This window comes from Eschrichtius robustus, chromosome 8, assembly GCF_028021215.1.
Source record: "Eschrichtius robustus isolate mEscRob2 chromosome 8, mEscRob2.pri, whole genome shotgun sequence".
NCBI lineage: Eukaryota > Metazoa > Chordata > Mammalia > Artiodactyla > Eschrichtiidae > Eschrichtius > Eschrichtius robustus.
The window spans coordinates 55,067,467-55,644,182 of NC_090831.1; the positions used below are offsets into that span (position 1 = coordinate 55,067,467).

The 576,716-nt window shown below is 39.1% G+C and overlaps 3 protein-coding genes and 1 pseudogene across 7 annotated transcripts; 2 read left to right on the forward strand and 2 right to left on the reverse strand.

Annotated features, from left to right (window-relative positions):
* Positions 1 to 16,298: 16,298 nt before the first annotated feature.
* Positions 16,299 to 67,179, forward strand: CDCA7L (cell division cycle associated 7 like). Of its 4 annotated transcripts, none has more exons than XM_068550517.1 (10): positions 16,299 to 16,462; positions 51,787 to 51,927; positions 56,870 to 57,007; positions 59,915 to 60,292; positions 61,703 to 61,774; positions 61,889 to 62,059; positions 62,816 to 62,941; positions 63,686 to 64,054; positions 65,075 to 65,211; positions 65,749 to 67,179. In XM_068550517.1, the coding sequence occupies exons 1-10, from the start codon at positions 16,439 to 16,441 to the stop codon at positions 65,777 to 65,779; spliced, it is 1,587 nt and encodes a 528-aa protein (XP_068406618.1). In that variant the 5' UTR covers positions 16,299 to 16,438; the 3' UTR covers positions 65,780 to 67,179. The 4 variants fall into 4 exon arrangements, with proteins under 4 accessions (XP_068406618.1, XP_068406619.1, XP_068406620.1 ...); XM_068550518.1 differs by having other exon boundaries at positions 16,300 to 16,462; positions 63,905 to 64,054; XM_068550519.1 differs by having other exon boundaries at positions 16,300 to 16,462; positions 56,873 to 57,007; positions 63,905 to 64,054.
* Positions 66,663 to 390,885, reverse strand: DNAH11 (dynein axonemal heavy chain 11). Of its 2 annotated transcripts, XM_068550514.1 has the most exons (82): positions 390,534 to 390,885; positions 389,044 to 389,187; positions 374,281 to 374,477; positions 373,609 to 373,798; positions 372,758 to 372,857; positions 369,977 to 370,188; positions 363,092 to 363,325; positions 361,708 to 361,875; positions 347,470 to 347,586; positions 338,975 to 339,112; positions 338,535 to 338,659; positions 337,773 to 337,968; positions 335,586 to 335,690; positions 335,042 to 335,434; positions 331,348 to 331,680; positions 330,251 to 330,505; positions 329,998 to 330,167; positions 329,542 to 329,767; positions 325,087 to 325,203; positions 324,877 to 324,963; positions 310,673 to 310,831; positions 309,673 to 309,756; positions 307,640 to 307,798; positions 304,616 to 304,738; positions 303,765 to 303,887; positions 301,387 to 301,611; positions 300,215 to 300,306; positions 298,503 to 298,629; positions 279,842 to 279,991; positions 276,533 to 276,766; positions 262,722 to 262,853; positions 260,717 to 260,877; positions 257,216 to 257,372; positions 256,953 to 257,098; positions 253,608 to 253,724; positions 248,634 to 248,772; positions 243,821 to 243,913; positions 242,398 to 242,592; positions 241,493 to 241,570; positions 239,078 to 239,210; positions 236,952 to 237,079; positions 235,506 to 235,654; positions 226,566 to 226,716; positions 222,429 to 222,560; positions 217,556 to 217,729; positions 213,521 to 213,725; positions 210,654 to 210,819; positions 209,747 to 209,849; positions 207,841 to 208,080; positions 206,167 to 206,328; positions 205,703 to 205,896; positions 201,669 to 201,831; positions 200,636 to 200,759; positions 200,068 to 200,210; positions 188,782 to 188,943; positions 179,630 to 179,863; positions 176,365 to 176,511; positions 171,387 to 171,500; positions 168,743 to 168,886; positions 167,656 to 167,838; positions 165,655 to 165,756; positions 160,040 to 160,174; positions 152,413 to 152,583; positions 132,646 to 132,881; positions 131,323 to 131,445; positions 112,105 to 112,309; positions 111,069 to 111,233; positions 109,218 to 109,358; positions 104,019 to 104,189; positions 100,866 to 100,988; positions 97,111 to 97,304; positions 95,796 to 95,944; positions 94,819 to 94,946; positions 91,490 to 91,717; positions 86,426 to 86,617; positions 83,132 to 83,251; positions 76,794 to 77,036; positions 73,888 to 74,070; positions 73,697 to 73,812; positions 68,671 to 68,783; positions 68,067 to 68,207; positions 66,663 to 67,085 (listed from the first exon to the last, which is right to left on the reverse strand). In XM_068550514.1, exons 1-82 carry the CDS (start codon positions 390,882 to 390,884, stop codon positions 66,838 to 66,840), a joined length of 13,530 nt encoding a protein of 4,509 aa, XP_068406615.1. In that variant the 5' UTR covers position 390,885; the 3' UTR covers positions 66,663 to 66,837. The 2 variants fall into 2 exon arrangements, with proteins under 2 accessions (XP_068406615.1, XP_068406617.1); XM_068550516.1 differs by lacking the exons at positions 100,866 to 100,988; positions 104,019 to 104,189; positions 109,218 to 109,358; ... (65 more) ...; positions 389,044 to 389,187; positions 390,534 to 390,885 and adding an exon at positions 98,667 to 98,711.
* Positions 390,886 to 405,106: 14,221 nt separating this feature from the next.
* Positions 405,107 to 475,525, reverse strand: SP4 (Sp4 transcription factor). The gene is made up of 5 exons (XM_068550521.1): positions 475,423 to 475,525; positions 473,349 to 474,900; positions 437,511 to 437,739; positions 428,512 to 428,711; positions 405,107 to 406,559 (listed from the first exon to the last, which is right to left on the reverse strand). The coding sequence occupies exons 1-5, from the start codon at positions 475,492 to 475,494 to the stop codon at positions 406,312 to 406,314; spliced, it is 2,301 nt and encodes a 766-aa protein (XP_068406622.1). The 5' UTR covers positions 475,495 to 475,525; the 3' UTR covers positions 405,107 to 406,311.
* Positions 419,493 to 421,042, forward strand: LOC137768701 (zinc finger protein 709 pseudogene; annotated as a pseudogene).
* Positions 475,526 to 576,716: the final 101,191 nt, after the last annotated feature.

A 576,716-nucleotide genomic window follows, 5' to 3' on the forward strand; every position in this document is an offset into this window, starting at 1 on the left:
CACTAAAAAGGACCCAGCAGACACACACCATTGACTCAAGATCCCCTCTGGGAGTTGATGTTTGTTGGGGGGTGACAGGAGTAAAGAGGAACCTTAAGGTTTTACTCTCTTTATGTCTATACAGTTCGAGTATTTCATGAGAGTGTATTCATGTATTACATCTGTAATTAATTTTTTAAGAAAAAATAGGGTAGTCAGAAAATTTTTATTCTTTCTTTGTAATCTACCCCCCCTTTTTAAAATCAATTATGCAGATAGAGTCACATCCATTAAAACATTTCTCAGGTCCATCCTTACTCCCTCCCACATAAAAACCTGTCACGGATGATCCAACTTCTGCCTGGAAGTCTCCAATCAGAAGTCTGGAGGGGCTTGAGGAGGCCTCAGTCCCTCAAACTTTCCTACGATTGTGGCTCCAGATGTCAGATAATGGTCAAGGTCATTGGTCCATGACCGAAGCTTTAGGCCTCCCCCGACTTCAGAGATCCTTGGTTACCCAAACTGCCTTGACTGTGTGGTTCTGAGGAAACCATGTCTGGTGTCACCTTGCCCTCAGCTCATGTCTCTTTAACTCACCACTGTGCAGAGCTGGGAGTTAGGGGGAAACAGTAAATTCCACTAACACAACACTGTTTCCATAGCACCAAGGCTATTCTGTTTCTCCCCAGGGGTCCTCAGCATTCTCTGCTGTGGCTTCCAGATGCCCCTTCCAAATATAACTCAGGTGAGGTGAGGGATGGAAGTGAGACCAATCCCAGTTATGACACCAAATGCAGCATTTATTGAACTGCAGACTGAGGGGAAACATACACCCAACACACATCCAGTACACACACACCCCATATACACACACACAGTAAATTACCGGTTTATATTCCAAAATCCCAGCAGAAAGGAAGTGGCTAGACAGGACAAGAGCAGATACAGTCAATCTTAGAGCAGCTTCCCCTAATCCTGGAAATCCTCTAAGGATTTGTGAAGCAATCAGAGACACTGATGACAATGAGTGGTCCAGGGCAAATGAGAAGTCTAATTTTGTGCTTCTCTGCTGAACTTTTCACATTACTCTTCAGGAAGAACTTGCCCAAATCCACTGCTTATTGCTTCTATTTAAGGAAATGCTTTATTTTTTTTTAAACTTTTTATTTCATATTGGAGTACAATTGATTAACAACGTTGCGTTAGTTTCAGGTGTACAAAGTGATTCAATTATACATACATTTTGACAATATTGATTCTGCCAATCCAAGAACACGGTATATCTTTCCATCTGTTTGTGTCGTCTTCGATTTCTTTCTTCAGCGTCTTACAGATTTCGGAGTACAGGTCTTTTGCCTCCTTAAGTAGGTTTATTCCTAGGTATTTTATTCTTTTTGATGTGATGGTAAATGGGATTGTTTCCTGAATTTCTCTTTCTGATCTTTTGTTGTTAGTGTATAGAAATGCAACAGATTTCTGTGTATTGACTTTGTAACCTGCAACTTTACCAAATTCATTGATGAGCTGTAGTAAGACTCATCAAGAAAAAAAGGGAGACAACTCAGTAAAATTAGAAATGAAAATGGAGAAGTTACAGCGGACACCACAGGAATACAAAGGATCATAAGAGGCTACTACAAGCAACTGTATGCCAATAAAATGGACAACCTGGAAGAAATGGACAAATTCTTAGAAAGGATAATCTGCCAATACTGCACCAGGAAGAAATAGAAAATATGAAAAGACCAATCACAAGTACTGAAATTGAAACTGTGATTTTAAAACTCCCAACAAACAAAAGTCTAGGACCAGATGCCTTCACTGGTGAATTCTATCAAACATTTAGAGAAGAGCTAAAACCTACCCTTCTGAAACTGTTCCCAAAAAATTGCAGAGGAAGGAACACTCCCAAACTCATTCTATGAGGCCACCATCACCCTGATACCAAAACCAGACAAAGACACCACAAAAAAGAAAACTACAGGCCAGTCACTGGTAAACATAGATGCAAAAATCCTTAACAAAATACAGGAAATGCTTTAAATTGTTGGGTTTTCCTGTCTTAAGCCAAGCTGAACGTCTAGAAGGCCTCATTTTCACTTGGGGAGAAAAGCAGTCAGTGACTGGGATATCCTGAATCAGTATCTGCCTCCAGCTTCCCAGGGCTCAGGAAAGTCCGTCTCCTTTTTTTTTTGGTAGTGTTTATTAGTGCCTTTTCGCTCTGTATCGTCATCAGATTTATGGAGGCTTATATAAGTTATTTATCTTTTCCAAGAATCAGTTTGGCTTTTCTATATTGTCTTTATTGTTCACTTTATTAGTTATTTTTATTGTTATTATTGCTTTCCTTCTATTTTCTTTGAATTCATTCTACCCTTTTTCTTTTTTTGAAACTTGAGTTGAATTCTTAACTCATTTATGTTCAATATGTCTTGAATTCTAATAAACGCAACTTAAGGCTATACATTTTCCCCAAATTTGTCTTTGGATGCACCCCCTCCAAGTTGTGATTGGCAGTGCTTTGAATATTTTTTAGTAGTATTTCATATTTTATATTCTATTCCCTTTGAACTCACAAGTTAGTCAGAAGTAAATTTTTTATTTCTAACTATTTTTGGTTTCTTTATCTTTCTAGTGTTGATTTCTAATTTATTTTTGCATTGAGATTAGAGAACGTGATAGATGTGATTTTTGACTCCGCAAATAGCTGATATTTCCTAATTGCCCAGTGGTAGTCAATTTTTGAATGTTTTAGGATATATGTATCCTGTAAGTATGCCAGAGTGATTTCTATATCCTTCCTGATGCTTGCTAAGCTTGATAATAAAATTTCCCAAAGATAGATATGTTTAAAATCTCTCACATTAACATTATGGATTTGTCAATTTCTCTTTGTAATTCTTAAAATTTTTTCTATATATTTAAGATTATCTTGGCAGATACACAAAACACATAATTATTATAAATTCTTAAGGGATTATTCCATTTATTATTATACAATCTCTCTTAATCCTTATAGTACTTTTATGGACTGAATTGTGCCCATCTGTTGAAAATTCATCTGTTGAAATCCTAACCCGCAGTACCTCAAAATATAACTGTATCTGGAGGTAGGGCCTTTAAAAAGTTAATTGAGGTAAACTGAGGTCAAATGGGTGGGCCCTAATCCAACAGGACTGGTGCCCTTATAAAAAGAGGAGTTTAGGACACAGATATGTACATGCATAGGGGAAGACCATGTGAGGACACAGTGAGAAGGTGGCTATCTACAAATCAAGGAGAGAGGCCTCAGGAGAAACCAAACCTGCCAACAACTTAATCTTGGATTTCTAGTCTCCAGAACTGTGAGAAAATAAATTTCTGCTGTTTAAGTGAGCCAGTCTATGGTATTTTGTTATGGGAGCCCTAGCAAACTATTACAGTGCTTTTTATCTTTTATTAATAATGCTATATCAGCTTCCGTTTGGTTATGATTTGTCAGGTATATCCTAAAGATTGGTAAGAAAGAACAAATGTGTGGTTATTTATAGATGCCATGATTGTATAGATAGAAAATCCTGTGACATTTTACAAAAATTCCTAGAACTAATAAGTGAATTTAGCAAGATTTCAGGATACAGAGTCAATATACAAAAACTTTTGCACTTCTAGATACTAGCAACAAACAATTGAGAAATGAAATTTGAAAAAAAATCAAAGTGGAGATGAAAAAACAGATGATTGAATATATAAATTGGGAGTCAGTGGATGGGGTTGATTAGAGAAAGAGCTTAAATCAATCAGGGAAGTAGTCCCATGATCCATTTGTGGGCATTCCAACATTTAGAGGTCAAACAAGAGAAGTAGAGACAGCAAAGGAGACTAAGAAGGAGTTGCCAAGTAGAGGAACCAGAGAGGATGGTGTCTCAGAAAACAGAGAGGAAATGTGGCCAATTGAGTCCACTGCTGTTGAAAGGCCATGAACGATAAAGACAAAGAAATGACCATCTTATTGGCAACATGGATGTCTTTGTTAATGCTGGCTGAAGCCCAATTAATTTGGGTTCCAATGTAACTAGGACATAGGAAATAAAGATAGCTACTACAGGCAACCCTTTCAGAATGTTTTTTTTATCAAGGACAAATATGCATTAGTAGCTGGAAGGGGACTGTGGAATCAAGGGAGATCCTCCCTCCCTCCCTCCCTCCCTTCCTTCCTTTCTTCTTTCCTTCCTTTCCTCCCTTTTCCTTCCTTCCTTCCTTCCTTTTCCTTCCTTCCTTCCTTTTCCGTCCTTCCTTTTCTTTCCTTCCTCCCTCATTCCCTCCCTCCCTCCCTCCCTCCCTCCCTTTCTTTCTTTCTGTTATGAGGCTGTTTCAATGTTCATAGGCTAGTTAAGGATAAGGAGGGGAGAACTGCTTCCCAAAGAAGTTGCTTCCCAAAGAAGGAGAATGACTTCCCAAAGAAGTCAAGTTCTTGGGAAGAAGAGAAGAGATGAAAGCCAGGGCCCAAGTGGAGGGGCTGATCTTTGATAGAATCAGGGTTATGTCACACATTTTACAAGAGGGAAAGCAAAAAGTATAGGCTCATATACAGCTAGGTTGGTCTATCTTGTGACAGGAAATTGAGGGAGCTATCATGTAATTGTTTATATATTTTTTGCCATTAAATGTGAGAAAAGGTCATTAGCTGGCAGCGATGGGGGCATAGACTGAATGAGATTGCAGGAGAAAGAGAAGTTGTACGTGTGAACTAGTATTTGGGAAGGGAGGGAAGTAAACACACCGGAAAGATATGATCAGATTGCTGAGAAATATTGAGAACCTGTTTAAAATTTATGGTTATGGAATTAAAGTGAAACTAGATAATGTTCAGCTGCTTCGGTGCAGGCATGAAGTAGTTGGAATGTTTGAGCTTCATTAGGGATGACATTTTGGTGGGCAAGTAGGACACAAGGAGAGAAAATCCAGGGAGTCAAGGTAAGGAGGTGATTAACATGACACGGAATCCAAGGTGTTTAAGGAGGAAAGTGAAGCCATAAGAAGAAGATCGATGGTGAAAGCCCTGTCGGGGTCAATGGATTGAAGGTTTTAAAGAGGTTGAAGTGATGCTGCGATAGGAGTATTAGAGCAGGTGAGCTCTAGGTATGGGAGGTAATTGTCAGAGAGTGAGATGCTTGGAATTATTATTTCAGAGGTGATGCCGTTATTAGTGATGACAGGTTCAAGTGTATGGTGATGGGAAAAAGTGACTAAGGTGAGGTGGAAGAAAGTGTCATAGGAGATGCACAGTAATTAAGCCGCTGTCTCTTAGCTCCAAACTCATGTTCTATACTTCCTCTTGTGATGCTAGGGTTGGGACTTGGCAAATCGTTTTTGCTTTGCCTAATGGTTCCCTGTTACGCTTTGCCAATAGAGGAGTCTAGAGAGAGACAGCAAGGCTGGAGGAGGAAGAAGGGGCTTCCTGACTGTTTCCTGTTTCTATCACTATTACCCCAGCAATGTTTCTTCACTCAGGCAGCAGTTCCTTCCCATAGCAGCAGCAGAGTTCAGTTTGAGTTTTTCCTATACTCGCAGAATCAGCTTTATTGAGCCCACCTCAAGAGACGCCAGCATCAGCCAAGCAACACTGCTCTTCAGAGGTGTGTGCTTCAACCCTTCAGGCCCTCCTCTTAGGGTCTAATTTTTTATAATCCTAGCCTCCTCCCTTCCCTCCACCCCAGCCCTAGGGATGGTAGCTGCCTACTGCAGTTGCTGTTTCTGTGATACCTTAGCATTGTCTTTTTACCTTTTCAGTTATCTTGTTAAGAATTTTATACCTAGCTAACGATTCTTCATACTGAATCCTCTCTGTTCAAATAACTGGCATTCTTCCCATTTCCTGACTACACTCTGATTGATACAGGATGTGAGGATGTCAAGAAACAGAACACTTGGATGTTGATGTCAACTAGAATGGTGGTAGGAATAAGGGTGAAGACCAAGGCAGTGATTCAGAGGTGAAAGTAATCATGAACGTGAGGAATTGAACACTGCAAGAAGTGGGGCATTAGGTAACAAAGTCTGATGGATTTTGTATACTTAAATGTCTAACTTGTGATCTTGCTCGCCACGACTTAGGCTCAAAAATGACTACACAGGGACTTCCCTGGTGGCACAGTGGTTAAGAATCCGCCTGCCAATGCAGGGGACTCGGGTTCGAGCCCTGGTCCGGGAAGATCTCACATGCTGCGGAGAAGCTAAGCCCATGCGCCGCAACTACTGAGCCTGCACTCTACAGCCCGCGAGTCACAACTACTGAGCCCATGTGCCACAACTACTGAAGCCCACGTGCCTAGAGCCTGTGCTCCACAACAAAAGAAGCCACCGCCACGAGAAGCCCACGCACCGCAATGAAGAGTAGCCCCTGCTCGCCACAACTGGAGAAAGCCTGAGCGCAGCAACAAAGACCCAATGCAGCCAAAGATTAAAATAAATAAATAAATAAACAAGTAAGTAAATAAAAAAAAAAGTGACTGCACTTAAAATCCACTAAATTCTTTTCATAGGTGCACTTTATTTTTTAAAATTAAAAAAAATTTTATTGAAATATAGTTGATTTAAAATGTGTTAGTTTCAGGTGCTGTGTTAGTAAATTAATTCAGTTACATACATTTATATATTATATACACATATATAATATTCTTTTTTAGATTCTTTTCCATCATAGGTTATTACAAGATATTAAGTATAGTTCCTGTACTATACAGTAGGTCCTTGTTGTTTAACTATTTTATATATAGTAGTGTGTATATGTTAATCCCAAACTCCTAATTTATCCCTCCCCCTTTTTCCCCTTTGGTAACCATAAGTTTGTTTTCTATGTCTGTGAGTCTATTTCTGTTTTGTAAATAAGTTCTTTTGTATCATTTTTTAGATTCCACATATAAGCGATATCATGTGATATTTGTCTTTCTCTGTCTGGCTTACTTCACTTAGTATGATAATCTCTAGGTCCATCCATGTTGCTGCGGATGGTATTATTTCAATCTTTTTTATGGCCATAGGTGCACTTTAATGACATCTTCCCCTTCCACCTGGTAAAAATTATAAGTCAACATCTACTCTCTAGGTCAGTGTTTCTCAAAGTATAGTCTGAAGACTATTTGCACCAAACCTACTAGCATACTTGTTAAATGTGCAAATTCCTGGACTACACAACAGGTAGGGAGACCCAAAACTGAGAGGTGTCCCAAATAGCATGTTTTTAATGTTAAAACCAGGACAGTCCTGAGCAAATTGGGATGGTTGGTCACCCTAACACCAGACCTACAGAATCCAAATGTTAAAGGGTAGGGCCGATGTCTGCATTTTGAACAAGCACCTTGGGTGGTTCTTAGGCACTCTAACATGAGAACTACTACTCTAGGTATCTCTGGGCTTGATGGTCTAGGTGGACCTCTTTCCTTCTGGGCTTCATGCTACCTCCTTATTGGGAGGCATTCCCTAACGAAGGTAGAGTGTCTCCCTTTCTTGTCGTGGAATGTTGTGGAAATCCTAGCAGTCTCTCTGGCTGCTGATAGTAAGATCTTGAGCATAAAAAAAAAAAAAAAGTGAATCACTTCCTTTGATTTCTTCCTTTGGTCCTTAGAACAAGATGCAACACCAATGATTTTTCATGGTCGTGTGGGCTGGCCATGTGTAGTAGAAGCCTTATCTCCCCAGAGTTTCTCTGGCACATATCCAATGTTAGATAGCAAAATCCAGGTTGACATAGCAAAATAGGTAGTAGCCAAATAGACTAGGTAGTTTAAACAACAGAAATAAAAGAGCAACATACAAAAATCAATTGCATTTCTATTAGTAGCAGTGAACATATGGAAGCTGAAATTAAAAACCACTTATAAATACTATTTACAATTGCTTCAAAGAAAATGAATACTTAGGTATATACTTAAAAACATGTACGGGGGGCTTCCCTGGTGGCGCAGTGGTTGAGAATCTGCCTGCTAATGCAGGGGACACGGGTTCGAGCCCTGGTCTGGGAGGATCCCACATGCCGCGGAGCAACTAGGCCCGTGAGCCACAACTACTGAGCCTGCGCGTCTGGAGCCTGTGCTCCGCAACAAGAGAGGCCGCGATAGTGAGAGGCCCGCGCACCGCGATGAAGAGTGGCCCCCGCTCGCCGCAACTAGAGAAAGTCCTCGCACAGAAACGAAGACCCAACACAGCCCAAAATAAATAAATAAATAAATAAAAATGTAAAAAAACCAAACAGGATCTATATGCTGAAAATTACAAAATGCTGATGGAAGAAATCAAAAAAGGCAAATAAATGGAGAGATATAACTTGATTATGGATTGGAAGAATCAACATAATAAAGATATAGTAACTGGACCAGGCCGGTACCCAACCCAGGTTTGGCTGCTCGCTGCTCAAAAGCCCAATACTAGAGAGACAAGTGTTGGTGGAAAAGGAAAAGTTGCTTTATCCAGGAGACCAGCAACCTGGGAAGATGGTGGACAAATGTCCTAAGACCATCTCCAAGTTGCTGACTGGAGACAAAGGTTTTAAAGGCTTTGTGAGGGAGGGAGCTGCAGGGTACATGATCAGCTCGTGCAGAATCCTCAGGTTGTTGGCATCGAGGTGAAGTTTCGAGCATCACCAGTCTTCTGGTTTCAACTGCTCTGGGGTCTCTGTGCTTGTGGTCAGCAGTTTTCATCTGGTGGGCTCTGCTTCCTGTAAAAACAACTTGGGAATGTGTGTCAGGCCTTTATCGATAGCTTTCAGGGAACTGGGAATTTGGTGACTCTGCTGTGTGGCTGGTTTATAGTCTAAATTGTTGCCATTTGCCCTGCCCAGCAGCTATTCTTTATTTCTAAATCTTCACATTTCTTAGTCATTAATTCTTAAGCCAGCCTGCCTGGTTACAATATCAACTCTCCCCCAAGGAATCTATAGGCTTAATGCATTTCCTATCAAAATTCCAGCAAGATTTTATGTAGATATGGGTAAGCTTATTTTAAAACTTATATGAAAAGGCACAGACCCTAGAATAGTTAAAACAGTCTTGACAAAGATAAATGGGAGATTGGGATTGACATATATACACTATTGATACTATGTATAAAACAGTTAACTAATGAGAACCTACTGTATAGCACAGGGAACTCTACTTAATGCTCTGTGGTGACTTAAATGAGAAGGAAATCCAAAAAAGAGGGGATACACGTATATGTATAGCTGGTTCACTTTGCTGTACAGTATAAACTAACACAATATTGTAAAGCAACTATACTCCAATAAAAATTTTTAAAAAAATAAATGGGAGGAATCACTCTATCTGATGCTAAGGCCTTTAGTATACAGCTCCAGTTTATGCTGTGATATTTGCAAAGAGATATCAATGGAACAGAATAAAGAACCAGAAATAGACCCCCACACACATGCTCAAATGACTTTTGACAAATATGCAAAAGCTATTCAGTGGAAGAGGGATATCCTTTTCATCAAATGGTGCTTAAGCTATTGCGTATAGGAGGATAAAATGAAACTTGACCTAAATCCCACACCTTATACAAAAAATGAATGCAAAATGGATCACAGACTTAAATGTAAAATGTAGAACTATGAATGTTTTAGGGAAAAAAGTGATAAATCTCATCAAAACTAAAAAATTTTGCTCTGTGAAATCACGTGTGAAGAGGATGAAAAGACAAACTAAAGACTGGCAGAAGATATTTGCAAACCATGTATCTGACAAAAGATGAGTATCTAGAACGTAAAATGAATCTCACAACTCAACAGTAAAAAAAACAATCCAATTAGAAAATGGGCAAAAGACATGAGCAGACATTTTATCAAAGAGGATATAAAGATGACAAATAAGCACATAGAAACATGTTCAATATCATTAGCCATCAGGGAAACGCAAATTAAAACCACACTGAGACATCACTAAACACCTCTCAGAATGGTTAAAATAAAAAATATTGACAACACCAAATGCAGGAGAAGATGCATTTGGAACAGGATATTGGATCCTGGAGAAGAGACTGGATCATTCACACATTGCTGGCAGGAATGTGAAATGCTACAGCTGGTCTGCAAAAGTCTGTCAGTTTCATGTGAAACTAAAGTTGTAACTACCACAAGACCCAGCAAGTGTACTCTTGGGCATTATTCCAGAGAAATGAAAACTACATTTATACAAATGTTCATAGCAGCCTTATCTGTAATATCTCCAAACTAGAGTCAGCCCGGATGTCCTTCCACAGGTGAGTGGTTAAAACCTGTGGTACAAACATACCATGGACTGCTTTACTACTCAGCAATAAAAAGGAACAGACTGATAAACTACTTGGATGAATCCCCGGAGAATTATGCTGAGTTTAAAAGGCCAGTTGCAAAACCTGACATACTGTTCTCCAAAAGGTTATGTAACATTCTTGAAGTTATAAAATTTTAGAAATGGAGAACAGATTAGTGGTTACCGGGGTTAAGGCAGTGGGGATATGGGGGGTGTACAGGTGGGAGTGAGGGGGGTGTGGTTATAAAAGGGCCACAGGAGGGATCCTTGTGATGTTGGAAGTGTTCAGCATCTTGACTGTGGTGGTGCATGCACAGATCTACCCATGTGATAAAACTGTATACGGTAGGTCTAAACACACACACACACACACACACACACACACGCAAGTCAAGCTGGGGAAATCCAAATTGGATTGGTGAACTGAATCGATGCCAGTATCCTGGATGGGACAGGGTACTGTAGTGTACCGAAATGTTACTATTGAGGGAAACCGGGCAAAAGGTACACAGACTCTCTCTGAATTATTTCTTACAACTGCATTTTGTAGGGGAGGGGAAAATTTCCCTTCTATTCCTCTTGGTTCTTTTGGCTGGTCTAATAATTAAATTGACACAAGACAGATTAACAGGACAAAAAAACCCCAAATTTAATTTTTTATGCCCATAGGTCCCATCGGTATGGCACCTCAGAAGTGACCGAACCAGGCTGTTTATAAACCTTTTTCGAGGAAGAATCCATTGTGTGTGAAAATTTGACAAAACAAAAGGATTTGGGCTTACAGTAACAAATGAATGAAGAAGTAACAAAGTTTGTTTTTACAGCTTCCTCTGGGTGGAAGGATGTCCTGCATCCTCTGAGTAGGGAGGATTCCTTCCACGGGAGTTTTGTTTCCTGCTCTCAGGGGAACAAAGGAGGGTCAGCACGTTCTTCTTGGACTGGCTCTTTCTCAAGTAACTTTAATTCAAAATAATCAATATGCCAAAGTGGCATATTTGGGATGGCCTGTTCTGGACCCCATCAATGTGAATCAACAATGATCTCAGCACGCATTTCAACTAAAAATGACACTTTGAGAGGTGTATTTCAACCCTATTTCTGTCTGCCCCCAGAGAGGACAAAAGAAGCAAAATCTACTCAGAGATGGGATATTTGCTGCAGGGCCACATAATATTGCTGTATATTTGAAGCTGTAAGTGGGGAGGGGCTGTTAGAGATCTCCAGTGACGGCCAAGCGCCAGCTGAAACATGGAAGAACAAGGCTGCACAACGGCTGTGGGAGGGAGGCTTGTGATCAAGATGCCGGAGCAGGAGCTGTTAGCACGAATGCTTTGGCTCAGTTCTAGGGTTTCAGTTTAAAGACTCTCATGAGGATTGAAGACACTTAAACACTTTCAAGCACTTACAGTTTTACCCAGAAGTTAACAACTTCAGAAACTGCTGATTTCAGCCTGTGACTTTTGACTAATGTATTTTGATGGTTTAGTTCGCCTTTCTTTTTTTTTTTTTTTTAAACGGGAGTGCAGCAGAAAGCAAAAGATGAATTTATGATGCCAAGTAAATGGTTTGCTTGCATTGCCTTTTCCTTCAGTTTCAACCTTGTGGCTGAATTCCCTTTTTGGCTGTAATGTAGACACTGTTTTACCTTTTTTCTGAACATGGTTTTTAGACTATGAGTACATTCCAGGCACTAATAGTCTATACAACATGAGCTGTTTCTGAAAAAGTAGAACTCCATAGATTATTATTACTGTTGTCTTGGTTTTTGTTTGATTGTTTTGCTTTTCTTCCTACCATGGGGGAAGCATGTTAAGTATAATAGATTGTGACCATCACATCTCCCAGCTTTCCTAAGGAATCGCAAAAATGATGTCTCTTTACATAAGAAATCCTGTCAGCCTTTCCCGAGTGCCGTGGAGAACTGCAAGCTCTGGTAGATAAAATGCTTGACAGTTTGGAGTGTTTAGGAAGAAAGTGGAGAGGAAAGATGGAGTGGGAACAATTGTAGGAAAGAGACAAGGGAGCTGGTCTGTTGCTTTTCTTAAAAAACAAACAAAAAAACCCCTCAAAATATAATATTCCAGCTTCTTTACTCGGAGTCTGATTGAAACAGTCCACCTCCTCCTGTTTATAACAGGAGTGTGGCAAGGCTGTGCTTGCAGAATGACATTCTGTAACAAGCCATACTTAACATGCTTTCACAGTAGACGGCCTCTTAACCGTATTTCATAGATAGATATGATTTGCTTTGGAAGCAACTGTCAGAAAAGCTCAAGTCCTGTTGTACTCTGTTTCCTGAGCCCAACTGGGAATTTATGGTTATTGCTGTCATTACTTAGTCTTAAGATTAGACCGTGAATTTTATGCTGTCAGAAATTTCCTGGTGCTGGGCTCCAGTTAGCGATGTCAGGAGCTCATTTGGACTCAAAAGTTGTAAAAGAATCGAGACATGATAAGTAGGTCAGTGCCGAAAGCTGTGAAAGACATGGCGATCAGATAATCAGCCGAGAGCAACCATTTGGGACAATTTAGCCACATTAACGTCCTGATCATGTGTAGATTTTGGAAAAGAGAGACAAGGTGTCTGTGGTGGGGTAAGGGGAAGACTCTTGGAAAGAGTGCAGAAATACTTGAGATGAAAGAAATGTTCACATATTGAGGTATGGGGAAGTCATTCTGGCTTATACATGCATTAACTTGAATTTTATGCTAACTACAGTAGCCTGTTTGTGGCCTATCAAACATACATTGTAACTCTGCTTTAATTATTAAAGAAAAGGGCACCTTGACCAGAAGTAAAGAAAATCCATGTTAAAAATAAAGATTAAATGCCCTTCCTCCTGGAATGCCAATACTGGTTCTCCTTTAATGATAAGACTCCCTTCCCAGGTGCCAAGGCCATACTGTATGTGCTGGTCTGGCTTTTTTTGTGTTTTTTTTTGGAAACTTGAAGAAATGTATCCCTGACTTGTTTAATGTTCTTTGTTCTGACAAGATATAAAACTGTGCTGAAAAACCCTGCTTCTCTGGAGCAATTTCTCGGAGTAATCTGGGAAGCGGGCTTCTGGGCTATAGTCCTCAGTTTGGCTCAGATAAAATTCTTTTCTATTCTTATTATTGATTGTTCATCGATCATTTTCGTCGACACTTGCTATAAGTGGCGTCTACATGTTAAAATAATTACTTTCAGAAACAAATGGGGAGAAGAAACCAGAATCCTAGGCACAGTAAATAAGTAGGTTGGGATGATAGTACATAAGGAACCTGGTTCCCATTTTCTTAAGGTTTGAATTTCTTCCATTACCATCACTCCCCTTCCCCCATACACCAAGCTACCCTAATAGAGGCAAAAAGGGGAGAGTAGAGCTTAGCAGTAAGACTCATCTGGGTTCTAGCTTGGCTCTGCTAGGTCACCATGAGCAAGTTTTTTAAGCCCTCAAAGCCTCAGTTTCCTCCTCTGAAAAATGAGGATAGGATTATGTACATCACACGTTTGTGGCGATGAATGAGTGAAATAAAGCATAAGCAGTTCCTGGAACGTGGTCAGTGTTCAGTAAATGGAAGGATTATCACTACTGATACTACTCACAACTGTCCACCACTCTAGCCTTTTCAAAATACAATCACGTCTGATACTACATGTGTTCATCTTTGTAGGAATACTGTTGCACGGATTGGGCAGATATGCAGTATCCCCATTTTACAGAGGAGAAAAAGGAAGCTCAATGATTTGTCCCAAGGTCACCCAGCTGGTGAGCAGTTGACCTTGGATTGCAACCACGGTGGTTCTTTAAGCAAGGATCAGAATGACCTGGGTGATGATCAGAAGTCAGATTGCTGGGCGCCACCCGCAGAGTTTCCAATTTGGTAGGTCTGGGATGAGGCCCCTGAAACTGGATTTCTTCGCCAGAGTTCAGGTGATGCTGGTGCTGTTGGTCTTAAAACCCCACTTTGCAAACAACCAAGCTAGACTAGAGCAGTGGTTCTCCAATATACCTGCTCATTGCAGTCACCTGGAAGCTTAACAGAATCAACAAACCCATAACTGCCTCACATCCATGGATGTTCCGGTACCACAAATGTGATTCAGTCTTGGCACTAACATATAAATGCTTGATTGTTCCAAGTAAAAAAAAAAGGATAAATCTATAACAACTTTGGGAATTCTACAGTCTGGAAAAATGTGTCTTGTTTTTCAAAAAATGTAGTATTTTTTTCTTTTTTAAAATTGAAGTATAGTTGATTGACAATGTGTTAGTTTCAGATGTACGGCACAGTGATTCAGTTTGTATCTATATCCATATCTATCTATATATCTATCTTTTCTTTTTCAGATTCTTTTCCATGATAGGTTATTACAAGATATTGAATATTGTTTCCCTGTGCTCTACAGTAGGTCCTTGTTGGTTATCTATTTTACATATAGTAGTGTGTATCTGTTCATCCCAAACTCCTAATTTATCCCCCCCCTTCCCTTTTGGTAACCGTAAGTTTGTTTTCTATGTCTGTGAGTCTATTTCTGTTCTGTAAATGAGTTCATTTGTATCATTTTTTTTAGATTCCACACATAAATGATATCATACGGTATTTGTCTTTCTTTGTCCGACTTCACTTGGTTTGGTATTCTCTAGGTTCATCCATGTTGCAGCAAATGGCAAAATTTCTTTCCTTTTTGTGGCTAATATTCCACTGTGTGTATATACACCACATCTTCTTAAGCCAGTCGTTTGTTGATGGGCACTGGGGTTGTTTCCATGTCTTGGCTATTGTGAATAGTGCTGCTGTGAACATGGGGTGCGTGTATTTTTTGAATTATAGTTTTTTCCAGATATATGCCCAGGAGTGGGATTGCTGACACATATGGTAACCCTATTTTTAGCTTTTAAAGGAACCGTCATACTGTTCTCTGTAGTGGCTGCACCAACTTACATTCCCACCAACAGTGTAGGAGGGTCAAAAAATATAGTATTAATACGAAATATCTGTAGAGCCAACTATTGAGAGAAGTTTTATAGCAAACCTGCTACAACTTCAGGACAATTTATCTACCACCCTCCCCAATACTTATTTCAAGCATTCCAAAACTTCCACCCACTTAATTTTTCACTCTTCATACCTGAAAACTCTAAGAAGTCTTCCCTGACCTGGTAGTACCACTTTCCTTTTCTCTCCTGCCATCTATTATAACTTCAAATTTACATTTATTTGCATGCTATTACTGAAATTATTATCACCATTAACTAAAGGTATTATCTGAATTCATTGTTAATTAATCAAGTTAATTAATTATATTATTATTACACTTATTTACGTCATTACTACATTTATATTATGTCGGTGGCTGGTTCCCAGACTGTAAGCTCCAACAGAGCAGGGGCCTGTTTTTTGTTCAAGCTTGTGTACACAGCGCCGGACACACAGTAGTAGGTGTTCAGCCAATATTTGTTTATCAGCGTTCCTGACCTCTAAAACTCTCTGTCTAGTGAGGCTGGAAGGCCTACGGGTACAATGTATAGAACAGACCGTTTAAAGTTCCAGGGAGGTTTGCAGTTCCCGACCCCCGGGGGCCTTGATTGCCAGTTTTGCAAAGCGAACCCCGAAGCGAATGTTTTGAGAGGCGTCAGAACCCCGCCCCTTTACAACTACAAAACAAGTTTTGAGGCAGCCCTAAAATGCTTTCCCGGATCAGAGACACCGATTGCCGCAGAGGCTCTGCGCTCCAGGGTACTACCTGGAACAAACCCTGCAAAGATTCGGCGGGCGCCGCAGCCGGGCGTGCCAGCGGGAGGCTGCGCCGGGACTGCCCCCTCTCATTTCTCCCGCGCGAAACCGGGCCGGACGGCTCCACTCCCTCCCTCCACTGCAGGGGGGAGCCCGGCGCCCCCAGATTGGCAGCCACCTCGGGCGGCTCCCAGCTGCAGCCCCTCTTGCGCCGCCTGCAAAGCGAAGTTCACCGGTCGCGAAGTTTGGGTCCTGTGAGAGGAGCCTCGAGGGCTGGCGCCGCGGCGCCGAGTGGGCGGCGCGGGGCGCTCCCCCTGTCCCGGGCGCCGAGTGCGCCCCTCCCCCGGCCCGCCGGAGCTCCGGGCGGAGCGAGCGCGCTGCGAGGCCGCGGGCGACCTCCGTGCGCCGGGCCCGTGGCGAGCCAGGCTCCCGTGGCCGCGTGCTGGGAGGAGGCCGGAGCCCAGCGGGGAAGAATGGAGTTGGCGACTGGCTCGCAGGTGAGGATCTGGCCGCCCGCCGCAGCCCCGGACGCACCCTCGGCCTGCCTTCCCTTTGCGCTTGGCCCTGCGCCCCGCCTTGGGCTGGAAACGTGGCCCTCGGCTGCCGCGTTGTGGATCGGGCGCGCCCAGTCCCGCCGACGCCGGAGCGGGTACGCTCCGCAGGTGTGTGCGGTGTTTACGGTTGCGCCACCTGGAGCGGAGAGGCTGGGTGCCGCCGCACGCGGGCGCTCGTCGCTGGCCCGGGTGGGGCCTCGGGGTAGCCCGCTGGGTCGCTGCGGCCGATAGCCCCGGGAGCGGATGAACTCCAGGGCAGTGCAGGCGGGGAGGCCGCAGCGGCGCAGCGACTGCGTTTGCGGTGCTCGTGGGACTGGGGGAGGGGGAAGCTTTTTCGGTGCGCGCCCCCCACTTTTTCCGGCATTGGCAGGGAGATGAGTTTAAGTGTGATTTTCTAAAAAAACGTAGTCGAGAATCGGGCCAATTCAAGTTGGATAATGGAGTTTAAAAATAGTTGCTTTTGTATGTCTTCTAGAACTTTTGGAAATGTTTTTAAGGAACTTGTAACCGTTTGGGGGAACTGGCAGCGTCATTAGACCAGGTTAAAAAACAAAAAGCCCCAAGCTCCCAAACCGTGTATACAGCACCACCGCAGGTACCCATTATGGTTTTAACTAGGTCTTAAAAATCTCATTAACAAGCTCCCAAATATTACAATGGGTGGTGGGATGTGGACTTAGCTTCAGTTTTCTTTTTTACTTTTTAAAAGCGCTTTTCTCTACTTTCTAGTAATGAATATACATAATTTATTCAGAGGTAAGCAATAAAAACTTTTTCAAACGAACTAAAAATAAACCTTTTAGAAAGGAAGCAGCTTGTAGGAGCCCGAGAGATGCTTTGTATGAGGGTTGGGTTTTTTCTTGCTTTTGTGAGCGCCTCTGACTCACTGCTTCCACCTTACCTTTGGCTGGTGTTTACCTCCTTTCTCCACCTGGGTGCTGGGCATCCGCAGGATTTGGGAGACGCGAAGCGACCGGGGCCCAGCTGCCGGGGTGGCCGGTGGTACCTGAGCCCGTGACGCTGTCACCTGCCTGGGTCTGGCGGCAGATTAAAGACCAAGCCACTAATAGTCGCTTTGGCCATTTGGTGATTTCTGAAAGGCTTCCTGAAAGTGGACACTTGAGAAAAATCTATTGTGGATGTTTAAGAGAAAGAGTATTTTTTAAATTTCTCCAGTGAAGTGAGATATTAAAAGCAAGGAAAACTAACTCAAGAAGGGATGGGACAGCCTTAGTTATTGTTTTTGTTTTTGCCACTGACCTTTACCATATAATTAGTATCCTAGGCTTTTAGGAGGTTTGGGTTTCTCCAGGATTTAAACCCTTCTGGAAGGAGCTTGTGAATTTCATCAGAAGATGTATCTTGATGATGTATCATTTCTGAAACCTGTTCTTCTGGTGGTGTTGCATCATCCACCACTTATATACACAGTTCCTGCTTAAGAAATTTAAAATGTCCCAGAATGTGTAGTTGGAGGTGAACATTTTACTGTCAAATAATGAGGCTAACTTTTGGTAGCTCTAAAGTGTTAAGTAAACTATTTACCATGTGGCCGGTAAGCCACAAATTGTATCTGACCCATTATGCACCCATTAGGGCAAATTACTCTTGTAAGATGATCAGGTTTTTGGTTTTTTTTTTCTCCCTTGTCAAAAGACCTCCTAATTGACAGGGTGAATTAAGATGTGTTAGGATTTTTCCAGTGGAAATGTTACTGTTGATCATAATTTAAGTGTGGGTGTATTATAGCCTCTTTAATTTAAATGGGTGGAGAGTGGTTCTAGGGGGTGGGCAGGTGACTGCGAATAAGAGCACTCAATGAACACATCAGGCCCAGCAGGATGTTAAGTTCCTGTGGTTCTTCTCTGTACTTCAGCCTTAACACATAAAGCAGTGTGATGAACGGCCTGAAGCGGCATGAGTGCACACTGAAGGACGGCTCAGCCCAGTGTGCAGTGGTTTTTAATCTAACGCCTACAGCAGATATAATTTCCATCCCTTGTAAGGTATAGAGCTGGAAGGGGCTTCAGTAAAGCAGCTTAGGCCCGATGTTATGAGTAAAGGGAACTAGGCGGGGAGGAAACAAGAAATTCGTTTAAACTCTGAACTCCTTTCTAGCCTCTGCTTTTCTGCAGCCTCAACAGTGTGTCGGATTTGATGTCCTCTGACAGTGATCACACCTCCCCTGGGCTGTAGTCCTTGTTGGGCTGACCACTGTGTCTTTGTGCTTTTGTATTGAATGATAGGAATAATGGCCAGTAAAGACGAGGGGATGGTCCCTTACTGAGAGCGCTCAGCAGTGAAGCTTGCAGGAGCTGGCGGATGGGACTGCCTCAGCTTCCTAGCAGAGAGGCTGGGAGGTCCTGAATGTCAGTGTGGTCCTTTTACTGTCTTCTACTGCTAGGGTGCAGGTTGGACCCTTAGAGAAGGAAATGATGCTAAATGTTCTCATGAATATGCACGGAACATGCTGTTTGGAGGAGAAAAGGCATTTTTCTGATAGTGACCTCACAGCCACAAAGTGTACCCATCTGATCCTGTGGCTTAAAATGTGTGCCCAGAGCCCCAGAAACTGGTCACAGAGGGGGGTCGTTTGTGACTTCTTAGAAGGCCAGCACATTCGTCGTTTTGATGTACTGCTGACCTCCCATCCATAAAAGAGCTGAATTCTCAGTGATCAGGAGAAACCTCAGATAGCACAGCAATTCCGATCTGGTCAGGTACACAGGACAGAAAACTGTAAGATACTTATGTGACTTAAAACAGTTTAGGAACAGTACAGTAAGTTAACAAAAAAGTTCAATAAAGCCATTCGAATAGAGTAGTCTAGGCGTCCTAGTTTTACATCGCCCTTGAGAGTTCTCTATTACTCTCTTCGAGCTATAGTTTAGACTTTTTACCTCCAAGATACAGTTTTGTTTTGTAAAGGACATAGCTTTATGCATCAAAGTGGAATTGATGCAGGCTACATGGGGAGGGATCGAGATAAAATATTTTGGGGACCATTTCCTTTTCCTTTTGAAAAGCAGTGGTTTGTGGATGTTTTTAAACAGGACCATTCAGAGGCACAGTAGGCATATCGCTGAAGTTAACGTGCAGGATAGTTTTCTTCCATAGTGGTAAATGCCAGCACCCTGTGTACAGTGCAAAAATAGGTTGTGGAGTCTCGCAGTGAAAGGGGCCAGAACTTTAGTTCAAGTAGTTGATGGCTTCCTGCCTGTTTTTCTTCCTGATCATCAGTTTATGCCAGAAGACCCCCCTGACTGGGTTAGTCCATTTGTCAGATGTTCTTTTAGCACCTACTGTGTGCTAGATATTATGTCAGTTATGGTGGAAGAAACAAAGACAGAAAACACTGTTCGTTCCCCAGCCCCCCGCCATCAAAGGTCACCCTGGAACTCCTTGCCTCTTCTGCCTTTGCCAGAGCTCAGCTGGCTCCTGCTCTGAGCTGTAGGGACCTAGGCGGCCTTGGGTTTCGGGGATGGGAGAAGACCTTAAGAGTCATCCTTCCCCAATCCCCCAACCTGCCCCGCATCCTCCAAGGAAGGGAGATGATCATTTCCTTTTAAAAGTCATGCTGTGCTAGGTGCTTAACATTAACAGATTTAAGCCTCACTGTAGTTCTCTGAAGTAGGTTGTATTATCTGCATTTTAAAGATAAGCCTAATAGAGTGATTTGCTCAGGGCAGCCTGGCAAGGAAGGAGCTGAGCCAGAGTTCTGTCTCCAGAGCCGGGGCTTGACTCTTGCTGCTAGAATCACCAGGTCTTGTGAGGTCACACAACTTTCACTGAAATGTTATGAGGCTAGAAATCCTTCCTCAACTTACCATGCCTTTGAGATAAGCAAGGACACACCAAGTTTAACGTACTATTTAAATAGAAGAGCGCTTTGGGGTTTTCTTATGATACCTTTGCCCCTCCCTTTAAAGAGAAGGGCTGGGGTGTTAACAGCAGCTGGTCTGGTTCTTTTTAAGGAACTGGACAAGTTATGCTTTGAGTAAGATTCCTTGGATGCTGTCTGTTAAAAGTCAGCTTGGGAATATGAATAAGATCCACAAAGTTTTTACATAGGAATGGCTTTTAGATGAATTTTGTATTGTGCAAGTAATACGCTGTTCATAGAAGCCGAAAAGGAAACAAAAATTGAACTATTGCTCTACCTCTCTACTCCCTGGGCATCATTTTCTAGACATTTTCCATTCAGTGTTTGCCTGTGTCCAAGTCACCATTTTTGCTTAACTTTTATAGTATGATTGCTGTTTGAATTCTGCTTTCTTTAGCGCCGTCAGTACTATATTTCTGAGTAGCTTGGAGGTCTTTATGGTTTTCATTTTCAATGACTGTGTAATGTTTCATTCAGGTGTGTATTTTATGTTGAAAAGTTTTAAATTATTAACAAATAAATTTAAGAAACTTTGCAATGAATGTCTTGGGGTGGTACATACCGTGTGCCCTGTGTTGAAGTCAACGCTGTTTTTAATTGCTGTTTCCCTGTCATGTACTTACTGTCTGGTAGAATGTGCGTGATTTTCAGTAGATGGGAACCTCTCATGTACTTCTTTTCTAAGGCATTTCCCCATTTGTTTTTCTGTATTAGCTGAGAGAAGGCACTTTTTGCCCAGGTTAGAATCAGGGCTCATGATAACTGACCTGAAATAATGACTGTTTTCGTCCTGAACTTAGAGCCTCTAAGTTAAGCTTTCTTTGGTCTTGCTTATTTTAACTATAAATCATCTTCTAGATGGCATTCCCGAAAATGTGTGTTCATTGACGTTCGGATGTCCAAAGGTCAGACAGTAGGTTCACTCATTATAAAGTGGTTACTGAGAGCTAAAAAAAAAAAAAAAGAAACTGTATTTCTTGATGTGGGTGCTGGTTATAATGGGTAGGTGCAGTTTGTAAAACTTCACCAAGCTCTGCACTTAAGATCTAGGCATTTTCTGGTTGCATGTTGCACTTAAAACATTAACAAAGGAGCATGTCGAATACCAAAGTAGGAAGTACGAGTCCTGAGGACTGTGCTTCTGGGCAGTCCAGGCTACCAGGTGTGTGGTGACACCTTCCCAGGTGTCTCGTGTCCTACCAGTTGAACCCGTATCCTCAGGGCTGGACATGGTCCAGGGATCCCTCCCCACAAACCCCCTCTCCCATTCCCCCAAACCCTCCATAGTAGCAGCACTGCTGTGTGGGCAGCCCCCCATATTTAAGCTCTACTACTGGAGGATCCCATGGACCTGGCGAGTGCCGTGCATTTGTGAGTGAGCTCTGGCCTTTGAGTCTTTTAGCACAAGCCCTGGCCCTCCCTCAGCTGCCTGCTGGTAGAACTCCTCCTCTGTTAGGAGGGCCCAGGATTTACCCCCCGGTAATGGTTGATCACCCCAAATCACGTGGCAGGCCACATTGATAATTATCCCTGTGTGTGAAGGGCCTGGCATATCGTAGCTGTTAAACGTTTGTTGAATTTTTTAAGAAAGATGGTTTAGGGTTGTCAGTGTATAGTGAGTGCAGGCATGAGTTATGACAAGATGGTGCAGGGCTTCTGGCAGTTTTCTCTTGGTCTAACTAATGGTGGAGGCCAGTTCGTACCTGTTCCAGAGGCCTGGAGGTGTGCAGTCCCACCCTGCCCGTGCAGGAGATTTTCTCATTAATCTCCAGTTTTGTCTTTAAAAGTCATGCCTATTCCGTGATACATTTTTATTTGTTTTAATACAAAAATGCTATTTTAAACTATTCTTGTGGGAAAAAAATTCCCCTCCCCTGTCCCACCTGTGGTTCTGAGAGCCCTCGGGCTGTCACTGAGCTCCCCAGCGTAAGGAATGGAACTGCCAAGTATAGAATTTAGCAATCAAACCTTTAATAAACACTGAAAGAGGAAAGATACCTCCTTGCCCTGTCCCCCACCCAACACTGTCTTTTCACTTAAAGCTCCGTGACTCTGAGGGTGTTTAAGACGGGTGGGAAGCTTTCACTGATACCGAATTCCCTAAGAATATTTTTTAATGCAAAATGGCTAGTGCCCTTTATTTTGTTCTCCGTTAGCATTGGTTTAAAATGGAAAGTTAAGAAAAATAAAAGTACATTCAACTATCATCTTTTTTTTAGTTTTGATTTTTTATTGAAGTATAGTTGTTTTACAGTGTTGTGTTAGTTTCTGATGTACAGCAAAAGTCATTCAGTTATACATATATATATTCTTTTTCATATCCTTTTCCATTACGGTTTATTATAGGATATTGAATATAGTTCCCTGTGATGAACAGTAGGACCTTGTTGTTTATCTGTTTTATATACATTTTATTATATATATTTTCATATAATATTTGCAAATCCCAAACTCTTAATTTATCCTTCCCCCACCACCCCCTTTCCCCTTTGGTAACCGTAAGTTTGTTTTCTATGTCTGTGAGTCTGTTTCTGTTTTGTAAATAAGTTTATGTCATATTTTAAATTCCACGTAAAAATGATATCATGGTATTTGTGTTTTTCTAACTTACTTCACTTAGTATGATCATCTCTGGGTCCATCCATGTTGCTGCAAATAGTATTATTTCATTCTTTTTTATGGCTGAGTAATATTCCATTGTATATATGTACCATACTTTATCTGTTCATCTGTTGATGGACGTTTAGGTTGTTTCTATGTTTTGCTTATTGTGAATAGTGCTGCTATGAACATAGGGATGCATGTATCTTTTTGAATTATAGTTTTGTCCAGATGTATGCCCAGGAGTGGGATTGCTGGATCATATGGTAATTCTATTCTTAGTTTTCTGAGGAACTTCCATACCGTTCTCCATCGTGGCTGCACCAGTTTACATTCGTGCCTACCAACAGTGTAGGAGTGTTCCCTTTTCTCCACACCCTCTCCAGCATTTGTTATTTGCAGACTTTTTAAAGATGGCCATTCTGACCAGTGTGAGGTGATAACCTCCCTGTAGTTTTGATTTGCATTTCTCGAATAGTTACCGATGTTGAGCATGTTTTCATGTGCCTGTTGGCCATCTGCATGTCTTGTTTGGTGAAATGTCTATTTAGGTCTTCTGCCCTTTTTTTGGTTGGGTTGTTTGTTTTTTTGATATTGAGCTATATGATCTGTTAGTATATTTTGAAAGTTAGACCCTTGTCGGTCACATCATTTGCAAATATTTTCTCCCATTGTGTAGGCTGTCTTATCATTTTCTTCATGGTTTCTTTTGCTGTGCAAAAGCTGATTAGATTATTTAGGTCCCATTTGTTTAATTAATTAATTAATTTTTTAAAATGTCTTTATTGGAGTATAATTCTTTACAATGCTGTGTTAATTTCTGCTTTATAACAGTGAATCAGCTGTACATATACATATATCCCCATATCTCCTCCCTCTTGCATCTCCCTCCCACCCTCCCTATCCCACCCCTCTAGGTGGTCACAGAGCGCCGAGCTGGTCTCCCTGTGCTTTGCAGCTGCTTCCTGCTAGCTATCTGTTTTACATTTGGTAGTGTATATATATGTCAATGCCACTCTCTCACTTTGTACTAGCTTACCCTTCCCCCTCCCTGTGTCCTCAAGTCCATTCTCTACATCTGCGTCTTTATTCCTGTCCTGCCCCTAGTTTCTTCAGAACCACTTTTTTTTTTTTTTTTAAGATTCCATATATATGTGTTAACATACGGTATTTGTTTTTCTCTTTCTGACTTACTTCACTCTGTATGACAGATTCCAGGTGCATCCACCTCACTACAAATAACTCAGTGTCGTTTCTTTTTATGGCTGAGTAATAGTCCGTTGTATATATGTGCCACATCTTCTTTATCCAGTCATCTGTCAGTGGACGCTTAGGTTGCTTCCATGTCCTGGCTTTTGTAAATAGAGCTGTAATGAACATTGTGGTACATGTCTCTTTTGGAATTATGGCTTTCTCAGGGTATATGCCCAGTAGTGGGATTGCTGAGTCATATGGTAGTTCTATTCTTAGTTTTTTAAGGAACCTCCATACTGTTCTCCATAGTGGCTGTACCAGTTTACATTCCCACCAGCAGTGCAAGAGGGTTTCCTTTTTTCCACACCCTCTCCAGCATTTATTGTTTGTAGATTTTTTGATGATGGCCATTCTGACCAGTGTGAGGTGATACCTCATTGTAGTTTTGATTTGCATTTCTCTAATGATAAATGATGTTGAGCATCCTTTCATGCGTTTGTTGGCAATCTGTATATCTTCTTTGGAGAAATGTCTATTGAGGTCTTCTGCCCAGTTTTGGATTAGATTGTTTGTTTTTTTCATATTGAGCTGTATGAGCTGCTTGTAAATTTTGGAGATTAATCCTTTGTTTGCAAATGTCTTCTCCCATTCTGAGGGTTGTCTTTCGTCTTGTTTATGGTTTCCTTTGCTGTGCAAAAGCTTTTAAGTTTCATTAGGTCCCATTTGTTTGTTTTTATTATTTCCGTTTCTCTAGGAGGTGGGTCTAAAAGGATCTTGCTGTGATTTATGTCATGGAGTGTTCTGCCTATGTTTTCCTCTAAGAGTTTTATAGTGTCTGACCTTACGTGTAGGTCTTTAATCCGTTTTGAATTTATTTTTGTGTATGGTGTTAGGGAGCGTTCTAATTTCATGCTTTTACGTGTAGCTGTCCAGTTTTCCCAGCACCACTTATTGAAGAGGCTGTCTTTTCTCCATTGTATATGCTTGCCTCCTTTATCAAAGATAAGGTGACCATATGAGCGTGGGTTTATCTCTGGGCTTTCTATCCTGTTCCACTGATCTATATTTCTGTTTCTGTGCCAGCACCATACTATCTTGATTACTGTAGCGTTGTAGTATTAGACTCTAAAGTCAGGGAGCCTGATTTCTCCGGCTCTGTTCTTCTTTCTCAAGATTGTTTTGGCTATTTGAGGTGTTTTGTGTTTCCATACAAATTGTGAAACTTTTTGTTCTAGTTCTGTGAAAAATGCCATTGGTAGTTTGATAGGGATTGCATTGAATCTGTAGATAGCTTTCTGTAGTATAGTCATTTTTCACAATGTTGACTCTTTTAATCAAAGAACATGGTATATCTTTCCATCTGTTTGTATCATCCTTAATTTCTTTCATCAGTGTTTTATGGTTTTCTGCATACAGGTCTTTTGCCTCCTTAGGTAGGTTTATTCCTAGGTATGTTATTCTTCTTGTCGCAGTGGTAAATGGAAGTGTTTCCTTAATTTCTTTTGCAGATTTTTCATCATTAGTGTATAGGAATGCAAGAGATTTCTGTGCATTAATTTTGTATTCTGCTACTTTACCAAATTCATTGATTAGCTCCAGTAGTTTTCTGGTAGCATCTCTAGGATTCTCTATGTATAGTATCATGTCATCTGCAAACAGTGACAGCTTTACTACTTCTTTTCAGATTTGGATTCCTTTTATTTCTTCTTCCTCTCTTATCGCTGTGGCTAAAACTTCCAAAACAGTGTTGAATAATCGTGGTGAGAGTGGGCAACCTTGTCTTGTTCCTGATCTTAGTGGAACTGATTTCAGTTTTTCACCATTGAGAACGATGTTGGCTGTGGGTTTGTCATATACGACCTTTATTATGTCGAGGTAAGTTCCCTCTGTGCCTACTTTCTGGAGCGTTTTTATCATAAATGCGTGTTGAATTTTATTGAAAGCTTTTTCTGCATCTATTGAGATCATCAGCTGGTTTTTCTCTTTCAGTTTGTTAATATGGTTTATCATATTGATTGATTTGCATATATTGAAGAATCCTTGCATTCCTGGGATAAACCCCTGTTGATCATAGTGTATGATCCTTTTAATGTGCTGTTGGATTCTGTTTGCTAGTATTTTGTTGAAGATTTCTGCATGTATGTTCATCAGTGTTATTGGCCTGTAGTTTTCTTTTTTTGTGACATCGTTGTCTGGTTGTGGTATCAGGGTGATGGTGGCCTCATAGAATGAGTTTGGGAGTGTTCCTCCCTCTGCAATATTTTGGAAGAGTTTGAGAAGGATAGGTGTTAGCTCTTCTCTAAATGTTTGGTAGAATTCGCCTGTGAAGCCATCTGGTCCTGGGCTTATGTTTGTTGGAAGATTTTTAATCACAGTCTCAATTTCAGTGCTTGTGATTGGTCTGTTCTTATTTTCTATTTCTTCCTGGTTCAGTCTCGGCAGGTTGTGCATTTCTAAGAATCTGTCCATTTCTTCCAGGTTGTCCATTTTATTGGCATAGAGTTGCTTGTAGGAATCTCTCATGATCCTTTGTATTTCTGCAGTGTCAGTTGTTACTTCTTTTTCATTTCTAATTCTATTGATTTGAGTCTTCTCCCTTTTTTTCTTGATGAGTCTGGCTAATGGTTTATCAATTTTGTTTATCTTCTCAAAGAACCAGCTTTTAGTTTTATTCATCTTTGCCATTGTTTCCTTAATTTCCTTTTCATTTATTTCTGATCTGATTTTATGATTTCTTTCCTTCTGATAACTTTGGGGTTTTTTTGTTCTTCTTTCTGTGATTGCTGTAAGTGTAAGGTTAGGTTGTTTACTTGAGATGTTTCTTGTTTCTTGAGGTAGGATTGTATTGCTATAAAGTTCCCTCTTAGAACTGCTTTTGCTGCATCCCATAGGTTTTGGGTCATTGTGTTTTCATTGTCATTTGGTTCTAGGCATTTTTTGATTTCCTCTTTGATTTCTTCAGTGATTTCTTGGTTATTTAGTAGCGTATTGTTTAGCCCCTATGTGTTTGTATTTTTTACAGATTTTTTTGCCTGTAATTTGTATCTAGTCTCATAGCATTGTGGTCGAAAATATACTTGATATGATTTCAGGTTTTGTAAATTTACCAAGACTTGATTTGTGATCCAAGATATGATCTATCCCGGAGAATGTTCCACGAACACTTGAGAAGAAAGTGTATTCTGTTGTTTTTGGATGGAATGTCCTGTAAGTATCAATTCAGTCCATCTTGTTTAATGGATCATTTAAGCTTGTGTTTCCTTATTTATTTTCATTTTGGATGATCTGTTCATTGGTGTAAGTGGGGTGTTAAAGTCCCCTACTAGTATTGTGTTACTGTCTATTTCCCCTTTTATGTCTGTTAGCATTTGCCTTATGTATTGAGGTGCTCCTATGTTGGGGTGCATAAATATTTACAATTGTTATATCTTCTTTTTGGATTGATCTCTTGATCATTATGTAGTGTCCTTCTTTGTCTCTTGTAATAGTGTTTATTTTAAAGTCTATTTTGTCTGATATGAGTATTGCTACTCCAGCTTTCTTTTGATTTCCATTTGCATGGAATATCTTTTTCCATCCCCTCACTTTCAGTCTGTGTGTGTCCCTACGTCTGAAGTGGGTCTCTTGTAGACAGCATATATACGGGTCTTGTTGTATCCATTCAGCCCATCTGTGTTGTTTGGTTGGAACATTTAATCCATTTACATTTAAGGTAGTTATTGATATGTATGTTCCTATTACCATTTTCTTAATTGTTTCGTGTTTGTTATTGTAGGTCTTTTCCTTCTCTTGTGTTTCCTGTCTAGAGAAGTTCCTTTAGCATTTGTTGTAAAGCTGGTTTGGTGGTGCTGAATTCTCTTAGCTTTTGCTTGTCTGTAAAGGTTTTAATTTCTCCGTCGAATCTGACTGAGGTCCTTGCTGGGTAGAGTAATCTTGGTTGTAGGTTTTTCCCTTTCGTCACTTTAAATATGTCCTGCCACTCCCTTCTGGCTTGCAGAGTTTCTGCTGAAAGATCAGCTGTTAACCTTATGGGGATTCCCTTCTATGTTAATTTCTGCTTTTTCCTTGCTGCTTTTAATATTTTTTCTTTGTATTTAATTTTTGATAGTTTGATTAATATGTGTCTTGGCATGTTTCTCTTTGGATTTATCCTGTATGGGACTCTCTGCGCTTTCTGGAGTTGATTATTTCCTTTCCCATATTAGGGAAATCTCAACTATAACCTCTTCTAATATTTTCTCAGTCCCTTTCTTTTTCTCTTCTTCTTCTGGGACCTCCTATAATTCGAATGTTGGTGTGTTTAATGTTGTCCCAGAGGTCTCTGAGACTGTACTCAATTCTTTTCATTGTTTTTTCTTTATTCTGCTTTGTGGTAGTTATTTCAACTATTTTATCTTTCAGGTCACTTATACGTTCTTCTTCCTCAGTTATTCTGCTATTGATCCCTTCTAGAGAAACTTTCATTTCATTTATTTTGTTGTTCATCACTGTTTGTGTTTGCTCTTTAGTTCTCCTAGGGCCTTGTTAAAAGTTTCTTGTATTTTCTCCATTCTGTTTCCAAGTTTTTGGATCATCTTTACTATCATTACTCTGAATTCTTTTTCAGGTAGACTGCCTATTTCCTCTTCATTTGTTTGGTCTGGTGGGTTTTTCCCTTGCTCCTTCATCTGCTGTGTGTTTCTCTGTCTTCTTATTTTGCTTAACTTACTGAGTTTGGGGTCTCCTTTTCGCAGGGTGCAGGTTCGTAGTTCCCGTTGTTTTTGGTGTCTGCCCCCAGTGGCTAAGGTTGGTTCAGTGGGTTGTGTAGGCTTCCTGGTGGAGGGGACTAGTGCCTGTGTTCTGGTGGATGAGGCTGGATCTTGTCTTTCTGGTGGGCAGGATCACATCCAGTGGTGTGTTTTGGGGTGTCTGTGACGTTATTATGATTTTAGGCAGTCTCTCTGCTAATGAGTGGGGTTGTGTTCCTGTCTTGCTATTTGTTTGGCATAGGGTGTCCAGCACTGTAGCTTGCTGGTTGTTGAGTGGGGCTGGGTCTTAGCATTGAGATGGAGATCTCTGGGAGAGCTTTTGCCATTTGATATTACGTGGAGCCGGGAGGTCTCTGGTGGACCAGTGTCCTGAACTCAGCTCTCCCACCTCAGGCTGAGGCCTGACACCTGGCCGGAGCACCAAGACCCTGTCAGCTACACGGCTCAGAAGAAAAGGGAGAAAAGATAAATAAAATAAACAAGTTATCAAAATAAAATTTTTTTAAAAGTATTATTAAAAATAAAAACGTAAAAAAGTAATAAAAAAAAAAAAGAAAAAGAAAGAAAGAAGAGAGCAGCCAAACCTAAGAACAAATCCACCAATGATAACAAGTGCTAAAAACTATACTAAAAAAAAAAGGACAGATAGACTCCCAGGACAGAAGGTAAAAGCAAAGCTATACAGACAAAATCACACAAAGAAACATACACATACACACTCACAAAAAGAGAAAAAGAAAAAAAATATATATATGTGTATTAAAAAAAAAAGGAAGAGAGCAACCAAGTCAATAAACAAATCTACCAATGATAATAAGCTCTAAATACTAAACTAAGGTAAACATAAAACCAGAAGCAAACTAGATGCAGAAAGCAAACCTAAAGTCTACAGTTTCTCCCCAAGTCCACCTCCTCAATTTGGGATGATTCGTTGTCTATTCAGGTCTTCCACAGATGCAGGTACATCAAGTTGATTGTGGAGCTTTAATCCGCTGCTTTTGAGGCTGCTGGGAGAGATTTCCCTTTCTCTTCTTTGTTCGCACAGCTCCTGGGGTTCAGCTTTGGATTTGGCCCCGCCTCTGCATGTAGGTCGCCTGAGGGCATCTGTTCCCGCCCAGACAGGACAGGGTTAAAGGAGCAGCTGATTCGGGGGTTCTGGCTCACTCAGGCCGGGGGAAGGGAGGGGTATGGATGCGGGGCGAGCCTGCGGCGGCAGAGGCCGGCGTGACGTTGCACCAGCCTGAGGCGCGCCGTGCGTTCTCCCGGGGAAGTTGTCCCTGGATCACGGGATCCTGGCAGTGGCGGGCTGCACAGGCTCCCGGGAGGGGAGGTGTGGATAGTGACCTGTGCTTGCACACAGGCTTCTTGGTGGCGGCGGCAGCAGCCTTAGCGTCTCATGCCCGTCTCTGGGGTCCGCGCTGATAGCCGCGGCTCGCGCCCGTCTCTGGAGCTCGTTTAGGCGGTGCTCTGAATCCCCTCTCCTTGCACACCCTGAAACAATGGTCTCTTGCCTCTTAGGCAGTTCCATACGTTTTCCCGGACTCCCTCCCGGCTAGCTGTGGCACGCTAGTTCCCTTCAGGCTGTGTTCATGCGGCCAACCCCAGTCCTCTCCCTGGGATCTGACCTCTGAAGCCCGAGCCTCAGCTCCCAGCCCCCGCCCGTCCCAGCGGGTGAGCAGACAAGCCTCTCGGGCTGGTGAGTTCTGGTCGGCACTGATCCTCTGTGTGGGAATCTCTCTGCTTTGCCCTCCGCACCCCTGTTGCTGTGCTCTCCTCTGTGGCTCCAGAGCTTCTCCCTGCCGTCCCCCGTCTCCACCAGTGAAGGGGCTTCCTAGTGTTTGGAAACTTTTCCTCCTTTAAAGCTCCCTCCCAGAGGTGCAGATCCCTTCCCTAGTCTTTTGTCTGTTTTTTTCTTTTTTCTTTTGCCCTACCCAGGTACGTGGGGAGTTTCTTGCCTTTTGGGAGGTCTGAGGTCTTCTGCCAGCGTTCAGTAGGTGTTCTGTAGGAGGTGTTCCACATGTAGATGTATTTCTGACGTATTTGTGGGGAGGAAGGTGATGTCCACATCTTACTCCTCTGCCATCTTGAAGGCTCCTCCTCAGCTCTCCCCATTTGTTTATTTTTGCTTTTATTTCTCTAACTTTATGGGACTGACTTAAGAAAACATTGCTACGATTTGCAGAGAATGTTTTGCCTATTTTCTATTCTAGGAGTTTTATGGTGTCATGTTTTATATTTAAGTCTTTAAGCCATTTTGAGTTTATTTTTGTGTATGGTGTGATGGTGTGTTTTAACTTCATTGATTTACATGTAGCTGTCCAGCTTTCTCAACACCAGTTGCTAAAGAGACTGTCTTTTCTCCATTGTATGTTCTTGCCTCCTTTGTTGAAGATTAATTGACCATAGATGTGTGGGTTTACTTCTGGGCTCTCTGTTCTGTTCCACTGATCCATATTTCTGTTTTTGTGCCAATACTGTGCTGCTAAATTTATTCCTAATTCTCTGTTTTTTTTCCTCACAATTGGTCCCCGGCATTTTTTATTGGGGGAATTTTTTTAATTAAAATAGTTGAAGCCAGTGGGGTCTCATCCAGCCTTTCTCACGCATGCACATGGCCTCGTACAGAAGGCTTTCCTTACCTGACTTAAAAAAAAAACAAAAACAAAAGAACACTTTGTTCTCTTTTCCCGCACGGACAGCTTCAAAAACTTACTGAAAAGAGCATCTAGTTGTCCTCCTGACCTTTATCGTAGCAAGTGGATCCTCTTCCCTGGCTGTAATTAGGAGCTGAGAAAGGATACACTCTTAGGGAGTGTGTACATTCACTGTGACACAAAGCCAGGAGCCAAGTGGTGTTGGCAGTCTGCACGGGCCAGCGTCCCAGGGATTGTTTGGCATGTTTTCCACTAGCAGGGCAGAAGTGTGTCAAGAGGATCCCTGTATAAAGGCTTCCAGGGCTGGGCTGTGGGATGAAGAGATTGCCTCTTCATTCCTCAAAAGTGTGAAGATCTGTTCAGTACTTGTCTTCGTTGAGCCACAGGGACACTAGCCTCCCCTGAAAGACGATGTTCCCTCTGCCTTGATGTTCTCCAGACTCCTGCTTCCACCCGTGAATTTCCTGCAAGTCCTGTAGGCTGACTTTGTTCCACAGCTGTGTGGACGTGGCCGACCTCGAGGCCCTTCGAATTCTTCCTGACGATCACCAAATGTCTGGGTCAGGTGCCCTGTTGGGCTGACCTCCCTGTTTGTATTTATCACACCACATTGAAATTGACTATAGATTGTGTCACCCCACCGTTATGACTCATTGCTCATCGGATCCCTTAGCATGGTGCCCGGCACGTGTTGGTACAGTTACACTCTGTAATCGCTTTTAATAATGAACATTGACATAGCGTCTTCTACTTCACAGGATGCTTTCCAGTAATAGTTTGGAAGCCGTCAGAGCTCTGTACAAATATTCTTATTCTTTTCCTTCTGGGTAAATGGGAGGAGTGCACTTTCCTGGCCCCTGAAACAGGCAAAGCTGCTTGATGTGCTCTGGCTAATGACATTTGAGCAGAAGTGTTGTGTGTCATGTCCAGGTGGAATTCTTTAAAGCCAGTGCATCATCTACCCCGTCTCCCTCCCTCTGCTGCTGCCTCTGCCTGTGTTCCTGGTGGTGGAAGTTCTCTGTCAGCCTGGGTCCTGTGTGAGGACAGTGTGGAGGGGTTCACCGGGCTGGCCCGGGACAAACATGTCATATGAACAAGAAGGAAGCCTTTCTTGCTGTAGACCATTCAGACTTGGAGTTGTTTGCTGCTGCTTTATAACCTGCCCTGTCCTGACAGACACGCAAAGGCACGCGTATTTCAACTTGGATTCACTCTGGTTCTCAACTGAGTGAACTGGGGTCGTGGTGGTAATAGAAGTATGTGGGCTTCTTTTGGCTTGTTGTTGTGCGGTGGGGGGAATATGCCTGTTATTAAGTGGTTCAGAGTTCAGGGATGTTAAGTGCCCTGCGGCAGGCGGGGCAGGAGAGTCCCACAGGAAGAAGCCACCAAAATGTCAATAGCAGCTTGTTGAAAAACATAGAGCAGACTAGTCTGGTTGGATTATCAGTCTTTTAGAGTACAAAGAAATCTTAACATTGGCTTCACATTTCCTGTCTGCTGACCTTTCTGGAAAAGGAAATTACCCAGAACTTTCCAAGTGGTTTGGCTCACTTCCCTCCCAGGACCTCTGCCAAAACTTCAGTTCCTTGGCTACCCTTCTGAATAACTATTCTAAACCCTAGACACAGACACGTCTATAAATTTCTTCCCACTTATATGTTCTTTTAAAAATAGCACTGATTTTTTTTCTTTTGCTTTTCTTATTGTGGTAGAATGTACATAACATAAATTTTACTATTTTAACCATTTTCAAGTGTATAATTCAGTGACATTAAGTACAGTCACATTGTTGTACAACCATCCCTACTATTCATATCCAGAGCTTTTTCGTCATCCTGAACTGAAACTCCATTCCCATTAAACAATATGCTCTATTCCTCCTTCCCCCCAGCCTCTAGTAACCACCATTCTACTTTCTGTCTCTATGAATTTGACTCTTCTAAGTACCTCTTATAACTGGAGTCATACAATATTTGTCCTTTCATGTCTGATGTTTTTCACTTAACATAATGTTTTCAAGATTCATCTATGTTCAAAGATATATCAGAATTTCATTCTTTTTAAAAGCTGAATAATAATCCATTGTATGTATGTGTGTGTGTATATATGTGTCTGTGTGTGTGTGTGTGTGTGTGTGTGTGTGTATATATATGTATACACCACATTTTTTTCATCCATTCATCCATCCATGGACATTTGGTCTGTTTCTACCTGTTAGCTATCATTAATAATGCTGCTGTAAACATTGGTATAAAATATGTTTGAATCGCTGCTTTCAATACTTTTGGATGTATACCTAAAAGTGGAATTGTTGGATTGTATGGTAGTTCTGTGTTTAATTTTTTGGGGAACTATCATATTGTTTGCCACAGTGGCTGCACCATTTTACATTCCCACTAACAGTGCACAAATGTTCCAGTTTCTCCACGTACTCACCAACACTTATTTTTTATTTTTTTTGATAATGACCGTCCTTATGGGTATGAAGTGATATCTCATTGTGGTTTTGATTTACATTTCCCTAAAGATTAGTGATGTTGAGCATCTTTTCGGCTGTTTTTTGGCCATCTGCATATATTTGGAGAACTGTTTGTTCAAGTCCTTTGTTCATTTTTAAATTGGGTTGTTTGTTTTGTTGTTGTTGAGCTGTATGAGTTCTTTGCATATTCTGGATATTAACCCTCTTTCATATAAATGATTTGCAAATATTTTCTCCCATTCTCTAGGTTGCCTTTTTCATTCTCTTGGTAGTGTCCTTTGGTGCAGAAAAGTTTTTAATTTTGATGAAGTCCAATTTATTTTTTTCCTATTGTTGTCTCTGCCTTTGGTGTCATATCCAAGTAATCATTGCTAAATCCACTGTCATAAATTTTCCCTTCTGTGTTTTCTTCCAAGAAAGAAAGAGTTTTTATAGTTTTAGCTCTTACGTTTAGGTCTTTGACACATTTTGAGTATTTTGTAGATGGTGTAAGGTGAGGATCCAACTTCATTCTTTGCATGTGGAATCCAGTTTTTCCAGCATCATTTGTTGAAAAGACTGTCCTTTCCCCATTGAACAGTCTTGGCATCTTTGTCAAAAATGATTTGACCATCTAGTCAAAGATCATTTCACCATCTATTCAGGGTTTATTTCTGGGCTCTGTATTCTGTTGCACTGATATAAATGTCTGTCTTTATGCTACGACCATACTGTTTGGGGTAGTGTAGCTTTGTAGTAAGTATTTAAATCAGTAAGTGTGAGTCCTCCAATGAGGTTTTTCATTTTGAAGGTTGTTTTGATTTTTTAGGGCCCCTTGAGATTCCACATGAATTTTAAGAAGGGCTTTTTTATTTTTGTAAACAAATGTTACTGTGATTTTGATGAGGATTGCATTGGGTATATAATAGCTTTGGGTAGTACTGTCATCTAAACAATATTAAGTCTCCCAGTCTATGAACATGTGATGTCTTTCCATTTATTTATGTCATCAGTAATTTCATTCAGTGATGTCTTACAGTTTTCAGTGTATAAATCTTTAGCCTTGTGGCCCAAGTTAAATTCCTAAGGGTTTTTTTTTTTTTTTTGATGCTCTTATAAATGGAATTGTTTTCTTAATTTCCTTTTCGGATTGTTCATTGTTAGTGTATAGAAATGCTACTGATTTGTATTCAATTCGTTAATTAGTGCTAACAGTTTTTGTGGACTCTTTAGGATTTTCTACATAGATGGTCATGTCACCTGCCAATAGATAATTTTACTGCCTTCTTTCCAATTCAGATGCCTTTTATTTATTTTTGTTGTATAAATTGCTCTGATTAGAACTTCAAATGCTATGTCGAATAGAAGTGGTGAAAGTGGGTGTCCTTGTCTTGTTCCCGATCTTAGGGGAAAGCTTTCAGTCTTTCACCATTGAGTATGATATTAGTTGTGGGTTTTTCACGTATTGCCTTTATTAGGTTGGTGATTGTTGAGTTTTTTTAAAACCATGAAAGTGTATTGAATTTTGTCAAATGCTTTTTCTGCATCAGTTGAGATGTTTTTTTTCTTTCATCAGGTTAATGGTAGTGCATTACAGTGATCAATTTTCATATGTTGAATGATGTTGCATTCCAGAAGTATATCCCAGTTGGTCATCTTGTATAGTCCTTTTACTGTGCTGCTGAATTTGGTTTGCTAGTATTTTGTTGAGGATTTTTGCATCATAAGGGATACTGCTCTGTACTTCTCTTGTAGGTTCTTTGTGTGGCTTTGCTGTGAGGGTAATCCCAGCCTCATAGAATGAGTTAAGAGGTATTCTCTCTTCTTCAGTTTTTTTTGAAGAGTTTGAGAGGGGTCGGTGTTAATTTTTCTTTAAATGTTAAACAGAATTCTGGTCCTGGGATTTACTTTGTTGGGAGGTTTTTCATTATTGATTCAAATCCTTACTAGTTAGAGGTCTTTTTGGGTTTTCTGTTCTTCAGGAATCAGTCTTGGAAGGTTGTGTGTTTTTAGGAATTTACCCATTTTATCTAGCTAGCCCAATTTGTTGACGTATAACTGTTCATAGTACTCTTTTATTATCCTTTTTATTTCTGCACAGTTGGTAGTAATGAACCTGCTTTATTTCAATAATTTGGATCTTCTGTCTTTTTTTCTCTTAGTCAATCTACCTAAAAGTTTGTCCATTTTGTTACTGTCATAGAACCAACTTTTGGTTTTACTGATTTTTCTCTATTGGTTTTCTATTCTTTTTCTCTGCCGTAATCTTTATTTCCTTCCTTCTGCTACCTTTGGGTTTATTAGCTGTACTTTTTCTAGTTCCTTGTGGTATAAAATTAGTTTGTTGGTTTTTTATATTAACCAACAAACTTTCTTTCTTTTTTCATATAAATGTTTATAGCTATAAATTTCCTTCTTAGCATTGCTTTCTCTGCACCCTATAAGTTTTGGTACATTTTGCTTTCACTTTCGTTTGTTTGAAAGTATTTTCTAATTTCCCTTGTGTTTTCTTCTTTGACCCGCTGGTTGCTAAAGAGTGTTTTTAAATTTCCACTTATTTGTGAATTTTCCAGTTTTTCTTCTGTTATTGATTTCTAGTTTTATTATGATTGGAAAGATAGTTTGTATGATCTTAATCTTTTAAATTTATATTCGTTTTGTGGTGTCACATATGGTCTGTCTTGGGGACTTTTCCATGTGCCCTTGAGGAAAATGTATATTCTGCTGTTGGAAGGTTCTGTATATGTCTGTTCTAGTTGGTTTATAATGTTCAATTCCTTTTCCTTACTGATCTTCTCTCTGGGTTTCTATACATTATTGAAAGTAGGGTATTGAGATCTCCAACTATTATTGTAGAACTATTTCTTTCAATTCTGTCCATGTTTTCTTCATGTATTTTGAAGCTCTGATGTTTGGTTCATACATATTTATAATTATTGTATCTTCTTGATGAGTTGATCCTTTTATCAATATGTAATGTTCTTTGTCTCATTATTAATTTTACTTAATATCTATTTTGATATTAGTATGGATCTCTCTTGGGTTATTACTTGCGTTGGATATCTTTTTCCCTTCTTTCACTTTCAACCTGTTTGTGTTTTTAGATCTGAAGTAAATCTCTTGTAGACAGCATATGGTTGGATCCTGTTATTTAATCCATTCTGCCAATCTATATCTTTTGATTGTAGAGTTTAATCCATTTGTATTTAAAGTGATTACTGATGGGGAAGGACTTGACTTTTACCATTTTGTTTTTTCTTTTCTGTATGTCTTCTAGCTTTCTTGACCCTCATTTCTTGAATTACTGCCTGTGTTTGTGTTTTGTTGATTTCTTTGTAGTGACATGTTTTGATTCTCTTCTCATTTCCTCTTGTGTGTATTCTGTAGATATTTTCTCTGTGGTTACCATGCGGGTTACATATAACATTCTAAAATTAAAACAGTCTAATTTGAATGATATCAGTTTGACTTCAGTGGCATACAAAAGCTCTTTTCCTATACAGCTCTGTCCCCCTCTTTGTTGTTGATGTCACAAATGACATCTTTATGCATTTTGTACCCACAAACATAGATTCGTGTTTTTTTAATCCTATAGAAAATAAAAAGTGGAGTTACAAAACAAATTTACAATGATACTGGGTTTTATATTTGTTTATGTATTTACCTTTACCTGAAAGCTTTATATTTTGTATGGCTTTGAGTTACTGTCCTTTCATTTCAACCTGAAGGACTGCCTTTAGGATTTCTTGTGGGCAGGTCTAGTAGTAATGAACTCTCTCAGTTTTTGTTTATCTGGTAATGTCTTAATTTCTCTCTCATTTTTGAAGGACAGTTTTCCAGGTACTGAATTCTTGGTTGACAGTTTTTACTTTCAGCACTTTAAATATGTCATTCCACTGCCCTCTGCCCTCCAAAGTTTCTGCTGAGCAATCAGCTGGTAATCTTATTGAGGATCCCTTGTTAGGAGTTGCTTTTCTCTTGCTGCTTTCAACATTCTCTTTTCTTTCAACAGTTTGATTAAAACGTGCCTCAGTGTGGATCTCTTGGGTTTATCCTACTTGGCATTTCTATAATTCATGTCTTTCATCAAATTTGGGGAATTTTTTGGCCATTATTTTGTCAAATCTCTGATTCTTTTGCCTCATCAATCTGATTTTGTACTCCTCTAGGGAAATGTTCAATTTAGTTATTACGTTTTCTCCAAAATTTCTGTTTCTTTTCCTTTTTATAATGTATGTCTCTTTCTTGATATCACCCTTTTGCTTATAAATCATTTTCTTGATTTACCCTAGTTCTTTGTGTTTTCTTTTTGCTCTTTGAGCATATTTAAGGCAGTTGCCTTTGTCTAGTGAGTCCCCAGTCTGTGCTTCCTTAGGGACATCTGTTTCTACCTATTATTTTGTTCCTTTCAATTTTGTTTCTTTGTATGCCTTTGCTCTTTGTCAGAAGTTGGGTATTTGAGAAACTGCCACCTTTTCCAGTGTTTGAAGACTGGCTGTATGCCAGGGAAACCATTCACTGATTGGCTGGCCATGCTCTGAGCCCGAAAGCTTAAGGTTTTCTCACATCTTTTTTGAGAATGTATCTATTTGGGCTATGTGTGGCTTTCTCAGTTCTCCCATATACACAGCTTCTTTTGAATATCTTAATTTCCCAAGAAGTTTTACCCAAGTTTTTCCTTGGAGCTTTAGATGGACTGTTGTATTTCTCCATGCATAAACTCTCGTCCCAGGCATCTGCAGATGTGTAGTCCCCTGCAGCTTTCATGAGCAATGGCTGGAGCTTTTCCTCACCTGAGACTGAGTTAGGTGAGACAGGGACCATCAGGCAGCCCCCTTGACTGGTTAGAATGTTGCAGTCAGTGTCTGCTTTGCTCCCTCCAGTTTAAGGGAACTGGAAACTAGGCTCAGCATCCTCCAGACCAGAAATTGCCTTGTGAAGGGGGCGGAGCAAAGGTGAGTATAAATGCCACGTAAGTTCCTGCCATTCTGAAGGTGAATGTTTCTTTTTTTAAAAAAATTTTTATTTTTTATTGCATTATAGTTGATTCACAATGTTGTGTTAGTTTAAGGTGTATAGCAGAGTGATTCAATTACACATGTATATGTATCTATTGTTTTTCAAGTTCATTTCCCATTTAGGTTATTATAGAATATTGAGCACAGTTCCCTGTGCCATACAGTAGGTCTTTGTTGATTACCAGTTGTAAATATAGCAGAGTGTACATGTCAATCCCAGACTCCCAATCTACGCCCCCAACCTTCCCCTTGGTAACTGTAAGTTCGTGTTCTAAGTATGTAAGTCTGTTTCTGTTTAGTGAATAAGTTCACTTGTATCATTTCTTTTTAGATTCCGCATGTAAGCAATATCATATGATTATTTGTCTTTCTCTGACTTACTTCACTTAGTATGATAATCTCTAGGTCCATCCATGTTGCTGCAAATGGCATCATTTCATTCTTTTTTATAGCTGAGTAATATTCCATTGTATGTGTGTACCATTTCTTCTTTATCTGTTCATCTGTTGATGGACATTTAGGTTGTTTCCATGTTTGGGCTATTGTGAATAGTGCTGCTATGAACATAGGGATGCATGTATCTTTTTGAATTATAGTTTTGTCCAGGTATATGCCTGGGAGTGGGATTGCTGGATCGTATGGTAATTCTATTTTTAGTTTTTTAAGGAACCTCTGTACCGTTTCCCATAGTGGCTGCACCAACTTACATTCTCACCAGCAGTGTAGGGTTCCCTTTTCTCCACACCCTCTCCAGCATTTGTTATTTGTAGACTTTTTGATAATGGTCATTCTGACCAGTGTGAGGTGGTACCTCATTGTAGTTTTGATTTGCATTCCTCTAATAATTAGTGATATTGAGCCTCTTTTCATGTGTCTCCTGGCTATCTGTATGTCTTCTTTGGAGAAATGCTATTAAGGTCTTCTGCCTGTTTTTCAATTGGATTGTTTGGTTTTTTTTTTTTGTTGAGTGGTAAGAGCTGTTTGTATATTTTGGAGATTAAGCCCTTGTCAGTTGCATCATTTGCAAATATTTTCTCCCATTCCATAGTTTGTCTTTTTGTTTTCTTTTTTTTTTAATCATTCCCTTTGCTGTGCAAAAACTTTTAAGTTTCATTAGGTCTCATTTGTTTTAATTTCCATTATTCTAAGAGATGGATCCAAAAAGATATTGCTGCAGTTTATATCAAAGAGTGTTCTGCCTATGTTTTCCTCTCAGAGTTTATAGTATCCAGTTTTACATTAAGGTCTTTAACCCACTTTGAGTTTATTTTTGTGTATGGTGTTAAAGAATATTCTAATTTTGTTCTTTTACGTGTAGGTGTCCAGTATTCCCAGCACCACTTACTGAAGAGACTGTCTTTTCTCCACTGTATATTCTTGCCTATTTTTTTGAAGATTAATTGACCATAGGTGCGTGGGTTTATTTCTGGGCTTTCTGTCCTGTTCCGTTGATCTGTATTTCTGTTTCTCTGCCAGTACCATATTGGTTTGATGACTGTAGCTTCGTAGTATAGCCTGAAGTCAGGGAGCCTCATTCCTCCAGTTCCGTTTTTCTTTCTCAAGATTGCTTTGGCTGTTCAGGGTCTTCTTTGTCTCCATAGAAATTAAAAATTTTTTGTTCTGGTTCTGTGAAAAATGCTTGGTAATTTGATAGGGATTGCATTGAATCTGTTGATTGCCTTGGGTTGTATAGTCATTTTGACAGTATTGATTCTGCCAATCCAAGAACATGGTATATCTTTCCATCTGTTTGTGTTATCGTCGATTTCTTTCATCAGCATCTTACAGATTTCGGAGTACAGGTCTTTTGCCTCCTTAAGTAGGTTTATTCCTAGGTATTTTATTCTTTTCAATGAGATGGTAAATGGGATTGTTTCTTGAATTTCTCTTTCTGATCTTCTGTTGTTAGTGTATAGAAATGCAGTAGATTTCTATGTTTTAATTTTGTATCCTGCACATTTACCTAATCCATTGATGCGCTCTGGTAGTTTCCTGGTAGCATGTTTAGGATTTTCTATGTATAGTATCATGTCATCTGCAAACAGTGAAGTTTTACTTCTTCATTTCTAATTTGGATTCCTTTTATTTCTTTTTCTTTTCTCATTGCCATGGTAGGACTTCCAAAACTATGTTGAATAAAAGTGGTGAGAGTGGACATCCTTGTCTTGTTCCTGATCTCAAAAGAAATGCCTTCAGCTTTTCACCGTTAAGTAGGATGTTAGCTTTAGGTTTGTCATATATGGCCTTTATTATGTTGAGGTATGTTCCCTCTATGCCCCCTTTCTGGAGCGTTTTTTATCGTAAATAGGTGTTGAATTTTGTCAAAAGCTTTTTCTGCATCTGTTGAGATGATCATATGGGTTTTTTTCTTCAGTTTGTTAGAGTGGTGTATCACACTGATTGATTTGCAGATATCGAAAAATCCTTGCATCCCTGGGATAAATCCCACTTGATTGTGGTGTATGATCCTTTTAATGTGTTGTTGGATTCAGTTTGCTGGTATTTTGTTGAGGATTTTTGCATCTATGTTTCAGTGATATTGGCCTGTAATTTTCTCTTTTTGTGGTATCTTTGTCTGGTTTTGGTATAAGGGTGATGGTGGCCTCATAGAATGAGTTTGGGAGTGTTCCTTCTTCTTCAGCTTTCTGGAATAGTTTCAGAAGGATAGGTGTTAACTACTCTTTAAATGTTAGATAGAATTCGCCTGTGAAGCCATCTGGTCTTGGACTTTCGTTTGTTGAGAGTTTTTTAATCACAGTTTCAATTTCATTACTTGTGATTGGTCTGTTTCATATTTTCTATTTCTTCCTGGTTCAGTCTTGGGAGATTGTACCTTTCTAAGAAATCGTCCATTTCTTCTAGGTTGTCAATTGCATTGGCATACAGTTGCTTGTAGTAGTCTCTTATGATCCTTTGTTTTTCTGTGGTGTCAATTGTAACTTCTCCTTTTTCATTTCTAATTTTATTGATTTTAACCCTCTCCCTTTTTTTCTTGATGAGTCTGGCTAAAGGTTTATCGATTTTGTTTATCCTTTCAGAGAACCAGCTTTTAGTTTCATTGATCTTTTCTGTTGTTTTCTTCATCTCTGTTTCATTTATTTCCTCTCTGATCTTTATGATTTCTTTCCTTCTTCTAACTTTGGGCTTTGTTTGTTCTTTCTCTGCTTACTTTAGGTGTAAGTTTAGGTTATTTGAGATTTTTCTTGTTTCCTGAGGTAAAATTGTATTGCTATAAACTTCACTCTTAGAACTGCTTTTGCTGTGTCCCATAGGTTTTGAATCGTGGTGTTTTTGTTGTTATTTGTCTCTAGGTATTTTTAAAATTTCCTCTTTGACTTCTTCAGTGATCCATTGATTGTTTAGTAACATATTGTTTAGCCACCATGTGTTTGTGTGTTTTACAGTTTTTTTTTTCTTGTAGTTAATTTCTGATCTCATAGCATTGTGGTCAGAAAAGATGATATGATTTAAACTTTCTTAAATTTACTGAGGCTTACTTTGTGGCCCACCATGTGATCAATCCTGGAGAATGTTCCATGTGCACTTGAAAAGAATGTGTATTCTGCTGTTTTTGGACGGAATGCTCTATAAATGTCGATGAAGTCCGTCTGGTCTAATGTGTCATTGAAGGCCTGTGTTTCCTTGTCGATTTTTCTGTCTGGATAGTCTGTCCATTGATGAAAGTGGGTGTTAAAGTCCCTCACTACTATTGTGTTACTGTCAGTTTCTCCTTTTATGGCTGTTACTGTTTGTTTTATATACTGAGGTGCTCTTATGTTGGGTGCATATATATTTACAAGTGTTATATCTTCTTCTATTGATCCCTTGATCACTATGTAGTGTCCTTCCTTGTCTCTTAGTCCGTATTTTAAAGTCTATTTTGTCTGCTATGAGTATTGCTACACCAGCTTTCTTTTGATTTCCATTTGAATGTAATATGTTTTTACATCCCCTCACTTTAAGTCTGTATGTGTCCCTAGGTCTGAAGAGGATCTTTTGTAAATAGCATATATATGGGTCTTGTGTTTGTATCCATTCAGCCAGTCTGTGTCTTTTGGTTGGAGCATTTAGTCCATTTACATTTAAGGTAATTATCAATATGTATATTTCTATTGCCCTTTTCTTAATTGTTTTGGGTTTGTTTTTTGGCCATTATCTCCTTGATAGGAGGTGTGACTGATGTTGTGGTGGCCAGGCCTGCACTGGCCTCCCCTTTGCTCTGTGATTATCACTGCCCTGTCAGAGGTGGAGTCTGCTCCCTAGTTGTTGGAGTAGAGGCCCCCAGATCTGTTTCTTAGCTGTGTTTCTGATCTGCAGTGTGAGGTAGGTGGGATTGGAGCACTCCCACTGGGAGGGAAGCCACTGAGTATTTCTCCTCTGGAGCTGTTCACCTGTGGGTGTGATCTGTTGTGTCACCTTTCACCCGTTGTGCGAGCTCTCAGATTACACTGTTGTTGGCAGTGCTCTTGGCCACACCTTAACTGTGGGTATGCCGGCAGTTGGCCCTGGTGTCTTTCAGACGTTGTTTTCACCAGGCCACCAGCATAGATATAGATCCACTGAAGTCAGGTCCCGGGATTGCAGTGATCATGGATCTGGACCCACTGTGGGAGCAGCCCAGACTCTGGTCTGGCCCAGCCTCTCTGTGTATATGCCTACAAAGTCTACAGCTGCTAAAGCTAGACCCATCTTGGCTGCGGGAGCACTCGCTGTCTGTTCAGATGTTCTGTAGGCGCTCAGTTTACAAAGCTGGTCACGGGGGTGTCAATTTGCAGTTTCCGTAGCTGGTTACATGGGGATCTTTCTTTTTAGGTGTCCAAGGTCCTCTGCTAGTGTTCAGCTGGTGTTCTGTGAGAACTGTTCCATTTATAGTTGTATTCTTGATGCATTTGTGGGGAGAGATGAACTCCACGTCCTCCTACTCCTCTGCCATCTTGACTCCTGATTTGTTTATTTTCTCTATAGTTATGTCTTTTCCAAAATGTCCTATAAGTATAATCAGACAGCGTATAGTCTTTTTCACTTGGCATAGTGATGAGCTTTATTCATTTTGTTGTGTCTGTCAGTAACTTATTCTTTTTTATTGCTGAGTTAAATTCTGTGGTATGGATGTTCCACAGTTTGTTTTATCCATTCCCCGGTTGACTTGGATTGTTTGTAGGTTTGGAAATAAAACTGCTAATTGCAAGTTTTGTGTGAACATAATTTTCATTTCACTTGGGTAACACCTAGGAGCAGGTTTGCTGGATCATGTGCTAAGTGTATGTTTAACTTTATAAGAAACTGCCAAATTGTTTTCCAAAGTGGCTATACCGTTTTGCATTTCTACTAACAGTTTATGAAAGGGCCAGTTGCTCCACATCCATGTCAGCACTTGGTATTGTCAGGTTTTTTGAAAGCCATTCTGCTAGGTAGATAGTTATATCTCATTGTAGTTTTAATTTGCATTTCCTTAATGACTGTGGATGTCAAAATTTTTTTCATGTGCTCATCTGCCATCCATTTATCTTTGGTGAAGTGTTTGCTCACCTCTTTTGCCTGTTCTTTAATTGGGTTATTTGTTTTTATTATTGAGCTTTTGAGAGTTCTTTATATATTCTGGGTATAGGTCCTTCATCAGATAAATGATGTGCAGGTATTTTTTTCTAGTCTATTGGCTTTTCATTCCCTTAAGAGTCTTTTTTGAAGAGTAGAAGTTCTTGATTTTAATTGTCTAATTTATACATTTAAAAAATCTGTTTTGTGCTTGGTGTTTTATCTAAGAATTCTTTGCGTAACCCAAGGTTACAAAGATTTTCTCCAGTTTTCATCTAGAAGTGTTATTGTTTTAGGTGTTATATTTAGATCTGATCCATTTTGAGTTAGTTTTTGTAAATGGTGCAAGATATGTGCATTTTTTATGACCCAACCAATTTAATCATAAGAGGTTTAGGGAAATGATGTTGTTTATGGAGAAAATGATATGAAACAACCCCCTTCGTAGTGGGTTGAAGGAATGTTTTCCTCTGTGTAAAGGGTCTCCTTACACAGATGCAAGATAGTACACCCTACAAATTCTGCCATCTTTGCTATCAAAATTGCCTTCAGAACACTTAATGAGGAATATGCAGTAGTGTACAGGAATTTCTTTTGTACTGCTCCTTAGGGCTTTAAAGGAAACGTGTTTCCAGGTGAAATACACACTAGTATTCCTGGAATAAGAAACATTTCCTGAAGCTTTATCAAAATCAACTGTTGAATAAATTGGCCTTAAAGAGAATCTCAAGTTTCTTTTGTTTCAAAAACTAATAGATGATAAATATGTTCCTTTTGGATGGGTGGTGGTATTTTTCAATCCAGGAAGAATGAATTTAGATATCCTTGAGATATAGAAAACCTTTGATTAAAAAAATTTTACCCAATTTAAAAATTTCCTTCCTTCTTTTTTTTCCAAACTAGTTGATGCTGCTTATCAATTATTCATATTTATTAAGGACCTCTGAGTATGTAAGACTCTATTCTTGGTGCTGGAGTGGGGCAGGGTGAGAAAGACAGATGCCAAAGAGATCCAGAGTCTGCCATGAGAATTAACTGCCTGTAGGAAGGAGGTTAAGATCTACACATGAGTTGCTATGATGAAGTAGGAAGAATCACATCTCATAAGAGAGGAACAAAATGGGCTGGACCTTGCACAAAGCATGTTCTGCAGGCCAGAGCATGGGGAGCTTGTTAGAAATGCAGAATCTCAGGCCTCTGTTGCGGGTTTTGTTTTGTTTTTAAAAAAATTTTTTATCGAGGTATAATTGACCTATAGCACTGTATTAGTTTCAAGGCATCCAGTGTAATGATTCAGTATTTGTAGGATTCCCTTTCTTTTTAAGAGTGAATAATATTCCGTTGTATGCGTTTATGACATCGTTTAGCCATTCATCTTGTCGATGGACCCTTGGGTTGCCTCCACTTTGTGGATTTTGGGAATAGTGCTACCATGAACAAGGGAAGGGTTATTTTTAACTTAAAGTTTTTCTTTTAATTTTATTAACACTTCAGTGTCCAGTACTATCACTAGCAGACGCTAGTTAGATACTCTGTCAGTAACATTTGAAATTACAGCTTTTAAAATTTCTTTGGTGTTCCACTTAGCACCGTGAGTTCTTCCGTGTGCCTTCCCTGAACGAGTTTGAGATCCAGCCTGTAGATGTTTGGTCCTTACATTAGAAGCTGACATTTTATAACTGGGAGATTCCTCACCAAGACTCAGATTCCTCACTTCTCTGGGGAGGTTCAAGGTTGGGCATACTGAGCCCGGTGCCTTTGTAGCTTTGCTCTGCTGGGGTGCGGGAGTGACTGCCATTCCTGGACTCATGTCGCCACTGTCCAATGTAGCCTTACCCTGAGCTGCTGCCTTCACTGCCCACCTGCTTGGCCCCAAAGCCTGTTGAATGTGCGTTCTTTGTTCCCGAGATGAGCCCCAAGGTAGTTTGCAAGGCCTGTAAGTGAAATCTGCAATCCTTTCTGAAAGAGGTGCTGTGAATATGACTACTTTGTATGTAGATGCTCAGAAATTCTGGGTGAATTTTAATTCCTCTTGGATAGGAATGTCACAGAGTGTACCTTTTGACCCTGTGCACCTTTCCTAGGAAACTACACCTTCCCTGAGAAAATGACTACAACGTCAGATGTAGTCATTTTCATACAAAGAGTTATTGATGACCTGCTTTAGGCCAGGCCCGTGTTAGGTGCCAAGGACTCCATTTTAGTGTCTGTGTCCCGGTCGAGGAATTGAATCTTGGGCCCCGCTTGACCTTCGATGATACTCACGTTGTTATCCCAACAAGGACAGAGTGAATAGATATATACAGTGTGTGTGAAAGGAATGGAAGAAATCTGTGTATTGTAAAAAAAAAAAAAAAAAAAATAGTTATGAATAATAAGTCTTTTCAGTTTCAGAAGAGAATTTTCTTGACTTCTTTCTGGTTAGCTAGATTGCATTTATCCTAATATTGTGCAAGCTTGACTACTGTAAGTATAATCCATTGGTTGGGAGTATTTTATATTTTCTTTTCAGTTATTTGCTTTATTTTTTTGGTTTCTTTTGGTAGGTCTTAGAATTGGCGTTGTAGTCAAATGGAACATAAGCTTTGCAGAAAAAAGTCCGTTGTAGTCTGTCTAGACTACATAGCTACAGAGTGGGTCACTGCCGAATGAAACAGGGAAGTGACAAATCCTTGGGCCTAAAGTGTTGATACATTGTTTAACTGGTCTCACATTAGAAGGCTGTCCCTATGAATCCTCTTTTATCAGGTCCTTTCGGTCCCTCGCATGCAAATCTTGCCTTCTTTGTTGCATCTGTTAAACAGTTTGTTGCGTTGAAGACACTTGAATATTTTACAGACTTTTGCTAAATCCTGGGACTTATGACTGTCTGAAATGCTTCTCTTAATGCCTTTTGAAGTTGGGCAGCAAGAAACAGAGCCCTGCGTGCCCCAAGAATGTGTAGTGGTTTTTGCTTTTTTGCAAGTTCATTGCTTCCTTTTGTCCCTAATGGGTAATTGCAGCCTCTCCCTACTGGCACCTCTGGAGCAGATACAGAAGTAAGAAGGAATTAGGCAGACAGAGGCTCACTGCAGTGGCGGTTGCGACAGTGGCCCCTGGGCTAATGCAGTTGACCGTGGAAGCAATTTATTTATATCAACAGTCTCTCCATTCCTTATATGTGCTTCCAGAAGATCATTACATTGGGTGCTTCTTCCTCTTTAATTCTTTATGTTAAAACAAGCTTCTGGGCCAGCGGGGTTTTTGGATTCATAGAATGGTGGTAAGTCAAAAAGCGCCCCTTCAGGGACTGAACTCGATGATTGTTAAGTAAAGTCTAATGTACTTAATCTTTCATAAATGTCATCTATGTTTCTCCAGTAAGAGTATTTTCTTGGTGTGTTGTTTCTGTTGGCTAAACAACAGTGAAAGGTGTCTTTGAAAAGACAAGCCTGCCAAATACTGTTAAATTAAAACTCTTCCTTCTTTAAGAAGTAAATTCTTCTCCCAAGAACCATCTCAGATTTAGGCTTTGTTTAGGAGCTTCTTCTTAGCATAAATGTTACAGTATTTTTTCTATTGTTAGTGGAGCCCTAATTCTGTAAGTGTCTGCCTGTTTGTCTCTTGAAGTGATTTCATTAGATGGTTTGTAATTAACTCTCTGACATCATTAATCTTGTATTCAGTGTCTGGATTTGTGTACTCTAGAAACCAAATGTTAAACTTCCTTTGGTTGAACCACTAGCTTTCTAATCATTTTTAAACAAGAAGCATTAAAATCATGCTAAAAATGAGTAGATGAGGTATTAGTGATCTCTCAAATGAACCTGACTGTAAAATTCAATGCACAGAAAAAAAGAATCCAAAGAATTTAAGTAACTTCTGAATACACAACTCTGTGTGAAATAGTGCAGCCATTATTTAAAGTGGGGTCTGGGGAACCCTGAAACCCTTTCAAGTTTCCATGAGGACAAAGTTATTGTCATAATAATATTAAGACATTGTTGGAGGAGGGGCCGGAAAAAATGTTAAGACATTATTTGCGTTTTTTTGCTGTGTTGCTATTTGCACTGATGTGCAAAAGCAAAGGCAGAGAAAACTGCTTGTCCTCAGCATGAATCAAGGCAGTGGCATCAAAGCGTACTAGTGGTCATCTCATTCTTCACCTCCGTGCACCAATTTTAAAAGAAAATGTGTTGCACATAGTATGTCTTACTGTAGCAGTAAAAATTATTTTATTAAAATCTTGACCCTTGAGGGCATCTCTTTTATATACTCCATGATGAAATCTGAAGTACACATAAAGTATCTTTGTATCTCCAAGTACAACCATGGTGTGGTTATCTCAGGGAAAAGATCTAGTACCTAGCCAGGACTGTGTTCGGAGGACAGCAAGAACCCCACAGAAATCTTGGACTTGATTGTTGGCAGTGGTGTTGGTAGTGGTATTGGTGTGTTGTCTGAAACAGTTTTGTGTGTACTGTGGATAGAGCAAATGGGTAGGTGTATGAGAAGTACTGGGAATTGGGGTTTTCGTTGCGGGGAAGGGAGATACTAACATCGTGTTGAGGGAGATGAAGAAGAATCCTGTCTTGTTGGGTTTGAATTCAAGATGTCACAATGAACTCAGATGTAAGATACTTAAAACACCTTTGTTCTGTCCAGGCAAAGCAATGATGATACTTTACTAGCAAGGAGCACACCTAGATCTCAGAGCTTGATTTCCAAATGCCAGGGCTCCTTGGAGAAGTGGCTCATTCGGGGTCTGGGGCCAGTACAAGGTTAGCTTGGCACGCCTGTTGTGTCGGAAAAGAAGGAGGTGCTCAGAGGCTATTAGGGTTGTGTCAAAAGGACACAGAAGCTGGCTTGAAGGAGCTGCCAGTAGCCAAATTTGGGACAATCTGAGTATCAGAAAGAAGGATGACAGAGTAATGGGTTAAAACACATTAACTTAAAACAATCCATGAAACTACCTGGGAGGGAGAGTGGGGAGAGAAGGAAAGAGGGACAGAGAGGGATAGACCCGAAGAGAGAGAATATTACATTACAGGAGAATGCCACCTAACATATGGAGGAGGAATAGTATTTGAAAATCACCGTTTTGTAACCCCTGACGTGGTAATTGATTCAGGCGAAGGGGTATCAATGGATACCGAAACTGTTGAGTGAAATGCTATCAGGGAGAAGGATAGTCGTAGAATCTCAAATATCATCCTAGTTATTACTTAATAAGTACAAAGGGGTAAAGACACTTTTGCTAAGAAGAAATCTGGCAGATCCCACTTTAACTTGGTGATCAAACAGCATCACCACTAAAGACACAACCAGATGTTACGTACGATGTGTAGCCGGAACGCAGCACTACCCACGAAGGAGTCTGTCTGAAGAAAAGCACACTTGAGTCTGACTGAGACTCCAGATTTAAGTACCAAATTACAGGAAATCCAGAGGGACAGAGGACTCTGTTAAATACCACCTTGGGGCTGCAAAAATCAAAAAACAAACCTCCAGACTCTGGCAAACTCTACAGTCAGATAACCCAGGTTCTTCAAAAAATCAGTTGCGAGAAGAAAGTTAAACATGAAGGCGACGCGAGAAAGGACTTGAGACGTATTGACCAATGTATGGGCCTTATTTGGATCCTGATACAAATACACTGGGGGTTGAAAAAAATAAGTTAATAGTAACTGTGGACACAGACTGTATATTTGCTGGTAACACAGAGTGAAATGATACTGTGTCTACAATTGCTTTAAAATAATTTGGAAGGAGGGCAGTTGGGTTGGGATACAGATGAAACAAGACTAGCCATGGACAGATAATTGCTAGGGTGTCCACATGTGTGTTCATGATACTATTCCATCTACTTAGGAAAGTATTTGAAAGTTTTATAATTAAATTAAAAATACTGCTAATTAGTAGGGAATAGCTTGACATTTTGTGCCTCCTTATGCAATGCATTGAGAAGTACGTGTCATCTGTATAGAATTGTTGCCAATAATATTTGAGTCTATCAGGAAAAAATCAGATAAGTTCAGAATGTGTGACATTCTACAAGGCAGTTTTCTTGGGTTGTCTACAAAATGTCAGTGTTATGAAAAGCAACAAAAAATAATGTCATAAAAAAACAATCAAATACAATGCATGATTCTTGCTTGAGTGGATCCCTTTTGCCCTTAAAAAGTTATGAAAGACATTTTGGGCACACTGCAGACCTTTGAATATGGATTCATAATACATGATATTATTGAATTAATATTAATTGTTTTAGGTATGATGATGGTTATGCGGTTCTTCAGGAGAATGTCCTTATTCTTAGGAGATGTGTATGGAGGTATTTTAGGGTGAATTGTATGGTGTCTGCAAATTACTTGAAACACACATGGATTAGGTTGCTGCATTTTAAATCACTATTTTCCTAGGTTGGAAACATTCAAATATCAGCAAATGCCTAAGATTCAACCTAACATTTGTTGAGAGATAGAGAAAAAAGCAAATGGGGGGCTCCAGGTGAAGCATATATACAAATGTTTGCACTATTCTTTCACCTTTCTATGTGTTTGAACTTTTTCGAAATAGTTAGGAACAAACAGGTAGTCAGCGTACAAAACTGAACTCTCAGCAAGTACATATTTGTTAGATTAAGTGTGCTGACAACATTCTCTCTGGGAATAATTGCCTGTGATAGTGTTTAACAGAATTAATTCTAAACTAAGATTGATTCAGAATACAGAAAAGAAGGAAAGCTTTATTTCATTGTATGAACTTTCATGTGACAAAGAACAGAAAAATAAAGAACTATAGGTAGAAATTAAGAAAAGAGCTTAGTGATGTCTTAAGGAATTTTTTTTTTTTAACATGGATGACGTTTAAAGACAGATCCACTGTAGGAGAAAATTTCCTTATTTTTTTGTCAAGAGATCAAAAATGGCTCTTATCTAGGCATGGCCTCAACACTCCTTGTAAAATAGGATATATCTCTAGAAATTGAAAAAGAGAACTCTTCTTCTTCCACCCCTTTCCTGGTTGCCATGAGGTGTCAAGTTGAGGCACATTTTGCTCAGGGTTACTGGGGTCTTGTGAGCAACCATGGCAGATTGATAAAGTCATGAGATGGTAATTCCTACTCCTCTACAAAATTTCCCTAAGTGATTAAAACAGCCCCTGATATTATCCTCCTTTTTTCAATCCAAACAGATCCCTAAAGAGGTGGCTGACATCTTTAACGCCCCCAGTGATGATGAAGAGTTCGTTGGTTTCCGAGATGATGTTCCCATGGAAACCCTGTCATCAGAGGAGAGCTGCGATAGTTTTGACTCACTGGAGTCAGGGAAGCAGGTATGGGTGCCTCCTTTCAAGGCAGGCATATCCGTCTGGAAGCTTGGATCTTGGTTCGGATATTCTTTGACTTGAACATGGTCTGAGATTGGTGGTATCAGTTAATTGTCGAGCATCTTATTTTATTAGTGTTATACCTTCATGTTTCAAGCAACTGGTGAGGGTACCTCGCTCAGTTTTGCTGTTTAAATCCTTTCTGTGTACAATAATTTTTTTTTCAGTAAAGGGGACCTCACGTGATCACATCCGTTTTCTTTGCCACCTCGGGGCTGCAGCCTGTGGCCAGGCTGTATTTGGAGCGCTCCCACACAGCTGGCGGGGGAGGGCTGATCCCCCAGCCATAGTGTAGGAGTGTGTGGTTACCATGAGACACATGGCCTCTGCGCTTCTGCGGTGAGGCTCTGTCCGCACCTCACTCGTGGGATTGCTGGCGAGAGCACTGTTCTTTCTTTAGTTCCTTTGATCTGTGGCAGACACAAGTTGCAGTTCTCAGAGAGGTAGGTTCCTGGAGGTTTATGTTGTGATTTAGCAGGAGCATGGCCAAAGTATCCAGCCTTCCGTGGCATTTTTTTCTGAGTTCATTTGTGGCACTCAAAATTCCTCATTCTCCCTCGACCCTGGCCTCTCCTAAAAGGCTGTGAGTTAAACCCACCTAGCTTCCACTGGGCAGGTAGAGGAAGGCAGGCAGTTAATTATGTCAGTGAAGCCCCCGCTTGATGGCAGTGTGTGTGGTCCTCACCTTATTCGATGCCTCTGCAGCATTTGACCCCCCCCAGCCACCTGCTTCCACTCCCCTTGGTCTCTCTCTCTCTTACTCCTTCTGTTCGTGGTTGTCATCCCTTCTACTTCCTGCCCCCATCTGTGGATGTTCTCCAAGATTTTATCTTCAGACCTTTCCACTTAATGATCTCAGTGCCTGGCCTGGTCTCAGCCGTTGCCTCCTGGTTCTTTGTGGTTTGGCTCTTCCCTCCAGCCCCAGATGTATTTCTAACAGCCACTTGGATCCATCGTCATTGTTCAAGGGAGATCTGAAACTCACCATTTTCCCTCCCTGGTTGTCTGTCTTCTCCATTTTTTTAAAATAATTAATTAATTAATTAATTTATGGCTGTGTTGGGTCTTCGTCTCTGTGCGAGGGCTTTCTCCAGTTGCGGCGAGCGGGGGCCACTCTTCATCGCGGTGCGCGGGCCTCTCACTGTCGCGGCCTCTCCCGTTGCGGAGCACAGGCTCCAGACGCGCAGGCTCAGTAGTTGTGGCTCACGGGCCCAGTTGCTCCGCGGCATGTGGGATCTTCCCAGACCAGGGCTCGAACCCGTGTCCCCTGCATTGGCAGGCAGATTCTCAACCGCTGCGCCACCAGGGAAGCCCTGTCTTCCCTATTTTTGTCTCCAACTTTGGAGCTCCTGGCGCCTCCTGTTCCTCACCCATCTCCTCAACTCCCTTGCAGGAGTTGATGAATCTTCTGCCAGGTTCCTCACCTCCATCCCTCCCGTCTCTTCCCTCTTCAGCTGCCGTGGTTCTCATAGTCTTTACCGCGGGTGTGGAACTGAGCTCTGGTCACCATGCTCCCCTGTTCAGAAATCGCCAGCCCCTCCGTTCAAATGTGGTCAGGCAGTGAGGGGCAGCCTGTTGGGTCCACCGTGAGTGGCCTTCTGAGCGGCGCGGGACGTGTGTGAAGCGCCAGCACGAGCCTGGCGGGCGGCAGGCGTTAAGGAACGAAGCGGCCGCTCTTGCTGCTGTGACGACTGCCCCTTCTCCTGTGCCCTCACACCTGCCCCCAGTCCATCCCTGCTCCCGAGTCTGACCCCAGCATGCATTCCGTGGCCCATGACAACATGCTGTTCATGCAGAGTGCCCTTAATTTACTCTCTCCCTGGGAAGGTGCAGGTGCTGTTATTATTGCTGTTTCACAGATGATGAAACTGAAGTGTGGGGAGGTGAAGTGACTTGTCTGAGGCCTCACATCTGAGAAGTGGCCGAGCTGGGATGTTCCTAATCTAGGAGCCCCACTTCTCAGCCTCGTGCCTTGCACGGCTCTTTCCTGCGGGCTTTGCAGCAGTAGACCAGAAACTGCATCCATCCCCTCCGCATGCGCTGTTCTGCCCCCTGTGCACACTGGTCCAGGCTCCTCATCCTGCCTCTGTGCTCTCTCAGCATTTTTCTAGCCTCTAGCCCAGTTGAGATGCCGGTCAAATGCTTCTGCTTCCACGAAGTCGTACTGGATTTTCTTTCTTCCTGTGCGCCATGTTGCGTGTGTCTCCCTTACAACACTCATCCTCGCCATGGTGACCTGTGGACTTGTCCAGCTCCCTTACTAAATGACAAGCTCCTTGATGGAAGGGGCCTCATACTTGAACGGTGCTTTCCAGCTTCCCCGGCTCGGGCTGCTTCCTTGGGTTGTCCCTTTCCTCTTGTTTCATGCATCCAGTGCCCATGGGCGAAGGAGCACCCATGGGGTGGAACTGAGGTGGGATACTTGTCTGACTGGTTCAGCCACCATGACTTCCAGTCTGTTTCTTCACATCCCATGAGCTTCAAAATAAAAAAAAGTCACCACTCTGTTAGCTTCTCTTCTGATCTGTTATTTGCTTACGTTCTTGATCACGGTAGATGCAGGTCACCAAAGCCCACAACATACTGTCTAGTACTGATTTTAAAGGATAACGGCCAGATTTCGGAGAACAGAGAGCTGTGTGAGGGTTGTAACCAGGGACGCAGGAGACTGTGTGGAGTGGATGTTCGCTTTGTTACAGACCCCCATTAAAGATGGTTTTTACACCTTGTGAAATCGGGAGAATAAAAGCATGGGCATGGGCTTAGGGCTGCAGCTGAGCTGTTTTCTCTATCAGAACTGGCCACCAAAGATACTGATCTCTCCCAGGCTGACCGCTGCCTGTGACACCAGCTCAAAGCACAGAAAGAGCCAGAGGACCGCCAGGTTGGAACCTGCTGTTCCAGGCATGACCTGTTCGGGCTCCAGCCAGGGACTTTGGGTAGATGCTGAAGTGTGCACATGGGCCCCACTGCCCTGCAGCAGCCTGCAGGGGCTGGCCCAGGGCTCTCGAGCCAGATGTTTCCTGCCCTCGGAGGTGGTGGGTTTCCTTGGGAGCCAACCGCGCGCCGTTCTTCCTTCATGACAGACCCTGGCCTGCTGCTTCCCCACCTGGACCCCACACACTCTGGATCCATTTTAACCCGCCGAGGGAAGCCGCGTGAACTTGTGTGTAGTGTGTGCAGCAGTGCCGGCGCTGGTCTCCCTGAAGCACAATTTGAATTTCACTTTAAAGAAACTTCCCTTTTGTGTGTGAATTTTTTTTTTTTTTTAAGCAGCTGCACCACAGCTATCAACAAAGGAACGAAGCGATTTACATCTGAGCACAGTCACTCCAATTACCCATAATAATTCACAGGAGACATTTTTTTTTTATAAGAATGAACCAGTTTTTTTTTTTTTTAATGTGATGATCCATTTATTGATTGATTGATTGATTGATTGATTGATTGATTGATTGCTGTGTTGGGTCTTCGTCTCTGTGCGAGGGCTTTCTCTAGTTGCGGCGAGCGGGGGCCACTCTTCATCGCGGTGCGCCGGCCTCTCACTATCGCGGCCTCTCTTGTTGCGGAGCACAGGCTCCAGACGCGCAGGCTCAGTAGTTGTGGCTCACGGGCCCAGTTGCTCCGCGGCATGTGGGATCTTCCCAGACCAGGGCTCGAACCCGTGTCCCCTGCATTGGCAGGCAGACTCTCAACCGCTGCGCCACCAGGGAAGCCCCAGGAGACGTTTTTAAGCTTAAAAAAATGCCGGATATAGGCATTTCTTTCTTTTTCCCCCCGGGAAGTTTTTCCACTCGTCTGTTATGTCTGTTTTTCTCCAGAGACTGATGATCTGAGCTCGAAGAAGTATATAATTAAAGTCAGGGAAAAGGCAGGCAGGGAGATAAAGATTCTCCAGCCGCATGTGCTGTGATGAGGGGTCACACCCCTACATCAGGGGTAGGAGGGGGAGACGTCAGAGGCAGCAGGGGACGTGGACTCCAGGCCTGGCTGCCAGCTTGGAGGAGGCCGGTTTGTGGGTCTCCGTTCTGTACTGCCATTCTTGCTTTTCCCCTCCTTTCTTTCAAGCGTGCCATTTATTTTTATGAGTTCAAAAGAAAGAAAAAGTCATTGTTGGAACATGTCCTTTTTGAGTCAGCCGTGTAACATCTTTCCTCGGGCTCACTTGCTACCTGCCGGCGGTGGTGGGTTCTCAGCTCCTGCGGGAGAGGGACTCCCGGGGGTGGGAGGGCTGGAGCTTTTCCGTCATGGTAGCGGGTGATGGAGCAACTGCGTTCTCCGCGGCGGTGGGCGGGCCGGGTGTGGAAGCCTCCAGCCCTTTCCTGCTCGGAGGCGTGCTGTCTGTGACCCAGGCATCTCCCCTGGGAGGGGCCGGCTTGGGATGGCTGTTGGAAAGGAAGGCCAGTGTGGGGTGGAAGAGCCAGAGCCAGGCCTTCTCCTCCACGTGTTTTCTGTTCTGTGTGAACGCAGACGCTCCTGATGGCCCACCCCGGCGGGAGAAACTGAATTCCGTCAACCCTTACCGGGCACACCAGCTGATGGCGGCTGCGGCCATTCTGGTGTTTTGAAATGGTTCAATTTGTGGGTCTAACTTTCTGCAAACTATGGAAAATATGTATATATACGTGTGTTTTTATTGTGGTAAAGCCTACATAAAATTTACCATTTTAACCATTTTTAAGTGCAGTAAGTCCCAGTGTCCTGCCTGCAAGACTCTGAGTGGCCTTACTCACAGCGTCTCGAGGCCTTCACCATTATCGGTTTCCGGAATGTTTTCATCGTCTCACACAGAAACTCTGTACCCATTAAACAGTAACTCCCCTTGTCCCCAGCTCCTGCCAACCTCTGTTCTTTCTTTCTCCATGACATACGTGTGTTTTTAATTTAGCAGGATGTGCGTTTCCATTCCAAATACTTCACAGACGAGCTAAGAAGAATTTTTAGAGAGGACACTGACTCAGAGATGGAAGATTTTGAAGGATTTACGCAGAGTGATCTGAATGTTAACAGCGACCCAGAAGTGATGGTAATAATTATCAACGTGAGGGAGGGTGGGTTGTAATATTTTTAGTCCTGGTTCCGAATTGTATTGTTAACCTGTAAGAAGTCACTTTACACGTGAAAAGGTTTTACTTTTTCTTACATGTTCATCTTATACGCCAGTTAACAAAATACAAAGGTTTTACTTTTTCTTACGTGTCCATCTTCTAAGCCAGTTAGCTCAATGTAAACTTGGCTATTCTAAGGCGAATTCCTGGCTCACGAGTCCATTATTCTCTTAGAGAAAATCCAGTTGTCTTTCCTGGGTGCCTTTGGAGTCCAGGGGGATGTGTCCCAGGCGTCCCTTATTATCCTTATCAGAGAATTTATTTCAGACTTTTTTGAACCTCTTTTATCTGAAAAGAGGAGGGTCTGAGAGTAACAAGTTCCTGAAAGTCGTTTTCTGTTGTGCGCCAAGTAATGTTCTTAGGTTTGGAGTTAATCTGGCAAAAACTTAGCTGTGGTGCAAACCTAGAGTTTTGTCTGTGCATTCTTGATTTGGATCACGACGTGCTTTTTAATGATAAAGATGACCTGGGCTTGTCTGATTCCTAAGGGAAATCTGCCCTCAGCACTTTGCCGTCAAGAGACTTGTTGGTTGATCTCTCTTTATTCCATGTGTTCAGGCCAGTTGACTGCTGACCAGTATTTGAATCTCAGGGTAACTTTGAAGAACAGCCTTTGGATGTTTTTAAGGCATAAAAATGTTTTTTACTAACTGAAAAATAGCATACATTTATCTCAGAAAATCAATACACCACTTCCTTCTTTGGTATCAAGATAAGGGATAGAGAGGTTAAGCCTCATTACGTTCAGAAGCTCCCAAAGAAGCGCTCCTGGCGTGGAACCTGTGTAGGTGTTTAAATAAGCTGTAACCAGTAGGGTTGCTTTGTCCTTCACCTTTTCCTGGGGGGACTTAAGGCCTGAAAGCCTTAATGGTAGGCTGCCTTGCTCGATGGTGATTTTTTTCTGTGAATAGGAACACAGACCTGTGCCAACCTATCGGCCGCAGCCCCCGCCCCTTGGCTTTCTTTACAGAAGTTACTTGCATGGCAGTTCATGTGTTCTGGCCAGCAAGTCTCCAGTTTCTTGTCAGCAAGACACTGAGATCCTTCCAAACCCTGATGGGTATCATCTACTCTTAGTGACTTGTTTATCTTCTCTTCTTTAGCTAAGTAATGTTGGGATATTCAAAGAATTTGTGTTTCCAGCATGGGAAAGTGAATTACCCCCAGCGCCTTTTTTTGTTTGTTTTCTTCCAAGTCTGGACATTTAGGGAATGAATCGTGACATGTTACGTTGACTCTGATATAACTCATAGCTCAGGGCAGGTCCACCTGTACATTTATTTTGAAATTCAGTGAGAAAGCAAGCCTTGTTGCCTCCTCACCCAACCTCCTGCCCACCCTAGTGAGTAGTGGTGAGACCACCTTTTCGGCAATAGGGTATGACTCTACGTTGGTGTCTAGTGGTCTTCTAGCCAGACGTGAAACTGCCACAGCCGTGGTCCTGGCTCTCAGGTCTGAGTCTCCACTGGTGACCCTTTCCGTATTTCCGTCCTTTGTAGTACACTACTCCACGTCCTTGGTAAAGAGACGTGGGTTAGACGGCGATTATGATAAGTGAATAAAGCCAGTCAGGGGAGATAATTCCTCTGAAGTTCTCCAACAGTGTCTTCTAAAATAGATTCCTCTGCAGCCCACTGTTTGGAATTCCAAAGCTACGAATGTGGAGAGTTCAGGATATTAAAACAAATAGATAACTCAGTACAGTACAGTCTTATTTCTCTGCTTGGCTATTTGTGCATTGATACATACACCAAGGTTTGGAAGTTACCTGCTTTTTTTTTCCCCTCCCGCTGCTTTATTTTTCACTTGAGTCCAGCTGGAATTTGGGGAGGATGGTCACCGAGGAAGGAGCAGAGTCATTAACTGAATCCCAGGCTCCTCCTGGTACCGTTCTCAGCTCTCCTCACAACCCGAGTCCCTGACAGAGGTGCCCAGGCTAAACTGTCCAGCCTGTGGTCAAGGAAAGATGCCAGGCGACGACCTGGATCCCAATATTTAAACCCATCTCTGCCGTTGCTAAGAGTGCTTTGCATCTGAGATGTCACCTTGCTGTTGCCTTCCATTCTTACTGTGTTCTCACGTGTGAAACCAAGTTACGTTTTAATGCTAGAGACCTATGCCGAGTGGAGACTGAAAATTGAGGCTGAGAACTGCTTGAGCTGACTGAACAGGTGCCTGCAGCCGCCTGCAGAGCTGTCTGCCTGATTTCACCCCAGGGCGCTGCGGGTTACAGAAAGGGGAGGAGGCTTCCCTTGAGTGAGGACCCAACAGTGTCCTGGGGATGAGGTTCCGCCACTGACCCCGAGGGCAGGTCATCTGGCCTGCTCCTTGGTCACGTCACTGAAATGAAGTCAGCTCTCCTGTCCCTCTTACTCATGAGTTCTGTTCCAGCTAGTTAGGGCAGAATGGTATTTTATTTTTCACTTAGCACTCCACTGTTATCTGAGGATACCTCTGATGTCATGCACACCCTTTTCTTTGACTGTTCCCATATTCCTGGGCTCCCAGGTGTGCCAGCTTGGCTGGTCCACTGCGGAGGAGCCCACCTCGTCAGCGTTTGGCTTCCAGCTTGATGCTCTGAATAGGACACAGTCTGCCGGTGGGTGTGGCTGGGCCAGAGCGCGTAGTCGTCTGCTCTTTGATTTTGTTCATCTACAGACTACTTGCGCATTTAACTGAAGAGTTCAGAGGGAACTACCAATAGGAAGGGAGAGCTTTCAGCTATTCATTGTTTTCCTAAGATACTGTCAGAGTGGTTTTAAGTGTGTGTCTTTCTGAAGGTTTGTTTATAGGCACTGTCTTTGTTCTTTCTCTCATTTCATTAGCTCGTGGAGTCAGAGCTGAGTGATGATGGTAAAGCATCTTTCATGAGTGAGGAAGAGGAAGATGATGAAGAAGAAAAGGCTCCACCTAGAAGCAGCAGGCCGAGAAGAAGCAGTATTGGTCTTCGAGTAGCCTTTCAGTTCCCCACCAAGAAACCGGCAAAAAATGCCGATAAGAACAGTTCTCCTGAGCCGTTGTTTTCTGGCTCGCGCATACAGGACAGTAAGAATGGAATTCTTGGAAGAAAGACAAGCTGCAGACAGGGGAAGGAAAGGGAAGATTCTGCCTCTGAGTCTGAGGACGACTCCAGGGATGAGGGCCAGGAGAGCTCGGATGCCCTGCTGAAAAGGACCATGAACATCAAGGAGAACAAAGCCATGGTAAGGCCGCGCGGCCCGAGACCGCCACTGCTCGGGCTCCCAGGGCTGTGTCCCCACAGCCGCTGCTGCTTTGGCTTCTGTCAGGAAGTGTGCTCTGGGCATTGTGGGTTCTTTCTCTTTTCCTGGACCCCAAGCGGTTATCACCTGATTAGCTCTGGTTTGGGAACAGAGACTCCCGGGACCATTTTTAGCCCCCTCCACGGTGCCATGGGCTAAACGCCGTTTACTGTTGATCAAGTTACGTTGCAAATATGCAGTGGTATTTTACAGAGATGAGAGGGCCTGTTCCCAGCAGAAAGCAGCAATGTGTAACCGTGGGTGTCATGAAGCCTACTTTAGGAGTTGCTTTGTGCAGGTCAGGCAGGCAGCTTTCAACCTAGATGCTGTAGTGTCAAGTATCAGCTAAAGGAATGAAAGGGGTCTAGGTATTAAAAGGAACTGAGCGGTTTTGAATCACTTTAAAATGTTTTCACCAGAATAATTAATGGAACAAGGTGAAATCTTTGTGTTATTTGGTTTTTCTATATGTGGTCAGTAACTGTGGTTTCCTTCATAATTTTATATATACAGAATTTAAAAAAATCTTACCAATCATCATCACTTTTAGTATTTTGGTATATTTTTTTCTTTAATATTTTCTTTTAAAAAAGCATACTTTAATGATACTGTATATGCAGTCTTACTATATGTCTGATAAGTTGCTTAAGAAAATATAAAGCCTACTTTGGGGTATAATTTATCCAGAGACATACTTGTGCTCAGCTAAGAGAAATTGTTAGCGTTGTATCTCTCTGCATCTTTAAAATAAGAACTATGTTCATGATTTTTTAGTGACACCCATACCTCTGTGTAAGTCTAAAACTAAAAGGAATCCTAATTAAATTGTGTGATTGGCACGTTAATGCCTGTTATTTGGTGTTCTTAGGTGTTTATTTGGGAATATTTTCATAAATTATTTTTATTGATGAGAAATTAACCAACTTGGAGAATCAGTGTTTCGGAGCTCTGAATAACTGTCAGAATGATCTAGTTGGGCCTTTTCTGTTGTGAACACGATGAACCTTGATTCAGGTGGGCAAAATGATAGGTTCCAGGGTCACACTGCGAATTAGTGGTCCAGTCATGGTTCTAACCTCATGCTCCGGGCCTTGGGCCTTCCAGGACAGTTTTCATCGTGCCTTCTCCTTCTACATGAGGAACGGGAATAGATTTTATTCCTCTCATGCTATCAGCATCTCAGCTGCGTAGATAAAAATCTTTACATGTGAGGTTAAAAAAATAACAATTGCTGAGATCTTATGTAAACTACAAGTTTCTCATGGCTGCAAACTGGAAGACTTGTGGTAACGTGTTAGATGAAGTAGACTTGGCAATATTTATGTACGATCCTTTCTTTCTTCTGAACTTCAGCTCGCTCAGTTGTTGGCGGAATTGAACTCAATGCCAGATTTCTTCCCGGTCCGAACCCCAAACTCAGCTTCTGTAAGTGGAACTCCTTATATGTATTGATTCCAGTACTCGTGCACACAGTCGGTTGCTAGATGGCTTTCATTCCAGAAAGCAGCCAATTGTGTGTGTCTGTGCTCTCACCTGCAGAAGAAGAAAGCAGTGAGGCGGGCCTTCTCAGAGGGACAGATCACACGGCGCACCAACCCGGCCCGGAGTGCACGGCCTCCCGAGAAGTTCGCCCTGGAGAACTTCACCGTGTCGGCCGCCAAGTTCGCAGAAGAGTTTTACAGTTTCAGAAGAAGGAAGACAACGAGCGGGGTATTTTCTGACTATAATGAACCAATGCTTCTTTGTCTAAGCCAGTGGTCCTCGCACGTGAGCGTTCGTCACAGCCCTCCGGGGCTCACTGAGAGCGCTGAGGTTCTGACTCGGTAGGTCTGCAGCAGCTGAGAAGTTGCATTTCAGCCAAGTTCCCAGATGCTGTGGGTACTCCTGGGACAGCACTCAGAAAAGAACCCTGGGCCCAAGCTTGCGCTTGGTCTAAGCTGTAGGCCATGCAGAGGGTCCTTCCTCTAACCCGAGCAGTGGTTAGGACCCCAGCTTCATCTCCAGTGGAGGCTGTAAAGGCCTGATAACGGCTGCGGGTGGCTTCGTGGTTTTGCTTGTGGGCAAGTACAGTGATGTCTCTGGTCTTCCTGTTCAGGAATGGGGAGTTTGGAGTGCTTTCTGTCTAGAGCAAGACACTTTGGACCCTTCCTGTTTGTGGCTTTGGCTGTTCAGTGTGGGTCACTTCCGTGGCCTCACAGAGCTTCTTGCAGCAGGTGACCATTCATTGGTCAGGGAAACCCTGAGCTTCTGGTTTATCGTTCGGTGTCACCTTGCTATCAGGGAAGCTTGGCACTAAGGATAGGAACTCAGCAAATGACTAAAATGTATGAGTGATTTCAGGGAACCAGAAGAGGGACATAGTTAACATTCATGGTCCTAGAGCTCTGAGGAGTCTGAAACTTCTAAATTTTTTTTTAAATCGCCCAAACCATCTAATGCCCAGCTCTGCTTTGGCTCGTTCTGCAGGGGAGATGCCAGGGATATCGCCGCCGCCGCTGTGTATCTTCTTTTCGGCCAGTGGAGGACATCACTGAAGAGGACTTGGAGAATGTGGCCATAACTGTTCGAGATAAAATCTACGATAAAGTTCTGGTAAAGTATATCTGATGAATAATTCACATGATCGTCACTTATACTGGGAGTCCCAGGCACTGGTATTTGAAATCCTGCCTTGTTTTAAACTGTGTCTGGGCTGACGCACTTGTGCCGTCTCCCCAGGGCACAGAGGTGGGCTCCGAGTCGGAGCAGCTGTAACTGGGGAAGGGGAGACGGCTTAGTGCAGTAATTCTAAGCAGGAGACGGGTCTCTCTGGGGGATGCATATTATCTGTGGGGGAGGCAGGGCTGTAGTCTGGAAAAGCACAGTTGTAATTGTTATATTTTAAGTAGTTTTTATGTTTTAAACGTTGAAAAAAATAATACGCTTTTATAACCAACCGAAATATATTTCCAATATATTATTAACACGTATTGAAAACGTATGTATGATATATATCTTATATAACCGATAGCAACTAAAGTTTGATAGAATATCTTTCTTTGGTAGGTAGGAAATGTGTTAAATTTTTTTAAAATGGTAATGTAGAGGATGTCTTTGTGTTGTTCTGCATCCTTCTTAGATAATGGGACAGTGTCTTAAATGCTGTTAAAAGGTTTTCAATTTAATTGCCGGTGTTTTCAAACCAGGAGGTTTTATCCTGAACATAACCGGATTGCTGGGAACTGGGTGGGCGCCGTGTGATGCTGCCCGGGGCTCACCATCACTGTCTCCTGTCACCCCTGTGGGCTCTGGTCTCTCCCGTCATTTCTGTCCAGCTGATCATTTCATTTCTTCCAGGCTCCCTGCTCAGTCTCCTCTGCCCTAAGAGGCTTCTCTGGCCCCAGAACTAAAAGTGCTTACAGGCTACTGGAGAGTGCCAGTGTTTGTACCAGAGAAACAGCACTGCTCGATGCTCGGGGAGAGGCAGGGCGGCTTCGTGCACTTGGGATGTCCGTGTGGCCTCCTGGGCCCCGCCCTCTGAATCCCATGTTCACCACTCACCGCCTTCCGCCTCAGGGTAACACTTGCCACCAGTGTCGGCAGAAGACCACTGACACCAAGACGGTGTGTCGGAACCAGAGCTGCGGCGGGGTGCGAGGACAGTTTTGTGGGCCTTGCCTGCGGAATCGCTACGGGGAGGACGTGAGATCGGCGCTGCTGGACCCGGTAGGTACAGTGCTCGCCTTGGCCTGAGTTGTATCGGTGAGGGGAGCGAGCTGAGGACGGGGCCCCTGGGCCCTCTGTCGGGTACCTGTAGCTGCAGAGCTCTGCGTTTTGTAGACCCCCTCACCACCCTCCTTTCATTCTGCCTCTTGAGACTGGCAGCAATGAAAAGTAGAGTTTCCTGCCCTACAGCTAGGACTGGACAAGAGAGTGCGTTGCGCTTTCCAGGGTCAGAGGCAAGCTTTCTTAGAGTTAGGGTTTGTACAGGCGAGCCTGTGTCCCTTTCCTCCAGCAGCGTCCTTTACCTTGGATTTGCCGGGGCCAGGCCCAGGGGGTGGGTATACCGCGGTGTAGGGTGCTTTCTGTGCGCACCTGCACTGCTCTGAGATTTCATGTCTGTTAGTGCAGTTTATTTCAGTTGTTATTCTTTTAGCCTCCCAACCCCTTGGTTCTCTCTGTAAAATGAGATAATACATAGTATGATGGTTAGTGTGTATGCCCTTGAACCTGGGCAGTCTGGCTCCAGCGTCTGTGCTCTTAACCACTGCAAGACCTCTTATATGCAGCAGTCATGGGGGTAAGTAGACTGTCCCTAGTTTGCAAGTGAATGTAAACTGCTACTCAGGCTGAGTGATGTGAGAAACCCTATGCTCTCAGAAGCAGGGCCGACTTCCTGGGCGTGTGACCTGTGAAGTTGTAAGGGGCCCTGCACTTGCTCTGATACCTGAAATTCTCCAGAATTTTTTGAACATATGTCTACTAATTATGCACCTGGTCCTGTTTAAAACCAACACGTTTCAGTGTTTCTGCATGCGTGATCTGGGGTGATCAACCTTTCTGGACCTTTTTGAAACATGCGAGAGGAAGGAGACATTCGTACATGTCACAGGGTGAAGGATTATCTGAAGAGTCTCACGTGATTAAAGATTGGTGGCGAGGCTGAGTGATCCAGGCTCAATCAGAAGCTGATCTTGCGGGAGCCTGTTGATAACGGGGGCATTTCTGCTGCCATTGCTTCCCTAGGGTTGGATGTGTCCTCCCTGCCGGGGCATCTGCAATTGCAGTTACTGTCGGAAGCGTGATGGTCGCTGTGCCACAGGCATCCTCATTCATCTGGCCAAGTTTTACGGTTATAATAACGTTAAGGAATATCTGGAGAGGTAAGCCTCACAAATCAAAAACAAACAAACAGAGGTTGTAATTCCCGGGTGCAGCAGGGGAGACCCTCTAGGCAGGTACTGGGGTTGCCTTGTTTCAGTCTGATTCTTAGACACCACCTCCAGTGCCAGTCATCCTGTATCTGTTTGCATTGGGCAAGCTCGGGACTGGTATTTTCCCTATCAATCATCGGGAAGTTCCCCCTTTGCTAGAATTTCCCCCTGATTGCCTCGGACAGTAAAGAGTCTACAAGGCAGGCTGAGAGAAAGCTGCGAAGGCCCGAGGAGAGGGCACTAAAGAGAGGGGAGGCTTGGCCCGTGTGCACTCGGACGAGGAGGCTGCATGTAGAGACGCGGGAGTCAGGCGAGTCCCCCCGGGGGCCGGCCTGCACCGCTGTGCGTGCGTGAGGAGTCGGGCCTGAGCTGGTGACAGGAGAGCAGGTTCGGGCTTGGTATACTCCAGGGGATGGTTGAGCCTCTAACCTAGGATGCCGCTGTGCTTTTGCCTCCGTCCCACTAATGCTTCCCATTTTTTCTCAGCTTACAAAAGCAGCTGGTAAAAGACAATTAAGAGAAGAACCAGCCAGCTCACCATGGAGGACTCCCAACAAGACATGCCGTTTGTGCCTAAGATTTCTTATGGTTGTGTTTGTTTGTATACAGAAATTCTTTGTAGATCTGAATACTACTATTTTTTTTTTTAAAAGATTGTTTATATACTTCAAAAGATTTCTCAGGAAGACGAGAGAGGAATCGATATACCTGTTTACGCAGGCCTGTTTGTTTAGAGGTTGAATTGTTAAAAGCATCTGCAGCTGATTAAAAAAAACCATAGTTTAAATGGGGTAGAGTTACCCCAGAGGAAACATTGTGTAAGCAGCTCTTGCCTTTGTTGCCTTGATCTTTTACCTCCCAAACCAGTCCCTGGAGGCCAGCTTGTGACAGGGGTTACATCCCCTTTAAGTTTACCTTCTCACAAGTGACCGCAGTTCAAACCACATAGTTTACAAGGTGCAATTACCTGTAGCTCTTGAGTTTTATTTTTGTTAACACTTGAACAAAAAAGCGGCCTGTCAGTCACATTCGGGACACTGGAGGGCTGCTGGCCGGCAGAAGCGGCTGCCTGGGGCCGGTGGCTTCTATCTATCTATCTTTTAAAAGAAGAATATAAAGGCTAATACTTTTTAGAGGAGATTTTGTTTCTGTACGAGAACTAGGCTCCCACATGTATGGACCGGGAGACTTGCAACCATCTTGTTTTTGAGGTTCAATGGAACTTTGATGAAAATGTGATCTATACTGTACTCTTTTGTGTTGCAGGAAGGGGGAGGCCAGGGTCCTGGGGAGAGCTAAAAATGAACAGATTTTCAGCAGGGTTCCCATCTTTTTTTCTACATTTGCTTCGTTTTGTCCCCCTTCTCTACTTCTCAGACATGATGGTGTGTGTTTGTTTGTTTAAAAACAAACAAACAAACAACGAATGCACCTTTTAAGTAAGTTACTTACTTAAAAGGTACAGGAGCTGGACTCTGTTTTATGCCTCTCGGTAGAATAAACGACCGTGCGGGAACAAGGACATCTCCGCGGTGCGCCGGCGAGAGGAGTAGAAGCCCCTCTGCAAGGGCCGTGTTACGCCTCCAGCAGGAGGGCCACGCCTGCCAGGACCCATTTGGCCGCCTTTTCTTTGCTCTTCAACCTGAAGGTCCAGACCCAGTTGGGGCCCCTCGTTTTGGTTTTGTACACAGGGCACTCGTAGGTGTGTTTGGTTTCCTGTCTGTCCGCGGGTATGGCTTTTGCAAAGATGACTGGCATTGCAGACCTTAACTCCTTGAGGTGGGCGTCCACGATGGCTCCTGATTGGCTGTCCCATCTGGCACCTACAGCATAAACCCAAGGGTTACAACCGTGCTTTATGTTGGTACTGAGCCTCTATTTGTTGTAGGCAATAAACGTTCCAGTTTTGTCACTTCACTCCTCGTCAGTGGCTTCCTTAGCGAGCTGGCCCATGACTGAGATGGGAGGGAGATGAAGGTACTTGCTGCCCAGGGGCCACGCATACACTGTAAGCAGAGACGCTTGCTCCTGTGCTAATGCCTGAACTCTCCTTAATTTGAATTTAAAAGGTGTAAAACGTACTTACTTACATGAAAACAAGCAGATTCCGTGAGAGAGAATCCAGATGCAGTAAAGCAAACTAGTTTGTCCTTCCTTTAAAACAGTGAATCTGCATGCTTATGGACAGTATAAGACGTGTCCAATTCACCACATTCCCTCCCCACTGCACCTTTTTTTCTTCGTCTAAGTTCAGGTCACTTGTTTATACCACCTACCCTGCCTTTAAAGCACGTGCCACAAGTGTTAAAAAGGAGCATCTTGGCAGAGACTTGGAAAGCATTTCTCCAAGTGCCCTTTAAGGTAAGAGGAAGTGTTCTACAAGATAAGATAAGATAAATGCATGAGTGAATAAATTTGGAAAATACTGCATATTCTACTCCTTCGCCCAGAGATTCACAATACGCATTGGCATCTTACAGGCTTAGAGAAATCTGGTATTTTACTGCAAGGGTGAAGTTAACAGTTTTTTTAAAAGGAGAAGAAAGATTTTTACACTGATGAAAAAGCAAAGTACATTCAGTGTATAGGTCTTTAAGTGATAGCCATGGCCTTAGAATTTGGCTGACATTGGACACACAGCCTATCTCAGCATTTAAATTGTTTGAAAGCCGGAAACGAGGTAAATAACCACCAGTGTGAGTGAGTGCTGAGAAATGGAATAAGCAAAGGACAAATACCAACCTGAAGCTGAGTGAGAAAGGTTCTAACTGCGGTAACCCTACACGCACTCTGGGACATCGTACCTTCCATGAGGAGCCCGTGGAGGTATGCGCCTTCCCTGGGGGGGTGCCCATAATCCTCCTTCGTTTTTTTGGTAACGTCAACAGTCAAGCACGTTTTATCCAGTGGCCACTCGTGTTTTCGAGCCGTGGTCTGCATGATTGCTTTGGGAGGAGGACAGACAGACAGGACTGGAGTAGGATAAAGCCATAGACAGGAGGGTCCCGGGAGCCACCCGTACAAGCTGAGCATCTCCCTGAGTGAGGCGTGCTTTGGCCCCACAGCGTGTTCTTGGCCATTTCCACGTGGCTGCAGTAGAGCAGGGGTGGGAAACGAAGGCCTGCAGGACCACCTCCCTGCTTTGGTGGATGGAGTTTTACTGGAACAGCTATACCCATTTGGCTTATGCTCTGCCGTGCCAGAGTGGAACTGATGTGAGAGACCGGCAGCCCGTGACGGAAAACGTTCACGGGGTGAATGAACCCCATCCCACCTCTCTTGGCTGCTCCTGTCTTGCCTGGCATTTTGTTTCCTCTGTAGTGGGCAGGGCTGGGGTGAAGCGAGGTTGGGGTGCTGCTGGGGGCGTGACTCTGTCAGCATCAGGGGCTGCCCTGCCCCAGCCCTTACCAGTTAAGAAGGACTGAGGGTTGAAGAAGCCAGAAAGCCACACCACAGCCGGAAGGGCGAGATCTCGTGTCCAGGTATCCAGTTCCCGACATCGCAAGAGGAGGTCGTTAAACCTGGTGAGTGGAAGGTGAGAAGAAACAGACTTGCTTTTCGGTAATAAAGGTTTTCAGTAAGACTAGAGCCCGTGGCGGGGGCGATAGGGGTGAAGGGTGGTGGTAGAGAGGTCCACAGCTGATAAACCAGTGAAATCGTTACCTGATGATTTGCAGAACACTGTCCCTTTAAAGGGCTAGATTCTATGTCCCGCTGAGACTGGGGACAAGACACCCTGGGAAATGTGACCCAAAAATTCACCTCCGTTTATTCAACCACTATTTTATTTAGATCGTCCCAGTGATACGTGGTGACACTACACAGGTGATCTGTGTATGATCCGGGCTGACAATACGCCAACACGGAGGTGCACAGGGACAAACGGGAAAGAGCACCCTGGTGTGTCTAAGGATGGCGAGGGGAAGGCTGCAATGACTGTTATAAGACCAGAGTTGCCAGGAAAGGCAGGGGCAGTAAAACGTGGCATTAGCCTTCCCACATGCAGTAATTTCCTGAAAGCGGGAAAGGAAAGGCTATTAAGGGAACCAACCATCTTGCATCCATCCAGAGCCTGTGGTGTGAGAAAGTGCTCTTTTACACAGGTTCTCTCGTCCCGTGGGCACGGCAATTAGGCCAGGTAGGAAGTATCTAAAATTTACCTGTGAGGAAGCCAGCTCACAGAAGCTAAGAAAAAAATGAACTTTCATAAAATGAGGAGATACTGAAATGTAGGTTGAAGGGCTGCTAAAATCAGTAGGGAAGTGGAGCGCAGAGAGAAGAGCCCAGGGAAAAAGGCAGCAAAGCAGTTAGTTCTCCAGGGTGAGGGCCACACCAGGTAGCACTGACACTTCCTGGGACCTTGTTTCGTTCGGGGTTGCCAAGGAAGCAGGGTTAAGTGAGAAATCATCCCGACAGACCACCACTTGGAGGAAACGTCTGTCTGAGATTGGGCCATGAAGGAGGAAAGGCTTTTAAACGTTCACATTTAAACTTGGGTCACGAGGAAAATTCCTGCCAGGTTAGAACATGGTCCTGGGCCTTGCCCCATATATTAAATTCTTTCAAATGGCTGGTTTTAGGGAAAACATACTTGATGATAGATCCCACAAAGAAGAACGGCAAAGAACAGGAAAAGCAAGGATAGAAAGAAGACTTTTTACCTCAAAATACCGTCACAGGAGGATAAACATTGCAGCAACAAGTTTTTCTAAAAATGAGTGATTGATTGTAGAACAAGATTATGCATTAAATAGGTAAGGTAAGAAAGAGTGAGGAAATTAAGTTGGAAAAATCTCAGAAAAGACAATTACAGAAATGAAAGCACAAAGTAAGCAGCGTAAGGCAGAATAGTAGATAAAAGCAAAATGAAATGGAAATGACGAGTTAAAGAGTTGGAGTAGAAATAGGACGAATGCTGAATGAAACAGCACACATTTAGTAATACAGTTCTAGAAAACGTGAGTTTTCCTAAGTTACAAATTTGAATCATTATAATCAGGGACATATGTTGCAAGAAAATATGACACATAATAATCAACACTAAGATATATCTTAATGTAGACTGGAGACAGAGAATCCTCCGGACAGCCAGGAAAAAACACGGAGTCTTATATATAAAGGGGGAAAAAAATTTTGTTAGCTTCAGACACCTCCACAGCAGCATTTAATCAGAGAACAGAACGATGCCTACAAAGTCCTCTGACAACGAATGGGCTAAATTACTTTTATAACCAGCCAAACTGTTATTTGAGTAGGAAGACAACTGATTATATGGCCTGAAAAACCACCCGCAAATCCAATAAACAGGAAGGTAGAGAACCCAAAGAATAAAAATAAGAGGAATCTGAAATCAAGACTTAATACACATGTTTAAACTTGAGAAAGAAAAAGGGTGGCAGTCATAAAAAGAAAATTACAAAACTAGGTCAGGTACTTTCCCCTCCCCTCAAAATAAGCAACATGAAACTAAAAATTGATTTTGGACAGTGACATTTTTAAAATTCAGGGGAGAAACAGTAGACAAGAGAACAGGAGACAATTGAAGATATAATGAAGATCAGCCAGAACTGACAGACTCAACCAGAACACACAGAGGGACGCACGGATGGAACATAACGAGAGTTCAGGCAGATGAAGAGAATGGGAAGGGCAATATTTGGAGAAAGAAGGGCTAAGAATTTTACAGGGTAGAAACAACCGTGGCCTCCCATTTGTAACAGCACACAGTACCAAGTAAGATGCATTTTTAAAAGACCACACCTAAATACAGCAGTAAAAATTGCAGAGCATTGATAACAGAATATTAACACATTAAGGGTCAAGAGAAAAAAATCTTAAAAACCTCCCAGAGACAGTAACTTAGTTGTGAAGGAATGACAAGTATTTATGAATAAGACTCACCAGCCGCAGTAAACGCCGGAAGACAATGCAGTTATAACACAAGTTCTGAGAGAAAATAATCGTATCTAGAATTCTACATACAGGTAAACCATTAATCAAGAGTGAGAGGGCAGTAAAGAGAATTCAGACACAATACCATCTACTCCCCACCACGTACACTGAAAGCCTGCTGTGTACTTCCTCCTTTAGGGCAATGAAGAGGGGATCCAGGACGGAGGAGCCCCGGGTGAGGTGCGCAAAGCATCCACGCTGCTGCTGGTTGCTGTTTCAGTGATGAAGGGTGGCATTTTTGCCTTCTGTGACTGAAGGTTCCAGAGAAAATCTGACTCAAGTCATGCTTGATTCAGCAGCTCAGAGAACCTCAAGCCCAGTTTTTTTCCTTTCCTCTGCCTTTTTCAGTGCTGACTACATGGCCCCAATGTGGCCTGAACTTTACTTCCTGAATTTGTGCCAACTGGAAAGGGGCTCACTTTTATTTTAGGATTAAAAGTAAATAGGACCCTGTGCCAAAGGTGTAAAAGATGAGAAAGAAAAGAAAGATACAACAGAAATACCTAAGTTTTGCAAACATCTCTCAGGGAACATCGCTTTGGTGGCTATAATGCAGCAGGGCAATTCTTAACCATATCTATGGCTGATGGCATGGTCTCTGGATATGCTGTTTGTGGTGAGAAAAAAACGTAGGTGGCTGGGCTTTAAAATAAGTCATCTGACATGACTTTTGAAAGTGCATAGTAGCTGAACTATGACAAATCTGTACAGGTGACACAGGTAAAATAAATTATAATGTTGTATACTTGTAACATTATTTTTCTGAATGATCTATATTCCATACCACAACAGTCTTATAACTGCATTTTCTCAAACACATGTCAAATTCACCACAGGCCATCTTTGCAAATGACCTTGACAAAAGCATCCTAAAAACATTCCCAAGGGACAGTCTGTCAACAGCAAAAATAAGTCTTGAAAGGTCTTTTTTTCTTGAAATTATAGAATCTCATGACAAAAGTTTAAATGGTTTTACTTCTACTTGTCATGTATACAAATTACTTATCTATAAATCACTTATATAGAAGAATTAATACTTGGATTGTCTTGGGAGAAACATGAAATCTGTCTCAGTCGTCTGTCAAGTGGAGATATTAATACCAGTTCTACCCAAATCATTTGGGTTAGGAGAGCTTATTTGGAAATCAAAGTACAGGAAAGAAAAAAAAAGGCAAAAGTGAACAAAGAAATCTATACATGTTATTAAGCAAAAATAATCGCCGACTGTAAACAAAACAAAAATACTGTGGTTTAAAATAAAGTTGAACTACAGTTCCAGATCAGGAGGAGCTTAAAATGTCTAAAGGAAAAAGTATTGACTTTACGTTGTGTTAGAAACACCAAAAGTGTTTATGTTACAACATCAAGAGTCTTCCTAAAATAATAGGAACTGTACAGGGATAAACATGGGATAAAGAAAACTTAAACCAACAGAAGTCAGAGAAGTTTGGAAAAGAAGAAGCTAAGAAAAATATAGAATTTAGGAAGCACAAAATAAGATGGTGGAGATAGGTCTAAAGTTATTGCTATACAATTTAAGTGTAAATATAAGTCCTTTTTTTGATTGGAAATATAAAATCTGATTTTAGATATTCATAGCATTAACAGAAATCCAGCGAGAGGCTTTGCTCACTCTTCCCTGCTGCAGTGCTTTGCTGCCATCTGTGGCATTTCCACAGGGCACCTTCCGCTGGGTTTGCGCCCCCGCCCCCGCCCTCCCCCCCCCCCCCCCCCCCGCCCCCAGCAAACCCCTGCGTGCCCCGGGGGTAGGGGGGCAGTTCCAACGTGCAGTCACTTGGAATTCTAATGGGAGCTTCCAGTTTAAGGATCAGAGTAGCATTCTGGTTCATGGAAGAAAAATTTAGGAAAGTGAGAAGAAAGAATGTCCATGTGGAAAAGCCAAGAATAGAGCCAGCCTTGTGAAACTTCCCGTGCTGACCACCAAGGCCAAGTTGTGGTTGGAGACAACACTGGCTTTCAGGGAGCTGTGAATTTCTGTCCCTGGCTTTGTGGCACGTCACTGCGGTCACACCGCCAAGTTGAAGGCAGTCTGATTTACTGCATACCATTTTAGGAGTTTGCTGTGAAATGGCATTAGTGATCACTGGCTTCGAAAATAAGGGTATAACGTGATGCGAGGGTCAACTTAAGGGTGCCTCCCGTGGCCATTTAAATCCGATCCACTCAAGGAGGGAATTCTGTTCTCCACATTTTTCAGATGAAAAACTGAAACAGAGAGGTCAGGTATTTTGTCCAAGATCAGATAGCTATTCAGTGAGAAGCAGAATTCGAATCTTGCTCTGAGCCTGACTTTTAATTGATTTTTGCCTTTAACTCAAGTGAAACTGGTGGTGGTTTGCACAGTTATGGCTGAATACAATCACAAAGTACATTTCTCATGGTTCCCATGAGGCATAATTCCGAACACCAAACCAGCAGTGAGGCTGGCGATGGCCGGCAGGAGCGGGCGTGGGGTGCTTACCACTGGGCCAGGCCGTAAGTAGACGGGTACGCCAGTTTGCTCCAGCTCTCTGGTACTGCGTCGTGACTCAGCGCAGACTGCTGGGCTTCCATATCAGGACACAGCATCAGCTCCCCCTTGCAGGGAGAAAAAAGGCCACATAGTATCTTTGAATGTGATGAAGGCTGCTCTAGTCTCACTTTTAAACTTACCTTCAATCCAAGGTCTAATTGTTGAAGTGACACCCGGATTTCCCGAAGGAGAATATTCATCCTCTCACATTCTTGGAAGCAAACAAGGACATAGGGGCTTCTATTTGGGTTTTTTGGCATTATCTCTGCCATGTTGAACTCTTCTGGAAGTTTCTCCAAAATGTCATCCAAGACATTCTTAACCTTAAATCATTAACAAACACAAAGATTTAGCTCCTTTCTATTTCATTTTTCGTCACAGTGACTATATAGCCTCTTTTTTTTTTTTTTTTTTTTTTTTTTAAAGTCTAAGACTATATCCTACAACTCCCAAAGATGCTTGCTAATGAGCTTAAAAGATGCCTACTAACTCCCAGGAGGGGGGCAGAGTGGCACCGCCAACTCCCTCAATCGGTGCAGCCCCTCCCCTCCTTGACATCCCACAGTCTAGTCAGGGAGGTGCTACTATTTGTTTGTAGTTTATTTACTGTTCGCATTTGGGGAACATAAGAACTCTCTCTCATCGACTGCATTTCATTTGTTCGTAAAGACATGATCAGAGAACGGAGAACCCCAATATTTGGGTCGTCCGTTTTGCAACCTATTTTAGAAAAGTTATTTGAAAAGTCACATGAACCAAAGATGCCCTTTACACTTGAGTTAATTCTGGTGACTCTGCGATGCTGCCCTTGCAACTGACACATCCTAAAATTTGGGGGGCAATTTGGATCAATATTTTCAACAACAAGGAAGCCTCTATCTTTTGTAGCTGTTGCCCTAAAGAAATGAAGGATTTGTTCACTGAAGACGTGCATATGCACACAGTACTCTGATGTGGATATTTATTCTAACGATGCAGTTTTACAGAGCTGGGAAAACCAGCAAGTACCTAAGAAGGACAAAAGATTGCAAGATATTGCCTGTCTTCAGCCTCAGGCAGCTTTCCCTCTTTCATTTATTTCTCACATTATTGCCCGCGGCTCTGACGTGATGCTTGCGGATTGCTTTATTAGCACCCTGGCAGGTCATTTGTCAGATACGGAAATCTTGAGCTTATTTACAGCAGCAGTACAGAGTACGAAACACAGTGCTGTAGAGAAGTTAGGTCAAAGAAAGGTTTTGGGACTCTGCTAAAATCTGGTTTCCTTCACTGGCCCTTTCTAGCTGTTTGGCCTTGGCAAGTCACCTAAGCTTATCTCCAACATAGAGATTCTGATACTACTCAGAGCTGTTGCAGATTAAATGGCCTATTTGTAAAGCACTTTCTACAGTGCCTAGTATATAAACACCTAGCAGATGGTGGTTGGTACAACCAGTCTGCTTGTAGGAGATGCTGAGGCATCTTTACCTCATTTGCTTTGCATTTTCTGGTTTAATGATCAGCTGCCTCCCTGGAGAGACGGAAGCCCCAGAACTAGATGAAGACCTCATCCACCTCTCTGCTTCTATTAACACTATAGATCTTCCCAAATGGATGGATTTTTAAATTCGTTCTTCTTTTTAAAAATCTAATTCATATAGGGAAGATGTTAGTATATAGGATAAAAGGTGCTGTAACAAATTCTAAAGCTTCTAAATTACAAGTGTCTCAATGAATGGCCTCATTTCAAGAAATAATTGAAAAATTTCAAGAAATAATATGGCAAGTTCCTGGGCCCTCACTATAATTAGACCTGATGTTTATTGTGTTTCCACACACTGAATCCTTGATTGATAATTCTGAGAGAAATACAGGCTAATTTATTGAGGGAAAAATAAACTATTCAGGTTTTAAATTAATGAGAAGTAAGATTTTAATCCAAAGGTAAAAAAAAAATTATTTGATGTCCCATTTCTCATCCCCGTCATTCTACGGTAATAACCTTCAAAAGAACGATAATGCCAATCTCCCAAGAAAAGGTGAAAAAAGACACTGTAACAAAATGACAGAGCCAAAAACACACTGAATGAAAGGCAAGCCACACATGTGGAGAAGAAATTTGCAATACATACACCTAACAAAGGACACACATCTGAAATAAAGAGTTCTTACAAATCAGTAAGAAAAAGGTTGACAACCCAATTAGAAATTGGGCAAGCACGTGGAACAGGTATACGTCACATGAAATTGTATCCAAATGGCCATAAGCGTATGAAAAAATGCTGAGCATTATTCCTTAACCGAGGAATGCAAAGTTAAAACCACAAAGAAATACCATTACTCCTAACAAGACCCCAAGAAGCAGGAGCAAGTGGAACTCATACACACTGCTGGTGGGAGTCTGTATGAGTGGTTGTACCACTTTGGAAAACTGGGAGTATCTACTGAAGCTGAACATTATAGCCTTTGATCCAACAATTCCACTTCTGGGTATAAAGGGATGAGTGTTATGAGCAGATAGCTTTGAGAGTTACCTTTGTCTGCTGACAAAAGACTATACAAGAATGTTCACGGCTGTGACAGTGATTGTAGTGAAAAGCTACAAAGAACCCGAACACCCATCCCCTATAGAAGGAGCAAATTAAAAATTTTATATATATAAATAAAGAATTATATAGTAGAATACTAAACAAAAATGAACCATTGGTCCATGCAGCGACACGGATGAACCTCACAAATCTCACAATGAAATGTGGAGTGAGAGGAGCCAGACATAAATCAGTACCTCCTGTAAGACTGCATGTATTTGAAGTTCAAACACTGGGAAATCTAATCTATCTAGTCTGTGGCGACAGACGTAAGGAGAGTGGGTACCTTTGGCCTGGGGTGGAGAGGGTACTGATCAGTAAGGGGCAGGAGTATCCTTTTGGAGTGCTGGAAATGTTCTGTATTTTGATCCAGGTGGTGGTTATGTGTACACAAAGGTAAACTTCATTAGCTGTGCACTTAGGATTAGTGTACTTTATATACAGTATGACTCAATAGAAGAGAAAGAATGACCCTCTACCTTGTCTTCTGTGGACTGTCCCAGCTCTTCACCGCTGAGTGCATTCCTGGGCTGCATCTCCAGCAAAGCTCTGAAGAGCGTGTTGGATGTGACTGTCAGGAATTCTGTTTCAGCATCTGGGTGGAGGCCATACAGTGCCGGGCTTTCCGGAGGAAGCATCTCGTCTATGTACTGGTGGTAGCCTGAGTAATCCAGATTGGGTGGGGCAGCAAATCCTGGTGCCAGCATCAGTTCATCATCGACCTTCAACCACAAAGGAAGAGTCAATTATTCCAAATCTAAGTGGACATCAATCTTCACTTCCTAAACACCCTGAGAACACTCTGGTGAGATGGTCCCAGCACAATGCTGGATAGATAGCAAGCTCTCTTAAGATATCTCTTGACCCTCTTGTAATCAACCACTCTGCTCTGTGTATGGTACCATGCTGACCTCTGGGGAGGAGTCCAAGGAACACACATGAATCCCATCCTTAAGAAGACCTGGTTTGCGGTTTGCCTGGGGTAACACGATACAGGCACACAAAGGGAACAGACAGGTGCTGAGCCATCTACTGTGTATTGGTCGCCCTGTTGCATGCCTGAAGTCATTGATTCTCCCAAATATCCCCATTTTGCAGAGAGAAATTGAGATTCAGAGTAACTTGCCTGGGCATATGTTTGATTTTAATCTTAATTCTGAACTCATTTTAGCATGACTTAATAGTACTTTCTGCAATACTACTTCAAACTGTTTTATATATAATGCATGTAGATTTTGTAAACGTACATAATTATATGTGCCTATCTTAAAAAATACGTGGGAGTGTGTGTAACTAACATGTTATAGGGCAGTATACACTAAAAGTCAAATCAGTGCTACCTCCCCGTGACTTGGAGCTTCTCAGGGCAGAGTCTGTGTAGCCCATCTCAAGGTCTGTAGACCCTGGGGCAACTGCTAGCACATGCCGGTGCTCAGTCCATAGTTGCCTAGTGAGTGAGCGGCTGCAGTTATCAGGCATTAATCACACCCATCCACTTCATTCAGGCCGGGGAGAAGGGAAGACATTCCACCTGGAAGAATGTTCTCAGCCAAGGCAATCCGAGCAGAAATACCAGAGCTTCTAAATGTTAGAACGTAGTACTTCAAAATGTAACAAAACAATTGATGGGCCTCAGTCTCTGACCAGCTATAAACACAGTCAATCAAGCGCTTATACTTTTCTGGTTAACTCAGTGTGATCTCAGATTTTTTACCCCCTGATTCTTCTTTAGTTCCCAGGGGACCGTTAACACTTCTGTTTAATTTTCCCAGCCTCTTTGGCTGTAAATTCTGTCTACGTGCACTAAAATGTACAGGGAATGCTAGTTTTCAAAAACCATCACCTAACGTAGCTATTTTATGCCTAGAATTTTAAAATCATTTTCTGAAAATGGGGTTTATCTCTGTAATTGTGTATGTTCATGCTATCTGGTCCCCTCACTATCACCTGGAGGCAAAGTGACTATTCATTAGTTCATTCAATTGTATGAACTGATCACCTAGTATACCCCAATAAGCCGTGGAAGTATATAAGAGATTCATATAACCTAGTTCTCAAGGAGCTCACTCTAATGGAGACAAAATAAGCGCGATTTTCTACACAATCATGTCATCTGTGAGTAGTGGCAGTTTGTTCCTTCCTTCTCAAACCTGTAACCCCAGATTGCCTAGGGAGCCCATGTCCTTAGGGGTGATGCTCAATTGCTCTCCTGAATTCCAAGAGGCACTTTAAATGTTAAAGTCAGAATTTCTATTTTTATTTTGTAGCAGGAGAATTTTCAAGTTATCCAGTCTTTCGTATTGCCAGAAACAGAGACCTGGACCCAATAAACATGAGAAGGAGCAACGCAGACTCTCTTGTGACCAGTATCCATCAGCTGGGCTTGTTTTACTCATTTATTCACGTTTTCTATCATTTCACATTCATATATCAAAATAATCAAAATTAAAATTTTACCCGACTCAGCGTGACCAAAACAAAACTGTGAAGGAGATTTAACCTCACCATTATTGGATAAATAAATGAGCCAAAATGAAAATGTGGGCACAAAATATGAATACTAAAACCAAAAGTTAGACTAAACATCTCCAAGCCAAAATTTGTTCCCTACGAACAAGGCCTTGGTTTTCCCTGTTAGTGCTCACTAGTTAAAAGAAAATTTAAGAGCCACAGTTAATTGTTTTTCAATGCAGCCAAAGTTAAACAGAGTTTCAAGCAAAGAAAGTAACCAAAAAGTGGAACCACTTGGAACTTTCAAAATGCCTGGGGACTGGACATTTGTTTGAGTGCATATTCATAGAATGCTGGTGGGAGTGCAAATGGTCCATGCTTTCTGGAAAGACAATTAGGCAGTCTGTTTACACATAAGTGAAGAGTGCCTCCCCCACGTTGGGCAATGAGCAAAGCAAAGGAAAACAGCAAAGTCAACAGGAAGGGCTAGATTTATAGCCAGACAGATCTGGTTCAGTTTCCCCCGGCTGAATGATTTGGTGGTCTTAAAAAAATGGCAGTTTATCTGAGTTTCAATCTCATCGGTAAAATGGGGATCCTAATAGCAACCTAAAGATTGTGGCCCTGACAATTTAACGACAATGTATGCAAATAGCTAGGCACATAGCAGCCTTTTACAAAGGTTAGTTTTAGTCTTTCCTGTGCCCTAGAAACAGACATGATTATCTCAAGTACACCCTAATTTTCTAGAAGGAAAAACAAAACCTGAGAATGTCCTACCGTAAGTTCCTACTATGATGTCAAACAAGTAAAGCTTGATAAGCAAGGCTTAAAATCACACAGAGACTTCTGTTCTCTTTAAGAAATCTGTGAAGATGTCACCATACTCAAGGAGCTCTGGGAATCCTGATTCTAAATCCGAGCCTTCTCCCATCCCACTGAGAGGCTTTTATGAAAAGCTGCTGCTTGCTGATGGGACCCTAACTCTCTGCACCGTGGCCACCTGCCTTGCCTTTGGGGGAGGGCTGTTTGATAAGGTTATTGTTACGCCTCAAAGAATCGGTAGTTCTAAATTAACATGTCTCCAAAGAAGACACACAAGTGACCAATAAGCACAGGAAAAGATGCTCAACATCATTAGTCTTCAGGGAAATGCAAAACAAAACTACAATGTGATACCACTTCACACCCACCACGAGGCTGTGGAGAGAACGGAACCCTCGTATATTGCCAGTGGGAATACAAAATGATGCAGCCACTTTGGAAAACAGTTTGGTGGTTCCTCAAAACATTAAACATAGAGTTACCATATGATCCAATAATTTCATTTCTATGTATATACCCAAAAGAAGTGGAAATGTATGTCCATGCAAACACATATATGAATATTTAAAGCAGCGTTATTCATAGTAGCCCCAAAGTGGAAACAACCCAAATATCCATCAACTGAAGAACAGATAAATAAAATAGTGTATCGATACAATGGAATATTATTTGGCCCTTAAAAGGAATGAAGTACTGATACATGCTATAACATGGATGAGCCTCGAAAACATGCTAAGTGAAAGAGGTCAGACACAAAAGGCCCGATACTGTCTGATTCCATTTATATGAAATGTCCAGATTAGGCAAATCTATAGAGACAGAAAGTAGATTAGTGGTCGCCTGGGGCTGGGCAGTGGGGCAGGTTGAGGAGGAGAGGATGGTGAGTGACTGCTACTGTGTACCCTAATTTCACAAATGAATAAACAGAGGCTCAGGTTCCGTGATGTATCTAAAATTGCACAGCAAACACAAGGGAGAACTGAATTTGAACCCGAGCTTTTTTTTGTCATTTTGTTTGACTTCAAAGCCCAACTTTTAAGCTGTTAATACATGACAGCTTTCAGGTGACCTGATACCTTATTTTCCAAAAGTAATTTACTGTATTACTTGTCTATCATTGCCAAGTATGCACCTTACATGAGAGAAGAATATTAATTATAATCCCCTAACTTTGGCCAGGAACCCTCTCAAGCACATTGCCGTTGGGGAACCCTCTCTAAATGCCGTGTCATTTACCCAACAAGAAGCTCATTCATCCTCCTAACAGGACAAAGCCACTGAAAGCATTCCAAGGTTTGACCACGTGGCCATGTAACCAAAGACACTAATTGCCAAATAAGTTAACCAATGTGAGGAGCGGCAAAAAGACATCCTGCAGATGCTGAAGTGTTAGCTTAAGTTCCTAATAACGTAAAGAGCATGAGCAGGAAACATCTGGATGAGAACAAAATAACTGGGATTTTGCAGTTTCTGCCACCAAACCAGTCAGTGTTTTAACTTCCTCTGGTGAGTTGACACGGTAGCGCTTTCTGGTGAGGATGCAAGACTGCAAATGAACATCTCCATCCTGAAAACCTCACCAGAGCGGCATGGAAGGGCAGGTACCTAAATTTCTGAAGGGCTAATGCACACACCAGAGATGCCCCTCAGGTTGCATCGTCTATATTTATTTTACAGTTATGCGAATGGGAGTTCAGGCTTGTGAAGGTTAATGGACTGTCTCGGTTGGCAGCAGTAATTCACTCCTCATCCTCAGGCCAGAACCAGAGAGGGAAAAGCAGAGTGAGTCTGTCGCTCTGCCCCTTGACCTCCACCATCATTCAGAGAAATCAGCCTCTGTAAAGGTAGCACACCCCGACCCTGTTTATCTTTCCCATCTCCATGGTAACCTACTCCCAGACCTCTTCTGAGGAGTGACTTCCAATTGTGCTAAATTGAAAGTGTCTTTCTGACCCGTGAAACCTTGCTCATTAAAACTAAGGAAAGACCAGGAGACGCACAGTCAAAAGAAACAAATAATGGTCACATGGCAGGAAAGTCTTTTTTTTTTTTTCCTGCCTTGTCCCCAGATTGCTTAACATTATTAAAAGTAGCAAAAAATAATCTGTCCTCAATTTTCTATATGAGACTACAGTACACCATGTTTTCTAATACATGATTATATTACTTCTCAAGATGGACTTGAGGAAGGCATAATGCTTTTAGGAGATGAAGTTCTCAAGAAATTATAAACAGGAGGTTGCTCAAACTATTTTTTAAAAAAATACATGGCACTGCTCTAAACACAGTTGGTGTCTTGCCCAAGTGGGAGTAGAGATGGCACGGTGGAGGGTGCCTTGGGTTTCCAAGAAATAATCAGGCAATGGCCATGAACCAGGAAACCTTTAGAGAGAGGCATGAGAAAAGTATGGCACCACTTTCAGCTGCTTCAGTATGGAAAACAAGGACTGAGTGCTTTTTCCAGAAAACCCAGCACCAATCACAAACCATGTGGGTGCTGGTGTACACAGACATAGGGCTAGTAAGATGAGAAATGGGAAAAGGGTACCTGGCCTCTTTCAACTCCAGTACAAGGGGACTCTGCCCCTTCCTCACAGAAGGAAGAACTGCCCTCTCACATCACCGCAGTTTTCTTGAGCACATATTTAGTTAGGAGTTAGTTAGTGATCAAAATTTAGAATACTCCATGGCTTCTGTTCCAGAGAAAAAAACTATAGATTTCACTTACATCAGAGCCACTGAATTGAAAATTGAAATCAATACATCTGGCTACAGTCCCTGCCTGGGATAACTGGGTGACCTGGGGCAAATCACCGTGACCCAGTCTCTGTCTATAAAATGGGGTGACAGTGTCAGTTCTGCGTACCTCACGGGGTTATCTCAGAGATCCAGTGAGTCTGTGCATGGGACAGTGCTTCATGTGGGCACAGAAACCACCTGCGGTGGTGGCAGGGAGGTGTCCTGCTAAAACACAGATTCGGATTCTGTGGGTCTGAGATGGGGCCCAAGATCCTACACTTCTAACAAACTTCCAAACTCCCTGGAAGGTGGACCAGAATATACTCACAAAAGGCCAAGAATCCTCAATAACATTCAAGAATTATTTACATAGTGAAATCAGTTTAAAAAATTCTTAGAGAAAGCAAACTATCACTTAAAATGATACAAACGAACTTATTTACAAACCAGAAACTGACTCACAGACTTAGAGAACGGACTTATGGTTACCAGGGGGGGGAAGGGTGGGCGGAAGGGATAGTTAGGGGATTGACGTGCACACACTGCTATATTTAAAACGGATAACCAACAAGGACCTACTGTACAGCACAGGGAACTCCTCTCAATATGATGTAACGACCTAAACGGGAAAAGAATTTTAAGAAGAATAGAAACCGTGTGTATGTATAACTGAATCACTGTGCTGTACACCTGAAACGAACACACCATTGTTAATCAACTCTACTCCAATATAAAATAAAAAGTTAAAAAAGAATCTTACTAGAACTTTCTCCTCTGTGAAATGACTTAAAAAACGTCTTACCAGAGAGGGATTCATGAATTCTTCTAAATACACCCGACACAGTTTGCGATCCCAGTCATCTGTGATGTGGCCCCCGTACATGATCTCACCAAAGAGGTAACGGAGGTCTTCCCATGGGACCTGGCGGGAGAGGGGAGGGGAATCATGCAAACGCTCACTTCCGGGTTCGGGGCACCTGCCTCCGAACAGTCAATCAGCAGCAAGTGCCTCTCTACAAGCCCCCACCAACAGGAGCATTTAAAAGAGGTTCAGGAATTGTCTGAATTGCCAGGATTGAACTGGCTGAGAATTATTTTCAGTGTGTTTTAATACATTCAGTGAGCTCTTAATGAAGCTAAGCTTTCAATGAAGATTTTAAAGCAAACCAGATTATTCCTAGAACATGTTATGCAGTTAAGGTTTACACATTCAACACCTCACCTAAAAACCACAAGAGGGTGTTGGTTCATAGGACCTTTGAGGGATGACATTTTTATGATCTGATTTATACCAGGTTTTATGATCTAAATCAGGGAAAAGAAAGAAAAACCTATACAATTTGAATTTGGGCTGTTACTTAGAATTCCATCACCTTCCAAAAGTCCAGGCAAACCAAGCCGTTTGCCACAGATTGAGGGCTCGGTTTACGGCATAACTGGCCTCCATGACTGTTCCAAGTGCTGTAACTAATGACTGTAGTATGTTTTATTCAAGGAATCACCGTACCTCCTCTTTATCTGGCTTCGCAGGGTTTGAAGCCCCTCTTTGCTACCCTTTAGCTTCCTCTGGGTTTGCAAAACATGCCAGTTTGTGATGAAGCCTTTCTAGACAGAAACCTTTGTACCCTCGGGGGCAGTATACTGCCTTCCAACAGTTCAATAAAAACTTAATTATAGCCTTCATTTGTTGCATGATGTGACAGAACAAGTAAAATTGCTTCGACTATTCCAACGTACTTGCTACAACTTTAGTTGAATTTGAATAAGTGAACCTCAAATACGTCTTTCTTTTAAGCCACTTTGATGTGAATGAAAAATTATAGTGGCTACACTGTACCATGCTCTCTCAACCATGCCATGGACTACCTCCCATAGAACAGAAATGGATGGGAAACAGAGACCTCTTAACTTTATTTCTCTGATCGCATTTAATTAATGCCTGCTATACATTATTATCTGATATACAGCTCCCTCAAGATTCTAATCAGCTAGGGATCTATTCTTCTCAATAATTGATTTTCTTCCCACAAATCTTGATCTTTGTTTCTTACATATTCTATTTTTTTTTTTTGTTTTTTTGTAACCCTTCCCTTGGCACAGTGGTACAGCCTGAAAAAAATGTGAACTTGTTGTTACTCAGTAGAGGTCTTCTTGGGCATGTCCCCCAAACCGTACTCCACAGGGTGGGAGAAAGGTACTGCTACAGAATAACAGTTTTTCTTCCTACTCCCTCTAGGCTTGGTAAAACCAAAGTCACATGTTACATAGCCCCATCCCCAACCTTAAATGTAAACAACCAAATGATGTTTTCAATTAAAGTCTTCCAACCTTGACATTCAAGAATTTCCATATGGTGAGACTTATGAAATTCATATGGAAAAATGTCGAAGTTCTTATAATAGTTAAATGTTGGCATTCCCTAAGACGTAATCTTTAGATCTCTCAATTATACTCTGTAACCTTGATGATCTCATCTAATCTCATGACTCGAAATATCATCTATCATCTGCCTACTTCCAAGTTTACACATATACCTTCCTGAAAAGGACATCTTGTACAACCAAACTATGTGGGCATGTCAGCTTAATTCCCAGATCTAACTAACTTGCTTCGTGATGTGATGTGTGGTGAATGACTTGGGTCAAGACATCTAAGACACAAGAGCACGTGTTTAAAACCTAAAGCTGTCTTGATGCTGGAACACCCGTGGGAGAAGCAGCAGGACATAGCACGATTCAGTCGGCCAACTGGTGTTGCCAAGCCTCGGGCTGTGAGAGCCGGAGAGAAGCATGAGTCAACCCCTCTCTTGCAGCCCTTCATTCCTACCTCAACTGTGTACAGAGTCCAGCTGAAACAGGATAATATTCCTGGCCTCAGCCTCCTGGGACAGTAATGAAGGACCTGAATAAAAGTACTCAGTGGTCTATTTCATTTTCTACCCAGAACTCTCCAGAACTATTACAATAGTCAATTCTACCTGCAACATTTTAAACAAAATGTGCTAAGATCAACACAAAATAGTATTTATTAGAATGGTCAAAATATGCTCAAAGTGCATTTCATAAATTTAAAAAAATGCTAGATATGGAATAGTGATCACGTACCATATTAAAGCCATTTATCTTGGATACAACTTATTCAAAATGTGTTCCTTGGGAGAACACACCCCTGTTATGTACAAAGTGTACATATTCAGATAGCAGTCAAACCATCTTCAAAGCTTGAGAAAAACTTTGATAACAAAAATAACAATAATTACCAAAAGAACAAAAAAGAACCATTTATACATAGAAACATGGTTGAATGGTTTTAAAGGCCCTTTAATAGAAAGTGTGGCCTAGAGCACCATGCCTAGTTGGTTCTGACAAACATACCTCGATTTTAACAGATTTAACTTAATGGAAAAAGTTTCCCTTATGAGGACTAAGCCAGAAAATCCTTACAAATGATTCATCCTTTTTGAAATCCAGTCACTGAGTTTGTAAGAGTTTACACAAATGTTCTTGATGAAGCGTTCCCGTTCCCATCTGTAGAACACATTTTAACTACGAAATAAAATCATTCATCTACCTTTAACTTCAAATCAAGGGGAACATTACTAAAAAAGTCACAACAAGGTGGCATCCTTAATACATAATAATGACATATGCAGGAAATGCACCATTATTTATACATGTGACGCGCTGTAAATTGCTTCCATCATCAGAACTAATTGTAGTGATTATTAATGCAGTGTTATGAACTGTCAGAATTGCTGTATGTAATTACATTTGTGCAAATGCTTCATTACCTGCCTAATGAATCTGGCATACATGCACATGTAAACCACTGTTTTTGTTAACATAATGAAGGACATTTTTTTTTTTTTTTTTTTTTTTTTTGCACTAAGCTGCTGATGTAGAACTGGTTTGACCCATCTTATAAAGTTCGAGCATCCACTGTTGTAAAACCTCACACTTGGCAGAGGATGCATATGTAGTGTCAGCTATTTCAATAACAGCTTCGAAAGAGAAATTATGGTCCATTTTGATAGTGCCCAAAGACTGACAGATTCAGTACACTCCTCGGAAGAGGTTATCTGACCACTGGCACTTACGTTAGGGTTTGCCTCTAAGTAGTTGTAGAGGACGTTGGCACAGACGGTGAGGTCTCCAGAATTGAACGGGTAGCTGCGGCTCCAGCCCTGGGGGCCAAACCTCAGTCTCCCAGCAACACAGGCATGGAAGTAGCACAGAGAGAAGAGGATGCTTTTAAACTCCTGCTCCTTGGAGCACACTTCAAGTGTATCCTGGGAGAAAAGAAAGAATGTTTGATCATCCATCCATATGGTTTCCAAGGGCAAGGGTCTGAGTTTTCAACCATCTTGCAGAGGACTTTGAGGGAGACCTAGGACAGAGGTAACATGCAGTTTTAAGCTAGGAGACCATAACAGGAGACTGGCATTTGCCAGTCTGTTGATTTAAGAGGAATGCTTTTATTTTGCTTCAATTATTCTTCTGTTTCACTAGAAAATGAGACAATTCATTTTGCCAGTGGTAATACGGCCTGACATCGATTTCCCCTGCAAAAATGTTCTTGTACAATCTGTTTGACAAAAGGCCATCATCTTAATTTCATCACTCTAGCAGAATATAAGTTAATGCCAATTCTCCATTCCTCCTGGTTCCATAGTAATACCGATTATCTGGGCACACAGCCACGCATCAAAAAACAATCTCCCAGCCCCTCTTGAAGCCAGATGTGCCATGTGACCAAGTTTTTGCCAACGGAGTTTGAGCAGAAGTGACGTATGCAACTTCCACATCACTTGCTTAAAGGGAAATTGCTTGGTCCGGTGGTTGTTCTCTTCCCTTTCCTGTGAGCTACGAATGATGATGATTGGACGACATGGAAGCTGCGACTTAGCTATGGTGGAGGCACCACAAGCTTGGGTGTGTGGCTGATCTCATGTACCAGAGCTGCCAATTACATGTGAGAGATTATCTTGTGAGAATCACTATAATTTTGTACTGTCCCTTGACTAATGCAACCACCACGACAAAACGGTTTTCTTCCAATGAACTGAAAATAAAATTCACTGTTGGAATGACAGAACAGCATATGGAAGATTGGAAAACATATGCCCTGTAGAGTAGATCTGTAAGATTTTTTTTTTGCAAATGCAGAGGGAAACCTGGTATGCTACACTGATACGGTTATGGCCCCCAAAGCCATACAATCAAAAGGTGAAAAACAGCCATCTGTGTCTTAAGGGTAGTACTTTACCCGTTCTCAAATCTGGCAGTCCTGTGAGGCAAACAAGGAAAAACTGAGGATGACTCCTTCAGCTGATGGTGGGCAGCGGAGGAAGGTGAGGCAAAACAGCACCTTCCTGCCTTGTCCTCTACAACGGTCAAATTACACCCGGTCTACATTTAAATGGATCTGACAATGTGGGTATCTATAATACAAAATATATTTAGCCCGTTTGGGGTGGGAGCTCAGATCTGGCCTCCCAGAGGCCTTTCAGTAAAAGTCTAAACCAAGCCCAGATTTGTTCTCTTGGTCCGGGACCAGAAGAGCATTTTAGTTTCTTTCTGTATCGCTTTCATCAGAATCCAGGGTTACCACCAAATACAGTTCTAGAATTGGCCAGGCCACATACAGTGCTGACCCAACTAAATCACTAGGTTATTCTAAATGACTAGGCCACTTCTAGGAAATTTATGGGGCTTAAAAATATACAATCATTACAAGTAACTTTTCCACAACTAAACGTCAAGTAAAAGGCAAGCTTGTGAAAGAAGAAAAGAGAAACCATATAATTGGAATTAATGTTGAAGGATATAAAAATACATTGCTTTTGAAAGGCAGAAATTTCTCGGAGACCAAATAGAAGTGACAAAATTTTATGATCTAACAAGTCACCACCTAACACCCTCCCTGAATTACATATAGTCCACAGAAAACCCAAGTACTACAGTTAGTACATTATTTCCATCTATATACTTCATATAACTGACCTAATTTTAGCCTCACTGCTAAAAAAACCAAAATCATAAGTCAATGCCCATTTCATTACGCTCTGATAACATAAATGACATTAGGAGAAAATGTGAATCAGGCATTCCTAAGAAAAATATGAGTCTACGTAACATTCTACATTTCAGGTCAACTGTATTTTTACAAAGCAAGTGGTCAAGTGTTTGTATCAGAAAATATACAAACAGCATTGTGAACAGAGAACAGGCATCCACACACACATAACAGTGTTGCATGCACACAGATGCCAATTTTACATGCACAATTACCATTATTTGTTTCTGCTGCAAATCTTACAGAACAAGAAATTTACATTCTTGCTTCAAAAATCTGGTTATCTGGGGATGAAGGGAGCCCAAACATTTATGACATCTTCTTCAAGAGGCAGCGCTACTGAGCTGAAAGGGGGTTAGGTAGGTAGCATCCTAAAGAAAAGGTTCTTTACATCTCGGTCACTTACTGATCATATGTACATAAATATTCTAGAATGTTCAAGGTAATAAAGGATCAATATTAAGTGCGCTTTGTTCGCTATGAATACACATGTCAAAATTTGAGGATAAATTCTGACTTGGGGAGAAGATTAAGAACACAGATTTGATTTGACTTGAAAATCAAAGCATGAAAAATGAAAATACCTAAACAGAACAGTTAACTTGTCTAGATCCCTTAGGTGCTTTTCTCATCTAAGAAGGGCAGCCAGGCAATAGGAGCAACTGGGACCCATTTACCTAACCCAAATGAGAACCAAGGTAGATGGCATTCATCACCCTCTGTCCACGTCACAGGCTTCAGCAAGATAGGGCCATGGCAGCAACACAGAACATCCAGGATGATACAAGGAGACTTGGGAAAGGAGGAGGTCTGTGATGGAGACCACCATCTGCCCGCCCTAAAGTGCCTTCCTGCTGACTTTTAGCTGGGCCTACACTGCCCAAGGTAGATTTACTTTTCCAGCCTCTCTTGCAGCTAGGTAATGCAGTGTGAATTAGTTTGACCAGTAAGTTGAAAGAAGTATTGTGTATTAACTTGCAGAATGAATCTTTACAAGAAAGCAGACATGTTCCCTTTGTCATCTTCTTTGTTCCTTCTCTCGTCCTACTTTCTGGAACACAGCTATGGGAGCTGCCACCCTCACTGCCACTTGGGACCACGGCAAGCCCATTCTAGAAATGGTGAGATGTAAGCAAACTGGGTTGATGACAACTTTGTGGTGACACAAAGGAGCTCTGAATGACCTAGCTCCTGAATTCTCATGTGGCAGAAATACCTTTTTTAACCTTGTTTAAGCCACTGTTGTTTTGTACTTCCTTCATAAATAGCCAGCCATAATTCTAACTGATAAAAGGGTTCTAGAAACCTACACACAGATAGCCAGGGAGCACAGGCTAGTACCCTTGAATTACATAATCTGAATAAGACCCGCATTTTTTTCTAACATAATAACAGTTCAGCATTCATAAAAGACTCTTAAAATTTTTAGATTTCTTTAGAATCTTTTTTTTTAAACATCTTTATTGGCGTATAATTGCTTTACAATGGTGTGTTAGTTTCTGCTGTATAACAAAGTGAATCAGCTATATGCATACATATATCCCCACATCTCCTCCCTCTTGCATCTCCCTCCCACACTCCCTATCCCACCCCTCTAGGTGGTCACAAAGCTTTAAAATCTTAGGTTTCGGCTAAAATAGGTTTGATGGAAAGTTTATTTAGTGAATCACATTGATTAGCTTTGCTTTTGCTACTTATGAACAGATTTAATCTTAATATTTCACAGGGGCCTTTCCAGTAGATAAGAAATATTCCCCCTGAAGTTCTTAAGACTTTTTTCAATAAATGTAACCAATTATTGTAAGGGGTTTTCCAAGTGGCAGTAAAAAAAAACCCTGATACTTTCATAAATAAACTAGAACATGCTGCTCTTAACTGGGGAAGGAATTCATGCATAGGCTTTGGGGGATCTGGTCATCCCTATGATTGGATGCAACAATTTTTTTTAAGTGCGCATTTCCCTGGGGAGAGTATCCATAGTTTCATCAGATTGTCAGAGAGGTGCTTACCAAAAAAAAGCTGAAGGACAATTAGGCTGAAGCCTATTTACTCATGAACTGCTCACTTTTCACAAATAAAGACAATTGTTCTGGGAAGTTGGATAAATCCTATTTAAATACGTCAAACTTCTCTTTTGTACTTACTTTGAGAGAGAGCTTGAGAATGTCACAAATGGCCAGGAATTATAAATTGAGGGATGATAAAATACATGCCTGTCTTAGTTCGCAAAAAAGGATACTTCAAACATGTAAGACTCAACAAGAGTTTTTGAGTGCCTTTTGTTTACACAGCCCATTGTGTAAACAGGCACAAACTACTCAATTATTGAATTGAGCAATTAATTGTATTCTTCAAAACTATATTCTTAGGTGGCCAATTATTTTAATGCCTTCATAATGTTGGTTTTCTCATCTTAGCCCAGAGGAACCTAGAGAAAAAGTTAAGCATGTGGGCATGTTTCATAGAGTATAATAACATTTCTAACAGGAGGCTGATAGTTATCACCAAATCATATGTGTTTCCTCTTTCGGGCTTATTCTACTTCTCCTAATAAGAATGCTGTTTACCAAGGATTTCTAAGAAATTAGAGGAAGGAATGGGAGCTCAGAGAAATAGCAACAAAGGAAACTGACAGGCTTGATTATGACACAGACAGATGTGGTCATTTGAACAAGGAGACTAATGGTAATAGAACTATCATTAATTTATAAAGGTACTAATTTATTTGTTTTATTTTGGAAGGACATGAAAATATAAATATGAAGGCAGGATGGATATAATCTAAAAAGAAGGGCTTTACATTTACTAATATCAAAACCAGATCAAAATATTAAGTAGTATACTAAAACTCCTGCCACGTCATCACTATTGTCATCAATCTTCTCAACGACGTCAATAAGAACAATGGCTTTTTCTCTTTCTATGGTTAGAGATACTAGTCTGCCATGTTTGTCTTCAATAAGCAAGCTCCTCAAAAAGGTACGTGGTTCATTCACTTTACACATGTGGCCGTGGTTTTAGGTCTCACAGTCTTGTGAGAAGACCCTGACTTCAGTGTCAGACCAGGCTGCTTCTGCTTTCTTACCTGATCAAAGTTGTAGAGAGCAGCATGCAAACTGGCCAGCATTCCTGTGGGGGGCTCATTAGTAATCTTGATGGAATTTTCCAGGAGTCCTGGAGGGATGACATGTTCATTTGGTGTAGGTGCAGACTCAGCACTCATGAAAACCCTGTAATCTCTGTGGCTTCCCTGGCTGAATCTTTCAAGGAGTTTCTCCAAGGTTCCGAGCCACTTGGCTACCAAATGGACATTCTGAAAAACAGCATGGTTTAGAATTCCTGTGAGACTGAAGTACATTACTTATAGGATTACCACGTTTTCCTGTATATGAATGAGTTGAAAACTCAGAGAACCACGATTTAAAGTTTCCTTCATTAGCGCATTAGGGGAAAAAAAAAACCAAGACAGAATTGAACACTGAACACATCAAGTGCTCCAAATCACTACAGTCTGTCTTTGTAAAACAAAATCTCCTTCTAACACACTCACCTACTTCCAACACCCGCCAATCACTTCTGAGATGGAGTTCTTGATACTTTTCTTTGTTACAGTTCAAACTCAATTACTAAGACTTATCTGGGTTAGTTTAATCAAGTATAAAAACTAAAGGCTAGAAATGCATCTGATCCCCTACTTCATTGTTACTGACGGAAATCTCCTCTACTCAAACTCCTACTCATTAGTATATGAAACAAATGTAAAAATATTTTAACAGTGACTTTGGAGTCAGGGAACAGAAAAATCTCCAAGTGAGCCATCGTTGTACACTGGCACTCTTTGGAATCCAGCCTGGGAACCATTCTTGAGGATACAGGCTTTGAGACTGGCTAGATTCTTGCGGCCATTTGTCCAAGGGTAGCAATGTTTGTGCAACATTTTTAGCCAATACACATATCTTGAAAACCACCCATTTTGCCCATGAAAAATGATTTTTTTCCATTATATTAATTCACACATCATCTGGTGTGCATCTGAGACAAAGATAGTGCCAGTCTGCTACCTTAGTAATAGTTTTCTCTGGAGTGTGGGTTTTTGATAAAACGCTAGCTAAATATCCTTAGAGGGGCTATCTCTGATCATAGTAATTGACCAGCGCGGAGTTTGGTTAGGAACTCATTAACATGTGCATACATATCATCTGCCTACGCTGACAGAATTTAATGTAAATTATAAACAATGTAACAAGTTCCTATTATGCTGGGCTTCTCATTCCTCAAAGAATGCTTCTCTTTTAACTGCCAATCAAATGTATCCTAGAAACCTTCAGAAACTGCCAAAAAGCCTGGGATAGTCTCTCCTCTCCAATTATTCTATGTGTGGAGAGAAATAGTGAAAGTTACACTCTAAGTTACTGGCTTACCACTAAAAACAAAAATCAAAGGTCTAAAATAGATACCCAAAAGGAGATCCTTCACCAAATAAGGTCTTTTGAGACACTTTTTAATGGTAAAACTTACAACTTGCATTTTTTTTTTGCGGGGGGAGGGGGGCGGGCAACGGGTAGCGCAGCATAGATATAAAAACAACAGAAACATTTTACTTTGACTACTATGTTCTCTTGAGGAGGACTGCACCCCTCCCAGTTTCTCTCCAGTCTGAGCCGCTGGATGCATGAGAACTTGCAAAGAACGTTCTCTTTTGTGGGGAGAGCTCAGCATCTACCCAACTGACCCAGCAACAACTGCTATCTCTGGAAAAACAAAACCTCCACTATTACCCGTCCGACTCTGTGAGGCTCAGAAGGGACACACCATCCCAAGTCCCCATACTGAAGTCTCATCTAAGCAGTAGGTTTTACTCTCCCAGAAGGTTATATTCTTCTTGGACACTGGGCAGTTTCTTAGTGAATCCAATTTTATTTCAAGCAGAAATGCAAAATGCATCAACCCCAGATACTGGAGACATTAAGGAAGGCCAATGTCATATCTGCATGAGGGTGGCTAGCAGAAAGAACGTCGCCTGCTGGCAGACAGACTCTGCCACTTTCCTGCTGTGTGGCCTTGAGGCTCTCCAAACCACTCTAAGGCTCAGTTTTCTCACCTTTATAATGGGATGACAATACCTACCCTTGCAACTTTGCTGTGATGATTAGAGATAATGTATCCTACAAGTTGCCTAGTAAAGAGCCTGGCATATAAATAAGAACCTTTGGGATTACTGTGCTGCAAATCAAATGGCCATTTCCAGACTTGCTGAGACAGCTGGCGCGCCCTGCTGAGGAAGGAGTGAGCTTGGAGTTTGCTCGGCCCTTAGGTGCCCCCTAAAGCTTGCCTGGGCTCCACTGGTTCCTGGATTCTTGCTAGTACAAACTAAAAAATGTCACTCGCCATCTGGTTCTATAAGAACGAAGTCACTAGCCACTGCAGTCGCTGACTTTCAACACACCCTGAAAGGAGTTCAGGGCAGAGATCAGGAGTGAGGCTTTCTGCGCTCTGGGAAAATCTGGTAGAACAGGCCTTCAGATACTTAGGTATTTTCGGGAGAAAATTTTATGAACTCAATTCCTTGCATCTTCTCATACCTAGAGAAGTACTAAAGTCATGAATGGAAACATCTGCTCCTTGTGGCTAATGGCAACCTTCAACCAAGATGTGTGCTTGACTGCACGTACCCCCTTCACCAAAATCACATAGATACTGACCTCTCCCCTGCTACCTCTTCGGATCAGTTCCTCAGAGCTGAGAGGCTGTCTCCCAGGCTATAGTCCTCATTAAGTCCCAAATAAAACTGAATTCGCAGCTCTCCGTTGCCCGTTTTTTTTTTTTTTTTTTTTTCTTTCAGTCGACACTAGAATCCCCAGTGAAGGGAACCAGCCCAAAGGACACTGGATTGTAGAATCATAGACCCATAAAATGTGAGCCCTAGAAAGGCAAAAGGGACCAAGTACTCAACCCCTTAATTTATAAGCAAAGGGAATGCGACACAACTAGTTATGGGCAGAGTCAGAGTTACGTGACATAATGAGATATGAAAAAACACTCTGTCAACTTTAAAGCCACATGCAAATGAGAGATATTATGACAACGGTCTTGGTATTCCATACAAGCCAGTGTGTCCTCAAGCACTACTGGAGTGTTCCAGATATCCGTAAGTTAGGAGAACGATGGGGCTCCCTGTAATATTTAAAATTTTAAAACACAATCGCTAGAAAATCCCTCAAAAAATGGTAGTCATCCTTGTCAGCAGAGCTCTTTGTCACCCTTGGAGGTGTCATTACTGCTGAGAGAACCCCGCGCCCCCCACCAGCAGATCACCGTGTGCTGTGTGAAAGGCTCATTCCCGCTGGGCAGGGGTGCTCTGCACCGCCCGTCCATGTTCACTCCCAGTGTTTGCGGGAAAACCTAATTACTCACTTGGAGTATGACCCAGTGTCCTCCTCTGGAAGCTTTCTCCAGGGCCATTTCTGCCACCATCTCCTGACCTTGTCCTAAAGACACATTGTGGAATTTTCCGGAGTCAGTTGTAAACCCAAGTCTTTTGCCTGTGGGAGGACACAACATGGCGAAAGGAAAAGTGAACCAAGGCGAGGTGAGAAGAGTTTGAAATCCTGTGGTCCGACGTCCATCTGTGGTTACTACTGCCACCTTCCAGGTCACTTTCCTGAAGAATCCGAACTAAACCTCTGTCGTTTCAGCAAGCATCATTTCAAGCTCTCAGCAGCTGCCTCCTCACAAGCATTTGCAAAACCTATGGAAACCAGTTCCTCTGGTTTTGTGGTAATAAAGCTTTTGACATTTTGATAGATGGCAAGCATTGTTACCGAGCTTTACAAACTCTTGCAGGAGTAGCAACGCATTGCCCTGATATAAAGGAGCAACATGGGGTAGATATCACATCATTTTTTGACCGGATTGGCTCATTGGGTAAATGCAGGAGCCCCTCACCTTGTGAAGCTGTGCTTGAATCCAGCACAGTCAGGTCACAGCTCTATTAACCTGGAATTCTCCGTGCAGGTCGTGGGGAATAGTAATCCAAAGCACAAAGCGACAGTGCCTTTCACAATCAAATAGACTTGCTCTAATGACCATTATTTAGTCACAGGGGGCACAAGATTACAAGAGCATGGAGAAAATTGCCCTCTGGCCCTCATCTAGTCAAAAGGTGGAGAACAGTACAAAAGAAACTTGCATTATGCCAACCAGAGGAATGTTCCATTTAAACATTTCTCCAGACTACAGTGTTATTAACCTTACATTTTCCATACACTCAATCTCCAACAAATGAGAAAGAAAAAAAAAGCAACTAAGATAACTATGAGCTGAAAGGAAGGCTGCGTTGGCGATGGGTGAGAGGCAGGGCTGAATGGCCAGCCTCCCGTCCGTCCACTCACCAAGGATCTCTAGGTCTTTGAGGGCATCTACCCCTGGGGAGAGGATGAAGAATATTGGGGTGGCTGGGCTGCTTTCTTCAAATGCTTTAACTAAGTCCAATCTGGTTCTCTCCACATACTTTGCACCCAGTTTTTCCTCCACGAAATTCCTGTAAAAAGAATAATGCCAAAGACAGGATCAGTGCTTCTGACCTTGAAAAGTGTCACAGCTTGAATCAGCTTAAACCACAGGCACGGGAAGGAAGCAAACTATGTTTGTGACACGAGATGTTTTGTAAGAATGACAGTATGAATCCAAACTAGATTTACGCAGTTGAGTCCGTGAAATCCCTCTCTGCTTTAGAAGCTCCGAAAATCAGAAGCCTACATTCCATTTTGGGGGGCTACTGAGACTCTCCTCTGAGAACCATCAGCTGCCTGCATATGGCTGTGTATCCCCCAAATCCCCTACCAGAGCCCCCGTTACTCATTAACAGTTCACTAGATTTGCCACAGTGCAATTTTCCAGCCTGTTGGGCTTCTCATGAATATACAAATGCTTTTTGGGGTGTTTCTAACACAGGGAAGCTCAATTAAGCAGGGATTATTTGCCAGCAGCATCAGATTTAGCAGAAAGTAAGGACTACTAAACAGAATTAACTTGTAAAGTAGGGTGTGGCAGGGGCTTCTGCAAAGGGAAAATTGGCTGAATAGACAAAACAAAGGAAAAAACCTAGGCAAGTGAATGCTGCTGAGGAAAAAGCAGCTCTCTAGGGAAGGAACCTGAGAACTCTTTGTTGAATTCAAATTAGAATTAAGCACTATATTATCATTTAGAAGCCAAAAGGGCAAAGGAAAGGGACACTTAAACCAAGATGTAGACAGGCATTTCTGCTTTTAAATCCTGTTGGTTGTAAAGTTATAGGACTATGAGTGAAGCCACGAAAGGCATTCATTTTTTGTTTGATGTGCAAAATCTTTGGAGCCAAAGGGCTGCTCTAAATAAAAACAATGGGAATCACACTTGGATAATGCATGTTCCTGGCCTCTGAACTCTGCCACCTCTCTTCCTAGAATATTTCCACAGGTTCCCTGTTTCCCCTATTGATTTCAGAATTAAGCTTTTCAGGAAGAATACGCTCAGTCTGCCGACAGACTAGCACACCGTTCCGTGTTTAGCAGATTTGAACAGAAGTAGTGATTGCAATGTAAAAATGTCTGCAGAATCACTTTTCATGAACATGAACCATAAATGCCTCCACCAGATACGTCTAATCCTTAAGACCAAGTGTCCTCTAGGTTAACTTGCATTTCCCAAAGTGCTAACTGCACCCACCTGAGAGCATATGTCATTCTGTCAGGGCGCACTGCTCTCAAAATAATCAGCTTCTGTATTAAACTTTTCTTCTTCCATTCCTGTGGTAACTTTTCTTTTTCTGGACACTCGGATTCTGCCCACTTCCTCCACTGCTTGGCTGATCTTTCCACATCTCGGTCTAGGCCTTGGAACTCTTCCATGAGGGCTACTGCCTGTAATACAGCAGGGGAACAGATGGGAATGGGGTGTATGATAGCTTAGAGTTTGAGATAAAGATGAATGTATCAAACCCTGTGTAAGTAACTTGTGCTGGATAGTGTTCGTTTCCTCTCTAGATCTACTCTGTACCCTTTCCTGCCCTGCAAAGAGGGTGATTGCTAAGGATGACTTGAACAAAGCTCCCTGGTTCTCTGGCCTGGTTGCGTTCCAACCAGTGGAACCCAATAGGAAGCAGTGGCAAGAGGGTTGGAGAAGAGAGGTGAGGGTATTTCTTCCCCAGCTCTTTCCTGTGGTGGCATAGTTTGGCAGTGGCTATGTTTCTTTACAGAATGCCACAGTTCCAAAGGTAGGCTCTCTCCCATAACTTCATTTCTCAGTAGTTTCAGTAACTGCCCCTTTTCCACCTTTTTCCATCCCCATCCCTGGTTTGTCCCCTCATCTTTATTCCCATACTATAAAAATACACTCTTTGTTCAACTTTTCTTAAAAATCACACTTTCATGTGCCATTTGTTTTCTGCCGAGAGCCTGACTGATACACAACTGAACTTGAACTTATAATTCTAAAGTAATAGTCTAATTAAAATTTCTATTAAAAAATAAAACCTAGGGGACTTCCCTGGTGGTCCAGTGGTAAAGAATCCGCCTTCCAATGCAGGGGACGCGGGTTCAACCCCTGGTCGGGGAACTAAGATCCTACATGCCACGGGGCAACTAAGCCTGCTTACCGCAAACTACAGAGCCCACGTGTTCTGGAGCCCGCGCGCCACGACTTGAGAAGAGAAAACCCGCACGCCACAACTAGAGAGAAGCCCGTGCGCTGCAGCAGAGAGCCCACGCAGACAAACAAACAAACAAACAAATATTTAAAAAATCTAAACACACTAAAAATAAGGAATAACATTTATTTTTAATACATAGAAATGTTTCTGCTTTAGAAAAAAAGAGTAGGGTGAAACTTAGCCTATGATGAGTATCTCTGAGGAATTCCAGAGCCTCAGAGAATAAACTTTTAATAATAGGATCTTCTAACAGAAAAATGGAATAAGGATTGATGATTGGGGTTGAAGAATACTACCACTTTTTCCTCTACAGCATTCTGCTCTGCTTAAACATTTTACAATGATAGTAAGTTACTATATTGCTGTATAAATTAACAAAGCTATTTTGAAAAAGCAGAGAAATATTATAAAAAAGAAAACAAAATAAAGAAACTAGATTCAGGTCAACTGAAAAAAGATTATTCATTGGGTTGACCAAAAAGTGCCTTTGTTTTTTAAGTAAAAATAAAAGACACATTTTTCATTTTCCCCAAGAACTTTGTTGAACAACGTATTCACCCTTTTGTTCTATTACCTTCTGCCATTTTCCAGGCAACTTCATAATTCCATCTTCCCAAAACTTTTCCCTTTTTGAACAAAGAACTGTTCCAGGTGCCTTTTATAGTCTCCCAGGGAATTGAAAATTTTTCCGTTAAGAGAATTTTGTAAACATGGAAATCTGAAGGTGCAATGTCTGGTGAATACGGCTGATGAATCAGAACTTCCCAGCCAAGCTGTAACAGTTTTTGCCTGGTCATCAGAGAAACATGCGGTCTTGCGTTATCCTGATGGAAGATTATGCGTTTCCTGTTGACTAATTCTGGATGCTTTTCATCGAGTGCTGCTTTCAGTTGGTCTAACTGGGAGCAGTACCTGCTGGAATTAATCGTTTGGTTTTCTGGAAGGATCTCATAATAGAAGACACTCCCTTCCAATCCCACCATATACACAACATCACCTTCTTTGGATGAAGGAAGACTGGCCTTTGGTGTGGTCGGTGGTGGTTCATTTCACTTGCCCCACGATCTCTTCCATTCCGCATTACTGTACAGTATCCACTTTTCATTGCCCGTCACAATTTGTTTTAAAAACGGAACATTTTCATTACGTTTAAGTAGAGAATCGCTTGGGGAAGTATGGTCAAGAAGGTTTTCTTTTGCTTAACTTACGTAGAACCCAAACATTAAAGCAATTAACATAACCAAGCAGGGGCAAACGACTTTCAGTGCTTGATTTGGATATTCTGAGTATGTTGGCTACCTCCCACGTGGTATAATGTTGATTGTTCTCAGTTAACCTCTCGATTTGATCGCGATCAACTTCAACTGGTCCACCCGACTGTGGATCACCGTCCAGCGAGAAATCTCCAGCACGAAACTTTGCAAAACACTTTTGACACGTTCGATCAGTCACAGCACCTTCTCCATACACTGCACAAATCTTTTTTTTTCATTTCGGTTGCATTTTTACCTTTCTTGAAATAATAAAGCATGATATGCTGAAAATGTTGCTTTTTTTCTTCCATCTTTAATATTAAAATGGCTACACAAAAATTCACCAATTTTTAAAAATTAATTAATTTCTTTTTGGCTTTGTTGGGTCTTCATTGCTGCACGCAGGCTTTCTTTAGTTGTGGCAAGCAAGAGCTACTCTTTGTTGTGGTGCGCAAGCTTCTCATTGCAGTGGCTTCTCTTGTTGCGGAGCACGGGCTCTAGGCGCGCGGGATTCAGTAGTTGTGGCAGGCAGGCTCAGTAGTTGTGGCTTGCGGGCTCCAGAGTGCAGGCTCAGTAGTTGTGGCGCACGGGCTTAGTTGCTCCCTGGCATGTGGGATCTTCCCAGACCAGGGCTCGAACCCGTGTCTCCTGCATTGGCAGGCGGATTCTCAACCACTGCACCACCAGGGAAGCCCCAAATTCACCAATTCTGATAAGTCTTTTTTGAAAAATTAATTATTTATTAAATTAATTAATTTCTTTTTGGCTTTGTTGGGTCTCCGTTGCTGCGCGCGGACTTTCTCTAGTTGCGGTGAGCGGGAGCTACTCTTCGTTGCGGTGTGCGGGCTTCTCATTGCGGTGGCTTCTCTTGTTGCGGAGCACGGGCTCTAGGCATGCAGGCTTCAGTAGTTGTGGTTCACGGGCTCTAGAGCGCAAGCCCAGTAGTTGTGGCGCATGGGCTTAGTAGCTCTGCAGCATGTGGGATCTTCCGGGACCAGGGCTCGAACCCGTGTCTCCTGCACTGGCAGGCAGATTCTTAACCACTGTGCCACCAGGGAAGCCCGATAAGTCTTCTTTTTTAAATGCACGCTGATATGACAGCTGTCACGTACAATCTAACAAAATGTTTTTGAATGAAGTTAAAGACAACTAAGTGCTACTAGAGCCATTTACGGGAAAAAATGAATGAACCTTTTGGCCAACCCAATATATTCCTCGACTTTAACCAAAGCTCCTATACATTATACATATTTATTAACAACTTTCCCATCCGTAAATAGGTCACAAGTTCCTTTACTTCCAAATAAGAAAAGGGAAACTAGTAGATGTTTGTGGAAATGTAAATTGGTGCAGCCACTATGGAAAAGAGCACGGGAAGTTCTTCAAAAAATTAAAGATAGCATATATCTACAACTGAAATGGTGTATATCACCTGTATTTTTTAAACTACATTTCTACATTTTAGAGAACAGAGATTTGAAACAAGATTTAGCAATTGAAAAATCACGTTCCTAACATACCTTAATAGCGCTCCATGACTGATTAGTTAGGAAGTCAACAGGACTCACGTACGCATATTCAACTGTGAACCGAAGCAGGAAATCCAATTCAAGAGAATCAATCTCTTTCTTTCTCAGCAAAATCTTGAGAGTACACAAAATTGAAAAGGTCATTTGGCTTGCATCAAAATCAAGGAAGCAGTCACTACTTGATAGATATGATTGAACAGGCAGAAGTAAGTCTTCTGAGAATTCCTATAGATATATATCTGTTCTGTAGTTGAAATAAGGAATCTTAGATTATGCTCATGATCTCAAAGTCTTGATTGGAAATCTAATAGCAAATAATTACGAAGCCTGGTTTATTTCAATTTTAATACCTGTGCCTATTAGCAGCATATTTGAAATATGCTTTCATATTTAGCCTTCTACTGTTAGATCAAACTTGTCTTGAAACTTGTTATACAAATTGAGAAAGCTTCAGATGACAATGGACTGAATTACTAAACAAAAGATAAAACTAGTATTGTAAGTTAGTCCTGGTACAGAAATTATATCCAATAAACTGCAAGATGTATAAAAGATTTTTCCTATATGTGAGATTATGTTGAGAAAAACTGGAAATTGTTGTAATACAGATACAACTAAACAAACACATCACGAACCGAAACTTTAGACATTTTGGTTACAGAACTGTTAAGGAGTCCACAGAACACTTGAGTGGAGGGCACAAATGAAATATTTCTAATTTCCTCATAAAAACTGTTAACACCTTATAAAATTAAGCAGGTAAAATGTCTGAGGTTTGTGCTATTTAAAAATTCTAGATATTTTCAAAATGCATTATGGGTGGTAACATGTATCAAAATATTATTTTATTGGATAAGTTTTCTTAATTCAATTTGATTTATTTCAACAAACAAGAAATTGTCCACATATATATGAAGCTTTGATTTATGTAGACTGTCAGTATTTCAGATGGATTATAAATTATCTAGATATTCTAAAACGAAGTTTGAAATAGATGTGCACGCATGTGTATGCATGTCATGTTTCATCATCCCTGGTCCATTACTGTTCATGAATAATATGTATAAACACAAAAAATTCAGCAAAACCCACAAACAATCTGATTTAAAAATGGGCAGAGGAACTGAATAGGCATTCTACCAAAGAAGGCATACAAATGGCTGACAGATACATGAAAAAGTGCTCAACATCACTAATCATCAGGGAAATGCAAATCAAAACCACATGAGATATCACCTCACACCTGTTAGGATGGCTATTAGCAAAAAGACAAGAGATGACAAATGCTGGTGAGGATGTGTACACTGTTGGTGGGAATGTAAATTGGTGTAGCTACTATGGAAAATTGTACGGAGGTTCCTCAAAACATTAAAACTACAACTATTACAGAGTCCAGCAGTTCTACTTCTGGGTGTATATTCATAGGAAATGAAATCACTATCTCAAAAAGATATCTGTACTATGTTCATTGCAGCATTATTTACAATAGCCAAGACATAAAAACAACCCAAGTGTCCATATATGGATGAACGGATGAAGAAAATGTGGTATATATATGTGTGTGTGTGTGTGTGCGTATGTGTGTATAATGCATATATATGTACACACATATATACAATGGAATATTATTCAGCCATAAAAAGAAGGAAATCCTGTCATTTGCAACAATAAGGATGGACCTTTAGGGCATTATGCTAATGAAAAAAGTCACACAGAGAAAGATAAACACTGTATGATCTCACTTTTATGTGGAATCTTAAAAAACAGAATCACAGATACAGAGAACAAACTGGTGGTTGTCAGAGGTGGGTGCTGAGGGGTGTAGAAATGGATGAAGCTAGTCAAAAGGTATAAACTTTCAGTTATAACATAAGTCCTGGGATGTAATGTACAGCATGGTGACTATAGTTAACACTACTGTACTGTATATTCGGAAGTTGCTAAAAGAGTAGATCTTAAAAGTTCTCATCATGGAAAAAAAAAAATGTAACTATGTATGGTGACAAATGTTAACTAGACTTATTGGGTAATCATTTCATAACATATACATATATAAGGTCATTACATTGAACACATAATACATTATGTGTCAATTATATCTCAATAAAATTGGGAGAAAATTTAAAAGAAATATTTCGTTTTGTAATGCATTACTCCTGTTTATCACATACATTATAAAATGATTACACCCATATACGACTTTTTTAACCCAAAGGAATCTATTAATACCAAAAGTATTGAAAGAAGGGATACTTTATCACTATTAACAGCAGGTATTTTATTTCATTATATTTATTTTTTAAACATCTTTATTGGCATATAACTGCTTTACAATGTTGTGTTAGTTTCTGCTGTATAACAAAGTGAATCAGCTATATGTATACATATATCCCCATAGCCCCTCCCTCTTGCGTCTCCCTCCCACCCTCTCTATCCCACCCTTCTAGGTGGTCACAAGGCACCGAGCTGATCTCCTTGAACAGCAGGTATTCTAAAATGCCTTCTTTGAGCAAGGCACTTGGGAGGACACAAAAGAAATGACATCTTTCATCACGATTTTAACTGACAGAAAAAGTTATACAGTAAATGAACTAATAAAAGGACCACATTCTTATTTCATCTAGGAATGTGGTCCTCAATGTTTCTTTCTCATCACGGGCACTTTTATTTAAACAGGATCTACTGCAGAAGTCCACATCAAAAAGAGTAAAAGGGTAGTAGGTCTCACTGAAGGTAGGAGCGTGAAATGTGGAGCTCCCTTCACCCATTCACTGTTTTTTAAAGGGGCTCTGAAAATCTCCTCGGAGCACTCAGATCTGGAAAGCTGAGCTTGAGATTCTCTCCAAGGAACTCCCCGGTAGTACCTGGGAGGTGTGTACAGGACCTGGGAAGGTGAGGCCAATGTCTCATTGACCTGTTTTTCAGGATGACAGCTGATGTGGCTGCCCAAAGTGCAAACCCACCCGAACCAATGCACCCTGACCTACTAGCAGGTTGTCATATGCCCAAGTTCCCTCTGCAAAACAGAAACTCTCCTCATGCTGCAAAGAGCTTCCAAAAAACTTCCCTTCAGCAGCAGTACATAATAAACAGAGATGCGTGACTTTGGTTCTGGGGCTGCTTTTGAGTGACTGATTTCCTTACCTGGAAAGCCATCTGGGACAGGAAGGTGAGTTTGTCCTTCTCAAACAGCGCCTGGCTGGTGTAGAGGAAGACGGCGTGGGTGATGCTCTCGGTCAGGACCGAGATGCGTCCCGGCATGTCCTCCACCTTGTCAGCCTGCTCGATGGCTCTGTGGAACAGCGTGTTGAAAGCCTGGGGAATACAAGTGACCGTTAAAGGGTGACAACTGGTGGCTGGAGGTCTAGCTAGTCTCAGGCACACAGGCTACAGTTTATCTATGGGGAGAGAGAACAGGACGGGTTTCTACAAGGATTCTATGAGCTCTTAGAACAGCTTCCGGCACATGGTAAGTGCTCATTGAAAGTTTGCTGCCATTACTATTATTTTTAACATTATTTCATAAAATCTACCCACATTTCCTCCTTAACCAATTGAATTGCACTGTCCTCTCTTCTTCTACCCATGCGCTTTTAAAAAATTTATATTTTTATTTTAAATTGTGGTAAAATACCCAAAGTGTAAATTTACTGTCTTAATAGTTTTAAGTGTACCGTTAAGTAGTATTTTCACATTGTGGTACAACCAATCTCCAAAATGTTTTCTTCTTGAACAACTGAAACACTGTTCAACAACAACTCATTTAAAAAACTCTTTTAATTATAACTGCCTATTCCCTCTCCCCCCAGCCCTTGGCAATTACTGTTCCACATTCTGTTTCTATAAGTTTGACTGCTCTAGATACCTAATATAGTGGAATTACATAGTATTTGTCTTATTGTGACAGGCTTGATTCACTTAGTATAATGTCTTCAACGTTCATCTATGTTGTAGCATGTGTCAGAATTTAGCCTTCCTTTTTAAGGCTAAATAATATTCCATTGTGTGTATGTACAACATTTTATTTACCTGTTCATCCAGTGATGGACATTGGGTTTGCTTCCACCTTTTGTCTGTCGTGAATAATGCTATGAACATGGGTGTACAAACATCTCTTTGAGACCATATTTCAATTCTTTTGGGTATATGTCTAGAAGTGGAATTGCTGAATAGTATGGCAATTTTTTTTTAAAGAACTGTCATATTGTTTTCCAAAGTAATTGCACCATTTTACAATCCTACCAACAGTTCACAAGGGTTCCAATTTCTCCGGACAGTTGCCAACACTTGGTATTTTCTTTCTTTCTTTTTCTTTTCTTTAATATTGTAGCTATCTTAATAGTTGTGAAATGGTATCTCATTGTGATTTTGATTTGCATTTTCCTAAAGATTAGTGATGTTGAGCATCTTTTCAAATGCTTGTTGGTCATTTGTATGTCTTCTTTGGAAAAATGTCTATTCAAGTTCTTTGCCCATTTTTTAACAGGTTATCTTTTTGTTTCTGTTATTCCACCCATGTACTTTTGTGATCCCCTCTGATTATCTTTTTCCTTTTAAAATCACTCAATATTTCTTTCTTACTCCATTGTATGCCTTGGTAACAATGGGGCTGAATAGATTTTTACATGTATCTATATATATTTAAATACATAGGTAAATATATCCAAATATCTATATCTATAAACAGAGATAACATAAAATATTAAATTTTTTGACTGGTGGACAGGGACCAAAGACCACAGACTGATTGGCCTTGAATTATGTATATTTGACTGAAAGTAAAACCCTACAATGACAGACATATAGTAAATATTGGTAAGAAGGTATTAACAAAGTACTCATTTAATATTTACATTTTAAAATCAATTTTTAATTTACACACAATAAAATGCAGCATTAAGTATACAGCTCGAGTTTTTTTTTTTTTTTTTTTTTTTTTTATTTATTTTTTTTTTTTCGAGTTTTGACAAATGTATAAACTTCCGTAACAATCACTGCAATCAAAATGTAGAAACGTTCTATGCATGTCACCCCCCCAAGAAGTTCTCATGTGCCTCTCTGCAATCCATTCCCACCACGATACCTACCCCTGCTCACTGCTGAGTGTTTCTGTCACACCAGATTCATTTTAGGATCATATAAGTAGGTACTTGTAGTACTTTGTTTTTGAGTGGACATATGTTTGCATTTCCTTTGGGTAAATACTTAGAGTAAAAATTTTAGGATCATTTTGTAAGTGTATGTATAACTTTATGAGAAACTAACAAATTGTTTTCCAAAACGGTTTTAACACTTTGCATCCCCACCAGCAACATGAAAGAGGTGCAGTACCACATCGGTGCTAACACTTGTTACTGACAGTCTTGTAAAATTTTAGCCATTCTATTGGGTATACAGTAATACGTCATTCTGCTTTTACTTTGCATTTCTCTGATGACTGCTGAGCATCTTAAAAATGTGCTTGTGGGCAATACTTATGTCTTAGTATACATGCACAAACCTTTCTATTTTTTTAATTGCGTTGTCTTACTATTGAGTTTTCTATTCTGATGTAAGTTCTTTGTTAAATATGTGTATTGGAAATAACTTACTGGTCTATGGCCTGTCTTTTCGTTTTCTTCATGTCTTTTCAAGACGATAAATTTTTAATTTGATAAGGTTCAATTTATCAATTTTTTTCTTTCTCTGGCATCCTAAGAATAAATCTTTGCCTAACCCAAAGCCCCAAAACATTTTCTTCTATCGTTCTCCTAGAAATTTTATAGTTTAGCTTATTCATTTTGAGCTCATTTTGTATATAGAGTAATGTAGTGGCTGAGGTTCATTTTATTCCAAGTGGATATCCAGTCGTCCCAGCACCACTTGTTATAAAAACTGTCCCCTCCTCATTGAATTGTCTTGGCATTCACTGCAAAAAATCAGTTGACCATACATTTGTGGGTCTGCTTCTGGACTGTCTATTCTGTGCCATTGATCAGTGTATTTTTCTTTAGGCCAATCAGTGTAATAGGTCTCGAAATCATGTACTGTAAGTCTTCCAAATTTGTTCTTCTTTTTCATTATTTAGTTATTTTTAAATCCTTTGCATTTCTACACAGATTTTAGAATCAGTTTGCCAATTTCTACAAAAAAAGGCTTCTTGGATTTTGATTAAGACTGAATTAAAACTGTAGATTAATTTGGAGAGAACTGAAATCTTAATAATATTGACTGTTCCAAGCCATAAACATGGTCTCTCTCACCATTTAGTTAGACCTCCTTTAATTTTCTTAACCATGTTTTGTAGCTTTTAGTATGCAGATTTGTATTTGTTTTGCTAAAATTAACCCTAAGAGTTCCAAGATTTTGGAAGCTATCGTAAATAGTATTGAGGTATTACTTTTATTTTTCAATTGTTTGTTCCTCATATATAGAAATACAATGAATTCTGTATATTGACTTTATATCCTGCCATCTTGCTAAAAACTCACTTCAGCTTTTTTGTAGGTTTCTTATGATTTTCTACATACATGGTCAGGTCATCTGTGGAAAACAAAGACAGTTTTTCTCCTTCTTTTAAAATTTCTGTGTCTTTTATTGTATTACTTCACTGGCTATAACCTCCAGTGCAGTACTGAATAGAAGTGTTAAGAGAAGACATCATTATTTTGTTCCTGATCTTAGGGGAAAGCATTCAATTTTTCAACATTAAGTATAACGTTAGCTGAAAAGTTTTACAGATGCCCTTTATCACACAGAGAAGTTACCATCTATTCCCAGTTTGCTCAGTTTTGTTTTTTTTTCTTTTTTAACCAGGTGTTGAAATTTGTCAAGTTCTTTGTCTGTATCCATTGAAATTATTATATGATTTTTCTCTTTTTTATTCTATTAATATGAAGAATTACATTGTGTGGTTTTTCAATGTTTAACCAACTTGCATTCCTGGCATAAATCCCACTTGAGCGTGATAGATTATGCTGGCGGGGGGCTGCTCTGTAGTTTTCTTTCCTTGTAATACCTTAGTCTAGTTTTGGTAGCTGAGTAGTCCTGGGCTGTTTTATTTTTCTCCTTCTACCCTGCAGCTGTCCTAAAATCCACCCCCACTGTGCTTCTCAGAATTTCTGCACGTGTTTCACATTACTAGACACTTGCTAGTTATTCTTGACTCTTCCGCTTTATTATTGCCCATATCCAATGCATTTCCAAGGGCTGATTATTCTAGCTTCAAACCATAAGTCTATTCACTTCTGAGTCTTCTGCCGTCATGGCAGTCACCTGCTTACAGCCTTTCAATGGCTTCTTTTCGCCCACACGCTGTAATCCAAACTCCCCAGCATAGACGTCATGTGATCTAGACCCTCCTACCTCTCAGGACTCATGTCTTGCCATCTTCTCCCTCACTCATTACCCTCCAGCCACATAGATTCATTCACCTGGAATCTCGAAAACTCTTTCCTGTCTCACACATCCTTTTTTTCTCCAAACACTCTTTACACGGCCAAATCCTATGTAACCTTTAGGAATCAGCTATTATCTCACTTCCTCTGAGGCCTTCCCTGAGCCCCCAGTAAAACAGCCCCTCCATCCCTACTGTTCTCTCGCATTGTATTTATCACTTTTATACACACACACATCTACATATCTCCACTCACATCTGTGTTTTCCAAACTGTACACTCAGTAACCAGCACAGCATCTGGCACTATGATTGATCTCAATAGCTATTTGTTTAAAAACTGAATGATAGAATGAATGAATACTGCCCAGAGGCAGAATGGTACAAAGTAAAGGGCATGGGCTTTGGAATCAGCCTTGGGTTCAAATCCTGACTCTTACAGTTACCAAATGTGAATTCTTCGGCAACTTATTTCAAATCGGAACATGTTAGTTTTTAAAATAGGGATAAAATACTTTAATGGGATGTTTCAGGCATAAGAATGAACCAAAGTATGAAAGTGCCTTGCATGTAACAGTGGCTCAATCAATAGTTATTCTCACTTTTTATCCCTCTATACCAAAATAAAATGCGAAATCTTTTTATGAAACATGTACACTTTCATAAGGAAAGTAGAGGAGCCTCCAGGAGAATTCCCTTATATATATTAAACTCCTTAAGACTCTGCTTAAGAACAAAAACTATGTACAGTGGTGTTGCATAGTTTAATTATCTCAAAGCCTTATTGAAAATTATAAATGAAAGTTACTGAGAAAGTGAGGATTTTTTCTTGGTCTTGTTTTTGTTTTGCTAGCTAGGTCCTGGAGACTCCTTACGGGATGCAGTGATTGCTTAAAAATAGATTCTAAACTTCCAGAAACAAGTTGAACTCCTCAAGTTTAAATTTTTTCTTAGCCTAGTCATCATTACCTTCAAAGAGAACTGATAGATGGGGTTGATTTTTCTGAGGTCGTTAATAACAAAATAAAGCAGAGATGCTCTTGCTGCCACTGGTCTGTAACATTGTCTCGCCTCGTTGATTTTTCTTTCATTTTCTTTAGCTTCAATCACCTATGGTGGGATCAGACAACATAAGTAACTTACTCGTCATATTGTCTATGTGATGGAAGGGACATATCTGAAATGAGAAATTAGTAGTATTAAAATAGATAACATGTATGGCATCTCTGTGCCTGGGCTTTTCTAAAATCATAAAATTCATATTTTAAAATAATCTTTTTATAAGCTGAGTTTTAAGTGAGAATGGACATAACTCTAGCTGTGTTAATGATCACAGAGTAAACAAACCTGATTGTTTTTGGTTCTACAGAATTTATTCTGAGTAATGTCACCTTCCTGCCTCCCCTCTCTCTTTCAGGGGTTAATAACCCAGCTATATCACCTCCCAGGGATAGCTCTGAAAAGTCTGCTGGGTCAATTCAATGCCAATAACTTTATTAGTCAACAAGGTATACAAAAGCAGCCAAGGTCAGTAAAATATCCAACAGCCGTGCTTACTGAAAAGCCTTTATAGAAAGGCTCTCGTGACTGTCTACTGCTGACTTTGCACCAGATCATCCACAGGCTCATATAGTTCCATTTAGTTTATCTTTGTATTAGCCTCTGGGTACATTCAGAGAGATAATTAAACACACACACCATCATCAACTAACATATTCATTTTTATTCAAGACACAAACCTCTTCTGTCTAGGACTACTGCTGGTCCTACGGCTTTATAAGATACAGTGTTTGTCCAACCTTTTTTTATAGACTTGATTCATCATACTTGTATGTAAAAGGAAATAAAGAAAATGTAGAGCAGACAGGGAAGTCCCGACATGGCAATGTATTAGGAAGATAGGAAGAGACATTTTAAGAGACAATTAGAAGTTAACTTCAAAGCTGAGACCTAATTTACTTAATTGCTCTAATCTTTATCATTTTAGGAGCCACCTAGAATTCACTTACTTAAAAGGATAGAGTAATCTGGGATTCCATTTCCTCGCTTAAACTAAGACAAATATATTGGGTGTGTGGTGACACAGCCTTGGCTGGGTAATTAATAGATTACTTAGTAATGAGGATACCCAGAAAGCAAATGAGGGTTCCTCTCATTTTTTTTTTTTTTTTTTGTTCCTCTCATTTTGAAACATCAGCATTTTAAGGGCTAGTGGCCATTTGTGAACGTCCAAAGTGCATGCGTAAGGCACACTGGGACACACGTTGGACGTTCAGCAGGAAGTCTACTAAATGAACATTTTTTCTAGCTTTTAGGAAATGTCACTTTCCCGGGGGAATAATGCATTTGAGAGCAGCAGGAGACCACCCCTTGCTCAGTCTCCCAGCACTGAAGGCCTGTAAACAAAACTTCAACTCTAAGTATTTCTCTAAAATGTACAACAGACCAGGAAGCCTGTGGTGAGACTGCAGGATGTCGGTTTCCCAAAGGAGGCTAAGTCTTTTAAGATTTGAGACTACATAAGCCAGCAGGGCCCAATTTTCTTCAAATTTAGTCACTCAGGAAAAAAATAATAGCCTGACAGAGTCTAATCTGAAAGATTGGATCTTTGTTGCGTTAGGAGAAGCACAAGTTCAACCACCTCTATCTCCATTCAGAACCCCACACAGTCCACTTTTTAAGGGCAGCTTATGAAAAGACCTGAATTCCACAAAGTGTCAGTACTCTTAGAGAATGGCCAAGTTGGATTACATTTTCACCCCGAGCACTTCATTCAAATAGGGCATTAAACTCCGCCAGGCAGCCTCTGCCTTTTCCTACCTTGCACTCTACCTCCGCCGCGGTGGCCTTTGCTCTCTCCAGGCTCTCTACCAGTTTGGTGTCATCTAGAAAGCTCCCCTCTGCCGCAGAGAGACGCAGAAGGAGGTCGTCCTCCAGATACTTCAGCTCTATCTTAAAGTCATTTTGGTGCTTTGTCAAAACCATCTAAGGCAAACCAAGCAAAATGTGAGAAAGGTGATTAAATTCATGTTTTTAAGCAGAGTTTCCTTAATCATCAATTTCATGGAATCATATATAATAAAACACACTTAGCATTAAAATTGTACTAATCAAAATTTTTAAAAGTTCTTTAAAAAAACATTCAGAAGGCATGGTAAGAGCTGGTTGCACTCCAGGGTCCAGAGCATGACCATATATCATATCATTCATTTAACCTATAGGAAGAAACTTCTGGTTTCTGCTTCAAATTGAAAGAGAGAAAAGTCATTATTTCCATCCTCACACAGGAAAAAAGCTAAACATAACAGCCCTTACTTAGCCATCAGAGAACATCAGAGGTCACAGGGCAACTGTCACCCTGAAAACTACAGAGATGGGTGGATACAGACAATCACGGGTTCTCAGGAACATTTAAGTAGTAATCAACTTAATTCCTGGAGGCAGAGCTTGAGAGTTTAAAAACTCCCGGGGGCCCAGGCAATCTCTTAGGGAGAGGAAGCCCGGGGAAGATTCCTCTATAACCTGGGCAGAGGGAAAGAGAGCCCTCTCTTCCTTCTAACCTTCCAGGGCACGTACCTGCTTCTCTAGCCCTGCTTTCCATGACTAGCATGCGTCTTTGCTTGCCCTAGTCACCTGCATCAAACAAGACCTACAACTAGCCCATCTCCTGTGGCACAATCCTAACTACTTATCAGAAGTACCCTTGAGTTGCTACTTGACTGTTCAGATACACCCTCATTTTTCTCAGTTAGAATGAAAGATCCTGGAGGGCAGGCATCCCATCTTACACTCCTGTGTCTGGCACTATAATCTGTGCACTGAATAAGTGCTGGGGGGATGATTTCATAATTTTTACCTTAAGTTTCTCCAAATCTGGCCTTTCAATACTGACAACCTCTGCCAGCAGCTGGGCTTCCAGACCATCTTCTGTGACCGTGAAATTGAGGAGGGTTGTCTGAGCTTGCAATTCTGGCTTATAGTGAGGATTTGCCAGTTTTGTGTGAAGGATAAGACGAAAGTTGCGGTTAAATGCACACTCTTTATCCCCAATCTTGATATACCTAAAGGGGGCATAACAAAGACAGTCTGGAGCCTCTCATGTACCATAACTGATATGAAGGTGTCACTCCATTCCTGTATTCTAGTAATGTATATAGGCCGTAAAACCAGGTGATTCATGATTCTTCATCTACTCTCCGTTTCCCTAAAGTGTAAGAGGAATAGGAATTATCTGCGAAACCTCTATATGATTAAGTTTCTTTACGTGGAAAACGGTGATAATAGTAGTACTCACCTCATAGTGTCACTGTAACAATTAAATACAATAAATCATATAAAAAATCTATAACAACAAATACTAGCTTTATTTACTATATTATGCTTTCCGTGATTAACCTTATATTAAACATTGTTATTCTTTAAGGATAAACTAAAATGACTATGTATGCATTTATGTGTGTGCATGCATATATATGTGTGAACATACATACACATGTAAAATTTATGTATATGAAAAATACACATATACTTGTCCTTAAACATGCTTAATTTAAGCCACTTAAAGTTAGGCAGAAGTGATTCTCTTTTCTAAGCCCCTGTCATGTGACTATGAGTAATGGTAGCAAAAAAAAATTTTCATTAAAAATAAAAAACATACAAATCCCTTGGGCACTTTACCCAGTCTTAATACTTTTGGCACTGGCTCAGAAGCAAAGTTTAGGAAGCCTGTTGTGTGGGATGCCTAGACAGCATTCTTGCAAGCTCCGTCTCACACAGGGGTGGGCTCTCAGCGACCATGCTTCTTTTTGTGTCCCTGTTCCTCTGGCCACGGGGACCCAGGAGCAGGTACTTCGTCTGAGCTGTTCCAACCAGAGTAACCTTTCCTGGGATTTAGGATTGGGACAGAGAGAAGGGAGAGTTGGAACTGGAGCCTCTAAGCTCGTGTTGAAGTCACTCTGTCTTGCTGGTGAACCAAGCAGCAGAGAAAGACCGTCCTGGCTGCCCAGAAGAGAAGTAAACCAGTATTCAGATGAATGAGTAACACAAAGGAAGCATGTTCTGGGCTTCCAGGTCCCCTCTTCCTTGAAGCCTGGCTGCATCTTCCCCTCAGCTGCCATGGCACCCTGCAGCCTCCTAATAGTCTCTGTTTTGCTTCACCTGGATAGATGTGGTTCCCGTAATTGCAAGCAAAGCTATGAATGAATGCAGTCTCCCCTGCCGAGGGGAGGGCCTGATTTTTCTCTACCTCAGATGCTGGTAGCTAATTCCTAAAGATGTTATCACCTGGGCTCCATTGCCCTCCGGGTTTTGGATGGGCTTGGCCAATGGAAGAACTGGCCGGAGACAGCAGTACAGGAGGAGAGAGAGGTCCAGCGGACCTTGCCAGCTTCAGGGCCGTGGTCTGGTGAAGGCTATGTCCTGCTATGACCCGCTCCACAGCTCTGCTTAGAGGACCTAGTAATACCTTCAGGCCTAGAGGCAGTAACGGCTTCCCGCTGCTGCAAATCCTATGTAGCCTTAACACCTCTACTGGGGTCCCTTTACCCTTTGCTCTGCAAATTCTTTTTGTAAATAGTCACTATGTTAACTCTATCAAACAATTCCAGCCTACTTTGTGGTCTCTTTCCTGCCAGGAACCTGCTATGAGGCTCTAGCCAAGGGGAAGTTATTTTTTCACTCATGCATCAGACAGACAGAACCCATGAACGCTGGAACTTCTCAAATTCTTCCATCAAAGTGGTCTGAACTGCGTTGGGGTGAAAATTCATCTAAGAACCCTGGGAGCATGGCTGAAGCAAGGAGTATCTTCTCAGTCTCCTATTTTACCTTAAATACTTACTAAAATTCTGAGTTCTTCCCTATTTAGTGTATATTTTCATTATAGAGGAATCATCATGACAATGATAAGAATGTTACCCAAAGCCCATATTGTTTTTAATTTAAATATAGTGTTTTAAATAATCATGAGGGAAAAAAATGACTACTTATCTTACTGACTTACGGGAGAGATGTTACCTTCCTAAATTTATCAACTTTGGTAAATTGGATCAATTCAAAAGAAAGACACTGTATAATAAGTTCAGCATTCAGGCAATGCTGAATCCTCTTTACTAAAATGTCACAATATTTGCAATAACTCTTTTTAAACTTGAGGAGAGATACTCAGAATGCCCTAATGTGATAATATTTTAGGCTGCTGTTGGTGGCTGTTTCATAACTGTGTCTTGCTCTGAGATGAAGTCTCTTGCGTCAAATAGTGAGGAAAAGGGTACCTGATACACTGGCCACTCTATTTGACTAGGGAGATTTTTATAAAACAACTTTAGCGTGTAAAGATTATTTAAAAATCATAGTTTTTTTTAAATCACTAAAGCTTTAATCACTAAATCACTCAATCACTGAAGCTTTCATCATCACAGCTAAGAATCTCAAAAGAGTGATCAGATTCATGACCTATTGTCTACATCCATTTCTCAACTTTTGTTTCCATTGTAATGATCCTATATTTCAACAAAAACTTTCACAGTTCTCCTACAAACCTATGGACAATTAATCTCCGACAAAGGAGGCAAGAATATACAATGTGGAAGAGACAGGCTCTTCAGCAAGTGGTGTTGGAAAAGCTGGACAGCTGCATGTAAATCAATGAAGCTAGAACACACCCTCACACTATACACAAAAATAAACTCAAAATGGCTTAAAGACTTAAATGTAAAACAAGACACCATAAAACTCCTAGAAGAGAACATAGGCAAAACATTCTCTGACATAAATCATACCAATGTTTTCTTAGGTCAGTCTCCCAAGGCAACAGAAATAAAAACAAAAATAAACCACTGGGACCTAATCAAACTTACAACTGTTGCACAGCAAAGAAAACCATTAAAAACAATGAAAGAAAAAAAGCCCTACAGAATGGGAGAAACTATTTGCAAACGATGCAACAGACAAGGGCTTAATCTCCAAAATATACAAACAGCTCATACAATTCAGCAACAACAACAAAAAACCAAACGACCCAATTGAAAAATGGGCAGAAGACCTTAACAGACATTTCTTCAAAGAAGACATACAGATGGCCAGTAGGCACATGAAAAGATGCTCAGCATCACTAATTATTAGAGATATGCACATCCAAACTACAATGAGGTACCACCTCTCATCGTCAGAATGGCCATCATTAAAAAGTCTACAAATAACAAATGCTGGACAGGGTGTGGAGAAAAGGGAACCCTCCTGCACTGTTGGTGGGAATGTAAGTTGGTGCAGCTACTATGGAAAACAGTATGGAGGTTCCTCAGAAAACTAAAAACAGAACTACCATATGATTCAGCAATCCCACTCCTGGGCATATACCTGGATGAAACTATAATTCAAAAAGATACATGCAACCCTATGTTCATAGCAGCACTATTCACGACAGCCAAGGCATGGAAACAACTTAAATGTTCATCGACAGATGAATGGATAAAGAAGATGTGGTACATATATACAGTGGAAAACTACTCAGCCATAAAAAAGAACAAAATAATGCCACTTGCAGTAAAATGGATACAACTAGAGATTATCATACTAAGTGAAGTAAGTCAAAAAGAGAAAGACAAATACCACATGATATCATTTATATGTGGAATCTAAAATATGGCACAAATGAACCTATCTACAAAACAGAAACAGACTCACAGACATAGAGAACAGACTTGTGGTTGCCAAGGGGACGGTGGGGAGGGAGAGGGATGGACTAGGAGCTTGGGGTTAGCAGATGCAAACTATTACATTTAGAATGGATAAACAACAAGGTCCTACTGTAGGGCACAGGAAACTATATTCAGTATCCTCTGATAAACCATAATGGAAAAGAATATGAAAAAGAATATATATGTATAACTCAATCACTTTGCTCTACAGCAGAAATTAACACAACATTGTAAATCAACTATACTTCAATAAAATTAAAAAAAAAATCTGTCACAGTTTTTGGTTAAGTGTCCAAGCTTGAAAAATCTTCCCAACAAGCTACTTTGGAAGCCTTTTTTAAATTAAGTTGAATGGTGAAGTCTTCAAGTTTTGGTTTGTTTTCACTTAGGACTTCCTAGTGTTTAATTTTGTTCCAGAAGGAAAAAAGCTTAATTCAGGTGGCAACCCTCTTCTAAGCCAGTATATCTGTACAATACCATACTTCCCTTAAAAAAAAAAAAAAATCAAAAAAAGAGTATTCACATCACCGTTCAAATGAAACACTGAGAACAGCAAGAGATAAATGAACTACAGGCCAATTGTTAAAAGCGAACCAAGGAGTGGCTGCTAGTTAACACTTTTGCACACATCTTCCAGTTGATATCATGCTCAGTAAGATAATCATTACCTTATAATGTCCTCAGTTATTTGTTTTTATCATGAAACATATTGCAACCAAATACTCATTCACTCAGCAAGCAGTTACTGAACACCTACACAGTGCCAGCCTGTCAGAGAGTCTTCTAGACACTGGGGCTTATAATCGTTACCAAAACAAGCATGGTCTTTCCTCTAACATTATTACTTACTCTCTCATAATAGGCATATGACTACAACATTTTACATACTGATTCATTTATTCTTTTACTTATCCAGTTCAATAAATAAATATGTATTAAGTGCCTACAATGTCCGGTCATATAAAGATCAAAGATCTGCCCAATTAAAAGAAAGGCAAAGGATCAGGATCTGAATAGATACTTCTCCAAAGAAGATCTACAAATGTCCAATAAGCACCTGAAAAGATGTTCAGCATCATTAGTCATCAGGGAAATGTGAATCAAAGCCACAGTAAGGTGCCAGTTCACACCCACTAGATGGTTATAAAAAAAACAAAACAAAACACTGACAAGAACAAGTATTGGTGAGGATATAGAAAAATTAGAACCCTCATACACTTCTGATGGAAATGTAAAATGGTGCAACCAATTTGAAAACCAGTTTTCAGTTTCTCACCATCTTAAACATAGAGTTACCATGTAACCCAGTGATTCTACTCCTAGGTACATGCTCAAAAGAATGGGAAGCGTATGTCCCTACATAATTTGTACACAAACGTTCACAGCTGCATTATTCATAGTTACCAAAAGGTGGAAACAACCCACTGTCTGTAAACTCATGAATGGATAAACAAATTGTGTTGTATCCAAACAATGGAATATTACTCAGCCATAAAAAGGAAAGAAGTACTGATACATGCTACAACACAGACGAACCTTGAAAACAAGTGAAAGAAGTCAATCACATATAAGTCCACATATTGTATGATTCTATTTATACGAAATGTCCAGAATAGGTAAATCAATAGAGATGGAAATCAGATTAGTGTTTGCCTAGGGATTTCAATTCTAAAATTGACTGTGGTAATGACTGCTCAATGCTGTGAATACACTAAAAACCACTGAATTGCCCACTTTAAATGATTAAGTTGTACGGTATGTGAATTACACCTCCATAATGGTGTTACCAAAAGAGAACAAAAATGAACAACAATCTAACAAAAGGTCAGTCACTTACATTTGAGCTTTTATCAATCTGTAAGGTAAGTAACCGTGCTAATTATAGTTTCTCCGAGGTTCAGTCTTGACTTTTGAGCGTAGCGAGGTGTGTTACAGGATGGTCTTAATTGATAAGGACACCTTTCTTAGTCAATTTGCTTCTTTTTGACTGAAGACATATTCAACCATATCTACATTGACAGCACCATCAAAATTTCTCCCATTACTGGAGCTTCCCTGTCCAAGGGTTTCCAAAACTGATCTTGCAAACAGCTTTGAGAAAATCTTTCTTTGCTAGTGGTCATCCACTATATTACTATTGGCCTAGATTTCAAGACTTCCATGATTGGCTTTTAATGGAAATTTCAAGAGTGATGGTTTCATGTAATTACTGCCTGGGGTTCTTACACATAAGCCATTCCAAAGTTTATACTCATTTACATCTCCACAGTAACAAAATTCATACTTTAAAATAAACCTCTGTGTACGTCGTCTTGTGATTTTCTGACTACTGCTCCATCTTGGTTTGAATTCATTCCTCCCTCGTGTAGTGACTCTGAGAAATGCCAGGTCTATCACGACCTTCCATGATTTCACATTGAATTTGCTTGTGAATTTTCACTGGGTTTTGATTCACATCTCATAAACTTCATTGTTTAACCACTAACCTCTACCCCCAGATGAAAAAAGAATTTAAACATTTTTTTCACTTGAAAAATGTACATTTAAACGAACACTGAATGAATCAAGTCCAGTATTTTCATTTCTGTTGTCTAATGGGACAGCTCACTGTGGCAGGGTTAGGAACTGCGGTACGCAGTCAATTCAGATTTGAGGTGTGTGCAGTGGGTGGGGATGGAGAGGGTACTTGAGAATCAAAACAAGCCCCTAGCAAGAAGGCTAACATATTCTACTGTACAGCACACGGAACTCTGCTCAATATCCTGTAAGAACCTAACTGGGAAAAGAATCTGAAAAAGCATAGATACATGTATATGTATAACTGAATCACTTTGCTGTACACCTGAAACTAACGCAACACTGTAAATCAACTGTACTCCAATGTAAAATAAAAAGCTAAAAAAAAAACCCAGATGACTAACATATTTGAAAGTCAGAGGTGTTCAGGCCTCATGGAGAAACCCCTGTAGAGCAGTTGGAGAACTCTTTCTGTAAATGGCCGGAGAGTAGGTATTTCAAGCTTTGTCAGCCACATACGTCTCTGCCATATATGCTTCTTTTTTTTTTTTTTTTTTTTTTTTTCATATATGCTTCTTTATGACAGCTCTTTGAAACCATCCTCAGCTCCTGGGCCACACATCAAGACAGGCTGCTTGCCCATCGCCACGCTAGAGGGTCCACCAGTTAGTGGTATCAGCATAACCTCCTCTTAAAGCAACAGCAGCTAATCCCACTGGACTACCCAGTAACAGCAAGTTACAATTTTTCCGGTTAGCCACTACACCTGAGCGTGCCTCCCTCTCTAGGTTTCTGAGAAAAAAAAAGTGAGGGACTGGCCAATAGGAGCATGAGGTTCTGACAATTTTGCTTCTGGGTGCAGGTGACAATAACTTTTAACTCATCAACGATGCATTAAACCAAACATCTCAGTTAAAGCCACACTCCATAAGGTGACCGAGAGATGATTCTACAGTTCTAAACCTCCCTTGCATACCTACATATGCCCTGAGGCATTCACATACCCCAGTTTGAGAACCAGAAATCCATCTGCTAGAGGGACAGAGCCGACTTTCTCTGTGAAGAGACAGTTAATCGGGGAACTTGCTGTGCTGATGGCAAAGAGAAGGATATCTGCCTATAAAACTGGTTTTCTATTTTGCTCTGAAACATTATTTTATAGGTTTACATTTCCCAGGGATGGTAAATGATCCTCAATTGGGGGTGTTTATGATCTATGAAAGGCAAAAACTACATAATGACTCAGTGGGTTTTGTCATGGCTGCTAGGTTAATTTTTGGTTAATCTCCGATCTGGGAAAAATAAACTGATGGCTAGTGCTCTCTCTTGACCTGAAGGATTCAAAAAACAACGGAGTTAACCAGAGGGGTGGGAAAAGCAAACAATCACTGTGTTGTTTCTGTGAAAGACAGGAGTCCAGAGTTTGTAACTTCTAGAACACAGCAGGCAGCTCCGAGAGCTTGAAATTCAAAGCCAAGGAGAAGCAACAGCAGGTGGGAAGGGCAACCTGAAACTTGGACCTCTTCTCTCTTCCAGCTATTCTGTAAAAGCAGTGGTTCTTAACCCACCCTCCAGCTCCACGTCGCCCAGGAACAGGACTCGGGCCCCCGACACTGCATCACAGTGAGAAGCAAGCAGGGCAGGGGTCTCTGAGTGTGGGCTGGAATCGCTCCCAGAGGGTTTTTACTCATCCCTCCAAGGGACTGAGCTCCTCCTGCCCCCTTTTCTCTCTGGCTGAGAAGTGCTGGTTTGGACATGACAGACTGATTATATGAACTCGCAACTGAAATAAAATGGGTTTTCCCAGTAAAAACACCATATTTTAATTGGATAGGACAGAGAGTGAGCTGTCCACATTCTGTCTCACCTAGTAATTTTAGAGCCAGAAGGGCCCCTAGAGATCATTCAATGGATTCTTTTTTATGGACCTAAAGAGTTTATGACTTGTCCAAGGTCATATAGCTTAGTGGCAGAGCTGGGACTGGAATCTGGGTCTCTAGACTCCTAGTAGAAAGTTCACTGCATCCCACTGCAGGGTAATTTGCTCTGTTTGATGATGACAGCTTGCAACCCTGGCCTCTGTCGACCTGTCTGACCACTGATCACAGGAGAGTACTGAGAGAATATGACTGACTCAGTAACAATCAATGACCACTAGAGAAAAAAAATATAAAGACACAGCTCAGAGGACATGCCCTGCTGATCTTTGGTTAGACATGCTGTCCTTGTTTATAAAGGAGACTAGCACTCATTATGGAGGTGCCCAGCCCGAACCCAAGGGCTATAATTTCTGATGGATATTTTCATAAAATGAATTACTTAATTTCTAAAATTTTAAAAGTAAAAAACCTTACTTACAGAAGTTTTCTAACTTCTGGCTTTGAGGAAAAGAAAATACTGAAGTATGCCAAAATGCTCAGTGAATTATTGTAATGTTGAATGAGTTATTGTATAATAAAGACTATCATCCATAAATTAACTATAAATTTAGTTTTCCATGTGTCAGGTCGGCATAAAAACCAGGTACTTGGGAATTTCAAAATTCTTTCAAAGATTAATCACAATCCAGCCAAAAGTCATCATGGGGATGAAAAGATTTGTAATTTCTTCAAGTCATGGAAGGTCATTACTATTTTGGAGGATGGATACGCAATTACATTTAAAATACTTGAAAATAATTTCTTGGCTAATGTTCCCAGCATTTCTGTGATAGACATGGGGGAACATCTCTCCCAATTCTCAGATTTACCTGAAAACCAGAATCTCTGTGAGTTGAGAGATGCAGCATCATTTCAAAATAACCAAGATGAGAGTCTGAAGTCTGAGATTACAATCTGCATTTCTTATTTCTGAGAAATATGTCTAGAAACTAAGGAAATGTCTTTCACTTCTGTTGGCACCGTTCTCAAGATTTAGTGTAGCTACTGTTGGAAGTGCCCTCAGTCTTGGATCATAAAAACCGACATGAATTTCTCTACATGATCAGATATTCTGACTACGTGAACAAAACCACCATTATTTTTTATTGCCATGTAAAACCAGACATGGAAAAGCAGCAATATTCAATTTAGCATAAGGACTTGCTTCTGGGGCAGCTCCAAGTCTTTACTAGGAATGGCTGCAGTAAAATGCTATTTTTAAAAAACATTTGCAAAACCTTTCTTACAACACAGTTGGGTGAGAAATTTCTGAAAATATTGTATTATTATACTGAAGGTTGTCCCTCTGGGATGGATGATTCAGAGAGCTAACACATTCTCTGAATAGGAGGAAGTCCATTCTCCAGGCCTCACTTGAGCTGCTTTGTCAAGGTGAAGAGATAGCAGGTGGGTTTTGAGATAAGTAAATAAAATAGTTCCAGGAGTTGGGGGAAAAAAACACACTCAGGAGAAGCAAAAAACCTTCTCAATAGACATCTAAAAGCCTTACTGCATGTCCCGCTGTTTCAAATGAAAAGCTTCTAGATTAGACTTGTGAGCTGCAATAGCCCCGGCTGCGCGCACAGCTGAAGGGTCAGGTGCCACGCGGGCAGCCGGGAGGGGTTACTTAGCAACCTCGGCAGGAAGGCCGGAGCGAGGTGGTCAAACCCGGCTCGGGAAGAAAGGATTCGGCTCAAAGCTGCACAGCTGGCCAGACGTTCACGGAAAGGAAGGAAAGAAAGTCCTGAATTGAAATGAGTTGTCTCACTGCTTCATGCAGTTAATATAACCAACACGTCCTTCTAAGATAAAAGCAAACTTTGATTAGAATTTCTTTAAAAAAGATTAAAGTCGCAAGAGTCCAGATACCACTGAACAGAAAAAAAAAAAGCGAAAAAATCATAGATTATTTCCCCTTTGATATACGTATATAGCCTTTATGTATAAAACATACATGTTATATATATTTATAAAGGTACTTCAATATATCCTTATTTAAACATTATAATGTAGCATGAAAAATAAAGAAATTCTGGTTCCATTTGTATTGTTCTTTTTTTTAGAAAATTGCTTTTTTAAAGAAAAGAATCTAAAGGTTCTGAATCTGTGGCCCTGTTTGGTATTTTCTTTCAGATAAAGTCAAACAATGTTAGCAAGATGAATGAGAAGATGTACTACCTGTAGACCCTGAATATTACACCTAAAATTTTTTAGATTGAATTTAGGGATAGCAAGGTTGCTGGAGGATTTTTCTGCAATTAAACTTTGTTTTTTCAACTTTAGAAATTGGGAGAGACTAGAATGCCGAATTCTACCAGATGAGGGCATGAATTGACTTGAAAACAAAAATATACTTACCCCTAGGGACATAATGAGAGAACAACATCACTCCAGAGTTTATTGAAAAACCGTAAGCTTCCAGCTCAAGAGAGCACGTTCTATTCAGTGTGGGGTTTAATTTAACATGGTTCTATCTTAAATTTCACCCAGGAACTCATTCAAAGAGATCCATAATCAACTACAGAACAATCGCATGGCAGCAACTCCAAGAGCAGCGACATAATCATACATAAACTGGAAACTTGCTAACTAAAACAGTTCCTATTAATTTTCGCACAACCTTCAGGAAACTTAGTCATTATAAAATAAATACTATCTGTAAAAATAGAAATTTCTATCATCTAGCTAATATTTCTATTAGTTTTAAGTTTCTTTCTAGGGAATGCTACTTAAAGACTATTACTAAAAGAATAACCATATGAAATTAAATATAGAATGAAGTATAAATTGTCTTTAAGAAACATTGATATGCTCAGGAACAAGCTGAAATACATCTTGCAGTAAGGTTACTCCAGCTGAAATTAAAGTTCAAAAAGTACTTCAATTAATATTTGGGGAGATTAGAAAGATTAAAGAGAGAGAATTTTATGAAGATGCTTTACACATCAGCTGCTTCTCTAATATGTAAGCCAGTAAATTTGCTTTGGAAAAAGTATGTGTTGATAAATCTTCCCAGATATGTTTTCTGTCGATTGATACCATACGATATATTTTACTTAAGATTAGGATTATCTGGAGTTTGGTGGATTTAATTGTTTGTAATTACCCAGCTGTTGTCAGCCTGTGGTCATTTTATGACGGGGTATCTACTGTGTGGGTCAGGTTCAACTGTATATCTTCTCAAACACAGATTTAATGTGCTATTGATGAAACCATTACTACAGCCAAATTAAAGTCTGGGCTGATGTATTGGTCCACAGGGAGCTGTCAGACATGAAAGGAGTAATTAGTATTCATTACTTCATACTCCACAACATTCCAATTATTAATGAACTTCAACTTCTGGACTATGCTGTATATATCACAAGCATCTTCTCAGACATTCATTATTAGGAAGAATAGACTAATACTGTTTTTTTTTTTTTTTTTAAAGGCCCCCAGAGCAAAGAGAACTAAAATAAACAAAAACACTATAAATAGCCAAAAACTTTCTGAGGGATGTGGCTTTCTCTCAGGAGTATGAAAGTGTTATTCCACATGCCCTTGGGGAAGAGGATACAGTACAGACATTCTGGGTAAATGCACCAGCTTTGCAATCCCTGCGGGTTGTTTCCTCCTTCTTTTGCTTGTTTTCAATGCTATTTTATCTTTACAATACAAAGGGAAACATATTTGTAACTCCACAGGGAATCTCAAAGAGTAACATAGAAATGTAAAGATAGAAGGGGATGGAAACAAAATCAAGTAAAATGTTCATTGTTGGAGATCAGAACAGAAAAGACCTATTAGAAAACTGACAAACATGTACATTAGTTTGGGATGGGATCAAGATAAAGTCAATAGTTTTCTGTTCCTGTTTACCGATGGGTATCTCTATTATTAAACAAAACCATATCAACATGTTTCTATTAATTTTGTTTTCCATTGTTTTCTCCCAGTTTTTATTTATTGCATTAAAAGAAAGGTAATTCCTATTCCTACCAATCTTTTTTTTTTCTATATCCCCTTATAGGTTCCATACGCATACATATTTTTAAAAAGTTTCTCTCTCTCTTTTAAAACTTACATGAAGGAACAAAAAAGCATTTGCTTTTCTTAAACATACTTCTTGTGAGGTAAAAACAATACAGTCACTAAAATACCAAATTTTATTCCAAAGTACATTTAAAGCTTTTATGAATAAAACTATTCTTAAAATTTTGAGTGTCCTCATCTTTTCCATTCAAAAAAAGAGGTGGGGAAAAAAACCAGGGTGGTAGGAATAGTTCCTCACAGGAAGAGGTAGCTAATATACAAATCTTTCGTGTTATTAAAAAAAAACAGCAGAAGAATGAAAGTTCCTAACTCAGTTCTCTGGAAGACTTCACAACCCTTAAATACTACTGGTGAGCATGTAAAAGTGTACAACTTTGGAAAGCAATTTGGCATTTTCTTTTACAGCTTATTGTGCGCACTCTCTACAACCCAACTATTCTACTCCAGAATATAAACTCTGAAGAACCCCTTGCTGTGTGCACCTTTAGATACGTATATGCGTATTCAGTATGCTAATATTCATAGCAGCATGTCTTGTAATAGCAAAAAAATCAGAAAATCACCTAAATGTCCTTCAATAAAAATATTCAATAAAGTGAGAAAGAGCCACACCATTGAATATAACAGTGACAAAAATGAGATTAGAGTTAAATGAAAAGAATTAGAGCTAAAAAACAAGAATATAGCTAAGTCTTAGAAGCATAATACTGAGTAAAAAAATTCAAGTCCCTTTTAACAATATAAGCTATGATGGATTTTTATGAAGTCCCAAATCAGACAGAAATAAACAGTATATTGTTTTGGAAAATGCATATATATGATAAAACTATCTTAAATAAAGTAATGAAGTGATGATGAAATTTAAAATACTGACTATCTTTGGAGATGAGGCAGAATGGGAAAGGAGAGGAGCACAAAGGTAGATTAAAGAATACTGGTCCTCTTTCAGTTCGTAATTTGAATGGTAGATACCTGTCTAAATTACTATTATGATTTATAACTTTTATATATTATATATTTTATATGTATCAGTATTAAATAATAAAATTTAAATAACCAAAACCCTCTACTGCTTTTAGGTGGCAACTTAAAACATCAAAAGATATGATGGACTCCTCCCCTCCCCACCCCTCCTTTTTGCTGATATGCTTTGTGACTCCACTCATGGTTCATCCACGCTTCCCATGTCCGAAAGACAAGGTCTTACTTCAGTAGGTCTGGCTGAACATCTGGTCCATGCTCCCAATCACCCACACACTATACCCATCACTCGTTAAAGATTCAACGGAAACAATACATATTGAATATCTGTATGTGCTATGCTTTTCGTATTTTTTTCCTCACTAGATGACAAAACATAAACAGAAAAACAGGTTAACCAACTTACCCCCAATCACCAAACTAGAGTGTAGCAAACTAAGAAGTGACCCAAGTTCCATCTTACTACCTGAACCCCAATGCTAGTTTCTAACAACAACACACAGTGCATAAACCCCACCTCATAGTCCTACAAGTCTCTCTTGAAAATGCACATGTAGCAACCAAGACAATGGGTTGAGCACTGTATTTACTTTCGTTCCCTTTCTTTCCCTTCCCATTGTATTTACTTTTCTTCCCTATGGAAATGATGGAAAGACGCATGTTTAAAGAAACAATGTTTCTTTAAGGGTGGAAGGGATAGATTAGGAGGTTGGGATTAACATATATACACTACTATATATAAAATAGATAAACAACAAGGTCCTACTGTATAGCACAGGGAACCCTACTCAGTACTCTGTAATAGCCTCTATAGGAAGAGAATCTGAAAAATAATATACATATATATATAACTGATTCACTTTGCTGTATACCTAAAGCTAACACAATGTTGTAAATCAACTATACTCCAATATAAAATAAAAATTAAATTAAAAAAGAAACAATGAATTAAAAATCATGTTAAAAAATAAGAAAGAGTACAATGAGTGGAAATTTAAAAATTGAGGCATTAAAGAAAGTGATGAGAAACTTAATGGAAAATATTAGCAAAAGTTAACAATAGGCATTCATGGAAGGCTAATTAACATATCCTTATTAACAATAAAATATAAAACAAAGCAGCAATGAGATACGGATTCTATTATTTGATGTTTCTATTGGCTCTTGCTCATGGTGCCTTATTTCCTCGTGTGTTCTGTGATTTTTGCCTGTGAACTCATGTACCTTTGAATTAGATCTTTCACAATCCTCTAAAGTCTGGATTTACGGACATTATTCCAAAGAGAGTCTTTGTTTGCTTCTGCCAAGTGCACTGGGGTGTGACCAACCCAAGGCCACTTTAAAATAAGTTAATGGTTTGAGGTATTTTAGGGCATGCAAGTAATAAAAATTTGTCTTAAACATTCATAAGAAAGATGGATGTGGTGAGGAATTCTCTGGGGATATTTTTCCATCTCTTCCCAGCACCAAAGTAGAGAAAGGAAAGTTTCCTTTCTGCAGTGCTGGTTTTTGTTTAACTTTTAACAAATTTACTCTTAAATAGAAGGTATGGCCCCTTGAGGCTCTAGCATTAAGCAAGAATCTCTTAGCAGACTCCACACCCTGAATAGGCCCTAGACTTGGTCCGAGCTCTGTACATCCATCAAAACAGAAACCCAAGATTATCAGGTTTTAGCAGGTACCCTCAGGAAAAAACCAGCTTTGGTGTTCCTCATCTTTCTATTTCCTGCTTTTTGGTCACACTTTTTTTTTTTTTTTTTTTTGGTCAACTGAGTGATACATTTCAAAAAGTGTTTTTAATAATGTAACTAACATATTTAGCTGTTTTTCAGTATTCACATATCTAATCTGCCATAGTGCCAGAAATAAAAGTCTATGTTTTTATTGTTTTTGTTTTTATTTTAGTTAACCATATTTTTAAAGGCATATAGTATGATTCTTATCCATAGAGAACTTGTAATCTAATAAGGATATATAAGAGAACTTAAGCATATTTTAAGAATGACATATAAAGGTAAAATGACAGTCACACAGTATAGCATGTAGTATGTATGGGAAGCATTAAATGTAGAAAAGTTAAATTCCCATTTAATTGACTGAATAGCAGCTAAATTCCAAATGAAGTTAATTTGGGATTTGCATTGATAGAAAAGGTAAATAAAATAGCACATTATAGAAAGGGGGATTATCTGTGTGAAGTAATGAAAAATGAGGTTGGTAAAAGGAAACTCAGTATCAAACAGGTAAAGCATTTTGCAGGTTTCATAGAAAAACTTTAATTCAATTCAAAGCAATTGACAATAGAGAATTCTTAATGGGAGTGATGAAAGAAGCAATATTAAAAAAAATTATTTTAACCACACTCTGGGCTGGAGAGAAGTAAGAAGAGAAAGGATGTAAAGGGATCACTACAGTCAGCATGAAGAAATGAATGGCCTAAACTACACTGTAAGGTACAGATATGAAAACAAAACATAGATGAGAAAATAAACAGAGTTTAGGGGAAAAATAGAATGTAAGAGTAGGAAGAGTTAGACTGGCAAAGGAGAATTCATAGGAATTCTACGGAAAGATGGTAGTGCCTATGTATTTGGAAAATCTGGTTAAGAAACTAGGTTTCCATGCATTAAATTTCATATAGTCTTGAGCATCCAAGAAGACATTGACTAAGCTCTTTCAGGCCCCATTTTTCTCATCTGTGAAGTGAATGTTCCCTCTTCTGACTATATAGCATCTCCATAGATAATCACATCTTCTATGATGCTTAACCATCTCTCTATGTAGATGTTCCCCGATCTACATGCTCAGCCAAGATTTTAAGCTCCATACTCACATATTCCGTGGCTTCTTAGACTTCTTTTTTGAGAATGAGTGTTAAAGTAGCACCTCAATCTTTGAATGTCTAATAAGTGAAATAGTTACCTCTTTCCCTGCACTTATTCTTATTCCTATATCACATCTCTCCATAAACCATACCATCATTTAACCTGGCAGAAGACCGGAAATCACCCTTGAACCTTCCTTTTCCCTACTAACAAAATCCCATTATTGACCATGAAGTGATGATATTAACTCCTTGAGAATTCTTTGGTTTGCCCTCTCCTCTCCACCTCTACTGTCGCTGGCTTAGTTTAGACTCGCATCATGTCTCAACTGGACTATTGCAATTGTTTGCTAATTGGACGGACCCTGGCTCTAGGTCCACGTGCCTTCAATCAATACTCCACACTGCCAACAGTGTCCTTTCAAAAACATAAATTTGATCTCATTACTCCTAGCATGCTTAAGAGTCTTCACTAGCTTCCCCACTGACTTATGCTCATGATTCTCAAGTGAAAATATGGAAACTCCAGATGTGTTACTCCAGGAAGGCAAGGTCCTTTGGTCAAAAACCACTGCCGTTGTCAACTAGTGTTACTGATAGGAACGTACTCCTTTAATGTCTTTGGGGAAAAAGCATTATCACCCAAGGCCAACCTATGGTCCTCTGTGTGTACACAAGGATGTCAACATTCTGGGTCCTGATAGTCCAGTCTCATCTCTCTCAGTCCATACACCTCCCTTTCCCACCCCCAAAATGGGACTTTCTACATATTTGAATCCTAACTGCAGTTCCCCAAACCTGTTGGGCTGTTTTGTGTGTTTTTGCTATTTGGTATTAGCTCTCTCGTTCCAGAATTCTCTTCTCCCATTTTTCTGTCTGACAAATGCCCACTCACCTTTCAACTCACATTAAATGTAAATGTAATCAAATGCAATTTTTTCCACAAAGCCTTCCCAGGTCTCCACTATGGAGCTGATGACTCCCTATCATGCATACTTCTATCACCACACCAATGGCAAGTATTACTTTTACTGTTTGTAGGTCTGACTTTCCCCTAAGGAAATGTAGCTTCCTTAAGGGCAGGGTCTGTACCTTATCATGCTTTGACTCTCCAGCCCCCAGTACAGTGCCTGGCATCTAGCAGTGCTCAGAGGTTTATTCAGTGACTAAAAGAATATGCAATGACTCAGGTTCTCTGAATAAAGAAACTCTAAAAACATCTAAAAAAACTGGAGATAAACATCTAAATTTACCTTCATAAAAGTGGTTGTTTCCACACATAAGAGTTTAGGAGCTAAAATTGTTATGGTAACAACTGCATGCAATAAACACCATTTATTATATTCTTATATATCATTTAAAATTCTCTTGACCTTTTAAAAAAAAGCTACAGTGATATGATCAATTCTATAAAGCCTAACAGAGAGTACTTATTCAGGAAATATTATTAATTTGGAATAAATTGTTCTGCTTTGATATTTTGTGATAAAGAATTTGATGCTTTCTGTAAAATAATTTGTTTCTGAAATAAAAAAAAAACCCTCTGGGATTCTCACTTATACTTAACTATATCCACACTGAGAAAAAAATCAGGACTGAACTTTATCAGTCTCTGGAAATTTCAGATTATCAAAAAAAACCAAAAAAGATATATATATATATATATATATATATATATATATATATATATATACATACACACATATATACAGAGAGAGAGAGACCAAATTTCTTACACCTAAATTGTGTTATTGAAGGTCCAAGTTAAAGCTAAGAGAATATTATTTCACTGACAAAACTTCTAAGTCTTCATAATAGAGTCAGAACCTTAATAACAAGGATTTCACTTTAGTGACATTCAAGATTTTACACTGTATTTTTAACACATCAGACACAGCTACAATTATATTTATGTTAGAGCTGCAGTTTGTCAAGTGCCTTATTAGATTGTTCTAAATGCATGTCTGGGTAAATTTTGGTTTATTAAACAATTATAAGTTGTCACTCACTGTAAATGGATTTAGTTGGTGAGTTGTAAAATAAATACTAATCAGTTAGAGACTTTTTACAAAATAGAAGTTAGTCACCCTTAAGTAGGCCTATTTCCACTTAAAATTGACAGGAATAATCTAGTGATGAAAAGGGAGACAAGACACCTTTGAGGAAGAGAGTGGGTATCAAAGAAGAAGGGTGTTGGGGAAGTTCTGAATTACACCTTTGTGAAGAAGGAAAAAAAAAAAAAAGAGAAGGAAATCCAGTGAAATAAGCCTAGTCAATGTTGATTTCTTGAGTGAAGAGGCACAGAGAGCTGTGGGAATGCCACAATCTCCCCTGAGCCCACACAGGCTCAGAGACATAAGTGCTGCATCTGAACTTTTATACATTTATAGAAAGTGTGTGATGCCTCCTTGGAAACGGCTTTGCTGCCCCTGGGAGAATGTCCTGGAGAGCCAGTGTCCGGGGGAATGGCAGCATTTGTAACATCACGTAGAGTTCACCAAGGGTGTGCCCCGTCCGCCACTGCCGGTATGCGGATGATCTTATGGGTCCACTAATGAACTCTTTTCTTCCTAATGGTTATATATATTTTGAATGTATAGGGGAAAACAGAACCAGCACAGTAAACCCATGATTTCACAGATGCTATGACTTGAGTACGGCTTACTTGGGTAAGGCTGAGTTAAAAAAAAAAAAATAGAGTGGATTTAAAATAGTTTTTATAAAATATTAAGTAAATAAGGATACAAGCAATATGCAGTTAAGGCAAACATACTAAAGGTGTTTTGCAAAGTACTGAAGGTAGAAAAACATTCAACTAATAAAGGAGGAACTACTCGCAGATTTGTGACAATGCATTTTTGGAGTCTATAAATCAGGAACTGGGTAACATGAATCTAAATCCACCAAACAAATAGTCTGAACATCTGCATCATGTCAAGGTTGCTTTGGTCTTGGAATGCAGGAGCCTTGGAATGGACACTCAGAAATATCACCAAGAGTATTCCCATAGATTACACTTGATTATGAGGCCAAGAAATAGAAGCTGATGATCAAACTCATATGTAGCACAAAATGTATGTTAAAAATTCAATAGTACTTACTTTCCTTTTTTAATTGTGTTCCTGCCAAGCAACGGATCAAGGACTGGATCTATCGTTTCCTCAAGGTTTTCAAGTAAGATGACATCTCCAAAGGCCAAAGCGGTTTCAATGTCATTCAAAAACCTTAAAGTTCAGTCAGAATCAAGAAAAAATGTAAATAAGCACCGGGAAAGTGTTCAAAATTATTTATACCCAACTATATTTCATTTAATGTAAATACTTTAGATGGAGCAAACTAACTTAGAGAAAACTAAATATTTTATAAAGTAGTATTTTCTTCAACTAGAATACAAGGCTATTAAAGATTAGATTTTGAGATAAATTTCAGTTATATTTTTCCAAGTGAAATTCAGTAGTGTGAACTAATGAGTCCATGTGAAAATTACTTACTTTTGATAGTAATCATGGTTGAAATAAATGTAACCTACCCAAACATTATAAATTTAAATTTACTCAATAGGTCCTCTTTTGATAAAAAAAATAAAAATTATATTAAATGCCTTGTGGCTTTATCAAATTTTCATTTTTTAAACATTTAGATCAGTCATGTAAAGTGGTGAACTATCATTTTATTTCATTCCCACTCTCCAAAAATAGTCTCTCCTATTCAAAAATAATTTTCTCCAAGCATTCAGATAAGCAAAGAGACCATTTATCTGCACGATTGCAGATATTCCTTATTCCATTTTACATGTCAAAAGATGATGGAGGGGTGAAGTGAAATATCAGTATGACTAAAAGTATTTATTCAGCATTAACTGAAGACCAACTACACACCAGAGAGCTTTCTACTTATCAGAAAACACTGTCATGCGGACCGAGGGACAGAAAATCTCAGAGTAGATTCAGTTCTCAAAAGTGACATGTAAAGCTTGACTAAAAAATTATCTTCAGGCACTCTGTTGGGAATTGAGCCATGTTAAAACCCCACTGTAGGCGAAGTACATATTTAGGAATATAACTGGAGCCATCATTAAACCTATAGGTGCAGCTGACAATTCTTGGGTTACCATATGCCAAAGCCCTAAAGAAGGAGTATAATACATCGTATTTCCATTCTTGGCCTTAGGAAATTTTTCCTCTCACATGCAGTTTGTTCTAACCTTCCAACTAACTTCTTCTTCAGGTAAGTGGATGCCACCCAACGTAAATGCCCTTTCAACAGAGGTACTTTATGGGAAACGTGAGCAGGCAGATAAACAAGTCGTACCAAACTATCACATTTCAAAGTGGCAGAGAGGTCTAAGAAATACCAGGACTTGGTAAAAGTCAGACCCATTTCTGGCAGCTCAACAGAAAGTCAACCCTTCAGGTTTCACATACCCTTTCCGGCCCACTTGTGTGATCTTCAGGTCAGTTCCATACTTATTCTTGATCCACTTAATTCCCTGCTGCTGGGGATCTATCAGCAGGGGCCAGCGCTCGCAGTGTGTTAGGAGAGCAGCGTTCTCGGTGGACATTCTGTCACTGGGCAGTCCTTCATTATTCCAGGTGGCAACTGTGGAATCATCCGTCAACATGGCAATCATGCCCAGGCCTTCAGTTATTGGGATGGAGACCTTTAAAATCAGAGTTGAAGGCAATAAACTGCCAGTGTGGCAGAGCACGACAGACAAGAAAACAAGAGACCAAAACCCAAAGAACACATACAAATTCTCCTGACTCTCAAAAGCCAAATAAAACTCTCATCATGAAATACAATTCGACCCAATAAGCCCATTGTTCACCTCTTGGAATTCTGTCAACTGCAGCATCCAACATCTGATTTGTTCCTGCATCTATCTGGCTTGAAGCAAAAGGGACTTTGCCCTCTATACACACCTACAGCAACCCCAACAAGGTGAGAGTGAATTTAGACTCCAGGAAGTATGGCAGGACAACAGAAACGTATAATATTTGCCCAGTTGAGTAATCATCCCACATAAGCAATGCTAAAATGCACTCTCTTGCTTCTAGCATTTCATCTTTCTTCTACAGATCAACACTAGAGAGAGATGACTTCTCTCTCTGGGGTGGGTTCATGGAATCTATTCAGTCTGCTGGAACTCCGTCAGCTTGTGGTGGTACCCAGCAACTTCGACTACAGCCTCTCCTCTGAGAGGGAACTGTCTACAGTGTGACTGTGAAGAGAAGCATTACAAAGTGGGGAGTTGTTGGGGGGAGGGATAAATTAGGAGTACGGGATTAACAGATGCAAGCTATGTTACATAAAATAGATAAGGAACAAGGATTTACTGTATAACCCAGGAAACAATATTCAGTATCTTGTAATAACCTATAATGGAAAATCACCTGAAAAAATATAAATACATAACTGAATCACTTTGCTGTACACCTGAAACACAATATTGTAAATCAACTATATTTCAAATAAAAAAATTTTTTACAAAAGAAAAAAACCCAAACTTGCTTCCTTTAAAAGAGAAAGAAGAAACCTATTTTTTTTTTTTAGAAACCGATTTTAAAGATAAGCATCAGTTCTTTACAAAAGTGGACTGATTTTACAAAAAATAAATAAGATTCTAGAAAGGAATTTATTAAGGAATTTATTCGATCAGTCATCAATGACCAAACATTTATTGAGCACCTCCTACATATGTGTGGAGACACCACGATCAGCAAGATGAATAAGGAACTAGTCCCCTGGCTGGGTAGGGGGACTAACATGGAAACATGCCTCCATAAGAGAGGGCAGTAAAAGCCCGACCTGGATGAAGTAGGCAGGGGAGGCTGTAGCAGCAGTAGGTATTTGATTTCTTGGCTGCCCACAAAGCTTCAGCAAACAGAATGCTGGAAGAATTCCCACAGTAAAGCTGGGATGCAACGTGAGGTTAGTATAGGAAAAGTTAGCATAATATGCCTACTGTTCCTACTGACAATGGTATCTTATAAATAAATCAAACTCTACCTCCTAGTGATAGGAGCAAGCAGCCTTGATATCTGACTCCACAAGCAAATCGCTATCTTACAGAATAAGCATCCTCTTAAAGCCTCCATGGCTTTAATTTCTTAACTTCTACTTAATACAAACAACTTGAAACCACTAGAGGCTTAAAATAACTTTAATTTCTGACGCTATAAAGAGTAAGCGTGTAGATCTTGTGTCCGAATTCAATAATTTGAATTGTTTGAGCACCTACTGTGTACAGAGTACAGTTCAGGGGATCAAAGAGAGGTCCCCCTTTGTTAATGGCCACTTTAACCTAGTAGGGGAAACAAAGCAGGTAACTCACACTATAGAATATCATAAATACTGTAAAATACGTTGAGACTTAAATTTTTAGAAACAAAGTTTAGGATATTCGCTTTACAGTATGATGTTCAAATAGGCAGTTGCGTGACACAGAGAAATTTTTTCATCAAAAAAATTTTTGATAGTTGCAATACAGTTATCACTTTCACAGTAATTTTAACCTAGGTTTAGAGTGGGGAAAAGAAACCTCAATTCATGTTATCTTCTTTTTAATCCACTCTTCTTTGCAGAATTCCTTGAAGGAGTCTGCAAAAACAGAAACCAAGTGCAGTCAGCCTAGCAATTCAGTGAGAATCCATCTAATTGCTTCATTAAATAGTGCAGGATGTTCTCAATCAGGATGGAGCTGAAAAAAAAGGGAAAGAGCCTCCCCTCTTAAGAAGTTTTACTAGAGGGAAAAGAACCGGCTGGAAGCACATACCCTGAGCCAAGCTAGACTAATCCTAACACCAAACGCCTATTAGGATCCTCTGAGAATTGACCAAGTGGTATATTCCAAAGGATAAAAGGGAACTTACTGATGAGGTAAGACTCCCAGTTTCTTTTAATATGACGGCAACAAAACAACCAGTATTTGTAAGGTTTTAAGTGCTTACAAAATTTACTCATATACTTTCACTCTGTTCATTGCCTCACTTAACTCTTACAGGAGTTCTGCCAAGAAGATGTCTCTCTCACTCTCTTTTTGCTCAGGACACTGAGGCTTAGAAAGGTTAACTCCATGTATAATCCTTCCACGTATTTGCTCTGTCTATAAACTGCTAGGTCAGATTAATGAGTGGAGCGCAAATGCCTCCTTGAACCTGCCCACGTCTTCATTTGTCTGCCCAGCAGACGATAACTCTGGAAACAATTTTGGGTAACAATCTTATTCGGACCCTCAAGGCCACGTACGCCCACTGCCCCTGTCCTTTTCAGTTACCACCACGCTGCTCTGAATGGATGGCACTCCCCATGTCATCCTCCAAACTCATGCCCCCACTGTCACACTTTCTGACAATTGTTCCCGCACATCCTATAGTATCCTAGTCCTATTTGGGCCAAACTCTCTTGCTCCCTCTATCTGCTTGTCTCAGCTAAAACCCAGCTCTTCCCTAGGGCAGTGGCTCTCAACCCCAGGCTGTATATTAGAATCACATGAGAGCTTTCAAAGCTGCCAACATACCCCTCGTCCCGCAATCTCTAAGGATTCAACTTCAATTGGCATCTATATGTTTTCAAAGTTCACTCCCACATGATTTAAACGTGAAGCTGGAGTCCAAGAACCAATGTCCTAGGGTCTCACTTCCCTTGAGGGCTTTCTTAAGTAGACAGTTCATTTTCTTAATATTCCCATTACTGCAAAAATGTGTGTGGGTAACAGTGGTCATTCTTCTTACTCCCCTGCACATCATTCCAAGACCACAGCTCTTCCGTCCTTGAGGAAAAATGCCACCTCTGAGGCCCATGGAGTCCAGCTCTACAATCCTCTATGTATCCTCCTCATATTAAAGCCTTAGCCATTGGTCCTTCTCACTTTCCAGGTGTGGCTATCAATCTGTGACCTCCTCAGTGCGCATGGAGATGACGAATCCACTCTCCAGCCTTGACATCCTTCATGCCAAAGCTCTACATTTCCTTTCCACTCTAGCATTCTGGGGGAGGAGGCAGAGGGAGGGTAAAATATCAGAGCCGCCTGGGAAGATCACACAACACGCCCATGCCTAGTCTCCCTTGCACACCCCCTACCCTCAACGATGTTGGTATATTTTGGGAGGGTATTACACCATCTCCTTCTTTAGATAGAAATGCTATCCCAGATCTTGTAATAATCTGAAATTGTTTCATTATTGAAATGTAAACATCTAATACCCAATTCTTTAACCATGATTATCTATACCTCTCTCACACCTTTAAACATAATATTTACTCTTACCAATAGCATTAAGACAACCAGTCCTTTACCCACCACCGATTTTTCATTGTGGCAAAACATACATATCATAAAATTTTTCATTTTAATCATTTTAATGTGTACAGTTCAGTGATATTAAGTACATTCACATTGCTGTGCAATCACCACTACAATCCATCTCCAGAATTTTTTCATCTCCTCAAGCTGAAACCCCATACCTATTAAACAGTAACTCCCATTACCCCCTGCCCCCAGCCCCTGGCAACTACCATGGTACTTTCTTTTTCTATGAAGCTGACAATTCTAGGTACCTCATATAAGTGGAATCATACAATACTGGTCATTTTATGACTGGTTTATTTCACTTAACATAACATCTGTAATGTCCATTCAAGTTGTAGCATGTGTTAGAATTTCCTTCCTTTTTTAGACTGAATAATATTCCACTGTGTGTATATGCTACATTTTCTTTATCCATTCATCTGTTGATGGACATTTGGATTTCTTCTACATTTTGGCTATTGTGAATAATGCTGCTATAAACAAATATACAAGTATCTGTTTGAGACCTTGCTTTTACTTCCTTTGGGTAGTAGATGCCCCAAAGTGGAACTGTTGGATTATATGGTAATTCTACATTTAGTTTTTTGAGAAACTCTATCATATGTTTAACCACTTTTTCTTTTAACATCTTTATTGGAGTATAATTGCTTTACAATGGTTTGTTAGTTTCTGCTTTATAACAAAGTGAATCAGCTATACATATACATATATCCCCATAACCCCTCCTTCTTGCGTCTCCCTCCCACCTTCCTTATCCCACCCCTCTAGGTGGTCACAAAGCATTGAGCTGATCTCCCTGTGCTATGCAGCTGCTTCCCACTAGCTATCTATTTTGCATTTGGTAGTGTATATATGTCAATGCAACTCTCTCACTTCGTCCCAGCTTACCCTTCACCCTCCCCATGTCCTCAAGTCCATTCTCTATGTCTGCGTCTTTATTCCTGTCCTGTCCCTCCGTTCATCAGAACCATTTTTTTTTAGAGTCCATATATATGTGTTAGCATACGGTACTTATTTTTCTCTTTCTGACTTACTTCACTCTGTATGACAGACTCTAGGTCCATCCACTTCACTATAAATAATTCAATTTCGTTTCTTTTTATGGCTGAGTAATATTCCATTGGATATATGTGCCACATCTTCTTTATCCATTCATCTGTTGATGGACACTTAGGTTGCTTCCATGTCCTGGTTACTGCAATAGTGCTACAATGAACATTGTAACCATTAGCTTTTAACTACACTCACATCTCTACCGAACCTAAATAGAGCCTTCCTTTCCTTAATCGTTTTTCTGACTGTCACACGACCGTCCCTGTCTTTTCCTTCTGGCTTATCTGCCTATAAATCTTGTACCCTGGCTGAAATAAACATTCTCTGTCTTCTCTTTTTGCTCCCAGACTGTGAGTATTGCTGATGACAGCTTTATTACTGTGACTACGAATTTATCTTTTCCAAATTCATCTTTGGTTTCCTAAAGCTGCTTGGCAACACTTAACATCTACTCTCCAACTGCTCTCGATGGGTATTTTTGATGTTTTCACCACCCTCCTCACAGCGATCTTCGAGTTTCAATTTTCTTATCTTTGGCCAACTGGCACTGCAATTTCCTGCTTCCCTGAGAGAAGAGAGACCAGCAGCTATGACTACATCAGCTTTCTTTCCCTGTATCAGTATCTCTGCCTGTGTCCACCTTTGTCTCCTTCCTTCCCACCTAAGTTGAAGGAGTCTTGCGTCTTCTACCTGAGGGTCATTCCATTTTCCTCTATTCTGATGCCTTCTTCCCAATTTCTGATGGATCGGGCCTCTTCCCCCTTTTATCATCAGCAATTCCTTTTCCATTCTTTCTCTGGAAGCATAGAAACGTGCTCTAGTCTCATTCATACTGAAAAAACAAACCCTTCACTTACTTCATGTCTCTAACTAGGCACTTCTGTTCATCTCCTTCTCTTCACAGGCAAATTCCTACAAGAACAATCTGCTTTTTCTGCCTACTTTCCTCACTTCCTGTATAACTCAGTGCAATCTGGCTTCTGGCTCGTTACACCTTCGTGGTCACAAAAGACCTTCACATTTCCAAGTCTGATGACACTTCTAGTTCTTAATTTTTTTTCTCACTTGTCTCTATAGCTTTGGCATCACTGACCATCCTCATGTTTCTACTCTTATCTCCTAGGACACCATTCTTGTCTGGGGCTTCTCCAGTCTCTGACTGTGCCTTCTTCAACTTCCTCAACTTCCTATTTACATGTCAGCACTGACTCAGCTCCCTTTACTCTAAACCTCTTCCCTAGAAGATCTCACCACACCTACAGTTCCAAGAGCTACCTTACATCAATGACTCCCTGATATGACTCCCATCCAATAACACTCTTGTCCAGCTCTCTACTGGTTATCGACACTTGAATGTTTCAGAGACACCGCAATGTTTCTAAAACCAAACTTCGTCTTTTCTCTCAAACTAATTGTATTTTCTTTTTTTTTAAGCCTTATCCATATTTTAATCTTATTTAAATGTGCTTACATACATATATTTTTAATAATGTAACATCACCATTTTCTAAAGCCCCCAAATTCCTTTGAAATACTTTTTTTTTTTTAATTTAAAAAAATTTTTATTTTATTTATTTATTTTTGGCTGTGTTGGGTCTTCGTTGCTGCACAAGGGCTTTCTCTAGTTGCGGCGAGCGGGGTATACTCTTCGTTGCGGTGCACGGGCTTCTCATTGCAGTGGCTTCTCTTGTTGAGGAGCACACGGGCTCTAGGCGCACGGGCTTCAGTAGTTGTGGCACGTGGGCTCAGTAGTTGTGGCTCACAGGCTCTAGAGCGCAGGCTCAGTAGTTGTGGCACACAGGCTTAGCTGCTCCACGGCGTGTGGGATCTTCCCGGACCAGGGCTCGAACCCGTGTCCCCTGCATTGGCAGGCGGATTCTTAACCACTGCACCACCAGGGAAGTCCTCTCAAACTAATTTTAATCTGAGGGAATAGCACCTTCATATATATACTTTCTCCCCATCAATCCATTGCATTGTTTCATCAACTCTTCTTCCTTGCCCCCTCTGGAATCATGCCCCAGCTTGCCACGTCTACTGTCATCACTTTGTTCAGTTCATTGTCTTCTGGACTGTCATTCTAACAGATAACAATAGTCTCTTCCCCCTCCAAGTCCTGTTTCCTCTGTGGCCAGTGTGAGCTTTCAAATGAGTAATCTGATCATGTCACAGACCTGCTTAAAATCCTTCAATGACTCCCCATGCCTCGGATTAAGTTCAAACTTCTTTTCTTAGTTTATTATATGGGGTTATAATATGGCCCCTCATTAATTCTGTAATGTTCATCTATATTGTCCATTTATAATTATACATCAGTTCACCTACATTTTCTAAGTTATTTAACATTCTAACACTTAACTCACTTGGAACTCTTTTTATTTAACATGAAGCCATGAAGGAGAGTCTTAGCTGTATTTCTGCCCAAATGGTTGGTCAGTTGTTCTATCACCATTTATTGAATAATCCATTACTTACCCCACTGATACACAATGTACATTTAAGCACACATTTATTTTAAAATATGTATTGGTAGTCTGGTAGTTCCTCAAAAGATTAAACATAGAGTTACCACACAGCTTAGAAAATTTCACTCCTATGTATGCACCAAAGAGAAATGAAACACGTCCACACAAAAAATTTGTACATGAATAATTCAAATGTTCATAGCCACATTATTCATAATAATCAAAAAGTAGAAACAACAGGGATAGGAGAGAAGATGGCGGAAGAGTAAGACGTGGAGATCACCTTCCTTCCCACAGATACAGTAGAAATACATCTACACGTGGAATTGCTCCTACAGAACACCCACTGAACTCTGACAGAAAACGTCCGACCTCTAAACAGGCAAGAAACTCCCCCCGTACTGGGGTAGGGCAAAAGAAAAAAGAAATAACAGAGACAAAAGAATAGGGATGGGACCTGCACCAGTGGGAGGGAGCCGTGAAGGAGGAAAGATTTCCACGCACTAGGAAGCCCCTTCGCGGGCAGAGACTGCGGATGGCAGAGGGGGGAAGCTTCGGAGCCACGGAAGAGAGCGCAGCCACAGGGGTGCGGAGGGCAAAGCGGAGAGATTCCCGCACGGAGGCTCGGCAACGAGCAGCACTCACCAGCCCGAGAGGCTTGTCTGCTCACCCACCGGGGCGGGCGGGGGCTGGGAGCTGAGGCTCAGCTTCGGTCGGATCGCAGGGAGAGGACTGGGGTTGGCGGCGTGAACACAGCCTGAAGGGGTTAGCGCACCACAGCTAGCCGGGAGGGAGTCCGGGAAAAAGTCTGCAGCTGCCGAAGAGGCAAGAGACTTTTTCTTCCCTCTTTGTTTCCTGGTGCGCGAGGAGAGGGGATTCAGAGCGCCGCCTAAACGAACTCCAGAGGCTGGCGCGAGCCGCGGCTATCAGCGCGGACCCCAGAGACGGGCAGGAGACGCTGGGGCTGCTGCTGTCGCCTCCAAAAATCCTGTGTGCGAGCACAGGTCACTCTCCACACCGCCCCTCCCGGTAGCCTGTGCAGCCCGCCACTGCCAGGGTCCCGTGATCCAGGGACAACTTCCCCGGGAGAACACACGGCACGCCTCACGCTGGTGCAACGTTGCGCCGGCCTCTGACGCCGCAGGCTCGCCCCGCCTCCTCTGTACCCCTCCCTCCCCGCGGCCTGGGTGAGCCAGAGCCCCCGAAGCAGCGGCTCCTTTAACCCCGTCCTGTCTGGGCGGGGAACAGACGCCCTCAGGCGACCTACACGCACAGGCGGGTCCAAATCCAAAGCTGATCCCCAGGAGCTGTGCGAACAGAGAAGAGAAGGGGAAATCTCTCCCAGCAGCCTCAGAAGCAGCGGATTAAAACTCCACAAACCACTTGATGTGATGCATCTGTTGAATACCTGAATAGACAACGAATCATCCCAAATTCAGGAGGTGGACTTTGGGAGCAGGATATATTAATTTTTCTCCTTTTCCTTTTTTTGTGAGTGTATATGTATATGCTTCTGGGTGAGATTTTGTCTGTATAGCTTTGCTTTATAATAGCTTTATTTTACTTCACTATATTATAGCCTCTTTCTTTCTTTCTTTCTTTCTATTTTTTCTCCCTTTTACTCTGAGCCGTGTGGACGAAAGGCTCTTGGTGCTCCAGCCAGGCATCAGGGCCGTGCCTCTGAGGTGGGAGAGCCAACTTCAGGACACTGGTCCACAAGAGACCTCCCAGCTCCACGTAATACCAAACGGCGAAAATCTCTCAGAGATCTCCATCTCAACATCAAGACCCAGCATCACTCAATGACCAGCAAGCCACAGTGCTGAACACCCTATGCCAAACAACTAGCAAGACAGGAAAACACAGCCCCATCCATTAGCAGAGAGGCTGCCTAAAATCATAACAAGGCCACAGACACCCCAAAATACACCACCAGACGTGGACGTGCCCACCAGAAAGACAAGATCCAGCCTCATCCACCAGAACTCAAGCACTAGTTCCCTCCACCAGGAAGCCTACACAACCCACTGAACCGACCTTAGCCACTGGGGACAGATACCAAAAACAACGGGAACTACGAACCTGCAGCCTGTGAAAAGGAGACCCCAAACACAGTAAGATAAGCAAAATGAGACGACAGAAAAACACACAGCAGATGAAGGAGCAGGGTCAAAACACACCAGACTTAACAAATGAAGAGGAAATAGGTAGTCTACCTGAAAAAGAATTCAGAATAATGATAGTAAGGATGATCCAAAATCTGGGAAACAGAATAGACAAAATGCAAGAAACATTTAACAAGGACGTAGAAGAACTAAAGAGGAACCAAGCAACGATGAAAAACACAATAAATGAAATTAAAAATACTCTAGATGGGATCAATAGCAGAATAACTGAGGCAGAAGAAAGGATAAGTGACCTGGAAGATAAAATGGTGGAAATAACTACTGCAGAGCAGGATAAAGAAAAAAGAATGAAAAGAACTGAGGACAGTCTCAGAGACCTCTGGGACAACATTAAACGCACCAACATTCGAATTATAGGGGTCGCAGAAGAAGAAGAGAAAAAGAAAGGGACTGAGAAAATATTTGAAGAGATTATAGTTGAAAACTTCCCTAATATGGGAAAGGAAATAGTTAATCAAGTCCTGGAAGCACAGAGAGTCCCATACAGGATAAATCCAAGGAGAAACACGCCAAGACACATATTAATCAAACTGTCAAAAATTAAATATAAGGAAAACATATTAAAAGCAGCAAGGGAAAAACAACAAATAACGCACAAGGGAATCCCCATAAGGTTAACATCTGATCTTTCAGCAGAAACTCTGCAAGCCAGAAGGGAGTGGCAGGATATACTTAAAGTGATGAAGGAGAAAAACCTACAACCAAGATTACTCTACCCAGCGAGGATCTCATTCAGATGTGATGGAGAAATTAAAACCTTTACAGACAAGCAAAAGCTGAGAGAGTTCAGCACCACCAAACCAGCTTTACAACAAATGCTAAAGGAACTTCTCTAGGCAAGAAACACAAGAGAAGGAAAACACCTACAATAACAAACCCAAAACATTTAAGAAAATGGGAATAGGAACATACATATCGATAATTACCTTGAATGTAAATGGATTAAATGCTCCCACCAAAAGACATAGGCTGGCTGAATGGATACAAATACAAGACCCATATATATGCTGTCTACAAGAGACCCACTTCAGACCTAGAGACACATACAGACTGAAAGTGAGGGGATGGAAAAAGATATTCCATGCAAATGGAAATCAAAAGAAAGCTGGAGTAGCAATTCTCATATCAGACAAAATAGACTTTAAAATAAAGACTATTACAAGAGACAAAGAAGGACACTATATAATGATCAAGGGATCGATCCAAGAGGAAGCTATAACAATTGTAAATATTTATGCACTCAACATAGGAGCACCTCAATACATAAGGCAAATACTAACAGCCATAAAAGGGGAAATCGACAGCAACACAATCATAGTAGGGGACTTTAACACCCTACTTTCACCAATGGAAAGATCATCCAAAATGAAAATAAATAAGGAAACACAAGCTTTAAATGATACATTAAACAAGATGGACTTAACTGATATTTATAGGACATTCCACCCAAAAACAACAGAATACACATTTTTCTCAAGTGCTCAGGGAACATTCTCCAGGATAGATCATATCTTGGGTCACAAATCAAGCCCTGGTAAATTTAAGAAAATTGAAATCGTATCAAGTATCTTTTCCGACCACAACGCTATGAGACTAGATATCAATTACAGGAAAAGATCTGTAAAAAATACAAACACATGGAGGCTACACAATACACTACTTAATAACGAAGTGATCACTGAAGAAATCAAAGGGGAAATCAAAAAATACCTAGAAACAAATGACAATGGAGATACGACGACCCAAAACCTATGGGACGCAGCAAAAGCAGTGCTAAGAGGGAAGTGTATAGCAATACAAGCCTACCTCAAGAAACAGGAAACATCTCGAATAAACAACCTAACCTTGCACCTGAAGCAATTAGAGAAAGAAGAACAAAAAACCCCCAAAGCCAGCAGAAGGAAAGAAATCATAAAGATCAGGTCAGAAATAAATGAAAAAGAAATGAAGGAAACAATAGCAAAAATCAATGAAACTAAAAGCTGGTTCTTTGAGAAGATAAACAAAATTGATAAACCATTAGCCAGACTCATCAAGAGAAAAAGGGAGAAGACTCAAATCAATAGAATTAGAAAAGAAAAAGGAGAAGTAACCACTGACACTGCAGAAATACAAAAGATCATGAGAGATTACTACAAGCAACTCTATGCCAATAAAATGGACAACCTGGAAGAAATGGACAGATTCTTAGAAATGCACAAACTGCCGAGACTGAACCAGGAAGAAATAGAAAATATGAACAGACCAATCACAAACACTGAAATTGAAACTGTGATTAAAAACCTTCCAACAAACAAAAGCCCAGGACCAGATGGCTTCCCAGGCGAATTCTATCAAACATTTAGAGAAGAGCTAACACCTATCCTTCTCAAACTCTTCCAAAATATTGCAGAGGGAGGAGCACTCCCAAACTCATTCTACGAGGCCACCATCACCCTGGTACCAAAACCAGACAAAGATGTCACAAAGAAAGAAAACTACAGGCCAATATCACTGATGAACATAGATGCAAAAATCCTCAACAAAATACTAGCAAACAGAATCCAACAGCACATTAAAAGGATCATACACCGTGATCAAGTGGGGTTTATCCCAGGAATGCAAGGATTCTTCAATATACGCAAATCAATCAATGTGATACACCATATTAACAAATTGAAGGAGAAAAACCATATGATCATCTCAATAGATGCAGAGAAAGCTTTCGACAAAATTCAACACCCATTTATGATAAAAGCCCTGCAGAAAGTAGGCACAGAGGGAACTTTCCTCAACATAATAAAGGCCATATATGACAAACCCACAGCCAACATTGTCCTCAATGGTGAAAAACTGAAACCATTTCCACTAAGATCAGGAACAAGACAAGGTTGCCCACTCTCACCACTATTATTCAACATAGTTTTGGAAGTGTTAGCCACAGCAATCAGAGAAGACAAAGAAATAAAAGGAATCCAAATCGGAAAAGAAGAAGTAAAGCTGTCACTGTTTGCAGATGACATGATACTATACATAGAGAATCCTAAAGATGCTACCAGAAAACTCCTAGAGCTAATCAATGAATTTGGTAAAGTAGCAGGATACAACATTAATGCACAGAAATCTCTTGCATTTCTATACACTAATGACGAAAAATCTGAAAGTGAAATTAAGAAAACACTCCCGTTTACCATTGCAACAAAAAGAATAAAATATGTAGGAATAAACCTACCTAAGGAGACAAAAGACCTGTATGCAGAAAATTATAAGGCACTGATGAAAGAAATTGAAGATGATACAAACAGATGGAGAGATATACCATGTTCCTAGATTGGAAGAATCAACATTGTGAAAATGACTCTACTACCCAAAGCAATCTACAGATTCAATGCAATCCCTATCAAACTACCACTGGCATTTTTCACAGAACTAGAACAAAAAATTTCACAATCTGTATGGGAACACAAAAGACCCCGAATAGCCAAAGCAATCTTGAGAACGAAAAATGGAGCTGGGGGAATCAGGCTCCCTGACTTCAGACTATATTACAAAGCTTCAGTAATCAAGACAGTTTGGTACTGGCACAAAAACAGAAATATAGATCAATGGAACAGGATAGAAAGCCCAGAGATAAACCCACACACATATGGTCACCTTATCTTTGATAAAGGAGGCAAGCATATACAGTGGAGAAAAGACAGCCTCTTCAATAAGTGGTGCTGGGAAAATTGGACAGGTACATGTAAAAGTATGAAATTAGAACACTCCCTGACACCATACACAAAAATAAACTCAAAATGGATGAGAGACCTAAGTGTAAGGGCAGACACTATCAAACTCTTAGAGGAAAACATAGGCAGAACACTCTATGACATACATCACAGCAAGATTCTTTTTGACCCAGCTCCCAGAGAAATGGAAATAAGAACACAAATAAACAAATGGGACCTAATGAAACTTAAAAGCTTTTGCACAGCAAAGGAAACCATAAACAAGACCAAAAGACAACCCTCAGAATGGGAGAAAATATTTGCAAATGAAGCAACTGACAAAGGATTAATCTCCAAGATTTACAAGCAGCTCATGCAGCTCAATAACAAAAAAACGAACAACCCAATCCAAAAATGGGCAGAAGATCTAAATAGACATTTCTCCAAAGAAGATATACAGATGGCCAACAGACACATGAAAGAATGCTCAACATCATTAATCATTAGAGAAATGCAAATCAAAACTACAATGAGATATCATCTCACACCAGTCAGAATGGCCATCATCAAAAAATCTAGAAACAATAAATGCTGGAGAGGGTGTGGAGGAAAGGGAACACTCTTGCACTGTTGGTGGGAATGTAAATTGATACAGCCACTATGGAGAACAGTATGGAGGTTCCTGAAGAAACTACAAATAGAACTACCATACGACCCAGCAATCCCACTACTGGGCATATACCCTGAGAAAACCATAGGTCAAAAAGAGTCATGTACCAAAATGTTCATTGCAGCTCTATTTACAATAGCCAGGACATGGAAGCAGCCTAAATGTCCATCGACAGATGAATGGATAAAGAAGATGTGGCACATATATACAATGGAATATTACTCAGCCATAAAAAGAAATGAAATGGAGGTATTTGTAATGAGGTGGATGGAGTTAGAGTCTGTCATACAGAGTGAAGTAAGTCAGAAAGAGAAAAACAAATACAGTATGCTAACACATATATACGGAATCTAAGGAAAAAAAAAAAAAAAAAAAAGGCCATGAAGAACCTAGTGGCAAGACGGGAATAAAGACACAGACCTACTAGAGAATGGACTTGAGGACATGGGGAGGGGGAGGGGTGAGATGTGACAGGGTAAGAGAGTGTCATGGACATATATACACTACCAAATGTAAAATAGATAGCTAGTGGGAAGCAGCCGCATAGCACAGGGAGATCAGCTCGGTGCTTTGTGACCACCTAGAGGGGTGGGATGGGGAGGGTGGGAGGGAGGGAGATGCAAGAGGGAAGAGATATGGGAACATATTGTATATGTATAACTGATTCACTTTGTTATAAAGCAGAAGCTAACACACCATTGTAAGGCAATTATACTTCAATAAAGATGTTTAAAAAAAAAAAAAAAAAGTAGAAACAACAAAAATGCCCATCAACTGATGAATGGATAAATGAAATGTGGTATATCCATCTAAGGAATATTACTCAGTCATACAAAGGAGTGAAATACTGACACAGGCTACATCAAGAATGAATCTTAAAAATGTGCTAAGTGAAAGAAGTCAGTCATAAAACACCACATATTTTATGAGTTCATTCATATGAAATGTTCCAAACAGGGAAATCTTTAGAAACATAAAATAGATTAGTGTTTGTATAAGCCCAGTAAGAATGGGGTGATTGGGGGTGATAGCTAATGGGTGTAGGGTTTATATTGGGAGTGATGAAAATGCTCTAGAATTGACTGTGATGACAGTTGCACAACTCTATGAATACACTAAACACTACTGAATTGTATACTTTAAGTGGGTGAATTGTATGGTACACAAATTATATCTCAATGAAAAGGAATACTAAACATCCACAATGCTGCAGGCACCATTCTAGGATGGAACAGTGAACAAAACATGCAAAATACTTGCTTCCATGGATCTTACATTTTCTCTGGCGGAGGGAAAAGATATTAACCATAACAAGTTTATAAATGAGATAACATATTAGCAAGTAATAAATGTTATGGTGAAAAATATGGAGCAGAATGAGGCATGCTGAGGGATGAAGGCTGTAGTCACATCTAGGGATTTGAAGCTGTTGTTTGAACAAAGACCTGATTGATGGAAGGGAGTGGGACAACGTATGTCCTCAGGGAAGGTACTTCAAGACAGAAGAAACGGCTAGTGCAAAGGTCCTGAGGCTGCAGCATATCTGGCATATTCAAGGAAGGTGGCCAGTGTGATTAGAGCAGAGTAGTGAGGAAAGGCATAACAGGTAATGAGACAAAGAGAGATAATAGGGCCAAATCATGTAGGGTTTTATAAGCCTCTGGAGGGTTTCTAGCTTTGGCTCTGAGTGTGATGGGGAGCCATTAGAGGGATTTTAGAAGAAAATTCACCTAATCTGACTTACATTTTTAAAGGGTCACACTGGCTGATATGTTGAGCTCCAATTTTGGAGAGAAGCCACGAATGTAGAAGCAGGGAAACCAGTTAGGAGGTTTTCGCACTAACTGAAGAGGGAGATGATGGCTTGGCCCAGGATGGAAGCAGCGAAGGTGGTGAAAAGTGGTCAGATTCTGAATATATTTTAAAGGTGCAGCCTACAGAATTTCCTAGATGGACTGGATGTGGGTGTCAGAAAAAGAGTGACATCAAAATGACTCCAGGGTTTTCGATCCTGAGCTAACAAAAGGATGGGCCTACCATTAAACAAATCAGGAACATGTGGGTAGAAGAAGTTTTAGGGGGAAGATCAGGATTTCAGCTTGGATGTTCTATATTTGAGACATCTTTCAGACACAGAAGTGAAGATGCCATTGTCTGGGCTGCAGGAGTTAGTGGTATCCAGGCGGCATTTAAAGCCATGAACCTTAGCACAGGGAACTATACTCGATATTTTGTAATAAAAGGGAAAAGAATCTGAAAAGGAATATATATATATATCTGAATCGTCGTGCTGTACACCTGAAATTACCATGATATTGTAAATCAACTATTCCTCAATTAAAAAAAAAAGAATAAAAAAATACATAAATAAAGCCATGAACCTAGTAAGAAGCAGCTCAAAGACTGAAGTTTGGGTCATTTCAACATTAAGAGATTGGGGAGAAGAGGAAAAAAAAAATCAAAAAAGAAGTCTGAGGAAAATTGACCAGTGAGGTATTCGGAAGATGGGGGGGCAGGTGACTCCTTAGAATCAAGTGAAGCAAGTATTTATGGGAGGATGGAGTGCTCAAGTGCATCAAGTTCAGTTAAGTACCATGAGAATGGAGAACAAACCACTCAACTTGGCAACGTGGTAGCAAAATCTGACAAGAGGCATTTCGGTGGAGTGGTGGGGACAAAAGCCTGTCTGGAGTGACTCAGAAATACGGAGGGAGGATTTACAGACAGTGAATGTACATTCCTCTTCTGAAGTGATGACTGTAAATGAGAGCAGAGAAATGAAGGAGTAGCTGGAGGGGCAGGGGGCGTCAAAGAGAAATTCACTGGTATATCCTTTTTTAACGGGAGGAATAAATGAAATAACTGTATGTTTGAATGCTGGTGGGAATGATCTAGTAATGAATTAGTTGAGACAGAAAAATTTCTGATGACAAAGAAGGGAAAAGTTGTCTAGAGTTTTCCTCAAGGAAGGGAAAGGGGATGGAAACTAGAATACAACCCAAACGGCTGGCCTTAAATAGAAGTATCATCTTACGGCATCAAGAGGGAAGACAGTATATGAGTAGAAATGTTGGGAGGTGATAGATGCAGTTGTGGGAGTTTATACATTATCATACATTAAATATATCAAATATCTCTCTACATCCTTAAATGCTTCTGAACTCTATTCTATTCTCGTTTTCTACTTCCCTTGAAGAACCACTTTGCTGTAATTATTTTAGCTTTAGAATATATTTTAGTATCTTGAAGGACAAGTGCCCTCTTCCCATTCTATTGCAAAATTATGATGGTGTTGTTAAAAATATATTCTTCCAGCAAACTTTAGAATCACTGGGTCAAGTTAAAATATAATTCCCCTTGAAATTCTGACTTGAACTGAGTTAAATTTGTTCATTAGATTTTGGAGTTTTGATGCATTTAGAATGTAAAGTCTTCATTTCTAGGAACACATTAAGGATTGCTGTCCTACTTTATAAGAGTTTTCTCTCCAAGGTTACCTTAAATATGTCAACAGGTCGTTAATAAACAACATGCTTAGTTTAGAGATTTTTAAAATGACATAAACCATAGTCACTTGTTGACTGGTTAATTTACAAACTGTTGTAATCCCCAGGACACCCAAGTCAAACTGACAAGCCAGAGATACTCAGGAGAGCAATAGGGTAAGAAAATACCCCATATACTGTGGAGCAGTAAGAGGAGTTGCTTCTTGGGAGGGCAGGACAAGGGAACACTGCTGAAGGAAAATTCATCAAAAAATTAACATGAATAAGCAATTGCAGCCCCTCTTGGACCCTGGCACATGTTCATAAAGATATGACTGTCTTTCCACTTTGCTGTGACTGAATCTAGAAGGAGTAGACGGTAAGTAGCTCAGAAACTGGAAACCTCCATTCCATAGGACAGACATTTTTTAGGTTTTATGTAGCACTTTCTGCCAGGGGTCTTGGAGACAGAAAAGTCTCTTCCAAACGGATGTCATTTATACAATTTGGAATCTCTTTCTTCCTTTAGCATAGCTATGCCCAGAGATGAGTGCGAGTAAGCTGGTCACATTTGAAGGTCTGTTTCTCATTCAGCATGATGTCTACATGCTCAAGAGGAAAGGAGAGAGCGTTGGGATGACTGAAAACAGACATGGGGGTCTTGAGAACTGTGGGCCCACAGTGAAACACAGGCCCATAGTTAACATGAATGTTTGTTTAGCATAGAGCATCAGAAAATTATCATTTTTGCTTTGGCTATATGTTTAGAATGTTTAGACAGTTTGGATAAGTCAATTAATTTTATTTTATTCTTCAAAACAAAATGTTATCTTCATGGAACTCCACATTTGGAATTTTAAGTCAATGGGAACATATAAATCGATTGATGGGAAACTTCCCAGAAACACATACCCTAAAGAATGCAATACCAGCAATTAAGACTCAATTTTAAAACTTAAATTTGAGAAGGCAAGTTTTCAATTTAAAAAATGCAAAATGACTGATAGCCTAAGTGCATGCCGTTAATACTATTACATGATCCAAAGTGAAGAGTAATTGTAAAAATAAGAAGACAATGTGACATTCAACAGTTTGTACATCAGGAAGTGAATTTCCCTATAATTGTGGAAAGAATGAGAAAACTTTATCGATGGTGGAGAATGCAGAGAGGACCACAAAAGAGGACAACCATCAATCTGAAGTAGTCATAGGGCAACCCAGACCAAGACACCCATGTAGAGGATTAAAGTTTGGAGAAGATGAGACTGACAAAACAGAGAGAAGAATTAGACAGCTGATACCTTCTGAAACTCACAATGCAGTAGGAGGTGGACAAAATTACCAGAATGCTTTCACCTCTTATATAAAAGGCATATTTTATGGCAGAAATACTTAAAGAAAACCCTGAACATTCAGGGGGTAATACAGATAACCTCGTTTTAAAAATCTTCCATATAAAAATATGGCTTGATACTACAGATATATTAAATGATTTAGTTACAAAAGGATTTTTCTTTTACAATTATTAATTATGGGATGCCTTTAATAACAAGCTTTCTCCAAAATATTCAATATTTAATTTAGTTTGCAGAAATTCCATTGGCATGTCTTTATGTCCTGAAAACAACTATTGTGAAAACTGAGGCATAATTACCAACATAGAACACAAGTACACAGAGAGATTTAGCATTTCTTAAGGGCTAGATATGTAAGTGAAGAACCTACTTTAATCAAGTGAGATAACACAGTGCAGCATAGAAAACAGTGGCCTGGTTTCCTATCATTTATGACTTTATCAAGTCATTTAAACTTCCGTGTCTCAGTTTTCTCCTTTGTACAAGGATGATCTTAAACTACACAATTTGAAACCTTCCTAATCTATGATTTCATTTTGCTTATGGGTTTGAATTTTCAAGTTGAGGATAGGCTATTTTTATACCTATATACAAGTGCTACACTTTTCATCTGAAAGTAGTCATGAAAAAGATTTTCAACAAATAACCTGTAGTATTATTAACAAAACAAAACGTTTCATGCTATACGCTAACATGATAATCCAAATTTGATTTCAGTTAACAGTTTTGTTAAAAGCAGTTTTCCAACTACATCTCTATGGTTCATACAAATAATTTTTCTATTTTCCATCTCCTGGTTGAAACCATCATTAAAATAAGAAAAACTGCAACACACAAGAAACATCTCCTTCAATACTAGAATTTCCAGTCAGTTGAGATTACAGAGGTACAAAAAAGCCTGGTACATATACTGTTTTTACTACTGAAATTTCAGTGTGATGCTTCTAAATGTGGCTAAGGTTAGGAATTGATCTTACCTTCTGTCGAAGAAAGGGAACCCACTTGCAGTCTACCAGTTCCTGGCGATACTGCTGTGTAAATGATCCAACGTAAGACACATATGCTGCCATAAGGAGAACGTCTCCACAGAGCGTCTTCTCTTGAGCTTCGAAGGACTGAACAGACCGACCCCAGCGAATCTTCTCTGACTGAAAGATAAGGTTACTCCGATGTAACTGCAGGGTGAGCAGCAACTCAAGAAACGTTTAATGTAATTACCGTATTCCTCAGTTTACGTCTAGGTCACTCTGCACAGCCTTGAGAAGGAACAGAACATGACTGGATGGCATGACCATGATAATCGTTCATACGTGTGACCCATCATTACGAAGGTGCTCTCATAGTATCTTCAGGGGAGTTTACGGCAACACGACATTAGATCTTGAACATCTCCTTTTTGTTGGATGCCCGAACTCTAAATATGATTGAGGTCCTTCTTAAAAGGCTGACAGTCACTCTTCTCTCCCTCTAGGAGTAGAGGACCAAGAGCTGTGGCCAAGACTGAGTGATGTTAGGATTTTTAATGGCGGCTTGGATGCTCTCCATCATTCCTGATTTTCAGCAATGTTACTACACCACCCTAAGCAAACATTATCTTAAACATCTGGGCCATGGGCTGATTACGGAAAAAGGAAAATGACAAACACCAGTTATGTCAATTAATTAAAACATAAAGCTTAAAGAGCCACCTAACAAGGATTCCGTAAATTAAAGAATAGTTAGTGGCAAGACGCGAATAAAGACACAGACCTACTAGAGAATGGACTTGAGGATATGGGGAGGGGGTGGGGTGAGATGTGACAGGGTAAGAGAGTGTCATGGACATATATACACTACCAAATGTCAAATAGATAGCTAGTGGGAAGCAGCCACATAGCACAGGGAGATCAGCTCGGTGCTTTGTGACCACCTAGAGGGGTGGGATGGGGAGGGTGGGAGGGAGGGAGATGCAAGAGGGAAGAGATATGGGAACATATTGTATGTGTATAACTGATTCACTTTGTTATAAAGCAGAAGCTAACACACCATTGTAAGGCAATTATACTTCAATAAAGATGTTTAAAAAAAAAAAAAAAAGAATAGTGCTGGTATTTACTAAACTCAGGTTATTTTTATAGTATAATCACTCAATCAGTGAAAGAACTTACAGCCCATGTAAAAAAGATGGAAACCAGCAGGACTTCACTAGCTTTGAAGACAGTATGCTCGGAGAATGCTGTTCAAATCCTTATATCTAGTTGGCTAGCCATTTAAAATCTGATTTCTGGGTTAAGTATGTGGAGCCCTTAATATTGGATTTGACTAAAACTGCAATAAATATCTATGGATTGATTGAACTGCAGAATACTTCACTAATTCATCTGGTTTCAATGCATGCTAAAATTTAATACCACATTCTAAGAACATGTAAATTAATAGGAACTGAAAAAAAACCCCAGCAAATTGATAGTACAAGCAATGAAGAACGCTGTGGAATTTAGCTTTACTCATGAAAGAAGAGAGACAGACCACAGAAAGCAAAAACAATGTATGTCAGAGCAGACTGCAATGCCAGTTCTCTGCGAGCCATCACAATACCCCTAACACTGAGGTAATGAAACTAGCAGGTGACAATGGTTATGAAAGCTATTTTAAGATAATCTGCTTTGCTCGATAAAGATCACCCCAAGTTACCTCTATAATTACACACTAGGGAACTTCAACTCCCTTGCCCTCTTTATAGAATTTATTACTTTCCTTCTTCAGCTATAGATAATATATCCATTAATTTTGAAGAAGAATCTCTCATTTGCTTTTCCTCCAATTTTGTTGTCTTTGGTTAGTAGCTGATAAACAATAAAGGGCACCCACCTCATTCTCCAAAACAGCTTTGAAATTTGAAGATTTACTAAACATAGACTTACCGGCGATTGAAATCGTCAATAATTTCACTATACCACCCACGCAACATATATCATTACTGACACTGGCTAACAAGGGTTTAAGAGTTGGAACATGTCCTGTAATAAATTTCTAGACAGTTAAAAATCACTATAATTTTATTCTAATGCATTATAGATTGCCTGTAATGTCATCCTGGCTGGGGTGACCCATTTCTAATTTTGAACAGCTGTTCAGCTCCGGAGCTACTTAATGATTAAATATAAATTGCCTGATTTATTAGTCTGAATGGTTGAGACTATAGCTTCCAGGTCAATGCTATATAGACAAAATCATCAGTCTTGGTGTTTTTCAGAAGTTAACTGTCTCCTGTTCTAGTCAGAAAGAATTTATCCTCAAAGGAAAAGGTCTGACATCTTCAATTAATCCTTTAAAAAAAAAAAATATATATATATATATACACACATATATGTATTTTTTTGGTTAGTTAACATTATTCAACCATTTTTTCCTCTCCTTTTCTAAATCATCATGAATAAATAAAGCCTTTGGAAGACATTGTTGTGTGTTAGATACAAGGTAAAGCCTGTTTTTACCTTGATAAAACTTTCAGACATTCCCTACTTCAAGTAAGTCTAATTCAACGGCACTTTTTCTTTTCCCCATGTACCTCATAAACCGTAAACCCTTCAAACTGCCTAGATCTTATCACTTTAAATGGAAGCGGGTACAAACTCCACTAGAAGCTGTGGAATTTCTTAAATGATCTAAGAAAAATGAGTCTTCAAAGGGCTCCAGAATGTTTTTTCAACACAGGAGGCTCCCAAAACTCACCCATTCATTCATTCAACAAATACATATTGGCACCTATGATGTGCCAGGGACCATTCTATATGCTTGGGATCAAGCAGTGCAGAAAACAAATGAAGTTCCTGCTCTTGAGAGCTTATATTTTAGTTAGGGAAAAAAGACCACAGAAAAGTGTATGTGTTCATACATGCACATATACAAGTGTGTGTCATGTGATCATAAGTGCTATCAAAAAGTAATAAAGCAGAGGAAGTGGAAAGAGCTACAGGTGTGTGTGTGTGTGTGTGTGTGGAGGGGGCAAGGTGTACGCTCTTTAACGTAGGGAGGTCAGGGAAAACCGTGTGATAAGGAGAACTTTTAGCAGACATCTGAAAGAAGTGTGGGAGCCACATGGAGGAAAAAGGCAAAGATTATGAGGGAGGAGAGTGACTTGCAGGGTGAGGAAGAGTGAAGATGGAGCAGGAGGGAAGGTGGCAGAGGCAAGGACAGAGGTATCCAGGAGCCAGATCACGGAGGGCCCTGTAGGCCACGTAAAACCTCTGGACTGTACTTTGAGTGAGACAATTAGTCACCCGGGAATTCTGAGAGAGTGGTAACATGAATGGACTTAATTTTTTAAAAAACATCACTCAGCTGCACAAAGGGGAGTGGACCTTGGGGGTGACGGTGGAGGCTACGGCGGTACTCCAGGGGAGAGAGGCTGGTGGCCTGGATCAGCGTGGCGAGGCGAAGGTGGTGAGAATGCTGGGATTCTGAATGAACTTTGAAGGTAGAGCCAGTCCAATATGCTGAAGGACTGGATATGGGTGTGAGAAAGAGAGCAAAAAGTCAAGGGTGATTTCAGAGCTTTGACCATAACAACTAGAAGAAAAGACTTGCGATTAATGAAACGGAATGGAGACAATAAATTTTGCAGCGTGAACCATGAGTTTATGTACAATAAACTATGAGCTTCAGAGGGATGATGGGTTTAAATTGGTAGCAAATTTAAATTAGATTTTTAAACGTCTACTCTATTTATAAGAAATAAGGCTATCACCCAGCCCCACCCATTGTACTTTACATTTCTCCCTTCTTTCTTTGTAAGAGAACTCGGATTCTGAAACGAGGGTTAATGTGTCCAGCCCCCTGGGATGAACTGTGATTGGCTAGGCTGATTATGATCACCCCATTTCCCAGTTTCCCTGCCTTCTTTGCAGCTAGGTGTGGTCACTCTAGTTCTGGCTAATAAAAGTTAAGTGCTTTAGTTAAGTTTGCTTAAGGGGTTGCGAGGAACACTTCAGTATTTTGTTATGAAAGGAGAAAAATCCAGCTGCTACAGATTCTTCTCTCTTGCCTGAATCTAAAGGCGTAGCACCCATCGGTGACCAGGCTGCAAAATGTGTGAGGGTGAACGGACACATGCTAAGTACGGAGCAGCAGAAGGCTGTAGAGAGATTAGGGGTCTGATCACTAAGTACCTGAATCAACACTGATAATGGTCTACCTCTGGAATTTTTTTTTTTTTTTTAAATTATTTATTTATTTTTGGCTGTGTTGGGTCTTCGTTTCTGTGCGAGGGCTTTCTCTCTAGTTGCGGCGAGTGGGGGCCACTCTTCATCGCGGTGCGCGGGCCTCTCACTATCGCGGCCTCTCCTGTTGCGGAGCACAGGCTCCAGACGCGCAGGCTCAGTAGTTGTGGCTCACGGGCCCAGTCGCTCCGCGGCATGTGGGATCCTCCCAGACCAGGGCTCGAACCCGTGTCCCCTGCATTGGCAGGCAGACTCTCAACCACTGTACCACAAGGGAAGCCCTGGAATTTTTTTAATATGTGAAAAACTCCCATTTGTTCAAGCCACTGTAAATCAACTTTTCTATCACCTTCAGCCAAATGCATTTTAAAAAAATTTTTCTTTTATTTATTTATTTTAACATCCTTATTGGAGTATAATTGCTTTACAATGGTACGTTAGTTTCTGCTTTATAACAAAGTGAATCAGCTCTACATATACATATATCCCCATATCCCCTCCCTCTTGCATCTCCCTCCCACCCTCCCTATCCCACCCCTCTAGGTGGTCACAAAGCACCAAGCTGATCTCCCTGTGCTACGCGGCTGCTTCCCACTAGCTATCTATTTTACTTTTGGTAGTGCATATATATCCATTCCACTCTCTCACTTCGTCCCAGCTTACCCTTCCCACTCCCCGTGTCCTCAAGTCGATTCTCCACATCTGTGTCTTTATTCCTGTCCTGCCCCTAGTTTCTTCAGAACCACTTTTTTTTTTTTTAAGATTCCATATATATGTGTTAGCATACAGTGTTTGTTTTTCTCTTCCTGACTTACTTCACTCTGTATGACAGACTCTAGGTCCATTCACCTCACTACAAATAACTCAATTTCATTTCTTTTTATGGCTGAGTAATATTCCATTATATATATGTGCCACATCTTCTTTATCCATTCATCTGTCAATGGACACTTAGGTTGCTTCCATGTCCTGGCTATTGTAAGTAGAGCTGCAATGAACATTGTGGTACATGTCTGTCTTTGAATTATGGTTTTCTCAGGGTATATGCCCAGTAGTGGGACTGCTGGGTCATATGGTAGTTCTACTTTTAGTTTTTTAAGGAACCTCCATACTGTTCTCCATAGTGGCTGTATGAATTTACATTCCCACCAACAGTGCAGGAGGGTTTCCTTTTCTCCACACCCTCTCCAGCATAAAAGGGGAAATCGACGGTAACACAATCATAGTAGGGGACTTTAACAACCCACTTTCACCAAGGGACAGATCATCCAAAATGAAAATCAATAAGGAAACACAAGCTTTAAATGATACATTAAACAAGATGGACTTAATTGATATTTATAGGACATTCCATCCAAAAACAACAGAATACACTTTCTTCTCAAGTGCTCGTGGAACATTCTCCAGGATAGATCATATCTCAGGTCACAAATCAAGCCCTGGTAAATTTAAGAAAATTGAAATCGTATCATGTATCTTTTCTGACCACAATGCTATGAGACTAGGTATCAATTACAGGAAAAAAATCTGTAAAAAATACAAACACACGGAGGCTACACAATACGCTATTAAATAACCAAGAGATCACTGAAGAAATCAAAGAGGAAATCAAAAACTACCTAGAAACAAATGACAATGAAAACATGATGACCCAAAACCTATGGGATGCAGCAGAAGCCGTTCTAAGAGGGTAGTTTATAGCAATACAATCCTACCTCAAGAAACAAGCAAAATCTCAAATAAACAACCTAACCTTACACCTAAAGCAATTAGAGAAAGAAGAACAAAAAAACCCCAAAGTTAGCAGAAGGAAAGAAATCATAAAGATGAGATCAGAAATAAATGAAAAAGAAATGAAGGAAACGATAGCAAAGATCAATAAAACTAAAAGCTGGTTCTTTGAGAAGATAAACAAGATTGATAAACCATTAGCCAGACTCATCAAGAAAAAGATGGAGAGGACTCAAATCAATAGAACTAGAAATGAAAAAGGAGAAGTAACAACTGACACTGCAGAAATACAAAGGATCATGAGAGATTACTACAAGCAACTCTATGCCAATAAAATGGACAATCTGGAAGAAATGGACAAATTCTTAGAAAAGCACAACCTTCCAAGACTGAACCAGGAAGAAAAAGAAAATATGAACAGACCAATCACACGCACTGAAATTGAGACTGTGATTAAAAATCTTCTAATAAACAAAAGCCCAGGACCAGATGGCTTCACAGGTGAATTCTATCAAACATTTAGAGAAGAGCTAACACGTATCCTTCACAAACTCTTCCAAAATATAGCAGAGGGAGGAACACTCCCCAACTCATTCTATGAGGCCATCATCACCCTGATACCAAAACCAGAGAAAGATGTCACAAAGAAAGAAAACTACAGGCCAATATCACTGATGAACATAGATCCTCAACAAAATACTAGTAAATGCGTTTCTAATAGTGCAGTTCTACATTTTTAGGTAGCACTTAAATAAAAAATAACAGTTTTATTGAGATTTAATTCACATATCATGAAATTCATCCTTTCAAGTATTCAACTGAGTGGTTTTTAATATATTCACAGATCCGTGCCATCATCCCTAGTAATTTTAGAATGTTTCCCTCACACAATAGAGAAACTCTATTCCCATTAGCAGTCACTCCCAAACTCCTGCCCCCTTGTCCAACCCCTGGCAACCACCAATCTTCTTTCTGTCTCTATAGATTTACCTATTCTGGCCATTTACTATACATGGAATCATAAAACATGTGGCCTTTTGTGTCTGCCTTCTTTTATTGAACATGATATTTCAAGGTTAATCCGTGTTGCAGCATGTATCAGTACTTCAATCCTTTTTATGGTCAAATACTATTCCACTGTCTGAATATATTAGACATGGGAGAGCAGAAAATCTGTGACTTACTGATGTCAAGGGCTATATGTTCTTCTACCACTCATGTTCAAAGAGGAGAAAGTTAATGAGAATTATTTTTAAAATCTTTATTTAATGGAATAACTATTAGCATTAGCATATCAGTCACCTGTAAAAAGATGTCAAAGAAAACCAATAAACCAAGCAGGCTTAGCTTGAGGTAACGTTTTATTGGTAGAACTCAATTGCAAATGTGTACTAAAAGATTCAGACCTGTGTTATCTAACAGCTGCCCTGAGTTTATAACAGATCTTAGGAAAACCACTGAGTCCATGGCTATACACTGAAAAATACACAGAATCCATCACTTATTCCTTTCAGTAAGTTAGAACTACAGTGTGAATGATGATTATTCCCCTTCACTGTTGATTCCATGTTTAGTTAGACCTTACAGACCACAAATAAAGATCCCCCAAAAAATCCCCCAAAGCTGATTCTGAATATTTCAGTTAGAATTTTGGAAGAAAAGGTTAACTTGCCTCAAGTTCCTTGACAAGTCTGTTAGCCAGTTCGATAGTTTTGTTGGTTTGGTTCACCTCTTCTTGACACCGGACTTTCTCGGCTATTGCTTTTTCAAATGAAGCTGTGAGTCTGCTCAGATTTCGATCCAAATCCTAAAACAAGAGTCAAAATTAACTCGTGAGCCATTTGTAGATAAAGTGCAAACATTACAATCATCTTGAAACACCTACTACCTGAAGGTAAATGAAACGAGCCTCTTTCCCTCCTTTGACCTCTGCCCCTGAGCACACACACATTAGGGAAGAAATGTATCAGGGCCACCAGGCAGTTTTCTCGCCTTCCTCCCGCACTGGGCAGAATGTAGAGAGCGACCAGGGTGAGTGGATGTGCCCTGCTGACTCAAGCACACCCTGCGTGCCCTGTCCCCTCTCTCGTGCCTACACCTCACCCTCTGTCTTTATTAGGGATGAGGGGCATCTTCTGGTTCTCCACCTACTGACTCTCATTCCACTTCTCAGTGGTCTGTAACTCAGGCAACAGAGAGCCCCTTTAGACCTCAGCAACCTGACCTGGCTTGGCCAACCAGATTTTCTCTTCTGGAAACTTGGGACTGAAACAGAGGTATGCCACTGTCTTTAGCATCTTAAGACCCAGGAAGATGTGTACGTTTTGGAGGGCTTCATTTAGAGAGGGACCACCTTCCACCAGGGGCACGGGAAAGCAGGGGAAACCATACCAGAGAACGAGAGAGAATGAAAAGACAGCACAGTGAGAAGTCACACAGCCCTAAACACGTTCACAGCAGCTCCCCGTTTCCTGGATCTCATGCCTCCTGAGACCTAGTCATACGCTTTTTTCCCTCAGAGTTCCATGCGCCATCCTGGTCTCCTTTTTGGCTTAAGGTTTGCTATGCGGGTTTCTATTATGTATAGCCAAAAAAGCCTTGACTAAGTTATCAAGTACTTAGGAGACTCCTTACTGTATCATCTTGCTACCTGCAAGTTCTAACAACCCTAAGTAAGATTTATAACATTGTTTTTGTAAATACATGCAAAATTCCAAGAGACTTTAATAAGTAAACTTGTAGAACATACCATATTTATAATTTAGAGACTGCCGCTATTTGTCAATGACCCAATTATTACATTATTATTTAATTTATATCATTAAAGTAGTACCTCTTTAAAAAAAAGAAAAAAGTATACGTCATATTTAAGATTTACAGGCGAAATAGGCCAAATTTATGAGAAATGGAGGAGATATTACACATCAACGGTTAGAAGTCAGATAAAAATAAATAATACCTGGAGGTATATTTTAGGTTATTAAAAGTACTTGTGGTTCTATAAAACACAGAAGCTCATGTAAACTCTGGTATCAGACACCCAAGTTCGTATTTGGACTCTGCTATCAGCTAAGCAGCCTCAAGGTGGGCTGTCTACTTAAGCTCTCTATGCCTCACTTTCATCATCTAAAAAATGGAAACAATAAAGTTACCCAATTCATAGGGTTGACCTAAATATACATAGAACTAAGGTATAAACTGTTATACTGGTTCCTTTTGTAAAGTTGAAGGGGAGCTGGGTCTTGGGAGACCACAGGCTCTTGCACTTGTTTCTCTGCCTCTTGTGAAGAGGCACTGACAGCTCTTGTTCCGCACTATCTTCCGCAAGATGTTTGCACAGCAAATAGGCTTAGGAAACAGAGACAGTGTTTCTTTCAGGGCAGAGGACAGATTTGCTTCCTGACCAGAACACTAAAGAGATGTTTCCCTGAGGGGCAAAGGACTCGCTGCCTTCTTTATATGGGGCGTTTTCTAAGCTTGGGATTTCTCAGCTGTGACACAAACCCACTGTGAACAGCCTCAGCTGGTCCACTGTGTGTCACTCCCACGGGAAGTGGCAGACAAGGGAGCTGAGGCACGCACGTCTGTCACGGGCTGTGGGTCACAAAGTCCTCTGCTCTCTGACCCACGCGTCCCGTGTCTCACGTCTTCTGCCAGCATCTATGAAACTGTGGCAGGTGACCTGGCAGCCTGTGAGTAGGGTAAAATCTTGGTCCCTTCACAGTTCCTGACGGGCCCTGGCGTTTCAGGTTCTAGAAGTAAATGGAGTGAGGAAGGAGGGGCTTAGCCCGAACACCTGAGCCCACCAGACACCCTAAAAACCAGTGTTCTCCAACTTAAGTGTGCACCAGAACCACCTGGAGGGTTTGATCAAACCCAGATTCCTGGCCTCCCTGCCAGAGTTCCTCATTCAGTGTGTCTGAGCTGGGTCTGAGAGTCTGTATTTCTAACAAGTTCCCAGGCAACACTGATGCTGCTAGTGGTCGAGAGAACATGCTTTGAGAAGCACTACCCTAAAGAGACCGAATTTGGACTTTTTCATGGCCATTCTTAGGCGCTGTATGTTTGAAAGACAAGATGGCCTTTCCTCCCCACCAGCTCAGCAGTTTGTTTTTTTCTCCTCAACCTTCAATATGAGGCCATCTTTTAGTCTGAAACTAGAGATAAAGACTTGAAAGAACAAAAACAAAGAGACTAATACTGGTTAACGAATGAATTTCCATCACAGCATAAATGCTGAGAGACACAACCCTGCTTTTCTAGGTGAGACGGCAACCGGAGGCATAAGACGAGAAGGAGGGAAATCCCATGAGGGGGGAGAAAAGAGAGGCTGAAGGAGATGAAAGCAAAGCTAGCAAAAAATATCATTTCACCTGGGCTCAAACCTTGATTTGACTGTGTACCAACAGATAGAATCTATGCAGAGTTTGTCGTGGACTTTGGCATGACCAGTCTTCATAGAGAATTTTTTTTTTTTCTTTTTTTTTACTTCAGGGTGTAGTGTATTTCCTACAAAGGGCATTCTCCTAGACAACCACAATATAACCATCAAAACCAGGACATGAACACTGACACATTACTACCATCTAACTGAACATTGGAGGGAAATGCAGCCAGAGATTCTGTTGCATTAATAACTACTCTCTGGAAACCCATTCTTGGAAGGGGGATGGAAGGGACCCATCTACACAAAGACATTGCTATTGTTACTCTGTCTTCTTTTCTCTGTGTCTGCAAACTTATTTTGCAGCTGATTGATATAAGAACCTCTGCTTCTACTGTTGGTCTTTGAAATCAACGGAGGTGAGCAGTTCTTTTCAGCTCGTTGCAGGCTGTGTCCAAAAGATGACTAGTTCCACAACCACAGAAAGTCTGAACTTTAAGAACCACACATGAGCACTCTCATCGCTTTTCCATGAACATTAACTTGCTTCTAATATTTACATAAAGCCATTAATAACAGATGACAACATTTTTCTAAAGGTCTTAGTCAAGATAACAGTGAGAGCTTTGACCAATGAATGAAGCTAAATTTAATAAAATTGATATGTTTCTCCTAAATTTGTCTAAGTCAGCTGTCGTCGTTGTTGACAGTAGTGGCCCCAGACATAATCAGGCCAAGTTCAAGTCCTGTTCTATAAGAAGCTGGGCTTGGCTGCCTGGCCACTGTGAGCACCAGAGGCCAGGTGCAGTGATGGCGGACTTCACCTGCTCAGAGACCCGTGGCAGGATTTCCTCCAAGATGGGAGCATTCTCCTTCAGGTCTGCCCTCAGCTCCCATTGCCCCTTATTCTTCGCACTCCCATTGGACAACCTCTCTACACACATGATCTTCACACCAACGACTCCCAAAATCTATGTTGCTGAGCCAGGCTTCTCTTTCAAACTCTAGTTCTGACCCCGAACATCTTCACTTGGGTTTTCTACACAAAGAGAGTGGGAATGAACATTTATGAAGCGTCGACTGTGTACGGCACACTGAATGGCATCTCGATACACCAGAATTTATAGGTGGGAAGCAACAGGAACCACCTCCAGCTAATTTAGGCTGAAGGGAATTTCGTCAAAATGGGGGAGCTCTTCCAAGGAAGGGGAAGGCAGAGAAGCACACATAGGCTCCCGGAGCTCCAGAGAGACTTGGGAATAGCAACTATGGGAAAGTTTCAACTGGACACTGTCTCTACAATGCATGAGCTCTGTTTTCAGTTTTATTCTTTGGCTGATGATTCAAATTCTAGAGCCTGGGGGAGGGGGGGCAGGCGGGGGATCAAATCGGCAAAACTTGGACCACATATCTAGTCATCAGCCATGACAGGAAAAGGTACCCTTGGTCAAAGTCCTGCCTGAGTGTATCCAAAGAGGAAAGATAATTCCCCAGAGATAAACCAGGCTGTTATCACCCAAAGTAGGTAGACTGGTTTCTGGGGAGCCAAAAATCACAAATGCCCACCTTGAGAGTTAGCGGTTATTATCACTATGTTACAGTTAAGAAACTGAAGCTCTCAGGATTTCCCTAAGTTGCCAGGGTTACACAACCTTATCACTCTGACTGCATTACTGCATGCTACCTTGTCAGGCACTCCAACTCATCATCTCTATTCTGTACGCCTCCCCCTCCCTCTCTATCCTGTCAGCAGCCTTGAATCTATCTCACCATCTCCATTGTGGTTGCTCCTGCCTTAGCTGAGGCCCTAACAGGACCCACTGCAGTGCTTCTAACTTGTCTTTCTGCAGCTAGACCCCCTCCCTCCAGCTTCCATTCAGTCGACGAAAAGTGAGTCATTAACGTACTAAAATCTTTCCAACGCCCAATACTACAGGTCAGATAAAATTTAAATTCTGCAGCACGAAAGGCAGAGAAGGCTTTTGCTCACATTTTGCTTTTGCTCACCATTACTTCCTGCTATTCCTAACCTTCCCCCAAACACCCATCTTCGGGATCTGGCCTACTAGGACTCGTCGAGTCTACCAACTGCTTCTTCCCTCTTTTTTTTCATTCTTTAGCAGGAACACCTTTCCTGATCTAGTTATCCTGGTGACTTGCAAGTAATTTTCACAGCTCATGTCAAGTACACCTTCATTATAAAACTTTCTCTAATTTCTCTGGGCTCTTTTTTGGCACTCCTACTGCATTCTAGATATAGTCACATATATACTTATAACACTGGACTGCAATGACTGGTTATATATTTGTAAAAATAGTCATGGTGATAATATTTGTAGTTAGTGTTTTCTAAGCACTTACTATATGCCAGGCACCATGCGAAATTCTCAAAATGAATTCATACTGATTACTAAATTCTCAATATGAATTCATATTGATTACTAAATTCTCAATATGAACTATTGTCATTTTATCCTCACGATCCTAAGAAGTGGATGCTATTATAATACCTCCTTCACAGTTGAGAAAAAAGAGGCTCAGAGAGGTTAACTAACTTGTGCAGGGCAAAATAGTAAATACTGGAGCCTGGATATAAACCCAGGCACTTTGGTTCCAGAATCCTTGCTTTTTAATCACTGTGGGCTACACTCTTTCTACTACCAGACCATGAAAGTTTCTTAAGTGCAGAAACCATCAAAGTTCCCACTTTTCCAGCTCAGTGTCCAGCATACAGCAGATAAGGAATATGTACTGAAGGAGAATATAAATGAATACATCCATGAGAGGTCAAATTCCTTCCTGTTTGGTAGGTCTCAGAGGTGGTCCTCTCTGAAAGGGGGATCCTAAGGCGGGGAGGGGTTCCATGTCTTGGGAACTTCTTCAGTGTTAGAGTCTGCACTTACCGCCAGCTTTTTCCTGATAGCCTCTAGTTTTTCAGTAGCTGCAGCCAGTTCTAAGTTTGCTTGGGCTAATGCTTGCCGTTTGGGCTCCACATCACAGTAGACCTGAAAAGCCACGTGGGGGTTATTTCACGAGGTAATAAAGATGGCAAAGACAAGTAATCATTCAGTCTTACATTTGCTGGAAGCTTTACAATTAAAATCTCTATGTGACCTAGAAATTTGGTGTTTATTCTTAGCCATGGTACTACCTAATGGCAGAACAAAAATCTACACAGCCTTCCAAGTCCTCCAAGCTTTCTATTGTTTACTCATTTATTCTGGACATTAGAGTTACAAGCACTTGCATAAAATGCTATACACGTCAAATACCATTAAGATACTAAAATTAGTTTTTCATAAAATTTGGAGATAATCCTCATATCATCAGCAATTGTAGTGTATAGGAACTACACCTGAAGGTGGGATCAGGTCTAGCCTTTAAGGCAGAAAAGCTGTGTAGAGAAATTCTCTGAACCCAGAAAGGAATGTGGGAGATGTCCTCACCCAGTATTAACCACACTTTCTTTTCTAAGTTCCTGGCCACCTTAAGTGTTATTTGAATGAGTGGTTTAAGCATTTGAGTGGATCAATTATTCTCCTGTTGGGGAGAGAGAAAGGAAATTAAACTTTATTTCCTATTTTATAGCAAAATGACACAGAACACAGCCACGATCTAGCTCTGGGCTCATCTTTTCACCTAGGGTGTGAGGCCAGCACAGTGGTCAGGAGTGTCATTACGGAGAGAGGCTGCCCATCAGCTGTGATCTGTCTGCAATCTTGCCTGATGCAGGCTTCCACTAAAGAGAGGGAGAGACTGACAGGGTCCTATTCCTGTGGGTCTCCCGTGTAAAGGACATAATCCAATTTTCTGAAAATCATTCTGGGAATGACACTGGCATTTCCTCAGCAATTCCATCTTTGAGTATAACACACAAACTTCCAAGACAAAAATGAGACAGTTCCTCCCAGTGGAGGTCCATGTACTGTTCCCTTTTTACATCTAGTCCTTTGCAAAGTTCTTGGGACATAACTGACGGGCAAGTATTTGATAAATAAATGACTAAGGAAAATGATTACCTATCTCTATACTGCCCGAAAGTACAAACCTTAGATTAGACCGTATACCATCAAAAATGCATTTGTCATTAAAACACTAAAGCCCCCAAAAGGTTATTTCCTCATCTCATTAAGATAACTGTTAGCTGGTGTAAATTTTTCCTTTGAGAGCAGGGATGAACTTTAATTAAACATGAATTTAGACTGGCAGTCGTTTCAAGTCAACAACTGAAATATTTTAATTTAACTGAATGTAATTAATCTACCCAACATGCTTTTATCTAATCAAATCAAATTAATTGCTGCTATTTGATCTAAAGAAGCTACTCACTCGGGCTTCCCTGGTGGTGCAATGGTTAAGAATCTGCCTGCCAAGGCAGGGGACACGGGTTCGAACCCTGGTCCGGGAAGGTCCCAAATGCCACGGAACAACTAAGCCCGTGGGCCACAACTACTGAGCCTGCGCTCTACAGCCCACGAGCCACAGCTACTGAGCCCGCGTGCCATAACTACTGAAGTCCACGGGCCTAGAGCCCGTGCTCCACAGCAAGAGAAGCCACCGCAATGAGAGGCCCATGCACCGCAACGAAGAGTAGCCCCTCACCGTAATTAAAGAAAGCTTGCATGCAGCAACAAAGCCCCAACGCAGCCAAAAATAAAATCAATCAATTAATTAATTTTTTAAAAAGCTACTCACTCTACCCTAAAAAAAGATAGTTTCCAACATTTAAAATATTCTCCTGTAGAGAATTCTGTTTAATCTGACACCTTCATATCTCATTCTTAGAACTTTATCTTATTCAGATAATATTAAATTATTTTACATTTTTTGCTGGCCTAGAAATTAATATATGTACAGCCCTTCCTGAATAACACCCGTAAACCACCTGATCACAACTGATATACCTCATAGAACTTAATGATGTTGATGACCCAGGCACAGAGACCAGCTGCTGCAAAAGATTTGGTCCGAATCAGGTTTGGGTTGAACTCTGGGTCTTTCAAATACTGTTCATTCACCACTTTTAGACAGTTCTCTGGAATGTGCTCTTTGTCATAGTTAATTAACGCTTGCAAAAAATCATCCACCTGCAAGGCAAAAAGAATTATTGCAATGAGCCATTTGGGCTGCAGAGAAAATTCCAAGATCAAAAGTTAAAATCAGCTTTTAGGACTCACATTACAAAGGCAAAATTGGCAAGCTCCATTTATCCCACTGTTTGACTTTTTCAGTCTTTAGAGTATAAAGTTAGAATTAGCAATGGACACTTTTAAAATCCCTTCTATCCCAGGGTAAAATATTCAGTCCCTGCACAGGAGGCATTCACATTTTGAAGAAAAGAAAGGCAGAAAAGAAAAAGGAAAACACATACCTCAAAATCCCTTTACTTTACCTTCTTGTACATTAGTAACATTTTTCCAGCATAAGAAATCCATGTAATTTTCTCCCTCCTACACTTAACTGCTTTCATAATTTTGAAAATAATTGGCAACCTTCCGACGGCTGCTGGTGTTGACTTAGGTGTGCTACAACCCTACGCTAATCTACAACTTGGCAAACAAAAATTCTAAGTGTAGAGAACATACAGCAGATTACACTTAGCAAATACGAAGATGATTTTTTTTTTTTTTTAACAGTTGGGAATGTTATAGCTTTCCTCTTTTCTCCTCAAATTGTACGTTTTTTAAAACATTTATTTTTTTGAAGTATAGTTGATTTACAATGTTGTGTTAATTTCTGCTGAACAGCAAAGTGATTCAGTTATACATATATACACATTCTTTTCCATTTTCCTTTATCACAGGACATGGAATATAGTTCCCTGTGCTATACACTAGGACTCTGTTGTTTATCCATTCTATATATATAATAATTATTATCTGCTAATCCCAAACTCCCACTCCATCCTTCCCCCACCCCTGCTGTCAAGTATAACCACAGAACTGAACAGAGAAATTGTTGGGATTTTCATGTTGCCGGGCTGCCTGATACCTTTCCCATGAAGACTTTAGCTGCTTTCCAACTCCGGTCTTTTGGCACTCTGCCCCGGGGAGCCAGAAGGACCATCACGGCTGCAGTAACGTTGCTAACTGCATTTGGAGGGCTGGGAAAGGCTTTCAGCTCAGTGAGATTGACCTGAAGAAAAGCACACACACTCTCAAGACCAGGAGAGGTCTGGTTTCTCAAGACCAGCTGTTAGGTCTTCAAGCTGGTCTTCAGTGGCTGGTCTTTTCCACCCTCTCCTTTTCACACCAGTCTCGGTTGGGCAGTTTTTGCTGCCCACCCGGGGGTCCACCACCGTGGAACTCCAGGAGGTTCAGTTCTTGCTGGGCGCTTTTCTGGTACTTCGGAAACATCACTGCCCTTTCTGGCTTCCAAGTAAATTTATCTGCCTGATTTACCAGTCCTGCAGAGCCTTGCACGCTGAGTCCAGGGAATTTCATAAACATATAGGTTTTAAGGTATTTATGGGTCTATCCCACCTATGGAATATATTTGCCTTTTAACCAGGCCCTCCCAGAAACAGAGTCCCTTAGTTCAGAGTCTCTTAGTTTTGTTTTTCTGCTTTACATGCACAAAAACCATCTTCTATTACACTATAATGACTATCAACTGGGAAGATGCCCGCATAGGCTGAACCTCCTTTCTGCATTCCTCCTTAACCTCCGCAGGTCAGAATCTTGATTTACTCAACAGATGGTATTAATGGGATAAATCACCAGTATCAGGACAAATACTTTGGAGCAAGAATTAGTATCTAGGGCTTCCCTGGTGGCGCAGTGGTTGAGAGTCTACCTGCCAATGCAGGGGACGCGGGTTCGAGCCCTGGTCTGGGAAGATCCCACATGCCACGGAGCAGCTGGGCCCGTGAGCCACAACTACTGAGCCTGCGCATCTGGAGCCTGTGCTCCGCAACAAGAGAGGCCGCGATAGTGAGAGGCCCGCGCACCGCAATGAAGAGTGGCCCCCACTTGCCGCAACTAGAGAAAGCCCTCGCACAGAAACGAAGACCCAACACAGCCAAAAATAAATAAATAAATAAATAAAATTCAAAGTATGTTTAAAAAAAACCAAACAAACAAAAAACGTGCTAAGCAAGATAAGCCAGACACAAGAGACCACATAGTGTATGATTCCATTAAAAAAAAAAAAAAAAAAAAAAAAAGAATTAGTATCTATAAGAAGTATATGTAGGTTCATGATACATGTTTTTTTAAAAAAGGATTTCCTGTGAAATTTCCTGAGCTATATTATACACTCTTGCTTATAAAACCTCATCAAATGTTGAACCTGATTCTCCGCCATTACCATAAACTGGCTATTTATTTGGGAAATAACTGCAAAGAACAGAAAGGGTGTGAAAACAAGAGCAAAAGCAAAAACTTAAAATATGCTAATGCTAATTGAGAGCTGGGTAACCAAGACTCTTTCATCATTTATAAATATACTGAGCTTTATATTTAAGTGATATTAATTTATTTTGACTGAGTAAATAATAATATCTTCAGAGGAAAAGTTGCCAGTGCAAAGCACAGAGAAGAAAATAAACATTCTAGTGCTCAGAAAGAGGAAAACACAAAATTCCATTACTCAGAGATAATCAGTTACTATTATTCTTTTTTCCCAATTTTTTCCTATGCACAAACATATTCTTATAAAAAAAAAAAGTTACACTAAATCCTATTTTATAATCTGCTTTATTCACTTAATACATCATGAACATTTTGTTGCTAGCTAGGATTCAACAATATAATTTTAATGGCAGCAGGATATTTGAATGCAGAATAATCAGTCTTCCATCATGGTATATTTATGTTCTTTTAAATTGTTCAGCTTTATGGTAATACTATAAGAAACATTCATGAAGATAATCATTTGCTGTTCACAGTCAAAATTACTTTCTTCAAAAGAATACTTAGAGAAACGAATTGAATATTTCTCTGAAGAGCAGTGAAAGTCTGGATCCTTTCCTCTTTGAAGCTGAAGTTAAGATCCTCAGGCCTAGTAATGCCCTAGGATTCACCCCAGAGGCCTAGTAGAACCCAGGGGCAAGACCAGCTGTAGGCTCTTAGAATGACATTGCCCATAATTCCATCTCTCCTTCTGACCATCACAGATTATTTTCTCTTATGGGAATTCGAATGCTCAGCGAGGTTTTGCTAATAACGTGAAGCCAGGAAAAACGGTGTAGGTCAAACCTAGGTGTCTTTGATTCCAGCCTGTTGTTCTTTTCTTGAGGGTCTCTCATTAATACTATTTTTTTATATCCAGAGGAAATAGAGAATCCCTCACTTGGTTCTTAAAGCAACACATAATATGAATCACTGGATTTGGGCCGAATCCAATTGCTAACAATAGAACTGCCTTTCACAAGAGTATAAACTGCATGGCAGTGGAAGTATTCAAAAGGAGACCGCTTGCTGGGGTGAAGAAGGACAAACTCCCAGATGGGAAAGGAAGGTCAACTAGAATGATGACCTCAAATATTTGTTTCAACTGCAACATTTAATGGGACTTTCTTTCCTTTTTCAAAACTCTTTGGTTGCATGAATTTCACCCTTAGTTCAGTTATTCAAACTCTAATAACCTCCAAATATTATTTTGAGGAAACAGTGAGCCAAGGAATCATCCTTACCCTGTTGAGTGTATTGAGAGCAGCTGTCGCGGCCACCAGCGCGGGCTCAGCCTTCAGTAAGTCGGCCTCACACTCCTTCTGTTTCTGGGACACTTCAGTCTGAATAGCTGTCACCTAATCAAAGAGGAAAAACACAGAAACCCACATACACAAATTATCATCTCAGATATCTCTACTGAAAAATGCAGGCTGCCTCAGAGGCACTGTTCAATAATTCGTCTGTATTTGAACAGGGGAGGAATTTGCTGTAGAGACTAACTTCCCTTCAGGCACGGTGTATACACAAAGCTTTGCACACACACAAAACACACAACACAAATCTCAACACAAATGGATTCAAATATCAAAATGCTCCAAGACAGGCTCTATCTTAATTACAAGGTGCCATTATTAATAAATGCAAGATTAAGCAATTCCTCTGTTCTTCAGTTTTCTTTTTCAGCGAGTCCTGAACAAGTGAAAATCCAAGCTGGCTCAGTAACCTGGACCACAAAACATTTTTGCTAAAATTCTCTACTTTTTCCTTACATTTAGCTTGCCTACATTACCTGATTACTCGCATTTACATTACCTAAAAGCCATGTTAACTAATTTTTAAGAATAAATGTGAAGCTTTTCTGTTCAACAGGATAGAAGATACTGTTCTATCCCATGCATGCTTGATCATAGAAAAAATTTTTGTGAAGACTAATTCTTGGTTTCTCTAAGGACCTGGTAAGAAACTACAGCTGCAACAACCCAGGTCTGTCTGTGGCAATGGGACCGTGATGTTTGCTGTCCGCTCTACTGTTGAGGGTCCAGGGACACTAATCACATGCCAAAGAGGGTCTTGCATTAGCCCCCTGGCATGAACACATATAATATGCACATAGGGAAGCCATGTTGGTAAACTCAAACCAAGCCAAAATGAGAACCTTTGGGGTTTCTAACCTCCTCCCTTTAGAACACTGATAGAACTCGAATGTCCAGGAAGAATAAAATCTTTGTCCTCAGCAGAAATGTGACTTTCAAAGCTGTGGCGCTGGGCACCAGGATCCAGTCAGCATATGGGATGGTTGCTGATGTGATGGCGATTGTGAATGATCAAGTGTGAACAAAAGTGCATTTGTTCAGATGTGTTTGGATTGAACAGGTTTAAAACTGTACCCATAAACGTACACACTGCTCACAACAAATTTTGTTGTCTACCACAGCTTTATTAGCAGTAATTACCCTTCTCCTGATTAACCGTTATTTTGCTATGTACTGCGCCTTTTATGAACATAATTGGTCCATGGTAGATATCTGACCTCCGGCCAATACTTACGGGCTACTGTTAACATCTGTAAGGAAACTGCATGCTTACGGAGAACTGCTCTAAAACCACAATCCTCAAAACTGCCAGGAATGGACCATGAAAACTCTAAGGATACTATTATACATTTTCAATGTGCTGGAGAATACTGCTACGGATGAAACAGAGGCTGTATTTGAGTGAGTGATTACATCAGGCTTATTTATTTTCCTTAAGGATATACTAAATCTACACATGCTGTTTGTGACCATTTGTAATAACATCATTTTAAACTGGACTCAGGATCATAGTTTTTTAATACTTAGAAGAAACCTTAGAGGGTATTTCTTCTAAATGCTATTTCTATGAGACTGGGGGTCATAGAGTCTTCTCCCTCTAACTCCTTTACTGGTAATGGAGTATTATTCCTTTGGGTAATTTTGATAAGCAGAGCAATCTAGAACATTTAATAACTAAAACCCCACAAATGCAAAGGAAAAAAATACTCTAGGTTGGTCAACTTATTTCTCATTCCCAATCCCTCTCACCCTAAGTGCAACTACACTAGAGTTGTGAAAATGCTTTGTATCTCAGGGACTTGGGAAGCCTCACTGTGCAATATCCTCTGCCCTCCCCCACCCCAAACAAGGTTCCTGGGGACTGGTTAGTGAGGCCCAACCTGGAGAAGGTGGAAGAGCTACACAGATGGCTTAGAGTATGTGCTTTCCCTCTACCATCGTCCGTTAAAGCTGATTTGGAGACAGTCCCATTCTTGGGTACACCAGAATTTTTCTGCCCTCTGCTAGTCAAAAGCCCCTTGCAGATGGTTCATGAAATTTAGTGGCGGTCACAAGAGGATAAAGTCACAATAACTGCTTGTTATGGGCTGAACTGTGTCCACTCAAAATTCTCAGGTTGAAGCCTTAACCCCAGGACCTCTGAATGTGATCGTATTTACAGAGAGGGCCTTTAAAGAGATGATTAAATTAAAACAAGCCTGTTAGGGTGGGGCTTAATCTAATCTGACTAATGTCCTTATAAGAGGAGGAAATCTGGTTACACACAAGAGTTGGCAGGGGTGTGTGCACAGAGGGAAGGGCATATGAGGACACAGAGAGAAGGTGGCCGTCTGCAAGCCCAGCGGAGAGAGGCCTCTGGAGAAACCAAATCTGCCAACACCCTGACCTTGGCCTTCCAGACTCCAGAACGCTGAGAAAATAAATTTCTGTTGTTTAACCCTCCCAGTCCCTGATACTTTGTTATGGCAGCCTTAGCTAACAAGTACGTGGCTCTCACCTGTCTTTAAGAAATTCCTGATGGTCCTCCAAAATTCAGCCCCACCCATCTTTAGAAAAGAAACATTACAAAACTGAAGATCATTCAAAATCAGGGTGGATGCCCACCTTTTGAAGAGATTATATGAGCTCTGCAATTTGGAAGGCACTTTCACTCATGAGGATTACTATTCAACAAAGAAAGCAGTTTGAAAGGGATCAGAGGATCCTTAGAATTTGGAGCTGATAAGTGAAACAAAGATGGAAGATCTAATTTTCACAAGCTTAATGGTGCTTCTGTTACTTGAAGTGACTGCTGGCAATGCCCATGATTTGAATAGCCCTCGATGATTTTATAAACCTGAAGCAACAATTTCAACCAGCTTCTCTACATGGGTTGTCAAGATGCACAGCAAGGCAGCCTCTAAACCTCAATATTTGTTTAGCCATATTAAATGTGGCAATGTACTTTTGTTACTTTTTAATTACTTCTTATGTATTAAATCTTGAGACCCCAATTTCATAGAATCACAGAGACCATATACACCCTTTTTTAATAACCACATAGAATCTAGCACATTGATGAACATATGACCAATGTGAGCCCATAGCACATACCTGGTCTTGATTAATTCCTTGACTCTACATAGTTTAATTACAAATAGATTCTCCTTCCATGACCACCAACTTAAGAGAGTTCTTTCCACCATAACATCATTTGACTTTCATCATAGCCCTTCTCGCTAACACAAAATACCTTGTCTATCAACATGTCACTTGTCTCCTGTCTTTCCCATTACAATGTAAGCTACGTGCAGGCACCTTGCATATCATATACATATACCCTCAAGAACCTAGAAAAGTGCCAGGCAAAAAATAGGTGCTCAGACAATATTTGTTGTTTATAACTAAATTAAGCCTCATGGATAAAATGAAAATAATTTTAAGTATTATTTTTATTTCTTGGTATGGATTAGATATACAAAACACTATGTGTCCTTTCCATGTTTGGAGAACTTCTTGAAACAACCTGTCAGATGAGTTCTAATTTGCTAAAACATTTTTCCCCCTTTGTGAGGATAATTTTGCCTTAGAAATTCACATGCAAAAATGTGAAAAGTCCTCCAGAGTACTTGTCATATTTTAAGATCTGTAGAGATGGGTTATGATATAGTAATTATTGGAGTATCACAGATTTGTGTAATGCCTGAAAAACATCCCCTGGGTGGAATTAGCTTATGATAATCACACCATGTGTGAGACCTAATTACTTAATATAAAAATATACTTTTAAGGATATCTTCCACTTATCTGAAACTCAATGGAAATATTTATTACCAGAATTAGGAATTATATGCCTCTTGGCCATGCCAAACATGCCTTATCTTTAACTTCAAAAATAAGTTTTTTAAAAAAATCATTTATTTAGCATTTTGACTTTCAATATGCTTTTAAAGTCTTTAGTTGCGCAAGCTAAAGGCAAACATGCTCAATACACATTACAACAAAAGGAAAACAACTCAACTGCCTATTAATGAAGGGCAACATCACTGGAAAAACACAAATATTTTCTCATATCGTTAATGCAGAATAATAGCATAACGGCTACTGATTCACAGGCTATGGGAGTCAAAATTTACATTTTTTAATTAACTGAGCCCTGATTATAATCTTTTCTCTAAAATAAGATAACTGACCTTGCACATATACAGTCATTCAATTTTTAAACAAATATTTAGTAATCATTCTGTTTGCTATAGTTCTTTTGGGAAGTGAGATACACAAAAATAAAATACCTTCTACTTGTAGCTGAAGTTTTGGTAAGAGAAGATGACAATATAACTTATATTTATTTCAGAATTACTGGAAACCCAAGTACAAAGAAAGCAGAATCTATATAATCTTAAAAGTAAGTGTTTCCAACAATAAAACATCATACAGAATGCCAGGGCCTCCACTGACTGAAAAAGAACAAATTTAGCTCAGGACATAATAATAAACTCAAGTGGTATTATTAAAATGCAAAATGCGAAAACCATCTTGCAAAGTGACGGAATGGGCTTTGTTAACAATTGAGTTGTTCAATTTGCCTAAAAACTGAAAAGCTTTAGAAACCTCCGAGGTGACTTCCTGACCTTTACTGTATTACAAATAGGCCTGATGTTCAAGATCCACATCCATTATATGCTTGAATGAGCTCAGTATTTATTGTTCTTTCATATCATTAAAAGAGCTAAAAGGTTGGGAAAACGCATAATGTAAAGAAAGGTCAAGTGGTAATCATGGTGTGAAATGCTGTTACATGTGTAACTATAATAATTCTTTAGATTTTACGCTCCCTGGAGAGGAAGTTGTTCAAAACTGTTCACCTACAAAGGTTTATTTTGGGCTAAATATAGCTCTGTACTCTACATGGTGGAATTAGCCTGACCTTTCTCTCCTCGGCATCGGCGATGGCCTTTTCCCGGCTCACTTTCTCCGTCTGAAGCCCGATCTTTGTGATCAGAGCTTCAGCATCGTGATTTCTCAGTTGTAGCTCAGCTTCTTGAGAGGCGAGTCTGGCTTTCAGATCCCCTACCTAAAGGAAAAGTCATGACTTTGAAGAAACCTGTGTCAATAACAACAAACATCAGATATAGCTTATTTTTTTAAGTGAATTCAGGGATGCCTAGCAATTTCTATCTTGCGTCTGTTTCTACCCTGATTTGACTTTAATTCCATGTGAAAAAATGCAGCCCCTGTGTTTAAAAAAAAAAATGCATTTTTTTAAAAACACAGGAATCAACAGAATAATGTTTTCCAATGGTTTTGCGGAAGAAGTCATTAACTTATGTCAGCACCAACTAGACGTTTATCTTCTCCGCTCAGGGAAGCACCACCAGCTGTCCCCACCTGAGCACATGTCACCCGAGCATGTGTCACTCATGCCCCCTATGGGGTATAAATATTACTGTTTGTGTTCTTTTTTTTTTTTAATCACAAAGAAACAATCACAACCATTTATTTTGACTCCATTGCTAAAAACACTTCAGGAATTTCATCTTGTGGAACCGCACTCCACTGCTATATCCAAGGACGCCTGTAACCTCCCGGCCAACATGGGTTATTTATACTCTACCCTAAAAGGCACAACTGGTACTGGGACTGCTACCTGTACTACTAGAGTTTAAGCTAAGACTGATTTTTTTAGCCTCTCTATGAACTCAGGGTCACACTGCACAGTCATGTTTGCTTCTCTCTTCTTTTTAGCCGTGTGAAACTAGTCACATGTTAGGCCATAATCAAAATCATCATCCAAGAGATTAGGAGGAAACCTATTTCAAGCCCTGATTTCAATCTCTAAGGAAGCTGTTAGGTCTGAAATATCCAAAGCATCTCAAGCCCTGGATGCGAGCCTTATCGATGAAGAGAATTCACTTGGGCTCTCTATTACGACCTACGCTAAATCTGCAGAGGGGCTACCGGGCTATAGAAGGGGTTTAGGGCTTTGCTGCAATGCATGAACAGCGCTACGGTTTGGACATACTTCAGACGGCATGGATATCCAGCTCTGCGGGACTGCTGCAAGGGCACACGCTCCAAGATGAAGACATCTTGCTCTGCACACCACCTGATCTTACACTGTCAGGCTTTCTGGTTGTCCACATAGGAGACTATGCTTCCTCTTCATAATAAATTGATTTTAAAAACTCTTAAGGTGCTATTAGATATTCCAACCACATGCACAAACACCTAATGGCAAGAAATCATCAGTAGTCCTGCCATCAAGACCATGTGTATCTTCTCAGACTTTCTGCCTATTGTTTCTAGCCAGGGGGAATAAGGAGACCCCAAACAGCTGTGAACATGGCAGACACCATGAATCACCTGTCCCTTTCTTTCTTCCTCTCCCCAACCCCCAGCTCAACAACACACAACTGAGATGACTGTCAGGAAACCAGAGACTTTCTCTTCTTCTCTGTGACTGATATGCTGCCACCACTGAGATGAACCAGTATGCTACTGCCCGTGCTTTAGTCTCTGTCATTTGGGGAGAAAACTCTCGCAGTGTGGCAGAGGCCCCACCGGTACTGAGTTCAGTTTAGCCAACGCTGTCATCTCCTGGGGCAAAGTCAACAAGCTCATTTTGAGTCATCTTTCAGAGGGACATAAATGCTCTGGGACACAGATCTCTTCCACTTTTAGCTTAACAGGACTCCTAGCAAAAAGTCTTTACTAGGGAAAAGGGTTTAGATTCAAGTGAGATGGAACTGGAGGCACAGGGAGAGGGAAGACAAATGAAAGAGAAAGAAGGCAAAAAGAGTAAGATAAAACATATATAAAAAGAGCGAGCAAAGAAAGACATTCTTTGAAAGTGAAGGAAAAGATGCACATATAAGAATATATTCTTTGGGGGTCTTCCAGCAACTATTCTTTGCAACACTCAGTCTTGGAAACTGTCGTGGAAACCTCCTCACTCCGGTTTCTCTTTCCCAATCGTGGTCCGTCTACTCACTGCTCAGCACAGATCACAGTGTTTCACCAAAGAGCCATTCCTGGTGTATGAAATGAAGGGGGAAAGAGGCAAGTGATGCTTTGGCCTTCAGACATACTGGAAGGACACGGCCAGAGAGTCCTTCAGGGTGAAAGTCACCAATATACACTCCCCCAGCCAGGTTCTGTCTCATTTCCAGCCTAGGCATGGATGGGCCACCAGCACTCTTGGGGGGAAAACTGGCCCAATTTCTTGAAAAGCATATGGGTGTACAACCCGATGACAAATGCTCTGAAAAGGCCCCGGGAGTTTCTGGCCTTGAGGTGAGGATTGTTTTTTTCCTCTAGCTCTAGAGCCTGGCTGGCCCATCTCCAAAGTCTTTGTCTTCTCTCATTCTAATTTCTTTTACCAGTCACAGAGAGGCAGCTTGGAACTATGGGCTTTACAGAGATCTGGGCTCCAATTCAAAACTCATGGGCTCTGTGGCCTTCAACTCTTTAAGCCTCATGTGTAAAATTTCAGTAGGAACACCTACTTCATAAACTTGTTTGATTTTTAACCATAAAATCTGATAATACGTGTGCAGACCCACACATGATTAACATCCTATGCTAATTCCCTCCTGATTGACTCCAGGAGGTTAGAGGTGCCGTCCTTCAAGGTAGTGGAGGCCTTATGGTTGAGGATGAAAGCAACACTGGATACTTTCACCTAAGAGAGATAGTGGCTAAAGGGAGCAGATCAGACACCAAGGCCAGAGAAGACTGCTACACTTAGGGACCCCAATCACAACACCCATTATCACAGCATCGGCCAGGAAATGCTGCCTTCACTGGAGGGTTGAGAATCTGAGACCAAGAGGGATCTGATTTCCATTGTCCTGTGACAAAGTTCCTGATGATAAGCCCAGAGCATCAAAGCAGTGGGAGAGGAGAGGGGAATCAGCTGGGCCTGCTCTGTTCAACATCTCGACACTGCCCGGCACGGAGTCAGGCCAACAACCGAAGGGCTCTCTCCAAACCAGCTGTGATAGTGTAACTGGCTGATCCCTTTCCAGCCTTAGGAAAGCAGGAACTGTGTGTTCTCTGTATCTATCATTAAACTGTAAATTTTAGCACTATGCATCTTATACAAGTGGGTTAAAATGCTGCTTCAAAAGCAAATGTATTTTTTAATTTTAGGAGCACTGATTTCACTCAGTAGTAACATACCCTGGTCATACCTGAGAGGCTGTGGTTTTCAGCTTCTGGATGCCATTCACCAAGTGCTCTTTCTTCTGGGATATCTCGTTCTGTTTCTTCTTCAACAGGTTCTTAAACAGTGATATTTGTTCCAGAAAACTCTTTGGGGTGGTATAGTTGTGTCTTCTCTCATTCTGGTAATACCTGGTACTCATTTCGTTTACGCTAGTGTGAACGTGTGCCATGAAGAGGCTAATAGAATCTTTATCCAGGGGCTGAAACATACACATGGCAATTCACATGAAATTCTCTCAAATGAAAACAAAAATGCAAATTTATAAAAGAAGAAAAATCAGCGAAATTATGCAGTATTTATTTTCTAAAAGCCAGAACAGCTTAGTTTCTAGGAAAACTTAGACTTTCAGAGATGTCCACGGAATTGCAGAGATGACAAGAAACCTTTCAGCTTTGTAACCTCTTCTTGCCAAGTAGGCCAAAGGATTTGTATGTGCTCCACATACCAAACCCAAAAGCCAAGATGCGACAGAAGCACTGCTTTTCACGACTTGATTTTTATCAAGCGTGTGCAAGAGAAAATGGAGAAATTGAGACCCAGTACTCAGAGAAGTATTTTTGGTGTTGCTTTCAAGCTAAACGTCAGCCAAAGAAAACCAACAGTCACTGAAAAAAAAAAAAAAAAAAAAAGGTTAAACTGAGAAATATACAGTTTTATAAGAACTCATGTGGAAACAAACTGGAGGGTAAGGTATAAAAGTCACTGCTCCTGGGAGAAAAATATTATGATTATATGTATTCTCATTTGGAAACAAACAAAAAATTGAGCAACTCTACTTTGAAGACTTACTGGAGAACCCCCCCCGCCCCGACTAGACGTTCTTTCCATTTTGTCCTCTCTGACTTCTGAAGTAGTTCCCCTTTTAATTTGTGGAGTCACATGTCCCGCATTTTAATGATTATTTATTGCATTCTGTACGAGATGAACCAGGTTCAATTAATCAACGGGAGCCTAAAAATCAATTAATATGAATTAAGTGAGCTACACCAACTCTTAGGAAAGTCACACATAATTTACCAAAGTGTTGTCAATAAAGCTCAGACAGCTTTGGGGAAATTGCACACAAGCGGCTGGTGATGCAGTTAAACGTTTCAAACCTGCGCCATTAATATCACAACCTGGGGTGCGAGGAGAGACAGGCAGATTCTTGTCGGAGAAGAACGGCTCCAAAGCAATTTCTAAACACTTGGCTCTCCAACCTCACAGAAAACGCTTGACTGGGTTTAAAATATGTACATACCGGACTGTTCTGCATATTAAAAATCTATTGCGCTAGTAACGAAAATTTTTGAAAGCAAAAGTTAAATACAGAATGATACAAATCCTGAATATTCTTTGTTTCTACTAGATCTGAGACATATGTACATTACCAAGTAGTGAATTCAGAATATAAATTTATAAGGAAGTTAAGCAACACCATATAAATCATATCCCCTTAGGGATTTTATTTTTTAGAGAACTTGACTACAATATAAACATGGGCAGAAATTCACGCCTGTCCTGTGTGGTTTTAATGAGACTAAAAGCCAGCATGTATATTTCTAAAATATAAATATGTCCCCGGCCAAGTGCAACCTCCTTGCAGAAAAGAAAAAAAAAAAAAAAAAAACACAAAACCTGGCCTCTGCCCAACCATGATCCTTATGAGGAGGTTCCTCGGCTGCCCTGAAAAGCTTTCTTTAACAACAGTTTCATTTGTAAATCCGCGATGGAAGAAGTGGTTTCCGGTAGAGCTGGAAGTGGCCCGAGACAACTTGTCTCAATGGGGCAAAATAACTATTGTTATCGGACTTAACAAAATGGCACAGCATGGGAGACTTGCAGAGCCAGGGAGCAGCTGGTTGTAATTCACACTGTTTTTCAGAAAACTCTAATCGTTCCAGAACAGACCTCTTTGATGACTGGTCTTCCCCGCATTCTCAATTTGTCACTTTCTCTTATGATAAGGTCAGTAGTGACAGCACTTCCTGACATTAACAGCTGTGGCTTTTAAAAGGGTCATTGTAGAACTACTAATTGCAGTAATTTCATTAGCATAAATTATTTATTCTGCCATTCATTTATCTCCAGTTTTCTTTTGGGGGGGGGGGTGGCAGTGTGGGGTGGGGGGTGACCCGGGAGGAGATGGCTGCCGGTGCTGGTGCGGCTACAGTGACGGTGATGCGATGCTGTATTTTTCACTTTTAGAGCTGGGAGTGGAGAACCTCCTTCCTGCTACATTTGGCCCCTTAATGAAAACCGGTTGATCCCATTTGTAGTCAATTTACAGCCAATCATGGTGAAAGCAAAAATAAAAATAAGCAAAGTGCCAGTATCCAATGGTTATACATCCAAGGTTTCCCCACTAATCTGCTTTGGAAAACATTGTTGAAGCCAATGCATAATCGAATGCAAAGCAGAAACTGTTTTTTCCTTACATTAAGAAAAAGTGTTTAATTTCTACTCTCTGTGATGGCTCACTGTAAGCACAGAAGCACAAACAAATCTCTTCTACTTGGTGTCCTGGTTCTCCAGCAGGGGCAATCGCTGCCACACCAAGTACCCTGGCCACCTGACTCTTCAAGCAAATGCCCAGCATGTCCCCATTGTTGAAAATGACAGCAAACTTTGAATGAAAACCAATGCCTGGAGGCCAGAATGAAATCAAACACTTTAAGGGTTACATAGGATTTTACACCTCCCCAAGACCAGCAAAGATGACTATATATCTGTACTTTTGAATAAAAAAAAAAAAAAAAAGAAAATAGTTTCCCTTTCAAGTTTTTTTTTTTTTAATAAATTTATTTATTTTATTTATTTTTGGCTGCAATGGGTCTTCATTGCTGCTCGCGGGCTTTCTCTAGTTGCAGCAAGCGGGGGCTACTCTTCGTTGTGGTGCGCGGGCCTCTCGTTGCGGTGGCTTCTCTCGTTGCGGAGGCTTCTCTTGTTGCGGAGCTCGGGCTCTAGGCACGTGGGCTTCCGTCGTTGTGGCACGTGGGCTCAGTAGTTGTGGCTTGCAGGCTCCAGAGCACAGGCTCAGCAGCTGTGGCGCACGGGCTTAGTTGCTCCACAGCATGTGGGATCTTCCCGGACCAGGGCTCGAACCCACGTCCCCTGCACTGGCAGGCGGGCTCTCAACCACTGCGCCACCAGGGAAGCTCTCCCTTTCAAGTTTAACTTGGGATAATTTCGTAACATGTAATGTCGTACACCTACTGTCCATCTTGGTAGTTTTTCTCAGAAATTATTTCTGTGTTAATTTTTCACAGCTTTGCTGAAGTATAATTAATATACAAAACTGTACATATTTAATACCTATGTTAATTTTCAATAATTCCAAATCTATTTTTATTTTTTTAATTTCATTTTTTCTGTTTTTTTTTTTTTTTTTACGGTAGGTCCTTGTTATCTATTTTAAATATAGCAGTGTGTACATGACAATCTCAGACTCCCAATATATCCTATTTGTACTTTTTAGCTCCTTTTGGGTCTGGTCAAAGTAGAGAATCTATTAGATACTGTGGTTGTAAGTTTAGTTTATTAAATAACAAAAATTTAATAACACGCAAAATGGCAGTATTATATTTGAGCTCCTCTCCTAAACCACTCATAGTGCTAATAGGCTCCCAGGAAAAAATTGTGGAGGCAGCCGGGGATGCGGGGTTTGAATCCTAGGACCTGGGTTAGATTTCCAGTTCTGTCAAATTGGGCAAGTTATTGCATTCCCTGTACTTCCTACTGCCCACAAAATCAAAAGTTAGACTTTCCTCACTCCTTTTTACTCTATTTCTTGTCTTCCTTTCCTTTTAATCCTCCTTCGGAAGAGGCAAACATTTGTGTAATAGTCCAGAGCAGGATTTAAGAATATGAGCTCTGGCATGAAAGTGCCGAATGGGCCCCTTACCCGCTCAGGGATCTTGCGCTTATGGCTGCCAGCCTCTCACCTGTACAACAGGGAAACCAGTGGTCCCTGCTTAGAAGGTTGGTGATGAGAGGTGGGAAACAACGCAAATGCAGGGCAGGTGAACGCAGGGCAGGTGTTACCCTGCTCTTGGTGATGGTAATAGTACCAACAGTAGTCTCAGGAAGATTACCACTAGACAGAGCAGCCACAAGTGTTAAATGCAGAGCCAAAGAGTTTTCTAAATTACATGCTGGTTTTTTGTTTTTGTTTGCTACTTTGGTGAAGGCATTTTATTGTTAGTTTGTTCGTGTGTTTTATTTTTGTCTTTAAACTTTAGAGACCAAGCCTGGGTTAAAGGCAAGTTTGAGTCCAGCATAAGCTAGCAATCTTCCAGATGAGTTTCCAGTCCTTGAAAGAGTAGCCTTCAATGGCTTACTGACAGAACATTAAAACAGAGACGCAATTGAGGATTAAGGGCATGGGGAGGTAAGATGGAGCCAAGCTTCCCCTCTCAGAGCAAACAGACAAGGCAGGAGATGGATCTGGGGAGGCCGGCACTGGAGGAAAGCCACAAAGCTATAACTAGGATGTAGTGATGCCTCCATTTGATTTAGCTAAACTTTCAACTTAACAGCGTGTCCAAGTTCCTGGGCAGCTGTAAAAACTGAACCCTACTTTCCAGGTAGAGGGGATTCCTAAAGTTTTCATAACTGCAAAAACCCTGGAAAGCAGCATTCTACTGCTTTTTGCAATTCTATCCTAAATTTAAGTAACATGCACAGAGCAAGAAATGTACGGCGAACAGTACGTTAGTGTGCATGTGCAAAGGAGAAAGAGGGCTGAAGAATGGGGAATATATTAACCACCACCTGGGCCTTTTCTCATCTGTTTGAATATAGGTTTAAGCCAGTATGAGATTTAGGCAGATTCAATAGAAATTTGGTTGCACTTGTTTCTGTCTTAATCTTTTAAAATGATTTCAGTATTCCTCAGAACGAGGATATTTTTCACAAATTTATAGAATTTCTATTGTACAAGGTTATCTTTCCACTTTTGAAATTCATCCTGAATAACCCTCACCTGTATTTCAAAGCAAGAACTGCGCTTAAAATCATTAACAGAAATGCTGCTGCTAACGTACCTATCACTAACAAAGTGTTGTTTACTGTGCTTCATGCTTGGCCTAAGGTTTTAAAAGGAAGCTAGAGACCAGTCATGAAATCAGTCCTTGAAACACAGCAGTACAATAACTTTCCTCCTTGAGTGGACATTTTCCCATGATTGGTTTGGAAAATGGTAGGAGAATATGCCATTCTTATGTTGCTAAACCTTCAACAAGTTCTGGATGGAAGAGGTGGCAGTATGTGAAATAAAGTCATTTTATTGATAAAGCTGATGATATTGAGCTTGTGTAACTATCTTGAAGTATCACGGCAAAAGGATAGAGAATTTTTACTTGCCAGTTGGTCAACGCGACTGAAAAGGATGGGCATGCGCTTCTCCATCTTGCTCAGATCTTTTTTTTCTACTCCTTCCGAAGCAAATCTCACACCTCAGAGAGCTCGTCTTTTCACTTCCATTCAATAATTTCTCTTTTCATCAAGCCCTGCTTTCAAGTAGGTCGATTATTCATTTTGACTTGAAAAATCAAAAATATTACTTACTTTTTTTTTAACTAGGACTTATTCATTTTTTTAAAAAAATTAATTTGTTTTTGGCTGCATTGGGTCTTTGTTGTTGCGCGCGGGCTTTCTCTAGTTGTGGCGAGCAGGGGCTACTGTTCGTTTCGGTGCATGGGCTTCTCATTGCGGTGGCTTCTCTTGTTGCGGAGCACGGGCTCTAGGCGTGCGGGCTTCAGTAGCTGTGGCTCGCAGGCTCTAGAGTGCAGGCTCAGTAGTTGTGGCGCACGGGCTTAGCTGCTCCGCGGCATGTGGGATCTTCCCGGACCAGGGATCGAACCCCGTGTCCCCTGGGTTGGCAGGCGGATTCTTAACCACTGCGCCACCAGGGTAGTCCCATTTCTTATCTCTTAACACCTGTTTCTCCTGCCTTTTTTCCTGAATTTTCCTAACTGGGACCCATATACTTCTCAACAAGACCTCCTCCCAATTATCATTTGTAACCCTATTCCCGGGGATGGCCGGACGGTATCTTCTCCCTCCTTACACTGTGTCTTTCCATCTCCATTTCCAAATCTCCTATGAGGAGTGTATGTTGACACAAAGTCTTCAGATAAATACCTGGTGATACTTCAGTGTCAAACTATTTTGGTCATTCTGTCAGCTGTCATTTTAGTTCAGTACCAGGTAACAGAAAAGTAGCACAAACATTTACTTAGACTTGGTCAGCCCACACCCCTGGGTGCTGAGTGTATACTGCCTGAAAATTATATGTCAACACACACAAAACCGCTTGCCTTTAATGAATCTTTTCTCTGTGGCTAAAGGGAGGGGTCACCTTGTGTAAGTACCTCACACTCAGCAAATGAGGCCAATAATTAAGAAGTGCTAAATTATGCTGACAACTCTCAGTCTTAATGGTCGAAATTAAAACTAAGAAAGTGATCAAATTAGTGCTCATTCAAAAAATGTAAAGGCTGTTTTTGAGCTCTACTGAAAAGGCCCCAAGCATTTGGAGAAGAACATGGACACGTTGCACTCTGAATTATAATTATTGCTCCTGAGTAACAAATTAGGAAGGTGGGAAAGTTAAATAAGCACACAGCACTGGAACAAAATTGACTAATTTGTTTCCAGGCATAATTCAGCTCCATAGAAATGGGAAAGTGCTTTTTCAATTCTTATTTGGCACCCAGCGTCCTATAGGAGGCATCATGATACCACCAAATAGAGCTGAGGACCTGCAAGGAGCCCTCTGGACTTAAAATGATGCAAGTCCTGCCTCGTCCAGTAGATGTCAATGGTCACTGGCGTATCAAAGCTCCTTCAGCAGGAGCTGTTTTTAAGTGGCACCTACTCTGACAGGATAAAGTCTGCACCAGAGCAGCAAAGGCAAGAGGCTTAAAGCACTGTGCCAGACACTAAATTAAACCACACCACCGGCTCTGATTTCCTCCCATTTGAGAAATGAACATTAAGAAACAAAGCACGCTGGTCCTTTTCTCTTCCTTACCAAGCCAGCCTGATCAAATGAACTGGATGAAACAGAATTTTGCTACCAAAAGATACATACAGGCTCTCTTCCTCTTAGTAAATCGGTATTCTGAATGCTTCTTGTAGTTATTAGAAGACAAAATAATTCCCTACATAATTCCAGAAATGCGGTGGACCTAGCAATAGCTGAAGAAATTTGTGTTAGTAACTGTGACCATTATTTGTCATATTTAATGGTTTTCCAGATTTTAAAGTAGAAAATATTTCTGGTGGACTTTATCTAATGCTAGTGTTAGTCTCCACTAAATGGGGTTCCTCTGACTCTTGAGGAAGGCACATAATGTGGAGAACAGCATTTCAGGCAGAAATCAATCACTCCTGTGACGGTCTACCACTCTGTTCATGGGAACAAATTTACATATGTTTCCCTAAATGTAAGAAAAGCTTTGCAGTGCCCCCCAACCAGTGGGAAAAAGTGAATATCACTTAAAAAAATAGAACCACACGTTAATATTACTCACTCTTTACCCCCCAAATCCTGACGATGTTGTTGCTTTAAAGGTCTAGGTAAGTTCATTCAATGTTAGGGGTGAGTGTAGAGACAGGCAAGAGAAAGAACTTTCTGGATATGAAGAAAACAGTGAAATAGAGGAGTTCATTGTTTTCATTAATTTATAGAAATGTTTTAAATGTGTGTGTGGAGAAAAGAAAGCAAGAGGAGGTATTTGAATATGATAAAACCTCGATCATATACGTCTTTTAGATGTTGCGTGACAGTTCTTCCCTGGCAATCCAGCAGTAAGTAATTAGATTAATAGACATTTTGGAAAATACAATAAACCATATATGATAAAGCTGTATATATTATGTATATAAAATATACATATAAATATAAATATGCAATAAAGCTAGCTGCATTACAAATAATTAATTGAAAAAGTAAATATGCCCAGATTTCTAACCATCTGGCCACCAAAAGATATAATATTCAACAAAATGTGAAAGGACTGCTTTGGAAAAGCAGCAGTTACGGGTTTGGGAGGAAAGGAGGCTACAGCACTTTGCCCCTGTTCACAGCAAAGTTTCAGCTGGAAACAGCCATCGCTCCTTACATATCCCTGATTTTATTTTTGGCTCTGAGAATCACTCTTCCTGCCTGACTTATTCTAGGCACCTTTGGCCTTATCACTCCAAGGAATCAGAAGACAAACCTCCCTGGGAAATGTTCACAATCACCATCCATCCAAACTATCCAATCAGAAAGGTGCTTGACTGACGCACAACATCATTTCTAGGAGGTCTAAATGACACCTTCATATCTATTGATACATTCCTTTTTCTCTTTGAATCTGAATGCTTGAAGTTGTTCTTTTTTTTTTTTTTTCTTTTTTTTCGTTTCATGCAACTTTTAAAAAATGCAATAGGAGGTGGAAACTTCAACATGAGCAAATGACAAACATAATGTATAAAACATAAACCCATAAAACAAAGAAGCATATACATTAGTTGACTCAGTGATTGCTAAATATATGGGGGCTGATTTTTCACCTATCAATACCGTAATGAGAAAAACCACAATGAATTGCCTTACTTTGTTAAGAACAAGCATTGCATGGCTATGGGTGCCTACTTTTTTGTTTAGTTGTGAATGTAAAGGATTTATATTCAGTAAGTCCTGTTCTGATGCAAGTAAGAATGATCCTGGCCTTCTGGTGAGTCAGTGGATGAGTAAGAACTCACTCACGTGCTGTTTGTGTGTGTGAGTGTGTTTGTGTGTCTGTGTGTGTGTTAGTGTGTATGTGTCTCTGTGTGTGTGTCTGTGTGTATCTGTGTGTTAGTGTATATGTGTGTCTGTGTGTGTCTGTGTGTCTCTGTGTATGTGTGTCTGTGTGTATGTCTGTGTGTATGTGTGTGTGTATGCACCTCAACCGGATACAAAAAGATCAGCCATCATATGCCGTAAACTGTAAACTCACAAAGATGATCTTATCATCTTAACAAACAAGGACAGCTTTCTGCTAGGGGGTGTATTTTGGAAATTATTTACTGAGGACTTGGGTCCGTGAGAGTGTGTGTGTTGAGAGAGAGAGAGAGAGAGATTCAGAGGCTGACGCGGCATACCTCAATTCCCTTGGTTTCCTCAATGAACCTCCTGCTGACTGTGACCAGAGCCTCCTGGGGCCAAGCATGGAACCAGTCAACAGCCGTGCAGTTAACCAGGGCTGGGAACTTCCGAGCTCTACTTCTCAGCGTGTGACCAACCGGAGAGAAACACAAAATGATCTGTGGAGACACGGGGGCAGGGCACAAACAGGAGGGTGATGAGTGAGCAAAGAATTACACGGAGACCCTGGACAATGAAAGAAAGGAGCGCAGCCAACCGTGACATTAAACTAGCCTAAAGCACCACAGAGTGGAAAGCAACATTAACCTCCTTGCTAATCAAAGTACAAACCTGCCCCGTGGAACATACAGAAACACTGCTGTGTGCTTTCCTTAAAATTGGTCCCTCTCCTTCTAAACATTTTTGATGATCATCATGCATAGTGGGAAATTCATTCTTTTCTATCACACAAGTTACATTATGACAATTAAAAATAAAAATAAAAACCAAATCTCTATGATAAAATAATACCAAGACTTTCATCTTCTGTCTCCTATTCTGTAATTCACCAGTCTCCATAAAACTGTGTAAGATACTTTTAAGAAAACAGTGTTTTGTCACATTCAATGTTTACTTTGTTTCCATTTTGTTTGCATAAAATACATTCACTCCAGTTCATACTTAACATTTTTAAAGGAGTAAAAATTTCAGTTTATACATGATCCTGATGAGAAATTTGTAAGTTTTCAAAGTTTTATTTAAGTATTTAATGACTTCAGAGTTAAACTGGAAAGTTTCCATACTCTCTTTAGTGACACAGGGCTGCTTTCTGTCAGGAGTGCCTGAGTTCAGCTGTGACATGTGTCACAGAAGCTCAGTGAGGGAAGCAGGTTATCAGGAGTCCAGTGGGTCTGAATATCCTTTCTGGGCTCATCAGACGTGGTGCCCTGTGTAAAGTACTAGCACAAAAGAGGTGTTTAGGGAGCCCCCTTTTTGTCCTCTGCCTTCTTTCCCAAGTCAGTGTGGACTTGAGGGCACTGGGGAGACTGATGCCAACTGGGGTAAGGTCTGAAGATGAGTCTTGGTTTCCTTTTTTCTAGACGTGGCTTGCGCTTGATGATATGAAACAAACCTCTGCAGTTCTTTCAATGAAGTCTCTCACACTTTGAGATAAGGCAACTAACAAAATCACTTTTCAAGGGATATATTTTTTCCACATAGCATTTTAAAATTCATGTCATAAAAATCATAAAAATATGTGAAACCATATATTCTCATTTAACAGGTGTTTTTACCATATTAGTTTTATATACTATGGCTCTTCAACAACTCAAGAGATGAATCCTAAGATCTAAAATGATTTTCAACAATGCATAAGCTGACCGATCATTTCTTCTTTATATTCAAGAGTCTAGGTACAAACTGCATAATTGCTGTAATATTGCATGTGCTAAGTTAACGAGCCTCACTTACAAGGCAGAATTTTCACTTAAATCTCAGTGTTTAGGTTTCTCCTGACAGCCTTGTCTCCCCATACATGAGTATTTCTCCTTAATGTCCTAGAAGTTGGTTTTCTACACCCAACTTACCTCTCATTCATGACAATTTTAGAGACTTCATTTATACATAATTGTAGCAAAGAGAGGGGGGTAGGGGAAAGCATTATTTATTTGAGGTCCTAAATATGTCCATCATTTCTACACTTACTCTGTTTCTACACTTACTACCCAGCATACTATCAGGTCTGAAGAATGTGTTAGAAAACAAAGTATCTGAACCATGTGTGGTGAGCCTCAGGAAAAAAATACTGAGTTAATTTAATGATATGCCTTAATTATTTATTGAAAGATAATATAGAACACTGATTTAAAGAATTATTTTCCTTTTCTACAATTTTACAGTTGAAGACATTTTTTTTTTTCTATGTTATTTATTGTGGCGTAAATAAGGATCCTTACAATGCCATCTAAATTTCACGTGGAGGGCAGATGGCAGGAGACGAATGGTTCTCAAAGGATTTTTAGGAGCTGGTTAGAAATGCAAATTCTTGGACCTACTCCAGACCTGGGGAATCAGAAACTCTGGATGGGGCTTGGCAATCTCTGTGTTTGCAACAAGCCCTCCAGGTGATTCTGACACCCACAGCTATAACCTAAGAGTCTTAAAATTTCTATGGGAATACCTAAACGAAATATTTACATTTTTAACGCTTTTGCATTTGGTGAAATACTCATAGAATCTAAATCTCTATTATATACAGAGTGAAGTAGAAAATTTAGAGAATTTTAAATAAGTTAGATAATCATTAATAACCTCAGTTCTATCAGATAAATTAGACCCTGGGAACTAAATTAGAGAAATATGCTTGTTCATTAGTACCTCTTACGAAGGGAAAGGACAGTAGCACACTAGCCTTGAGGAGTGCAATGACTGCCCCAATTTCTAGCTTTGCTAGAAATCTAGCACAGAAATTCTCTCCATCCAGCTTTCCTGGGTAGTATTCTGAGAGCCTATGCTAATATCTTGAAAGCGTTGGCTCTTCTGCTCTTTTTAAAAATAGTCTCCACAACTTTTTAGACAACCTGGAGTAAACTCAAGTTGTTGCCTCAAGGAATACTACTGTGGTGGGCGGGGGGAATCATCCTACAATTTTCCTGTTGCATTTCCCTAATTTCATGAGAGATTAACATAGCAAAGAATTTATAAGAAAGACAAATAAGTGATTAGAAAAAAGGGTGTGAGGCTATCTATAATCTACTTTTTCAGCACTGTTAAAATTGTAAGACATTTAACGTGCACAACATGATGATTTTATAAACATAGACACTGTGAAAGGATTTCTCCCCATTGCATCAATTAACACATCCATCACGCCATATATTTACCTTTTTGTTGACTAACTCTTCTGGCTGGGACTTCTAGTATTATGTTGCATTGGAGTGGTGAGAGTGAAAAGCCTTATCTTGTTCCTGATCTTAGAGGAATAGCTTTCAGCTTTTCGCCATTGAGTATAATGTTAGCTGTGGGCTTATCATATGTGGCCTTTATTATTTCAGGTACGTGACCTCTATATCCACTTTGTTGAGAGTATCTATCATAAATGGATGTGTATTTTGCCAAATGCTTTTTCTACATCTACTGAGATGATCATATCATTTTTACCCTTCATTTTGTTAATGCGGCGTATCATAATGATTGATTTGTGGATGGTGAACCATACTGCATCTCTGGAATAAATACCACTTGATCATGGTGTATGATATACTTTGAATGTACTGTTGAATTCAGCTTGCTAACATTTTGTTGAGGATTTTTGCATCTATGTATCAAGGATATTGTCCTGAAATTTTCTTTTTTCGCGGTGTCCTTATCTGACTACGGTATCAGGGTAATGCTGGCCTTGTAAAATGAGTGTTCCTACCTCTTCTGTTTTTTGGAAGAGACTGAAAAGGATCGGTGTTAATTCTTCTTGAAATATTTGGTAGAAGTCACCAATGAAGCCATCTGGTCCTGTAAAATATACCTTTGAAATACTTCAGTCTACTACAATATGCATGTGAATACTCATCTTATTTTACAACTTAGGGGCCATTATCTGGTTATTATCATTATTATCTGAAGTATGCCAATAGAGGCGCATGGGCTCGGGTTGCTTAACCAGCATTTCACACATTCTAATGGGAGCCTGCATTGCAAAGTCGGCTACCTGGGCTCTTAGCTAACTTCTCTCATCAACATAAACGGTTGGTTAGTTAGCATCAAGAATACTGGATATGATTGTTCAATGATGAAATGAGTAGTGTTCAAGATATCTTAGAAAAATAGAAATATCTGTACTTGCACCTCTACTGTTCTATGAACAAAATAGGAAAAGCTACATCTCAAAGTAGCCGCGTAATCCCCTTGACTCTTTAGACTTCGGATTTTGACCAGTCCTGTGTCCTGTGGTAAACAGCTTATGGAAAGTTTCTGTATTTTTATGTGATCCCAGTGAGAAGATCAGCTTAACCCTACCATGAAAATATTTCTATATCTGCCTCAAAGGAGCTTTCCAATTAGGGCTAGTCAGGTTCCTAAAAGGACAGAGTTGGGATTCCAACAAGTTTACAGAGCAGATTTTAAGACTTCAAGACTTGTTTTAAGTTATGTGCTACACATAAACTCTATGTGCACCAGAGTTCAGTCTGAGACTTCTTTCTTTGAAGCACATCTTAAATTGGAAGATTTGGGGAGAACATTCGCCATCCCCTAAACAGGTGTCATCTACCTCCAAGTATTGAAGGTCCCTGAAATATACCCCCAAATAGTTCCTGACAATTGCAAATGACCAAATTGGCTTAAGTTAGTTTCCAGCAGTGGATTGGAAAGAAAAGTCGGCTAAGAAAATAAAGTTAAAAATGCCTTAGACAGCTGTGCTCTTTTCTAAAAGCAAATTCTCACAAGTAAAAAGCAAACCCTGGAATCACCATCTATATATTTTCTACAGCTCTAATATTTGGATGTCAGGAACTTGCTTTTGGAATCCATACTATAGAATTTTCTATTCCCTTTTTTGCCCCCCTCTACACAGGTGTTAAGACTCATTTGCAATAACCCTCTTTTCATTGTGCTTTGTAATACATTTCAATTTCTTTTAGATAAGATCCCATGTAAGTACACATTAATTTGCATATCACTAACAGGCCTCAGTCCATTTCGTCTTGTAATGGAAATTTGAATTGCTATTATCAGTGTATTTTTTTCCAGCTGATATAGTTTATTCTCAGAGGGAATCTTCCCACACGTTCACTTCAGAAGCTTCTATCCATAATTTGTGTTTGCATTTATCCTCAAAAGTCTCAGCATTTTTCAAGATTGATAAGATCTGAATCTTACTGAGAGAATCCTCCCAGGAATGGAGGTTTAGCCTAGAAACGATTCCTCAGTTTGACTGTTTTAACATCACCTTATTATCTTTATATATTTTCCTGTATCATCCCCTCACCTAATAACCTTTTAACTTCAATTATTTTTTATGAGATTCAACAGCATCTTCACCATACACACATTCTATGCATATTTACATTTATTTTCTTTCTAGGTAACACACAATGAAATCATTCCCACAGCCTTTCATGTGTGTATATTCTCCAGTACAGATTTTTACAAGAGTTAAAAATTTTTTTCATTGGAGAGTTTTAGTTCTCTTCTTTCTTTTTTTTTTAAGTGAAAACTCTTCAATTCATAAAGAAATTGCATGTGGAAGCCAATAGACAGCAAAGAGGAAATGCATTCTTGAGGAGTAAAAACAGTAGGAATTATATTCCCCGCTGTATTTCCCTTCCTATAGATTAATCCTGTATATATGAGGAGAAGAATCCCTTGTCATAGTTGCCCTGCTTGTCTCCAGGGCTGGCGCTGCCCACACATTACCTTCCAGGCCAGTCTGCAGCCCCATAACCTCGTATAATAGTGTTTTTCTTTTTCTAAAACAGAAAATCAGACGCCTGAATATCTATTAAGTGGGTCCATATGTGAACAACGTTATGCAAGGCTTTGCTGCTCTGCTAGCAGCGTGGTTGCAATTTTGCTGACACAATGTGATAACTCGATACATGTGCAGTTGGGAGAACAAGCGCCATCGGTGCTGGCAAACCCCAATTTTTAGGCATTTAGCATATGATATAGGCAGCATTTCAAATTGGTAGTGTAAGGAAAGAGTCTATGGTAAGAGGTGTTGGGACAATTTTGGGGAGAAAAAGTAGAAAAGCCACCTTATACTGCACAAGGCAATCCAGGGCTAAACATTAAAGATACTATAAATTAATTTAAAGAAAATTCAGGATAATATTTTCATAACCACAGAGTACGAAAATGCTTCCTAAAAAGCCTTAACACACAAAATCCATGAAGAAAAAAAATCAGACATATTTAATATATATAAATGTAAAACAGAAGTCATTGTAAACAAAGTTAGCAGAATTATGGTGAACTTTGAAAAGAACTGGCAACACTAAAACAGACAAGGACATTATGGACAAATGGCTATTATTCAGCTATATAAAGAGCTCCTATAAATCAATAAAAAGTCTAACAAACCAATAGGAAAGTTGGCAAAGTGTAAAAATGGATAAAGGTTTCCTACACTTGTTTAAAATGAAGCATGTTTGAGTTAAATAGTTCATTCCATACAACAAATTCTTAGAATCATTTGATTTTTTTTTTTTTTTTTCCTGTGGGAGACTTCGAATCAAAAAGGCAAAGAGAGAGGTAAAGAAAATAGTGAGAGATGTGAAAAAAACCATAGTTCTGAGTATGTACTTTGTATGTGTGTCTATACACATAGAAAACTGGAAGAAAATATACCAATATGTTTCCAGTTGTTATCTCTAGGCAATATAACTGAGCATAGTTTTTATTTTCTTCGTATGGTTCTGTATTTTTAAGTTCTCTAAAATGAACATATATATCTTATGTTATCAAAAATGAATCTCCTCTCTCTCTATATATACATATATATAACATATACTTAATATATATATATATATATAATACATAATACATATAATTTTTTAAAATACAGAACCATATGAAGAAAATATAAACTACACACACATACCCCCACCCATAGATAGACAGACAGACAGACAGTTAGATAACCAAACACACAGATAACTAAAATCTTGGGAAAGAATCAGGGGCTGCTACATACACTAAGCGTTCTTTTCCTTACGGCATCACATGGCCAGGAAGGAAGGCAAGAAAGAAGAGTTTTCAGGTTAACTAAAGTTATTAGGAGAGAAGATGAGAGTACTATACTCTAAGGGTAAATGAGAATTCTGCAGGAAAGGATGCACACATACACAGATGTGAAGGAGAGGAGGCACTTGGCATTGACTCACCGGTTTACTTCAGCCCATCCAAGGACAGGCATCTGATCATCATCAATGGGCACTGCCCTGTGGAACGCAGAGGTCACATTTCACATGCCAACAGGTCCTCACTACCCCTGCATTCCAAATAGGAACTGAGTTTGGGTGGTGAGCGTGGGTAATGGGGTGGTAACTACACATCGTTTAGCTTGACCTGCCAGGTGTGCTCGCCAACTCTTGTAACGCATTAGGCTTCCCGTGTTGCCCAGCTAGGAACATATGCAAAGGAAGCATCAGCTCAGCAGAAACTCTGAGTCTTTAGCACATGCTGGTGAATGTCACAATATATGAAACTAACAGAGACATCCATTGTTCCTTAGAAACAATTCTGAGGATGTGCGGGTAATACACACAGATGAAGAGAAAGAAGCTGCCACTTTCTTGCTAAAAGGAGACCCGTTTCTTTGCCGCATCATTTCTCCCTCAGGGTAAGGCGCTGACCACTGAGCTTTCTCATGATGCAGCAAGCTAAGTGAAGGCCAAGAAGGATGAGAAGTATTTGAGGGAGAGATCTTAGTCCTCCTTAGCATTTAAAACACAAAAAACAAACACACAAAAATCCTCCTACTCATTTTAGTAGGGAAGAGATAAATTATTCAATTAGTAATCCTGTGACAATAGGGAAAAATGATCCATACCTAACTCCAAAATAAATTCTAGCTTTGTACCAAGGTGCATACGAAAAAATGTGACTGTGAAAAGGCTCAGACAACAACAGAGGTAAAAATAAAACTGATCTCGGTTTCGGTAAGGCCTGCTAAAGCACAGAATCCCAGGAAATGCGTAAAAGGAAGGCCCGATGATTTAACAATATGAAAATGCAAAACTTCTGTACAATCTCTGTACTATATGAATATTAGTAAGTTCCAAAAGAACAACCATGTCATTGTCTCAAGAGAGGCTGCAAAGGAATCCAATAGGTAGATATTTCCTTGACAATAAACATCCAGAGTCAAAAGCCAACATATAATGTAATAGTGAAACATCAGAAACACCTTCTTTTGTAGATTTGCCAATGCAGTGAGGAAGGAGAACGGATAAACAGAATAGTAGGAAAGACAAAATATCATTATCTGCAGGCTATATATATCAACCAACTAATAGAAATGACTGATGAGGCAGTAAGGTAGCTGGTTACAAAACTAAAAATCAACAGCTCTCCTATATAGAAACAATATACCAGTAGAAAATTTTATGAAGGAAATAGTCCTTCTACAAAAGCAATGTGACCTTTTCTCAGGAAGATTCAATTCTCCCTAATTTAAAAAAAAGCTTTCAGCAGGATTTCAACCAAAATTTAAATGAAATGTGTTTAGAATCTGACAAAATGATTCTGCTGTTTATCCAGACATTAAAAACATGTAAAAGCAACAAAGAAAAACTAGATAAGGGCAATGAAATACTAGATACGAAAAAGTATAATAAAGTTTTCATACCTTACATAGTACAGAGCTGGAATCAGTAGGAGTAACAAGAAAGTAGAATAGAGGATGTGGAAATAGACCCAGTTAACATGGCTATCTGGCATATAATAAAGATGGCCCTTTAAATCAGTAAGGAAGAAATACATGGTGTTCAGATAAAAACACATCTTTTGGGGGAAAAATAAAAGTAACCTGAAACCTCTCGGCTCACTCTTTGTCATAAACGATAATAAATATATTCCAGATGTAGCATAGTTTTAAGCATAAAGCATGAAAGCATGCAGGCCCTGGAATGGCTGGTACCGCTCCTATTCTAAACCAATTTCCAATTTTATTCATAAAGCCTTTGTGACAAGATCAAATATTCACTTTCCCATACTCCCTGGTAGGTGGAGGTGACAAGGGACACACTTGTGATCAGTAAGACATCAGCTTAGGGATCTGGGGGGGGGAGCTTTGGATTCCTGATTCAGAGAGCCCCAAATCTCCTTCCCCACTCTTTCTTCCTACCGGGAATATAGACCCTCCTGCACTCATCGTGAGATCATGAGGCAGGAAGCAGCAGGGTGGTCACTGGCAGGAGAGAAAGATGGAAAAGCATGGGTCTGTAAGGGGATTACTGAGCTAGTCTGGACTCTGATGTGGGAGGGAGGCTTTCTGGAACTGTTCTTGGATATTCTCTTCATCTGTAGCCCAAATGAGTTCCAGTTGCTTCTAGTGAAGAGTTTTTAAATCTTGGAGAGAAAAACGCTTTCCTAAATATGTAAGAAACCCCAAATCCATAAAGGCAAACACTGATTAATCTAGGATAAAAACTTAAAAATTTTTCCAGAGTTATAAACAAATAAACAGACATGTACCATATATACATTTAAAAGATAAATGATAGAACAGGAAAAATATCCAACACATATATATAAGCCTAATCGCTTAATATGCACAGAACTCATTAAGCAAAAAACCATGTACAATTCAATGGAAAAGTGGGTCCTTTATGATTCAGCCTCGGAGGTTACTCAGCATCCCTTCTGCTGAACTATACCCTACCCTGTTAGCTGAAGCAGTCATAAGCCCACCCAGATCCAAGGACAGGGGACCTGAATCCCACCTGTGAGTCAGAAGAGCATCAGAGAAATTGCAGGCACAATTTAAAACTGCTACAAGCTGTAACTATTGAATTTAGCAATTCCCCTGTTAAGAGTTTATCCTACAAAAGCAAGCAAAGCTGTGTATACAAGATGCATGTAAAGGACGCTCATGCTAGCATTATCTGTAACAGTGGTTGTCGAATTTCAGCATGCTTCAGAATCACCTGGAGGGTTTGTTAAAACATAGATTTCTGGGTACCAGCCGGAGTTTCTAATTTAAGAGTTCTGGGGTGGGGCTGGAGAACTTGCATTTTTGAAAATTTCCTAGGTGACGTTGATTCTGCTGCTCTGAACAACAGATTTGGACTGCTGATTTATTACATTACTATCTCAAATTCTATTATTGTACTTATTTTCCCATTTCACAAAGAAAATCTGATCCAAATATATCGCAATGGAACAGGGAGAAATCCCCAGCCTTGTTACAACCTGGCCAACAGATGCTTAGTCACATTTTTGATGGGCATAAAACTCTTTGGGCAACTGAACCTTGAATTCTGATTTCTAACCTCAGCCCAGAATTGCTCAGTGAGACCAAGGTGGAATTTGAAAGAGGAGGGCGGAGAAGAATCATAGTTACTCTATTCCTCCACCTCCTCACAGAGGTATATGCACAGCTAATGCCACTTCCCATCCCTTCCTGCATACTCCAGGCTTTACAGGAGCCGCAAAGTCCATTCCTAACTTGATTTATCTATTCATTTATTTTTGCGTTGGGTCTTCACCACGGGCTTAGTTGCTCCGTGGCATGTGGGGATCTTCCCGGACCAGGGCTCGAACCCGTGTCCCCTGCATTGGCAGGAGGATTCTTAACCACTGTGCCACCGGGGAAGCCCTCTGTTCCTAACCTGACAGGTGTGGAATACTAGAAGGAGTAGCAAAGTAGTAACTTTCCTAGGTCACTAAGCATTACTATACTAGGAAGTCTCAGTGTTCCATATTAGCATTTTAAAATGGTTTTCTGCCATGAGTTTGGAGGGGCTTCTTTTTCTAATACTTCATCCTTCCTGCTGCCCTTATTTGGTTATATTATATCCCTATATGCTACACTAAAGCATGGAGTGGTCTCTGTGGAGGAACCGTGGGTTGAGCCTCAGATCATGTGAGTGATAGGCCATAATTATCTGCCCTGAAGTACTAACATAATAGTCACTTCCTTAACTCAAACCCTTCCTCTGCTCCCTTAATGATTTACAAAACCCTTGCTTCACCCCGATTTACTTTCCCAGCCTGCTCCACCTGGTTCTTCCTACAGGAACTCTCCATCCCAGTCATTTAGAGCTAGCTGGGGTTTCTCCAAATATGCCCCCTGCATTCCACCTTTACTCTTATATAAATGCTATTTCCTCTCCCTGAAAGTTCTTCCCCACCCCATCGCTTCCCCATGAATTCCAAGCCACACTTGACACACAGCACATCACTTCCTCCAGGAGGGTCTAGTGGCGTCAGGAAGGATGCTGTACTCCTCTGGAATCACACGGCACCATTCACGCTGGTCCCACACTACCATTATTTGTGGTGTCTCTTGTCTCCTGTAATAGTGTAAGTTCCTCAAGGACAGAGACCATGTCCAGCTCACCCGAGTAGTGCAATCTGCTCAGAGCAATGCTTTGTAGGAGCCCAGCATCACGGGAAACTTGAAGAAGGTGCCCTCCAGACACTCATGGAAAAATGCAAATGTCCTTTCAAAATGAATGACTGGATGTCCTTACAAAATGAATGAGTGGAATTCAAACTTGTCATATGAATTGCGAAACAGAACCATAGCAGAGTTCTAACAGCATGTTTAACTAAATGCAAGTAAAGCAAATGTTTCTTACTTTCAGCTGTAGTCGCACCCGGGCCAAAAAGAATTTCCAACAATTTTCTCTGGAGTCCACCATGCCCAGACCATGAACTTCATTACGAATTCCGGAAATTATCTTGTCTACATCTTCATCACTGAACAGATCAGGGATTTCCCCTGCCCCCAAAGGAATGAGTAGAATTATTAAAAGACTGCCACAATTTAAATTTTAGACGTGACTTGAAATGCTTTATAATACAAAGTTCACCTTTAATGATAAAGAGTTTGAAACAGAAACGCAATTTTTCTTTTTGCATTTACAAGACACACAGCACACTGAGGACAAGCTATGACGAATCCACCCACTAAACTCGCACATGTAGGAATAACATTTGCTTCACGGAAGGCCTCTCCAAGGCATCTCACATCCGCAGGCAGACTAAGAAAGAATATACTTCAAATTTGTTAGGTTTATGGGTTTCTCCCCAAAGAATGCCCCAGCAAACATCTCAAAGACAAATTATCTCTATTTAAAGTTCAGTGAAACTACAGATCATTTGTCTTTGGGGAAGATCTTTCATGAAATGTGTTGATTTAATCACCTGATGCCAGCAAGTCATTAATCAGCACGAGAAAGCTCTCATCTAGAACCTGTGCATCTGTCAGCAGGAACGCAGTGGGCATGTTCTTGGCTCCGGTTCTGATGTACAAATTGGCAAGATCTACCTGTAAGGAAAGGAGGCCATTATTCATGCTGTATTAAAATGCTGGTGTGACGTTGGGAGTGTGTGTGCGAGGGCTAGGGAGAATTGAGGCGCTACAATGGGAGGGCTGTGTGCTGCCCTTTCCCCTGTTTACATATCCTTTCCTCACAGTGACCATCTTCTTACGGGGGCAAACAGCATGATGTCACCTCCATTTCTGGCATATAATGATGAGTATCATGTTTGTGGCCTAATGGAGCCCAAGACGCAAATAGGCTCCTGAGAAACAACTCCCTTCTAATTCGAGTAAAAGTGAATGCAGTAACGCCACTGTCAAGCAACGCAGTAAAAAGAAGTTTCTGGCTCATTTCAACAGCTGTCTACTTCACTGGCTGGTGACTTACGTAGTTAGTTTTATTTAGTAATACTGAAAGCATGTGGTTTATTTTTTTTTTGCTTTAAAATAGCACTTGCCACAAACTCTAAGTACTATTTTGTAAGTACTGGTGTAATTCAAAAGCAAAATTTTAAGAACACGTCAGAGCTTCTTGACTGTGTTCCCATCATATTTTATTTTCATAATCTGATCCAAAGTGGAAGAAATCTCTTCGTGCTTGTAAAAAAAAGTATCTTTTCTTCCCCCCCTCCATCGTATGGGTCTATGAATACTGCTGATTATCAAGTATGGTCAATGCGAAAGAAAAAACATGTTTGTGTAAGCAAGTATTTAAAATATTTTCTGAGCCAGTTCTACAGGCTTATAGGCTTATATACCTGTAAATGTTGGTAGCAATTTGCTATTACTAATCTGACCATGGAGGAGAAACAGCCAACTAAATCCTGTAAAGAGCTTTCCCCCCTCTCCATGGATGACAGGAGCACTTATATCCTGGGGCAGAAGGGGCACGGGGATGCCCATCACCGTACTTACCCGAAGTTCTTGGATTCCAAAGCCTTCGGTCAGAGTGATCTGGAAGACCTCGAGGCTGCAAACGTGGGCTGCCAGGCGGGACAGGCTCTGCTTGCCACTGCCCCCCACTCCAATCAAGAGCGCGTAACCCCGAGGAGTCCGCAGGATCCGGCTGATGCGACACCTGGGGAGAGAAAGCGCGCCCCCTGCAGATGATATCCAACGAGCCCCGGGGCCATGTCTGTTTCATTTTTCACATATTTAGATACTAAATTCCAACTTTCATTTCAGACTTTCAGTCCCTGTTCCTCTGTTTTCCCATTAAACAAAGATGATGCCCGAGTCTGCCCCCGCATCGCTTGCCTAACAAACCGTCCTGGCTGATGACATCTGGACCCTCACTCCTGTATTACTCTCCACCAGAAGAGGACAGAAAATGAAGACAAGGCCTTTCATCAAAGCGTCACATTTTCCTGATAAGCAAGAAAGATCCCAACCTCACGTCAGCATCCACGTACAAGGACATCAAAGGGGGAATATTTTTGGGCCAGAAACCTTTGCTGTAGAATTACTGTGGAAAGAATGGATTTGTTCAAACCGACAAACACCTCACATGTGACTTACTTCATGCATTTTAAACACCTGCCTTTTTATATGATTCTTAACGTCCTTTGTACTAAAGCTTTCCCTGTGCCTCGAGCTGTCTAAAACATTTACTGAAACTGTTAGAAACCCAGAGTTAAATTTCTGGCAAGGTCAACTAATCCCTTGTTCTATATTACTGAAGAGATTCTGAATGCTTAAAGTTTTGATATTATTGCTATATCTTACAGTTAGGAATAAGTTGGCTTTAACATGATCAAAATATGCATTTGGTTGAAGAAATTTGCCATAATTATGTCATAAATATTAAGAAAAGTAACAAAACAAAATATAAGCATATGGAAACCCAAATGCAAAAAAAAAAAAAAAAAAACAACAAACAAAAAACCAAAAAACCACACTGTTGTATTTGCTCAGTTGCTTTCCTGAATGAACTTAAACTTCAAACCCTGAATGATCCACATAGATTTTTTTTTTTTTTTTTTAAAGAGCACTTTTTGAAAAAATGAAGTTGGGGTCACTTATACAAGGACCAACACATGTGAGCATTTCCTGAAAACCTTCAAAAGCTGAAAAGACAGGTTATTTTTCCAGGCTCAGCCATCTCGTTACATTTTACTTTACAGGACCACACAACAAAACCACCTTGGGAAAGCTGCGAGGCTACTCTAACACGAGTGACACCCCAAGTTACAAAGCAGGGTTGTCATTTCATTTTAATGTGTGCTTTGACGTCTGCACCTCACCAGAGTCTCTCAGTGGCAAAACTCCCTTTCTACAACACTCAAGGACACTCTCTGAAATCATCTCTGACGCTGAGTAAATCAGCTTCTAGCTCATAATCCCCGATCAAAGTAAAGGCTTTCCCTTTAGGTCACAGAGAACTCTGTGTTGAAGGGTTACAGGGGAAGACTCTTCAGCGCCAATGGGACATCTCTTCCACCCGAGCCACGACAGACCCAACCAGAAACAGTGTTACTAGTAACTCACTTATCACCGCGGTCAGAGATTCTAACTGAAGCTTCCTCGGTCTGTGTAATCAGAGGATTGCAACTGCCAAGGGATCGATAAAACAATCAACACCTCACATGCTTATAATAACTGATGATGGGGAGGCCTCCCAAGTTTTTCTTAGGCACTTGGGCTCAACATTTTAAGGGGGAACTCTTCTGAAAATTGAATTCTCCACATTTTGTGGGTCTGTTTGAGTCGCCTTCCTCACATACTTCCTTCTTTCTTGATTTATTTCATTATTTTAATCTTTGCCCAAATATCACTTGGTAGAAAAGCCAGTGTTATTCGTTGAATGGCCTCCCCCCAGATTCATATACTGAAGTCCTAACCTCCAGTACCTGAGGATATAATCTTATTTGGAAATAGGGTGATTGAAGAAGAAACTAGTTAGGATGAGGTCAGAGGGGAGTAGGGTGAACACCTTATCCAGTACGACTGGTGTCCTTATAAAAAAGGAGAAATTTGGATACAAACACACACAAAGGGAAAATGCCACGTGAAGATTGGAGTTAGGGTGTCACAAGCCAAGGAACTACCAGAAGCAAGGAAAGAATTCTGGAACAGATCCCCCCCCAGCACCTTCAGAAGGAGCACAGCCCTTCCAGCCCTTCAGACTTCTTGCCTCCAGAACTGTTGAGACAATAAATATCTGTTTTTCTAAACTGCCCAGTTTGTAGTGTTTTGTTAGAGCAGCTCTAGGAGACCAGTACAGCCACTGAGAAATGATGGTGACCAGGAGAACAGGACTGGAAGGAAAGATGCAATCGACTTCCCATATGGCAGCAGCAACGGCAAGCTGTTTAGACTATTCAACAAATCCTGTCATTCCCGTGCTAAAATCTGACCCAAAGTTTCTCACTGCAGTTAGAATGAAATAAACACCCCTTCCTCTGGTTAAAAGGAAACACGCTGTACACGTGAGGCCTGTGCCCACCTCCCCATCTTGTCATATACTGCTCTCCCCACTTCTCCAGGATGCTGCCACAATGACCCTCTTTCTGCTTTTGAACGTTCAGTCTTGAGGCCACATGAAATCTGCCCATACCTAGAATGTTCTTCCTCCAGATCTTTCCATGCCTAGCTCCTGCGTATCATTTTGATCTCACCTTAAAGGTCACCTCCTCACATAGATATCCAGTCCCTCTTTGGGAATCCACATGTTTATTTCTCAGAGTCAATCAGTTTTACTCCTCAGCAGGACACACCACTTTCTGCCATTTTTCTCACTTGCTTATTTGTTCATATCCTTATAGATGTCCCATCGCATCACTAAAACATAAGCTCGATTAGAGAAAGAACTGGACTGTCTTTGCTGCTGTCTCCCCAGTACCTCAGGCAATGTCTGACAGCAGGGGTGCCACAGACGGTCGCATAATCTGTGCACTGCACAAGATGCCCAGGCTAGGAGGTAAGAGCCTTGTCAGCCATGCTCTACACCAGGAGAGGGGCCTTTTTCTAATTTTCTGCCCAGAAAACATGGCCCTCCCTTCTTTTTTTTCTAATACGCGCATAAGTACTGAATAGGCTGGCAATGTTCCTCTTTAGCACTAAGTAGGCACTCAATAAACATTCTTAACGAAGGAAAATCAGTTTGAGTCCATCCTGTCTCTGCCACTTACGAACTTTAAGACTTTGAACAAGTCACTTACTTTCCTCTTTCTTAATATTCTTACCTAACAGAGGTACAGTAAAAGAAAATGAAATTATGGCTCTGATGGCACTTCAAAAAGTAGTGTACCTATGTAAGACATTATTAAGATTGTGACATAATTTATAGAGACACTTACTAGTTTTTTTTTTAAAGGATCCATGACACCTAAACCTATTATTATTTATTTATTCATTTATATAAAACTTATCTACTATTATACAAAGAATTACGTTTGATATTCTTGTATTTGCTGAATGTAAGCAATGAAAGCTCTTAGTGACCTTCTCTGAATCAGGCCCACACATTCATAGTTATACAAACTAAGAAGATTTGAATGACTTTTTGCAGAAGATAATTTTCTCATCTAACTCAGATTATCAATTACTTTTCTTTAGTGTAGAAGTCAATTTCCTTCCTACATATGTACATTCTTGAGGTCTTCCACAAGTTGCCTCTTGCTTATGACATGGTAAGTGGCTGCATTTACTGGTGTGTGACATATTTATGTCATTTAAGAGGGTTGTGGCTTACCTTTTGTTTTCCTTCTTGTGTTGTCAATCAAGTTTTTTTTTTTCTTTTTTTTTTCTTTTTTTGAGGTAACATTGGTTTTTAACATTATATAAGTTTCGTGGAGACACTTAGTTTTATACTCTATGGCAAACAAGAAGTAAGAACTGATAGTTCCAAGTATTCAATAGATCACACTGAACAACAACAACAACAACAACAATCGTGGACACCCAGCCATTTTTACTTTGTGGAAAAGCATCACAGCCAGTCAACTCACACATGTTGCATGGCGTCTTCAAATAAAACAAGGTGCATGGCGGCATTGAGTTCGTTGTAGTTATCTAAGGCTTCTGTCAGAAATGTCCTCAGCACTTCCCAGTCCCTCGCCGGCAGGTAACACGGGTCTTTGCTGCCAGTAGCGAAATGGCAGTAGATGAGGGGCTGTTGAAGCAGCACATAGCTGTCTACACCCTGCAGGAGGAGGAAGAGAAAGACACGATCATGTCAATCTCCAGAAATGATGCATCTGGAGGCAGAGTGGCCTATGCAGGGAAAAGCTTGCAAATCAAACCATGAGTAGCTGTGTATGATGCTCCCCAGTACAGACCAACTGCATCCTGGGATCACAGCTGTTTCAGCCAGGTAAGCGTACGCACAATTCATTCACATCCTTATCCCATTTCTGCCCCAATGCCAATTTGTGCCAGAGCAGATAGTGACCTCTGGCATTCATTTACTTACTTCAAAATATTTACTAGCAGTTTCCAGCATGTTTTTATGAAACAAATTACGATCCTTTGTGTCTATCAGTTTGTCTCCATAAACACGAGAAGATTCATGAAGCCACAGGCGTATTAAATCATTTGGATCCTTTAAACACTCAGGAGAAGCAAAGAAAATCCCCTACAAGGCAAGAGTGATAAATATTAAAACTTCAGAAGGTGGTGACATTCCAAGATAATATTTTCTTTTAACGTTTTCTTTAACTGTGTACTGAATTTAGCAATACACTGAGTTACAAGAAGTATTACAAATAGTAGTACATACATATTAGCAGTTGTACTCTCTGATAAGCAACATTTAAAAAATTAACTGTCATTTATACCCATTTTTAGGAATGCAGCTAAGACTGTACTTCAAGGGTCAGCCTAGGAACTAAATACCAGATTTTAGAACTTGTACCTGCTGTCTTCAGTGAATTAAGTTTCCAAAACCAGAGTACAAACAGCAAACATGAAAGTCACAGGATGATAATACTTTTTTACTCTAAAATCCTGTGATATCATTTAATCTAACCCGTTCATTTCACAGAGGAAACATATGAGACCCAAAGTCCACTGCCTGAATTCACCCTTCATGGGTAGTCAAAGCATTTTTATTCCCCCCTTCCCTCAACATCTTGGATTCATACAGACCCAGTCCTCATGGAGAGAGTCACTATGCTCTGGGCTTATGGGACAACACCAAGGGCGTCATAGAGACTTAGCTGCAAAAGGCTAAACAACTGGTTGGTATCAGGTGTAGCTGAAAGACTGGGTATGAAGTGTGAGCAGACGGGCCTCCCACCCCATGGTCTCCCTTCCCTCCTAACGTCAAAAATCTGCTTTTAAACACCACTTTATTGAGCACAGCCTTCCAGGCAGGTGCTAGAAATATCGAGATGAAAAGGAATGGTCCACGTTCTGAGGAAACTTTTGCCTAATGCGGTGTGAGTTTTGAAGCAGTTGTGGAGTGATTCAGAAAGGAGGGTTGTAAAAGTATAAAGAAACAAAAATCACCAAATATAAAGAAGTCTCCTGAAGTTTTCATAATTAACCAGCTTACTACTTCTGTCACAAAAGAACTTTGAGCCATAAATAACTCTTCAACTGCTTTTACTCTACCAAGTAGGCCACATAAGTTGGATATCTTCAGAATTCCAAAGTTTTGAATTCCTTCTTTGGAACTTCCTTTCTAAATCACATACATACACACTGTCCTTTTACCAGATAAGCAAGTTAAGTGTCAATGCCAAACCAAAATAATCTAGGAATTTAAGACATTATAATTTCCCTTGATGCATGTTTAAAAACTGTATCACATACATATTAAAGAATGACAAATTATCCCTCTTACTAGCACAGAAAGAAACACTCAAATATTTATATGGAATAAATGAAATAGGGAACTAAGATTTCTACCTTAGCTTCTGTTGCTAAGTCTCTAGCTACGTAAGAGGAGTCACTACTCTCACTGACAAAATGGGACTAATAAACCTGCCATACTAACTTCATAGAGAAGTTTATGGTGGAAAATGAAAGAATACATGCTCAAGTACGTAGCATAGTTTTCGACTAAGTTCTATGAATGAACGCCATTAATATTACTATAATCAGTGTTCCACTCAAGACACATAACACAGAGCCATTGAGGTACCTGGAAGACGTTTGACAGGTCTCTCAGATTAAAAAGGTAGTGGAATTTAATGGCTGTGGGTAAAAAGGTGTGTGTCATCGTCTGATGGAATGCGATTGTTGCCTGTATCAAAGTGGGGCCACTCCTGAGAACTGACGGACCAAATGCTTGCTGCTGGAAATGGAAATTCAGGATTTGGCTGTAGATGGTGTTTAGTGCATCCATGGACGGAAAGTTGAATGCAAACACTGTGAAATGTCTCTGAAAAGAAAAACAAATATAAGAGTTGCATAAAATAGAAAATGTAATGGTACCAGTAGATTACAAAAAAAGGGGGGGACCTTATTTTTTCAACTCTTCCTGTATCCATGCCCACTGCCATGTAACTTGGTAGTTCCTTCCACTGTGACTCTCAGACTTCCCATAAGACTTGATCAAGGCAACAGAAGGAGGTAGTAGTAACAGGGTACCAGTCACTGTCAGATGCTTGTGTGTTTCCACTTGCTGTCTTAAGGCTCTACCTCTGCAATGAATTCTACATGCCTGCCAAAGGATGAGAGACACATGACACAGAGCCACGTTGTCCCAATCACAATCACTCTAGCCAAAACCACCCTGAGTAGCTGACAGTTAACTCCCCAACATGTGAACAAGTCCAGCCAAGATCAGCAGAGTCACCCAGCTGAGCTTCAAGTGACCGCTCATAAACTAGTAAACAACACTGACTGTTGTATGCTGTTGTTGTATGTACGGTGGTGGTGGTGATGATTATTTGAAAGCTTACGTGCACTCAGAAAACCTGAACGTAAATATTTACTGTAGCTTTACTCATAATTGCCAAAATGTGGAAACAACCAAGGCATCCTTAAGTAAGTAAATGGATAAACAAACTATGGTACACCCAGACAATGAGTATTATTCAGTGATAAAAAGAAATGAGCTATCAAGACATGAAAAAGACATGGAGGAACCTTAAATGCATATTTAGGCTAAGTGAAAAGAAGCCAGTCTGACAGGCGTAGAGAATGGACTTGAGGATACGGGGAGGGGGAAGGGTAAGCTGGGACTAAATGAGAGTAGCACTGACATAGATGCACTACCGAATGTAAAACAGATAGCTAGTGGGAAGCAGCCGCATAGCACAGGGAGATCAGCTCGGTGCTTTGTGACCACCTAGAGGGGTGGGATGGGGAGGGTTGGAGGGAGATGCAAGACGGAAGAGATATGGGGATATATGTATACGTATGGCTGATGCACTTTGTTATACAGCAGAAACTAACACACCATTGTAAAGCAATTATACGCCAATAAAGATGTTAAATTAAAAAAAAGAAAGAAAGAAAGAAAGAAGCCAGTCTGAAGAGGCTACATACTATATGATTCTAACTATACAACCCTCTGGAAAAGGCAACACTATAGAGACAGGAAAAGGATCAATGGTTGCCAGGGATTCGGCGGTGAGGGGGTCGGGGGGGAGGGCTGAACAGGTGGAGTACAGGAGATTTTTAGGGCAGTAAAACTACTCCATGTGATACTTTAATGACAGATACCTGTAATTATACATTTGCCAAAACCCACAGAATGTGTAACACGAAAAATGAACCCTAATGTAAACTTTAGAATTCAGTTAATAGTAACTTGTCAATATTGGCTCATCAGTTGTTAACAGACGCAGCACACTAATGCAAGGTGTTTATAAATGAGTCACGGGGAGTATATGGGAACTCTGTACTTTCAGCTCATTTTTCTGTAAACCTAAAACTGCCCTAAAAAGTCTATTAATTAAAATAAGCTTCCGTGCTTCACCAAATGTCCAGTAGAACCATACATCCTAATCTTTACCCAAAAGCACTAAGAATCAAGATCTACAACGTGTGAGTATGACATTGAGGGGCTCTTTGGAGGAGAGCAGTATTCAACACCCTACCTGTAGTCTAGGATTGATAGTGAAACTGCCCACCATCGGATTCATGCAGGCAACATACTGACAGCTGTGGATTTCTTTAAGCATCACTTTCTGTCTATCATACCTGCAAGATAGAAAACAGAACCTTGAGTCCCAAAGCACAAAATGACAACAAAACCCACCAATCCATAAAGGACTTCACAAATTGTTTCTTTCGATCTTTATAATCGCTCTTTGACAATGAGCTTGTTAGTCTACCTGAGAGACATAAAAACTAAAGCTCAGAAAACTGAAGACTACACGGCTCCTTTGATGCCAGAATCAACATATGGAGCCGAATCAATAGGTACTATTACTGCTTATTGATTCTCATGTGACCCTGGTTAGAAACACCCACAGCAAGACTGGGGGGATTGCAGACTGCAATGCCCAGATATTACCGGATAGTTACATCCCACAGAAAATGTCAAGCTTCTCCTAAGTAATTGAGTGTGAGTTAATGCATTAAGGAGCTTAATGCTTAAACTAGACAGTTTACGTTTCTAAGATACTTTTCAATCCACTTCTTCCAAAGATTCAAAGCAAACCTATTCCATTTAAGATGAGCAACAGGGGATGCAAAGTGAAACCCAAAAAGTATCATAGAAAATGCTCCTCAGAAGAGGAAGAAACTGGGGTAATTCCATTTTTTTAAAAAAAAAAAACCATCTTTATTGGAGTATAACTGTTTTACAATGGTGTGTTAGTTTCTGCTTTATAACAAAGTGAATCAGCTATACATATGCATATATCCCCATATCTCCTCCCTCTTCTCTTGCGTCTCCCTCCCACCCTCCCTATCCCACCCCGCTAATTCCATTTTTAAATGTTGATCCATAGTCATAATAAGTAGATTTTGGTAGAAAATACAATACAGAGAATCGCTTACCAGTGACCATAATCAATATGCTGTCGAATCAGAGTGTGGGGCTGAACAGTGCCATATAAGTCCACTGCAGGCATACTCATGTCGTCGATAAAATAAACCAATTTTTTATTTCCTCCTGGACCATAGTTACGACCAGCTTTTTTCTCTAGAGGTTTCTCAAGAATTCCTGAAACCAATGTATAATTCTGTCCACCAAATAAAATGTAACCTTCTGTTTATATACAATAAAATATCAATATATTTATATATAAATATAAAATAGAACCTTAGTCCTTTTTTCTTGTTTTTCCTCATCCTCTCCCCATTTCACCCACTCTGTGGCTTCAAGTACCATCTCTCTGCAGGTTAATCCCAGAAACATGTCTCTGTTCACCACCTTCTATGTCACACTCTCCTCGAGCTCACCCTGACTCTCCTTTCCTAGAGAGTCAATATCTGCAGCGTGATGTCACACTGGCCATCACATCTGAGACCACACCATTGCTGACCTTTGCACCTTCCTTCCCTGTACCTACTGTAAAACACGAACCACTGCCGGTCCACCCAGAACCTGGTGAATCAGTCCTTCTTTATCAAAACAGAGTCTAGGGACGGCTCAAGAATTTCTCACACCTCTCTTCTTGGGCCATAGGGTGCAGAAGTACAAGAAGATACTGTATGTAGACGTTATCCTGCGTATACATCAAATTACATTTCTTCACATGCCTATCTGACTTTGTGTCGGTATGTTTAAGAGAAAATCATGAGTATAGAAAATCTTGAACAGTGTGGATCTGAGATGTAGCATCTAATTACTTGCCTCTTCTCTAAATGGGCTATAAATAGCTTGAGGACGAGGAACTATATCACGCTCATCTCTGTATTCCTGATGACAACCACAACAAATAAGTAACTGTTAAATGAACAAAGGAATGAATGAATGAATGAATAAAGAAATATACAATGAATAAATTAACAAACCCCTCTTCCAAGCAGCATATCTGCATCTCCAAATGCTTGCTGGACATCAGTTCCTATTAGCCATTGGCACCTGGACGTTTGGCCAACACCAAATACGCCTGTTCCCAAACTCAATTTAACAAGCCTCTTCCCCACTCACAACCCATCTCTTCTTTTTAGCCTTCTGTGTTCCTGTTTATAGGATTAACATCTCCCAGTCAGCCAGATGCAAAGCCTGAATTTAGTCTTTCCCTCCTGGTCCCTGATCGGCGCAACCACAGCCTGTACATGTCTCTTCCTTTTTGCCTTTCCCTCTACAACTCTAGTCCAGGGCACCATTTCATTTGGCTAGCACACTGCTCAAGGGGACTGGTCTCCCCACCACAGACTTCTCCTCCCAAAGCAGAGCTTGCATCTTGTCAGTTCCTTGCTCCCCATCAATGGCTCACCATTTCCTACCATATGAAATACGTTCTCTTCCACTTGCATCTCAGCTCTCTCTACAGTCACAGTGACCAACCATCCCAGGTTGCCTGGGACGATCCCAGGTTTAGCACTACAAGTCCCATATCTTGCCAGTCTTTGGCAAAGTAGACAACTGGTCACTCCATCTATAATATAACTCCAACCCGCCACTCCAGCCTTTGCCCTATCTTCTGCCTGACCACTATGCTTCAGTCAACTTAGAGATTCAATTAATTGAATGTGTCCCACAATTTCCTCTCTTTCATGTCTTTGCTTAAGCTGATTCTTCTATCCTAAGTCCCCTTTTTGCCTGCATACCACCCCATCTCAAAGGTCTGAAACCCTTTCTTTAGAGTACACTAGCTCTTTCTATTCCTAATGTTAATAGGCAATGTCTAACTCTATTCATGCCTGTATCCCTTCCAAGAATTAGCCAGCTGAACTTTGTTCAACTACTGAATTGCAGCCCTAGTCTTCCATTTACAAGCGATAAAGTGATCCCTTCTTCTGTGTCTGCAAATGAAAAACATGTATTGTACACAGTGTCTGGAGAGAAAGTAGATAAATCATACACATTTGCTAAAGAAATGAATGAAAAACTTCTGAGTCAGCTTTTTAACTGTTCCAGTCACAACGATGAAGAAGACAAACTTGATTAAGAAAGAGATTACAGAAAAATCGTTCTTGGCTGAGTTGATGTCCGTGATAAGAAAATATGTTATTAATCTTTACTGATAGAGCTGAGAAAACAGCAACAACGCACACAACAAGAAAACACCTTCAGGGTAACAGGTTTCCTACAGTAGTGGACAGAAGGGAGTTCTGCTGCCCCCATACAGCACAGCCCCATTGCTGTGCTGGCCAGAGTGACAGAGTTACCACTATCAGCTCTTTATATCGATATCAGTGCTTCTCTACTTCTCACATCTACTTCATGTGCCCTTCCAAACTCAGAATGCCCAAAATCTATGTGGTTCCTTTGATTACGCTGACACATGTATTCAACAGTTAAAAATTATTCTCATAGCTCTTCTAAGATTTAACTAACCACCTGTGGCCTGTCATTTCATCAATACAATTTGAATGAATTCCCCCCTAAATCAATCCCTTACTTGAAAAGGTAACCAGTGCACTCTTCCTGGAGTATATTCTTTTGTTGCTAGGGCTCTGTGAAATTGATTAAAGCTAACCAAACGGTTTAGAGGCAAAGCAATGAACACTGTTGATGTAAATTCTTGCTGTTCTATAGAGTAGTAACCCAAATAAAGCCAGGAGTGATATGGAAGGCCAAAAATCACAATATTTAAACAAAGTATATTTAGCCAGAATGGTGATAAGTAAAAATGCATCCTAAGCAAAATGTCTAAAGCCTAGAAAAACTCATCATTTCTTTGGGCTGCATGTTCTGGCCTTGACAGTTTCTGATCTCTTGTTTCTGAAGTATAAACAGGAGGAACACTTACTCTGCAGAGCTGCCGATGTTGTGTAGTAGTTGAAAGGCACATGGGACACTATATAAGCCTCGGAGAGACCTGCTAGTATGTCACCTACAAAGACTGTTTTTCCCACTCCAGCGCTTCCTACCAGCATCAGCGGCTGTCCTTTCTCAAGCAGCAACTCTATGAAATATTGAAGACGAGTTGTCTCTGATGTGTGAACCAGAACTCTCTGGGAGGAAAAATAGAATGAGAGAAAGATCAGAGAGAGAGGCATTCCAAAATTTTGTAGCTGAACCAACATAGTCATTTTAGAATTGAGACCAAATGAATTCTTAGTTCTAAACAGCCAGTAGGAGAGATCCCACTTAATTTCTTGTTTTGAATGATCAGTTCAGACATCACAGCTTGAGAAGAGCAGTTGGGTAGTGCCGTCAAAGTGCCACAGCAGAAGCAACTGATTTATTTTTTCCAATGAGATCAGAGCTAGCACCCAAGGCTCCCTATCACGGAATACCTACACTCTGCCTAACCTTGTGTTACACATACAAGGGAATGCAGTAAATGCTTAAGAAACCGTCCACCACTCTTTAGGAGATGATAAAGCATTTGAAAAGCCAAGCCACATATAAACAAAAATTGGTAGCAATTCCTGGGCCCAGTAAGATTAATGATTAATGTGCAAAATGATTAGGCACAATCCACGCTGAAGGAGTTCAGTGCAAGGAGAGACCAGCTTGGAGGAATCAGGCATTAAGTGAAATATTCACAAATCCAAAGCACTGTTGAAACTTATTGTGCATTGTTTTGTTAAAAATTCTCATAACAGTGCTTCTGTTTTGAAAACTGGCTATTTATTTAGATGCTACATTGTTTCACAAAAAATTAGAGGTGGCTTACAAGAATATAATAAAACGAAGAATACAAATAAATCAAAGCCAGACTCAGGGAACAGAGACTAATATATAAGATGAGGAAAAGGGGAAGCAGACATAGACACGCAGGAAAGAGAAGGCTGCATGGTGATTAAAGAGAATTTAATACGTCTTACATTTCTTGGTGGCCAAATTAAAAAGGGGATTGAAAAAACTACTTGCAGGATTTATATTGCTCATAAGAAAAACACATAAACTCTGTAATAAGGTTCTTCCCTACATGGTTAGCATATACTGACCGAGTATTTTATAGATCATTCAAGATCATCTTCATGATGATGAGCATTTACTCTAGGACTTCACTTGAATTCAGTGATACTCTCAGGACCTGTTGAAAGGCACAGACTATTCTGTGCTACACTGAACAGTCTTGGATGACTTTTTAAAATTAGACTTGAGTTCTATAACATGTTTTTCCTTTCCTGCTGCTAGTTGTCATCATTTGCTGTTTAATTTGGCTATTGATATTGGCTCTTTTGTCCACACATTAATACCAATAATTAACACCTACTGAGAGCTGAGTATATGACAGGTACTATGCTGAGCCCTTTGCATGCATTACATCATATGATACTCATAACAAGCCTATGAGGAGAGTTTTGTTATCATTTCCATTTCAGAGATGATGAAGTTAAAGCTTAGAGAACATTCATAACTTGGCCAAACTCATAGGTGGTAGCACTTAGATTCAAACTCAAATCTGTCTGGAGCCTGTGCCCTGCCTTACCTACCACACAGAACGCTCTGCTGAGCACGGACTGTATACACATTACCTGATGCCTTGGTACCTCTATTTCTCCAAATGTAAAAAGGCTAGTAACAGTCCACGCCTTAGAAAATTGTCATAAGGATTAAATTAGTTAATCTATGGAAATAAGGCACTTAGAAAAGGTCCTGACATATTATAATGTCATATTAGTATTTGCTACTATTATTGGCTCAATATGGTTCTCCTCTAACATGTTAAGAGGCTTTTAATCAAATAACCACATTTGGTGCAGTTGTGTATAAAGTAAGACTACGAAGTCCTGATAGGGTCTCTGTTGAATAAAATGCATCACTGATAAGGTGCACCAACCTTGTGATACCACTTTTTTGGTCGTGTGTGTGTGTGTGTGTGTGTGTGTGTGTGTGTTTCTTTTGGTTAACTACAAATCCTCAACTTTCAACCAGCTAGATAATATTGTTAGGTAGCTGAAGTCTAGACAGGCTGAGCTGAAACAGAAATGTCAAAATATATAAAGCAGATGGAGCAGCCCTTGTTGGTTGCCTCCCAGAATCCATTTGTCCACTTCTTCCCTCCTGCCAGAGTCCCACTTTGTTCAAGTCTCTGCCCCTCCTCCACACAACCTGACTCCTGACATGGTGTGATGATCGTCAAAGCTTAACCTCATTACCCTGGCCTGAGACTGGGTTAGAGGTGGCATGTGACCCCTGGTGAATTGGATACAGGGGGCAGTCTGCTCTGGGGCTTCTGAAAAAAGTTTCTTCAGCCTTAATAAAAAATATAAGAAAGTCTTCTTTCCCCCTAACTTGTTTCCTTCGAACTCCTGGGACCACTAGAGTCACCTTGAGATCAGGAGGGATACCAGTCTTCAAGTGAGGCCAGTGTTAAGGCGAGAAGATCTGAATCCTTGGTGATATCACCAAGTCATAAGGCCTCCCTACCTCTGAATTCCTGGTTTGTAAAATGATAAGTTTCCTCCTGGTTAAGTGGTTATAGGGTGAAATGTGTCCTCCCAAAATTCATATGTTGGAGCCCTAACCCCAGTGTCACAGAATATGACTGTATTTGAAGATAAGGCCTTTAAAGAGGTGATTAAGTTTAAATGAGGCCGAGAGAGTGGGACCTAATCCAATCTGACTGGTGTTCTTGTAGGAAGAGGAAATTTGGACACACTTCAAGATGGTCTCCAGGGATGTGTGTATACAGAGGAGGGACCATGTGAGGACACAGCAAGAGGTGGCCGTCTACAAGCCAAGGACAGAGGCCTCAGCAGAAACCAAATCCACTAACACTTCAAACTCGGACTTTTAGCCTCTAAGACTATGAGAAAAATTAATTTCTGATGTTTAAGCCGCTCAGTCTCTGGTAGTTTGTCATGGTATCCCTAGCACATTAATACAAGCAGAGGAGGCCCCTAACTCAAAATGACTGGTAAAAGGGAAATGTGAATACAAAGAATACACACGGGGAAAATGCCATCATGTGAAGATTTGAGGAATGTTGCCACAATGCAAGGAACACCAAGATTTCCAGCAAACCACCCGAAGCTAGGAGAGATTTTCCCTTACAGCCCTCAGATGGAACCAATCCTGCTAACACCTTTATTTTCAACTTCGAGCCTCTAAAAGTGTGAGACAATAAATTTCTGTTGTTGAAGCCACCTAGTTTGTGGTACTTGGTTACTGTAGCTCCAAGAAACTCACACTGGATTTTCTTTTATTTCACACTATCTGCCTCCTAATTAGTGTAGAAATCACCTATATGTATTTCATATGGCACTACTTGAAATAATAAGCTCCAAAATCAATCAAAACGACATGATTCTGAGAAAGAAATATAATGAAAAGCAAAACAGATTGAGGCAGAATTAGAAGATGGTTAAAGAATAACTTGATATATAAAAATGTAGGACAATTTATAAACAGTTAAAAAATGATAAAGATTCATTGAGATTTGTGAGCTGCCATGTGAATTCGAAAATATGAGTAAGAAGATCAAACATTCATTTTACGGCTTGAGGAGTAAAGGAAAGAAGTTATATGTGAAAAGCGCTGTTCAAGAAATTCACACTAAGGTCAGAAATAAGACTCACTAAACTAATAGAAACGTGCTTCCGATTTTTATAAAATCACACAATTTCTAGGAAAATCTAAAGAAAGCTGTTACCACAGAAATAAACTGAAATAAATTTTAAAAAAAGAAGCTGTAGAAATATAGAAACCATCCCACTAATCATTCCTATAACTTGAGATTCTTCTCTCCAAGGAAATACGTTATATGCTGACCATACCAACAGTAATTTACTGGTCAGGGAGGAAAAAAAAGACTGCTCAAAAACAAACAAACAAGGCTCAAACCAGCACCATGTGGCTTGAAGGGCAGTGTGTTCCCCACACCTACCTGCAGAGGTGCCTCTGGATCCATAGTAAACTGGGGGATTTTATCAGCCCAAGGCAAGAATTTCTTAGTTTTGTGGTCCAGATAATAATCAAAAATTGTTCCCTGGGATGGAAACTTCACTGCTTTCATCTCTTTATGCCACCACTGACTGAATTCAGCTTGACAACTAGAAAGCTAAGGAGAGCAAGAGAAATTCTTATTGCAGACTTAAAAGTAATTTTGAACGCACAGAAAGCCCCTGCAAATCTGGCTGATCACACAGTGTTTGCAGTGTACAGACTCATAATTACAAATGGGATTGAGTAACTGACCCAAGAAAAAATAAATAACTAGAAGGAAGCTATAATGAGTGACAATACCATCAAGGCAGAAAGCTATAATTGCCACATGTCCATCAGGTACAAATTTTCTGGAGTAATTATTAACTTAAAAAACAAGGTAAGCTTAGGTGAACCTTAGATGACCCCGAGGTTATTCAATTCAATAATGGGCTATCATGCAAATCACCATGCTATAAGACAGTGGTTAGCAAACGGTGGTATTGATTTCTACCAATATCTCCATGAACTGAGGGTAAAATGAAGAAAGTAAGAACGAAGGAATACTTTAAAAAATTAGTAACATTATTGATTTAAATACTGTTCTTTGAGCTTATAGCCTTCCTGGAACTTTTGGCGTTAAAATATCCTTTCCTTTATAAAGCTATGGTGATAATAAATGGTCATTTAAAAATAAATGCCTTTAGAAAAGCAGACAGTTGGTAACCCTATTTTATTCCTCCAAATCATTAGTGAAATGTTGGTGGTCTTTGAAATTGGAAATCTGAGAAGCTCTGCCATGAGGGAAAGAACTTGGACTTGGTCTTCTAGCGTAGCACAACTGAGTGGCCTAGCTGAAAACTCCACAAATTCCTGCCCTATAAGAGAATCTTCCAGAGAAGATGACAGTGTAGGAAACAGGTTCTCCTTGCTAGAACGTGCTTGTTTTTATATGACGACAGGTACAAGCCCTTTGCTGCTAGATTAGGGTTTGGAAAATGGACGAGGGGAAATTCCAACTGTGCACTAGCAACTAACAACCCCTTCTGTATCTACAGGATGACCTGGCCTAGACTCTTACATCCACAGGATGAGCTGGCAAAGTGAGTTTTGGTGAACTCTAAAAACACTGTGCATGGTCCATTGCATTCAGCAATCTCACTTATCTAAGACTTCAACTCCCATTTTTCTCCAGAAGAATTCTTAAACTTGCTTTTACTTTGGTGTCCTTATGTCCATGGACTACGGCCCACTTTTTGTACGACGCTATCTCACACACACAAATAGAGACAGACAGGATGGCTGGAGGATAGGAGAGTGTGGTCGGGGCTGAGAGGGGTGATCTGCCTTAGCAGGGAGAGCTGATCCCATCACTTTCCAAACAAGCCGAGCTCATATTCCTACCCACCACCACTCATATGGCAATGAGTTTAGGTTCATTTCAGTTATGTTCAGATTGGTGTCATGAGATTATTTTTATCACCCTACAGAAGTTGGTCTGAGATCAAGTTCATTCAGAAGGCATTCCTTATCTGGCACCATTCTCTGTAGGCAGGATACATACGACTTCTACTTTACATCAAAATTTGCTTCACCTAACCAACCGCTACATCAGCAAAGTGGTTTTGATGACACATTTTGAATCATTCATTCACTCACTGAAATGCATTTTGTTCTATAGTGGGGAAGAAAACAAACAGGGTTTCTGCCCTCATAGAGTTAATGGGAAAGAGAAAGGGGGAGCCATGAGGAAGCATGGTGCAAGCAGAGGTGAAGCCAATAAAAAGACAAATAAATAAATAGGCGCCTTGAAAGTCGACGTTGCTGGAAGTGAGAGAAATGGGTGAATCTATTTTAACTGGATGTTCAGGGAAGCCGTCTCTGAGAACAGGCACGTATTAGAGACAAGACCATTCCAGGAAGCAGGAAGAGGTCAGCATGCGCAAATATCCTGTGTTCCAGAAACTGGCCAGTGCAGCTGGAGGGGAGGGAGGGGAGGGAACAGCAGAGGAAGAAGTAGGAAGAGATAGGCAGGGCCAGAGGCCCTGAGGCTGTGTAAAGAGTATTAAATTTTAAAGTTTTCTCTTAAAAACAATTAAAGTGTTGTAAATTCAGTAATGTGTCATATAATCCAATTCACATTTAAAAAAAAAATCACTCTGGCTACTGAGTGAATAATGGATTATGGGGCAAGTATAGAAGCGGAAAGGCCAGTGAGGAGGTTACTTCAGAAGCCAAGTGAGAAATGATAACGGCTGTTTATAGGAGGCTCAGGGAGAGTTGATGGGGGACCAGTTTTGGAAGGTGTTTGCAACAGCCTGGGTTAAGAACACAGGTCCTGAGTCAGTCTGCTGCAGCTTGAACTTGCCTCAGACATTAGTTAGCCATGTCCCCAAGCAGGCTAACTTATCTAAGTTTCAGTTCCTTTTTGGTAAAAGAAGAAGAATAGTTGCACCTATATAGACAGGTTTTATTTTTTTGAAGATTCAGCGAGCTAGCCTATTAAGAGCCCTGAGCACGTTCCCTGACATACAGTAGGCACCCAAATTTGTCGAATAAATGGCTATCCTAAGACTCTTTCTTGGGTCTGCTTCATTCATGTTTCCAACTTCATAGCCTCTCTTTTGAATGCTTCACAGTTAAAGTCTTTTTGAAAATTTAAAGATGATAATGATGATGTCAACTATTCATTGGGGAAACAGTGTCTGGGAGAGGAAGGGGACCATGCGATGCCCAGCTTCTGGCTTGAATAACTGGCTGGAAGGCTGCCAGCTTGGGAAACTGCAAAGATGAAAAGAGGATCAGCTGGGAGGAAGGTGAGCTGTTATGATCAGAAGTAGAAAGATCTCAGCTGTCAACCTCCTACTCGTGTGATTTTACCTGGTTGTCTGCCCTGGAAAAGGAAAACCCTTCTGGCGAACACTGGAAAAAAGACAAAAACCATGAGGTGTTGGGGGAGAGGGGGAGAGGGGGAGAGGGGGAGAGTCTGCATGTGGTCTCCATGAAGGAGAAATCCACACATGTAAATCTTGCCTTTGAGAAAAACCATGTGAAGTCACCCAGTATTCTCACTCAGGCAACAGAGGCTATATTCTTTAGAAAGCACTTGGAGATTACCGAAGGAAATGTGGCTTCTGAGAAGGGTCAGAATAAGATATAGAATGCCAAATGAATGCCAGATTTATTTATAGATATAATTTATGGTTACCTAGTGACAAGAAGAGGAGCTGGCCCACAGGTTATAGCAACCATGGATTTTAGAACCTACAGTGAGTAAACCAACAAATTTGGGTCATTCTTGGCTGTGATGCCTTCCAATTTAAACTCCCTGTTTATATCTGGAAACATTTAGGGAAGCCTGGAAGACATATGCTATCTATTTTTAATTCAAAGATTCAGAGGTACTCATAGAAGCACTACGACCATGAGAGATCCTGGGGTACCATGGATGGCTTCTGGAGAGAGAGATACATGAGTGGGAATCCTGATGTCATCATTTCCCATCAGTCAAGTTACTTTGCCTCTCTGAGCTTTACTTTATCTGCACAGTGAGGATACCTTGAAGAATAATTGTAAAGATTACGTGAGCAAATCTATACAGAGAGGTGCATGGGAGAGATTAGATGTGCAAATTTCTAAAGGTGAAAAACTGCCACTTTGTACTTTGGCAAGTCTAAGCAGTTTGTGTGTGGTACATGTCGTGTGTGTGGGCGTGAGCTCACGTGTGTGTGTGTGTGCGCACACGCATCTATGCAAGTCCGTGTCTCAAGTGTTTGCCCAAAAGAACTCAGAAGTCACAAACGGACTATACTAGCAATGTTGTGTAGGAATGATAGCTTCACTTGAGGCTGAAGGAAAGAACAATGGAAAGGAACCAGCCTGAGGTTGACTGTGGTTCACAACAATTACCCTAGGAATCATGTGTGAGAGTACTTAGAGGGTAAGAGGACTAGAGACCTGGAAACCAATTTGAATGTTATTATGTGCTATGGACTGAATTGTCTCCCCACCAAAATTCATATGCTGAAGGCTTAATCCCCAATGTGATGGTATTTGGAGATGGGGCCTTTGGGAGGTGATTATGTTTAGATTAGTGCCTTTACAAGAAGAGACATAAGAACACTTTTTATCTTTCTCTCTCTCTCTCTGCCATGTGAGGACACAGAAAAAGGCATCTGTCTGCAAGGCATGAAGAGGGTCCTCACCAGAACCCAACCGTGCTGGCACCCTGACCTTGGACTTGCAGCCTCCAGAACTGAGAGAAAGTAAATTTCTGTTGTTTAAGCCACCCAGGGTATGATACTTTGTTATGGCGGCCCAAGCCAAAACAATGTGGTAGCCCACAACAATCTAAAGATGATACACTCCTGAATTAAGGCTGTAGGGATAGAGAAGAGGGGACAGATGTGACAGCTATTTTCTAACTGAAAGGATCTGATGACCAGGGGATGTAGAAATAAGATGATGTCTCCCAGATTTTTAACTAGAGCAACTGGGAGAAATGCATCACTGAGGAAAAGACAAAAGAGGAAGAGCAAATAGGGGGTGGGGCAGATGAAGCACCCTGTCTCAGGCACACTGAAACACTGCTGGTATTGACACGGAACCTTGAATTCAGAAGACAGATCTGATGGAAGGCTATGGATTTGACCTTAGCAGCCAAAGACAGCACCACCAGCCTGAATGAGCTTGCTGACAACGTACAGGCTTAGGAGAGAATAGGGCAAGTTGGATAGATTTATGATAATATACATTTTAAAAAACCCCATAGGGATCACATAGAATAATGTTTCCCCCCAAATAAAACTGGTTCTATAAACTATTTCTACACATACCTGATCTTGAAGTAGAATGCCTCCAAATGCCCAGATACAAGCAAAGACAAAATAGACCTCATAAACTTCCTTCGGGCTGTCAGAAGGTACATTTTCAGGAGTCAACAAACATTCCAAAAGAGTGCAAATAGTCTAAAGAAAAAGAAAAAGCCATTCTTTAAGGGCAACTTTTTTCTTCTTTTTAAACAGTGAAGTAAGTTCACAGGGCTTATTAACAAATCCACTGTACCCTTAAGAGATTCTGTGATCTTTCCCAGCTCAGTGATTTGCTACCCCATGAGACACAAAAATGGTGGCCTTGGGTTTCTGAGTCAGTGGTGGACATCCTTGGCCACTTTCAACCAAACTAATCTAGGTAACAACAAACTGTTAAAAAAAAAAGCCTATTATCATAAATCCTCCAATTAATAATCACTGTAATAAAGAGAAATACATAAAACCAAAAAGAAAAGAATAATGGGGATATAGCTGTGCTGCCTTTTTTATAAATAGGGAGTCATACTACATACTACACATAGTGGGCATATTCTACAGGCCACTTTCTCACTTAAAAACAAACTAAAGGCATTTTCCCTTTCCCGTAAGTGTTGCCCTACAATATCACTGGGAACGAAGGCACTAGATGGAAAGGCTATGTAACCATTTCCCTCGGTTGGACATTTAGATAACGCACTTTCCCTTAGTACTTTGGCAGCTGTTTCCCCCACCTGTTGTCATAAATTTAGAAAGTCGGACTGACAGCCTTAGCCTGTGGCATTTTTTAGACAGGACGCTAAATTTAACCCTGGAAGAAATGCTGTTCAGGAACTTGCTCTTCAGACCTTCCAGGTGGAACGGCTCTCTTGGTCTGAAACACACTCCGCGTCCAGGGCAATCAGGTCAGTAAGGAGGGAACGTGGCTGCTGCAAACACCTTTCTCATGTGAAATCATAACCATAATGAACATGTTTTAGAGCTAGTTCTCTAAAGCAGCGGTCCCCAACTTTTTGGCGCCAGGGACCGGTTTCGTGGAAGACAATTTCTCCATGGATGGTGGGGGCAGGGGGGGGATGGTTCAGGAGGTAATGTGAGCAATTGGGGGGAGCAACGGGGAGCGAGAGGCACATGAAGCTTCCTCGCTGGCCCGCCGCTCACCTCCTGCTGTGTGGCCCGGTTCCTAACAGGCCATGGGACCAGTACTGGTCCGAGGCCCGGGGGTTGGGGACCCCTGCTCTAAAGCACAAAAATGGTTGTCATGAGTTAGTACTGTCATAGACCCTCAAAACTCATGATACCCTTCCCCCAGTTTTTGGAGGCAGCAGTAGATTTTTATCACTATCATACACACAGCTACGAAAGCTATAACAAAGCATGTCATGTGTGTGCCTCTCCTTCCCAACCATGAGAGGTGGGGAAAATCCATGGTAACATGGAAAATGGGTCCTGGACATAATTTGGAAATGTTTTCAAAATTTAAATAGTTGAGCACCTGTTATATTTTTCAGTCTCTCTTGATTTCCATTATTTTATATTGTGCCATGATTGCCAATTTAAAATAATCTTCTAATTGAATAAAACTCACCAGTTTGTTACCAAGAAAAATAATGTAAAACTCTGAGGCTTTGCTATTCCTGAGTAGAAGCCATGTTAGTCTAAGGAACTGTTAAAATCAAAATGAAAAAGACTGAAAGGTCTGAATATGACATTATCCACTGATTTGAACATGCTGATAACTCACCTGATTTTTTTCTGTTTTCTCCCAGACACAGTACTTGGAAAACATTTTAAGCTCTGTGCCAGCAATTAATAAAATCATACCTTGGTGCATATTCTGAATGAGTTAAAACACCTTACCAAACGCAAAGCAAAAAAGTTTCATATAATGGAAAACATAGTACATTAATTTCTTAAAGTAGCCTTTTAAAAAGAATGAAATAGGGGCTTCCCTGGTGGCACAGTGGTTGGGAATCCGCCTGCCAATGCAAGGGACACGGGTTCGAGCCCTAGCCTAGGAAGATCCCACATGCTGTGGAGCAGCTAAGCCCATGTGCCGCAACTACTGAGCCTGCGCTCTAGAGGCCGCAAGCCACAACTATTGAGCCCGTGTGCCACAGCTACCGAAGCCTGCGTGCCTAGAGCCCGTGCTCCGCAACAAGAGAAGCCACGACAATGAGAAACCCGCGCACCGCAACAAAGAGTAGCCCCGGCTCGCCGCAACTAGAGAAAGCCCGCACACAGCACCAAACACCCAACACAGCCAAAAATAATATAAATAAATAAATAAATTTATTAAAAAAAAAAAAAAAAAGAATGAAATAATGCCATTTACAGCTACATGGATGGGCCTAGAGATTATCATACTAAGTGAAGTCAGACAAAGAAAGGCAAATATCATATGATATCACTTGTATGTGGAATCTAAAATATGACACAAATAAACTTATCTATGAAACGGAGACAGACTCACAGACATAGAGAACAGACTTGTGGTTGCCAAGGGGAAGCGGGGCTGGAGGGATGGATTGGGAGTCTGGGATTAGCGGATGCAAACTAGTATATGTTGAATGGATAAACAACAAGGTCCTATTGTATAGCACAAAGTATATTCAATATCCTGTGATAAACCACAGTGGAAAAGAATATGAAAAAGAATATATATACATACATATATATGTGTATATATGTGTGTGCATATATACATAACTGAATCACTTTGCTGTATACCAGAATGTATAACACAACATTGTAAATCAACTATACTTCAATAAAAATAAGGTAGTCTTCTTAAGCTATTCCCTTGCACACTCATTTTTGTCTCAAATTTTGTCCTTATAAGCAATCACTGCAAAGAGACGACTTTATACAACAGCAGCCAAAAAAGGAGTTAAGGATAAAATGCCATTTCTGAGTACTACAAAAGGAGGAAGGGAGAGCAAAAATCATATTAATTCCTACTGACTTATTTTCACACTACTCTTGAATGAAAAAGTTCGCACCACAGAGAAACACAAATACACAAGTCAAGATGAGAAGGAACTCGATACTTGCTTTTTTGCAAGTATTACACCAGAGGACGTCTAATTAGGCTAACCACAAAATTAATTCATTATGAATAAATTCAGACCTGCTTTCAGAAATAAATTATACCTCAGATAATTACTGTTGAAGACTATCGTTTTCTTAATTGGTGTGTGAATTATCCGAAAACCTGAACTTTCACTTCTTATTATGCTTGTGACTATTTCTAATTTAGCTTCAAACAAATTCTGTACCATAGTAACTTCACGGTAACAAAGTACTTCAAAACCAATTTTGCTCCTAAAGAGACACAAATAAAGGTTTCTAACTGTAAACGTTCTGTGAAGTTTTCGACTTGTCAAGGCTGGGGATAGTTATTCTTCACACTGAGATTAAGATCACAACCTTCATTTCTGTGTGCCGTGAATTATTTTCATTTGCTGCCGTGACAATGTATCATATACACTCTTCACTCTAACCAGCTGTCTCACAATGAGGATCAGAAAAAAAAAAAATCTATCCCTGAAATACTATGAAGTAGACTGACCTGACTTGTGGACTATTTTTCGGAGGGGGAGAAAAGAAAGGGAAGAGAGAGTGGGAGGCCTGGCAGGGTGGTGCCCGACGAGGTGGCCTTCAGAAGCTTTCTCTTGCTCACCGGCCAACATCTTTAACTGCGTGAATTTTTTGTATTCAAAAACACACTGAGCACCTTCTCTGGGCCAGTTACTTAGGAAACAGAAAAATAAATGAGGCTGTTACTATCCTGTTCTTCTTATTCCACGCAAATATACTTGGGAAGAACGCAATGATTCAATAATGTATTTGGCACCTACTATGTGCTTGGCATTATGGAAATCTCTGGAGATATAAAAATGGTAAAAGGTGGCTTCAGTCCTCTGGTTCACAGTCTTGTGAAAGAAACAGACCACAAACCCAAATGGTCATAGCATGTAATAGGCGTGTAACAGAGAGTTGCAAAAATCACTGGGGAACACGGGGGCTCGGGTGGGGGAGGGTTGGAGCTACCTAACCATTCCAGAAACCACTGCATCTTTTTGAACAAGCAAGAACTTCTATTTTGATCAAGACACTACCACATCAGGACTAGGGTGTGAAACGGTGTGACCCAGGACAAACCTGCACCAGGCTGCTCTCTGGAACTGAAGTGATGGTTTTAAAGCTTGTTCTCAGCTTATCCAAGCACGCAGGAACGTATTTATCAAAAAGAATTGTTAAATTGGCCTTTTCTGACTGATGACGCCTTCTGTCTATCCAACTGGCCACATACCTGAAAAAGGACACAGAAAAGCTTTTATGGAGCAAGGGGCTTGAAAAGCAAAATTCCACCAACTCAAAAGCTTCCCCCTTCAACACAGCTTGGTCCAACACTTCAGGGACACGTTGAGTGGGTTCATTCTATTTTTCAAATGGCAAATATTTTAAAATGACCCTTTAAAAACTTGTTTTAATGGCCATTTTTACCTTAATGAAAAGAATGTAAAAGAAACTCCTAATAGCACTTAGAAACCCAACATAATAGACGATAAGTAGGCCATTACTGAGCATTTATAAGGAAGTACAGTTTGTCATTTCCTAGAGAACTGAAACTATTTTCAGAGGGTAGGCTTTATTTATGAAAACAGCTTGGGATTTTTCTTGATGAAAACTGGCATCAATTACTTAGTAATGAGAAATCAGTTTCAAATAAAAAGGTGAAAATTCCATAGGGGCTATTTCCAAGTCCCTCCTTGTTCACTGGACTGAAAGTAACTCTAACCTGATAGCTGATAATGTGGTTCCAGTAAGTGGCTCTAAAATGGTATCTCACACTTGGGTACATGTGTATGAATCTGAAGCTTATAAAATGTTACCAATTTTGATACATTCATATCTCTAACATATTAATAAAACACTACTCATCAATAAAATGAAACATGACTTAGTAGTACCCACAGTAGCCTCTGGAAAGAAACTGTATGATATGACATGAAAAACAACTGCTCAAAGAGTTCTCATCAAATAGGAAGCAGTGATCACAAATACATATAGCTGCCACCAGAGACGCAGTGCGACCAGACCCATGACAGCTACACCTTGCTTTAAGCAAATCAGGTTTCATATTTTTAATATCAGAAGAAATTAAGGCGAGATGATTATCTTAGAAAAGGCTCCCTTTTATATTCACAAGCCTTCACAATAGGGTTTTACTAAATATTCAACTACCTATATACACTACTGCTAGATTTATAAAATATCTACTGTCAAAACTTTTTCAGGTCCAAGAGGAATGATTTCCAGCTGAAGTCCAGTCGCATGATGGTAACTGAGGGACCACTTCTGGTGCTCCACGAGTTGCATCCAGTGGGCGCCATGGAACAACGGAATGCAGGTGTTAGGTAGTGGGAATGAAGGCATGAAGGCCACACCTACCCCTCAGCTACTCATTTTACTCTTCATAAGCTGGCAGAAGTGGAATCTTAGTATCCAGAGCTTATTGCGGGGAGCGGGGGGCAGGGGAGAGAACTGTTTAGGGAGATGGAGCTCTAAGACTGCCTGGGTCTTTTCTTTATCCACTTTTTAACTCTGTTACCTTGGGCAAGTCAGTTAACCTCTCTGTGCCTTAAGTTTCTCATCTGTCAATGGAGATGATAATGAAATGCACTTCCTAGGGTTGTTCTGAGCAGCAAACGAGTTCTCATGTATTAAGTGCTTACATTAACACCTGGCATATAACAAATTCTCAATCAGTGCTACTCATTAGCACAGAGTTGGTGGATTTGGGAGAAGTGGGTTCAGATCCTGGCTCTGCCTCTCTGATCATCTCCTAAAGACAGTATGTTCCATAGGGCTTAAGAGTTGGTAGGCAGTGCCCTGATGCCTGTAACAAATTCTACCCCTACTCCCCACCCCTGTCTTTGGTCTCTGTGGGGTCAGAAGGCCGTGCAGGGATAACTAGGAGCTGCAGTGTCAACACAGCCCCAAGAGGGGGAAGTGGTCTTTGCACTTAGGGGACATGTAATAGCTACTTCATTGACCCACGTCGGCAGTAGCCAAAGTCTCAAAGGGAGAGCAGACCAGGCCCACGAGTAAATGATGCTGTTATACCAATTACGTCCACAAATAAGAAAGTGAGTTCAATCAAACCAGGAGACGTGGTAAGAGCTGATCCCGACCGGGGGAAAAAAAAACAACAAACCAAAATGACCTCTGCTAGAGGTCAACCACACCACACAGTATTGGGAGTAAAAAAAAAATAAAAAAATTAAAAAAAGTCTGTATTGTTAAATATGGACAGTTTTAAATTTCATGTATAAATGACTGCTAAATTTAGTAAACATTAAAAGACAGCAAATTATCTTCAGCAATGGCAAAAACTGAAGCTATATTTTTGTATTGTTGGGAATTCCTTTCACCTTACTTCGTATAAAAGTTTCTCATGATTTTTAAAAGATGCTGTAGATTTGAACATGGCCAAATGAAACACACTGCTATCATACAACACATAAGTGAAAATATCATACTTATTTATTCCTTACCTACATAAGTGATCACCCACATTGCTGCCCCTGCCTCAGGAAATAGCTACATTATGATGCCTTAATGCATCATCTTAATGCCAACGTCTAGGTCACTAACAGAGAATCTTTGGCTCATCAGTGCTTGCAAATATATTCCATATAAGCAGCTGTGTTGCTCTTCCTCCTTCTCCAGAACTGCTATAGGCACATCACAGGAAGTCTAAAGCCCAGCAGTTTAGAAACTATATAGGTAGCCAAAGTCTTCAGGCTTCTGAAGACTTTTTTTTATTTATTACTCTGTAGTCTGGGGTTGGAATCCTGTCATACAGGATAGCAGGAATTCATCAGAATTCTCCGTAGTTTGCCCATCACAGCTACAGATGGGTTTTCTATTATTCACAGTGGCCTGGAAAATAGCAGAAGTTGAAAGGACCCACAGATCAGGAGTGTACATTGATGATTTCTGAATCTGTATGTTTACACATATAAACAATATCCAAAGATGAAAGGATGGGATTGCAGGGGTAGAAAACAACAAGCTTATCCAATGCAGGTGAGAGAATGAGTGAGACAAAGGCAAAAGAATACTTTCAGCTAAATTATTAGAGAAATACAAATCAAAACTACAATGAGGTACCACCTCACATTCTGACCTCACATTCTGGTCAGAATGGCCATAATTAAAAAGTCTACAAATAGGGCTTCCCTGGTGGCGCAGTGGGTGAGAATCTGCCTGCCAATGCAGGAGACACGGGTTCGAGCCCTGGTCTGGGAAGATCCCACATGCCGCGGAGCAACTAGGCCCGTGAGCCACAATTACTGAGCCTGCGCGTCTGGAGCCTGTGCTCCGCAACAAGAGAGGCCGCGATAGTGAGAGGCCCGCGCACCGCGATGAAGAGTGGCCCCCGCTTGCCGCAACTGGAGAAAGCCCTCACACAGAAACGAAGACCCCACACAGCCAAAAATAAATAAATAAATAAATAAATAAATAAATAAATAAAATTTTTAAAAAAAGATAATATATACTTAAAAAAAAAAAGTCTACAAATAATAAATGTTGGCTAGGATAGGGAGAAAAGGGAACCCTCCAACACTGTAAATTGGTACAGCCACTATGGAAAACAGTATGGAGATTTCTCAAAAAAAACTAAAAATAGAATTGCCATATGATCCAGCAATCCTACTCCTGGGCATATATCAGGACAAAAATATAATTCGAAAAAAGACATGCACCCCTGTGTTCATAGCAGCACTATTCACAATAGCCAAGACATGGAAACAACCTAAATGTCCATTGACAGGTGAACGGATAAAGAAGATGTGGTATATATATATACAGTGGAATATTACTCAGCTGTTAAAACAAAGAAAGAAAGAAATAATGCCATTTGCAGCAGCAACATGGATGGACCTAGAGATTATTATACTAAGTGAAGTCAGTCAGAAAGACAGACAAATACCATATGATATCACTTATATGTGGAATATAAAATATGACACAAATGAACTTATCTATCAATACAAAATAGAAACAGACTCATAGACACAGAGAACAGACTTGTGGTTGCCATGGGGGAGGGATGGATTGGGAGTTTGGGATTGGCAGAGGCAAACTAATACATATTTATGTATAACTTAATCACTTTGCTGTATGCCTGAAACTAACACAACATTGTAAATCAACTACACTTCAATAAAGTCAATTTTTAAAAAAGGAGTATTTTCAGCTAAAGTAATAGAGGAAAAAGTATGATCTCAAGTTGTGGCTACCAAAAGTTATCTTCCAGGAATCAGACAAAATTCCAGAAATACTCCTGTGTTTTCCTATCATTATGTACAAGCCATGCGATACACAGTTTGGTAGATCTCATTTTCAGTTATGCCCACCTTAAATAATTTTAATAATTTAAATAATTACAAATGAATTTAATTCATTACCTGTTTGTTTTTCCCTTTCTGTGCATTTTATTCTTTTCTACTAGAAAAACTTCTCACGGATCATAATCTTCAGAAATTTTCTTCTAACTCCTGCTTTCTCTATTATCTCAAGATCTCAACAGACATATGAACTGTCTAGGATTCTTCCAGTAAACTTACTTAGAACTCAGAATTAAAATAGTATTTGGGGCTTCCCTGGTGGCGCAGTGGTTGAGAATCTGCCTGCCAATGCAGGGGACACGGGTTCGAGCCCTGGTCTGGGAAGATCCCACATGCCGCGGAGCAACTGGGCCCATGAGCCACAATTACTGAGCTTGCACGTCTGGAGCCCGTGCTCCACAACAAGAGAGGCCGTGATAGTGAGAGGCCCGCACACCGCGATGAAGAGTGGCCCCCGCTTGCCACAACTAGAGAAAGCCCTCGTACAGAAACGAAGACCCAACACAGCCATAAATAAATAAATAAATAAAACATTTTAAAAAATAAATAAATAAAACAAAATAAAATAGTATTTGATTTCTAGAGCTAGTCACATAATGATGTGATTTTAAGGATGTTGTTTGACCTCATACCCGTAAAATGTGGACATAAAATTATGCTTTTAAATAGCTCAGTGAATTTTAACAAAAATATTCCAAGTATCTTAAGCAATAATTGCACTCTATTTAGTCCCACAGAGATACTATGAACCCCACAGAGATACTATAAACATAGTATTTCATAATCTCTTCTATCCAAAATATCTTATCAGTTCCCATAATATGAATTAAGAAAATATATTTCCTAACTCTGTTCACTGAAGGGTCTAGAAGCAATGACATACAAGTGGCAATGAGCTCTCCTAGCATCCCTATCTTGGATTCCAAATACCACTCCTTATACAAAAAGCAGTCACTTCCAGCTCCTTAGAGAAATGGGTGAAAGAAGCGTAGGGGAAGTAAAGCCTGAGATGAGCAAGAAGCATCTGCGTTAGCCAGGAGAGTGAAAAAGAGAGAGCGAAAGGAAGGAAGGGAGGAAGGAGAGTAGAAGGGAAGAAGAGAAAAACTTCTTTACTAAAAATGTCACCCAATATATGGAGACAGAAGGGTTGACCCACTTTGTAACCACCAATGGGTTATTCTTCGAAATGTCTGGCTTGTTCTCTTCAAAACTGTAAATGTCATGAAAGAAAAAGGTGGGTGGATATTTTAGATTAAAGGAGAAAACAGAGATAAGTAGATGCAATGCATGGTCCTTGTTTTGATGCTGGATTTTTTTTAAAAGCTACAGAGGAAATTCCCAGGGTAGCTGGGAAATTTTGAAACATTACTGTTTGTTTTGATAGTATTATATCAAAGATGAATTTCTTAGGTATGCCAATTGAATTATGTTCATATAGGAGAATACCCTAGTTCTTAGGAGAGAGATGCTGAAGTACTTAGGGATGAACTGTCAATGTCTCCAACTTACTTTCAGACAATTCAGCAAAAATAAACAAAAGTAGAAAATATAGGGGACTACCCTGGTGGTGCAGTGGATAAGGCTCCGTGCTTTCAACGCAGGGGGCCCGGGTTCGATCCCTGGCCAGGGAACTAGATGCCACATGCATGCCACAACCAAGAGTTCACATGCCACGACTAAGGAGCCCACTTGCTGCAACTAAGGAGCCCGCGAGCCACAGCTAAGACCCGGTGCAACCAAATAAATAAATAAGTATTAAAAAAGTAAAATATATGTCTCTCTCTGCCTGTGAGAGGGAGTGTATGTACAGCCAAAGGAAAGTAAATTGGGTAAAACTGTAAAAATTGATGACTGCAGGAAAAGAGTGCATAGTTGTACAATGTACTACCTACCACCTTTTCAATTTTTCTATATTTTTGAACACTTTCAAATTAAAAAGTCGGGGAAGATTGAGACAGATACTGGTTTGGGAAATTAGGTTGATAACTACATTGATCTCAGAAGGTAATTAGGGATTAAATGAGTCAATACATGTAAAGCTATCACATTTTTAGTATTATGACATTAAAGTAAGGTAATAAATTATCCAATAAATATGGAGCTAAAAATATATCACCCCCAACTTGAAATAGCCACTTTTTGGTAGTTCATGGAAAGTTTCTGGCAGTAGGAGGTAAAAATATAAAAATATCCTTTACAGAAGATTCCCATTATTTTGGATAATGACCTGGATGGACCCTTTGGTCACACATATGAAAATTAAAACCTACCCATTGATCTTAAATTAAAAAAAACCTCCATGAAAATAAAATCTAATGGTGAAGAGGGGTTTAACTTTCTCAAGAATGTAAACTGGGTGACTCTTTTGCCAAACTGTGACCTTTGACTTACAAGGTAAAAGTCTTTCTTTAAATGGGGATTTAGACCGCTTTTGTTAGCACAAATCTCCATATGTTATTAAAACTGAACTACAGAGACCTTGGGAACTGTGAGATTCACTACTGAAATCAGACCACACCAGTGGGGGTGAGGGGTACAAGACTGCCTCTGCTCTCCACATGGGGGAGTCAAGGGGCACTCGAGATTCTCCGTCAGCTAGCCCCCGATCAACAGAAGCATCCTAGGAGATAGTCAAAATCCTAGCTGGGGAAAGGAGCTATTAGCTCAAGAAGAACTCTCCATTTTAGACTTTTAAAAATCACTCCCTCCCCTAGCCAATGAAGGTTTACCTTCACAGAAACCGGGCTATGGCTCTACTTGGCTGCTGAGCTAGAGGATGAGACTTTTAGTAAATAAATCAGTACACAGAAAAGTAGCCTGGACGAGTGCATGAGTCAGGCATCTGGCAGGGAACAGAGGTCATCCTCAAATTAGGATAATAGAGAAGGATCAATAAAAGGACTATTGGCAAAGGTGTGGGCGGAAGCAGGGAAAATGGACAGTAGAGTGCCATGTCATGGGGTGATGGCTGAGAAATGGTGAGAGCACCCGCGGCCGCAGGGACAAGAGAATGAAGGGCTATCAGAACCTGGAAGCAAAGAATCTCATGGAGAGATTTATGAGGACCTGCTGATGAAGGTCACGGTCATCCTGATGTGCTCCTGCAGGGAGGGAGCCAAGGGAATGAATAGCCTGACCTCACTCTCCTTTCTCCCTCTCGTTTCCTGCCAGGGCTCCTCATTGGCCAAACCAACCAGAAGCCAGAGGGCAAGGAGCCCATTGATGTGGTCCACACAGGATGGCCGCTGGGGGCACAGAACAGGGTGGAGGGGTAAAGAGAAGATATCTGACACAAGAAGCATGCCAGGCACCAGCACGTGTTCATGTGCAGAGCTCAGAAGTTTCTACAGCACATAGTGGGAATATGAGAGGGGGTGACAAGGGACCACCAGGATAAATTATGGAAAGTGTAAGCATTTGAAGAATAAGCAAGTGGGCACAATGAACTTGTTCTAAATCAAAGCATCACCACTGTTCATGTATGCATATTATGTGTATACATACAAACACACAAATGTTCACTAAATGATATACTTCTATCTATGTGCTCCATACGAGCTATTATTATTACTTATTCACTTAGTCAACAAATATATGTCTTAACATGTGCAAGGTGTGAACAGGGTAATGTCCAAATAAAAATGACAACTGCATACAGGTGCTAATTTAATGATTTTTAAATTAGCTTAATTAACTTTAAATTTAATTGCTAACATTTTCTTCAAATAATCAAATACATTTTTAGCATTCTTAGAAACCTAAGATTAAAAAAAGAAATGTTCACAAAAACAACAAAGAACCCAAACAACTAGATTAAAAAATAGGCAAAGGACTGAAATGGGCATTTCTCCAAAGAAAATATACAAATGGCCAATAAACACATGAAAAGATGATCAAATGATTAATCATTAGAAAAATGTAAATCAAAACTGGAATGAGATACCATTCCACACCCATTAGGATGGTTATTATAAAAAATAGAGAAAATAACAAGTATTGGTGGGGTCATGCAGAAATTGGAACTCTTGTGCTCTACTGATGGGAATGTAAAATGGAGTAGCTACTAATGGAAAACAGCATGGCGGTTCCTCAAAAAATGTGAAACAGAATTACCATATGATCTAGCCATTCCGCTTGTACATATATGTATCAAAAATAATTGAAAGCTGGGACTCAAAGAGATTATGCCCGTGTTCACAGAAGTATTATTTTCAACAGTCAAAAGGGAGAAGCAGCCCAAGTATCTACAGAAGGATGAATGGATAAACAATATGAGATATATGTATCTCTACCCAATGGAATATCATTCAGCCTTGAAAAGGAAGGACATTCCGGCACCTGCTGTAACATGCATGAACTTTGAAGACATTATGCTCAGTGGAATAAGCCCAGCACAAAAAGACAATTACTGTATGATTCAATTTATAAGAAGCACCTAGAGTATTCAAATTCATAGACAGAAAGTAGAAAGGAGGTGGGGATGCTGGGAGGGCTACTGCTTAGTGCATATGGGGCTTCAGTTTGGGAAGATGCAAAAGGTTCTGGAGATGGATGGTAATGATGGTTGTACAACAACGTGAATGTACTCAATGCCACTGAACTTTACACTTAAAAATGGTTAAAATGGTAAATTCGATGTTCATGTATATTTTACCACAATTAAAATAAAAGCAATACTCACGGATTCCAGCCTAAATCTTGTGGGTTCACGTATAGAATACCAGCCCTGGAAACAGTAGCTGGGGTTGCTGTCCTTAAGTGATGAACCTCGAAGAGCAGCCTCATAGAGGGAGTGAGAGCTATGCGTTCATTGCTGGCCAAGGTCAGCACCTGGACAGAGCAGCACAGCACAAAAGTGGCCATTTCATTAGGCAGCAAAGGCAAGGCTGCTAACTTTCCAAAACAGCACAAAGTCCTTCCCCCAGGAGAAGTGCCAAAGGCTATGAGCTCACTGCCTGAGTTAGAAATTCAGTCTGAATATATATAGGATGGATAAACAACAAGGTCATACTGGATGTCACAGGGAACTATATTCAGTATCCCGTGATAAACCATCATGGAAAAGAATGTGTATATATATATATATATATATATATATATATATATATATATGCATAACTGACTTTGCTGTACAGCAGTAATTAACACAACATTGTAACTCAACTATCCTTCCATTTAAAAAATGTTGTTTGTTTCAAAAACAAAAACAAATAAAAAACAAACAAACAATGAAATGCAGTCTGAATAAAGATCTCAGTTCATCCTCAGGGGAGCTCACTGACCCCTGAGGAACAAACTTACCAACATGGACTCACTCATGCCAACCTTTAAATAACTGTGGTAATTATTACTAAATATAAGACCCTTGTTTTAAGAGTTGATTACATAAAAAGGCCTGAATGCCATAAAAAATAAACTTTATTTAGAATATGAACTATCACAATTTTAAACTGTCCTATAGAAACTCATGCAAGTATAAGGATCTTAGACCTGTATTTTATGATAGACAATGTGTTGGTTCAGAAAACAGTAATTACTCTTAGGTTAAGGGTGTTACTACTACTATTCTATAGCAATGACAATTAATGACTTCTTTCTCCTGACCGTAACAGTAGACCTTGTGTTGCTTCAATGGTGTCTCACAGACCTGTACCTTCACCTTTTGTTTTTGCTGGACATTCTGGATTAACCATGGCAAAATGCTTAGGAATGCATACTCAAATCTTTAGCCATAGGAACTACTTAATTTCAAGAGCTAAATTTAGCCAATTAACATAGGGCACAAACTCATTCTTTTATTATCCAAGTAGTCCATACTTAAAGAGAAGATATAATAATAATTTACCCCTAGCTCTTAGAAAATGGTAAGATGTGGATGAACTAAATCCTTGGATACATATCTAACTCTCTTTAAAGATGGTTAAATTTATAGGCAAGAAAAAATGTATTCCCTTAAATTCTTTAATAGTGAAATTAAGAGAATTACCAGGAAGGTGCCACATCAAAATAGTAATTACATAAAGAATATCAGGTTAATGCCTGAAACTGGTATTAAAGTCAACAAGTGAGTGGAACTCAGTACACTCCAGGTGTTACATTTAAGGTTTAGCACTGAGGTATTACTCACCTTGTTATCGTCCATGACAGTATTTAGTGATTCAATCCACATGGGATCAATATCGCCATCCAGCACTATCCATTTTGGTCCATCATGCCTAAGATTTGCTTGTTCTCGCAGAATGGATGAGAATAGACCTATAAGTTAAGAGTAAGCAGTCCTGATGTATAATGGAGTTGAGTGCTATTTATTTCTAAAATAGATTTGTCTTATTTTTACTGGAAGCTCTTTTATTCAGTAAGTAAATTTGCTATAAGTTTGCCACCTCTTTCAGGTGGGCAAACAGCACTACTTTTTGAGCTATCCCTGAGATCTAGACCAATGGGCAAGTTTTACTTCCATGAGAAGGTTCCTTAACTTCTCAGGCTGAGCAACCCCAAATGTCAAATAAAGATGATAGTACCTTCCTTGAAGAACACCTGTGGAGATTTATAGCAGGTGATGTACATGAAACTCAAAACTTACACCAAATGAAAATATTAACCTTTTTCATGCACATATATTCAGTATCTATTTTAGGCCAAATATTAATTTATTCCACCTTTCTCCATTTTTCTATAACATTATTCAAGAGAGATCATTATAAAGCTAAAGTATTCAGAAGTGCGATACATTTCTTTGGGAAACGTGTTCACTGGCATTATAATAAGTTATCATTATCTCACAAGATGTAAAGATAGAAACATTTAAAATCCAGAGTCCTTTTTGCTAAGTATTATGCGTGTTTCATGGCACATTCAATAGTTGCTGACTGTTCAAAACTCAAGTATATAATACTATGGTGAAAAAAACTGTTTTGAGGCAGGTATGTGGAAGGTTTTGTTTCCTCTGTGAAGGATTTTGTGCAAAGATAAGTGATAGTCTATAGTAGAACCTGCTACCATAATTCATAAAACAGCCAGCAACCTTTTCTAATGGACACTAACTTGAAAGGCTTCTACATATTTTCAGCATAAATGGATATTATTCCCTTCCTGCCACAGTCCTTAAAAAAAAAAAAAAAAAAAAAAAAAGAAAGCCTAAGAGAGCAAATTTTGACTGTCCCACAAATTAAGGAAGCAGGGTGTACATGATACTAGGATGGAGAATGACGAGGTCCGCTCCTTTGATAGGGTCATCAGGGAAGTCTTCTCTGATGCGATATTTGACCAGACATTCCAGTAACATAAGGGGGCAAGCCATGCAGGTATCTCCAGTGTTGCAGATGGTGGGAATACCAAGTGCAAAGGCCCGTGACAGGAAGATGCTTGGCGGGTTCAAAGAAGAGCAAGGAGGCCCGAGTGCATGTGTAAGTGAAAGGCAGAGAATAGGAAATGAGATCAGAGACGGGGAAGAGGGACTCAATCACATAGAACCTTGTAGGCCTTGGATAAAGGTTGGATTCTAACGGTGATGAAACACACTGGAAACTACAAGCAGAGAACTAACATTCTGAAGACCGCCCTCTGTCTGCTGCATGGAAAATGAATTAACGGAGACCCGTGAGGTGCGACACCGCAAATACAGGCAAGAGGTGCTGGTGGCTTGGACTCATGTGGGAGCTGCAGAGAAGGTGAGAAGTACTGGAATACAATACGTATGTTAAAGGTAAGTAAGGCCTATAGGATTTGCTGTGAGGTTAAATGTATGGTGTGAATGTGGGAAAGGACTCAAGGATGATGTCTAGATTAGTGCATTTACGGAAATGAGAATGTTAAAAGTGATTTTAACAAAGGAATCTGCTTGTCCACAAAAGCTTTCAGGGCAAGAAACATGTCCCACTGACTTTTGCCCTGGCACCTAGAATAGCACATGCCTGAAACTCAGTATCTTGTATCAGATACTTTATAAATGTTCCCTGAGGCATTGGTGTTGACTTCTCTGCTGGTTTACAGGGAGCCCTGACATAATTGATGGGGGATAAAATACACAGCTCTGAGCACAAACCTGCTGAATGCTAATCGACCACTTAATCAAATCTAGTTTTAATTTATAGGTTATAAATGCTGTTGTGAGCTGCTGTATTTCCAATAACGCCAACCCATAAACAGTAAATCTACAACCATGACTAAAATTGGCTTGAACTGAGAAATGATTTTCTGGATTAAAAAAAAAAAAGAAAATTTTAGCACTTCAAAAGGGGAAATACTACTTGCCATCTTTCCATTCTCGGGTAGCATGATGTATGAAACCAAAGAGTTCATCTGTTGTCACAGCTTTGGGGTTTAAGTCATTCCAAATGGGTTTCTGTTTCATGTTAACATATGTTCGGTTCAGCGTTCTCAAAATCTGAAAAAGAAAGAAGGAAAAACGCTAAGAAAATTAATATAATGTAAGCCAAATGGGAAGCAAAAGATTTCTGAAGGGTTTTCCTTAGGCATTATATGTTCCTAGATATTCTGTGTATATTGAGCATGGGAAAAAATTTACATGTGCACATTTTCATTCACATCTTGAAAAATTTAATCCCACAATCTCTGAGGATCAGTTCACCTGATTCTGTCAAGAGAAAGTCACTATCAACTGACATTTTTAACCATGTGTGCAAAGTAAAGGACTATATGTAAATGTGCTCCTGTACATGTTATTAAAATCCACTCTGCCTGTATTATTTAGATTGTTCTTAAAATTTAGCCTGCATCCAAAGTGCTTAGATAGGGTATTAAAACAGACTAATGGACCCGATCTCAGAGTTTCTAATTTAGCAGGTCTTGCGCAGGACTGATTTGAGTTCTAAGAAGGTCCCAGGTGATGCCCAGGATGCTGGTCTAGACATGCTTTGAGACCTAGCGACGTAGAACAATAGTTCTCAAGAGGAGATCATCTTGACTTGGGGGAAGAGGACGTGCTACTGGGCATCTCGTGGGCAGAGGCCAGGGGTGCTGCTCAACATCCTGCAGTGAAAGAGCAGCCCCCAGGACAAAGAGTTATCTGGTACAGATGTCAATAGTGCTGAGGTTGAGAAGCCCTGTTCTAGGTAACTGAGGAAAAGAAGCCTTGGTGATAAGAATTCACAGGATAGGACCTCTCTGGAGGGTCCAGTGGTTAAGACTCTGTGCTTCCACTGCAGGGGCACAGGTCCTATCCCTGGTTGGGGAACTAAGATCCCGCATGCCACACAGCACGGCCAATAAGGAAACAAAGATAAAAAATAAATTTAAAAAGTGTAAAAAATTAAATAAAAAGAATTCTCAGGATAGGTGCTTAACACATGTCTATTTAATTAATTGACACTTTAACCCAAATATCTGCCCAACTATCCTTTCTGCTTTCTCTGAAAAGCCATGGCTTTTATTTTAGATATTATCATCCTGATCTCCTCTCACAGGGGTTTAAAGGACTGATAAACAATTGCCAAATACTTTAGAATAGTCAGTTGCTAAATAACATGGCCCAAGCTTTGGGGCTCCAGTTCTATAAGCTTATGCAAAGGTTGAATAGAACGGAATCAATGAAGACTAGATGAAAGAAATTGAATGTCTTAGAAATATTAAGCTTCTATTTTTAGAAACCATTAATCTACTGAAAATTATAGAATTCAATTTTATCCTTCCTTGCACCATGGCTCACATCTGAAACTTACTTTAGCAAAATAATTACAGGTCTATCAGTTATCTACTTTACAATTTCAATGATTACATTTTTCAGTAGAAAAAGCCCTATACAGGGCTTCCTTTTACACGTATTCCACTTTGGGTTCTGACCTAAATACTGGCAAGTTCTATAGACACCCATGCTCTAAAGTCTCATATGCCCACTCTGCTTATTTTTAGTTGCTGGTTACTAAATATGTTTATACCCAAGCACCCTCAGTGAAAATGCATGCAGTTCTGCATATACTGTCTGCCAAGCAAGAAAATAAGTATGTTGCCAGGACTGTCAGTAAGACCAAACAAAATCAAGCAGTGAACTAAAAATGGGGATAATAGCACCCATGGCCTATCATCGTTGTGCAGAGTAAATCACACATAATGCACCTAGCGGAGTACATAATAAGTACTTCAGAAATGTGGTTTTTGCTTCCTCCCTTTCTTTTCAAGTTTTGTTTTGGCCCTATAGAGGGCTATATTTCTGGGGGAGTATTGAAGAAAACTATTTGGGTTTTTCTTAATGATATGGGGAGGAGACACTAGGATAACTTGGGAAATATAAGAAAATAGTTTTGATCAATGTGGGTAGGGCCACACCAATCCTATAAGCCAGGTATCTTATTCTAGAGTCTCTCAATATGTTTACTTTGGATAAAAGAATTCAGGTACATTATTGAAAGATGCATAGAGCAGGATGGCATGCATCTAAGTTAGTGAATAGGATGCTATCTCACATGGAAAGCCCAATCTTCCCTCAGTTTACTTATTTGAATTCAATGTTCTACTAACTCCTCTCTCCCTGCTCCCAGTATAAAGGGAGAGGGTCAAGTGATCAAATAGCAATGTTAGAGTCTCGGATCCTAACCCAAAATTATGAGCAACTTCACTGAAGGGAACTCTCAAATAGAAGTGAATGTAGGTCTCCCACCCCGCGCAATTTCGTTCCTTTCACGGCTGGAAGCTAACAGGTGTTGACTATACCTTGCTCTTTCCCGTGCCTGCGTTTCCAACGACAAAGACAGAGTGTCGCAAGGCCAACAGCTCCTCAAGCTGGACCACCTGCAGACCAAACAGCCACACACTAGTTTCCTTTAATGAGTTTGTGATTTAAAAAAAAATCTGCCCATTTTCACCCAGTTCTTTCCTTACAACGTGAGCCAGCCCCCACAGACAGCATTATATTCCTGGAAAGTTAGAAAAGATGACAAGGGCAAAGTATAGTTGCTCCCAGGTCTCTCAACGTAGAGTATGGGGATGAGCATGAAGAAAAACCATTACTCGGTGAGTCAGTGACACAGGCAGAAGTGAAGTACAGAGGTACTTGGTACATGGCAGGGGTTAGTTACAAAAATCAATGACTCTTCATGAAGTGTGACCAGAAACAGCATACGGCCAACATCATCTACAACTGACTAATGACTTATATCCTTTGAAATATCTATAACAGATAATCTGTATGTATTTTAACATCCATGTATTCACTACATCCCAAATGAGTGAGCATATGCACAAGCCTTTGATAACTCAGGTGATATCACACGTTTCTCCCCCATGACAAGCATGTGCTAATGACTTTCTTTCCAACTTTCTCTAAGATGGAGAGAAGAGAGAGCAAAATTAATTTTTGGTGCACATCACCAAGAGGAACCAAGGAGTTTTATAAACTAATGAAAAGTCTGCTTACATTGAAAACCATGACTTACCCTCTCTGTGTTTTCAGCTTCTCACAGAATGGGACTAATATTAGAATGCTTTGATGTATATATTAAGAGCATCTTAAGGTCAGTGTAATATGTAAGTTAATGTTTTGGTCGAGTATCACTTAACCACAGTTATTGTCAATACACCTCCCAAGGGCTGCCATGACAAGGAAATGATCCTTTTACTTTGAGGATGAAGCTTTCCTCGGGCTGCAGGCGGAGCTCCACGGTGGACTGCCTGACCATCTGTTCAAAGTGGGGCACTCTCCTCCGGGGCACATCCAGGGCTGGAAACAGGTCACCAACCAGGCCCAAAAACACAGGGATGTCATCAGTCACTATTTTAGGCATATTGAAGTCCCTTAATGCTCTCATGAGTACCTAGAAAGGAAAAGAGAAAACATTTCATAAAAAAGCCAATACAAGGTCTAACAAACACCTAAACAGCTAAAGATGTAATCATGAGATAGACACTGTTCTCTATTAGAATGGCATTCTATCTACAGGGAGGGTCACTGCTTACAAGGTGATATATCAGAACAGCAGAAAGCTCTGCTGATACCATGGATAACCTCAGACTAAAACCAACAAAGAGGCCCTGTTCCCTGTTCCCTGGATAATGTTTTGATCTTAAGGAAGGGTCTGAGGTACTTCTCTCTGTAATCTTCAAACTCCAGGATGTAAATTAACCAAGCCCATGAGACTGTTTTGTCCAAAGTACTCTAAGAATCTCAGAATGATAAACTCAACCCATTTTTAGTTTGGGTTTTTGTTCTATTTTGGCTGAAAACCAAAGAGGGCTTAGATTTTAAAAGCAGTAACTTGAACATCAGAGTGACTTTTACAGAAAGAGGTAAATGCATGAAATCTTGACCCAATCATGAATTGTGACTCAGAGGAAGAGAGAGAAAGATTGGAAAAGAGAGGTAGAAAATCACATGATAAATATCCCTTAACATGTAAAGAAACTCACAGGAATAGACCTTTTTCAAAATCTCAAGCCATACTGCATCTTCACACAGGCTGTATATCCATTACTCTCACTACTTGTTTAATAGAGAAAAATGCACGATGTGGGTGCTATTGTTTTTCCCCATGAAGGATAGTGAGTGGAACATTCCCCTAGTAGCTCTAAATAACCAACTAAATATATCATTGGTGTTAGGTGACCATCCCCCTTGTTGCTTTCTTTAAACTTATCTCACATCCCATGAAATGGACATACTTTCTTCCATTAGATTATGTCTTCATGGACTTTTTCAGGATTAATATCCCAACTCAATCAGATTTTCTAAATGTTCCTCAGAGAAAATCAAACATTGATTACTAAATTATTTATGATCGCCAAAATACTTTTTGTGGCTGATATTTCAGAAGCACTTATAAAATCACATTTTCTTTCATATATTCATATCCTTTTACTCAAGAATACTTGTGATCTTTTATAACATAAGAAATGCCAGTTCTCAAAATATCCTGTATTAAAAATAGATGTGATGCTTTTTAAAAAGTCGTGCTATGTATGACCCACCATCCAGATATATATACTTTTATTTGTACAAAGCCATTTAGCTATTCACTCAACAAAATCATATTAGCATTGCAGTACCTGATCTTCAGGTCTATTTTTATCTCCTCGTTTCAGGGAGCCAGCTACAACCAAGACAGATTTAATAGCACGAAGTCCCCAATCATAATGATCCTAAAATCAAAACACAGATATATTTTTTCAAAAATTTTATGAGGGAATCAGATTCTCATTCCAGAAGTAAAAGCCAAAAGCTAAAAGAAAAGAGTTCAGATAAATATGTGTCTTAATGATGTAAAATAATATTCTCTTCCCCTCCTTGAAATTGTAAAAACCGTGTCCCTTCAGCGTCCTGCTTCTTTTGCCTGATTCTCCACCTCTGTCAGCAAATCTCTTCTTTCCAGAGCGTTTACTTGCAGTATTTGCCCAAGGCTCCATCCGCCTTCCTCCCTCTGTTCTCTCAGTAAGCCTGCCAACTCAGGGCTTCAATTACTCCAGTGTTTTCACTTCCAACCACAAGCACACTCCTCTTGTTTTCCACCGGCAGCCCTGTTATTCCACGCATTCCCAGCCCTGGATCTCTAATTTCCCTCATTACTCCTTTTTTAAATTTTATTTTTAATTTTTATTGGAGTATAGTTGATTTACAATGTTGTGTTAGTTTCAGGTGTATAGCAAAGTGAATCAGTTACACATATACATATATCCACTCTTTTTTAGATTCTTTTCCCATACAGGTCATTACAGAGTATTGAGTAGAGTTGCCTGTGCTACACAGTAGGTCCTTATTAGTTATCTATTTTATATATAGTAGTGTGTATATGTCAATCCCAATCTCCCAGTTGATCCCTCCCCCCCCACCCCTTACCCCCTGGTAATGATATCATATGATATTGCTTATGTGTGGAATCTAAAAAGAGGGTACAAATGAACTTATCTACAAAACAGAAATAGAGTTACAGATGTAGAAAATAATCACTGAACTTTAATAATCCAGTTTTGACTGTATTAAGTGCCAACATCCAGGCTGGAGCATCTGAGTGATTAAGAAGTGGAATCTACAAAAAGGGGTACAAATGAACTTATCTACAAAACATAAACAGAGTCACAGATGTAGAAAACAAACTCATGGTTACCGGGGGTAAGCGGGGGAGGGATAAATTGGGAGATTGGGATCGACATATACACACTACTGTACATAAAATAGATAACTAATAAGGACCTACTGTATAGCACAAGGAACTCTACCCAGTACTCTGTAATGGCCTATATGGGAAAGAATCTAAAAAAGAGTGGATATTTGTATACGTATGACAGGTTCACTTTGCTGTACACTTGAAACTAACACAACATTATAAATCAACTATACCCCAATAAAAATTTTAAAAAAAAGTTCAGTGATTAAACCAATACCTCTTTGAGACTTCCACATTACCCCTACAAAAGACTCCTTCACAGGCTCCGAGCTCCTGAAGCACAAACCCCATGCTGATTTTTTGCCTTCTAGGTCCTAGCACAGCACACAGCACACAGCACAGGGCAGGTGGCTCAAGAAAGATACACTGTATTAGCTGACTGACTGTATGTAACCCACCTTCTCTCCTTTGTCTTCTATCTACAATCCACATAGTAACAACCTTTCTCTCAATGTCTCCCAGCTGTGCGTGTGGGAAAGTCACTTAACCTCTGCAAGCCTTACTACCATCATCTATAAAAAGGTAGATTAAAGTATCCACCCACTTCACAAGGTTGTTGAAGTAAAATGAGTTAATGCTTTGTAAGCAGTGAAGCAACACATATAAATGTATATGCTTTTCGGTACATTAATAGATAATAAAATCAATTTAGTGGGTCTTAACCATCATTTTTGTTGGTACTAAAATAGAACAGAATGGAATGAAAAATACCAGGGTGCACTGCAAATAAGGGTAAGAAGTGTTTGGTGAAGATTTTTGTTTCAGTTGTGCTTGGGTGCGTGTGTGTATGCATGTATGTGTATATGCATGTATGTGTATATTGAGTCTCAACAGAGAGGTATTTTTTTACTGTGGGTCATGGTAAAAATCATTTGAAAGCCACTGATATACAAAGAAGACTAGGGCTTGAAAGAAGGGAAAGAGAGGGGAAAGACGAGGCCAGGGAGATTGGGGAGGGGCTAAGTCTTCGTAGTAACACTATTAAAGGAGAGGATGTACAAAAAGACACATACACCCCAATGTTCATTGCAGCACTATTTACAATAGCCAAGTCACGGAAGCAACCCAAAGGTCCATCGACAGACGAACGGATAAAGGAGATATGGTACATACATACAATGGAATACTACTCAGCCATAAAAAAAGAATGGCATAATGCCATTTGCAGCAATATGAATGGACCTACAGATTATCATTCTAAGTGAAGTCAGATAGAGAAAGACAAATATCGCAGGATATCACTTATATGTGCAATCTAAAATATGACACAAATAAACTTATTTACAAAACAGAAACAGACTTACAGACATAGAAAACAAACTTATGGTTACCAAAGGGGAAAAGGAGGTGGAGAGGGATAAATTTGGAGTTTGGGATTAGCAAATACAAACTACCATATATCAAACAGATAAACAACAAGGTCCTACTGTATAGCACAGGGAACTATATTCAATATCCTGTAATAACCGATAAGGGAAAAGAATATGAAAAAGATTATATATGTATGTGTGTGTATATAACAATCACTTTTCTGCACACCAGAAACTAACACAGCATTGTAAATCAACTATACTTCAATTAAAAAAAAAACAAAAAGACGACTTGGTGACACTCCTAGACATTTAAACAGTGCAAACAACTGCTAACATAATCTTCACCATTTTCATCAGGTTATTCCTTTGGTCAAAAATGTCCACTGATTCTTCTCAAATCCATTCTTACAGCTTAGAAAACTACCAGTGGATTGTGTTCCTAACTCAGCTTTTCTGTCCGGGACAAACTTCTTTCCCCTCATCTCATCTCTGACACTCCTGTTGAGTTGGAGAACCCTTTCCTCATCTACTCTACCCCTCGCACCCTCTCCCTCCTGTAAGTGATTACAGATGTCCTAGAAAGGGTTAGAAAGGACTGGATTTAAATCTTGCTCCTACCACTTACTAGTTGGGAACTTTGGATAGGTTATTTACTCAGTTTCCTCACCTGTAAAATGGAACGAATAAGACCAAATTCATAGTATTTTTGTCAAGATAAAAAGCTAACACATGGTCCCTGTTCAGTAAATGTTGGTTCCTTTCCTCCTTGAAACTATGATAATCTTTTCATCCTCCATTTCCTTCTAATTTTTATTGCATGTAAACTAAATCTCCTACATAGGTTCTTTGAAGTCAGAAATCTAAGTGTCTGCTTCATTTGTTCTGTGTTTACCCCGTTCATCGTTGTCAGCAATAACTATATTACTTGAATACAGTAAATGCTTACTAAATGTTTAAGTATTAGTACTGAGAATGGGGTATGGTTGCAACTCCATGTATCCTGGGTCCAGTAACACTTTTTTCTTCTGATGTTTTCCCATTATAAAATTAAAAGGGGCTCATTGAAAAAAATTAAAAGGATATCACAAACAAGAATAAGGAAAAAAAATTTTAAATACTCACAATCTTAGTACCCAGAAACAAACGTTAAAAATCACAATGTATTTTCCAGTCACATTATATGTATATAAAACACACAGTGTAATATAAAATATATTGAATAAAACACATGCAAATTGTAGATCACATCGACAGTTCGCTGTACTGTTTTTTGCGTATAACATTGTCACAAGCATTTTTCCACATTATCAAATTCGATATGTTTTACCCCAGAATGTAAATTCACAGTTGTTAAAATGACAAGATGAACTTGCCTCTCAGATTCCAAATTTCACCCCAACAAAGGGTAATTTAAAATGAGTACATCTGGCAGTACAGGTAATTGAGTGGTTCTAGCTGTGATATTTTAATACTTTCATCCTGGAACAACTGCAAGATAATGTCACCAGGAATTAACAAGAGGTCACCAAAAGAATGAAGTCAAAGGTGACCACAAAGCTAAATTTAAAAACAGTGATGCTGACATAGATGGCATTTTTGTGGCCCACCAGCAGCTTCAATGAAACAGCAAGAAGGTAGTGACTGGAGAGGAATGCATTTATTAATTTGGCCCATTTCAGAAACAAAGGAAGTGTAGAGCAAAAATAAACACAAACAAAAACGCCAAGTCTACCTTCAAATAAAGAATTACCAACAACACGAGAAAATCTTTCATTTAGCATTTCTCAAGGGTTCTTCAGAAAATCAGCTTTCCCTGGCTCTTATGAACACTCCTGCCATCTCTCCCTGGAAAATAATATTCCCACCAGAAAAGGGAGGCATCATAAAATTCATATCTAATTACAGCAGTGATAACATTTAAAGAAAATCACATAGCCCATTGATAAAAGCTGTATTAAGTACAAATAAAGCCTTCAACTTAAAATGTCTCAAGTTTGTTTTTTTGTTTGTTTTTTTTTTTTAACAACCTTTATATGTGCTCTACATTATTGGCTCCAAGTTGAAGATGAGGAAATTGAGGCACTTAGGGACTAAAGCCACATCCTTTTTAGCACAAGGAGTATATATATTTTTTTCTTTTCTTTTTCTTTTGAAATTTTGAATTTTATTTTATTTATTTTTTTATACAACAGGTTATTAGTCTTATTTTAATTCAAAAAAAATGAAGAATTGTAAAATACAGATTTTCAAAATTTTGTGGAAAATATAAAATTACTCCTAAATGTCTAACTGTAATTTGAGTGATAAATTACCCAGTGTCCGTATTTCAGACGCTGTTTTAATGGGGGTGTAAAAACCCAGAAAAAGTAACATAATACCCCTCACCTGCTTGGACAGCAGCTCCTTGCAGAGCGTGTACAATGTAATAAACTTGCGGGCTAGTGAGCGTGCATCCACAAAACCTTCAGCAACTAACAGGATTTCACAGATTAGCTCGATGTCAGGGGCCACCATGGCACAGGGTCTACAAAGTAAATATGCAATTTTGTTTTAAAATGTGATAAGGTAATAAGTACAAATTGCTGAAACCAAGTGATTAATGTGTACCAACATTCTAACCATTCCCAAGCAGGTCACAATTACCTCTGTCAATCATAGCTAACAAGACCCTTCACTTCAACTAAAAAATGCCCAGGAGTTACTAGACACATAGAAAAAGGTGGAAAATCTGCAAATGGCAGAAGCACGGGTGTAGGAGCTGAAGGGAAATCTGTGGGTACAATCGGTAAACTTCCATTGTAAGTTGTCACTGCAGAAAGATGAGTGATGTTTTGTGCTAGAGGCCAGCCTTTATCTGTGGCCAGTGCTGTGCTGGTAAACAGTTCAACAACTGGCTCTCCAAAAAATAATGTTTGCTGACTTACATGGAATCAATACCTCCACCATGGCTGATTTCAATCTACCAACACGGAATCACTAAACTTGCAGCTGGCACGAGATGTGAGGTTGTACACCACCATACAGACACAACAGACACAAGTACCCTAAGAGTGTAAGTGTTGATAAACTAATTAGGAAATCATGAGTTTGAATGTTTATCGCCTTTGTCTCTAATAGATGTTAATCAAAAGTTTATATAATTTGGTTTTTTATTAGTACCTGTGCTTTACAGCCACCTCACAAGATTCATGAAAAGTTAACCATCAGCTCTTGGGCTTCCCTGGTGGCGCAGGGGTTAAGAATCCACCTGCCAATGCAGGGGACACGGGTTCAAGCCCTGGTCTGGGAAGATCCCACATGCTGCGGAGCAACTAAGCCCGTCGCCACAGCTACTGAGCCTGCATGCCTAGAGCCCGTGCTCCACAACTAGAGAAGCCACTGCGATGAGAAGCCCACATACCGCAACGAAGAGTAGCCCCCGCTTGCCGCAACTAGAGAAAGCCCACGTGCAGCAATGAAGACCCAACACAGCCATAAATAAATAAATTAATAAATTAAAAAAATTAAACAACAACAAAAAGTTAACCACCAGCTTTCAAGCTCATACCAGCCATCTCCAACACTGCCTGTGGCCAGCTTGGTTAGACCTTTAAGCTGAAAATTTATCAAAACATAACTTTCAAATTCCCTTCCTTTTGAAGGGAGACCTCCAAAAAGTTCTCGCAGGACAATTACCGTTAAAAGCAACATTTGAAAAAATTCCACTCAACTGAAGTCCAGTGCAAAGAAGGAGCCAGAGTAAATAAGTAAATAAGCCTGTCATTTTAGACTTTTCCAGTAATATTTACCCATCTGTTTTTTGTAAATATTATTACAGTCTACTGCAAGCCTATCTAATTTTTCATCCTAAACATTCCCGAGTCTCTGGATCTATGTTATTGACTGCTTCTACCTAAAGTAGCCCCACAGTTTTTCCTACAGTTTTTTAAGTAAATAGGGGAGGGAAAAGGCTAGCAAATTTACTTAACTGGTACTTCCACTAACACTGACAACTGATATTCAATGAGTATTCTTCATACCATAAGGGATGCTAAAAGCTTTTCAGGCACTCTCTCACTCAGTTCTCTCAACTCTTTGAGGTGGCTACTCTTCTTATCTGTACTGTATTGAGGTGCAGACTAAGGTTCTGAGCAGTACAAGCACACAGCTGAGGCCACATGGTGGGGGTCATGATACTCTCCAGGCTCAGGCATGCTGCTTCCACTCATGAATACTACTTTCATCACCCAGTTGTCCTTCAAACTTTGCTGAGACCAGTCCTGACCCCCATACACAAATGAGTCTGCACTTAGTTAAACCAAATTTATGAAAACTTCACAAAATAATTCCCAATTTTAAGACCCAAATGAAAACATGTATTGATGCAAGATGAACCGCATACAAATGTAAAAATACTGCAGAGATGGACAATTTTCAAATGAAAATATTCTATAATCATTACATTTATTTCTAGGATAGTTATTCTCTAGAATGTTTTTTTCAAGGAAAATAGACATTATAAAATTGCTATGCTAGAGAGAAAGCTATTTTATGAGGAAAGGAAGATGTTCACTAAAAGGTGCTAGAATAATTGACTATAAGGGAAAAGAATTCTGTTTAAATACTCATTTCATGCTACTTACCAAAATAAGCCCTTAACAGATGAAGTACATTTGAAAAGTCATAATATAAAAATTAAAAGAAAATACAAATGAAATATGCTTAAACATCTAGATGGACAGACAAGCAAATTTTAAGCTTATAAGAATTGAAAGACATCACACTAAAAACTACAGAGGTTCTTACATTATATGTGAAGTAGCATATTATTTTGAAGGTAGACCGTGAACAAAGACACATATTGTAAACACGAAAGAACTCTTAAAAAGTAAAACTGATAAGCCTCTAGCTCATCAAGGAAACAAAGGGAGAGAAGACACAAATTACCCTCATCAGACATGGATTTCAGGACATCACCAGAGATAATAAGAGAATATTATGAACAAATTAATGCCAATAAATTCAACAATTTAGATAACATGGAGAAATTCCTTAAATGATGCAAATCATCACAACTAATTGAAGAAAAAAATCTGGAAAATCTCTGTATCTATTAATTTAATTGATCATTAAAAAGATTCCCACAAAGAAAAATCCAAGCCCAAATGGGTGAATGGCTTCACTGATTAATTCTATCAAATATTTAGGGGGTAAGTAATACCAATCCTACACAAACTCTGAAGAAAATAGAGAAGGGAACGCATGTCAAGTCATTCATGGGGTCAGCATTACCCTGATGCCAAAACCAGACGAAGATATGACAAGAAAGGACACTACAGAGCAATGTCCCTCATGACATCAATTTTAAAATCCTCAACAACATAGTACCATATTGAATCCAACAATATATATAAAATAATATCTCCTGACCAAGTGGAGTTTATCCCAGGAATACAATATTGAAGAATTGTTTAGCATTTGAGTAATCAATGAGTACAGTTTAGCGCATTAACAAAAAGGAGGGAGGGGGGGAATCCATATAAAAACTATTAAAAAAAAAAAAAAAACTTCTAAAAGAAACGTAGTTGAAAAATTTTGCAACCTGGGGCGAGTCAAACGTTCTTAAACAGGGTGTTTTTAAAAACCATGAAACAAATTGATAAATAATATTTTATTGAATTTAAAGCTTTTATCTTTGATGGGCACCATTAAGAAAATGAAAAGGCAAGCCACAAATTGAGAGAAAAATATTTGCAATATGTGTATTTAACAAAGAAACTGTATGCAGAAGACAGCAGTTCACAAAAGAGGGTATGGGAATAGCCAGTAAGTTACATGTAAAGATGTTCAACATTATTAGCCATCGTGGAAATGCAAGCTAAACCCACAATAACATACCACTACCTATCAGATTCGCTAAAATTAAAAAGACTGACGATACAAATTTTGACAAGAATGTAGAGCAGCTGAAATTTTCATGCATTGGTGGTAAGGGTGTAAAATGGTACAACCATCTTGGAAACCAGATTGGCAGCTTCTAATAAAGTCAAACATACATCTGCCATGTGACTTAGCAATTTCATTCATAGATATCTACCCCAAAGAAAACATATATTCACACAAAGACTGTACATGAATGTTCATAGCAGCTTTGTTCATAGTAGCCCCAAACTGGAAACAATGTCCATCAACTAGTGAATGGATAAACAAATTGTAGTATGTCTCTCCAATAGAATGTTCATCAGCAACAAAAAGGAATGAACTACTGATATGCTGGACAACTCAGACGAATCCCCAAAACACAATGTTCAAGGGAAGCAGACAACACAAACAGGTACACACAGTAGGGTTTCACTTACAGGAACTCTAGAAAAGACAAATTTAACCTCGAGTCACAGAAAGGACATCAGTGATGTGAGGGCTTAACTTCAAAGAGGCACAAAAGAATGTCCGGGGGTGTCGGAAACATTCCATATCTTGATTGTGGTAGGGTTTTCACCAGCTGGATACTTACGTGGGTGCATTTTATTACATGAAATTACACCTGACCAAAGTTGATTTAAATCAGAACAGGTTTGGATGGATGCAACAGCACAAGTTCTCTGACAGACTGCTAATAAGCATATAAACTGTCAGAGTACATTTGGAAAGCAGATCATCGATAAAGATTTTAATCATTCACCAAGTAATTCTACATGTAGGAATCTATTCTGGGTTAATAACCTGAAATAAGGATAACACTTCATGTGAAGGGATGTTTACAGCCTGCTATTTTATGATCATAAAAAACTGAAAAGAAAAACACAAGCCCTCCATGTCAGACAATAGGGAATGGTTAAGAAAATTATGCATGAGCCATGGGAGAGAACATTTTGGAGCTACAAAAAATGGTATTTCCAAAGAATTTTCGATAATATGACAAACTACTTATGTCAACATATTAAATGAGAACTAAATGAAAATCTAACCTAATATCTTAACCTCATAAAACAGGAATTATAAGAGACTAGATAAAAATACAACAATCATTATTTCTGGGTGGTAAAGTGGTAACTTTTTCTTTATTCGTTTCCGTATTTTCCAAATATTCTGTAGTTTGTGAAAATTACATTTATAATAAAAGTATCATTACAAAAGAGCTAGTATTAAATGTTCAAATGTACTATGTAACTTTTAAGTAATGATTTTGAGTCCTGGTTTTATATTTCAAAAGAATTAATTTATCATGGTGAAAGTTCTCTCTATAAAGGGATCCCAAAGAAATAATACGGGGTTTTCCACAGAAATTCCCAAGTAAAAACAAATCATTTAACAGTGCAAACCAGCAACGTTAGATGACATGAGTGCTCCAGATGCTAACTGACAAAGCATAACACTTGCCTGAAAAGAGCTTTGAGATTTTCCGGTAATTCGGTTCGACCAGCATAACCTGGGTTCATAGTAATAAATATTCCAACTGATGGCTTCAGTGTGATAGCTTCCCCAAGAAATACAAATCTACCAGAAGAAGAATGTTGATGGAATTAAATGTGTTCAGTGAATATGAATGCACACTGACAAATGCAAACCACTGCAAAATGCAAATTATTATTAGGAAGCTGTTTATGCTGTGCAATTTTCTTTAAAATTCATAAGCATACATATTTTGAAGAACGTTTATTAAAAATACACTCCCTTCCCCGAAAGGAATTACAAGTATGGCAAGTATTCCTTTGTGTTTTAGCATGGCTGCAGTATGCTAGAATAGAAAAACGAGGACTTGACTACTTTAACAGTTAATGGAAGGTGAGGCCATTTTTGCCTTCAACATGGGCTGCAATTTCTTGAACGTGATACGGTACAGATGCAGAATGTCCATGCCAAGAGGAGAAAGGGACTCCTTGTTCTGCTGTTATTTTGTCTGTTCGCTCACCCTCCGTCTCTCCTTCCCTCCCATTTAGTCAACAAATATCTACTGACCACCACTGAGAGGTAGATTAGTGTGGTGCTTGTGACAGCTAGCTCTGGGGCCAGACTGGGAGCATTCAGAGACCAGCTATACCACTTTATGCATATTCCATTCCCGCATCTAAGAAAAAAGAAAAAGCGTGGAGGATAATAATATTACCTACCTTACTGGATTACATGAGGATTAAAAGAGATTATGTATATAAATGGCTAAGAGTACAGTGCCTAGGGCATGGTAAATACTCAACAGATGTTAGCTATGACTATGGCTATTGTCATGACTTGAAGGTATTGGAGAAGCAGTGAAGGATTTTCAGAAAGCTTTGAAAGGGCCATGAGCCTGTTGATGGCCAGGGCAATGGGACGGTAAAGGGCTGTAGGAGCCAAACTGAAGGACATGTAGAAGGAAACTTCCAAATGGAGGGAAATCAGACAAATAGAAGGCTTTCTCCTGTTGAGAAAGGGGAGGGCTAAAGCGGTTAAGGAGCTGGGCCTCCAACACGGACTAGGGAGGGAAAAGAGACAGCCACGGTTTTTAAGACTAAGAGTTTCTTAGATGCTAGACAATGAAGAGAAGGTGGATTGTGTTTACTCAAGGTAAGAATGGAGAAACCTTCATTCTCAGAGTATCAGCCTGGGGAAGGCAGACAGGTCTGGCAGGTGGCTAGGGCAGCAGGGTAGCTGAGTGCTCTTCCATTACACAGATCAGGGACAGCCATAAGCCAGAGGCATGGACCTCAAGGGGGCAGAGCCAGCAAGATGTTGGAAGGCTTTGTGGGTGAGGCACCGTCCCATCTCTTCAATCCTCGAGTGGAAAGAGAATGTAATAAAACTCATGAAATCGTGAAGGAGCCTAGCAGTTTGCACAGGGGCTAGCATGATGACGAACAGGTACAAATCACATACGTGCAGACATGGAGACTGTTGAGAAGCATGGTTGGAAATTTTCAGAAATCCTTGCATTGATCAGTTATCTCAATCTCCGTAAGAAAGGATGGCCTCAAAGGCACCTGGGTTACATCAAATAAGAAGATTTTGACTAAAAGCTAAAACAAAGATGTCTGGGGATCAAAGGCGAAGAATCTAACTTCTGTAACATGACATTAGATCAGGGGCAGTTAAGGCAGCAGACATCTGGTCACAGGAAACTGGTTTCCCAGAGCCATGTGGTGGAAGGACTGAGAATTCTTCTAGAAGGTAGAAATATCCAGATGTATCTACAATAACTGCAAACTTCTATAATAGGTTCACAGTTTCAAAGGGCTGGATGATCTTCCCCTGACGGGAGACTGACATGTTCTTATGGATAAGACAGCTGGCTGAGCAAAATACCCTAAGAAATGGGAGTCAATGGGTAGGCCAGATACGTGAGATTTCACTGTATACAAAAATGTTACAAAGGAATCCACAACTGGGTATTATAATACTGATTTCTCAAATGAAGCCATCAAACCCTAAGCACTATGTTTTGTCTTTCAGAGAGTGGCACCAAGTTGGGAAGTGATTAGGTTCTGGCTCCATCTGGAAAGGTTTTGGCCCGAATAGCTGGAAGAATGTGAGGGTGTATTCTATTGGGACAGGACAACTAACAAAGCAAGCGCTAGTGGGAAGACCAGGATTTCAACTTTGGCTATATTAAATAGGAGAGGCCAATGAGACATCAAATGGAGTCTTCAGATGCCCCAAGACAATTGCTGACATTGCATATGTAAGTCTAGATATCACAGAAAGGAGGTCTGGGCAGCTGGTAGCCAGCACCATCAATATGGTATTGAAAGTCACGTGACTAAATGAAATGACCAAGGGAACAAGTAGAGATAGAGAAAAGAAGACACCTGAAGATTGAGGCCTGTGACATCCAACATTAATAGGTCAGGAAATAATAATAAAAAATAATAGCTAACACTGACATGGTGCTATGTGTCAGGCACTTGCCCAAGCGTTCTGCATTTAATTCTCACTGTAATCCATAAGGTGGGTACTGTACTTCTCCCCATTTTATAGATGAGAAGAAATCTGCAAAGGAGCAGCCCTGAGGGTGGGAGAAAACTGGGAGGATGTGGAGTCCTGGAACTGATGTGAAGAAAGTGTGTCACGCAGAAGGGAGGGAGTGACTGTGTCAAATGCTGCCAGAAGGTCAAGAAAGATCAAGACTGAGAACTGATAACTGGATTTCGTGTTGTAGAGGGTGCTTATTCTTCCACTGATTAAAGTATGTGATACACCTTTGTTGTAATGAACACTTAAAAAACACGGCTAGGGCTTCCCTGCTGGCGCAGTGGTTGAGAATCTGCCTGCTAATGCAGGGGACACGGGTTCGAGCCCTGGTCTGGGAGGATCCCACATGATGCGGAGCGACTGGGCCCGTGAGCCACAACTACTGAGCTTGCGCGTCTGGAGCCTGTGCTCCGCAGCGGGAGAGGCCGCGATGGTGAGAGGCCCGCGCACCGCGATGAAGAGTGGCCCCCGCTTGCCGCAGCTAGAGACAGCCCTCGCGCAGAAACGAAGACCCAACACAGTCAAATAAATAAATAAATAAATAAATAAATAAATAAATAAATAAATAATAATTAAAGGTGCTAATAATTTAAAAAAAAAAAAAACACGGCTAAAACACAGGAAGTTATTCAAAATAATTCTTCACAATTAACCAGTCTCTCTCATTTTATCCATCTCATGGGACAGGGAGAGGCAGCTGGAGACTGTGAAGATGAGGTCTCCTGCATTGCTCTAAGGTTCTCTACTTGTAAGAACAGGAAGAAGCTACACGCTACTCACCTCTTCTTCCTGTTTCTGATGGCATCGTGTATCATCTTCACTTGTACTGCCACCACGGAGAGAACTTCCACAGAAATTCGATTGAACTCATCAAAGCAGCCCCAAGCTCCTGTCTGAACCAATCCCTTATAGATATTTCCTATGGACTTAATGATGGAGTGAGGCATTAAGAATGTAACAGAAAAGGGTTTTTAGCTATTAGTTTGACTCATTCCAGGTCAGGAATAATACTGTTAGGATGTATCATTTCATAACTAACTTACTTTGTAGTCCATTTGCTCTGAACAGTTGAATACATAAACCACCATGCCCAGGGCACGGCCAAGATCTTTGGTGGTTTCTGTTTTCCCTGTACCAGCCGGGCCAGCGGGAGCCCCACTCATGGTGAGATGAAGTGACTGAGTTAAAGTAATGTAACACCTTTAAGCAAAAGAAAACACAAATATTACGATCTTCTATGAGATTCCCAGAAGATGTGAGGGACAATCCAATATTGTTTAAAGCTTAAGAAGTCACGGTCTAAGAATCTGGTTGTAACACAAAACACTGACACACCTCTGATTCGTTCATGGTAAGCATCAGGATAATATCAAATTTAATTTTAGGTTGGCTGTTTAAAAGTAATAGAGAAGAATGTACTGCTTTATTTGTCTCATTTCCTAAGAGCTGCATATTTGAATACAAATGACACTTAATTTGCAATGCTCTTGAATTTCTGATATTTCTAGGTAAACATATTATTAATATGGCAGACAACATCCCAAACTATTGTTTATAAAAGAAAAATAGATATCTTGGATGATGAATGAATTAAACACTAACTTTATTAAACTGCTATTTAATAAATACATTAAGAGATGAGATATGTAAACATAAATACAGAGTATGCAAATAATATATACCTATTTCACTGTAAAAAGCAAATATAACAAAGACATAACAATTTATTACGTTAAAATGTATTCAGGAATTCATTTTGAATGTGTCGCTACGTGCGTTTAGATTATGATAATACTTATTTTTGCAGGAAAGATTCAGAGGTTCTTAGACTGAGGAAAATTATGCAAAGACAGAATTTAATACTTGTAAAAGAAGGAAAACTAATAACCGGTGAGGACCTAACGTGAGGTTTCTGCAGACTCATGAATTATTTTTGTCTTAGCACAGACAGTGGATCTAGTGGGAAGACACACACACGGAAGACCCAGGACTAGTGTCTACTCTGCCACTCATCAGATAATCTTAAATTACATTTCTGACATCAACATGCCTCAGTTTTCTCCTCCATGAAATGAGATTTATCATAGGACTTTATTAAGAAAGCCAACCCAACACGATGCCCAAGTGGTGACGTCAATGGGCTGCTAAGAAGGCCAAAGGTAAATGCCTTAAAAAATTCAAAGTACTATGCAGGTAGAAGCAATTACTTAGGGAAACGGACAGTGTTTCTATATTTTACAGCCATCATGTTTCAGAGCATCTTACAATGAATATGGAATTGAAAGACCCCTGGACTAGGAATTATAGCACTTTTTATGGTGCAGACTATCCCCTATTAATCTTTTCTTGTGGTTCCAAGTTTTGCCTGACACATGACCACCTATATGCTGCAGACTACGTTTCCTCCCTGCCTTCCAGCCAGGAGCAGTCAAGTGACCAAGCTCCAGCCAACAATGCTATGTACTGAAATGAGTGTGCAAACCCTGGGATGCCTCCTTCGAGATGTTTTCCCCTTTCCCACTGGCTGAAACAAATGTGCAAACCACGTGTAGCATGTCGGCCCCCCAGAAGCCTATACAGCTGGACCATCTTCCTCGGGAATGTCACACAACTGAGACCCCAGCTGCCATGTTACTGAAGGCCTTATATTCTGGGTCTCTCTGGAACAGCAGCTTAGCAGCCCCAAACCAATCCACCTGTGTTCCAGCGCAAGTCTCTCAATTACAAGCTGGTTGACTTGGTTCTCTGAACCTGCCCACATAGGGCAGAAGGAAATGCTCTCTGTTCAGTCTACCACACAAGGGGAAGGTCGGCATCAAACAAGACATAATGAAAGTGTTTGAAAGGCAGCATTGTGTTAATGTAAACAATTAGTAAACAATCCAAAGAATGAAATGGGAAAGAAATGTACGTAGTGCGAACATCTTATACAGCCCTATTCACTCTATAAAAGGAACATTCATCTTCCTTTTAACTTCCAAATAAACCACATAGTGACTTTTAAATTAAAAAGTTAATAAGCTATTGGCCTCACACATTGGTAATTTTTAAAAATGCCTCTTCCCCATTTCTCCTGTACCCTGTGCCTCCCCTCACCCCCTTCTCTATGTGCAAGGGCACGTATACAGCAGACTCTAGGCATTTGCAGTTTTGACTCTTCAAGCGATTTTGTCAAGCTACAAAGTTTAATCTCTCACCCTGAAAGCAGTACATAAACTAACTAATTAAGATAGTGAACACCGACTTTTAGTTAGAGACAAGTTAAAGGGAACTGAATTAGAGAAACAATTGCAGAAGCCATACGATTCATCAAGGACAACATCACGAGCAGATTAGTATGTGCAAGAAAGATCACAAAGCTAGTGAGGGAATTCCGTCAGCCTCCCAGGGCCACCACTACCCAGCTCGACAGACAGACTTGCAACCGTCTGCCCTACCGTTCCCAGATAAAGTACACGGCATCGTGGTAACTGGATAACTGAGAACACACACGTGATCTTGAGGTGTGATTTCTCTTTCATGAATGCCAAGGACTAAATATGCTTTCTCCCACCAAATAATTCATCAGAGGTTGGAATACGAACAAAGAATCTCATGTCAATGTGACATATCCTTACCTTTACAACATTCTGACCGTGTGTACCTATTAACTTGGAGTCAAGTGGCAATGAACTTTTAAGAATCCCTTGCTGCCTTGACATGCTTGAGCCACACTGGGCTCTGTGTCTATCCCTTGAAGCTGCCAAGCTCCTTTCCATCTTAGAAACTTTGTACTTGTCTTTGCCTGTAACTTTCTGGCCCAGGATGTTTGCATAGCTGGTTCCTTGTTATCATTTGGGTCAAATGTCCTCTCATACAATCTATAGCAGGCTCTCCCTTCAAGACGCTTTCTAACCTATCACCCTGTGTTATTTTTGTTACAGCGTATATTACCACCTAACACAACTTTGTTAACGTGTTTGCCGTTCCTCTTCATTCCCAGCCACTCACACACCACACTCCCCTAGAAAGTGTGCTGTGTGAGAGCAGGAACCCTACCTGCTTGACACTGGGACAGTTCTCAGCGCAGTGGTTCAGAAGTACTGTATCTGTTGAATCATTTCTGTTCTCCTTTTCTTCCTTTCACTGTATGTAATCCTTCAAAAATGAATTCAATATAGGCAATCCCCGTTTTTACACTTCTAATAAAGGGAGGCAGTTTTGACACTTCTAATATCAGGGTGTTAGCCATAAATAACCAGAGAGAATGGACTCCGAGATCAAAGACGCTGCCTTGAGCCATATTAACTGCTCATGATTTCATGATGTGTATACCACATAGCGCCTGTAATTCTGCTTTTCTAATTCGGTTCTCTTTAACGTGTCTCTAACACCAACATATGCTATGTCACTCAATTAGTGCATTTGCTTTCTGCTTTCATACAGTTTTGCAGTTTGTTCATCATTTTCTCACAGTCCTTTATTTTCAATCTCAGACATCTTTACCCATGCTGGGGAACTTCTGGCTTGGTGTTTCCCATCTGACTCCAACTTATCCTTGTTACCTGTCAGTTAGAGGAGTGATCACTAGTCGAGGGCTGTTTCCTAAATACTCATAGAAGTACTGCAACTGGGCATCACAAATATCAACGAGGCAATGTTTCTGGGTGTCCTCCCACCGGTGACGAAGTTGAGAGCGCCAAGCAAAAGCGTGCGGAGTGACGACCTAAAAACATCACATGACATCACACACAGGACACTGAGAGTTTTAAGGCCACAAATGTAATCTATTAATCCAATCAACTCGGTTGGGTTCACATTTTACTCTTAAAAAAATCTCACAAAAGGGAAATCTCTTGTATGCTACTGCAAATTGTAATTGCATGTAGATGGCTGAATACTTAATCAGAAATATGTGTGTAATAAACGTCTTCATTTTAAGAAGGCTATTACTGTAAAACAACATCAGTTTGTTGAAGCAAGGCTTTTTTGCCCTTTTATGAATCACCCCAGTGGATTTGATCACTTTTGTGACTTTATATTCATTATCACTGAAATCAGATGGAAAAATACACTCTGTATTAAAATAGCACATAATCCATTATTTCTGCATGTCAGAGGTATAAATAAACTATACTTTCAACCAAGTCCATTCTAAAACTGTTCTGCTTTTAGCAGAGATTTCCACGTCATTTTTCATTAAACCAAACAACAGTGTTTTTTCTCTGCTATTCCTTCTTATTTTACTCAATTCTATCCATGATTTTCCCAGTTTGAAAAAATAATTCCAGTCTCTTTCAAGATCCAATTGACCCAGGGGTTTCTTAGGAATAACTGGAAGTTACCAAAATTATTATCTACTCATCTGTCTGATATCTACATAAGTCTCGACATTGCATATTTATGCATACTACGTGAGCAGGAATTAGACAGTCTCTATCTCTTTAAGTACAAAATAAAGAACATATTTTAAATCAAAATTTATCCTGCTGCAAGCAAATCACCACTGATAAAACATAATAAAATATGCAAGGTCATATTCAAAGAGTAGTTATCAATGGCTCATTATCAAAATGAGAATACATGGTAATGGTGTTTTGCAAGGATCAGTTTTAGATTAGCAATTAAGCAACATTCTTCACTGATGGTCCTGAACCTGGATCAAGAAGTTTTTTTTTTTAACTTTATGCTTACACCAGGAAGCATTTGCTAGCACTTTGTGAAGAGAATTAAAATTCACTTTGATTTTAATAAATTGAGAAGGAACTAGAAAAACAACAGGAAACATCTCATAATACAAGCATGCATTCAAATTGTGAAAGGAAATGCCACCCTCAAAAAACAAAAGGGATTTGGAAGAAGTAGGTTATGGGCATGGTATGTCAATTTTGTTCACTAGACAAGCATACTTCAGACATTTTAAGTAGTAGTGTATTTTGGAAAAAGGGTGAGAAATTCTCCTTCTGCATTAAACACTGCCGGTATCTAAGAGACACGTGGACTTTTTAAAGAGATAAGGAAAGAAGGTTAATAACACACTGAAAGGATTAGAAAATAATTTCTTTAAAGAAAGTAATTTAGCTTTCAATGGAAAAGACAAAGGCTGGCCAACATTTCTCTTTCTTCAAAAGGAAAATAATCAAAGGCACACTGAGATGATTTAGGTGGTACACAATCTTACTGCTATTGGCTGGATAAGACACAGTGGTGGTTATCACAGGCCAATGGATAATTATGTGTGGAGAAGCCAGAAGACAGGGAAATGAACAGGTGACTTCTCGTGGCTCCTCCATCCTGACTTAATTTTTGGATGATCTGAATTAGAGGCTCTTGACTTGGCCAGACCCTTTGGGATATCACTTGGGATAACTCTCATGAGGATAATATATTCGCTAACCCAAATAAAAAATACCCAAAGTAAGTGCACTCAGCTTCTTAGGACTAATTAAAATATACAACCTGAAAAAAACAAAAAAAACCAAAAAACGACTTTCTTAGAAGTACTCTTGATAATAAACACTACTTTTAGGAAACAGCAAAAACCACATGAAATTTCTACAAATAACTTGCCTTCTGAGAAATAAGTTTTGCCACCACGTCTCTGGCATGGACATCTATGGTACAAATTGTCATGATCTTCTGCCTGTCTCCAGGTAGAAGTTCTCCCAGCAGAAGTGCAATCAGCGTATTCAACTGAGAAATCTAGAAGGCATATTTTTTAAAGGAGGTAGTAGTTACAAATACAGAATCTTACAGCTCAATAGTCTTTATATTTGTAAAGGTCCCTTTAGTTTACAAAACTATTTCAAATACATTGTCCCAGCTGGCTGTCAAACTACCCTGGGGGTAGGAGTGGGAGGGAGGGATTTAATTAAATTAATTTAAATAGAATAAATATTATTACTGCCCCTCCCCCCCTCCGCCTTCTGAGCTGAGACTCAGAGAAGACAGGTCAACCTGCAGGTAATGACAAAGCCAGAGGCAGAAGCAAAGTTTCTTGGCTGCACTGAACTCACTCCCCATGTAACCACGATCTGGTCTGCAACTTTGCTGGAATAGAAATGACTGCAAAATTTTAAAAGATCAAACTGAGTTAATATCTGTCAAAGTATAGTAAGAACTAAATACCAAGTGCTGCTTTGTTTGGTTGGTTTTGGGTTTTGTTTGTGTGTTTTTGCATGGGATATAGGATGATCACTGAGAAAAGATTTAAACGGTACAGCTGATGACTAACCCGCTTAATTCTTATTCATACCCCTATTCTTGTCTAAACAAGAATTGTCTTGCCCACCAATTTCTGAGATCAATATTTTTCAAACTACTGGTCTCTTTTCCTAGAATGGAAAGGAATGAAATGGAATGGAAATGACATGGAATAGAAAGAAAGAAAAATGCTGCACTACAGTAGTAAGAATATGTATTGTTTTGTGAAAGTTTATTTCAGTTTCATACTTGAGTGTATACGTATGTGTGTAAACTTGATCTGATATAAAATATATCTTACTGTTAATTGTGGTCAGAAAGTTCTGAAGGATACTCTTAGGTGGTCATTCTGTTAGCATGCTTATTTACATAAAACATAACTGTCTTACTCAAAGCTTATTAACAACAACAACAAAATTCTGCCTTATTCCAGGGTATCATTGTAAAACTATACTGTCCCCTTTCCTGTTTAGCTCTGCAAAGGACAGTCAATGACAAACTGTTAGATCCTGAAAGAATTGGTTGCAAGTGAATATATCATATCATCAATGGCTCTCAAACCTTTGTACCTACTGTCACAAACATATTCCCTATAGTACTATTACCACATTCCAGAAAACACCAAACAATGCAGACTGCCCAGAGACTGCTGTGCAGCTGCACTGGAGAAGGTTCTATAATTACAGTAAGCATGGAGAAGGCAGGCAGGATGGCATAACCGCAGCATGCACAATTCACGTTAAATCAGAGTGTACACCGTGCCAGGCACTAACTAGGGTTATTGTCTGTATCATATCATGTAATCTTCACTACAATCTATTATCCTCATTTTGCAGATGAGAAAATTGACTCGTAGGCATATTAACCACACTTGCTAAACAGGGCAGGGGGAATTCAAATCCAGACACTCTGACTTCAGAGCCTGAGTTCTTACTGATCACATCGCATAGATTTCCTGTACCACCCTCCACAAGATCAGTCCACCCACCACTTTCAAGTTGGACAAATGGTAGTTATGCAAAAAGTATTCCAGAGAGACTTAAAATCAAACACAATGAATAAGTGGTTCAAAGGAATCAAAAATACATACTTTAGACATTCAGCATATACAACAGCCTTATAGCTTTTGTTGTATGTTCAACTTTCAATATCCTACATCTATAAAATGTAGTTACATGAGAAGAAAAGCAGAGGCGATTATTATTTCATGTATGCCATGTTCAGTGTTCATCATGATTTTCGGTTCCATGAGGGCAAGGTCTGCATCTGTCTAGCTGAGTGCTTTGTCCCCAGAGCCACTGGCTGTTGAAAAGTAGGTGCTCAGGGACTTCCCTGGTGGCAAAGTGGTTAAGAAATCGCCTGCCAATGCAGGGGACACGGGTTCGATCCCTGATCCGGGAAGATCCCACATGCCACGGAGCAACTAAGCCCGTGTGCCACAACTACTGAGCCTGCGCTCTATAGCCCGTGAGCCACAACTACTGAGCCCATGCACTGCAACTACTGAAGCCCGCGTGCTCTAGGGCCCGCATGCTGCAACTACTCAAGCCCGTGCGCCTAGAGTCCTGCTTTGCAACAAGAGAAGCCACCGCAATGAGAAACCTGCGCACCACAACGAACAGTGGCCCCCCCTCACCGCAACTAGAGAAAGTCACGTGCAGCAACAAAGACCCAACGCAGCCAAAAAACAAACAAACAGAACTGAAAAGTAGGTGCTCAATGCATGCTTGAGCACTGAGTAGATGACTGAATGAACAGTAATAGCGTATACACATGTAAGTTTCTCAACAAAATGTATAGGCATGTTGGTTAGAAAGAAGGTACTTTGGCATTGGATATTTTCTATCTCGGTCAAGATATCCAGTCTTTAGAGTCACAAATCTTACACCAGTACCGGTACTTGGTTAGAAAGAGTTGGTTGTATCAACAGTAATAATATTTTATGTCTCTTAAGAACATTTTTCAAGTGCTTTCACAAGCAATGTCTTGTCTGAGCTGCCCTGTGATTTCTCCATTATTGATTCCTTTTTTACAAAAGTTCTGTCAAGTGACAGATGATTAAAAATACAGCTCATCAACATTATCTGGACAGCATTATATGTTGGGGATCTTATACTGTCTCTCAAGATTAAACTTTCCTAATGATGTTCTTTTGTAAGTAATAAAATTCCGTACCCACACACACACAAAAATAGTAGTTATAAAATATCTATCATTTGGACAGTGGCATCAGGCAGCAATTACTATACATTCATATTGTAACTGCATACAAGTTTATAGTCTGTGATGTGTATAAAATGTTCCTCAGCAGCTTTTAAGAAATATATACTTTATCATGTAATCAGCACTTATTCTTGCCCTTGATTAAAGAAACATCACATGATTTTCTACTGGATCAAGGATGTTTGTCTCAGGTCAAAAACATCCCTCTGAAACTCAAGTGGCTGTTTTCCCGGTACACCTTGTTTCAGCTGGAGCATATGTACGGTGTATCTTGAACCAGAAAGAAGCCTACCTTTACTTACAGTCCAAACTCCTATCCATGGACACAAAGCCTTCCATGACCTCCCATCACTCTTTTCCCACCTGACATCACTCCAACCATCCTGGCCTTTTCTTCGTTTCTCCATCATGGCTGCTCCAAGGTCACAGAGACTGTTTCACCTGTCTGGAGTCATTTTCCCTCTGATCTTTGTACAGCTGGCTTCCTCTCATTATTCAAGTCTTAGTTTAAGTTCACCTCCTCAGATCAGCCTTCCCTGGCCATCCTATTTCCACCTACCCAGTTATTCTACATGTTCCTAATTTATTTTCTTCATGGTTCTTACTAGTATCTTATCATTCACTTATTTATTTCCTTGTTTACTGTTTGTCTCCTCCACTTGACTGTAAGCTCTCAAGGAGCAAGGTCCTTATCTGTCTTATTCAACACTACATTCTCACATGTAGCATAGCAGCCAGCACAAAGCATGTGCTCAGGAAACACTCGTATGAATAAACAAAGGAAGAAATGAATGACAGCAATAATACACACCAGAACATTTTGTTCTCTCATCCCCTCATTCACACAACACTAACGTGGTTACTGTTTCCAGAGCTTATAGGTCAATGAGGAATGCAGATAGATAATTACAATTGTTTTGCTAGGGCAAGTACAGACGACTATGACAGCACACAGAAATAGGACCTTCCTTAATCGAGAGCTTGGAAAGACATTTTACAGGAGAGGGTATTTATGCTGAGACCTAAAGAGTGAGTACGATTTAGGCTGTAGAGAGTTCAGGGGTTTCCCACCCAGGGAGGCAGTGTTTAAGCCACAGGAAGCAGCTCAGGATATGGCAGGTGGCCCTGGGAGGGAACTGAAAGAAGTCTGGGATGGTGAGAGGGGAAGGGAGAGACAGACCAGGTATGTAAGGATGCTGTAGAGGGAAGCGGGGTCCCAAACATGCAGGGCTGGGCCAGCTTTCTGAGGGTCTGAACTTCAATCCAAGGGCAAGAAGACACTGGTGAAGGGTTTAGGGAGGTGGGGTGATAATCGGATGTGTGTTTCTAAAAGATTTCTCTGCCTCTAGTATGATTAATTGGAGGGAAGCAGGATTGGAGAAAAAAGACCAGAGAAGAGGATGCTATACTCAATCAGGTGAGAAAAGAGTAGCTGGGACTAGGTTATTAACAAAGTAGTGAAGGAAACAGTAAGAATAAATATATTTAGGGGAACTGAAGAGACTTGGTGGTTGACTGGGTATCAGGTGAAAGAGGAGTCAAATGGGCTTCTAGTCTGAGCAACTGGTGAAGAGTGTCGGTGTTTTTTTAATGAACTTGGGAAGCACTGAAGAAGCAGGTTTGAGAAGAGTAAATATATTTTGAATGTTCTAGGCTGGACGTGCCTGTCAAATTTCCAGTGGACAAGTCCAATGTGCCCCTGACTCCACTTCAGGAGAAAGGCCTGAGCTGGAGGTCAAAGTCACCAGCATATTACAACAGAAACTGAGCAGCCATAAGGGCAGATGAGATTAGCCAGGGATATGTGGTGTGGTGACAAGAAAAAGGGATCTAAGTTAGAGCCACAAGGAACAGTTAAGGGGCAGGAGGAGGAAGAGGAACAAGGAAAGAAAACTGAAGAATAACCCAAGAAGTAAGTGGAAAAGTGGAATTCAAATAAAGGTGAATATAAGGGAAGAGGGCATTTGAAAAGGAAGTATTTCTAACATTAAAAAAATAGAAATATACTCAGTCAAGTGATTAGAAATGGCTCTTGGAGAGAGATGAGGATGAAAAAATGGAATGAGTAAGTATAGATATTTAGTTCAAAAAGCTTGGTTATAATATAAGTTCCGGCGATAGAGTAGGAAATGGAAGGAGGTGTGACATCAAGGAATACTTTTTGGCGGTTGTATTGTTTTTAAGCAATGTGAGAGACTTGGGAATGTTTAATTGCTGATGGGAATGAGCCAGTGTAAGAATTTGAAGACACAGTAGAGAAGGAATCACGGAAATCCTGCAGACGAGACCCAGAGCACAGATGGAGACAAGGCTCCAGATGGTCAGAGGCCATCCTTCCATTTTAACAAGAGGACGGTGCAGAAGGCAGAACACCAGCCCCACTGCCATTGATCTAGTTCCTCTCTGATGGCATCAGCAGATAATACGAACTAATATTTATTGAGCTCTTACTAGCTAACATATCTAACAAGCATTATTATATATGTGTGCATGTGTATGTGTATATATATAGTATGTGTGTGTATAATATCTATCTGTGTGTATATATACATACACATATTTCTAATTTAATCATCCCCACAATAACTCTGTGGGGAAGGTACTATTATTATTCTCATTTTATATATGAGAATACGAGGTAATTTGCCCAAGATCACAGAGTTATAAATGGAGGAGCCAGGATTTAGTACATGATCCTAGGATTTTATCGTATATTTTATAAACCCCAAAGTTTCCCATGTGGATAACATATTCTTTAACAGAACACCTTGGCCATACAAGAGTTGACCTCTAATGATTCCAGTGGATGCAAAGAGGTAACTAGGCATCCCCCTCCTATAAACTCTCATATTTAGATAAACATGGAAACAATTCCCAAGAAAGAGACATGAATCTTGATCACTGAGGTTTATCTGTTACAAATGTCTAAGACACCACGGTGTTCTTCCAAAGAGGATCAGCTTGCTTGGTGGGACGATGGTGAACTCACCATGAAGGAAGGTGTCAGGCATACACAGTAACGTACTCAAGGTCAGAGAGAAGGGCTGGTTCCCGATACATAATGGTGGTTGATTCTCAATTTTGTCCTCACCCAGCTCCTACAGCAGTATGGTATAAAGAGGCCATGCCTGTAAACTTAAAGAGACATGTCCCTAAATACTATAGGTTAAATAAGGCAACACAGGAAGAACATTTTCCTTGTAGTAGCAGAAGCACTGCAATTTTACCAGGATCAAGGCATGGCAGATTTCCCAGCTTAGGCACACCCAAGCCACAGCAGCAAAGAAGCTGGAAGGGCCCCTCGGTAGAAATGTTAATATCTGGAGCTTGTAGCCCTCAGCTCAGCCAACTGAAGTGAACATTACAAGGTAACTACTACAGCACTTTGGGAGTCAGCTACCAGAACCCTCAACCTCTTTCCATCTGGACATAGACAGAAGTAATGCTCTCTGAGCCTCTTAACAATAGCAACAAGATCTCTAATCCCGAAACCCACCAATGTTTCAACTTAAGCAATATCAGAAACAATGGATTTTCATTTCAGCTAGAACAAAGAAAATTGCCAAAGAGACCAGGTCCCACACTCTCTGACACTATCAGGTCATGGGTTGTGGAATCTCGGTTTATCGCCTCCCTTTGCACTGTTCATTTTCTACTTCTCCTTCAGTCATATTGCGAAAACCAGCACAATATTGAGCAATGTATGTCAGAGACAGTGAGCATAATTACCCCATTCCTGACATTAATGGAAATGATGTTAATGTTTCACTATTAAGCATGATTTTCTCTCTAGGTTTCCGGTAGATAATCTTCATCAAGTTATCAAGTTTCTTTCAGATGCTATGTGGGAAAAGAAAAAGGTGTAAAAATTGATAATCTAAGCTCCCACCTTAAGAAACTTGAAAAAGAGAGGCAAATTAAACTCAAAGTAAGTAGATGAAAGGAAGTAATCAAGATAAAGCAGAAATCAGTGAAATACAAAACAAACAGTAGAGAAAATCAACAAAATCCAAGATTCGTTTTTTGAAAACTTAAATAAATTGATAAACACATAGAAAGTCTGATTACAAATAAAGGAGAGAAAACACAAATCACCAACACCAGGAATGAAAGGGGGACACGATGCCAGATCCTCCAGATGTGCTAAGGATAACGTCGATATAGGAAGACCAACTCACATCAATAAGTTTGAAAACGCAGATCAGGGGTGGATGACCATTTCCTGTAAAGGGCCAGACAGTAAATGTTTCAGGATTTGAGGGGTACATGGTCTCTAGTGCAATGATACCACTTAGCCAGTGAAGCGTGAAAACTACCAAACACCTAGGCACCGGGCCAGATTTGGCCAGATGGCTGTAACTCGCCAAACACGGACTTGGAAAAAATGGGTAAATACCCTGAAAAACAGAAATTCCCAAAACTAACACAAGAAAAAAAGAAACCAAAAAAGCTACACAACAGCATGTACACAAAAGAAATCAATTTATAATTCATAAAGAAAGAAAACCCCAAGCCCAGATAGCATTACCATTGATTTCTGTAATAAACTCTTTCACAAAATACATGAAAATGCAATACTTTCCAATTCCTTTTAAGGAGCATAATTCTCATCCCCAAACTGGCAGAGATATTATAATAAAAGAAAACTACAGATAAATGTCCCTTATGAATATAAATGCAGAATTTCTGGACAAAATATTAGCAAATAGAATCCAGCAAAAAATATATACATCTATAAATGGTAATACATCATAAATGCAAAGTTGCCTTAGCATTCAAAAATTCACCTTAGTAACAGAATAAAAGAGAAAAACCACAAGAGTATCTCAGCAGACTTGAAAAAGTTCAACTCCTCTTCAAAATAAGAATTCTCAGTATGTAGTAATGGAAGGTATTCCCCTCTATTTGAGAAAGGTCATCTACAAAAATCTAGAACTACTATCATACTTAATGGTAAAACATTGTTCTTCCCTAAGACTGGGATTACTTCTATTTAACATTATACTGAAGGTCGTAGCCAATTCAATGACTCAAGAAAAGGAAATAAATGGCAAAAAAGAATGGAAGGTCAGAAGTAAAACTGTCATTATTTACAGATGGTATATTTATGTACATAGAAAGCCTGTGAAACTATCTTTAAAAAAAACAAGCAAACAACCTACTACAACTAGCAAGTAAATGTGGCAAAGTCTCAAGACACAGGTAAATATTAAAACATCAAAATATTTCTGTATACCAGCCACAAACATTAGAAAATTTAAAATTAATTAGCATATGTTTACAGCATCAAAACATATCAATTATCTAAAAATAAATCTAGCAAGAAATGTACAAGACCTCTGCATTGAAACCTACAGAAAACACTGTTCAGAGAAATTAAAGAAACCATTGGAACAGGGCTCTATTTAGGAGGTACCTATCTTTAAATTTAAACTTTCTTACCATTTCTATTATTTCTGTGGTTACTGGTCTACTCAAGTTTTCCACCTCATTTTGAATTAATCTTAGAAACAGTGTTCATAGAAAATTATCCATTTAATTTAGATTTTCAACTTAAATATTAGTATAAAATCACATGTAGTGTTGTACAGTCTTCTAAAAAAAAATCTCTTTCTCATACAAGAGATTTTTCTTTTCTCTATCCCTTTGTTGTTTCTGCTGTCTCCTCTGAACTGCAAATCTTTGTCAGTGTTTGATCTGTTCAAAGAACCAACGCTTGAGTTAATGGATCAGACTGGACTCATGGCCTATATGGGTAACAAATCTCTTTTCCTGTTACCTCCACTTATTGTGGGGATCTTGAGTTACTTCAGGATCTGTTCTGCTTTTTTCTCTAGAACAGGAATTGGTAGACTACAGGTAATGAGCCAAATATGGCCCACCACCTGTTTTTATAAATTAAGTTTGATTGGAACTCAGCATGCCAATTCATTTAAAAATTGCCTATGGCTTCTTTCCTACTCCAACAGCAGAGAGGAGTGGTTGTGAAAGAGATTACAAAGCCCATAAAGACTAAAATATTTACTATTCCATCCTGCATGGAAAAAGTTGTCCAACCCAAGATCTACAGTCAAGACACAATCATGGCAGAAGTCCTCAATAAACGTCTCACTTTGTTTATGAAGTATTTCTCAGGCCTTTATCCTGGGGACAAACACTCTCACTGATAATCTCTTGGGATGTACAGGAGGCAGGAATGGTTCCAACTGTTCACCTCTTATACATTCATTACTTATCACTGACCATGGACCATGAGCCCCACATGTTTTTTTACCTTTATTGAATCTCAGTTTGTAATTTCTCTGGAATTTCATTGGGATAAAGTAGGCTTATCATGGCAATAGCTTCTTCTTTTTAGTATGTTTGGACTGTGATTTTCTCTGCTCTTAGTCATCTATCAGTTTGATTCCATCTGTTATCAACTTCTAGGCATTCCTCAAATTATCTGGTCCAGTATTTCCAGGTACAATATGACTTCTTTTCATATACCTTGTCTTTCAATATAATTTTTGATGCATTAAAGTAACCAGGTTGGGCCCAAGATGGAGTCGCTCACGTTACCCACATCAGCAAACCAAAAGGTAACCGTTTCTATGTTGGGCTCTCCCAGAAAAAGCAGGCTTAGGTCAACCAAGCAGTGTTTGCCTGCTCAGCACACGTTACCTGACCTGGCTCCAAGGCTTCCCTTTGCTCCTTACAAGGAAAGTAACCCTGCTTTAATTAATCAGCAAATGCCCCTTCCTTGTTCCTGCTTACTTTGGTCTATAAAAATCTCTCGTCTCCTACAGCTCTCTGGAGTTCCTTTCCGTCTGCAGACTGAATGCTGCCTGATTGATGAATCACTGAATAAAAGCCTACTAGGTCAGTAAATTGCCTGTGGAAAAATTTTCTTTTAACAGATGAGAGGGGTGGTAGAGAATATGTGCTCTACTCATCATCTTGTAGCTTCCTGCTATTACGAAGCATGAGCCTATCAGATCACAAATTTCTATAAAGACAAAAACAAACAAAAAACTCATTTCCAATATACACTGTGTAACTGCAGCCTTCACAGGCTTCCCTATTTGGGTCAAAGGGTCAGGGTGAGATAAGAACACTATCAACACGGTATGCAATTGTTTTTGGAAAATTTCTCAATGATTAAAAATGAGGCCAAAAACTGACCCTAAGTAGGAAAATGAGAGTCTCTTTCTTATACATATAATATTTCTGAATACTTGTGGTCAGAAAGGATAAATAGTTAAATAAGAAAAGCTTTATATTGTTTATTGTGAGTCTTATTAAAAGTACCCTAGGCAATGTCCCAGCACACTAGTAATTAATATTTTGAATCCAAAATGTTTCCATCTCTTTTTCGCTGATTTGCACACAGCTCAATGATAAAGGAAGAGTGGAAAAAACATTCTTATCATATCCCAAGCCTAACCAAATACTTTTGCCAGGGAACGCTCAAATTTGAGAAATTATATTTTATTTGTTTTACTTTCAAAGACTCTGGCAAGGCAGGGATATATATTCAAAATGCAGTATTTTTGCCTTTAATCCCAACACTATCTAACATGCAATTACAGTATGTCTGGGGGGAAATAAAGTTTAAAATAATTATCTTCGTTTACCTCACTACAATTTGGAACTGAGAACTAAGGAAATAAATTACTTGTTCAGGTAGATTGTCAGTTACAGCCAACTCTGATTTCAGTTTTGAACTTAAGCTATTTTAAAGGACTGAAGTTCACCTTAAAAACTGCTCACAGTATTAGCAAGAGTAGTTTTAATTAAAAACAAACTCCAGCAGATGGTTACCTCCATTTTTAAAGAGCGAAAACGAATGGGGTTTCAATTTAGATTGAAATGCACACACTTCTCATGAACCAAACTGAAGCTTTAACAATATTCAAATGTTAGCTGCTCTGGTGTGCATATTAGTAACAGTGGCAACATTGAAATGCTGTACTGAAGGCATCTGTTGGCTGGTCTGTCAAACATTTCAATTCATGCTGGAAGTGTTTCATAATTAAGCACGTAAATGCTGTCTTCATAAACCACCCTCTTTGTCTACTTCTCATCTAACACAAAAAAGAAGCATTATTATAACTCGAACAAAATGGAAAACTTTAAAACTATTTTAAAGGAGAAAAAAGCTAAATTTTCTTAATTAGCTGAATAAGCTAGAGCTATTGGAATATAAATAACTTTAGCTCTAAGAATAAAAAGGATCAACCCTTACATTTAGGTCTTTAATCCATTTTGAGTTTATTTTTGTGTATGGTGTTAGGGAGTGTCCTAATTTCATTCTTTTACATGTAACTGTCCAGTTTTCCCAGCAGCACTAATTGAAGAGGCTGTCTTTTCTCCATTGTATATTCTTGCCTCCTTTATCAAAAATAAGGTGACCATACGTACGTGGGTTTATCTCTGGGCTTTCTAACCTGTTCCATAAGAACCTAGGGGCAGGACAGGAATAAAGATGCAGACGTAGAGAATGGACTTGAGGACATGGGGAGGGGGAAGGGTAAGCTGGGACAAGGTGAGAGAGTGGCATGGACATATATACACTACCAAATGTACAATAGATAGTGGGAAGCAGCCGCATAGCACAGGGAGATCAGCTCGGTGATTTGTGACCACCTAGGGGGGTGGGATAGGGAGGGTGGGAGGGAGAAGCAAGATGGAGGAGATATGGGGATATATGTATACATATAGCTGATTCCCTTTGTTATAAAGCAGAAACTAACATGCCATTGTAAAGCAATTATACTCCAATAAAGATGTTAAAAAAAAAAGAATCAACCCAATGTTGATGACAGGGGAGGCAATAGACAATTCTCATGCACTGATACTGGGAAGGTAAACTTGGCATGATGTTTTGAAGGCTTAAGAAGGTATAGTCCCTGACCTAGCAATTCTACATCTAGAAGTTTATCCTGAAGAAATAAAGAAAAATATGCGCAACATGGATGTAAACACAAAGCTGTTTACTACAGTATTATTATTGAGAGCCAAAAATAAAAACAACCTAAATAGCAGTAATAATAACAACAGGCAGTCTTACAACACATTGGGTTAAACTGAATGGACAATTCCTTTATTAACACACAGGATATTTGAGTAAGACGAAACACATCCACATGCAAAGTACACAGCCAAACATGAGACAGGGGGAAACAGAGAGGGGGAAGGAAGAAAGGGAAAGGGTTGGGGGAGAGTGGGTGATAGTCCCTAATGCCAAGGATGTGCATCCAAGCTAGAGCAGTAGAATGAGGTTAACAGGCTAATGCCACGGCAGGCGAAAGGAGAATTTGAGTAGAGAACCAAACATCGGAGACTGAAGTTTAAATTGCCCACGTGGCAACACCACATTTCTGTTCTCTGCCTCTTGTACTCCCTGAGCAAGGCAGGGAGTTAGAATTGAGATGCTGACATAAAGCCAAGATCCTCAGAGTATTACACAGTCCAATACAAGGTTCTAGAAAAACTCTACCCACCAGCTCAGAGAAGCAAGAAGAAAGCTTGAAACATCTTGGGGCTTTGGATAGGAAAAATGTCCTCTAAAAGAAATCAAAATCTCAGGCCTAAGCCATGTGAAGCTATGGCATCCAAAATGACCCTGCCACTATGATCGGTAAATCCCAGACTGAGTAATTAACCACAAAATTAATCCAGAACTCACAAAACCTGTAGAAACCTGGAGGAAACAAGGAGAAAAACATGTAGGGACATCTGCTCAGTGTAGAACACACAGTATTCCTCCAGAAAAAAAAAGCCAACCTAAAGATAACCTTTAAAAATAAACATACAGGGCTTCCCTGGTGGCGCAGTGGTTGAGAATCTGCCTGCCAATGCAGGGGACACGGGTTCGAGCCCTGGTCTGGGAAGGTCCCACATGCTGCGGAGCAACTAAGCCCGTGAGCCACAACTACTGAGCCTGCGCGTCTGGAGCCTGTGCCCCGCAACAAGAGAGGCCAGGACAGTGAAAGGCCCGCGCACCGCGATGAAGAGTGGTCCCTGCTTGCTGCAACTACAGAAAGCCCTCGCACAGAAACGAAGACCCAACACAGCCAAAAATAAATAAATAAATTTATAGAAAAAAAAAAAATTAAAAAAAAAATACAAAGAATAAGTTCAAATTAAAAAAAATAGCCCCAAAAGAACAGAACAACCTAAATAAGACTATTAATGAGATAGAAGAATAAAAACCATAATGAAGACATGTCATTATAAAACTGATTTTTAAAGAACCAAAAAGAACTTTGGGAAATTGAGATATAGTAACTGAAATTAAACTTATGAAATGGGTATGTATTAATAAAAGTCTTTAGGGGTAAAGATGACTGACATCAGCAACTTCCTTTGAAAGTGTAATTGGAGAGTCTTACATAGGAAGAAAAAAATATGTACAGTATCTAGGTGTGGGTGGTATACTGGATCCTTGGGAGATAATGGACAAGGATGGATGTTTTTTGTTTGTTTTATTTATTTTTTATTGAAGTATGGCTGATTTACAATGTTGTGTTAATTTCTGCTGTACAGCAAAGGGACTCAGTTTTATATATATATATATATATATATTTATATATATATATATATATATATATATATATATATATATATATATATATATATATATATATATATATACACACATTCTTTTTTATATTCTTTTCCATTATGGTTTATTTCAGGATATTGAATAGGATATTGAATATAGTTCCCTGTGCTATACAGTAGGACCTTGTTGTTTAAGGATGGATGTTTTTTAAACCCATGTAGAAAGCAAGAAGAACGACAACACCAAACTACAAAATGGAAAGCTAAACAAATGATTGCTAAAATCTTCCTAGCATCATACCTTGAACACAGAAGACACTCTATAAAACAAGAATAAATGAATGAATGAATGAAGCTTACCTCTTCAAGTCCCTTTAAATCTCAAAATCATAAATCTTATAAAATACCTGTTTTTTATGGAAATCCTTTAGGGCCGTTTCGTAGCCTTCCTCTAGCCTACTGAAGGCTATTCCTACATCTGTAGTCCACCAGATTTGTGAGCTAGTTAGTGCGACTTGAGCCGGGAAATCAAAAATCCACAGTTCCCTGGGTTTGTCCTCATAGGCTGCGATGGCTTCTGTGATAGAACGTCGCACTGTCTCTTGCATGGTCTGTTCCAGCTGCAGAAGCCACGTTTCCACCTTTTGAAGCAAATGGAAGTGTTGTAACACAGGCTTAATTATGGAAAAGGGATTATTCCATCCTCTCATGGGCTTGAAGGCTACACAGAGAGGGAGGCCTCAGGTGGATTTATTTTAAACCCCTGTACTAGAAAGATAACTCAAACGAGCCAGTGAACTACTGATTAATGAAGTCTTTCCTACATGAACCTGGCTTCTGCTGGGATACTGCTCATCTTATTTCACCTACCAGCTGGCTGATAAAATTCCACATCCTAAACAGACAAGGTGTTCTCCATTATTCATTTTTCAGATTTGAAGACCTGATGGTTCTAGACCAAGATCCCCTCTGATAACACACAGTGTTTTGAGAAACCGAGCATCACAGCCAATATGCTAGAGTAAAATTCTAGAGATTTGGAAATAATAGGAAATTGATTTTTTTAAACTGAAGTACAGTTGATTTACAATGTTGTGTTAGTTTTAGGTATACAGCAAAGGGATTCAGTTATACATATATTCTTTTTCAGAATTTTTTCCATTATGGGTTATTACAAGATATTGAATATAGTTCCCTGTGCTATACAGTAGGTCCTTGTTGTTTATCTGTTTTATATATAGCAGTGTGTATCCGTTACTCCCAAACTCCTAATTTATCCCTCCGCCCACTTTCCCCTTTGGTAACCATAAATTTGCTTTCTGTGTCTGTGAGTCTAGGAAAGTGATTTTTTAAACGTATCTTTTGATCATTTTTAAATCTACTAAAGATTCTACCCTCAAATCTACATAGTTCCTAGTCTTAAGCCGAAGTGTTTTCAGCAAGTATCTTAATTATATTCCCTACTGGCTCTCATCCTCACACTTGTCATAAATTAGACAGCAGGAGAGTATGAGAGATAGGACAACTGCCGACTTGTGAAAATCTTTTTTAAAAAAATTCATTTGAAGTTTATTTTGCTCCCACAAATATATTTCTGCCAGTTTTCCATCCTATTCAAATATGCTTTGTTATATTTATCCATATATCTGTTTCTTTGGGATGATATTATATAACAAAAAGGATACCTATACCATTTGCAAATAATTGATCATATCAATAAAAAATAACTATAATAAATAAATTCCAAGGACTATGTGAGATCCTGAAGATTATACAACTGATTTCTTTCCCCACCTCTGTGAAGATGACACAGCATTCATTCCTACAGCCTCTTTCTCTGGAGAACTGGGAAGGAGCAGTACGTGGTCAGTGAGCTGACAGCCTTCCCTATTGGAAGAAAAAGGGCAGAACCATCCCCAACATCCTAAAAGATTTCTCTCCTGGCTTCCTAGCTGGGCTTTATTCAGATGCCTGAAAGCAGGTGACCTAATCACTACTGTAGTCACTCTGCACAACGCTTAATGTCACCAAGCAGCAAGCTCCTTTAGTAAATCAGGTATCATTTGATCATACCCCAGATACTCTGGGATCCATGTCCTCAGTATGGCCACCTGTTCTCGAGAGCTCTCCAGTCCATCTGGGAAGACCAAACACACATACAAGGTGACACATCAACCCGTGTTCAGAGACTATGCCACCAACGGCAACTCAGCTCAATATAATTTGAGAACTAAGCCCTGATGAGGTGCTTGCTTGATCTCCCACTTCTTGGTCTTTCATCAGCTTCCGTCCGACCCTCTATGACAAGAATTATCACTTCCCATTATCACTAATTATGTGAATATCCATTTATTCAATAAGCTTAAGAGGTCCCCAAGGACAGGTGCCATGTCTTATTCTTTTCTGGATCTCCAAAAGCCAAACCCAGCAGCTGGTACATAGTAGGTATTCAATAAAAACCTGTCGAATAAAACGCAAAGAGCCAAAACTGGGAGGAACCAATCTAAAAGTGTGGGGGGAAGAGGGGGGGAGGACCTAAAGTAAAAGCATCTTTTTATAAAACAGGCAATTAGAGGGTAAATGTGCTACATGCTCAAAAGTCTCTAGCATAAGTTGCTTATATAAAATAAGATAGAGCACTGTGAAAACTTTCAGTACCAAGGGTTCCTGCTAGTGACACCCACATCTATGGTTGGACTGTCCTCCTTCTGGGCACTATGCCAATCAGCTAGCAGTCTGCCGGGGGGAGGCAGACAGCAACACACTTTTGTCAAGATAGTTTATGGTGACTCTTTCTAATCATTGTAATAATATCCTAAAGAGCCCCAGAGATCACAAATACACTTTAATCAAATTATTCCACCATCTGCTTCCCCTGCATTTGGCAGGATTTTTCTGGTACAATATTAAAAAGCAACAGAGAGGAATAAAGGAAACCCTTGTAAAAAAAAGGTTGCCATCACAGTTCTGCAAGGGACCCTTTAAGGAACCCCCTGCCTCAACCTAAACTGTTCTGTAATAGAGGGTACTGTCTCAGTTACCCTGCGGATTAGCTCAAGCTATATAAGCATCGTAGTAAAAAGATGCAATTCCTCTGAATCATCTGAAAACACCAAGAGCTGCTTCCTAAATCGTTAAGAGCCATTCTTACAGATAACTGTTAAGAATATGTTTGAGGTGTTTGGCTGTGAGAGAAGAGAGTATGTTAACTGTCCGTGCGCACGGTAATTAGTGTACATGACATTAGCTAAGCGGACTCGATCAACTTTATTTACGAGCAGCCATTTACAACACCCATGTCAGAATCCTGAACCACAGTCTCTTTAGAACGTGCTTCATTGCAAGGTGCTGCTTCACCCTAACCCTTCCCTGTACTCTGAGCAGGGGTGAAAACAATATGCTCTGTAGGAGATTCAGTCACTGGGTGGCATTTGCTACTAATTCTGGGGTTTACTCGTTCAGTCTGTGACAGTCCCTCCCGTCTGGCTCAACTGTGAGCAAGCCTGAGCTCCTGCAGGGTGCTGAAGCCTGATAATCAGAGTGGGAAGCGCGGCAGAGGAGCCCTCTGTCACACCAGACACAGGTAAACGGGAATCTCTGAGCACAAAACTAACCGGAGCCTCATTTGACATGAGTTGATTTTTTTCTTGTTCAACTTTTAAAAATTATCCCCCCAATACTTCTCTGGCATAGAGAACCTCATAAGCAAATCTTACATGGCCTATGCATTCACACTCAGCTGGGAATGGCACGTATTCCTTTTCTTTGCTGTACATTCCAACGGCCCTGTGTGCGGAAACATCCTGATGGTCTTCAAACTGCAGATCTACAATGCTGTCAAAGAGTTTGGAAAGGTGGTGTGTAACCTAAGACAAGATAATAAGAAGAGATAAGAGCATTTCTTACTGGATATGTATTCTGGTAATCTACAGATGTGGCTAAATGAATTCCCAAAACTGTCTTTATATCGTTACAGAGATGCCTCAAAATGTCTTTCTTCCAAATAAAAATCACTTCTTCAATTCCAGAGTTTGAAATGACCCAGATGGAGAAGTGGCCAGGCACTCTGATCACACCGTCAGGTGTTGGGAGGTGAATACTTAGCCTGCTAGGTTATCTATTCTCTCCTTAAAGGCTGGAGACTTACCAACTTCTCTATCTGTACCATATTCCTGTAGCAATCATCCTGCTGGGAATTTTGTGGTCAGGTTATTAAAATTCAGACATGGTATTTTACTTACACCATAAAAGACCTTGTATTGTTTAAAAACAAAAAGCTGTGTTAAAATATTTGAAATGAAGATGTAAATTAGATACAGTCTTATTCTTGGGTCAGGTCCTATGTTACTGTGCACTTGCTTTGCTATTTACATGAGCCCCAGAGCATATTTGTTACATAAGAAAGGTGAATGGGATTCCCCCATTTTCACTGACAAAGAAATTGAAGATAAAGTATTAGGTGACTTCATCAAGTTGACACTGCTAAGAATAAGTGGTAGTTAGATCTTAAACCTCCAAGTCCAAGCCACATCTACAAAGTTCGAACTCTTCGAGCATCATAACCTTTTACATCCTAAGTTGTGGGATCTCCAAAAGAACCCCCAGTAAATAGCATACTGAACCCTGTGCAGGTTCTGGACTCCTTGAAAAATAAAATCAAGTTAAAAAGACAAACAGCAGCACGTGTTCTGCTAGAGGCCAGTTCAGAGATGAAAGCCCCACTGGCCTCCAAACAGAACACAAGAATCAATAAGACTTATCCATCTGGTCATATCAGCACAGACCGGGACCGGCCTCTCCACCCAGCAGGACTGGCAAGGAGGAAAGGAGAGGAGTTCTGCAGGCTATCAGTCAGGCAAGCTGCTCTACCTCCCCCTGGGGTGGACGGAACAAAGGGCAGAGTGAACCACAGGAAGTGTCAGGAATGGGAACAAGCTCTCCCTCCTTACACTTGGCAAAACTACTGCAAAACCTGAGAAGTGGGAAACAGTTTGGTGATTCCTCAAAAAGTTCACTATAAACTTGTCATAGGACCCAGTAATTCCACTCCTAGATATATACCCCAAATTATTGAAAACATGTACTCAAATACTTGTACAGAAGTTCAGAGCAGTATTATTCACAGCAGCCAAAAGGTGGAACCAACCTAAATGTCCATTGATGGATGAATGGACACATTGTGCATTGTGGCATATCCATACAATGGAATATTGTTCAACCATCAAAAGGAAGGAACTACTGGTACACTCTACAACATGGATGAACACTGAAAACATGCTACGTGAAAGAAGCCAGTCACAAAAGATCATATAGTGTATGATTCCATGTACATGAAATGGCCACAATAGGTACATCCACCAGAAACAGAAAGCAGACTGATGGCTAGTAGGAGACAGGAGGACGAGGGAATGCACGATGACTTCTTAATGGGCATGAGGTTTTATTGTGGGGTGACGAAAATATTTTGGAACTAGATAGAAGTGATGGATGCACAACATTGTGAACAGACAAAATGCCAATGAATCATACACTTTAAAATGGCTAATTTTATGTTACCTGAATTTCACCTCAATAAAAAAAATAATAATAAAAGGTGCTGGTAACCAGAAGACAGTGTCAAGCTATAGAACATTTCCCAGCACATAGCATTAAAGCCACCTCTGCAATGACTTTTTCCTGAAATACAGTTTAACTGGACTTGATAACTATCCCAATAGCAGCTTCTACAAACAACAGCAACCTGTCTAAATTTCCCATATGAAAAGACCAATACCAACATTGGTAGGGAGGGCTTCCCTGGTGGCGCAGTGGTTGAGAATCTGCCTGCCAATGCAGGGGACACGGGTTCGAGCCCTGGTCTGGGAAGATCCCACATGCTGCGGAGCAACTAAGGCCATGCGCCACAACTACTGAGCCTGCGCGTCTGGAGCCTGTGCTCCGCAACGAGAGAGGCCCGCGCACCGCGATGAAGGGTGGCCCCCGCTCGCCGCAACTAGAGAAAGCCCTCGCACAGAAACGAAGACCCAACACAGCCAAAAATAAATTAATTAATAAATTAATTTTAAAAAATATATATTGGTAGGGAACTCCTTAAGGGTGATTTAATCTTTGAAGCTTTTAGCCTTAACATTTTTGCTGTATTCACAGTTTTAGTACTGAAGAAAATCACAGCAAGAAATCTTCCGAGTTTAAAATAGATGAGTTTTTGAGACTCTCACTTTCAGTGTAGACAGAGTGGTAGCTGATGATCACTGCTTGGGTTATCACAGTCTCCCACATCCCTGTACATAACCCACAGGACATGAAACACAGAAAGTATCTCCACTCCTCTAACAACTCGCTGTCACAGCTGAAGCGGCCAGGAAGTGCACAGATGTTTCATGGCTTCTACTGTGTAATGGGCCTAGTCAGGTACACATAATAGTCAGGTACAAAGCTGCGGGATAAACGAGACCTCCACCATCAGACACCCTCACACATCATTGCTTTGGTGAGGAAAGCATTTCAAAAGAACTCCTAGTCCTCTAGTCACTCAGTGGGTGACCAGGAAACGCAAAACCCACGGCTTGATGTTCTCCCATGACTTACACCTGGCATGTTGGAAGTTGGATATTTTCCTATTCTGCCTTCCATTTAGAGCTTCTGAGAGAACAGGACCATTTTTTTAAACTAACAAGGATGCTGTTGACCTCAGATTTGCTCCATTTCTAATGATATCCCTTTGTACCTGTTAACACAAAATTAAAATTCCTTTTTCCTAGTCTGGTCTTTGGAAAGACTTATTTTACAGTTTAAAAAATACATAAAAACTAATGCCTCAGAGCCCCCCTCTTTGTACCACACTAAAGAAACAGAATGGATTTGAACACTTCAAATCATGAAATTCAATAATTTCGTCGTATCTCGAGTAGGTTTCTAAAAGGTTAGCAACAAAAATTGAAATGCTGTTCCACTGGTTTACAGTAAATCAGGTACATCCACCCACCGGTGCGTAGACTGACAGGCAGCCCCGGCTTCGCACAGTAGTGCGAGATCGTAACAACAACCATGCAACCTCCACAATCAATGGGCAAACTTACGATTGTGCGTTGGCCGTTAAAAATTTTCGTTAAAACATTAAAATCCCTCTCACTCTTGGATATAGAAGTACAGAGAAATAAAAAGTGTAAACTAATAGTTAGTAGGCTAACTTAAAATACTAAAAAAAAAAATAAAAATTAAGTGTCTTACTCCTTTATAGGAAACTTATCAAGAGTAGTTCGAACAGTGCTTGCCTCCTTCTTCTCATCTTGTAACTTAAAATACTGAGTGAGCACCTTCCCTATGCTTTGTGTAGTCGCCATATTCCTTTGGAAGTCTGGATTGGCTGCCAACATTTCATCCTTTGAGGTCTCCATGTCCTGATATTTCTGAGAGTTTCTTTAATGGCAAGTTTTTTTTTTTTTTTCTTGTATCACTTCCTCTAGGACATCTTCATCCTTTTTGTCACAACCAGTGTTTACATTTATATCAATGAGTTCATTTTCACTATAATCCTCTGGCTACATATCTAGAATCTCTCAAATGGTGTAGTGTCATTTCCACAGTCACCTTTCTCTTCCATAGCTACATCTACGATTCAGATTTCACGTCTAGCGTTATCAATTTTCACTTCTTTGCTATACTATCAACTGCATTACTAACTCCCTCTTTTGAAGGTTTATTTTTGTAAACCGTCATGTGGGTTCTTCACTGGGGACAAGGTGGTAACACACTACGTTCTTTGCTGATTACGTCAGAATCAAACAACAAATGTGTGACAGCCGACCACAGACAGACTTTGAAAGGAGTCACGTAGCTGGTCACGAGTCAAGATGTACATCTGTGACTGACGTGGTGATTTTTGTGGACTGAGGAGGCAGCAATGAAGTTTGTGCCTCTCGAGATCACTCACAGTTAACACACCGTAGTATGTGAAATTTGAACCATGTTATTGGGGGAACGGAGTTAAACTAATCTTTGGTAACTGAAATTCGTATTTTTCAGGTCTGTGCACAGGGAGAGCTGCCTTTTTAAGAGCTTACATTTATCTACCTGTAAATAAAGTCAAAAATATTTACTCATCTAGGTAATTTTATAATTTAAAATGCAAACTAATACAGCAATCAGATCAGAGGTCTACCCTATGTTCACCTAGAAAAGAAAGGGAAGAAAAACGAAATCATATAGCTTCTACATATGCTTCTATGTATATCTTCCATGTATTGCTATGTCCTAGTTTCTCTGTATGGCTACTATACATTCACAAAGCTTACCCCTTGCTTTTTGCCTATATCTCATTCCATATTTGCCCCATCTATGAAAGATGCTACTGCTGATTAACTGACATAAAATAGACACAAAGTCCTAATATCACTCCTGGCATGATGAACACCTCAGGATTCATTCATACGTAGTCATTAACTCATTTATACATAATGATGGTAATACTCATGATAGTATTTGTGAGAAGATAAGTAATGTCCAAAATGTAGGCAGTCCTGTCTATTGTGAATATTATCCTCTAGGACAAGAGAAAAATGAGTCCTTTATTTTTACATGTACAAAAATTTAAGTCTGTCAAAACGCTGAATAGTTTATTGTTGTGTTTTATACTTTTAATAATACTCAGTATAGGTGACAGTATAGGGAAATGGACATGCAACATTGTTGAAAGTCTAAATATGCAAAAACTTTCTAGAAGTTGGTTAAATCAGTTACAGCACTTTCATATAATGAAAACTTTTATCGACATTAAACATCATACTGTAGAAGAATATTTCAATTTTGATTAAGTATATATGTTCTTACCTACACAAACACAGACATATAAAGAAAAACTATAATCACTCAAAAATAGCATCTAGGAGTATGTTATTCTGATCTTTAGTATTTTTATATTTTTCAAATTTTCAATAGTGAACATGCAATTATATGATTCAGAAAGACTAAATTTGTTATAAATTTTGTAAACCATTATAGCCAATCCTAGGTATCGGGTATTGCTTGGTTTGCTTTTCCCAAAAATAAAATCATAGTATACATAATATTTTGCAATTTGATTTTTCACTAATTAATATAACTTGGACATACCTATATTATCAGTGCTGATTCTGTATTTTTTCCTTAACATTTTTAGCATGTGTATGTAAATATATATAGATATGCTGACAATACAAACTCGAGTATTTAAATAACCTTATGAAAATTTAAATAGAGAGAAAAGTGAAAAAAATCACGTGTGTACAGCTTAATAAATTTTAGCAAAGTGAACAAAACTCTTGTAACCACTGAGACAATTAAGAAACTGAATACACCTGAACCCAAAAAAAATCCTCATGGCTCAGGTCAGTCACTAGTCCCTCCTCTCAAAAATGGACATTACCTAATAAAGCCCATATAAGACAAACCCACAGCTAACATCACTCTCAATGGTGAAAAGGTGAAAGCATTCCCTCTAAGATCAGGAACAAGACAAGGATGTCCACTGTTGCCACTTTTATTCAACACAGTTTTGGAAGTCTTAGCCAGGGAAATCAGAGAAGAAAAAGAAAGAAAAGGAATCCAAATTGGAAAAGAAGTAAAACTGTAAGATGACATGATACTATACACAGAAAATCCTAAAGATGCTTCCAGAAAACTACTAGAGCTCATCAATGAATTCAATAAAGTTGCAGGATACAAAATCAATGGAATTTCCTGGTGGTCCAGTGGTTAGGACTCTGTGCTTTCACTGCCGAGGATGCAGGTTCAATCCCTGGTTGGGAAACTGAGATCTTGCAAGCCGTGTGGCACGGCCAAAAAAAAACCCCAACAACAACAAAATTGATACACAGCAATCTCTTGCATTCCTATACACTAACAATGAAAGATCAGAAAGACAAATTAAGGAAACAATCCCATTTACTGTCACATCAAAAAGAATAAAATACCTATGAATAAACCTACCTAAGGAGGCAAAAGACTTGTACTACGAAACCTGTAAGACACTAATGAAAGAAATTAAAGATGACACAAACAGATGGAAAGATATACCATGCTCTTGGAATGGAAGAATGAACATTGCGAAAATGACTATACTACCCAAGGCAATCAACAGATTCAGTGCAATCCCTATCAAATGACCAATGGCATTTTTCACAGAACTAGAAGAAAAAAATTTAAAATTTGTATGGAAACACAAAAGACCCCGAATAGCCAAAGCAATCCTGAGAAAGAAAAATGGAGCTGGAGGAATCAGGCTCCCTGACTTCAGACTATACTACAAAGCTACAGTAATCAAGACAATATGGTACTGGCACAAAAACAGAAATATAGATCAATGGAACAGGATAGAAAGCCCAGAAATAACCCCACGCACCTATGGTCAATTAATCTATGACAAAGGAGGCAAGAATATACAATGGAGAAAAGACAGTCTCTTCAATAAGCGGTGTTGGGAAAACTGGACAGCTACATGTAGAAGAATGAAATTAGAACATTCTCTAACACCACACACAAAAATAAACTCAAAATGGATCGAAGACCTAAATGTAAGGCTGGACACTATCAAACTCTGAGAAGAAAACGTAGGCAAAACACTCTCTGACATAAATTGCAGCAGTATCTTTTTGGATCCACCTCCTAGAGTAATGAAAATACAAACAAAAATAAACGAATGGGATCTAATTAAACTTCAAGACTTGTGCACAACAAAGGAAACCATAAACAAAACAAAAGGACAACCCACAGAATGGGAGAAAATATTTGCACATGAAGTGATCGACAAGGGGTTAATCTCCAAAATATATAAATAGCTCATGCAGCTCTATGTCAAAAAACAAACAAACAACCCAATCAAAAAACGGGCATACGACCTAAATAGACATTTCTCCAAAGAAGACATACAGATGGCCAAGAGGCACATGAAAAACTGCTCAACGCCACTCACTATTAGAGAAATGCAAATCAAAACTACAGTGAGGTATCACCTCACACCAGTTAGAATGGGCATCATCAAAAAGTCTACAAACAAGAAATGCTGGAGAGGGTGTGGAGAAAAGGGAACCCTCCTACACTGTTGGTGGGAATGTAAATTGGTACAACCACTATGGAGAACAGTATGGCAGTACCTTAAAAAACTAAAAATAGAACTACCATATGATCCAGCAATCCCACTCCTGGACATATACCTGGAGAAAACCATAATTCGAAAAATACATGCACCCCATTGTTCATTGCAGCTCTATTTACAACAGCCAAGACATGGAAGCAACCTAAATGTCCATCAACAGAGGAATGGATAAAGAAGATGTGGTACAGATGTACAACGGAATAGTACTCAGCCATATAAAAAGAACCAAAATAATGTCATTTGCAGCAACACAGATGGACCTAGAGATTATCATACTAACTGAAGTAAATCAGAGAAAGACAAATATCATATGATATCACTCATATGTGGAATCTAAATTTTTTCTTTTTAAAAAATTTTTATTGAAGTATACTTGATTTACAATGTTGTGTTACTTTCTGCTGTACAGCACTGTGAATCAGTTATACATATACATATGTCCACTCTTTTTTAGACGCCTTTTCCATGTACGTCATTACAGAGTATTGAGTAGAGTTCCCTGTGCTATACAGTAGTTTCTTATTAGTTATCTATTTTATATATAGTAGTATGTATATGTCAATCCCAATCTCACAATTTATCCCTCCTCCCCTTTCCTCCCTGGTAACCATAAAATTGTTTTCTACATCTATAAGTGGAATCTAATTTTTTAAAAATGATACAAATGAACTTATTTACAAAACAGAAACAGACTCACAGGTATTGAAATCATACCTATGGTTACCAAAGGGGAAAAATGGTGGGGGAGGAATAAATCAGGAACTTGGGAGTAACACACGGACACTACTATATATAAAATAGGTAACCAAAAAGGACCCACTGTATAGCACAGGGAACTCTACTCAATATTCTGTAATAATCTATATGGGAAAAAACCTGAAACAGAATGAATATATGTATAACTGAATCACTTCGCTGTACAGCTGAAACTAACACATTATAAATCAACTATACTCTAATAAATTTTTTTAAAAAATGGATATTACCTTTACATAAGGGGATTCATACAGTATGTATTCTTGTGTCTGCCTTCTATCATTCAACATCATGTTAGTGAGGTTTATTCATGTTATTATGTATAGCACTAGTTTTCTTCTTCATTGCTATGTGGTACTCTGTTATATGAATATTACACGATGTATTTACGCATTCAACTGTTCAGGGACATTTGGATTATTTCCAGTTTGGGGGTGTTATGGATAATGTAGCCATGAAAATTCTTGTCACATATTTTGGTTCACCTATGTATACATTTCTGCTGAGTATACACTAAGAAGAGGAACTGCTGGACAATAATGTATTATTATATTCAAATTTAGAAGATATTGTCAAACAGGTTTCCTGAGTGGTTGTACCAATCTACAATCACACTGGCTAGATAGGAACATTCCCATTGCTCCACATCCTTACTATTATTTAGTACTGTGAGTCTTTTTAATCTTAGGCTTTTGGTAGGTTTGATCTTGATAGCTCATCATGTGAATATATGTGCTTTTCTAATGAAAAATCATGTCAGAGTTCGACAAAATACCTTTACAAATTGAAATAAGAGGGGGAAATGAACACATTACTAGGCAGAGTATTTCAGCCTAGCGAAGATTCAGAAACACACCAACTCATGATATTTTCACCAGTTCTCTCACACTCACAAATGTCAAAACAATGCATAGCTAAATGAAGGTATCTTCAGGAAGAAGACAAACAAAACAAAAATAAAAAGAAAGAAAATAAAGAAAACTAGCTCCATGGATTAGTACTTGATATTTATCATTTTGGGTTTTTTTTTGAATTTCAGGTAAAATCTTTTATATTACATCAGTAGCACATAAAGTCCTTGATATTAATGATTGTACATTCTGTACTTAGACATGTCTATGTGAATATATAACGTGCATCAACTAGTTTTTGCAGTGTAACAAACCACCTCAAAATTTAGCGGCTTAAAAAAGCAACAATTTCAGAGTTCACAATTCTGTGTCGGGGCTTTTGGGTTCTCTCAGCTGGTCCCAGCTGGGCACCCTCATACCTCTGCAGTCTGCTGGTGATCGATGGCTTCTCCCATGTGTGCGATGGTTGTCCAGCTGGTGGCTTGGGTATGGGTATGTGCTTCTCCTCATCCAGCAGGCTAGCCTTGGCTTATTCATGAGGAGGTGGTCATAGGTTTCCAAAGAGCAGCAAGAGGGCAAGCTGCAGTGTACAAATGCTTTTCAAGCCTCTTTCTAATGATACACTGGCCAAAACAAGTCACACAGGAAGCCAAATGGAGAAATAAGCTCTACCCCTTGATGCAAATTGCAGCTTCACATTGAAATGGCATGGATGAAGGGAGGGGAAGAATTTGTGGCCATTTTTATATTCTGTGTTAAGCATTTTTCTTAGTTCTTTACATGTTTGCTTTACTGCTTGCTCAGAAATCAAAGATATAGTACCTACTGCTGTCCCCATTTGGTATATAAGGAAACTGAGGTTCAGAAAGATAAAGCAGTAACATAGTCAATAATCAATAGAGCCGGGATTTAAACTCATGTCTACGTGATTTCAAGGTCTCTGTTCTTTCCTACTATTCTACCTTCTGATGGATGGCTAATGTGCCTATTATGTCTAGCTCCATACGGTTACCATTTTGATGATCATTTTTTTGTCTGTAGATCCAGATTTCCATCTGGTATTATCTTCCTTCTGCCTGAAGCATTTCCTTTAACATTTCTTTTATTATCAGTGTGCTGGTGATGAAATCTTTCAGCTTTTGAATGTCTGAAAACTTCCTTATTTTGCCTTCATTTAAAAAAAATATTTTCACTGGGTAAAGAATTCTAGGTTGATTTTTTTTTTCTTTCAGTACTTTAAAGTTGTTGGCTCCTCTGTCCTCTCAATTCTACTGTGAAGCCTTTCATCATCCTCGTGTTTGCTTCCTTGCATATAACGTCATTTTATGGATGATTTCTAGATTTCTTTGTCATTGGTTTTGGCCAATTTGAGCAAATTGGTGTCGTTTTCTCCATGTTTCTTGTTTTTGGGTTCACTGAGCTTCTTGAATCTATGCATTTCTACTTTTCATCAGTTTGGAAATCTTTTGGCTGCTCTTCTGCAAATATTTTTCGTGCCTCTCTTCCTGGCCCCCACTTGGGTATTACAATTACAGATATGAAATTTTGTTATTTTTTCCCTATCTCTACTTAACATTTTGAATATATAGAATACAGCTAAAATAACTTTTAATGTCCTTGTCTGTTAATTTCAACATCTGTGTCAGTTTTTTGATTCATTGTCTCCTCAGGATGGGTCAAATACTCCTGCCTCTTCACATACCCAGTAATCTTTAATAAGATGTCAATCACTGTGACCTTTACCCTGCTTGGTACTGAATATTACGTTTACTGTATTCCTATCTTCTTGAGCTTTGTTCTGGAGTACAGTTAAATCACTTGGAAATAGTTTTATGCTTTGGTATCATGCTTTTAAGATTTGTTTGGCAGAACTAGAGTAGGATCTAATCTAGGGCTAATTATTCCCAGGGCTGATGACTCTAGGAGGCCCCTCCATGGGTCTCGGGTTCTCTCTCTACAGCTCTCCCCTCTGTGGCACTCTGTTCTGCAAACTCGTACCATTTTGGTCTCCTTAGACTCTGAGCTCTGACCCCTCAACTCAGAAAGTCCACCAGACTCTGCCTGGTTGCCCCACCCTGTGCCATGCCTGGAAACTCTCTCAAGGAAGCAAACTGGAACCATCACATAGCTCATTTCTTTTGTTCCTACTCCATCATGAATCACTATTGCTTTTTGATTCTCTGGGTAATATCTTCCTTGGTGGAGCCTGACTCCAGTTTTTATTTTTCATTTTGTTTTTCTCCTTCTTTCCTGCTCCATGATACTGATGAAAGCTCCGGTCACCTTTTCAGACTCTTGCCCACATCTTACTGTCAAATGTCATAGGGGGAACAGCAGTAGCATATGTCCGGCAAATCTCTCCATGGTTTCCTTCTTCTCAGATCTCGGCCCCTGAAATCTTGACTCTGCAGTCAAATGCTCTACCCCTGAGCTATACACCCCTGAAATTTTGACTCTGATGCTCTTTAAGCACTCCTCCATGCGTTTAAACAGATCTACTTAACTATTTTATCCAGCTTTTCTAGTTGGTCCCAGAAGGACTAGTACTCTATTAAAAGCTAATGAGTGGGTTTCCCTGGTGGTGCAGTGATTGAGAATCCGCCTGCCAATGCAGGAGACGCGGGTTCGAGCCCTGGTCTGGGAAGATCCCACATGCCACGGAGCAACTGGGCCCGTGAGCCACAACTACTGAGCCTGCGCGTCTGGAGCCTGTGCTCCGCAACAAGAGAGGCCGCGATAGTGAGAGGCCCGCGCACCGCGATGAAGAGTGGTCCCCGCTCGCCGCAACTAGAGAAAGCCCTCGCACAGAAACGAAGACCCAACACAGCCATAAATTAATTAATTAATTAATTAATTAATTAATTTTTAAAAAAAATAGCTAATGAATTAATAGCCAGAAGCCCTGCCCATTGAATTTAAGATGGAGCTGAACAAGCTTTATCAAGTGACACCAAACAAGGGTCAGGGGTTTCAGATTCCACAGCAAGGCCTAAAACTCCTTGGCAGCAGGACCCCAAATTTGTAAGACTGATTTAGAAACATTAAAGTGGTATTTTCATCCTACCTTGTAATAACCCTGATTTTATTGTGTAACTTATAAATTGGCTGTAGAGGGAATTCCAATAAAGGAGCTCCAACAGAATTCTAAGCAGTGGCAACACATTGGCAAAATGAAAAAAAAAATTTACATATATTGTTATACAACTTATGGTCAACCATATATTAACCACTTTGCAAGGATAATCTCTACTGGATATATAATTTATGACATTTATTTAAAAGTTAGATTGTCTATTTTCTTGTCACACACCTAAATGCCTAAGTCCTTTGGATATAAGGCTGCCTTTACACAAAGGCATCCATTTGAAATATGACATATTCGTAGGTTATAACAAGTGGAGCTGTTCTCACTGGCAATTTCTATAATAAAGTACACTTAGATGAGCAGCTTCTATTCCTTGCTGCTCAGCTGAACATAAGTAGAGACCATGGCAAGGTGTTCAAAACCATGACCATCTTCTGTATCTGTTTCCTTTTCCTGCCTCTTCCCCTTTTCATCCTCAGTGCCACCCTAAACTCAAGGGCAACCCCCTCCCTCCACTGTAGGTAACTATGAGCCCTCCAACCTTCTACTACCTATAAAAAAGTAGGGATTTTTGACTGATTTTATTTCAACTAAAAGTCATTCACTCTTGCATGCAGCCAACTAACCACTTGCATCTGGAGCCTTTTTCCTCTTGATCGTCTAAGAGCTACTGGTTTATTTATCTATTTTTGGTTGCACTGCGCAGCTTGCAGGATTCCCCCTCGAACCTGTGCCCACTGCCGTGGAAGCACGGAGTCCTAACCACTGGACTGCCAGGGAATTCCCCCTCCTGATTGTCTAAGGAGGACTAATCCATGTCAAGAAGGCTGTGACACACTATGAGTGAGTGTTGAGCTGCATCATCCTGATCCCTGAGATTCAGATGGTGAGGCACCTTCACTCTACCATGGAGATAACCAAATGGAAGCACTATCCAGCAACACACTGAGCTTGTGGGGATGCGGGGTCTTAGATATTTGCCCCCTTGAAGATCCACAAGTTCTTTTTATTACCTAATACTAAGCCCATTTCTCACAAGCACCTGTCCAAGTGCCAATATTGACAGTCTATTAAGGGTATCAGTTGAGTGCCATCTGTCTCGTACTGCAATTTGGGGGATTTCTCAAAAGACAAGTTGGCAGATTTCTTCTTATGTAGATTTGGTCCAATGCCACTGAAGGATATTTTTGATGCAAACATTAAACATTTCTGAGCATACATATTCCTGATCTTGTCATTTTTGAAATTGTGGCCTCAACTGCCACAGCAGTGGCTTTCTAGTAGCCACATTAAAACAAGTAAAAAGAAACAGGTGAAATTAATTCTGATGTATTTTATTTGACCTAATGTATCCAAAGTATTGTCACTTTAATATGTAATTACTAGAAAAATCACTAATGAGATATTTTACCTTCTTATCTTTAAGTCTTTGAAACCAGGTGCATATTTTACATTTACAGCTTATCTCAATTTGGATTTTTCATCAGAAATACTTGATCTGTCTTTATGTCTCACAAAATACACAGTTGCGAAAGTAGAGTCACACTCAAGTTGTTTCAAACTTGTTTTCCAGTAACTGAATCAAAGATCAGTTTTTCTAACATATTGTAGTTAAAAATTCAGCCTCTCAGTTGACACATTTCAAGTGCCCAATAGCCACACATGCGGCCCATGGCTACCCCCTGTCACACAACACAGACGCAGCTGATGCCATGGAAAGTGTGTCATTCTTTAGTATACCTCTATCATGGGGAAGCTTTCACTCATCACCACATAGGAGAAGAAGGAAGAGAAAATGTGCCAACTCTTCTAGGACAAAAAGATCTTTCAAGTCACAAGGAACCAGTGGCTAAAAATACCAAGTTGTCAGCTATTTCAAGGCACCATATCACAACATGGAAGGGTGCAATGGGGCCAACTGATGTTGCTAGGGCTGACTTTAACCACTACATTCGTTTCATTGAAAAATACAAAAGGATGTTTTTCTAAGGTGGGGGAGAAGGCACAGAATGTTAATATTGAATCATGTGCAACTTCATAACTACTGCGCCATGACCATTAATCCTGCAAATATACCTCTAAGTTTGTATTTCCGTAAGCAACCGCCAGAGGTTTTTGACCATGGAAGTCACACAGCACAGCCACATCCTCAGTCCTTTAGATAATCTATGCCACTGGGAGGTCACGGTGAACTCTAGGAGGAGAAAAATCTTTAAAACTTGACCTTAACCAAACTTACCAACAGCTGAAAACCACTGAAGGCATTCTAGACACACTGATTTCATCACTCTGACATTCCAACTCAAGTATCTTAAATTAGGCATTTCTGCTTATAGAACACAGGATGTAGTAATATCAGACTTCCCTGGCTCATGTATTCAGGCTGATCAAATTCCACAATCAACTGCAGAATCCCTCACTTGGACCAACACTCTTAAATTGAGCGTGGCGGGTGGAGGAGGGGGGCCTGAGGAATTCAAGTCATTCACAAGACGTCAGCATGACTCATCTGCCCACAGAGGGTCATCTTTTCTGGGGCAATTGCATTGTTATCCCACAAGCTGCAGTTGCCATGTTATCTCCGTCACAGTACAGGGCACACATTCAGGATGTTAGCACAAAAGGCAGAGACGGAAAAGCTGTGTCTGGTGGCCTGAAACTGATTCTGATGATGAAAGAAAGAGTGTAGCAAGGCTAGGCCCTTTGGCATAACTGCTAAAAGCATTAACTATTCCACAGTAAGTGACCAAGAGTTGAGATCACACCTTGACTTTGCAGAACCACCGCCGGGAAAGAAGCTGACTGTGGCTCTAGATGACTCAACTCACCCTCAGCTCCTTTTCAATCCTTCACCCCAACAAGTTGCTCCCAGGTGGTATTTGCCCCTCAGAGGCAGCTAAACACTTTCGCTAATAACAAACCTTTCCTAAAAGGGTGATAGCATTTGAGGTGAAATCGAATTGTTCAACGTTTAATTCGTGTAACAAAAGGATCTCAATGAAATCCCATTTTGAGCACAATTCAAAATAATGTATCTCAACTTTCAAAATGTTTCAAAAATCGAATCATTTCAAAGCTGGCAGGTCAGGAGAACTGTGTACCGCATTTACCCTGGAGCCGCAGAGCCAGACCCCTTCAGCTGGTAAGCAGAAATACCCCACCTCCTTTTGTTGATATGACATAGACAGCACTGCTGTTGGTATTCATCAGCGTGGCTATGAGCCATTTTGGACATTCTCTATGCGGTGACTTCAATATTCAGCTACATTAAAATTTAAAATCTTTTTAATGTCTTATATTACCTAGTCATTCATTAAAGAGTGTTACTAGTACTAGTACTGAGAAATGTACCTGAGATTCAGGGGTTTAGAACTTTTCATTAAAGATGAAAAAAAAAAATTAATTAATTACATGGGACTGAGTGAACTGATGTGGATGATTATAACTTTCGTGACTTTCTGTTTGAATAAAAAAAAAAAAAAATCCCACAAGGACTCAGAGGCAAAAAATATACAAATCAGTTTTCACTGCAAAGTAAAGGAGCTGTTACAGTGGAGGATTACTGGACTGAATGTCAATATTATGACATAGTATGAGTGTGTTTCGTGTTTGGTAATTGCAATCACTGTTGCTTTTGTTGTGGTCATCCATTTACAATGCTTGGTGTCAGTTTATTTATCTCTTGTAAAAATAAAATACAGTGTGTGTGTGTGGAAAAAAACCAAAAAAACCAAAAAAACCCACTATGAATTAGGTAGACAGGAAGACTTCCACAATAAGTCACACTGATATTAACAATAACACTCTGAAATATTGAAGTGATGCTGTGAAAATAAAAAGAATGATTTTAAAGGTACACCTTTTAAGTTTTATATATATATATATATATATATATATACACACACACACACACACACACACACACATACATACACACACACACACATATAAAAGCAAAACCTCATCCTGTAATTTAGGAAGGATAATGAAAAAAAAAAATGTTAGCATCAGGGATGCGTATCACTGTGAGCCAACAGGTTGTCTAAGGCATGAAGCACTCTTTGATGATTTGAAAGGACATAAAGAGAATGGGTGACAAGTGTATGTTGAGTCATCTGTTCCTCTAGCACCAGCCTAGGACTTCAATTAAGGACAAAGAGGCATCGGGCAAGTGCATGCTCTGAAGACAGCAGACAGGGCTTAGGACAGATTGGTCCCTCCAGGGCTTGACAAGACACATCTCAATGCCCTACCGTCATCTGCCTCCATACACCCCTTCTGGGAAAGTACAGCAGGGAGGAGGGGGGACAGGTGGACATCCTCACACGTGTGATTCAGCAGCCCAGAGGAGGATTCTCTGGCTTTACCTCACTCCTCCTGGGACTTCAAGGTGAAGGGCTGTTTCCCCCATCTCCGCCCTTTAAGTTGTCCAGGGAGAGGGGTTGGAGAAACACTCACAGAAACTATGGATGCCCGCAGCCAGTGAATCTGCGATGTGTCCCTACTTTGGACATCTGTCTAGGTGGAAAAGGAGGAAGAAGACATAACGAATGATGGATAACACTGCTAAGGGCAAGAACTGGAAGTGCTGAGATGGACTTGTCTCTGCAGTATATACTCCCTGGGGGGGTTCCCCCTGCCCCCTGAGGACTTGCTCCTGTTCCACAAGAGACCCAGCATGTGGGTACTGGCTGTCAAGGGTCAAGGTCGACAGCCACCGCCAAACAGAGAAGCAGGAATATGCATTAAGAAAGGGCAATGACTGACAGACGACACCCTTCCTTCCTCCCCAAGGTAAACTGATAGGGAAGAGAAATAAAAGATCCCAACTCCAAGTTCATTATGTAAAAGCGTGGTCTTGACACAGAGGTGAGGTTGGAATTTTAAACTAGATCTTGTTGAGTTGCTTTGGGTTACTTTAATCTTTAATAATAAAAAGGGACCGGAGCATTACAGTACCTATCCAAGATGTTATAAAGGGACCTGTTACTCCGTGTAAAGAGATTCAGCAGGGCACATTTGAGCTTAATAATTGTACAAAGATAAAACTGTTTCATGTCTATATTCTGGATAATTAATATTGTTCAATAAAACAGTCACATACGTGTTTATTATGTTTAAAGAATATAAAAGAAAAACCATGTTCCTACTTACAGATTTATGCGTCTCTCTAATTTACATAGTGAAAATTCAGCATTCTAAGTATTTCAGATTTGCAAATGTTTAGGAACATGTACCTAGAATAGAATATGACATCCTCTATCTCATATGATCACCCTGGGCAGAGGGTCCAGCTGCTGGTCACGAGGAAGTTCTCAGGAGATTACTGGAGCTTAAATGTGGTAGTAACTGCCATGTTTAAACTAGTTTAAAAAAAACAAAAAACCCCAAAACATCCAATTTACATGTCATTGACATAAGTGAGAGATGGAGTTACTGGGTTCCAAGTCAATCTAATTAGATGGATTTTATTTACAAAGCCATCTGGGAGTTAGCATAAATATACAAAATGATACCTGAGTGGTAATGCTGAAAATGTTGCCAAAGCTGACTAACAACTTTGCTCTTAATAGCAAGATTGTACTTGTATTGCCGACAGCAAGAACAGCCATCCATCTGAATTTAGGTCCAAAGAGAAATGATGAATGAGAGAGAAATAATAAAGATAAATACTGTGTCCAGAGAACAGTAGAATTCAGGAAACCGTAGTGTTAGGTGACACATATTCCAAAGAAAAGGGCAGAAAAATATCTAGAGCAGGAACATGGAGACAAATCCACAATGATAAAGCACAACCTTTGGCTTCCAAATAATCTGTGATATATCGTCAAGTCTAGGAGTAACTGCCTATGTCAGTTGTAACAATTCTAAGATCTAAATGGATGTGAACAACCGAACAGATATAATGAAAGGCAACATCCGCTAAATATTTAGACGAAGGAGAGCTTCGTGATTTGCACGACGTTTGGTCTCTGATCTGTGCTCTCAGATTACAAAAGATAATAGCTGCTTTTATTTGCTTTACATATTGTCATGGGTGCTACGTTATTTTTGAATGGATAGGAGAAAATTAGAGGGTTAGGTAGAGGATGAAAATATACCAATACACCTCTGACAGCGCTGAAGTCTAGTCCAGCTTCAATTATGAAGGTTACTCTGGAGTCAAGGTTGTTGTAAGAAGGTACCAGCCATGATCTCATTCCCAGTGACCCAGTCTCCCCCAGGAAAGCTGCAAACCAGGCAATGGAGCTCCAGCCCTTGTCCCAGAATTCTGGGGGTTTGGAGCCAGTATTTCTTCCATTAACTTCTTGCAGGGCCCTAAGCCTTGTACATTTGCTGTCCCTTCCTTGTATTGAGAATCAGGCAGTTACCCTTCCTAGTTCCTTGAGCACCGCTTCTAACATCCCTCTGTTGCTGCATTAAGAATTCTTATTGCATATTTTCTGGCTCCTGGCACATGTGACATGGTAGGTGGCATTTGACAATGATAAAGAAACTGTGACATTCCTTAGCTAACATAGGATAATACGAGACTCTCAAAAACAAATATTTACCTCCATAGGCTGAGCTCCCTTTGAGAGAATGTCAAGTAAGTCTGTGGAAGAGATGAAATAGAAGCGCGGAAAAGCCACACGCTTGGTTTCCAGGTACTCAGCAAGAGCTTTTTCACAAAGAGAAAGCCTGCAGGAATGAAAAATCATTGTAAGCATATCTTGCCCATTCATTTATTAAAACGTCACCAAAACCCAGAGCCTCTCATCTGTCCATTCACCACAAGAAGCTCACCGTTTAACACAGAGCCTACCTCCTTCTCTTTGACATCACCGTCTTGTTCATGACTCGCGTACAAGTCATGCCAAGTGGGAGGAGAAACACACACACACCCATCATTAGTTGAGACTTAATATAGATCAGACTTAAGTTGATGTTACTTGTCACTTGTCTTTTACTTGGAGGGAAGCGTGGACATTTTAAAAAATTTTTTTATTGGAGTATAGTTGATTTACAATGTTGTGTTAGTTTCAGGTGTACAGTGAAAACAGAATCAGTTATACATATACATATATCCACTCTTTTTTAGATTCTTTTCCCATATAGGCCATTACAGAGTACTGAGTAGAGCTCCCTGTGCTATACAGTATATCCTTATTAGTTACCTATTTTATATATAGTAGTATGTATATATCAATCCCAATCTCCCAGTTTTTCCCACCCCCCCTTACCCCCTGGTAACCATAAGTTTGCTTTCTACATCTGTAACTACTTCTGTTTCTGCTTTGTAGATAAGTTCATTTTTACCCTTCTTTTAATGACATTTCTCATCAGCAGGAGAGAAGACCAGATTTGGCATCACTCGCCCTGAGCACAAAATGCTCTCCTTAACACGTAATTGGTTTAAGGCCTTCCTTTTCCCACTGAATGTCTACAAAACACAAGGAGCTTCAACTCTCTCTGGTTTTCAGAAGAGTCATAAGATCCAGAATCATTTCCACATTATTTTTCTTAGCAGAGCAGAGATGACCCAGCGGCAGAGCCCCCAAAACCCTCAAAGATCACTGACTAAGAAATAATTAACTTCTGCAGAAATCCACACTTTTAAAATTATGGCCAACTTTATCTCTAAAAAACTTCCAGATTATGAAATAATTGTATGTGACATATATTTTTATCTAGAGGGCTTCTCTGCCTTGCAATAAAAAGTGATCACAATTCCGCACAAAGCTCTTCTTTTAGTGGCTGATCTGCCCATTTTTAATCAAAAGCCAGAATACTCTTATGACCACTAGCTGTTGTATAATTTTATACGAAAATTACAAATGCCCTTTAGCACAAGGATTTGAAAAATACTAACATGCTGTCTAAGGATAGTTTCTAGTATAATTAAACTATATACAAAATAAAGGACTTAAAATGAGTGCAATCCCAGTTCCTAGCATACAGTAGATGCTTAATAAATATTTGCAGGATATTTTGATAAAAGAATTGATTAAACAATCATGCTGATTCTCTTGATAATAGGATATTCTAATTTTACTATAATGATATTCCTTTTTGGAAAACAGAAATGTAGTTTGACCTATTTACATTAACTCACAAAATATATGTACCACCTAATATGTATAAGGCAACTAGACAACTATAAGCAAAATCATAAAGTAATTTAGTAGAGGTTGTACCTACAATAAATTGGTGTTAAATACTATTAGGTATTCAAAAGAAATCTCAGAAGTATAACAAATTGATCACTTTGTAGTTTTATTCTTACCTGTACTGTAAATCTTTAAGTTCTTCATAGAGGTTAGGTCTGCATGTTGCTTCTAAAACATTTTTTATTTTAGCTGTCCTGAACATTAACTCCTGAGTGAAAGTAAAACATGGAGCCACTGATATTAGAAATTACTTTTCTAAATTTTTCATCCATTTAGTGAATTAAAAAGTGAAGAACAATCAAACTACAAGAAAGCAAGATAAATGAGATTTCTAACACCATGTCTGTTCTGCTTTTAAACTTCTAGATGAACATCAAAAACAAAGTGTAATCACATAGCTTTTATCAATATAAATTCGATAGGCATTACCACCACTCTGGGTCCAGGCAGAATTTCTCTCTTCTAAACCAAACGCACAAAAAAATAGAGACAAAGAGAACCAGAATCTTAAAGAATACATTCATATTGGAAAATGAGATGAATATGAAACAATCTGCCCATTCTTTCCTCCTTAAAAGTTAAATAAAATAGAATTCCTCTGGTGTTCTGCTTTAGCTAGTAAGACGAAAATAATTCATCCCCATTTCTATATAAAAAGTAAAGCCATTATTCTCTGCTGAAGGTCTCTCAAATCATTTATTATTATTACATGTACATCTCCATGTGTTCTCTGTGGCTCTTATGAAACAAACCAGTAACTGATAGTATAACTTTGTTACTGGTTTCCCCTCCTCAGTCTCTTACTTCATGAAGATGAATCTGTCTCCCAGGACTTACTGCTGGCGTAGGCCTCTGGGAAACATGTGGCCTGTTGCCTGGTTTTGTACGGCCCGAAGCTAAGAATGGTCTTTACATTTTTAACTAGTTGAAAAAAATCGAAAGAAGCATAATACTTTGTGACACATGAAAATAACATGGAATTCAATTTCTGGTGTCTATAAAGTTTTACTGGTACACAGCCGCACTCATCTGTCTATGTAGTGTCTGTTTTCTTACACAGGACAATGGCAGCCCTGCTGAGTTGTGACACAGACCATATACAACCACAAAGCCTAAACTATGGACTATCTGACCCTTCACAGACAAGTTTCCTGACCTTGTCTCCTGAAATTCAAATACACACATATATTTTTCACAAATACAGTACCCCAAATCATGTTTCTTTACAAGATTTTTATATTGTTTGGACAAAGTTGTTAGGATAGAAAACAGCCTTTCTTCCACGAACCTTAAATTCGGCATCTACTCCACCGAATCTTTGAGCATCTTTCACAAGCTGAATTCGAATATCTTCTGAATAAACAAAGATGCTTTCTAGGTGAGACCAAGTGCGCTGTACTTCCATCCAAGCAAAGATGACCGAATCTGCTGTGTTTAATTTGTTTTGCCAGCTTATGACTTGCTCAATGAAATATTCCACATACTTGCTTTGAAGCAGAGTCTGTAACTGAACCTAAAAGAAAGGCAAAGAATTTCAAATACCATCTAAATTGGTAGTCTGTAAGCACCATGAGGGAGCACACCTCTTCTGTTTATTGCTGGATTCCTAGGACCTAGCACACGATACATGCTACAGGCATTCAGTAAGTATTTGCTAAGTGAGTGAATTAATGGCATTAAATATTACATAATAACATGTTTCTTCCAAAAGGAAAAAGACAAATATAAGCAACTACATGTAATGTGTCTTCTAGAAGAAGGCCACGTGTCTCTTTGAAGGCAGGAAAAAATATTGTGCACCAGGGTGCAGCTTTAGGAAATAAACTTTATTCTTTCATCCTCTCTCACTCTTCTTGGGGTCTCTGCCTATTAATCATTCTAAGGTTATGGGTCTTTTTTTTCAATATTGAAAATACGAAACAAACTTCCTTCCAGTTTGCTAAGACCTCAAGCTCCTGTTTTCCTCCCCCTTGAGTTTACTACCAAACTTTGCAGCCTTCCTAACACCAAGCCTTGCTTTAATGTCGTGCAGCTCAGCGAGCACTTCCCATCATTCTCTGACACTGAAATTTCAGGAAGTCACTGAGAACAGCTCCTTTTCATCCTCCTTCATCTCTAAGTGTTTAATACATTTGACTATTCTTCCCGCCCCAGCTTTATTGAAATATTATTGACATATAGCATTGTGTAAGTGTAAAGTGTACAATGTGATGACTTGCTACACGTATATATTGTGAAATGGTTACCACAATAAGTTTATACCTCCACAACCCATGTAATTGTCGTGTGTGTGTGTGTGTGTGTGCGTGTGTGTGTTGATAACATTTAAGATCTACTCTCTTAACAACTTTCAAGCATATAATATACTATTGTTAACTGCAGTCACCATGCTGCACATTAGATGCCCAGAACTTATTCATCTTGTACCCAGAGGTCCGGACCCTTTGACCAATACCTCCACACTTCCCCAAAGCCCCAGAAACTGGTAACCGCCATTCTATCCTGTTTGTATGAGGTCAGCTTTTTTAGATTCCCCATATAAGCAAGAACATTCAGTATTTGCTTCCTCTGAATGAACTACCTCACTTGGCATAATACTCTCAAAATCCACCCATGTCATCACAAATGGCAGGATTTCCTTCTTTTTATAGCAGAATGATGATATTCCATTGTATATACACCACATTTTCTTTATCCATTCATTTGTCAATGGACGCTTAGGTGGTTTCCATGACAGTTGACTCTTCTTTGGAGGAGAAACTTATCCTGTTTCTGATGATACTACAGTCTTCTTTTTCTATGATTTCTCTGCCCACTCTCTCTCTCTCTGCCTCCTTTATGTCTCCTCCTCTTGTTCACCACATGCAGCCTTTCCCAAAGTTCTATTCTCAGCTGGATTATCTTCTTTACCTCTCATTAGCTAGCTCATCAATTCTCAAGACACCAAAAATGACCTCCCAAACTGTACTTCTAGACTGAACCTCTGCACTGAGCTCTGGGTCAGACTTTCCACCTTTACATCAATGCCCCTCACTTTAAATACACCAAAAATAATAGAACATCATCTCTTCAGACCAGGTTCTTTCCTAAGTGCCCCCTGTCTAATAATAATAACACTACTGTTATTATTTCCTCTGAATAGTTTGTCTCTTTCATCTTTCTTATCTCTCATGTCCAAAGAGATGTTAACTCCTAACCTTAGAACTCAAGACCACATAGGCTGTGCTCTGGACTGTCCCTCTAGCCTTATTTTTTATTACTCCTATCAAGAAAGTCTATATTCTAAGGAAACCAAACTCTTTAAATTACCTCTGAATGGCAGGTACTTTCTGGCATTCCAAGATGGCACTAACATTGTCCCCTTTGCCTATAACACCCTTTTCTGATCGCCATTTTTTGTTGAATACCAGCCCATCCTTCAAGGTTCAGCACAAGTACCACCACCTTACAAGATCCTTTGGAACCTTGTCTCTGTCTCCCTACTCAAGTCCAAGTTCCATGAGAACAAGTGTTCATACTTTTTGAGCCCAAATGGTACTATGCCTGGAGGCTGGTACAAGCAGATGCCCAGTGAATGAAGAAAGAAATACTGAGTATTGGAACTTGGGAAAAATCTAAAATCGTAATTTAAAAGGAAAACATCTGTAATAAAAATATCCATCTTACTTGGTTGTGCTCTAGAGTTTCAAACAATTGTTCATCAAACTTCAGTAATAGAATGCCTGTCCGAGAGTGAACTTCGTAAGAGAACTCCATGGTTGCCCAGGTCTGGCTGATTTCAGTAACAACCTAGACGTAAACAGTATTTAGTTATGTACACAGAAGTTTAATTTAGGACCAATACTTAAGCTATCATCTGGAATTTTAAAAATTGTTTTTACAATTTAAAAAAAAACAACAGAGGGACATCAAATATCACTGGCCTCAATTTTTTTCCTCCAAATAATTCACGGTGATGAGGTTTAGAGAATGAATTCAACCACACAAAAGGAACAAGCGTCACACCAATATCAAATTTTTTTTTTTTTTTTTTTTTTTACTGGATCTGAGTTTTATATCCTTCACTGAAACACAATGCCAGAGCAGGAAGGGACTTAAAAGGTTATCTTAAAGGTCTGATAGATATTATTTACTTTCTGGGTAGTGCTCTGAGTGCCAGAATGTGAATCCCAGGTCCCCTGTTGAACCTGGGTAGGTTAATTACTTCTCTATACCTCAGTTTCCTCATCTGTACAATAGGGATAATCCTCAGAGGATTAAATGAATTAATATAAAGCACTGAGAGCAGTGCTTGCTACCAAGTAAATGATATATAAGTGTTTTCTGCTATAATCGTCATCATCAACTGGGTCAACTCTCTCGTTTTACACATTTACTGTGGCCTAGAAGGAAGCTGTTTCCTGCCCAGGGAAACAGGTCTCCACACAACTATGGCAGGAGGACTTCTCCATGAGTCTGCTTACGTGCCAGTGCACAGAATTAGCTCAGGGTAAAAAGAAACAGCCCGAGGACAACACCTTCTCAGTCCCCAGCTCTTTCACTGCTTTGTCCACGATGCTTCGGACATCCTCTTCCACTTGGTGTAACCGCAAGGCTAACAAATCTGCCAAACTTGTGGCTTCGTTTATAGAAAACTTGACCTGATTAGGAACAAAAAAAAGGCAGAATTTATATTCCACATATATTAATGGTTCCTTCTACCTAATGGCCAGAGGAATGAATCATAGCTAAATATACTCAAGTCAGCTGCTGAGTACATTTCAAGTTCTGAAATGTGCAGACAACCAAAGACATTGCTTTTTAACCCACAGTTACTGAGCCGTCACCCATCGAAGCGAGGGCTGAGGTTTAGGCCACGTTCGTACTACAGTACTTTCTTTTGTTTCATAACCCTCCCTTGTCAGCTCATTTCTTACCTCCTTTGCCCACAAAACCCATTTTTAAAGAGAATCACATTGTTCATTTATTATAATTTGGCTGAAATCCCAGGAATCAGGTAGTAGCTCATTTGTTTTCTCTTCCTTAGGTACTCTATTCACTGAACATAATTCCCAGTTGCTTCCGTGCTTTAACCTAGTTACATCATTGACTTAATCTTAGTTCCTTGGCAAAAAATAATTATTCTTACTCATACTATCATTATTCATATTTACCATGTGAAAAAGTCACTCACATTTCCTCATCATCTTATTGACTCCCCACTTTCCCCACCCCCATAATATTTGTTAAGAAGCTCTCAGCTCTTCCTAAGAGCCCAAACTCACCCATATCCCTCACAAATGAACAGCTGATCCCACCACACAGTTGCAAGGAAGCCATTTCCTTTCCTGCTCCTGCTAAGCATATCCAGTCCCTGTTTCTCGGAAGGTGCAGTCCTCTCTGGCTCTCCTCAATCTGTAACGTTGCTTATCACCATGCACGGCTCTGCAGAGGATGACTAGACATCCCTGTTTGCCCAGGACTGGGGTATTTCCTGGGCTAAAACCTGGGAAGTCCTGAGCAAAGCAGATGAGTTGGTCACCCTATCTCTGCATCACTTTTGACCTCACTCCAGAGCTGATGGGAGTCAGGTCTGTCTTAGAGAAGGAATGAGCAGGGATGCATAACGAGGCCCCCCTGATTAGCTGCATAGTTTGTGCAGTGAATATGGACCCCCTGCCCAGGTGACAACTGGAGGTTGGATCTAGTCACTGCTCTGATGCCCCAGATCAGCCTGGAGGAAGATGCCTTTTTCTAAATTGCCAGAGAAGTACCTTTTTCTAGCTTGCAGAAGGGCATGACACAGACAAGACACCGTGGCGAGAAGAAAGCTCAGTGGGGCAAATGTGAGAAGGGGGCGGGGAGTGGGACACACAGTATACCTTCCATGTTGGGAGACTAAATAAAGATTTTTCTGAAAGAATAAATTAATCAACTATAAAGCCCAAATATGCAATGCCTGAAAGACTCTATGGAAAGTATTATAATAAAAACTTCAGGGACCATTTATTGAAGATTTGCTATGTGCTAGGGTCTATATATAATCTCATCTCATCAAGTCTGTATGGCAGCATTATAGCATTACTTGTATTTCATAGAAGGGGCAACTGAGGTACAGAGAGCAAGTAACTGGCCCAAGATCCAAGAGATACTAGGTGTTAGAGTTGGACCAATAAAGCTTAGGCCATCCCCACTTCACCAGCCTGCCCCTTTCCTCAGTTTCCCCACCGTGCAAACTCTGTCTTCAAATCATGAGAGCCCTTCTCACGATGTGTGCCTAGCAGAAAACACGCACATCAGGCTGCATTTTATGCATTTTAAATTCATGAAGGTCACCTTCCCCGAAAAATAAAGTGTAAGTTTGGTATATTTGCTCCTAAACAGATGTAGAAAGGCAAGAAAATATAACCTCAAATGGTACAGACACCATTTGAGAAATAATTCTGTATTTTGCAATAAAATAAAAAACCATCTGGGACTTCTCTGGTGGTCCAATGGTTAAGACTTCACCTTCCAATACAGGGGTGCAGGTTCGATGCCTGGTCGGGGAGCTAAGATCCCACGTGCCTTGCGGCCAAAAAATCAAAACATAAAACAAAAGCAATACTGTAACAAATTCAATAAAGACTTTAAAAATGGTCTACATCAAAAAAAAAAAAATGCATCTCTAAAAAAAAGTTTAAAAAAAAACCATCAAAAGACCATCAAAAAAGGATGCCATTATTAAATGAATTGTGGGGGGGGAAAAAATCACTATTTCTGAATTCTCTCTCCCCCTAAATTCACTTCTAATACTCTCTGATCCTCTGCACAAAATATAAGATTCTTTGCAGCCATGTCATGCTCTATAAAATGCCTTCACATTATCTTACTTGATCCTTACAAGATCCCTCTGATTATGAGGGTAGATAGCATCTCTCTCACTTTATTAATAAAAAACTCAAAACAGAATGGTTAAGTGTCTTATTTCAGGTCATATAGCCAGTAAGAGATAAAAGGTTGGTGGGGGCGGGGGGTATCTTAGTCACTTCTGTCTGCTCTGACAGAACACCATAGACTGGGAGGCTTAAACAACAAACATTTATTTCTCACAGTTCTAGAGGCTGGAAGTGCAAGATCAGGGTGCCAGCCTGGTTGGGTTGTCGGTGAAGGCTCTGTTCTTGGTTAACAGATGTCTGTCTTCTTGTTTTATTTTCACATGGTAGAGAATAGAAAGCTCTGGGGTCTTCACCCCCTTACAAGGGCACTGACCCCATACATGAGAATTCTACCCTCATGACCAAACTATCTCCCAAAGGTCCCGTCTCCAAACACCATCACATTAGGAACTCAGGCTTCAACATATGAATTGGGGGCGTTGGGGGGGGGGGACACATTTAGTCCATAGCAGGGGCTAAAACTAGAATATCTGCAGCTCTAGTCCTTAGTCACATCTCAAAGAGCTTGACATCTTGCATCTGACCAGAAACCTTTTCCCAAATCCCACTTCATCCCAGTTGAATGATGTAAACCAAGGAATTCAGTCACAAAAATATTCAATTAGTGAGACTCAGGAAACTGACCCCAGTGGCCTTCATCAGCTGGTGCCAATGCCTGTCTCTGAGGGCAGGGCTCTGTAACTCCGCAACGGCCCTCAGGGAGGTCATCGTGTCCTTCACTGTGCCTTCCAGGCCTGAGTAAGCGTCCCACACGTGGACTTCCTTATCGAGAGACCAGATTTCCTAAAGAAAAGTGACAAAAAACTAGGTCCCCCGAAATAATAATATGTTTTATCATTTTCCTCCTTTGAAAGAATAAATTTACATTTCCCTGGATAGGAAGAAAGTAAAAACATTTAAGTCCCCCAGGTTAAAGACTAAAACTAGAGAAACAGAAAAGAATCCACTCACTCATATATTACGAGTCCACTGTGTACAAGCCACTTGGATACACTGGTTTCTTATTCACAGGTTCTAACTTGATGTCCCATGAGGAAACCCAAGGGTCATTAAGTGTAGAGAATTAATAGAGTTTACAGGACATGTGCAATGAAGAGTGCTTCCTCTAGAAACATAAATAAGCAGGAAACTGAGATTGTTACCTGGATTACTAACACCTTCCTCGGAAGACCTGGCTTGTTTAAATGGTAGCCCTGAAATGCTGGTTACCTTTGAGCATTTGTTCCTTGGAACTAAATAGTCATGATTTTAAGACGTGTCAAATAGGGCCCTTGACTTGGCTGTCTTCTTGGCTCACAGAACAACATCAACAATTGTGAATGAGAAAACCCCTAATAAAACAACAATCCCAGCACAGCACAAAAGGACAGTGCTACTTCTTTAAAAAAAAAAAAGAAAAAGGCAAAATATCTTCAACTGAGAGTGGAGGTCAAACTGTCACTCTGAAGTGAGACAGTCCGCTAGGCAAGGAGACGGGCAGGGAGTGAGCACAGAAAAGAGGCACAGTGACCCCAGGGCATGCAAAAGAATAATGGGCTGTTCTAGTTAGGGTTCTTGGGAGCAGGATAAAAAGGGCAGAAAAAAATGGGAAGAGTTGGTTGGAGTGGAGCACAGGACTGAGTCGGGGTAAGGATGTTCCGGGGCAAGAAGAAAGCAAAAGGCCCGGCTACTTCTGAACTGCCTTTCATGGCTACGCGTTTGGCTTTATCCAAACATGCATTTGGCTTTATCCAAACATGCATTTGGCTTTATCCAAAGAGGCTCTGCTCTCTTCAGAGGGCACAGGGCCGTGGGGACTAGCTATCAAAGCACGAAATTCAAAAAAGCTAAGTTCTGGGGCTTCCCTGGAGGCGCAGTCATTGAGAATCTGCCTGCCAGTCCAGGGGACACAGGTTCGAGCCCTGGTCTGGGAAGATCCCACATGCCGCGGAGCAACTAGGCCCGTGAGCCACAATTACTGAGCCTGTGCGTCTGGAGCCTGTGCTCCGCAACAAGAGAGGCCACGATAGTGAGAAGCCCGCGCACCACGATGAAGAGTGGCCCCCACTTGCTGCAACTAGAGAAAGCCCTCGCACAGCAACGAAGACCCAACACAGCCATAAAAAAGTAAATAAATAAATAAAATCCCAAAGTTTACAAAAAAAAAAAAAAAGCTCAGTTCTGTTACATTGAGCCCCCTTGCGATATTGGAGTGGGCAGTAATAAGAACAAAGATCACAGTATTCCATACACATCCACAAGGTACCCCAACTAGTTGCCCCAAAGTCCACAACCGAAAGGTACCTCTGAAGATACAGTACGCTTACAGCTGCTAGGGAAAGAATTCGACAGCTTTCGTAAGCCTAACCCCTCAGCCCTGCTCTTCACCTCCCCCCCTCCATTCTAGACAGCCATAGGCAGCGCCTGATGATAGCCACTGCTCATCAATTCATTAGCCCTAATATGCTTTTGTCCACTCATTCACAGAAAGGTAGGCTTGATTACAAGTGCAACTGGCTGAGAGTGAAAAAAAAAAAAAAAAAAATCCTGTCTCAAATCATCCTGTTTGAAGTAAATAAGGACATGCGGTCCAGCACAGCAGACACTAGGTTAGGGAAGGTGGAAGAAGGTGGTGCTGAGGAAGATAAATCGTCGTCGCAGACAGTTATGGAACTTGCCTTGGCAAACCTTCTGAGTTCCACATCCATCTGTTCCACATTAATCTGTCTCCACTGGGTTTTAGTCCAATTATCAATGCTTCTCTGAAAACGCACAAGCAGATAAAAGTGTCAACAACATTTGGTGAAAGCAAGCCTCTGCAGCAAAATATCTAAACTGATGATACACAGTGACTCCACCATCCAGGGGAAAGTCAATGATTTAAGTATTAACTGCACCTGTCAAAACTTCCCCACCACAAAAACAAAAAAGTTGTCAGAACATGTCAAACCTAAGGCTAAAACATTCTGATATGTTAATTTCTAGAAGCAATGACAAATTCCATACACATACCGTCATTATCATTTAATCCTGAATACTCTGAATGAATTGATAAATAATGTTACCATTAAATACCATATTTTTATAATTCTACATATAAGATAAGCTTTCATAAGAAAACCTTCATCCGTTATAGACAAAACTCTCATGAGCTTCTTGACCATATTCTATGCCTTGTTAATATATTTCTTTACTGGCTTTCAACTAACTTCAAAGAAAATAATGTATAACACATATTGCAATACGCCTAGTTCCTAGAACTTATTTTCACACTTAAGTTTGCAACTTAATGAACACAGACAAAGTAACTTTATTTTTAGTTAGGCCTGTTTATATATGCACACGTACGGAAGTATAACCATGGTGTACACATCAGTTTGTATGCACAAGTGACCAGATGTGTGTGGTACATAGTAATTTTTGTTTATATCCTACATAACTCTCAAGAAGGATTTGAAGCAGTCAACTCATAATACCAAGTTTCATTCAGGACGGCAAACAAAAAGCACTGATAATTCAGAGATATCTGAACTCTAATTCTGGGGAAAAAGTCTAATACCCACATATTTTAAGACACTATAAAACCCAAATAGAATGATAGAGACACCAAAAATCGCATACTTATACAAAAGAAATACTAAAAGAAAAAAAGCATGCTTTCAAAAAGCAGTGTCTTACCTTAACATAAATAATGACATCCCAGAGCCCCTTGAGCAATGTTATCTCTCTGCGACACTGCTTCATTTGTTTGTACTCTGGAAGAGCCACTTCAAAAAGATGAGTAGATTCTTGCATCTGCAACATTTCTTCTTCTAATGCCTCAAGCTCTTGATTTGCCTAAGGAGAAAACACATACACATGCACACAAACACACTTAATAACCAATGAACTGCCAGAGAAGAACAGCCACAGCGTTGTGTAGCTCTGGTTATGTCAACATTTACAACTTTGATTTTAAAAAAAAAAAATAGAAAGAAATCTGAAGTATAATTATTGGTAAAATGGGGGCTTTAGATGAGCAAACTCACAACTACTCAAAAAAGTTAGAGTAGACGATCAGTAAATACAGTAATGTTATCAATACCCTCCCTATACATTATTTCAGCAAAATCTGCTCTGGTATCAGATTGTTATGAATACAAATTTTCCTCTTGATGTTCATCATACAGCTGGGGACGACTTTGCTGGGGAGCAAAAGACAAGGTGCTAGAAACTTCCACTTAAGAATAAATCGGAGGCTGGATTAAAGATGGCGGAAGAGTAAGACGCGGAGATCACCTTCCTTCCCACAGATACAGTAGAAATACATCTACACGTGGAATTGCTCCTACAGAACACCCACTGAACGCTGGCAGAAGACGTCAGACCTCCCAAAAGGCAAGAAAATCCCCACGTACTTGGGTAGGGCAAAAGAAAAAAGAAATAACAGAGACAAAAGAATAGGGACGGGACCTGCACCAGTGGGAGGGAGCTGTGAAGCAGGAAAGGTTTCCACACACTAGGAAGCCCCTTCGCGGGTGGAGACTGCGGGTGGCAGAGGGGGGAAGCTTCAGAGCCGCGGAGGACAGCACAGCAACAGGGGTGCGGAGGGCAAAGCGAAGAGATTCCCACACGGAGGATCGGCGCCGAGCAGCACTCACCAGCCCGAGAGGCTTGTCTGCTCACCCGCCAGGGCGGGCGGGGCTGGGAGCTGAGGCTCCGGCTTCAGTGCTAGCCGGGAGGGAGTCCGGGAAAAAGTCTGCAGCTGCCGCGAAGAGGCAAGAGACTTTTTCTTGCCTCTTAGTTTCGCGGCGCGCAAGGAGAGGGGATTCAGAGCGCCGCCTAAACGAGCTCCAAAGATGGGCGCGAGCCGCGGCTATCAGCACAGACCCCAGGGACGGGCAGGAGACGTTAAGGCTGCTGCTGCCACCACCAAGAAGCCTGTGTGCGAGCACAGGTCACTCTCCACACCGCCCCTCCCAGGAGCCGGTGCAGCCCGCCACGGCCAGGCTCCCGTGATCCGGGGACAACTTCCCTGGCAGAACGCACGGCGCCTCAGGCTGGTGCAACGTCATGCCGGCCGCTGCCGCCGCAGGCTCACCCGGCACTCCGTACCCCTCCTTCCCACCGTCCTGAGTGAGCCAGAGCCCCCCAAGCAGCTGCTCCTTTAACCCCATTCTGTCTGGGCGGGGAACGGACGCCCTCAGGCGACCTACACGCAGAGGCGGGTCCAAATCCAAAGTTGAACCCTGGGAGCTGTTCAAACAAAGAAGAGAAAGGGAAATCTCTCCCAGCAGCCTCAGAAGCAGCGGATTAAAGCTCCACAAACAACTTGATGTGCCTGCATCTGTTGAATACCTGAATAGACAACGAATCATCCCAAATTCAGGAGGTGGACTTTGGGAGCAGGATATATTAATTTTTCCCCTTTTCCTTTTTTTGTGAGTGTATATGTGTATGCTTCTAGGGGAGATTTTTTTCTGTATAGCTTTGCTTTCACCATTAGTCCTAGGGTTAGGTCCGTCCGTTTTTTTCTTTTCTTTTTTTACTTAAAAAAATTTTTTTTCCTAATAAATGTTTTCTTACTAATTTTTCCCTTATTTTCTATTTTTAGAAATCAAAAAAAATTTTTTTAATAAGTTTTTTCATATTTTTTATTTTTAAAAATTAAAAAAAATTTTCTTAATAAAATTTTTCTTAATTTTTTCTTATTTTTTATTACAAAATATTTATAAATTCTATATTTAAAAATTAAAAAAAATTTTTTCTTAATAAACTTATTCTTTTTTTTTTCTTATTTTTTATTATAATAGTTTTATTTTATTTATTTTATCCTCTTTCTTTCTTTCTATTTTTTTCTCCCTTTTATTCTGAGCCGTGTGGATGAAAGGCTCCTGGTGCTCCAGCCAGGCATCAGGGCGGTGCCTCTGAGGTGGGAGAGCCAACTTCAGAACACTGGTCCACAAAAGACCTCCCAGCTCAACGTAATACCAAACGGCGAAAATCTCTCAGAGATCTCCATCTCAACATCAAGACCCAGCTTCATTCAACGACCAGCGAGCTACAGTGCTGGACACCCTATGCTAAACAACTAGCAAAACAGGAACACAGCCCCATCCATTAGCAGACAGGCTGCTTAAAATCATAATAAGGCCACACACACCCAAAAACAAACCACCAGACGTGGACGTGCCCACCAGAAAGACAAGATCCAACCTCATTCACCAGAACACAGGCAGTAGTCCCCTCCACCAGGAAGCCTACATAACCCACTGAACCAACCTTAGCCACTGGGGACAGTTACCAAAAACAATGGGAACTACGAACCTGCAGCCTGTGAAAAGGAGACCCCAAACACAGTAAGATAAGCAAAATAAGAACACAAAAAACACACAGCAGGTGAAGGAGCAGGGTCAAAACACACCAGACCTAACAAATGAAGAGGAAATAGGCAGTCTACCTGAAAAAGAATTCAGAATAATGATAGTAAAGATGATCCAAAATCTTGGAAATAGAATAGGCAAAATGCAAGAAACACTTAACAAGGACGTAGAAGAACTAAAGAGGAACCAAGCAACGATGAAAAACACAATAAATGAAATTAAAAATACTCTAGATGGGATCAATAGCAGAATAACTGAGGCAGAAGAACGGATAAATGACCTGGAAGATAAAATGGTGGAAATAACTACTGCAGAGCAGAATAAAGAAAAAAGAATGAAAAGAACTGAGGACAGTCTCAGAGACCTCTGGGACAACATTAAACGCACCAACATTCGAATTATAGGGGTCCCAGAAGAAGAAGAGAAAAAGAAAGGGACTGAGAAAATATTTGAAGAGATTATAGTTGAAAACTTCCCTAATATGGGAAAGGAAATAGTTAATCAAGTCCTGGAAGCACAGAGAGTCCCATACAGGATAAATCCAAGGAGAAACACGCCAAGACACATATTAATCAAACTATCAAAAATTAAATATAAAGAAAACATATTAAAAGCAGCAAGGGAAAAACAACAAATAACACACAAGGGAATCCCCATAAGGTTAACATCTGATCTTTCAGCAGAAACTCTGCAAGCCAGAACGGAGTGGCAGGATATACTTAAAGTGATGAAGGAGAAAAACCTACAACCAAGGTTACTCTACCCAGCAAGGATCTCATTCAGATTTGATGGAGAAATTAAAACCTTCAGAGACAAGCAAAAGCTGAGAGAGTTCAGCACCACCAAACCAGCTTTACAACAAATGCTAAGGGAACTTCTCTAGGCAAGAAACACAAGAGAAGGAAAACACCTACAATAACAAACCCAAAATATTTAAGAAAATGGGAATAGGAACATACATATCGATAATTACCTTAAATGTAAATGGATTAAATGCTCCCACCAAAGGACACAGACTGGCTGAATGGATACAAAAACAAGACCCATCTATATGCTGTCTACAAGAGACCCACTTCAGACCTAGAGACACATACAGACTGAAAGCGAGGGGATGGAAAAAGATATTCCATGCAAATGGAAATCAAAAGAAAGCTGGAGTAGCAATTCTCATATCAGACAAAATAGACTTTAAAATAAAGACTATTACAAGAGACAAAGAAGGACACTCTATAATGATCAAGGGATCGATCCAAGAGGAAGGTATAACAATTGTAAATATTTATGCACCCAACATAGGAGCACCTCAATACAAAAGGCAAATGTTAACAGCCATAAAAGGGGAAATCGACAGCAACACAATCATAGTAGGGGACTTTAACACCCCACTTTCACCAATGGACAGATCATCCAAAATGAAAATAAATAAGGAAACACAAGCTTCAAATCATACATTAAACAAGATGGACTTAATTGATATTTATAGGACATTCCACCCAAAAACAACAGAATACACATTTTTCTCAAGTGCTCATGGAACATTCTCCAGGATAGATCATATCTTGGGTCACAAATCAAGCCTTGGTAAATTTAAGAAAATTGAAATCGTATCAAGTATCTTTTCCGACCACAACGCTATGAGACTAGATATCAATTACAGGAAAAGATCTGTAAAAAATACAAACACATGGAGGCTACACAATACACTACTTAATAACGAAGTGATCACTGAAGAAATCAAAGGGGAAATCAAAAAATACCTAGAAACAAATGACAATGGAGACACGACGACCCAAAACCTATGGGATGCATCAAAAGCAGTTCTAAGAGGGAAGTTTATAGCAACACAAGCCTACCTCAAGAAACAGGAAACATCTCGAATAAACAACCTAACCTTGCACCTAAAGCAATTAGAGAAAGAAGAACAAAAAAACCCCAAAGTTAGCAGAAGGAAAGAAATCATAAAGATGAGATCAGAAATAAATGAAAAAGAAATGAAGGAAACAATAGCAAAAATCAATGAAACTAAAAGCTGGTTCTTCAAGAAGATAAACAAAATTGATAAACCATTAGCCAGACTCATCAAGAGAAAAAGGGAGAAGACTCAAATCAATAGAATTAGAAATGAAAAAGGAGAAGTAACCACTGACACTGCAGAAATACAAAGGATCATGAGAGATTACTACAAGCAACTCTATGCCAATAAAATGGACAACCTGGAAGAAATGGACAGATTCTTAGAAATGCACAAACTGCCGAGACTGAACCAGGAAGAAATAGAAAATATGAACAGACCAATCACAAGCACTGAAATTGAAACTGTGATTAAAAACCTTCCAACAAACAAAAGCCCAGGACCAGATGGCTTCACAGGCGAATTCTATCAAACATTTAGAGAAGAGCTAACACCTATCCTTCTCAAATTCTTCCAAAATATTGCAGAGGGAGGAACACTCCCCAACTCATTCTACGAGGCCATCATCACCCTGATACCAAAACCAGACAAAGATGTCACAAAGAAAGAAAACTACAGGCCAATATCACTGATGAACATAGATGCAAAAATCCTCAACAAAATACTAGCAAACAGAATGCAACAGCACATTAAAAGGATTATACACCATGATCAAGTGGGGTTTATTCCAGGAATGCAAGGATTCTTCAATATACGCAAATCAATCAATGTGATACATCATATTAACAAATTGAAGGAGAAAAACCATATGATCATCTCAATAGATGCAGAGAAAGCTTTCGACAAAATTCAACAACCATGTATGATAAAAGCCCTGCAGAAAGTAGGCATAGAGGGAACTTTCCTCAACATAATAAAGGCCATATATGACAAACCCACAGCCAACATCGTCCTCAATGGTGAAAAACTGGAACCATTTCCACTAAGATCAGGAACAAGACAAGGTTTTCCACTCTCACTACTATTATTCAACATAGTTTTGGAAGTGTTAGCCACAGCAATCAGAGAAGACAAAGAAATAAAAGGAATCCAAATCGGAAAACAAGAAGTAAAGCTGTCACTGTTTGCAGATGACATGATACTATACATAGAGAATCCTAAAGATGCTACCAGAAAACTACTAGAGCTAATCAATAAATTTGGTAAAGTAGCAGGATACAAAATTAATGCACAGAAATCTCTTGCATTCCTATATACTAATGACGAAAAATCTGAAAGTGAAATTAAGAAAACACTCCCGTTTACCATTGCAACAAAAAGAATAAAATATCTAGGAATAAACCTACCTAAGGAGACAAAAGACCTGTATGCAGAAAATTATAGGACACTGATGACAGAAATTAAAGAGGATACAAATACATGGAGAGATATACCATGTTCTTGGATTGGAAGAATCAACATTGTGAAAATGACTCTACTACCCAAAGCAATCTACAGATTCAATGCAATCCCTATCAAACTACCACTGGCATTTTTCACAGAACTAGAACGAAAAATTTCACAATTTGTATGGAGACACAAAAGACCCTGAATAGCCAAAGCAATCTGGAGAACGAAAAATGGAGCTGGAGGAATCAGGCTCCCTGACTTCAGACTATATTACAAAGCTACAGTAATCAAGACAGTTTGGTACTGGCACAAAAACAGAAACATAGATCAATGGAACAGGATAGAAAGCCCAGAGATAAACCCACGCACATATGGTCACCTTATCTTCGATAAAGGAGGCAAGCATATACAATGGAGAAAAGACAGTCTCTTCAATAAGTGGTGCTGGGAAAATTGGATAGGTACAAGAAAAGTATGAAATTAGAACACTCCCTGACACCACACACAAAAATAAACTCAAAATGGATTAAAGACCTAAGTGTAAAGCCAGACACTATCAAACTCTTAGAGGAAAACATAGGCAGAACACTCTATGACATAAATGACAGCAAGATCCTTTTTGACCCAGCCCCTAGAGAAATGGAAATAAAAACACAAACAAACAAATGGGACCTAATGAAACTTAAAAGCTTTTGCACAGCAAAGGAAACCATAAACAAGACCAAAAGACAACCCTCAGAATGGGAGAAAATATTTGCAAATGAAGCAACTGACAAAGGATTAATCTCCAAGATTTACAAGCAGCTCATGCAGCTCAATAACAAAAAAACGAACAACCCAATCCAAAAATGGGCAGAAGACCTAAATAGACATTTCTCCAAAGAAGATATACAGATGGCCAACAGACACATGAAAGAATGCTCAACATCATTAATCATTAGAGAAATGCAAATCAAAACTACAATGAGGTATCATCTCACACCGGTCAGAATGGCCATCATCAAAAAATCTACAAACAATAAATGCTGGAGAGGGTGTGGAGAAAAGGGAACACTCTTGCACTGTTGGTGGGAATGTAAATTGATACAGCCACTATGGAGAACAGTATGCAGGTTCCTTAAAAAACTAAAAATAGAACTACCATATGACCCAGCAATCCTACTACTGGGCGTATACCCTGAGAAAACCATAATTCAAAAAGAGTCATGTACCAAAATGTTCATTGCAGCTCTATTTACAATAGCCAGGACATGGAAGCAACCTAAGTGTCCATCATCGGATGAATGGATAAAGAAGATGTGGCACATATATACAATGGAATATTACTCAGCCATAAAAAGAAATGAAATGGAGGTATTTGTAATGAGGTGGATGGAGTTAGAGTCTGTCATACAGAGTGAAGTAAGTCGGAAAGAGAAAAACAAATACAGTATGCTAACACATATATATGGAATCTAAGGAGAAAAAAAAAAAAAAGGTCATGAAGAACCTAGTGGCAAGACGGGAATAAAGACACAGACCTACTAGAGAATGGACTTGAGGATATGGGGAGGGGGAGGGGTGAGATGGGACAGGGTGAGAGAGTGTCATGGACATATATACACTACCAAATGTAAAATAGATAGCTAGTGGGAAGCAGCCGCACAGCACAGGGAGATCAGCTCGGTGCTTTGTGACCACCTAGAGGGGTGGGATAGGGAGGGTGGGAGGGAGGGAGATGCAAGAGGGAAGAGATATGGGAACATATGTATATGTATAACTGATTCACTTTGTTATAAAGCAGAAACTAACACACCATTGTAAAGCAATTATACTCCAATAAAGATGTTTAAAAAAAAAAAAAGAATAAATCACTTCTTTAAAAAAAAGAACTTTCAGCTTTAAAAACTACCCTAGAGATTATCAATACACAGAACATAGTACAGTATGAGAAATTTCACCATATGATTATATTTACCAAGGCTCCCTCCCCTAACCATCCCATCGATGTACAACAGTTTATGTTTTACACCAAATATAAGCTGACTCATCTTTTTCTTTCTTGATAAACCAACTCTTAGTTTTAGTTTTTATTAACATAGTCGTGTATTAATATGGTCAAGTGCAAGGAGTACGGAAGAGCTTGCAATGCAGGAAAAGCTTGAAACACAGGCACTCTCTCCAGTTCTTCTGGGGGCTGTTTCTCAAACTCTCAGCTCTGTGCACAAGTTGCTGCTTCTTGATTTATCAAGTTTAGACATTACAAACCTAACTGGCTTTGCAAACAAAGGATTTAACTTTGTTTTTCCACTTTACATTTTCTCCCAACGTCCTCTCAATACCCCAAATTTCCATTATTTTAGTTTTTTTGAGTTTCTTTTTAACTTTAAATACCCACGGTTAATCATTTATCCACTTTCAACTCTCTTAATTTCCTACTATGTAAATTAGGATATTAGCACTCTAACATTCTTTCACGATACAGGTTATATGTTTCATTTCACATGTAATACTTTTATAAACATTAACTGCAATTCTCTTAGTTTTACTAATGTTATTAGAAAAATTCCATACACATAAAAGGGCGTGGCTGTGAGCATACACACCATCCAGCTTAGGAAATACTATGTTACTAATAACTTTTAATGACCTTCTTAATTTTATCCCTCTCCTTCCCACTACAAATATAATCACTAAATTTTTATTTACTACTACTGATTTTATAGTATTTTCACTACATGTTTGTACTGCTAAATGTTAAACCGTTAAAATTTATGTCTTAAAATTTATATGAATAGTTTTATACTATATATTAAGACATTTCAATATTTATTTTTGAGGTACGTCTACATATTCATGAAGAGTATGTATGAAGTTCATTCATTTCTACTACTTTATAGTACTACCTAGTATGAATAAACTACAATTAATTTATTCTACTGCTGATGGTTATGTAGGATTTTCCTGTATTTTACCATTAGCACTAATGCTACTAGGATTTTTATGCCCCCTGGTATAAATGGTTTATACAGAGTTTCGTTATCCTTTAATGGGTTAAAAATCTCTTCTAAGAGTTTCTATCATGAATGAATGTTGAATGATACCTAAAGATCTTTTGGCATTTCTTAAGGTGGTTATATGACTTTTCTCTTAATCTGTAAATATGATGAATTATATTCATTTTCTAATGTTAAACATTTCCCTGGAATGAACCCAACCTATTTATAAATTGGATTATTTGATTACATTTTGTTTAGTTAGTTTGCATCTATGTGTACCAAAAAGAGTGGCTTATCAGGACTTCCCTGGTGGTGCAGTGGTTGAGAATCCACCTGCCAATGCAGGGAACATGGGTTCGATCGCTGGTGCAGGAAGATCCCACATGCCACGGAGCGACTAAGCCCGTGCACCACAACTACTGAGCCTGCGCTCTAGAGCCCGTGAGCCACAACTACTGAGCCTGCATGCCTGGAGCCCGTGCTCCGCAACAAGATAAGCCACTGCAATGAGAAGCCAGCGCACAGCAAGGAAGGCAGCAACTAGAGACAAAGGCTGCGTGCAGCTTTGAAGACCCAATGCAACCAAAAATAAATAAATAAATTTATAAAAAGAAAAAAAGAAAAAGAATGGCTTATCATTTTTCCTTTCTCATACTGTCCTTTCACAAAAATAAGACATGCTTCACAGAGTAATTTTTGAGTGTTCATTCTTCTTCCGGTCTCTGGAATCATATGAATGAGATCTGTTTCTTGAAAGCTTCTTGGAATTAACCTGTAATGCTATCAGGGCCTGCTGTTCTCTCTGTTTTAAATTAATGGTTTATCTTTTTATTTTCCTACTGGTTAATTTTTCATAGTTATAGGACTATTCAGCTGTGTTCTTTTTTTTTTAATTAATTAATTTATTTTTGGCTGCACTGGGTCTTCGTTGCTGTGCGCAGGCTTTCTCTAGTTGCAGCGAGCGGGGGCTACTTTTCATTGAGGTGCGCGGGCTTCTCATTGTGGTGGCTTCTCTTGTTGTGGAGCACCAGCTGTAGGCGTGCAGGCTCAGTAGCTATGGCTTGCAGGCTCTAGAGCACAGGCTCCGCACTTGTGGCGCACGGGGTTAGTCACTCCGCGGCATGTGAGATCTTCCCGGACCAGGGCTCGAACCCATGTCCCCTGCATTGGCAGGCAGATTCTTAACCACTGCGCCACCAGGGAAGTCACTGTGTTACTTCTTGAGATACTTCTAGTAAATTATATTTTTCCAGAAATGTATCCATTTTGCTTAAATTTTAAATTTCTTATCGATTGTGTTCTATGATCTTTTGAATTTCTGCTCTTCCTGTACTATCATTCCCTATTTATTCCTAAGACTGTTGATTGTCCAACAGAGATTTGTCAATATAACTAGTCTTTTCTAATTATATTGAGAATCAAATTTGGCTTTGTTTGTCCTCTCTTTTCTTGAAATATACACACTGGAACTTATTTCAGTGATGATTTGTTGGTGGTTAATGCACTATGTTTGTTTATCTGAAATATGCTCTTGTTATTGAAATATAATTTTACACAGGAGAATTGGGAAAAAATCATCCACTACCTTTTGGCTTCCATTGTTGCTGATGACAAATATGCTCTTAGCCCAGTCATCATTTCTAACAGGTAATCTGTCTTTTCTATCTGGTTGCTTTAAAGGTCTTCTCTTTGCCTTTGGTATTCTGTAGTTCATTGTGATGTGTCTAGATGTTGACTTTGTATTTATCCTGGTTGGCGGTCAGTGAATTTCCTCAATCTATTGATTCATGCTTTGACCAGTTCTAGAAAAATCTCAGCTACTACATCTCTATTGCTTGTCTAATATTCCGTGTATTCTCTCTTCCAGGAAGTCTGAGTAAAAGAGTTAGACATCATTTGAACTTCTTACTCTGTGTCTCTTAATCTCTTTTGTATTTTGCATCTCCTTTCACCTATGTGCTGCCTTCTAAGTGAGTTCTTCCAATGTCATTTGCATTTCACTAATCCTCTTTAGCAGTTAGTTCTTTAACCCCTGCTGAGTTGTATCTTTTATTTTTCATTTCCATAAGTTTCTGGCCCTTTTTCAAACTCAGTTGATCATTTTTGATAGTCTCAAAACTGAGAACTTGCTCATTTTTTTCAATGTTATCTTTTATTTCCTGACTACATGTCTTCTTCTTCTTCTTTTTTTTTTTTTTTTTGGCTGTGCCACATGCAGGATCTTAGTTCCCTGACCAGGGATTGAACCCATGCCCTGTGCAGTGGAAGCATGGCATCCTAACCACTGGACCACCAGGGAAGTCCCAATAAATGTCTTCTAATATCTGACATTTCATATGGGTCTGTATCTGTGGTTTGCTCTTTCTGTTGGCCCTTATGCATGATGGTGTGTTTGTTTTATTGTAAACTCAAATTTAACTGAATTTAATCTGTTGGACCCCTGAGGAGATTAGAATAAGAGCACCTTATTCTCTTCTACCCAGAGAAGATTTGGATTTGCTTCTACTAGGTGCTAAGAAGAGCTACTTGTAACCATATCAGTTTCCTAGCCTGGAAATTCCTTAGCCATAGGGGTAGTATAAAGTTACACCATAACCCTTGGGAGAACAGGCCTATGTTTACCAATTCCCAGAGGATCCTTTTCTATTTTTTTCGCCCTATTCAGAGCAAGGTCTGATGGGTCATCTCATAGGCTCCCTGTGCAGGCTGCAGATTTTTCCCAGCCCGCCCTTTCACTAAGCGTATAACCTCTTAAAAGCATCTCCTAGTTTGCCCTGAAAGGGATAATCACAAAGTTCTAGAGTTCTGGTACTTTGATTTGCCCCTACAGCAGCACAGGCTTTTAAGTTTCCCACTGCTTTCCATCCTGGTTTCAGCTACTCTATTTCCCTGCCTCTTGCTTTCTTGGGAGTTCAGCAATAGATTTAAAGTCACATATTTGTGAACATGTTTCAGCATCTGTTTTACAAGATGGATTTTCAAAATGTCTAGTCAACCATACTCCCCAGAGCCAACAGCCCTTTTATTTATTTTTAATTATTTTCCCTATTAGTTATACTAATTCAATTATTCCTAGAAATACAGATCCAGTTATTTTAATTCAACTGTTCACTGTATCTTTGGCTATGAAGAAACAATAGCACATAATATAAATTTACCAAGGTATCAGTTATAAAAGGAGAGATTTACTACACCACTCCCCTGTTCCTGGAGGGTCAATGGTTTCCATCTTTTGGAGTGAGGTGCCTTGAGTACTAGGACCTACCATACCAGCCCAGAACAAACATATACATGACTTTGGCTGAATCTAGTTAAACACTAGATATGCTTGCTGAACAAACACACAAGAAAATGACTTCAAGATAAAGGTAACCGAGTCCTACTATATTCAAAACATCCTCAACACATTTTGTAGGTATGATAAATATCTGCCTTTTAAATATGTAACTATATGGTGTTATAGTATAGCATGCAAATGGTAGGAGTCAATAAATGATAACTGCAGTAAATGTTTACACACAGCACATTGGTTAGTCAAGTAAAAATGTCTCCATATCCACAATCTGTTCAGACCACCTGCAGTTTAGATATAATCTTTTTAAAAAAAAACAACTCTATTCGCATACTCTAACCAACTCCCTTTTCAGTGAATATATTAACCACTTTTCTTTAGCCAAGTGAAAGAGAAGACCTCATGCTATTGAATGGTGTTTTCTGAATGGCTGAAAGCAGTTAAAACTAAATTCAATCCAAAATTTGGAAAGAGAAGTAAAAACTGTCAGTTCCAAGTTTTACAGCAGTCTAAGGAGGAAAGGCTATCTCCAACAAGAAGTCAAATCAGGATGGCAGCCTAGATGAACTCAGAAAAATCCCCAGCCCCCAATGCAAACTTCAAAGTCACTTTCTCATTTTGGCTGCTAGGTTAAGAATTCTTACAGAAACAAAAGATATTATTTTTCTAATAAACGTTTAAAACATCTTTCCAATCCTCATGAATTAGTCACCATTTTCAGATTACTCGCCTATTATAGTCATTCTTATAGTCAATTATAACAAAGTAGTTCATTATAACCTAGGATTAAATGACTCAATAATATTTGTACCCAGAATTAAGAATAAGTTATGGGCATTCATTTGAAACTCCCTGAAACACTAGCCACCTCCAGAAAACCATATAACGCATACTTGGGGAGTGGGCAAGGGGGCAGATACAATGTGTAGTCGGGGGTCGGGGAGAGGACACGGAATCAGGCCTAAGGAGAAAGTATAGGATGAGGCAGTAAACATAAATCAGAGAAAAAAAAAAGAAAAAGTTACAGGCTTTCCTTACTAGGATTAAGAGTTACTAACAAAGTATCACATGGGAAATAGTATAATGGTTAATATTCCTCATTAAAAAAAAAAGTAGACAGCTAGAATTTTAATACTGATTCTGTCACTAACTGTTATCTCCAACAAGTTACTCAATTATACATGATTGTTTCTTTATCTAAAAAAAAGGCGAATAGAAGCTGTATCAGAGAGATATTGCAAGAAATGAAAGAAATAATGTAAATAATATGTTTAATAAAGTTCTTGACATATAAAGTGTTTACATGTCAAGAGAAAAACAAATATCGTATATCAATGCATATCATATATGTGGAATCTAGAAAAATGGTACAGATGAATCTATTTGTAGGGTAGGAATAGAGACATAGATGTAGAGACCGGACATGTGGACACGGCGGGGAAGGGGAGGGTGGGATGAATTGCGAGATTAGGTTTGACATAAATACACTACCATGTGTAAAATAGATAGCTAGTGGGAACCTGCTGTATAGCACGGGGAGCTCAGCTCAGTGCTCTGTGATGACCTAGATGGGTGGGACGGGGGAGGGTGGGAGGGAGGTCCAAGAGGGAGGGAATACAGGTATACATATAGCTGATTCGCTTCATTGTTCAGCAGAAACTAACACAAAATTGTAAACCAATTTTACTCCAATTAAAAAAAAAAAGTAAAATAAAATAAAAAATAATAGTGTTTGTTAGTTTCACTAGTATGAGTACTTTGATGATGACATGATTTAAATCACAATATATTTTACTTGGGGAAAATTGTTTGTAACTGGGTTTTAAATCGTTAATTCTCAACCCATAACTAATTGCAAAACTAAGGCAAAATATAGCAGTATCTCAGTGTCCAAATTTATTTTTTGAAATAGCTATCATAACACACAAGATAATTGAGATCAGCATTACCTTATCAAGTACTCTATATGGATCTTCTGCATTAAAACGAAGAGGAGCATAGAGTCTGAATCGCTCTCTGAACTCCGCTTGCTTCTCCTGATCAAGGAAGAAAAAAAACTGAAAGTGAATCTCAAATAGCTTCAGTTAGCCTTATAAAACCTTTCTTTAAAAAAAACCCCAAAAAAAACAGAAAACCACAAAGCTTGTTAGCTAGCTTACATCAAACAAAATACATTTTTTCCTTATAAGAGTGACTTCTGCATTTTGGAGAGGTGAGACTTCATGTCTGACAGTTGCTGCAATCTTTTTGGTAGTTTTCCATCTTTCAGGTAATTCCTACAAAAACAAAGGTGCAAATGGGAAGTTACTTCAATACCTAAAACAAATCTACTCCACAGGATTAAATTTTTCTAATCTCTTTCCACTAACTCATGACATCCTTTCATTCTTGTCTAAGAGAAAGAGTTTATCCCCAAAAAGATTAAAGGGACTAAAAGGCCTAGAGCCAGGCTGAATCCCACTGGCACCTTTGGAGTCACATCTTCCAAGCGTAAACCAGAGCTGTCCTCTGGTATAAGATTTAACCCAGCATAAATGGAAACCTTTTCAAAATAAACAGAAATTTCCAAACTGTTTTACTATTGAGGGAATAACATTAAAGTGCTCTGAAAATGACTTTGCTGATCTAACAACTAGAAGTGAAGCCATGTTTAGCAATTTAGCAAGTGAAAAAAGACGCTCTAAATCTGGTGGGCAGAGATGAAAAAGTGAATCAATCTTACCCTTCGTTTTCCTCTGGTTCCCAAAGCTGTGTTTTTACTTGGTCTGGATGGAGAGTTTGAACATTTGGGTTAATTTTAAATGACTAGGATTTTTGAAGTAAGATGAGGCAAAGGGAAGGGAAGGTTAATTCCTACTTGATGGAGGACAAAAGCAGCCATGAATTGTTCAGGTAGCAACTCAACTCTGCCGTCCCTGACTACAATGCAACTAGGACAACAGCAACTTACTTTCTTTGAAGAGCCCTTGTGCTTAACTGCTGTTGAAAAGCATTCCTTGTGTCCAGACTAAGAAAGCATTGTTTCTCTGTGTCATCTCCCAGGACACTGAAATTGTTTTGTCACACAAAACCACCCATGGTGATGGGACTCTACTTGTGTCGCTGAAGTACAAAAGTCGGTTCTAAAGACTATTTTGTAACCCTGATAAATATCTGATGAATGATTTGGTAACTGCCAATTATGAAGAGTGCACTGTGCTAAGTACAAAACGTATCTGAGTGGTGGAGGAGGGCTACAAAGATAAAACACATTCTTCAGATTGAAACTGTTGTATCATCTGTCAGAGTGAATGAGAGGCACACAAAATAACTATTCTACATGACAGAATGTGTTAACTTCGATCAGGAGGTCTATATGTTATGGAATTAAAATGCTTGGGAGGCAACATGGTGTCATGACAGCAATACCCAACCAGGCCAGGAACTAAAAGACTTGAGCTCTAAAGTTCCTTGTTTTTATCTTGCTCTTCCATCCTTCTTCTCATCAAAACTCTGCATCCTCATCTGTCCAGAGTGTCACTTTGCATTTCCAATTGACCCCATGGAACCTAAATGTCACAGGGAGTCCCTTCGGGGCCATGGGAGAGAAGACGTGAAGAGGTCACATCAGGGGGTTCAGGCTCCTTAACTTTAACCTTCTTCAATGACACTAGACCTGCTGTTACCTGCTTTATATTTGGGGATTCCAAAGAAGCTTCCACTGGATAAAAATAAACTTTCATTGAAAACCAAAAGATCAGATGACCTCCAAAGTTGAACTAATACTGATCCACTCAAGGAACTCACACTGCATCAGAGGCGCAAAACAATGACTGGATTTCCACAGGCAGAGATGAGGGTGAGACCCCTCAACATCCCGTGAGGTAAGATTTCCAATGCAGGATGGGGTGAGAGTGTGGGCTATACAGAAACTGGACAGGATTCTGAGGCTAGAGGCAGTCAATGAAGGTTTCTTAACAGGGAAGGGACTTGATAAAATCTATAGATTATAAGTGTCATCTAGCTTCAGAGCACACTATAGATAGGGTGTGAGGACACAGCCACGCCTAGGGGCTTTTTTAGCATCAAACCAAGCACAGGCAAGTTTTGGGAAATGTTATGACTGCTAATGATTATGAAGGAGAAACAGCAACTCTCACAAATTGCTTAAATTAAAACAAAATTGGGACATTGTTACCCTCCATGAGCAACTTGAACTGCCTGTAAATCTTATTTTTCCTCCTGACCAGCCTGAATTACCGACATCGAGACACACACAGAGCTAAGAGTGTGGCTCACTTCTGAAATACTGAAAAGCCTAATATTCTCAATACTGCAAAAACCTTAGTGAGCCAAACTTTTATTTTTATAGAAAAAAGGCAGAATAGCACATTTGCTTTTATTCATCTTGGAAACATAAAGAGTCCATTAGAAAGCATGTAAACTAAGAAACACATAAAAGATTTTTAAATCTTCCACCTGACCCCAGCACTGAAATTGAATACATACACCTCCATTTTCATAAACAACTAAGACAACAGTCAGAACTAAGTGACCTGATCAAACATGTCTGCATCGTTACTTATACTCTCCTAATTAGCTTACTGTTGAACAATGTATATAAGGTGTCATATGTATCAGGAAAATTTGTTAAAGACCTAAAAATTGACAACAGAAATGACTGGAATCTAGCTTTAGTGAAGTGTGAGCCAAACTTTTATAATACAAATTCTGGAGGCCATGGCCAAAATCCCCATCAATTACTTGTGTTATGACTGGGTTCTCTATATGACATAAAATTTCAAGGTTCAAGGTCTGACTCAAAGAATATCCCAATCTTCCTAAAAACAGACATTTATAGTGTGTTCTACTGTTAACTATTTCACCTCTCACTCTTGTTATGTATCTATCTGTCCACATCATCTCTCACTCCATGTCTAACTGGATTTTCAGTCCTAAAGACAGTTTTATACTTAAACAGAATCTAATAATTCTTATATAGTAATTCTTTGTAGTCAAGAGAGCACCTGTAAATACATTGTTGCACTTCATCCTCATGAAACAAAATGAGGAATATAAAATGGAGCAGCTGCTGTGAAAAACATTTTGGTGGTTCCTCAAAAAGTTAAACTTGGAATTACCATATGACCCAGCAATTCCGCTCCTAGGTGTTTTCCAAAAAGATCTGAAAGCAGGTACTCAAACAAATACTTGTGCACTGATGTCCACGGCAGCATTATTCACAATAGCCAGAAGATGAAAAGAGCCCCAATATTCCTCAATGGGTGAAAGGCTAAACAAACTGTATATGTGTATGTGTGTATATACACACATACAAACACACACACACACAATGGAACATTATTCAGCCATAAAAAGGAATGAAGTAGCGATATATGCTACAACGTTCATGAACCTCAAAATCATCATGCCAGGTGAGAGAAGCCAGATACAAAAGGTCACATATTGTATAATTCCACTTATATGAATTATCTACAGTAAGTAAACCCGTAAAGACAGGAAAGGACCAGCAGTAGCCCCAGACTGGTGGCAGATAGTAGGGGAGGAGTGGGGCATGACAACTAATGGGTATGGAGTTTCTCTGGGGGTGAGGAGAATGTTCTGAAACTAGAGAGAGGCAGTGATTACACAACCTCATGAATGTACTAAATGCCACACACTTTGAAATGGTTACTTTTATGTTATGTGAACTGTGCATTTCACCTCAATTTTTTTAAAAATGGGGAACTGGAGACAGTATAGACAAATTTAAAAAGTGAGGGATCTTGAGGGATATTTTACCGAAGAGGAAGCATGCTCTGAGGCAAGCAGATGAGACGGACTAGCAGAAAACAAATTTAAGTTTGAGTTCCACCAGTGATTAGAGCATCACTGAACTAGACAGAATTCAATAAAAGCTCTTTAGTTAATGTGTCCACCGATCACATTGCAAGGTTAAACCTAAGCCCACCCTGGAAGCTGGTGGATGACATAAACATATAAACTATCTGTAGAACCTCAATACGGGCATGGGAATAGAGCCTCAATTGTGAGATTCGTATTCGTGATTTCAGTTATAACTACAAAGACTTTGTACATCGTTTGGCACACAGCAGCCACCAAGTCATTCCAGAACACGGGAAGAGGAGGATGACACAGAAACCCTGTTGAGGAAAGCGATTTCTCCAGCCAAATTGCGCTTTACGTATTCTTTCTTAACATGTCTATGATATGTTTCCAAAGACTAGGACACTTCTCACCTGACAGGCAATTTAAATGAAAGAGAGCTGGAATTTATTTCACATGTGAAAGTGATGATATAAGTGGAACCCAGAAAAGTAACTTAGAGGCTCTCTATTACCTGAATACCTTCTAGCACGAAGGCAGTGGAGTGCAGCCAGGCAGAGGGAGGATGTGGGCATGAAACACCCCTAGATTCATGTGGGCTGGCTTTACTACTTGTGTGACCTTGAGAAAATTATGAAGTCCCTTTAAGCTTCAGATTCCTAAGCTGTACAATGAAAACATTAACATCTACAGTATAGGGTGTTATGAGGGTGTCATAAGAGAGTGCACGTGAAGAACAGGAGGTGCTCAGTTTACGGTAATCATGGTTATTTTACCACCTCACTGACCTCTAGCTGAGCATAGACCTGCTCAGGCATCTTCTGGCCATACGTTTCCAAGAGCGTGATGGTTTCTTTCAGTGGTTCAAAGACTTCATCAGTAGCTCTCTGTCGGCTTCTTACAGCCAGAAGATGCCCCATAAGGTCAACTAAACCATCGCGATCGCCGCCTTCACTTAATTCTCTCTGAAGTCCAGCATCTGTCTCCTTCATAAATTCTTGTAGCTCATTCAGACTACAAAAACATGTATACACACACACACAAACACAAATTAGGCTCATTAAAACATTCAGAAGTATGAATTCTGACTGAATCTAGTTTTCACTCTTTACCTAATTAAACATTACTTGCTATCTCTCTTATAGAACTGGCAGTTTCAATGCTCTTAAAATTCATATCTCAATTTTAAGAAGCAGTCAGGTGTTAAAAGTTGTAATTCCAAATACCAAAGCACCAAAGACTACCTGTCAATGACAAATCTCAAAAGATGCTCCTGAAACATCCAGCTCCATTTCCTGACAATGTTTAGCAAGCTCACTTTGAAAGGCTTCATGTCCACCTTGAACCAACCATCAAACACTCTGAAGTCATCAAACTTGCTCATCTGAACATACAAAGCCTCATAAATGTCAATCTATAATTAGAAAAACAAATAGTCACTGTATAACAACTCAATCAAAAGCTAGTAACTACATAAATGCAGAGGGTTTGCCTTGCCTGTTCTTTGAATTGCTCGAGTGTTGGTGGTTGTCCGGGAATGTCTTCATTTGCATGAGGCCCTGTCTCCTCAGATGACACAGTATGGCCATACAGGAGGAAGTACTTCATAAACTCGGTCCGGTCATCCACCCAGAGGTAAGCGTATGTGTCCAGGGTGTTTCTGAAGTCCAAGACTTGGTTGATGACGTCTGCCACTCTCTTCATGATCTCCTGCCTGACCTCCACCAGGCCCAGCATGTTGTCCATATCATCCTAAATGAGGGGAGAACCAAGCATTTATTAAAGCCAACCCTGCTCTATCAATTATGTGCAACCTACCATTATCCAAGGCCATTCTTCAAAAGAATAGTTGGTAAAATCAAAAACTGTGCTGCTTTTCCCAACTTCTCCTTTCCTTGTGCTCCCCATTACCCCAATTTATTTTGAATCATTAATATAAAAGCTAATTTTATCATTAATCATAATTGTAATTAATATACATGTATATGTATGGGCGTTCAGCATTCAAATGACTGGGTAGTTGAGTAAGCCCATTTTTTTTGAATCCTGGGAAGTTGCAACCCACTATATCCTTCTTTGTCTTTTCATCGGAAATATTGCTTCTTAGTATTTTCTCTTTTGCATTTATATATCTAGGAATGAGGCATTTTCTTTCATGTGGCTTTATCCTGTTTTAAAGAGCTGTTCTAAAATTCCTGGTTTTCCTGGCTGCCTCAGGATCCGCTCACAGCATCTTGCTTTTAGGTTAAATACAAACAAAATTAATCATACTTGGTGTAAATACAGCAAAAAACAGTGGACATTAGAATGGAGAACACTAGAACTCAAAATCAAAGTATATTCAGATGAAAAGTTTTGGAATTAGCTTGGCATTTATTTGTAACTCTAAAGAGATGTGCGAAATTGGTTAACATATATGTAAATATGTTGAATTTTTTTAGAGTAATGTTTCCTTTTCAGTGCTGATTTCTTTGTATTCTGTTCTCTGCATTCAGTATTCAGTAATACTACCAATAAACGTATTTATAATCTCTTAATCTATTAATATGTATATAATTCACAATAAATGTAATACCCATTTACAAAGAACATACCTGGTAATTTGCTATTTCCAGATGTGCTGCTACTCGCTTCATCTGGGCAGACATTCTGAAACTACTGCACAGCATTTCTTCCACCAGATCATAGAAGCCATCCCCAGCCTCTCTTTCTAAAGAAGGTTTAAACAGAATCTCCGGGGGCATTAAGATCATTTGTGCTTGAAAAAACGGTGCAGATTTCAGTTGTTTCTCTGTGTTCATCAGGAAGAAGTCTAAGTCATGCATTATCGCTTGAAAAAAGCCTTCCACCACGATGTCATCAATGAATTCTACATAAATCTTCCAGGCATCCAGAGAAGGAGTGGCTCTGAACAGCTTCCTATTTTCCTACAAACAGACAAGTATTAATAGATCAGTATAGACAATAGTGAGTATAAAAACAAAAGTTGTCCATTTTAATGGCTTGTTAAAACGGCTACATTTGGGGGCACAACATAGAAACATTCAAATGCTTGGCTGCAGAATCTTAAGCTAGACGGCAATGATCTAAGCAGGATTTTGTAACATTTAGTTCATTTATAAGATACATTCAAAAGTCATTCTTTAAAGGAGAAATTAAGAAGATTGCTATCTTCAAATATTATGCACACAAGAAATACACTAGTTCCCAATGCATCCTAGATGTATGCTCTGGTTCTGGCCCTGTCCCTGACTCTCTGTGGCCTTGGACCTTGCCTGCCCTGGCCTCACCTGTAAATGAGGTTTCCCAAACTGGTCCTCCCGAGAACGCTGCTCTGGGATATCTAAAGATCACCAAGTCAGCAAAGAGCTATGTGTTTTAGGCCATTCTTGGGGACTCACAGTGTACCTATTATGTTAAAGTCCATTTAACCTGGTTTAACCAATTGTCTCCAAACACTAAGATATTTTGTGCCAACCACCTATGAGCAGCTTGTGGAATAACAGTAACTTGGCTTGGGAAACACTGGCCTGGTGAAGTCCAAGCCCCCTTTGTGCTTCAACAATATGAATTCTTTGACCTCAGCATCTCCCTAGCATGTGGGTGAAGTAATGGATGGGCCTGTGGGCATGACAGGGCCAGACATGGACAGGTTAAGGACTGCTAGAGGTTGGGCACAGTGTGGCAGGCCTAGGGACAGAGATTTGAAAAGGTCAGGTAAGCAGCAAGGTTGATTCCAGAAGTACCTTCTGAGTGGCAAAGGTTACACAGTCTATACAGGCCAGAGGGCAGATGCCCAAGGCAGAAACTACTACACACAGAAAAGACGACCCTAAAATGGGAGCTGATTATAAGGTAGATTATGCTCTCTGCTTTCTGTGATTATTCACTACTGTGGATATATGATCCAGGATTCAAAGGTGTGTGCGACAGGCAAGAATCAGAACTACAGAGGTGAGTCTGGATCCTGATAAAGCAGGGCAGAGATGAACAAGTTCTTTGAGGGTTTTTTGTCCTCAAACAAATCTAAGAACTGCTCTTTTCAGGGATGCTGTCTTGCCCGCCAACCACGTGGAAGCATTCACATCTGTGTAGTGTATGTGACCCACACCCCTGGAGCTGGGCAGTACACATCCCAGGCAGCTCCGAGAATACCACTGCAAAACCTTGTTTGTAACTATTTCTAGTCATGTCCTGGCAATATTTTCAAGGCATTGTAATCAACATTCATATATCTTACTTGTCTAAAACCCCCAGGTTACTGTTTAGGGAGCCCACTTTCCTATTATCAAGAAAATGTATCATAAGAAACTAATTGTAATCCATCATCTGTCCTCCATGAGGCAGATTCCAACGCATAAACACTTGTAAGGACGTCCTGAAAGTCACAGAATAATTCACAGCCATCTCGGCAAACTAGGAACAGTCGAGGTCATGACTAAGTTAAGACATTGCTGAAAAAACAACTTTCCAGATATATACCTTCTTTACATGTCAGAACATCCCTGAGATTCCCTCAAGGCTACCCAGGCCTTAGGGAGAGCCTTCAGAGGGAGCATGGCCCTGCCCACACCTTGATTTCAGACTTCTGGCCTCCAGACTGAGAGAGAATACATTTCATTGCTTTAAGACATCCATTTGTGGTACTTTGTTATAGCAGCCCAAGGATGCTAACACAGGCAGTCATCAAAGAAGGCAAAGTCTTTGTCCTAGCAAATTGTTACCAGTAGGGAAAATTAAAACTTTCTTACATGTTTCAGACAAACTTGGAAGTCAACAGAAACTTTGAAATCCATATAAATTCTTTTCTTTCTTTTCTTGTTGTGACACATACTCAATACAGCATATCAAATGTACCACATCTTACTTTTCGCTGAGCAAGTTTGTTACTCTTCAAACGCTTCCTTCACACAACTGCAGTGCCAGCCTATGCAAAAATCTGCCCCAGGCATCTCTAACTAACGTACCCAAAAACAAATCCTGTCTTTTCCCTGCAAAATCTGCTCTGCCATAGCCCTCCCCGTATGAGTAAAGGGAAACTCTGCTCTTCCAGCAGCCCAGACCAAAAACGTCAACGTCGCCCTTACCTTCTGTCTCCTCTGACTGATCACAGCAAATCCTCTTGGCTCTGCCTTCAAAATACATCCAGCATACGACTGCTTTTTATCACTACCGTCTGGACCCAAGCCATCTTCACCTGGATTACAGACTCATCTCCTAACGGTCTCCTTGTCTACCATCTCCTGGCCCCCCTGTAGTTTACACTCAACAGGGAAAGCTCTTGAGCAGAGAGTCTCCAGCTGCTATTTTCCCTCAGAGTAAAACCCAAAGTTCTCAAAATGGCCCGTTGATCCACTGTGATGTGCCCTTAAGCCCTTTCAAACTTCATCGCCTACTATTATTCCCCCTGGAAATTCTGCTTCAGGTATGTTGGCTCTCTAACTGACCCTTAGACAAGAGACCCATACTCCTACCGTAAAGCTTGTGTACTTTGATACCTAGAACATCCTTCTTCCATTTCCCACATAGTTCATTCCCTGACAGTTCTCTGCAGAAATGCTACCTTAGTAAAGAGACCTTTCTAACTACCTCATACACAATGTCCACCCCACCTGCCACTGATTCTCTATCCCACCATCTCTGCTTTATTTTTCACCATTGCTCATGTGACCGATTGAAGATACTACTATATATTTGTTATTTTCTCTTTCTATCTTCCCTAACTAGGATGTAAGATCCAAGAGGCAAGAGACTTGTTTTATGCTTTTGTTTCTCTGCCTTCTGTTCATCGTTCTTGTTGTTTTACTTCTTGTCTTCTCTTACACTGATAACCCTGGAATAGTGCCTATCACTGTTCTAAAAACTCAAGTACTTGTTATAAGGAGAGTAACTACTGTTGCCACTGTCAGGAGATGGCTGAGAGGGTTACATGAGATGAGGTGAACAAGACGGATGGCACACAGAGGCATTCAGCCAACAGTGGTAGCTACTTAAAGCATCCAAAACAGGAGATAACTATGACCAAGATAAGGCCCCATCTCTAGCCTTTCTGTTTCATCAAAAGATCTCACACTCCTATCTCTTCCCTCAGAAATGAGCACAGCGAGGGCCACAGAAATTACAGACAAGTAACACAAATTCCTCCAATTTCAATGCTTAACAAAACCATACCTAAAGTTCTTTCGGCCCCCAAAAAAGAGCCCTCCATTATTAGGTTACTTATTTTTGCTCTTTTCTAAACTAAGTGAAAGGATCTGCTATAAATTTCAAAGCCTTAAAAGCAAGTACCTCAACCAAGTTGTGTATCTTGCAGCCATCTTCCTGGATTAGCTTGTATTTTTTCGCAAACAAATCACCCTTGTCCTCCCAAGTCAAGGCGGTCTCCCGCCTGTGTTCTCTCCTGGGAAGGAGCGTGCACTCCACCCAGGCCCGCATCGTCTGCTGAATCACTTTGACGTTGTTCTGCGCATGCTCCGCTCTGTGCTCCAACTCCGAGGTGGCCGTCTTCATCCTCTCGATGTCCCCCCAGCAGTCATCCTGCCATGTCAGCGATGTGGCAGCTGCCTGCAGCTCCTCATCCACAGCCCTCAGCTCATCCTCAACCAGGGGGTATTCAACTTCCAGAAGAGTCTGTTTCAGCTTATTATATCCTTGCACAAGAAGTTCAAGATTTCCAATGTACTGATTCAAAAGAAAACCCCAAGACAAAAAGTGCCACATGTGTTAAAGCTACTTTCTCTTGGAGGCATGGAAGTATCTTAGGTCTACATGTTAATAATTAAAATTCAAACTATTTCTATTCAAATCCGCCCTAATATCTGAAAACACTGACCTTTAAAAGAGTGTTTCTTTTTTTGAAGATGGCTAAGGCTGAATCCGGTATGTCTGATTTCTTCAACATCAAAAGGTATTTAACTTCTCTTAATACGGCCACTAGCTATTAAAAGAAAAGCAAGGATTATTTACCTGATTTAAGAATATCATTCTATTTTTTAAATCAAACGCTTAAAATTTCATCCAATGATTACAATATTTTCAAACTGTCAAGGCAAAGGGGCTTTTGTTTCTTATGCTTTTTAAAAGCAACAATCATACATTCCATATGATGCAGAAGTATAAATAATAAAGGTAGAAATCACTGGCTATGGCCCACTGTCAGAGAAAGAATTCAAGCAAAAAAAAGAGCAACATATACACGCCAAGATCTGAAATGGGAGGCCATAAGCCGACCTTGGTCTTTTCCAAACACCGTTAGCTCTATTATAATGCTTGTTTTGAAAACACAACATGATTATACATGAGGGAGGATTGTGAACATGCCGCAAGTTTTGTCTTTGCTTATCTGCAGTTTCATCAGCAGTAAATGGCTAGGTAAATGCTAAAAACTGCATCCAGCTGAACAAAAAGGCTTAGGAATATGCAAAATGCTCATATGCACACACCACAAATATCCACCAGGTACCTCCACTCACAGGTGTGTGATGAGCCAGACCATCCAACTTCTGGTGGCACAACTTTTTGTCTGGTTTCAAGTGACCCTCCTTCCACCACCTCACAGTAATGCACAAGTCATAACACACTTCCCTGAGCAAACTTCAGGTCTTTGTCAAGGGAAAGTACTATATTCATTGGACCATTTATATATTACTTGACCATTTAAAACGTATAAAGCTATGCTACTGTTCTTCCTAGGTTCCTTTTTTTGTTTTTCTGTTTTTATTGTTATTTTTTAATTGGAGTATAGTTACTGTACATTATGTAAGTTATACGTGTACAATATAGTGATTCACAATTTTTAAAGGTTATACTCCATTTACAGTTATTATAAAACATTTGCTATATTCCCCGTGTTGTACAATAATATATCCTTGTAACTTATTTTATACCTAATAGTTTGTTCCTCTTAATCCCCTACCCCTATGTTGCCCCACCCCTTCCCTCCCCCCAGGAGTAACCACTAGTCTGTTTTCTATATCTGTGAGTCTGCTTCTTCTGTTATATTCACTAGTTAGTTGTATTTTTTAGATTCCACATATAAGTGATATCATACAGTATTTGTCTTTCTGTCTGAGTTATTTATTTTTTTAAACTTATCACTGACAAAGTTTTTAAGTACTGTACCCTAACCCTCATTTTCCCCATCAGCAATGTACTTTTTATTGTGCAGTCTTTCATAGGGCAGTGAATTTTAGGAATGCATATGTCGTGTTGTAGCAAAACTGACTGTAGCCCTAAATCACAGTTTATGAGGAAAAGACCACATAACATGCTTTAGAAGGTAAACCAGTTGACTTCCTTAGGCTGTCACTCCATAGGTTCACTAGTACAATATATTTGGTATGTTTATAGTCCCTTCAGGTAGAATTGCAGGGATTATCCCTAAAACATCTCAGGAATTCAGTTTCTATAAATTGGTTTTATGAAATCAGAAGGTAAAGCAAACCCTCAGTTCTCCAGGCCACATATGTATGTACCTGTGCTGAGGTTAATAAGAAAAATTAAGTGATGCAATTCTTTGTAATATTTCAGGGAAAGAAAACAGAATTTGAGTACAGACTGTGACTATTAAACTCAGTGAGGCTAACTTTCACCTCCTAGGCATACAGTTGGACTGCCATGAGACAGGGCAAGAAAACCTAAGCCAGAAAACATCTGATCAAAGACTAATGATTCTATTCAATTGAGTTAATATTTATTAAATGTTACCAAGTACCAGACACTATGTTAGACACACAAAACACAAAGATGAAATCCAACGGACCCTACTCTCAAGTAACTCATTATCCAGTAAAGTGGGAGTGGCAAATAAATAATTACAAGACAAAATAAGAAAGAATAATTAATATAGAATTTGGTAAGCAAATCCCTAAAACAAAGACCTATTAGAAGTTGTTTTTAATTGTAGTCCTCGTAGCACTGACATTTTCCCAAAATAAAATACAAATGAATGGAGGTATGAGGAATATTCTTGTAATAAAAAGGGCATCTATGAAACATTTTAAAAATATCAAATCCCTACCTTTGGGTCAAAGTTGACACTGAGAAGACCACTTACGGCACTGAATTTAACCAAGGGTTGATTCAAATTGAATTCACAGATTTCATTCACATTACTTTTCCATTCATTATAGATACGATTTTCAAACTGGTCTAGCAAAGCTGTCATCTCAATATACTTCTGATAAACCAAGGCATCATCAGGACTTTCCAAGAATCTGTAGGAAGATGTTTTTTATTTTTTACCTTTCTATACATTAGATAGATCTCAGCTTAGCTACTTTACAATAATATATGATAGAAATAAGAAAGTACACTATAAAAATCAGGAAGAAAATCAATAAAGGTCAAATAATGCTTCTGCATAGTCTGTGCCTTAAAAGATATAGTTATGAAATAAATGGAACTCCAAACATTTTACTAAATGCAAACAGCAACAAGTTATCAATTCCTACAAAGAAAAGAGAAAGATACAAGTCTGCAAAATAACAGGAATGCTAGCTATTGGAGAAAGGAAAAACAATAACAAAAAGCTATCAGCATATTGTGGGTGAAATGGAAAAGTGAAGAAAGACCTAAAAACATGGAAATGTATGAAGTTCTAAGTCCTATTAAACATACTCCCAAACCATGGGGATAAATCCCTCTCAATGAGCCCAAGCAATGACAAGAGTTAAGTAAGGCAGTGACTCTTCAAGTGCTAAAATGAACAGCTCACTACCCTATATAAAAATTGCCTGTGTCGCAGGGATAATGTTACCACGAAAGAAGCCTAACTACTTACAGATAATGGAGAGATGCAAAGTTTGACCAAAACATTTGAAGTCGGTCCACGACCTCTTTAGCCCATTTGATATTTCCTGAGGTAAATGGCATATTCTTGTGAAGGACTACATTTCCTTGTTCAATCTGCAAATTGATATTGTGGTGAAGAGGATGAAAGGGAACATTTAATCAGGGTACACTCCAACCTTGCAAGCAATTGTTCATTTTGGTACATTTACAGTACAAATATAAAGAACATACGTGCAAAGTAACCTGATTAGTAGAAGAGTTACTGTACTAAAGCAGGTTCTTTATATCCATAAGGAAATCAATTACATAAATGCATAAAAATTTTAGGGCCTGTATCTCCCCTTCAGATATCATTCAGTGTAGCTCTACTTGACACCCTGACCCACAATATGATGCTGTGGGTGTGTCAGACTTTATCCCCCCACTCACCTGTCGCACGCGTTCATTATACAATTGCTTACACGTATCCAACTCGGCACTGAACATGTGCACGAGTGTGCTGTAACGTGGGCTGAAAATTTCCATGACAACTGGTTTCTCAAGGAAATTCCCAAATACAGTCAAAAGCTATAAAAATCAAAGTGAAAGAAAGGTTAACCACTGTGGGTTTTTAATACAAATACTCGATTCACTATTTCCTCCATTAAACCTCCTACCTGACTAGATACAAAGCAAAAATCTAGATCCCTGCAAGTATCCTGCAATGTCTTCAGATTGAAAACATTTGAGCATCTCGCTAAAATTTCTATGCATCCAATAAAGCAAATTCTAAATGTAAAGCAGTTTCCCTTCCTCAGCAGAAAATGAGGAGTCAGAAGCGAACCGCTGTCTGTTAGAAATTCCTGATCACAGCCGACACCCCTACCCCCTGTTGGACACCAGGAAACGTTGTAGAAGATGCTCTGCAGATTTAAGAACAGAAGCAAGATTGAGTACTTCTTATTCGCTCTTCCCTCCTACACATATACTCTTTAGAATAAGGAAAGCCATATCAAGGACCTCTAGGTCACACATTAGTAATTATACTGTTATCCTGTGATAAACCATAATGGGAAAGAATATGAAAAAGAATGTATAACTGAATCACTTTGCTGTACAGCAGAAATTAACACAACACTGTAAATCAACTGCACTTCAATTTTTTTAAAAAGCATACAATTTGAGGAGAAAGAGGAAAGCTATAAAATTCCCAACTGTTAAAAAAAAAAAAAAAAAAAAAGAAATCATCTTCATATTTGCTAAGTGTAATCTGCTGTATGTTCTCTAGACTTAGAATTTTTGTTTGTCAAGTAACATCTTATGGAAAAATCCAAACGAAATTTCTGGTCAATCCAATAAATCAACTATACTTCAACTATACTTTTATTTTATAAAATAAGTTAAAAAAAAATAGTTACACTGGAAGCATCAGTCATAGTGACCGTCCTGCCCATGGCTGCCCGTGTTTTGTACCACAGGACCCAGCTACCCCCAACACAGCAGCTGGGGCAGCAGTGGCGACCTGTTCCAAGGACAAGCCCTCCACAGGCTGACATTTCCTTCAGTGTCAAAGTCCTGGTTGAAACCAATGCCTTGAGATAATTAGAGTCTTTCTCAGAAAAAGAATGAGGGCATGGCAGGCTGAACCTATGCTGGTAAAATTTATGAGTGAAAAGAACCTATAGTTGAACCTTGACAAATGAGTTTGAAATGCGTGGGTCCACTTTTACACAAAACTTTCTCAATAAATACACTGGTAAATTTTTTGGAGAATTGCGACAATTTGAAAATTGTTCTCAGACAAGACAAACCACACTGCCAAGAAATGTCAAAAAATTTAAGAAAAGGTATGTCATGAGTGCATGAAATATATGTAGATACTAGTCTATCCCTACATAGATATAAGGTGTTATTTAATATCAAATTAATAATGTGTTAGTTTTCTTACTGTTTTATAACTTTGCTTTCAAAAAATTACACTACCATACAGTATGCCTTTCTCTCATAATTGGAGAAACTGAATATCAGCCTATCATCACAGGTGGGTTTTTTTTTTTAATAATGTTTCCAATATTATATTATGAGTATGACTGTAATACTCTATGCCATAAAAATTTTATAATGATTCATTCATTAGTGTATAGGCTAGGCTCCCGTGAAACAATCCTATTGATTACACTAGACTACCATAAAGCAATCATACTGCTGCTTCTTTTTATCAATGCATGAATCATTACACCTGTAAATAAATATGAATTTCTTTTTCACATTATCTTTTCATTTCTTTATGTCTAGTGTTAGTAATACATATAAGATCTACAGTGTTTTGTATTGTGCAAGGCAATATTGACGTAGGTACTGATGATTCATCTTGTAAACAGATGACATAAACTCACGGTATCGATAGAGTACAGTCCTGTAAAGATGTTTTCTCTTCCTTATGATTTTCTTAATAACATTTTCTTTTCTCTAGCTTACCTTATTGTAAGAATACATTATATAACACATATACAAAATATGTATTAATCGAACGCTCATTATTGGTAAGGCTTCCGGTCAACAGTAGGCTACTGTTAGTTAAGTTCTGGGGGAGCCAAAAGTTAAACAGTGATTTTCAACTACATAGGGAGTCAACGCCCCTAACCCCTGCATTGTTCAAGGGTCAACCGTACTAGCGAGCAGAGGAAGCCAGTGAGTAAGGGGACAGAAAAAGCAGACACGTGAACTAAAACAGAATCACATGACCAGTAAGGAGAGGTATGTAGGTCCAGAACTCCATCCGCTCGGTCATCTCAAACTAACCTTGACCACCTGTTTCAACAAAGCTGAGCTGTCTGGTGAGCCTAACCTTGGATTTCTATTTGCCTCCTGTCTTGTCTTCTGCCCCACGGGGATTCTTCTGTGCATCAGTGTGAGACAGCTTTCTTTGCAAGCAAAATAATGTAATAAACATACATATTTTTGTACAAGCAATGTTTATAGAATGCTGACTAGGTGCCAGGCATTATATTTTAAGGGTGTTAAAAATGCTGTTGTTATCACATGCTCCAGATAGGGAAACTGAGTTACGGGAAGGGGGTAACTTGCCCAAATTTTCACAGCTAGTGCAGAGTTGGCATTTGACATGGACACTGGGCAGTCTGGCACCAGAGCCTCTGCTGCCTTGTGTGGGAACTCATCAGCCAAGGTGCCATTTAAAATTGCTATTTTGTTATTTACTTACTCTATGAGGGCTTCAGAAAATGTTAGTTATTTGGTCTGTTATATAGATATTTTCTCTGAAATAAAAGGAGATAGCTTCTCAAAATAACTAAATATCATCAAGGTGACAGAAAACCATATATTAAGGTTTGTGCCTTGTTAGTGATGTGACATGAGAAAAGAAAGAGCTTTGTTTTTCCTCTTAGAAAACTAATGGGTGTTCCCCTAAATTTGTTTTTATTAAAAAACAGCATCATTGTAAACAATTTGTAAACATTTCCAAAAACTATACTTACTAAAAAAAATCAACACAAGGAAAAAAATTATACAAACTGAAATGTAAATCTAACCATATCTTAAGAGGCCAGTTTAGACAAACACACACTGGCTTTTCTTCTGGTAATATCAATTATACCTACTGTACAACTGTTGGTGGGAATGTAAATCGGTGCAGCCACTATGGAGAGCAGTATGGAGGTTCCTTAAAAAACTAAAAATAGAGTTACCATGTGATCCAACAATCCCATTCCTGGCCTATATATCCAGAGAAAACTTTAACTCAAAAAGACACATGCACCCCAATGTTCATAGTAGCACTATTTACAATAGCCAAGACATGGAAGCAACCTAAATGTCCATCGACAGATGAATGGATAAAGACGATATGGTATATATATATGATGGAATATTACTCAGCCATAAAAAAATGAAATGCCATTTGCAGCAACATGGATGGACCTAGTGATCATCATACTAAGTAAGCCAGACAAAGACAAGAATCATATGATATCACTTACATGTGGAATCTAAAAAATGATACCAATGAACTTATTTACAAAACAAAAAGAGACTCACAGACATAGAAAACAAACTTATGGTTACCAAGGGGCAGAGGGATTGGGGAGGGATAAATTAGGAGTTTGGGATTAACATATACACATTAGTATATATAAAATAGATTACCAACAATGACCTACTGTATAGCACAGGGAACTATACTCAATATCTTGTAATAATCTATAAGAGAAAAGACTCTGAAAAAGAATATGTATATGTATATATGTGTGTGTATATATGTGTGTGTGTGTGTATATATACACACACATATATATAACTGAATCACTTTGCTGACCACCTGAAACAAATCAACTATACTTCAAAAAAAAAATTACTGTAGAAACTACTAAATATTTAAAATCTACTTAGTTAGCTGCTACCTAGCAAAATGCAAAGTATTAACTTTCTTCTTACAACCACTGTTTTGTTAACTTTGGACTTGATGTTAACATTCTGAAGTAAACATTGCCTAATAGATTTCACAAAGAAGTGTACTCCAACTATAGTAGGCAAACACATTTATTTCACAACATTCTCTTTTAAGCCCTTATCATATCAACCGCAACTGGAACAATACCAGAAGCTTCCCAGCCACATCTCATTTTGACCACCTGATACGCTTAGTAGGACTTAAGTCCAAGTGTAAAATAGGAAAGACAGAGAGAAAATATTCTTTGGGGAGGTTGTAAAGCCAGAAAGTAGTAGTAAACAGTCTTAACCTTTTAAGCAGTATACATTACCTTAATTTTTCAACATCACAGATATATAAAAATTACCCTCCAGGATGAGAATAAATATCATTTGAACTTCCAGTTTCCTTGTCACATTGGAACTAAGAGTTTTTTTATGGAGAGTACAGACATTGTCTTTCATATCAACCTCAAAAGATTCAAGATTGATTCCCAATACATGCTTCCTTCCTAAATATCCCACTGGAGATCTGTAAGGTTTACCTTGATTTTCTTCTACTTCTCAGTTTCGTTATGTAATATTTATATTTTTCCTAGGTTTGTCTTTTGCAAAGATTTTTTTAATTTGTTGCCACTTGAACCATATATACTTCACAATTTTCTAGTTTTCTATTATTTCATCTAAAGACTTTTCTAGACACTTGTCTTACATACTCCAGTCTCCCTTCATGTAGAGAAACTGTAAATTTTAGAAAGCCATCCATCAGCATTTTGTTTTAATTTTTATTGAGTGCCAACCCTGTAGGGTCTGAGCCACAGCTTTATACTGTTTGGTTCCAGGGCCCTTCCTGCTCATGTCTTTGCCAAGAGCAGGTACTGAATCATGGTCTTCAGAGAACAGTCTGCAAGTATTTATTCCATGGAACACAGCAGTAACTGGTCAGAGTTCATCATCCTGTACCTATGGTAGAAATCATTTTCTCCCTTAAATACACAATCCTGTAATTTTTTTCTTCTGCCACGACTCTTGCTGCAGTTTATCTTCATCTGTGTGTCATTTCAGGACTCTGACAACCAGTCAGCCCTCCTAATGTCACAGTTATTAAGTGCCTGCTTTATATAAGGCATTGCAGAAGGTGATCTAGGTATAACAAAAACTCTAAGATGATGTCCCACCCCTGGAAAGCTTATAAGGGCACCATCTCAAGTTATATTTTGCAGCAGACAAGGTACAAATATGTGGAAAGTTAAAGAAACAAAATACATGAGAAAAAAGAGAAAATTGTTTAGAAAAAATAACTGGCCATGTACTAAAATAGAATCCATATGAATGGTTGTGAAAAGGGGAAGAAGAGAGGTTTGAATTAGAAAAGGTAGGAGCCTCTGTAACCTCTGTAACTGAGATTTCATTCTACATTCTTTTTTTTTTTTTTTTTTTTTGCAAAGAAACAAAGGAGAAGCCCCTTTCCTCCTACAATGTCCCTCCAGTGCCCTTTACTGAGAATTTCAGCACTGTGCCCACTGTAAAAGAGAAATGCTTAATGGTCCAATCCATTATTGCAGAGCAGGTACTTAAGGGTGAATATGGTGCTAAGAGGCAATCAATGGATAACCAGCTGACAGGACGCTAAAAGCTACCAATAATTGCTCATTTGAACCTTTCTGACCAGCAGGAAAAAACTTCCTTCTATGATTCAATATTGAGAAACTGAGATGGTCAGTGCATGTTGTGGGTCACCCTTGATCTAACAGCTACAGATGCAACACACTCTAAGAATTTGTGGACAAAGTCAGAAAATGTCACCCCGAAAATGGAAGGGGGAAATTCACATTTTGAAACTAATAAGAACCAACTTTAAATGGACAGAGGTAGCTATCTGTGGAAATCTTCTGAGAAAATAACATACTAAAGTAATGATTTATAAAGATACTGCTGATAATAAAAGTAGGTGCTATCTAAATCTTAGCACAGGCTAGGTCATCTCCCTAAAACGAAAGACAGAAATTTAGAAATCATAACAATGAGAGATAAACTGATGGGAAGACTGTAATTCAGAAGTCAAGGATATTTTTAAAAAGAACATTAGATGGTAAGCATTTGTCAGTATATGCCCAGCACTTCTAGGGTTCTGATTTTGCTAATATAGCCCCCAAATTAACCTGACAGTGGGAAAGGACAGTTTATCTGGTTCTACAGTTTTAAGGACATATACAATTCCTTCTGCTTAATTTTTTGCTTTAATAGAGAACCTTCAAACATAGTGGTCATGAAACTTTTTCTGTAAAGGGCCAGGCGGTAAATACTTCAGACTTTGCGGTCCATGAGGTCTCTGTCACAACTACTCAACTCTGTCACTGTAGTGCAAAATTAGCCATAGATAATGTGTAAATGAATATGCGTGGCTGTGTTCTAATAAAACTTTATTTACAAAAACAGAATATATCCAGATATGGCCTGTGGGCTTTAGTTTGTTGACCCTTGTTTAATCTATCATTTGACTTCCAGACTGGTCCTGCTCACTGGGGAGGAGTGCCTAGATCTAGGGAATACTAGATACAGAGCAGATCACTCTGTTTATAAATTATCATCTTGTGGTCTGCTCATATCAGTCAGTTTTCTGGGAGCTGATCAGTTCTAGATGAACTAATAATTGAGTTCCTAACCTTGGAAAGTTGAGCTCTGAAGAGACTTGACCTTGGGGTCTAGCCTGAGTAGCTGAACTATCTCACTTATTCATCATTCTCTCTCTCTTTTCACCATCTCTAAATGGCAGCATCAATACAATTTTAACAGGTTAATAGATACTACTAAACAAACAGGGCTTTTTTAGGTTTAATAATCACAGTCTACATTTAAAATAGTTGCGTATAAGAGAAAATATGCAGTTTTAAAGATTAACTCAGCTATTATCATGAAGAGTTTAATGCATGCCTGCATTAAAAACACAAAACAATACTGTGAAGGATTCTATCCTAGTCGGCTCAGGCTGCCATAACAAAATGCCTTAGAATGGGTGGCTTAAACAACAGGAATTTACTTCTCACAGTCCTGGAGGCTGGGAAGTAAGATCAGAGTTCTGATTGATTCAGTTCCCTGGTGAGGGCTCTCTTCCTGCTCTCAGATGCTTGCCCTCCTCTCTCTGTGACCTCACATGGCAGAAAGAGAGCGACTCATTCTACATTCTTTCTTGCAGTTATTTCTAAAAGCATAAAAGGAGGCCCAGTTACAGAGAATATGATAGACTACTACGTAGCCACTAAAAATAATACTGTTGAATTCTGTTATAAAAGAAAACTTTTTATGATTCATTGCTTCCTGAAAGGGTTACAAAAAGATTACAAGGATCAGAATATGTCATTTTTTGCAAAGAGAAATATGCATGCATATCTAGTCAAAGAAAAGGAATGGCGGTAATAAATACAATAGTAATTTCTGAGAGATGGGATGATAGGTGGTGTTATTTTATAACAACAGGCTATATATTTCAGCTGGCAGCATCTCAGTTTCATCCAAGGGCTCTTAAGAGAGAACTATTTGAGCCTCATGACTTCTCTGTTAAAACGCTTGATGGGGGTAGAAGACACTAGCCACTGAACCGCCATCTGACCCATTCATTTGAATTTTAAGATCAAAATCAAACAAGTATCTCCGACAAAGTCTGTGCCTGTTACACTGTTTTGCACTGCCATCTTCAATGAATTGTGTCCGTGATTCTCTAGCTGTGTTTCTGCTGACACTGAGGCCTCATTCCTCTTTGGGGATGTCATCTAAGTTTACGCTTGACTTGCAATTCTCTTCTTTGACAAGCAAGTTTCACAAGGTGCCCCGATTACCCACGTTACAAGTTTTCCACTTGGGAGAACTCTCAGGATGCTTTTCTTTTCTGCAACTATTCATACATCTATACTGTATTTCATCAATTCTATGACAAACATTCTTTCATGTTTTAACACCTCTGAAACTAGACTATGTTATATAATCAACAGCATCATAACTTTTTGGAAGCATATTCTTTTGTTGATAAACAATGGTGTGTCTGATAATCAACGGTGTCTTATGCCTGATGAAAAACAGTGTATAAATTGCTATTTATTTCAGTCAGATTAATAAAGTGGGCAGATGAACCCAACCTATGTAAACAATGGCAAAGAAAAGAAATTCTTGAGTTAACAGAGAGTTTTCACTTTTCACTGTAGCTTAATTTTGAATTGATAGTTCACAGGCCATACCAAACTTGTTCTAAAGGTAATGAAAGCTGAAACAATGAATTCAAGCAAAGATCAATAGTCAAGTGTCCTAAAACTGACTTTGTCCAAAGTAAACTTCATTATTCATTAGTGCATTATTCAAAGTTTATAATTCAGTGAGCTTCATATGAAGAGAATGTGACTAGTTAATAGTTTACCTGGACGAGAAAGGAATGTATTCCCTCTTTTCATCCAATAGTCTTATTCACTAGTAAAACATTTTTTCCTGATAACTTCTTCATAACTAACCTTAAATGCAGCTTCCAGACCACTGCAGTTAAAGAAAGCTTCACAAAGAATTGTCCCAAGCCTTCTGTCAAAATCCAAAGTTTTGGACTTAAACACAACATAATCACTTTCAAATTCCTATAAAATTCAAAATAAAATATTAGTTTACAGGAAAGAATCCAACAGTGAAAATATCAACCACAAAAGTGTGACACCTCTCTCTCTCTCTGAATGAATTTATTTTTCATAGCAGGATTCCAGGAAAGACAAAGAGCTGTATCTGACTAATTGTTCAAGTGGCAGCCTTACAGGAGCACTGAACATTTAGTACTGTCAGCTCACATTTCCACAATCCTTTTCACTGGCTCAGACCCCAACATCAGTACCTTGGCCTATCACTCTATCCTTCTCCATACTATTTTGATTATAAATGAAAAAGCAAAGCTTTTCAGAAAAGAAAAAGGAAAAAAAAAAATAACCCGTCTTATTATAACTTTAGTACATCTATAAGTTTAAACAGGGAAGTTTTTAATTTTGTTTTTCATGGAGCAGAAACCCTGCCAGGAAACACTATTTCTTCAAGTGAGAACTAAAATCCACAGGTCTGTCTGTAAGAAAGCATCATTAGTGATACAGACAAAACATAATACTCTTCCTATTCTCCCAGTTTCTTATTAATATGCAGTTAACAACCCCCAGTTTTCTCCTAATGCCTAAACACCCACTCCCAGAATTACAAAGAATGAAACAGTGAAAGAATAACCATCATCTGCACAGCATTACAATTCAGCCTTCAGTGAAGTCTCAGAAATTCAGAAACACTTTGGGCTTCCCAGTCAAACCGCCCCAGGAGTGCACGCCACACACTTAACCTAAAGAAGTCCTTTGTTACCACCATAAACTGAGCCTCCTCTTATTAATAATAATAATGACAGCTAACATTTATTCAATTCTATTCTAAATGCTTTACATTATTAACTCAATTCTAACCACATGATGTAGGTAATATTTTTCCATTTTGTAGGCAACAAAGTAAACTCAAAGAAGTTTAACGCCCACAATCTTACCCCTAGTTAATGGCAGGGCCAGAATTTAAAGCCAGGTAACCTGGCTCCAAAGTCCACACTCCAAGCATGATTCTGGATGTTTGTATGAAGGAATGCACCTTATGCTGAATTGAACACACACTATAAAACAGTGTAACGGCAAAGTTCTAGAGCACTATGTGTCATATACAACAATGTCATATTTAGCATCAAGAGGAAGTCTCCACTTATGAATTAGGGCCAAATAGTCTCTTCATTCAAGGATCACTGACTTTTAAAAGTAAACACAAATGCCCAACAAGTTGTAAACAAGCCTAACTTACTCTTCTTCTCAGTATGGCAACAAAGAACATACAACTTAAGATCCTCAAAGATTATTTGAACAATCAGAAAATAATATCTCAGGGAGGGAACAAACGTTCATTTCCATAATTGATATCTCTCCTAACCTCTTTTTTGTCACTCAACCTGAATTCAGAACTGCTGATAGCACTTCTCCCCTAGGAAGTCCCACAGATAATTCAAATTTATTTTATACAAATCGGAACTCATCATTCTCTCTATAAAGCCACTCCTCATTCTGTAAACCCTAATAGAAACTTTGGCTTCTTCCTCTCTCGGTCAACTGCTGTCAATCTTTTCTCCTAACTACCTATTCTTCATTAGTCCAGGCATCACCCTCCAGATCACCATTACCATTTAGCTGGATTTCTGTTAACCATTTTCTAACTACTCTCTTTGCCTTTAATCTCATCTCTCCCATCATTCTCCTAGCTGCAATCTAAAATAGAAATCTTACGTCACTCTCGTATTCATAATCCACCATTATCTCAATTCAGAATCCTTAATTTCTTAGGGCAAAGTCTAAAAGTCTTAACCTCATCTACAAGCCCTTTGTGATCTGGACCCTACTTACTGCTCCCAACTATTCCAGTACCTCTCTCCCTTTCATACGCTAGGATCTAGCCACACCTGCCTTATCATACTCATTCTCTGTGTGTAATACAATTTTCTGCTCATCATTTTCTTTTCACCTACTCCTCACCTGCTTCATTTCTATTTTTTTTCAGTTCCATTTATCTTTCAAGTATTGTTTCAGTTTCCCTTTCACCTCCTCTGGAAAGGGGCCCTTCACAAATGCTCCCATAGTACTCTGTACTTTTCATACCCTAGCACTAAGCACACTGTATAAATGCCAACCTGGATTCTCCCCCTGGATTTTAAACTATGAGTATAGTAGCCAGGTTTCTTTTCACAGTGACAGTGCCAATATTTAATGAGGTTCCCAGCACAAATCTGTTTCTCAATACTTACTGAAGAATAAACAATATGCTGGTATTACTAAAAACCATTTTTTCTTTATTGTAAAAACTCCAAAATTGCCCTTATTAGTGGCGTGGGAAATTTTGAAGTTTTAGCTAGAGAAATGCCATGGTCTGATTTAGCTCCTAAAGGGCAATCAAGTTGCTGTGTGAAGAACAGACCCTGATGGAGCCAAGACAGGGGCTGAAGGAGAGGTTTAGGAGCAAATGCAATAACCCGGGTCAAAGATGAGATCTGGGTATATTTTCAGGGTTTATCTGATAGAACCTGATGTTTATCATAAGAAAAGAGCAAGATCATGGATGACTCCAAGGTTTTGTACTACGTAGTACATTATATGGACTATTTAATGAGTTGGAGAAGACAAGGAAGAATAGGTATGGGGAGAGGTAAAGCAGGGGTTCAGTTTTGCATGTTGGTGACATCTATTAAGTATCTAAGTGGAGATGTTGAGTAGGCAGCCGAATATATGCTATGCGTTTGGGATTTAGGAAGGTCCTTTCCATTATGTAAAATGTCCTTTAGGCTTTTGGTAGATACTCTTTATCAATTTGAGGAAGGTCCCCTCTATTCCTATTTCTAAGAGTTTTTATCATGTATGGATGTTGAATTTAGTCAAAAATTTAATACATCAAAGTTTTTAAATTACTAAACTATCACAAAGGAGGCAAGAATATACAATGGAGAAAAGACAGTCTCTTCAATAAGTGGTGCTAGAAAAACTGGACAGCTACACGTAAAAGAATGAAATTAGAACACTCCCTAACACCATATACAAAAATAAACTCAAAATGGATTAAAGACCTAAATGTAAGGCTGGAAACGTAAAATTCTTAGAGTAAAACACAGGCAGAACACTCTCTGACATAAATCACAGCAGTATCTTTCTGGATCTACCTCCTAGAGTAATGAAAATAAAAACAAAAATAAACCAATGGGACCTAATTAAACTTAAAAGCTTTTGCACAGCAAAGGAAACCATAAACAAAACGAAAAGACAACCCACAGAAAAGGAGAAAACATTTGCAAGCTACTGACAAGGGATTAATCTCCAAAATATAAAAACAGCTCATACACCTCAATATCAAAAAAACCCAAACAACCCAATTAAAAAATGAGCAGAAGATCTAAACAGACATTTCTCCAAAGAAGACATACAGATGGCCAAAAAAGCACACGAAAAGATGCTCAATGTCACTAATTATTAGAGAAATGCAAATCAAAACTGCAATGAGGTATCACCTCACAGAGGTCAGAATGGCCATCATCAAAAAATCTACAAACAATAAATGCTGGAGAGGGTGTGGAGAAAAGGGAAAACACTCCTACACTGTTGGTGGGAATGTAAATTGGTACAACCATTATGGAGAACAGTAGGGAGGTTCCTTACAAAACTAAAAATTGGGGCTTCCCTGGTGGCGCAGTGGTTGAGAGTCCGCCTGCCAGTGCAGGGGACACTGGTTCGAGCCCTGGTCTGGGAAGATCCCACATGCCGCGGAGCAACTGGGCCCGTGAGCCACAATTGCTGAGCCTGCGCGTCTGGAGCCTGTGCTCCGCAACAAGAGAGGCCACGATAGTGAGAGGCCCGCGCACCGCGATGAAGAGTGGCCCCCGCTTGCCGCAACTGGAGAAAGCCCTCGCACAGAAACGAAGACCCAACACACCCAAAAATAAATAAAGAAATAAATTAAAAAAAAAAAAAAAAAAAAACTAAAAATTGAGCTACCATATGATCCAGCAATCCCACTACTGGGAATATATCCAGAGAAAACCACAATTCAAAAAGACACATGCATCCCAATGTTCACTGCAGCACTATTTACAATGGCCAAGACATGGAAGCAACCTAAATGTCCATTGACAGAGGAATGGATAAAGAAGATGTGGTACATATGTACAATGGAATATTACTCAGCCATAAAAAAGAATGGAATAATGCCATTTGCAGCAACATGGATGGACGTGGATATCATCACACTAAGTCAGACAGAGAAAGATAAATATCATATGGTATCATTTATATATGGAGTCTAATAAAAAAAAAAATGATGCAAATGGGGAATTCCCTGGCAGTCCAGTGGTTAGGACTCTGTGCTTCCACTGCAGGGGGCACAGGTTTGATCCTTGGTCAGGGAACTAAGATCTTGCATACAGTGCAGTGTGGCCAAAAAAAAAAAAAAAAAGATACAAATGAACTTATTTACAGATCAGAAACAGACTCACAGATTTTGAAATCAAACTTGTGGTTACCAAAGGTGAAACGTGGAGGGAAGTGATAAATTAGGAGATTGGGATTGACATATACATGCTACTATGTGTAAAATAGATAATTAATAGGAACCCACTGTATAGCACAGGGAACTCTACTCAATATTCCATAATAACCTATATGGGAAAAGAATCTGAAAAAGAATGGATATAAATATGTATAACTGATTCATTTTGCTGTACACCTGAAACACAACATTGTAAATCAACTATACTCCAATAAAAATCTTTAAAAATTTTAATGCATCGATTAACACAATTATGATATTTTCTTCTTTCACCTGTTAATATTGGGATTACACTGATTTTCAAATATTGAACCAGCCTTGCATCCCTAGAACAAACCCCCTATGGACATGGTGTAGAATTCTTTTTGTATACTGTGGAATTCTATTTGCTAATAATTTAAGGATTTTGTACCTATATTTATGAGGGATAAGAGCTTGCACTTTTCACTTCTTTGCACTGTCTTAGCTGGTTTTGGCAGCAGAGTAAAACCTACTAGCTTTATAAAACAAATTGGGAAGTGTCCCCCTCTCTTGTATTTCTGGAAGAGATTGTGTAGAACTGGTGTCACAGGTATAACTTGGTGACATTGAAGGTTTGGTACCAGACCACTGAAATGAAGCAGTTACCACAATAAAGCAACTCACATGAATTTTTTGATTTCCCAATGTACATAAGAGTTATGTTTACACTATACTGTAGCCTATTAAGTGTGCAACAGCATTATGTCTAAAAAACGTATATACCTTAATTGAAAAATACTTTATTACTAAAAAATATTAACAATCTTCTGAGCCTTCAGTGAGTCACAGTAATAACACCAAAGATCACAGATCTATCACAGATGACCATAACAAATACAGTAATAACAAAAAAGTTTGAAATATTGTGAGAACTACCAAAATGTGAGAGACATGAAGTGAGCAAATGCTATTGGAAAAATGATGCTCAACACAGGGTTGCCATGGACCTTCGACTTGTTAAAAAAAAAAAAAAAATTTTGAGGTGTGCCTGTAATTCTTAAATATTTGGTAAAATTCTCCTGGGAACAACCTCAGCATGAAAATTTTCTTCGGGGAAGTTTTTAATCACAAATCCAATTTCTTTAATAGTTATAGTGTTATTCAAATTATCTCACTCTCACAAGAAAAAATTTATGTGTGACAACAGATGTTAAGTAAACTTACTGTGACAATCATTTCACAACATATACATGTATCATATTATTATGTTGTACACCAGTGGCCCCTAACCTTTTTGGCACCAGGGACCAGTTTCGTGGAAGACCATCTTTTCACAGACCAGGCCGGGGTGGGTGATGGTTCAGGTGTTAATCTGAGAGATGGGGAGTGGCAGACGAAGCTTCACTCGCTCATCTGACACTCACCTCCTGCTGTGCGCCTCGGCTCCTAAGAAGCCGTGGACCAGGGACCTGTTGCACACTAAAACTAATACAATGTTACATGTCAATTATATCTCAATTTAAAATATTTATTTCATACTGAGTGAGTTGTGGTAGTTCTAATTTCTTGAGGAATTGGTTCATTTCATCTAAGTTATCAAACTTATGTGTGTAGATGTTATTCTTTTGTTTTTTGGTATTCCCCATTATTTTTTTGATATCTGTCAAGAATGTAATTGTAGCTATTTTTTACTCCTGATATTGGTAATTTGTCTTTTTTTCTTTGTAGTCTTGCTAGAGCTTTGTCTTTTCAAAGAACTAACTCTTACTTTCACTGACTTTTCTCTATTATTTGTTTTCAATTTCATTGATTTCTGCTCTTTCCTTCTTCTGATTGTTTCCTTCTTTCTGATTGATTTGTATCTATTTGTTCTCCTTTTTTTCTAGGTTCTTAGGGTGGAAACAGATTACTGATTTGAGATTTTCTTCTTTTTTAATGTATGCATTTAGTGCTATAAATATCCCTCAGAACTGCTTTAGCTGTTCCCACAAATTTTGATATACTGTATTTTCATTTTCCTTCAGTTCTCTATATTTTATTTCTCTTGAGACTACTTCTTTGATTCATGGAATATTTAGAAATGTGATCTTTAAGTGTTTAGAGATTTTCCTGTTAGGTTTCTGCTATTGATTTCTAGTTTGATTCCACTGTCATCAAGGAACACACTATGTAGGATGTCATATCTTTTAAATTTGTTGAGGTTTGTCTTATGGCCCAGGATATGGCATATCATGGTACATGTTTCACAAGCACTTGAAAATAATGTGAATTCTACTGTTGTGGCATGGAGTGTCTTATAAATGTCAATTAGATCCTCTTGGTTGATGGTATTGAGTTCTTTTATATCCTTGCTGATATTTCATCTAGTTGTTCTTTCAGTTGCTGAGAAGGAAGCATTGAAGTCTCCAACTAGAATTGTGGATTTGTCTATTTTCCTTCGGAGTTCTACCAGTTTTTGCTGCTCTGTTGTTTGATGCATACACATCTAGGATTGCTATGTCTTCTTGGTAGATTTACCCTTTCATTTTATCATTACATAATGTCCCTTCCTGGTATTCTTTTTTTTTTTTTTTTCCTGCTATGAACTATACTTTACCTGATATTTATATAGCTATTACTACTTTCCTTACTGCTATCCTTTGATTAATGTTTGCATGATATGTCTTTTTCTGTTTACTTTTAATCTGCATATATGACTATATTTGAAATGAGTTTCTGAAAGAAAACATATAATTTGGTCACTTTTTTAATCCACTCTGCTAATCTCTGTCTTTGTATTGGTGCACTTACACCATTTACATTTAATGTAATTATTACCATGTTAGGGTTTAAGTCTGCCATTTTATTTGCTGTCCATTTGTTCTGTTTTTTCTTCTTTTTCTGCAACTCTACTTGAAATTTTTTAACATTATATTTGATGTACCTATAGTGTTTTAAGTTTGTCTCTTTATATTGCTCTAGATATTACTTTATTACATTATATATACATCAGTTATCACTGTCTAATGTTGCCATCTATCATCAGTTCAAGTAAAGTATAAAATCTTACCTCCCACAACCAGTGAGTCAAGGAAGAAATCATCTAGGAAATTAAGAATACACTGAGACAAATGGGGAAAAAATCCAACATACTCAAACTTAGGGAATGCATCAGAAGCAGTGTTAAGAGAGGAAATTTATCACTGTAAACACATACATTAAAAAAGAAGGATCTCATATGAATAACCTAATTTTATACCTTATAGGAGTTGAAAAAGAGCAAACTAATCCCAAAGCTAGCAGAAGGAAGAAAAAAAATCAAGACTGGAATAGAGATAAGGAAGTAAACAACAGAAAAATAGAGAAAATCAACAAAACCAAAAGTTTGCTCTTTGAAAAAAAAATGAAATTGACATTTAGCTAGATTGACTAATGAAAAAAGAGAGAAACTCAAATTACTAAAATGAATGCTGGGTAATTCAGAAATAAAAAGGATTATAAAAGTATGCTATGAACAAGTGTACACCAAACTCTATAACACAGATGAAATGAAAAAACAGAAACACACAACCTACCAAGACTGAATTGTGAAGGAAAGAAAAACTGAATAAGCTTATAACTAGTAAGGAGATTTAATCAGTAATCAAAAACATTTCAACAATAACAAAAAAGCCTAGGACCAGACAGCTTACTGATGAATACCACCAAACATTTAAAGAAGAATTAATACCAATCCTTCTCAAACTCTTCTAAAAAAAACTGAAGATATAACACTTCCTAACTCATCCTATGAGGTAAATATTGCCCTAACACCAAAGCCAAATAAAGACACTACAAGAAAACTACAGACTGGTATTCCTTATAAATAATGATACAAACACTCTCAACAGAAACTAGCAAACAGAATCCAGCAGCATACTAAAAGGATCACACACCATGACCAAGTGGATTTATTCCCAGAATGCAAGGATGGCAAATAAAAGTCAATGGAAGTAGACCACATTAACAGAATGAAGGAAAAAGACCACATGATCATCTCAATTGATGTAAATAAAAGAAAAAAATCAACACCCTTTAATGATAAAAACGCTCAATAAACTAGAAATGGAAGGAAACTTCCTTAACATGATAAAGGCCATCTATGAAGAACCCACAGCTAACATCATACTCCGTGATGAAAGACTAAAAGATTTCCCCCTATGATCAGGCACAAGGCAAGGATGTTCCACTTCCACCACTTCTATTCAACACTAGCTAGGGAAACACTAGCTAGAGCAATTACGTGAGAAAAAGAAATAAAAGGCCTCCAAACTGAAAAGGAATAAGTAAAATTATCTCTGTTAATACATGACATGATTTTATACTTAGAAAATTCTAAAGATTCTGCACCAAAAACAAAACAAAACCACTATTAGAGGTAATTCAGCAAAGTTGCAGGATGCAAAATCAACATGCAAAAATCAGTTGCACTTCTATACGTTAGTTATGAGCAACAAAGTTGGATCCTTAAAAGATATACAAAAATTAACTCAATATTTACCAAAGACCTAAATGTAAGAGCTAAAAGTATAAAAACTCTTAGGAGTAAAAACTGGAGACAATCTTCATGACATTGGATTTAGCAGTCATTTCTTGGATATGACACTGAAAGCATAGGCAACAAAAGAAAAGATAAATTTGACTTCATCAAAATTAAAAACTTTTGTGCATCAAAGGACACTACCATGGGTGTGAAAAACAACCCACGGAATGGAAGAAAGTATTTTCAAATCATACATCTGATCAGGGGTTAATGTCCAGAATATAAGAACTCCTACAACCCAGCAACAAAGGAATCCAATTCAAAAATGAGCAAATGACTTGAACAGACATTTCTCCAAAGGCATAAAGATGGCCAATAAACACATGAAAAGATGACCAACGTCACTAATCATTATGGAATGCAAATCAAACCACAATGAAATATTACTTCATGGCCAGTAATATGGCTATTATCCAAAATAATGAAAAATAATAAGTGTTGATGCAGATTTGGTAACATTGGAATCCTGCATTACTGGTGGGAAGACAAAATAGTTCAACCACTATGGAAAACAGTTTGGAAATTCCTCAAACAGTTCAAAATAGAATTACCATAAGATCCAGCAATTTTAATCCTAGCTATGTATCCATAAGAATTGAAAGCAGGGACGACACAGATACTCGCTAAACAACGTTCATAGCACCATTATTCACAAGAGCCAAAAAGGTGGGCACAACCAAGCATCCATCAATAAATGAATAAACAAAATACAGTATATATATATATAATAGATTTAGCCTTAAAAAGGAATGAAATTAAAAAGGATGATTTAGCCTTAAAAAGGAATTAAAGGAAACTGTGACACATGCTACAATATGGATGAACCTTAAAGGCTTATGCTAAGTGAAATAAGCGACACACGAACGAATTATTTTGAGTCCACTCATATGAGGTATCTAAAATAAATAAATTCATAGAGAGAGAAAGTAGAACAGATATTACCAGGTACCAAGGGGAGGGGGCAATGAAGACTTATCATTTAATGGTTGTAAAGTTTTTGTTTGGGATGATGAAATGTTCTGGAAGTGGATAGTAGTGACAGTTGCACAACATTGCAAATATACTTAACACCACTGAATTATACTCACAAACGGTTTAAATGCTAAATTCAATGTAAAATACATTTTACCACAATTTTTTATAAAGAAAAAAAACCTTCCTTCTATTTTGATCCCTTTACTCTCTTCCGTTTATAATATAATGGTCTTAAATACTTTCTCTACATACATTTAGAACCACAGAGAAGATTATAATTTTTGCTTCCACCATGAAACATGATTTAGAAAACTCAAGAGGAGAAGGAAATTCTATTGTATTTACACTTATTTCTGCATACCACATTCTTCCTGCTGTTCCAAGGTTCCCTTCTTTATCACCTCCTTTCTGTATTAAGAACTTCCTTTAGCCATTCTTTAAGGATCAGTCTTCTGGTGACAAATTATTAGGTGTTTTATTTTTTCTTTTCGTCTAAGAATTTCTTGATTTCCCCTTTATTCTTGAAGGGTATTTTTCACTGGGTAGAGAATTCTGTGTTAACAATTCTTTTCTTTCAGCACTTAAAAATATTTTGCCATTTCCTTCTGGCCTTCGTGATTTCTGATAAGAAAACCATTGTCATTCAAACCATTTTTTCCGCTTTGGTAAGTTGTCCTTTCTCTCTCACTACTTCTGAGATTTTTTTCTTTATCTTTAGTTTTCAGAAGTTTAATTATGATGTGTCTTGGCATGGATTTCTCTGGGTTTATCCCTGGGTTTATCTTTCTGCTACCTGGGTATGAAGTGTGAGCAGACGGGCCTCCCACCCCATGGTCTCCCTTCCCTCCTAAGATCAAAAATCTGCTTTTAGGGCTTCCCTGGTGGCGCAGTGGTTGAGAATCTGCCTGCTAATGCAGGGGACACGGGTTCGAGCCCTGGTCTGGGAAGATCCCACATGCCGTGGAGCGACTGAGCCCGTGAGCCACAACTACTGAGCTTGCGCGTCTGGAGCCTGTGCTCCGCAACAAGAGAGGCCACGATAGTGAGAGGCCCGCGCACCGTGATGAAGAGTGGCCCCCACTTGCCGCAAATAGAGAAAGCCCTAGCACAGAAACGAAGACCCAACATAGCAATCAATCAATTAATCAATAAAATACATCTTTAAAAAAAAAAAAAAAAAAAATCTGCTTTTAGGGGCTTCCCTGGTGGCGCAGTGGTTGAGAATCTGCCTGCTAAGGCAGGGGACACGGGTTTGAGCCCTGGTCTGGGAAGATCCCACATGCCGCGGAGCAACTAGGCCCGTGAGCCACAATTACTGAGCCTGCACATCTGGAGCCTGTGCTCCGCAACAAGAGAGGCCGCGATAGAGAGAGGCCCGCGCACCGCGATGAAGAGTGGCCCCCGCTTGCCGCAACTGGAGGAGGCCCTCGCACAGAAACGAAGACCCAACACAGCCATAAATAAATAAATAAATAAAACAAAATAATAAAAGATGACTTTCTTCTTAAAAAAAAAAAAAAAGAATATCCACCATCCTTGCTTAGTTATCTAGGGAATTTTATTTAATCAAGCAACACCTCAGAATGTCGGTAAAAACCAAGCTGCTGAGCCTCAAGTCACCTGCCCATCACTTAAATACAATTAAGAAAGCAAGTCTCTTATCAAGTTCAATATGATACAAATTGTTGTCTATATTCACTAACATCAAACTTGCTAAGAGACTACAACTTAATGATTTCCACCACTAAAAAAGAAAGGATAATTATGCAACATGATAGGGGTGCTAATAATCACTACATTGGCTATTAAAATATATAAATTTATCAAATTAACATGCTGTACACCTTAAATGTGCACAATGTTACATGTTTCAATTAAATAAATTAGAAAGCAAGTATCTCCCCCTAATTGTCTGGATCTCAAAGAGTCCCATAGGAAGAAGTCAAAGCAAATACCTAAAGTGACCTTTATATTCAGTATTAATAATTCAGAAACCCAAGAACATTTTTATGGACACACCTGAGAAATCCCCATCTTCTGTAAATAGACCATAGTGGCAAGAACTTCTGTCACACCAATAAAGGCTCAAAGCCTGATTGATAGGCTTGAGATTAATGAAGAGAGAGACAGAAATAATAGCATTTCCAAAAGCAAATTACCAGTCACTGTTTCTTTAATTTACCAGAACATATATAAATCATTTCTACACCAGAGGGCAGGAAGGCTGACTATGATACACTGGACAGTTACATTAGCACTATTCAATGGGGATCGGGGAATGCAGAGGGGTGTGTGCAGTGGGAGAGGAAAGGAATAGGGGTGGGCATGTGTCATGGGGATACTGTCATGGGGAAGCACCTGTATGAATATATGAGTTTGCAGGTAGTTTGCTAACATAATATCTCCTAAAAATTACCAGCTGATTTCATCATAAAAACCAGAACACAATGAAACTCAGCTAAAAAGCCCCCAAATGAACAGTTTATTAAGCAAAAATATATAATCATTGCAATATTCTGAGGCAACACTGATAACCAAGACACATTCAAAAAAAGCAAAGGTCATCTTTGACATAAGCACACCAATTAAGTGAACTCTTAGTTAATTCACATTTTGATTTCAAGGAATAACCAAAGTCAAGGAGCTTTTAAATTATATTCTAAAGCAGGATACAGTAATCAGATAAAAGGATGAAGGGGAACTTCGAGGGCAGGTTATCGATGTCTCTAACCTAGATCTGGAGATCACAGGTAAGCCTTGCCCATTTTCTACTAAATACAAATACCAAGCAGATATATATATATGTGTGTGTGTGTGTGTGTGTGTGTGTGTGTCTGTGTGTGTGTGTGTCTGTGTGTCTGTGTGTGTGTCTGTGTGTCTGTGTGTGTGTGTGTCAAGAGCAAGTGAATTTTCTATTCTATGTTTGTGACTGTGCAGGGTTTGGGCAGAGACAGGGATAAATTCAGGACCTTTAGCACTACCAGGGAAGCCACATCAGCTAAACCTAGCCATGTCCTCCAACCCTGGCACACTGAAAACCTGCCAGGAGTTGTAATCATGAGCAAATCAAGGCTCTCCTGCAAACTCGAATGCACCCGACGGTCCTGTGCACGCTGGGTTTCACGCTCCTCTGCTTAGTTGCTCAGAAGAGCTAAATCAAGCCCCCCCCAAGAGTCCCATCCTGTCCATATTCACTGAATGCCTGCTGGGTGCCAGACACCTTACCAGGCTCTGGGGATGAGCTCACACATCCCCTAGATCATCACCACAGATCTAGGTTTCTCTTTTCCACAAATCAGCAGGACACACAATGGCCATATCTTTCTGACCATTAACTCCACTTCCCAAAAACTGTCAGCAGTTCAGAGGGATTAAGTTTGCTAACCATGTCCTTACAAAGCTAACATACTGTACTTGTACACTTCAGAGAGTCAATTATTTGGCCAAATATACACATAATAGTGAATAAATTCACATTCCACAAAAAACAATGACGATGAGAGGTAATCTTTTTTTTTTTTTGGTACCTGGGATTCACTGTCATGGCAAGCCACTAAAATGAAGCTATTTTTATCCTAGAGCTGCAGGGAATACTCACAGGAACTCCCTGGCTCCTAACCCGCTGGCAGTGACGGAAAACAGAAGCAGCTTAAACCTGAAGGCTTCCCTCTTTTTCAGACAACATACATGTTAATAATATATGTAACGAATGAAGTGAAACTAAATATTCAAGTAGATGAAACATTTACCTAATGATTCAAGAAAAGGCTAAAATAAAACACACAGGTTACACGGACACCAGATAATCAGATCTAAATGAGTTAATATGGAAGTTCCTTCTCACTATACATCAACAAGAGACAAATCCAGACTGAGGTCCGCTGTTATATTAGAAACAGTTTAAAATATTCTAAACTGAAAATGCAAAAGTTAGGGACCTAACTTCTGGTCCCTGATCTACCACTAAGTAAATGAGAGACCTCTGGCAAGTCATTTCCCCTCTTTCATCCGGGAGAGGTTAGACTGAATGGGACCTATTATCACTGTGACCTACTGTCCCCTTCCCAGCTTTAAAATACGATTCTATGAAATTGAAAACACAAAGATACAGTATTACCATGTTATTGTAATCAGATGGGTCATATGTGCTCTGTTGAAAAATCTTACAGAGTTCCATAAATTCTTCTCTCATCTCGTGGATTTGTCCATTTAAAATTGCTCCCTTGGTACTGCCAAATTCAAGTCTTTCCAGCTTTTCAAATTCCAATATGGTGACAAATATATCCTTTGAAAAAACATCGTAAATATTTTTCCACCCTCTTGAGTAGGAAAAGAACATTTTAAAGTTTCAGAAAAAGAACATTTTCCAACATTCAAAATCAGTGAGTCAATGGACACTTACATGACAGAAAATGAATATTAATGATTTAACTGAACTAAGTAACTGCCTACTTTTAAAGTCATACTCCCATTTTCACATGGACTGAAAATTATCAAGCAGTACAGGCAACACCTAGCTTACCATAGTTAAACATTTGATTCTCTAATTTCATATCCTTCTAATCATAAGTCAGATGTCTGGGAGAGATCCAAAACTCATTTTCAGCCACCAACACTGCAGTGATGGGCTCTCTTATTGAAAAGGAGCTTAAGAGACTGTTATGAAAGGGTGATGCAAGTTACCCAGAGTCAGGCATTTGGCATTCAAACTTTAAGAGGCATTCAGGCTGCTTAAGTGATGAGAATTTTCAAAACATAAAGCTCTAATTTTGAATGAAATTCAACAAATCTATCAACAAAAAAGCCCAAGCTTGCTAGAAAGAGTTTTACAAAGAAAATAAGGCAGTTCAAAATGAAAAAAAACAGAAACAAAAATCTTAGCCAGTTGGCTCCATACAAGTTGTTGTGTGTAAGTGTTTACATGTATGTAATTCATGTTTGGTTTTTTGGCAGTTAAAACATTTATACAAAGCACATGTTTTCATGTTCTTTTCATCTATTTTTATGAATAGTTGTAATATTTGAATAGTATAACATATAGATTTATATACTAAAAGTTACCATGATATTTTAGATTATCAAATGGGTTTTCAGGTATGGAATCCCAATAAAACCATCAAACATGTAAAGGAAAAAAGGGGTTATTTTATAGCTTCCTGATTTACAACCATTTTCTAGGAACATAGCAAGCTGTAGGACACGGGTCACTGGTACATAGAGATTCACTTATACTCAGTGTAATAAAATAATCAAAAATGAGTTTTTTACAAAAAGAAGCCAAAGCTTTAAAACTAAACAAAGCTTTGAAACTAAACAAACTAAAGCTTTTACTGTATCTTGATAGCACAGGCCTCGTAAACTTCTCATGAAGATCACCAAGAAAGCAGACTTCCCACCTCCCACCCAAATAGAACAAACTGTTCCCTGAACCATATAAAAAGCTATAGGATTTTCTGAAACAATCTACAATATGAATAAATTACAAGTCAATAAATGAATACCTCTATTTTCATGAAACGGTCGAGAAATTTGTCAAATCTAAGAAACACCAGATGAGACTGGAAATCCCATGGTTTCAGCTCCTTATTTCCCGTAAAATAGCTTGCCAATCCTTTTCTATAGTTAAAAAAACAATTTTTGAAAGTCTTTAAGATGTTAATGGCCACCTGCACCTTTTCCAGAGAGTCTTCAATTTCTCCTCTCAAAAGATCTTCAGGCAAAAGGTAAGCTAGTGCCTAGGATTCAATGAAAGGAAACAATAATAAGAAAATGTTTAATAGTTTTACTGAGAATGACTGTTTCAATGAACTGTTTTATTTTTTCAGTGAATCATTTTCAAATTACAATGTCTAGAATTGGGCCAGCAATGCTGTAAAACAGGAAACACAAATTCTAGAAATTCAGGCACTTAGGTTTCAATGACATACTTGCATACATTAGAGACATCTACAGGAGATGCTGCAATTTCTGGAATTAAACATTCTGCCAATGACTACATTTTTGCTAAGCTTCAAAGAGACAACAACTGTGTAACCAGAATTTGCATGGCTATTCCTGGTAGCAAATATTCTGCACAATTGTTTTTACATATAAAGAAATGTATAAGCCAGGAAGGGAAATCTATCAGACCATGTATTTTAAAAATACGGTCACGTTTCCTGGCAGCACAAGGTCACTTGAAAAGGTGAGAAAGAGCTAACATAGGTGATTATACCATTGGCAATTCTTTTAGGTTAGCAGTCTTCTCTTCTGGGGGCTTAAACTCATCATAGGACATAAAATATAGCCAAGATATGCCATGTGAACTAGTTCTCAATAGTGGAAATGCAAAGGCGAGAACGATTATAGAAAAACCAGCAGATTCATGTAGCAACTCTCGTAGGACCATCATTCAGATCTTCCCTTTGCATATTTGTTATGAACTTTCACAATTTCCCTGTTTAGGAGCCTCAGGAACCTATAAATTCTAACCCTGATGCATCTTCACCTCATATAAATTATAGGTTTAAACTGCACACCTTTAATTCTGCAGTTGCTTAGAAAGTTGTCACAGATCTCAATGGAGAAAGTATTGAAAGCCATTGGGTTCAACATAGCAGATAGGAGAAACGTTTTTCTAAATGTAGACATATTGTCCTCCATCTCCCAATAATGGCTATGGTTTTACATGCAGTATAGACTCTGTGCCCGAAATGTGTAAAGTAGCAAGAGTGTCATTCATTTGGTGTCTAAAAAGCCTACTAACTAGTTCCTTCAATTCTAGCTGTAGATTCCCAACCTATGCTCTTATTTCTCACTCGGGCTGGATGGAAAATTAACCTCTCCCTGAAGGCTGCTAACATTTCACACAGAACAGGGACGAGACCTACCAGTAATCTCTCAGCAACGTGAGTTTTGTAACAGTTTACACGTGGTATGGGTTAGGGATTCCACAGGTCTTCATCTAGATGTATTCTTTATCGTAAACGTGTCCTTTTAGGAAGCTAAAAAAATCTACAGTGGTGACTCCACTGCCGTCTGTATCAGCAGCCCCCTGTGACCTAACTACCTACATCTGAAGTAACCTCCCTTCAGGCAAGCCATCCTTATATTCATTCCTGTGCTTCTTGTCTGACCCTCACATAGATGAGACAATCACAGCAATTAGCTTTCTGTTCACAGAGCCCACTGTTGAATAAGACCTCCTAAAGACAAGGTTATAGTACTCAACATCCTAGATCAGAAAACCATTCTATATACCCTTTCACTGGGCAGCAGGTTATGTGAAGGGAAAAAGCATCAGCAGGGGCAGGAGGCCTGGCTGTGGTCCAGTTACGGGCCACTAACTGCTTTTGTGACATTAGCTGAATTTTCTCAGAGGATCTCAGTTGCCTTATCTACAAAAAAGGAGAGATGAATTAAGCGAACCTCAAGATTCTTTTTAGCTCCTAACCTCTGAATTCTTTTCTGATTCCCACAGTAGCTCCCTGGAGCACACCCAACCACACCACCTCTCTCTATTCTCTCATACTCAGTAGCATCAGGACAAACCAACAATAAAACCACTGGATTTACGATGAATTGGTCCCACTTCAGAGGCCTTATAAACTAAAATACTGCTAACCAGTTTATTTTATTGATAAGCCAATTAATCAAGTAAGCAATTTATCAATGATAGCGTGTTAGTTTTTTAAGTTAATTTTTATTTTATATTGGAGCATTGTTGATTTACAACGTTGTGATACTTTGATAGCATGTTAGCTTGATGCCTGTCTCCCAGCTTCTTTTGTCTTATTTATGTGCTGTTATGGACTCTTACTTTTGCCCAATCCTACCATCTCTTCTTCAGGCTCAACCTCACAGACTTAAACTCCTCGTCACCTAGGATCTCGTGAATGAGAATATCCACAACAGGGACACCAAGCCACAGAACAGACAGAGTGGAAGGCCTCGAGTGGTAATGACTCACAATGAACAGGGAGAGGAGTCAGGTAACCAGGGAAGAGAAGCAAGGCACTAAAAAAAGACACCATTACCAAAGCTCAAGTGTGCCATCATCCAAGGTGGTCACATAATGCCTTTTATATGTCTGGACTAAATAACTATGTAAATGGTTACTGTCAGAAAACGAGTAAAGAGAAACACATTTGCTTTTAAAGTAACAAAGGATTTCTGATCGTGCCTGGAATGCCTAGAAAGATCAGGCAGATGATGACAATGAGTGAAGCAGATCAGGAACAGTGAACAGTGGAGACCATGGTCACCTGGACAGCACGTGACCCATCTAAAGGGGTACATGAAGCTCTAGCAGCTGACTGTGTCAATGGGGATGCAAGAGTCAATGCAGTGAGATCTGACTTTTTAGTAGAGGCTGGGATGTTGGAAATTCAATGAGACCTACTCAATTTAAGCATCAGCAACAATTTTTTTTTTTAATTTCAAAATACTATGCAAAATAAAAACAGCGCATTGATCCATTAGCCAAAGGCAGTTGACAGAATGCCAGCTTATGACTCCTGACGTATCACACAGCAAGGGTTCAAATGTTTCATAAACACGTTGAAGTCTACAGATCAGAAACAAAGTACACGAAAACTATATAAGAAAATTATAAAAGGCACGTAAAATGTGTAACCACACAAATCATGCAACGTACAAAATTAAGAAACAACATGGTACAAGTGTATACCCAATGAATCACTGCAAATTTTTTAAAGCTGGTAAGGCTCAAAGCTGGTGAATTATACTAAAACTTTTTACACATTGATAATAGCAATGCAATTAATATAATCTTTTAAAAAAGAATTTGTAAATATCAAATAGCGTTCAATAGTCATGAAACGATTGTACCCCTTGATCAACATCAGGAATTTATATTAAGCCAATTATCCAAGTTAAGGAAGAGGATTTCTGTATAAAGTTGTTTTCTGCATGTTGTTTATAATACAGGAGGCTGGAAGCAACCTAAATATCCAACAACAGCAATAATTTTTCAAGAAACTAGTAAAAAAAAAAAAAAGAATTATATGATAAAATGCATAAATACGTGTAAGTATTGGAAGAAGGAAAATTTTTAAATGCTGAATTTTAGGGTGATAGAACTGCAGGACTATTTCCATTGTTATAAATTTTATGCAATAAGAGTATTTTACAATTATTCATACACCACATATTAATAGTAATTAGAAATAAAAACTTACATTAAAATATGGAACAAAATGAGTAAGAACTCTGTCAGCTGGGTGACCTTGAGAAAGCTATTTATCTTCTCTGAACTTCAGGGTTGTTTTTTTTTTTTTTTTTTTAAATACAGAAAGCATCTACTAATAGCACCTATATCATAGTGTTGCTAGAGAATTAAATTCGTAGATTCTTGTAAAGGGCTTAGAAGAATTCTGGCAAATAAGAGGCACTATACAGTGCTTGTTAAATAAGTATTAAAAGTAAGTTAGACAGCAAACGACTGGGGGTGGTGGTAGGTGGTGCAGAGTTTAGCTCTTCAGAGAACCCGGGGATGAAAGTTGACTCATTGCCCATTTTTGATTCCTAACATGTTGGGGCAGATTTACTACAAAGTCCACTTGGAGAATCTAGGAAATCAGGTCGACGGAACCTTTGGACATAAGCCAGGAATAGTAACTAAGGAACAAGAGAAACGACATTATTTCCTTGGGAGCTTGGCAAACTCTGGCCATTGACACAGCCTAGGAGCCGGGGATAATAGGTTTATAGGCTTACAGGTAACCAGGGCTCCTTGCAAGCCAACTACAATAGTGAACGACAACCTTTGAGGTTTCTACACTATCAGGGCTTTGCAGTAAAAGTTTGGATCATTCTCAAAATGAGATGAGGATCCCTCAAAAGGGGTTTGGGAAAAGCGGTGGTCACAGTGGTTAATCCTGCAGTAGGGATCAAAGCCTTTCACATGGAGATCCAAGCCATTAGGACCCAGTGCACTCATTAACAAAAGAGCAAAACTGAGTCTGCACAACAGAGAAACAGAATGAAGCCAGAAGAGATGCTAAAATATAGCAAGGAACAGACTTGTTACCTCCTATCAACAGCTGCAACTATTTTGTAAGGCAAGAGTTTGGAACTAACTTTTACTGAGTCTCTGTTAAATGCCACACTGAGCATTTCATTGAGGTTCTCTCTTTTGATCTTTACAAAAGCCCATGAACAGGGCACTTACAAGCATGGAAAGTGAGGCTCGGAAAAGTGATTTAACTACTCTAAAATGGTTCAACTTGATCTTTTTTTTTCTCAACTGTGCCTCACGGCTTGTGGAATCTTAGTTCCCCGACCAAGAATTGAACCCGGGCCCTCAGCAGTGAAAGCGTGGAGTCTTAACCACTGGACCACCAGGGAAGTCCCCTGGTTCAACTAGATTTGAATCCTGGTTGGTCTGAGCCCAAAGCCCTTTCCATACACCATTCCACCTCTTTGGAAGCAGACAGGAAGACACACATGCACACCTCAATCTCATACGTATTCCAGAAACGGTAAACTACACGTCAGGAAACCTGTTCTTTAATTTGGATTTCCCCCTAAATGCTCAAGCAAAGTGAGCAAATGATATCTTTCAAGTTTCCATTAATTCATCTGAAAAAGTATCAGGATTAGAATGGAACACAGTTCCCCAACCAGTTTCTGCTACAACACTGTTCTCTTTAATGTTTAGAAAAGCAAGGTTCTGGGGCCTGGGGCAGCAGAAGCTCCAAGCAGCTTGCCCTGTCTATGAGCAGATTTTCAGCGTTCCCAATCCCCTCCAATTTTACCCCACTGTGCAATGAAAATTTTTAAATTTCTATGTGAGTCATGAGGTGAAAACCATTGAGAAGCATTAGACTAGATCAGGGATTTAGGTCAATCACAGTTGCCCACCCTTCTCTGAGCTAGTGATGCAGGCCTGTCCAATATAGCCTATCTCCCTGGCCACATGATTGTTCCAGGAGTGAAAATAAAACCCATTGGTCCAGAATGAAAAACAAAGTCAGCCTCTTTCCAGGGAAGTTCCTCTACTAGAAGGATATCCATCTGGTGCTACCAAAAGCCACCTTGGTTAACATGTGATGAGAGCCTGAGAATCAAGTCAAACACAAACGAGCAAAACAGAGCTTTGAAATTATCATCTGAGTCCCCTGGAGCAAGCTAATCCTCAAGTCTTTGGACTGTTAGACTTCCCAGTTCACATGAACTTAGACACTTCTCTTTTTCTGCTTCAGTTTGCCAGTTGCAGCTGGAAATGATCCAATTCTCATAGGAAGCGCTCTTACTTAGCAACTCAAAGCCTACGCCATATATGCACAGATTCTGATTCTCTGGCATCTGTTTTACAAAAACTCCTTAGGTGTTCAGACACACACCCTGATATAGACCCTGCTATGGACTAAAGTGTGACACCCCCTCCAAAAAAGTGCCTGTGTTGAAGCCCTAACCACCACTGTGACTACCTGGAGATAGAAACTTTAGGAGGTAATTAAGGTTAATGAGGTCATGAGGGCGGGACCCTAATCTGACAGGACTGTGGTTTTTTAAAAAGAGGAAGAGGGAGATCTTTCCCTCAGTGTGAGGGTACAGAGAAAAGGCAGCTATCTGCAAGCCAGGAAGAACGCTCTAGTCAGAACACGACCATGACGGCACCTGGATCTGGTCTCCCAGGCTCCAAAAATGTGAGAAAGCAATTCCTGAAAATAAAGCCACACAGCCTGTGGTATTTTGTTACGTCAACTCAAGCAGACTAAGACACACACGCCCTCAATAAACAATCACTGGATGATATGCCCTGCAAGTATCTTTTAGCTCTCAAATTATGAAATATTCTCTGATATTACGGACACAAGAGTAATTAAAGTTCCCACAGGATGAGGAAGCAGTCCAATTTTTTTTTTTTTTTAACATTTTGCAAGTTAAGTGAAGAGTAGAGAAACAATTATAAACAAGATTTTTAAAGATCAACCATGAATCAGAATTCTTTCAATATAATTCTACTACTATTTTTGGAGGATCATTTTTTTCCTGCCAGATTCTCTTAACTTACTTCCCTTTCCAAAAGTCTTCCCTCAGCCAATGTTCCTGTGGAAACCAAAGGGAAAGCTACAAAGAAAGTACTACGTGTGCGTGCCTTTTATTAGAAGCTGCCTTAAATCTCTTTTGAAGAAAGGTAGGATATTAAACAAACAGAATCCAGTAACAACCTGTCCCTTGACTGTATCTGACTTATTTCCAGAGCTCCTTTGCCTTTTAGGATAGAAAGTCATCTGGCCTTTGTTACCATAAAAGTCTTATGAAAAAAGAAAAGGGAAAAAGGTGTTCTGTAGACTGGATTTATTCATTCCTCCTTGATCTCATAAAACCTACCACACGGCAATAATTCTTATTGTTCCTATTTTTTTCAGGCTACATACCCGGTCAACGAAGAGATTACAAAACTCTTGCAATAGAACTATAACCCGAACAGGGGTATTATAAAACGTGGAATGACTCCAGATCAGACAGATGGTATGAAATAACGGGGCAATTAATACACCAGTCTGTGGGAATTCCGTCTCCTGGACACATTGAAGGTGTCTCCTCAGGGGTCTCAGGTAAAGTTCCACGTCTTGGGCTTCGAGAAGAGCTGAAAGGAAACCACCGTTAATGTGAGGCAGCCTCTTTTATCTGAAGTCACTTCACAAGGTCAAGAGAACGATGCAAAACAACATGGCTGTACTTAAATGCTGCCTCTTTCTTTTTATATCACTTACCGTACCATTGACACAGGACAGGTTAGGAAGGCTTTCGACACTGTCCGGCTGTAACAACCCTTCAAAGAGAGCCCAGGCGTAGTTACTCACAAGTATATTCCGGCTGAAGACTCACCAGCACCATCACCAGAAAGTTAACTCCTCCCACGCACTTGGTACCAGCACAACTGAATCATTTATTATCTCATTCTAGTGTCCTATAAGAGTAACTCATACCATGAAAAATTTTCCATTATATTATTATCCACAGTGTAACTACTGAAATTGTCGAGCATGGGTGATGAAAATATTGTGAACTAGACAGAGGCAATAGTTACGGGATATTGTGAATTCACTAAATGCCACCAATCTGTACACTTTAAAAACTTTTTTTTAATGTTATGTGAATTTTACCTCAATTTAAAAAATTGTTATGCATGGTAGGAATACGGAATACTTTTTTAAAAAGCTATATATGAAGACAACACTGAAATAGTTATGATTAATTACTGTTTAATCTAATCCAAATTTTCTCTTGATTAAAACTGGTCCTTTTAATGTACCCTAAATGGATCTCCATCAGACTTCATTGTACTCCTGAGGCTACAAATACCTTTGATTAACTGAAAATGGGCTTTATTTATGAAGGTAGGGAATGAAGGAAAGTAAATTCCTTATTTTCTGGTGTTATCCCAAAAGACTCCTGTCAGAAATCAAAAACAAAACAAACTGCCAGACTTTTTTTTTTTTTTTTTGGCTGCCAGAGTCAGGTATGCACCCACCCACGTTGCTCTATTTGACATGTAACCAATTAATCTCTCCACCTAACAATAAAGACCTGGGAAGAAAGAGAGGGTCCAGGAACTATTTTTTCCTCAGACACACTCATGTTTTGAAATTAGTGTGTTTTCAACAGCATTAATTTCAAAATCCAATAATTCCATGTAAAGGTAAAGTGCCCTTAAAATGTGATAAACACTTCTAGTGATTTTACAAAGCCTCGACTAGGTCTTTGGGAGAGCCTTCTACCTCTAACTGAGAATGGCTTTGGGCCACTTGTTCTACTGAGAGTGTTTTCTCCTGAATCTCCAGTTCATATGCTCAAAAGGCTCTGAGGACCCCTGGGATTCATTCCTGGAGAAGTTTTATCCACAGAAAATGTGAATCTTACTACCAGAAAAAAATGCAAGCAGCTTCTGTGTATTGAGGGTACACTTACTATGTGCCTAGTACTCTGTGCACTGTATATTAGGTCTTCAATTCATTGGTTCTCAGCCAGGGGAGGTTTCCCCCCAAGGGTCACTTGGCAATGTCTCGAGACATTTTTTGTCGTCACAACGGGCATGGGGGGAGTGGATAGAGGCCAAGCATGCTGCTGAATACCCCGCAATGCACAGGGTGGTTCCCCACAACAAAGAATTATCCCGCCCAAAACGTCAGCGGTGACAAGGTTGAGAAATGGTGCTCTAATTCTTGCAACAATTATACAAGGAAGGTGTCAGTATGCCACGCTGGCCAACAGAAACCAGGGACGCAGCAAATTTAAGATGTACTGAGTGGATCTGGGATAGAAATCCAGACCTAATGCCCTCTTGTCTTAAGGCCTCTTTTCAAACAGAGTTCATGGAGAAAAGCCTGAAGAGATAGCAAAACATTTTCAAAGTAGGTTTTAAGTATTTCCTAACCTTCCACATGTTACATAGGAAAAAATTTAAAAATAATTTTCTCATGTTAGAAACAAAAACAAGCTATTGGGCCATGTTATCTTACAATTTTATCGTTTAAAACTTTAGTATCACGGATCATATCTGTATTTGCTTACACATGTCTAAAGAAACAGAAATAAAAAAAATTACGGAGGGGTGTTACGCCTGGGCGAGGTTGAAACTGGGTACTGAGAAGGAGACTTCTCACTTATACAATTTCCTTTTTAAATTAAAAATACCTGTTTATAACGTCTGGTTTTTAACAATGTACATGTATTACCTGTTCAAAATTCAACAAACAAACCCTCCTCTCTGTGTGCTTAATCTTCACCAAAACTTCAATGATGACTTCGTGTTCTTATGAGTTAAATAAATAGTGAATGTTAAGCAAATTCAGAGATTCTACTGGGGAGTCACTGGACTAACTGCAGCCCAACTGTTGATTAGAAAACCTCCATGCTGGGCATTCAACGACCCGCTGCTAAATACCAAAGGCCTTTCCCCTCCACACACATACACTCTCATTGAAAGTTCAATCTAGAGCCTCTTTGGTAGGTGCTTACTATATACCCGAAAAATAGTTTAATATAGCCGGAGAATAAACTGCAGATAATTAAGACGGACTTATCATTAGAAGAGTCAAGTGCAGTCATTTCATGAGCACGCTAAGGGTAGAAGGGTAGAGGAGGCTGAGCAGACAGGCAGGAGTCAGATCAGGAGGGACCACTGATGCCAGGCCGAGGAATACGAGTCTTACCATTTTTCACAGCCATGAAGATATCCTTCAAAGTTGGAAAATAGCTGCTTTGCTTATTTTTCAGGATCTTAACCATTTTGAGGACAATGGGAGCCTGAAGCTAAATTGAAAAAAATATATATATAAGCTAGATTAATGACTAAATAAATGCACTCTGCAATAAAATATTTAAATTATATTCCATTCATGCACAATACACACAGTATTTAATACGCAAAGACATACCTGGTTTCAAGTTAAAAATAATTTTTAAAATAATTTTTTTCCTTAAGCCTGTATGTTATTTTACATTTATAGCTCTTAATTTGAATTTTCAAAAAGCCTGTTAATATACATTTTATTATACATGTCAAATATTAACTTTTCCATATAAAATCTGTTTCAGAAAATCTCTAAGAGATAGGTGAATATGTGAATGAATGTCTTCGTTTTTAGAACATTAAGCTGAATAACTTCTAATGGCAAACACCAGCAGAGGACCCAGTTAGTTCTTCCAAAGTTGCATCTCTCCACTAAGCAAAATCTACTCCTTTCCCAAATTAATTACATCAACTAGATTAATTAAATCTTACAATCGTCAACATTTCCCTTGGGAACTACTCTTTCTTTGCCACAAAGTGTTTCCAATTACTGTCAAAATAGTCTGAAAAAGGCAAAATTACTTTTAATCCCCATTAATTTTAAGAATGCATACCGTACAGAACTTTGGAATAAGAAAACGGACAATTAAGTCGTTCAAAGATAGTGTATTAAACCTTTAACGTTACTGGAAATCATGGCTTTGGAGTCCAAATTCTACAACTGACTTTGCTAATTCAACTGGCAAGCAATTTCTAGGGCTCTCAACTTACTTGATCATAAATGCATGCTAGGTTCTCTCTCCTCATCATCCAGAAATCCAGTTCAGTTTGAGGATTTGAGTGAAGACTATTCAGCAAAGGCTGCACTAAATCTTTTTCTACAATTTCTTGGATTTGATGCGACCATTTAATAACCACTGATTCAATTGCATGGAGTACTGTCCTTTCATTTGGCTCTAGTCTACAAACATTGAAATGATTAAAAATACAAAAATGAATCATTTCATCCAAATAAGGATAGGACTTGAATTTTAATAGGTATTTTATGAATCCATAAGCTAGTTTTCTAAATATAAATACTTCAGAATCAGATCTATTATTTTTATAGCCTCAATTTGAGTTGTGACATTGCTATTCTGTCATGGGCATGTCTCTAACGTTTAAAAAATTGTTAAAGAATCATAATGTCCTCAAAAACATTTTACTAGAAGACTATTGTTGACATTATGGCAACTGGTGCTGCTTGCTTTTTGTACAGTCTGCTTTTAGAAAGAATACTTTGAAAGGAAATAATATATATGGTGTTTCTGTACATTATTTTTAAAAATATGCTGTAGTTATAATAATTCTGATATTTTGCTAACAGTTTGCTGGGGGTATGATATTAAATGGGTGTGTTGGCTCTCCATGTTGATACCCTGTGTAAACCATATCATTACGTACTTGGTCTCTGAATATTTCTGATCCAGGTCAACATTTCCTGCAATAGTGGGAATTGGTAGAAGAGTTCTTCTTAACATTTTGCCCTTAAAAATATGCATTTTATTTTTCATGACTTCTATGTGACGTTCCATGTCTTGTGAAATACAACAGGACCAGGATTTATGGTTGTTCTTATTAGAAATAATTGGCACTAAAATCTAGAGAAAGAGAAACATTTCAAAAAGCAGTGAAATTAATTTAAAGACAATGTGCTCCTTCAAAGATTTTCTTGTCACACAAGATCGGCAACAAAACCACCCAATTTCAATTTCATAAATATCCTCCTGTGATATCAAATCTACAAAGAGATAACAAAGTCAGTGACCCATTTAGATTTAATCAATTAGACAAATTCTTTCAAAGTGGAAATACTATACTGCTTGTTCATTCATTTACCCATTTATCAAACATTTATGGAGGCTCCCAATAACTTAAACTCTGCATGAAATAAGCAAAATCATGTCAAGTAAGTAAACTGCTTTCTTAATGCAAACTGCGCACATTGGCAGGTATATTGATGTAAAAAAATCTTCTTGAATCACATGGAGGCAAGAGTAAATTAATCTTCTCCAGCCCAGGGTGACATCCCAGTGGATTAAACTGTGATAGTCAGAAAGATGTTTATTCAATCATATGAACCTTTTTTGAACTCCTTCCACCATTAAGTTGGAAATATCAATGAAATTATATGTGTGAAAACACTCCAAAACTATTTTGTTCCCAAAGCCCAGCATATCTTAAGTAATTAGTAAGCGTTTGTTGAGTTAATGAAGTTGGTCTCTTCTTGCTTCCTCACTCATTTTCAATATGTACTAATTAAACATTTTTCTGACACAATCTGTCCAGACTGTCAGCATTACCTATAAAATTTCCATTAGCTAAAATGCTTAGAAAATAGTTATTCCACCTGTTTAAAGCTGATTTTGAGAACACAACCTTCTAGTTAACTAAAAACAAACGGAAATTTTATTTTATTTTCCAATGGGGATAAAACAAATCTTTCCAAACTGTATTATTATTACAATTTCCTGCTTTGTACCCACTACTTGGTGAGCTAGGAGATTAGTAAGGAACAGTGTGTCTTTCATGGAAACAACCTAAATGTCCATCAACAGATGAATGGTAGGGGAGGAGCTTCAAGATGGCCGAAGACTAAGACGCGGAAATCACCTTCCTCCCCACAAATACATCAGAAATACATCAACATGTGGAACAACACCTACAGAACACCTACTGAACGCTGGCAGAAGACCTCAGACCTCCCAAAAGGCAAGAAACTCCCCACGTACCTGGGTAGGGCAAAAGAAAAAAGAAAAAACAGAGACAAAAGAATAGGGACTGACCTGCACCAGTGGGAGGGAGCTGTGAAGGAGGAAAGGTTTCCACACACTAGGAAGCCCCTTCGCAGGGGGAGACTGCGGGTGGAGGAGGGGGGAAGCTTCGGAGCCACGGAGGAGAGCGCAACAGCAGGGGTGCGGAGGGCAAAGCGGAGAGACTCCCGCACAGAGGATGGTGCCAACCAGCACTCACCAGCCCGAGAGGCTTGTCTGCTCACCCGCCGGGGCGGGCGGGGGCTGGGAGCTCAGGCTCGGCCTTCAGAGGTCGGATCCCAGGGAGAGAACTGGGGTTGGCGGCGTGAACACAGCCTGAAGGGGCTAGTGCACCACAGCTAGCCGGGAGGGAGTCGGGAAAAGGTCTGGAGCTTCCGAAGAGGCAAGAGACTTTTTCTTGCCTCTTTGTTTCCTGGTGCGTGAGGAGAGGGGATTCAGAGAGCCGCCTAAACGAGCTCCAGAGACGGGCGCGAGCCGCGGCTATCAGCGCGGACCCCAGAGACGGGCATGAGACGCTAAGGCTGCTGCTGCCGCCACCAAGAAGCCTGTGTGCAAGCACAGGTCACTATCCACACCTCCCCTCCCGGGAGCCTGTACAGCCCGCCACTGCCAGGGTGCCATGATCCAGGGACAACTTACCCAGGAGAACGCACGGCGCGCCTCAGGCTGCTGCAACGTCACTCAGGCCTCTGCCGCCGCAGGCTCACCGCACATTCCGTACCCCTCCCGCCCCCCAGCCTGAGTGAGCCAGAGCCCCCGAAGCAGTGGCTCCTTTAACCCCCTTCTGTTTGAGCGAAGAACAGACGCCCTCAGGCGACCTACACGCAGAGGCGGGTCCAAATACAAATCTGAACCCCGGGAGCTGTGTGAACAAAGAAGAGAAAGGGAAATCTCTCCCAGCAGCCTCAGGAGCAGTGGATTAAATCTCCACAGTCAACTTGATGTACCTGCATCTCTGGAATACCTGAATAGACAACGAATCATCCCAAATTGAGGAGGTGGACGTTGGGAGCAACGATATACATATTTTTTTACCTTTTTCTCTTTCTGTGAGTGTGTATGCATATGCTTCTGTGTGTCATTTTGTCTGTATAGCTTTGCTTTTACCATTTCTCCTAGGGTTCTGTCTGTCTTTTTTTTTTTTATTACTTAAAAAATTTTTTTAATAATTATTTTTAATTTTAATAACTATTTTATTTTACTTTATTTTATTGTATTTTATTTTATCTTCTTTTTTCTTTTTTTTTTTTTTCTCCCTTTTATTCTGAGCCGTGTGGATGACAGTCTCTTGGTGCTCCAGCCAGGCATCACGTCTGTGCCTCTGAGGCGGGAGAGCCAAGTTCAGGACACTGGTCCACAAGAGACCTCCCAGCTCCACGTAATACCAAATGGTAAAAATCTCTCAGAGATCTCCATCTCAACATCAAGACCCAGCATCACTCAATGACCAGCAAGCTACAGTGCTGAACACCCTATGCCAAACACCTAGCAACACAGGAACACAACCACATCCATTAGCAGAGAGGCTGCCTAAAATCATAATAAGGCCACAGACACCCCAAAACACACCACCAGACGTGGACCTGCCCACCAGAAAGACAAGATCCAGCCTCATCCACCAGAACACAGGCACTAGTCCCCTCCACCAGGAAGCCTACACAACCCACTGAACCAACCTTACCCACTGGGGGCAGACACCAAAAACAACAGGAACTACAAACCTGCAGCCTGCGAAAAGGAGACCCCAAACACACTAAGTTAAGCAAAATGAGAAGACAGAGAAACACACAGCAGACGAAGGAGCAAGGCAAAAACCCACCAGACCTAACAAATGAAGAGGAAATAGGCAGTCTACCTGAAAAAGAATTCAGAATAATGATAGTAAAGATGATCCAAAATCTTGGCAATAGAATGGAGAAAATACAAGAAACGTTTAACAAAGACCTAGAAGAACTAAAGAGCAAAAAACAGTGATGAACAACACAATAAATGAAATTAAAAATTCTCTAGAAGGGATCAATAGCAGAATAACTGAGGCAGAAAAACGGATAAGTGACCTAGAAGATAAAATAGTGGAAATAACTACTGCAGAGCAGAATAAAGAAAAAAGAATGAAAAGAACTGAGGACAGTCTCAGAGACCTCTGGGACAACATTAAATGCACCAACATTCGAATTATAGGGGTTCCAGAAGAAGAAGAGAAAAAGAAAGGTACAGAAAGTATTTGAAGAGAATATAGTTGAAAACTTCCCTAATATGGGAAAGGAAATAGTCAGTCAAGTCCAGGAAGTACAGAGAGTCCCATACAGGATAAATCCAAGGAGAAACACGCCAAGACATATATTAATCAAACTATCAAAAATTAAATACAATGAAAAAATATTAAAAGCAGCAAGGGAAAAACAACAAATAACACACAAGGGAATCCCCATAAGGTTAACAGCTGCTATTTCAGCAGAAGTACTGCAAGCCACAAGGGAGTGGCAGGACATATTTAAAGTGAGGAAAGGGAAAAACCTACATCCAGGATTACTCTATCCAGCAAGGATATCATTCAGATTTGATGGAGAAATTAAAACCTTTACAGACAAGCAAAAGCTAAGAGAATTCAGCACCAGCAAACCAGCTCTACAACAATTGCTAAAGGAACTTCTCTAGGCAGGAAACACAAGAGAAGGAAAAGACCTACAATAACAAACCCAAAACAATTAAGAAAATGGTAATAGGAACATACATATCGAAAATTACCTTAAATGTAAATGGATTAAATGCTCCAACCAAAAGACATAGATTGGCTGAATGGATACAAAAACAAGACCTGTATATATGCTGTCTACAAGAGACCCACTTCAGACCTAGTGACACATACAGACTGAAAGTGAGGGGATGGAAAAAATATTCCATGCAAATGGAAATCAAAAGAAAGCTGGAGTAGCAATTCTCATATCAGACAAAATAGACTTTATTTTTTTATTTTTATTTTTTTTAACATCTTTCTTAGAGTATAACTGCTTCACAATGGTGTGTTAATTCTGCTTTATAACAACAAAATAGACTTTCAAACAAAGACTATTACAAGAGACAAAGAAGGAGACTACATAATGATCAAGGGATCAATCCAAGAAGAAGATATAAGAACTGTAAATATTTATGCACCCAACACAGGAGCACCTCAATACATAAGGCAAATACTAACAGCTATAAAAGGGGAAATTGACAGGAACACAATCGTAGTAGGGGACTTTAAAACCCCACTTTCACCAATGGACAGATCATCCAGAATGAAAATCAATAAGGAAACACAAGCTTTAAATGATACATTAAACAAGATGGACTTAATTGATATTTACAAGACATTCTATCCAAAGACAACAGAATACACATTCTTCTCAAGTGCTCATGGAACATTCTCCAGGATAGATCATATCTTGGGTCACAGATCAAACCTTGATAAATTTAAGAAAATTGAAATCGTATCCAGTACCTTTTCTGACCACAACACTATGAGACTAGATATCAATTACAGGAAAAAATCTGTAAAAAATACAGACACATGGAGGCTAAACAACACACTACTTAATAACCAAGAGATCACTGAGGAAATCAAAGAGGAAAACAAAAAACACCCAGAAACAAATGACAATGAAAACACGACGACGCAAAACCTATGGGATGCAGCAAAAGCAGTTCTAAGAGGGAAGTTTATAGCAATACAATCCTACCTTATGAAACAAGAAACATCTCAAATAAACAACCTAACCTTAGCAGAAGTTCCTTAGTTAGCAGAAGGAAAGAAATCATAAAGATCAGGTCAGAAATAAATGAAAAAGAAATGAAGGAAACAATAGCAAAGATCAATAAAACTAAAAGCTGGTTCTTTGAGAAGATAAACAAAATTGATAAACCATTAGCCAGACTCATCAAGAAAAAAAGGGAGAAGACTGAAATCAATAGAATTAGAAATGAAAAAGGAGAAGTAACCACTGACACTGCAGAAACACAAAGGATCATGAGAGATTACAAGCAACTCTATGCCAATAAAATGGACAACCTGGAAGAAATGGACAAATTCTTAGAAATGCACAACCTGCCGAGACTGAACCAGGAAGAAATACAAAATATGAACAGACCAATCACAAGCACTGAAATTGAAACTGTGATTAAAAATCTTCAAACAAACAAAAGCCCAGGACCAGATGGCTTCACAGGCGAATTCTATCAAACGTTTAGACAAGAGCTAACAGCTATCCTTCACAAACTCTTCCAAAATATAGCAGAGGGAGGAACACTCCCAAACTCATTCTGCGAGGCTACCATCACCCTGATACAAAAACCAGACAAAGATGTCACAAAAAAAGAAAACTACAGGCCAATAACACTGATGAACATAGATGCAAAAATCCTCAACAAAATACTAGCAAACAGAATCCAACAGCACATTAAAAGGATCATACACCATGATCAAGTGGGGTTTATCCCAGGAATGCAAGGATTCTTCAATATATGCAAATCAATCAATGTCATAAACCATATTAAGAAATTGAAGGAGAAAAACCGTATGATCATCTCAACAGATGCAGAGAAAGCTTTTGACAAAATTCAACACCCATTTATGATAAAAACACTCCAGAAAGTAGGTATAGAGGGAACTTTCCTCAGTATAATAAAGGCCATATATGAAAAACCCACAGCCAACATCATCCTCAATGGTGAAAAACTGAAACCATTTCCACTAAGATCAGGAACAAGACAAGGTTTTCCACTCTCACCACTATTATTCAACATAGTTTTGGAAGTTTTAGCCACAGCAATCAGAGAAGAAAAAGAAATAAAAGGAATCTAAATCGGAAAAGAAGAAGTAAAGCTGTCACTGTTTGCAGATGACATGATACTATACATAGAGAATCCTAAAGATGCTACCTGAAAACTACTAGAGCTAATCAATGAATTTGGTAAAGTAGCAGGTTACAAAATTAATGCACAGAAATCTCTTGCATTCCTATACACTAATGATGAAAAATCTGAAAGTGAAATTAAGAAAACACTCCCATTTACCATCGCAACAAAAAGAATAAAATACCTAGGAATTAACCTACCTAAGGAGACAAAAGACCTGTATGCAGAAAACTATAAGACACTGATGAAAGAAATTAAAGATGATACAAACAGATGAAGAGATATACCATGTTCTTGGATTGGAAGAATCAACATTGTGAAAATGACTCTACTACCCAAAGCAATCTACAGATTCAATGCAATCCCTATCAAACTACCAATGGCATTTTTCACAGAACTAGAACAAAAGATTTCACAATTTGTATGGAAACACAAAAGACCCCAAATAGCCAAAGCAGTCTTTAGAAAGAAAAACGGAGCTGGAGGAAACATTCTCCCTGACTTCAGACTATACTACAAAGCTACAGTAATCGAGACAGTATGGTACTGGCACAAAAACAGAAATATAGATCAGTGGAACAGGACAGAAAGCCCAGAGATAAACCCATGCACATATGGTCACCTTATCTTTGATAAAGGAGGCAAGAACATACAATGGAGAAAACACAGCCTCTTCAATAAGTGGTGCTGGGAAAACTGGAGAGCTACATGTAAAAGCGTGAAATTAGAACACTCCCTAACACCATACACAAAAATAAACTCAAAATGGATTAAAGACCTAAATGTAAGGGCAGATACCATCAAACTCTTAGAGGAAAACATAGGCAGAACACTCTATGACATAAATCACAGCAAGATCCTTTTTGACCCACCTCCTAGAGAAATGGAAATAAAAACAAAAATAAACAAATGGGACCTAATGAAACTTAAAATCTTTTGCACAGCAAAGGAAATCATAAACAAGATGAGAAGACAACCCTCAGAGTGGGAGAAAACAGTTGCAAATGAAGCAACGGACAAAGGATTCATCTCCAAAATTTACAAGCAGCTCATGCAGCTCAATATCAAAAAAACAAACAACCCAATCCAAAAATGGGCAGAAGACCTAAATAGACATTTCTCCAAAGAAGATATACAGATTGCCAACAAACACATGAAAGGATGCTCAACATAATTAATCATTAGAGAAATGCAAATCAAAACTGCAATGAGATATCATCTCACACCAGTCAGAATGGCCATGATCAAAAAAATCTACAAACAATAAATACTGGAGAGGGTGTGGAGAGAAGGGAACTCTCTTGCACTGCTGGTGGGAATGTAAATTGATGCAGCCACTATGGGGAACAGTATGGAGGTTCCTTAAAAAACTAAAAATAGAACTACCATAGGACCCAGCAATCCCACTACTGGGCATATACCCAGAGAAAACCATAATTCAAAAAGACACATGCACCCCAATGTTCACTGCAGCACTATTTACAATATCCAGGTCATGGAAGCAACCTAAGCGCCCACTGACAGATGAATGGATAAAGAAGATGTGGTACATATATACAATGGAATATTACTCAGCCATAAAAAGGAACGAAATTGGGTCATTTGTAGAGACGTGGATGGATGTAGAGACCATCACACAGACTGAGGTAAGTCATAAAGAGAAAAACAAATACTGTATGCTAACACATATATATGGAATCTAAAAAAAAAAATGGTCATGAAGAACCTGGGGGCAAGATGGGAATAAAGATGCAGACCTACTAGAGAATAGACTTGAGGAGACGGGGAGGGGGAAGGGTAAGCTGGGACAAAATGAGAGAGTGGCATGGACATATATACACTACCAAACGTAAAATAGCTAGCTAGTGGGAAGCAGCCGCATAGCACAGGGACATCAGTTCGGTACTTTGTGACCACCTAGAGGGGTGGGATAGGGAGGGTGGGAGGGAGGGAGATGCAAGAGGGAAGAGATATGGGGACATATGTATATGTATAACGGATTCACTTTGTTATAAAGCAGAAACTAACACACCATTGTAAAGCAATTATACTCCAATAAAGATGTTAAAAAAAAGAAAAGATGTGGTATATATATATAATGGAATACTACTCAGCTATAAAAAAAGAATGAAATAATGCCATTTGCAGCAACATGGATGGACATAGAGATTATCATACTAAGTGAAGTAAGTCAGAAAGAGAAAAACATACCATATGGTATCACTTATATGTGGAATCCAAAATGTAACACAAATGAACTTATCTATGAAACAGAAACAGACTCACAGACATAGAGAACAGACTTGTGGTTGCAAAGGGGGAGGAGTGTAGGGGAGGAATGGACTGGGAGTTTGGGGTTAGCAGATGCAAACTATTATATATAGGATGGATAAACAACAAGGTCCTACTGTATAGCACAGGGAACTATATTCAACATTCTGTGATAAACCATAACAGAAAAGAATATGAAAAAAAAATATATATATATATAACTGAATCACTTTGCTGTACAGTAGGAATTAACACAACGTTGTAAATCAACTATACTTGAATAAAAATAAATTAAAAAAAAAAAAAAAAGAACTAGCGTGTCTTCTATGAGCTCCGTGGGTTAGGTACCTCGATATCAGAACTGCCACGAAAGGCACGTTTTTGTGTCATGTGGAAACACAGGAGAACCACCCGTCTCTAGCCAGGAGGGTTATTAGGGAAGACTTGCCAGGAAACTTGCTACTTGGTTTAAATCTTTAAGATGAACGAGCAGGGCAGGCAGAAAACTGAACGCTGATGCAAAATCACTGAGGGCTGCAGGCGTAGGGTTCTGAGAAAGTTCCAGTCTGGTCTGCCTGAAACTAGAGCCAGCACCTCTAAGAGGCAGGGCTATGAGAAATGCTGGTAAGGTTCATAAAGAGCTTTGGAAACCAGACTGAAGAGTTTAGTCTTACTGGGCTGAACATGCACTGACCCACTGAAAAACTGCTTTCTAGATTAAATTCCCAATAGCAACAGCTTTTTCTAAAAGTCAGGGTTGAGGATAATTCTTGTTCTTCAACATTTCTAATTTGCTGGATACTGTTTCAAACCTTCACTCTATTTACTGGTCTGTGACGAGGCCAACTTCTTTTAAAATTAAATATTTGTGTCACAAGCTGTAGACAAAATTGTTAGGAAATTCTGAGCCCCATGCTTTGTAGAGCAATTAGGCAAGCAACAAGGGTATCTCCATGAACATCATTTAGAACAAATTGACCTAGGATGTACTCTTTAATGACAATGAATCTTGTTATCAACAAGCTATATACAAAGTAATGCAATTAACCTGGGGTTTTGTCTTCAGCTGTAAATTTTTTGGTCTAGGTTTTATGACTTAAAAGAAAAATCCGTGAACTTTCTCTGAACCAAAATAATTTGGACATGTTTACTAGGAGATATACAACTACAGATAAAAGAGCCATGGTGCCTTTGCTAGAGTTCTCTTTACTCACCTTTCTTTTATCTCTTTTTAAATCTGGGGTGTTTCTTTTTACAGTGGTTCTTAAATCAGTAGAGACTATTACCTGACAAACACTTTCAAAGTACAGGAGCCTGGTCCTCTGCCAGACTTCTTAAACTGAAATGTCTAGGAACGGGCCCCAGACACTGACTACAAAAACCAAACCATAACTTTCATTCTGGCTTGATAAGCATTCACAATTATTGTTTCTTTCAAGATTTGGGTCAACGTAATACTTAAAGAAATAACTACATGACATTTTTAATACTTTTGCTAATTATATAATATAGTTAATGTTTAGGGACACATAATAATGTTGAGCAGCAGATCGGGAGTAAAATTTCGGAGACGCTGGATTTGAGACGTCTATTACACAGCAAGTGCCATGTCCGTAAGGGCAGTGGAAGTCTAAGCTTGGAGTTCAGGAGAGAGATCAAGGCTAGAGAGAGAAGTTTGGGAGGCCCCAGCATATCAACATTAATTACTGTTAATCAGTGTATATCTGAGTCAAACTTCAAAGACTATACAACACTGAATACAAGTGAGAGTATGTTAGGTCATTAAACGAGAAAAAATAGTCAAATGACCTCCCCCATATTCCTTTCAAACACTTGGACCATCCCTTCTTTATTCTACCCCGGTTAAAAACCACAGCACTGGAAAACTACCTCAATACTTTTCATTCCAATCCCTACCTCAGTAACACAGTCCCTCCTCGCTCCTTGATTGAGTCACCAGTTCACCAATCCTTGCATTAAATGTTTTTCTTCTTCATATACAAAGTACCCAGAAAGACAGAAGTTGTTTAGCTTGGAATGCAAGTCATAAATGACCACTTGATTTCAAAACTTTCCACTGAAGCCTGTCCTGATAAAAACCTTCACAGAACATGCCTTACTGCTACCATCTTCCAGTAAACACATGGATATGAGTTTGACAACTGGCTTTGGTGGCAACCATCCAGAAGAAAAAGTTACATAGGTGTTAATTTTCTAATCAGCCTCTCCAGCTTTATTTCTCACCACCCTCCAGCTCTTCTCCCCCAATCTAAACGTATTAATGCAGTCCATTTTTAAAAATGCAATCTGCATTTCCTCACCTCTGTGCCTTTGCACTGCTTCTCCCTTCCTCCTTCTCCTGCATCTAGCTATTGCTCCTGTCCTTTGACACTATGGGGACCAAGTAATTTACCATACAACTGAGGATGCTTTAGAGAGTAAAAACAAGCAATAAAAATTAGCAGATGTTAACTGATCTGTAACAGGAGGAAACTGGAACCGCCCCCAAGCAAACCAAGACCTATAATCATCCTATTTGAGACTCCCCACCTTCGCTGCCAACCGTGTAGGCGCCACAGCATCCTGCTAAAACCACTACATCCACCGCATCTTATCACTGTTAGCTCACACTGCATGCTTTCCGATGGCAGAAACGTCCTAACTAATTGCCAGGTGTGTTCAGTCACTGGCACCAAGCAGATACTCATTAAGTTTTGATTAAATGAACAAATGACAACTAAGGGCTTATTTAGCATACAATTTCCCACAAAGTGTCCTTTTCATATAAATGTCCGAAAAATTCAAATGGAGATAGCAGAGATCGTACACCAAATGCTTTTTCTCTAAAGGAGTATCTTGCAGCTTCAGTGTTTTGTCTCTTATAAGAACAGGCTATCTTTAGCACTTATTTAACCTTCATTCGTTTAACAAGTACTTACTTAGATCCTACTATGTGTCAGGCAGAGTCTTGTGTGTTTGGGACTCATCAGTGAGCAAAACAAAGATTAAGAGCTGGGACTACTATAAGGTAAGTAAGGCACTCACTTTGGAGCATAAGAGGGCACCAAAAAAAAAACAAACCCAACGAACCTCAATAATTGAGATGAATAATATTTTAAAATATTTTTAAAGTAAAAGCTAATCCAAAAATGATGAATAAAATATCAACATTTTTCAATAAAGACAGGATGAGTATTACTGACCTTTTGCCTCAGCCTCCAATATGACTTGGCCTGGCACTGTTAGTGATCCTACTTTTACTTCAAGTGTTGATTTTTTTTTGCATTAATTTTTATTTTTTAAAATACTGCGTTTGGGAATTCCCTGGTGGGTCCAGTGGCTAGGACTCTGTGCTCTCACTGCAGAGGGCCCGGGTTCAATCCCTGGTTGGGGAACTAAGATTCCGTAAGCTGCGTGGCACAGCCAAAATAGTAATAATAATACTGCCTTAAATTATTACTCCTCTTGATTACTGGGTTGTTTTTGTTTCTCCCCACCTCTCTGGAAGTTTTGTTCTTGAAGTGGGTGTCTCACTTGCCTGACCCTAAGTCACTGCCCTTCAAAGATCCCTGCTCACCTGGAGGGTGGCTTCACGGAGAAGAGATATCTGAGCAAAAAGACTTGCAAGACATGAAGGGGTTGGCTGAGTGGATTCTGGGGAAGATGAAGAAATAGCAAGAGCAAAGGCCCTGGGGCACCAGTATGCCTGAGACAATTAAGGAAGTGCAAGGAAGCCATGAGTTAGCAATTGAGATGAGCTGAGAGGTCATGGGGAGGTCAGATCACAGAGAATTCGAACCCATGCTTTCATCCTTTAACAATCCTAAGAATCACCTGTGCTTCTTGGTCCTGATTTAGCGGCTCTGGGGTGGGGCCTGAGATTCCACAGTTTTAACAAGTTTCCAGCTGATGCTGATACTGTTGATCCACAGCGAGCAACAACGCCAAGTCTAGGCTGCTATAAGCTCTTGGGCCCTTTGAGTAAAAGGAGAACCAGTGCAGGGTCTGAGCAGAAAGGGACATGTTCTTTCTCGTGTTTCAACAAGGATCACTCTAGCTGCTGTGTTGGGAATAGGTTCTAGATGGGAGTCATACAGAAGCAGAGAAACCAATTAAGAGGCTGATGTATTAACACAGGTGAGAGATAATGGTGAGCTTGACCAGGGTGGTAGCAATGGAGGGGACACGGGAACTGATTCTGGGTATGTTTGAAGGCAGAACTTGCAAGATTTCCTGACAGAATGGATATAAAGTGTGAGACAAAGCCAAGAGTCGGGGCTGACTACGAGGTTTTTCTGGTTTGAGCATGTGGAAGGATGGAGTTCACATCCATTATTCTGGGAATAATTCCAAACAGCACAGGGTGGGGAACATCAGCTCAACTTGGAATGTTAAGTACGAAATGTCTATTGCACACCAAGTGGAATGTCAGGAAGGCATATGGAGCTCTTTGGAATTTGGGAGAGAGATCTTGCCTGGAGAGAAAAGTTTGGGAGTCCTTCCAACATCGTAAGCCACAGTTAATTAGCCAATTATGTGAGCCACAGTGGATAGTAAGCAAAGACAAGCCTTGAAAATTTTTTTATCTAAAAATCTATAGTCTTGCCTTAGGGCCCCTTCATTCTGAATTTAAGCCTTGTCCATAAAGAAACCCAAATGACATCTTCAGTGTGATATCCTCACTGTTTTCCTCCCAAAGCTCATATCCTCAAGCATAATTAAATAAATGAGAATCTTCCAAACCTGTTAAACCCGTAAGGTTCTGAATGTTCTGTGCCTTCTATAGATGTACTCAGGGACAGCTTACTCTCTTTCACTTAAACTTTTCAGAGGGCTGTGCAGACCCTGGTGTTGAGGTCAATTCAGAGGAACCTGAAAGAGTTTTGTATCTTCTGTCGCCGTACACAGACGACAGAGTAAGAATTCCAATGAAGAGTGCTGCCTTGCCCTTCCAAGGCCAGTTGATGGCAGCCTGGATTCACATGACCAAAGGTCATTCACATACCATGTGAAATCCTTTCGTCAGATTCAGCTCAATAAAAATCTCTTGAACACCCGCTACATACCGAAAACTGTCTCAAGTGCTGAAGATAGAAAACTCACTTCCTAGTTATCGCCATGAAATCAACAGAAGAGGAGGGAAACCAAGGTAGAACTGAAGTTGGGGGACAGAAGCTTTAGTTAGCCCAGAGACTGCAAGAAAACACCTCCTTTCAAGAAGACAGCAGAAGAGACTCAGGAAGGAGAAGAGGTGTGAAAGCTGGAGATTGACAAATCATTCATAAAAAGTATGTTGGCAATTATTCATATGTTAAATATTGGCCTTGGCAAGACTGCTTTGGCTACTGAAATCTGGTTTACTGATGCTATCCCAGTGTTTCCCAGAGTTTGGGGTGCATTAGAGTCACCTGGAGATCTTTAACAACTACTGCAGCCTGGCTCCCACCACCGCCCCACCCCGCCCCCCCGACATTCTGATTTAATTGGTAAGAGGTGTGACCTGGGCCGAGGCATGTTAGTTCCCCAGGTGGTCCAAATGTTCAGCAAAGTTTGAGAACCACTGCTCTGGTTCTTCCACACCTAGTCATTTGGTACGTTGCTCCCCCAAAGCTGGTTCATGAACAAACAGCATCAGCACCAGGTTAGAAATGTAGAATTTCAGCCCCACTCCAAACCTAATCTATCAGTTTGCCTTTAACAAAATCCCTAGGTGGTTCTAATGCACATTAGAGTGCCAGTAACATGGGTTTAGAGAGCATTTCTCTGACTTAAGGGGAGAGAAAGAGGAATTTTAAGGCAGCCATTCCTAATACATTATTTCCATTACCCTTTCCCATTGTCTAACATGAGTGCACTTAGAAACTAACAGGAATCTGAAAAACTGAGAATACCCCTTTCCAAAGTGTAAATTTGTCTCTACTCTGAACATGAAGTTTAATACCTATAGCTAAGTACAGGAGCCTATTCAATTCAAGCTGCTTTTTAATTTCCTTCCATTGTTTAGAAAGAGAGAGGAAAAGGAGGATCCTGCAAATTACCACCTGTTGAACGTTAGCATCAATATCAGCTCATTTCAGGAACAGTCTAAATACTACCATTTTCCGTCCACCTGGCTAATGAGATGACTGGCTTCTAAATTCTCTTTTTAATAGCCACAGTTGTCCTGAATAATTCCAAGTGTCATAAAGATAAATGAAAGTTTAAAATATTAAGGATAGACCAGTACCTCGTCTAGGAAAGCAGTTACATGTCCAAGAGATGAGGCGGGTAACTCTCCAAATAAAACTGTTTGAGAGAAATCATTTACTCCAACGTTTTCAGTACTCTTCTTGGCAATATAAACAAGTTTATGTTTTGCATCTCTTGGAATCTGAAACAGAAGTAACATAATTATTTTAAGTCCACAATGTAGCTTCCATGTTAACAGGCAGGATTTGCTGTATCTAACTTGTAAGTAGATTGCTAGCATGAGAAATAAAACCTGGCATCTTACCTACCTTTATAAATAAGATTGCTCCACTGCTCTTCTGCAAAGTTTATACAATTTTCTTTGTTCTTTTATAATGTTAATTTCACAGTATTATTGGTGTGGAAAGTCACCTTTCAAAAGCATGTCAATTAGGATCATCATATACCATAAAGTCTCATATTAAACAAATACAGGAAGAAATTAGAATGTTTCCATCTTAGCAAAGGTTATTCTTTTGTATAACATTTTCCTGTTCAGAAGTAAGCCAAACCGAGATAAAGACCAAGAGGTTAAATTGTATTTCTATACTCAAAGCAGTGTTTAATCAAGATGTTCTAACATTTCCATAACTATCAAGTCATTTCTTCAGATATCATGACTGTTTAACTTAAGTAGTACTAAACTGTTCTTGTCCACTCCACTGACAAACTTTTAAAATTAGGAGAGTAGCAAAACAAAAACAATTCAGAACTCACAAAACCCTAAGGCTAACTGCAGTTACTCTCTTTCTTCTCTGGGATCCTATTTCCCCGCCATTATTACGACCACATCTAGTGATGATGGCATCACTTTACAACATTGACAGTGAGGCATCTCAAGATTCTAAATCTTGCTCCAAAGTCTTTGCAAACTCTTTAAGTACAAATGCTGTGATCGTAGATGATATGTTAACCTTCAAGTGTACCAGAGGTCTAGATTTAAAAAGGTAAAAGGAAAAAAAAAAAAAAGGGGAGGGGAGAGGGAGAGAGAACTGTCCTGAGCGCAGATTGCCAGGCAATTCTTTTTTAAAAGGAGTCCTAAGTATTATTCGTTAGGATGAAGTGTGGTTGACAGGCAGACTGAGCCATGACAAGTTATTTGGGCTCCGCCAAACACCACATTTGGCTCCGGAGTGACACAAGAGCGATTTAAAGGAAAGTTATCTGGCAAAGAGAACCTACCTCGCGCCTCGCGCCTCGCGCCTCACGCCCAGGCAGCTGAAGGACGCGCTGCTTTTCCTGCTTTATCCGGATGGAGCAGGCGCAAAGGCTGACCTTCTAGAAAACTAACCAACAGCCGCTTAACAGCAGAGTGGGCGCACGTGGGGCACTCTGCGGACTCTCGGCAGGCACTTGATTGAAGTTTTTTAAAGCGCCCGAATATGTGCCCCGAGAGAACCCAAGGAAGCACAACTGGCCTGTCCCGCTCAGGTGTCCGCCAGGCTGGGCGGGAGGCGTGACCTGGTTCCCTCGCCCCTCGCCCCTTACCTGTTGGGACGCCGCGAGCCGCTCCACGGCGTCGACGCTGAACACAAGGCAGGCGGGGCTGGGGCTCTCCAGAAACTCCCCCAGGACCTGCCGCTTGTCCTCGCTCTCCAAATGCTGGTTCCATTTCTCCTCCGGGAGCCCCAGCATCTGCTCCAGACGGCCGCCGACGAAGCGCACCCGTGCGTCCTGGGCGAAACTCCGCGCTCTCCTGGCCGCCGCCACCTCCTCGTCTTCGTCCTCCTCTTCATACTCCACCAGGCCCGCCGCCTCCGGGCCGGCGCCCGGCGTTAGGCGAAGGGTCGGGACTTCCCGGAAGCCTCCCGCCTCCCGGGCTGCCACCTGGGCTGCCATCCAGCACGTCTGAGGGGACGCGGGGCTGGCCGGCTCCACGCGCGCGCCCCTGCCCAGCCCCGGGTAGGCGAGGCCACCTCCACACTCGCGCTCCGAGAGGCGCCCACCTCCTCCAGCGATCACCGGGAGCGCGGCCGCTACTCCCACACCTGCTCCCACTTGGCAGCCGGCGTCTGCGCGCACTGCGAGCGCAACACCCCAGGGCTCTGGCGGGCCTTGAGCCTCCGCGTCTCGTTTCCAGGGGAACGGCGTCCCCGCCCCGGCCCTCTGGGGGCGGAGTGAGAGTGGAGGGGAGGAGCGTGCCCTCGACAGGCGTGAGCCACTCGGTGGCCTCCTCCGCTGCCCTCTGGCGCCCTGGCACACTGGACATCTTGGGGCTTCCGGGAAGGGAGACTCGCAACCCAGTATCGATTAACTGCTGTGTTTTGAGCAGCGCTGGGTTGTGCTGAGCTCCGTGCTAACTCCATCCCCTTGATTATTTTATTTAATACCTAGAAAGGCAGGGCTTCGACTGGTCAGCTTATTTAATGAGCAAAGAAACTAAGTCACAAAGTGACTAAGCAACAAGGAGATGGTGGAACCGGGATACAGGACTCGCGCCGAGGGCTTTTAATTTACCTTGCCCATAGCTGTTAGAATGTTTCCAGAAAAGAACCAACACTGCAATTCAGCTTTCCTAGTTGTGGCAATCCAAGATCTAGCTATTCAAAATCCTGATTCTGAACCTCACCTGCCACTTACTGGGATGTTAATACACCCAATGAAAGAATGCATGACGTCTTTGTAAATAGCAAAGTGCTCTGAAAATACATAGAATTATTATTCAATCCAAGAGTAAAAGCTCAAGGGAGAAAAGTTCCAGGTTAGTAACAGTCTCCGTGATGCTGAAATGGATTTCAGTATGGTCTATTAATGACATTTGTTGAGACTGAAGTAGCCAGAATTTTGAGGGGCAGTCCTCAAACTAAAGTTTTTTTAGTCCTTTCCACTTGTTCATTTCAAAGTAAAAACTTCAAACCCCTTGTTTCCCATAGGAACTATGAAAGAGTGTTGCCCTCAATAATCCATTATAATAACTGATTATTGATAAATAGGTTGTATCCAGCAAGATTTGGTGCCTCAACAGTTTTTCTTTTTAGGATGTCAATTGTGTCTGATAACCACCTATAAGATTTTCTAGTTATATCATCAGACGCTTGAATGAACACAGGCTCCTGGAAAGCCTTTATAATGAACACAAGCTCCTGGAAGGCTGTTTTGTATGGTCCAGAGCAATTCTTGGGGCACCCAGTGGCTACTAAGCAAGCCTGGAAATCACTGTAAACACCTTACAATGCTTCTTAGTCTCTCCTCTCATACCTGTATTCTACCTTTGCATCCCCTACCCCAGAGACACCGGAATTCTGTAAATAAGGGTTGAATTAAATTGAAGTGAAAAACCACTTTAAAATTCAGCAGAAAAATTTAAATCATAGTGTTACTATTTAAGTACAATTTTCAAAAAGTTACATAGTAACTCAAAATATAGAATGAAGACATGTCAAAGATGTCTTCAACTCATTAATGAGGATATCAACAAAATGGTGAAGTTGGTTCCAGGAGAATCAGAGAAAGAGATTCACAGGCAGTGGAGAAAGACTACTGAAATAATAAGGTTGCTAGGTTAGATACAATACTCCTTAATGTCCTATAGGACAATATAATCTTGACTTTCGTTTTGGGTTTTTTTAAAAAATTGTGTATTTCAGAAGTAATTTATATTTGTAATGAACAAAAATCTGCAGTTAACTGCAATTAACAGAAAACCCAAGTAATAGTGGCATACAATAAGAACATTTATAATCTCACCCAAGAAGTCCGGTTGTAGAAGAGCCATGGGTTGGTTAACACAAGGACTGTGGGATGAGATTGTTGTTCGTCTCCCTTTTCTGTGGTCTCCAACCCGTCAGTTATTCTCCTATCATGGATGCTAAGTGGCAATCATGTTTTCTAGCATTCCTTGCAGGTGACAAAGTCCAGAAGCAAGAAAACAGCATCTTCATTTTTGCATAAAGAAAACTTTCTGAAGCCCTCCAGAAGATGTTCCCTTTCATCTGATTGGCCAGTATTCCATCTCATGTCCATATCTAAACTTGGGTTTGTCAAGGGAAATGAGATCAAGATCCAACTCCAGCTTCCTTTTAAGGATATGCCCAGTAGGAGGAGCCTGAGCAAAATCTGGGTTCTGCTAGTGAAGAAAAAGGGTAAAAACTGTCCACTTGGTAGTCAACCAAGAAAGGTATGGATGTGTTTTTTTCTCAGATTCCCCATATACGTATAACATCATGGGAAGTATCTCTTTACACTAACACAATTTCCCAAGAATTATGAAGACTTTATTACTTTTTTCCCCCTAAGTGTGGCTAAACATTAAAAGAATTTTATTCTTGGAGAAGCCTGGACTAAGGTCAACTTGAGATTTTGGAAGGAGAAAAAGGAAAACAGAGTAAAATTGAGAAAACTATGTGATTTGAGGAATTTTACTGTCTGGATTTCCAGAGATATCAAGACAGAAACAAGTGGGTAAAGGACAAATATAATGGGGAGCCGCTGTTGAGGCCATCAGATATGTGCCATGGTCAAGAGTGGGGGCAGAGAAGGGTTGCATACCAAGTAAAGAGACATGGAAATCAAAGGCAGGAATGTCAACTCATAAGGTCAAGGCCATTCAAAGCAGATATAAAACAATAGTTAAGCTACAGTTTCTTACCACTGCTGGTTTTGATTTAAAAAACAAAACAAACAATAACAACAAAAAACAACCTAAAGCATCTTTGCAGAGTCTAAGCATGAATTTAGGAGATAGAGGGGGAAATGTAGTAGAAAACCAACAGATATGCAGGAAAGAATAATTCCGTAACATTTAGAGAGAAAATTCTGAGGTGTACTGGAAATGACTGACAGAAGCAAGCAAACAACAAGGACCACAGGACCCTCTGGAGAGGAAATCCTCCCCAGTCCTTAGTGTAATCTCTTCCTGTACCTGTATGATGTACTCTACCTTGCATTATAGTTATTTGTGCAGCTTTCTTATTTTCCCTTATTAGCAACAAAGCCCTTTGAAGGCAGGTGCTATCAGGGACTGTGCCATTTATTTATTTTACCCCCTGCAGCATCTAACACAGACCCTCCAGCAATACTACTGTTCGAATATTTGTTGAATTGAAATAAGCACTTCAAAATAAAATGCCAACAAGGGAAGGACTTCTGTAACCCAAAAAATTTTAGTCAAGGAAAGGGTTAGAGCCTCTGAAGGGAGAAGAGAAAAATAAATGTGTAAAAAGAGATGAATTAATTTAATTAAGAGAACAAAAAAGAAGTTTTATTTCTGGAGCACTAGTTCCAGAGAAGGAAGAGGATTTAGAGATTAAATAAATTCTACAAAAGAATATGAGTTAAGTTGAAGGGAGTATAAACACAATTATTTCTGAATATCTCCTACATCTTATCAAACACATTATTATTTCTATTCCTGCTTGTTAAACCTTTCTTTGAAATCAGAAATGAGGAGAAAGCTGAGAGAAAGTGCTCAGAGTTGGGCACAGGTGGGAATTAAATGAGGATTCGTGATCCCTCCCCCCCGTGGAGGCAGCACACACATTTGTCTAGTGCTCAACAGTTTACAAAGCCCTTTCATAGGTGCTACTTAGTGGAGAGAGATTTGAGGAGAGCAGTGTGTTTATATCAGGTAAATCTGCCTTTCTCTTTTCTATTTACATTGCTGATGTACCCATTGTAAAGCTACTAAGCTTTCTTCCTAAACCAGTAGGCACTGTTTGCATTCTTGCTTTTCTCCCTTAGTATATATTTATATTCCTAATATGAATTCCTAATATATATATATTTATATTCCTAATATGAATTGTTCCAGGATATAGAATATCACATATAATTTGTAATATCCCCAGATCTCCAAGTATTAGAATACCCTAATTGAATGCCCAAATTCTACCAGCACCAAGAAGTCCCCAAAGCTTTCCCAGCAAGTCCAGCTCCTTACAGAGAGGGCATTCTCTGTGACACACAGCAAGGTTACTTGGGCTGGGAAAGGTTAGAATTAATAAAACATCCTTTCAGTGCACACTAACAGTTCTTTTCCTGTGGCCATCCAAACCCATAACTCCCCATGTAAACAGACAATGCAAATAAAGTAATCTCCTGTGAATCTCAGTAGTTTGATCCTGAAATGGTCAACAAAACTACAGTTGGCAAGCTCAAGGTGTTGGGGAAGCCAGGGGATTGATGGAAGCAGAAAAGAAATAAACATATCTTGAAGTGTAGTTCATTGATTCTGTGATGCACCTTTTTTCACATGTTAACATCTCTGCACTTGGGGTCTGTCTTACTTTTGTGGTCTGCCAAGAGGCATGTCTGTGGTCGTTATTACTGCCCATACATCTGCAACAAGACTTGCAAAATGGAACATTATCAGCACAGAAGACATTCCTGGAGGTAACAGTGGAGCATTCTTTTAAGAAACGCTACATCATTAATACTCTTCATGGCATACTTTGGAGTATACACCTACGTGTCCACTGTTCACATTCAGCTAGGACACCAGTATAGCCACACTGGTTATTAAAATGCTGAGATAATTCCATACTGGAAACGAAACAGCCACTCTGGTTCCCAATCCCCCTACTACCACCCCATGACCTCCCCCAAATCTAGCAACTGAAAGAGTAATGCCAGGGGGGTGGGGGTGGGGGTGGAGGGATGGATGGGGGTGTGGAGTATAGGATGGAGAAACAGGGAGGGGCTCTGGGACCTCCCTCCAATCAGTCCCTTCTGATTGATGGGTGCTGTGCTGCGTCTGTTATTAAAATTTGACTGTTATCTCTGTATCTATAATAATCAGGAACAATAATTATTGTTATATTCTTCTGTTTACAGGGAATGAACTGAACTTGGAATAGGGTAACTCTTAGTCTGATAGCTAAATATGTCTAAATTTTGATTGGGTGCTGTAGATTCTTGAGGACAAAGCAATGTCCTCTGGATTCACAAGCTTGATGTATTTTAGGCCAAGTTATAGCTCACCTACAAAAAAAATAATAAAAGAGTTATTTTTTTAGAGATCATAATTACTTTGAGAGTATTCTGAACAATGCCAGAGTTGAAAGACATATTTAGTAAGAGGCATAAATACTTAAATCATAAATCTGATCAATATTTCTATTAGAACAAAATGTATAAACTGAAGACAAATATGTGAATATATTCTCTGGTGATTATTACCTCTTTTCTCATTGCATTAATTCTTTAAAGAATTTGTTAAGATCAGGGATTTGAATAAGGATACTATTTAAAATAAAATTAATATTTTAAAAACATTTTGTAAACAAGGTAACACTTTTCCTAAAAATACAGAACAATAAATCTTAGATCTACAAAATGATCAGTAAAATTCTTTAGGAAGGTTCACCCTTTTTTCTTTTCCTATTTTATGTCAAAGTCTGTATTTACAATTGGACATAAGAATAAAAGTACTCCCAGTTACTTATGGAATTGGTGGACATACTTACTAGACTGGTTTTTTTTTTTTCCTTCTTTTGTTTTATTAGTTTGTTTGATGTATTTTTTTGAAGCATAATTGACCTACAACACTATGTTAGTTCCGTGTGTCCAAGATACTGATTCAATATTTCTATATGTTATAAAATGATCACTGCTTACACAGACTTTTAATACAAATTGACATCCCCTGGATTTTGAAAAACAAAACAAACAAGAAAATAAATGAAGAACTGAGGTTCTTTTCATAGGACCCATAACCCTGTTCTAGTCATGATTTACTCCATAAAAATGAGAATTAAAGGTTATACATCATCATCAGAATAGGGCGTAATTTTCCAACAATATTACCTTTCCGTCCATATAATTATAGAAAATGAGAGGAAGCGACTATAATACAAAACCACAGTAACTTATAAACTTAATTCTGACTTACAAACTGCAGTTAGAAATATATATGATGCTTCACGAAACATGCACACACACACACACATATTTCACATACATATATATATTTGACAAAGAATAAGCTAACATAAAAGCTTCAAAGACATAACACAGTTAAAGTCGTAACCATTTACAACATTGCTGAATTGAGTTGGAATCTTTTTTTAGTTAGCTTGCTCTTTGCCTTTATACTATTTTCCTCAACAGTGGTTTTCCAAACATGTTAGGGTGACCAAACATTTCAAAGCCATGATGCCCTTTAGAACCATGAGTTACTGATGTATTTAATTCCAACATAAAATTATACAAGCTAGGAACAATTTTACCAGCAGAAAATATAACCTTATTATGGCTTCCACATCTCAAAAATAATACTGCTATCAGTAAAATATTTATTAAACCACATTTCATAGCAAGATAATAAATAACACAATTTGAGCCAATGCTTCAAAGACGAGTGTGGGAGACAACTGCTCAAGTTTAATTTCCTCCTCTTTCCTGTGATTTGCTTTTGTCTGATCTTAGCTCCCAGGGTCTGACTTCTTGTCTCTCTGACTCGAGACTTGTTCATCTTAACCTGGCCCACCATGATCTGAGCCTTGGCTCCTCCCTGTGGATGCGGGCTTACTGCACTCCCATCTCTGCAAGTGCTGGTCAGCCCATCCCAGGAGTCGGGGAAAGGGATATCGAGGTGCTCTAGAAATCTAGCCAAGGGAGAGATGGAAGGAGGCAGGATTAATACAGAAAAGAGGAACAGCATCCCTTATGCCTGAATCTGGTGGCACACAATATGTGCTAAATGTACTGGCTGATTGGAAAAAGCATCTCTGCAGGTTAGCTTGGGAATGAAAGAGGCAAGTCAGAGTTAAGAACAGGATCTGACCACCTAGAGGGGTGGGATGGGGAGGGTGGGAGGGAGGGTGGGAGGGAGGGAGATGCAAGAGGGAAGAGAAATGGGAACATATTGTATATGTGTAACTGATTCACTTTGTTATAAAGCAGAAGCTAACACACCATTGTAAGGCAATTATACTTCAATAAAGATGTTTAAAAAAATAAAAATAAAAAATAATAAAAAAAAAAGAACAGGATCTGAAGCCCAGTTAAGGTAGTGAAATGGAAGAGGTGCTGGAAGTGGGGGGCAGCAGCTAGCGGAGGTGCCTCTGAGCCTGGCAGGGCACGAAGCCAGTTTGGACAATTTATTTGTTTATATCTTATCTTATTCCACAAAGAATCTGAAAAGCTAAGTGAAGATAGCTTAGAGCTCATAAATGCAGAGCATCCTATTCTTTTCTGAACCAAGTCTGAGAGGAAGTTGTCTAGGATAAGAAAAGGTTTGGACCCCAAAATGCACATTTTTTTTTTCATGGTTGCAATTTAACAGGGAACTGAAAACATAGGAGTACTTTTGCCCTGTAAGCTCAGGTTCATTTTGTTTATTTAAGTGTACCTCTAAACATAGGGGATGATTTTAGATATAGAAAATTTTCCACACATGTTAACAACAAAAAAAAAGTTTTTGAACAGCAGATGGGCGGATGTTTCTGTTTTTCACTATTTGGTTTGCTTCTTGTTCACTCGTTTGGTTCTCTGCTATCACTTAGGTAGGCAAGTAGTTGAAATTAACATTTTAAAATTAGAAAATAACTAAGATTTGAAACTTTAATTTTGCTTAGCATTGGGAAAAGATGACCATCATATAAATCTGAGATAGAAACTAGCTCATAGGTAGTTTGAGAAAAAATGTACAGTTGAATCAAGAAGTTCTCACTAAAATTTCTTTTTTAAAATGGGATATTGAGCATTAACTGTTCAACATACTGGTACCCAAAGCATTTCAAGATTGGTCCAACTGGGAACTATTCCATCCTCCCTCCCCCTTTTGGGTTATGATAACAATAACTTCTACCTATTAAATACGATTGTGTCAGAGGCTTGAGAGTTACCTTATTTGATCCTCTTAAGACACCTAGGAGGTATTATTCCCATTTTGGAAATGAGAAAAAGAGGATGCAGAAGTGGTAGTCAGATAATTTGCCCAACGTTGTGTAGTAAGTGGCAGAACCAGGAATCAAGCCCACACTCCTCAGCCTCCCAGTTGGTGATCTCTGTGTCACACGGCTTTGCTTTTACCAGGGTGCTCAACCCTCTTCGTTATGAGCAGGCCTTTATCTCCATGGCAAGGATGCACCGCCACCTCTTACCTCTCTCCTGCTCTCCTCATTTTTGGCCCCTCTAGACTACTGCGCTTTAGCTGTGGTCCAGTCAGGCTTAGGGCTCATCCCTTTCGCTGATTCCTCTTCCCCCGGCTTCCTCTCAGATACTGATCGGCAAGGGTTGCTTCCTCACTTCCAGTTTTACTCAGACATCAGTTCAGGGAGGCTTCCTGACCCCTCTAATTACAATCGCAGCCCCAGCACTCTTCATGTTTAGCCTACTTGTCCCCGTTGCCCTTACCACTTTCAAATCTGCGTGAACTCTGTGAGGGCAGGGGATAGGGCTTTTTGTCTTATTCTTGGTCTGACACATGGATTAGTGGCTGGTACCAAACAGACCCTCAGTATTTGTCCAATGAATGGAGACTCAAAATACAAGCCTATTAGTCATCGCTATCATTAAGTCCTGAAGCAAATTAATGTCCAGAAGTAGAAGGGCTAGATAAAAATGTAGTTTTATGGAAACTATTGGTACAAATCTTTTATACAGAATTTTAGGGTATGTGTGTATTTTTAGGCCTATCTGTATTTCTTGCAGTCTTTCTTTCAGCAGCTTTAAAAACAAAATAGTTTTATGCTGAAGTTTGAACTTCCTAATCCAATCCTAATGTTATAGTGATATATAGCTAAAATGTTACACATAGCATATATTTTATCTATATACATGTACTTAATTTTATTAAAATACATATAGGGAACACAAAACCCTGTGGATATGTTTCCACTGAACAAAAATTTTAAACAGTGCCACAATTATTCAAAGGGATTACTGTTAACTGGAAACACAGCTACTGTTTCCTTGAAAAAAATTTTACTGTGGTAAAAATATTGTTTTTATGGAACAATTCAAATATCATAAGCGGATGTGAAAATTCCCCTTGACTATCACCCAATTTTCCTGGTTGACTTCATAAGAGAATGTACAATGTACTTAAGGCTTGAGTAACTGTACTTAACTGTGGGCAGCATAGTGATGCATGATTTATCAGGAAAGTACCTTTTCTATTTAAAGAGAATAGATTTTATGTCAGTACAGTCTAATACAAAATATGTAATTTGCTAACTCATTTGCTAAATCAAATCCTTATTGTAAAGAGCTGTTATATATATGTATATGCATACATAACTTGCTTTTCTGAGCTAAAGTACTATAAATAGCATACTGATTTCTTTTTATACATGAAAACTTGATTATTAAAATTCTGAAATCTAGAAACCCTATTAATTGGAACATTTTCCTCCAGGAGAAATTGTCCTAGCAGTTGCCAAACTATTACCTTCGACAAAAACGAAGGTTTGTACCATTTTCCTTCCTCCCTTACTCTTTGTTTCTTTCTTACTATTTGCACTTGAAATCACTCTCAGGTATCCAAAAATAAATTATTTCATTGCCACCTGCTACAAAGAAGAACACAGCCTAAGACGTACACTAATTAGCAACCCTTAGAAGAATGGAATACATGCCTTAAAAATCCTGCTACACAATTACAAGTTGGTTGTGTGTGAATCAGACATTATTGCTTGGGCAGTAAATACAGTAATATGTAATTCAGATGTATTGAAGAATAAAGTATTTATTTCTTGTACATACCTGAAGTCTGCACTCTTTAAGCATCTGAAATTTTAAATAAAAATAAACAAGCTATGCCATCATTTTTTCTTGATATCTTGGCTTTATCATGAACAGCATTGTGAACTATACCTTATTATATTTACAGTGTTGGCTGAGCACTGCTTCAACTTTCCTAACTTATTACACCAGTGGTTTTATGTCAACAATCTATGATATTCTGACATAAACTGCAGCAAGATCTTTTTTGACCCACCTCCTAGAGTAATGAAAATAAAAACAAAAATAAACCAGTGGAACCTAATGAAACTTAAAAGCTTTTGCACAGCAAAGGAAACCGTAAACAAGATGAAAAGACAACCCTCAGAATGGGAGAAAATATTTGCAAATGAAGCAACTGACAAAGGATTAATCTCCAAAATATACAAAAAGCTCATGTAGCTCATTATCAAAAAAACAAACAACCCAATCAAAAAACGGGCAGAAGAGCTAGACATTTCTCTAAAGAAGACATACAGTTGGCCAACAAACACGTGAAAAGATGCTCAACATCACTATTTCTAATAATTCAAATCAAAACTATAATGAGGTATCACCTCACACTAGTCAGAACGGTAATCTTCAAAAAATCTACAAACAATAAATGCTGGAGAGGGTGTGGGGAAAAGGGAACCCTCTTACACTGTTTGTGGGAATGTAAATTTATACAGCCACTATGCAGAACAGTATGGAGGTTCCTTAAAAAACTAAAAATAGAACTATCATATGACCCAGCAATCCCACTACTTGTCATATACCTAGAGAAAACCATTAATTCAAAAAGATACATGCACTCCCAATGTTCACTGCAGCACTATTTACAACAACCAGGACATGGAAGCAATCTAAATGTCCATCAACAGAGGAATGGATAAAGAAGATGTGGTACACATACAATGGAATATTACTCAGCCATAAAAGAAACGAAATTGTGTCATTTGCAGAGACGTTGATGGACCTAGACTGTCATACAGAGTGAAGTCAGAAAGAGAAAAATAAATCTCGTATATTAACACATATATGTGGAATCTGGAAAAACGGTAAAGATCATCTTATTTGCAAAGCAGGAACAGAGACACAGATGTAGAGAACAAACATATGGATACCAAGGGCAAAGGGCAGGAGGTGGGATGAACTGGGAGATTGGGATTGACATATATACACTATTATGTATAAAACAGGTAATTAATGAAAACCTACTGTATAGCACAGGGAACTCTACTTGGTGCTGCTCTGTGGTGACCTAAACGGGAAGGAAATCCAAAAAAGAGGGGATATACATATATGTACAGCTGATTCACTTTGCTGTACAGCAGAAACTGACACAACAGTGTAAAGCAAATATAATCCAGTTTAAAAAAAAAATCTATGATAAAGTAAAAAGCATTACTTTTTTGGTATTTTCTTTGACTCACTGTTGGCTCCTGGTTCCTGGTTCTGAGTTTGAAGTTCCTAGAAGTCCAAGAATCAAACTGGTACTACCACATAAAAAATTTTAAAAAATAGAAAAAGTTTACTACTTGTATTATCCCTTTTATACAATATCATCCTGATGCTTCCAAATGTGAATTTTTCAGATAACTGAAGTATACATTTTTAGTTTGATACAAATCTTTTGAAAAATTTATTCCTTACTAGTCTTGTTTGGCAGAGAATTAATTTAACTGTTTCTTGATTCAGGAATTGTTACGAACACATATTATTACACTAGCCATGTCTTTACCTTAGGGTTTTACTATACAACGCGATCTACCCAAACACTATGTAAGCCTTGATCGCTACAGATTTAAAAAGAATTTTTGGCGTCTTCTGTTAGTAGATCAATGTACTTCCCTGCGTAGATCAATGTACTTCCCTGCTGCCTAACATCCCCTGCCCCTCACTTGGCTGTATCTAATCTGGCCTGGGTTTGGAAATCCGATAACTAGTTGTTATAGTAATGTATTCATTATGTCCGTTAAGGTTCTGCATGAGATTTGCAGGGCTCTCCCAAGAGGAAAAGACAATAGCTTCTGCTTATAGACTGTGGCATCTATATACATGGCATACATTGCTTCTTAGTGTTTCTGTAAGCTTAAATAACATCTTAATTATGTTTTCATTTTTAGGTCTTCCTACAATTTCCTAACATTTATTGCTTAAAAATATTTAAGTAAAAAATGTCCCTAAATCAAATTTTAATTTCCATACATGTCTAGAGCAATGGCTACAAATTAACGTGAAATTTGAATTGGTGTTCTTTGGTGGTACGTTCAGAGAAATGGTGACCAGAGCTTAATACCAGGAATTATGAAGAGTTGCCAGTATGTTTTCTAGTGAGAAGCATTTACTTTCCAGTGTTCATCATTATAAAAAGGTTGATAGTTCAAACAATTTATTGCTGTTTTATAGCATACATAATTAAATGAAGAAACATGTTAAACTCAAGGGAATTTTTAATAGGTTACTTGCAATTGTTATTGCAGGCAACAACTTGTACATGATTTTATTTCCAAATCCACAAAAAACAAATTTTATACAAATCAGCACTGTAAAAATGTCAATTACAGCCCCCAGAGGCTTTGCTGGCAGAATAATTGTCTAAATTCTAGGATATGGGAAACAGGTTTTTTTCTGGACTCTTTTTTTTTTTTTTTTCTTTTTTTTTTTTTACAAAAAAAAATTTACAAGTGAAATGTTACTACAAAACTTTTTATAAGGAATTTTTGCAAAACATTTACATTTTACCATCAACTATTTCTGTTTTAAAATCATTATGTAGATTTAATACCCTATGCTGCACATCAATTTATGTGGGATGACAACTTAGTGACATGCATAAAAAAACACCACAAGGCATTAAAATGAAGACTTAAATACAAATATTGTTGCAATAAAACAGTTATAAAATTGAAAAATAGGACCTAAACATCATGCTTATCTAAGTTTGACAAATTAACTTTTTCTCCTAGATTACACACTTTTATTACTGCTCTCATGAGAGTGTGATAAATAATGACTTAACATCAAGTTCTAATGTAATCAGCAACACATACACAAACCTAACCAAAGAAAGTATACTGTAAGAAAAAACTATTCTAACACTGGAGTTCTACCATGATAAATACATAGCTTTGCACTGATAATTACAATAAAGAAAAGTTTTATAACAGTGGCAAAGGGAATGAACAGTGAAATGTCATTAAACAAGACTCTACTGCACATCTGTGCCCTATTACTTATAACAGCTATATCCCACTGAGTCAAATAAAGGACACTGAAATTTACGATTCTTATAAGACAGAAGAGTGGATTCAGAATGGTATGCAGAACAGACTGTCAAAAGATTTCTAATTTCAGTGGTGAAATGTGCACCTGCTAACACAAATTAATATATTTTATATGCTATAAAGCTATCCAGATTCAGTTTGTTAAATTTATAATAGGCCTCATTGTTGATTAAAAAATAACTTCGATTTCTGAGGAGCATACATAGGTATGCATTAAAATTGGTTCATGGTATAATGGTGCAGAGAGCTCATACTCGGTATTAACAACAACAAAAAGTGTCACTCTGAGGAAACATGATTCAAACATTACGAAAGTTTCTTTGCATAAAAAAATTTATAGCACTGATTGTGTAGCATAATGATAGATAAAATATATATTTGATGTTTCAGCTCCTATATAATAAAATTAAAATTAATACTACCAAATGCTCCTCTGTACCAAACAAAGCAACAAACTGATTCTGATGTTTTAAAGCCAGATACATCAGTTGTTAAGAGTACGTTAAATAAAATATACAAAACAATTTACAAAATCCAACTAAAATTTAAAGACTTTGTTACAAGTCTACAAAAGCTTTAAGAAACTTGAAATTTATAACCACAGTGTAAAAATTTTTTTTTCCTTTAATCTCAAAGCTTTTTTATACAAACTGAAAGCACAAAAGACCTTCAGTTTTATATAACGCTACAAAGGGCTGGCCTAAAGTGTACATAGTGTAAACAGTGATCATTACAGTATTTCTCCTTCATCAAAAATACAAGAAACATCACAATTTCGGAAGAGAATTCGCATGAGTAGTACTTTTCCTGAAATAATAGGGAATGCACAAGAAAACATACACCTATATTCAAACAATCCCCAAACTAATGGTGTTAATAAACCGAGCAGTTAAAAACTTTAGTTTTCAAATGGTCAATTCCAATTCCATTATAATTCTTTGTAAATATATTTTTAAAATATGAAATATCTTACTAATATTTAAGCTACTGGTATACTCCCAATTTTTTTTATATGAAACTTTTGGCCATCTTTCCTATTAAGACCCTTGTATAAACAATGAAATATTTTTTCTTTAGTCACTTACTTGACTGAAATTATTCTGATTTTTAAAAAATAATTTTTGTTTCATAGTATCACATCTGTTATATATTTGTTAGGCTGTCTTCTTAGGGAAAATTCAGTTATTGGCATAACATAAAGACATTACTGTGTTATAAATTCTTAATCAGCCTCTAACACAGTGCTAGAAATAAAATGGGATTCGTTAATTTTTAGTAAAGAGGAAAACAGAAATTGTAATGCAGTTAAAAGATAATTTTCTGCTGGCCTTAAAAAAAGTGTGATAATTCTTTCTTTGGCTACCAAGTCAAAGCATAAAGAATTTTGCACATTGTCAACATAACTCATATTTACAGAATATGAAACTACAGAACGATTTAAACTCTATGCAAATATTTCCAATATAAACATTTAAAATGAACTTTGTGGTTCAACCTAGGGTTAGGAATATAATCAATCCTAACTTCAAAACCTTACCTGTTAAACTGCCTCATTTTATTTTTCTGAAGCTATTATGAGTTTTGTTTTCCCCCCAGTATTTTCCTAAGGTTTCAATCTAAAATTTAACCTAAGGTTTAGCTCTAAGTTCCTCTTGTGTCTCCAAATGGAGAAAGTACTTGGACTTCACTGATTGTCTGCATACGCACTACTACAATGTAGTGGTAATAAAGATCTGAGATAGCCTCTCAGATTACTTTTTTGGAACTTACCTAATTCAGCTGTTGAAGAATTTCTAATATTTAGAAAAGACGGCCAAAACTATTTTCAGTTGATTTTCCAAAAATCAAGCTAAGGAAATAAAGTATTATCTCTATCATCAGTTAACTATTTGTTTTCTGTGCTATTGCAAAAAAAAAATAAATCCACATAAATTATTACTGACTGAATTTATAACAAAGTACTTTCAAAGAAAACAAGTCCAATTAAGGTCCAGCCTGCAAACTACTGAGGTCTGTCTTTTTAAACACGTTAACACATGATGTTAAGAGAGGGGAAGATTCAGTTTAAAAATTATGTGATAGATCTCCAAATAACTACAACATATAATATGGAGGAAATACTTTTCTATCTGTTTCCAGTACATCAGTTTGCTTTTTATATTTTTAAAAATTCAACACTTCATGTGCTGACCCAAAATCTTGGAATACTTAAAGAAGCCAAGAATGAAAACATGATTTCCTACTTTGTAATTCACCTGACCAGCCCATTTCCAGATTTTCAAATGTGTGTAAACTTAAGTGCAGCACTAGAGGTCTCTGTTATAAATAACTTTTCAGAATTCTTCCATGTTGGTTGAAACATTGGGAGTTGCTGGGTTTGAATCTTGAGAAATGGCTGCAACTGTGACAATTCTTGGGGAGCCAAGCACCTCTGTTACAGATGAGTCCAGTTCTCCGGAGGTAACAATGGCAAGAGCTGTCCCACCACCTTTCTTATTCTGGTGTGTTTTGACATGTTTGGAGAGATGATCACTCCGCATAAATCTTTTAGAACATTCCAGACATTCAAATCTCTTTTCACCTAAACAGAAAAACAGTAAATGAATAGTAATTCACTTTATCTAAATGAAATTATAATTTAAAATAATTTATCTTCTGGCCATACTATACTTTTGAGTAGTTGCAAAATACTTCATGTTTTTATTTTAAAATGCCATCAAACACACAGTGCAGTACATGACTTTAAAGTCATGATTCTGCTAAGAACTGAAAATAAAAGCTGTTTCCTCAGTTTCCTTATCTACAAAATAAGAGGGTTTCTAACAGATGATCTCAAAAATCTCTTCCAGGTATAACAATACATAATGTTCAAGGCTCATGTCCGCCCTTCCTTAAAAACGATTGTCTAGGTTTTGAATATAATGCCTAGAAGCACGAAATACCTTAGAACTACTTCAAATAAAATCAGTTAATAATTTTGTAGTGTACTGAGTTTCTTCACAAGGCAAAAATGAGAGTCGGGCAAACACTACATTTCAAATTTAACAGAGTTTTTAGGTCTCGCAGAATTAAGACTAGGTTCTGGTACACGGACTGATCCTCATACATTCTCTCTTTAAGTTATAAGATAGTTCTACTGGAACTAACTACTTCTGTATTTAAGAAAAAAGTCCTTTCATTTTTGTGTATAATGGGTGGGGCACATAAAATTTGGTTAATTGGTATATCGTCACGTTCATAATGGATAAACTATTAGCTTTAGTCCTTCCCTTAAAATTGTTACTTAAGGGAAAGAAGCAATGTTTTCCCAGTCTGATAGTAGAACTTGGATGATAAGAAAATTCAATTCAGCTGACTTATTTTACCTGGCCCTGCTTTTGACTTACTAATAGAAAATCTATAGGTTCAAGTTTGCCCATGTCAGATATTATCCCCTATTCTTTATATGTTTGTTTTATCCAAAAAAAATTGCATTTGAGGTGTCTCACTGAACTTTTCTTTCTCTTTCAGTCTTGAAAAATTAAATGAAAGGATAAATAAATGGTTGAGACAAAATTCTTACAGACATTAAAAATAAAGGCAGTTAAGGTTTAAGGTAAAACGACTTGCATCTTATGAATGCTAACAGCCAGACAAGGGCTAAAAACAATTATGAGGGTTTATGTTTAGGATCAATCTTGAACTCTTTTATCTTTCAAGTTTCCCATTTTACTTCAGAAGAAAAATTCTAAGTGTACAAATTTAAAAGCTGGAAGAAATTTTAAGGATCTTATTTTACATTTTCATTTTATAGATGAGTAAGTTGGGGCTCAGAAATTAATTAATTTGCTTGGGAATCATACAATTTATTAATATCAGAGCAGAATTCAAGGCACCTGGCTTCTAGTTCAGGCTTTTTGTACTAAATCACCTGTAGTAGAGACCTCTGTTCTTTTACAGCAACAGTGGCCAAGAATAATCAGAAAGAAATCAGGTAGTGATGGCTTGAAGGCACGAGATCATTCAGTAAACACTGAATCAGTGGGTGATCAACTTGTACACACTGGCTGTTTAATAAACATTTGTTAGCTGTGATATTCATGAGCTCAGTCATTTTTCAACAAATATTTGTGGAACATCTGTAATGTGCCAGGCACTGGTGATACAAATCTGAACAAGTCAGGGTCTCTGACTTGAAGAAGCTTCCGTTATCTTAAGAGAGTCATTTGTAACCACATGGAGCTACTGGTACCAAATGAGAAAGAAATTCAAGTCCCCTGCTACTCAGCAGCAAACTGTAAGATAAATGAGAAATGATGGGGACATGGTTTGTGTGTGGACTTTCTAGCCTACTCCTAAGAGGTGTGGGTATCCAATTAATTTCAAGCAATGAAAGTTGGCTAGAATCTCAAAATAAGTAAATAATGTTGTACAATTCAACTATCGTTAGGGGAATGACATTTCAGTTTATTAACCTTTTCCACAAAGAAGTGTGTTTTCTGTGGTGTAAGATAATTTCTGAATTTCTTACCTCTTAGCAAACATTCTCATTATACTTTATAATATATGGATACAGGGAGGTACAGGGTTCTTGTACTAACTAAATATACTATAATATCTTTTTTGTATTTATATTTATAATTATTTTAATTATTTTTATAATTATTTTTAGTAGGGTTAATACTTTTTATAATTAATGCAACTAATTATCAAAACTGTTAATATTAGTTACTTACGGTGGGCAAAATGCCCCAATCCCCCACAAAGATGTCTGTGCCCTAATCCCTGGAACTTGTGAATACGTTTTGTTACATGGCAAAAGGGATGTAACTAAGTTTATAAAGGTTAACAAAGGGAGAGTGTTCTGAATTATCTGCGTGGGCCCAATCTAATCACATAAGTTCTTAAAAGGAGACCGCTTTCTTCAGCTGGAGTCAGAGAGATGCAGCAAGAGAAATCAGAAGTGTGAGAGGAACTTGACCCGCTGTTGCTGGAGGGGTGCCACGTGGAAAGTGTGAGAAGGAACGTGGGTCACCTCCAGGAGCAAACGCCAGCCCCACTGCCGCCCTGCTGACAGGCAGCAAGAACACAGGGACCTACGCACTACAACAGCAACCGCTAAATCTGGCTGACAGCGTAAGTCTGGAAGCAGATGCTCCCCCAGGGCCTCCGGGAGGGAACACAGCCCAGCCAACACCTTGATCTCACCTTTGTGAGAGGCTAAGCAGAGGACCCCGGCTGAGCCTACTAGGACTTCAGACTTAAACAGTGATATAAAAATGTGTGTTGGGGCTTCCCTGGTGGCGCAGTGGTTGAGAATCTGCCTGCCAATGCAGGGGACACGGGTTCGAGCCCTGGTCTGGGAAGATCCCACATGCCGCGGAGCAACTGGGCCCGTGAGCCACAACTACTGAGCCCGCGTGTCTGGAGCCTGTGCTCCGCAACAAGAGAGGCCGTGACAGTGAGAGGCCCGCGCACAGCGATGAAGAGTGGCCCCCCGCTCGCCGCAACTAGAGAAAGCCCTCGCACAGAAACGAAGACCCAACACAGCCAAATAAATAAATAAATTAAAAAAAAAAAAGTTTCTGTGGTGTCTGTCCTGTGGAAAGCACAGACAAATACAACTCACATAGTGCCTAGCCAAAAAGATATAGATTTAAAGCACAAGAGGGCCAAAACAATTTACTAGAATAATGAAACAAACAAACAAAAAAAAAGTGTGTTGTTTTAAGCTCTTAAATTTGTGGTAGTTTGCTGTGGGAGCAATAGAGAACTGATAGTTATATAAGATATAGTCTTGAAAAAGGTAAAGCCTAATTAAAAAAATTACAGCTGATCTGTTACACGGATCAAGATCCGTGAAATATCTGCATCACAACTACAAAAGCATAACAAGAAGAAATTCCAAATTTTATTTCTCTAAGAAAATCTCAAGGATGTAAGCAAAATGATTTTGGTTTAATATACTGAATATAGAAAAAAAATTGCTCATTTCACCTATATTATTAATAAAATGCCAAGCTGTATTATACAACTATTAAAATATGGTAGTATTTTAAAAGGATTTAAGTAGAAGATTCATATTTAGAAATTATGTAGATTATTTCCTAACATGATATTAACAGTAATTTCTCTCAGAAAAAAAATTTGCTGAGATTTTCAAATGGAATCATAGACTTGAAAGGAAAAATGGAACTAAATCAGATCTTTTAAGCTTTATGTATTTGAGGTACCCATCAAGAGCCAATTATCTAGCTGCCATAGTTCTGCCTATAATCTCATTTTCAAAGTGTTATCCTCAAACTTAAGCTAATATAATATATAAAACACACTTTATGGATTATTGATGTTATTTCTAAGTTTGTCATTTGATAACATACCTGCATATTTATCAATTAAAATAATTTCAGGAGTGAACTGAGGGACTATATTAGCTTCCAAGGGCTACTATAAAAAAACAAAAACAAAAAATCACAAACTGGGTGGCTTAAAAACAACAGATATTCACTCTCTCACAGTTATGGAGCTAGATGCCCAAAATCAAGGTGTCAGTAGTGCAATGCTCCCATCAAAGGCTCTAGAGAAGAATCCTTCCTTGCCTCGTCCTAGCTGCTGGTGACTTCTGGCAATCCTTGGCATTCATCGGCTTGTAGGTGCAGCTCTCCAATCTTTGCCTCTGTCTTCACATGGCCTTTTCCCCTGTGTCTCTGTGTCTTCTCCCTTTCTTACATGGATGCCAGTCATTGGATTTAGGGTTCACTAGGTCCTAAATCCTAGGCACTAGGCATAGTATGACTTCATCTTAATTCATCTCATCTGCAAATAACTATTTCCCAAGAAGGTCACATTCAGATATTGGGGATTAGGACTTAAACATATCTTTCTGGGAGACACAATTCAACCCACTACAGGGACATTTTTAAATGTCTGGCATTTGTTACAGCTAAGTAAAAGACACACCCTTTGCTCAATGAATAACTTCAACTAAACGTCCATTTGTAGCACATATACAATTTCTTACCAGACTTTTATATATAACTCACTCTACAGAAATCATATTTTGATTTGTTCTAAAAAACCTCATTATTCAAACTGAGAAACTTGTAGTCCCTGGATCCCTCCAATGTCTATCAGGAGGGACCTAACAGTACCTCCTGGACACTCTCCCTTACCTACTCAGCCTAGAATATCTAAATGAATCTTTTCATAAGTACACTCAATTCTCCTCTATCATTACCTGTGGATAAAAGCAAATTAAAAGGGGGAGGAATGATAATTTGAGAGAAGTTATGTGGCTTAAATTTTCTTGAAGGAGAAGACAGAGTAAGGGGAAGTTAACTGGGAGTGACAAGGGAATTAAGGAGAAGACTTAAGGAGGTTTAGGTAATTGCTAAGGTAATGAGGAAGCTGAAAAAAAGAATAAGATTGATAGGCTGTTCTGAGAGACTGGCTGAGATTTGAGACCATAAATTTGTAGATATCAAATGTGCATCATGAGTAACTTTTCATTTCTTCCTTCAGCAATTATCTACTCAAACATAGAAGCCCTTTGGTCATTTCATTATAAACACTTTTTCAAAAGGCAATCTTATCTACTCTAATGGTTTTAACTATCATCTATAAATGGATGGGTACATCAAGATCCAGATTCCTAAACTATGAATTTAACATCTCCAAGATGTGCCATAGAAAGCATCGTCACTCAACATGTCACAAACAGAACTGATTAACTTTCCAGTCCTTATAATTCTCAGAAATAAAGGGGAAAAGTCCCCCAAACTATGAAAGAGGTAATGTCAGTAAACATGGTGATCTCCAAGAATCCACTCCTCTGTGAAAGGAATCAGAAACTGGGAGAAAACAATCAAATCAACCCTTTCAGACTCTGGAAATTAATCAAGGCTTCCAGTAACTCAGGGAGTGTTTAATAAAGAAAATGGCTGAATCTTGGTAAGAAGAGCAAGTTTTGTGGTGTTTTAACTTGCCTAGTTCCATTTTCTACTCCCCAGCAGCCTGGTAGTCACCAGAGGGAACAGAACAGAGCTGGAGCCCTTTCAAAACTTCTTTCCCAAAGAATCATCATTGTTTCTTTGGAGGACCCCACTTAAAATACTTTTGTATTTAACTTTCCTTGGAAGTACCCCAATGCAAAAAGTCTTCTTCCAGGGGTAGAGAAGGGCATGTGTTTGTCTAAAACAATTATAGGAAAGTGTTTTAACTTCATGGATGTCCAAAACAATGAATAATACTTGGGCCAAACAATAAACAGACTAAACAAAAAGCTTAAAAGAAAAAGTTGACATACTCCTTGGAATCTAAAAGGCCACATACATGCTTAGGGCTGTGAGTCTACTCAGGAAAGGGCTGAGAAGAACCAAACTCTCACTTATGCCTATCCTTTGAGGCTCTGCAAAAGCAGAAAGTGAAGGCTATGGTAGCATTGTCAACTGTCTGGCTGAGTGTTGATGGGGGCCCCAACATGCACACAAAGCCTCTCAGCAAAGAGGGAGAGATTTATCGGTCCTAGGTTTTTAAAAGAAAGAATATTTGAAGAAATGATGGCTGAAAACTCCCTAAATTTGATGAAAAACATTAATATACACATTGAAGAAGCTCAGTTAACTTCAAGTAGGTTAAATGAAAAGAAATTCACACTGAGACACAATAATCAAACTGTTTAAAGTGAAAAACAAAGACAGACTCTAGAAGGCATCAAGAGGGAAGTGACTCATCATCTACAAGGGATCATCATTAAGAAAAAAGCTGATTTTTTTCATCAGAGATCATGGAGGTGTGAAAGCAATGGGGTGATATATTCAAAGAGATAAAAGGAAAAAACCTGTCAATCAAGAATTCTATATACAGAAAAACTATCTTTCAAAAATAAGGAGAAATTAAGATGTTCCCAGATTAATAAAAACTGAAGGAATCTGTCACTAGCAGATCTGCACCTATAAGAAATACTAAAGGGAGTCCTTCAGGCTGAAATGAAAAGACACTAAATGATAACTGGAATACACATGAAGAAATAAAGAACACCAGGTAAAGTAACTACATAGATAAATATAAAAGACAGTATTTTTTACTCATTTTTCCCCTATCTAGTTTAAAACAAAACTGCATAAAACAGTAATTACAAATCTGTGTTGATGGGTACAATATACAAAGATGTAATTAGTAAAAAAAACAGCAGAAGTGGAGGCAGAGCTATGTAGGAGAAAAGCTTTTGCATGCTACTGAAATAAAGTTGGTATTAATCCAAACTAGACTGTTACAAGATGTGAACTGCAATCCCCAAAGCAGGCAACCACTAAGAAAATAACTTAAAAAAACATACATACATACATATGTATATATATGTTATATATAAATATATATATGCACACATATATACATACACATACATATATTAAAAGAAATTACAAGGTAATTAAAATAACACATGAGCAATATTTGTTTAACACAAAATGTCAATAATGGAGAAACACAGGAACAAAAAAGATAAAAGACATGAAGACAAATAGAAAACAAATATCAAAATGGCAGAAGTCCTTAGCAGTAATTGCATTAAACATGAATGTATTAAACGCTCCAATCAAAAGGCAGAAATTGACAGAATGGATTAAGAAAAAACATGATACAACTATAGGCTTTCTAGCAGAGGCTCACTTTAAATTCAAAGACAGGAATAGGCTAAAAGTAAAAGGACAGAAAACTGATATATTGTGCAAATAGAGAGTCGGAATGGCTACATTAATACTAGAACAATAAGATAAAAATTACTACTAGAGACAAGGAAGGATACTTTATAACAATAAAAGTGTCACTCCACCAAGAAGATATAACAATTAGAAACATATATGTACCTAACAACAGAGCCCCAAACCATAAGAAGCAAAATCGACAGAATTGAAGGGAGATACACAATTCTACATTATACCTATCCCTTTCCTGTATTCTCCATTTCAACTGGTAGTAGTCATCATTGGTACCTTTCATCTCTTTTCTCACATCTAATTAATCACCAAGTCCTGTCAACTTTATTACACAAACATCTCTTAAACTGGTCCCAAATATACCCTACAACTTCTGTTTTAGTTGGTATCTTACCAAAAGTCCTTACTGTCTTTGATGATTGGTCTCAAAATTATTCCCTATAAATTTATCCTCCATACAAATACTAAATGGTCTAAAAGGAAAAGGTGACCATCTGATTATCTGTTGAAAACTTTCAATGGTTCCTCATTTCCTATGGCTGCAGAAAAAAACAAAATCAAATAGTACATAACATCCACTGACCTCTGCCTACCTTTTCTGTTTTATCTATTGCCACAAATATCATGGTTCCCAAACACTGAACTGCTTGTAGGTTCTGACATATCATACTTTCTTTCTTGTATGAATTAGATTCTAGTCCAGGTGACTCTGCTCCACCTCCCAGTCATATAATTTTAGGCAACTTCTCTCTCCAATTCTTGGTTTCTTCATTTTTAGCTGGGAATAACAGAAATACCTATTTCATGTTATTGCTCTAAGGATAAAATGAGAAAATGGATTTTAAAAAAGCATTTAGAAACCCAGAACACTGAAGGGGATCAGATATGTTAACTACTACTGTTATTGCCTGTCTGAATTTGTTTACTCTACTGCTTCCATGGCTCATTCTTCCCCATTACTAAATAACTCAACTTGGCTCAAGGAACTAAGTTTGAGGCCTTGATAAAGAAGTCAATCAACCTCTTAAGACTTAAGTTTAGTCCTTATTTATAAAATGATGGAATTGCAGAAAATCATTTTCAGGAGTCCCTCTGGCTCTAACTCCTATCATTCTTGATAAAGAGACATGTTGCATGACATTGAGGCATATGCATGAGGCTGAGCAAGAAATTCTTTGGATTGTTAAAATAAAAATAAACTAGAAAGTCTCTCTCCCTTTTTAGACTGCAATTTCGTAAAGATAAGAGTTGTCTCACACTTCTGAAAATGCTTTAATTTACACACAGTAAAATTCATTCTTTCTGCTACATAGTTCTATGAGTTTTGATAAATGCATTAAGTCATGTAGCTATCCCCAAAATTCAAATGTAGAAGAACTGCTGTCACTTCCAAAAATTCCTTCATGATGTCTCTTCAGTCAAACTCCCTCCTCCATCACACACTAGAAAACACTGATCTGTTCACCTTTTGTATAGTTTTGATTTTTCTATTACATCATACAAATGGAATCATTCAATAGGTAGCCTTTTGATGCTGGATGCTTTCACTTAGCATAATGCATCTGAACTTCATCCATGTGGTTGTGTGTATTAATAATTCATTCCTCTACGCTGGGGAGGAGTACTCCAATGTATGGATATACCACAATATTTCATCCATTCACCAGTTGAAGGACACTTGGGGTGTTTCCAGTTTGGGTGATTATAAATAAATCTGCCATATATATTCAAAGCTGGGGTGAATACTTGGGAGTGGATGCAAGGTCATATGGTTAAGTGTATGTTTAACTTTTATAAGAAAATTCCCAAATGTGTTCCAAAGGTGCTGTGTCATTTTGCATTCCCACCAGCAAGGAAGTTCCAGTTGCTCTGCAATCTCCCCGGTACTTCTAATTGCCAGGGCTTTGGTGTTCTTGTTTTTTATTTTAGCCATTCTAATAGGTGTATACAGGTATACTGTTGTGGTATTAACTTGCATTCCCCCAAATAAAAGATGATGTTGAACATCTTTTTTATTTATTTATTTATTTATTTATTTTTGGCTGTGTTGGGTCTTCGTTTCTGTGCGAGGGCTTTCTCCAGTTGCGGCAACCGGGGGCCACTCTTCATCACGGTGCGCGGGCCTCTATCGCGGCCTCTCTTGTTGCGGAGCACAGGCTCCAGACGCGCAGGCTCAGTAGTTGTGGCTCACAGGCCTAGTTGCTCCACGGCATGTGGGATCTTCCCAGACCAGGGCTCGAACCCGTGTCCCCTGCATTGGCAGGCGGATTCTCAACCACTGCGCCACCAGGGAAGCCCTGAACATCTTTTCATGTGCTTATTTGCCACATGTATAATCTGTTTAGTGAAGTGTCCAGATCCTTGGCCAATTTCTAAAAAGTGTACTGTTGTTCACATACTGTTGAGGTTTGAGAATTCTTTATATATTCTAGATAAAAGTACGTTGTCAGATGTATGATTTTCAAATATTTCCTTCCAGTGTGTGTCTGGTGTTTTCAGAATTTTTTCACAGAGCAAAAGTTTTTAGTTTTTATGAAATCCAGTTTATCAATTTTTCTTTTATGGATTGTACTTCTGATGTTGTATTAAAAACGTTGGTCTAACCTCAGGCCACAAAGATTTTATCCTATATTTAAAAGGTTTTACAGTTTTAGGTTTAGATTTAGGTCTGAGTGATTTTGAGTTAGTTTTATAAAACATATGAGGTATGCAGGTCAAAGTTTCTTTTTTGCATGTGGCTGTCCAACTCTGCCACATTTTGCTGCTGAGAACTTCTGCCTTTCCTTTTATTGTAAGCATGCTTACCTTTACTCCATGGATGATGGTTATAATATCTGCTTTGAAGCAGATACACATTTCAGTTCACATGAAAAGTTCTATCTTGCCTTCTTTGGTCAGTAGTTCCAATATTAATTTATTTTCAAAGACCTTATTATGCTCTTTGGGTCTGCCCAGCACATGCTAGGAATTAGGTGCTGGTTTGTAAGACAGTTCAGTCTCTGAGGCCCCTGCTATGGTTCTTTGGGGCTGTTCTGTGCATGTGCAGTTTAGGGGTGAGTCCAGAACTTACTTTGTTCCATTCACAAAATTGAGGATCACCTTTTACAGACCTCTCCAAACTTTCCCTCATACTCTCCAACCCCCAGTGTCCCTTTTCCTGGTTTCTCTGGCCAGAAAGCCAGAATTCTTGAGGCTTCTTTTATTGTCCTGCACATACATTATGACTGGCATTGCCTTCAGAGTGAAATGACAAGAGAGAAAAATAAGTGATTCCCCTCACATTTGCTGGAAAACAAGGGCTCAGTATTTCCTGGTCCCTCTAACCAGAGACATGGGTATTTTCTCAAGTTTTTAGTTGCTTATGCTGCCACTACTACAGTGCAACTTACAAGCAGGGCTGCCCCTGGAGTACAGGGCCCCTTTTCTCAGTTCTCTTGACAGATATACATGGTTTCTCCTAGAGTGTTTGCTGCCTACACCTGCTATTCAGTGCCCACAGAGCCAACGCTGGGAGAACAAAGAGGGAAAAAAATCCTGTGCAACTCACTTGTGTTATGCATTGTTATACAAATTTGATTGTAACAAATTTCTTCAAATTAGGATAGAGATTATCAAGGAAGAGGATATATTCTAGAAGAGAGCCAATCTCTCTTTTGCAGAACTCTGTAGAAGTCCGTAACTCAAAATAATGGGAGGGAGACATGGAACAAAAAACAGTAAATTGAAGCCTATACATGGAATATTAGCCCTACTATCAAAAAATTCGGGCAAAATATTTGAGAATTTGTATCTAAAGAAATGTGATCCCACACTGTATTACTGTATATTGATAATTAGGTATCTTCCAATATAACACACAGTGCTCCTATCCAATTTCCTAAAAAGAAAGCCACCAGCTCATAATGATTTCACAATCTTACACTTAAACGTATTCATCAATCTTCATCTTCATCATCATCATCATCATCATCTACTTGAACAAGAGCCAGGGATCACTGGACAGTGCAGGTAAACCTACAACCTCAGAAAATAGATACAGACAAAAAAAAAAAAAAAAAAAAAGACCCTGGAGGAAATAAGAGACTTCCAGTAAGCTCCTGCATTTATACAAGAAGAAGAAGATGCAATAAAAAAAGAAACAATAAAAAGCACTCTTGGAAATTAAAAAACAATTCAATAGAAATATTTGAAGCTAAAGTTAAGGAATCTCATTGAAAATATAAGAAAAAGGTAAAAAGACAAAAAAGAAAAAAGCTGTAAAAAAAAAAAAAATCAACATAGGGAGTCCAACATACATCTAGTAAGAATCCCAAAGGAACAAAAACTAAAAAGGGGAAAATGAGCGACTTCCCTGGCGGCGCACTAGTTAAGAATCTGCCTGCCAATGGCGAGCCCTGGTCCGGGAAGATCCCACATGCTGCGGAGCAACTAAGCCCGTGTGCCACAACTACTGAGCCTGAGCTCTAGAGCCTGCAAGCCACAACTACTGAGCCCGCATGCCACAACTACTGAAGCCTGTGTGCCTAGAGCCCGTGCTCCGCAACAAGAAAAGCCACCACAATGAGAAGCCCACGCACCACAACGAAGAGTAGCCCCCACTCGCCGCAACTAGAGAAAGCCCGTGTGCAGCAACAAAGACCCAATGCAGCCAAAAATAAATAAATAAATAATCTTTTAAAAACAATTTATAAAAAAGGGGGGGGGGAGAATAAGAGATTGGGTGTGGGGTGGCGAGGGAGGACCCAGAGTTGAAGAGTCCAACTAGAACTGCGCCATAAATGAAAACCTATGCTTACATACATAATTATGAAACTAATAGAATACCAAAGATTAAAAGAAAGCTCTTACAGTTATAAAACACAGGATGAGGGCATGTCAAAAGGACAGAGGAGGCAATCTGAAACAACTTTCAATGGCCAAAAATAGAACAAAGTGAGCAAGATACGGAATACAGGAATACCTGGTTTTATCATACTTTGCTTTACTGTGCTCTGCAAATATTGTTTTTTACAAATTGAAGGTTTGTGGCAAAACTGCATCCAGCAAGTCTATCAGCACCGTTTTTCCAACAGCGTCTGCTCACTTCATGTCTTTGTGTCACATTTTGGTAATTCTCACAATATTTCAAACTTTTCCATTATTTTATATTTGTTACGCTGATCTGTGATCACTGATCTTTGATGTTACAACTCACTGAAGGCTCAGATGATGATTAACATTTTTTTGGTAATAAAGTATTTTTTAATTAAGGTATGTATATTATTTTTTTTAGATGTAATGCTACTGTACACTTAACAGACTACAGTATAGTGTAAACCTAACTTTTACATGCACTGGGAAACCAAAAAATTCGTGTGACTGGCTTTACTGAGATATTCACACTTCATCAAGGTGGTCTGGAACCAAACCCGGAATATCTCTGAGATTTGCATGTAACGGGATTGGATCATAACTCTATAAATACTCATGAATCCATACCATAGTGGTAAAAATAAATGTCTGAATAAACAAATAATTGGGGAAGAAGGTATAGATCGATCTTCCTTATGTAAGAGTCACAACTAAAAAGTGCACAAACAGTGAGGGAAACAGAAAATGACCTTTAGTACATCACAGTAACATCACACAGAACATCACATTGCATCTGCAGGCAAGATACAGGTGGGCGGGGCGATGTACCACACCAGCAAGAAAGTCGCCACGGACTCCGACATCCCACGGATGATATCAAGCATCCCCCGCCCTTAATGGTCCTAGTCGTTTCTGCACTGGTCGTGGGAGGTGTAGGAGGGACTTGGGGACACCCAGAAGAGCTGGACATGGACTCAGTGACCTTTGAGGATGTGGCTGTGAACTTCATCCTGGAGGAGTGGGCTCTACTGAATCCTACACAGAAGAAACTCTACAGAGATGTAATGCAGGAAACCTTCAGAAACCTGGCCTCAGCAGGAACAAAATGGAATGATGATGACATTGAAGAGCAGTACAAAAACCATGGGGGAAAACCAAGAAATCATATGACAGTGAGATTCTCTGAGCATAAAGACAGTAGTCCACGTGGAGGAAACTTCAACCTTACTCCACCTCTCGATCAGAACAAGAAAACTCCTGGATTAAAACCATGTGAATGCAGTGTATGTGGAAAAGTCTTCATGCATCATTCATCTCTTAATAGACACATGAAATGTCACATTGAACACAAACCTCAAGATTTAAAAAAAATATGATCGGGGCTGTATAATACATATAAATGTAAGGAAAGTGGGAAAGTTTACAAATATTACAGTTCCTTACAGAGGCACAAAAGAACTCACACAGGATAAAAACTGTATGAATTCCAGCAATGTGGAAAAAGTTTCAGTAATCATCAAGGTTTCCAAACACATGAAAGAGTTCACTCTGGAGAGTAGCCCTATGAATATAAGCAATGGGGTAAAGGTTTATGTTCTCAAAAAGGTTTCCAAAAACACGAAAGAGAGCACACTGGAGAAAAACCCTATGAATGTAAGGAATGTGAGGAAGCATTCATTAACCCCAGTTCTCTTCAAATACATAAAAGGAGTCACAGTGGAGAGAAACCGTATGTGTATAAAACATATTGTAAAGCATTTAGTATTCCCAGATAGCTTCAAGAACATCAAAGAACGCATACTGGAGAAAAACCCTATGAATGTAAAGTATGTGGGAAATCCTTCGCTTCCACTTACATTCAAGTGCATGAAAGAGCTCACACTGGACAGAAACCCTATCAATGTCAGGAATGTGGGAAAGCCTTCGTTTGTCCCTCAGGCATTTGAAGACACAAGAGACTGCACACTGGAGAGAAACCATATAAATGTGAAGAACGTGGGAAAGCATTCAATAATCCCAGTTCTCTTCACATACATGAAAAGACTCACACTAGAGAGAAACCATATGTGTGTAAAACATGTTCTAAAGCATTTAGTATTCCCAGATATCTTCGAAAACATGAAAAAACCCATACTGGAGAAAAACCCTATGAATGTAAAATATGTGGGAAAACCTTCAGTTCCACTTATGCTCAAGTGCATGAAAAGAATTCACACTGGAGAGAAACCATATAAATGTGTAGAATGCGGGAAAGCATTTATTATTCCCAGTTTTCTTCAAACACGTGAAAGGACTCACACTGGTGAGAAACCGTGTGTGTGTAAAATATGTTCTAAAGCATTTCGTTTTTCCAGTTCTCTTCAAAAACATGAAAGAACTCATACTAGAAAAACCCTATGGCTGTAAAATAAGTGGAAAAACTTTTGCTTCCACTTATGTTCAAGTGCATGAAAGAACTCATGCTGGAGAGCAGCCTTATGAATGTAGGAATGTGGGAAAGCCTACATTTCTGTCTTAGGCATTCAGAGACACATGCATACTACAGAGAAACCATGTAAATATGAAGAATGTGGGAAAACCTTCTCTGATCTCTCTACTTTGCAAAAGCATGAAAGGGTTCACTAGATAATAAATCTAGTTTTTAAAGAGCCTAGGAAAGACTTCAGTGGGCCCACATACTTATATGTGAAAACTCTCATGAGAAACAAATATAAATGTCAGTAACATGAGGTAACTTGTTGGAAAGTAATCCAAGAATAATGTTTTAGAAAATCTTCAATATAAAAGACTTGTTATAAAAGTTTATAAATATGTGTGTTTACTAAGGATCTTTATGAAAGTACCTTTCTTGACATTGGATTTGTACTAGTTACCTTCAAAAATGAATATTTAGGTGAGGTAATTCTGGAAGTCATCTTTTAATAATAGTTCATAAGGTTAAAAGAGACCAATTTTTCCTTTAATCAGATGATATTTTCTCTTTCCAATTTTAAGTCTGTTGGACCTATGGGTGGTTGAAGTGTACTTCTTTTTTTTTTTTTTTTTTTTGACATCTTTGTTGGAGTGTGGTTGCTTTGCAGTGGTGTGTTGGTTTCTGCTTTGTGACAAGGTGAATCGGCTGTACATATACATATATCCCCATAAAGTGTAGTTCTAATATGCAATTAGGCTTGGTATTTGTTGGGATTTTCCTACTGGCCTTGGGTGGCAGTTCTCGGATATCCTTAATCTATTATATATACTGTGCCTTTATTACAGAAAGATCTTTCTGGGGGAGTGGTGAGTACAGGAGACTTTTTCCATTTTCCCTACTATTAAATACTTGGAATAATTTTTTCTGTATGGCCAGGTTGTCAAAGGGTGTACTTTCACGTAAATTATGTTTTTCCATTTGCTTCTTCATTCCTTCTGACTGGTATTTGGTGAATAGACTTTGAAGAAGAGAGGCTTGTGACAGGACAAAAAATCTAGAGTTGGAGATATCCTGCCTATGAGTAATATTAGGACCTAGATTTTCCACAATCTATCCCCTTTGTGGTTCCATGTTAGAATTCACCAATAGCGTCACCTGTGTGCAATTTAAAGGCAGATGAGAAGGCATACTTCAGATTTTGGAGCCACCATGCTGGGAGAGAGACAGATACATAGAAGGTTCGAGGACACCACCTTTCATCCTATTTTCCAGATTCTGTGCCTTTGTATTCAAGAGTATCCTCAAAACCACCACCAACTGTTTGATTCCTATTATCAGAAGTGTAGTTTTCCTCTGATGTCTTTACAATTAATTCTACATCAAAATCTGTCAGAGTTTGAATTTTTCTGTGAGGCCTCCTGTGTCCACTTGGAAAATAATTCAGAATTTCATGGTTGGGAGTATTGTCAGATTACCCTTCTGTAGATTTATAGCTTCATCATGTCTAATTTGTGTAGGAAACACCTTTTGCTGTTAACATTGTTAGTATGTTTTCCTGATTCACCATGACATTCACAATGGTGCAGCGATAAACAAGGACATGGGAGTTTGCTGCACTGTGCGGTGGCTGCCTTGACCCTCTCCTTCTATGTGAGAATAAGCCCCTTCCTCATATCAGGAAAAGTATGGGTGCTTTCTGTTACTTGTAGCTGAATATAATCTCTGTTTTCAGTTACGTTTGACTGTACATGATTAAAAGTCTGTTCATTTTTTGGTGAAAGAAATGATTCTGTAGTTGTTTCAGAGAGATATTTTATCAACTCTTTCCTAAGCTTTCATATGCTAACAAATATTGTGGTTTTTATTTCCTCAGAAACTATATTAAAATACCCATTATAATTATGGATATTCAGGAAAAAAAAAAGATACAATGAGGAATGCTAAAAGTGAAAATAGTGTTTTCTTTAAAGAGAAAGAGGACATTTGTGCAGACTCAAAACATCTCTAAAATATTTACTAATTACTGTGGTTGTGTTCATTAAGTCCACAAATTCTTTGATACTCCTCCCTCTAGGAGGTGGAGCTTAATTCACTTCCTCTTGAATATTGAATGGACTTAGTCAGTTGCTTCTAATAAACAAAATATGGAAAGGAAGAAAGAAAAACTTCACAGTGGAGATACCTGGCAAACATTATCTTAACTAATTCATCAAGGTTAACATCACCAATAATAAGACATATTGGCATCATGTACTCCCTGATATGACGCGATTAGAAGGATAATAATGTCTGTGATATTCGTCCCAGCAACAATTCATAAGCTCAATGTAATCATGAGATAATATCAGACAAACCCAAATTGAGGGATATTCTACAAGATACTTAACCTTTAAGTGTCAAGGTATGACAAGACCAGGAAACAAAAAGAGGAAATTTCACAGACTGCAGGAGACTAAAGAGTCATGACAAATAAATGCAATGTGGTACTCTGGACTGAATCCTGGAATAGAAAAAGTATATTTGTAGGGAAGCCTGTAGTTTAACTGATAGTATTGTACCAATGTTAATTTCTTAACATTGTGTTATGGAAGACATTAGTTATAGAGGAAGCTGGGTGAAGGGTATTTGAGAACTCTCCATATTATCTTTGCAACTCCTCTGTAAGTATAAAATTACTTCAAAATAAAAGAGTTATAAATAAATAAAATAAATAAGTTCCCTAAAGCTGAAGGGGTAAAATTAGGTCACCTACAAAAAAATATGAGAAGAGGAACAATGAACTTATTAGTAAAACAGATGCAAGAAGACAACACAGCAGTGCCATTAATGTTTCAAATGAATATAATTTTCAACCTAGAATTCTGTATTAGCCAAACTATCAATTAAGTGGAAAAGCAAAATAAAGGTATTTTCAAACAAATTTACTTCTGTATGCCTTTTTGTAGGAAGCATTTCAGAATGTTTTCCAGAAACCAAGGGAATAAACTGAGAAAGCTGAAGATGTGAGATCTTGAGAACACTGGATCCAAACCAATAGAGCAGGGAAGAAAAGTCTCAGGATTACAGCTGTGCAGCAGCCCTAGACAGGAATCAATCAGTGTTTGATCGGAAAGCTGGAGTACTCCAGGAATAAGGAGAAACCTGATGGAGTTGATACTTTTCTTGAAAAGTTAAAATAACAAGAGGAGGTAATAAAGTTAACCAATGCAAAGGGGAAGAAGGCAATTTGAAACTTCAGGAAAACAAAAACAAAAACAAAAACTACACAGGAAAGGACAGGTAATCACAGTCCATTACTTAATGTAATTATTATTTATTTACTAATTTTCAACTTTAAGAACTAAGCTATGAAAAAAAGGAGGCAGTGGTTATTAAAGAAAATGTAAGCATTTTAACATCAAGAGAAAGAGAAGAGATAGTAAAAGTTTAGGTGAGAGAAATTAAAAGGCGAAAGGGATGGAAACTGAAGGACAGACATAGTAATACGGTATCACAGAGTGGTGAGTCATGAGACAACATTTGGCCTGCGCACAGTTAAAGAAAAAATTCAATGTCATTGATGGTGTAAAGTCAGGTAAATTATTTTGGGGGGAGTGTTGATTTCTGTCAGTTTACAACTGAGTGTTCATTTTTTTAAATTGAAGTATGTTGATGTGTAATATTGTATAAGTTATAGGTGCACAATATATTGATTCACAACTTTAAAGGTTATATTTCATTTATAGCTATAAAATATTGGCTATATTCCTCATGTTGTACAATATATCCCTGTAGCTTATTTTATACCTAATAGTTTGTACCTCTTAATCCCCTACCCCTAAATTGTACCTACCCCCTTCCCTTTCCCTACTGGTAACCACTAGTTTGTTCTCTGTATCTGTGAGTCTGTTTTTAAAAAATTATAGTCACTAGTTTGTTGCATATTTTAGATTCCACATATAAGTGATATCATACAGCATTTGTCTTTCTCTACCTGACTTATTTCACTTCATGTATTGATCGACACTTAGGTTGCTTCCATATCTAGGCAACTGTAAATCATGCTGCTATTAACATTAGGTTGCATGTATCTTTTCAAATTAGTGTTTTTGTTTTTTTTTCAAACATATACCCAGGAGCAGAATTGCTTGGTCATATGGTAGTTCTACCTCTAGTTTTTTGAGAAACCTCCATATTGTCTTCCAGAGCAGCTGCACCAATTTACAGTCCCACCAAGAGTGTACAAGGGTTCCCTTTTCTCCGCGTCCTCACCAACATTTTTTATTTGTATTCTTTTTGATGATCGCCATTCTCACAGGTGGTTTTGATTTGCATTTCCCTGATGATTAGCAACATTGGGCAGCTTTTCATGTGCCTACTGGCCATCAGTATAAGCATATTATATAGGTACGCACAGCCATCACAGGATGAATAAAAATGTAAAAATAGTTAAAAGATTAAACATGATTTTCTCCAGGGAGCAGATGCAGTGGGCCAAAGAGTCTGCTTAACAATCCAAGCTCTTCTACGTGATTTGATTTTTTTTTTCATGATTTGATTTTTAAATACCATATCCATGTATCTTTTGAAAAAAATTTTTAATTTATTTTACAGAAAGCAACAAAAAAAAATCTGCACTGTTTTCAGCAGTGAATAAAAATAACTCATTTGTCCATTCATAGTAAGATGATGACTGAATTTCTACTTAGTGCAGTGGTTGGGCATTAAAGAAAACACAGTTCCTGCCATGAATGGCCAAGGCTTTCAACTTAACATATTAAATGCTTAATCAATACTTATTTATTTCAAAAGACTTGTTTCATTTTCTTTTCAACAACTTTAATGAACAACTTAGAATGAAAGTTACCTGTACTACTTCTTTAAAAGTAAAATAGTATCTGATGTTAAGCCAAACACTTTTCAAAATAACATGTTTAAATAAACAATTTTGTGTATGATGTATTCAAGATGTTTGAAACACTGAAAGTAAGCTGAAAGTATATTAAATTCTGAATTATTCAGGTTATTAGAAGACAATAATGGTGTGGACCATTTAAAAAGAAGAAAGAAATTATGCTTCCAAATCATTAATCTTTTGAAGTAGTTTATATAAATCCTTCAGTAAATCTGCCTTGTGCTATCTGTATGAGTATGGATGTGCAACAGAAAGGAAGTTTAGAAACTCATCGTTTCTCAAACAAAATGATGAAATTACAATGTGAGAGGTTCCAAATTTTCTTGGCTTCCCTAATCTGCCCCACTGTTAAACCAGGGTAGAAATACTGCATCCACTCATACTGACATAAACAGCACAGTATTTTTCTAAACAGACATCAATATTATTTTATTATGGGCTTAATTTTTAATCACAACATATTTGCCAATATGAAAGGTGAGGTGGCATTAGAAACCCCAATATAATACCATACAGAAAGTTTTTAAAACTTTTTTTAAATTAAAATTCTTATTTTTAATATAATACTAACTCAGTGATTGAGCCATTACACTAAGACTCTTCTGTGTTACTAAGTTGTGTGCATATCAAACTAAGTAATTTTAATTTATCACTTTAAATAGATTTAGCAACCATCATTTCTTCTCTGAGGCTATTTTCTAATCTGTAAAATGGAGCCAATTTCTAGTTTATGGTGCTTCTGTTAGAATTAAATGAGATGATATATTTGAAACACCTGATATTCAGTAGTTGATCAATAAATGTCAGTTCTAGTTTCCCTTTTGTCCTACATGTACCCTGATACAAGTTAAAGTTTAATGTCTAATTCAAAAAATCTACCCAAATTATTACTTTATTCAATAATTAAACACTGAGTCCCGAATATATATACCAGACATGTTCTAAATAGAGAAGGTCAGTGTTATATACCAAAAAAAGGAAAATTGCCCTATCAGATATCAAGACTTAATATAAGCTTCTGGTAATTAAAACAGCATAGTATTACTGTAGGAAGTGACAAATAGACAAAACAAAGGACTCAGAAATCAGCCATTCTTAAAAGGGACATCAACATATGAGAGAAGTTCATTAAATATCAATGAAGAAAGAATTGGACTATTCAAGAAATGGCTTTCCACATGAAAGAAAAATAGAATTTTATCCCCTTTTTAGTCCATCATCATCCAAAAAAAAAAAATTCTAGACTAATAAACTTACAAAAAGAAAACCTTAAAGGCAATTAGAAGAAAATGTTTTTAAAAACTTTATGACCTTGAGATAAGAGAAAATTTCATTTAAAAAAAAAGCAAAATGCAAAGGAATATATTTACATATCCTTATATTTGACTAAATAAAAATGTAAAACTTCCATATGACAAAAGATAGCACCAAGATAAAAGATAGCAATACTGGGAAAAACTGCAATATATAAATCAGTAAGAAAAAGCAAAACAACAACAACAAAAAAGATCAAAAGAAATAATCAAAAAAGATCAAAAGAAAACAAAATATAAATGACCAATAAACACAGGAAAAGATGCTTATCTCACTATAACCAGGAAAAATGCTAATTTAAAAAATTAAATAGAAACCATTTTAGACTGACAAGAACTTTCAAAGCCTGATGCTACTGAGTGAACATACAGCCAAGTGGAAACTCTCAGTCAACACTAGTGAAGTAGATATGGTAACAGCCACTTTAGAGACTCTTTAGTGGTTATCTAGCAAAATCAAACACACACATTCCCTAAGATCCAATAATTCTACTTCTTGTACATGTTCACTGTATGTTCAAAGTAGTAAAGTTTGTGACAGCAAAAAAACTTGAACTCATCTAAAGAGTGTGGGAAATGGATCAATACAGTGTAGTAGTCATGTGATAGAACACTACATAGCAGTTAAGAGAAATAGACATGTATTCATACACATATATGTACATACATATGAACCTGGATAGATCTCAAAACATAGTAAGTGAAATTATGATACTGTAATATATCAGTTACATAAAATTTCATAGAAAACACAAAACAATATTCACATATATATCCATGAACAAAATATGTAAGAGTATTAAAACTACACTAAAAACTTACACTTGAAATTCATGGTAGCTGTTGTCTTTGAGAGGTAGGAGGACAAAGATGATGTCAACTTTATATGATTTGTTTTGTTAAAAAATAACAGATAACATAGCATGTTAACAGCTGTCAATTCTGAGTGAGAGTTAAGGTAGGTATCTGTTATACTTTTCTTGATACTTCAGCCAATTTTCTGGATTGTAAAAAAACAAAAACTAATCAAGGTCACCAATAAGATAATTCAACTCTCTTCTCATCAACTTAAATACTGACAAAAAGTAATATGTGAGTTCAACATGCTAAGAATGCAAGATAAGCAAATGGAATAAATTCCAAGTCATGTAATTATGCTGATAAAGCTTACGAAAAGTAGAATAAAATGTATCTCAGAAATGAGGTAAAGAATTTTGACCTTAAACATCTTTCATATAATCACTAAAATGAATTTTCTCTCTTTAATTTCCATATTTCCCAATTTGATAGCGAACTATCACTATAATTTTCACCTAAGCACTGAGAAAAGAAGTAACAAGTACAAGTCCTAAAATAAATCAACTAACCTGTATGGGTTCTTCTATGTCTCTGAAGCTCATCACTCCTTGTAAATCTTTTGCCACAAAACATCCAGTTGCATATAAAAGGTCTTTCTCCAGTATGCCAGCGAAGATGTGCTCGTAGGTGAGATGTTTTGCCATAAACTTTTCCGCATCCTTCAATATGACAGATATGTTGTTTCTTTTTTCCTGGTTCATTACTGCCTCTACAAAAACAAAAACCAAAACCAAACATTAATTACACTCCCAAACACCAAGCTTATAATTCAGGAAAAGTAAAAGGGAATCAAGTAATTAAATGATGCTTTTCTAAATGGGTTTTTTAAATCATGATGCCACAACTGTAGTTAAAAATCAGAAAAATTTCAATTAAAAAAAAAAACAGCAGTGTGTAGTAAACTCAAAAGTGGTATGAAAACACATTAATTTTAGAGAATGTATGTTCTGCCATGGAATTCACATGTTCATTTCCTAGTAGGTTCCTCCCCTGGGAAAAAAATCTCTTTAAACTTTTCAAGACACTTGAACACTCTCCTCTAAAATACCAAAGAATGGTAATCCTCACTCAAAAGTGTAAGGTTCAGAGTTTCACTTCCAGCAAAAGCAGCACGAAGAGCTCCCTGGACCTACTCCCCAGTGAAACCAGTGCAAATGATAACAAAAAAAAGCAAATACCATTTACAATCTCTGGAAATGGCCCTATGAGTATACAGCAAATAAAGAAACATTTATTCATGAAAATCAAACAGAACTTGGTAAGAAGAGTGAGAGTCTGCTGTATTTGAACCAATACTCACTCTGTCTCTCCCTCCTCCTTCCACCTCCCCTGACACAGAAACACTATAGACTTGTGCAATCAACAACAGGGTTCCCTCTTCTCCCACCCTTCCAGTTGCTGGGTTATCTCCCCAAGAGAGGCAGGACATCAGTATTTCTCAATCTACCTGCAGCTACCTGTTACGGAGGCTAAGTTTCAGGTGAGTGTGGCTGACAGACGGGGAGCAACATTCTTCCACCCAATCCCAACCCCTGAGACACAGGCTCAGCCTTGGATAAGGCATGCTGAAAACACTGGGGTCCAGATGACCCTTGACCCAGCTCATTTGTAGTTCATAAATCAGAGGTTCCAACCCTGGAGTGACCAGCCAATAAAACTTGAGGATACTGCTGACCTCCTGCCCCCAAGTGCTCAGCTCCTAGAGCACGGAATGCCTAGGGAGAAATGTGCCACTGTCCCAACCCCCCAGTTCAAGAGCCATGACACAGAGATTTTGGCCAGAGGGAGAGCATACCATAACACAGAAGGCTCCAAATCTCTTCCCAAGAAATTGACTTCATTTGCAACAAAGTGTGGAGAGGTTTGAGCCTAAGGATGATCTTAAAGACAGTGGAGATTGTTGTAAAAGACAACTGGGAGGAGACTCATAGATTCATTGGAGACATAAGCTAAACTATAGACTGCTAGGTTGCTAGAGAGAACTGAGGAAAGAGGTAGCCGTAAGAGTCTTACAGAATCAGAATAAATCTCAAGCACAGACCTAAGTTCTGCCTTTTTAAACTCTGATTGGATCGGCCTGTGGAGCAATATATGCTTCAGGGTATTATTGAAAACGACAGAGCAATCAGCTGGCAATTAGTGAAGCTTAACAGCTGGGTGTGGTCAGGGAAAGAGCCAAAAAAATCCTTACCAAAACCACTGTCATCCCAGGGCCACTAAGGAGCAACAGCTTCATACTGGGGGGGGGGGGGGAGGGGGGGGGAGTGGGGGCAGGGATTTTCATTAAAATAATCCAGCTCATCACTAAACAAACAAGCAAACAATAGTAACAAGCCAGGGGTGGGAGAAGGACAGAAGGCAGTACTAGGAGTTGCTACAATATATTATTTCTCCAGTTTCCAACAAAAAATTATGAGACATGCAAAAACCAGAAACAAAGAAGGAAAAAACGACCTATACACTAGAGAAAGAGCAGGCAAGAGAAATTGCCTGTGAGAGCAAACAAATTTAACAAGACTTCAAAGCAGCCATTATGAATACATTCAAAGAACTAAAGGACATCATGATTAAAGAAGTAAAGCAAGGTATAATGACAATGTCACATCAAACAGAGAATATCAATAAAGAGCTAGAAACGATTTTTTAAAGAACCAACTGGAACCTCTTGAGATAAAAGGTACAACTGAAATGAAAAATTCACAAGAGGGACTCAAGAGAAAGAAGAAATAGTGAAATTGAAGACAGTTCAATAGAGATTATGCAACCCAAAAAGCAAACAAGAAACAGAAGAAGAATAAACAGAATGTCAGAGAAATGTGGAACACCAACATGTGAATGAGAATACCAGGAGGAGAGGAGACGAGAGGGAAAAGGAGAGTGGGGGATGAAGCAGAAAAAATATTCAAAGAAATAACAGCTGAAAACTTATGAAAAACATTAACCTACACTTTCAGGAAGCTCAACAAACTCCAAATAGGATAAATGTAGAGATCTACAAATAGACACTACACTAAAAATCCTGAAACCCGAAGACAAGGATGAAATCTTGAAAACAGCAAGAAACATGACTCATCACTTACAGGGAAAGCCCAGTAGGATTAAAGGCTGACCTCTCAGTAGAAACATATTCAAGTACTCAAAAACAAAACAAAAACAAACAAAAAAACAAAAAAAAAAACCCCAAAACAACCTCAAACAAGAATCCTATACCCAGCAGAGCTAATCTTTCAAAAATGAAGGTGAAATAAAGATATTCCCAGATAAAAACTAAGAGAATGTGTTGCTAGTAGACTTGCTTTGCAACAAATACTAAAGGAAGTTCTTTAAGCTGAAAGCAAGTGAAACCAGCAAGTAATTCAAATATATATAAAGAAACAAAAGCGCACTAGCAAAGGTAATTATGTAATTATAAAGGACAGTGTAAATGCATATTTCTTCTCACCTGATTTAGAAAGCAATTTTGGGCTTCCCTGGTGGCACAGCGGTTAAGAATCCGCCTGCCAATGCAGGGGACGTGGGTTCAATCCCTGGTCTGGGAAGATCCCACATGCCACAGAGCAACTAAGCCCGCGCACCACAACTACTGAGCCTGCGCGCCACAACTACTTAAGCCCACACGCCTAGAGCCCGTGCTCCGCAACAAGAGAAGCCACTGCAATGAGAAGCCCATGCACCACAACAAAGAGTAGCCCCCGCTTGCCGCAACTAGAGAAAGCCCATGTGCAGCAGCAAAGACCCAAAGCAGCCAAAAATAATTAAATGTGGTTTAATAAAAAAATAAAAAGCAATTTTATAAAACAATATGTATAAAATGTATTGTCAAGCCTGTAACATTAGAGAAATGCAACATATGTAACGTATCTGCCAATAACAGCACAAAGGAGGTGGCTGGGAGCAAAGCCATAAGGAAATGACCCCAAATGGGAACTCAAATTCATGGGAATAAATAAAGAGAACCAGAAATGATAAAGTTAACATAGCAAATTTAAAAGACATAAATTTATAAAAATAATAATTATAACGAAGTATTGTGGGGTTTGTAACACTTATGTATAACAGTAATACCATAAAAAGAAGCACAAGGGAACAGACCTATATAGGAGTAACATTTCTGTAACTCACTGGAATTAAGTTACCGTAAATCTTAAACTGATTATGATAAATTAAGATATATATTGTAAGGCCTAGAGCAAGCACCAGAGAAATAAGTACAGTGAAAACATCAGTAATGAAATTAAAATGCTATATTACAAATTAAAATGATAGTAACTTAATTCAAAAGAAAGCAGTAAGGGAGGGATAGGGGAGCAAAAAAAGACATGAGACATAGAAAACAAAAGGTAAAATGGCAGACATAAGTTCATTATATTGATAATAACATCCAATGTAAATGGATTATATAAACTAATAAAAAGGTAGGTTTTGTCAGATTAGATTTAAAACAAGATCCTACTATGTACTGTCTATAGCTGACACACTTTACATTTAAAGATACAAAAATACAAAGATATTGAAAAGTAAAAAGATGGAAAATGGTATCATGCAAACAACCACAAGAAAGCTGGAGTGGCTATACTAAGACCAGACAAAATAAACGTTAAAACAAAAGATGTTATTAGAAATAAAGAGAGAAATTTGATACGGATAAATGGGTCAATCCATCCGGAAACATACATGCATTTAAACAAGAGTAAAAAGAGAGTGCCAAAACAGAAGTAAAAACTGACAGAAATGAAAAGAGAAATAGACAATTCAATGATAATAGTTGGAGATTTCAATACTCTATCTTCAATGATGTTTCCACAAAACAACTAGGTAGAAGATCAACAAGGAAGCAGAAGACTTGAATAACACTGTAAATGAACAAGACCTAACAGACATCCACAGGACACTCCAGCCAACAACAGCATTCTCCTCAAGAGTGCATGGAATGTTCTCCAGGACAGATCATATACTAGGCTGTGAAACAAATCTCAATAAATTTAAAAGGACAGAAATAACAAAGTTTTCTGACCACAGTGGAAGAAAACTAGAAATCATTTATAGGAGGAAACCAGGAAATTCACAAATACCTAGCAATTAAACAATATACTCCTAAATAACCAATGGGTCAAAGAAGAAATCAAAAGGGAAATCATAAAAGATTTTGAGATGAAGGAAAATGAAAACACATCATACCAAAACTTAGGGGATACACATAAAGTAATGCTTAGAGGGAAACTTACAGCTGTAAATATCTATATTTAAAAAGATCTTACCTCAAACCTGTCAGAATGGCTAGTATACAAAAGAGAACAAATAACAAACGTTGTCAAGGATATGGAGAAAAGGGAGCCCTCGTGCACTGTTGTTGGGAATGTAAATTGGTACAGCCGCTACGCCAAACAGTATGGATACTCCTCAGAAAATTAAAAATAGAACGAATATAAGACCCAGGAATTCCACTCCTGGGTATTTATCCAAAGAAAGTGAAAACGCTAATTAGAAAAGATACATGCACCCTTATGTTCACTTCATCATCATTCACAATAGTCAAGATATGGAAGCCACCTAAATGCCCATCAATAGCTGAATGGATAAAGAAGATGTGGTGTGTGTGTGTGTGTGTGTGTGTGTGTGTGTGTGTGTGCGCGCGTATATATATACACGCACACACACACACACAATAGAAAATTACTCAGCCACAAGAAAAGAATGAAATCTTGCCATTTGTGACAACATGGATGGACCTAGAGGATATTACGCTAAGTGAAGCAAGTCAGACAGAGAAAGACAAATACTGAATGATTTTACTTATATGTGGAATCTAAACAACAAAATAAATGAACAAACATAACAAAACAGAAACAGTTATAGATACAGAGAACAAACAGGTGGTTGTCAGAGGAGAGGGGTGTGGAGGGAGGAAAAAAAAAAAGGTGAGGGAGATTGAGAGGTACAAACTGCCAGTTAAAAAATAAAGGAGTCAAGGGGATGAAATGTACAGTGTGGGGAATATGGTCAATAACTATGTAATAATTTTGTACAGTGATAATATCGTAACTAGACTTACTGTGATCATTGTGAAATGTATAGAAATAGTGATTCACTATATTGTGTAACAGGAACTAACAGTGTTGTAGGTCAGTTACACCTCAAAAACAAACAAACAAACAACTCACAGAAAAAGAGATCAGATTTGTGGTTACCAGAGGAGGGGAAATGGATGAAGGCAGTCAGAAGATACAAACTTCCAGTTCTAAGGTAAGTAAGTACTAGGAATGTAATCTACAACATGATAAATATAAGTAACATTGCTGTATGTTATATATGAAAATTGTTAAGAGAGTTAAATCCTAAGAGTCCTCATCACAAGGAAAAATAGTTTTTCTATTTCTTTATTTTGTAGCTGACAGATGTTCACTAAACTTATTATGATACTCATTTCATGATGTATTAAGTCATATTATTATGCTGTACACCTTAAACTTATACAGTGCTGTACGTCAATTATATCTCAGTAAAACTGGAAGGAAAAAAGATCTTAAATAACCTAAACTTCCATCTTAAGACAGTAAAACAGAGCAAATTAAATCTAAAATAAAGCAAGCAGAAGAAAGAAAATAATAAAGAACACAGCAGAAACTAATGAATTAGAGAATACAAAAACAATAGAGAAAAATCAATGGAACCAAAGGCTGATTCAAGGTCAACAAAACCAACAGGCCATTAGGAAGACTAACAAAAAAAAAAAAAAAGAAGACTCAAATTACTAGAATCAGAAATGAAAAAAGGGATATCACTACCAACCTTACAGAAATAAAAAGGATTATAAACGAATACCAAGAACAATTGTATACCAATTACTTAAAAAACTATAAGATGAACAAATTCTTAGAAAGATACAAAGTATCAAAGCTGACTCCAGAACAAGACAGAACTCAAAACAAGTAATGATGGTGAATTAGTAGTCGAAAAAATACACACAGGAAAAGCCCAGTGAGATTCACAGGTTCACAAAACATTTTAAAAATTAATACCAGTTCTTCACAAACTTTCAAAAAATGAAACTGGAGAGAAGACTTCCCAACTCATTCTACAAGGCCAGTAACACCCTTGCCCACCCAAAGGCATTGCAAGAAAACTACAGACCAGTATCTCTCATGAACATGGATGCAAAAATCCTCAACACAATAGTAAAAAAACAAATCCATCAACATATAAAAAGAATTACATAGCATGACCAAGTTGTATTTATCCCATGAATGCAAAAGTACTTTAACATTTAACAATCAATTAATGTAATATACCATATTGACGGAATAAAAAACAAAACTACATGATCATCTCAACAGATGAAGAAAAGCACGTGACACAATCAAAAACCCTTTCAAAAAAAAAAAAAAAATAGGGGGCTTCCCTGGTGGTGCAGTGGTTAAGACTTTGCCTGCCAATGCAGGGGACACGGGTTCGGGCCCTGGTCTGGGAGGATCCCACATGCCACGGAGCAACTAAGCCCGTGAGCCACGACTGCTGAGCCTGCGCGTCTGGAGACTGCTCCGCAGCGGGAGAGGCCGCGACAGTGAGAGGCCTGCGCACCGCGATGAAGAGTGACCCCCGCTCGCCTCAACTAGAGAAAGCCCTCGCACAGAAACGAAGACCCAACACAGCCATAAATAAATAAATAAATAAATTTATAAAAAGAAAAAAAAAAAAACCGTTTCATGTTGGGTGAGTTGGAAGACTCATACTCCACAATGTCAAAAGTTACCACAAAGCCAAAGTCAACAGGACAGTGTGGTATTGGCATAGAGACAGACAGACAGATCAATGAAACAGAATTGAAGACTCTAGAAATAAACCTATGTGTCTATGATCAACTGATCTTTGACAAGGGTGCCAAAACCATCCAAAGAATGGGGAAGGGACGGTCTTTCAACACATGGTGTTGGATGAACCCTTACCTCACACCAGTTACAAAAATTAACCCCCAAATTGATCAAAGACCTAAATGTAAGAACAAAAACTATAAAACTCTTATAAGAAAAGTGGGAATCTTTGTGACCTCAGATTGGGCAATGGATTCTTAGATATGAAACCAAAAGCAGAAGCACCCAAAGAAAAGACTGGACTTCACAATTAAAAACTTTTGTGCTTCAAAGGACGCTATCAAGAAAGTGAAAAGACAACTCAGAGACCGGGAAGAAATATTTCAAATCATAAATCTGATAAGGGACCTGTATCTAGAATATATGAAGAACTATTATAATTCAAAAATAAAAAGACAAATAATCTAATTAAAATAGGCATAAGATCTTAATAGACAATTCTCTAAAGAAGACACACAGGGACTTCCCTGGTGGCACAGTGGTTAAGAATCCACCTGCCAATGCAGGGGACACGGGTTCAATCCTTGGTCTGGGAAGATCCACATACTGCAGAGCAACTAAGCCCGTGAGCCACAACTACTGAGCCCGCATGCCACAACTACTGAAGCCCACGTGCCTAGACCCTGTGCTCCACAACAAGAGAAGCCACCACAATGAGAAGCCCGTGCACCGCAACGAAGAGTAGCCCCCGCTCGCCACAACTAGAGAAAGCCCGCGCGCCGCAACTAGAGAAAGCCCGCGAGCAGCAATGAAGACCCAACGCAGCCAAAAATTAATTAATTAATTAATCAAAAAAAAAAAGATACACAAATGGCCAACAGTAAGCACACGAAAACATACTTTATATCATTAGTCATCAGGGAAATGCAAATCAAAAACAAAAACTTGTACTGTAGCAGCATAATAGCCAACAGGTGGAAAAAATTCCAAATGTCCAACAACTGATGAATGGATAAGTAAAATATTGTATATCCATACAATGGAATATTATTTTGTTCATTAAAAAGAATGAAGAACTGACACATGCTATAATATGGATCAACTTTGAAAACATGCTAAGTGAATGAAACCAGTCACAAAACCCACATATTTTATGATTCCATTTATATGAATGTCTAGAATAGGCAAATCTATACACAGAAAATTAGTTTAGTGGTTGCCTAGAGCTGGGAGGGAAGAGGCAGTGATAGCGAAACAATACAGGATTTGTCTTCAGGGGAACAAAAAAGTTCTAAAATTGACTGTGGTGATGGATGCACAACTCTGTGAATATATTAAAAACCACTGAAATGTACAGTTTAAATGAGTGAATTACATGGTATGTAAGTTTTATATCAATAAAGTTGTTTTAAAATTTTACATAAATAAATGAGGAAAGAAAACCATAAAAGAAAGTAAAAGGTACATGGTAGAGGACCACTGAAATCCCATTCCCAGAAGAGCTCAATCTAATCCCCTTCATAACAATATTGTATCTCAACTCTTGGGTTATAAAGCTAGTGATGTTCTAATGATCGAACTACTCAGCCAATGGCTTGATTTTAACTAATACCCTACGTGCCTTGATTACATGTAATTGTTCATCACATGTTAGCTATTATACTAGTCTCCACTGAGTTGGGTGGCAATAGAGCATTTACCTTCCTTCTCCTTCCCTACAATTAGGACAGGAACAGGCAACTCTTCGAAGCCTCTTGCCAGGCTGCACCTCTTGATCAGAAGCCTGCTGGCCTTGCTGCAAATGCACTTGTGTGAGTTGGTCAGGACTAACAGCACCTATAGTTGCATTAGCAATTCCTCCAACTGCTACGGTTACAGGAGCTATTGTAGCTTGTTGGACTTTCACTCCATCTTGTCCTTGCTGCTGACCTAAAAATGAGAGGGGAAAAGAGTATTACAATGTTTTCTATTCCTAAAAAGGATTTAAAAAATTTCCATATGGACACTTTAAAGCTACCATATTTGTTCTAACACATTATCTGTGTAAAGTACAAAAGCAAAGGGGTTAATTTAAGTTTTATACTACGCCAATCCTCCTAAAATATAATGTTCTAACCTTAGCAGCTCAGGCTGCCTCTATATCTGGTTGGTGGGACTATACATAAATTTTAATCCTCTTGTGGCTTAATTTCTCCATCTGTAAAATGAAGATTAATAATCCTTGCTACCTTACTACCTCACTGAAGTGCTGTGACGATTCATGAGACATTTTTTGAGATCCTCAGATGAAAGATGTTATATAAATACAAAGCATTATTATGACCATTTCCACAGTAAGCAACATATCTCATTCACTCCATGAAAATACAGGAATAAAAAGTAACTAAACAAAGGATTAAGTATAATGGACATTTCTCATTCCTAAACACTTTAAATTAAGCAAACATCTCTTTACTGATGAGTCTTTTTTTTTATTTTACACATTGAGTTAAGCAGTTTTTTTTAAATGCAAAACCATGTATGATTATTACATACTGTCACTAAAATCACAGAACAGACATTTAGGATATTACTTCATTCACTCATGTTACCTAGCTGAGTTTTCACCTCTCAGGTCAGTACACATACCAACTTGGCTATGTTGGCTTAGAGAAAAATATGATAAGCAATATATAATATGACAAAATTTACATGGCTTAAGTTGATCCTGAGTGTACATGAGTATGCCTTATAATTATACTTTCTCTCAACATAGTTCTACTTTCTCAGGTGTGGGAATAGCAAGTATGTGAAGGGGCAGGAAAAAAAACACCAATTTATGAAGGAATGCTCCCACCTCAGAGTTGATGTAAGAATTAAATACGTTAATTTTTACAAACCCCTTACCACCACACAGCGCCTAGCAAAGAATTGTTCATTACATGTTAGCTATTATTATTACTAGTCTCCACTAAGTTGAGTGGCAATACAAGAATAAAATATGGTTGCAGAAACAAACATGTGAGTACTGCATATAAAATAAAAGGGTTTATTTTAAAGCTGCATATGTCGTACTTTAAACATGCGGAGCAACCAAGGAAAGACAATAAAAATTAGCAAGTGAGAAAATAGCACACATTTTCAAAACAAAATTAAACCTTTGACTCTGCCAGCCAAAGTCAATCTCACCCTCCTCTGTGTAGTCACAGCAATCTGAAACCTTTGGTAGCACCAATAACTTTAATACAAATAAAATATATGTGGGGCTTCCCTGGTGGTGCAGTGGTTAAGGATCCGCCTGCCAATGCAGGGGACACGGGTTCGAGTCCGGGTCCGGGAAGATCCCACATGCCCCGGAGCAACTAAGCCCGTGCGCCACAACTACTGAGCCTGCCCCCTAGAGCCCATGAGCCACAACTACTGAGCCTGTGTGCCTGGAACCTGTGCTCTGCAACAAGAGAAGCCACCGCAATGAAAAGCCCGCGCACAGCAAGGTAGAGTGGGCCCATGCTCGCCGCAACTAGAGAAGAGCCTGCGTGCAGCAACGAAGACCCAACGCAGCCAAAAATTAATAACAAGAAAAAAAAATGTGTTCCGTCACTGCTTTAGTAAAGACACATATTTTAGTTCTTCTAGTAAAGTTTAAATTTTCATTCACCTTTGCATTAACAAGGTGTGACAGGTAAAGAAATGAAAAGTAAAGTGAGAAGTTGTGAGTTCACGTCCCATTCAGTGACTGTACATTTGGAGATCCTCACTTTCCTCACCTCTAATAATACTGACCTCCCTAAAATTCCTGGCCCTTATCTACTTTAAAGAGTTGTTTATGAAGATCAAATTGATTTCCTAATGGGTAAAGGCTTTGTAAACTGTAAAGCAATATGTAAAGTATAATTATTATGCCTCAATGCAGCTTTCGGGCACACATAAGTTTTACATACTCGGTAAAACCAGATTCCTTAAGGATGACCTTGGCTAAGCAAACTATTCAAACTACTTATGCATCTAGAAGCACAGTGATACACATACTCCCTATTTACTGGGGGGGAAAAAGCGTTTTTGGAAATGGGAGTTCTATCCAAACCAGCACTAAACACTATACAAAGTCTTTATAGCTTGGTCCCTATGGAGATGTAGGTATTTCAGGTTGGCAAGTATTCTTTATGTCCCCTGAAGTCATGAGATATTTCTGGCCGTAATTTTTCCAGCTACTGTTTATACAACAGTTGGTCATTCCTTTCCGGTTGCAATGATATTTATTTAAGATGCCCTTCATTATGTCAAAGAACTGCTAGAGATCCATGATCACTGGTTGATCATACCATTTCAACAGACTCTCCAAGCCTCCCTACGAACGTTTATTTGTTCAATGCCTAAACAACCTGGGGAGTTATTTCAAGGAATAATACTAAGCAAACCATATCTGAATTTAAATATTTAAGCCTGACAACTCTCTTGACTTCTTAACCTAGATGTCCCAGACAGTTCAACAACAGCTCAATACTACTTTTCTTTCATTTCTACTGTGACCGATCAAGAACAAGCCACCAAACTCCTTACTAAGGCCTCCAAGGCCCTGCTCAAGTTTAACTCCACCCACCTCTCAGACCTCATCTTGTATTAGTCTCTCCCTTGCTCACTCCACTCCTAACAAACTTGCCTTTTTCTCTGGTCCTCAAACAAATCAGGCTCATTCCCTGCTTAGGGCCTTTGCACACACTCTCTAGTCTGGGCGAGGATGCCTTTGCACCCAGATTTTTGCACAGCTGACTCGTTAGTAATAGTCTGATCTCAGTTCAAATCCTCCTCTTTAGAAATGCCATACCTGACCACATCATCATAGTTCCCCTTAGTCCATTTCTGCATCATCGCCAAGTTTTGTCTTACTTGCCTTAAATTATCTTGTCCTTTCATTTTTTTCTGTCTTCGCCTCACTTCTGAATGTTCAGTGCCATGGTAACAGAGATCCTGCCTGTTATGTTCACTGCTGTATCTCCAGATGTGGATCAGAGCCCAAACAACAGAGCCACTCAATAACATAAGCTTAATAAAGGAAAGTTTAAAAGAAAAACACATTTTAATGCTGTTTTGATCATATCACTTCTGTGCTCAGTAACTTTCATTCATTCCCCATTGACCAAAGTCTGGCATTCAAAGGACTCCACCACAGGGACTTAGCTCCTGGCTCACAGATTTCCTCCTAAAGGCCAAATCCAATGTGCATTTTCTCAGTGCACATAAATAAGACTGCACTGCTGCATGTGACACCATTGACCACTCTGCCCTTAAAACCTGACTGTCGGAGCTAACTCCCTACATTCTCAGAAACTCTTCCTCTCTGTTAGCTTTCCCTATCAGCATTTAAACCTAAACTGACATCACATTCTTAAAAGATTTACCTATACTGGTTGCTTTTACTCCTCATTTCCCATTCTTTCTTTCTATCTATCTATCTATCTATCTATCTATCTATCTATCTATCTATCTATCTATCGGCTGCGTCGGGTCTTCGTGCTGCGCGTGGGCTTTCTCTAGTTGTGGAGAGCAGGGGCTACTCTTCGTTGCGGTGCTCGGGCTTCTCAGAGCGCTGGCTCAGTAGTTGTGGTGCACGGGCTTAGCTGCTCCGCGGCATGTGGGATCTTTCCCATATCAGGCATCGAACCCGTGTCCCGTGCTTTGGTAGGTGGATTCTTAACCACCGCGTCACCAGGGAAGTCCCTCCCATTCTCTCTTTAAATTACTGAAATTAGGTGTCCAACCCATCATTCTGCTAAAATGATGACAGAACGAACGATTTCTCTGATGGTAAACCCAAACATACTCTTCCCTTTGACCTTATTTCACCTCTGGAGCACCTGGAGCTGCTAATCCCACCCTCTTCTTGAAATGCTCTCCTTCTTGGGCTTCTCGGTACTACTCACCACTGGTGTTCCTCCCACTTCTCTAGCCACCCCCACATAGTTCCAACTTCTCATTCTAACTTGCTCCTTGGTTTGTTCACACACTTTCATAACTTTTACTACTTTGTGTAAGCTGTATCTCCCAAATCTGTACCTTATGCTCAAACACCTCTCATGAGTGTCAGACTCTTCTTGTCATCTGCCAGGGAACATTTCCACACAGATTTTTCACAGGGAATCTGTCTAGGAATCAGACAGGTTATCCCCCAAAAACGGTACTCCGAGCTACCATTTTCTCTTGCTTGATTACTACAATAGCTTCCTAACTGGTCTCCCCACCACCACTGTCCTCTATAAGTTCATTCTTAACATTGTTTCCAGAAGAATCATAATTGCAGAACTATTATACAGTAAGAATATCCTGGGGCTTCCCTGGTGGGTCAGTGGTTAAGAATCCGCCTGCCAGTGCAGGGGACACGGGTTCGAGCCCTGGTCCGGGAAGATCCCACACGCTGTGGAGCAACTAAGCCCGTGCGCCACAACTACTGAGCCTGCACTCTAGAGCCCACATGCCACAACTACTGAGCCCGCGTGCTGCAACTACTGAAGCCCAAGTGCCTAGAGCCTGTGCTCCACAACAAGAGAAGCCACCGCAATGAGAAGCCCATGCACCGCAACAAAGAGTAGCCCCCGCTCACCGCAACTAGAGAAAGCCTGTGTGCAGCAACGAAGACCCAATGCAGCCAAAAATAAATAAATAAATAAAAAATTTAAAAGTGTATGTTGGGGAAAAAAATATTCTGTAATAGTTAAAAAGAATGAAAGAAATCTTTATGCACTAACCTAAATAAACCTCTAAAATATATGGCTGAATGAAACAAAGTTACTGATGTTTACATTATGATATATGCTACAGACATTATATATTTCCTACAATGATTTTCACACCTAACACATAAATTGAAAAAAGTCTGAAAGGATATGTAACAAACTGATTAACAGTGCTTACTTCTAAAACGGGGTCTGAGATTGGAGTGTAGTCAGCAGGAGTGTTAGCCTGCACTTTTTTTTAAACAAGGAAAATGTTTCCATGTATTACTAGCATATTAAAGACTAATTTTAAAAGGAAAAAACCTGCTGGTAATTAACAGACCCAATATGGAACTTTATTATTGCTTTTATCTGCATTTACCTGATTCCTAATAGAACTGAACATGTTCTTCAAATATGTGTTGGCCATCTGAATACCTTTTCTGAATTGTGTGTTCAAATCCTTTGCCATTTATCTACTATGGCTTAGGTGTTTTCTTTTGTGTAGCTCTATTTATTAAGGACACTTTGTCTTGTTTAAAATATTTTCTATGATGTATAAGCTTTAACCACATATATTAAAACCAAAGGAAATATGGCTTGGTCAAGCCCTGCAAAGTCAGCTATAAATGACATTTTAAAAACTTTGATGCCTTCACAACATTTAAATACAATGGGAACACAAGGGGAGAAGCAGAAATAATAAAAGATGAAGATACAACCTTATTGTCCATTTCCTTTGACTGTACTGATTTGATCCTCTTAGCATTTCACACCAACCCTTTGAGGGAAGTAGGACAGTTAATATTTTCGTTTTATAAATAAGAGAATATAATCCAACTGGTCCTTATTTATTCTTATGGAAAAAAACATGACTTGCAAGATTTGAATGACAGGTAACATTACTGTGTACGTAAAATAGGCCTATACATTTGAAAAATAAAAGAAACCCCAACTATCTATCTGTAAAGAAATTAACCCAACTACCAGTTCACTGAAAATGATCTACTTGATAATAGTGAAGCACAGGTTCAAAATACTATTTTAAGTACATGTTTCGTAATTGTGTTTCTTACACACAGTCTAGGATATAAGGTTATTTACTAGATTTGAACAGGAAAAACAAAAACTGTTGACTTCCATAATATAAAACTTGCTGTGGAGGGCTAGAGGGACTTCTTACTGTTGTGAATAACATTAAAATGATTCTTAAATCAGCCTATTTTGGTTTATTTATTTCCTCTACAGATTTAACTGGGAGTCTGTCTAAACAAAGGCCTCTGAAGGAAAGAATATATGTTTCCTTACTTTGATGCAAATAGTTTTCAATAACTATACTCTGAAATAGGATTTGGTTGCCTTATAATCTAACTTAAAACAGACAAGAAGGCTGTGTATTCCTAAACATAAAAAGATAACCAGGTATGTCTAGGCTGGGGGGCAGGGGGGGTAGGGAGAAGAAATGGGAAGTGACTGCTAATGTGCCTGGGGTTTCTTTATGAGGTTATGAAAATGTCCTAAAATGATATCATGGTGATGGATGCACAATTCTGTGAATACACTAAAAGCCGCTGAATGTAAACTTTAGATGGTTGTATCGTATGGTATATGAATCACACCTCAATAAAGCTGTTCAAAAAAAAAAAAAGTTAACTGAAAATTCTACTCTTGTTGGCTCTAAGTCTCTTTAAACTAGTGATTCTCACCTGGAGGTATTTTTGTCTTCCAGGGGATATCTGGCAATGTCTAGAGACATTTTTGGTTTTCACAACTTGGAAGGTATTACTGGTATTTAGTGGATAGAGGCCAGGGATGCTCTTAAACATCTTACGGTGTACAGGACAGGCCCTCAAAACAAAGAATTATTTGGTCTAAAATGTCAATTGTGCTGAGGTTAAGAAACCCTACTTAAACTGAGCTTCCATAACTCAACTAATGTTCATGGCCCTAATTTATTCATTATAAACAATCAGAACCAAAATCAAATATATGAAAAATTAAAATATGGTACATTTATATGCCTAGAAAAACGATAAACTATATGCGTCTCCATTAAAAAAAAAAAAAAGAAAAAGCAACTACATGACTCTGAATTAAAGCCTTTACAAAGAGAGTAACATACATTTGGGAACAGACTTTGACAGATATATGACTTGGATAGATTCCATAGTACAGTGGTAGTAAAAAGAATAATACCTTGAGTTTGAAATTATGCTTATTCCAAAATACTTCTTTACCTATTGAAGAGCTGGCAATTCTGTTTTTCTACAGATGAACTATAACCTGAGAACATTAAGAAATAACTGAGTCTTCTCTGCACTTCTTAAATGAAGGTGAACTATATATTAGCAAATGATTTCCATGACCTACCATGGGTCATGTACAAGTTGTAAACCTATACTGAGTCCCTGAGTAGGTACAACAGACAGTTTAGCAATAACTATAGATTAAACAGAGCTTTGAAGTCAGGCAGATCTGTCTTTGAGTTCTAAATCTCTGTAGTTTCTTCCTTTGAGTGGCAGGAATTAACTGAGATAACGCATGTAATACACTTAGCACAATGTCTGGGGTACAATAAACACTCAATGTTAACGCCAATACATCTGAAATTGCATAACTGGTTAAGTACAAATACTTAATAACAGCCGCTCAGGTTTCCATTAAGTCTCAGATCTTTGCATAAGAACCTTTGCATTGTACAAGTGAGATTTATTCATTTGACAAACATTTCCTCAGTACCTGCTACATGCTTAACACTGCTGGAGAAATAAAGTCTGACTTGAAACTCGAACGTGTGGGGAAGACAAGTTTAAACAAATAATTGTAATGTGTGCTACAACAAAAACATACATAAGATGCCTAAGTAGTACAGAGGAAGATGATTTACTGGAAAGGAGAAACAATGAAGGTTTCATGGAGGAGATAAAACCACTGCCAGGTAGAAAGAATAAAGGTAAACAGGAAGGCAATGGGAATGGGTATATTTACGGGCATAACTCTTGAGACAGCATATTGCTGGAAGTTACAGTTCAAGGAAACAAGGGGCTAAAGGTAGTGCTGGAGGGATAGATCAGGAAGGGCCTTACTCAATTTCTTAAACAAGTGACTTTCTGGGGTGGGGGTGTGAGGGGTGGATCCTTGTTAAAAAATCATGGCCATCCCTCCCTTCCCCAACCAGAGAATAGCTGTCATATAATAATCACTTACATTTACTGAATTTATTAAATGGCCAGAACACATAATCAACTACTTTATACTTTGTCACCTAATGCCCTCTCTGAAGGCTCTGAGACGTTACGTAAATTTCCCAAGGTTATACAGCTGCTATCAAGTTACAAAGCCAGCATGTGAACCTTGTTCAGCCTGAATCCAGAGCCCTGCACTCTTTTCGAGGTGGCTATGGTATCTCCCTGGGAACCAGGGATATTATTTGGGCTTTGGAGGCAACAGAGAGTTATAAATGGTCTTAAACAGAAAATTAATGGATTCAAGGTCACATTTTAGATACAACATTGCCAAACAATCAATGGAATGGAGTGTGGAAGTTCTATTCATAATTTTCGAATAAGACCTGTAGAAGACCCATCATTATACCCTCCATATTACACTATGGACATGACTTTATCAGTGTTCTAACATGACCTTTACACTGATTAGATAGGAAAGCTGCCTAAACCAGCCCTACACATAAATTTAAGATTTTGCTTTTCATTACCATTTATTGAAAAAAACAAAAAAACTCCACACACAATCAGGTCAAGCTTGGTTTACAAGCTGTACATCTCTTAAAATGGGTCAGAAATTCAACAACACCTAAGAGACACTAGGCTGTATTTCAAGAGCAGGTATCTCAGAGGTATACAAAAGTAAAACCTGCCAACCAATTGTGATGCTTGAAGGTGTCGCTCTTTTGAACCTCCTTGAACTAGGAAGGAAAGGCAACTCCAATCACTTAGGATCTGCTATTGATGAGGCATGGCAGGTGGTAATTAAGCTTTTTCACTCTCATTTTAAGTCCTAAAGTGGTTGCCATTATTCATGAAAAGCAGATGTCGACCATGAAGAGCAGATTTGGGCAACGTTTTAAAAATGAACCCTAAACTTCACTAATGATCTGATACCTGAATTCAAGAAAGTGAAAGGAAGAACTATCCTATTCGTACAAAATGAATACACTTAGAAGGGACATCTAAGCAGAACTAAGAAGCAAGCAGTGAGAATGCTGATTGTAAGAAAACAAACACTAGTAATCTCCAAAGTTTCTTTACTATATAGCCCTACCAGTAAAAATATCTTAACTTCGTAACCCAAAATATTTCTTTAGGGCTTCCCTGGTGGCGCAGTGGTTAAGAATCCGCCTGCCAATGCAGAGGACACGGGTTCAATCCCCGGTCCGGGAAGATCCCACATGCCGCGGAGCAACTAAGGCCATGCGCCACAACTGCTGAGCTCGCGCTCCAGAGCCCACGAGCCACAACTCCTGAAGCCCGGGAGCCTAGAGACTGTGCTGTGCAACAGGGGAGGCCACCGCAGTGAGAAGCCCACGCACCGCATCAAAGAGTAGTACCCACTCACCGCAACTAGAGAAAGCCCACGCGCAGCAACAAAGACTCAACACAGCCAAAAAAAATTTAAAAAAAAATTTTTTTTAAAGTATTAATAACTTGAAAAGTCTGCAATTGGAAACCTATGAAGGCTCTGACAAAGGGAAAAGGCGTGCACAACCAAATTTGGGTTTTAGGTAAACTCTGGAATATCAAGTATGTGACAGAAAAGCTAGAGGCAGAGAAGCCAGTTACGAAGCTATTTTACCTTCCAGATGATGAGGCCCTGAAAAAGAACACTGACAATAGAAAGGAAGAACTCAATAAAAGAAAAATAATTATAATAACAAAAAATGGTTGCTAGCACTTAGTGAAAACTTTTCTGTGCTCTAAGCACTGCGCAAAAGCACTGTACATATATTATTCCACTAAAGTAACACGATTATTGCCATTTTACAGATGAGGACACTAATACCTAGAAAAACACTTAACTGAGATTAAGTGGTAAAACCAAGACTTGAACCAAGGTCTGTCTAATTCCAAGGTTCAGGCACAGAACCACAAACTCTGGCTAAAATCACTGCTAATCCCAAAACTTTGAACTTCATCCTCACCTTGCTCTCTGGTTATCTGACTGGAAACACACTCTCAGTTCAGCAACCTCTTCTGGCTTCATCTGCCATCCTTTGCTAATAATCCCTTGCCTCTTTGAACTTCTGCCATATCCAGTGGTAATTCCCCTCAGAAAACAAATTGATTTCGTCTTCTAATACTGCCTCAGAAAACATATTTCTTCTCTCTCTCCAGTCCTTCCCTCTCCACTAGTTCTATATTCCTATTGAACCAATCTCCTTGAAATCAGATTAGCCCCCTCCCATCCAAGTCCATATTATGCAACCTAAAATGTAAATTTGACCATGATATTCCACTTCTTAAGGTCCCCCGAGGGCTCCTCATAGCTTTCAGGATACCTTTTCAATTCTTATCATGACAAGGGGAGAATCTCCATGACCTGGCCCTTGCCACCACAACTAGAGCATATAAACTCTTGGTCTGAACGCATGAAACTATCTGTGGTTCCCTGATCACATCATGACATGACTCTGACCTTTTGCCTGGAATATCCTTTCTCTGCCAACCTGGCTAATTTCCTGCCATCCTATTTGAGCCATCCTGTATCACCTTAAGAATCCTTCCTCACAAATTCCCTCATTTGATTACACAGTACTGTATCCTCAGGGGACTGGTTCCAGGACCCTCTGTGTTTACCAAAACCTGCTCAACTTCCATAGTCAGCCCTCCATATCCACAGGTTCCGCATCCATGGATTCAACCAACCACCGAAGTGTTTACCTGTCCTTTGTCTATGTTCTGCAGTTGGCTGAATCCACAGATGTGGAACACACAAATATGGAGGGCAGGGCCAACTATGCACTTTTATGTCCCCACAGAAGACAGTTCCTTCTATTTAAAGCATTATCACACTACATCAAAACTAATCTGATTTCTAACCAACCACCCATATCCCTGCTCCAGTTACATATTTATATACTCTTTAATGCCTTCTTTAGCATTGTGGTCTCTATACCTAGCATAGTATTTAGCAACTAATAGGACCGCAATAAATTTCTACCAAATGAATGAACATAATCAGTCCTAAAAAGCCTTTCTCTACTAGCCCCCAATATAGTGTCCTCTTCCTGTTTTCATCAAACTTATCCAAAGTGTATCCTACACTTGCTAGGTCATATTTTCACCACTCATTCATCCATTTAAATGCTTTCACAGTTTTGCTGTAACATTCCCTAAGCTTTACAACGTAGTACTGTCCTATAGAACTTTCTGCAATAATGAAGAAAGTCTGTATCAGCGCTCTCCAATATGGCAGCCTCTAGCCACATGTGGCTGTTAGCTATCGAAATGCAGTCCAACTGAGAAAATAAGTTTTTAATTTTAATTAGTTTTCACCTTAAATAGTCACATGTGGCTTGTGGCTTTCATATTGAACAGCACAGTTCTCGGATCTCATCAAGTTTCAACAACGAACTTTTCTCAACACTCACTCTCCAAGTCATCTTTTCAACGTTTAACACTCTGAGATTCCTCTTAGTTGTTGACATACAACCCTGTCCTCCTCCTATCTCCCTGACTGCTCTCACTTCTCTAGACTCAACCCTTCCTTTGTCCCCAGAAGACTGAGTGTAACCCTAAGGCTAGTTGTCACTCTACTGTACTTCAAACTCAAAACTGTCTCCCTCATCAATCTCACATACTGCCATAATTTCAACTACCAGCTCTATGTAGAAGACTTCCAAATCCGGAACGTCAACTCTGATCCCTCTTCTCAGATACAATCTCCAAGTACAAACTGGACATCTCCAAAGAAATGTTTTACTATTAACTCAAACTTAAAAATATCAAAATTCAGGTTCATCACTTTGCTTTTCTCACTGTCGTTTCTTTTAACAGTGCAATCATTCTCATGGCCACCTGGGCTCAAACTCTTAAGGATTACCTTTACCTTATTCTTTCCTCTCTACAGCCATGCATCAAAACCTGTCAATTGTTTTCTTAAAGTCTCTTGAGTCACACTTTACACCCAAGTTCTGATTTCCCATCACGGATATCTGAGCTAACTCTATGGTCCCAAAATTGGCTTTCCTGTTTCTCCTATGTCTGCTAGATAATAAAACTAAAATACCACTTCATAAATGAAACTTCCTCTCCTCTATCCCTCTAAAAATTAACACAGTCACACACTCCTTCAGTGACTTGTGCCTTGTCTTTGGTCTGACACTCTCAGTCTATAACCAAACTTCTACCAATCTTGCCAACTGCATCTTCTACCATTTCCCTCAAAGGCTCCACTTTGATTACACAGTAGTGTATCCACAGGGAACTGGTTCTAACTAAAAGGATCTACCAATTCTTTCTTAAATATGTAAAGCACATTCCAGCTTCCTCTCTTTTGTACCTGTTGTTTCTTTGGCCAATAATGCGTTCCTTCTTACCTCATGCTTTTTGGGGGGGCTTCCCCTTCCTTCAAGAATCAGTTCAAGCCTCCTAGGCGTCATAAAGCCTTTCATTTCTATCCTGGCTCTCAGTGGCATCTTCCTGCTTTTAATTTCAATATAACTACCTTTTATCATTCAGTTTGCTTTTACTATATTGTTTCTATGTACTGTCTTTAATTTTAATGAATATTCTGTCTCCTCATAGAAGAGAACCTTTTTTGAAGGCCAGGACTATGTCTTATACCATCTTTATGTTCTAAGAATTTAGCTCTGTGCCTACACTTAGCAGGGACTTAAGGACTAATCACAAAAAAGATATGTAGTTGAGAGGTTACAAGTAATAAGAAAAGAGAAAATCAGCAACCAGGGACACTAACAACTCAATGATAGGAAATAATAGGGGAAAAAGGTAGTCTGACATGACAGCAGAGAATGGGCAAAGGCAATCACGGAATCAGGATATAGTGTACTGGCTTCCGAAAACAGCAAAATCTTTTAACAATGATCATCAAATGACGGGATTTTTCTGTTTTATAGGCAGTTCACCCAAACAAGCAGTGCTCAAAATAAACAGGTAAAATATAGGGTTTCTGTTTTAATTATCTTTCTTTCCCCCCACAATGGTATTTATTTTAATGAAATCTGATACGTCAAGGCAAGCTAGCTTATGTAGGTTGGTATGAGGATTCCTAAAACATTAGAATGATAGTCTTAATTGCATAGAAGTTTACACCTGATCTGTCCAGCCCTGGAAACACAGAAGTGGCACTCAGTGCTACCAGGGTACAGTATGCCCTGTCAGTTCTTAGGCTCACAGCTTAAAATAGTTGTGCAGTTCAGGGCCAAGGGAGGCTGAGCCAACACTGTTAGGCTGTCACGGATCAGTCTAACCCCATAGATGGCTATTTTAAGATTCATCTCTAAACAGCAAACTGAGCAACCAGGAAAGACTAGCTTTCTACTTCCAAGTGTACATGAACCAGCCACAGATTTTCTCTAAAACCATAGAGGGAATCATTCTAACCATATAAGAACCATCCTACATCCTCTACCATGCAATGCAGACCCATCTTCAGTTGTGGGGAATTCAGTTCTAGTCACCTCTTTTCAGTTCCAATTAAGATGAGTATGAGCACATCTTTGGGGATGGGGGGGCGGAATTTTTAAAATTATATTGACTTTCTTGAACAGAAATAACATTTGGCATATTTCGGGGGGGGGGGGGGGCGCCGGTTAGAACATAGACAAAGAAAAGGTTCTGTTCACTTACATAAATTCACAGATTAATTTAAAATCTTATTTTCAGAAATAAACCTTAGAAGACAGAACTGTTTGTGCATTTGATGGAAGAGACTAACTTAAATAATTTAAAGATGTGTGCAAACAAGGAAATGAATGAACTCCACTGTAAAATTATAATCAAAGCTTAATTCTTAACAAATGATCTCTACATTTCCTCTTAAATAGTTCTAAGAACTCCTAAGTTTAACTATTTCGTCCTTTTAATTTCTTCATCACAATAAAGCACCAAAAGACCATGAATGAATTTACAATACACCTGTATTAATATTTTATTTCATTAATTACTCACAGCTAAGGTATCTCAAGATTATTTCTACATATGTACATTTAACCATGATACACAGCAATAGCTGGGAAATAAATCATATAAAGTAAAAGAACTAATTAAAAAAAACAGTATATCAAATTCATATCCCTATCCCCTTTGTCACATTAGGGAGTTTAGTTATTATTTTCTATTTCTATTTTGCTGTCCCTTGGGAAAATTCAATGTGCTTTATCAGCTTGGGCAGATGATGATCTATTCATTATCAAGGAAGACTCCTGCCTGCTCACCCTTGATGATTTTGAAAAGGAAAGGAACATGCAAGTGTTCTTATTTCTCAACCTAGTAAATCCTCTATAAACTTACAGAATAGCCTGAAAACAAAATAAAACTACATTTAGTTATATTGCTTAGAAACCCTAACAACTTACTAACTTAAGTTCAAAGGCCACCAGTAGACTTGTATCACATAAAAATTTTAGTTTTAATTAGTAAACAAAGAATTACGAATGATTTTAAAATCCTAAACAACAAAGTGTAAAATTTGGCCAGATTTACAGTATCTGAACTATGGCTGTCCAATGAGTATCTAACATTTCAGTACAAAAAGGAACTACAATGCTAAAACAGAAAACAAACTTAATTGTTTAATGTAACTTTTATTAGCAGTTATAATACACAGACTCAGTATAGAACTAATATGTCATTAAATAAAATCAGAAGACTTTATAGTAATATATAAAATATTGAGATTTTCATGCTACCATGGGATTAATAAGATGATCATATCTTATTCAATTAACAAAAAAGGCAAAGCATTCTAAAAGGTGAAATCCAAAATTTCTGTATGCTTATTATTACTACTGTTAAAATGAGTATCAGTCTTTAAAATAACTGACAAGTTTTGAAAAATGACCACATACCATGGAAAATGGAATCAAGTATTTTAAATACAAATTTTTTTTCAATAGAGCTGCATCTCCTGAGTAATATATTTATTAAGCGCCAACTATATGCAAAGCACTGTCTCTGCAGACTGGAGGAAGCCAAGATAATAAGGCTACTATTAGAAGAAGCAGAGCGGACCATTACTCACCTCCCATTTATAACTGTTCATTTTCAACTACAAAAGCTGAATGCTTTTGTAATAAGAGTGTCTCTGGGCCTCTAGCAGACCAGGTATAAGAGCTGGCAGATGGGAAATCTGGCAGGAAGTGGCCAGATTTATTCTATGATCAAAAAACTTAATTTCTCTTATTTATTTATGATCAAAACACTTAATTTCTCTTATTTAGAAAATTAGAGGATCCCTGGTGAGCAGCTGACATGCAATTCTAGAACAATCCGAAAGGCAGTTAATATATAAAAGATTTTCAAGGGCAGAGATTTAAATCCTCCCTCAGTAAGTTATGCCCTATTTAATTACTTACATTATTAAGAATGTATTTCTTTAGTTTAACCTAAATTTCTCCTTCCAATGTAATTATATCACATTTTATTCAGTTTTCTGAGGAAATGGAGAGCTATCACTAGCATCTGTGTGGAGGACCAATTTAAAGCCAACTGTCCTTTCTAATCCTAAAGATGCTACCAGAAAACTACTAGAGCTCATCGATGAATCTGGTAAGGTTGCAGGATACAAAATTAATACACAGAAATCTCTTGCATTTCTATACAATAACAATGAAAGATCAGAAAGAGAAATTAAGGAAACAATCCCATCTATCACTGCATCAAAAAGAATAAAATCCTAGGAGTAAACCTACCTAAAGAGGCAAAAGACCTGTACTCTGAAAAATATAAGACACTGATGAAAGAAATCGAAGATGACACAAACAGATAAAGATATACCACGTTCTTGGATTGGGAGAATCAATATTGTCAAAATGACTACACTACCCCAGGCAATCTACAGATTCAATGCAATCCTTAACAAATTACCAATGGCATTTTTCACAGAACTAGAACAAAAAAATTCAGAATCTGTATGGGAACACAAAAGACCCCAAAAAGCAAAAGCAATCCTGAGAAAGAAAAACAGAGCTGGAGAAATCACACTTCCTGACTTCAGACTATACTACAAAGCTACAGTAGCCAAGACAGTATGGTATTGGCACAAAAACAGAAATATAGATCAATGGCACAGGATAGAAAGTCCAGAAATAAACCCATGCACCTATGGTCAATTAATCTACGACAAAGGAGGCAAGAATATACAATGGAGAAAAGACGGTCTCTTCAGTAAGTGGTGCTGGGAAAACTGGACAGCTACACATAAAAGAACGAAATTAGAACATTCTCTAACACCATACACAAAAATAAACTCAAAATGGATTAAAGACCTAAATGTAAGACTGGATACTATAAAACTCTTACAGGAAAACAAAGGCAGAACACTCTCTGACATAAATTGCAGTAGTATCTTTTTGGATCCACCTCCTAATGAAAATAAAAACAAAAATAAACAAATGGAACCTAATTAAACTTAAAAGCTTTTGCACAGCAAAGGAAACCATAAACAAAATGAAAAGACAACTCACAGAATGGGAGAAAATATTTGCAAAGAAGCAAACAACAGGGGATTAATCTCCAAAATAAACAAACAGCTCATGCCACTCAATACCAAAAACAAGCAAAAGAAAAAACAAAACAAAAACAAACAACCCAATCTAAAAATGGGCAGAAGATCTAAATAGACATTTTTCCAAAGAAGACATACAGATGGCCAAAAAGCACATGAAAAGATACTCAACATGCTAATTATTAGAGAAATGCAAATTAAGACTACAATGAGGTATCACCTCACACCGGCCAGAATGCCCATCATCAAAAGGTCTATAAACAATAACTGTGGGAGAGTTTGCGGAGAAAAGGGAACCTTCCTACACTGTTGGTGGGAATGTAATTTGGTACAACCATTATGGAGAAGAGTACGGAGGTTCCTTAAAAAGGTAAAAGGAGAATGAGAATTACAATATGATCCAGCAATCCTACTCCTGGGCACATACGTGGAGAAAACCACAATTTGAAAAACTACATGCACCCCAATGTTCGCTGCAGCACTATTTACAATAGCCAAAACACGGAAGCAACCAAAATGTCCATCAACAGAGGAATGGATAAAGAAGATGTGGTACATATATACAATGGAATATTACTCAGCCATAAAAAAGAATGAAATTTTGCCATTTGCGGCAACGTGGATGGACCTAGAGATTATCATCCTAAGTGAAGTAAGTCAGACTAAGAAAGACAAATACCGTTAAGATATAACTTAACATGTGGAATCTAAAACAGTGATACAAATGAACTTATTTACAAAACAGAAAGAGACTCACAGACTTCAAAAACAAACTTATGATTACCAAAGGGGAAAGGCTGGGGGAGGGATAAATTAGGAGTATGGGATTAACATATATGTACCACTATATATAAAACAGATAATCAACAAGAACCTACTGTGTAGTACTGGGAACTCTATTCAATATTCTGTAATAACTTATATGGGAAAAAAATCTGAAAAAGAATGGATATATGTATCCTAATCACTTTGCTGTATACCTTAAACTAGCACAACATTGTATATCAACTATAATATAAAACAAAAATTAAATTTAAGAAAAGCCACCTCCCCTTGCTATTTCTTCAAATATGGAAAAGCCAAACTTGATCCAATATTTATATAAAGACCCAGCAATACAGAACACAGCAGAAAGCTATTTCACCCCACATCTTGTATTATGTACCTCTTAAGATTATGTCTACCAAAAAAATAAAAAACAAACCAAAAAACTCACTGAGAAAACCCACGAAAACTCCTAAGTCATTTTTTTGTCCACTATAATTCACTGATCTCTCAACAACTTCTCCCCATATTATCCCAGTTCACAAAATGATTATTTGGCCCAGTCAAATTTACCATAAAAGTACAAATACTGAAAAATGTTTACAACAAAGTGTCTAGCGTAAAGGCTGCTACAAGTTTCTAAGTTTGAAGATCTAACATCAAAAACAAAAATAAGAGAAAAAAATGAAGAGCTGAGATACAAAAATGGGTGAACTGTGCACATAAAATATCTGGATTCTAGAATTAAAAAGTTTATGAAATAAAGTTTAATAACTATATCAAATTTTAGTTTTGCTAAATGAAAAATGGGAACAATTATTTAGCAACCAAAATACTGCCACTTGGGACAGGAGAAAACAAAATTAACTTTAAGATCTTACTCCTTTGAGAAAGAGAAGAAGCAAGAAAAATTTGCCTACAATTTTCTTTCTAATAAAGATGCTTATGACACTTGCATGTCTATTTAAGCCTCAGGGAGTTGGACCTGGGTTATCCTGACTTTGCCAATAACTAAAGATGTGATTTGGGTAAACTACATATCCACTTTGGGGTTTTTCACTTATAAACAAACTTTAGTTTTTTCACTTATAAACAAAAAGAGCTGAACCAAAGATAGTGTGTAAAGGTAGCTTACAGATGAGAATTTCTGTCATCTTCCAATATGGTTAAAAAATTTTTTTTATATACATGAACATATGTATATATTCACCTGCACACAAACATACATATCTCAATACCATTCTGAATCTCTATTTTAGTTAATTCTGAAGAAAACTTTATTAAGTACTATTTCTCTGTAATAAGACTCTTTGCCATAAAAATTAGAAAATAAATCAGCAGTCCACTATTTTAAAATACAATGTATTAACAGAAAATCTGAGGTATAGTAAGATGAGAAGATTGCCAATGAAAAGATAGTTTGTTATTCAGTTACCAAGAGGAGGGTAAGAGTTACCATGCCCCAGCGGGCCACACCTGGAGGCACCAGGGTGGATCAGGAGGCAGAAGACCGGAGAGGAATTGTGGACAGGAGCCTTTATTGTGGTTTCCACAAAAAGGAAAAGGCACGAGGCAGGAGGAACAGAGGCAGGGGAAACAGGCTTAGGATTGGCCAGTGTGAATAATTTCAAAGGGCTCTGGAGCATGAGGGCTGCCCTTTGTTGTCTGGTACCTGGCCCTGTGATTAGAGCAGGTAGATAGTGGCCTAAAGTATGAGGGCCATAAAGGATGTGGTTGGGGGGTGGGCTCTGGAGTGGTTTGTATTTGAAAAGTACACTCAAGGTGGAGTTGTTTACTATCTCTAGGAACTTGTTAACCCTGGAAAGGGCAGTCCCTCCAGGGTCAGTGAGGCCCCAGATGTCAAAGCATCAGAAAACAGAAAATAAAACCCATAGTTAACGCACCCAATTAAGCTAAGTAACAGAGAAGTCTCACTTCTTTCTACTGGATATTTATTGAACGCTTAATACATTACCAGAATGGCACCGTATGTTGCAACAAAATGAACACGCGATAGAAAATGAGACTGCAAAATACTAAACACAAACACATATTAATTTAGAAGAAAAGAGTAAGGGTAAATGTATAATAATAATAGTTTACATCCATTTAGTGCTTTGCTATTTACAAAACATTTTCACATGCTACTCCATTTAATCCTCAGAAAAACCCAGTTTAGTAGGCATTTTGTTATCCTCATTTTACAGGTGATTACAACTAAGGCTCAAGAACACTAAAGGCCATCCCCACATCATAGATAGTACCTGGCAGACCAGGGAACTGAGGGCAGGTCTTGATTCCTCTCCATCTCTATTTCACCAGCACCACAATGTCTCCTTCATTTTTAGTTAAGCCTACAGTATTATTATGCAGAAACAAATAGCTATTCCTAACCAATGAGAACTGAGTGCTCGATTGCCTTTACTATAACAACCGGGGTAACACATTGAAAAGCATGTAGGATTCCTAATAACATAAATAAATAAATAAATAAATCCTTTACTAGGGATGCTTTTAAGGGATATTTGAAGGCACAATTTTCTTTATGTGTTTTTTAAACTTCTGTATAACAGTTGAGTGCTAGACCTCACATAACCTTTTTAAGACATGATTCCCAAAACAACTCTTTTCTCAGTAATCATGGAGAATTAAATATATACTTTTAAAAGTGTTTCTATAAATTAAAATTAACTTTACCAAATGAAATCCAAGCAAGTATTACATTAAAAATTGCTTTTGAAACTCATTTGTTTAAAAAAATCCTGTTTTATCATTACTTAATTTTTAAAAAATCCCTCATAGAAGTCCCTCTACAAACTCATCTTGACATCAGCACAATCCAGCATTTAAAGAAGTACTTTCTTCCCAAGGTAGCAGCTGGAATCTATATTAAACTCCCCTTTGCCAGTAGTTGTGAGGCTGAAAATGGAGTTCTCCCTGCTTTAATACCCCAAGCAGAAAATTCTGAAGTTTAAACAGATGAAAATACAACTGCTCTTATATGAGACCTCTCTGGACTACAAATCAGCTGTCATATTCTTCACCTTCTAGCACAAGAAGTAAGACAGTTTCTCCTTTGAAACTGAGATACAGAGATCCACCTAACTCTTCTACTTCTAAATTTGTAGATTTTACACTACCATCCATGGGGCAGGCTGACTAGAAATCTAAGTCATGAGGTGCTAGGGTAATAAAATGGTTAGGTGGATTGAGATGGTTACTGTAAAGCTGGAAAGCAGGAAGGCAGCAAAGACAACAGTAAAATCTCTGTTCTGAAGATCAGGAACTAGCTTTTGGAAAGGTTAGAAGGTAATACTGCATAAGAGAGTTCTCTGGCTACTGCGGCAGTATTTGTTCTCACAGGGCTATCGATGCTTCTTGTTGGCTAGAGAAGCTCAGGCCTAGGCAAGCATACTCCCTGGCTTAAAGCGCAGCTGGTCTCTGACCAGGGATCTTCAACGCCTATATCCACCAGCAAGGGCATTCTGAGTAGTCAGATGAGGTCCCAGATGGCGATCTGAATGCCCAAGTGTTTAGGGCCCTGGTCCTCATCTTTGCTGTTGCTGATGGCTGGGCACACGTCTAGTTTAAAAGGATGGCGGCAAATCATTTTCTAAAAAAATTCTGCAAATCCTTAGTAATGACTCAAACCTAGATGAATGACCTTCTTTAAAGGGCAACAGCATTAGATTCAATACCAAATTTGGCTTCAAAGATTTGCCAAAACAAAAACAAAACCTGACATTTTTGAAATACTGACATATCTCTTTCACAGTTTTACTCCAAAAAGTAACCGAATCGATTTAAACACTAAAAATATTGTTAAATGATATTTTTCCTGAGTTTTCCTCTTGGCTCAAATAGGCTTGAAATAAAATGTAAGCACAATTTGGTTTCTACACATTTGTGCTTAAAATTATAGAATTTTTAACACTAAACAAAATTACCTCAAATATTTCATTTTACAAAATACACACAAACACAAATATTTCATTGTAACAAAAGGAAAAAAACCAAGACCTCCATTCCCAAAGGTAACACAACTATTTAATGGAAGAGATAACATGTTACCAGCACAGAGCTCTTTTCTTAAATATGTCAGTTACCTCTGCTCAACACAAACTGCTCATGGAATGAAACATGTTTGCCTTCCAGTTTGCAAATTATACATAGTTATCATTGCCAGCTCAGATAGCTGCCAAAGAATCCTTTAAAAAGCACTGAGAGCTGTCTGAATACTTTGATTTCAACAATCAAGTTTTCTCTGTGACTTGGGGTGAGGGTATAGTGTGAGGAGGTGTGCTAACTTTTTAGGATTACCCCAAAATAGGTTGGTATTCTTAATTATAGGGTAGGGTTAGGAGAACAAGGATGGTGATGAATAGATCCACAGATGTAGAATATAATCCCCTTAAGTTTTTACTCAATATGTTTATAATGAGTAAATGTATATATGTAAATGTGTACACACACACAAACTTACAGATAGACAAAATGAACTCAATCACATCTTTTGAAAATACAGACTAAATTTACTCCGTCCTCATATACTATAAATTTACTCTGGTGTATCAATCTCTTAGAAAATGTAAATTGGTCTTTAACTCTCTTTGGTATTTTGTTACTTTAGAATTGAGGGGGGAAAAAAGAAACCTTTAAAAACTTTTCATGGAAGCAACTTCCTTGGCCCCAAGGACTTATGATAAAACAGCAAAAATAATTTTGAGTCTAGGTGGAACCTGGTTTCCTTCCCCAACATTCCCATGTGTTAATTCTTAACACTGGGCAAATTAACTTTTCTGGGCCTTGATTTTTCTCATCTACTAAAAATAGGAATAACCTAAGACTGATATAAAACAAAACTCACATAGAACAAAGTATAGGACCCATGAGCAGAGAAGAAATATCTACTCTACAATGTATGGTATACACTGTATGGTATATAGTGGCAGATACTCAAATATTGATGTATCTTGTTTCTTATTTATCCAGTAAACAACAATAATAAAGTTATAGCAGCATCCCTGTCAAATGAATAAAGTTATAGCACCATCCCTGTCAAATGAGTTAATGCTACATAAAAATGACATGCAGGATTATCTGAAGAACACAAATTGTATACATATAATTTTTATGATCTTTGGATTTTCTTTAAGTCATGTCTTGGCGATATTTCCTTAAGATAGTAGAAAGTTTATATCTATACTGACATGTCACATCCTGATCAAGAAGCAAATCATGAAAATACAGGCCTCAGGAAGTATATATTTTTTGGTATACTTGATAATTTTATTCATTTTATATTAATATAATTAAATATCAGTGTGTATAAATTAATATAACACAGACATTAATTATCAATATATGCTGATTATATGTAATAATATTGCTTAATACAAATTAACATATTAAATACTAATATTAACAGTTTATAAATATTAATGAAAACGAAATATAAGACTCCTCTGTGCCTTACATTCTTAGAATCTGTTTTTCAAAATTCATTCAAAATTGGTTTATGGTACACATATATTTAGTAAAGGAAACATTCTTATTAGCCTCAAATTCCCTATCAACACAGGATACCACAAAGTAATAAAACCTTTTTTTATTCTAATTCTCTCTGTGGCACATATGCCCTGTGCCCCAAAGGGCGATAAAGAGTCGCGTGCTCACCTAAAGAACTTATTGAACATACTACAACAATTACAGTAAGGTAACTTAAAATCATATTGCTTAGCTGTAAAGATAGTCCTGTTCACCTAGACCAGACTTATAAAATATTTTCACTTACTAGCTGCCTAACTTACTGGCTGTATGCCCTTGGCCAAGATACTAACCTCTGACAGCCTTGGTTTCCTGTTCGACAAACTGAGGTCAGCATCACTACCTTCTTCATAGGACTGCCAAAATTAACTGAGTTAACATATATATAATGCTTAAGCACAATGTCTGACACATAAGACACAATGAATTGTTTCCACAACTGGTCACAGGAAACACACTGCAGTACATAGGGAGTATACGGTGAGAGACCGTAAGTGCTAATGGTGCCAGGGTTCTAGAGACAGGATGTGTTTGGATTAGGTGGCCTTGAGCAAATTATTTACCACTCTAGGCCTCAGTTTTTGCACCTGACAGTACTTAACTTTATAGGGTGTTCTAAAGAGTAAATGAGTTAATATACCAAGTGGTGCATACAGTATCTGGCATACTATAAACATGCAGTAAATGTGAGCTTAAATATAAAACAAACATTAAGGGTTAAAGCACACTTGCTTCTTGTTTCATTCATGAAAGAAAACAGAACGACTTCTTTCCCTAATAGAACATTATGGAAGTGGGAGTTCAGCCCCATGTTATTCAGCCTCATAAGGAACATATCAAGCCTCAAAATACAGATGCTGGGTACCTATTTGCTGACTGAATGTATGGATGCAGTCTGCTAGCAGGGAGTCCATGAAATGGATGAAAGTCTACCAAGAGGTTACTAAAACTATTACCTGCCCTATCATTAAAATCAATTTAAGTACTGACATCCTACCAATGAGGACAAAAGGTGAGAGAAATTCTAGAAATAAAAATACAATGTGCTTTAACTTTATAAAACTAAAAAATAATCAATCTGATTATTTATGAAACAATCAAATTACTCCTTCAACAAGCATATTATCATAGTCTGTCCTATTTATGACAAATATCTGTCAAATGTCAGTGTCTCAAATTGTTTCGTATGTAGATTTAAATATATGGGAAATTGCGTAGGATTTACAAACCACTTTAAGTGTAATTATTTACTTTACATAAATCCAGTTAGTACTCGTCATCATATGCATCTAGTGTCTTCCTCTTCCCTTTTCTCCCTCAAGTCCCTGGCCTAGACACCCTCAACTACAGCAAGGACTTTCCACCCTCTCCCCCAACCCCACACCAGGCACAGGTACCCACTTACCACAGCACAGATCACTATCTGGTTCCTATACTTCTGTGCAAAAAGCAGCTCCGCTTCTGTGAACAAAAAGCTGTGGTGACTTGACTCATTATTACAGAACTGTACGAAACCCTCTATGACTGGCCACGTTATGAGGCACCTACATGGTAACTTCTGAGGGACAGAAACAACCTAGAGACTTTAAACACCTTTGATTTCTCCTCAAAACTTCCCCCACTGCTAAGATTCTCACAGCAACTGTCTCTCAAAACGTATGAAGCAATCAGATGTGTAAGTTCCTGTTATTTAATTTTACTACTCACTTTTCCTTTTATAATCATCAACTCTCATTCCTTTTCAAGTATTTGTCTTGAATCTATCCCAAGGATCTACCCATCCCATTCTCCTATGCAATCAACATTCTCCACCTGTGGGCCTTCCCCTAGTTCAGCATCAGGATTATTTATATTGAGCAATGTTCATTGATGTGTGAAATAGAAAAAAACATACACATAAGACACAGCTCCTGCCTATAGGAGGTTTACAATTCAACTTTAATGTATACTAATATTCCTTATCTAAGCCTGAATTTTGCATTGTTTATAGAAGACTCCTTAACTGAATTTCTGACATGTAAAATCCAACATAACATGAAATAGCCCTCCTCATCCCAACCTTGCAAACTTTTTAGTCATCCTTTTAAGGCCCAGCTCAGTTATCACCCTCTCCATGAAAATATCCCCAGAACTCTACAAGCAGAACGAGTTTTTCCTTCCTTTGGGCTTCTATAACACCTCATTCACAGCCTTTGTAAATCAAATGCCACGTTGTACTTTAATCGATTATATAGTCATTGTATTCCATTAAGTCTAAGATGCAAGTGACCATAAGAAAGAAAAAATATTCTGCTAATTAAACTATGACATGCCTTTGCTTATAAGGTGGATTTCAATTTCCAAGATGTTAAAATGTTAAAAAAAAAAAAAAAGTATGTTTTAGAAGCAAAGAGATATGGTTATGTCTCCGCAACAGGTAATATATTCTGTGAGAGAGGCAAATTTGTCTCACTTCATCTTCAGTTTCTCAATGCCTATTACCATACTTGATACAGAGGAAAGGAACCAGCAAACCTGATGTTTTTACCTAATTCCTTAATACTTATTTCACGTCACCATTCTGTGTACTAAAGAGAGGTTCAACAACCTGTCTTTTGTATTAAGCAACTTCACTGCCATAGCCTTTCTCAAGACCACTGTGAATTAGTGGCTAAATTATTCCAACAACATCCTTTCCACTGGGCTCCTGATTTCTAACTTCTCCATACTTTTATCTATAGAGAAACGCTCTAACAATATCATTTGCAAAACTTTCCATTCAATCTCTTCCATCCACTAGATTCATGTCTTTCAAACTTATTATTATTTTGGCAGAATCTCTTCTTCAAACAAAACGTAAGCACACAGTCCAATAAACACACAACTTCTCTGGCTGAAGCAGGGGTGGCAGGCTGTCCACTGGGCATGCCCTGAGCTACTCTGTGAGACCACTATGCCTCTACGGAGCACACAGATGAGAGAACACAACTCCCTGTGTTAACCATAAGCTTCCACACAAAGGCTCTACCCTTTTCATTCCAGGTTCAACTGCTTGGCTCAAGACATCCTCTCTCTTCACCTCTCTACCCTCAAAGTTTCAAATACCCACTTCCCAAACCAATCTTCACCTCAGAAAGCCCTCCCTGTTTACTGCAAACCACTGATCTCACTTGTCTTTGAGCTCTCCTAGTCATTTTCCATAGCTCAAAACCCAGCACTTAAGTATAAACTCTCATATGCAACTGCAGCAAGCCATATAATTGATTCATGTATGTAAGTCTTATCTCCCCAACGTAAGTATCCTTTTTAGACAGGTGAGTACTTTCAGAGCTTACACAGACAGTACGCAGCAGACATTTTTGTCTTGCTATACTGAAACACACTGCTTCTTTTCCACCTGTACATACACCCCTCCCCATATCCTTAGCTGCACTTCACCAAAGCTTTCTGATATTCCTTTTATACAGATCTCTCTTCTACTTCTGATCTTTAACTCAAGCTAATACCCATATCGAAAACTACTCATTCTCCCACTTTACTACTTCACATTCTTCTAGTGGGCGAGAGTCACCATGTAGAGATTTTTACCAGGTTGCCAACTTCCATATATAGTTTTCTTTACAATATCCAAAGCCTTTTTATACCTATCATCTCATCTGATCTTTGCAGCTCTATGAGGTAAAAAGGGAAGGAATTAATAGCACTATTTTACAAATGAAAAAAGGATTGAAGCTCCAATTATAATATGTTCGCCCAGGATGGAATAGCTAATGGAGAGCAGTACTCTAACAAAAATATAAGAGTTCTAATTCCTAATCCTGTTGTATTATATATTTTAAAACGTTATTTTCCCCTGCTGCCTCAACATCCCCATAAGCAGGCTGTAAGCACCCGGCCCAGGCAACCAGGTGCACCAGTGTGATAAGGGTTGCTCCTGCCACGAGGTTCCCTTCCTACCTTCCCCTGACTGTGACCAAGCAGCATTTAAACACACCAATGAAATCCCCTCACACACTGATCCCTCAATAAAGGCACCTGCCCATGGATTCTTGCTCTCTCTGCTCCCCACCTGCTAGGTTGAGCCAGATCCCTTGGCATCACCTACCTCCCATGTGTGCACCTCCCCTCTCAGTGCACACTGTCTCTCTAGGACCTGTGTGTATAATAAACTTTTTTTCCTGGGCCTCTCCTGTGTCTCCTCTCCTGGTTGCACCTGACTGATGATCACCTAAAAGAACACAAAATACCTGTGATCTAGGAAGCTTCTCAGAGTACATACATCTGCAGTAATAATAAACCTACTACTTGAACTACACCGCTGATCAAGCCCAGACAGTCCCTACTCCTAACTTTATTACCATACCTAAGGCAAAAAGAACTTCATATCGGAATTATTACTTTTTCTATTCAAAAGGGTCTTGGGCCTCAAATTTTTTTTAAAAGAGCCTATGTGCTAGATATTCTGAGTCAAAAAGAAAGACCTACTTGATTTGTTTACTCCACAGGATAAATCAACAAATTTGAAGCTCTGAGCGCTTCCCAGAGTTTGAACTCCATCAGGATACTGGATTTTCCAACTGCTCTCTAAGCCTACTGAAGAATAAGTAATCACATTGTTCATACTAAAGTGTCATTATCAGAAATATGACTATGGTTAAAGAGCTACTGAGATAAAATATCCTAACTACAAATTCAATGTTGGGCACTTTAGTGTATTTTTATAATACTAATGCTTTGGTAGTCACCTAACAGAAGTGCAAATGACATAGAAAAATAGCATCTAAGAGCACAATCAGTAAGTCTAACAAATAACGAAGAACAGAAATCTATTAATTTATGAATTAAAGTATTGCATTTATTTCTTAATAGAATTTATTTCAATTATACTGCCTTTGTAATAAGAAAAACGGTAAATGTGACCCTCAAATCTCCCCTCCACCCCCACCAAACCCCTACTTAGTCACTCATGTAAGTTTAACAAGACTTACAAGGAACTCTCACCACATGCTGGATGGAAGTACCCAGAATAGAACTACATACTCAAATATTCATAGAATCCTAAATTTTAGAATTAGAAGACTCACAGATTATCTAATCAAACCTTCTATACAACACAGGAAATTCTGTATTTTAGTGTCTCTGATAGATGGACACCCAGCATCTAACAACAGGAAGATCACTACTTCATGAAACAAACCATTCCATTACCGCACAGCATTAGCTCATGTGTGTGTACATATACTTACTGTATTGGTTTCCCAGGGCCAAAACATAACAGAACTTTATTAAAAAACAAAAACAACAAAAAATAGCTCTTCACATATCCAAAGAAGCTGTCACACTTTCTCTTATTTTCTTTTAATAACAACCCCCCTCTCTCTGATTATTGCTAGCGTGAAATGTTTTCCCCACGTTTCATCCTGGGAAGCCTTCTTGATATGCTCGCCAGTTTGTCACTGTCCCATTTAAAATGTGCCACACCCAGTATTGTACACAGTATTGCAGAAATGGTCTGACAAGCATAAAGTACAGGAGCTTTACTCTACTCTTAGTTCATATTAAGCCAATAAATCCCAAATCATCTTCACATGTCCTGCTGCCAAACCATGTTTTCCATCTTGCAGGTGAACAATCCTGCCCCCCACCCCTCAACTTTAAATAGAGGATCTTACCTGTTATATTTATGTTGCTAATTCTGGCCCAGCATTCTGGTCTATTAAGATCACTGGGCATCTCAATTCTATGCCCTATCATAATTATTAGCAACATCTCCCGGCTTTGTCTCATCTTTGAATTCAGTAAATAGGTCATCCTTCAGTATAAAATTTGAAAAAAATGTTCAACAGGACTGTATCAAGGATAGAACCCTATGCCGTAATACCAGAGACCTCTACTGAGGTAGACAATCAACATTTTTCATATAATAGAGCAACCAGGTATGAGCCTTTAAAGAAATCATGACTATCAAGGCTGAAATCAAGATACATTGTACTGACGTTACTTTGTATACTCATCTGGAAACTCTAAAGAAAGAATTTAAGAACCTCGTTCCTTAGTGAACCCATACTGGTTCCCAATGATCCCTGAATTCTTTTAAATGCTCAGAGGCCAACTACTCCATAATTCATTCAAGGACTTTGCTAAGGACGGTTATCAAGCTCATTTGTCTGTAGTGTGGCATGTTTTCAAAAAGTGAGGTGCTTATTCATACTCAATTCTTCCATGCTGCATAATTTTTAAGTTACTGATATGGCCTGAAATGAAACCTGAAAGTTCCTTCTGACTTTAGGATAGCATTCGTCTAGATCATCCTGACTTCCAAAGAGCAACTAAACGTCCCCTACCTCCTCACTTACCTTGAATAAATATCTCAGAGTGAGTTACAGCTCTAGTCATCTCAGCTGGAACTGCATTTTCCTCGCTGGGTAACAGAAGCAGAGTGGAGGAGTTCTGCCTTTTCTTGATATTACACCATTTTGCTCAAACAATGAGCATCTCTTTCTTTGATTTAAAGCCTTGTAAGTTGTTTGAAAGAATTTTAAAAGCCTGACTTTATTATGAGCTTCTGTTTAACTGACATTATTCTTAAAACGTCACGTTGCCTTTTGTTTTCATCCTTAATCCTATGCCCCTCCTCCTATCTTCCACATCCACTATTTTGAAATCTGAGTTTAACATGGGGGTCTCCATGCAGCCACACTAGTTTCTTTCACTACTTTCTATCATAATTGTCTGTCAGTGCCACATCGTCAGGGCTAGTAGAAACCTTAACTGCATAGTCAGCATTTCAATTTTCAAAACTGCTTACGCTTTAAGGGATTCAAGTATACATCAGATACAAAAGGGTGAAAAATAGCCTGTATCTGTAGACTTATCCTTCTACCTTATGTCTTGTGAACACCTTGGAATCAGAGATGACTTTACACCATGGCTCTACCACTTACTGGAGGGCAAATTTTTTCTTTTTTTAAAAAAAAATTTTATTATAGTATAGCTGATTTACAATGTTGTGTTAGTTTCAGGTGTACAACAAGGTGAATCAGTTATACATATACATATATCCACTCTTTTTTAGATTCTTTACCCATATAGGCCATTACAGAATATTGAGTAGAGTTCCCTGTGCTATAGAGTAGGTCCTTATTAGTTATCTATTTTATACATAGTAGTGTGTATATGTCAATCCTAATCTCCCAATTTATTCTGCCCCGCTTCCCTTTACCCCCTGGTAACCATAAGTTTGTTTTCTACATCTGCAACTCTATTTCTGTTTTGTAGATAAGTTCGTTTGTACCCTTTTTTTAGATTCCACATATAAGCAAAGCTCAGTCAGGCTATGTGTAAAACAGGCACAGTAATCCCAAGGATACTGTAGGATATACTGAGATAGTATAAATACCTGGCCCAGCACATAACACACTCTAGGAAAACAATAAATGTTTGTTTTCTTCCTCGAATCTCATTTGAAAAAATCCATTTCTAACTACTGTTTGGGAAAAGATGCAGTATCTCAACAGCCCTAGAACTTGCTTACCTACATACAGAATTTACTAATCTCTTCAAGTTCTGAATTTGCTCTTTCAAAAAGGACAAAATTATACCACTGAGATTTCACCATTAAATTCAATAACAAGGAGGCAGACAGAATTGTGTTTTCCACCAATATTATACTCAATATATTAACGCTGAATATCCAGGAATAACAGACACAGTCTATCTGGGAGAAGACAACTCAAGCTGGATACTCTCCCTCTCTGATCCCTAAACCTCAGCTACAGTTACTCATTACCTAGCAAAAGATTTGGATAACAAAGGCAGAAATACAGGAGAAAGACAACTGGAGCAGAAGCCAGGATTCTAGTCCTCACTTTGCCACAAAGTACAAGTCGTTCAACCTTTCTGGGCTTCAGTTTCTTTAGTTCTAAACTACCACTAAGGGATGAGGGAGGGGGAAGGATGCTCATGTAACTTAACTAAGTTACCTTAGTTAACTACAATTTCAGTAAGTCTTTATCTCACCACACACACTTATATAAGTAATAGGTTTCCTTTGCCACAGTTTGCTCATTCACTAGGTAACAAAATGACAAGCATAAGAACATACAATCTTATCTCATACCTAGATCAGAAGGGTACAGGACAGCCCACATATACATAGGCATATGGTCTGGTATCAGGCCAGGTTCCCCCTTTTACTGTCAATCCATACTATGTCATCCCCAAGTACCTAATGTAGCACTGCAGAACCTCTGACCCATATTTCTCCTTTCACTTATAACAGTAAAAACACAAAATTCCTTTATAGACTTTAGCAGCAATAACAAAAGGCTACAACTGGTGAGCAATAATCTCAAAGATCCTTTCAAACTAAAATTCTCTCATTTTGTAAATCTGTGTTATTTGTGCAAGATCTATGTAGAGCAAATTTTCCCTATCTTCCTTCTTGATCAAGCTTCCTTTCTTCCTCTTCAACTTGCTTTTATGCCTGCTCCAATATTTCTTAAGTATTACTTGTTATATATTCCTTGATTTAGATTTGAAAAGCAGATGATTAACACTCTGTTTTCCTTCATTCTCTTATCCTGAAATCCCTCCCAAAGATGCCCTTTTAAAAAATTAATGTGGCTCTACAATGAGTACTTTATCTTCCAAGAAAAAACTTAAAACTACGCAACAATATTGTTATGTCATCATCAACAAATCTTAAAGATCATGCTGTACATTTTCTAATGGGTAAAACCAACTTGGTAGTTCAGAACCCAAATCTTGTACAGGGCACAAGATATAAGTTCCTTATGATGAATTCCAATCTATAACAAAGAGCAGTAGAAGATTTTACAGGAAGAAAATTACAGGAGTAAATGTGACTTCTGTGAAAAAAGAAATAACCAAACACAGGAGACATATGCATATGTATACACACAAACAGACGTGTATATGTTTATATATGTACATATACACATGTGTATATATGTGTATAACATATATGTATATGTTATTTTAAGATGCCTACTAGAGAAATCCAAATTAATACAACATATGGCAAAGGAAAACCATATTTGTATTAAACTTCTAGTCAATTTTCTACTTTTAGTAGCTCTGGAAAAAAGTTTGGTGCAAGAGGTTGATTGTACTGGATTAAATTAGGTTTTTAAATTAAATATAAATGTCAACTACTTCCTTTGGTCTCCATTTTCACCAATAATGAAGAACTGGCTCTCCCATTCCTGGTTCTGTTAATCCCCAAAGAAGGAAAGGAAGGTAAGAGAGAAAGTTCTTGAAGAACCAGCAACATCTTCTCAAGTCTGAACTACCTTTATGTAAGAATTTGCACAGGAATGTTAATTTCCACTAAAACTGACAAAGAAATATCCATCCATCAAGCAAGAACATGATCTATTACCATATGTGATTAGGGCCAAAAATAAACCAAACTGCTGGCCAATGCAAGTTAAAATTTAGAAACCAATGGTCCCTACATATTCGAAATCCTTTAACTAAAGAGAAATAACTCCTAAAGTTCATTTTAACTACGGCACTTTGGCTACCAGAATACATCGTGAAAACAGGTAGTTCTTTTTGAGGAAAACATCATCCCCTCTCCTCACTTAGTTAAAACAAAGGATGTTCTTAAGCCAGCAGCATGATTAGTTATTACCTTTGCTCTTAACTTAAAATAGGATTTCTGCTTTTTCTTCAAACTCCGAATCCCAAAAAGGAAACAAACAATATGTAGCAGGAGTACACGTATTCAGTTCCTACTACAATTCTAACTAACTAAATGCTAGATGCTCAGCCTGGAACACAGGATTTCGAGCTGAGACCAAACCACAGAAACACATTATGCTGAATACATTCTCAAGGAAAGAGGTTCCCCGTAGGATGTCATTAACATTCTTATTTCATAAAATCAAGTATGAAGCGTCCCAGCTTCAAAAACTGGTTTCATTTGATTTACCTTGTATGATTTTTTTTTTTTCCTTTTTCTGTCCATATCATCCAGAACCTTTCCTATACTTCCTGAAATATTATGAGGATGGATGGTGGAGAACTCTTAGCCCCTTGTTCTTGAGCTAGCCATTACATTCTGTCAAAGCTGATAATTTTTTCAAGCCCTGGTAATAGTTGTTATGAATATTTAGAGCAAAAATTTTCCCATAACTCAAACAATACCATTCTCCTAGAGGGGAACCAGGAAATAATCAAAAAGTACTAAAAAGTGAATGGGGACACAAAGTAAAAAAATCTCAACTTCCAGGGCTCATTTATAAAAGGGATATAGGCACTTGTTGCTCGCTCTCTCCCTTTCAGAGATGGTAAAGTACCTGGTGTACCACTCTCAATGTCTTAAAAGCTCAAAACCAAAAGAAATTAATGAAAACAGAGTTAATTCCTTAGCTTCATTAAAACCACTCCAGGGTGCTGCTCCCAATTCCAAATTGCTATCTTCTCCATCACCATTTATATACCTTAATCCAGCAAACATTTGTCAAACACCTATTATGCCAGGAAGTAAAGTAAAATCTGCAAACAACCAGACCCAGATTAACTGCACAGAGTTGTTGAAATCGGGGTACATTTCTGGTCTTTGTAACATGGCTATCTTCTTAAACGATAGAGCATATGTATTAGAACATCAACAAAATTTAAAATCTTTGGTTTCAGGAGAAAAAAACCAACTACATAAAGTTCGAATTTCCTCATACACAAAAGGGCCCCCCAAACCATATAAACTCTTAAAATAAAAAAATTATCCCTGAAAATGCAGGACTAAACACACCTATTGGGAGTGCTCAACACATAGCTAGTCAATATACATTCGTGCAATAAAAACTATAAATGGTACTTGCCAGAGAAATCCACCCTCTGAGGCACTTACGAACTAGGCTCAAAATCCATCACTTCCGAATTTTGCCGTATAGTTCATTGCGGACAACTTGATCCTTGGTTCTCAAACTTAAATGAGATTTACAATCACCTGGACAGTTTGTTTGAAAGGCAGATTCCTTGACCACACCCCCCAAAAACTACAGTTCCAGCAAATAGATCCTGCATTTACCATAATGTATCATTCAAGTGAATCTGAGGCGGTCAGAAGATCATACTCTCAGTTACACCGGCTTACCCTCACAACAGGCAAAGGAAAAACTCTGGGTCGTAATTGATGTCAATTAAAGAACAGAAAAACTATTTCTAACCTAAATTATAAATTATTCAATTCTCTTCATAATTCACTCATGCTTAAAAGGCAAGATGAAATATAAATGAAATAAATTTTGCTTTGACAATACAAATTGTCATTCAACCCACCCAAAACAGACATTTTTCTGAAATACTTAATTTATTGTCAGTGTTTAGAAAAAGAGTAGAAACAAAGCAAGATAAGGACTGTAATCCACAGAAACACACATACAATTGTGCTGTAATAGTCTTAGGGGAAAACGTACCACACTCAAAACGCTCTTTGACTATGCTACTGTGCTGTCAATACAAGAGCCACTATCCATGTGTGGCTATTTAAATTAAAATGAAAGAAAATCAAGTAAAATTAAAAATTCAGTTCCTCTGTTGCATTAGTCACAATTTAAGTGCTCAATAACCACACGTGGCTAGTGGCTAACATACGGGATAGAACAAATATAGATCATTTCCATCATCACAGAAAATTCTGTTGGATACCTCTGGTTTAGAATCAACGGGTATCTAAATAAAACAAGTTACCTCTGTTCTTCTTAATCAGAGAGCTCTATTTGACAACTTCCAAATTTTAAATATATACATCTACTTTAGGTAGTAACTGTAAAACAAGAACCCTAGCATAATTTATCTGAAAGTTGTTTCAAGAAAGGTCATTCAAAAGTGATATGCTTATTCATTTCAGATTATCAAAACAGAAATAATTTAACTAAAGAGGTCTTAAAGTATCAAAGACACCAAAACCACAACTAGGTTTTCATAATCAAATGAAAAGTATTTAATTACTAGAAAACAAAAGGCATTAGATGAAAAAAGACTGGTCCAAAATGATTAAAATACTTAATAAGACTGGTTTTCCAAATACTTCAGAAGTATCTATTTACATGCATTAACAAATAACTGCTTTATAACTGATTTTAAAACGACCTTACTACAACAAATTCAAACTATTGACAGTTTACTGTCTGTTTTTAATTGCCTTCCACCAACTTCACACTAAAAACACCTATAAATAACATAACCATCACAGATTTTACTTAAATATAATTTTATAAGTGAAGGACTATTCACTCAAATCCTGGTTTTAGCAGAAAAGTAGACATAAAAGTTAATGAAACAATTTGCAACTCAAAATTCTCTCTCTCAACTGCATCAATATCTAGTTTAAAACAACACCGTGCAATAAAACGCAAAAGCACGGGCAACAAGATGCGGAAGCATGAGGAGTAACATACAGTAGCATTAAAACTGTAATAGACTCATAACTGTATTATTTCAGCTTTAAACCTACTTTCCCTTAAAGAAAATATAAACATCATTTTGACTAGGGTTCTTTCAGAAAAGTTCAAGTGTACACAAATTTGGTCTCTGAATTACAAAAAATTATGATTCTAATCAGAACGTTTTGCTCCGCAGAAGAATAATTTTATAAAACTCTCCAATGAATTTAACACATAAAACCTAATGCTGAATAGTATAAATGTGAATGGGTCACAGTGATGATTACAGAGTCACGGTACTGAGTGTAATACTCCCGGGTATTTTAGTTTCCTTATGATTATCTGTTTACCTCAGAGGTTTACATCAAATCTGAGTTAGCAAGGAAAAACAATAACCAACCGTTAACAACCAGAGAAAAGATTGCAGTTGACTTACCTGCAACACTGGTGATTGTAACTGGAACTCCTTGCACTTGAACGCCCGCAGCACCCAGGTTGGCAACACTCACTGTCTGAAGATTAGGCACTGATGCAAGCTGGGCAGTATTCAAAGTTATTGGGGCGCCAGCAACAGCCATGGGAGCAATCTGAGCAAGAGTTGTGCCACCGCTTGAAGACACTGGGGTGATGGTTAATTGTTGGGATAACCCAGCATTCTGAACTTGCAAGTTTGAAAGACTCTGAATATTCTGAACCTGCACAGTTTGCCAGCTGATTTGCCCTGAAGGTGTTAAAGTTGGAGCCCTGATAAGCACCTGAGTCGGATTTACTGCTTGAAGTTGAACATTCTGCAAAGGCTGCTGCTGGATGGTCTGAATCGTCTGCCCGGACTGGAGTTGAAATGACTGTGGTGGAATAGCCTGAATTATCTGTTGCTGAGGCTGTTGAATCTGGATCTGTTGCAAGATAGGCTGGCCTACAATTTGCACCTGCTGAAGAGAATTTGATTGATCCTGTGTATTCTGTATTCCATTAGACTGAAGCTGACTGGAGCTCTGGGCTTCAGACTCAGTAGCAGCAGGTGTTTGAGAATCTTCGATGGTGCGTTCAGAACTACTGGCTGATGTGCTTGCATACTGGCCCGTATCTGCTGAGCTCACTAACGTGTCACTGCTGCTCAGAGATGTTGATGCAGTGGTTGTGCAGGCAGTGGAGGAGGAGGGCGATTCTGGCATAGTACTGGCAGAAGCAGTGGTGGTGGGTGTGGGAACTAACTGACTCCCATTGGAAGTCCCGCCATCAGTAGTAGGAGCAGACTGGCCGACCTGCCCAGTCCCTCCTCCAGCGGCCACACTGTTTATCACTGGCAAAGCTAAAGTCACTCCTCCAATGTTAATTGGTAGGGTTGTTACAACTTGAGCCTGAGTACCAGGAAGGGTCTGTAATTGCAGTGGTATTGAGACACCAGGTCTAATTTGGACTGGAACTGTCTGATTTGCCAGGTTTTGAGCAAGAATATTCCCAGAAGCTGTCCTGTTAGCAGCTGTGAGTATAGCTTGATTATTACCTGCAGAAATGAGCTGAATTTGACCCTGCAAATCCTGTAGAGATGAACTACTAGTTGGATTGATTTGAATTTGCTGGCCTTCCACTGTTTGAAGTTGTGGAATCACTTGGTACTGTACACTACCACTTGGATTTTGTACTTGTATGACTTGAAACTGACCAGGGGAGGAAGAATTACCTGATTTAGTTTTTGTGGGAGATGCACTCCCGTTATTACTGCTGGAAGAACTAGATGAACTAGAAGCTGGTTGAGAAACGTTATTTTCTTTTGAAGCGGGAGGAGTGGAGGCAACAAGTTGCCAAGCGTTTCCAGCAAGTTGTGTTGTTACCAGTTCTAGCTGTTGTGGTTGATTTTGAAGTTGCACCAATCCTTGGCTTGGGTCTATAATGATTTGTTGTTGTCCAGTTGCTTGATTTTCACCAGGAGTCCCTATTTTGCTGCAAGTAGCTGCCAGTAAAGCCAGAGGAGAGGGCTGAGAGTCCTACCCAAAATGGGATGGTAAAGGAAAGGGGGGAAAAAAAAAGTGGGCGGATTTAGTGAAGGCCAGTAGCTGGGAGCGGTTTATTTATTTATTTATTTATTTTGACAGCTCTACATTTCAGAACTTATTCAGGAAGTGGCAAAAATCAAAATAAATATTAACAAAACCAATAAGATATAGGAATAAGGAAGCAGATCCCGCACTATAAAGTTTAAATAAAAGGACATTTCTAACAAACTTTCTTGAAGTGTTATTTTCCTAAACTCAAAATGCCCTTGGGAGAATACACACCTTTTTCTTACAGTCTGAGTTCGTTCCTGGTGGAATTTTAAACAGCGATATCCCAAACATGTGAAATCTTTATGAATTTACAATTTAACTTCCTCACTCTCAGAAAGATGCTTTGAGTGGATAAAACATTTTTATTCTGTTCTTCACTTCTGGGCATTTAAAGGGCATAACTCCCCTTTCCCCTTATGTTTCGTGATGAATTTTTTTTTTTTTTTATATGTTTGCTTTTACCTGGGAGCCTGAGGTTTTGGGTTTTTTATTGTTATTCTCTGGCTCAGAGGTTTTCCCTCCTTCTGTAGCCATCGCCGCTGCCGCCGCCGCCGCCGCCGCCGCCTCCTCCTCCTCCTCCTTCTTCTGATCTGCAACAAACACCCCCATACACGACAACAGGTTATTAGGATTATTATTATTCGCCTTCCCCCTCTCCTCTCCTCCCCCTTCCCCCGAACATTAATCTCCATAAACCCGCGATCCACGCACACCGGCAAGGGGTGGGGGAGAAGGAGGGAAGGGAGGAGGGGGATATCACAAAACGTGGTTTGAAACCCGACCCATCGGCTCCAGAGCAACACCCAGAAGGTTGTTCTCTCTCAGACATTAAGACAAAACACAACCCTCCTTCCCTCCCCCTGATTCCCTCCCTCCCTCTCCTCCTCCCCTTAAAGCATCTCAGCGGCCCCGGGGGAGGGGGGAGAACCGAGCAGGGTCTGGGGAGGGAGGGAGGGAGGGAGGCGGTGAAGGAGACCGAGGGGGGTGGAGAATACGTACCGCTCATCCCGCATTAACAGGACAAACCCTCAGACGGAGACACAGGGATAGAGGTGGGTGGGGGTGGGGGCGAGGCGGGAGGAGAGGCCGGTCCCGCCCGCCCGCGGTGGCTCGGAGGAGGCTGTAGCTGGCACAGGCTCTGCCTCTTTTTCCGCGAATGGCCGCCGCTGGGCTGTGGCGTAGCAGCTCCTCTCTCCGCCCGAGCCCTGCTGACTCGCCCTTGATTGACAGCGGCGGCGCGCCGCGCGGGCGGCGGCGCGGGCCGGGGGCGGGGCCAGGGCGGTGCGAGCCCGGCCGACTCCCCACCCCCCTCGGCCTCTCTCTGCCGGAGCCGCCGACTCTCCACCCCTTCCCCCAGCGGATTGGCCGCCGACCTGCCGGGGGCCGGGGCGCTGGGGCCGCCTTCTCTCCACCCCCTTTCTCAGGGTTATTCTTTCAGCAGCTTTTCTTTTCCTCCCGTGGCTACTCCGGCGCTCTTTCTCTCGGCGTTCTAGTTCAGGCGCGCTGCCGGTAGGCCCTCCATACAGCCTAACTTGTTGTCTCAGGATATCCCGCCCCCTACTCATTTCCCAGCGCCCTCCCCTCAAAAGCCGGCTCCAGCATCCCTTGGAATTGCCACGAAAAAAAAAAAGCAGGGCTCTCGTTCAAGGGAAGCGAGAGGAGCGGACGAGGCAGCGTCCGAGCCACCGACGACTCGGCGAACCCGGTGAACTGCCCGCTGCCCCCGCGCAGGGAGCATGGCTTTCCTGAGGCGCATCCGGACCCGGGCGCCCTTTTTCCCTGGTTCGGTCCCCATTGGTTGAGCGCCTAGGTGACGCGCGCTGAGTGGTGGGAGAAAGAGGGCGGGGCGCTGCCGCAAAGGCTGTCGGCCCTTGTAGTTTGCTGTGGCCGCAGCGGCCCCTCCAAGGCACCGCCTTCCCTCCCGCCCCCGACCGAGGCCTGGCAGCCGAACGGAAAGCTGCCCGAGGGGGCGGGGGCGGTAGGGCGTGGCCGGGGCCGAGTGGGAGTTGAACTGAGCGAGGGGGAGGGGGAATGGGTGTTGTTTGCCTGGGCCTATCCGCCGCGCAGAGCTGCCCAAACCACCTCTACCACCGCCTCCTCTGCTCCAAGCCGCTCCCCGCAGGGCGAGCTCACACCCGGAGCGCTCGGCGATTGAGCGGGTGGCGGCGTGGGGAGGCGGGGTTTGCTGTCCTCCGGGTTTGAATGAACCCGGCTTCTTGGAGCGGCGCCTTCGCCTTTCCTTTCTTTGCTCACCTCCCTCCCTCAGGCCCCGTGTTTCAGATCCGAGGCCTGCTTTCCCTCAGAGAAAGATCTTCCATTTTATTTTTTGTCTCTGGCTGGCTGCTGGAGCAGAGCAATGACCCGCCCTCTAAGGTTGCGTTGGGTTTTGCCGAATAGCCCGCGTGCTTGTCGGACTTCTCACTCTATGGGTCTCATAAGATTCTCGAGTGGAAGAAAAGCGCAGCTCCATTTGGGCCAGCCCTGATCACGGTTCAGCATAAGCTTCTGGGCAGGTGGAATTCACATCTGGCTGCACAAAGCACTTGAACAATCTCCTGACCCAGCTTTCCTCCAAAGTCCTGAAGTCAGGATGATGCCATGCAATGTAATAATCGCCTGATTAAACGTACCAAAGGTGGAAGTGAATTGCTAATGTAAACACTGGCCTTGGGGACTAGGCGCCCTTACACACCGAGGCGCACAGCCATCCGCTCCCTTTTTACATGGGCTCCACACACAGCCTTGAGCGTTTTTCTCTCATGCCGGAGGCCTTACATGCTGCAAGGGTGAGGAGGTCCCAGGTGCTGCATTTGACTGGCATTTCCTTTGCTTGTTAAAGTAATTGCAATATTGGCTGATGACAAAGCCAGCAGTGCAGCAAGACAAAGCAATTCAAATAAAGAATTAAATAGTATTGTCTACCCCTTAAAAAATGAGCCTAAGATCCGTAATAACCTGCTTTTCCCCCATCATATACAATATAGAAAGCTCAAAAGAGCTTCTTGCATTTACAGATATACTGTCTATCCTCCAGTCCTTTTTTTTTTTTCCCCCCCAGTTCACTATGATGAATGAAGGAAGACATTTTGCAGTCTTATGAATTGGGGCATTCCTTGTAGTTTTTCTTATCTTACAAAACCTGCCTCAGAGGGGCAATGTCACTGGCTCTGAACATGGGTTAAAAAAAGAACGTGTATCCATTCAGTGCGGATCTAAAAAGTGTCCTAAATATTCTGCACCCTATAGATAAGTGGTAATACTGGTAATTCGTGAAACATAGTGTAGGGGAGGAAAAATCATTTTTCCTCTACCCTTTTGAGTTTTTAGCTGAGATGCCCCTCCTCCCCCCAGTAAATCAAAGATTAACAAGAGAAAAAACCATGTTATTAACATGTATGCCTTAAGTATACATGTGAGATATCCACAGTAAAATGAATAACTCCTTAAGGTGTCTTAGAATTCGGACTTAAATATCATCTTAGGGAAAGGGGAGAGGTAATGTAGCCCTCTTAGGGGAGAAAAAATAATTTTTAGGAAGGATGAATGGGCCCATAGTGAAATAGTCTGTGACAAAGTTGTCTGGGTGTGATATAGACTTTAAGTCCCTGTGTTAAGAGTCAGTCTATCCTGGTTGATGAAACCTGGGGCAGGTGACCTAAATTAATCACTTCTCAGGCACCATCATTTTATGTATTTAACAGAAGGTTTAGCTAGATAAGATAGTTCCAAAATTACAGTCATTCTTACCCCACCTTCCTAAGTTAAGCTATATACCATCTATACTATGATTTACTTAATGTTTTTCTTTAAACCAATTTACCTTATTTCTAACATAATTAATTTAAGAAGTTGATATCACCATGGAAGTAGAAAGCCAGTATCATTTGCCGTAGAGGTAAGTGTAAATATAAATTCAACAAAATTCTCAGCCTCAAGTCTTCGAAGGTGGTTTCTTCCCAGAGGATTCCTTCTTACATGCATATTGGCCATAGAACAGTGGCTTTCAAACTCTTTTAATCATAACCCACAGGAATAAATATAGTTTATATCATTACCTGATAGTATACACACACACACACACACACACACACACACACACACACACAGGAAATGAGCATTTTTATTCAAACTATTTAACAACAACATTGAGCACTGACAGATCAAACTCTGCCTCGATGCTTTAACAGTATCCTAGAGGCCGCCAGCATTGCCCTGGTAGATGCTGAGGAGAGCTCCAGAGGGTGAGGAAACAATGTTGGGTGTAGGGAGGGGACTTGGACACTAGTTATTTGTTCAGCGGTAACAGCTTTTAGAGACATATCAATATGTATTAGTTGAATATCAACGAATTATGTTAACTGAAACAAAGCTTCAAGAAAAAATCGTCTTCCTACTCTTCCCTCTCTCCTCCCTTTAAAAAAGAAAAAAACTGTAGGAGCAACCCAAAATTTGGGATTTTTTTTTCTCGCTCCCACCTTTGTGGAGCAGAAAGTTCTTATTTCTAATTACACTGTAGAACAAGTCTAGAATCTAGGTAGATTTCCTGTGCATTGCTCTGCATACCTAAATTAACTCCCAGTCTACATTTGGAAGAATGCTGCTGGAATTTTTCACAGTTTTCTTCCAGATATAAGCTATCTCCTGGTCCCCACTTTCTAGGACCTGGCATTTTTCAACTGACCATTCATTCATTCAGTCAACAAGTCTTGAAAGCTCAGGTAATCATACTGAAACCACAATGCCCCCCCCCCGCCCCCCGCTCCCCTGCACCAGTGCAAGCCCTTAGCCCTTTGAGGGCAAAAGGCCAGGGCTTTTAATCCCCCACAATGCTAAGGATATACTTAGTAAGACTTTACTAAATATGTTTATGAATGAATGTAATAGAAGCAGTTCCAGAGAATACTTAATAGTACAGGAGAAGAAACTAGGCCCAGACATAACAGGTGACTTGAATGGAAAAAGGGACCAATTTTGAGTGTCTCCATCAGCAAGCTACTTGTTGAAATAATTGTGAAACGGCTTCATTTTGGCTTTAGGAAGCAGAAAACAGAAGTTCTGGAGAAGCCACAAAACAGAGAAAGATCAAAGTTTAACATCCACCTCTGCTCCAAAGTGTATTAACTGAGAGTATAGCCAACCAGGAATTAGATACAAGCTCAGTGAACATATTTCATTTAGGACAGTAGCTTCATTTGTATGTCTAGGAGACCATGCATAATCCCTATCATAATAAAACCCTGGTAGTTTACTAAATTATACTAAAAAAAATAAATTCCTTAAATACCAACAATAACTGTTTTCAAAAACCAGAGAAAGTTTTAGAAATTTAATTGTAATATAATTGGGACCCAGATATAAGGCATTATATATTGAAATAGGTAAAACAGGTGACTGTACATGTGTAGGCCTTTTAAGAGTTACAAATAATGTTTGTAACCAACACTGTCAACTAGTAAAGATAGACTGTCAGACTGCTTATATTTCTCCAGCAAGAGTTGATAGCATTACTGTTCCTCATATTCATGTAGGTCTTTCATGGATTGTTCACGTACTTCAGAAGATTTATTGATAATTCACAATTTTTAAATGAATAAAGTTTATGATTTTAACCCAGTAACATTTATTGTTAATTCATAGAACATAATTAATAGCTATTGGCAGTTAATGGGACATAGTATAAACACCTATTCAACATTTAAATCAATTTATGTAAGTAAAGGAATATTATGAGGCTCATTGTTGCCACAGAACAAAAGATATTTTGTCAGTGTAGAAGTTGAGACATAGATAAATTAATTTTCTTAAGACTATGGTAAAATTAGTGATTAAATATCTTTAAATATAGAGCACAAATGCCTGGTGTGTTTGCAGTTGTAACTTTCCAAAGCATGCCGATTCCATATGCTCAATTTATTATGTTTTTTGTTAGTAAAGGAATCTCACATTGGATTTTTGTTTAAAGAGTATAGGCACTGGAATCCAACACTTGGATTTAAATTTTCGTCTGCTAATAAAAGTGCAGCCTTGTACAAGTGACTTTATCCCCTCTGAATCTCATTCCTTCATCTATAAAATGGCAAAGATGATAATATTACCATCTCATTCCTTGTCAAGAATCAAATGAGATTAAAAGTTCTTAGGATAGCGGGGAGACCTTCAAGATGGCAGAGGGGTAAGACGTGGAGATCACCTTCCTCCCCACAAATACATCAGAAGTACATCTACATGTGGAACAACTCCTACAGAACACCTACTGAATGCTGGCAGAAGACCTCAGACTTCCCAAAAGGCAAGAAACTCCCCACGTACATGGGGCAAAAGAAAAAAGAAAAAAACAGAGACAAAAGAATAGGAACGGGACCTGCACCTCGGGGAGGGAGCTGTGAAGGAGGAAAAGTTTCCACACACTAGGAAGCCCCTTCACTGGTGGAGACAGGGGGGTGGTGGGGGAGGAAGCTTCAGAGCCACAGAGGAGAGCACAGCAACATGGGGTGCAGAGGGCAAAGCAGAGAGATGCCCGCACAGAGGATCACTGCTGACCAGCACTCACCAGCCTGAGAGACTTGTCTGCTCATCTGCCGGGGCAGGTGGGGGCTGGGAGCTGAGGTTCGGGCTTCGGAGGTTAGATCCCAAGGAGAGGACTGGGGTTGGCTGTGTGAACACAGCCTGAAGGGGGCTAGTGTGCCACAGTTACCAAGAGGGAGTCTGGGAAAAGGTCTGGACCTGCCTAAGAGGCAAGAGACCATTGTTTCGGGGTGCGTGAGGAGAGGGGATTCAGAGCACCACCTAAACGAGCTCCAGAGACGGGCATGAGCTGCGGCCATCAGCGCGGACACCAGAGACAGGAATGAAACTCTAAGGCTGCTGCTGCAGCCACCAAGAAGCCTGTGGGCAAGCACAGGTCACTCTCCACAACTCCCCTCCTGGGAGCCTGTGCAGCCCGCCACTGCCAGGGTCCCGTGATCCAGGGACAACTTCCCCGGGAAAACACATGGCGCGCCTCACACTGGTGCAATGTCACGCCGGCCTCTGCCACCACAGGCTCGCCCCGCGTTCCATACCCTTCCCTGCCTCAGGCCTGAGTGAGCCAGAACCCCCGAATCAGCTGCTCCTTTAACCCCGTCCTGTCTGGGCGGGAACAGACGCCCTCAGGTGACCTAAATGCAGAGGCGGGGCCAAATCCAAAGCTGAACCCCAGGAGCTGTGCGAACAAAGAAGAGAAAGGGAAATCTCTCCCAGCAGCCTCAGGAACAGCAGATTAAATCTCCACCATCAACTTGATGTAGCCTGCATCTATAGAATACCTGAATAGACAATGAATCATCCCAAAATTGAGGCGGTGGACTTGGGAAGCAACTGTAGACTTCGGGTTTGCTGTATGTGACTGCCTGGTTTCTGGTTTTATGTTTATCTTAGTTTGGTAATTAGAGTTTATTATCATTGGGAGATTTGTTTATTGATTTGGTTGATCTCTCTTTTTTTTTATATATAGATATATATATATATTTTTTTCCTTTTTCTCTTTTTGTGACTGCGTATGTGTATGCTTCTTTGTGTGATTTTGTCTGTATAGCTTTGCTTTTACCATTTGTCCTAGGGTTCTGTCTGTGTTTTGTTTTTTTTTTTTTAGTATAGTTTTTAGCGCTTCTTATCATTGGTGGATTTGTTTTTTGGTCTAGTTGCGCTCCTCTTTCTTGCTTTTTACTTTTTTTTTTTATTACTTTTTAATTTTTAAAATGTTTAATAATTTTTTAAATTTTTATTTAATAATTTTATTTCTTTTTATTTTCTTTCTTTCTTTCCTTCCTTCCTTCCTTCCTTCCTCCCTCCCTCCGTCCGTCCGTCCCTCTCTCTCTCTCTCTCTCTCTCTCTCTCTTTCTTTCTTTCTTTTTCCTCCCTTTTCTTCTGACCCGTGTGGCTAACAGGGTCTTGGTGCTCTGGCTGGGTGTCAGACCTGTGCCTCTGAGGTGGGAGAGCCGAGTTCAGGACACTGGTCCACCAGAGACCTCCCAGCTCCACCTAATATTAAATGGCAAAAGCTCTCTCAGATATCTCCATCTTAACGCTAAGACCCAGCTCCACTCAACAACCAGCAAGCTACACTGCTGGACACCCTATGACAACCAAATAGCAAGACAGGAACACAACCCCACCTATTAGCAGAGAGGCTGCGTAAAATCATAATAAGATTGTAGACACCCAAAAACACACCACCGCACGTGGTCCTGCCCACCAGAAAGACAAGATCCAGCCTCATCCACCAGAACACAGGCACTAGTCCCCTCCACCAGGAAGCCTACACAAACCACTGAACCAAACTTAGACACTGGGGACAGACACCAAAAACAACAGGAACTATGAACCTGCAGCCTGCGAAAAGGAGACCCCAAACACAGTAAGTTAAGCAAAATAAGACGACAGAGAAGCACACAGCAGATGAAGGAGCAAGGTAAAAACCCACCAGACCAAACAAATGAAGAGGAAATAGGCAGTCTACCCGAAAAAGAATTCAGAGTAATGATGGTAAAGATAATCCAAAATCTTGGAAATAAAATGGAGAAACTACAAGAAACGTTGAACAAGGGCCTAGAAGAACTAAAGAGCAAACAAACAGTGATGAACAACACAATAAATGAAATTAAAAATTCTCTAGAAGGGATCAATAGCAGAATAACTGAGGCAGAAGAACGGATAAGTGACCTGGAAGATAAAATAGTGGAAATAACTACTGCAGAGCAGAATAAAGAAAAAAGAATGAAAAGAATTGAGGACAGTCTCAGAAACCTCTGGGACAACATTAAACACACCAACATTCGAATTATAGGGGTCCCAGAAGAAAAAGAGAAAAAGAAAGGTACAGAAAATATTTGAAGAGGATATAGTTGAAAACTTCCCTGATATGGAAAGGAAATAGTCAATCAAGTCCAGGAAGTACAGAGAGTCCCATACAGGATAAATCCAAGGAGAAACACGCCAAGACACATATTAATCAAACTATCAAAAATACAAAGAAAAAATATTAAAAGCAGCAAGGGAAAAACAACAAATAACATAAAAGGGACTCCCCATAAGGTTAAAAGCTGATATTTCAGCAGAAGTACTGCAAGCCACAAGGGAGTGGCAGGACATACTTAAAGTGAGGAAAGGGAAAAACCTACATCCAGGATTACTCTACCCAGCAAGGATCTCATTCAGATTTGATGGAGAAATTAAAACCTTTACAGACAAGAAAAAGCTAAGAGAATTCAGCACCACCAAACCAGCTTTACAACAAATGCTAAAGGAACTTCTCTAGGCAAGAAACACAAGAGAAGGAAAACACCTACAATAACAAACCCAAAATATTTAAGAAAATGGGAATAGGAACATACATATCGATAATTACCTTGAATGTAAATGGATTAAATGCTCCCACCAAAGGACACAGGCTGGCTGAATGGATACAAAAACAAGACCCATCTATATGCTGTCTACAAGAGACCCACTTCAGACCTAGAGACACATACAGACTGAAAGCGAGGGGATGGAAAAAGATATTCCATGCAAATGGAAATCAAAAGAAAGCTGGAGTAGCAATTCTCATATCAGACAAAATAGACTTTAAAATAAAGACTATTACAAGAGACAAAGAAGGACACTCTATAATGATCAAGGGATCGATCCAAGAGGAAGGTATAACAATTGTAAATATTTATGCACCCAACATAGGAGCACCTCAATACATAAGGCAAATGTTAACAGCCATAAAAGGGGAGATCGACAGTAACACAATCATATTAGGGGACTTTAACACCCCACTTTCACCAATGGACAGATCATCCAAAATGAAAATAAATAAGGAAACACAAGCTTTAAATGGTCCATTAAACACGATGGATTTAATTGATATTTATAGGACATTCCACCCAAAAACAACAGAATACACTTTATTCTCAAGTGCTCATGGAACATTCTCCAGGATAGATCATAACTTGCGTCATATTTCAAGCCTTGGTAAATTTAAGAAATTTGAAATCATATCAAGTATCTTTTCCAACCACAACACTATGAGACTAGATATCAATTACAGGAAAAAATCTGTAAAAAATACAAACACATGGAAGCTAAACAATACACCACTTAATAACCAAGAGATCACTGAAGAAATCAAAGAGGAAATCAAAAAATACCTAGAAACAAATGACAATGAAAATACGACAACCCAAAACCTATGGGATGCAGCAAAAGCAGTTCCAAGAGGGAAGTTTATAGCAATACAATCCTACCTCAAGAAACAAGAAACATCTCAAATAAACAACCTAACTTTATACCTAAAGCAATTAGAGAAAGAAAAACAAAAAACCCCAAAGTTAGCAGAAGGAAACAAACCATAAAGATCAGATCAGAAATAACTGAAAAAGAAATGAAGGAAATGATAGCAAAGATCAATAAAACTAAAAGCTGGTTCTTTGAGAAGATAAACAAAATTGATAAACCATTAGCCAGACTCATCAAGAAAAAGAGGGAGAAGACTCAAATCAATAGAATTAGAAATGAAAAAGGTGAAGTAACAACTGACACTGCAGAAATACAACGGATCATGAAAGATTACTACAAGGAACTTTATGCCAATAAAATGGACAACCTGGAAGAAATGGACAAATTCTTAGAAGAGCACAACCTTCTGAGACTGAACCAGGAATAAATAGAAGATATAAACAGACCAATCACAAGCACTGAAATTGAGACTGTGATTTAAAATCTTCCAACAAACAGAAGCCCAGGACCAGATGGCTTCACAGGCGAATTCTATCAAACATTTAGAGAAGAGCTAACAGCTATCCTTCTCAAACTCTTCCAAAATATTGCAGAGGGAAGAACACTCCCAAACTCATTCTGTGAGGCCACCATCACCCTGATACAAAAACCAGACAAAGATGTCACAAAGAAAGAAAACTACAGGCCAATATCACTGATGAACATAAATGCAAAAATCCTTAACAAAATACTAGCAAACAGAATCCAACAGCACATTAAAAGGATCATACACCATGATCAAGTGGTGTTAATCCCAGGAATGCAAGGATTCTTCAATATTCGCAAATCAATCAATGTGATAAACCATATTAACAAATTGAAGGAGAAAAACCATATGATCATCTCAATAGATGCAGAAAAAGCTTTCAACAAAATTTAACACCCATTTATGATAAAAACCCTCCAGAAAGTAGGCATAGAGGGAACTTTCCTCAACATAATAAAGGCAATATATGACAAACCCACAGCCAACATCATTTTCAATGGTGAAACACTGAAACCATTTCCTCTAAAATCAGGAACAAGACGAGGTTTTCCACTCTCACCACTATTATTCAACATAGTTTTGGAAGTTTTAGCCACAGCAATCAGAGAAGACAAAGAAATAAAAGGAATCTAAATCAGAAAGGAAGAAGTAAAGCTGTCACTGTTTGCAGATGACAGGATACTATAAATAGAGAATCCTAAAGATGCTATCTGAAAACTACTAGAGCTAATCATTGAATTTGGTAAAGTAGCAGGATACAAAATTAATGCACAGAAATCTCTAGCATTCCTACACACTAATGATGAAAAATCTGAAAGAGAAATTAAGGAAACACTCCCATTTACCATCGCAACAAAAAGAATAAAATACCTAGGAATTAACCTACATAAGGAGACAAAAGGCCTGTATGCAGAAAATTATAAGACACTGGTAAAAGAAATTAAAGATGATACAAATAGATGGAGAGATATACCATGTTCTTGGATTGGAAGAATCAACATTGTGAAAATGACTCTACTACCCAAAGCAATCTACAGATTCAATGCAATCCCTATCAAACTACCAATGGCATTTTTCACAGAACTAGAACAAAAGATTTCACAATTTGTATAGAAACACAAAAGACCCCAAATAGCCAAAGCAGTCTTTAGAAAGAAAAACGGAGCTGGAGGAAACACTCTCCCTGACTTCAGACTATACTACAAAGGTACAGTAATCAAGACAGTATGGTACTGGCACAAAAACAGAAATATAGATCAATGGAACAGGATAGAAAGCCCAGAGATAAATCCATGCACATATGATCACCTTATTTTGATAAAGGAGGCAAGATTATATAATGGAGAAAACACAGCCTCTTCAATAAGTGGTGCTGGGAAAACTGGACAGCTACATGTAAAAGAATGAAATTAGAACACTCCCTAACACCATACACAAAAATAAACTCAAAATGGATTAAAGACCTAAATGTAAGGCCAGACACTATCAAACTCTTAGAGGAAAACATAGGCAGAACACTCTATGACATAAATCACAGCAAGATCCTTTTTGACCCACCTCCTAGAGAAATGAAAATAAAAACAAAAATAAACACATGGGACCTATTGGAACTTAAAAGCTTTTGCATAGCTAAGGAAACCATAAACAAGACGAAAAGACAACCCTCAGAATGGGAGAAGACATTTACAAATGAAGCAACTGACTAAGGATTAATCTCTAAAATTTACAAGCAGCTCATGCAGCTCAATATCAAAAAAAACAAACAATCCCATCCAAAAACGGGCAGAAGACCTAAATAGACATTTCTTCAAAGAAGATATACAGATCACCAACAAACACATGAAAGGATGCTCAACATCACTAATCATTAGAGGAATGCAAATCAAAACTACAATGAGGTATCACCTCACACTGTTTAGAATGGCCATCATCAAAAAATCTACAAACAATAAATGCTGGAGAGGGTGTGGAGAAAAGGGAACCCTCTTGCACTGTTGGTGGGAATGTAAATTGATACAGCCACTATGGAGAACAGTATGGAGGTTCCTCAAAAAACTAAAAATAGAAGTACCATAGGACCCAGCAATCCCAGTACTGGGCATATACCCTAAGAAAACCATAATTCAAAAAGTGTCATGTACCACAATGTTCACTGCAGCTCTATTTACAGTAGCCAGGACATGGAACCACCCTAAGTGTCCATCGACAGATGAATGGATAAAGAAGATGTGGCACATAGATACAATGGAATATTACTCAGCCATAAAAAGAAACGAAATTGAGTTATTTGTAGTGAGGTGGATGGACCTAGAGTCTCATACAGAGTGAAGTAAGTCAGAAAGAGAAAAACAGATACCGTATGCTAACACATATATATGGAATCTAAAAAAAAAAAAAAAAAAAGGTTCTGAAGAACCTAGGGTGAGGACAGGAATAAAGATGCAGACGTAGAGAATGGACTTGAGGACAGAGGGAGGGGGAAGGGTATGCTGGGACAAAGTGAGAGATTGGCATGGACATATATACACTACCAAATGTAAAATAGATAGCTAGTGGGAAGCAGCCACATAGCACAGGGAGATCAGCTCAGGGCTTTGTGATCAGCTAGAGGGGTGGGATAGGGAGGGTGGGAGGGAGATGCAAGAGGGAGGAGATATGGGGATATATGTATATGTATAGCTTATTCACTTTGTTATACAGCAGAAACTAACACACCACTGTAAAGCAATTATAGTGCAATAAGAATTTTAAAAGAAAAAAGAAAAAAGTTCTTAGGATAGTGTCTGGCATGTGGTAAACTCTCATCAAATGCCACCTATGATTTTTATCATTATTATTAATATTATTGCTAAGATACATTAGTTGCAACAAGCCAAACCAGAGGTATATAAATAACTAAAAATTCTGTTTTAACCTACCTCTATTCCAAACATTAAATTTACTACTAATAACTGATTGGCAAATACTTTCTCACTTTTATCTGGCTTACACAAATTTATAATGTGTTTTATAATTTGTTAATGTAAAATTTGGTACACACACGCACACATACTTGAACATACAGATGTATTTATGCAAAGTTGCTTTTTTTAACCGTAACATATAATGGCCATATCTCCAGGTCAAAAAATATAAATCAAAATCACTATTTTTGTAGAATTTACTACTCTATGGTATGGATATATTTTATTCATAAAATTATCTCTATTAATAGTCACTCAAGTTTGTACTGTTTTCACCCTACCATAAATAATTTGCAATAAACTTACTTGTACTGCTACTTGCAAATATATTCTTTTATGTTAGCATTTTTATTTTAGTGGAAGGATTTCCAACAGTGGGATTACTGACACTAAGTGCACGCATATTTAAAATTTTAATACATACAGTAAGATTACTGTACAAAAAAGTAATTTTATTTCACATATTTCCCTGGTAAGTATGAGTGCTCATTTCCCTATAATTTCACCAGCACTGATTATTACTGACCTTGTAAATTATTGCAGATCTGATGGGTGAAGAGTGTATTTATCTGACTGCTAGCTTGAGCCTCTTTGCATTTGCTTAGTGGCATGTGATTTTTACTGCAGCAAATTGCTCACTCCTACCCTTGCCTCTAATTTCCTGTAGTATTATTTGCCTTTCTCTTATCAATCAAGGAGCTCAATGTATATGATAATATTAAGCCTTTTGTCATTTGTATGGCTAAAATATTTTTTCCAATCTATCCTCTTTGGTATTTTTCCATGTATTCTGTATAATATACCCTGAACCCTATTTCATAAAGATAATATCAACCTAAACGAATGCTTTTCAGAGTTCATTAAAATATCATTATATACAGGAATAAGGTACCTTTTGTACTGTCGAGGTAGAATTGTTTTCTCCACTAGAATAGGACTAGATTATTGTCTCCCCATCCACACCCTACTCCTCCATACTCCACCCCTCCCCTGTCCCTCTACACCCATAATCCTAAATGCCTGGCAGAGTGCTTGGACCATGGTAAGCATTCAGTACATATTTATTGAGTCAATGAATTTTAGAGTTTCAGTACATGATCTATACAAATAAAATTACCCTGTCACAGCACAATTGCTGGAATAATTTTTTTCTTATCAAATTTGGAAGATATTTGGAACGGTCTGAAATAAAACATAGACTATCAAATTCACCAGCAGTGAGGGTAGAGGCATGTATACCTGAGGGAGCACCCCACATATTATAAAGAGTCATTCTCCCTAGCAGCTGCAGGCATTGATTTTTAATGATGGTTGTAGATTCTCTCAAATATCCTGAGGGCAGGTAGTAATAATATTATTCAGATCTATTTCCTTATTTAATTGATAACAATTTTCACAAGGACCTGAATCATATGTAATAAAATAGTGAAATTTAAATTTAAAAATGAAAAGGGGAAAACACATATGACCACCAACAGTGTCAACAGATTATGTTTCATCTGAGTTTTAATTCTGACTCCAAGCTTTCTAGCGCAAGAGCAAATAAAGAAACACGATTGGCTCTATACTTCTCATTATCAGAAAGTTGAAAAATGCCAGTTTCTCAGAGAAAGCAAAGCTCTTCCTAACTCCAAAAACTAATAGCTATTTTGTAAATGTCACTTGCATATTAGGTCTGTAATTTGTCATTTCAGGCATTTTAAATGTTTGGAAAAATTAATTATATTAAATTTAAGAATATGGTTTGAAACATTTAAAGAATTTAAATTAATTTCCTATATGAGATTTTTAGAAAATTTTCATATGTTTATTTTGAGATTAATAGAGCATGAATCAAATATCAGGTAAAAGTAATTTTCTTATTTTATTCAAATACTTCTAGAGTTAAAAATTGACCAAGAAGATTTGAAAACTGGATATGAAGCCATGAGAAAAAAAAATTGTGAGTTTAATTAATTCAATGTTAATTAAAATTCCAAAAATCTATAAATTTATTGTTCCAAACTGTCCAAAAGGCTCCCTTGGACATTTAAAACACTCATACTAACACTCTTAAGATAACTAAATGAATCAACTCAAAACCAGATATCTAAGAATTTCTCTCAATGCAGAAGATTTTAGTTGTTAGGTTTTAGTTTCAGTCCTTCTTTCTAATATCAGAGCAATTATATACTGAGGCTACTCTGTTTTGTGATAACACCAAATCCTGAGTCTAAGTACATTAGCCAAACAGGGCTCAGGAGAACAAATGGCCATTTTATCTAAGAGTGAATTCAAAGTTTAAAGATATGGTATAAACCAAGTTCTTGGATTGGAAGACTTAATATTGTTAAAACGGCCATACTACCCAAGGCACTCTATAGATTCAGTGCAATCCCTATCAAAATACCAAGGGCATTTTTCACAGAACTAGAACAAATAATTTTAAAATTTGTATGGAAACACAAAAGACATCAATAGCCAAAATAATCTTGAGAAGGAAGAACAGAGCTGGAGGAATCACACTCCCTGACTTCAGACCATACTACAAAGCTACAGTCATCAAACAGTATGGTGCTGGCACAAGAACAGACACATAGATCAATGGAACAGGATAGAGAGCCCAGAAATAAACCTATGCACATATGGTCAATTAATCTATGACAAAGTAGGCAAGAATATGCACGGGAGAAAAGACAGTCTCTTCAATAAGTGGTGCTGGGAAAACAGGACAGCTAATGTAAAAGAATGAAAGTAGAACATTCTCTAACACCATGTACGAATATAAACTCAAAATGGATTAAAGACGTAAATGTAAGACCAGACACTGTAAAACTCCCAGAAGAAAACAAAGGCAGAACACTCTTTGACATAAACCGCAGCACTATTTTTTTAATCCATCTCCTAAAGTAAAGGAAATAAAAGCAAAAATAAACAAATAAGACCTAAATAAACTTAAAAGCTTTTGCACAGCAAAGGAAACCACCAACAACATGAAAAGACAACCTACTGAATGGGAGAAAATATTTGCAAATTATATGACTGATAAAGGTTTAATATCCAACATATATAAACAGCACACACAACTCAACATCAAAAAAACGAACCGATTAAAAAATGGGCAGAAGACATGAATAGACATTTTTCCAAAGAGGAAATGTAGATGGCCAACAGGAACATGAAAAAATGCTCAACATGGTTAATCATCAGGGAAATGCATATTAAAACCACAATGAGGGCTTCCCTGGTGGCACAGTGGTTAAGAATCCGCCTGCCAATGCAGGGGACACGGGTTCGAGCCCTGGTCCGGGAAGACCCCACATGCTGCAGAGCAACTAAGCCCGTGTGCCACAACTACTTAGCCTGCGCCCTAGAGCCCGCGAGCCACAACTACTGAGCCTGCATGCCACAACTACTGAAGCCCGCGCACCTAGGGCCCATGCTCTGCAGCAAGAGAAGCCACCGCAATGAGAAGCCCGCGCACCGCAACAAAGAGTAGCCCCCGCTCGCCGCAGCTAGACAAAGCCTGCGCAGCAGCAACGAAGACCCAATGCAGCCAAAAATAAATAAACTTATTAAAAAAAAAAAAAAACCACAATGAGATATCACCTCATATCTGTTAGAATGGCTGTCATCAAAAAGAACACAAATAACAACTGTTGGCAAGGATGTGGAGAAAAGGAAACCTTCGTACACTGTTGGTGTGAATGTAAATTGGTGCAGCCATTGTGGAAAACAGTATGGAGGCTTCCCAAAAAAACCAAAAATAGAGCTACCATATAACCCAGCAATTCTACTCCTGGGTATATATCTGAAAAAAAAAAAAAAAAAATTAATTCAAAAAGATGTTCACAGCAGCATTATTTACAATTGCCAAGATATAGAAGCAACCTAAGTGTCCATCAACAGATGTATGGATAAAGAAGAAGTGGAATACTGCTCAGCCATAAAACATAGTGAAATTTTGCCATCCTGCAGCAATATGGATGGACTTGGAAGGCATTATGGTAAGTGAAATAAGTCAGACAGAGAAAGACAAATACTGTATGATATCACTTATGTGTTGAATCTAAAAGATAAAACAAACTAGTAAAAGTAACAAAAAGAAACAGGCTCACAGATATACAAAATAAACTATACCAGTGGGGAGAGGGAAGGGGGAGGGGCGAGATAGGGGTAGGGGGATAAAAGGTGCAAACTATTAGGCATAAAACAAGCTATAAGAATACATTGTCACATATATACAATGGAATATTACTCAGCCATAAAAAGGAACGAAACTGAGTTGTTTGTAGTGAGGTGGATGGGCCTAGAGACTGTCATACAGAGTGAAGTAAGTCAGAAAGAGAAAAACAAATACCATATGCTAACACATATATATGGAATTAAAAAACAAAAACAAAAAAAAGTCATGAAGAACCTAGGGGCCAGATGGGAATAAAGATGCAGACCTACTAGAGAATGGACTTGAGGATATGGGGAGGGGGAAGGGTAAACTGGGACAAAGTGAGAGAGTGGCATGGACACATATACACTACTAAACGTAAAATAGATAGCTAGTGGGAAGCAGGCGCATAGCACAGGGAGATAAGCTTGGTGCTTTGTGACCACCTAGAGGGGTGGGATAGGGAGGGTGGGAGGGAGGGAGATGCAAGAGGGAAGAGATATGGGGACATATGTATATGTATACTGATTCACTTTGTTATAAAGCAGAAACTAACACACCATTGTAAAGCAATTATACTCCAATAAAGATTTAAAAAAAAAAAAAGAATATACTGTACAAGGGGAATATAGCAAATATTTTATAATAACTATAAATGGTATATAAACTTTAAAATTGTGAATCTCTATGTTGTACACCTGTAATTTATGTAATATTATACATCAACTATACTTCAATAAAAAAATAAAGATATGGTATAAAGAAGAGGGGAGGGATGTGGAATCCAGCACATGTTTTAAATTGTTCAGGGTTGCTTTCTTGTTGGTCAAGCCACCACTCTTCCTGCTTACCCAGATTCTTGTGGAGCTATAATAATGCAAATTGATGAAGAAGATCAATAATGGAGTTCATGCAGCTTGGCTGATAGCCATTCTAGAGTGAGTGAGGTCAAGTAGGATGAGCACTGTGTGCTTTGGAACCTGGCAAACAAGTGTTCCCATCTTAGCTCCCAGGCAAGATACTTAACCGCTCTGAGTTTCCTCATCTTTATGTAAAATCTCCATAATAATTCCTACCATATAGGATTTTAGGAAGGTTACATGAGGTAATCTACATGGTAGGTATTTAATAATTAATTTGGATTTGTTTCCTCTCTGGTTCACAGTGCTTTTATTATCTTTCATGAAAATTAAGTCTTCATTTTGCTAGGCTCCTAGTTCTAACATGTAGTGAACAACCTAAGGAGTGAAAGGTGCTTTTCATGAGCAAATAATAGCTTCTGGGGTCATCAGTGGCCCTTTTGGGTCTCAGAATCTGTATTTAATTTCTTACAGCAATTTGCTGTGAAACTTACAGAAAGCAATTTAATTAAAATTTAATGGGGAAGAAAGCCTCCAACTTACCTCCAAAAGAATCTGAACTCCAAAGTTTACTAACTTCTCTACCTAAAAGATTGAATGAGGAGTTTGCCCAACAAAAGGAAAGGGCATAAGGGAGATGTGAGGGACTCTTTGGTAGATATAAGATGATGTGGAAGATGAGTCTGGGGAAAGGTGGGGCAAAGAGAGTAGCAAAGCTGAAACCTGCAGGGAACACACTGTCTGGCTTCCCTCCAAAGGGGATGTGCTCCCTCAGCATGGAAGATGCATGGGCTTGGGGTGCTTCTCTATCCCTACATCACCAGAGAAGATGATGAGCTTCTAGACAGGACAAAGGGAATACTGGGGGGGGGGGGGGCGGGGAGAACAAAGCAAAAGGGTTGAGAGGAATTCATGTAGAAAAGAATATAAATAGCAAACGTGATGAAAAAGAAAAACATCATAATTATGCTGTTCAATGAGCTCTTCCTATAAAGATTTTTTCCCAAGCACGATAAGTGGCTTGAGAAAACTTAGATTAAGAGTGTGATCATGGAGCAGGTAACACCTGCCAAGGGGTATAGACATGGTGGTATTATATGCAAGGACAGCTGTAGGTGTGCTATCTTTCTGTAGCACTTGTCTGCAATGTGCCAGGAAGCCTTCTTGCTAAGTCCTGCCAAATCCACCCCCTGACAGATCATGTGATGTGAATGACATCACCACATGAAGAATAGGAAGCATCTCTCCGGACACTGACATCTGGGGCAGGAAGCAAAATATGAGCACAACACAACTGGGCAAGCTGCAACAGTGAGCCAAATATAATAGCAATGATCATTTCCCACAGAGATAAATGCAACGTCCTCAACAAATAAATAGAGCAAGCGGGTTGCTTTGCTCTCTGTCAGTCAAGCCAAACATGGAATGCTCTTTAAGAAAGGACGTCAACAACTGGACGAGAAGGTGGGCCAGGATGGAAGAACTGAGGAACAGTTGTAAGCACTGAGGATGATTTGGGAAAAGGTCCTGTAACAGCCTTCAGATACTTTCAGACGCATTTAGACGGAGAGGGATTAGGTTTACTTTATGTGGTTTCAGAGGGCTGAACTACAATCAATAAGTGTGTGTTGTCAGGAGGTAGATTTCGGCACAGTATAAAAAGAACTTCTGAAGAATTAGAACTATCTGTGATGAAAGTCCCTGTGGGGTGGTGAGCTCCTCTTAATTGGAGATATTCAAGCACAGGCTAAACTACTCCTTACCGGGAATGTTGGAAAAGAGGATTTACATATCTGACAGCAACAGAAGCAGATCCAGATTTTGCGAAGCCCAGAGTTTTCAGATTTGGGGAGCTCTTTTTAAGAACAAAGAATACAAAATTATGCATAAAAATCAGAGAGCCTTGGGAAGGCATTTTTATAAATGAGGAATCTTTGAAACTTAAGCTTCATTAGCTTTGTCGTAAATCCATGGCAAGGGAGTCAGTTGATATCAAATAAATGTGAGATTTGAATTTGTTTTTAAATAATAAATAATTTTTCTAAGTTTTAAAATAATCATTTTGCTAAGTATGGGACAGCATGGAGGGAGGAGAAAGAGAGAAGAAGTGAAATTAGATTCACCTGGGTTCCTAGCTGGCCTCTGTGTTTTCATAGCTGGGTAACCTTGGGCAAATGGCTTAACCTCTCTGAGCCTTAATTCCTTCTTCTGTAAAATGGAGGTGATGATGATCTCTATACTGTTTGGGAAAATCTAAATGAAAATGTATATAAAGCACTGGTATATCGAAGTTGTGTAATTAATGACAGCTAAATGGAAGGACTAATAAGATTTGAGGAGTCATAAGGAAGAGGTTTTAAAAATGCCATTTGGAGTTATCATCTGTCATTATCTGAAGATAATGAATGACATTGTTCCCCATCCCCCAATTTAAGGCATAAGCCAACAGTTCATGAAATGTTTCTAATATTCACATTAGGTTTATTTCAAACAATGCTTGCTGTGAACGGATTAGAAAAATCCCTCACAGAACTGACTGACCAAGATAAGCACCTTTGTCCTCCTTGCCCCTGCTTCACTCACACAAAGTTTGGGGTCAGAAGCAAGGACTAGGACATTTCTTGTCACCCCACTTCCAAGAACCAGGTTGGCCTAGCCCAAGTGTACTCAGATGGACCACATTATCTAGAGGGTAGTAACGTAGCAGGAGTTCCTGGGCATCACACCACTCTTGGTCACCATTTGTCTAGAAGACTCTTGCTGCTCTAAGTGAGGTCCTTAGCCAGCAGCAATGGCATCGCCTGGAAGCTTGTTAGAAATGCAGAATCGCAGGCCTACCCTTGTATTTTAACAAGATCACCAGGGCATCTGATGCACGGCAAAGCTTGAGAAATGCTGATCGGATTACAATGTAATTGACTTTCCCACCTGGTGCCATGCAGTTGAGGTCCCCTCCTTTGGGCTCTTGGAACACATTTTCTTTTATGAGAAAGGTGAGGAGTGAGAGATCTGCCTGCTATTCCTTGAGAGAGGCCCCAGTCCATCTGATTCTCATTGACCTTTCATTCTTTGGATTCTTTTCCCTTCACGTAACTCATGAGGACACTTCAAATTTGAGATGGCAAGTTAAACTTATCAGAAGGTCCAGCCATCTTTCTCTGGCTACCACATTTCTTTCTAAGAGGTGGAAGAGAAAAGATGGGACCAGGGTTTGTCTCCCACTCCAGAGAGAGGCCTAGTCTCTCTAAACCACTTCTCTCGTTCCCCTTTTCCTTTTCCTTCCCCTCTCCCTCCCTCTTCCCTTCTCCTCCTGTCTGCCCTTGTCTCCCCATCCCTCTCCTGTATTCCCTGGGCAAAATACACCAGGGGGCAAATTCTATGGGAATGACTCCTCTAACACTAGGAAGACCCAGGCCCAACCAGCACTGGGACTCATTCTTTGTATTTTTTTCTGTCTGATTGGTGTGTTCTGAATCCACCTTTCCTAGCTTTGGCTGTAGCCTTATAGAAAAGGGGAAACAGGATGAGAAACCTATTAGGCCTATATTACTTCTAAACCTCTAGCCTAGACAAAATGAGTCCTCCATCCCTCCCAGCACAGCTTCCCAGGGGTGCGCTGGCATTTGGGAAGGCTTATCTAGTACCTAACGACATGGCTTTGCTAGCGTTGACTCTATGCATATATTAATAGTAAATACTTACTTAGCACTCTCTATGCTGCATATAAGCGCTTTATGTGTATCAACTCATTTAATCCCCCGGTAACCCTATAAAGTACGTACTATAGCTATTCTCATTTTATAGATGTGGAATCAGCGGCACTCAGAGGTGAAGTAATTTGCAAGGCTGCCCAGAAAATAAGTGGTAAAGCTGGGGTTCGAACCCAGGCCACTCCCACCAGAGACTTTACTCTTAACCTACCCCTGACACATTTCTTCAGGAACCCTGTGGGGAGGGGTGTGTGTCTGGTTTGGTTGTTCCCACTCCCCCAGCCGGTTACCATCCTAATCGTATTATCAGTCCCTACAGAGCTCCTTTGTCAAAGCCCAGCAACAGATTTTAAACCACAACATGTGTCTGACTGCGGTTGTTTGTTTAGTAGACCAACCAGATTTACAAATGAGAAAAGGAAGCATATCCTGGGTTCAGAAAGACTTCCCACAGCACTAGGAGTTAAAAAAAAAAAAAAGGCCACATAAGATGATCAGATAATCCAATCAAAGTGAGACAAAGAGTTACTCTTTTCCTGAAGTGAATTTTCTAAGGGTAAGATTTTCAAAACCAATGAAATTTGTTTTCTGTTCTCAACCACAGTTCCTTGCTTTGGGTAAAGCAAGAATGCTGTTTACAAAGTACTTTCACAGATGTTTACCCTCTGATCTTTACAGCACCCCAAAGAGTTGAGTGTCTTGCTTAAAATAGCACATAAATTAAGTGGTAGAGTTTAGCCTGCAGCCTGCTCTCCTGATGTAGACAGCAGACCGCCATAGCCTCACTGCCTGCCCTCTGTTCTTCAGTGATTAGAGTGAAAAGAGTTGTGAGAACCTCATACTTTAGATCTGGAAATTTCTAGTCACCCAGAAATAGCAGCTAGCAAGCACTGAGGGCTTTATCATGCACCCAAAGAATGTCACATGGTATAATTCAATTAATCCCCACAACAAATCAATGAGAAGCATGTTACTATAATCCCCATTTTGCAGATGAAGAAACAGAGGTGTGGAAGAGTTACATAACTTACTCAGACTCACCCTTCTAGGAAGTGGCAGAGCTTGTATCTAAACCCAGACATCTGATTCCAGAAGCTGTTCTTTAATCCACCAACCTCTCTGGCCTCTGCTGAAAAATTAAGATCGAATTATTCAACAGGGAGCCCAACAGTATCGGTGCTTAGAAGAATCTGTGAATAGAAAAGGGAAAGTATACAACATGTTTATGGTAAAGATAAATATTACAGTACTCTCATTATGTTAAATAATCATTAGAAGGTAAACAGAACTATCATCTGGGTGTCGGCATGGAATATTAATGATTAATACATTAAACTATATCAATATATATGATTTGAATACCTTCTCTGGGTAAGGGTCTATGTCAGGTAGTGTGGAAGCTCCAAAGACAACCAAGCCTGCCCCTGCCTTCATGAAGCCTACAGGGAAGCTAGAGAGACAGCAAGGCACCATCACACACAAAAGTTATACAACCCAGAAGGTAAAAGTAAGAGTTCAATGCAGTCATTGAAGAAGGTAGGAGGTGATTAATGGCTAAATGAATTCTACAGTCAATAACTGCGATAGGAGTTCAAGGCAAGGAGCCATCCCTCCAAGCTGGGGTTGTAAAGGAAACCTTTGTCGAGGATACAGCTGGATCTGAAAGAATGCCTAATATCGGAATAGTTCTAGGGGAGGGGAAGGGCACTCCAGACGGGGGGAACAGTGCGAGCATAGGTACGGAGGCAAGAAAATGCTGGGAGAGCACACGAGGTGAGGACAGTAAACACGAAGTCTGAGAGGACCTCACGTTATTTCAGGGCCAGCCTCTCACCCTCAGGGCTGCTGCTGTGTGGAGAACTCTTGGTAAAGTGCCCTGGTAGTAACCGGGATCTAACGATCCACCCGTGCCCTGCCTGCCACGGAGCACTTAGCAGCACATTCGTCCACAGGATGGGCAACTCCTTCCAACAAATCTTGTGTTCCTCCCACACCCCAGTGACTGCTATTGTCTCTCATGTGGATTCCTTCAGAAGTATCATCAACCCAGAAGTACAATCCAAGCGATGTCGGCTCTAAGTTTTTTGGAAAATTTAAAGCCAGCAAATGTCATCACACCTCCCATCCCTGCCATTGTCTTTGGAGACTTCCTGAAAGGTAAGTTCCTCCAATCACCCACACTTGCTGTCTTTGTGTCCCCAGACTGCTCTGGGCTTCTTACCCATGACCTATGCCCACTGCTCCACCAACACTTCCCAGAGTGCCCACTGGAATGTCATCGCCTGGCAACAACTCAACATGCACCCACACTTCCCTCCCTACCTTTCCCTGCAGCTCCTCACAAACTCCACATGGTTAGGGTCAAGGTCTTTCTCACAACCCACTGCTACTGCTACTGCTACTGCTACTGCTACTGCTACTGCTACTGCTACTGCCTTCATGCAAAAAAAAATTTACCGATGCCTCCTATAGAATATAGCAGTGAGCAGTGGCCAAATAATTCAATTAATCCCCACAACAAACAAAAAAAGCTATCTGCCTTCAGGTAGCTTCCATTCTTGGGAGATGGATGCTAGGGGAAAAAAAGCAAACATATGTAAAGTTAGATGGTGATAAATGCAATGTAGGAAATGAAGCAGAGGTGGAGAATAGGGACTTCCTATAGGAAAGGGCACAGGAGGAGATGAGGAAGGTGACAGTTAAGCAGAGATCAGAAGGAGATGAGGTAGGCCCCTGGGGGAAGAGCTTTCCAGGCATAGGAAAAAGCAAGTGCAAAGGCCCGGAGTTGGGGACAAGTTTGGTCATGCTGGGGACACGAAGAATCCGGCGTGGCTGGAGCAAGTAGTCAAGTGGTAAGAGATGAAGCCAAAGAGAAAGGTAGGCAGGCCAGATAGTGAAGGCCAGGGTGTAAATATTGGCGTTACTCAGGGGGAAGTGGGAAGCCATGGGAGGGTTTTGAAGAGAATAACATAGATAAGAAATACATTTAAAAAATTGAACCTAACTGCTGTATGAGGAATAGACAATGGAAGCAGGGAGATAGGTTCCAGGTCAATCTTCCATTCTTTTGAAGAAATTCTGCATCTTTAAGGGTCACACCATCCAGTTGTGGCAGCCTCCTCACTTGACCATCACGTTTATAGCTGTACTTCCTCCCCATCCTTCCCTGAAGACTTTAGCCCTTCTGTCACGGTCTTCTTCTCCATAAGACTTGCCATTGACTAGGGGAATTTAGCGTATACTTGGATGCTCCATTCAACTCATTGGCTTCTCGGTTCATTGCCTCCCTTGCCTCAAATGACCTTCACGTCATTTTCCCAATTAGCCACTCAGTCCCATGGCTAGGTTCTGATCTTATCATCACCTGGGATCCATCTGCTTCTGAAACCACAGAATAGCAGGTTCCATGCTCAAATCCCAGTCTCCTATCTTTGCAGTTTTCTTATTTACCCCTAGTTGAGCTGGTCCCAAATTCATGGAAAATACCAGTCCATTTGCTGTTTACTCCATCCTTCTACAGTCATTACGGCTATTTCGAACATTCTTTATACTCTGCAAACCATCTACCCTCCTATTTGCCCTGTCATTGACTTTGAAAATGAAACCCATCAAATTCCTGTCAACCTCTCCTCCACACCCATCTTTGCTTCTTCCTTCTAATCCCACAGAATGAGGCTAACACCTTCACCTTGTTCAACTTCTCAGTCTTTCCCACATTAGACATCTTGCTCCACAGCATTTCTTTCCAACTTGTCCTGGCTCTGGCTTCTTCCCTTCACTGTTTAAACTTGCTCACATCTCTCTTATCTTGGAAACACACACACACAACAACTCTAAACACTCCCGCCAGCATACACCCCCTTCAGCCTCTTGCCTTATCTTTCTCTCCCTCTTGACAGCCAAGTTTATGGGGAAAATGTTCTACCCCTTTTTTTGTGTCCACTTCTTCACTTCCCATTTAATGTGGCTCCTACCTTACCCGAATCTCTCTGTCTACATTCACCAGATTCCCTCTCCAATCCTCATCTCTCTGAACCCAACCTACTGATCCACTACTTATGGATCCACAGGTAGGCCAAGTTCACACCTGGGATACTCTTCTCTCCACTACACTTCTACTCATCCTATTTGTTTCAGGAACTCTTCTGGCCTCAGGAAAGCCATTTCCAACACATTCCACCTTCCTATCCCCAAATTACTGGGTAAGATGCCCTACGTGCCGGCATAGCATCTTTTGCTTAATCTTCATTTACATTATCACACTGTTTGGAAATTTCTTGTTCACTCGTGAGCCTCCTTTGCTAGACCATAATCACTTGAGGTCAAGGTCTATATCTATATCACAATTTCTCATATGTTCAATACATACTCTTTTTAATTAAATTTACAGAGAAAGTTGAATTATGAGTAACAGCATGTAGAATTTGGGTTTTCATCTTTGCACTCTAAAGAATAATTGAAAGTTGTCAATCAAAGGTGTGACTTGATCAAGGGGGTAGTTTTTAAGAGACTCTTTCACTTCCCTGTTCTGTTTGCATTTATAAACCTTCTCATTTCATTGGGCCCTAGGAAAGCACTAGTCTACTGTATGCAAAACTGAACTGACTATCAAAGGCTTTCTTTCCATTTTCCAAGATAGGGAGTAGAGGATGATACGCCAGATGGAGAAGGAGTGATGTTGGAGCTGAATTTGGGACATGTGTGGGACAATCAGGTAGAAATGTCTAGTGGGCAGCTGAATAACTGGGGTTGATGGTCAAGCAAGGGCTGAGCTGTGAACATGTCTTTTGGGCTCAGCAGAATATACATGGCAGTTGAAACATGAGAGAGTGTGCACTCACCAAGAGACAGCATGTGGAGCAAGAAGGGTAGAGGGTTGGCACGCGGAGCACCTGAGGACACAGACATTTGAAGGATGGACAATGGAAGAAGGATGGCGAAAGAAAGAAGACCATGAAGGAATGGTCAGATAAGAAAGAACCCCAGGAAGACCATATGGTGACCAAGGTCTGCACCCTGACCTTCAGCCCCTGTGTGCAACTCCTTCAGCCTGTTCACTCCAGACTCTGAGCTGAAGATGTCTGTTCTTGCAGGCTTGATACTCCTGCACGTGGTCGCAACCCGGTTTTAATCAGTTTCTCACCACTTGACAGAAATAGTTGGCCAATTCCTACCATATTTATTCCACCAGCTATCCTAAACCATCACCCTTCCAAGGACTCTAATCATTCGCTACTCTCACTCTTTTTTTTTCAGTAACAGCATTATTGAGATATACCCATTCAATTCACCCATCTAAAGTGTATAATTCAATTTAAAAAACATGTATTCACAAACTTGTGCAACCATCACTAGAATCCATTTTAGAACATTTTCTCACTCCCAGGAGAAATACTGTACCCTTCAACCATCACCACACAAACCCTGTCCCCTAGCACTCCAGCCCTAAGCAACCACTGATCTATTTTCTATCTCTATAAATTTGCCTGTTCTGAACATTACATATAAATGGAACTACATAATATGTGTTTTTGTGTGACTGGCTTCTTGCACTTAGCATAATGTTTACAAAGTTCTTCCATGTCGTAGTAGGAATCAGAACTTGATTCCTTTTTATGAAGATATATATCTGAATAATACTCCATTGTGTGGGTATACTACAGTTTTAAATCCACTCATCCGTTGATAGACATTCGGGTGTTTCTACCTTCTGGCTATTGTGAATAATGCTGTTACGAACATTTGTGTATAAGTTTTTGTGTGGATATATGTTTTATTTCTCTTAGGTATATACCTAAGTGTGGAATTGCTAGGTTATTTGATAACTTTCTGTTTAATCATTTGAGGAACTGCCAGACTATTTGCCAAAGTGACTACCCCATCTTAAATTCTCACCAACAGTGTAGGATATGAGGGTTCCAATTCTCTACATCTTGCCAACCCTTGTTTTCTGTCTTTTTGATTTTAGACATTCTAGTATATATGAAGAGGTATTTCATTGTGACTTTGATTTCTCAGATGACTAATGATATTGGACATCTTTCATGTGTTTGTTGGCCATTTGTACATCTTCTTTGGAAGATACAAGTCCCTTATCAGATGTATGATTTTAAAATATTTTCTCCCATTCAGTGGGTTGCTTTTTCACTTTCTTGATGATGTTCTTTGAAGCACATTTTTAATTTCTATAAAGTCCAGTTTATTTAGTTTTTTTTTTTTTCGGTTGTTGTGCTTTTGGTGTCATATTTAAGAAATCATTATCTAATCCAAGGTCATGAAGATTACTCCTTTCTTCTGAGTTGTTTTACTGTCATATTTTGGTACTTAGGAATACCTGCTTCAAAATACTGAAGCACTGGGTTTGAGCCATGAGTTCTCATTTACCAGTTGTCTAACTTTAGGCAAACTGTATTTAACTTTTCTAAGCCTTGTTTCCTCTTCTGTGAAGTGGAATGAGTTAGTAAAAGCAACCTACTGCATAGGAAAGTTTTTAGGCTCCAATGAGTTAGTGTTTGTCCAAGCTCCTAGCATAATGTCTGGCGCCTATAAGTGTTCTATAAATGTTAACTGTTAGAGACCACCAACTGTAGCTTCTCAATGTTTACTCACCTGCATCTTAAACATCTCTGTGTTTTTCCTTCACTTCTATATCAGAGCAAGGGTATAATTGACTTTCAAGTTATTTACTGTTAATACTATGTAATCACAATTGTATTGTTTAATGTACATTGTATTATCTAAAACTGTGATTAACACTTTCCAAGATCTAACTTTTGGGTGCATTCCTATATTTGTGTTATGCAGGATGTCACATTATATTGATCATTTTAGCATTGCCATACAAGCTGTGTTTTTCACGAAATGTAATTATGGCAATTTTACATTGCATTATATAAATCAGAATGTATTACAACTGTTAATTTGGATAATAACAACAGCCTATTTATACAGAATAGATGAAAAAGAAAAAAATCCACCAAAACATTTTGTTTCCATATAATTATAGAGTCTATTTATTTATGGAATAAAGGACCAGCTAACAGTATAATCTACACTAAAGCCATGATAATTCTTCATGAACTTAGTTGGGAGTTATCCAAAGCTCTTCTGGGAGTTATTCTGAAAAGCAACTCCATTATCTTCTGACAGATCAATAATGTGAACCATCATAAAAGGTGTTTCAAGAGTCTGGCTAGTGAACTTCATTTCCATTTTGCTCTGAATCAGTGGTTCTCAAACTTCAGTTGCATCAGAATTACTTGGAGAGTTTGTTAAAACACAGATGCTGGGACTCATCCCAGAGTTTCTGCTTTAGGAGTCATGGGGCAGGGCCTAAGAATCTCCAGTTCTATTAAGTTCCCAGATGTTGCTGCTGCTGTTGGTTGAGGTCCACACTTTGAGAAACATTGTTCTAGTACACAGTTAACATGCATTGAAGATACCTAGTCTACATTTCTAAGTTGGCCAGCATCCAGGGAATTTCAGGGGTCTTCCAAATGTCATCAACTCTACTGAAGCTCTCTAGAGAACCCATGAAGCTCCAGACATCTCCAGCTCCAGACAAACCCTTTGGACTTCTAGATAAAGATGTAAACATATGAAAAACCCGGAGGTGGGGGGATTACACTTCTTAAATTTCTAGGAAAGCTTCAGGCCCTTGGAGGCTCTGCTGACTTTTGAGTCCAGATCATAGGGTTATCCTGCAGCCTACCTAATTATATACTTGGTCCAGTTGATTTTGTTTTGACTTAATTCTCCCCAGCAGACCAGACCCTGTAATACTTTTAGCATCTCACCCCTGCCCAATTATGCCTTTCTAATATTACAGGTCTATTACATACACTCCTAAATTCACAGCCGTTTCAGTGAGTTTTATGATGATTATAATTTGCTTTCTGGTCCCTTTCATACCAACATTTTTGGCTGACTAGCAAGGTTTTCTTCCTTTCCCCTCCTTCAGTAGTTGGTTTTATTTTTTCTGCCAACAGTGGTAGGTGTGTGCTTGAGACTTGGGCAATTCCCTTGGTCATGCTTTGGAGTTGGAGTACAGCCATCCCAATGAAAAATTTGTGGGGCAAGTTTATCTTTTGTATGGATGCACAATGTGGAAAGGTATAAATCTGGGATCGCCATTAACCATTATCTCTGCAACATGGAGAAGACAATGCCAACATCCAAAGAGAAGCAGAACCAAGAGAAGAGAACTTGATAATATTGTCTGAACCTGGATTAAGGCATGCCTGGTAACAGAAATACAAGTCCTTCTGAATTATTTGAGCCGACAAATTTCTATTTTAAGTAAGCTAGTTTAAGTTGGGTTTCTATCGTTGCTAAAAAGTCCTGATTACATTGTTCCTGAAGTTAACTGCTCCATAGGGAAAAAACATCCCTGTATCTCGCCTCTATGGAATACTTCACTTCTGACCCTTCTGTTCACCAAATGTGCGTGGACTTTTCTCCCATACCAAGCAATGCTCTGATTCTCCAGACACCAGCTGGTGTCTTACAATTTAACTCAAATTCTGACACTATCTACCTGGAGTTAGCATCAGATCCCATAGATTATGGCTTCAGTCCCACAGGACTGTTCCTTAACCCCATGTCAGATGACAAACACAAGGCCAGGTTGTCACCCGGGCTTCTGACCTTCTGACTGGCTATAACACAGAGATTTCCATGGCCCGCTCCTCAGGTTCAATTATTTCCTAGAATGGGCCGGCCACAGAACTCGGGGAAACACTTTACTTACCATTGCCTATTTTTACAAAAGATATTTCAAAGGCTACAGAAGAAGATCCTGATGCAAGAGATGCACAGGGTAAAGTACAGGGGAAGGGGTTTAAAAGGCTCTTTACCTGGCCAAACTTTAGTCAGGCTCCCCTAAACTCTCTCTCCATCAAGGCCCATCCCTGTACTTCCTTATAGAATCCAGTTTTAGCAAGAATCCAGCTAAATCAGTTTAGCAAGAATTCTCTACCCTTAATATCCCATTAAACTTCTCATCCCCACCATCCCCCCAGGTGATATCTGATCAGCCTGGCTTGCCCTCAGCAAGAGTCCTGTTAAGTCATTTCAGCCAGACTCCCCCAGACTTGATGTCTCCTCTTAGTAATTTTCCATCTACCAATGCCCCGTCCCCAAACTTGCTCCTTGGTTATAAATCTACACTTGTTCTGGTTATATTATTTGGAATTAATTCCAGCTCTATACTGGAATCTCTCTTTTCCTACTGAAATAGTTTGGTTTTTTTTTAAACTTTTTGTTATTTATTTATTTAAAATTAATTTTTATTGGAGTATAGTTGATTTACAATATTGTGTTAGTTTCTGCTGTACAGCAAAGTGAATCAGTTATACGTATACATATATCCACTCTTTTTAAAATTCTTTTCCCATATAGGTCATTACATAGTATTGAGTAGAGTTTCCTGTGCTATAGAATGGGTCCTTATTAGTTAACTATTTTATATATAGTAGTATGATAAATTGGGAGACTGGGATTGACAAAGACATATGCAATAGTTTTTTGAATAAAATCTATTTTACTGCTTTAACTTACTGTCTGGTTCCGATTCTCTTTAACACCACATGGAGCCCCCGTGGCCTGTCCAGGCAAACCACCTGCCCAGTACCTTTCATGTGTTCAGCATTCCAGAAGATCTGTGAACCCATTCTTTTGCATTTTTATGGAGGCTTCATTATAGAGGCATGATTGGTTAAATCTTCACCAGTAAATATCAATTCAAACTCATTTTTTCTGCCTCTTCAGAGGTGAGAGGGTAGGGACAAAAGTTACAGCCCTCTAATTACATGATTGATTCCACTAGTAACCATATCCCATCCTTGGGAGGGGATTTCTGAAAGTTACCCCATTTAAAAAATTTTCCTGACAAGAAAAATTCTCTTTTTAAAAAACTGAAGTACAGCTGGTATATTGGGTTGGCGAAAAAGTTCATTTGGGTTTTTCTGTAAGATGGTATGGAAAAACCCGAATGAACATTTTGGCCAACCCAATACAATATTATGTAAGATACAAGTGTATAACATAGTGATTCAAAAATTTTAAAGCTTATAGTCCATTTATAGTTATTATAAAATATTGGCTATTTCCTGTGCTGTAGAATATATCCTTGTGGCTTATTTTATATATAATAGTTTGTACGTCTTAATCCTCTACCCCTATCTTGCCCCTCCCCCTACTGGTAACCCCCAGTTTGTTTCCTATATCTGTGTTTGTTTCTTTTTGTTATATTCACTAGTTTATTTTATTTTTTAGATTCCACATATAAGTGATATCATACACTATTTGTCTTCCTATGTCTGACTTATTTCACGTAGCATAATACCCTCCAAATCCATCCACGTTGTTGCAAATGGCTGAGTAGTATTCCATTGTATACATATATATTACTTCTTTATCCATTCATCTGCTGATGGACACTCAGGTTGTTTCCATATCTTGACAACTGTAAATAATGCTGCTATCAACACTGGGGTGCATGGATCATTTCAAATTAGTGTTTTTGTTTTCCTCAGATATATACCCAGGAGTGGAATTCCTAGATCATATGGTAGTTCTATTTTTAGTTTTTTGAGAAGCCTCCATATTGTTTTCCGTATCGGCTACACCAACTTACATTCCCATTAACGGTATATGAGGGTTTCCTTTTCTCCACACCCTTGCCAACATTTGTTATTTATATTCTTTTTGAAGATAGCCATTCTGACAGATGTGAGGTGATATCTCACTGTGATTTTAATTTGCATTGATGCATCCTCAACAGTGTTGAGGATCTTTTCATGTGCCTGTAGGCCATCTGAATGTCCTCTTTGGAAAAATGTCTATTCAGGTCTTCTGCCCATTTTTAAATTGGGTTTTTTTTTTATGTTGAGTTGTATAAACTGTTTATGTATTTTGGATATTAACCCCTTATCGGTTATATCATTTGCAAATATTTTCTCCCATTCAGTAGGTTGTCTTTTCGTTTTGTCGATGGTCTCCTTTGTTGGGCAAAAGCTTTTAAAGTTTAATTAGGTCCTGTTTGTTTATTTTTGCTTTATTCCCTTTGCCTTAGGAGATGGATCCAAAAAATAGTGCTGTGATTTATGTCAAAGAGTGTTCTGCCTTTGTTTTCCTCTAGGAGTTTGTGGTTTTCAGTCTTACATTTAGATATTTAATCTGTTTTATTTTTGTATATGGTGTGAGAAAATGTTCTAATTTAATTCTTTTACATATAGCTGTCCAGTTTTCCCAGCACCACTTACTGAAGAGACAATCTTTTCTCCATTGTATATTTTTGCCTCCTTTGTCATAGATTAATTGACTGTAAGTGCATGGGTTTATTTCTGGCCTCTCTATCCTGTTCCATTGATCTATGTGTCTGTTTTTGTGCCAGTACCATACTGTTTTGATGACTGTAGCTTTGTAGAATGGTCTGAAGTCAGGGAGTGTGATTCCTCCAGCTCTGTTCTTCTTTCTTGAGATTGTTTTGCCTATTGGCATCTTTTGTGTTTCTGCATAAATTTTAAAATTATTTGTTCTAGTTCTGTGTAAATGCCCTTGGTATTTTGATAGGGATTGCACTGAATCTATAGTTTGCCTTGGATAGTATGGTCATTTTAGCAATATTAATTTTTCCAATCCATGATCACAATATATCTTTCCATCTGTTTGTGTTGTCTTCAATTTCTTTCATTTGTGTCTTATTGTTTTCCAAGTACATGTCTTTTACTAGCTTAGGTAGGTTTATTCCTAGATATTTTATCCTTTTTGATGTGATGGTAAATGGGACTGTTTCCTTAATTTCTCCTTCTGATAGTTCATTGTTAGTGTATATAAGTGAAACAGATTTCTTTATATTAATTTTGTATCCTACAAATTTATCAAATTCATGGATGAGTTGTAGTTTTTTTGGTGGCGTCTTCAAGATTTTCTATGTATAGTATCATGTCATCTGCAAACAGTGACAGTTTTACTTCTGTTATAAGTGACTAAGAAGGATAAAGGTCAAAGGATCTCTGAAAAGAGAAACAAAATTGATAAACCTTTAGCCAGACTGATCAAGAAAAAAGAGAGAGGCCCCAAATCAATAAAATCAGAAATGAAAAAGGAGAAAGTACAACCAACATCACAGAAATACAAAAGATCATTAGAGACTACTATGAACAACTGTATGTGAATAAAATGGCCAACCTTGAAGAAATGGACAAATTCTTAGAAATGTGCAATCTCCCAAGACTGAACCAGCAAGAAAGAAAATATGAAGAGACCTATTACTAGTAATGCAATTGAATCAGGAAAAAAAAAAACAAAAAAACAACTCCCTAGAAACAAAAGTCCAGGAGCAGATAGCTCCACGGGTAAATTCTATGAAACATTTAGACAAGAGTTAACACTTATCCTTCTCAAACTTTTCCAAATTGGAAAAGAAAAAGTAAAATTGTCACTGTTTGCAGATGACATGATACCATACATAGAAAATCCTAAAGACGCTACCAGAAAACTATTAGAGCTCATCAATGAATTCAGACTGATTTCTAAAAAGACCTCTCAAGACGAGGAAAGCCATGCCAAGGACTTGCTATAAGATTTGCCTGTAATACCTACAAATTTCGGTGAACTCTTCTCTTCTCCAGGTCCAAAATATCTTGAGCTTCCTGAAGCTTACAGAAAGTGCCCTTCCTTATTCACCTGGTAAGTCTGCTGGGAACCCTATAAGCAAGGTACTGGGTTGCTCCCCAAGGGCCTTTATTGGCTCCATAAAGTTACCCTAGTTCTTTAAGGCTGTCTGGTTATATCTAAGTCTACATGTGTCTCTCTCAAATTTGACATTCCAATCAAAGCCTTGGTAATATAATAAATGTTTCCAATTATGTCTTGTTATAAGGATTCATATTCCTATTAAACTAATGCAAACAGCTATATTCCTATGAAAATAAGAAAACTCACTAAGAGTTTCCAAATTCTGGAGGGATTATGTAGAGAGAAAACAGAAATGTTTCAATTCTGCTTACAAAGGCATAATTTAACAAATTGCTGTAAGTCATAGTTATCTTAACAGGAAAGGTTTCCTTATATGTGGAAAACAAAGATTAACAGCTAGTAATGTTCCAGACAAAAAGTTGTACTTGTTGATCTCGATCTCTTGTTAACAGCTTTATGAAGCAATAAAGTTTCTTGTTAGAATTCTTTAATTTCTTACCTAGGTCAGTGATATGATCTGAAAGTTATCAGAAACCTGTACTTGTCAAAAAGTCCTTTCTTGAAGATGAAGCATTTTTTGCAAAAGCATTAGAGTAAGATAATAACTCCATAATCACAACACTTAAAATGGCATGGTTAAAGATCTGTGTAGAATGCAATTGTCAAAGAAATTTGGGTTACTTTTGTGACATTCAATATTAAAATAATAACTAGAATTATGACCGATAACTTTACACCAGTACATATTCATATTTTAGAAATTTCCTGTAATTTCTAGAACATCAATAATAACGATATTTACCCATACAATATACTCTAAAAACGTTTATCACTGCTCATTTGACAATGCTTCCTGTGTAATTTAACATACCAAATAAGACTAATTAGTTTAATATCTCTCTTTGAGATGTTTCAGGGGCCCTCTGATGCATCCCAAAGTTAGCTAGAGGTCAAAAGAACCTCATTTAGAATTTGATTTGGGGAAATTTGTTGAAGACATCAAAAGGTTTTAAAACACTTGGTCAAATAGGACCATAGGATATTGTGAAACAATACTTATTCGCTAAATCAAAGTGACAATAAAAGATTTCAAAAAGCAAATACAGATGGTTATAACAGATTGCTTAAAAGGTAAAGACACCTTACAATCTGTTATCAAAAGCAGATCAGGGGCTTCCCTGGTGGCGCAGTGGTTGAGAGTCTGCCTGCCAATGCAGGGGACACGGGTTCGCGCCCTGGTCTGGGAAGATCCCACATGCCGCGGAGCGACTGGGCCCGTGAGCCACAGCTGCTGAGCCTGCGCGTCTGGAGCCTGTGCTCCGCAACAAGAGAGGCCGCGACAGTGAGAGGCCCGCGCACGGCGATGAAGAGTGGCCCCCGCTCGCCGCAACTGGAGAAAGCCCTCGCGCAGAAACGAAGACCCAACGTAGCCATAAATAAATAAATAAATAAATTTAAAAAAAAAAAAAAAAAAAAAAAGCAGATCAGTATTGCAAGAAAACTTTGTCCTCTTAACAGAGAGAAAACCATATTTTGATTTTGCACCATCTTACCTTTAATATTAAAATTTATTTATCAATTAAACTTGTTCAAATCTTAGTCCTGAGCATGCGCAAAACTCTTTCCTCAGAGTTCCTTTTCCATAAACCTCCTATAACTTCTTTTTGCCTTCAAATTTTGTCCTATGCTTTCCTTTTCTCTCTCTCTTTTAACCTCTCTTTAGGACAAAATTATTCTCTTTTCCCTTGGTAAAATGCATGTACTTTCCTTATACCTTCTTTTTTCCTTGCATATAAAGATATTTTTCTTATTAATTTTTAGTAGTTTTAATTATATATTTTAATTCAAATCCTCAACCTTTAAAAACCTTAATTTCTAGTGAAAATTAAGAAGTAAGCAATTATGAACTATGTTTTACATTAGTATTCTGTAGAATGGCAAACTTAGAAATACTACTTATAATTTCTAAAAACATTTGCTTTCATTTATTTAACATTTGCTTCCTTATAGAAAATATTACAGTATGGCACCAAACTTATTTATTTACTTATTTATTTTTATGTTATTCTTAAAAACATTTATTTATTTATTTATTTATTTATTTAATTTTTGGCTGCGTCAGGTCTTAGTTACAGCATGCGGGATCTTCGTTGTGGCAGGGCTTCTCTGTAGTTGTGGCGTGCAGGTTTTTCTCTCTCTAGTTGTGGCGCACAGGCTCCAGGGCACGTGGGCTCCTGTAGCTGTGGTGCGTGGGTTCCAGAGCACATGGGTTTATGGTATGCGGGCTCTCTTGTTGAGGCGCGCTAGCTCAGTAGTTGTGGCGCGTGGGCTTAGTTGTCCCACAGCATGTGGGATCTTAGCTCCCTGACCAGGGATAGAACCTATATGCCCTGTATTGTAAGGAGGATTCTTTACCACTGGACCACCAGGGAAGTCCCCATATTTATTAATAGTTCAAATATCTTTAATTTCTCTGTAAAAGAAGTCTATGTTCAGGAATTAATGTTTCAGTATTTTAGTTTATTTGGGAATGATCTAGATATTCAAAAAACATCCATAATTTAGCAAAACTCTGAAGTTTCAAGTTACTAAAAATATGGAGAAACAATTTTTAAGTAGACATACCATAAAACATAATTATGCTTGAGGAGTTTGCCTAAAAACTCTTACCTCATTTACATTTAATTTACTTATGAAAATTTCATCAAACCAAGTTATTTTTCTTGCTGACAAATTTTGTACATAGATAATAAGATCTTACTTAACTTTTATTAAACCTAGATTAAACAATAGTATTATACTTAATGCTGATGACTCTAAAGACATATCTGTATTAATTAAACCAACAAGCTTAATCTAACTTTAATACTGAATATTAATTTAATACTGCATATTTCCCAAATCATGTGAACCTGAAATTCATTTGGGTCAGTTTCTATAATATACTTGAGAATTTATATAAGCGCTTAATTTCCTTTAAGCCAGTTAAATATAGCTCATTTACAAATTAATTTTGGCAGTACCATCCAAAGGTAAAGACATGTCGTATGTACACACAGACATATGGACAGACACACATGTACACACATGTACACACAGACATATGGACAGACACAACTAATGACTCATAGCTTCATTTTAAAACTTAGTCATGAATCAGGTACTACAATATACAACTCATTAGTTTATAACACTTGGAAGTTAAGTTTATTTGTTTGCGTTTAAATAGGCCTCTGTTCCCTTTTTTCCCCCCAGCCTCAGGAATTGGAGATGATATAGACAAGAGTTCCCTGACCTAGTAGAATATTTACATATCAAAGACACAGGGAGAGAAATACAAGCTCCTCCTAGAAAAACTTCTGTTCCCTTTGGGTCAAAATTTTGGAAAGATACTTTATCAGGCTGGCTTTCTCTAACTGTGCATGCAAAAGCTGGTTTTGGAACATGAAAAAGAGTTCCATGTTGGCCATTTCAGAGGAGGGTTTCCTTTAGCTCCAAATTAAGTAAGTATGTGCAAGTATAAGTTCCTTATGTACATAAATCCAGTTGGGGTGTTAGTTAGAGGTTATGTAGTGCTCCTTTTTGTTCTCATTTAGAGCCTTCATTTCCCAGTTGAAAGGTGGTTTGTCAGGATAAAATTACTATTGAAAACTATGTGGCTCAGCTCCTCTAGGCATCACTCTAGAGTCCTCTCAGTGCTTTTACATGTCTCGGTTTCTCCCTCCAGAGTCTGAAACTGCCATGGGTGCTCCGAGCACTGGATGGTTCATCCTCATACGTGCATCTCCATATGAGTGAGTTTTTCTTTTATTTATTCATTTAATATTATTATTTTATTTTATTTTTTTCTAACATCTTTATTGGAGTATAATTGCTTTAAAATGTTGTGTTAGTTTCTGCTGTATAACAAAGTGATTCAGCTATATGTATACTTATATCCGCATATCCCCTCCCTCCTATGCCTCCTTCCCACCCTCCCTATCCCACCCCTCTAGGTGGTCACAAAGCACTGAGCTGATCTCCCTGTGCTATGTGGCTGCTTCCCACTAGCTATCTATTTTACATTTGGTAGTGTATATATGTCCATGCCGCTCTCTCACTTCGTCCCAGCTTCCCCTTCCCCCTCCCCATGTCCTCAAGTCCATTCTCTATGCCTGTGTCTTTATTCCTGTCCTGCCCCTAGGTTCATCAAAACCATTTTATTTTAGATTCCATATACATGTGTTAGCATACAGTATTTGTTTTTCTCTTTCTGACTTACTTCACTCTGTATGACAGTCTCTAGGTCCATCTACCACACTACAAATAACTCAATTTCGTTTCCTTTTATGGCTGAGTAATATTCCATTGTATCTATGTGCCACATCTTCTTTATCCATTCATCTGTCGATGGACACTTAGGTTGGTTCCATGTCCTGGCTACTGTACATAGAGCTGCAGTGAACATTGTGGTACATGACGCTTTTTGAATTATGGTTTTCTTAGGGTATATGCCCAGTAGTGGGATTGCTGGGTCCTATGGTACTTCTATTTTTAGTTTTTTGAGGAAACTCCATACTGTTCTCCATAGAACAGTGGCTGCATCAATTTACATTCCCACCAACAGTGCAAGAGGGTTCCCCTTTCTCCACACCCTCTCCAGCATTTATTGTTTGTAGATTTTTTGATGATGGCCATTCTGACCGGTGTGAGATGATATCTCATTGCAGTTTTGATTTGCATTTCTCTAATGATTAGCGATGTTGAGCATCCTTTCATGTGTTTGTTGGCGATCTGTATATCTTCTTTGAAGAAATGTCTATTTAGGTCTTCTGCCCGTTTTTGGATTGGGTTGTTTGTTTTTTTGATATTGAGCTGCATGAGCTGCTTGTATATTTTAGAGATTAATTCTTTGTCAGTTGCTTCATTCGTAAATATTTTCTCCCATTGTGAGGATTGTCTTTTTGTCTTGTTTATGGTTTCCTTTGCTGTGCAAAAGCTTTTAAGTTTCATTAGGTTCCATTTGTTTATTTTTGTTTGTATTTCCATTTCTCTAGGAGGTGGGTCAAAAAGGATCTTGCTGTGATTTATGTCATAGAGTGTTCTGCCTATGTTTTCCTCTAAGAGTTTGATAGTGTCTGGCCTTACATTTAGGTCTTTAATCCATTTTGAGTTTATTTTTGTGTATGGTGTTAGGAAGTGTTCTAATTTCATTCTTTTACATGTAGCTAGTCCATGAGTTAGTTTTTAAATTAAGAGTGGGTTTCCCTATGGGACTGCTACACAGGATGAGGACTTGCCTTCACCACTCCTGTAAAATTTCTCAGTAGCCTGAGAAAGCCATAACCAGCATAACCAGCATAACCAGCTGGGAGGAGTTGTGTACCTTATCTTTGGAGCTAAGGGCTCTCTTATGGTATCTTCACTTTTATTCTGACAAACTCTGTTAAAGGAGTTAATTCAAGGAAAGGCAGCTCCTTACCTAATCACCCAATTCAAACCTTCCCAGTGTCTTTCAACTGAGCACTTTCTCAGTATATTCCAACTGAGAAGTCAGGTACCTTTTTAACTACCACTGAATAAAACTCAGGATCATCCACCAAGACAGGAGATTTGAGATCAGGAAAGACTCACCTAATTAGCCTAGACTTGCCAAGGAGGTGGATGGACACAAGCGGCCCTTGTTGGTACCAAGGCTTTGGATCCATGTAGAGTTCAGGTGAAGGACAGAAGTCTGCTCTGGTTCCCTTTGTGGTAGCCAAAACCGTCAACTGAAATTAAAACACACACACACACACACACACACACACATAATGTGAGAGCTGTGAATTTCAGTTTTATTTGGGGACCTCACTGAGGATTATGGCCCAGGACACAGGCTTTCAGAGAGCTCTGAGGAACTGCTCTGAGGAGGCAGGAGGAGAGGCCAGTATACCTGTGATTTTAGTCAAGGAGTAAGTGCAATCCAGCTTATATCTCAGTAGAAGGTTGCTACTAGTCATGAGAAACATATATTTCCATTCATGATTTTAGTAATTTTAAAAGTATGGGGAGATGCAAGAATCTGGGACCATAAAACATTTTCCTGAAATAGATATACCTACCTAAGGGCCTGTTTTTCGTGTTTTCCCAAAGCACAGAGTGCCTCATCCAGGTCTTCATCCTGATTACCCTTCAGGGTATACTGTAGGTCAGTGACCACAGTGGCTAATGACTTGTTCCTTGTAGAACTGGATGATGGTCAACATGCTTTGTTTTACAATGTTCTGGTCCAGTTAATTGAGGCTGGGAGTGTATTTTAAAATAAGCTTCCACAGAACTACCTAGGGCAACAAGAAGACAAGCAATTTTGAAGTATGAAATTTTGCCTATGAAAGCACTTTACCAGCAATAGATGAATGAAATAAGGCATCCCATTGCTGTAGTAGAGACACATTGCACACGTTTAAATTATAGGAGAAAGATTTAAAAGAGGTAGTGCTCTAAAATAGGGAATGAGGAACTCTCCTTTCAATTAACATTTTAAATTATTTTTGCAAGGGAATAAGAAGGGCATAAAAATTTTCATGGTGAATTCTTTGTGAAAAACAAAAGATCAAATGGAATATTTATACTCTTGAATAGGAACCTCTTTATAAGCACTGGGTGATTCCTGAACAGAGACACTCCCTATAGCAGGTCAGGATGACTTGATCTGCTTAAAACAGCTTATATACTAGACTGAGAGTTACCTAAGACATAGATAAAATTGAATCTTCTAGAAGAAAATTTAAGATTTTTGACCTACACTCTGCCATTGTGATGGTACACAAGAGTAGCTAAAGTGGTGTTTCACTGTTATTTTTTATTGTTGTGGTTTTAAAGAATCAGTAACACTTTATTGAAATTTTCAGGTAAACTACAAATGGAGATGATAATTTCTGTGTGAAATCATCACTGGTATGCCCTCCACTTAATTTCTTCCTTTATTAAATTTTTCAATAGAGTCCACTGAGTGAACTCTTTTTCTCTCACAAATACATATTTAAATAAATAATTTAAATAAAGGGAATCAATTCAATATATGAAATATTACCTTCAAAGGGCTTATCACAAATATATTCATTTCGTAAATTAAAAGAGCCTCTGTAATGTTTTGTGAATATAACTCTGATTGTATTTAATTATTTTAAGTAGCTCTGCAAAATATTTTAGAACTTAATATCATTTACTGTTTGATAATATAGTTACTTCCTGGGTAATTTCTTTCTTGCATTTACTAAGACTGGGCTGCTAGCTATAATTTTGGCTTATTGTTATTAATTTAAAAAAATCATAACATGTGTCTAGGTGGCTACTGCTTCCTTTTTGATAATATTGATAATTTTCCCATTTGCCTTAATTCTAATCCCTTAATTTTTGGTCACAAAATAGGAATAATTAATTAAATTATCAGTCAGAAGAGAAAAATGTAATAATTTTAGTCATTTAAGTTTCTATTTAAGAAATACAATGCTAAAAAATGGTTCTGAAGAACCTAGGGGCAGGACAGGAATAAAGAAGCAGATGTAGACAATGGACTTGAGGACATGGGGAGGGGGAAAGGTAAGCTGGGACGAAGTGAGAGAGTGGCATGGACTTACATATACTATCAAATGTAAAATAGATAGCTAGTGGGAAGCAGCCTCATAGCACAGGGAGATCAGCTCGGTGCTTTGTGACCACCTAGAGGGGTGGGATAGGGAGGGTGGGAGGGAGACACAAGAGGGAGGAGATATGAGGATATATGTATATGTATAGCTGATTCACTTTGTTATAAAGCAGAAACTAACACACCATTGTAAAGCAATTTTACTCCAATAAAGATGTTAAAGAAAAAAAAAAAAAAGAAATACAGTGCTAATTTGGTACTCTTATGACTGTATCTAGCTGTTAGTAATACCATCATCTAAACTGAATATTTCAGTTCTCTTTGTTTCAGGCTGATGATTTGCTTAGTTCAGCTGAATTTATCCAAGCTAGTTTGTGTATTATTTGTTTAAAAAGTGGGTGAGTTAAAGGTCAAAGAAAGAAAGCAATCCATTCACTCATAGGTACAATAAAACCATAAAATCATTAAGATAAATAAAGTAGGTACAATGTAAGTAACAAATGAGGTGACCAAGGAATAATTCGGTGTTAGGACACCTGGTGTAACGGAAACTATGTAAATTCAGTGCTAAATTTGATTCTGTACTTTGGGGACATCCAGTGGAAAATGAAATTGATATGTTATGGATCATACCTGTGTAACAAGAGGAACAAACTTCCCTACCTTTTACTTTGGGAGGTATATATTCCATAGGGGTCTAATTTGGCATAATAAAAGACATTCAAAAGTTTCTTTAAGGGGAGGACAATTTTAGCCCACTAAATTTTAATCCCACTAATGAAGTGCATAAAATGTTAACTTGTGGCTCTGTGAAATTTCTTTGGGGAACTAGTTTTATCCAGGTTGACAGATTACCAACAAATTGCTTTGTACAGGCAAAAAGCTTAGAGAACCTAGGGCACTGGTCTTTAGACATTTTTGTTCATGTACATCCTAAAATAATTTCAAAAAATCGTATGCTCCTTGAACATTTAAAAACTAATACCTAAGAATTTCCATGAGAAGTTTAAACATTTTTAAAGCATGTAATTTTTAGCATACTTTAACTATGGCATTTTAAAAATTAAAACTTTTACAGCACATTTAAAATTATAAAAGATTATTTAAATACCACACAGATTTGATACCATCACTACCCATTTAAAATACATGAACAAGATTTTCTTCAGTAGCCAGCAATTTTACATTGTTCCTTATTCTCTTTGAACTCATATTTCCGTTCTATTTTCACTATAGAATTCTCTTTGGGGATGAATTATCATCAATATAACTGCTGGCATTCGGTTGCTCCCAACAATCCACTTGTATAAATATCCAGAAATTATTTTAATTATAATTGGTCAATATGGCTGTCTCTTTCCACTCAGACTTCCCTTCTTCACACTTCCTGTTTTACTGCATATTTTTGGAGTGGTTGTGAGCATTTTGGGGGAACCTGCTAAAAGGAAGTTGAGTTGGGGACACATTTGGTATGTGTCTAATGGGTTATATATATATACGAGGTTGACAATTACTTCCATGTACAGTTAATTTAAAGATGTGTGAGACACTGGTACAGTCTAAATATTTGCATCTCCTCTAAATTCATATGTTGAAATTCTAATGTCCACTGTTATGGTATTAAGAGGTGGGCCTTTGGGTGGTGATTATGTCATGAGGGTAGAGCCCTTGTGAATGGATTAGTATTGCTATGAAAGAAACCGTACAGAGTTCTCTAGCCCCTTCTACCATGTGAGGACACAGCCAGGAAGTGCTGGCTATGAACCAGTAAGGGGCTCTCACCAGAAGTCCACCATGCTGACATCTTGATCTTGGACTTCCCAGCCTCTAAAACTGTTAGAAATAATTTCTGCTGTTTATAAGCTACCCAGTCTGTGGTATTTTAATACAGAGCAGCCCAAACTGACTAAGATCAGCACTTAATTAAAATATTATAATATTTTTAGATTTAGAAATATTTGTATTATCTCTTAGCATCATAAAATTTGTAAGGTTTTATAATTTTTCATGATATTTACATTCATGTGTAAATTTGTATACCTTTTCTTAAAGTGCCCCTCCCCTCTCTGCAAATTATATAAGCCTCAAGCCTCATAAAAGCTGCCTACACTTTATTTTGATTTTGTGGGCCTCTGGCCCAGTGGTGATCTACTATTTTTTCTTTGCTTTTAATTATTTTTTAAATTAGTTACATTCACATAATACAAAAGTGTCAAGGAGGTGATAGTGTTTTCTAGCTACTCAATTTCCTTCTCTGGAGGCAACACCAATACCAGCTTCTTTTTACTCTTCCAAGGCTATTCTATGTATAAGTATATATGTTTGCACATTTGATTGATTTTTATTTATATAATAAGAAAGTTATGAGCATTTACTTTGAATTTGCTCATATTTGACCTAATAGCGTGCATTGTACTTGAAATTTTGTGTTCTCTGAAAAAAGGGCAAAAATAATCTATAGTTTTTGTATTCACAAAAGTGTGACTGGGGACTTCCCTGGTGGTGCAGTGGTTAAGACTCTGTGCTCCCAGTGCAGGGGGCCTGGGTTCAATCCCTGGTCAGGGAACTAGATCCCACATGCATGCAGCAACTAAGAGTTTGCATGCCACAACTATGGAGCCCATGTGCCACAACTAAGGAGCCAGTGAGCGCCAACTAAGACCCAGTGCAAACAAACAAATAAATAAATAAATATTTTAAAAAAAAGAGCTCGATTGGAATTTTCTGTTAAAATCTGGATCCACTCTAAAAAGTAACCAGGCTACAGTCAGAGGCTCCTGCCCCATTCTACAGTACATCCCAATCACAAAGTGCACCAAAATAGCCTGTTCTAACATACAATGTGCTCTCAATGGAAATATGATTAAGTCAAAGAATAAAGCATCATAGAACCTTGATTAGGGATGTTTAACAGACACCAATTGTTTTGGGCTCATGAGTTTTTTTTCTCAACTTTTTAATTTAAAAAGTATGTGAAAATCACAAGTAAAGTACAATGAATAACCATTTAATCTTCATCTAGATTAACCAACTATTAACATGTTACTTTTAACATGTTAAAAGTAACATGTTGGCTTTCTCTAATTAATAATAATTATAATAATAGTAGGTGTATATTATTGCTGAAAAAATTGAGAGTAAGTTGCAGAGTTATACCACATGAACAAAACCCTTAAAATCACAGAAATGGGCTTTACTTGTTTTGTCAAGTCACGAGGAAAGGTTATTCTCTAATCTCTCATGTCCTCTCAAAAGCCAGTGTATTTAAATGTAAAAAAGCAGAGCCTTGAAATTGCTATCCATCTCTTTGTTCAGCATGCTGAAAAGAGGCTAAACTTTGATCCCATTCACAATTTTCATTATTTCCCTTAACTATGAATTAAGATCTGGAGACATACCTTCCTGCTCTTCTTTACTGAGAAAGCAGCCTAGGGATTGGCAGTTGGGTAAACCTTTTATTTATGTACCGATATCCTTTCTTGTTGCACATGGCATGGGTGCCTATCAAACACTTTCCAGTCCGTATCATGGTTTTCAAATAAATAATTAAAATAAAGCAAAACAAAGCTCTCTTTTCCATTAGCATGGTGAGCCAGGGGATCTTTTGGTAACTCTGCCTTGCAATGACCATTTGCCATTGACTGATCCTTATTTCTTCTGGAAGAAGATGAATATGACAAACCCAAGAAGGAAAAGGTGGAACCATAGGGCTGAGTCATTTCCTTGCTAGGACATCATTTATGTATGTTACATACATAATAAGGATGGAATAAATGTATGAGGTGTTCTTCAGGCTATATATCTTTTTCCATATCATGAGAAATTTTGCATACTAACTGTTTTGTAATATTTCTGTTAAAGAACATAGGGGAACTGTCTCTCAGTGCCCCAAATGAAAAAGTAAAAGTTGTAATGGTTGTAATTGGCTGTCATCTCTTTCAGTCACCTCAGATATAAATAAAAGAGGGAGGTAGCTTACTAAATTTGGTGAAGAAGATCTAATTAAGTCCAGGAAGCTTGACACAAACTACTTTCTGTTCTTTCCTTCTAAAAAAAGGCAACTCTACTAACGGAAACATGAATGATTCAAATCAAGGGAACTTAGAGCAGACAGCTGAGAAACCAGGGTGGGTAAAAACTGATTAATGACTTAAAATTATTTTGAGTAGATAAAAGGTTACTTTGAAAACCCTTCTGATGATGTCTATCTTGTAAAGTTCTGAATTTTTAACCTATCTATTGATTAATTAGGCCTGTTAAGGGGAACAGTGTCCAGACTAATCTTGGGACAAAAATTCTAAACAGAACGCTAAGGTACTTAATGATAAAAAAACAACAAAAAATTGTCAAGCACATCTCTTCCATAGATGTATCAGACAATTATCAAGAAATGATTCATACTCTATACAGAAGAAGAGTAAAATATCTGCTAGGATGCAAGCTAACACACATCAGTAGTTCTGTATCACTTGCTTATAGCTGGCATCTGTTCTGATGGGTGTGTCTGCTTTATTAGTTAAATACTTTGTATTCTGTACCTGGCTACTTCACCAAATTATAGTGCTCTTCAAAATTTTATGCTGTATATGCTGCCTATAAGATGTTTACCTCAGATCTAAAGACACACACAGACTGAAAGTGAGGTGATGGAAAAGGTATTTCATGCAAATGGAAATCAAAAGAAAGCTGGGGTAGCTATAATTATACCAGACAAAATAGACTTTAAAACAAAGACTGTAACAAGAGACAAAGAAGGACGTTACATAATGATCAAGGAATCAATCTAAGAAGAAGATATATCAATTGTAAATACATATGCACCCAACAAAGAAGCACCTAAATGCACAAGGGAAATATTAATGGACATAATGGGAGAAACTGACAGTAACACAATAATAGTAGCAGACTTTAATATCCCACTTGCATCAATGGACAGATCATTCAGACAGAAAATCAATAAAGAAACCATGGCTTTAAAGGACACAGTAGAGCAGATGGACTTAACAGATACATACAGAACATTCCACCCCAAAGCAGGAGAATACACACTCTTTTCAAGCGCACATGGAACACTCTCCAGGACAGATCACATGCTAGGCCAAAAAAACAAGCCTCAGTAAATTTAAGAAAACTGAAGTCATATCAAGCATCTTCTCCAACCACAGCACTATGAGATTAGAAGTAAATCACAGGAAACAAATGTAAAAAATACAAACACAAACACAAAAAACACAAACACATGGAGGCTGAACAAAATGCTACTAAACAACCAATGTGTCACTGATGAAATCAAGGAAGAAATTAAAAAACAAAACAAAACTGGAGACAAATGAAAATGAAAACATAATGACCCAAAATCTATGGGACACAGCAATATCAGTTCTAAGAATGACGTTTATAGCAACACATGCCTATGTCAGGAAGCAAGAAAAACCTCAGAAAAAAACACAAACAAACAAACAAAAAAAACAACCAACCTAACCTTACACCTAAAGGAATGAGAAAAATAAGAACAAACTAAACACAAAGTTAGTAGAAGGAAAGAAATTATAAAGATCACAGCAGAAACAAATGAAATAGAGACTAAAAAATAATTTAAAAAATCAATAAAACTAAAAGATGGTTCTTTGAAAAGATAAACGAAATTGATAAACCTTTAGTCAGACTGATCAAGAAAAAAAGAAAGAGGCTCCAAATCAAAAGAATCAGAAATGAAAAAGGAGTTACAATGAGCACCACAGAAATACAAAATACCATAAGAGACTACTACGAACAAATATATGCAAATAAAATGGACGACATAGAAGAAAAAGAAAAATTCTTAGAAATGCAATATCCCAAGACTGAACCAGGAAGAAAGAAAATATGAACAGACCAATTATCAGTAATGAAATCAAATTAGTAATAAAAAAACTCCCTACAAACAAAAGTCCAGGACCAGATGACTTCACAGGTGAATTCTACCAAACATTTAGAGGAGAATTAACACTATCCTTCTCAAACTACGCCAAAATTTGCAGAGGTAGGACTGCTTCCAAACGCATTCTAAAAGGCCAGCATCACCCTCGTACCAAAACCAGGCAAAAATATCACACACACACAAAAGATGTTACAGGTTGACATCACAGGAACATAGATTAAAAAACTCTCAACAAAATATTAGCAAACTTAATCCAACAATACATTAAAAGGATCATACACCATTATCAAGTGGGATTTACCCCAGGGATGCAAGGATGGTTCAATATCCACAAATCAATCAATGTGATACACCACATTAACAAACTGAAGAATAAAAACCATAGGATTATCTTAATAGATGTGGAAAAAGGGTTTGACAAAGTTTAACATCCATTTATGATTAAAAAAAAAAAAACTCTCCACTAAGTGGGTATAGAAGGAACAACACACCTCAACATAATAAAGGCCATATATGACAAACCCACAGCTAACACCATACTCACTGGTGAAAATCTGAAAACATTTCCTCTATGATGTAAGACAAGGATGCCCACTCCTAGCACTTTTATTCAACATAGCATTGGCAGTCTTAGCCATAGTAATCAGACAAGAAAAAGAAATAAAAGGAATCCAAATTGGAAAGGAAGAAGTAAAACTGTCACTGTTTCCAGATGACATGACACTATACATAGAAAACCCTAAAGATGCCACCAAAAAACTATGACAGCTCATAAATGAATTTGGTAAACTTGCAAGATACAAAATTAATATACAGAAATTGCTTGCATATCTATACACTAACAACAAGCTATCAGAAGAGAAATTAAGGAAATGACCTCATTTACAATCACTTCAAAAAGAACAAAATTCCTAGGAGTAAATCTAACTAAGGAGGTAAAAGACCCGTACTTGGAAAACTATAAGACACTGATGAAAGAAACTGAAGACAACACAGATGGGAAAATATGCTGTGTTCATGGACTGAAATACGTTATGTTCATGTTCATTTTAATATTGTTAAAATGACCATACCACCCAGGGCAATCTACAGATCCAATGCAATCCTTATCAGAATACCAATGGCATTTTTCTCAGAACTAGAACAAATAATTTTAAAATTTGTATGGAAACACAAAAGATCCTGAATAGCCAAGACAATCTTGAGAAAGAAGAACAGAGCTGGAAGAATCAGGCTCCCTGACTTCAGACTATACTACAAAGCTACAGTTATCAAGACAGTATGGTACTGGCACAAAAACAGAAACAGATAAATGGAGCAGAATAGAGAGCCCAGAAATAAACCTACACACTTAAGGTCAATTAATCTACAACAGAGGAGGCAAGAATATACAGTGTGTAAAAGACAGTCTCTTCAATAATTAATGCTGGAAAAACTGGACAAAAGAATGAAATTAGAACATTTTCTCATACCATTCACAAAAATAAACTCAAAATGGATTAAAGACCTAAATATAAGACCAGAAACCATAAACTCCTAGAAGAAAACATAGAGTGAACACTCTTTGACATATATTATAGCAGTAAAAAATAAACAAATGGGACCTAATTAAACTTAAAAGCTTTTGCACAGCAAAGGAAACCACTGACAAAGTGAAAAGACAACCCATGAAATAAGAGTATGATATGGCTAACAAGGGGTTAATATCTAACATATATAAACAGCTCATACAACTCAACATCAGAAGAACAAGGAACCCAATGAAAAAATTGGCAGAAGTCCTGAATAGACATTTTTCCAAACAATACATAGAGATGGCCAAAAGGCACATGAAAAGATGCTCAACATGGTTAATAATCAGAGAAATGGAAATCAAAACCACAATGAGATATCTCCTCACATCTGTCAGCATGGCTATCATCAAAGAGGCCACAAATAATAAATATTGGTGAGGATGTGGAGAAAGGGGAACCCTTGTACCCTGTTCTGAGCATGGAAATTAGTGCAGTCACTGTGGAAAACAGTATTGAGTTTCCTCAAAAAGCTAAAAATAGAACTACCATATGATCCAGTAATTCCTTTCTTGGTTATGTAGTTGAAGAAAATGAAAACACTAATTTGAAAAGATACATGCACCCCAATGTTCATAGCAGCATTATTTATAATCGCCAAGATATGGAAGCAACCTAAGCGTACTTCAACAGATGAATGGATAAAATATATATGTATATATATACATATATACGTATATATATATATACACATATATATATATACATATATATATACATACATACATACACACAATGGAGTGCTACTCAGCAATAAAAAATTAATGAAATTTTGCCATTTGCAACAATACAGATGGACCAGGTGGTTATTATGCTTACTGAAGTAATTCAGACAGAGAAAGACAAATACTGTATGTTATCACTTATACGTGGAATCTAAAAAAAAAAAACAAATGAATAAATGTAACAAAATAGTAACAGACTTACAGAACAAACTAGTGGTTACTGGTGGGGAGAGGGAAGGGTGGAAGGGCAAGATTAGGGTAGGGGATTAAGAGGCACAAACTATTATGTATAAAATAAATAAGCTACAAAGGTATGTTATACAACACAGGGAATATAGCCAATATTTTATAATAATGTTAAATGTAGTAAAATCTATAAAAATTTTGAATCACTATATTGTAAACCTGAAACTAATATAATATTATAAATCAACTCTACGGCAATAAAAAAATTATGCTACTTATGTTGGACAACATCCATTATTGTCATTTGGCAAAGATTTCTGCCAAAACTTGTTTTGTTTTGTTGCTGAGCAAAATGTATATTATTAATATTTGTGGCTAGTTTTACTAGCCTGTTAGCAACAGTATGACTTGTGCCTGTTTTTGCTGTGAAGTCTGCCGTGTTGAAGGATGTCTTGTTAGTTTTGGTTTAAGTGATACAATTTATCAGTTTTATATTGGAAAATATTATTCAATTGTTCTGGAAAAACTAAATTGGCTTACTTGAGGAAAACTGTACTTTTTTTAGAAAATGAAGCAAAAGTATAGAGGAATTCATGTTATTTTTTGTCAAAGCTTCATTATAGAGGATGAGGTAAATGGAATGCCTGTACAATAAAATGCAACATTCAGTTATCCATAATGGCATTTCCTACATGCACTTTTATTTTTCAGTTCCTTATGTGAAACCACTCCACTCTATATTCATTTTCCTCTGCCGAGAAAGACTCATATTTATATTTCACTGGAGGGCTATGTTATTTATCTTTCTTTATTAAATTATTCTGAGTTGTTGGATTTGTTGCTATTGCCATCTTACTTTTATGCTTCAATGAGGCACTATTGGATTATTTTTGAGATGGGCATAAAGCACCACGGTACTGATTAAAATACAAAATAATCAATATTAAAAAATAACATGAAAATATTTTCAGAGATAAACTTACTAATGAAGTTTTTATAAAATATGCAAAAGCAGCAGTTATTAAACATGTAATGGAATTTCTGTGAGAATAATGCTCAGTCTTTAAACACTTCTTTTATTGAAGTATAGTTGATTTCCAATGTTGTATTAATTTCTGCTGTACAGAAAAGTGATTCAGTTATACATATATACACATTCTTTTTTAAATACTCTTTTCCATTATGGTTTATCAGAGGACACTGAATATAGTTCCCTGTGCTATGCAGTAGGACCTTGTTGTTTATCCATTCCATATATAATAGCTTATGTCTGCTAACCCCAACCTCCCACTCCATTCCTCCCCTAACCCCCTTCCCCTTGGCAACCACAAGTCTGTTCTCTATGTTGATGAGTCTGTTTCTGTTTTGTAGGTAGGTTCATTTGTGTCATATTTTAGATTCCACATATAAGTGATATCATATGGTATTTGTCCTTCTCTTTCTGACTTACATCACTTAGTATGATAATCTCTAGTTGCATCCATTTTGCTGCAAATGGCATTATTTTGTTCTTCTTTATGGCTGAGTAGTATTCCATTGTATATAGGTACCACATCTTCTTTATCCATTCATCTGTCACTGGACATTTAGGTTGTTTCCATGCCTTGGCTATTGTGAATAGTGCTGCTATGAACATAGGGGTCCAGGTATCTTTTTGAATTAGAGTTTTGTCTGGATATATGTCCAGGAGTGGGATTGCTGGATCATAAGGTAATTCTATTTTTAGCTTTCTGAGGAACCTCCATACTGTTTTCCATAGTGGCTGCACCAATTTACATTCCCACCAACAGTGTATGAGGTTTCCCTTTTCTCCACACCCTCTCCAGCATTTGTTATTTGTAGACTTTTTAATGATGGCCATCCTGACTGGTGTGAGGTGGTACCTCATTGTAGTTTTAATTTGCTTTTCTGTAATAATTAGTGATGTTGAGCAGCTTTTCATGTGCCTATTGGCCATCTGTATGTCTTCTTTGGAGAAATGTCTATTTAGGTCTTCTGCCCATTTTCCGATTGGGTTGTTTGCTTTTTCATTATTGAGCTGTATGAGCTGTCTGTATATTTTGGAAATTAAGCCCTTGTTTGTTGCATCATTTGCAAATATTTTCTCCCATTCTGTAGGTTGTCTTTTCATTTTGTTTATGGTTTCCTTTGCTGTGCAAACGCTTGTAAGTTTGATTAGGTCCCATTTGTTTATTTTTGTTTTTATTTCTATTGCCTTGGGAGAATGCCCTAAAAAAACATTGGTATGATTTATGTCAGAGAATGTTTTGCCTGTGATCTCTTTTAGGAGTTGTATGGTGTCATGTTTTTTAAAAAATTTTTTCTTCCACACAAATACTTTTTTTTCTTTTTAATTAATTAATTAATTTTTGGCTGTGTTGGGTCTTCGTTTCTGTGTGAGGGCTTTCTCTAGTTGCGGCAAGCGGGGGCCACTCTTCATCGTGGTGTGCGGGCCTCTCACTGTCGTGGTCTCTCTTGTTGTGGAGCACAGGCTCCAGACACGCAGGCTCAGTAGTTGTGGCACACGGGCTTAGTTGCTCTGCGGCATGTGCGATCTTCCCAGACCAGGGCTCGAACCCGTAACCCCTGCATTGGCAGGCAGATTCTCAACCACTGCACCACCAGGGAAGCCCCCTGGTGTCATGTTTTATGTTTAAGTCTTTAATCCATTTTGAGTTTATTTTTTGTGTATGGTGAGAGGGTGTGTTCTAACTTCATTGATTTACATGCCACTGTCCAACTTTCCCAACACCACTTGCTGAAGAGACTGTCTTTTTTCCATTGTACTAATATATTCTTGCCTCCTTTGTCGAAGATTAATCAACCATAGGTGTGTGGGTTTATTTCTGGGCTCTCTATTCTGCTTCATTGATCCATATGTCTGTTTTTGTGCCAATACCACACCGTTTTGATTACTGTAGATTTGTAGTATTGTCTGAAGTCTGGGAGGGTTATGCCTCCTGCTTTGTTCTTTTTCATCAGGATTGCTTTGGCAATTCTGGGTCTTTTATGGTTCCATATAAATTTTATGATTATTTGTTCTAGTTCTGTGAAAAATGACCTGGGTAATTTGATAAGGATCACATTAAATCTGTAGATTGCTTTGGGTAGTATGACCATTTTAACAGTATTAATTCTTCCAATCCAAGAGCACAGGATATCTTTCCATTTCTTTGAATTATCTTCAACTTCCTTTATTAATGTTTTAGAGTTCTCAGTGTGTAAGTCTTTCACCTCCTTGGTCAGGTTTATACCTAAGTATTTTATTTTTGGGGGTGCAATTTTAAAAGGTACTGTTTTTTACATTCCCTCCTGATATTTCACTGTTAGCATAAAGAAATGCAACTGATTTCTGTATGTTAATCTTGTATCCTGTTATCTTGCTGAATTTGTTTACCAGTTCTAGTAGTTTGTGTGTGGAGTCTTTAGGGTTTTCTATATATAGGATCATAAACGAATATTTTAAATAATTAATTTTATACCTCAATTTTGTGAGATGCACGTGAATAGAGTTTTCTTCTGTTTGTCCTTTCATGTGGACAGACTCACTGCAAACCACTGTAGGTCAAGCAGAGGTATCAGGATTACACTTTAAAAACCACTGTTCTAGATAAAAATCTGACCCATGGTTTCCAATTCCACTCCTGAGCCATAATTTCCAAATATGCATTTCAATCTCTCCCTTGATTAAGACAGTGTATCTTTCTGTACATCTCTTTTTGGATGCTGGTATGTGAAGGAATCTCAAAATTGCATCAAAATTTTCAATGTCCTAAACATGCTCAACCAATTTTTTTTTGGCAACTATTCAGAAAATTGAGAATAACTTGAGAAATTCTTCCCTTTCCTTCATGCTTCACTTACAATCAGCTGCCAGACTTCGTCAGTTCTATCCTCAAAATATATTGAACCTGACTTTTTTTCTCAATCCTACTGATACTGCTTTTCTTTAGGATTTTGTAATTTCCTGCCTGTCTTACTGTAGTCCCTTCCATACTGGGCTAGCCCTCTTGTTCTTCTCCAATTTATATTCAATTTTGATTACAGGGCAATCTTTTTAAAAATGCAAAGATTATTATGTCTTAGCTCTACTTAAAGTTCTTCAAAAGCTCCACATTGTTTTCAGGAAAAAAATCAAAGTCCATAGCACCACATGCAATTTTCATCATGATCTGGCCTTGGTCCGCTTCCCTGTCACTTTCTCAACACTAACATAATCAACTTTTGACATGTGTGTATATTGATATTCAATGTCATCATAGCTTTTGCACACCCTATTCCCTCCAGCACCCTCCTGCCTTTCTCCCAAATCTGCTTTTACTCGGCTGACTTCATTATACAAGATACAGTTCAAAACCGACACCTCATCCAAACAGCCTTCCCTGAGATTCCCCTACTTCCACCATATTTCAGGTAGATACCTCCCCCCATAAATAATTCTCTATATAACTCGATCATAACACTTTAAATAAATTTGTTTTCAGGAAAATATGCTCAATTTTATAAGAAATCAGGAAAATGGCCAATAAAATTCTAAGATACAGTTTTACACAAAGCAGACTGGTGAGAATTAAAGACCTGTCCATATGGAGCATTGCAAGTGATGGTAATGGGAACTCTCATACACTGCTGGTGAGAGAGATGAATCACTCTGGCAAACAGTATACATTACCAGCAATTCCCTTCCTAAACCTTAATCTCTTACACATATACAGCATTCATAATAGTATTTGTTTCCAGGGACCAAAATTTAGAAACATCTCAAATATTCTTTAACAACAGAATGGATAAATTGAGAATATTCATAGAATGAAATGCTTACTAAATGGCAGTGAAAAGAACTGAACTACAGTGACGTGAATTGTCATGAATGAATCTAAACAGAAAATATTCAATCAAAAAAGCAAGTTGCAGAAGAATACATGAAAAATCTAAAAAATATACAGTTTAGTGAAAAATATGTGCAAAAAACTATAAAGAAAAGATTAACAGAAAACTCAGGATAATGGTTACAGCGAGATTGTTATCTAAAACTACTGGATTTCAGAAGTTCAGGAAGCTAAGTTGATGAGACTTCCAAGTGAGTAACAAGTCTAAACCTGAGATTTCAGGATTAATATAATACTACAACTTAAAATATTCTGACTAATAAGTTCTTCTAGTTAATTCTAGGTGATCTGGGCTTCCAAAAGAACCCAATATACAGATCGTAGCATGAAATCCAGTGTCTCAAAATAATTTGGAAACAATAGGTCCATCCCTTTGGGTGAGATTAGTTCCCAAACATAAAATAGGTGCTTGTAAGGTAAAGGGTCTCTTTAAGATCATTCCTCTAGTACGGAAGACTGTAGATATGACAGATATGGAAACTATGAATATGACTGAAAATACCACTTATTCATTCAATTATGCATTGTTTATACTTTTTCCTCTACATCTGAACTGACAGATAGGGACCAAATGTATGTAGGTGTTTAATTAAGCCATGAAATTTTTGTTGAAAAACTTAAGGTCACTCAATCTATCCTTCAATTTTTAGACAACATGGTATTTAAATTAGTAACTTTTACAGATAAGTATCTATACCATTCTTTCAAATTTCATGATAAAGGTTACATAACATCCCTAACAAACATCTAGTAAGATACAATCAGGGCTAATTTTTCCTCAGAAAGAAATGTGAATGACAGTACTGCAGGATAAACAACAGTAGCCCACAAAGTCCTTGATATGAACTTATTTTTTAATGGGGATGAAATTCTGTCTCTGTAAAAATAACAAAAACAGCAATCTGAAATGGACCAGCCCTAAAGGGAACATCCTCCTACACCAGTCTCAGGTGGATTCAATTTACTGATGCTTTAACAAGGGCATTAATTGTGGTGGCAATTTATGAAGTATGGGAAATATTTCTATTAGAAACTAAACTATGATTATTTATTTCCCATAAGCAACTGCACAATACTTAGATGGCAACTGTCCATTCACTACTAGTGTTCATGAGACAAATCAGTCTCAAAAATGAAAGGTCTCATATCTTGTTACCAGTTTGCTCGCCACTGAGCTGGTTTTCATCTGACAAGGCTTCCTCCATAAGCAGAAGAATCCACTCCAGTTAAAATCCCTGGTAATAACTTCAACTAATGAGTTCAGGATATCAATTAATTCACTGAGTAGCTATTTTTAGCCCACACTTTACATAACTTGTATAATATCTAAGCAGTTCTTAATCCAATTCACCTTCTTCACTTTTGATTTTGTTAGTTCAGTTATGTTTTGAAATTAGGGAAAGACAGAAATCAGATGGTTTATATTTGTGCGCCTATTTTTAAAACTTAATTTCAGTATTTAATGATTTTAAGAAAAAGCAATTAAATAAGGAGATTAACTAGATTTGTAATATTTTCCCCTAACCCTAGGATTCCCATTTTCAGGGCGTTTTTTAAGACAAAGATTTCCATTTGTTACAGTGTAAGTTAGTAGACAGAAATTGGAGGCACCAAACTCTTCTTTGTTGCATAATACTACTTACTTATCCTGAGGTGTTACCAGGCTTCAAATCTAAATTTTAGACATTCTAATACATAGTTCTTAGGGCAGAAGATAATAAAAATAAGTTGGCATTTCTTGTGGCGAGAGACTTCCCCAAAGGAGAGACAGCTTGGTTTTTATATTTTAGAAAGGGTCATCAGATGAATTATTTTATAGGCAATACCTTGATATGACAGAATCAAAGTGTTTTAAAAATTGTCTTTATGTTATTGATCCCTGAAAAGGTGAAACATAAACTATTAAAAAAAAACAGAAGAAAGTTTGTAGAGTGACAAGTAGATCATCCATTAGAAAGTTTCAATTCCACAAGAAAGAGGAGAGGTAGAAAGATGATAACATACACAGTGTAATCTGGAAGCAAAATTGCACGAGCAGAAGCGGCACACAGAAACTTAACAAAATGTGTCTAATACACTCTGCTTTGTGAGGTCTTGTTAATAAGTGTTTGAATTAACACAAAAAAGGTCATCTATTCCTATTTTGATGAAAGAAAAGTGATTGAGTCCAGAGCTAAACGTGGACCCAATTTTCATTAGAAAACTGCTGAGTTATTATTAGCCTTGGTTCTCTTTTGAAGTGCCAGCAGGCATCTCTTGACAATAACCTTGGAAAGAAAGCCACAGGTTCAGGGAAAATTTTTTACTTCTTGATTTAATAAACATAAATCAGGCTATATTCCCAAAAGGATCAACCCATATTAAATAATGTTTACCTCCAGGGTGTTGAAATTTGTTTAAAAATGAGAGTATTTTGAATAGTATTTGAATAGTATATCTTTAAACTAGATGTCTTTATAGTTAAAACGAGTTCCTTACAGAAAGACAGCACTGGGTCTTGCTATTTTGTCTAACCTACAATCTCTGTCCTCCACTGTATTTAGACTATTTACTTGTTAAGTATTGATATGGTTAAGTTAAAATCAACCATCTTGCTAATTGTTCTCTATTTGTTCCATGCATTTTTTTGTTTCCTTTTTTTCCCCTGTGTTTAGATTAGTAGAATATTTTTTATATTCCATTTTTATCTCCACTCTTGACTATTTATAGATCCTTAAACTATTTCTTAGTATTCTTCCTAGAATTTATAACATATGCCTTTAATTAATGACAATCTACTTTCACATAATATTATACTGCTTTGTGTGTGATATAAGAACTTTGCAACTGTAAGCTCCCACATCTTCCTCCCATCTTTTGTGATACTGTTGTCATTTTACTTTCATATATGCTATAAACTCCAAATACATTGTTGCTACTATTTTTCTGATGATCTTTTAGAGTGATCAAAAATAAGAAAAACATAACTTTTATGTTTACCTTCAATTGTTCCAGGAGATCTTCCTTTCTTTATGTAGATCCATATTTCTGTCTGATCTCATATTCTTTCTGCCTTAAGAATCTTCTTGAACATTTCCCATAATACAGATCTGTTTGTATTGAATGTTCTAAAAAAGAATGTTCATCCTTCATTCTTGAAAGATAATTTTTTTTCTGGGCATAGAAACTAGGCTAACAGGTTTTTTTGTTGTTCTTGCTGTTGTTGTTTTCTGGTCCTTTGGTTTGCATATTAGCCAAAGATAAAGAAGATATGTCTGCTGTAATTTTTATCTTTTTTCCTCTGCATGAGTTATGGACTGAATGTGTTCTGCCGCCAGTTTATATGTTGAAATCTTAATCCCCCACATAACGGTATTAGGAAGTGGGGGCCTCTGGGAGGGAATTAGGTCATGAGTGAGGAGCCCTCATGAATGGGAATGGTGCTCTTATAAGAGACACGAGAGCTTGCCCTCACTGTCTCTGCCACATGAGGATACAACAAGAAGACAGCCAGTTGCAAACTAGGAAGTGGGGTCTCACCAGACACCAGATCTGCCTCCAGAACTTTTGAGATATAAATGTTTAAGTTACTCAGTCTATGGTATTCCATTATAGCAGCCCAAACTGACTAAGAGTATGTAATGTGCCTTTTTTCTCTGGCTGCCTTCAGGATTTCCTTTACCTTTGGTTTTTAGAAGTTTTAATGCGAAGTTTCTAGGTGTGTGTGTGTGTGTATGTGTGTGTGTGTGTGTTTTCTTTCAATTTATTGATTTATTATTTATTTGGCTTGGGGTTTTCTAATCCCTTTAGCTTAAGGCCTCTGTCAGTAGAAAAGCAGAGTCTTAGCAGGGCTTCCGGTCCTTCCGGCAGTGGTGATCAGTCCCCTCCTCTATACCTGCATCACAAGTGAAGCTTTCACTGGTTTCCTGCCATGGCTCTAACCTTTCTCATGAGCATCAAAGGAAGATTTGTGAAGAAGAGCCTATGAAATGGGTGTGGATTTCCCTGTATCTGCTGTTTCCATGGGTTTTATGATAACATGGTAGCCAATGCTCAGACTCCAGTATTTTGTTAAAAATTGGATATGAATTCTTTTTACCCACTTATGTGGCAGCCATATTTCTTTTTTTTTTTTTTTTTACATAGCCACAATTCCATAATCACAAATACAAGTATATAATGTAAAAATTTTTTACATTTTAAAAATACAAATTTATACAAGTAATAATATGGTCATTTTAAAAATATAGAAGTATGTAAAATAAAAAATGAGAGTTTGCTATCCCTACCCCAAAACCTGACTCTTAAAATGTGTTCACTGTTAAAAATCTGGTGTGTGTTCTTCCCGACTTTTTTCTATGTGCGCTAGATGTGCACGGTGTGTGTGTGTACATGGTGTGCACGTGCGTGCATGTGTGTGTGTACATACTCTGCTTCCCAAATGGTTTCTCTCATTGAGTTATACATCCTGCACATCTCCCTGTGTGTTTATTTAGCTCTGCGTCACTCTCCTCCACAGCTGCATCGCATTCCAAAGCATGGAGGTGATGTAAATTATCTGGTCCCCTGAATGTACAGTTTTTGTGTGTGTGTGTGTGTGTGTGTGTGTGTGAACATATAAACCAATTATTGTTCTTTTTGTTTAAATATCTTTAAAATATAATCGACAGGTTTAAGCAACAGTAATACAGTGCACAGTGGGCTTTACAATATATGCAATACTGAAATGCATACACCAATGATACAATAATACAAATAAGTTACTGGTGCAAGGTTCTTACTCTAGAGTCTACGTTACATAATTAATTGAAGGTAAACTGAACAGTTTAAGGTGTTGTGGTAGACAAAATTTCAGGAGGGCCCCCAAGTTTCCTACCCTTTGTTGTATGTGCCATATAAAATCCCTTTTTTTAATTTAATTTTTTATACAGCAGGTTCTTATTAGTCATCCATTTTATACATATTGGTGTATACATGTAAATCCCAATCTCCCAATTCATCACACCACCACCCCTCCCCCTGCCACTTTCCCCACTTGGGGTCCATACGTTTGTTCTCTGCATCTGTGTCTCTACTTCTGCCCTGCAAACCAGTTCATCTGTACCATTTTTCTAGGTTCCACATATATGCTTTAATATTCGATATTTGTTTTTCTGTTTATGACTTACTTCACTCTGTATGACGGTCTCTAGATCCATCCACGTCTCTACAAATGACCCAATTTCGTTCCTTTTTACAGCTGAGTAATATTCCATTGTATATATTTACCACAACTTCTTTATCCATTCATCTGTCGATGGGCATTTAGGTTGCTTCCATGTCCTGGCTATTGTAAATAGTGCTGCAATGAACATTGGGGTGCATGTGTCTTTTTGAATTATGGTTTTCTCTGGGTATATGTGCAGTAGTGGGATTGCTGGGTCATATGGTAATTCTATTTTTAGTTTTTTAAGGAACCTCCATACCACTCTCCATAGTGGCTGTATCAATTTACGTTCCCACCAACAGTGCAAGAGGGTTCCCTTTTCTCCACACCCTCTCCAGCATTTGTTGTTTGTAGATTTTCTGATGATGCCCATTCTAACTGGTGTGAGGTGATACCTCATTGTAGTTTTGATTTGCAATTCTCTAATAATTAGTGATGTTGAGCAGCTATTCATGGGGCTTCTTGGCCATCTGTATGTCTTCTCTGGAGAAATGTCTATTTAGGTCTTCTGCCCATTTTTGGATTGGGTTGTTTGTTTCTTTAATATTGAGCTGCATGAGCTGTTTATACATTTTGGAGATTAATCCTTTGTCCATTGATACGTTTGCAAATATTTTCTCCCATTCTGAGGGTTGTCTTTTCATCTTGTTTGTAGCTTCCTTTGCAGTGCAAAAACTTTTAAGTTTCATTAGGTTCCATTTGTGTATTTTTGTTTTTATTTCCATTATTCTAGGAGGTGGATCAAAAAAGATCTTGCTGTGATTTATGTCAAAGAGTGTTCTTCCTATGTTTTCCTCTAACAGTTTTATAGTGTCCGGTCTTACATTTAGGTCTCTAATCCATTTTGAGTTTATTTTTGTGTATGGTGTTAGAGAGTGTTCTAATTTCATTCTTTTACATGTAGCTGTCCAGTTTTCCCAGCACCACTTATTGAAGAGGCTGTATTTTCTCCATTGTATATCCTTGTCTCCTTTGTCATAGATTAGTTGACCATAGGTGTGTGGGTTTATCTCTGGGCTTTCTATCCTGTTCCATTGATCTGTATTTCTGTTTTTGTGCCAGTACCATATTGTCTTGATTACTGTAGTTTTGTAGTATAGTCTGAAGTCCAGGAGCCTGATTCCTCCAGCTCCATTTTTTTCCCTCAAGACTGCTTTGGCTGTTCGGGGTCTTTTGTGTCTCCATACAAATTTTAAGATTTTTTGTTCTAGTTCTGTAAAAAATGCCACTGGTAATTTGATAGGGATTGCATTGAATCTGTAGATTGCTTTGGGTAGTAGAGTCATTTTCACAATATTGATTCTGCCAATCCAAGAACATGGTATATCTCTCCATCTGTTGGTATCATCTTTAATTTCTTTCATCAGTGTCTTATAGTTTTCTGTGTACAGGTCTTTCGTCTCCCTAGGTAGGTTTATTCCTAGGTATATTATTCTTTTTGTTGCAGTGGTAAATGGGAGTGTTTCCTTAATTTCTCTTCCAGATTTTTCATCATTAGTGTATAGGAATGCAAGAGATTTCTGTGCATTAATTTTGTATCCTGCAACTTTACCAAATTCAATGATTAGCTCCAGTAGTTTTCTGGTGGCATCTTTAGGATTCTCTATGTATAGTATCATGTCATCCGCAAACAGTGATGGTTTTACTTCTTCTTTTCCAATTTGTATTCCTTTTATTTCTTTTTCTTCCCTGATTGTCGGGGCTAGCACTTCCAAAACTATGTTGAATAATAGTGGTGAGAGTGGACATCCTTGTCTTGTTCCTGATCTTAGAGGAGATGTTTTCAGTTTTTCACCATTGAGAATGATGTTTGCTGTGGGTTTGTCATATATGGCCATTATTATGTTAAGGTAGGTTCCCTCTATGCCCACTTTCTGGAGGGTTTTTATCAGAAATGGGTGTTGAATTTTGTCAAAAGCTTTTTCTGCATCTATTGAGATGATCATATGGTTTTTATTATTCAATTTGTTAATATGGTGTATCACATTGATTGATTTGCATATATTGAAGAATCCTTGCATCCCTGGGATAAATCCCACTTGATCGTGGTGTATGATCCTTTTAATGTGTTGTTGGATTCTGTTTGCTAGTATTTTGTTGAGGATTTTTGCATCTATATTCATCAGTGATATTGGTCTGTAATATATATTTTTTTGTAGTATCTTTGTCTGGTTTTGGTATCAGGGTGATGGTGGCCTCATAGAATGAGTTTGGGAGTGTTCCTTCCTCTGCAATTTTTTGGAAGAGTTTGAGAAGGATGGGTGTTAGCTCTTCTCTAAATGTTTGATAGAATTCACCTGTGAAGCCATCTGGTCCTGGACTTTTGTTTATTGGAAGATTTTTAATCACAGTTTCAATTTCATTACTTGTGATGGGTCTGTTCATATTTTCTATTTCTTCCTGGTTCAGTCTTGGAAGGTTATACCTTTCTAAGAATTTGTCCATTTCTTCCAGGTTGTCCATTTTATTGGCATAGAGTTGCTTGTAGTAGTCTCTTAGGATGCTTTGTATTTCTGCGGTGTCTGTTGTAACTTCTCCTTTTTCATTTCTAATTTTAATGATTTGAGTCCTCTTCCTCTTTTTCTTGATGAGTCTGGTTAACGGTTTATCAATTTTGTTTATCTTCTCAAAGAACCAGCTTTTAGTTTTATTGATGTTTGCTATTGTTTTCTATGTTTCTATTTCATTTATTTCTGCTCTGATATTTATGATTTCTTTCCTTCTAGTAACTTTGGGTTTTGTTTGTTCTTCTTTCTCTAGTTCTTTTAGGTGTAAGGTTAGATTGTTTATTTGAAATGTCTGTTGTTTCTTGAGGTAGGATTGTATTGCTGTAAACTTCCCTCTTAGAACTGCTTTTGCTGCATCCCATAGGTTTTGGATCATTGTGTTTTCATTGTCATTTATCTCTAGGTATTTTTTGATTTCCTCTTTGATTTCTTCAGTGATCTCTTGGTTATTTAGTAACATATTGTTTAGCCTCCATGTGTTTGTCTTTTTTACGTTTTTTTCCCTGTAATTCATTTCTAATCTCATAGCATTGTGGTCAGAAAAGATGCTTGATATGATTTCAATTTTCTTAAATTTACTGCGGCTTGATTTGTGACCCAAGATGTGATCTATCCTGGAGAGTGTTCCGTGCGCACTTGAGAAGAACGTGTAATCTGCTGTTTTTGGATGGAATGTCCTATATATATCAATTAAATCTATCTGGTCTATTGTGTCATTTAAAGCTTCTGTTTCCTTATTTTCATTTTGGATGATCTGTCCACTGGTGTAAGTGAGGTGTTAAAGTCCCCCACTATTATTGTGTTACTGTAAATTTCCTCTTTTATGGCTGTTAGCAGTTGCCTTATGTATTGAGGTGCTCCTATGTTGGGTACATATATATTTATAATTGTTATATCTTCTTCTTGGATTGATCCCTGGATCATTATGTAGTGTCCTTCCTTGTCTCTTGTAACACTCTTTATTTTAAAGTCTATTTTATCTGATATGAGTATAGCTACTCCAGCTTTCTTTTGATTTCCATTTGCATGGAATATCTTTTTCCATCCCCTCACTTTCAGTCTGTATGTGTCCCTAGGTCTAAAGTGGGTCTCTTGTAGACAGCATATATATGGGTCTTGTTTTTGCATCCAGTCAGCAAGCCTGTGTCTTTTGGTTGGAGCATTTAATCCATTCACGTTTAAGGTAATTATCGATATGTATGTTCTTATGACCATTTTCTTAATTGTTTTGGGTTTGTTTTTGTAGGTCCTTTTCTTCTCTTGTGTTTCCCACTTACAGAAGTTCCTTTAGCCTTTGTTGTAGAGCTGGTTTGGTGGTGCTGAATTCTCTTAGCTTTTGCTTGTCTGTAAAGCTTTTGATTTCTCCATTGAATCTGAATGAGATCCTTGCCGGGTACAGTAATCTTGGTTGTAGGTTCTTCCCTTTCATCACTTTAAATATGTCATGCCACTCCCTTCTGGCTTGCAGAGTTTCTGCTGAGAAATCAGCTGTTAACCTTATGGGAGTTCCCTTGTATGTTATTTGTCGTTTTTCCCTTGTTGCTTTCAATAATTTTTCTTTGTCTTTAATTTTCGCCAATTTGATTATTATGTGTCTCAGCGTGTTTCTCCTTGGGTTTATCCTGTATGGGACTCTCTGCGCTTCCTGGACTTGGCTGGCTATTTCCTTTCCCATGTTAGGGAAGTTTTCGACTATAATCTCTTCAAATACTTTCTTGGGTCCTTTCTCTCTCTCTTCTCCTTCTGGGACCCTTATAATGTGAATGTTGTTGCGTTTAATGTTGTCCCAGAGGTCTCTTAGGCTGTCTTCATTTCTTTTCATTCTTTTTTCTTTATTCTGTTCCATGGCAGTGAATTCCACCATTCTGTCTTCCAGGTCACTTATCCGTTCTTCTGCCTCAGTTATTCTGCTATTGATTCCTTCTAGTGTAGTTTTCATTTCAGTTATTGTATTGTTCATCTCTGTTTGTTTGTTCTTTAATTCTTCTAGGTCTTTGTTAAACATTTCTTGCATCTTCTTGGTCTTTGCCTCCATTCTTTTTCCAAGGTCCTGGATCATCTTCACTACCATTATTCTGAATTATTTTTCTGGAAGGTTGCTTATCTCCACTTCATTTAGTTGCTTTTCTGGGGTGTTATCGTGTTCCGTCATCTGGTACATAGCCCTCTGCCTTTTCATCTTGTCTGTCTTTCTATGAACGTGGTTTTTGTTCTGCAGGATTGTAGCTCTCCTTGCTTCTGCTGTCTGCCCTCTCGGCAGCCACATATTTCTTTTGTGCTCTGCCTCAGATGAGTCAATGCTCACATCCTGTCTCTTCTTGGATTTTCCTGTCTTTCCCTTAGAGTGCACGCTAAGTGGTTGTCCTGAAAAGTTATGATTGTTCAGGATTTTCAGCTTTTTGTGTGTGTGTGTGTGTAAGAGTGATACTCTTTCCACCTTTCAACATTCACAGCAGAAGCCGGAAGCCCAATAACCAAGATATTCTGCACAGAGAAATTATGTATTTCAAACAGAAAAGAAGTTAGTAATTTAGCTAGTATATTATTCATTGAAGAGAAGAAATAAATGTTTTACTTTGAAATTGTTGACCTTACAAAAATGCTATAAATTTAATTCATAATGTATTTCTAAAGAACAATCAAAATGTTTATTAATTGTAATTTTTTAAAGATTTCTATTAAAAATATTACCATTTAACACTTTTAGAAGCAAATACCCAGTTTCAATTGTTCATAATCTGACTGATCTGATTATAGTATTTTTGTAGGTATTGGTGTGGTTTTAAATAAATATCTGCAAATCATATACCAAAGGTAATAGTCAATACAAATTGTGAGGGAAAACATGTAAAAAAAAACCTCATAACAATAAGAATAGAACTTTCTTTCTAGTGTTACTCTTAGCTATTTTTTTAAACTTTTTTTCCCACTAGAGCCATTGAAATACTTTCTATGTGAATATCTGTCTTGAATATTTTTATTTATAAATAAATTAGGTAAATGAATATTGTATGACATTAGTATATAATTTCTGAAGCCTATTTTATTGGACATTTGTTCTGTGATGCTACTCAATGAACATTCTATGGTTAAATAAAGGTGTATTCTTTTGGGTTAAAGAAAGTTAAACAGGTTTTTTGTTTTTGTTTTTGTTTTTTTTAAATAACCAGACTACTCAGAGCCTTTAACATGCTAATATGCATTATAAATCTCATAAAGTAGACTGTAATTTTCAGTGTTTCCTAAATTTATTTAATTGCCAAACACTTTGGGAAGCACTGTATATTTTTAGATAGAAAAAAAAGAAAAATTGATGGGTACCCACTGTGTGCCAGCATGTGTGTTTGTTAGATTACGGAAATTCTTGTGAATAAAATAGGCATGGTCCTTGCCCTCATAGAGCAAACATATTTTTTAAAATAGATTCTATTTCTTAAAAGAATGCTAGAAAATCATTATTCAAAGATTGCTAGATTCATTGCCATATAAATTAAAACAAATCATTTGAATATAAGTATAAAATATAATAAAACTAAAATTAATAGGAAAACAGTTTCTAGAAAATGTGAGCACCACTAGGTTAATATCATAATATATAAAGAATTAACATGAAGTGACAGGATAAACGTCAAGCCCTAGTAGTAAATGAACAAAGACTATAAACAGATAAACCACATAAGTAAAAATGCAAATAGCAAACAAATATTATTTTAAAAATCTATTGGGCTTCCCTGGTGGTGCAGTGGTTGAGAATCTGCCTGCTAATGCAGGGGACACGGGTTTGAGCCCTGGTCTGGGAAGATCCCACATGCCGTGGAGCAACTGGGCCCGTGAGCCACAACTACTGAGCCTGCGCGTCTGGAACCTGTGCTCCGCAACAAGAGAGGCCGCGATAGTGAGAGGCCCGTGCACCGCAATGAAGAGTGGCCCCCACTAGCCGCAACTGGAGAAAGCCCTCGCACAGAAACGAAGACCCAACACAGCCAAAAAAAAAAAAAAAATCTATTGACCCTAGTAATCAAAGTGACATTTTAGTAGTATCACTTAATATCTATGAATTTGCCCAAATTAAAGGACATCCAAACAAAACAAATAAATACAATACTGACACAATTGTAATCCAACAAACTTTTTGGAAAACATTAAACATAGTACCTATTAATAACCAAAACTAAGTCCATCTGCTCACTGAGTAATATCACTATTGGAAATCTTTCCTAAGGAAAAAAATCCCACAGAATAAAACTACGTTCATGATCAAATACATGTTCACTGTGATTTTATTTATGATTCTAAAAATTGGAAACAGCCTCAATTATCATAATAGCCAATGGTAAATTAAATAATGTTATGCTAATTTGGTGGATGACCATAGTTTCTATTATGCATGTAATTCAGACTTCTGAAAATAATAAAAATGAGGTTAATTAGGTGTGCTGCAGTGGGTTTACAAAATCCTACGTTCATTATGAGTAATACTTCATGCTTATGTGGGAAAGATTGTTATCGGATGATTCATTTGGGTGGGTGATAGCTGGTCTTAGGGGTTGGTGCCCGGATGAACTAGCTGCCCCTAAACTGCAACCTAAATATAATTTTAAAAAATTAACAAGGAAACGATGTTTTCCTGTGCTGGAATACAGATCTAAAGCAAGTTATAAACATTTTGCATATATCTATATAATCTACAAGTAACCTATTATGTTGTTAATAGAATGACTGTCAAATAGTGCTCAAGGAGCTAGATAATGAGTAACATATAAAAAGGACGCTGTAAACATGAAGGGGGTACAAAACTCAATTAACTCTAATTTAAGACAATTAGCAGGACTCCATGTGGGTGGTGCAGAATTCAATCTATTTAAATCAGTCAGGAGAAAGTTGAAAAAAAAACCTGTGCAAAGGTGAAATTTGAAATATTCCCAGGGAATATGTTTTAGGGGGTGTAAAACGACATGACAGCTAAAAGCATGCTTTTGAGTTCCCCTGTTGACATGGCAAGCAACCCAGGATTGGGGAAAGAAGCACAGATTTGATCTCACATTCTAGTCCCCAGATTCAGACCAGTTACCCAGATCTGTAGCTGTATTGGTTTTGAATCTTTACCCAAGGAATCTGGCACTGCTGGAGATAGTAATTTCCACTCTTTACTTGGAGAAATGACTTTGCAAACCCAGAACGCTGTACACATAAGTGTAGCGGTAATGAAATAAATCTATAGAAAGTGTTAATCTTGCAGCAGTCAGTTTATGCGGAATATATTTTAAGTCACAATGATAATATATGTTCCTTATATGCAGTTTTGCAATGTCCAAGAAAAGCAGGTTAGAGAATGTCTGACGTGTCAGATAATCTAATTATTTGCCTTGTTCTTTTAATTAGAAATGCCTGATTGATATTTGTGACTTAAATTTGACATGCGGGCTTCCCTGGTGGCGCAGTGGTTGAGAATCTGCCTGCTAATGCAGGGGACACGGGTTCGAGCCCTGGTCTGGGAAGATCCCACATGCCACGGAGCAACTAAGCCCGTGAGCCACAACTACTGAGCCTGCGCGTCTGGAGCCTGTGCTCCGCAACAAGAGAGGCCGCGATAATGAGGCCCGCACACCGCGATGAAGAGTGGCCCCCGCTCGCCACAACTAGAGAAAGCCCTCGCACAGAAACGAAGACCCAACACAGCCATAAATAAATAAATAAATAAATAATTAAAAAAAAAAAAAAAAAATTTGACATGCATTAGAGAATGGAATTAATTAAGCTTATTAACAGTGTTTGAATGCTTACAAAGTTGTACATTCAATTTGTTATATTTTTAAAAGCTGCTTAAGGACTAATAAAGATTGCTTTGGTTTGTAAACTGGCCTTATTATGAATGTGATGTGTCTGAGAAAAAAAATTAAATTTGCATATGCAAGTTAAAATGTTTGAGGGAATTTAGTGAAATAAGTTTTTTGAATGGGTTTTAATAATGACATGAGATCATCAAATACATTAAACGTAGTTAAAATTAATCAAGAAATAAGTAAAAGTGATTTACTTGTTTCTAATAAAATTATTTAATTCATAAATCAACTAGCAAGAATTATAAGTTGAACTTAGAGGTTTAAGAAAAATTCAGTCTTTTAATTAACTACAGTTACAAATTGCATATTTAGACAGCTCTAAGTGGTTCATTTTGCATATAAAAGCCCTCCCTTGGACATTAAAATGTTCACTGACATGCGAAGCCCAATGATAATTGTCAACTGAAGATGACAAATGACAAATGTGTAAGGCACTCTCGAAAACCCAGTCCATTATACCATTTGCATTTAAATAGTGACATTTCTTGCATTTTAAATAAGTATTATATTTTAAAGTATCATATGTATTATAGAAAATTTGTAAGATAAAAAGAAGTATAAGAAAAAAATACACATTACCAGTAATTGGCCAAAAGATAACCAGTGCTAATATTGTGGTGTATTAGCTCTCAGTCTTTTATATATTTTAAGCATTAATTAAAGTACATTAGCAGTGTACCATACAACCTGTACATGTGTTCTTTGCTATGTTGCTTTTAAAATTTTTACTTTTTACCATGATGATGTTTGCAGATTTTACACATCAAGAAGAGAGAACCAAGAGGCTTTGGGGACATTTGAGGCCGGGTTATGGAGGGAGCATGGAATTTGGTGTTAGAAAAGAGGTTAACTCCTGATTTCAATGTTTACTAGCCAGGAAGACCTCAGACAAGTTTCTTAACATCCCCTAGCCACAGTTTCCGTACTTCCGAAGTGGACATAATAATAACTACCTACTTTGCTTTTTGAGGAAATACGATATCTATATTTAAAGTACATAAGGCAGCATCTGATACTCAACAGTTAATAGTTATTTTTATGCTTAGAATCCTAGAGATTGGTTTCAGTAGTGTATTTTGGGTAAATCTGTGATCTCAGGTGTCTCTGAGGCTAAGGAATGTCAGAGACATGGAAGGATTCTTTGTTCTCTCCTTTGCACATATAACTAGTCAGGACTGTCCGGTGTGACTGCCAGCAGAGTTCGGTGTGTGCTGAGAATACAAGCTAACTCATGGTAAGAAATTCAAAATCAAGAAACAAACCAAAGAAAAAAGGTTAGGCAGGGTAGTAACACCTGGGCTTAAGTAGAGGTATTTGTTGTAACCGATTTAATGCATAGTCAGAGAGAATAATTGAAAAGGACAAAAACAGGTACTTTGGAACAGGTACTTTGGAAAGCTCAGCAAGCATTTAGGGCCCTGGGGAGTAATAATGATGAAGGGAAAATACTAGCAGGGGGGTCCTCAATTTTCAAAAGGGAAATTGGAGGCTATATTTGTGTGCGTCCAATTAGTACGGCTAGTCAAATCTTGTCAAACTGCAGAATTATAAGTCAGTTTTTAGGAAGGAATTATTTATGTAATCCTAACAATTGTCCACGTCATGTTGTGTCTGGGAACAACCCTCTCCATGAATGTTTCTTCTCAGAAGAGAAACATTTCACTTTCTGTATGGGACATTCTTTTTTAAAGGAAAATGAGCCTCACAAAACGATCTCCTAGAAATGATCAGGAGAAGCTAACTTACTCTCCACATATACATTCTGATTTCGAAATATTCACAGCCACCACCTTTTTACCTGAGGCTACACTCGTTGCCAAACTTTTCCAACAAGCTTTTTGCTCTTACTTATCGCTGTGCTGATATCCAGTGTCAGAACATTGTGGATTGTGCTGCAAACACTATGTAATTATATGGGTTTTTCTGTGATCAAAGTTACCTCACCTATTTCATCACTACACTTTTTCTAACGGGGGGAAAAGAAACCCAAGATATAAGACATCAGTGGGAAACTGGCACCGTGGATACTGGAGGACCAATGACACGATATTAAACTTCAAAATGAAAGAAGGATACTGATGGCAAAATTCACTTGCTTCCACTTTCAAAGGTCAACAGGTAACATCCCGGAAGCTAGAGTGATTTTTCAAGTGATCTGTAAATACTTCATGTGCTTAGAAATGAATGTTGTAACCTAATCATTTTGGTGACTATAAATTTTCAGACATCATTGCTTTCTGTCTTCCCCCTTATATCTGAGCATCTGCACAATATATAGGCTTACAGCTGAAGTTGACTATCAAAGTGATACTTCTGTGTTTTTATCTTATCAACTATTTTAACACAATTTTTATCATATGCAGATTAAAGGGATTTTAAAAAATGGAGTTTTGAAGACAAATGTATTTCTCACTTTTATTTGAAAACAATATTTATCCTTAAAAAGTCTAATAAGTTGTTTTCAATCAATTAGTGTCTTATTTGTAGCAGGGCCAAGTGTTGAAAGAAAAAAGCAGAAATGGCATTAAAAATTTAAAATAATTTATTTTGGTATCAAATGATATTGTTGAGGTTATCTGATATCTGCACTTTTGAAACGTCTAGATTCAATGTCTTTTCTACTTTGACATGCAAAGATTCATGATAGAAATTAGGGAAAAAATAAAAACACTAATAATTATTGAAGTGTGTAAGTCATATGATTTTAGTATGTTAAGCAGGTACTAAGGATGCTTTAAAAATGTAGCATGGGGCTTCCCTGGTGGCGCAGTGGTTGAGAATCTGCCTGCTAATGCAGGGGACACGGGTTCGAGCCCTGGTCTGGGAAGATCCCACATGCGGTCTGGGAAGATCCCACATGCCGCGGAGCAACTAAGCCCGTGAGCCACAACTGCTGAGCCTGCGCGTCTGGAGCCTGTGCTCCGCAACAAGAGAGGCCGCGACAGTGAGAGACCCGCGCACCGCGATGAAGAGTGGCCCCCGCTTGCCACAACTAGAGAAAGCCCTCGCACAGAAACGAAGACCCAACACAGCCAAAAATAAATAAATAAATTTTAAAAAAAAGGCAATTAGTTAAAAAAAAAAAAAAAAAAATGTAGCATGATTAGTAACATGACCAAAGTAACAGATTTTTTTTCTTTTCTTTAGGTAAAAATCCATTTGAAATCAAGAGCCTTGTCTTCTCTCAGATCAGCAAAATAATTTTCATTTCATTAGTTAAAGACAGAGAATTTATTATTCTTACTATTATGGCTCTGTCAAAGGTAGCTTACCCTGGTCAACTCTTTCGTCATCAGTTTTGGCGGACTAGACTCCGAAGTAAATTAGGGATTCTAATCCTTAAGAGGTCTCAATAGACTGAGTTAGTCCGCTTAAATGTACCTTCTAATAATAATATATACTTGCAGATAGGTTCCCTTTTAAAATCTCAGCTTTTTGTTTGCCTGAGTCTCTATTTTGAGGAATCAGGTTTGTCCTCAGAGGTTAAGCACTCATCATTGTCTTCCGAAGATGGTTAACTCAAGGTCAGTTGACCCAATTGGTTAGACAAGCGCGATAAATCAAGGCCAATGGTTCACCCTGAGCAGGAGCCAATCATCGTCATGAAACGAATAGCTCTACTGAAAGTCATAGCCTGAGTGCCCTAACACTAGCACCCTCGTCTACGCTGCTAGCCACTGAGAAACCAGGAAAAGGAAAGTGAAAGCTTTGCAGATCCCAGCAGAGAAAGTGGAAAGCAGCCCAAGTTTATCCCCTAAGGTTTTGGGGCCACTATGGTCATTTTCATATGCACAGAACAGCACACTCATATTTACAGTTCTAGATCTGCATCTGCTAAAGCTGGGGGCTTCAGAATGGACTATGTCTAGAAAGAACTGCCCCCAGTGAATGCAAATGGTTTTCTTTTCCCTTGCGCACAAGGCAACATTTGACTGCACAGCTTAGTCAGGGAATGAAATAAAGAGCAGCTGCTGCAGCAGCAGAAACAACAGCAAAGATGTAGGAAGCCAAGAAAGGAGCACAGTCAGCAGGACAAAGGACAGTTTAGCTCAGAGGTCAGAAAACTAAGGCTCGAGGGCCAACTGCCTGTTATTGCAAAATAAAGTTTTTAAAACCTTGTGGTAAAAGGTACATAAAATGTATCATTTTCATCATTTTTAAGTGTACAACCAAGTGGCATTCAGTACAGGCACAATGTTGTACAATCATTACCACTAACCATTTCCAGAGCTTTTTCATCATCCCAAACTTAAACTCTGTACCCATTCTCCCCTCCCCAGAACCCTGGTAACCACTATTCTCCTTTCTGTCTCCATGAATTTGCCCATTTGAGATCCCTCATATAAGTGGAACCATACAGTATTTGTTCTTTTGTGTCTGGCTTATTTAACTTGCCAAAATGTTTTCGCATTTCATCCATGTTGTAGCATGTGTAAATAAAGTTTAATTGGAATTGAGCCAGGCCCATTTGTTTACATATCATCTACGGCCATGTTTACATTACAATGGCAGAGCTGAGTAGTTGTGGCAGAGACTTTATGGTCTGCAAGGCCTAAGATATTTAACTGACCCTTTACAGAAAAAGTCTAAACCCTTGGATTAGATTAAAGAATCATAAACACTCCCTGATTTTTAAAAGACCATTTATATTGTTACTTGTTGATGGCAATTTTGGCTTATTTCACAGTCTGATAAATAGGATTAATGAACTATTTGCCACACTGTTGTCATTAATAAACAGTCCCAAATGTCAAGATTTAAAATTCTTCTTTCCTCAGGCCTGGTTACAGTGAGGAGGGCTCATTTTCACATTTTACTGATACACATTTTACATCATGAAGCTGTGTGGGAGAAAGTCAATTACTGAATCGTGGTGCAGAAAGTTCTAAAGCATGATGGACAGTTATAGACTCTAAAATGCTTAAAAATGTTTTCTTGCCTTTGTCCTCTTTGTGAATTTGAACGAAGGATTACAATGTTTATGCACTGTGTATTGATAAAAAGCATATGTTTTTGCTTGGAAGTCTGAAAAATCATCTTCCACCCAAACCATTTGGTATAGTTCATTATTTTATTGTATTAAAATTTTTTTGGAGTCTCCTAATTACTGCCACTAAATTCTACGTTAACAAGTACAGGCTAACCTGAGAAAAACATTTTTTCTCTGTTATCAAAGTAACCAAAGTAACCAGGAAGGAAATTTATATTGTAGCTGTAAAATGCAAATGAAATGAAAGATAATGCTATTTCCCATGAGGTCAGGTTTCAATGATCAGTCCCAGGTTAACAAAATGTATTGTTCTTGGGCAAACATTCGTGATATGACAATACCCAGTTTTACTGTATATGATAAAAATGCAAAGAACTGAGGGACACTTTATGGAAACCATCAAAGTAATAATAGCAAACATTTATACAGTGTTGACTGGGTCAGGCACTATTCGAAGGACTTTGTATTTTAACTCATTTGATCTTGAGGCGGAACTATGATTATTATCTCTATTTTACAGGTGAGGCATTTGAGGTAGCAATGAATATTTCTAATTTTACTCCTTGGTAGGGGCAGAGGATGGATATTGACTGCTGTGTTTATTCTGTTTCAGCAGTCACTTTATCCAGAAACCCAGAGGACACAGTTCTTCCGGGGAGGGGCACGTAATGGGGAAAGATCCTGACTAAAGAGACAGGTCGGTGACCCTTCCCTCTTCCTGAGTGCCCCCATTCCTGTGTCTTTGCCTCTAGGGTTGTCTCCATCACCTTACAAGGTGTCTTCAGAATGGAGACTGATTCCTCCTCGGCCTCGGTCTTTGCCCTTTGTTCCCTCCCCCGACACATACACCTCACTGCACTCACAGCAAGCAACGTGGAGTTCCCGAAAAGTGTCTTTCTTACACGACTTCAAAACCACCTTTTACTTGATGTGCTGTACGGTCCTCAGCAAGTTACTCAACTTTTCTCTTTTTTACCACCTCTTTTCCCCCCTTTTAAAATATTTTGGTAAAATACACATAAAATTCACCATTCGTGACATTTAGTACATTATGTTGTACAACCACCACTATCTAGTTACAGACATGTTCATCACCACAGAAAGGAAAGTCCATGCCCACTAAGCCATCATTTCTCATTCCCGCTCCCTGCAGCCCGTGGCAACCACTAACCTGCTTTCCATCTCTATGGACGTGCCAACTCTGGATATGCCATACAGATGGGATCCTACAGTATGTGGCCTTTTGTGTCTGGGTTCTTTTACTTAGCATTATATTTTCAAGGTTTATCCATGTTGTAGCACACATCAATTCTTCATTCCTTTTTATGGCTGAATAATGTTCTGTTGTATGAAGGGACCACACTGTTTATCCATCCATCAGGTGACAGACATTTGGGTTGTTTCCACTTTTTAGCTATTGTGAAGGGTGCTGCTGTTGATATTCATGTGCAAGTTTTTGTTTGAACACTTGTTTTCAATTATTTTGGGTATACACCCAAGAGTGGAATTGGTGGGTCCTACGGTAATTCTATGTTTAACTTATTGAGGATCTACCAAAACTGTTTTCCACAGTGGCTGTAGCACTTTACATTCCCACCAATAAGGTATGAGGATTCCAATTTCTCCACAGCCCCAGCAATATTTGTAATTTTCTGTTCTTTTTTTTTTTTTAATAGCCATCCTACTGGGTGTGAAGTCATATCTCATGTGGTGACTCAGCTCTTTGGAGCCTTTGAATCTACATCTGTAATGATACGGCAAATAAGAGCACTTAATCACAGGATGATCTGAGGGATAAAAGAAGTCACCCAGGCTGGGGACCTGACAAAGTGCTCAGCAAATGTAAGGTTTATTCTTCTTACTGTTGTCCCTGGGGCTGTGTTATCTCTGCTGGAAAAGACAGAACAAGCAGGGCTCAGATGCTTGGACATGAAATCTGACTCTGCATTTACCAGCTGTGTGACTTCAGGCAAGTAATTCAACCTCGGTGTGCTGCGGTTTCCTTATCTATATGTTCTAACAGTACTTGCATATCCAGGCTCTTATGAAGATTAAATGAGTTACTGTATGTAAAGAACCGCACCTGATCCAGAAGGAGGTACTGTCAGTGTTAACTATCATTAACTCCTCCCTCCACTTTCCTGGGTAATTCCTGCTCAGTCTCCAAGCCTCAGCTTTGTTTTTTTTTTTTCCTCTAGGAATATTTTCTTAACCAACACCCTACTTCCCCCACCCCACCCCAGCACACACGCGCGCACACACACACACACACACACACACACACACACACCCCCCAAGGAGGTTAGCTGCCCCTCCTATTTACTTCCTGAGTTTATCGCTTTTGTGGCACTGAACAGATTGCTGTCTGTCTCTTGTCTTTTTGAACCTTTGTGTGCTCAGTACCCAGCACGGTACTGGGCCCAGAGTCGGTGCTCAATTATTAGCTGAATAAATAAATGGGATGAATGTTAATCAATTAGTATGATGGTGTAGTATGATGGATTCATTCATCCATAAGAAACTAATATTCTCAGGGTCTAAGGTTGGGATTAAACATGCTGGGAGAAATTTGCTCAATACCATGAACTCAAAGTATTAAAGAATTTAAAATGAAGACTTTCTGGAATTTAAGAAATGAAACTGTACATATAAAATGAATGCATCTCTAAAGACTTCACTAGAAAACTCATTATTGTCTTATTTGAATGTACTATTTTCTCTTCTCCTAGGAATCAGTGGGAAAAAAATTGTGTCATTCTTCACATTTCTTTCTTCATTGACTCCAAGGTGATATTTCCAAGACAACGTACCATGAGAGCATTTTACTGTTCTTTTGGTTTCTTTTTTTCTTTTTCCTTCCTCTGGTAGCACTGAAGCAGGTTGGATTTTATCATTTTTATTTTGAGTTTACTTCTACTGGGCAAAGAGGAGCAAATTTAACTCCCTCTACCTGGAATAGAACAGTCAACAGCCGGTATTGTTCCACTAAGGGCTGCTTTAGGTTGTCCTTTAGGTTCACCTTGGATATAAAGCATAAAGGCAATGACAAAAAGTATCTAAGAATGACAATGGAAAATTTTCTCTTCCCTGTTCAAAGAGACCTGACTATAAGAAATCTCAACCACCTAATCCTATTGAAACTTGACACTCCAACTGGTCAAAATGATACATGTCAGTTACTTCCATTTAACTATGTCCCGTCTTTGATCAAGTTTTTCACTTTTGATAAAGTGACTTGTGGCAGAATTTAATGATTTTATGAATCTCTTTTTGGCTTTAAGGAAAGGACTTCCATTTTCCGCTGGTCATAGTTCCCTGCCTCCTTCTTCAGTGATCAAGTGATGGTTAGTGTTTACAGAGAGTTGTTATGTTGAGTGCAGGCATGGAGACTGGGATAATTCGCTCGTGAAGTGTTTAAAGAAGGCAGCTGATAAATCACAAGATGCCTCCCTTGCCCCCAGGGATTAGCTCTTGAAACGCAGGAGGCCACCGAGGAAGTTACTTTCTGATATCGCTTGGAATTATGTGGCATCCTAAGGTGCTGCTCCTCAGGGAAGAAAAACAAAGCTCCACATCTTCTGTGGGGAAAATAGCAGATCTATGAGCAATCTAGCTAAGAATACCCTTGATTTACAACTGAATATACATCTGTATTTTAAAAACTTCATAGCACATATATCTAGTTGCCTGACATGCGAGTTTTTCTAGGTGCCAATCTACTATATACCTTTCAGGCCCCAGTAACTTCACTTTGCTTCCAGCAGCGCCACAGAAGTGCACAAAATGAATTTGACACCTCCTAACCCAGATATCTCAGCCTTCCGCCAAAGAGCTGCTGAAGTGTTTCCACGTCAAGGCTGAGTCTCTTGCAACGGTGGTTAACGGCTCTCTGCCCTAACTAGATACGGCCATGGGTTACTGCTGCTCTTGAGTGCAAGAAGGAAACCGTAATTCATCTGATGTGGCTTTTTCCGCTGAGGCGCGTGCTAGCATTGACAAGCGGCAAACCACTGTGCCAAAGTAAGTTTCATGTAACTAGAGAGCCATCACTTCCACCGTCACATATTCCTCTTGCACTGTTGAAAGCAGAATGTGGCGAAACACTGAAAATTAGGATCAGATGATTGATTTGTTTACAAATGGAGAAAGGTCACTGTATAAACCCCATCATGAATGAATGAATGAATGAAGAAATAAATTTAAACTACAGTTGGGTGTGGCCAATTTGATCATCTACATTCAAATGATAGGTACCATAACTCTTCACTCTTAAGGCTTCCTAATTTATTCATACGTTTGGGCATGCACACAACTAGTATATATTAAATCCCTACTATGTGTGAATCATTGCACAAGGAAATTTGCAGGGTATAAAGATGAATCAGATATGGTCCCTGACCTCAAGAACTTGGCAAGAGATTGAGGCAAGAGCTAAAAAACATATATACCAAAAATTGTAACATAAGAGAGGATGTGCTAGGTGCTGTAATAGAGCTTTGGAGGTTATCAGGGATGAAGACCTTGCTCCTGACTAGGCTGGTCCAGGAAAGCTTGTAGAAGAATCTGTGGTAGGGGTATGGACCGACCCTGTAGAGAAAGTATAACTTTGAGAGTCAGAAATGATTTCAGCAGAGAAAGGAATGTGAACAAATGTACAGAGGTGAGCCATGCACTTTGGGGGGCAAGTAAGAGACCAGCTTGACCAGAAAATGTAAAATCTATATAAACTGAAAGCTAACTTGGTTTCAGAACGTGGTGGGCCCCAACTGTTAGAAATGTGTTATTTTTTAAACAATGAAAAACTGCTTAGGTTTCTAAATTGGAAAGTGACATGATTAAAGAAATGTGTCGGGAAGATTAATTTGGTGGTGGTATGTAGGGTGGATTACACATCTCCATCTTCGAGATGAACATGCTAAAGAAGGCCCTGAGGTCATTATCTCCTATTGTCTTTATTTTCCAATCTAATGCTCTTCTCTTTAGCTTGAAAAATCAGACGTGACTATACTACTCATAAATAACAATTCATATTTATCATCCATATTTTTCATTCTTAGAGATTTAATAAGGTTTTCTCTCCTTCATAGTGTCTGCCCTCCCTCCTTTCCCATTCTTAGAATTATCAGTGATTCTCAAAATTTTTTGAGTTGAGTACCTTACTCTTCTTTGATTTCATGTACTGCCTCCTGACACTCAGAGGAAGCGGAATTAAGTTTTATTTTAAAACTTTTACAATGACTTCTAGAAGCCTGATGATCAGTGCTGGTAATCATTGTTCTCTGTTTAACCCTAAAGTATGGTGAGGAGAGTGACGTTACTGTCAAAGTCCTTTAGATCAGTGGCTACGCTAAGCTCAGAAGACCTGGACCATCCTTCCTCAGTCGTTGCCTTGACAGAGGAAGCATGGAGAGGGTTCTCATTGACACCACTTGGAGCAGCACTTCTACCATGCACTGTGGTTGGCTGTATAATAACAGTTCTCCTCTCACAGTCAGTTTCTAAGGGTCGATATGTATTATAACCACTAGAGATAGGCATATTCAACACCCTTTCACACCCAGTTCCACTTGCCCTCCTGTACTACGAAGACCAGGAAGGCCATAAAAACTACATTTCCCACACTCCCTTGCAACTAGGTTTCTGTTTGTGATCATAGATTTTACGGAGAAAAAACGTGAAAGCAGAAGACAGCAACATGAAGGGGCAGCCACGTTGAGAGGGAAACTGGATCTTCAGACAAGCTCTATGGCAGAGGAGTTTAGTTCTGGGACAACTGCTGTGAACAGTTTTATCTCCAGTTCTAAGCATCATAGGTGCTGAGCATCTGTGGGTTTTGCTAGGACAGCTTCATTGAATGGTTGACCATTTCTCCTGGCTTCATCCAAACTCAGTTTTCCTCCTACAAGTTTTGCTCTACCTATGACCCTGTAATAAACCTTTATCTGCTTAAAGAGCCAGAGTGAATCCTGTTGTCTGTGACTAAGAACCCTAAATGATATAGCATGAACTCTATCTGACCACTGAGCTTTTCCATGGGAGCAGAATGGCCCAGCAAACCAAAAAATGGGCTGCTGAGTCAGAGTTATGTTGTGTACTTGCTGTAAATCTTCTACAGATTAATTTGCTTTCTTTCTCTCTAATATGCAGTTGATAAGAAACAAGTACAGGATGACTGCTTTTGTGATATTCTTTGGATTGCAAGAAACAACTACTCAAACTAAGTCACAGAAGGTGGATGGCACAGGGGAGGATGTGGCAAGCATACATGAGTAACAGTGGCAGCTGAAGTGTCAGGGGATTACAGAAACAGGAAATATACTCAGATTGAGTGTTAGAAGAGTTGACACTTGATCTACAGCTTCTTTAGGGGCCCTAGCAGAAGGAGTTGGAAGAGTTTCACTCTGTTACTCTGCTATTAACACGACCTAGCTACTCTTGGGTGTCAGCTAGTATCCTCCTCTTGTTGAATTGCATATTCATCAAGGTTTCTGATTATTCATAGCTCTGCTTCCTCAGAACTTGGGCTTCTCGTAATTGTTCGTGGCCGTGACCCTACCTATGGCTCTCTGAGTACATCCTTTCAGCATTAGCTCCTCTGATAAGTGCTTGATTCTTTCTGAGGTTCTAAAACAAAATTCCCGAGAATGAGAATCTGATTAATCAAGCTCATTGTTTTTGCCAAGTATGAGGTCACTGCTCCAACTGGCCAAATCTACTGAGGTTGGGAGGTCAATGGGGCAGAGATGGCGAACTGTCCAGCAAAATTTGTGTTCTCTTCCCACAATATAGCACTGCCATTCAAAAGCATCTGTATTTACTCTTTTATCTAGTGTAGCCATGTCACCAGTTCTTGCCAACAGACTGTGAGCAGAAACGAGTGCCACTTAAGGCAATTAAAACGTGGGTATGTGTTCTAAACTCTCTCCCTTTCCACAGGCAAAAAGGGCCTGGGGCACTGAATCACCATGTGGAGGACAGCCACCAATACACCTGGAGCATCTACAGTAGACTCTAACTCCCGAGTCTCAAACTTCTATTAATAAGATGCTGAAATTTTGAGGTTTATTTGTCAGAGCACTTAGCACTATCTTCACTCCATGTAGTTATAGAAAAGGTTATTATTTTTTGTTTCCTAAGAGTGCCGTAACATAGCAGCATAAACTAGATGGTCTAAAAGAATAGAAATTCATTCGCTTATAGCTGTGGAGCCCAGAAGTCTGAAATCAAGGGGGCTGTAGGCCATTCTGCTTCCAGAGGCTCTAGGGAAGAATCTTTCCTTGCCTCTTCCTGCTTCTGGTGGTGGCCGGCAATCCTTGGTGTTCCTTGGCGGGCAGCTGCAGCACTCCTATCTCTGCCTCTGTTGTCACATGGCCTCTTTCCTCCTATGTCAACTCTGTCTCTGTGTCTGAATCTCTCTCCCCTTTCTCCTACAAAGACACCAGTCATTGAGTTTGAGGGCCTACCTTAATCCAGTATGACCTCGTCTTAACCAATTATACCTGCAAAGACCCTATTTTCAAATAAAGTCACATTCTAAGTTTCCAAGTGGACATGAATATTTGCAGGACCCTGTTCAATTAAGTATAGTCATCTAGTAAAAAATGTGGCTGTGTGGAGTGCCCCTTTAGCAGATAATAAAGGCATGTTAAGCATTATGATCAACATATGTATAAAATTTCAAAAAATGTTATTCATTTAACACGCTGTAGAAAAAAATGAATAATGCAAGAGTTAAGGATTAGAGAGCTAGTGTGCTATTCTTTGAGTTTCACATCCTTCTGTGCTTCAGTCCCAGGCACCACCACTAAATTACAATGAAATGAGCCTTGTTTTGAACTCACATAAATCTTTATGAACAAATAAATGAGACAGAAATGGATTGAAGGCAGATGAAATTCCTCCCTTTACTGAACTTACAGTTTAGCAGGGAAGTCAGACACCAAACATTAATTATGCAAATAACTATTTAAGTAGACTTGTAATAGACGCTTTGAAGGAGACTACAGATGCAATATGAGTGGAGATCTAACCAAGCCCTCCACTCTGGGGAATAACACCTAAGCCGAAAGTTAAGAGAGGTTTGCCATATGTGTTTGTACAACACCAGGGGGCATCTTTTACACTGGAATCTATGTGAATAGTGCTCCTGGATCTTTTGCAGAGCACATCTGTAAAGCTGAACATGGCAGCCCTGCTTAATGGGGAGGAGTTAGATGAAGCACATTAAGCAGATGTGGGGGGGTGGTGTTGGTGACAGCGCTGAGAAAGAAGACAGATAATCATGGTAGAGGGAATAGCATATTACAAGACCCTGACGTGGGAAGGTGCTTCACCTGACATGGGGGAAATTATCTACACTCTCAAAACCTCAATTATTTTATTGGTAAAACTGGGGATAATAGTACTCCTCTGGCAGAGTTATTCTGAGGCATCGGTGCTCTGTAAGGAAGCCCAGTGGCCAGCACAGAGGAGGGTTCAGTCTCTGTGTTTCCTTCCTTATTTCCTAGAAACAAGGTGAACTTGGGGTCGCCAATGTGACATTTAACAAATAGCAGCTAACTTAATTCACACCTCTACCACCAACACTCAAGGCTCTAGGACTACCAATGATTGCTAAGTAAGGCTTGTTTTCCAGGCAGCCTGTGTGAGAAAGGCCATATCTGGACAAAATGAACACATTACTCTAAGCTTGAGATGATCAAAAAGAGAACTGAAATTATGCCACTACCCCTCCTTACCGCACAGGACACACACTTCTCCCCGCCCACACTCGTGTGATCTTATCCCCTGCCCCATCTGACACTTTGATGTTTCAGGAAGCAGTTTATGCTGTTCTTTTCCTATGTCCCTACTCTATTTTTTGTTAATACTTATTTGGCTGCATTGGGACTTAGTTGTGGGATCTTCATTGCAGCATGTGGGATCTTTCGTCGTGGCGCACAGGTTCCTCTCTAGTTGTGGTGTGCGGGCTCTAGAACGCGCGGGCTCAGTACCTGCAGCATGCAGGCTTTCTAGTTGTGGCTCGTGGGCTCTTGAGTGTGCAGGCTTAGCTGCCCTGCGGCATGTGGGATCTTAGTTCCCTGACCAGGGATCGAACCCGTGTCCTCTGCATTGGAAGGCAGATTCTTAACCACTGAACCACCAGGGAAGTCCCTGTCCCTACTCTATTTTTTTAAACATTTTAATTTTCTTTTGTTGTGGCAAAATATACATAACATGAAATTTACCATTTAAATCACTTTTAAGTGTACAATTCCGTGCAATTAAGTACATTAACAATGCTGTGCATTTCTAGAATGTTTTCATCATCCCAAACAGAAACTCTGTACCATTAAACAATATCCCCCTCTTTCTTCCTTCCCTCAGCCCCTGGTAACCTCTATTCTTTTTTTTTTTTTTTTTTTTTTTTTAAATTTAGTGGGAGATTTTTGAATGAAATTGATACAGGCTAAAGTCTTTTTTTTTTTTTTAATTATTATTTATTTATTTATTTATTTTTGGCTGTGATGGGTCTTCGTTTCTGTGCGAGGGCTTCCTCTAGTTGCAGCAAGCGGGGGCCACTCTTCATCGTGGTGCGCGGCCCTCTCACTATCGTGGCCTCTCGTTGCGGAGCACAGGCTCCAGACGCGCAGGCTCAGTAATTGTGGCTCACGGGCCCAGCCGCTCCGCAGCATGTGGGATCTTCCCAGACCAGGGCTCGAACCCGTGTCCCCTGCATTAGCAGGCAGATTCTCAACCACTGCGCCACCAGGGAAGCCCATAACCTCTATTCTTTCTGTCTCTATGAATTTGCCTATTCCGGTACATCATATGTAGAATCATACAGCATTTGTCCTTTTGTGTCTGGCTTATTTCACTTACATAATGCCTTCAACATTTATCCATGTTGTAGCATGTATCAGATTTTTTTACTTTTTATGACTGAATAATAGTCCATTGTATATACATACCACATTTTCTTTACCCCACTCTCTTTTGTACAGTTATTGTAATGCTGTAATTTGCCTGTTCCCACTAGATTCTGAGCACCTTGATGGCAGATGCGGTAGGTAGAATGTCTGCAATGGATCCCCATAAATGTCCTGCCTGAGTCCCTGAGATCTGTGAATATGATGAGCTATGACTCCTGAGATTATGTTATGTTATATAGGAAGAGTAATCTGGACTAGCCAGGGAGGCCCATTAAAAGCAGAGAGTTTTTTCTGCCTGGTGACTGAAGAGGAAGGCAGAGAGATACGGGGCAGGAGGGGTATTCAACACACTGTTGCTGGCTCAAAGATGGATGGGTCATGTGAAAAGAAAAGTGGGTGACTTTAAGAGCTGAGAGAGTCCCTGGATGACAGACAGCAAAGAAACCAGGACCCCAGTTTTATGACTGCAAGGAACTGAATTCTGCCCATATCGTGAATGAATTTGGAAATGCGTTTGTCCCCAGAACCTTATACCTGAGATCCCAGCATGGCTGACATCTTGATTTTGGCCGTGTGAGACCCTGAGCAGAGATTCTTCCAGGCTGGACTTCTGACATACAGAGTTGGGAGCTAATGAATGGGTGTTAGGTTAAGCCACTAAATTGGTGGTAATTTGTTACTGAGCAAGAGAAAACTGCTACAGCAGGCACTCTGCCTTTCCATGTTTAATCCCCAGTGTTTAGCCCAGTGCCTGGAACTGATTAGCTTCCCAGTAAATACTAACCAAATAAATTGAAGGAGGAGGTGGGAGGAAAGGATGATGGAAGGAAGTGAAAAGGGAGGAAAAATGAAAAAAGAATGGAAAGTGGAGAGCAATGAAGAAAAAAAAGAGATCAAGTGTAGGGGAGAGCATCTGAAAGGTGATCTTCATTGGTAAGTGCATGACAGGAATGTGTCTAAAATACACCTGGATTATCCTTCACCTCCTCCAGAAATTCAGACTTGTCAATGTTCTTTTTATTTTTATTTGATGTCTTGATTATTTAATTGTGTAAATCAGCCATCTGTTTAGTGTCCTTTTGTCATGACTTGTGACTTGAATGAATAGAAATCATAAACATGATTTCATTTTAATTAAGAACAGTTCAGATTTAAGGCTTGTACATTCATTTTCTGATCCCTCATGCACCCAGATGGTAAAGAATGACCTGCTAATAAAGATGTTAAAAAAAAAAAAAAAAAAGAATGACCTTCTGGGAAAAGTCCCTGAGGGCACTAAGTCAAAGGGAACTGGGATATTAATGTGTCTGGATTTTGAAGGAATTTGGCATAAATAATTGTAATAATTTTTGTGAAATTATATGCCTTATTCTATTCTAAGAAACAAACTATGAGTTGATCCCTTGCATGACCACTCATCTGGATTTTGAATAATGTAAAGAGATGCCCAAGCTTTTGATATCTAAAATGTCACTTTTACAGTTCCTCACATAAAAAGGAGAATAATTTCCCTGACACAAAATATCTTCCTCATCCATGTGCCACAGCCCTTGTAATTTCACAATTAGACATTCCTTTCTTTAGATTAATCATTGATGCTAACCCTTATGAAATACAGTCATATTACTAGAAGGAGTAAAATGTAAGTTCATTAACCTTTACATATTAATAAATGTATCAGATTATTTTCTCTCCTTTGCACATGAGTAATGAAAATCTGTTTGTACGGGGCAACGCTGAAGAGAAACTAGCATCAAAGGCAACTTTACTTTTTTGGAATTCTCTGTAGTGCAAGCCCTGGTTGAAAGACTGTGATTGAGGACAAATTTAGATTTCATAACCTGATCTACTGCATGGTCAAAGGCATGTTGAAATGTCAAGGAAGGTTGTTGCCACAGAGCTTAGATGCTTCCCTTATCTGATTAGACACACAAAGTGATCATGCTCATCAAGATATTTATTAAATTTTTTTTTTACCATCAATGCTACTCCTTTATTTCATAATTTAAAAATCATAAATCATATCCCCCCCCCAGCTTTACTGAGGTATAACTGACAAAGAAGATGTTTATTTTTCACTGTGACAGAATGACGACCTCATCTGGCTGAAGAAAAATAGGAATATTTTTGGGCATGTAACTGAAGAGTATAGAAGAGTGCAGACTTCAAAGAGAGATGGACGGCTCTTAGGTCAAATGTTCACAGAAATCTTGGCCTCTCTGTCCTGCTCTCTTTCTTCCTCACTGTCTCTACCTTTCTCTCTACTTTCTTTCTTTCTTTATCCACTCCCCACCCTCTCCAATCTTCTTTCCCCCCCCTCCCTCTCTCCCCCTCTCCCCTTCTCCTCATCCCCATCCCCCTCTCCCTTTCTCCCCATGTGTCAAATCTGCTTTTCCCTGTTTTGGCTTTATTCTCTGGAAATTTCTTTTCCCTGATAAAATAGATGGTGTCCTACAGTACTCTTGGGGTATAGTCTGCCCTATGGCTTATAATTTCAGAAAGAAAAGATGCAGTACTGGGAATGACCCTGATTGGCCAAGGTTTGATGACCTCCATCCCTGTACAGGGAGATTAGTCCTCTGTTCTCCATATGAGAAAGAGGTTCTTTTACCAGAAGAAAAATGTTATATGCAGATGAATCTCAGCTTCCACAATCTAATTTCTAAGGTCTATTTGGATTGGTGGGATGAATCAATACTTGGCTTCCCTTATTTACAGCAGAGAGCAAAGTTTCTATTTCACATTGATGTTATATGCTTTCAACACTTCTATAGCAGAGGTGGAAGAGAAGAAAGAGGAGGAGGAGGAGGGGGAGAGCAATACTGAAATTTTTATTGTTATCTTTTACTGCTATTCTCTTCTAAGAATACAACAGCTGAATCATTGCCCTTCGAATAATGAACAAATATTTTCAAAACTAGAAACGTGCTGTTTAGATGAAGCTGGACTTCTAAATTCCAATTTGACTGCTGTAATCTGAGTTAAAATGTAGTTACATCTCATCAAGAATTAAGTGCTGGAACAAGATATTTAAAACAAAATCAAGAGTCCTAGGTTTAGGGCTTCCCAGGTGGTGCAATGGTTAAGAAACCACCTGCCAATGCAGGGGACACGGGTTCAAGCCCTGGTCCAGGAAGATCCCACATGCTGCAGAGCACCTAAGCCTGTGCACCACAACTACTGAGCCTGCACTCTAGAGCCCGTGAGCCACAACTACTGAGCCCATGCACCTAGGGCCCATGCTCCACAACAAGAGAAGCCACCGCAATGAGAAGCCCATGCGCCGCAATGAAGAGTAGCCCCCGCTTGCCACAATTAAAGAAAGCCCACGCACAGCAACAAAGACCCAACACAGCCAAAAAAAAAAAAAAATGAGTCCTAGATTTATGTTTGACTCCAACTCTTTTTTTTTTTTTTTTTTGAGGTAAAATTGGTATATAACATTATATAAGTTTTGGGTGTACAGCATTATAATTCAATATCTGTACACACTACAAAGTGATCACCACCAAAAGTCTAGTTGCTGTCCATCACCATACAACTGATCTCCTTCACCTATTTCACCCACCTGCCAATTCCCTTCCCCTCTGGTAACCACCCATCTGTCCTCTGTACCTATGAGTTTGTTTTGTTTGTTCATTTGTTTTGTTTTGTTTTGCTTTTAAGATGCCACATGTGGGTGAAATCACAGGGTATTTGTCTTTGTCTGATTTATTTCAATTAATGTAATACCTTCAAGGTCTATTCACATTGCTAATGGTAAGATTTCATTTTTTAAGGCTGAGTAATATTCCATTTTGTGTATGTGCATTGTGTATATGTATATATGTATACATATATATCACATCATCTTTATCCATTCAACTATCCATGGACACTTAGGTTGCTTTCATATCTTGGCTGTTGTAAATAATGCGGTGATAGGGGTGCATATATATCTTTTTTGAGCTAGTGTTTTCGTATTCTTCAGATAAATATCCAGAGGTGAAATAGCTGTATCTATTTTTAACTTTTTTAGGAATCTCCATACTGCTATCCATTGTGGCTGTACCAATTTACACTCCCACCAACAGTTCACAAGACTTACCCTTTCTCCACATCCTTGCCAACAACTGTTCTTTCTTATCTTCTTGATAATAGCCATTCTGATAGGTGTAAGGCAATATCTTGCTGTGGTTTGATTTGCATTTCCCTGATGATTAATGACGTTGACCATTTTCACATAGCTGTTGGCCATCTGTATGTCTTCTTTGGAAAAATGTATATTCAGATCCTCTATTTTTTAATTGGCTTGTTTTTTGTTGTTGTTGAGTTGTATTAGTTCTTTATATATTTTGGATATTAACCCCTTATTGGATACATGATTTGCAAATATCTTCTCCCATTCAGTAGGTTGCCTTTTCATTTTGATGATGGTTTCCTTTGCTGTGCAGAAGTTTTTGGTTTGATGTAGTCCCATTTGTTTATTTTTGCTTTTATTTCTGTTGTCTTTGGAGTCAGATGCACAAAAAACATTGCTAAAACTGATTTCAAGTAGCTCACCACCTATGTTTTCTTCTAGCAATTTTATGGTTTGGGGTCTTATGTTCAGGTCTTTAATCCATTTTGAGTTAATTTTTTTTCTAGATGTAAGACAGTGGTCTAGTTTTATTCTTTTACATCTGAGTGTCCAGTTTTCCTAAAAACCAGTTATTAAAAAGATTGTCTTTCCCCCATAATACAGCCATGCCTCCTTTGTGGTAGATTAATTGATCATATTAACATGAATTTACTTCTGGGCTCTCTATTCTGTTCTGTTGATCTATGTGTCCGTTTTGTGCCAGTACCATATTCTTTTGATTACCATAGCTTTGTAATATAGTCTGAAGTCAGGGAGTGTAATACTTCCAGCTTTGTTCTTCTTTCTCAAGATTGCTTTGGCTATTCGGTATCTTTTGCAGCTCCATACAAATTTTACAGTTATTTGTTCTAGCTCTGTGAAAAATGCCATTTGATAGAGATTGCATTGAATCTGTAGATTGCTTTTGGCAGTATGGACATTTTAACAATATTAATTTTTCTAATCCATGAGTTTAGTATATCTTTCCATTTATTTATATCTTCTTCAATTTCTTTTAATAGTGTCTTATAGTTTTTAGTGTACAGGTCTTTCACCTCCTTGGTTAAATTTATTCCTAGGAATTTTATTCTTTTTGATACAATTGTGAATGGAATTCTTTTATTAATTTCTTTCTGATAGTTCATTATTAGTGTATCAAAATGCCACAGATTTCTGTGTATTTGTTTTGTATCTTGCAACTTTACTGAATTCATTTATTAGTTCTAACGAATGTTGTCCAAGTTGTTGGCATATAATTGTTTGTAGTAGTGTCTTATGATCCTTTGTATTTCTGTGGTATCAGTTGTAACTTCTCTTTCATTTCTGATTTTTTTTTTGAACTCTTTCTTTTTTTTTCCCTTGGTTACTCTATCTAAAGGTTGTCAATTTTTTCTTTTCAAAAAACTAGCTCTTAGTTTCACTAATCTTCTCTATTATCTTTTTAGTCTCTATTTCATTTATTTCCACTCTGTTCTTTATTGTTTTCTTCTTTCTATTAATTTTGGGCTTTGTTTGTTCTTTTTTCTGATGCTTAATGTAAAGAAAGACTGTTTATTTGAGGTTTTTCTTATTTCTTAAGGTGGACCTGTATTGCTATTAACTTCCCTCTTGAAACTGCTTTTGCTGCATCCTAGGAAACCAGAGAGGTATGGAAAATGGGAGGGGAAGAGAGAAGGCTTTCCTGTCAGCTAAACACTTGAAGGCTTTACTAAATTTTAGGTTATACGTTAAAGCTGTCAAAAAGTATTTCATAGACAATTGGCTCTTCCTTCCCCCCTCCAAAAAACACCAGAATATTTTAAAAGTTAATGTTATGATACAGAATAGAAACTAGTCTTAACAATGACTGCCTGTTTTACCTCAGCGTTTTGGAACTTGGGTTGTGTTTTTTTCCTAGTAGTAGAGAATAAATACAAAGAAAAAGCTCAAGGTTGGCATCATACTCAGCCAGCAACTGAGAGCTGGGAGATAAGTCCAGTGAATTGTGGACAAGTAGCTGGTAGCTGCACTGGCCAAAGGAAGGATGGTACCATTTACTGATTAAGCACCTAGGTACTAGTGCCGGGGTTTTACGTATATATTGTCTGTCATCTACGTGACAAAAGTGCATGACCATTATCATTATATTCATTTTGCAGAAGAGGAAGCTGAGGTCAGAGAAGCCAAGTTACTTGGCTAAGGTCACACGGTTTAAGCGCCAGCACCACCCAGTGTGACTCAAGCCGCAGTCAGCATGGGACGTGGGTCATTCCTAGAAGAGGCTGTGTTCTCAACCAGGCAGAGAGATTGTGACAGTGGGGTAGACGGGCAGGCATTGTCCTGGAGTCTTTGGAGCTGCTGGTGTTATCAGGAAAGTCTGCCTTCAGTTTATACTAGGCTGCGGTTCAGGGTAAGGCTTTCAGTCTTTAAGGAGTGTAACAAAAGCAGGAAATTATAACATGGTGGATAAAAGCTAGGGCACTCAGTGAGCCACATCTGGGCTAGAGATACAGGAGACAATGATCTGTGCCCATGGGCAAGGTACCTGAGCTCTCTAAACTGTGATAGTCTTATCTGTCAAATGGGAATAATAGTCATATCTTTCTTACAGGGTTTTGTGAAAATTAAGTGAGCTGATAATATATGTAAAAATGTAAGTAAGCCCCATAATAATGCAAATTTCAGATGCAATGCTATTGTCATCTGTCTCCTGGGCCCTGGAACTCCAGCTGCTTGGTTATAACACAGGCTGACTCAGAGCATTTCATCAACCTTGCAATAAAGAAACTTGTATTTTACATGGTTGAAGTTTTGGGACCCCATTTATAATCTTATGGTTGGGATTTACTCAATGGTACCTGAAACACTGCAAACCTTTATTAAATGTACAATGGTAATGACAATAACAATAAAAGGAAAAAGGAAGAGGAAAAAAAAAAGTTTATCAGGAGCCCAGGCCTGAGTTCATAAATATGGGCCAAAATGTAAGGAAAAGCCCTCTCCTATTTTCCCTAAGCTAGAATTTTAATTCAAGAGAGCCACAGGGTCCCAGAAATCAGTATTGGCATACAAGGCTGTTTAAATCCTCTTTGCCTTGAGTCAAGACTGGCAGAGGAAGTGCAGCCGGCTGACCCTTCCAGGAGGGGAATCAGTGCCGCTGAGGGGAGGTGGAAAACAGACATAAGAGAAATGAGATGAAGATTGATAAATCCATCAGTGCTAAGGACATCTGAAACAGAGAGACACTGACTGGGACAAAACTACTCCAAATATCACAGCACAACACGCTCCTGACGATATTTTTGAGGCTTCTTGGCAATTGCCCGATTAAAACTGATACTTGATTGTATATAATCTACCTAATAAAATCTATTTAAATTGTGACAGGGCTTCCCTGGTGGCGCAGTGGTTGAGAATCTGCCTGCCAATGCAGGGGACACGGGTTCGAGCCCTGGTCTGGGAAGATCCCACATGCCGCGGAGCAACTAAGCCCGTGCGCCACAACTACTGAGCCTGCGCGTCTGGAGCCTGTGCTCCGCAACAAGAGAGGCCGCAATAGTGAGAGGCCCGCGCACCGCGAGGAAGAGTGGCCCCCGCTTGCCGCAACTAGAGAAAGCCCTAGCACAGAAACGGAGACCCAACATAGCAGTCGATCAATCAATCAATAAATAAATAAATATTTTAAAAAAAAATTGTGACAGATTAACGTTATTTCTAGTACCTCAAGTAGCTCGGAAGGAGAGCTTTCTTCCATACAGCTAAATCACAATTTTGGTTTTAAACTGAATGAAAACGTACTGATTATCAATTAAGCCATGGGATTGATAAAAATGCAGCACGTGGCTATTTGTTTTCAAGCTTTTTCTTTCTTCCTGATCCTCCACATTTACTTCTATCAATCTAGTGATTAGAAAAACAAAGTTCTGGTAAAGGATGAAAATGCTGTTACAAATAAGAGCCATGGAGCAAAACCCGTATCGTGCCAAGTAGTGATGTTCTGTTCATTTCAATGTGTTTGTCAGCAAGTGCACATAGCAATTTTCATTATGAGCTTTGACTAGAAATAAGAACGGACCCAAATTTGCGGAAAAGCCGTTGCTTATTGCCTCTTCCCGGGAACCCCATTTGGCTGCATCTTCAAATATGTGACTTCTACATTCTGTTGATACTGTTAGAGCCAGAAACCTACAGAGTAATTAGTTGAGGTTTTGTCTACACAGCACAAACATAAGCAATTGGAAAGTGAAAAATTCAGCCAAATAATTGGGCTTTGTGTGTGGAGGTTCCTACATGACTTTAAATAGCCAGTTAGCTCTGTTTTGTTCAGCAAAGAGAAAATGCATTTGGACTAATTGCCTCTTTCATCACCATGAGGACCACATTATCAGTAATTGGCCTAGGGGAGTTAAGTAAGTACGTTGGAGTGCTTCTTTGTGACGGAATGGGGACAAGAAGGAGGGAGAAGATGGCTGAGAAACAAGGGAAAGGATTAGCAGGTTAGCTCAGAAAGACCAGAGGGAGGGTAGGATCGCAGGTAGAAAGGGGACAAGCAGAGTCTACTCAAGATCTCGCACGTGTCAGCAGTACTGTCCTCGCTTCATTACATTTGCATCTCTTTTCCTCATTGCATATAGAGCTGTGGTTCTTGACCTTTAGTATGACCACAACCACCTGGGAGGTGTGGTCAGACACAGATTGCAGGGCCCACCCTCCCAGAGTTTCTGATTCCACAGATCTGGGGTAGGGCTCAAGAAGTTGCATTTCTAATAGGTTTCCCCATGATGCTGGTACTGCTGTCCTTGAAACTGCACTTTGACAACCACTAAAGCATTGTTAAACATCATCACAAAGAAGAACTGGTGGATGGGAGGCTGAGCCACTCATTCAACGCCACACATGTACTGAGTAGGGAGTGGAGCTAAGACTGAGACACATGTGTCTCTGATCCATATTCCATGCTGCCTCCTCAGATACAGAGCTTAACAGGGACTTCATATCTAAGGCCAATGGGCCTGTAAAAATCTTTGTCTTACTTACTTCTTCATGGCACAGACGCTGCTGATCTTGTTCCTGATACATTACCTCTGTGGTGTTCAAGAATCCATTCTTATTCCTTCTCTACTCCTTCTCCACCAGACCATTAAATATTGATGTTTCCCAGGATTCTACCCTTGGCTTGTTTTCTTATTTTAATAAGATACTATTTTGGTATATGAGCAGATGTCATTCTTCTGGTCTTTGGTGAGTGACCATCCCTGTTGAGAGCTATACTTGAGGTACCTACTGCTTCATGGTGTGCTGGCACAGAAGAACCAAGAAAAAAGTAATCAAATCCTTGCTTATTGAATTTCAAAAGCCAAGGTTAAGGTGTGAAATTAAAAAAAGTTTGAAAATCTACATGACAGGTAGAGTGCTTATTTTATGGTCCTTGCTACATGAAGGTAACATAAATTTGTCAGATGGTAGGAGTGGGAGGAGACAGGAGTGACAAGGTGAACTTAACTTGGGATGGAGCCAGGATTTGAAAGGATCAAATGCATTGAGTAGAGTCAATACCTAGAGACTCTCCAGCCTCTACTCCAGCAGGTCACAGTGGGGCCTGTGCCAGGGCCAGAAGCCAAGGGGAGTGAATGAGTGACCCGGACCACCGGGCATCCATTCAGCTGACAGGCCTGAGAAGGCTCCTGATGACCCTCCTGCTAACTAGCAGAGAGAGCACCTCCCATTGACAGGAGTGATACACCTCTCATTGGCTTCCCATACTGGATGTTGGCCCTCACACCTTGCTTAGTCCCTATCCTACCCTCTAGGGGGCCACTCCTTTCAGTGGCCCAGGAAACTTTTAAAAAGCATAGTGAAAAGTATTATTTTGGGCACCCAGGGTATGAATGCTGCTGGACAGAAAGTTATTGATATGGACTCATTAAGCAGAAATTCTGCATTTAATGTTGCAGTTTGAAGAGTCAGAAAGGGCTCTAATTGTCTGGTTGCTTGGCTGAAATATGGACCAAAAGGTGGCCTACGGTGAGCAAATTAGAAATGCCAGACCTGCCTTGGTTTCGTGTAGAGGAAGAGATTCAGAGGCTTGGAAAGACTGGGATGTTAGAGTGGATTTGTCATTTAAGACCAACTTACCCACCTTGGGAGGGTACAGAAGGCATACCTTTCACCACGACTTTGAGAAATCAATTTGTGAGGGAAGCGTCAGCATTCTCGAAGAGCTCTGTGATTGCTCTTCTCTGTAGGCCAGACCTTACAGTGGGAACTGCCATCACTGAATTGGGAAATCTAAATGCAGAGGAAGATTGGATCCTGGGGTGCAGGGGCCTTAGTAGAGACTGAACACTTAACTATGGGCCACCATAGTTACCATGCAACCCGAGCTGTCCATCATGAATTGAGTATTATCTGACTGAGCAAACCATAAAGTTGGGTATGCACGGCAACATTCCATCATCAAATGGAAGTGCTATATATGTCATCAGGCCATGAAGGCACAAGTAAGTTACATGATGAAGTGGTCCAAATGCCCACAGTCCTCACTCCTGATAAATTGCCTTCTCTCTCCCAGCATGCATCTATGGCCTCATGGAGAGTTCGCTATGATCAGGTGACAGAGGAAGAGAAAATCCAGGGCCTCATTTGCAGATGGTTCTGCGTGACATGTAGGTACAATCTGAAGGTGGTACAGCACCATAGCCCCTTTCTGGGACATCCTTGAAGGGCAGTGGTGAAAGGAAATCCAACCAGTGGGCACAACTTCAAGCAGGGCGCCCGGTTGCTCCCTTTGATGGGAAGGAGAGATGGCTGGGCATGTAATTATATACTGATTCATGGGCTGTTACCTCTAGTGACCCAGGAGCAAAATTTTTGTTTCCTGTCCCTGTGATCCTATGCTCTACTGGCCTTGAGGTCTTAATTCCAAAGGGAAGAATGCTTCTACCAGAAGATACATAATGATTCCACTGAACTGGAAGTTAGGACAGCTGTCCCACCACTTTGGGCTCCTCAAGCTTATGTATCAACAGGCAAACAGGAGAGTTTCGGTGCTGGCTGGGGTGACTAAGCCTGACTACCAAAGGAAATTGGAATTGGACTACTAGTTCATAATGGAGGTAAAGAAAAGTATGTCCAGAATACAGATCTCCTAAGATATCTCTTAGTATTACCATGCCCTGTGACTAAGAGTCATAGGGAAACTGCATCAACCCAAACTAGATAGCACTATTAATGGCCCAGACCCTTCAGGAATGAAGGTTTGGGTCACCCCACCATGTGGGGTGAACCGCAACCAGCTGAGATGCTTGCTGAAAGCAAAGGAAATACAGAATGGGTAGTAAAAGAAGACAGTTATAAATACCAGCTACCTATGATCAGGTAACAGAAACCAAGGACAGTAATTGTCATGAGTATTTCCTCCTTATTTGTCATGGATATATTTGTATGTGTATTGGTTTTCTTCCTTTTCTTACCCCCTTATCATGTAATATAAGATGTACAGACCTTATATCACAGTATGTAAATACAATTAACTTTACATCATGGTATTTAAGCTGCATAATATCATGGGGAAGAGTCAATGTCACTCAAGGCCTTTACCTCCTGCTTTGGGGGAGGCATTAGTGTGTGTGTTTGGTTGATAGTTATATCATGTTAAGCAGAACTATGATCTTGTCATTGTCTTTGTTTGGAGATTAAGCATGGTTAACGAGACGCATATGAGTGCCAAACTGACAAGGGGTAGACTTGTACTGATTAATTTTATGTGTCAACTTGATGGCCATGGGATGCCCAAGTATTTGGTCAAACATTATTCTGGATGTTTTTGTGAGGATCTTTGAAATCAGCAGACTGAGTGAAGCAGATTGCCTTCCCTAGTGTGGGGCCATCCTGTGTCATTTCACTTTAGCATGAAAATTTGCTTTAGCATTTTAAAAGACAGATCTGCTGGTGATGAATTCAGTTTTGTTTATTCAGTTTGTTTAATTCAGTTTTGTTTCAGTTTTTATCTGACAATATCTTTATTTTATCTTCATTATGGAAGTATTTTGGCTGTAGCATTCTTAGTGGAAAGTGTTTTCCTTCAGCATTTTGAATATGTCATTTCACTGCCTTCTGGCTGAAATGGCTTCAGATGGTACATGAGCCATTGGTCTATCTAACTGTAATCTAATCTATTGTTTCCCTGATGGAATGGATTGTTTTACTCTGACTGCTTTCAAGATTTTCCTTTATGCTTGGCTTCTGGAAGTTTAACTACAATGTTTTTAGGAGGGGTTCTCTGTTTATGTTTTCGTTGAGCTTCTTTGACCAATGAGTTAGTTTCTCCTATCCAATTTGGGAAGTTTTCAGCCATTATTTCACAAATATTTTCCCTTACCTCTCCCTATGGCATTCCAATTACTCATATGTTGCACCACTTGCTATCGTCTAACAGGTTCTAAGACTGTTCATTTTTCTTTGATCTCTTTTCTGTGTTCTTCAAATTGCATAATTTCTATTATTGTCAATGAATGGATTCTTTATTCTGTTTAATTTACTTTTTTTTTTTACTGTTTTTATTTTTATTTTTTAATTATTTATTGCAGTATAGTTGATTTACAATATTATGTTAGTTTCAGGTGTACAGGTGTACAGCAAAGTGATTCAGTAATATATACATATATATATTTTCAGATTATCTTCCATTATAGGTTATTATAAGATATTGAATATAGTTCCCTGTGCTATACAGTAAATCCTTGTTGCTTACTACTGTTTTTAATTTTTAATCTATTATTGATCCCGGGTAATGAATTTTTCCATGTGTTATAATTTTCAGCTGTAGAATTTGTTTTCTATTGAGATTCCTATCTGTTTATTCATTGATATTACATTTTTATTTACGTCTTTGAACATATTTTACCTTAATTTTTGAATATATAAATGTAGACATTGCTTATAAGCTTTTCACTGCTAAATCCAATACCTTGGCCTACTTGAAGTCACTTTCTATTGACTGCTTTTTTCTTAACTACAGATCTCACATTGCTGTTTGCTTGACTATTAATTTTTGGTTGAAAACTGCACATTGTAGATGATATGTTGTAGCAACTCTTAATTCTCTTATATTTTTCTAAAGACTGTTGATTTTTTGATTTAGTAAGCAGTTAACTTTCTGAGACGCCAAGTGCAAGCCTTGTCTCTCCTACGGTATATAACAAGTGATGTCTCTGCACTGTCCTTTTGGTTTTCCACCACTGCTTTTTCAGCTTGGCTTCATGGATTCTGCACTGTGTCTACATAATTTGGTAGTCAGCCAAGGAAGGGCAAAGATGGGCTCACCCTTGCTGTGGTTTCCTTGCTTCTAGGCAAGGAATCTCAAGTTGTTCATCTGGTCTTGTGCTCTGTCCTCTGACACTTCAAGTCTGGAGGGTACACTTCAAATCTGTAAGGCTTCAGCTTTCTGTTCAGTTAAAAAAAAAAAAAAGGGCAGCAGACTCATAGGTAAAGCCCTGTGTGGATCTATTTTGCAAGAGTCAATTCTTCTTTGGTCTCTGTTTGGTTTTTGGTGCCCCCCTTCCCCCCCGGGCCACTTGAGACACCCATGATGCATAATTAAGCTGTCAGCCAGGGATTTTGGCAGTTCACAATCAGAATTTGGGTATTTGTCCTTTTGTAGTTCTCTTGTTGCTTGGATTTTTCCTTTAACATTCCACCTGTTTTTCCAGTCCTGAACTTTGATCTCTGACATTTTGAGCTGGTATGACTGCAATTTCCACTGCTTCTGTTTTCCACAATCATTGCTTGTGGGTTGGTAAGTGCCTACAGGCCAGAAAGCTGCGAACTGAGAATTATTATCTTTCCCAAATGCAGTTTTTCAAAACTAAATTATCCAATGACTTCTGCTTTTGATTTTTCTAGTATCTTAATTTTTTTTAAATCCACTTAAAAAATATTTTTAATGTGGGATAGTATCCACAATCACCATTACTGGAAGTCTAGTGAGTTGGTTGATTTTTAAAAATATGTCTACCAGGATGCTCTAAATTCATTCTCTGCATGGAAAGCAGGTCATCTTTTATTTACAAAGAAATAAAAACAAACCAACAAATTCTGGCTTTGCACAAGAGGATTCCTAGTATAAAATATTTTCTAAGTCATGTAGAGATATCTCAGAATTAACACTGGTCTTCATATGTACATTGGAGTCTGATGCTATAGGCCTTATAAGAATGCCTACTGGGGCTTCCCTGGTGGCGCAGTGGTTGGGAATCTGCCTGCCAATGCAGGGGACACGGGTTCGAGCCCTGGTCTGGGAAGATCCCACATGCCGCGGAGCAGCTAGGCCCGTGAGCCACAACTACTGAGCCTGCGCGTCTGGAGCCCGTGCTCCGCAACAAGAGAGGCCGCGATAGTGAGAGGCCCGCGCACCGTGATGAGGAGTGGCCCCCGCTTGCCGCAACTGGAGAAAGCCCTCGCACAGAAACGAAGACCCAGCACAGCCAAAAATAAATAAATAAATAAATAAATAAATAAATAAATAATTTAAAAAAAAAAAGAATGTCTACTTTGGGACTTCCCTGGTGGTACAGTGGTAAAGAATCTGCCTTCCAATGCAGGGGCCACAGGTTCGATCCCTGGTCAGGGAACTAAGATCCCACATGCCGTGGGGCAACTAAGCTCATGCACTTCAATGAGAGAGCCCATGTGCCACAAACTACAGAGCCCACGTGCTCTGAAGCTCCTGTGCCACAACTAGAGAGAAAACCTGAACACAACAACTAGAGAGAAGCCTGTGCACCACAACTAGAAAGAAGCCTGTGTGCTGCAACAAAAGATCCCGCATGTTGCAACTAAGACCTGACACAGCCAGAAATAAAGAGAGAAAGAAAGAAAGGAAGGAAGGGAGGGAGGGAGGGAGGGAGGAAGAAAAAAAAAAGAATGCCTACTTTTAACACAAAAATTTCAGTGTGGAGTTTATCAGGAACATCTACTATTGACCAAGTTCTGCACTACCTCCATTAAAGATAATTAGTTTTTAGATCATTAGGTTTTAGAAAATAAAACAATGTCTTCCTTTATAGGGATTATCTTTCCTTTTAAAGAGTTAGACCCTTTTTCACTATCACAACAAGAGTATAAGGTATGCTATTCTTTTTGGAATCCCTTGGTTTCTTGAGATTGTATTTTCTTTTTGTGTAGAAATCGACTGAGCTTTAGAAAACAGCCTTAAATAGGCAGATAGGACTAAAATAGGCAGATAGGACTGGTCATTCATGACTGAATGCTCTGAAAGAACTGGCCAAAAAGGCAGATTATAACAGTCAAGAATGAATGCTTTTATAATGAGGAAAATTCTTCTGCATCATTTGAGTAAAATTTCCCAGCATGTCAATCTACAACCATCTTAAACCATAGAATTTTCCAATGTTGCTATTACTTTATAGTTTTTCAATTTGCAGATGTTAAATCCAGTCTTGAATAGAACTAAGTATTTCATTTTCAACTTACTGCACTAAACATCTGGGTATCATCTACTTGAAGTACCTTTGAAACTACTGGTAAAATACTAACTCCATGCCCCATCCCACCTAGACATGATGAAGTCAGTTTTACAAGTTACTGTCACTGGAGGCAGCGCATGACGTATCTAAAGCCAGGTTAGTTATATGGATGTTAATTAACCAAGCAGTTGTGTTAATTGCAATGTATGTCTCCTGGATTGTTTTAAAGATTGGAACCCCAAGTAACCTCAAATTTTCCAGACTTCAGAGGTCAACTTTCCCTTTAAGACTTAAACAACAATAATCAGAGGTCCTATTCTGCAGGTAATCAAGAAGTTGAGATGTGTCCCCAAATGTTTATGAGGATCCTTGGGAGGGTCACAGAAACACAACTGATGACACCAGTCTTGGAATATGACTGCACTAGAGGTTCATTAAAGATGATTCAAACAACCAGAGGACAGTCTGCACAAAGCTGTCACTGTCTTAGGTACAAAACCAACATAAGTTAGCTCCCGAGGCATGTCAACGGAAATACTGATGTTTATCTCTCGCTTACAAAAATATAGAGAAATGGTAGTAAATAAAAAATACCTACTTAATGAGATGATTGCCAAGAAAAAAGGCACTACTATGTGAGAAATAACTCTTAGCAGAGATGCAATCTGTCTCAACTGAACATTCAAGAATCTCAAAGAACACTGCTTCACATCTCTGGGGAGAGAGGAGCCTCAATGACAGCAAGATAAATATGAAGTAGTGATCTTCCCTACCAAAGAGTATGTTGCAGTCCTTTACTCCTAATTTCAATGAGTGTTTCTATGAGGAAATGTTATAATAGGTGTTGCAATAGCCTAACAGCCTTGTGTTTTTGATTCTCATGGCCTCACATGACACTTGGATTCAGAAACGACCTTCTGTGGGGAAAGTAGCACAAGGCAAAACATCCATGTGTGGCACAGACTGTGGCAGAGGCTATGTGACTCCCTAGCTGGCAACCATGGTGGCTTGTCCTTTGGGTGCAGTGGTTTCCCGACTGCAGCAGGCACATTTTAGGCAGGCTTGCTGTGGGATGTGACCCTGGGTATCATTCCTCAACATGAATCTCTAGTCTGTTTCTAGAGCTTCTCCAGTGATTTTATATTCTACCTATATTCCACGATAAATCCCTTTATAGAAACTAAAAGGGAAGGAATTCTGTTATTTAAAACTGAGAATCCAGCTCATTACACTTGCCATCTCTTAGTATATCACCTGGATCTAATCTGTTACTCATTTATAACCTTGACAAATATTATTGGAAATCATATAACCAAGCTTCTCAAGGCAGTAAGCTTAATATACATCTGGGTATCAAGTTTAGTGAAGTGGCAGTGTTTCTCTCTTTCAGAGTAAAGTATATAGTTTTTTATATTATTTTGGTACTTTACCCTGAAATTGATTATTACCTTAATAATTGTTCAGGGAAATGATGGTTAAAGATGTATAGAAAAGCAGTAATCACTTTATCCAAATATATTCTCCAGGTTGTAAAATCAAAATATAATTTAAAAATCTTTTCTCACAAAATATATTCTCTTTAAAGAGCATTATTTATACTATTTATCACACATCATGGCACTGCCCATAAGGGAAATTATTACATAAATTGGGATAAACACTACGGGGTCAATATTGAGATTTAACAGTCTGAA

What these genes read in the sequence shown, in the direction of transcription:
- DNAH11 (XM_068550514.1), bottom strand. Translation starts at nt 390,884, where the DNA reads ATGGCAGCCCAGGTGGCAGCCCGGGAGGCGGGAGGCTTCCGGGAAGTC. An exon ending in TCGAGCAATTCAAAGAACAG is followed by an intron (nt 330,168 to 330,250) that starts GCAAGGCAAACC and finishes TTCTAATTATAG; the next exon opens with ATTGACATTTATGAGGCTTT. An exon ending in ACACAAGTGGGCCGGAAAGG is followed by an intron (nt 131,446 to 132,645) that starts GTATGTGAAACC and finishes CTGAACTTTAAG; the next exon opens with GTTTTTGAATGACATTGAAA.
- SP4 (XM_068550521.1), bottom strand. Translation starts at nt 475,494, where the DNA reads ATGGCTACAGAAGGAGGGAAAACCTCTGAGCCAGAGAATAACAATAAA. An exon ending in TGTAGGGAAGGAGAAGGAAG is followed by an intron (nt 428,712 to 437,510) that starts GTAAATGCTCTA and finishes TTGTTTTTGTAG; the next exon opens with AGGCAGTAATGAACCAGGAA. An exon ending in ACATAGAAGAACCCATACAG is followed by an intron (nt 406,560 to 428,511) that starts GTTAGTTGATTT and finishes TTTTCTGTTTAG; the next exon opens with GTGAAAAGAGATTTGAATGT.
- CDCA7L (XM_068550517.1), top strand. Translation starts at nt 16,439, where the DNA reads ATGGAGTTGGCGACTGGCTCGCAG. An exon ending in ACAGCGACCCAGAAGTGATG is followed by an intron (nt 57,008 to 59,914) that starts GTAATAATTATC and finishes TCATTTCATTAG; the next exon opens with CTCGTGGAGTCAGAGCTGAG. An exon ending in GAAGGAAGACAACGAGCGGG is followed by an intron (nt 62,060 to 62,815) that starts GTATTTTCTGAC and finishes CTCGTTCTGCAG; the next exon opens with GGGAGATGCCAGGGATATCG.